This window comes from Hypanus sabinus, chromosome 30 (assembly GCF_030144855.1).
Source record: "Hypanus sabinus isolate sHypSab1 chromosome 30, sHypSab1.hap1, whole genome shotgun sequence".
Classification (NCBI taxonomy): domain Eukaryota; kingdom Metazoa; phylum Chordata; class Chondrichthyes; order Myliobatiformes; family Dasyatidae; genus Hypanus; species Hypanus sabinus.
Genome location: NC_082735.1, coordinates 37,229,304 through 37,806,019, shown reverse-complemented (window position 1 = coordinate 37,806,019; position 576,716 = coordinate 37,229,304). Strand labels below are relative to the sequence as shown.

Below are 576,716 nucleotides of genomic sequence, written 5' to 3'. Positions count from 1 at the left end.
TGGTACACTGCAGGCTAGCGGAGGGAAGGAGTGCCTTACACCTCCTTTGGCAGAGATGCATCTCCACCTTGCCACCCAGAATATATACAGCGCCCAATGATTAGATGATCCATGTTGTTTATGATCGGTGTGGCAAATTTATTGTAAGCAAGCGGAGGTTTGCTACAAGGGAGTCCAGAAAAGGCTTTGTAACCTTCCATATAACAATATAACAATTACAGCACAGAAACAGGCCATCTCGGCCCTTCTAGACCGTGCCGACGCTTACACTCACCTAGTCCCACTGACCTGCACTCAGCCCATAACCCTCCATTCCTTTCCTGTCCATATACCTATCCAATTTTACTTTAAATGACAATACCGAACCTGCCTCTACCGCTTCTACTGGAAGCTCATTCCACACAGCTACCACTCTCTGAGTAAAGAAATTCCCCCTCATGTTACCCTTAAACTTTTGCCCCCTAACTCTCAAATCATGTCCTCTTGTTTGAATCTCCCCTACTCTCAAAGGAAAAAGCCGATCCACGTCAACTCGATCTATCCCTCTCATTATTTTAAATACCTCTAACAAGTCCCCCCTCAACCTTTTATGCTCCAAAGAATAAAGACCTAACTTGTTCAACCTTTCCTGTAACTTAGGTGCTGAAACCCAGGTAATATTCTAGTAAATCTTCTCTGTACTCTCTCTATTTTGTTGACAGCTTTCCTATAATTCGGTGACCAGAACTGTACACAATACTCCAAATTCGGCCTTACCAATGCCTTGTACAATTTTAACATTACATCCCAACTCCTATACTCAATGCTCTGATTTATAAAGGCCAGCATACCAAAAGTTTTCTTCACCACCCTATCCACATGGGATTCCACCTTCAGGGAACGATGCACCATTATTCCTAGATCACTCTGTTCTACTGCATTCTTCAATGCCCTACCATTTACCATGTATGTCCTATTTGGATTATTCCTACCAAAATGTAGCACCTCACACTTATCAGCATTAAATTCCATCTGCCATTGTTCAGCCCACTCTTCTAACTGGCCTAAATCTCTCTGCAAGCTTTGAAAATCTACTTCATTATCCACAATGCCACCTATCTTAGTATCATCTGCATACTTACTAATCCAATTTACCACCCCATCATCCAGATCATTAATGTATATGACAAACAACATTGGACCCAGTACAGATCCCTGAGGCACACCACTAGTCACCGGCCTCCAACCTGACTAACGGTTATCCACCACTACTCTCTGGCATCTCCCATCCAGCCACTGTTGAATCCATTTTACTACTTCAATATTAATACCTAATGATTGAATCTTCCTAACTCACCTTCCTTGCAGAACCTTGTCAAAGGCCTTACTGAAGTCCTTATCCCTTACTATCCGTTACGCCTCTGGCGTTTATGGCAGTAGTGAAGGTCCTCTGTCTCTGTCTGTCTTCGGCCATCAAAACCAAATTTGGTCTTGATCTTGGCAGTGTTCAGAGCTTTCTTAATCATGCCAGCACCTTCCTCTTGTTTTTCACTTCTGTCAGTCATGCCAGTCCATGGTGGAGACTCAGGAATACTGTTGTCTCAGATGTCGAAGGAGTCTTCATTGCTGTTTCCTTAACAATTTTGCTTTATCAGTCAGGGTTGTTAGCTGTGAGCTGAGCCCCTGAAACTGCAGGACCAGTGGACCACTCTTAGTCTAGCCTCTACCCTTTGACCTGTTCGGCATGGTTGACCCTACCAAGAGACAAAGCATAAAGCCCAGACTCCAGCCAACAATACTCTCTTGAGTCATTGAGGCGCGCAAGCCTCCAAAGCACGACAAAATTGTGGTCCTCTTGGAGGAATGATTCTTTGAAGAAACCAGTAAATAAAAATTTAAGTAGGGACTGCAAATATTAGAAATCTGAAATTAGAAAGAAAGACAAGATGCTGGAAGCATTCTGCTGGTCCAGTAAGATCTGAGGGAAAAGAACAGTTTAAATCCAGGACCCTCTGTGGGAATTCTGGAAGAGAAGAAAAAGATTCTCTCGACCAGTCCTTGTGTTGGTGGGGTTCAGGGGGAGGGTGTAATCTATTACACAAGGTACCATAGAATATGCTAGGCCTAAGTTTAGGAGAACGAGAGGGAATTCTACGGAAATACAAAGATCATGGAGTTCTTGATAGGGTGAATGAGGAAAAGATGTTTCATTGGCAAAAGAAGGTAAAACTAGAGAAGACAATGTCAAAAGTCGGGGAAGTTTGTCATTCTCTACCTTAGAAAGTTGTGGAGTTGCAGTCATTAAGTACATTCAGAATTGCTGGAAATTAAAGGAAACAGGTTACGGGAATAGGGCAGGAGCATGACAGGTATTTATTTACTTACTTATTGAGATAGAGAATAGAATAAGCTCTCTGACCCTTCGAGCAGTGCTGCCCAGCAACCTCTGGTGAAGCTGTACCAGAGCTGTGTTCTGTCCGCACACTTGCGTGGGTCAGAATGCTGGCGCATAACAGACAGGGACCTTGCCAAGATGACATCATTCCACACCGTGAACCTCTGGAAGATCCCTCAAATTTTCTTCAACCACACGCTACTCGTTCAGTGTCATCAAGAGGGCATGACCACAATCATCATGAGGACAGTTTGGAGATGGATTGGCCATGTGATGAGACTAGGGACCAACTCTACCATCAAGACAGCACTTCATTGGACCCCTGAAGGGCAGAGAAAACACAGGAGACCAAAGACAACTTGGTGTTGTACTGTAGAGGCAGAAATGAGGACCCTGAGCCACACCTGGGGCATTAGAGAAGATAACCAAGCACAGACAGAGATGGAGGACTTTCATAGCTGTCCTAAATGCCAGTAACAATTAAGTAATCAGGAGACAATTTATAATGGCCAATTAACCAGTACGTCTTTGGAATATGGAAGGAAACTGGAGCACCCGGAGAAAACCTGTGCATTCTATGGGGAGGATGTATGGTCTCCTTCCAGGTGATGTTGGAATTCCGATGCCCAAGCTGCAGTAACATTGTGCAACTGTTAGTCTACTGCGGTGACCTCCCTCATTGAAAGGGAAGATCAGCCGTGATTTTACTGAATGACAGAGTAAACTTGAAAGGGAAAGCAACCCATACCCAATTCTATTTCCTATATTCCTATGTGAAAGATATTGCACTTGTAACCAGATCAACTCCAGCAATGACACTCCCTCACACTCTGGGACTTGTGTTTCAAAATACTTGACCAATATTTGGTCTCCATTAAGCTAGATTTTCATCCATCCTACCTATCAGCAGGACCAGTTCCAACATCTATGGGGACCATCAAACATTAGATCCTTGGCTTTGATTCAATTGCCTATAACTATAGAATATTGAACAGTACAGCCCAAGCACAGGCCATTCAGCCCATAATGTTGTGCTGAACCAGCTAGAAAGCAGATCAAAACACCCAGACACTTATCACTCCTACATGCACCATGTCCATATCCCTCCATCTTCCTTACATCCATGTGTCTATCCAAACGTCTCTTAAAAGCCGCTAATGTATTTGCCTCTGCCACCACACCAGGCAGTGCATTCCAGGCATCCACCACTCTGAGTAAAAAACTTACTCTCACATCGCCTGTCACCTTAAATGCATGTCCTCTGGCATTAGACATTTCAACCCTGGAAACAGATACTCCCTGTTCACTCTATCTGTACCTCTCTTAATCTTGTAACCCTCTATCAGATCTCCCCTCAGCCTCCAGCACTCCAGACAATACAACCAAAGTTTATCCAGCCCCTCGTGATAGCACACTATCTCTAAACCAGGCAGCATCCTGGTAAACCTCTTCTGCACCCTCTCCAAAGCCTCAAAATCCTTCCTATAGTGGGGCAACCAAAGCAGTACGCAATACTCCAGACGTGGCCTAACCAGCGTTTTATGAAATTCTATACGATAGATTCATTAGTTTGCATTCTCAAACTTAACATTTGACCTCACCCCACTACATTCCACAAACCTCGGTCGCCTCTATTACAAACGGCACTTATCTGGGACGCAATTCCACTGGGTTGTAGCCCATCATCTGTATCTTCTCCCATGTTGATATCCTGAAGTGTCAGTTAGTCCAGTACCATTCCACTCTGCATCAGCAATACATTTCCAACTCATTCAATGTCAACATTCCTTGATATTTGCTTCACGATATTTTTGCATTATGCTTCAAAATTACTTATTCTTGTCACTTCATCATTGATTCTACATTTTGTCCATTGCCCCTTCCTCACCTCTGCATTAAAAAAATCCTTAAATTATCTTTTGTATTTTCTTCTCATCACTTTATTTTTATGCTGTGTGTTCACAGGTCCTCCAATGTCATTATCTAGTTTCTCATTTTGATTGCTCCTTTTCCGTTACTAGTTTGGGTGATTTTGAATCGGGCAGCCTGCGGATGACAAACACTGAATATGCCTGGACTCCTTCGTTATTGTGTTTCATTTTCTGTGTTCTTTGCTCTTTTTTGTGTTCCTGTTTGCGTGATTTTTTTTGTGCTTGAGGTAGTGGGCGGGTGGGGGGGGGGGGGAGGTTGATATTCCACGGTTTTTCGTTGTTTGGTGTCAGTCTGCGGGGAAGATGCATCTTGGGGCAGCATACGGCATACATGCTTGGATTATAAGTGTTCTTTGAATCTTGAATCTTTGAATCCTATTTCCCTGTTCATTATATGGGTCAGGCAAGCTCAGTGATTTTTGTTCTTGTTTATATTTTTGATAGAAAGCCAATAAATTCCATAACTCCCAGTGGAGGTGTGAGGATTCCAGTATCTGCTCTATGCTATAATGTACAGTACATTCCAAGTTTTTTATTTCAGGTTTTGAAAGATGAAGTAACCTGAGCTGAGAAATGTGAAGAGGGAGATTCGCAGGAACAATGATCAAAGTAACCAAGTACAGGGTGACAAGGAAGACCACAAGAGAAGGGAGAGAATAACAATGAGATAAGATCATGCGGAAAACATTTCCTGTGTTATTCGGAACAACAGAATGTCCGCTGCAAAGAAAGAGGATAATTGGCACTTTGGCACGGTGTGGTCTCTTTCAAGGGAAATCTGAACATTCCCATCACCTTGTTCTTTCCTTGTAACCCTGGAACTTGCTTGTAATGATGAAATATCCACCTCTGTTTCAGTACTATTGGATATGAGGGTTGTGGCTTCAGTTCTCTCCTTTGATAACATGCCCCTGGGCAGTGCTGAGACAGGGCTACACAACTGCAGGTGTTGTCGCTTTGGGGAGATGCTAAACCTAAGCTCTCTGCCTTGAACATAAGAAAATGCTGCAATACTGTTTGAAACAACGGCAAAGGTGGCATTATGTTAGCAATTGATGTTGTGGTGTTCACCGAGCTTAGCAATTAGCTTGCAGATGTTTCATCACTAGAAAGGAAACATCCTCGGGGGATAGTTCTTGGTGCTTCTCTCTGGGAGTGCTTGTGTTTATGTAAGCCCCCATTTGCTTGCCTCAGTGCTGATTGGCAACCCCTTTAGTTGACCTTTGAATTCCATTGGCTTGCATTTCATTGGCTCTTTGGGGTTTGTAGATGGAAAGCCAAAGAAAATCAAGCCAATAGAGTTCAAAGGTCAAATTAAAGGGTAGGCAATCAGCACTAAGACAAGCAAATGTGGGCCTTTATAAGTAAGAGAACTCCCAGAGAGAAGCACCAACAACTGCGCACTGGGAGTGTCACCTCAACAAGTGATTGACAAATTCAATGAACACTGCAAGATCAAAACGTCTTAACTAGAGCTACCAATATTCACCACCATCCTAAACCTTAACAACTGTCACGAAGACATTATTAAAATATATATTATTACATCTTTAGACAGGCACCAGCATTTTCTTGTGTCTGATACTTGAAAATTAAGTGAATGATGTTCAGTATGTTGTGGTAATAAATTTCATTGGCTTCACACTGTGAGGCTAAGTATAAAGTTCAGCTCTCCTCCTACTCAGAATGGGGATAACTAGTCGATTTTCTCATCAACTCTGCTGTAGGTATCTGGAATCATATAAAAAGTAATGGATTTGGCCTAGTCCATCGTGGGTAAAGTCTCTCCACCATTGAGCACATCTACATGTCGCAGGAAAGCAGCATCCATCATCAGAAGCCCCCACCTCCCAGGACATGTTCTCTTCTCAATTCTGCCTTCTGGTATAAGGTTCAGGAACGTCAGACCAACACCTGCAGGTTCAGGAACAGTTACTACCCCTCAACCATCCAGCTCACGAACCAATGGGGATAACTTCACTCAGCATCACTCACCCCATAACGGAACTGTTCTCACAACATATGGACTCACTTTCAAGGATTCTTCATCTCATGTTCTGGATATTTATAGTTTGTTTGTTTGTTTGTTTGTTTATTTATTTATTTATGTATTCCTTCCTTCCTTTTTTATTTGAACATTGTGTTGTCTTTTGCACACTGGTTGTTTCTCTGCCCTGTTGGATGCAGCTTTCACTGAGTATGCCCACAAGAAAACAAATCTCAGGGTGAAATAAATGGTGAAATAAATCTACTTTGATAATAAATTTACTTTGAACTTTGAACTTCAGAAACAGTCTTGCACGTCTTAATTATTAGTCATTGTACTGGAAAAGAATATCCTTTTGTGTAGTGTAATTGGTGATATTTCAGTCATGAGTACTAATTGTTTAAGCTTGTAGAGAAAGTTTTCATATAACATTGGCAAACTGTTAGCTATCTGAGTAGACTCTGTTGATTGAGCAATTAGACTTATTTTACAATGAATCCTATCAGCAGTTAATTTCCATAACTTCGCTTATGGTGATGTCAATAGATAATTATTTCTGAATATCATGCCAGCGACAAATCTTCCAGTCTCTGGAATAAAAGCAGTCATTATATTTCTGCACTGACTTGAATGTTTATTACTTCCCCATTGTATCTCATCTTTTACCAGGATACCGCGTGATCTTTGGGACTGATTTCATTTGTCTCAGGGGAGGAGAGCTTTTTGCCTTTCCTTAGGTGGTCATGTGACTGTGTGGCTGGAGGTGAATGAGCTAGAAGCATCTTGTTATGATTATTCAATATGCAGTGAAGTCAACATCTCTGAATTACTTTATATCACGGTTCAGATATCTTGATGAAGAAATGCTTTATACAGCATCCTTCACATCCTCAGTCTTCCCGACATATTTTATCATCAGATAGGTACTCTTTGAAGTCTATTCACTTCAATGTTCAAAGTTCAAAGTAAATTTATTATCAAAGGTAGATATATGTTACTGTATGCTACCCTGAGGTTCATTTTCTTGTGGGCATTCACAGTAGATACCAAGAAATACCATGGAACCAGTGAAAAGCTACACACGAGCAAAGACAAGCCACCAATGTGCAAAAGAAGGCAAATGACAAACGCAAAAAAATAACTAACAAATAATATAAATAAATAACTTATATTGGAAACAAGTTGTAGAATCCTTGAAAGTGGCTAGGTTATGGAAGCAGTTCAGTGTCAAGATAAAGTGTTGAGCCTCCGGACTTGCACAACTAGGTGCAAGAATAGTTACTATTCCTCAATCATCAGGCTCTTGAACAAATGGATAACTATACTCACTTATCCATTCATTGAGATGCTCCCCCAACCAAAGATCTCACTTTAAGGACTTTTTATTTAATTATCTCATGTTCTCATTATTTATTGCTATTTATTTATATTTGCATTTGCATAGTTTGTGGTCTTCTGCACTCTGGTTGACCTTTCATTGATCCTGTTATAGTTAATATTCCATAGATTTCTGAGTATGCCCGCAGGAAAATGAATCTCAGGGTTGTATGTGGTGACATATATGTACTCTGATGATAAAATTTTCTTTGAACTTCGAACTTTGAGAGACATTATACATGTTGGTTCAGGAGCCTGATGGTTGAAGGATAATAGCTGTTCCTGAACCTGGTGGTGTCATACCACTAAGGAAATGGCAGGCAACTTGTCCAAAGAAAAGAGTAAACAGTCAACGTTACAGGATCTGAAGAAGGGTCTCAGCCCGAAACATCGATTGTTTATTTATTTCCATAGATGCTGCCTAACCTGCTGAATTCCTCCAGCATTGTGTGTGTTACTATGGATTTCCAGCATCTGCAGATTTTCATGTGTTTGGACAACTTGCCCAAAGTAAACCATTTGCTTAACGAGTCAGATAACTGATAAATATTGATTTAGGTCAACAGGGAGACCTCCCTCACATGACAGTAGACAATCTGGGGTCATTAAAGTCATCTGAGAGAGCAGCTGATGTGCTCTGTAATGTGTTTAATCTGGAGCTGGAAGTTGACAAAATCATCATAGGTTCAGCTTCATTGCATCCATCTTCTGCAATCAGAATCAGTAGGAGCTAGGTTCATGATCTGCAGCAGTGGGCAGTGATGGTTCTTTCAATAAATAACTAAACAAATTGTAAACGAGTAAGATCATTTCCCTAGTATAACCGGTTACTTGTATGTGATTGGGGCAGAAGACAATGAAAGATGCAGAGCACAATAACCCTCTTAGAAATCAGATTCCACTGGGATTAATATATTCAAAAAATCAGTGCTTGGTTGATATTCAAATCCATATCTCGTTGTGCCTTGACCTTTGTCTATCAAGCCTGGCAGCTTGTTGCTATGCAGTTATAGCACAATTCTCGAGTTTGGTCTTTCTTCCTCTTGTGCTAGATGCTTTATTGGAATAAATAGCTAAAACCATTTCAGTTTGTTGCACGTTTGTTTCTTGTTTTAGCTTGTCTTCCATTCTCCCTTCAAGATCGACTTGGGTTTAAAAATTAAAATGCAAAATGCCCTAATCCAAGGACAATTGATACAAACCCTGCCCATGTCCTAGGTTTTTATCATGCTTTCTGTGTCTGATTCACAGACTTGGTCACCTCTGTAAATATAACCTCAAATATGCTATCAATAATACTAATAATAATAATAATAATAATAATAATAAATAGTCTACATATTAAACCAAGGAAGCAGTGGAGGCTACTTCAGTAAATATATTTAAGACAAGGTTGGATAGATTTTTGCATAGTAGGGGAATTAAGGGTTATGGGAAAAGGGCAGGTGGGTGGAGATGAGTCCGTGGTCAGATCAGCCATGATCTTATTGAATGTCGGAGCAGGCTCGACTGGCCAGATGGCTTGCTCCTGCTCCTATTTCTTAAGTTCTTATGTTCTAAAACACCACTGGAATAGTCTGAGAGTTCCTAGCAATTGTGAAATGAGGGTGCTTGGCTATGCCTGTACTTCATGTTTTACTAGCTTGAGCTGACAAAAAATAAATAGTAATCATAATATTTTAGAAAACACTAGGTACACGTGAACACACTTACCATTACCTAGGACATAAGGAGGAAGCGGAATAAAAGACATAAAAAATTTTCACTACAGTCAGATAAAACTTCTAAGGATATATTTGCATCAACAAAAACAGGATTTAGCACTCCATGCAAGGATATGCAATTCTGTTAAGAAGTACACACCAATAAACTGAAATGAAAGCACAAACCAGAAAAGTGAAGAAATTATCACTACAGAAGAAAAAGTGAACCAAAGTTCAAAGTATAATTTATATCAGAGTACATACATGTCACCACATACAGCCCTTAAGTTTTTTTTCTAGCAAATCTATAGAATAGTAACTGTAAACATCAGGAACTGTTAATTGTAAACAAACTGTGCAAATGCAGAAATAAATAAATAGCATTAAATAATGAGCATGAACTAACAATATAACAGAGTTCTTAAATGAGTGTAGCTATGCTCTTCTGTTTAAGAGCCTGATGGTTGAGGAGTAGTAACTGTTTCTGAACCTGGTGGTGTGAGTTCTGAGGCTCCTGTACCTTCTACCTGTTAGCAGCAGTGAGAAAAGAGCACGGCCTGGGTGGTGAGGATCTTTTATGATGGATGCTGCTTTTCTACGGCAATGTTTCATGTAGACGTGCTTAATGGCTGGGAGGGTTTTACCCATGATGTGCTGGGCCGAATCCACTTCCTTTTGTAGGAATTTTCACTCAAAGCCATACCAGGCTGTAATGCAGCCAGTCAACACTCTTTCCACCACACCTTTATAGAAGTTTGCTGAGGTTTTCGAAGACTTGCTGAATCTCTGCAGACTCCTGAGAAAGTAGAGGCACTGTCGTGCCTTACTTGCAATAATATTTATATAATGGGTCCAATAAAGGTCCTCTGAGATAATGACACCCAGGAATTTAAAGTTACTGACCCTCTCTACCTCTGATCCTCCGATGATTGCTGGCTCATGGACCTCTGGTTTCCCTCTCCTGAAGTCCATATTTGGTTCCTTGGTCTTATTGACATTGAGTGAGAGGTAGTTGTTACACCACTCAGTCAAGTTTTCAATCTCCCTCCTGTATGCTGATTCATCACCCCCTTTGATTTGACCCACAACTGTGATGTCATCAGCAAACTTGTATATGGTGTTGGAGTTGTACTTAGCCACACAGTCACAGGTGCAAAGCAAGCAGAGCAGGGGGCTGAACACACATCACTGTGGTGCTCCAGTGCTGAAGAGATTGTGAAGGAGATGCTGTTGCCAATCTGACTGACTGGGGTCTGCAAGTGAGGAAATCCGGGATCTAATTGCACACGGGGATTTTGAGGCCCTGGTCTTAGAGTTTACTGGTTAGTTTTGAGGGGATGATGGTATTAAATGTTGAGCTGTAATCAATAAGGACCATCCTGATGTATGTACCCTTGCTGTTCAAATGTTCCAGGGTTGTATGAAGAGCCAACGAGATTTCATCTACTGTAGACCTGTTGTTTCAGTAGGAAAATTGGAGCAAATCCAAGTCACCATTCAGGCAGGGGCTGATATACTTCGGCACCAGCCTCTCAAACACTTTATCACTGCGGATGTAAGTGCCACTGGGTGACAGTCATTTAGACAGGTTACCATGCTCTTCTTGGGGACTGGTACGATTGAAGCCTGTTGAAGCAGGTGGGTACCGCACACTGCCAGAGCGAGAGGGTGAATACACCGCTCAGTTGGTCAGCAAAGGTCTTCAGCATTTGGCTCGGTGCCCAATCTGGATCGGATGCTTTCCCTGGATTCACTCTCTTGAAGGCAGCCCACACGTCATTTTCAGATAGCGAGACCAAAGGATCATTAGGATTCACTGGGGTGTACTATGGTTCTTTCCTGTTCTGGTGGTAAAAGCAATCATTGAAGGCATTGAGCTAATGTGAAAGTGAAGCTCTGCTGTCCCTTATGTCGCAAGATTTAGCTCTCTTGGAGGTAATGGCATTCAAACCTTGCCATAGCTGTCAAGTATCATTCGTTGATTCCAGTCTAGTTTGGAATCTCCACTTCGCCCAAGAGATGGCTTTCCAGAAAAACCAACGGAAGAGCATAATCCTCCATGGAAGACATCCCCACGATCTGAGCAGAGTAGATGTTGCCAAGGAAGTGTTGAACGCCTGTCTCAGAGTTCAAGATCGCTTCCCAGAAACAGAGGATTTCCTTGCAGCAATACAGGACCAGGTGATTAACACAAAAAAGGATCAAAATTACATAATAAAAGACCAACAAATTCAAGATATTAAATGCAGAAAATGCCAAGGCAAGAGGCCCTGATGGGGTACTTGGTAGGGCTCTGAAAACTTGTTATTTTTGAACTGGAAGTTGTGTTCAAAGACATTTTCAATCTCTAGTTGCTACAGCTGGAAGTTCCCACCTGCTTCAAAAGGGCAACAATCATACCAGTGCCCAAGAGCAGGGTGAGCTGCCTTACTGACTACTACCTAGTAGCATTCACATCTACAGTGATGTTGGTTATGTCTAGAATCAACTCCTGTCTCAGCAAGAATCTGGTCCCACTGCAATTGTTGTCTTTCACCATGATAGGTCTACAGTGGATGCCATCTCACTAGCTCTTCATGTGAGGTTGGACCACCTGGACAGTACTAATACTTACGTCGGGCTGCTGTTTATTGACTACAGCTCAGCATTTAACACAATCATTCCTCCAGATCCGATCAAAGATCTTCAAAACCTGAGTCTCTGTACCTCCCTGTGCAACTGGATCCTTGACTTCCTCACCAGAAGAGTACAGTCTGTGCGAATTGAGGTAACATCTCCACCTCACTGATAATCAACACTGGCACACCTCAAGGATGTGTGCTTAGCTCCCTGCCCAACTCTCTCTACACCTATAACTGTTCAACTAGGCACAGCTCAAATGCTTCTATAATTTAGATAGCGACACATCTACTGTTGGCATAATTTCAAATGTGGACAAAAAGCCATACAGGAGTAATATATACCAGCTATATGGTGTCACAGCAACAACTTTGCACTCAACATCAGTAAGACCGAAGAGTTGATTGGAAAAGAGTAGGAAAAGGCACACACACCAGTCCTCATTGAGGGATCAAAAGTAGAAAGAGAGAGCAATTCAAGTTCCTGGGTGTCAGCACCTCCGAGGATCTATCCTGGATCTAACATATCGATGCAGTTACAAAGAAGGGAAGACAGTGGATATATTTCATTAGGAGTTCGAGGATTTGGTGTGTCGCCAAATACCCTCTCAAGTTTCTACAGATGGTGGAGAGGATTCTAACTGGCTGCATCATCAACTGGTATGGAGATGGGGGTGGGGGGGGGTGTGGTGGCTGACACTGCACAGGACTGAAATAAGCTGCAGAATGTTGTAAAATTAGTCAGCTCCATCTTGGGCACTAGCCTCCATAGTATCCAGGATGTTGTCAAGGTGCGAGGCCTCAGAGATGCATCATTAAGTACTCCATTACCCAGGACATGCCCTCTTCTCATTGCTACCATCTGGGAGGAAGTGCAGGAGCCTGGAGGCTCAACGATTCGGGAACAGCTCCTCCTCCGCTACCATCAGATGGTAGATGTTGAACCTGTGAACACTACCTCGCAATTTTTTTTTGCAAAATTTCATAACACACGTCAGTGATATTAAAACTGATTCTAATTCTTTAGATTCTGAGAAACCAGAAACATATTCAGGATCCTGCAGCAGTTTCACTCAATTTGATTACTTACAATCAAGCAACATATATCATTCAACAAAATCTTGCTTTAAAATACAAACTCCATTCCTTTCTATAAATACTGTACAAGCCTGATCCGGCTTTAGAGTCAGAGTCTACAAATTATATTACGACTGATCCATTAGTGCTGATAAGACAACCTGTCATAGTCGTCTGGATGCAATATCACAGGATAATCATGCAAGAACAGATTATTTAATAGATACAGCCATTCCAAACACTCATAAGTACATAAATCAAAATGAGAAAAGCATCAAAAATTTGCCGAATTAAAAGAGGAAATTGAAAGAGTTTGGAACATGAGCAGGGTATATACATTGTCCCGCTAGTAATTTCTTCAGCTAGTATCATCCCAAAGTCACTACACAATAGCATTAAACAATTTGGTCTGCACAGCAATATCTATGTAAATCTACAGAAAGCTACAATATTAAACACCACCAGATTATTCGGAAAGTTCCTAGCGATTGATAAATGAGTGCTTGGCAGGTTTTACCAGCTTGAGCTGAGAAAATTAAAAATACCACGATAATCATAATAACTTACTTATAGAACACTTTTCATACAAATGATGTAGTTAAAGTGCTTCTCAATGGGATAACGTGATAAATAAAAGACAAAAATATATTAGTTAAAAGCAAGGTTAGTTAAATAGGTTTTGAGCTGGTGTCTAAAAGTGTCAACTGAGTCTGTATCCCTTAAAGTTTTACGTATTGAGTTCCACAGTTCAGGAACATAGTTAAGAAAAGCTGATCTGACAAATTTCTTTTGAGGGAGATTGCTTAAATTTAAGAAAGTGATGGAAAAAGACCTGAGAGCTCAAGCAGGGTTATAAAATGATGGTGTACTCTGGTCCCAGACCAATGACAGCTTTAAACAGAAGCAAGAGAAGTTTAAACTCAATTCTAAAAGACCCATGAACTCAATACTGAGTAGCTAGGATGGGAGGGATATGTTCCCTCTTCCTGGTTTTAGTTCAAAGTTCATCAGCGGCATTCTGAATGAGTTGAAGTTTGTCAATTGGTTGCTTTGGAGGGCCTGTAAAAAGTGCATTGCCGTAACCTAGTCTATTTGAAATACAGGCATGAACTAGCATCATTACATGACAGAAATGGACATACCTTTGCAATATATTCCAAAGTTTATCCATTTTGCATTTGGGACCAACAAAATTATATCAGCTATTGTTCTGCCTGAGGGTGGAATAACAAATATTGATCAAGAACGTAGGACACATGTGGTAACCTGGATAAAGTACTGAATGGGTCTGATATGGCACAGGCTGGCCCCACATAAAGCTGGACATTTTATTAGTTTATATATTTGATCCAAAGTGTACATAAGACATATTGCTGTATCTGTTGGACTTAGTTTGGGTTGTCAGATTCCTTTTCCTTATCATATCTTTCTTGGTGTTGCATATTACATCTCCTCCATTTTCTAATGACTGTGTGGCTAGGCATGGCTCAAATACCATCTATAAATTTGCTGACGATACAACCATTGTTGGTAGAACCTCAGAGGGTATACAGGAGTGAGAGATGCCAACTAGTGGAGTGGTGCCACAGCAACAACCTGGCACTCAACGTCAGTAAGATGAAAGAGCTGATTGTGAACTTCAGGAAGGGTAAGACGAAGGATCACATACCAATCCCCGTAGAGGGACCAGAAGTGTAGAGAGGGAGCAGTTTCAAGTTTCTGGGTGTCAAGATCTCTGAGGATCTAACCTAGTCCAAACATATTGATGCAGTTATAAAGAAGGCAAGACAGCGGCTATACTTCATTAGGAGTTTGAAGTGATTTGGTATGTCAACAAATACATTCAAAGACTTCCACAAATGTACCGTGGAGAGCATTCTGACAGGCTGCATCACTGTCTGGTATGGAGGGGGTTGGCTACTGCACAGGACTGGAAGAAGCTGCAGAAGGTTATAAATTTAGTCGGCTCCATCTTGGGTACCAGCCTACAAAGTACCTAGGACATTTTCAAGGAGTGGTGTCTCAGAAAGGCTGAGTCCATTATTAAGGACCTCCAGCACCCAGAGCATGCCCTTTTCTCACTGTTACCATCAGGTAGGAGGTACAGAAACCTGAAGGCACACTTTCAGTGATTCAGGAACAGCTTCTTCCCCTCTGCCATCTGATTCCTAAATGGACATTGAACCCATGAACACTACTTCACTTTTTTAATATATATTTTTTCTGTTTTTGTACATTTTTTAATCTATTCAATATATGTACACTGCAATTTATTTATTTATTTATTACCTTTTTTCCCCTTCTATATTATGTAGAGTATTTCATTGAACTGCTGCTGCTAAGTTAACAAATTTCATGACACATGCCGGTGATAATAAACCTGATTCTGATTCTGATTCGATAAAATGAAGGAAGTTGTTTGTGCTGTTTACCCTCCATTGTTCATTTACATGGAGCTCTCCTGTTGCCCTCTTTTCATGCCCCTCTACCTCTGGTGATCATTGAAATGTGAATTGTGATACAGGAGTGGCAGTATCTTGCACCTGACTACAAAGAAAGCTTGCAGGAGAAATTTGAAATAGCACTTCCCAAAGTCAAGATCTTTCAAGAGCAATAATAGCAATAACCACATGGGAACTGCCTCCACGTTCATCCTCCTGTCCCAAAACCATCCTGAACATAACATGCATTGGCCATTCCTCCATTGTCAAAGTACAGTATATACTGTATATGTCATCATATACGACCAGGCCCAACTCCAGGTCTTCTCATGTGGCTTAGCCTCTAAGCCCGGTGGAACTGTTTCTACTGACAGCAGAAAGGGCGAAGGTGGATCCTGGCGCCTTAAAACCAGTGTTTTGGGTAGATGGAGCTCGTCAGCCTGGGAAGGCAGTCCATCTAAGAGAGGGAAAACTTGATTTCAAACCTCCACTGCCTTGCGGCCATACCCACTCGTGGGAAAGGCTTCGGGAGTAAACCCTGAGGACAAATCCGGAGCTGGAGTACCTAAGGCAGTGCGATGTTGCCTTCAACCTCATTCTGGCAACTCCTGCGACGTCACTGGTGCCAAACTGTATCGGCCCTCGTCGTTGGACAACATCGGTGGTGTGGAGAGGGGAGACTTGCAGCTTGGGCAACTGCCAGTCTTCCAAACAACCTTGCCCAGGCCTGCACCCTGAAGAGGACACTTGCAAGACTTTCCAGGCACAGATCCATGGTCTTGCGAGACTAATGGATGCCATCCATCCATTACCTTGAGATTAATTTTCTTGTGGGCATACTTAATAAATCCACAACAGAATCAATGAAAAATCACCAACTTAGGCATTCCACCAGAATACAGAAGACAATAGACTGCAAATGCAAAAAGAAAGAAATAATAATAGTAAATAAATAAACAATAAATGTCCAGAACATGAAGTGAAGAGACCTTGAGAAAGAGTCCATTGGTTGTGGGAATATTTCAAAGATGGAGCAAGCAAAGTCACCCCTTTGGTTCAAGAGCCTGATTGTTGAGGGATAATAACTGTTACTGAACCTGATGGTGTGAGCCCTGAGGCTTCTGTACCTTCTTCCAGACGGCAGCATCCAGAAGAAAGCATGTCCTGGGCGGTGGGGCTCCCTGATAATGGATGCTGCTTTGCTACACAGCATTTTATATAGATATACTCAATGGTGGGGAGGCCTTTACCTATGATGATCTAGGCCATATCCACTACTTTTTGTCGGATTTTTGGTTCAAGGACATTGGTGTTTCCTTACCAGGCTGTGATGCAACTAGTTAATATACTCTCCACCAGGCATCTATTGAAGATGCCAAATTTTTACATGTCATGCTAAATCTCCGCAAACTCCTAAGGAAGAAGAGACACTGCCATGCTTTATTTGTAATTGCACTTACGTGCTCCTTACATAACAGCATTTGGATACCTTCACCCTGTGGCTCTCAATGATTCTAGATTGATGACAGGTTCCTACGGAGCATCTATGTATGGACAATAAATACCAGATTTGTAAGTAACAGACCCATCCCAACAAAGAATATTAACAAAAAATACACACATTGACACTCGGCCCAGATAGACAGAGGGCCAACTTTTGTCCAGTTTTCACTAGTTCAAACTTCTCATGGATTCCAAATATTTTACTGAGCTGATGAGAATTCTTTGCACTTGAATAAAAATGTAAATATAAACTTATTGGCCACAAACAGAGTGTTGACTCGAGAAAGAAACAAGTATCAGGTGATCAGGCCTGAAGACTACTTTGAATTTTCAGGAAGAGTCCTGCTCCATATCTTGTAATTTTGAGGCCAGTAAAGTCTGAGTCAACCTCCAGGTGACAGCTGGTTCCCAGAGAGCTATGACAGTAGCTCAGCCTTGCTTGTGAAGTGTATGGTTGTAAATTCATGTCCAGTTCTAGAGAAATGAGCACAAGGATCTTGGCAGGAAAAGCCTCGGGACAGCTGGAATGCTAATATTTGAATAACAAGCCAAGCCAAGTCATTTCTCCAGGTTTCTATCAAACATTCCATCCACTAACAACAACTACATCTACCACTTCCATTTAAATAGATGCATTAATGTACGCAGGGTTGCAGGGTAGACATATGCCTCTACTCAAGGAGGTGTAAGGCACCCCTTCCCTCCACTAGCCTGCAGGTCACCCTTGAGCAAGGTGTAGCACCTGCTTAGCCCCCAAATCAAGATGTGAAGACATGGGTGCAGGTGGTGGATGGTCGTATGAGCTGCCAGTACATATCACACTTCCTGGTTATACGACCACTGATGCCAGGCAGACAATCTATGAAGAGTCTTTAAAGACACTGCCCTGAAGCAGGCAATGACAAACCAATTCTGTAGAAAAAATTGCCACGAATAATAATGGTCATGGAGACAATGATGACCCATAATGGTATTGATGATGATTAATGTTCCATAAAGATATGAAAATAACTGCACTAAAACTTTAAAGAGCAAGGGAGCTTTTCCTCAGTTTTCTCCAAATATTTATCACACCATCAGCTACATTTAAACAGATTCTCTCTGTTTTGGGGAGTTTGCTGGGAATAGATTGGCCACTAAGCTTCCAACAATGCAAAGGGAACTTTAAGGAATGAAGCAGCCATTTTGTTCAGAGTATATTTATCTAATATTTAAGTGGAGCTTAAAGATTTTTAATGCTTATGTCTGGGAAAAAACATCCCATACAAATGACAGTATTTTTTTTTATTATTGGAAGTAGCAGGACAGATCAAGGAAATAATTACACAAGCACAAGTGCTTTATAAATAGAGACGTAAGTATAACAGCAAGAGAGACGTGATGATAAGACACTCGAGCATTGCAATCTGTTCTGGTCACTGCACATCAGGAACAATTGTCTTTCAGGGATGCAGAAACAAGTTACTTCAATGATTCCAGAGGTGAGGGAGTTCATTTATATAAATACTCTATAAGGCCAGGGTTGTTCTTTGAACAGAGAAAGAAGAGATCTGCTCATCATCATCTTTATGTACCTTATCATCTGATGTGGGTGATCGTGCTCTCCATTATTTTTGGCAAATTTTTCTACAGAAGTGGTTTGCCATTGCCTTCTCCAGGACAGTGTCTTTCCAAGACGGGTGACCCTGGTGTGGGAATATGTATTGAACTTTGTATTTTCTATATAACAATTTGATGTAACAAATTGGAGTAGACAGCCCCAGTGTGTTAAGCTAATATGTTGTAATATGTGTATGTGACTACAAGACATGTGCTTACTGAAGGAATATGTGACTGTCAGCACCCATGGTAATGAACATGGTGCAAAAATAAGTAAGTCTCAGAGACTATTTAACCACAGATAGCAGACTACAACAAATGTATCAGAAGGACTGAGCTCGCTGGAAATAGTAACCTCATCTTGTTTTTATACATAACATTGGTGCTTTGCAAACGGTGTGTTTGCTGGGGGTCACCTACCATCTCTGATGGGAGTGGAGGTGAACCTCCCCTTGCAAGTAATGAAGGCACTTGAGAAACATCCGCTCAGTGTTGGTACTGTGTTTTTGTGAGACAAAGCAACACACATCACATGCTGGAGGAACTCAGCAGGCCAGGCAGCATCTATGGAAAAAAGCACAGGCTAGGAATGGTGATGTGCCCATATGACCATCTAAACACCTGCTGCCATGGCTTCACGTGACCCTGATCGGGGGCTAAGCAGGAGCCCAAGAGTGACCTGCAGGCTCGCGGAGGGAAAGAGCACTTACATCTCCTTCGGTAGAGACGTATCTCCCTTCCACCACCCAAGTGCATTTAAGATCGTGAAGAATCTTCTCAAAGCAGACAGAGAAATTGTTTTCACAGAAAGATCAAGAACTGGAAGGCAAAGAGAAGAATCAGAAGTGAGCACAAGGGAATGTTATTTTTTATGCAGCATGACATTAGCGTCTGGAATGCACTGCAAAAGGGAATAATGGACGTAGATTCAATTGAGGAATTCAAAGGGAATTGGATAAGTGATTGAAGGGAAAAAAGATTGCAGGGCTTTGGAGTGAACTAAGCAGACAAAAGATTCTTGCACAGTCATGCCATTGAGCTGATGGGTCATGTTGAAATCTTTTGGTAATTCACTGCCCTGGATTTTTGTCAATCTTCATGAAGAAAGCACTTGATGGCAAAAAAGTAATGTTGCATATTATTTTTTTCTGCTCCCTCAAATTAAGATAAAATAGTCTTGGAAGTGAAAACGATAATTAAAATGAAGAACATATGGCTAAACATCACAAATCGTTCTTGTCTGTTGTAGAATTAACTTCGGTATACATCTGGCCAAGGGGCTATGAGGAACAGGTGAACAGATGGAGGAGTCGGGACAATCTGCTGTTTCCTGCTGAGATCAATCAGGCAGTGTATTGCATAGAGTTAGAATCACGTCCACAAGGGAAGGAGCCTGGGTAAGGCATGAGGAATAAAAACAATAAAATGATTAAAATAATGAAATCTCCACTACGTGATGGAATGATGGAGATCCCAATAAGCAAATTAAAGCTGATAAATACATTTATTAATATCCCTAATTTACTTCCTCAAACTCCCTTTAGGGTTTTTCTTTGACATGCTGTAACTTGGCAACCTCTCACAATCCTGTTCCAATCCAGAGCCTCACGACGGTGGGATTCCTCACCCGTCACCCTCAAGCTATTGCACATTGAAGTCCATCTTTCTGCGCGTTACAGGCTTTTAAAGCACCGACTTATTGAGCTGCCAACTTTAGGCATGGAGTGTCTATAGAGGTTATCACAGTGAAAGATGATAATTTCTCCGCTAGATTTATGCTGTAGTTTATATTCCCTAACGACATGGGAAGGCTGATGAATTCAGATTGGCATGATCAATAGCAAGAACGGGTGGTTAGAGGGAGCATTGGTATCGAGAAGCAGATACTCTTTGCAACTTTCTTCTTTCTAAGTCCTGACCGAGTTCACTCATAGACAAAGAAGCAAGGATTGGGTGCACAATCCTTTAGGTCTTGTCTGTATTACGTATGATTCTGTCTCTATATTCCAGCATGTCGCTAAAGTAATTTTTTTTTGAGTGTCCAAAAATCTACAAATCACAGTTGGGAATAAACTCAAAAAGTAAGACTCTGTAGCACACTGGGATAGAGAAATCCAAAGATTCACAACCCTCTGAGTAAAGATATTTCTGTTTATCAGAGTAATAAAATTGCCTAGCTATTGGCACTGACCTCCCCAGCCAGACAAAGCTCTGTCCCACCATCTACCTTGTCAATTCCTCTCTGCGTTTTTGTTGTTTAATTGAGACCAAGGGTGAACCTGTTGAAGTAGAGAATTTAGACATATGATACATGAACACAAGTTGCCTCTTCAGCTCCTTGTGACTTTAATTAATGTCATCTGACCTTTGACCTCAGCGCCACTCAAATGCACAGGTCCCCATATTCCTAATTGCCTTACGATTTCTGCACTTCACTATTCTGCAGTGGATCATTAAGGTTATCTAAACTTATTAAATGCTCCTAATGACGTGCATCTCAAATAGCCTCCTACAATCAAGTCTAGCTGCCGGCCTTCACATGTGGCTTATCTACTGAGCTCGGTGGAACTGTTTCTACTGACAGGAGAAGAGGCAAAGGCGGGTTACTAGTGTCTTAAAACCAGTTGCTTCGGGCAGATGGGGCTCATCAGCTGAGGTTGGCAACTCATCAAGGAGAAGGAAAGCTCAGAACTCTTGCCTTGTGGCTATACCCATTCGAGAGGTAGTCTTCCGGAGTAAACCCTGAGGAAAAATTCCAACGCTGGAACCCTTAAGATAATCCTATGTTGAGTTCAATGCTGACTGGCAATTCCTGCCACGTGGCTGGTGCCAATCTGTATCTGTCTCTGCTGTTCCTCTGGGTTCATTGGATGTGTGGAGAGGCCTTGACTCTTGATAAAGTTTGGCCTTAGACTTGATAGAGGTGGACAAGATGATAAGAGGCATAGATTGAGCAGAGACTTTGTCCCAGGGCAGAAATGGTAAATGCAAGGGCCATAGCTATGAAGTTTTTAGAGGAAAGCGTAGAGGGATTTCAGAGGGAGGTTTTTTTTTGACACAAAGAATGGTAGATACATGGAATGCACTGCTGCAAGGGATGGTGGAGAGACAGATACATTAGGAAAATCCTCAGATAGGTGCATGGATAAAAAAAATGGAGGACTGTGAGAGAAGGAAGTATTAGATTGAACTTGCAATAGGCTAAAGGACTAGCACAATATTGTGGGCCAAAGGGTCCGTACAGGGCTGTACCGCTGTATGTTCCATGAAAAGGAGAAAAGGTACAAAAGAAATGTAAAACATACCACAAGATATGGAGAGAAAAACATTAAAAAGGCTGCTCATGGATACCTCAGAAGAAATTATCAAACAAAATTACAGTGCGTGACATCAGAGATAGCATCTAAGAATGAATTAAGGACTGGTTAAAGGCTAGAAAGCAAAGAGGAGGTCTTTTTTGTGATGATAGGTTGTGACTAGTGCAGAATTACTGCTAAGATGCCAACTGTTTACAATCAATATCAATGATTTGTACGGAGATGTCAAAATTAATAGATCCAGATTTGTTCCACATGCTCTCTTCTCACTGCTGCCATCAGGAAGGCGGTACAGGAGCCTCAGCACCCACACCACCAAGTTCAGGAACAGTTATTACCTCACAACTATCAGGCTCTTGAATCAGAGGGGATAACTTCACTTAACTTCACTCACCCCATCACTGAACTGTTTCCATTACCTATGGACTCACTTTCCAGGATTCTTCACCTCAGGTTCTTGATATTTATTGCTTGTCTATTTATTTATCTATTTATTTATTTATTTATCTATCTATCTATCTATCTGTTTGTTTGTTTATTTTTTTATTTATTATTTTGTTTTATTTTCTCATTGTGTATTTGCAGTTTGTTGTATTTTGCGTTTTGGTTGCTGTCCCTTTGGTTGCGGGCTACAAAGTTACTTTGAACTTTGGAAGTTTGGAGGCAGAATGAGGGAGGGAGGCTTCAAGGAGATATGGATAGGTTAAGTGTATGAGCAAGGACATGGCAAATGGAATATAATGAGGAGAAATGTAGGGTCATTATCTGTGGCAAATCTTTAGAGAGTTCTGTTTTTACATGGGCCAGATCATTGAGCTTGCTGAAGGAGTGTGATAGTGTGGCACCCAATCAATTCTGTTCTGAATTTTGTGCTCATACCTGTAGAGTGAGGTTTGAAACTGAAGCTGCAAATCTACTGAAAGCAATTTAGTATTGATTTACTGTACTGATTACTGGAATTAATGGTTTGACCTAAGAGGTGAGGTTGAGTCAGATGGAGATTAGAAAAACCTACGGCAAGGCTAGCATTTTAGTTACTGTGATGAAGAGAAATGTCTTTACCCCGAGGTTTATGAAATTTTAGGTCTCTCTGTTATGTTTTGTAACTCCAAAACATAAATAAAACTAATTAGAAGAACAAGGGAGTCCAGAATGCCAGTCCAACATAGTTATTATTTTATGATGTGATGACGTTTGCCATTCACGTAATTTTACATATAACCCCTAATGAATTATGTAAACACTAGAGAATGCTTAATCAAGCTACGTATTAACAATATTACTTAAATATTGCTGAAATATTAAATACACCACACTCCTTCCTGGTTAGCTATAAATTCAGACTCAATATAAACTGCATCCTGCAAATATACATAGTATAATATATAATGCAACTACTATATACAGACATCCACGGTATAGCACATTTTACATTGTCCCATTCAGGCGTAAACATATAATCACTGTGGAGGCTTTCTTACTGTTGTGGGATAACATCTTTCCTGACAAGGGAGACCAGTCTGCTTGGTAGATGAGACATTTGGCTGGCTGTGAAAACAATTCCAGGTTCTCGGTTCTTCTCCATGGTGGATGTAGGAGTTGATTCTGAGACTGCAGGAAGTGGTTCTGACAGCTCTTCACATCTTTCTTCTCCTTTTCTTGGCTCTTTCCACTAAATCTACTTCAATCCTTGCTTTCTTCTGGTCCCGGCTTCTTTCTCTCTCCTAATCATGGAGCAGTATGGTGGCACCGTGGTTAGCAGAACACTTCACGGTACAGATGGCCCAGGTTCAATTCCTGCCACTGCCTGTGAAGACTTTTTACATTCTCCCCATGATTGTATGGGTTTCCTCCTAGAGTCCCAAGACATACCAGTTGTTAGGTTAATTGATCATTGTAAATCGTCCTGTGATTAGGCTCGGATTGAATTGGGGGATTGCTGGGCAGCACAGCTCGAAGGGCTGGAAGGGCCAGAAGGGCCTATTCTGTGGTGTATCTCAATAAATAGATGAATAAGTAAACAGACAAACAAGCAAGCAAATAAGTAATCCTGCTCTTTTTCTTTCCCATGTTCTTTCTCCCATTCATGCCTTTCACCTCTTTTGCACACATTCTTTTTCTCCACAGAAACACAAGGAAATCTGTTAGATGCTGGAAATTCAAGCAACACACACAAAGTGCTGGTGGAACGCAGCAGGCCAGGCAGCATCTATAGGGAGAAGCACTGTCGACATTTCGGGCTGAGACCCTTCATCAGGACTAACTGAAAGAAAAGATTGTAAGAGATTTAAAAGTAGGGTGGGGGGGAGGGGGAAATCCGAAATGATAGGAGAAGACCAGAGGGAGTGAGGTGAAGCTAAGAGCTGGAAAGGTGATTGGCAAAAGGGATACAGAGCTGGAGAAAGGAAAGGATCATGGGACGGGATCTAGATATTCTTTCTAGAATATGCATCTAAATCTTGAGAAGGTGCATTTATTTCACTGGTGTACTCTCATACTAATCACTCCCTTGTTCCCTTTACAATCTGATCTCTCCTCTTAGTTTCCTCACCACAACATCATCTGACAAATCCTCTGTTATTGTTTCTCCATTGACTCCTTTCTTTTTGGCCTTCCAATCATCAGGCTGGGCTTTGGTCCTTGCATGTACCTTTACAAGCAGCTTTTCGCCACTCACTTGAAGTTCATGCAATAACTTTAATGCATGCAGAGTAGATTCTGACTCTTCGTATGCGCTAAAGCCAAAGGCTTGCAATTTTCCTGAAGCTCCTCGAACACGTTACAGTTTAAAACCAAACCACACTTCATGAGTAACTGCCTGATCATCAGGTGAGAAGCTTTCTCGGGTATGTGGCCTACAAAACCTGTTGTAATTGGACCAATGCTTTCATCTCTTCCTCAATTCCTCTGAGCAGTGTATTCCTTCCCTGGTCCAATTTGCTTTTTAGCCAGAGGCACAGACGTTGGCACCGACACCTGTTTGCATTCTGTTTGGTGCAGCATGGAGACAGTTCTGGCATCATCCAATATCTTTTTTAAACCGCTTTCAGTTGACTCCGTTGCAGGGGACAGAGCATGCAAATGGTGGCTGGATTGCCAATCAAGCCATAGTTGTCTCAGCCAGCATAACGTAGGCTCTCCTGTTTTACCACATATAAGCTCCATGTGGTTTGTTGGTTGTTGTGTTTCGCTGTTACAATTGTCATTCCCACGGGAGTTATCTTTTCTCCAGCATACGTTCTTAGTTGGATGTTTGCAGGCTTCAGTTCAGTATCTCTGAAATGCTATTAAAACTCATTTTGTGGGATGACTGAAACAGCTGAGCCAGTGTCCAATTCCATTTTAATTAGTTTGTCGTTCACTTGCGGTGTAAATCATATTGCTTATCTATTGTTAGTTTTCACATTTTATATCTGAAGAGTACCCGGTCCTGTGTCATTCTCACTATTTTCGATTTTTCATCAACAGCTTGCATATTAGTGTTCTTCTTGAAACTGCATTTTGACTTTTTAACTTTATTTCTTCTCTGCGCAGTCCATTTAACTTTGTCTGCCTGACATGCTCTTTGTACGCACCCTGTTTTGTTGCATTTTCTGCAAGGTTCACATTTAAATCTACACTGATCTGGTGTACATGAGCCCCTGCCATATTGTTAACACAATTTGTTCAGTCAGATTTCTGTTTAGATGCTACAACTTGGTTCATGTTCATTTTCATTCCTGGCTACAACTTCATAGCATCTCTGTCTACTGTTTCCATTGATACAGGTATTTCTACTGTTCCTTTCAGTGTAAGCTGTGCTTTAGTTAGGAGTCAGTTTTGAATGCTTTCTTGTAAAATTTCACAAACTGAGTGATCTCTCAGTGCATCGTTATACCCATTACCAAACTAACAATAATTAGACAATCTCTTGAATTCAGCCACATACACTGAAATGGGCTCCCCTTCATTTTTATTCTGTTTATGAAACCTCAAGTGTTCTATAATCAATAATAGATTTGTTTCTAAATGTCCCTGCATTACTTTCCCAATATCAGCAAACTCAATTTCAGCTGGATTGGTTGGAAGTCAATCTCCAAAGCAAACTGTATGCCTTTAAACAGCAAAGCTCTTACTGATTTCTCATTGGATGTTCAATTTGCTTTAAAATGCTGCTCAATCCATTCAGTATACATAAGCCAGTTACCTGTTGTGGAATGGAGCATGTCTATCTTTCCAATGTAGCCAGCCATTTATTTTACTTATGATTATTATCATCCGGTACTCATTGTTTATGAACCCGTAAATTCTTCCATTTCCTGCCTTTTTTTAACTCGAATGTTTCACTGCACTTCAACAAGTAGGTAGTAGTATTGGGTTCACTTAAAACTTCATTGTTGCCACTGTGATGTTTGTAACTCCAAAACATAAAATGAATTAAAAGAAGATGGCAGGAGTGCGGAAAGCAAGTATAACTTTGCTTTTACTTTAAGCAAGGCATGCGCATATCCTGTGATAGCCTCATGATGTATGCTATTCATGTATTTTTACTTATAACCTCTAATGAATTATTTGAATATTAATAAATGCTTAATCGTACAATATATTTACAATGTTACTAAGATATTAAATACACAACATTCTCTCTCCCAGAGTGGTGTGGATAATAATTTTTTCAGTTTATTCTAAACTGCGATTGAGAGGGGGAATGGTTGTAGGATGCCATGGTGGAGTAACAATTAGTGAGATGCTGTTACAGCTTGGGGCATTCTGGAGTTTGGAATTCAGATCCAGCACCACTCCGTAAAACGTTTCTATATGTCCTCGCAGTGGAACGCGTGCATTTTCTCCTGATGCTCCAGTTTCCTCCCATGGTCCAAAGATGGACCGGGTAGGTTAATTGGTCATTGTAAATCGTCCCATGTTTAGGTAAGGGTTAATGAGAATTGTGGTGTTGGGATGGCATGGCTTCAAGGGCCCGAAGAGCTTACTCCGTATCGCTAAATTAATTAATTATGCACACAATCTTTTCCCAGGGAGAAGGAATCAAAAACCAGAGGGCACATTGGGTGAAAGGCTTAAAATGGACCCAAGGGTAACTTCTTTATGCAGGGGAGACACTTATGTGGAATGAGTTGGCAGAAGAAGTAGCTGAGGCTGGTATATTAGCAACATTTAAAAGACTCTTGGACAGGTATGTGGATCAGGAAGGTTTAGAGCAGGAGTTCCCAACCTAGGGTCCACGATGTCTTGCTTAATGGTATTGGTCCATGGCATAAAAGAAGGTTGGGAACCCCTGGACTAAAGGGACATGGGCCAAGCCCGGGCAAGTAGGGTACACTGAGATGGGCACTTCGGTCAGCATGAATGCGTTGGGCAAAGTACCTGTTTCTGTCCTGCGTAAGTCCATGACTTTGTGACCTACACTGAATATATCACTTCAGTGAATGATTCCCCGACCTTATATTTTCAATTGTTTGTCACAAGTTCTCCATCTTCCTTGATGAGTGGCATCTTGTTTAAACAATAATGACCTCACATCAAATAAACTTTCCCTGCATCAGCTTCAGTCTGCAGTTCTAAACATTGGCCGAAATGTTAAGCACTTGGACTGACACTCAATATTGATGACAGTCAGCACTGTACTCACAGCGACTAAGAGTAATGCACCTAAAAATATATTGATCAATCTGGCATTCATTGGTAAGGAGATGCATAAATGGCCAAGCTTTCAAGCCAGTAAGACCTACAGTCATTCAACAATGATAAATCTCCAGTGCAAATCCAATTGAAGTTCATTTTGAGCCATTATAACAATTACCCATTTCTGGACACACAAAGAGCTGCAACTGATGAAATGATCAGCTGTGAAACACCTCAATTCAGTCAGCTCACAATGATTGGATCCAGTCAATTTCCTGAACAAGTCACCGTTGTGCCGAAATAATCTTTCACCTAATCCTGCCACTTTCAGTCCCCTATATAAGCCGAGGGGAGGGTAAGAGTTCTAAAACGTCTTTTATTTTATCTTCCAGCCTCCTTCCTATTTCTCTGCTGCTTGTGGGATTTCTTCTCTCAGATGAGAACATAATATCTATTTTAAGAGCAGAACAAGCGGGGGGATTGTAATCAATTTTACAGGGGTGGCTGGGGAGTCATAAACAATCATTATCAGGGAAACATTGTAATAGTTAACCCCTTGTCGCAATTTCTTGAGTTAATATCTACCCCACCAACCTCAAAATAACAGTTACACTTCAAGTTCAATTTCAATTTTCAAAACAAATTTTATTATCAAACTACATATATGACCCCATATTCCATTTTCTTGTGGGCATACTCAGCATATCTATAGAACAGCGACTATAGGAGAACCAATGATAGATCAATATACAGAACATTCATCTTAAAACAACATACATAGAACTGTGGTGAACTACATATACCTGTCTGGACACGCCCCTCTGTTGACTGCTCCTGTGGCTCCTCCCACGGACCCCTGTATAAAGGCGGTTGGAGGCACTGCTGCCCCCTCAGTCTTCGAGATGTTGTGTGGTGGTCACTTGCTGCTAATCGTGGTCTCTTGCAGCTAATAAAAGCCTATCATTCGCCTGCCGTCTCCGAGAGTTATTGATGGTGCATCAAGAACACAGTGCAAGACAGTAAGAGGTACAGATTGAGTGAACAGCCAGAGACATTTTCCAAGGGCAGAAATGGTTAATCCAAGAGTGATTGGAGTAACATATAGGTGGGATGTCACACAGAGAGTGGTGAGACCATAGAGCACACTGCCAGTGATGGCAGAAGAAGCAGATGCATAAGGAACATTTAAAAGGCTCTTAAGCACGCATGTGGACGACAGAGAAATGGATGGAGAAATGGTTAGGTTGATCTTACAGGTGGTTAACTACTTGGCACAGCATCATGGGCCAAAGGACCTGTATTGTACTGTAATGTTTGTCCAACCTTTGGCAAAATTAAGTAATTCAAAATTGTGAGGCACTGCAGTGGGGCTGTGGTGTTTTATGAGAAAGTATCAGTCATTGTCACACTGCAAACAAGTTTTGATTCAAGCTTGTTTACAGAACCCGCATGTAACAGGCATCCTTTCTCAACGAGAAACAACAGGGTACCTGACAAATTATCTGTGCACGATTAAATGTATTATGTGCGCTAAATGACAATGCATTTCAACAATCCTAGTGCCTTGAGAATGCTCTGCAACAAAGCCAATCAGACAGTATGTTAACAGAAGATCATACGATCCTTCACTAAAATTACATACCCTAGAGCCTCTCCCATTCCACAATTGTGCATGCGGTTTTGAAGCCTTCATGTTATGTTGCTGCTTGTTTATTTACTACCCATTATGCCACTGGCATGTAGGGCCGCAATGAAGGTGCTCTGGCAGTGCTCAGGGCTTCCTTCATCACGTCAGTACTTCCTCTCAGTTTTCACCACTGTCAGTCATGCAAGTCCCGGGCAGAGACTCAGGAATACGGTCAAGCTTAGAGTTAGAAGGATTTTTCATTGCTGTTTCTGGAACAATTTTGTTTTACCAATCAGGGTTGTTAACCCTCAGATGGACCACCGAATCTGGAGGACTGGTGGACCACTCTTCGTCTGCCCTTTACCCTTTGGCCTGTTTGGCATGGGTGACCTAGCCAAGAGCCAAAGCATAAAGCTCTGCCTCCAGCCAACATAGCTCTCCAGGTCATTGAGGCACAAAAGCCTCCAAACCCTGACATGTTTGTGGTCCTCCTGGACAACTGTGTAACTGCAGATTAAGTACATTGCTTTGCTGGTCATAAATATTAGCCAATAAGTGTAGTATTGCTCTCGGTTTGCTTGGGTTGCTTTTACCTGAAGGAACAGTGCCAAGCGGTTGACTATTGGACCCACTGTGTGTACCGTGATTCAGTTTAGTTGTAAGTTGGCTGCCACAATATATAATGTGCCCTTCATGTTCCACGTCTACATAAGTTATCCAATATTGCAGATTTTGAGAACAAGGAAGTGCCAATTCACTACAGTTTTGTGAATGCAGTCTGGCTGCTGAAAGGATACCTCATTCCCTTACAATGCATATAGATAACCCATGAGAACATCCTACCCAAGATGGGTGGGTGAACCTTACAACCATGACCTGGGCCAATGGTGAGAGGCATGATGTAAAAGTGATGGAGTGGGAGGAGAGTTCTGATGGAGGTTATTAATATCCTAAAACCATACACCAGATGACACTTAGACAATGGTACAATGATCAGTTGGATTGATAGCCTGTGTGACGAATGTTTCTGTGCCTGAATATGGGTTTAGTTAAGTTAATCTGTTAAAAAAGATAAATTTCACAACATCATGAGGATCATAGATGAGATAAATGCATGATGTGCCACATAGTATAACATCATCATGATGTGCTGCATCGTATGACATGGGTGATCATGGTCTTCCATCTGTCTCTACTCGTGACCATCAATGTTCTTTGCAAACTTTTCTACAGAAGCAGTTTGCCATTGCCTTCTTCTGGGCAGAGTCTTTACAAGGAAGGGGACCCCAGCCATTATATTCAGAGATTGTCTGCCTGGTGTCAGTGGTCACATAACCAGGACCTGTGATGTACACCAGCTGCTCCTCTGACCAACCACCATCTGCTCCCATGGCTTTATGTGACCCTGTTTGGAGGGTTAGCAGATGCTACACCTTGCCCAAGGGTGACATGTAGGGTAGCGAAGGGAAGGAATGCCTCACTACACATCTGTAGAGGTATGTGCTGGGCCCAGGACAAGTCCTCTGAAAAAATAACCCTGAGGAATTTAAAGCAGATGACCCTCTCCACTCTGATTCCCTGATGAGGACTAGCTTATGGACCTCTGGTTTCTTTCTCCTTAAGTCTACAATCAATTCCTTGTTCTTACTGAAATTGAGTGAGAGGTTGTTTTGTTATGGCAATTTATTACCAAGCTCTGCCATCTCCTGTCCCAGCCAGCATCTAAAGCATCTTTCCTAGCATGTACCACATGGATTTTTGCTTCACTTTTTGCAAATGTGGGAACTATCTTCTTCTCCCCTCGACCTCTCTCTCCTCCGTTTGCTGCTGGTCATGTACCTGGTCCCATAAGCAATTATGTAGGATCTGTTTTGGTGCCTGTTTCCGGGTGTCCTCCGTCCTAATACTTTTTCAAGTGGGTTTTGGCAATTTCCAAGTACTTTTGGCTGGATGTGATTGGGTATTAGCATTGACACAGACACGTTTCAGATCATTGGAGACAGGTGAAAACCCATTTTGGGATAAGAAGTGCAGTACTTCGATAACAGCAAAAACTTCAGAACATCCTGTGGTTGGGAAAGATTTTGTTTTATACAAATACTTCCTTCTTGACAATGAAAAGCAATAATAGTTAACATACAATGAAATACAATCAACCTGGTTTCCAAACCTTCGCCACTCGAAGCAAGTGAATAGACTGTCTGTGGCATTGGTAGTCTCAGATCTCATAACAATCACCACCATATTAAAATTGCTTTTGCCAAGAGCATCAATGTTTCAGAAAACACTTTGCACTGCCAGCATTTTTATTAAAGTTATTAAGCTCCCAATGCTTCAAAGATATTTGGCAGAAACATAATACAATCTCGCCCAATAAGCCTATTAATATACAATAGAAAGTGCAATTAATTTTCCATGTTAAGAGAAATGGACAAACATCAGTGCATGAGCCCTCGTTGTCTACGGCTACTTTCTAACTAAGAAAATAGAAATGCTCTTATGCCCTCTTTGTAATGGCCCTTACATGCTGGTCCCAGGACAGATCCTCTGAACTGGTAATTTGGGCAGTGCAGTAGTGAACTGGTTACCACAGCACTTTACAGTACCAGTGACCCAGGTTCAATTCCAACTGCTATCTGTAAAGAGTTTGTAAATTCTCTCCATGGGCTTCCTATGGGTGCTCCGGTTTCTTCCCACAATGCAAAGACTTACCGGTAGCTGGGTTAATTGGTCATCGTAAATTGTCCCATAATTAGGCTAGGATTAAATTGAGTGATTGCTAGACAGTGTGGTTTGAAGGGCCAGAAGGGCTTATTCTGTGGTGTATGTCCATAAAAAAAATTAAAATAATTAATATTTTGTTTTACTTAGAGATACAGTGCAAATAAACCCAATGTGCTGGTTTAACGTTAGGTTCATCACGGGACAATTTACAATGACCCATGTCTTTGGACTGTGGGAGGAAACGGGAACACCTGGAGAAGACCCGTGCATTCCACAGGGAGAACGTACGGACTCCTTACAGAATGACACGAGGATTGAACTCCGAACTTTGGTGCCCAGAGCTGTAACAGCATCATACAAACTGCTACGCCACTCTGGTGCCTGAGGTCAAGGAATTTAGAGTTAATGACCCTCTCCACCTCCAATCCTCTAATGAAGCTCCATTTGTTCTCCTGGGTCTAAGGATTAAGGACCATATATTAAGTGTCTGCAGTGTCATGGTGGAACCACTCTCAGCTTTGATTTATTGAAGTTCAAGGTTTCAGACCCTGCTTTGGAGAGCTGAGTACAAAGATTTAGGGTGATGCTTCAATGCAATGTTAAAGGAACATGAAATCTCTTGAGTCTTTCACATGTGAATTTGAATTGTTTCTCAAGAGGTGCAAGGGATCTCAAGGCACAACCAAAAAAGAACAGGGTGTTCTCTTGGCAAATAATTAGCTTTCAACCATTATCAATAATAAATGGAAGAATACTTCATTAACAACAATAGAGGTGTTGTGATAGAATCATTCCATGTGATAATTAATTGCCTCTCGCTCATATAAGAACACTTAAAAAAGTTCTTAATTGGATGGCAAGTACTGAGGCTGTGAACGCCACTTTTTATAGACTTTTTTTTACATTCCACATTGGCCTGCTTCTGTTTTAATCACTTCTTTTTTTTTACTTTGCTTCCATGTTGTTTGATTTCCTTTAATCTCATTGTATGAATCAAACCTGCTCTTGATCAGGAATGCTAAAGGAAGGCATGATGTTGCTCTAGCAGACAAGGTGATGGAGAACCTAGAGGGATTCTACAGGTATGTTAACAGCAAAAGGATTGCAAAGGATAAAACTGGTTGTCTGGAAGATCAGAATGGTAATCCATGTGTGGAGGCAAAACAGATGGGGGAGATCTTAAATGCATTCTCTGTATCCGTACTTACTCGGGAGATGGATACAGAGTCTATCGAAGCGAGGCTAAGCAACACCAACTTCATGGAACCTGGAATATCAGGGTGGATAAATCCCCAGGGCCTGACCAGGTGTTCCCTCGGATCCTGTGGAAGGCGTGGAGAAATTGCCAGGACAATAGCAGAGATATTTAAGGCATTCTTAGTGACAGGAGAGGTACTAGAGGACTGGAGGATAGCCGATGTTTTTCTACTGTTTAAAAATGGCTCTAAATAGAAATCAGGAAATGATAGGCCGGTGAGTCTAACGTCCATTGTGGGTAAGTTATTGGAAGGTATTCTAAGGGACCAGATATATATCAGTCAACACACAAAATGGTGGTGGAACACAGCAGGCCAGGCAGCATCAATAAGGAGAAGCACTGTCAACGTTTCGGGCCGAGACCCTTCGTCAGTCTTGGCCCGAAACGTTGACAGTGCTTCTCCTTATTGATGCTGCCTGGCCTGCTGTGTTCCACCACCATTTTGTGTGTGTTGTTTGAATTTCCAGCATCTGCAGATTTCCTCGTGTTTGCCAGATATATATCAATATTTGGATAGACAGGGGCTGATTAAGGATAGTCAGCATGGCCTCATGCATGGTAGGTTATGTCTAAACAACCTTATAGAAATTTTCAAGGAAATTACCAGGAAAGTTGGTGAAGGCAAGGCAATGGATGTTGTCTGCATGAACTTTAGTAAGTTATTTGACAAGGTCCTGCATGGGAGGCTGGTCAAGAAGGTTCAGTCGCTCGGTATTCAGGATGAGGTAGTAAATTGGATTAGACAACAGCTTTGTGCGAGAAGCCAGAGAGTATTCGTAGAGGGTTGCCCTTCTGACTGGAGGACTGTTGACTAATGGTGCGTCACAGGGAACGGTGCTGGGTCCATTGTTGTTTGTCATCTATATCAGTGATCTGGATAATAATGTGGTTAACTGGATCAGCAAGTATGCGGATTACACCAAGATTGGGAATGTGGTGGACAGTGAGAAAGGAAATCGTGGCTTGCAGAGGGATTTACGTCAGCTGGAAAATGGGCAGAAAACTGGCAGACAGAATTCAATATAGATAAGTGCAAGGTTTTGCACTTCGGAAGGACTTATCAGGGTAGGCCTTACACAGAGAATGGTCGGGCACTGAAGAGTGTGGTAGAACAAAGGGATCTGGGAATATAGGGACATAATTCATTGAAAGTGGCATCACAGATAGGGTTGTTAAAAAGCTTTTGTCACATTGGCCTTCATAAATCTGTATATGTTATATTGAAGTCATATAAAACATTGGTGAGGCCTAATTTGGAGTACTGTGTGCAGTTTCAGTCCCCTACATACAGGAAAGATGTAAATAAGATTGAAACAGTACAGAGAAGGTTTACAAGGATGTTGCCAGGTCTGGAGGTCCTGAGTTAGAAGGAAAGATTGAAAAGGTTAAGGCTGTATTCTTCATAACAAGAAGATTGAAAGGAGATTTTTTTTAGAGATATTCAAAATTATGAGGGGTATAGAGAGGGTAAATGCAAATAAGGCTTTTTCAACTGAGGTTGAGTGGATCTATAACCAGACATCATGACTTATGGGGTAAAGTTTAAGGGGAACGTGATGGGAAATCTCTTCACTCAGAGAGTTGTAAGAGTGTGGAACGAGCTGCCAGCATAAGTGGTCCATGCCAGGCTCAATTTGAACATATAACCATATAACATATAACAATCACAGCACGGAAACAGGCCATCTCGGCCCTCCTAGTCCGTGCCGAACTCCTAATCTCACCTAGTCCCACCTACCCGTACTCAGCCCATAACCCTCCACTCCTTTCCTGTCCATATACCTATCCAATTTTACCTTAAATGACACAACTGAACTGGCCTCTACTACTTCTACAGGAAGCTCATTCCACACAGCTATCACTCTCTGAGTAAAGAAATACCCCCTTGTGTTTCCCTTAAACTTCTGCCCCCTAACTCTCAAATCATGTCCTCTCGTTTGAATCTCCCCTACTCTCAATGGAAACAGCCTCTATCTATCCCTCTCAAAATTTTAAATACCTCGATCAAATCCCCCCTCAACCTTCTACGCTCCAATGAATAGAGACCTAACTTGTTCAACCTTTCTCTGTAACTTAAGTGCTGAAACCCAGGTAACATCCTAGTAAATTGTCTCCGCACTCTCTCTAATTTATTGATATATTTCCTATAATTTGGTGACCAGAACTGTACACAATATTCTAAATTTGGCCTCACCAATTCCTTGTACAATTTCAACATTACATCCCAACTTCTGTACTCAATGCTCTGATTTATAAAGGCCAGCGTTCCAAAAGCCTTCTTCACCACCTTATCTACATGAGACTCCACTTTCAGGGAACTATGCACTGTTATTCCTAGATCTCTCTGTTCCACTGCATTCCTCAATGCCCTACCATTTACCCAGTATGTTCTATTTGGAGTATTCCTGCCAAAATGTAGAACCTCACACTTCTCAGCATTAAACTCTATCTGCCAACGTTCAGCCCATTCTTCTAACCGGCATAAATCTCCCTGCAAGCTTTGAAAACCCACCTCATTATCCACAACACCTCCTACCTTAGTATCATCGGCATACTTACTAATCCAATTTACCACCCCATCATCCAGATCATTTATGTATATTACAAACAACACTTGGCCCAAAACAGATCCCTGAGGCACCCCGCTAGTCACCGGCCTCCATCCCGATAAACAATTATCCACCACTACTCTCTGGCATCTCCCATTTTATTATCCATTTTATTGAAGGTAGAGGACAAAACGAATGCAACAAAATACAGGGAAATTCTGGAGGAAATCCTGATGCAGCCTGCAAGAGAACTGCGACTCAGGAGAAGATTGTTTTCCAGCAAGACATTGACTCCATTTTATTACTCCAGCATTAATACCTAACGACTGAACCTTCTTAACTAACCTTCCATGTGGAACTTTGTCAAAGGCTTTGCTGAAGTCCATATAGACTACATCCACTGCCTTACCCTTGTCAACATTCCTCGTAACTTCTTCAAAAAATTCAATAAGGTTTGTCAAACATTTAAGAGAAGTTTGGATAAGTACATCAATAGTAGGCATATGAAGGGCTATGGTCCTGGTGCAGGTCATTGGGAGTCAGCAGTTTAAATGGTTTTCACCATGGACTAGATGGGCTGAAGGACTGTACTTCTCTATAAATCAATGAGTCTATAAATACATTAATGTTCTCTGCATATAGCATGGCTTTCTTGTTCGCAGCTCAGGTGGAAATATCTCCTACACACAAGGACAAGAAGCAGAAGCTAGCTTGAAGCTCATGCCTTCTCCAGCATTCAGTCAGATAATCTCTAATCTCAGCACCACATTTACCAGCACCATATCTTTTGCTGCCATTACTTTCAATATGAGCCTTGAATTTACTGAACTACAGAGCCCCAGCAACCCTGTGTGGATGATGTTCTAAAGGGTCATCACTTTCCTTTCATCTCTGCCCTGAATGCAGACTCTTTATATATCATAAGGGTCTTGACTCGAAACATCCACAGTTTGTTCATTTCCATGGATGCTGCCTAACCTGCTAAGTTCCTCCTGCACTTTGTGTGTTTTTCTTCAGATTTCCAGCATCTGCAGAATTTCTTCTGTTTGTCAGTAATGAGGCTGCCGGGAAATACAGCAGAGGCCGATCAGGGATAATCCACAGCGAAACCAAAGCATTTAACGCAGCCACTCAGATGCTGCCATGTACTAGGTTCCAACACAGCAGCCCGTAAATCTGTCCAACCAGTCTCCCAAACGCTTTCTCCTATGTACGGGCTGTGCAGAAGCCAGACCTATATAAACTAGGGAGAACTGAATCTAGACCTTCCAGCAAGGGGAAACTTTCTCTCTGCACCTCCCAATTTACACTGCCAATTAGCTTAGTAACAAATTCAGATATTGTAAATTTGATCTCTTCGTACAAATCGTCGATATCCAGTGCCTACAAAAAGTAATCACACACCCCCCCCGCCCCCTTGGAAGTTTTCATGTTTTATTGTTTTACAACATTAGATCACAGTGGATTTAATTTGACATTTTTTGACACCGATCAACAGAAAAAGACTCTTTGGTGTCAAAGGGAAAACAGATCTCTACAAACTTAATTACAAATACAAAACACAAAATAATTCATTGCACAAGTACCTTCAAGTCAGTATTTAGTAGATCAACTTTGCCAAAGAATACAGCTTGAGTCTGTGAGGATAGGTCTCTAACAGCTTTGGGTATCTGGACACTGCAATTTTTCCCCATTCTTCTTTACAAAACTGTTCAAGCTCTGTCAGATTGCATGGGGATTGTGAGTGAACAGCCCTTTTCAAGTCCAGCCACAGATTCTCAATTGGATTGACTTGGCTACTCCAACAACTTTATTGTTTTTAAGCCATTCCTGTGTAGCTTTGGCTTTACGCTTGGAGTCAATGTCTTGCTGGAAAACAATCTTCTCCTGAGTCGCAGTTCTCTTGCAGGCTGCATCAGGATTTCCTCCAGAATTTCCCTGTATTTTGTTGCATTCGCTTTGTCCTCTACCTTCACAAGCCTTCCAGGACCTGCTGCAGTGAAGCATCCCCACAGCATGATGCAGCCACCACCATGCTTCATGGTAGGGATGGAGTGTTTTTGATGATGTGCTGAGTTTGGTCTGATGGCCAGAAAGCTCAATTTTAGTTCCATCAGACCATATACCTTTCAACTATTTACAGCCTTAACACTCCATGGATTCGTTAAACATGATCTCCCTAGAGGCCTGATCACATGAAAATCTGTGACAAGCAGTGTGCCACGGGCACTGTATTTGGGACCATTGTTGTTTGATGTGTTTGTAAATGATAGGATAGGAATGAGGAAAGAGTTATTTAAAAGTTTGTAGATGACACAGAAACTGGTATAACTCATAGAAAGGAGAGTGATGCTGAGATACATCCTAGAGTACGCTGGGCATATCATCAGTTGTGTAACCTGGCACCATGAACGGCAATGGGGAGGGAAGGGTTAGACTGATCTTACAGAAGGTTAAAATGTCGGCATAATATTATGGACTGAAAGGCCTATATCCTGCTGTGCTCTTCTATGTTCTAAAATGCAGAGAGAAATGGCAGGTGGAATTTAATCCTGAGCAATGTGAAGTAATGCATTTTGGAAGTTCTACTGTGCACGATGAAGGGTACCAATTTAGGAATAAATGAGAAACAAGAGGGAATCAACGACACCTCTATCTAATTGGAATAGAATCCTTGGAACAGATCACTTTTGATGTGCTTGACTGCGCTAAGCAACATGGTGGATAGCCAAAGGAGATGAAGGGGCAAAAAAAAACTTCTTATTAAAAAGAGATGTAATACTGTTCATATAAGCTGGTCATGAATTTTTTAGTACACAGTACATTTTGTTTCCCAGGTAACATAGCCCCAAGGTCAGAAAGGTCAAATATAATCCAGCAATGGATTCATTCATTATAGCTCCCTGCAAATCCCAAAATCATTTTGAAGGGACACATCCCTGAAGATGAATTTTATATAATTATGTAATTTCATCTACTATAATTAATACACGATCGGGTTTTGTGGAATTGGAACATCAAGGAATATTTCCCGATCACCGGGTTTGAATTGTAAATGAGAACTGGGTGGTCGCTCTGAATCCTCGTTCTCAGGTTATAGACTGCTGCTGATTGACAGCCTGTAATTCAGTTGAGCTTCTCTGTGACATCATACATTCTACAAATACCGTTCAAACTCTCTGCAGAGTTTCAAAGCTTTTCTTAACTAACTCTTGGTTGCCAGGCAAATGTTGCCACTGAGCATTTTTCAAATTCCTGTCTGATTTGATATGAACCCCAAAGACCACAAGACCACAAAAGATAGGAACAGTAACTGGCTATTTACCCCATCAAATCTGCTCCCCATTCCATCATGGCTGGTCCCTCTCAATGCCATTCTCCTGCAACCTTTGACACCTTTACTGATTAATTCAATTCAATTCAAGTTTAATTGTCATTCAACCATACATAAACACCCAGAAATACAGCCAAAAGAGACCATGTTACTCTGGGGCCAAGGTGCAAATCACGTTCCCACAGTCACACACAGCACGAAGCACACATAACATATACGAGAACAGGTAAGATATCAGTAAAATACAGCCACATGGAAAATAATGGACTTATAAGCTATCATTAGAAGAATCGACATTAAAAATCTATCGACTGATCTGGCTGCTCTGTGTTTTTACCCCGCTCGCATGATGAGCTGGGACCAAAGCTCTGACCTATTTGAGATGCTCCAGGAGCAGATCTGAGATTCAGTCTGGTTTGGAATGCTTGTTGGCTTTCTTCTATTGTTTTAATGATTTGTGTTTATTTCTCTCTTTCTCCACACTGTGGTTTTTGATCTTTTTTTTAAACTGGGTTGCTGTATTTGGGCTTCTTGCTTTGTGGCTGCTGGTAAGCAGACAAATTTCAAGGTGCATAATTCTTACATTCTTTGATAATGAGTGCGCTTTGAATCTTTGCCTTGAGTATCTGAGAACTGGCAGGGTATAGTTGGTGAATCATAGCACAGTAAATCCTAGGACAGTAATTACGGAGACTGATTGACAGAGCTGATGTGTGGGTGAGCTCGAATGTTGAAGAACAGAGACAATGATGACTCTTTTTAGTCAACTGGGTGCCTGATGAGAGCATACCTGCTTATGTAGGGATGGGTTCTAACACTGACTGGCAAATCGATGTGGCACCTCTTTCCAGCAAATAAATGTAACCAACCAGCTCCATCAGGAAGGCTGCAGTCTGGGAGGAGGACAGGGGATTTCAAACACTGTCTGGGTGGCAGTGAAGGACCACAGTGAGGGGAACCTCTTCACCAAGAAGGTGCTGCAAGGCCAAAGTGAATCAGATTTATTATTGCTCTATGTTATGAAGTTTGTTGTTTTATGGCAGTAGAACAATGCAAGACATAAAATCTACTTCTAGTTACAATTTTAAAAAAATTAAAAATAGTGCAAAAGAAGAATAGTGAGGCAGTGTTTATGGATTCATGGACCATTCAGAAATCTGATCGCACTAAGAAAAAAGCAATTCCTAAAATGTTGAGTGTGTGTCTTAAAGCTCCTGTATCTCTCCCTCGATGTTTGTAGCGAGAAGAGTGCATGTCCTGGATAGTGAGGGTCCTCAATGTCCTTCTTGGGGCACTGACTTTTGAACGTGTCCTTGATGGTGGAAAGTTTTGTGCCATGATGGAGCAGGCTAAGCCGTCAACTTTCTGCAGCCTTTTTCGATGCTGTGCGTTGCAGCCTCCATACTAGGTAGTGATACAAACTGTCAGAGTGCTGTCCACCATATAGCTCAGAACCTTGCAAAATTCATTGGTGACATACTAAATCTTCTCAAATTCCTAATGAATGATGTGTACTGCCTCCAGGACTTCCCAGGTAGTGAGTACTTCAATGTTACCTTTGAGTACATGTTGGTGTGGCAGAAGAAGCTAGAGGACTTTCAGGAGAAGGGGAATGAGTCTCCACTGAAACCGTTGAAAGTACAGCCACACTTCACCCTCCCCATTCAGAAGAAGCATGAGATAATGGTGCACAAGTTTAATCCACATTGTGAATGTTCTCACCTTCCTGGCTCCTTACGTTGAGGGAGCAGTCAGCTGCAGGGGCATCAAGGACCTGTTTAGGATCTGGACCAACAGGCACCAGATAAAGGTTAAGGGTGGACACTAATGGAGCCATCACTTACCATCCCCCAGTGTCCTCCATCGGAGAGAACCACGGTTAAAAGTATAGGCAGGACAACCCAAAATATATTATAACAACAACCAATCTGGATATTTGGCAGCCCAAATCTGGACATTTGGTGGTAATCACTTGAAAGAACTGCAGGCAGGAATGACACCAGTCTACTGCCTGCAGGAAAAGCAAAAGTTGCAGCCTGTCTGGAGAGGCAGACCTCCTGCAGGAGGCCTGGCCAAGACCTGCCTGTCCTATGCCCAGGCAATAAGAGGGTGAGCTTAATCGAACAACTTCCGGGTGACACTCCCTCGATCAGTGCAGGGACTGAGACCAGGTCCGAGGAAAGGCCAACCAGTCTGAGCTCCCAAACCCCAGCCATGACCCCCCTGGCCCTTCCCAAGAGGAGAAGTCAATGGAAGAGAGGATGAGAGAGGGACAAGAAAGCGAATGGCAGGAGGTGGGAATAAAAGATGTCTCAGAATACACCGCTCTGTGAGTAAAATTAAAGGCAAGGAAAGGGCCATGTAATATAAGCAGTAGAAACCTCTGCTCGTCAGAGGCTGATGTATATCTGGAAAACTGAAGTGGAAGTGTCAAAACAGAGAGGGGGAAGAGGTGGACAAAGCCTACGGATAAAAACAGGAGAGAAAAAATGCAGCCTGCTACCCTCACTCCTTCCCAAGCCCCAGAAAACCAGAAGCAACACAAAGACCATCAGCTGCAAGCTCTGGGAAATGGAGGGTACAGAAGTTGGAACCCACAGTTAGAACAGGAAAATGGACTGATGTCCCCCTCAGATACACTCAGACCATTCCCAGGACCTGAGCCCAAAACCAGTGCAGCAGTTGATGAAAGCTGTGGGCATGAGAAGCTAATTGACAACGGACTGTTTCTGTGACCACAAATAACCATGGAGGTAAAACTGCCATCTCTACATGTGCACAGTTCATGCCTTGCAGTTCCTCACCGAAGTCAAGGCGGATATGACTTCTCTTTCAGGAGTGTGGGTTGCCTCTCCTCCACAACCATCAGAGATGTCCGCAATGGTGGTCCCAGGGTTTTATCCATAAAATCATGCCTGCAGCCTGGTGATTCTGCTGCAGGGAGGCAACTTCTTCATCATTCAAGTCCAAGTTGCTGGATGGTCTGGCCATGCCGACAGGAGAACGGAAACAGCTCTAGGTCCTGATGGAAACAGTAAAAGATGGCTAGTTGTGCAATGCCTTCAGTTCCCCTGCAGGTGGAGCACTACCCCAATACCGGACTGGGCAGCTCAGGACAGTCCTGGATAGACTTCTTCATTATGTCAAAGGCAGCCTCTGTCAGATCTAATGATGTCACACTGGCGTACTTCTCTGATCACTTCATCTGCTGAGCCTCTTGTCACCTACAGGAGGACCGGAAAACAGGAAGCGAGGCTTGGAAGTTGAACGCCAAATGGCTGACCTCCGAGGATCATTGAAGATCTGAAGAGGGATTACATGGGTTGGAGGACCTTGAAGCTCCTCTTTGACTCTCTGATTCACTGGTGGGAAGCAACCAAGCAGAACATTAAGAGGTTATTCTTCCTCAAAGGAGTAAGAAAGCAAGAGGGAATCTGAGGGAATTGTCCAGCCGGAGATGGAGAAACCTCAGCTGTTGAGAGGATGGATGTGAGAGAGGAATTCCAAGAGTTGAAGAACTGGAAAGCTGCGTTCTTTGCCTCTGCATCTTCCAGGTTTATATCCAGATCCAATGTTCACTTTGTAGAGGATGATGAAATGTGCTCAAGCTTCTTCTCCCGAAAGGTTCACAGGGGAAGCTCTGTGATCCACAGCCAAGAGGGAGGGGACATCTCAGTAACACCTCACAGACAGACATATTGAGAACTGCACATCTTCCTGTGCTGATCTGTAGGATGGAAAAAACCATGATGCAGAAATCCTCAGAGAATGGGGGCCAACACGTGAAGGTAACCATCAGATGGTGTGTGGATTCACCAGATGTCACTAGAAACTAATGTTCTACCTGCTCCTAGTTTGCAGAAGAAAGGTCTGGTCCTATCTCCATGCAAGTTCTGGTAATATGGTGGCATACTCGGTGTAGCTGCCTCACTGGGTCCAAACAAAAGTGTATTTGTTCATCCTTAACTTCTTTCTTATGATTGCAAGACACTGCTGGGTATTGAGAACCTCATGTGCTGTCGGTCTATCCCACTGGCGAGATACTCGATGGCAGTGGGGCTGGATTTGTTACAAACGTTGTCGCAGCCTGCTTCAGCCATCCAGAGAAGGAGGCATCAGGGATGATGCGTGGTCCAACCATCAGTGTAAACGATGGTTGTCTTGGATGTTTTTATTGTGATCACAAGACCCTATTGGACATTGGTATTGTGGGATACTGCGAGTTTGATTCACTGGTCCATCGGAAGACCAATGGTGGGTGAGCTGTGTGGCCTCGGTTGTTGTGTGAACCAGGCCTGCATGCCTCAGGATCACCTGTTGCAGCGTTAGGGACGGAGGCTCTGGAACTGGGTGTGAGCCGTTGGGTTGGTGGCTGGCCTCTCCAGTGCTCGCTCAGTAGAAGACAACCTGGATTGGGCTCATCTGTGACTGCACTGGCACAAGCTATGGAACTGCTTGTTTTTGCAGAAGCTTGGGCTTGTTGTTGAAGAAATGTGCCCCAGGGGTGTAGGGTGGAATGGGTGCAGACACACCCAGGCCCGAGATACCAGAAAAGATTGTTTAATTCCAAATATTTGGTCTATTAATCATTGCAGAATGTCTCTCCGGTGCTTCCCTTGCCCTTCCCCTTTTTCCAACCATCAATTCCCTCCTCCTGCCCCCTTCCCACTCTCTGTCCACAATAGAGACCCATAACAGAATCAGGTTTATCATTACTCACATAGGTCATGAGATCTATTTCTTTTTGTGGTAGCAATACAACACAACACACAAAATTACTGCAGTACTGTGCAAAAGTCTTAGGCACCCTAGCAATACACTGTATATATTTCTAGGACTTTTGCACAGTACTATATAAAGCAACTGTTGTCTGCTGTCGTAGTTGCATGTGATATATGTGCTGTGTGTGACTGTTGGTACTTGGTCCTGTAGGAATGCTGTTTCAGTTGTCTGTATTCATGTGTACGGCTGAATAACAATTAGTCTTAGACTTTGTCACCTTCAGCTGGGTGACCTATTACCCCAATTGTGCTATTCTGGGAAGGGTTGCTCTGGGGCGGAGACAGTCACCTCTTTGTAGACTGTGGGTTTGCAAGGGGGATGTGCAGGGCCCAGTTCTGTCATGGTCCGGTCTGTGAAGTCTGTGTTCCGGCTCACGGTCTGGTCTGTGGACTCCAGACTCCGGGTCTTCCGGAGTTCCCTTGTCTCATTTGGGCTTAATTGTAGGCACCTGATTCTCGTCTTCAGGCCGGGAATATAAGTGGCCCTGTGATTGAGACTGGTTGTGGGATTTGTCCTGCTGGTATCATATCCTTGTCTCTGTGTGGGGTTTGTCCTGCTGGTATCATATCCTTGTCTCTGTGTGGGGTTTGTCCTGCTGGTATCATATCCTTGTCTCTGTGTGGGGTTTGTCCTGCTGGTATCATATCCTTGTCTCTGTGTGGGGTCTGTCCTGCTGGTATCATATCCTTGTCTCTGTGTGGGGTCTGTCCTGCTGGTATCATATCCTTGTCTCTGTGTGGGGTTGTCCTGCCGGTATCATATCCTTGTCCCTGTGTGGGGTTTGTCCTGCCGGTATCATATCCTTGTCTCTGTGTGGGGTTTGTCCTGCTGGTATCATATCCTTGTCTCTGTGTGGGGTCTGTCCTGCCGGTATCATATCCTTGTCTCTGTGTGGGGTTGTCCTGCCGGTATCATATCCTTGTCTCTGTGTGGGGTTGTCCTGCCGGTATCATATCCTTGTCCCTGTGTGGGGTTGTCCTGCCGGTATCCTGTCCTTGTCTCTGTGTGGGGTCTGTCCTGCCGGTATCATATCCTTGTCCCTGTGTGGGGTCTGTCCTGCCGGTATCATATCCTTGTCTCTGTGTGGGGTTGTCCTGCCGGTATCCTGTCCTTGTCTCTGTGTGGGGTCTGTCCTGCTGGTATCATATCCTTGTCCCTGTGTGGGGTCTGTCCTGCCAGTATCCTGTCCTTGTCTCTGTGTGGGGTTTGTCCTGCTGGTATCATATCCTTGTCCCTGTGTGGGGTCTGTCCTGCCGGTATCATATCCTTGTCTCTGTGTGGGGTCTGTCCTGCCGGTATCATATCCTTGTCCCTGTGTGGGGTTGTCCTGCCGGTATCATATCCTTGTCCCTGTGTGGGGTTGTCCTGCCGGTATCATATCCTTGTCCCTGTGTGGGGTTGTCCTGCCGGTATCATATCCTTGTCCCTGTGTGGGGTTGTCCTGCCGGTATCATATCCTTGTCTCTGTGTGGGGTTGTCCTGCCGGTATCCTGTCCTTGCCTCTGTTGGGTAAGTCAGGCTGTCATTGCTATTACCCTGAGGCTGGACTGTTCCCTTCCTTCCCTCTGAATCTGTGCCCTGTTTGGAACTGTCTGTCTTTGTTAGGTAGGTCTGGCTGTTTTGCTGCTACCTAGTGTTGGGAACTATCTTGTTGTGTTTGGTGTTCTGTGTAATGAGTCCTGGCCCTATGTCCTGTATCCAAGGAGGGGTCCTGGCTCTTTACTGTCTCTCCCTTGACCCAGGCTCTGTATGCTTGTCTTGTTGACCCCAGCCTGGTGCTGGGGTTCCCTTGTCCTGTCCGGGAGTCTCACATCTAGTCCTGTGCCTCTCCTCGACCTGTAGCCACATCTTGTCCTTGCCTGGTTCTGGGGTCTGAGCCTGAGTCAAGACCCAGGTTCTGGGTCCTTGTCCAGTCTCTGGCTCGGAGTCCAAGCCCAGGCTCCTAGTTCCCAGTTCCATGTCCTGGTTCTTCTATCCTTGTCAAGTCCTAGCCCAGGCCCAGAATCCTTGTCTTGTTTTGGGCCTGTGTCATATCCATTGTCCTTTCTTCCTCATTTCCCTTGCTTCCTTCTTGTGCCTAGTCCTGTTCCTGGTAGTTCAGTGTCTGTGTCTTGCTTTTGAGTCCACTCCCAGTGCCCCCCCCCCCATGACAAGTTCATCCCCAACAGCTGTGTAACAGAGGACTCACTAATATATGGGCTGTCCTCAGGGGGACACACTGAGAGGGTTATCAAGTGCTTGTGAAAGATGTTCTGTCTGTCTGTCATTCAACCTGTGAATTCTGCCAAATGGCACAGTCCAAATGCAGGGGCTTGTGCTGAGGGGTGAACTGAAACTTGATGCAGCCAATGTAAATGTCTCTGGTGAAGGGCCAGTGCTAGCTCCTGTCTCCTCTGCACATGGAGAGGTGGAGCTGGACAAGGAAGCCTAGAACAATGGAAAGTGCATCACCCCAAGGAGCCACATGAGCAACTTGATGCTGTCTGGTTGATTATTTTTCTTAGTTAATAAAAAAAAATTACATGAGAAAGTAACACCCATAGATGTAAAACTTTGTATATATTTTTATGAATAAAGTTTATTTTTAAAATTTAAAAATACTGTCAAAGATCTGAGCTCTGGAAGTACTCTTCCACAAAGGACAGATAGTGCATTAACAATCACTTCTAAGTCATTCTATTTCTCCATCTAACTTCCTTCAGATCTCCATCTTTGATTAGAATACTGGTTATCTGTTGTAATGTATTCTTAGTAGTTTACTTTCAAATTTTCTTCAGGACTGGATTTATTTTCCATGGGTGAGAAGATAGAATGGAAATCTGACTGGGGTGTATTAAGTCATGGAGGAGATGTGGAGAATCCCTTCAGCATGGTCGAGGTGACTTGAACCAAAGGGGATAGAGGTAATGGTCAAGAATGTGGCAAAGGGAAAGAGGGGATTTAAAGAACTTTCTCACCCAGAGGGTGTTTGTGGTCTTGTACTCAATGTGATTTGGTGGCAACAGAGACAATCGCATTTACAAAGGATATTGACCAGGGGTTCCCAACTGTTTTTATGCCATGGAGCCTTACAATTAACCAAGGAGTCCATAGACCCCTGGTTGGGAACCCCTGATCTAGATAAATACTTTGAGCACCAAGGCCTAATAATCTGCAGATTAAGATATTCACTGGAAAATGTGACCAGTAACAATGAATACCTAGAGATAGGCTTGGACATGGACATGGTGACTGAGTGTCTCTATGGCCATCACTCCTGAGATGAAGTGTGGAATAGTTTACTGCAATAAAAGTTTTATATAAATATATAGGGGATTTGTTAATTGGGCCATCAGTTAATTGGGGCAGTTGGCAAAAATGCCTTGTCCCAATGTGTCTCAATTAACTGGAATCCACTGTAAATAGGTGGAAATTCTCTGGGATAGCACAATGTTTTGCTGTACTAAGTGAAGGAATTTGAGCTAAACTTCTATCTCACTGATTCAAATTGGTGGGATGCCTTGTGTTTTGAATATTTGTTCTGTGTTCCTTGTGTGCATGTCGTAATGTCGCCCCTTAATAGCCTTTCCCTGGGAATTGAAAACCTTTAGTTGTGTGACCTCTGAGTGGGCAACATGGAATTCTAGATTCTTCCACAGATGGGTAGGTGGTGGTTGACCATATGGGAGGGTAGATGTTATTGCGTGAGGTGGTTGACCAAATGGGTGGGTGGGTGGATGCTGTTGCACAAAGTTCTCCATTTTGAGAAGTCACAGACTAAAGATTTGTAGGAGTCAGTGGCAATGTTGTAACTCTTTGGGTATCTCCTGTACCTAATAAAGTGGCCACTGAATGTATGTCCATGGTCTTCAGCTGCCGTAGCCTGTCCAAATTACCACATACAAAAAAAGTTCAAGGTAAGTTTATTACCAAAGTATATATCACCATAGACAACCCTGAGATTTACTTCCTGGCAGGCATACTCAGTAAATCCAAGAAACATGATAGAATCAATGAAAAACCACACCCAACAGGATGGACAAACAACCAAAGTGCAATAAACAACAAACTGGACAAATACATAGAGAAGAAAATAAATAATGACAATAAATACATAAACAAGCAAAAATATCAGAACTTGACATGAAGTCCTTGAAAGTGAGTCCATAGGTTGTAGGAACAGTTCAGTGATGGGGCAAGTGAAGCTGAGTGAAGTTATCCCAACTGGTTCAATAACTGATGGTTGAGGGGTAATAACTGTTCCTGAGGCTCTGGTACCTTCTTCCTGATGGCAGTAGCATCTACGTCAAGGTTCAACTTGTGTTCAGGGATGCTCTTCTGCACACCACTGTTTTAACTCATGGTTATTTGAGGTTCTATCACCTACCTGTCAGCTTGAACCAGCCTGCTCATTCTCCTGTCCTCTCTCATTAACAGGGTGTTTTCATCCACAGAACTGTGGCTCACTGGATTTTTTTTTTTGCACTGTTCTCTATAAACTCTAGAAACTGTTGTATGTGAAAACCCCAGGAGATCAGGAACTTCTGAGATACTCAAACCACCCTGTCTGGCACCAACTATCAGTCTGTTGTCAAACTCAGTAAGATCACATTTTGATGTTTTAACTGAATGTCTTGACCATGTTTATGTGCTTTTATGCATTAAGTTGCTGTCACATGTTTGGCTGATTAGATATTTACATTAACAGGTGTACAGGTCTACCCAATAAAGAGGACGCTGGGTGTATTTCACAAACAAGAGAATCTGCAGATGCTGGAAATCCAAGCCCGAAACTTCAACTGTACTTTTATCCACAGATGCTGCCTGGCCTGCTGAGTTCCTCCAGCACTTTGTATGTGTTTGAGTGTTTTTTGAAGGGTCTCAAACATTCAAGTAATCTGATCAGCCCAGCATTGTTGATTACAAGTAATTATGGTCTCAGTTCTGATGATATTGACCTGGCAAAGGCTATTGACATTGACTTGCTTTCCTTCCCAGTGAATTTGGAGGATATTATGGACAAATTATAGTGATACTTTTCCAGTGTCTTGAAATGCCTGCTTGGGTAGAGCTGCCTGTTATATTATGTTTTAATCAATATGTAAGCTCTTCATCTTCATAAGAATGGAAGTTCTGCACACTGATGTCAAATTTGGAAGTTAGCATTCTTAGATAATTCACAGAAATGTTATTGGTCAAGATGTGATCCCCTTTGGGGAATATTAGGAAAAATAATCAAACATTTATTCACTCGGAATCCTATCACAAGGGCTTTATGTTTCCTATCACCTGACTGATATTCCTCATTAACGTTTTTCAAGCCTCATTGTAATTAACTGCTCATCCGGTCACTGGTGGCCATTTGCTGAGCACAAAATCCCTGTTGTATTTCTTACTAGAGTGACTACATTTTAAAAGCTAGGTAAGTCCTGAAGTTGTAGAAGATGCTGTTAAATGCAAATTCCTGATTATTCTTGTTTCCTTAAACTCAATGTGCTAAACTTACAGCTGCAGTGTTTTGAGTTTTCTGATTTGCTCTGAGTTGGCTTGACTTGAACTTGTCCATTAATAATACACATTTCCTCCCCCTTTATAATATACCTTTGTTCCCTTTGCTTCCTTCATGTAATCAGTAGCAACAGTTGGAGCAACATCTGATCAAGCTAAACTGGCTGAGTTAACAGCTTTCCACAGCTTTTTCCAATCCAGAGCAGTGGCCCCTCCATTCCACACAGTGATGCAACCATTCAGGCTGCACTCCATGTTACATCTACAAGTGTCTTCAGAAACATACCAATCTCCTCACACAGCTAGTAAACTATAGCTGCTGTCATGAGGAAATCTGCAGATGCTGCAAATTCCTGACAAAGGGTCGCCGACTGTGGATGCTGCCTGGCCTGCTGCGTTCCACCAGCGTTTTGTGTATATAGCTGCTGTCATGCCTTTTGTGTAATTGCATTGACATGCTGGACCCAGGATACCTCTGTAGAGATGTTGACGCCAGAGCTTGAAACTGCTCACCTTTTCCACTTCTGCTGCTTTGATGAGGACTGGTATGTGTGCTCTCGCCTTCCCCTTCCCAAAGCTCACAATCTATTCCCTGGTCTTACTGATGTTGTGACCCCACTCAACCAGCTGATCTATATCATTCCTTATCACCAGCTGAGATTTTGTTAGCAATAGTTGTATCGTCGGCAAATTGATAGAATCATTTGTATCTTCAGGTTTGAAGGGTCGGATCTATTTAGAGTGTTGACGTGTGAGTCCTGTCCGCTGAGCTACAGCTAACTAGATTATTTAGGAATAGGGAGTAATATCAAAAAGAATGTTAATCAAAAAGCTGGAAGTAATGGCAAATCACCAGCTACTGAACATTTTTAATATACAAAAATATTCTCTGGTATTGAATAATGTCTGGCCTCAGATCCTGCAGGGGATCACAGCTTGCCACCTCACCTCAGCACATCCAGCATCTAATGGGAAAGGCATCACTTGTGCTGCATGCCATACTCCCTAAGTGACATTGTCTTTAACAGAGTTCAGATTGCACACTGACTGCTTAATGTTAAACATGCTTGATAAGGTTACATTAGATTCAAAATTAAGGATAAATTCAGTTTTGTTTCATTCTATGTTTTAGAAAATTGTGCTTTGAGGGATTAATACAACTGCTTGGGAACTTCTAACAGTGACAGGTATTTACTTAACACTGGGGATTGAGGGCATGAATATCTTCCAGTCAGTTCAGTATGAGGAAGAATACCCACCTACTGTCTAAGTATCCAGTTTAATTACACACAGCCCAGCCACATAGACTGTGTTTAAAATGCTCAGCCAGCTGTCATTGCTGTCTCTTGCCAACTGCGCACATTGTGTTTGCCACGGGCAATTTGAATGTTTAAAGTACCGTTGGTTAAATGAGGCTCTCCTTCTCTGATTCTGTTCACTTACTAACTGTAATGTACAGTCCTCATTGCGCCCAGCTGTGTTAGGTTTTGCTCCCATGCTCACTACTGTTGCCTTGGTAGTATTTTGTAAATTTACAGTCTTTGAGTCAAGGTTGTATCTTCTATGCCTGTGTCACAGCATGTTTTAAAAAAAATGAGATGGGATTCCTGTGGGGGAAAAAATGTAAGTGTTAAGTATGAAATTTCTGTCAGAATGTTCAAGTGAACATAGAGATTCTGTGGCTGAGTACACCACTTGACCCTTGAACATAGAGATTAAGTACTGGAATAGCCCACTTAGCCCTTGAGCTTCCTCCACCATTAGAAAAAAAATTGCTGGAAGTGATTTCAATCTCAGCTCTTCATTCTCCTCCCTCCAGTAACCTTTCACCCTTGTGTTATCAAGAATCTACCTACTTCTATCTTGATACTGAGATTTATCCTAGGATGTGCTAGGGCACATCATCAGTGATGTAATCTGATGTCACCGGGTGTTTTGGATCTTTCAACATCAGACACCCTCACTGGGCAACACAGCCAGGGTTGATCAGGCCCTGGTTTGTATCCCAACAGCACCAGTCCACGGGTCACACCTCTTGATCCATAGCTACCAGGAGGCTCGCTCAGCGGCTTCTCTGACAGAAGCAACAGTCCTGATGGCTCTTCTTTGCCAAGGTGACAGTAGGTTCTGCACAGCACGTAGTCATCTTAAACTATTCAAAGGAAACATTTTTCCTTCCCTCTAACTTAAATGGATGACCCCTTATGTTTGAACTGTGCCTTCTAGTTCTATATTGTCCCACTACCCTCTTTGCACTTGCACAGTGGAGATCTCTAGGAATGTACATGTTCCAACCATCACTTCTTGAACTTCAAAACTCCAGCTGATTAAACAAAACTTGTACAACCTCTCTCATGAGATCACCGGCCCTTCCTTTCCTGGTATTATTTAATACAGCTATTCTGAATATCCTTCAACATATTTCCACCCTCGAATAAAAAGACCAACATTCTACACAATACTGCAGATGTGGTTTCAATGATGCCCTATGTAACTGAACTTTTCCCTCAAAATGAACAATAACATACTGTTAACTTTCCTAATTGCCTGCTGAACCTACAAATGAGTCTTTCATCTACAACGAGATCCTGTCACCTTTCAAAGATTTGCAATGCCTCACTAGCTAGAAAATGTGCTGATTTTTAACTGTCCTGCCAGTTTCACATTTTCCCACATTATTCATTGGAGCTTTGCCCATTGACTTAACCTATCTATATGCTTCTTCAGCCTTCTTATTTCCATTTCTCAAACTTCATACTTATTTTTGAGGCATTGTCAAATTGTATAGCCTTGCCTTTGGTGTCATGCAAGTCATTAATATTTATGACATGTAGCAAAGTGCATTGCCATAATGAAGTGATGAGAAAAAATGTAGCAGTAATTGTAAATTCATATTAGAAGATGCTTCAGCTAATCCAAATGATCTGCCCATTGTAGTCCTTGCATTGTATAGTTTATTATTATAGCCAGTAGTGGACATGCTCCCAGTGTTGTGCATCTGAAATAACCTCTGATATCCAAGTCCAGGTCAGTGGCCATCACGTGTGACACAGCTATTAAGCCCAGTGGAACCGCTTTGAGTGATAGGAGAACGGTTAATGGTGGGTTATTGGTGCCTTAAAACCAGTCGCTTTGGGTAGATGAGTCTCGTCAGCTGTGGTTGGCAGCTCACTTAGGAGAAGGAAAACTCTGATCTCAAACCTCTGACGCCTTGCTCATGAAGACTTCGGGATTAAACCCTCAAGGGAAATATCTAGAGCTGGGGTCCCTAAGAAAGTCCTACATTGAGTTCAACACTGGCTGGCAACTCCTGTGACATTGCTGGTGCCAAACTGTATCGGTCTCTGCTGTTCCATTAGATTCATCATATGTGTGGAGAGTGAGAGCCTGCTACATGGGCAACAGCTTGCTCTCCATACCATATTGCCCTGGCTTGGGTATCTAGACATCCAGGACACAACATCTATGGTTGACCCTGACCAATGGAGGCCTTAAAAAATATTTTCTTCATGTCTAATAGCTCTAAATACCTTTTAACTCACAAGATCACTGCTCAGTTCCTCCTTGAAGTCCATTACTGTTCGTTGTTTCACTTGCCTAGCCCAAAGTTAACTTTCATCTCAAGGGAACATTCCTTAGTCATTCTTGCTTTCCATCCAAATATAGAACATGGAACCTAGAACACTACAGCACAGAACGGGCCCTATGACCCATGATACTGTGTTTAAAAGACCCATATAACCCGTCCCTCCCATATAGCACTCCAGTTATCCATCATCCATGTGCCTATGTAAGTCTCGTAAATGTTCCTAAGGTATTTGCCTTAACTACCATCCATAGCACGGTGTTCCATGTATCACTCATTCCCTGCATAAAATCCTTACCTCTGACATGGCCCTATACTGTCCTCCAATTGTATTAATATTCATTCTGTCAATCATATTAGACTATCCCCTTTTTGTATCTTCCTCCCTCATTCCAAGCACAGCACATTTAAATGTGTTTGTAACCCTTAATTTTTCCCAGTTCTGATGCAAATGCATTGGCCTTAAAGATTAATTCTGTTTCGCTCCCCATGGATGCTGCCTTGCCTGATGAAAATCAGAATTTTAAAAAGAACAGAAGGTGGAAATCAGAAATAAAAACAGAAACTGCTCTAAGCATTCTATTTAATGGACAGCAACTATAAACCTGACCTTGCCTAACAAAGTAGATTTAAATTAAAAACTATGAAGGGATCTGTTTAACAAAGAGTGGTGATGTTTGTATTTGGACTCGTATTCAAAACAAAAAAAAGCATATCCTAGAAAATATTATATACCGTGTGAAGTACTATGAAAGATTGGGCCCATGTCACTTGCAGCATTTCCCACTAAACCAGGGGTTCCCAACCTTTTTATGCCATAGCAGAGTGAGCACAATTCCAGGGAGAGGAAGGAATACGAAAGATTATAATAGATAAGAAACATAGAACCTTGGAGGAAGAGAACTTTTTAGAGAGTATTGCATTGTGGAAAAGCGATGGGAGGAGAAAATCTGGAGAAGCCATTGGAAAGTGGAGGGGGTTTTGGTTTGTTTGTCAGGGGTAGAAACATACTTTTCTCATCACATGTAAGGGTGGAAGTTGAGAGGAATGTTAAGAACTTGATCCCCTGCAGGCAAATTTGACCCATGGCCTGCTTAGGAAATCAAAAATAGCCCTTAATCACTATTTTAAGGTCTCCCCACCATTGAGCACACCTACACAATGTTGCAGGAAAGCTGCTTTCATCATCAGTGACCCCCACTACCCAGGACATGCTCTCCTCCTGCTGCCATCAGGAAGGAGGTACGGGAGCCTCAGGATTCACACCACCAGATTCAGGTACAGTTACTACCCCTTAACCATTAGGCTCTTGAAAGAAAGGGGATAACTTTAGTCAAATTCACTTGCCCCATCATTTAAATGTTCCCACAACCTATAGTCTCACTTTCAAAGACTTTTCATCTCATTTTCTGAATATCTATTGCCTATTTATTTATTATTATTACTTTTTTTTTGTATTTGCACAGTTTGTTGTCTTTTGCACCTTGTTTGAACACCCAAGTTGGTGTGGTCTTTCAGTGTTACTATGGTTATTACTTTATTATGGATTTAGAGTGTGTGCCTGCAAGAAAATGAATCTCAGGGTTATACAGTATATGATGACATTTGATATTAAGTTTACTTTGAACTTTTCCATAAGCTCAAGCTTAAGCCCTTTGTAAGCCCTTATGGAAACATCAAAGTGAATATTGAAAAGGATAGGTTGTCGCTGTGCATGCCTGGCAGTCTCTGTTCTTATCCAATTAAAGCATGAGGAGTATCCATATCTAATTTATGGTCATGCAGTACCAATACACAAAGTACCTGATTGAATTTAGCATCAGAGTTTTTGATAACATTCTCTGGCATTGTGCCCAAAACTATCAAGCTATACAATTGAATTTCTATCCCACTCTTCTCAATAAGATATGAGAGGACTTTCAAGGAGTGTGTCCTTGGACATCCTTTGTGTGTTAAGCCTTACTAAACCTTATCAAAAGACACAAAGTCAGGGTCATGATAAATTATTTCTTATGTAGGTAAACTCAATTGTAACTCTCCATCATAGTCCAAGTAGAGAATCTGATGATAAAGACTTTTTTCCACAAAATTTAGCTCAGAAAATGGGATAAGTATTTGGAGTTTGGAGTTATACAGGAGGAAACTTGGTGAAGTGCTTGTTTGCTCAACAAATAACTTGGATAAAAGTCCTGTTTATTCATTATGGTAAAGGTCACTTCTAAGGTAACAATAGTGTCGATGTTTATTTGCCAGGGTATGGCTCACTCACCATGTAAATGTATAGAGTTATGTGTTCATTAATATTAAATTTAAACAGGCTTTCTTTGAGCACAACCCTTGCCAATATCAAAGCAAGTTAAAGATGAGAAATGTCAGTGATTCACAGCTGGTCCCTACAGTGACCGGTTTACCACAAGTTTACACTAACAAATTGAAATACTGGACATTAAGTCCAATTTGAAATAACTCTTATGAGATTCAAGTGAATGAAACAAAGCTCAAGGAAGTTCATTAGTATGAAAAGCTCCAGTGAACTCTTCCTGTGGCCTGACTGCTGTAATTATCTGGTTCTGTGAATGGCTGAACCGTTCCTAAGTTTGACTTTGCCTTGTCCCACTGGAAAAATAATATTACAAGGAAAATAACTCCTTATCTTCACTGCCTCTGGCCCCAAACATTTTGGCACTGGACAATGGTTTATTGAGACATATGCTCATAGCAATACCCGATAGCAGAGGCCTGTAAAAGTAACAGGTGATTCAGAAGCAAATGTTGAGATCAGTTGCAGAATTGCTCTCCTCAGAGCAAGGAAAGTTAAGAGACGATTTAATAAAGGCATTCAAATCTGGACACACGAGATTCTGCAGATGATGGAACTCCACAGTAACACATATAAAATGCTATAGGAACTCAGCAAGACAGGCAGCATCTATGGAAAGAAATAAACAGTCAATGTTTCAGGTCAAGACCCTTCATCAGGACACTTTCAAACCATGAAGTGTTTTGATTAAAAGGATTAAAAAAGAGTTACTTCCACTGTTAGATTCAGGGTTGCTTCTTGAATGGTGCAAGCTAGAGGAGGAGATGACGGGGAGGATATTGCAAGAAGATATTGTGATCCACAATGCTGAAAGCAGAAAGCAGATTTGATGCCAAATTTAAACATGGATTTGGATTAATTGCTTGGCAGAAAACTGCAGGATTACTAAAAGAAGACAGAAAAATGGGTTAATTGAAAAAACATGTCAATAAATGAGCACAGACGTCATGATCTGAGTTTTTTATTTTGGTAAGGCTCCATGTTCTTTTGGTCACAGAGTCGTAGAAAAGTACAGCACAGTAACAGGCACTTCAGTCCATATAGTCCATGTTGAAACACTTAAACTGCCTGCTCCATTACCCTCCATACCCCTACCATCCATGTACCTATCCAAACTTCTCCTGAACATTGAAATTGAGCTCACATGCATCATTTGTGCTGGGAGCTTGTTCCACATTCTCACGACCTTCTCAGTGAAGAGGTTTCCCTTCATGTTCCCCTTAAACTTCTCACCTTTCACCCTTAACCCATGACCTCTAGTTGTAGTCCCACCCAACCTCAGGGCATACTCTCAAGAAGGGTGTAACCCCATTCTTAAACTATTCTAAAACAATATTATTTGTACGCCAATTCCCACCAAATCCATTTCAGCCATTGTCACTGAAATAACTTATATCAGCACCTAAGATAGTAACTCGCTAATTTTATTTGCTTTCAAAGATGTTAAAGGCCAGGCCTCTCCCACTTCCCCTAACACTATGACTTTCTGTGGTCTCTGTAATCCTCTGGATTTGACTTCTTGCACATCACAAATTCTACACCAGTGACCTTGCCTTCAGCCGCCTGCGTCTCTCCTCTTGAACATCTTTAATTCCATCTATCTATTAATCTCTCTTTTCCCTTGACTTCCCTTAAAACCTGCAACCAAAGCCAAGCATCTGAACAATCATTCTAAACTAATTTTAAATTCCTTGATGCCAGCTACTCCAGGGAAGCTACTCAAAATGCTTTACTACATTAAGGTTGCTATATAAATGTTGAGAATACTGCTCAGATCTCATGGGTCCTCAGTGGAGTCTCATCCACTTATCAGTAATATATAAATGACTTTATAAAGGCATTTGTAGACATATAGATCAATAAACTTTCCAGCCTGTCTTTATTCCTTAATTATTATCAAACTCTTTTGCTGTGAATACTTAACCATTTGCTGCATTTATTACCCTGAGCTATTAAAAATTTCTTCTTCATTGGATGGCTAGGTGATTGTGAATGAGTTTTGCTTCTTGTCGTTGGTTCTCCATAGGCAGTCATTTGGGATCAAAGGTGACTTGTTTCCACCCTAGTTTTGTTGGATCTGATTGATGAGGCTGATGTGGGAATTACAGACTCTTCTACAGACGGGGCAGCAGGTGCTTGAGCGAGAGCAGGTAGCTGAGTGGATTTTTGTGACTGGGGTGCCTCTGCCGTCGTTTACGTGGGCTTCTGTGTGTCCTCAGTACGCGGGCTCAAGATGATCAATACGATCTCAATGCATCTTCGCTGAGCGATTATAAACCTGAGATTGTCAACAGTCAAACCAGATGCTGAACTGGATACTTTGAGCAGATCTTTGAATCTTTCCTGATGAAGCATCGCTACCTGAAAGGTTGACTGTCCATTTCCCTCCAAAAAATGCTACCTGACCTGCAGAGTTCCTCCAAATTCTGGTGTGTTGCTCTTTGATCTTCCCTGTCTTCACCTGGTGGATGATGGATCTGGGAGTTACGTGGGAGTCTAATGGTAAGCAGGAGGGCAATACGGCCTGTCCAATGGAGGTGGCTGAGTATAACTAGAGCTTGAGGACTACAGATGTTACAAGCTGATGGATACTAGTTAATTTATTCTTCCAGTGAGCGTAGAGGATTTTCTGGTCATGCAATTGTTGTATCGTAAAGTGCCTGTTGCAGATAATCTGGGTCTCAGAATCGTACAGGAGTGTGGAAATGTCTGCTGTCTGGTCGACCACAAAGCTTGTGCAAGATCTAATAACAGAGGACATGCATTTAACGTGAGAGGGTGTAAATTGAAAGGAGATGTAAGGGGCATGTTTTTAAACAGAGAATGGTGGGTGTCTGGAATACACTGTCTGGGGAGGTGCTACGGGCAGATGCATTACAGACTTTTTAAGAGATGTTTAGAGGCACATGAATGTGTGGAAAATGGAAGCATATTGACATTGTGTAGGCCGAGGGGATTCGTTTAGCTACCGATTTGATTACTGATTCAATTGGTTTGGTGCAACATTGTGGGCCGAAGGGCCTGTTTCTGAGTTGTACTGTTTTACGTTCGATGTCTGAGACTTTGGTCTTCAAACCAAATTTTGGCCATTGACTCCTATGGTGAACCTCATCATCAATGTCTGATTTTGCCAAGAGGTAACTCTCAAGCCAAGAGAAATAGTTTCAGATTTTCCAGGATCTTGTCATGAGCTGTTTTTATTTGGAGAGCAGTATTGTAGAGCAGGGACAGATTGGTGGAGGATCTGTGTCCTGGACTTTGAGCGTAGTTTTATCATCCTGCTTCAGTGCACAATGACAGTCTGAGAGATTGCAAGCCCAAGCACTGTCTGCGCACAGCAGATCAGCTAATGAGGCTGGTGTGGTCTTGATTCTCGACTGTGTTGCCATGGAAGACTTTCCCATTACTGGGCACAGAGATCAGGTTATTGGTGAGCAAGTGTTAATGAGATCTAAATATTAACTTTATTCGTCACATGTACATTAAAACATACAGTGAAGTGTGTCATTTGATCAAATCAAATCAGTGAGGGTTGTGCTGGGGGCAGCCCGCAAGTGTTGCTGTGCCTCCAACGGTAACGTAGCATGCCTATACCTCACTAACTGCCCATATGCCTGTGGAATGTGGGAGGAAACCCACACAGTCACGGAGATGATGGCAAAACTCCTTACAGGCAACAGGAATTGAACCCCGATCAGTGATCGCTGGCGTCGTACCGTGCCACACCAGGGTACTCTGCCTCTTTCCTGATGATTGCGGTGGAGCGACTGTGATTGTGGTAGTTAGCCTGAATGGACTTGTCCTGTACTTTGTGAATGTGACTTAGCTGGGCACTTTTCTATATTATCAGGCATTTGCCGGTGTCGTGGAGCATGGTTCTAGTGTAACACCATTGGGAGGTGCTCCGGTCTGACAGACTTTGTTATAGCCAATGTTTCCAGGGATATATTGGTACCAAGTAGATAAGCAATAGTGCAGTCCCTAACAATTCTTATTGACTTTAGGGTTAGTTCAAGTTCAGATTTAATTATCATTCCATCATACATGAATACAGCCAAATGAAACAGCGTTCCTCCAGGTCCAAGCTGCAAAACACAGTACCATTGGCCATACACAGCATGGGGCACATATAGTATAACACATATAAGTAACAGTAAACATATAGTCACACAAAATAGTGTATGTGTGTATATATACATGTATATATATGTGTGTGTGTGTGTGTGTATATATATATATATATATGTATATATATGTGTGAGTGTGTGTATATATATAGAGAGCAAAACAATTCTCAGCAGTCTGCAGAGAATGTCTGCACACATGCAGTCCAGCTTACCTTTCACTGAGCGAACACTGGAGAGCAGTACTGATGGGAGAGACCAGGCCCCAACCCTAGGCAGAAGGCCAAAGCCATAATTGTCTTAATTGGCTCCTCAGGTGGAAATATGTTACTAAGCAAAGGATAGGAGATTTCAACTCATATGCTTCACCATCAATAGTCATCATTTAGGAAACATATTAATTCATAATCCTATTGACATTTTTGGGAGTAAAAATTGACTACTGTGGTTCCTGCAACATGACACTTTCTCCACTTCATTGCCTGGTTGGGTTGAGTTGAGTCGTTTTCCAATATTAGTAATTTACTTGCAAACATTCCGTCACCATGTGAGGAGACACTGTCAGTGTGTTGTTTATTGTGGTATGTCCTCTGAATGCTTGGCCTTTATATACTTTTCAATCTGTTGATTGGACATAATTTCAGAAATTCGGTTGTGATATGGGGAGGAAATCTCATTGCAGATTGGCTGTGTGGCGAATTTTGTGCGTTGTGGTCAGGAATTTTTCCAGCATCGGCATTTATCAGGATCAAGGTCTACATGTATCTATTTATGAGCCAATGCGGGTAAAATTCCAGATCACAACGCATGAAATTCGCCACACAGCCAATCAGCGATGAGATTTCCTCCCCACATCACAAGTGAGCTTCCAAAATAATGTCCAATCAGCTGACTGAAAAGTATATAATGGCCAAGTATTCGGGGCACACACCAGATTCAACAGTGCACTGATGATGTTTCCTCGCATGGTGACGAAACATTTGCAAGTAAATTGCCAAGATCAGAGAGCAACTCAGCCCAACCATCATCCACCTGAACGATACATCTTCCAAATTATTACCACTTTATTGCCTCTCAGATGGTTTGAGACATGATAAGAAAGGTGCTATATAAATGTAAGCTCTTCTTTGCAAACACAAATTACTTTGGGTTTCCAGGGGCAACTTGTGTTGAGGACAGGGTGAGTAGCTTAATGTTATGTATCGTTGCTTGCTCCAGGTGCGTGATTGGAGCCTGGAAGTCAAAGGGTTAATGTAAGTCAGCTCCCTCCCAAAAGCTTTGCTAATTCTTTTCTCGGGTGCATTAGGTTAAATGCAAATTCACACGTTGGAAAGGAGCCAAAATTCTCTGCAACTGATGGACATGAGATTTTATGGAGAAATTTGCATTTGTATAACTGTTGAATATGCTCTTGAAAAGATTCAAAGTGCACTGCATTTGCTGAACAAATACTTTAATATGTAAGTAAATAAAGCACCCCTTCTCAATGAAGACAATTCCACAAGCAATGATAAGATACAGACTGGTTAATGTTTGTTTTTTGATGGCTTGAGCTTGTTGGCAAAATATCTGGGGAGTTTCTTGCCCTGACTCATATGTTCTGTGAGGTCATTAACATACATCTGAATAGACAGAGGGGACTTTGACTTAACAGAGTCAATCAAAGGGCAGATGGATGTGGTAATACATCAGAAACATAAGGGTTATGTATTCAAACCTCAGGGTGAATATTTGGTGTTGGAGTCGGTGCTGTGCCTACTGATGAGGACAAATAAACGCATGCTTTTTTAATTGCCAGGCAATTTTCTTTATTATATAATCACAGAGCCATAGAAAAGTACAGCGCAGAAACAGGCCCCTTGGCCCATCTAGTCTGTGCCAAACCATTTAAGCTGCCTGCTCCCATCGACCTGCACCCGGACCGTAGCTCTCCATACTTCTACCATCCATGTACCTATCCAAATTTATCTTAAATGTTGAAATCGAACTCACATGCACCACTTGTGCTGGCAGCTGGTTCCACACTCTCACAACCCTCTGAGTGAAGGTTTCCCCTCATGCTCCCCTTAAGTTTTTCACCTTTCATCCTTAACTCATGGCCTCTAGTTGAAGTCCCACCCAATCGCAATGGAAAAAGCCGGCTTGCATTTACTCTATTTGTACCCCTCATATCTTTGTATACCTCTATCAAATCTCCTCTCAAAATCAGAATCAGGTTTATTATCACTGGCATGTGACCTGAAATTTGTTAACTTAGCAGCAGCAGTTCAATGCAATACGTAATATTGAAGAAAAGAATAAAATAATAGTGGTAAATAAGTAAATCTTATTCAGTATACTTTATACAGTATACATCTACTGAATAGATTAAAAATCATGCACAAAAACAGAAATACTATATATTTTTAAAAAGTGAGGTAGTGTCTAAAGATTCAATGTCCATTTAGGAAACAGATGGCAGAGGGGAAGAAGCTGTTCATGAATTGTTGAGTGTGTGCCTTCAGGCTTCTGTATCTCCTACCTGATGGTAAGTGAGAAAAGGGCATGCCCTGGGTGCTGGAGGCCTCTTGGTTACAAGGAATAAAGTCCTAACCTATTCAATCTCTCCTTATAACCCAGGTCCTTCAGACACAGAAACGTGCTTGTAAATTTTCTCTGTACTCTTTCAACCTTGTTTACATTTTTACTGCAGGTGGATGAGAAAAACCACACACGATACTCCAAATTAGGCTCACCAACATCTTATACAACATCAACATAACATCCCACCTCCTGAACTCAGTACTTTGATTTATGAAGGCCAATGTGCCACCGACCATGTCTACCTGTGACCGTAGATTATTAGGAGGAGCTTTTGAGTAGAATTCTGGAAGGAGTGTTAAACATCTTTATTGTTGATTGGCTGAAAGTGGCATTATTCTGTCCAGAGTTTGATAAAAATGAGCAAGAATCTTGTTGGTGAACAAATAGGGTTATTTCTTCAATTCAGTTATTAGACATGGATGGCCAATTTGTTGAGCATTTACTAGTTGAACAGCGTTCATAATGTAGTGGTAGTTAATACCATTATTCCTATGCCTCTCAGTCACTCCTGCATGGGAGGAGTTCACATACGGTACAAGCAGGGTTGTCAGTTGAGTATCCTGCATGCTGGTGTCCTGGTGTGCTCTGCACTCTCCCTCAATAATGAACACAACACACAAACCTTGCTGGTGAACGACTGGGTGTGATGGATGGCCTTCAGCGTTAAAGATCAGTTTTAAGTTGGATAGTGAGAGGTGGAACATTTCACATCTCATTAATAGAGAGTGGAAAGCATCAAAAATTGAAGGATATAGCACAGGAGGAAGCTGTATGGCCCATTGTGCTTGTGCTAGCTCTTTGCTGGAGTTCCCCTTTCTATTGCATATTTACAACATTCTTGTTACTTTGCCATTCTCACTAACAGTCATGCATTGATGGCAAATCTTTATCAGGAAGTAGAGTCAAGCTGTTATTTGATTACGACATGGGAGCAGAATTAGGCCATTTGGTCCATCACGTCTGCTCTGCCATTCCATCATGGCTGATTTATTATCTGTCTCAACCCTATTCTCCTGCCTTCTTTTAACACCCTGACTAATCAAGAACTTATCAAAGGAAGGGGGAGAGGAAAAAATTACCCGAAGGAGAAATCGATTTTAATGCCATGAGGTTGGAAATATATCCAGATGGAATATGAGGTGTTACTACTCCGCCCACATTGGCTCACTGACTTCAGTTTTATCATGGCACTTTGAAGTCAAGGTAGTCACTCTCAGCTCAACTCTAAAATTTGGACTTGATTCATGTTTGGAACAAGAATGCGATAAGGTCTGGAGCCTATGCTCCTGCCTTCTCCCCATAACCTTTGACATCCTAACTGAACAATAACCTATCAACATCCACTTTAAATATAATTGACTTCCACAGATGTCTGAGGCAATGAATTTCACACATTCCTTACCCTCTGGCTAAAGAAATTCCTCCAGGAAGATCTTTGTCAATTTCAGCCTAGGCTTCAAGTAATCAATTTTCCTTTGTGCACTGCTCGTGATGCATCGCATGTATTAGTACGACAACCGCCTGACTATCTGTAGGCTGCATGCAACAATGGTGCTTCACCTGAAAGTTGAAGGAGCTTAAGGTAGATTAACTTAATGCAATTTTCTACCCTGATCTGAATTAAACTGAGAACTGTCACTTCAAATAGCAAAGCTGTAACTAGTTCAAGAACAGGTACTTCCCTTCATCTATTCGCTTCTTGAACCAAATTGTTGTTCCTCTCTGCACCTGGTGGTACATCAGGTGGCAATCTTGCCGTTTCTTTTGCATTTTGTCTGTTTTTTTTACAAGTTGCTAGCTCAGTGCTCAACCCAGCATGGATGGAAAGTGTGCAAGGAGCTGGCCGGATTCAAAGCTGGGAGCACTCAGTTCAAAGTCCATTGCAGATGCCACTACACCACCAACTATACTTCAACCAAGTGATGCAACCCTGATCACCACCACACTAAGGCCACTTTGCACTAAAATTAGACTTTTTTGCTTTAATTAGTCTCCTGTAAAAATTGTGTGCAATTTAAGTTTCTCTCGTGAATGCTGCTTATGTGGTTCAGGTGCCTGTGATGCTGATGCAAGTAAGCCTTTTGTCGCTGCTGTGCACACGTGACAATAAACTCAACTTTGATTTTGTACCGGCTTTGTCTATGAATGCTGGTTGCAGGTGCATGGGAGTTCTGCGCTGAGTAGAGAAATGATACTGGTCAGCAACCAATATAAAAGTTGCCCTACAATTACCAAAAAAAAGAGAAGTGCCTTCTTTGAGAAACTGAAAACCTTATGATCCTCTGTCTGGTCAAGGTCTATCCAAAGTCTGAAGACCTTGAAGAAACACAACATACTAACTTGGCAATATATCAGCATTCCCCATTATCGCTGGGCCAAAATCCTGGAATTCCTACTTTCACCACAAGAGCCTCAGTAATTCAGAGAAGCAGGTTATTTCTGCTTTCTAAAAATCAATTAGGAATGTGCCATAACAAAATCCATTGTGTTGACTTCATTTAAGTCCACCAACATATATTTTTTCGATGTGTACTCTTAAGACAAATGCAATATGTAGTTAACTAATATTCCCAGCAAGTAAACACGGATTGCAAACTTCAGTTGATCATTGCTTATTGCTTTCATATTCTACGTTGCAAAATAATTATTTTCTTCTTGGTTTTGGTAATAGATTTAGAACAATGGGGCTGATGGTCAAATATTGCCCATAATCATCATTAATAAAGGATTTCAGCAGTATAATTTCTCTCTAATGGAGAAGAACTCAATTGAACAACCTCGTCTTACTACCTTAAAACATTAAAACCTAATTAGCAAAAAGAGTGAAGAATAATACTGTATAATCTCTCTGGTCAATTATCTTTTTATGACTGTGGGATTTAATTTTTCCTTAACAGTTTGAACAGTGTATATATAAACAGGTCAAAACTAGTCACATTTATAGTATTGACTCATAGAATTAATAAAGTAATCTAAAACAAATTGCTTATAGAACATGTAAATACATTTACATTGACAAATTTCAATATGTTTTTTTAAATTGAGAGATATCTGTATTTGGTTACGGAATATTGAGCTTCATCTGAATTAATGTTTTATATCTAATATATTGAAAATTTATTATGTTCTTTAGTTAAAGAACCTGGAGTCTGAATTAAAAATTACCAAGTATTACAAGTTCAAATTCAATTTATTTTCATTCAGCTGTACATGTATAAAGCTAAATGAAACCATGTTCCTCAGTGACCAAGGTGCAAAACACAGCGTATATATTACATATAGCACATAAAATAATACTAACACAATAATATTAGCACATTTAAAAAGCATCATACAGATGTACAAGTTGATATTGTTACGAACTCCGTAACTGGGTTACTTACCAGCAAAGATAGAGATGTCCGTTAAAGTCTGATGATATTATTTTTAACAGTATTTATTAGTAAAAATATACAAAAATAATATCAATGCAGATATACAGATAATATACGTCGTCAATACTAAACCTAAAAGTGTGGGTATAATAATAATCAATAAGAAATAAGCTCTATCGTTGTCTAGGGGATAATGAATTGTCCGATGGAAATCTAAAGTTCATTTCAGTTCATACAGGCTGCAGCCGTTTGTTTGTCGCTGTGTTGGAGAGAGAGAGAGAAAGAGAAAAACTTGCCGCCTTTCCTTGGTACGGTCTTGATCCATATCCGTCCTTTAGCTAGACCATTCCGTGGAGGACTCACCACCCAGGCAAGGATGGACACACACACAAGCCCCCCACCGGTCTCGTACATTTCTCCTGGTGTGTCTGAGGGGAGTTCCCCAGACGCGACTTTTATCCTCACTCACAGGGTCTCAGATGTCAATCAGGTTGGGATGATGGAATCCCTCAACCAGACCACTCTGGTTGTCCCCTGAGGGGCTTCAATGAATAGTACAGTACTCAATACACAATTCCTTCTCCAAGAGACAATAGCAGTAATCAGTGGTTCCATTCCGCTTATGTCAGGAGACATTTCACCTGGTTGTGTATTCTGCGTCTCTCTCTCTCATTTCCTGACATGCTGTGTATCTCTCTCATCTCCTGGGTCTCATACCCGAAATACTAGTGATCTTGTGATTCTCAAAAAGGAGGGGGCGACTTTGCACCCTTCGGCCCCTCAGAGTTGCTCCACATTCGTAACAATATATAGTGCATATACAACATAGAGTTAAAAATACAGTTAGCTACACATGGTAGCCAAGTGTTGAGAAGTTCACAATCTGGGGGAACAAGTTATTACCCGGCCTAATAGTCCTTGTTCTTGTACTGTGGTACCTTCTTCCTATTGGTAGGAGGGTGAAGAGGTTGTGGGATAGATGGAAGGAGTCCTTGACAATCCTGCGATATAAAAACCTACCCAGCAAGTCTGCACAGCCGGTATTACTTTTACTCCAAGCCTTCTCCCCTTGCATTTCTTTGAACTATATTGACATGTCCATCTAATCAGGAGCAGAAAGGAAGACCATGCTTGTGGATAGACACGTGACCTGTAGGAGTTTAGCGCCACTCCAAATGGAGTAGATTTTCGATGAAGTTGCTGGGACCTAAGGGACTAAGCTGGGAGGGAGGTTGAACAGGTTAGGACTTTATTCACTGGAATGTAGGAAAACCACTGTCTGGTATGGGGGGGGGGGGCACTACTGTAGAAGATTAAAATAAGGTGCAGAAACTTGTAAAATTAGTCAGCTCCATCATGGGTACCAGCCTCTGTAGTGTCCAAGACATCTTCAAAGAGCAGTGCCTTAGGAAGGCAGCATCCATCACTAAGGACCCCCACCACCCAGGACACTGTTACCGTCAGGAAGGAGGTACAGAAGCCTGAAGGCACACACTCAGTGATTCAGGAACAGCTTCTTCCCCTCTGCCATCCGATTCCTAAGTGGATATTGAACCCATGATCACTACATCACTACTTTTTTTATTTCTGTTTTTTTGCACTACTTATTTTAAATTAACTACAAACGTTATTTAATAGACACTTATATACTTAATGTAACTCAGTTTTTCTCTATTTATTTGTCATGTATTTCATTGCACCGCTGCTGTCAAGTTATCAAATGTCACAACATATGCCAGTGATATTAAACCTGATTCAGATTCTGGGCAAGTGTTTGTGGACCCCTCAGTTAGTAGTATTGATCCATGGCATAAGGAAAGTTGGGAACCCCTGGTTTAGAGGGATATGGGTCATATGCTGGCAAGTGGGATCAGCCTAGATGGGAATCCCAGTCAGCATGGGCCAGCTGGGCCGAATGGCCTGTTTTGTGCTGTAGGACTCTAAGACACAGTCAGTGCACAGGTTACACATGGCAAGTAGGCCTCGGGCATTGTAACCTGAAACCTCGTTCACACCAGCTTACTGACATTCTGACAGCATGTGACCACAGGCAGGTTCACTCTTTCCAAAATGCCTCTGGTGAACAGAGACGTTGGAAAAGAGTAAAAAAAATCATTAATTTTCTTGAAGATGATCATACAAAAAATAATTCTATTTAAAACCTGGAACAATGAAGCACAGACACACAATGTTGTGCTGAGTTGCTCCAAGATGAATTTAATGCTTCCCTCCCACATAGCCCCCCAATTTTCGTTTCATCCATGTGACATATCTGACTATTGTTACAAAATTTAGACCATAAGGCCGTAAGATATAGGAGCAGAATTAGGCCATTTGGCTCCACCATTTCATTATGATTGATCCAACTTTTCTCTGAGCCACAATCTCCTGCCTTCATTCTAATCAAGACTCTGTCAACCTCTTCCTTAAATATACATAAATACTTGAACTCCACAGTTGCCACTCTCTAGCTAAAGACATTCCTTCTCATCTCCATTCTGAAAGGATGTCCTTCTATTTTGAGGCTGTATCTTCTGGTCTTAGACACTCGCACCATAGGAACCATCCTTTCCACATGCACTCTATCAAGGCCTTTCTCCATTCGAAAGATTTCAGTGAAGTCACCTCCAATTCTTCTGAATTCCTGTGAATACAAGCCCGGAGCCATCTAACATTCTTCACATGAGAAGCGGTTTAATCCTGGAATCATTTTCGTGAAACTCCTTTGAACCATCTCCAATTTCAGCACTTTCTTTCTAAGATAAAGGGCCCAAAACTGTTCACAGTACTTCAATCATTTAAGCTTTGCTATGTCTTCTAGTTATTCTTTTGTTTTCTGTCGGAGCTTGTGACTTACAATATGTAGTTTGATCGAGTGAACTAGCTGTCCAGGAGAGAGTGTGAACACGAGCTGCCATGAGGGGAAGCTCAGAGACCATGATTGACTACATTCCTCACTGATGAAAGGATCAAGGTGGACTGAAACTTTGAGGGAAGTGCGGAGGAGAGGAGGCTGGAGGGGCTGCTGGTTCGTGTCAGTTTCCTCGGTGAGGCCATTGGTTTGTGTCGCTGCCCTCAGGGGTGCCACTGGTTCCAGTTGCTACCGTCAGATGGGCCAGTGGCTGGAGTCGCTGCCGTCAGAGGGGCGGCTGATTCGAGCCACTGCTAGTTGGGTCCTGATGATCTTGGAGATGTTATCAAAATTCTGAGATTTATGGATTGGACTGTAGTTCAAACTAACTGTAGTTTATATTGGCCTGTTGTTTGTGTATTCTCGCCATTCTTTCTTGTTGCAGATTGACAGGCTAGAGGTTTGGGTGATCTGTTAGTTTTTGTGCGAGGGAGGGTTTGCGGGTGTTTGGGTGTTTGTGAGTTTTTGTTTCTTTTTCTTTTCACGGGGGGATTGATGTATTTCTTTCAACTACTTATATAGTTCTTTGTATTTTATGGCTATCTGGAGAAGATAAATTTCAGAGTTATATTCTGCACACATCCTTTGAACATAAAATTTGAACATTTGAACCTTTGAATTGAGGCCTCACCAGCTCCTTATAAAGTCTCAACATTACATCCCTTAATTAAATTAATTTAAAGCCACAATAACATTGAAGTAAGGAAAAATTAACAAAATAACATACCTACAGTTACCTTTTCAATAAAGGTCAGTGAATCCATTCGATTGAACTGGGCTGTGCTGGATACACCAGCATTGACAGGCCAGGTACCAGATGCCTGCAGCCTCCATGTTCAGCACCTTATGAAACATCCCTGAACTGTACGATGAGTCCAGAGACAGGCTGATCAGATGAATGCAGAAATGTAGCTAGAAGTCAGCATGATATGGCCTATTACACTGGATTTTGTTTCCTGAATACTTTTGGGTGTACCTTATGGATTTTTGGCTACTGGTCATGAAGATCACCTGTAATTTCCCTGCACGCACCATTTTTTGAAATCATCTATATTTGTTATTTCAATTCATAATTCAAGTCTGAATAACTGATGCCATGATTAAGGAAGACATTTTTGTTGGTCCACAAATCAAACTGGTCATTGATGACAGGGAATTCGAAAAACTTTTCATGGGACTGGAGAAAATCACATGGAAGGCATTGAAGGATGTTGTTGAAAAGTTCCATGGCAAGTACAAAGCACCAAACTATGTACAACCGGTTGAAAACATGCTTCAGTCATAATAAGCCATGAAGTGCAATATGCAACAAAAGACTTAATTTTCTGCATTCCCATTTAGACTTCTCCCCTGCCAATCTTGGTGCTGTCAGAGAGCAGCGGGGTGAAAGTCTTCACCAGGACATTGCAGTCATGGGGAAACAGTATCAGGGCAAATGAACTCCATCAGTGCTGGCTGATTATTGTTGGACACTTAAGTGAGAAGCCTCAGACACTGAGTACAAATGAAAATCATCAACAAAACATTTTTAGTTTAGTTTAACTATTTCAAAGTGTTATGCAAATTCAGCACATTATATTCAATAAAGGTTCATTTTTGATTTCGCCAAATTCCTACATGATGCAAGAGGTCTGAAATTATATTTTTGTTTAGCTTCGAGCGGTCTACCACAAACAAGAAGAAAAAAATTTGAGGAAGCAACACTTTTGAAAAAAAAATTGTTGTCCAGTGTTATCTGATAGATGGTAGCCATGACAGCAAGACATTTCCTCAGTAATACTTTGCAATGTCAGCTGAGGTTTTAGAATCAAGACCCTGGGGTAAGATTTGAACCCTTTTCAGTAAGAGACAAGATGGCAATCTTCTAGACAAGTCTCAATGTCAAAACATATTTTAACGGTCAGCATTATTTTATTGAGTACAATCTTTCCCTCATGATATTTCCTTTGAAAATAAATTAAAATGCATTACTTCTGTGGGAATTTTCCTGACCTATTTCACCCTTTATATTGCATTTCATTTTTCTTGCTCTGTTAACTGTGCACTTCATTGGTCTTTCAATATAATTTCTTATAGTTTCCATTTTTTTGTTTAAAATTCTATTCACCTCCGCTTGTCTGCTCACATGCTTTTAGTACTCTGAGTTTTACTTTAATCTCCCACTTTCTTTCTTTCTGTATTTCTCTTTCAGATGCCAACAGAGCTATGTCTTTAGTTGTGTAAATCTGAAACTACAAAACAGCTTTAAATATGCTGCTGGGTTTGAAACTGTCGTATGTGTAACTGATCAAAAACATTTAGTCTGGTACGATAGGTGGTACAGCTCAGCAGCTGGTATTTTGAAGCAATCATCTGATGGTCTCTCTGATTCATTCTGACTTAAGCGTCTGGACTGAAGGCTTGGAAGCAAAGTATACAGTATGCATTTTGATTTTCATGACTAACTGTGTACTTTAGAGATGCATGGTATAAACCATCAGGGTGTTTGATTATCCTTCATTTTCTTCTGCAAGCTTCTGTCCCAACCTTCTTGTGTGCATCAGATCTTGGGTGGATAGTCACCTGCAAATAATAGTGGAGAACTACACTCGGTGGCCCTTCTTGTTAGTGCAAATATCTGATCAGCCAGTCATGTGGCAGCAACTCAGTTCATAAATGCATGCTGATATGGTCAAAAGGTTCAGTCGTTGATCAGATCACATATCAAAATGAGGGAAGAATTGTGATCTAAGTGACTTTGAGTGTGGAATGATCGTTGGAGTCCGACAGGGTGATTTGAATATCTCAGAAACTGCTAATCTCCTGGGATTTTCATGCACAACAGTCTCCAAAGTTTATGGAGAACGGTGTGAGAAATACAACAAAAACATCCAATGAGTGGTAGTTTTGTGGGTAAAAATGCCTTGTTAGTGAGAAAGGTCAGGAGAGATTGGCCAGGCTGTTTCAAGCGACAGAAACTCAAGTAACCATGTGTTAAAACAGCAGTGTGCAGAAAAGCATCTCTGAATGCACAACATGTCGAACCTTGAAGTGGATAGGCTACAGCAGAAGACAATGAACATACACTCAGTGGCCACGTTATTAGGTAGAGAAGGTAACTAATAGTGTGACTACTGAGTGTAAGTCCCAAAGTCCAAATGAACCTTAAGTGATTGCATTGTATTGATTTAATTTTTAAAACTCCGTGCTATTAATTTCATATAGTAATTATATTGATTACTGTCCGAGATCTTTAGGTCAAATAGATATATATTATATTTCCTTCAAATGCCCTAAATCACCAAGGAATCTTAAAGGGTTAAATTATGAAACTGTATTATAAATATGGTTTCTGGTTCTTTCAGTTTAGAAGTGAGGGCAGATTAAATCAAGGTCTGTAAAATAAGGGGATTTAATGTGTTAATTCCCAATGGTGAAATCCATATTGGATACAATTGTTAAATTAAAGTTGTTAGGCCATTTACAGTAACATTGTGATATGACGGGTAATAGAATCCTCAAATTTCTCTAATCCAAAAGGGTTCTATCTGAATGCATCACAATTTGGTTTGCACAGGGCAGCAAGAATTTGCAGAGTTGTGAACGCAGCCCAGTCTAGCATGAAGATCAGTTTCATCTCCAATGTCAGTGTCCCCACTTCCCACTGACTTGGGAAAGCAGCTAACATAATCAAAGACCCCTCCCACCCTACTCACCCACTCATTGGGCATAAGATACGAAAGTTGAAAACATGTACCTCTCCACCCCCCACCCCACCCCACCCCGGGTTCAAGGGCAGCTGTTGTAAGACTTGAATTGACCGCTTGTACAATCATAGGATCATACATTATCAAAAGCTTAATTACGTTATTTGGCCCATTGGGACTGCTCAACCATTCAATTAGAGTTCGAAGTAACATTTATTATCAAAGTACATACATGCCACCACATACAAGCCTGAGGTTATTTTTCTGTAGGCATACTTGGCAAATCTATAGAACAGCAACTGTAAACAGGATCAACAGACTGTGTATGAAATGAAAGAGCATGAAATAACAAGACAGAGTCTTTAAAGTGAGACTATCAGTTGTGGGAACATCAAAAATAGAATGACTGTAGTTATGCCCTTTTGTTTCAGGGCCTGATGGCTGAGGAGTAGTAAGTGTTCCTGAACCAGGTGGTGTGAGACCAGAGGCTCCTGTACCTTCTACCTGATGGCTGTAGTGAGAAAAGAGCATGGCTTGGTGGTGAGGATCTCTGAGGATATTTTTCAATGCCATTCTCCCACCTTCTCCTCAATGTCCTTCACCCCCTTATCAATCAAGAACCTATTAATTTCTGCTTTAAATACACACAATGACTTGGCCTCTACAGCTTTCTGTGGCAATGTACTCTGCAGATTCGTCACCCTCTTGCTGAAGATAAATTACCTCTCTCTAAACCTGCCTTGGCGTGATCCTTGCGGCTTTTTGTCTGGCTACACCGCACTTCCTCTGTAACTGCAGAACGATGTTCTTCATTCTGTTATTGCCTTTCCCTTTGTACAATTTTGATCTACTGATGTTTGGAAGGTTCCATGTGGATGGGATCCAATACCGGGTTTTCCACTGTGTCTCAGTAGATGTGGGACTACACAGTGGTATGGTGGTTAGCACAACACTTTACAGTACAGGTGACCCGGGTTCAATTCCCACCGCGGCTTGTGAGGAGCTTGTACATTCTCCACGTGACCGCGTGAGATTCCTCCGCATGCTCCAGTTTCCTCCCACCACCAGACTACAGCACACAGTGAGGACTGCCGAGCGCATCATTGGAGCCTCCCTGCCCTCTATTGTGGACCTGTACTCTTCCAGGTTGAAGAAGAGGGCGGGGAACATCATAAAGGACTCCTTCCATCCTGCGCACGGACTGTTTGAACTGCTTCCGTCTGGTAGGCGCTTCAGATCCCTCCAGACTAAGACTAATAGGCACTGGAGAAGTTTTTTCCCTACTGCGGTCACTTTGCTGAACAGTTAACTGCCGGTTAACTGTTGGCTAACTATTACTTGGATTGCACTACCTGTATGTATAATCTATATTTTCATTTATATTTATCATCTGTTATGAGCAGAGAGACAACATCTGCCGGAAGTAAATTCCTTGTATGTGTACAGGTACTTGGCGATTAAAGTCTGATTCTGATTCTGATTCCATAGATGTACCGGTTGGTAGATTAATTGGTCATTGTAAATTGTCCCGTGATTAGGCTCAGATTAAATTGGACAAATGCTGCACAGTGTAGCTCAAAGGTCCAGAAAAGCCTATTCTGTGCTGAATGACAATCAATTAATAAATAAACAAACAAACAAATAAATAAATAGATAAATGTGACAAGAAGGCAATTACAAATTACCAAGTGTGGGAACCTGCCTATTGCGGCTTCTGTAAAGCAGTCAAATAAGCCAAGGTTAAAAATAACATCTTGGAAGGTTACAATACTTTGCAATGGAAACATCCACTTTTTCATTCAGTGACTTTTTTCTAGTGTTGGCTTTTCATGTAGAAATTAGCATTGATTTTTCAATCACTTCTGTAAGAGCAGGATTTGATAGCTCATCCAAGAAAATGTTAATGATTTTTTTAACAAATATAGAAAATGCTGGATGCACTAAGCAGGTTAGGCAACATCAGTGGGAAGAGAAATAGAATTAACGCTTCATGTTAAAAATGGAAAAAATGAGAAGACCAACTCACAAAGATGCTGGAGGAACTCAGCAGGTCAGGCAGAATCTATGGAAATGAATGAACAGTCACTATTTCGGGCTGAGACCCTTCTTCAGTGAGAAGACCATTAGGAAAAGCTTCAGGAATGGGGTGGGAAAGGGATTAAAAGAGTATTCTGTTTAAGGAGCAGACAAAGGTTGAAAAACCAGGAAATGGAGACAGGATTCAGAATAGAAACAAATTGAAGCATGGTGGTAAATCCACATTTGTGGAGAAAAGGTAAAGGACAGAATGTTTATCTGAGGTCCTGAGAACATCAGTCTGGCCAGAAGGAAGAGGAGATTTGCTCTTCGTTTATTTTGGGCGTCAATGGAACAGTGTATGAAGCTGAAGACAGGGAGGTCGAGTTTGGAGCAGAACAGGCAATTAACGTGATAGGTCATGGAAAACTAGGGATTGACTTGGCAGACTGAACAGAAATATTCTACAAAAGGGTAACCTCAGACCCTTGCTTGAGGCCCTCTCTTTGGGTAGCTAAAAGCCCTTGGTACTTAAAATTGAATTTGACAAATATTGGTGACCACACTGTTTTCAGCGAGGGAAATAGGAGATGGTTCTCTAATCCTTCAGAGGTGGCTGTATCACACTGTTTCAATGTGTTTGTTTTTCTTTTTCCTCCCTCCAGCTACTGGATTTTAAAGTGATTGTCACCTTGACAACATTGGTCTGTACCTTTCACAGATACTCTGTCTTTTCTCTTCACTCCTCTCTTCTCTTTACTTATCAGGGTTACCTTCTCTTTTTTCTGACCCTTGTGAAAAATATTTGACCTGAAGCATTGACTCTTTCTCTAAGTTCAAAGTTAAAAGTAAATTTATTATCAACAATAAATATATTCAACATATACAACCCTAAGATTCATTTTCCTTTGGGCATACTTAATAAGTCTATAGAATAATAACCACAACAGAATCACTGAAAGACTGGCTAACTTGAACTTTCAACCAGAATGCAGAAGACAACGAACTGTGCAAATACAAATAGAAAGAAATAATAATAACAAATAAATAAGCAATAAATATTGAGAAAATGAGATGAAAAGTCCTTGAAAGTGAGTCCATAGGTTGTGGGAACATTTCAGTGATGGAGCAAGTGAAGTCATCCCCTTTGGTTCAAGAGTCTGATGGTTGAGGGGTAATAATTAGTTCCTGAATCTGGTGGTGAGAGTCCTGAGGCTCCTGTACTTTCTTCCTGATGGCAACAAAGAGAGCAGAACATGTCCTGGGTGGTGGAGTTCCTGATGATGGTGCACCATGAGGCTGTGGGTTCAGCTTCCTGCTTTATTCACTTTATACTTATGACTGAGTTGCTAAATGCAGCTCCAACGCCACACCCAAGTTTGCTGATGACCAGCATTTTCCAGTTTTTATCTGGGTTCTCGGCATCTGCAGTTTTTGCTGCACTGATCATTTTCTCTTAGTTGGTGTGTGGGACAATAACATTTTTTTAAAAGCATAGCTATTGTTTTACAACACCTAAGTCTTAACGTGTGTTAGGCTTTGTAACTAAACGACCAGAATACAAAGGGAATATTGATTTATTTCTATTTATTTGTGAGATATAGTATGGAATAGGCCCTTCCTGCCCTACAAGCTGTGCCAACCAGCAACCCACAATTTAATCATATCCTAATCATGGGACAATTTACAATAATTAATTAACTTACTAACCGGTACATCTTTTCACTATGGTAGGAACCAGAGCACACGCAGGAAACCCACGTGGTCATGGGGAGAACATATACATTCCTTATAGACAGTAGCGGGATGCTTTACTCAAAACACAAACCCTTGTTAGGTCATATTTTATATCCATTCTTATTCATAACACTGGCATGGATGTTTATTGGTTATCCACAATTACTCTTGAGAAGTTGGTTGTTAGCCAACTACTTGTACTACTCTGGTCCTAGTATGGCAGTTTTGATATAATCAAATGGCTACTAGATTAGTTCAAATGCCAATTAAAGGTGAAGTGCATGAGTGTTGATTAGAGTCACAAGTGGCCAGATCAGATTGGTGAATTTCCTTCCCTGAAGTACATAAATCAACCAGGTGAAATTTTACAACAGTCTGGCAGTTTCAGGTGAGAAGCTTTTAAAATTTTAATTCCATACTATTTAATTAACTGAAATCTAAATTCTACAGCCTCCATACAAATTTACATCTCTTAGTCAACATTCTACACAGTTCTAAGAAAGGATATTTTAAAATTATTTATTTATTGAGATATAGTGCAGAACAGACCCTCCCAACTCTTTGAGCCGTGCTGCTAAGATTCCTGGATCAATCAATTGATTTGGATAAGCACATAACAAATAAACTAGAAAAGTTTGCAGTTGATACAAAATTAGGAGGACAGCTGATAATATTCAGGCCTCAGAGTCAATACGGTTAGATTTAAACAAGATGTGGGCAGATAAATGGTAGATGAAATTTAATGTAAGTAAGTGTAAATAATACATATAGGAAGAAGGAATATTTGATATAAATATACAATGGGGGTCTTGAGTTAGAAAGTGCACTGAATGAGAAGGATTTGTGTGTCCTGGTAGACTCATCACTATCAACACCTAGACAATGCACAAAAGTGATTAGGAAGGCTAATAGAATATTGGGCTATATAATGCACTCAGTGGAGTTCAGGTCTGGAGACATTCTCCTTAAGTTGTATAATGCACTTGCGAGGCCACTCCTTGAGTACTGTGTACAATTTTTGTCTCCATATTGTATGAGGGATGTGAAGGCACTGGAGGGAGTTCAGAGAAGGGTGACGAGACTCATCCCAGGTCTGCAGGGAATGAGCTATGAAGAAAGAATTAAATCTTTCTGCCGAGAAATGTTCAAGGTCAGGGTATAAGAAGGTGGATGCCAGATGCACCCATCATCAGGGACCCTGAGTAGAGACTAGTTAAGGGGAGATTTCAGAATAACAGCAGGAAGAATTTCTTTACACAGCGAGTTGCGGACCCATGGAACGAACTACCTAGTCGTGTAGTTGAGAGTGGTACCTTAGAGCCTTTCAAATCTAAACCGATTGTTATTTCAGCACACTATGTGAATAGGAATTTGGCAAGCCTTGTTGGGCGAAATGGTCTGTTCCTCTCAAAAACTTAATGTTCTCATACTGTCCGATTCAGACAACGTCCTGGTACCATTCAGCTCAGGGTAATTTAGAAGTGAAATGAAGAGAAATTTCTACATTCAGTGGAATCTTTGGAATTGCCTACCCTAGAGAGATGTGTAGGCTCAGTCACTGATTCCATTTAAATGAGGGATTGACAGATCTTTGGATGTCAGAAGAGTCAGAAGAATAGGAAAAGTGGAGCAAAGATGGAAGATCCATCCATGAGCTTATTGAATGGAGGAGAATGCTTGAGGCTCATTTGCTTCCTCCTAGACCAGGCATGGGCAAACTACGGCCCGCGGGCCATATGCGGCCCGTTAAGCTTTTTAATCCGGCCCGCAGAACATGATGAAATTATATTAATAAACCTTGTTAACGTTTTTTCCCCGCAATTCTGGCGTTTTCCCAATAGATGACGCACTCTATATACATTGACCTTTGTTGAGGTGCAGCGTATTACTCCACATTTGCGCTTTACTCTTTGTTCGGCTCGACCTATTTGTGTGAACAGGCATTCAGCGTCATGAACATCAACAAATCCAGCCACAGATCCAAGTTAACTGACCAACACCTCAGATCCATCCTGAGAATCGCCACAACAAAACTAAATCCAGACTTTGATGCGCTGGCTAAAAAGGGAGACCAACAACACTGTTCCCACTGAAATTAAAAATAAGTTTCTTCATTGTGTTATGTAAAAAATGCATTTGAAAATATTTTTTTCAATAAGCCTTACATGTTACATGTCATTTTTGTTAAGTGATGGACATGAGTAGTGCACAGGTGCACGTACGTTCTCAAAATAAAAAATGCGCTCCAGATCAAATAACGCGCTCCGCATACTGGTGCGCTGTCACTGTTCTGTCTTTGTGCTGGTTGTTGTTGAGTTTTGGCACAGGGGACAATTGAATAAGAAGGAGCAGGACAAGTAGACCTGCATCTCCTACCGTTTTTGAAATAAAGGCAGTCAGGAGGAGAGTGATGATGATAATATCTTGAAGGATAACAGAATTTTCAGTGCTTTAAAATAATAACTGTTACTATTTAAAAAAGCTGTATTTTATTCATTTAATTTTCAGTGTTTTAAAAGTCATTTCAATAAATAGCTAAATACCATGGGACTTCAAAGACAGATATTTTGTTGTAATGCATTTGTTCATTTTCAATTGAAATTAAAACACATGTTTTCTACATATCCCATGATATTTTATTTTCTCTTATGAGGTGTATTACCAAAACACTCCGTCCATCTGCTCCTGGTCCATCCCCCCTGTCAAATTTTAGAACCCTTTGTGGCCCTCAAGTCAAAAAGTTTGCCCACCCCTGTCCTAGACCAAATCCCTCGCACCCTCTGATTCCCTAATACATCTCTCCAAACAGAAATTGCATCTTCTTTCAAGATTGCTCCTCTCATCTCAACAAAGCCCACCCCAAAATGATAAGCTCCAATGTACCTACCCTTACCCAGCTCATGATTGTACTCCATCCTGTCACCAGCCCACGATAACCATGGGCAGCACAGCAGTGTAGTGGTTAGCACAATGAATGCTTTACAGTCCCAGCGACCCAGGTTCAATTCCCACCTCTGCTTGTAAGGGGTTTGTGATTGCATGGGTTTCCTCCAGGTGCTCCAGTTTCCTCCCACAGTCCAAAGACCTACCAGTTGGTAGGATAATTGTTCATTGTAAATTGTACCATGGTTAGATTAGGATTACATCAGGGGGTTGCTGGGCAACGCTGCTTGAGGGGCCTTAAGGGCCTATTCTGCACTTTATCTTAATAAATAATAAACAACCACCCCCTCTGTTCTCTCTGTTTACCCCAACTACTGGCTCCTTGGCCCTGCAGGTTCCAGCCTCTGTCCCGAACTCCTTCATGCTCTCAATGCCTGTGGAGCAGTGATGTGAAGGCATTGCCTTGAGTAAGGTATGTTCACGTATGCTCTGCATGCTGCTGAGTTTTTGACTCTTGGGCTCTTGAACACACATTTCCACAAGCTGTCAGTCTATGCATTCTTGCATTCTCTTTACCCACGTACCACTTACAGAGTATTATCTCCACTCATCTTTTCTCCAAAGTGCATTATCACACATATTTGCATCTCCCATGTTGAATCCAAGCCTAGTATGAATTGTTTGGATAAGTACCACTTTACTGAGGCTCTTACCAGCCACCAGAGAGAGGAGATAGTCTTTAATGCACCTTGCCTTTATTTGTAAATCTCTCAAATAATCAAATTTAATAAAAATGACAAATCCATCAGTTATTAGAGGTTAGGAGTGAGGTATTTAATTTTAGTTAGTAATATTTTGAAGCCTTGGAGAAATTGCCTTTTTTAAGTCAAAGTATAAGTCTGTAAGAATTTAAAGATGCTTCAATGTCAAAATAAAATATCCCAATTCACAAACTCTTGACATTTTAATTATTTTATTTGCCATCATAATCTTATGAGATCTCTACAATGAATCTAAGATATTAAAATCTTGCTTCAGGTGCCTGTGACCTCCACATCAGTGATAACACAGTACAGTTAGGGAATACCTTAAATTGAAACCCTTATTGGTGCCGAGATATCCGACCTCACAGAGAGGCAATCGACATGGATACTGGTGTCATTCTTCCTTGTTTCAAGAGTGGATGATGCCTGAATAAATCATGGCTTGTATTATTGTTGTGTTAACCTGAACTATTTGTTCTGGGCTGATCTACCATACTCATCTCTGAAGGTAAGAAAAAAGAGAAAGACTAAAAGAAAAAAAGAGGGTAAGTTAGTGTCAGTCCAGGCTCTGGGTATCGAGGAGTCTGATAGCTTGGGGGAAGAAACTGTTACATAGTCTGGCCGTGAGATCCCGAATGCTTCGGTGCCTTTTCCCAGACGGCAGGAGGGAGAAGAGTTTGTATGAGGGGTGCGTGGGGTCCTTCATAATGCTGTTTGCTTTGCGGATGCATCGTGTAGTGTAAATGTCCGTGACGGCGGGAAGAGAGACCCCGATGATTGTGAAGGTGAATACCCAAGATCTGACAAAAGTCAAACTCTACCCAAGAAAGGGTCAGTAGAAGAGAAATTAAAGTTAGAAAGATATCAGTAGAATATAAATATATTTGGCACACACGTACTAGTTAGACTAACTTCAGCCGTTATTTTGCAGGTGTGTCATAAACTCCAGTGCAGTGAGAATAAGAATCGAGAGATGAAATCGGTTGGTATTGTCTATAAAGTTCAGCTCTGTCACAATCTTGTGTTTGAATCTATTGCCTGGAAGTGGTGTAATGGTTCAGGAAGGCGAATAGTATCACCAAGGTTGCCTGCCACCCTGGTCACTTTCTTTCCTCTCTTCTATCTTCTTGGAGAAAACAAAGGAGCTTGAAAGTCCTCATGAACAGAACACTTTCTTCCCCACTACTCTCAAACTACTGAACCAATCACCTCTCTTACATCCACCTTCCTGGGGGTGCTGCCACACTCTCAAAGTTCAGAGTAAATTTATTATCAAAGTACATACACGTCACCACACACAATCCTGAGATTCATTTTCTTGCAGGCATTCATGGTAAATACAAGAAACAGAATAGCATCAATGAAAGATTGTTCCCCAATCAATGTGCAAAATACAACTTCTTCAAATACAAAAATAAAGAAATAATAATAATTAATAAATAAGCAATAAACATCAAAAGCATTAAATGGAGAGTCCTTGAAAGTAAGTGCATAGGTTGTGGGAACAGTTCAGTGATGGGGCAAGTGACTTTGAGTGAAGTTATCCCCTCTAGTTCAAGAGCCTGATGGTTGAGGGGTAATAACTGTTTCTGAAGCTGGTGGTGAGAGTCCTGAGGATCCTGTACCTTCTCCCTGTTGACAGTAGTGAGAAGAGAACATGGACTGGACGGTGAGGGTCCTCGACGATAGATGCTGCTTTCCTGCCACTGTGCTTTGTGTTACTTGTCTTCCGATTCCATTTTTGATGGACTCTAGATCAAGGTCTCTTTGGGGGGGGGGGGAGGGGGGATTTGCGATTGCTTGCATGGTGGGGTGGGGGGTGGAGAAGGATTGATGCTTCTACTTTTGCTTGTACTTGGGATGGGGGGGGCGTGCGCTTTGGGTTCTGATGTTTCCTTCATTAACTCTTGGGGTTTCTTGCTTCATGGTTGTCTGTGAAGAGTAAGAATCTCTGGCTATATACTGTATACATTTTCTAATAGTAAAAGTGAACATTTTGTTGGCACTTTAGCATTTCTTTTCGAACTATTCCAGATTACCCCGCTATCTTTGCACCATTCTGTTGTTTTATCTTGATCACCATATTTATTATTCCTGTATTCACTTTTTATTCTCTAAACTTTGCACGGACAAGGAATTTCATCACACACTCTAGACTATATTACAATACACTAACCTGGATCTGACTGGCAAACGCTGAAGGTAATGGGATTTACACTTTATTCTCATGCAGGCTGGGTTAAATGTGGTGCAAGCTCCCAGGATGCCTGGGTTTTTCTTGTTAGTTCTTATTAAATATGACTAGTGGTGTGTGTAGGGGATTAGAGAGTAACTGAATCATTGCAATATGCTGATCTGGTTGGTCTATACTTTTCTCTATTTTTTCCCGAAGGCGGTTCACTCTCTGCCCAAGAACACGTGCTGAAGTACAGGCTGAACATCCCGTACCCAAAAATACTTGGGGCTGGAAGTGTTTCGGATTTCAGATTTTGGAACAGTTGCATCTATATAATGAGATACCTTGGGGATGGGATCTGACAAATAAACATAAACAGCTAAACGTGAGGGTTATGTAGAGCCCGAGTGAAGCTGAGAGAGCGAACACTCTGCAGTCAGAACACAGCCTGATGTAATGGAGCTGGGTCCTCCCCAGACTGTCTGATTTGAATGACCACCCCCAACGTGTCTATTACCAGGTTCCAGCACGCAACTGGCTTCGTATCTGCCATTGATTTCAAACAGCCATCCACCCTACAGCAGGTAGAATGGGAGGGAGTAGTTCTATATAATATTTTTAATAATTTTTTGCATGAAACAATTACTTTCAATTTTCAATTCATTGTAATAGAACTTTACTTCTTTCATGATCAGCGCACCTTCAAGAGACAAATGTTTACTTCAATGCTGCCAAACCCACTCTTTCAATACACAATCAAGATCTTAACTTTTCACTTTATGTAGTGTTTTCTATTTTTCATTAACTGCTGTTCGTTACAAATGGGAGGTTACTTCTCAGAACTGTCTGTGGTGTGCAGAGAGCTGTGCATCACCGGGAAACATTCCCAGTGCCTGATGGAATTTTCCATTTCTGATATCAGGTCAGCACTCAAGATGAAGTTGGACTTCAGAGGTTTTTGGGTTTTGGAATTTCAGATAAGGGGTGCTCAGCCTGTCATGTACTTGTATTCAGTTGGTACATACAAGCTACCCATCAAATTTTATCCAATAAAATACTGGTTTCAGCAGCCTAATAGCCAACCAAATTGGAAATTAATCTGTGCTCAACAGGGCTGAGCTTCACTAGAGGAAGATGGCTCGCAGCGCAAAAGAGGCTGGAGGAACTTAGTGGAGGGAAGTAGAGAGTTGACATTCTAGGTCGAGACCCTTCATCTGGACAGGAAATGAAGAGGGGGAGGTACCTAGTATAACATGGAGGAGTAAAAAGATTGAACAAGAGCTGGTAGGTGGACCTAGTGAGGGGCACGATGGGCAGATGAGGACAGACATGCTGTCAGTATGTTGACCATTCATTTCCCTCCTGACCCCTTGAGTTCCTCCATATTCCAGCATCTGCGCTTGTTTGTACAACTAAACACTACATTTTCTGTAAATGATCACCGCAAATGATGAAGAGGCGAGTGAAGGTCAGGCTAAAGTGAGGGTCGATGCGTGCGGGTGCCAGGTCAAGGAATATTCAAGGTGAAGTCAGGGCGAGCGGAACAAAGTTGGAGCACGGAGGAGAGGCCGATTCGGGGCCCGTCCATTTAAACCAAGAGCGAAGTTTGATTGATCTAAGCATTGACCTGATTTGGAAAGGGCAGGTATGGGCTAAAGTGTGGTGGCAGGGTCCAGACCCCAGAGTGTATTACTGCGACAGGGTCTCACAGCGAGGAACCAATCAATGATTGGATGATTTAAACGCCAGACCAGGTGGATTGAAAAGGCAGGGTATTGGGACCAGTGGTGATGGTCGGGCCAGCTCTGCACACTGCTCTGCTCTACGACATGACGTCCATTCTGCTTCTGCACTTGAGGCTGAGGACATGGGCCTGCTCCAGCCACTCTGGGCTTCATGTCTTTCATTCTAAATCCTATTTGCATACTTCTATTGTTTGCATGATTTGTTTTTCTCTCTCTCTATTTGCGTATTGGGTGTTTGTCAGTCTTTTTTTAATGGGCTCTTTTGGGTTCCTTGTTTTGTGGCAGCCTGTAAGGGGACTAATCTGAAGATTGTATAATAAATATGTATATACTTTGATAATAAATGTACTTAGAACTTTGTGTCTCCAGATGGCAAGCATACGGAGAATATAAAATCCTGATTCCATTTAGTACAACTCATGCCAATAACCCAATACAGGTAAAAATGTACATGAAAAGACTGATTCATTAATCTGCTCTTTCTTGGGTATGCTACCTCACACACTTGGCCAAACTGAAAGGTTGCAAAAAAATCCAGACAGAACGAACACAAGCTCTCTTAACACATGAGACCTGACCTGATTCTATTGAGCATGGTTGTACAAAACAACATAAATCCATTTTCTGTTCCAATTGCTATTGAACCCTGATCTAGCCTCACCTCCCTTGCTATCTGGTTTGGCTCTTCTCCAGACATGTTCTGTCCTCTTATCTGCTTCAGCTTCAGACTTTTGTTTATAAAATACCTTTATTAAAAATCAGATAGCTTGACTTGTTAAAACTGCACTGAGTTCTACTTTGGTTAATTACTATGGGGCAGAGTTTAGAGCAGTTCAGGGATGACCCAAGTGTGTAGGGAGAGACACAGACATGGAATGAACAGTTCACTGAATTTTAATAAGAATTGTTCAGAACAAAGGAAAACAACGCTAGACCACAAATTTAAAACTCACAAACTCGTTGAAAACTAACACTGCCACTGTGACTCGAAAGCAGTAACCCAGAAATACATTCAACAAGGTCTGCCTAAATCACTAATCTTCTTTCCCGGAACGTGGACTAAGGTAAGCAGAGAGCGTTTTTGTCACTGTGCTTCAATCCAGACTTGACAAGACTGAAACAAAAGGAAGAGAGTTAAATGCAATTCCGAAGAAACCCTACTTGGTTGGAATGTGTGCATTCTCATGTGTGTGATTGGCGTCGACTTTCAGCTGTCCGCCTATGAGAGCATCCAGACTCTGTGGAACGGCCCACTGTCGTAACAGAAGTAGTTGGAAGTAATGATTGGAATAGAGCAGGTGCAATACTGCTTATTCTTCCAGCAGACATCATAAGTATGGCAGGAATAAAGAATAACACGCACAAAATGCTGGAGGAACTCAGCAGGTCGGGCAGCATCTATGGAGAGGAATGAACAGTTGACTTTTCAGGCCAAAACCCTCCCTCAGGACTCTGATGAAGGGTCTCAGCCTGAAACATTGACTGCTTGGTCATATCCATACATGCTATCTGACCTGCTGAGTTCCTCCAGCATTTTGTGTGAGTTGCTCTGGATTTTCGGCATCTGCGGAATCTCTTGTGTTTTTGTCAGAAATAAAAGAGGGATATCCTGGTGCTTTTTGCACTTGATGGTCTAAACTCTCTTAGAAAGAAACACAGAAATGTGCAATGAAAGTGGGCAACAGAACAATTAAACGAACCTGGAATAACTTAGAGAGCTGACGATAACATCTGACGATAGGGCTGATGTTGAAATTAGAAGTAGGATTTGGGATTGCTAAATGTACATTTGAACATTTGAGAAAATGCTAAAGAATGACATAATTTTTTGGGTACAAAACTCAGAATGTTGTGGTGCTACGTTCATTCCACACTGACATATGGAGGCTATATATTGCTTTGATATTGGACAATATCAAAGCAAAATGAGGGAAGGCTCAAAGCTGCAGAAATGTGGATTTTGAGAAGAATGATGAAAATATCGTGGAAGGACTGAGTAACAAATGAGGAAATGTTGCAAAAAGCTGGAATAAGAAGAGAGATGACATCATCAATCAGGACACGGCAGCTGGAACTTCTGGGATGTGTATTGAGGGAAAAGGAGCTCGAATATCTTGCAGTGACGGGAAAAACTGATGGAAGAAGAAGTTGCAGTTGACTGCACATGACATTCATGAGCTACATCAAGGGTTGGACAGGCAAAAGTTTTGAAGAGCTTATTAGAACTACTCAGATTGAAGACAGTGATCACCCATGTCATATAACACAGCACATAATGATGATGATGATCCTGATGCTGGAACTGAAACTATGTATATCCTCTCTGGTAATGATAACATGGAATTACAAAACATCCTTTTCAAATTCCTTTCTTTTTGGAATAAAGTATTACTGATAACCATTTATTTTCCATTCATAACTACCCCTGAGCAGATGGTGTAGTGCCAGCTCCTTGAACTATTGCCGTCCTCTTTGTTAAGTACATCCACAGAGTTGTTGTGTACAGGGAGTTCAGTGGCACAGATCCAGCAATGTTGAAGGACTGATGATATATTTCTACAGTAAGACGGTACGCAACTTGCATGGAACCTACAGGAAGTGCTTGCTGCCCTTGTCATTCCTGGAACTGAAAATCATAGGTTTGTGAAATCTGTTGGGGTAGCCAAAGCAAGTAAGTAGAGTGTATTGCGTGAATAGTGCACATGGCTGTAACTGTGTGTTTGCGTGGTGGAGGAATTGATGTAACAAGAGAGTTATGGATGGTGGTGAACCCCAGTGCAGAGTAAGGTCCAGAATGAACTCAGACTCAAAATAAACATGACAACACAAACAAAATTCAAAAGTAAAAAATCACAAACAATAGTGTTAAAAAATGAACTCTTACAATTGAGCACTGAGTGCTCAGCACAAGACCTTTAAGTACAGGCTTTCTATGAAGGAATGTGGCGGGCAATAATTGGCAGTCTGAATCCTAAAGGGACAGTGGCAGCAAATCATACTCCTGGGGAATTGGAGCACCAAAACTTGGATGCCTATTGCTGTTCAGTCAGGACCATGAAAAATGAATATTTGGCATGGTTGCTAAATGATCAGTCATCTGAACTGTTTTGTCCTAGAGTATTGGAGCTACACAGAGATAAGTGGAGAGGATTCCTGGTGAATGTTCCATCATGCTCCTGACTTGTGCCTCGTAGATGGCAGAATGAACCATGAAAACATCTGGTAGATGGTGGAATGGACAATGAAAGCATCTTGTAGATGGCAGAATGGACCAGAAATGGTGATGTATTCTATCATGCTCCTGCCTTGTGCTTTGTGGATGATGGAATGACTTGAGCTGTCAGATGGTGAGTCACTCATCATGGAAGTAATCAAAGTCCTGCCTTTATCCCCATGGTATTTATATCGCTAACGCAGATGAGTTCTTATTCAACAGTGATCTATGGAACGTTGACAGTGGGAGAGTCGGTGATGAAAATACCATTAAGTGTGAAAGGCAGGTGATTAGACTCCCTTTTGTTTAATTCCATTGATCTTTGGTACTTTTGTGGCATGAATGTAATTTGCCACTTATCAGCCAGTGCTTAAATGGTATCTAAGTCTTGTTGCATGCAGGCATGAGTTGCTTCAGTTGCCAAGGAATTGTGACCGGAATTGAATGTTATGTAATCATCTGCCAATATCCTTACTTCTAAATTCATGATACAGTAATGTCATTGTTGAAGTAGTTGAAGATGGTTGGATCTAAATTTCTTGCAACGATCAGTGTGGATTTATTTATTGAGGTACTGCATAGGATAGGTCTCCCGACTGTCACACTAGTCGCAGTATGTTATTTTTTTAATGCAGAGTGCTTTACCTTATCTGGGTAGTTATAAGGGGCATCAGACACAGTTGTTGAGGAGTTTTGGGATCGCATTGAGAAGAGAGAGGATCTGTTGGCTTTTTGTCAACAGAAGTAGCTTTCCCTTCAGTATAAAGAGGGCAAATATTGGCATGGGGCATGTTAGTATAGTTCCTGAACTACTAATCTAAAGACATATATGTAGATTTGATTACTAATCTCAGCCCAGCAACTGAAAATTTAAACCATGTAAATATATATATGGAATAAAATCTCACCTAGTTAACTTCATCAGGTCCTGATGAAGGGTCTTAGCCCAAAATGTCAACTGTTTATTCCCACTCATTGATACCATCGGACCTGCTGAGCTTCTCCAGCACATTGTGTAGAAATGAAGGGAAGGAAGTTCCCAAAGTACATTTAATATCAAAGTATGTATGCAGTATGTAACCATGAGATTCATCTTCAGACAGCCGTAAACAAAGACAACCATGGAACCAATTCAAAGTAAAAAAAAATGAAACTCCCTCCATGTGAAAACAAATCGTGCAAATGGCAATTAAAAAAGTGAGTGAAAATCAAAGTATATAAAACACAAAGTCGAAAGAGTCCAGGCATTTTCAGTTCAGACTAGTGTTCATTATCCATAGGACACCCCAATTCAGAATTGCCCAAAATACAACAAAAAAAGTGGCAACCAGAAACCGGAAACACTTCATAATGTGAATAAGAGTCCGATCCACTAACGACATTGATGAAACCCTGCCCAAGACCTGAATCCTCCAACAGCATCAAGGGGAAGAGAGAGAGACCATCCTAACGAAGGGATCTTCCTCCAGGACCAGCAAGCAAGAGGCCGTCACATGCTGACACCTTCCTCCAGCAGCTGTGAGCAAGAGGCTGCTGGAGGGCACTGAACACCCCTCACCTTGATGAAGCCTTTCTTTAATGGAGCAGACTTGATGGGCCAAATAGCCTAATTCTGCTCCTATGTCCTATAGTAACAGGCTCAGGTACAGTGCTGTGTGCTTTTAAACAGAGGTGAGGAGGAACTTCTTTAACCAGAGGGTAATGAATCTGTGGAGCTCACTGTCACAGAGGGATTTGAGGGCAAAGTCATAGAGTATATTTAAAGCGGAGGTTGAAAGCTTCCTGGTTAGTCCGGGAGTCAAAGATTATGGGAAGAAGGTGGGTTTAGGGGCATAATAAATCAGCCGTGATGGAATGGCTGGGCAGGATTGAAGGGCCAAATGCCTAATTCTTGGAATAGTGTGTGCAGCTTTGGTCACTGCACTATGGAATGAGCTGACTAAGTTAGAGAGGGTGTAGAAACGATTCGCAAGGAAGGTGCCTGGGTTGGAGGGCTTGAATTTATCGGAAGAGGTTCGATAGGCTTTGCCAGGAATGAAGGAGGCTAAGAACAGACACGATAGATGTGCATAAAATTATAAGACACACAAATAGAGAAGAGAGCCAGTGTTTGTTTCATATGCTGGTAGGGATGCATAGCATAAAAAGGCATAGATTTAAGAAAGGGTGGAGGTTTAAAGAGAATATGCTGGGTAATTTTTTTTTCACAAAGAGTGGTTAGTATCTGGAATGTGGGTGTTGACCATTCAACAAAATGGAACTAGATTAGGAAACTCACTACGCAATTCTTGATCGAAGCTCTGAACAAACAGCAATGTTACCACAAGGGCTCCAGGCAAACATAGAACATGAATTCTACTGCACACACAAAAAGTCTCAAACTTCTGGTAATGCTCCTCCCTCACCATTCCCCATCCCCTTTTCCCTTTCCCACCTTATCTCCCTACCTGCCCATCACCTCTCTTTGGTACTCCTCCCCCTTTTTCTTTCTTCCATGGCCTTCTGTCCTCTCCGATTAATTTGCCCCTTCTCCAGCCCTGTACCTCTTTCACCAATCAACTTCCCAGCTCGTTACTTCACCCGTCTACCCCCACCCCCCACCATTTCACCTATCATCTTATTTCTCCCTCCCCCCCCCACCTTTTAAATCTAATCTTTTTTTCTCCAGTCCCTGCTGGAGGGTCTCGGCCCGAACCATCGACTGTTTACTTTTTTCCACAGGTGCTGCCTGGCCTGCTAAGGTCCTCCGGTATTTTGTGGGTGTTGCTTGGATTTCCAGCATTTGCAGATTTTCTCGTGTGTGTGACATGAATTCTGCTGTTTCTTTTGTACCAATACTCACTCAGACCACTTTTCCAGTTTATAACACCAACATAGGGATCTCCATTGGCCAGGTAATTGACGCGTTCTTCTGCCAGTCCCTTGTGTGGGTGTTCTTCCTCATGATGGCAAATACATCATGTAAGATACATTCCTCACCAGTTGCATTTCAGCTAAATGGCTCTGGGTCATCTGACTGACCATTGGATGTGGTCCAAGGTCTACAGAACTTCATGCCTTAGGACAAGTGACTTCTTTTGTTCTGTTTGGTTCCGGTTCAGACCAGTCAAACCAGGTCACTCAGACATTGGTCCGAGATCATGAGATTACTTTGCCAGCCTGCCATTGGACACAATACACAGCTTATCTGAGAATGATCTCCGGTTTTCTGGCAGGAACAGTAACAATATTTAATAGTCACCTAGATAAGTACCTGAATGAGCGAGACATAGGGGGATATGGAATTAATGTAGGCTAGTGGGATTAGAGAAATTAGGCATGCTGGTTGGCCTAAATGCAAAGAGATAAATGGCCTGTTTCTCTGAAGAATAACTCTCTGACTCAAGTGCTGAATTTCAGGAGTTCAGATGCTTCGACAGTTTCTGGCTAAAGAGGGTCTGTTTTTGCATGATTTTTAATCTATTCAATGTATATACACTGTAAATGATTTGCTTATTTTCTATATTATGTGTTGTATTGAACTGCTGCTGCCAAGTTAACAAATTTTATGACACGTGATAATAAATATGATGCTGATTTTGTAGGCCATGGGATTTGAAAGGATGAATGAAAAATCAAAAGCCAAAGCATGTTTTCTTGGAGCATGGCATCATTTAGGACCAGGTTAGACTTTTACTCAGGTAGACTTTTGATGGCCTCAAGTTTCTGGCAGAGGAGATTGGATTGTACTACCTGAGAGGGTGGAAGAAAGGCAACTTCCAAAGGAAGTTTGGTAAATACCTGAAAAGACATCAAGGAATGCTAGAGAAGCAGATGGGAAGAGGAGTTTAAAAAGCAACGCTCACACACAAAACGCTGGTGGAATGCAACAGGCCAGACAGGATCTTTGGAAAAACGCACCTCGCAGAGCAACGCACACAAAACGCTGGAGGAACTCAGCAGGACAGGCAGCATCTCGGGAAAATGAATAAACAGTCGATGTCTCTTCATCAGGACTGGAAAGGAAGGGGGGAAGATGCCAGAATAAAAAGGAGGGGGGAGGGGGAGGGGGGAGGGGGAGGGGGGAGGGGGAGGGGGGTAGCTAGGTGACGCCCGGTGGATGGGAAAGGTAAAGAGCTGGAGAAGAAGGAATCTGATAGGAGAGGAGATGGACCATAGGAGAAAGGGAAGAAGGAGGGGCACCGCAGGGAGTCAATAGGCAGGTGAGGAGAAGAGATACTAAGCCTGAGTAGGAAATAGAAGACGGAAGGGGGAGGGGAAAAATTACCGAAAGGAGAAATTGATGTTTATGCCATCAGGTGAGAAGCTACCCAGATGGAATATAAGGAGTTACTCCTCCACCCTGAGGGTGGCTTTATTGTGGCAGAAGGGGAGGCTGTGGACCAATGTGTTGGACTGGAAATAGGGATAGTAATTAAAATAGTTGGCCTCTGGGAAATTCCACTTCTGGTAGAAGGTGTTTAAAAAGCTTGTTCAAGCATGACGGTGCCAAAATTCCATGAACATCGTGGGCACGCTATGTTGGTGCTGGAATGTGTGGTGGCACTTGAGGGCTGCCCCCATCACACCCTTGGATGTGTTAGGTGTTAACGTAAACAATGCATTTCACTGTATGTTTCTATGACCACATAATGTCACAGCGTGCAGTGACAGACAACTGAACGCAGGTGCGGAGGAATGAGAAACTCTGACGCTGAGGCAGAAACAAGTGTTTATTCATCAGAACTCCAACTGAACCTTGTTGGCTTGACCGAGCAACACTGTGAGACAAATCATTCTTGAAACACACAAACAGACACAAGGACCCTGTGATAAGCACTAATTGAAGGTCCACTTTAAGTAATCACAGTACACTGGAAATCCGTGCCAGTCAAAATAAACTTGCCAAGATTAAACAGAAATCAAAAGGGCTTAACGACCCTAGATAAGACATCAATGAACAAATTCAGGTGTATAGACCCACAGGGCTCATGACTCAATAAATACAAATGAATCTAGAATTCCACATACTTGGTTTTGTTCCATTACTTCCTATACATATTTGTAACCATTTTGGGTTCATTCTTATAACTCTCTTTAAGGTATTTTTTTGCATGTATCATATAAAGCAAAGATCCCAGCAATCTGTGGTGGTTTTCTTGGTGGTGCTGTCAATTAAGACTACTCCTATTGATCTCAACATCTGTGTTTGCGATGGAGCCAAACCATTATCCTTTTGAGAACATTCACCACTACCCCGAGAGGTTTTCTTCGGTTGGAGGTTTCCTAAAAGATTCATTAACACGCACCTCCTGATATTAACGAACACTAACTCATCTGCCACAGTACTATTAGCCTTTCTACATCCTCATACAATCCATTCCTCTATCTACCTGACATTCAAAACCATACTGATTGGAGTCAGTACTTCTTACTCGTATAACAGGCTTATTATTTGTTTCCAGCGACTGAATCAAAGAACTTTTTTTTCATTGCGGATGTCAGTCTCAAAAAGTCTGTATTTCCCAGGGTGTGAATTCAGATCTTTCTTTTAAAAAAAATGCACAAGAAGCAACAATCTGCATTTAGATCAAAACCTTAACTTCGTGGAACATCCCAATGTGCCTCACAGAAGTATTATCAAACAAACCCAATATCTAGCCACATCAGGTCAACTAAGATTGAACAGCTTAAAACTAGGCCAAAGGGAAATCTTGGGAGCCACAGTAGGCTAGCTTTTAGTGATGCTAACAAAGTTTGGTGTGTTTCAGAGTTTGGAGTTCAGTTCTGAACACGGGATGAAGAGTCATTGAAAGTGAGTCCATAGGCTGTGAGAGCATGTCAGTGATGGGTCAAGTGAAGTTATCCACTGATGGGGGAGGGGTAATAACTGTCCCCGAACCTGATGGTGTCAGTTCTGAGGCTCCTGTATTGTCTTCTTGATGGCAGCAGCAAGAAGAGAGCATAAACTGGGTGAAGGGGGTATCTCTGATAATGGATGCTGCTTTCCTGCGAAAATACTCAGTCTAGATCTACTCAGTGGTGGGGATGGATTACCAATGATGAACTGGGCTGTATCCATGACTTTTTGTAGGGTCTTCCATTCAGGAACATTGGTGTTCCCATATCAGGCTGTGATGCAGCTAGACAACATGCTCTCCACTACATACCTAGAGAAGTTAGTCAAAGTTATAGATGCGATCCCGAACCTTCGCAAGCTCCTTCCTGGATTAGAAGCTAAAGCTGGTCAGCAAGCACATGCTGAATGAGACTTGGCATGAGTTATGTTAGCCTAGGAGATTAGTTCATGCTACAGAAGACACAGGTGACATGCTGGTATGAAAGCATTAACGTAAATAGAAGTTCTACAAGCATATAAAGAGCAAGAGGATAAGACATGAGAGAATAGGACCTATCATGTGTGACAGTGGAAACGTGTGTATGGAACCTGAGGAGATAGCTGAGGTACTTAATAAATACTTTGCTTCAGTACTCACTACAGGAAAGGATTTGGTGATTGCAGGGATGACTTACAGCGGATTGAAAAGCTTGAACATATGGACATTAAGAAAGAGGATGTGCTGAAGCTTTTGGAAAGCAGCAAGTTGGGTAAGTCTCCGGGACCGGATGAGATGTAGCCCAGGCTACTGTGGGAGGCGAGGGAGGAGATTGCTGAGTCTCTGGTAATGATCTTTGCATCTTCAATGGGGACAGGACAGGTTCCGGAGGATTGGAGGGTTGCAGATATTGTTCCCTTATTCAAGAAAGGGAGTAGAGATAGCCCAGGAAATTATAGACCAGTGAGTCTTACTTCAGTGGTTGGTAAGTTGATGGAAAATATCCTGAGAGGCAGGATTTATGAACACTTGGAGAGGCATAACATGACTAGGAACAGTTAGTATGACTTTGTCAAAGGCAGCTCATGCCTTATGAGCCTCATTGAATTTTTTAAGGATGTGACATTGATGAAGGTAGAGCGGTAGATGTAGTGTTTATGGATTTCAGCAAGGCATTTGATAAGGTACCCCATGCAAGGCTTATTGAGGAAGTAAGGAGGCATGGGATCCAAGGGGACCTTGCTTTGTGGATTCTGAATTAGCTTTCCCACAGAAGGCAAAGAGGGTTGTAAATGGCTCATATTCTGCATGGAGGTCAGTGATCACTGGTGTGCCTCAGGGATCTTTTCTGGGATCCCTTCTCTTCCTGATTTTTATAAATGACCCGGATGAGGAAGTGGAGGGATGGGTTAGTAAATTTGCTGATGACACCAAGGTTGGAGTTGTTGTGGAGGGCCGTCAGAGTTTACAGCAGGACATTGATAGGATGCAAAACTGGGCTGAGAAGTGCCAGATGGAGTTCAACCCAGATAAGTGTGAGGTGGTTCATTTTGGTAGGTCAAATATGATGGCAGAATATAGTATTAATGGTAAGACTCTTGGCAGTGTGGAGGATCAGAAGGATCTTGGAGTCCGAGTCCATAGGACACTCAAAGCTGCTGCGCAGGTTGACTCTGTGGTTAAGAAAGCATACGGTGTATTGGCCTTCATCAACTGTAGGATTGAGTTTAAGAGCCGAGAGGTAATGTTGCTGCTATATAGGACCCTGGTCAAATCCCACTTGGAGTACTCTGCTCAGTTCTGTTTACCTCACTACAGGAAGGATGTGGAAACTATAGAAATGGTGGAGACGAGATTTACAAGGGTGTTGCCTGGATTGGGGAGCATGCCTTATGAGAATAGGTTGAGTGAACTTGGCCTTTTCTCCTTGGAGTGACGGAGGATGAGAGGTTACCTGATAGAGGTGGATAAGATGATGAGAGGCATTGATCGTTTGGATAGTCAAAGGCTTCTTCCCAGGGCTGAAATAGATAGCGTGAGAGGGCACAAATTTAAGGTGCTTGGAAGTAGGTACAGAACAGATGTCAAGGTAAGTTTTTTATGCAGAGTGGTGAGTGCATGGAATGGGCTGCCGGTGACACTGGTGGAAGTGGATACGATAGGGTCTTTTAAAAGACTCCTGGATAGGTACATGGAGCTTAGGAAAATAGAGGGCTATGGGTAGCCCTAGGTAATTTCTAAAGTAAGTACATGGTCAGCACAGTGTTGTAGGCCCAACACTACCTCATGATTTTGATCTATTTTGCACTACTTATTGAATTTTAATATATTTCTTATTGTACCTTACAGTAATATTTTATGCACTGCACTGTACCGATGCCGCAAAACAGCAAATTTCACAATACACTTTATGTCGGTGATAATAAACCTGATTCTGACCCCTGAATTTGTTTTCTCCCTCTGATTCATGGCCCAGGACTCCATATTCAGTCTCTTTTCCTGAGTGACTTGATGTGGACAAATCTGTGTTTTATCTTCTGAGAAATTTGCCTCCACATCAAGCCCAAATGAGAAGGTGAAAGATTGTTCCTTCCCTTCGGCGTGAAGCCTGTGCATGGACATATCTCCAAACCCTCCTTCCCCTGAAGACTTTAATTCTCTCTGGAGCCAATCAGGGTGATAGTGCAAAATTAAACCACTCCATGTGGATGCAGCAGTAGGCCAAATAGAATCTTGATCTCAAAACACCTCAGCAATCTTTCCTGAGCATTCTCTAATAGAGCGAACAAGACACATAAAATACTGAAGGATCTCAGCAAGCCAAGTGGCATCTAAGGGCGAGAATAACCAATCAACGTTTTGGGCTGAAACCCTTCTGGGTGTGGAGAGGAAGGGAATTGAAGCCAGAATAAGAAGGTGTGGTGGGGGGGGGGGGGGGGGGAGAGGAGAAGAATACAAGCTGGAAGGTGACAAGTACCAGGTGAGAGAAGATGGGTGGGTGAGGGGGAGATGAAGTAAGTAGCTTGGAGGGAAGAGGGAAAGGGCTGAGAAGAAGGAACCTGATAGGAGAGGACAGTGAACCATGAAAGAAAGGGGAGAAATCGAGGAAGGAGAGGGAGGTGATGGGCAGATGAGGAAAAGAGGAGTGAGAGAGTGATCAGGACACTATCACCATTCACCCATGGTACATATTCCTGGATAAAAGGCGATAATGTTCTGGCTATCCACTCGCCCCAAACGTAACTTTACCAAGAACTCACTGTTTCAGAGACATTTTGCTTTCTTTTATTCAAAGTTTGCTCAGGGGAAGCATCCTGTCTGGAAGTCAGAGTTTGGGATATGTGATTTATTGAGGGCATTAGATAAGAGTTACTTGGTTTGCAGAAGAACATTGGAGTATGTTTTAGCAGAAACAGAATTTGTACATATTGCTGGCAGTGAATTGTGTACTCATGCATAATTCACAATAATGTTACATGCAAAAGATCAACAACTATGCAGTTACTCTGCAGTTCAACAGTAAATGTAATAGGCGATTGAGTTAAAACCCATTGCTACTGGAAACAGTTTACAGCCAATGTTAGCCCTCCGGTTGCTGCAGGATCAAGTTAATGCTTTATAAACAGGACCTATATTAATTGATGTCAGCTTCCTTTTCCAGTGTTCTTACACTGATCTTGAATTGTACAAACAATTTTGTGCATTTATGTAAGTCATAGCATGCAACATATGCTCTGCAGAATGGGCCAGACTGTCCTCCACTGGCTATCCTTGGTATTCACCTGATACCCTCTAACTCCCACCTACCAGGGCAATGTAGTGGTTAGCACAACACTATTACAGCTCAGGGAGTTCAGAGTTCAATTCTAACATAATTTTGTAAGGAGTCGCTGGTGGGTCCTCCCCGTGATGTGTGTTTTCTCCAGGTGCCCCGGTTTCTTCCCACAGTCCAAAGATCTACCAGGTAGGTTAACTGGCACCTGACTCTGACACACCTAGAAACCAAGGACACTGATCAGAATGCTGTTTCTGGATTTTGGTTTTGACAGTCAACACTATTGCCCTACAGAACTTGGTGAACAAATTCCTACTCCTTGGTTTAAGTAGACCACTGTGCAGCTGGGTGTTGGACTTCCCAATGAACAGGCCTCAGGTAGGCCGGATGCACAACAGCTCATCCCTCCTCAACAATGCCCACCAGGGCTGTGTGCTGAGCCCATTGCTGTAACTCTGCTCACACCCGAGTAATCACATTGACATGACAGTAGTGGGGCTCACCACCAACAATGCGGAGACGGTCCATGGAGAGGACGTGGTAGAGCTCGAAGCCAGGTGTCAGGCAAACAATGTTAACAAAAGAGATGGTTAGCAACTTCAAAAGAGCCTGCTCCATTCCCAACTCCCTTTACAATTGCAGCACAGCAGTGGAAATTGCATCAGTTTTAAACTCCTGGGAGTGAACATTTCGTACAACTCCCCATGGTCCCCGGGCACACCCTACACAGTTAAGGAAGCTCACCAACACTTCTACTTTTTGAGGAGGCTGAAGACAGCTGAGCTTTACACATCCATACTTCCATCATTCTACAGACGTGCGGCAGAGCACGTCCTGACAAGCTGCGTCACTGCCTGCTATGGAAACTGCACTGTGGCAGGGCAGGAAGGTAGACAAAACTGCCCAACACATCACTGGCACCAGCCCGCCCACCATCAAGGACATACAGAAAGGAGCTGGAAAAAGGCCAAGAACATCATGAAGAATTACACACACCCTGCTTATGGACCATTCCCATCAGGGACAAGGCATCCATGCCAGGATCACCAGACTCAAAAACCGTTACTTTCCCCAAGCTGTAAGGCTGATCAACACCTCCACCCACTAACTCCACCATTACAGTATTTTGTTATTTCCCATCAATCCCTTTATGTAAAGCCTAGCATCACTTTATGGACATACCATCTATGTATATAAGCTATCTTATGTATTTATATTTATTGTGTTTTATTTATTATTATTATTATTGTGTTTTGTGCTGTGTCAGATCTGGAGTAACAATTAGTTTGTTCTCCTTACACTTCTGTACAGGAAAGGACATTAAACAATCTTGAGTCTTCATTTGGTCTGTATGAGCAGTGGGCAAGACCAGTTTTCCACTCTATCTCAGTACAGGTGACAATAGTACACCAACACCAATACACTAAGCCTTCAGTACCACCCTGGAGCCCAGAGCCCTGACTGGGGTTGGGAACAGGAATCCAGTGCGTGGTAACCAGTAACGCAAGAGATTCTGCAGATGATGTAAATCACATGCAACACACAAAATGCTGAATGAACTCCCCTCCATAGATGCTGCCTGGCTTGCTGATTTCCTCCAGCATTGTGTGTGCGTTGCATGTGATAACCAGTTGTAATGGTTCGTGATATTAACCTCCTGTGCTCAAGTCCATATTCGGGTCATAAGCAACACATGCAAAATGCTGGAGAGACTCAGCAGGTCAGGAAATTAAGAGTGTCCCTGTTTCAGGCTGAGATCCTTCATCAGCACTGAGAAGGAAGGGGGGAAATGCCAGGATAAAAAGGCTGGGGGGAGGGGGGAGAGAAAGAGGCTAGCTGTAAGGTGATAGGCGAAACCAGATGACTGGTAAAGGTCAAGGTCTGCAGAAGAAGGGATCTGATAGGAGAGGACAGTGGACCGTAGGAGGGAGGGAAGGAGGAGAGGACCCGGGGTAAGTAACAGGCAGGTGAGAGGAAGTAAAAGCTCAGTGTGGGGAATAGAGGAAGGGGGTTGTGGAGTTTGTGGACTAGAGGATGAAATCGATTTCCATCAGGTTTTAGGCTCACCCTGACGGTGTTACTCCTCCACCCTGAGACCGACATGTCAGAACGGGAATAAAAATCGGAATTAAAATGTTTGGCCACGGGGAAATTCCGCTTGTGGTGGCTGGTGCGGAGGTGCGGAGGTGCGGGTCTTTAAGTATTACTGAATGCAAGTGGTATAGATTCCCCTTTCGAATGTAGACTATCACCGTGCACGGTCATCTACATTTAAAATTAAACAGTTTCAGGTTACGTATATAGGAAGAGAAATTGCAGCTTGCAGGCCAGAAATAGACTTGCATAAGAACGCACAAGGTGCACTTTAAATTATTGTTTTTCAGAAATTTGTATTCAGCGTGGTGGCCTCTACAACCTGCACAATTGAAAACAATCTCAACCTGCCAAGTAACTCGTTCATAAATAAAAACCAACCCAAAACCACGCCGCCCTTTGCTTCTCCGAAACTGAACATTAAATATAACCCTTAATTGATTTTTTCACACCTGACGCTCAACACGTCCCGACATAGAGTAAGAGGACGGGCTCCGTTTCCGATTCAACCAATCGTCCTCAATAGGAGGCGGGACATCAGTAACCAATAGACTGCTGATCTGACCAATCAGTAGCCGACATAGGAGAAACGGGGGAATAGGTCGTCCAATGCGAAGGTGAGGAAAGTCGAGCGGGCTGGCCAATGGACTAGACGCATAGGGACAGAGGCGTGTCTTGGTTGGAATGTTGGTGGAGCCAAGGTTCGGAAATGGAATGTTTGGACACGGTTACACCTGAGTATCAGCGATATGGACACGTCCCGGTAGGGAGTCCCTCCCGCACCCTATCCTGGCTCAACAGCACTTTATCCCGGCCCCAGCTTCAGGGAGATAGCGCTCCTCGCTGTTTGATCGTGCAGCCACAGAGTACCGACATTCGGCAACCCCCAGCCGGAGTCTGCAGCAGCATCTTTCTCCCCTAATAAGCACCCCCACCCCTCCTCCGCCTCCAGCAGCAGCCACAAGCGGGCAGTTACACCAGATGTCCTCGGCTGCCCAATGCCAGGCTGGGCTAACGCTGCTGAACATCTGCCCTTGCTTGGGAATCGGGGGGATGCCTCTTCTGATAGCGCCGGGGTCTGGAAGCGTTTGAGGTCGGCTTCCCTGGTGCCAGCCCCTGCAACCTTCTCAGCATCCCGAGGAGAGCGAATGGTCCCGGACACATGCAGGCCAGGAAGAAATACATTCTGACCGCGTTCTGCGCCTGTTGGTTCTTGCTATTTTACTTCGGGGGAGCGCAGATCCGGCAGCTGAAGATACTGGCACGCAGGCAGAAAGAGGAGCTGGTGACGGCGAGGAGGTGGCCGGTTTGGGACGATGAGGCGACGCTCAAAAGTTTTGTGGAGCAGCCTGGAGGAGACGAGGTGGATGTCGGGTTGCGGGAATCTCCAAAGATCAAGAGGCAGACGAGGGCAAACGTCTACAAGGACAGCAGGTGTCGGATGGAGACTTGTTTTGACCTGTCTCTGTGCGAGAAACGAGGCTTCAGGGTATACATCTACCCCCAGTCCAAAACGGATAAAGTTTCTGAAAGTTACCAAAAAATTCTTTCCTCCATTCAAGAGTCCAGGTATTACACACCGGACCCACAGCAAGCCTGCTTATTTGTCATGGGTATAGATACTTTAGATCGGGATCAGCTTTCCTTGCAATATATTCACAATGTCGATGCCAAAATCCAGAGTTCTCCTTTGTGGAATAACGGAAGGAATCACTTGATATTTAACCTATACTCGGGAACTTGGCCTGACTACACAGAGGACTTAGGTTTTGATATTGGCCAGGCCATGGTGGCCAAGGCAAGCTTTTACATGGAGAGTTACAGGCCTCACTTCGATGTCTCCATCCCCTTGTTTTCAAGAGAGCATCCCCAGAAGGGCGGAGAGAAAGGCTGGCTTCGCTACAACAATGTTCCACCTCGGAGGAAGTACCTGTTGGTCTTCAAAGGAAAAAGGTACTTGACCGGAATTGGCTCGGATACCAGAAATGCCTTACACCATATCCACAATGGAAAGGATATTATTTCACTGACCACTTGCAAGCATGGGAAAGATTGGGTGAAGCACAAAGATGGTCGCTGTGACCGGGACAACCAAGAGTATGACAAGTAAGTGAATGACCATGGTATGGTCTAACTCATTGAAGTATTCCTGGTCTTTCAAGCATTATTTCCAGAGAAAAAAATAGTTTTGTTATTTACTCTTTATGCATTAAAATGCATTGCTGATTATGAGATGTCCCTCCTGATAGATTGACTGTTAACGTTGCTGAACACCCGTTGTGTCTTTGTGGTTTACACTGGTTATAATCAGCTGGATGTTCGCTAAGAAGTTAAAGGGCTTGCAGAAGTTCAACCTTTTCCTTGTGTTGTTTTTGTGTGTCTTGTTGACTTCTGATGCTTTAATGTGAAGTTTCCATCAAAGCTTAGGATTTGCCTCAACACTTGTAACATTTGAAAAGCTTATTTTATCTTTTGACATAAGGCTATTTTGCCCAAGGAGTGAGTCTGGGCAATGAACAACATTACAACCCATTTATTTGCCTAGAACCTATTCTCTCATGTACCCATCAATATCTCTCTGATTCTTCCACCAGTCACCTTTATTAGGAGTAACTTTGTATTTGGAGAAGCTGCAAACACCAGTGGTCTGAATCAAAGCCAGGTCACAGGAACTGTGAGGCAGATGCACTTACTGTAGGATCAATACACCTGCCTAATCTGGTACTGTGATGAGTTTAAATTTGCTCCTAGTAATACAATTACAAGACTTGATTTGGGATTAGAGTCAATTGTTTCTTTATCTCTTTGTCATTGCCCCCAGGGATTATCTGTCTCATACTAGAGCAACTTCTCCAGTGACGATGAAGCCAGTTGGAGTGTGTATCTGAGCATGTTGTCAGCTCCTGCTCTATTCCACACTGCATGTACTGAAACTCCCCAGTAACTCTCCCTCTTGACATATGTTGTATATAACTGAAGCAGTTCAATTCACTGGCCAGAAGCAAAGGATAGAGACAGAGGAGGAGAGATCAAGGGGTGAGAACTAGGATTGGAAATAGGTGATCAATGTACCATTTTGGTTTCATTTTGGCAGAGGAACACTGATGGGAATATCTGATTTGAATAGTGAGAGAAATTGTGGACATAAGAGTAATAGGGGATTTTTGATGGGTGTGTTTGAATTAGACCCTTGATTTTTAAAACGGGCTTGATTTGATATAATGCTTCCAATTAGACAGAACTACTGAGGAACGTGCCACCTGACACCAACACTGCAGTCATAAATATCAAAAGTAAGAATTTGGCTTGGAAGACTTCAAAAATTGTAACCTGTTCATATTGAAAGGGGTGGAGTTTACTAATCCACATGGCTGCTTTGCAAGCAGTTGGTTAACCCTGCTGCTTTTAGGCAAGTGCTGTGTTTATTTTGCATATTGACTGGGCTGTATGTGAGATTCTGAAGTTAGTAAATTGTGGGGAGTTTTGGACTAGAAGTGTTTGGTCAATACTTAAAAGACAACCAACAGCAGCACTTAAAAGTTGCCTTAACTTTTACTATCTAACTTGTGGTTCGGTTAATTTCACCGGTACTAATTGTCTCTAAATGAATTGTGACTATTAAACACAACTCACTTGAACATGGATTCCATGCTGAATGGCATTGAGATTATACTACAAGTATCTAGAGAAACTATCTGTTGGAAATCTGTTCTCCACCTCAACAGTCACAGATCAACAGAATAATTAAGCATATATAGTATATCTGTCAAGAGAAATCTGCAAAAGGTTTGCAAACTTAGCCAGCTCCACCATAGGTGCCAGTTTCTCCACCATTGAGGACATCTTCAAATGGCAATGCCTCAGAAAGGTGACATTCATCATTAAGGACCACTATCTCACAGGACATCCCTCTTTTCATTGCTCTGTCTCTTTGCACTACTTATTCAATATATTAAACAATTTCTTATTGTAATTTATAGACGCGTGTATTGTTCGTACTGCTGCCGCAAAACAATATATGTCAAGACGTATACCAGTGATATTAAATCTGATTCTGATTGAGAGTGCAGTTAACATTTTTATGCGTGCTTCAGATCAGATTCAGATTTATTTATCACACATACATCAAAATATACAGTGAAGTATCACTTGCGTAAGCCACCAACACGTCCAATGCATTTCCAGGAAAAAAAAATTGAAATCAAAATTCAGCAGCTGTTAGTTAGTCTTGGGTGTAACTGTAGTCTTGGTGCTGATTGTTCTGTGTGAGAGGTCCTCCAATCATAGAGCGATCTTAATTTGTGGCGTTTCATTTCCATCCAATTTCCTTTACTCCTGTCTTCTGTGCAAGCTCACAGTGGGTTTTGGTTGCAGGGGTCCTTTGGCCATCTGGTGTCTAACCAGAGGGGTTATGTTATAGCCCTGAGCCCAGGTGGTGAATAGTTATTTTGTATCACACACAGCAGATCAGCTTTAAGCTAAATGAGAGGCAATGCTGTATTATTTTCTTTCTCTAGAATCTAAATCCCTGCCTGGACACTTGGAACAATCTACAGAGCACTGACTAGCACCGAGGTGGCAATCAGTTCTGTTCTGGAATGAATCACGGAGCCTTCCAAGTTATTCATTAGACTGACACTGGGGCTAAAAAGATCTAGTTAGACAGGCCAAACGTGCACTATCTTGGATCTGACTGAGTAAGGAATGATTCACTGAGTTATCTAAAAATGGACAAAGGATTTCATAGGTTAAGAAGCAAACATTTCCTCTGGGGAGCATCTTAAAATTTGAACATGAAGCACCCCTTCACAGTAAATGGACTTGAAATCTGTCAGTAAAGGCCTTCAGAATGCTGTCAAATTTGAGTATGCTACAAAATTTTCAAAATTAAATGCTCCAAAATGCTGTAAAGTTTGAGTATGCTACCAAATTTTCAAAATTAAATAATCTTCTTCAGAATGGTCAAATTGTGCATTGAATTTTTCAAAATGAAGTTCAATAGATTTTAGTTAATTCAATTAATTTGGGCCAACGACGGCCAGCTGTGGATGAGCTATAAATCTACCTTGGCAAACTGAATGGCAGGATGGTGTCAAGGGGCTATGAGTTAGTTCAACATTGGCTGACACGTTTTACCCTTTAAAGGCCAGTGCTGAGGTAGGCAGTGTTCCATTGAACATAATTTTCCAATCTATCAGCTTGCAGATAGGGTCCTCTCGTTTCTGAGGAGCGAGGGGAAGGAGTGGTTGGATTTGGAATGTCTAATCAGTCCCTGCCCCCCAGAGAAGAGTGAGAGTCCTGAGTTGGTATCGGCCCTTGCCTCTCTGGCGAATAAATGGCCCAGTGACCAGGCAGAAGGTCCTAGTTATCGGAAGCCAAGAATATTTTCTGGAGTTGCGTCCACTCCCGAGGGGGAAGAGGAGTATGAGACTTGGGCAGAGCAGACCTCTCAGTTGTTAAATGACGCTAAGAGACAGAGATTGGTTAAGAGTTGGAGAGGGCGGGCTGCTGACATTGTGAGAGCTGTGAAATCCCAGTACCCCCTTGCCACTGTGTCGCTTTCGTGCGAGCATTGGAAAATGCGTTTGGCACGACAGCCCAATGGAGCTCATGATGGGGTTTCAGAACATGTGTCAGGAGAAGGGGAAGTGTAAATGACAGGAAATTCTTTGGATAGTGAGTTCCCAAGTACCCAAGCAGGGAGAAACGTCAAGAAACTTAGAGGAGACCCAGTGAGGGAATGCCTGGTGTCTCTGGGGGACATGTTCCCGGAAATATACCAAGGAACCCAAAAAAGCAAAAGACCCTATTCCTGAAAGCTTAGTGAGGCCAAGCTCCAGTGTAGTGCTACAGATAGAGAGTATTTATGCTAAAGATTAGTTATTTGCTGATTGGATACTCAACAAAGGGTCGCAGATCAAGTTGCTGTACCATTTGTTTTACACCCGGTATCTGACACATTTAGCATTGACGCCACTCAGTGCATTAGAGATCTGGGCTCTTAGTGCTGGTAATTATCCATACGATGGTCATTCGTCAGTGAAGCTGGAGTTTTCAGAGGCCAATTTTGGAGTGGCTGAGGTCCTTGATACATTAGCGCTGGTTTGTCCGGAGCCTGTTGAGAATGGCGGTGTTTCAGTTCTGGTGGCGACCAACACTCTGCTTGTGAGGAGGCTCATGGGGGCCTGCAAGGAGAAAGCTGGAGAGAGCTTTCTGTGAACATTATCCGTTCACCCGGAGTTTCAAGCTGCTTTTGAGGAAGAGCGTGGCTGCATTCTGCTGGATACCGAGTTCAGACGAGGGACTGTGTGATTTCATCCAGTCAAAGCCAATTGTGTTATGGCTTGAGGAAATAGCAAGAGTGATGGGGACCCCCAAATTTCCCAGGATGCCTGAACAAGGCCCTCTTAGTGGTCACTCCGGAAGACCACAAGGAGAAGTTGGAATTACCTACTGGGGTACTGGTGACCCCTGAACTGCAGAAGCCCTCGGTTGTACAGGGGAACAGGTTGGCAGTGTTTCCAGGAACACTATGAAGAGGGGGGTCACCTTCAAGTGGGGGATGCCCCTGGTGCAGTAATGTCTAGCGTCCTGGTGAGACAAGCCAGGGAGAAAGTTGACTGCTGAGTCATTCAATTTTGTGGACTCCGTGGTACCTGTGGGTTGGAAGAGGAGGCTGGTAGAGAAGATGTTTCAGCTGGAAGGAGTCTTTTCCACTGATGAGTTTGATGTGGGTTGTTCCAAGAGCACTCGTCACACTATCCAGGTGACCGTTCAGACAGAGGTCAAGGCGACTGGCCCCTGCAGAGGTGGAAGATATTTGTGTAAGTTGAAGGAAGCTGGGATCGTCACTGAATGCAGAAGCTGCTGTGCGTTTCCAATAGTGGTGGCCAGAAAGAAAAATGGGAAGGTATGGATGTGTGTGCACTATAATACTTTGAACAGGTGTACTGTCCCTGACCAGTATACGTTCCTGAGGATTGAAGACGCGCTGGCCTGTCTGAGTGGTGCAGTTTGGTTCAGTGTGCTGGACTTGAGGAGTGGATATGACCAGATCCCCATGAGTGAGGCTGACAGAGAGAAGATAGCATTTATTTGTCCACTGCAATTCTTTCAGTTTGAAAAGATGCCCCAGGGCACATCGGGAACCCCTGCACTCTTCTGACGTGTATGGAGAAAATGGTGGGGGATATGAACTTGCTTGAGGTATTGGTGTATCTGGATTATCTCATTGTGTTGGATTACCTTGGAGGAACAGGAAGCGAGGCTACCGAAGATGCTGGGCCACCTGAAGGCTGAAGGGTTAAAACTTTCCCTGGACAAGTGCCAGTTCTGCAAAATGTCTGTCAGCTGTGTTGGGCACATAGTCTCAGGAGTTGGAGTAGTTACGGATCCATCTAAGATAGAGGTGGTGATAACATGGCCAAGGCGCCCGAATGGCCTTTTACCCCCGTGTTGGCAAATTATCTCAATGTTATGAGGACATGGCTAAATTTGGTGGGGTGGTGGGGGGGAGATAGTGTAACACTCCCCCCTCCCCCCCCCCCCGAGAAAGGTTTCACAGCTAATGTCATGGTTTTTCTGTAGAAGCAGTGTTTGGGTTATGACAAGAGATAACAGGGGCTTTGGAATGTCAGCCGTCCAATGAATGGAGTGTTTCTCTTGTGTGCCTGACAACGAGGTGATCTGAGTCTTTTGTTCGGTGGAAGATGGAGAGAGAAGATAACAGAAAGAAGAGGTCGTAGACACCCGAAAGGAGTGGACTTGGAGTGGGGCCGGGAGTTGACCAAGGCTGGGAAAATCGATGGAGGACCAGTGGAAGGGAACCTGTGAGCTCCAACGTGCACATTGGACTGTTTCATTAAAATGGGCCCCTTTCTTTTTGTTTCTTTACTAACCCTTTAGTCAAATTAAGAATTATAAATGTTAATCATTTAATTGCATATGGTGTACTGTCTGTTATTTGATAGTACTGACTTGTAACAGGGTAACACATCGCGCAGCATCCACCCAAACAAGAGGTTTTGCTCCTCAGATTTCACACGTTTGGCGGGGACAGAGACTGTCTTCCCTCGACTGACGCTGTCAGCTGATATGTTAATATCAATCATTCAAGGGCACATGTGATGCTGTTGGTCATTGTTTACTAATGTTGGTTCCCATTGAGACAGCGACATGTCATGTTGTAGCGTGTAGCAGCTGATTAAACAATTACACAAGTGTTTTGTTGTGATACTGCAAACACATCTCTAACTTTCCCCTGGTTCTTCAAGAATTTCAGAAGAAAACCAGTTGGCCTACAGTTTGCTTTGTGACTATAATTATAAATCAGTCGTTAATTACAGAGACATTAGAGTGTCATTACTCAAACCTGCATTATTGGTTACTATGGTACTGTAGTAGTTCCATGAAATTATTAAAATTTAAGTTTTTAATTGCTGTTTTACTATATGTAGATTATGTAATGTTAGTGTGTGGGTTGGAATTGGTAAAACACGTGTCTGTGATCTTGGTGTTTATCTGCAACTGTACAGTAATAAAGATAAGATTATAACATTAACAGAATGCTTTGTCTTTAGTGACAAAGGAAAAGGTTATAATGAGCTTGATAAACTTGTTTAATTCGGTGTTGTAAATTAGGCAGCATATAGACTTGCAAGGTTATTGGTAGCAGAAATGTGCTCTACTTTCTGGCAGAAGTGGCATATTTATTGAGGGGGAAAAATGAATTTTCTGTGCCTACTTGAAACAGTTGGGGGATTTGCGACTGGTGAGGGTCAGGGTTATGTGCTGATGACAGGGTGGCAGGGAACCAAAGTGGTTAGCAAGTAGTTCACTTGTCAATCTTGCAGTCAGACGCTACAGGAGTAATTCAGTGCTGATGAAGGGTCTCGGCCCAAAACGTCGACAGTTTATTCTTTTCCGTAGATGCTGCCTGACCTGGGGGGGGGGGGGTGTGTGTGTGTGTGTGTACTTTGATAATAATGTACTTTGAATCACTGAATATAACAAAACTAAGAGAAAACTCTACTGCATCCTTTACCAACTGAAGAGGTGTCTGTCGATGTCTCCCTCCATTGCTGCCTGACCTGAGTTTTCTGTGTGTGTGTGTGTGTGTCCGCGCGCACACGATCACTGTGTTTGGGAATAATTCCAAGTTGTCTTGGGAAGGCATGACAGAGGCTATATTTCATTTGGAGTTTGAGCAGATGTAGTATGTCACCAAAGGCTCTTGCAAATTTCTACAGATGCACTGGCGGGAGTGTTCGAACTGGTTGCATCTCCATCTGGAATGGAGGAGCCACAGCTCAAGATTGGGGGAAATTGCAGAAGGTTGTAAGCTCAGTTGGCTCTGTCATGTGTTCTAGCCTCCCCGCCAGCGAAGACCTCTTCAAAAGGCATCGTCTCGAAAAGGGGGCATCCATAATTAAGGATCCCCTTCACCCAGGACATGCCCTCATCTCATTGCTACCATCAAGGAGGAGGTACAGGAGACTGAAGACACATACTCAATGTTGCACAAACAGCTTCTCTTCCACCATCCAATTTCTGAATAGACAATGAACCCATGAACACTACCTCACTATTTTTACTTACATTATTTTGCTCTTTATGCACTACATATTAAATTTATTATTGTAGTATATAGCGGTTTTATAATGATATATATTTCTTAATGTAATTTATAGTTTTTTATTTTTATTGCTGCCTTAAATTCCACAAATTGTTCCATAACATATGCCAGTGATATTAAATCTGATTCTGATTCAGATTGGCCAACAAAGGGCATACCACAACAAGGTCTGAAAGTAAAGGCGGGTGAGGATTTATGTCATTGTACGTAGCCCTGACACAGAATTCATGTCAAGGTCACGGTGATGAATTGGGACAAGAATTGCCCTGTTAAATTTTTGAGTGGAATGAGTTGAGTAAAATGGTTATTAATACTAAGAAATACAGCAACATGTGAAAGAAAATAACACCATAAGACACAGGAGCCGAATTAGGCCATTGAGTTTGCTCTGTAATTCCATCATGGCTGATTTATTATCCCTCTCAACCTCATTTTCCTGCCTTCTCCCCATAACCTTTGACATCTTTACTAATCAAGAACCTATCAACCTCTGTTTTAAATACAGCCGTCCGTGGTAATTAATTCCATAAATTCACCACCCTCTGGCTTAAGAAATTCTTCTTCACCCAAGGCTCCTGTGCTTCCTTCCCAACGGCAGCAGTGAGAAGGGAACATGGCCTGGAGAGTGGGGGTCCTTGATGATGGATGCTGCTTTCCTGTGACAGCGCTCCTTGAAGATGAGCATCTGATGTTGAACTCTTGTGAGATGTGTAGGTGCTGCTTTCTTGCCAGGAATGACCATGTCAAGTGCTGGAGTAGTGTGTGTGGGGGGTTGGGGGGGCTATTCCAAGGCAGCACACACTAAATGCTGGAGGAACTCAGCAGTTCAGGCAGCATCTATGGAAATTAATAAATAGTCAATATTTCGGGCAGAGACCCTTCTTCCATTTTATTCCATGGTAAATATATTTTCAAACCAGAATGATGGAAACAAAATCCTAAATGATCTAATAACTACTTTGTTGCGAAATAGCCCAAAACAGGTACAGTTTAACTGCAAATTGTAACGAAGGAGGTTGTTTGTTTCTCTCTCTGTGTCTGTCTGTCTCTCTCTTCTCATGTTCATCTTTAAAAGAAGAAAGATGGTTAATCTTGTTATTGAATCCTTTTAGCAGAGCTTGAGCACTGTGATTAAAGGTCCATTGAAATGTCAAGTGTTTTATTCTCTGCTAGGCTGAGTGGTGGAATTTTTGATTCTTGGTCAGAAGGTCAAGGTTCAAGCCCCCATTCCTGGATCTGAGCATGTAATCTACAGTGACATTGTGTTGTAGTGCTGAGGGATTATTGTACTGTTGAAGTAATTATTGGACGTCTTCAGCAATTCAGGTGGTTGAAAAGAGTCTCCTGGATTTGTACAAAGATTTACATGGAATCTGCAGCATTGAAATGGCCCATTCAACTCAACCACTCTCTCTGTGCCATCTTATTCCCTTTTCTCTATTACACTCTTTTACTTTGCTTTCGAAAGAATCTGTGATCTGCAGCACAATGACTCCCTGTAGTTCTGAGCACTCTCTGAATAAAGAAGCTCCTCATTCCGTATGGTTTACTGATGGTTGCCTTAAAGTTGTGGCTACTTTGCCACGAGTGGTATTGAAACGGAGAATCCTTGAGCTCCCCACCGTCACATTGTGGGTGGAATATTGCAGGACACTTTTCTGTGAGTGCTATGATTGTATGTACTATTTGAAGGGAAACAGGATGAGATTGGTGTTTACCTGAAGTCAAATTAAGAAGCCATAACTTTTTAATTTGCTGGTAATCATCAGTTTTGAATGTTATTGACCAATATGTTGTTGTTGAAACAACAGAACTCGACACCTGAATCATTTTGGTCAGGCTGTCGGCGCCCAAGGTGAGGGACGGGCCAGTCTGACTCGCTGTTCTGCGTTGAGCGGGGAATCTCAGTCTCTTTATGGACTTTGGTTGAGCATGATTTATTTTTTTTTCTTCCTTTTCCTGCGCTTTGAGGTGTTTCATGGTCTTCTTTACTTTGAGGGGTTCTTTTGGGTTTTTTTGTTTTGTGGCTGCTTGTAAGGAGATGAATCTCAAGCTTGTATAAAGTATACATACTTTGTACTTTGAACTTAAAATTATTGGCCGGCTCTGTTTTGGACACTGCACCTCATTAGAGCAAGCACAGAAAAAATAGGTAAATGCATTTTTGTGTGTGTATTTTAATCAAAAATTCATCTGCCAATATTCAATAACCAATTAAAACACTTCTGAAGATTAATAAATCTTGCAATTTCTACTTTGTATCTATCTTAGCAAAAACCACTTAAATAAATTGTGGCCTGTATACATTGTACATTTGAAATGAGCGCTGGTGTCTTGTGTTCATTTTAATTTACCATTCATTTCTCTGGTTAGCCACATTTGATTCCCATAACTAGTGGTTAAATATTGGACAGCATTAATATAGAAGCAAGCTCTGCATCTTTTAATCCTGTTCCAGGTCTTGTGAAGAACACATTCAATGAGACAATAATCTTTCTGTCACTGAAGGGCAAATGTGGTTTTGTGCATATCCCTGGGATTATAGTTTTAAGGTGAAGAGTTAGCTATTGAAGCTGAGATTGATGAGAAATTTTCATCATTCAGAGAGCTGCGAATCATTAAAATTCGTCATCCTAAATGGTTTTGGATGCTCAGTTACTGAGAGCATTGAGGACTGAAATCAATCGATTAATGGCAGTAACATAGTCAAGAGATAGAATCTGATGTTGAAGTTCACTCCTGATCCTACTGACAGCAGTTCAGGTTCAGAATCAGAGTCAGGTTTAATATCACTGGCATATTGTATGCTGTGAAATTTGTTGTTTTGTGGCATTAGTCCATTGCAATACATAATAAAACTATAAATTACAATAAATATATGTAGAAGAAAATTTAAACTAAATAAGAAGTTGAAAAAGAGAGGAAAAAATAGTGAGGTGGTGTTCATGGGCTTCCTGTCCATTCAGAAATCTGATGGCAGAGGAGAAGCAGTTCCTGAAACGTTGACTGTGCGTCTTTGTATTTCAAAGTACGCTGTGGCTTTCTCTTCCTATTCAATGTGCTTTTTTAAAAACTTTGGCACTTATTAGTCACCCAGGTCATCAACACAAGAGATACTACAGATGCTGGAAACCCAAAACAACACACACAAAATGCTGGAGGAGCTCAGCAGGTCAGGCAGCATATATGGGCGTGAATAAAACAAGAAAGACATTTTGGGCCAAGACCCTTCTTCAGGACGGAAAAAGAAGGGGAAAGGGAAAGAGGTTAGCTGGAAGGTGATAGGTGAAACCAAAAGGGTGGGAAAAGGTAAAGGGTTGGAGAAGAAGGAATCTGATAGGAGAGGAGAGTGGACTATAGGAGAAGGAGGAGGAAGGGATCTGGGGGAAAGTGAAAGGGCAGTGGGGAAGTAAAAGAAGAGGGAAGTGAAAGGGAAAATTTTCACCGAAAGGTGAAATCGATATTCATGCCATCTGCATGGAGGCTACCCAGATGGAATATAAGGAGGGAATGGGCTAAAATGTCAGAATGGGAATTGGAATGGCCACCAGGAAGTATCACTTTTGGCCGATGGAATAGGCGTGCTCAACGAAACAGTCCCCCCAGTTGTCTATGTGTCACCCAAATGCTCTGGTTCAAGAGCATTGAGCACATCTACATGAACTGTTTCTGCAGAAAAGTCGCATCTATCATCAAAGATCCTCACCACCCAGGCCAAGCTCTCTTCTCGCTGCTCAGGTAGAAAGTACAGGAGCTTCAGAACTTGGACCACCAGGTTCAAGAACAGTTACAATCCCTCAACCATCAGGCTCTTGAACCAAAGGAGCTAACTACACTCGTTTTACTTCTGGTGTTCCTACGACCAGTGGTCTCACTTTTAGGACTCTTTATCTTATTATCTCATGCTCGTTACTTATTGCTATTTATTTATATTTACGTTTGCACAGCTTGTTGTCCATTGATCCTGTTTATAGTTACTGTTCTATAGAATTGCTATGTATGCCCGCAAAAAAGAATCTCCGAGTTGTATTTGGTGGCACATATGTATTCTCTGATAATAAATTTGACTTTGAACTTTACATTTCTTACTATTGATTCTACTGTTAAAGCCAGTAATCTTAGCTTTAACAATGCTGAAGCTTAGCATGATTCTACCAGTCTGTCTCTCACTCCAACCCAATAGTGCAACATGCTTTTTATGATAAAGAGCAAACAGCCACGGGAGATCTGCATGCTGATAGATTGAAAAATTTAATGACTGAGACTGCAGGTTGACAGAACATGGAACTGGTATACTATAGGAACAGATCCTTAAGTCCATTACATCTGCGATGGACACAATTAAACTATCTCCCTTCTGCACATGATCCATATTGCTTCAAACTCCGATATTCATAACGTCTATCTAGCAGCTTCTTGATTGAGAATAATAATAACTTCATTTATAGAGCACTTTTCATACAGATGATGTCGTTCAAAGTGTTTTACAAAGGGATAAAAGTACAAACATGAAAATAAACTATAAAAATATACACTGAAATAAAAGACAAAGATGTTATTTAAAAGTCGGTTTTGAGCTGGTCAGTGGAGTCATCATACCTTATAGGTTTAAGTATTGAATTCCATGGTCAAGGAGAATAGCTTAAGAAAGCTGACCTGCCAGTTATCTTTTGAGGGATATTAGATACCTGTCCATGAACACTCATTAAAGGTTTAAATTTCCAATTGTTTTCATGTAGAAGTCGTGCAAAATAATAGAGACATTTCTCTTGCTTGTCGTTTGTTAATTTACAATTTCTCAGAAAATGTTACCTAGGAGAAATGTTTTGATGTTATGCCTTATGGGGACATGAAACATCATCAAGCTACTGTGATCCACTTAGTGATTCTTGTCAAATGATGTTTCGAATCTGCTAGTGTTCATCACTTGCGGAAGAAATTACCCATCAAGTTTTTTCTCTCATTATTTTCTGGTGCTGGGCTTTTTGTACTTCTCAATTTCTACATTTTGGCATTTTTTCCCCTCTGATTTAGCTGCTGAATGAATCCAATTTCATTGATGTAGTCTTCACAAGGGTAGAGGTACTGAGTTATCTTTTGGAAGCAAGGTAATTGTCATTAGGAAGTGTGTACCAAAGTACTTTGCAGTGAGGAGAAGTCAATCTTCCTCATTTGTAGTGCTCTGGGTATATAGAAGTCCCAGGTTAAAAAGCCATAAAACAGTATTGTAGATTTACTTCCATGGAATTAATAAAGTTTCAGCTGTCTCTCCACACTAACATCATCTTCTTCTTCCGTCATTATGCTCCTTTCCTCCTGTAAGTATGTTCCCCATCTCGCTCCTGAAAATTAAACTCAAATTTTTGCCTCTGAGTCAGAATACTAAAGATTTACATACCATGCCAGCTCTCAGAGTGCTTCAGTCCATCAAGATACTGGAAAGTAGATTGAAGGTAGATCCCTTTCCAACTTTTTAATGTCTTCAGGATTTGCATGTTGCAGACTGTTACTGGTAATATTTAATAATAAAGACACAGTCAGGTAGGAGCGTAGATTATTTCACTGGGGAGGTCTGCATCAGTGGCAGGAAGGCTATTTGGAATCCTACTGGAGATGGTGACAAGCGCATTCCTTTTCCAGCCAACTATTTTGATTTCACTCCAGTCACCAAGCAGTGTTATTTACTTGAGTGGAATACGCAGAAAATGGAAGTTCCTTGAAAATTCAATCTCCAAAGGCCACCCCTGGGGAAACTTAAAAGTCGGATTCCATTACCCTGGTCAGCCATCATTCTCTGGTTGCCGTCAGTTGCCAAGCAACAGCACACCTGAGTATGTGACACGTTAGTGCAGCCACAATTGGGAGAAATGTGATGAGCTTCCTCACCCGTCGACTTCAAGTAGGAAGGAAAAGTATCTGAGAAAAAAATGTAACATGTCTTCAGCACTTAACAAAAGTTGAGGTTAGACTTATTTTTGCAAAAAGACCAGAACCAAGTTTAAGAAGGCCACCAAAATTTAGACAATTTCTCGCATGGGAAATAATTGTGTGAATAATGTTGAAAGTAGAGAAAGATGAATGAAGTCTTTTTGTGCATGTGTTAAATATTAATCCTCAATATTCGATTTGACTCCAAGTTATGTGGATAAACTAATTCTACACATTGTTGTGTGCATTTTGGGGAAGATGACAGAAACTCTGAAGTGTTTATAACAGAAATACTGCAGATTTCAAGTTTTTTATTTTACTTAGTGATACAGTCCGGAATAGGCCCTTCCGATCCTTACAGCTACACCGCCCAACAACCCCGATTGAACCCGAGCCTAATCACAGGACAACTTGCAATGACCAATGAACCTACACAGTGTTACGTCTTTGGAATGTGGGAGGAAACCGGAGCACCTGGAGGAACCAGACATTCCACGGAGAGGACATACAGAGAATACTGGGATTGAACTCCGAACTCTGACACCCTGAACTGTAATGGCGTCCTGCTAACCGCTACCATGGTGTCCATTTCTGTATTATGTCGGTTTTAATTGCATGGAAATAATAAACCATGCAATTAAACCAGGGAACTGTTGCGCTTGGGACCGCGGTAATGTAGCGGTTAGCACAACAGCTCGGCATCAGAGTTCAAAGTTCATTTCAGATGTCACCTGTAAAGAGTCTGTGTGTCCACCCTGTGGAATGTGTGGGTTTCCAGGTACTCCGATTTCCTCCCACGGTCCAAAGATGTACCGGTTAGTAGGTCAATTGGTGATTATCTGTGATTAGGCTAGGGTTAAATTGGGGATGGCTGGGCATTGTGGTTCGAAGTGCTGGAAAGGCCTTCTCCACTTTCTTTCTCTAAATAAATAAATAAACTTGATGGAGCGTGTTTCCAAAATGAAATCAGCACTGGCTGCACTAGGACTGAATTATTTACAGCACTGAATAAAACGAGATGGAAATGCTAGGCCCAAGGGAAAAGGCCAAATTACTGGGTCTTCTTGGACTGTGGCAGTGTAACTAGATTGGTCACAATTCACGTTGGGATAGTATGTTGTGCAATGCTTATTTCTGTCCTGCTGAAGAGTTAAGGATCAATGCTACTCCAGTGCAATCTGTGCATTGTACTTTTTTTTAATCAGGTTTGAAGATGGAGCTCCAGAAGGCCAGTGACGTTGATAGGCCACGATCCAGTGCTCCATGAGGGATTGACCATAGACATAGGAGCAGAATTAGGCTGTTCTGCTTTGTTGTTCCATCATGGCTGACTTATTATCCCTCTTAACCCTATTCTCTTGCCTTCTCTCCATAACCTTTGGTGCCCTTGTTAATACCTATCAAACTCCATCTTAAATCAACCGGATTACTTTTCCTTGACAGCTGCCTGTGGCAATGAATTCCACAGATTCACCACCCTTCGGCTAGAGAAATTCCTCCTCATCTCTGTTCTAAAGGGACATCCTTCTATTCTACTAGAGGAAACACCATCTCCAAGTCCACTCTATTTAGGCCTTTCAACACTCAATAGGTTTCAATAAGATCCTCCTTCAGATTGTAAGGTCTTATGACTGAGCCCCAATTTGGATGGATTACAATTACTTAATAAGTCTGAATATATGAGCAGTCATTAGAAGATTCAACTCTTAGTGATTATCTATGGTAAATCATGAAAATTTATAGCAATGTTTCCCCCATTGATCATTTGGCAATGCCTTGAAAACATTAACAGCTTTGCAAGAAACCTGTGGAAGTATATTTCCCCATTTCATTTTGATGCTGTGGGATGCAGTTTATTGGGTTGTTCTTTGTTTGACAAATTTCTATAAATGTGTAGTGGAACGTGGCTGACTGGCTGTATCACAGCCTGGCATAGAAACACCAATGCCTTTGAACAGAAAATCCTACAAAAGGTAATGGATTCAGCCCAGTACATCATGGGTAAAGCCCTCTCATCCATTAAGGACATCTACGTGAAGTGTAGTCATAAGAAAGCAGCATTCGTCATCAGAGATCACCACCACTCAGGCCATGCTGTTTTCACTCTGCCATCAGATAGAAGGTCCAAGAGCCTCAGCACCAGCTTCAAGAACAGTTACTACCCCTCAACAATCAGGCTCTTTAACAGAAAGAGATAACTACTATGCCTACTTGCCCACCCATTGGGATGTTCCCACAGCCAATGATCTCACTTTAAGGACTCTTTATGTTGTTATTACATGTTGTCATTATTTATTGCTATTTACTTACGTTTGCATTTCCACACTTTGTTGTCCTCTGCATTCTGGTTGATCTTTCATTTGTCCTGTTATAGTTACTATTTTATTGATTTGCTGAGTATGCCCGCAGGAAAATGAATCTCAGGGTTCTATATGTGCACTTTAATAACAAAATTCACTTTGAACTTTGAACTTCAGTGGGAAAGAGATGGGCAATAAATGCTGACTCAGTTGGCAATGCCCACATCCCGTAAATCAATAAATAAAAAAAAGAGGTAAATGAGCATCCTTGAGCAATTGAACATCCCTATAAATGGGAGGTGATCAGTGAAGTACTCTTAATTCCACAAGGTGGCCTGACAACGTGGCACTTTCACTGCAGGGAAGAGAGGAATCTCCGGTAACCAGAGCGAAGACCATTGGAACTCTAGTGTTGAGACAATCCAATGTCCATGCAACCCGCTTTGACATTTAATGCATCTGCCCACTTGTACTTCCAGTTCTTTCTTGGTGATATTTTGTCATCTGGGCAATGAAATTTTATTCCTGTGGAAAGGATTTTATTGGATGTATCAGTAATTTGGGGAAGACCCATGCTATGCACAGTGAATGTTAAAATCAATAGGGAGAAGCCATGATAATTCAACGGTAACTGAGTCAGAATATTGTGTGTTCAAATCTTTAAATTTAGAATCGAAGTACGTACATGTCACCATATACTACCCTGAGATTCATTTTCTTGCAGGCATTTATAGTAGAACAAAAAAATACTATTGAATGAGTGAAAAAGCACACACGAAGACTGGCTAACATATATGCAAAAGAAGACAGACTGCAAATACAAAAAAACTAATGACAATAAATAAATAATACTGAGACCATAAGTTATAGGATCCTTGAAGGTGAATCCAGAGGTTGTAGAATCAATTCAGTGTTGAGGTGAGTGAGATTTTGCACATTGGTTCAGGAACCTGGTGATTGCAGGTATTAACTGTTCCTGAACCTGGTTGTACAGGAAGGTAGGTTTCTGTACCCCCTTCCGGACGGCAGCAGTGAGAAACGAGTATGGCGTGGAATTTGGGAGTCCTTGATGATGGATGCTGCTTTCTTCTGGCAGTGTAGATATGCTCAATGGTGAAGAGGCCTTTTCCTGTGGTGGACTGGGCTGTATCCACAATGTTTTGTAGGCTTTTAGTGAAAGCAGAGGATAAAATCCTGGCTGAGACTCCCAGTGCCTGCCCTGAAGGGGCGCGGTGTTCTCAGAGGGGTATCTTTCAGATGTCAGAGCCAGGCATCTTTGGTGGACTAGGAAGACTCCCAGAGGTAGTGAAGAAATGCAGATTTTTCCAGGGTGACTAGTTCTCCCTCATGTAACAGCATTGGGGCAGATGTTTCGGTAATTATCAAATTGCTCATTATGAGACTTTCTTGTCATTTTTCCAACATTGTAATGGCTGTTAAGTGTTTTAAGATGCCATGACATCACAGAATGCATCAGGAGTAGGAAGTTGTTCTCTCACTTTACAGGATTTTTGCTGTGAGTGGCAGTCCCTAACTGTACAGCAGCTTCACTATTCCTTTGATAGTGCTCTTTTTGACACATCTTAACACTGGTAAGGTTATTCATTACAATTCACTTATCATTAATAAACAGTACATTTTCTAATTCTCGATGGTTAGGTGTTTGGGTCAATCTGTCCTCAAACTTGGTTCTACTAGTCGACAAGTTCTCACTTTGGTTCTGCAGGCTCCACAAAAGTTTGGGGTGTTGGAGTTTGGAGTTCAATCCTGGAATTCTCTGTAAGGAGTCTGTACATCTTCCCAGTGGATTGTGTAGATTTTCTCTGGGTTCTCTGGTTTCCTCCCACAGTCCAAAGACCCACCAGATAGTTGGACAATTGGTCCTGTGATGAGGCTTGGATTAAATCATGTTTGCAGGGGATCGTGGCTCAAAGGGCCTTTTCCAGGCAGTATCTCTAAATAAATAGAAAGTTTGTCAAATTTAAATATGCCAATTGGACTACTATATGCATGAGCAAATTTTAGAGTGGAGGAGTTTCTCCCATTTCCAGGAGCAAATGTAAGAGCTATCTTGTGTTTTTTTTTTATTTGAAGGTTCTCCCTCATTTGTTCTGGACAGGGAAATGGTTTTCCCTCTGCCTGGGTATTAGTTATTATTAAAGGTAATGACATTCTCTTGAATGTGTATAGGAGTATGAAGTCCAAAGCAGAAATAAATGCTGGGCATTCTCATCATTTGTGGAGGGGGTAGACTGTTAGGGTTTCAGCAAGACCAGGTTTTATTGAAGCATCCTTAACTGAAGTGTTAGCTCTGTTTCACAGTCCACACGTGTATCGTGACCTACTGCATTTTCTTCTCGTATTTAAAATTTCTAGCATCTGCAGTTTGCTTTTTAATTTTCATCTTGTTGTCCAAGTTATTCATGTTGTTTCACCAAATCTTCAACAACATGTTGTAAAGAGTTAACTTGTTGCATGAATTTTTAGATTTTTATGTCAGAGGGATTAACTTCACTGAATTTCGCTCAATTTATGGACTCATTTTCAAGGACTCTACAAATAATTTTCTTGACTTTTATTGCTTATTTTTGTTTTTCTTTTTTTTCCTGTGTTTACACAGTTTGTTGTATTTTGCTCACTGTTTGTTCTTCTGTCCTGTTGGGTGTGTTCATTTTCTTGTGGGCATACAGAGTAAATCCATAATAGAATAATAGAATCAATGAAAGACTGTGCCAACTTGTGCATTCAGCCAGTGTGCTGAAGACAACAAACTGTGTAAAAACAAAAATGAAAGGAATAATAATAAATAAATAAGCAATAGATAACGAGAACGTGAGCTGAAGAGTCATGGAAAATGAAGTTGAGTGAAGTTATCTACTTTGGTTCAAGGGTCTGATGGTTGATGGGTAGTAATTGTTCCTGAGGCTCCTGTGCCTCCTTTCTGATGGCAGCAACGAGAAGAGAGTGTGTCCTTGGGTGTGGGGGGGGGGGGGGTGTTGCCTGATAATGGATGTTGTTTTCCTGCGACATTGCTTCATGTAGATGTGTTCAACAGTGGGGAGAGCTTTAGCTGTGATGGACTTTTTGTAGGATTTTCTATTCAAGGATATTAGTGTTTGCATACCAGACTGTGGGGCGGCCAGTCAATATACACTCCACTACACATCTATATATATATATTCCATTGATTTTATTTTGTTTCTTGAATTTACTGTGATTGCTGTAAGAAAATGAACCTCAAGGTTGCATATGTATGTACTTCGATAATAAATTTACCTTGAACACAAACATGATGATGACTGGTGTTGCAACCAAACATTATGGGCAAGGAGATGACTGTTCCTCATAACTGATTTTTGCCCTGTGGAGCACTCCGGATTTGAGAGTTCAATTAGTGAATGTCCTGTTGCACAAAACAATGTGGAGAGAACAAAATATTATCCTGCTGCAATCTGTGTTCTGCCTCAGAAGTTGGAATGGTGCCTATTGTGAAGTGGAGGATGTTTTGACATTTGCAACAATTATAAGACAACAGGTTGAGTGCTGGAGGAGTCAGTGCACCATGTATATATGGAATGTGAGAGGTTGCCCCTCCTGTTTGCATATCTGAAGGGCTTGCTCCTCAGGATTTAGTTGCACTTCAGCCTTGTATATAGGGACCCAGTAATACTTAATACTTAATACTTTATTGTCACCAAACAATTGATACTAGAGTGTACAATCATCACAGTGATATTTGTTTCTGCGCTTCGCGTCCCTGAAGTACAAATCGAAGTAACTATAATAAAAATTTAAATTATTAATCATAATTAGAAAATAGAAAAGGGGAAGTAAGGTAGTACAAGTCAGGTCCGGATATTTGGAAGGTACGGCCCAGATCCGCGTCAGGATCTGTTCAGCAGTCTTATCACAGTTGGAAAGAAGCTGTTCCCAAATCTGGCCGAACGAATCTTCAAGCTCCTGAACCTTCTCCCAGAGGGAAGAGGGACAAAAAGTGTGTTGGCTGGGTGGGTCGAGTCCTTGATTATCCTGGCAGCTCTGCTCCGACAGCGTGCGGTGTAAAGTGAGTCCAAGGATGTAAAATCGGTTTCTGTGATGCGCTGGGCTGTGTTAACGATCTTCTGCAGCTTCTTCCGGTCTTGGACAGGACAACTTCCATACCAGGTTGTGATGCACCCGAGAACGGAAATGGGCAGGCCGTTTGGAGGACTTCCTCACGGGCTTGCCCCGGGGCCGGCCAGGCAACACAGTCGAGGGCTCTACCAGGGCCACTCCAGGGGTACTAGTGTGCACAGGTGCCCTTGGAGATGGAGCATACAGTCACAATGGGTACAGTGGGGAATTTCTAGGAACAGTGGCGCCCCCCCCCCCCCCCCAGGACTTGACTGTTTTACAGACGGTAATAATCACATTTTAATTTGTATTTGTTTACTGCCATAAATATTTGATGTTTATATTCTCTGTATTTTTGTGTAAATGAACTTCTGTAGTTTTGTTTAAAAAAAAAATGAGAACCCAGAAGGAGCAACATCCTCTTGTCTACTCCTTGTATTGGACTAAATGCGGGGTTGAAAGCAGCAGTGAAATGGCACTGAAAGTATTATCATAATGCGTCAACCTTCAAATGAATTGGTGACTGAAAAGCATCTGATGGCATGCTAATAGTTTTGAGAAGTAATTCTCTCTTGTCACCTTCATGGGTGACTTGCTATCTCTCTACGATCAGTTCACCCCATCATCTCAGTTTATTAGTAATTCCCTTAATCCCGTCTCTTCAGAAATACACTGAAATGTGTGTTGATAGTGTTTCTAATTGTGGCAAATTTTGCCCATCACTACTTTATCCTCTTGGGAGAAAACATTCTGCCTGATTTCCTGTAAAATTCTCATTGGAGTTACATCAATATGAACAATTTAATTGCTTTTTTTAAATTTCCCTTTTGACCACAGAACATTATTTTGTCATTGAAGAAAAGAGTGGCAGATTATCCACCTCAACTCATCTGGTGACACTGCCACCTCCAAGGGCAAAGGGGGTAAGAATAATTTTCAGACTCTGGTATCTGTGAATGCCTGTAGTACTATTAGAGGTGTTAAAGGAAGATCTTATTAACCATTCACTGAAACGTCTCCTCCCACAACAAGACATGACCTTTGACCAAGTTGAAACAGAATAATTTATTTCTGTGATAGATTTTTATGGAATTTTGCAGGATATGAATTAACTCTCTATTTTTCTTAAAATAACAGAAGCATCTGTTCACAAAGGGAATTGTGTATGAAGCCATGTGGAGTTTTCCACAGGAAGAAAGGTGTATTCTCCACCCTTTCTCCCCCATAAAAATAATCCAAACGTAAATTCTAAAAACAATGATTAATATTAAACACATGAGGAAATCTGCAGAAACACACAAAATGCTGGAGGAACACAGCAGGTCAGTCAGTATCGAGGAAAATGAATATACAGTCAATGTTTTGGACCAATATCCTTCTTTAGGACTTGAAATGTCAGTGGTGGGGGAGATGCCAGAATAAAAAGGTAGGGGGACAGGAAGGAGGATAGCTGGAAGGTGAAAGGTGAAGCCTGGTGGATGGGAAGTTTAAAGGGCTGGAGAGGAAAGAAGCTGATGAGACAGGAGAGTGGACCATAGGAGCAAGGGAAGAAGGAGGGCTCCTAGGAAAGGTAAGTATCAGAATTCTCTGCATTTAAAGTTGTGGAGTTCAGAAGTGACATTTCATAGCATGGACTTGTTAGTGTGATCATTGTTTATGATTTTATTCTGATTTTTTTTTTGCTCAGCTTTTATGTTTTACACATGAATTCTTTCAAATATCTCTTAAAGAGGCTGCTAGCAGGTAGGTCACGTGAGAAGTTGTTCTCATTGGCAGAGGGTGAATATGAAATAAAGATGGGACGAAAATTGATCTGGCAAAATGTTATCATAGACGTGAAGGCATAAAAGGCTGCCTTTGTTGAATACTACTATGGATCAAAATAGTGCCATATTTTTTCATGAAATGGCAATGACAAAAGTTGTGAAGAAGTTACAAGTACATGGTAGCTTAGTGGTTAGTACAATGGTTTACAGTCCCGGTAAACCTGGCTTCAATTTCTGCCGCTGTCTGGAAGGAGTTAATATGTTCTCCCCGTGACCAGGGGCTCCAGTTACCTGCCACATTCCAAAGATGTACCAGTTGATAAGTTAATGGGTCAATGTAAATTGTCCCGTGATTAGGCTAGTGTTAATTCAGGGGTTGCTGGTTAATGCGGCTCAAAAGGCTGGAAGGCTCAACTCTGCACTGTATCTCAATAAAATAAAATATCCGGACTGGCAGGGTGGGAATAAGTCCACGGACATCTTAAAACCTACCATGGCCATCAAACTGTGTGTTGAAGTATAGTCACTTCTGGAAACACTGGCCACTTTTTTGCACGGCAGGTTCTCATTAACCATAATGAAATCTGTTCACAGTGACATTAGTTGAGAGATGAAATTTGGCTAGAAGGATCTGCCAGTCCTCTTCCTCTTACTGGAGGAGGGGCCTTCCGTTGGTCAGGGTTGTCCCTGGATGTTGCATCCCTGCTGCTTGTGATACACAAGCCAGGGCAGTACGATATGGAGACCTAGTTGTTGCCCACACACACCAGGTTTCCCTCTCCATGCTGTAGAAGAATCCAAGGAATGACAGAAACTGATAGTTTGCCACCATCTTTGTCACAGGAGTTGCCAGTTAGCATTGAGCTCAATGTAGGGCTACCTTTATGGTCTCCAGCTTTGGAAATTTCCTTGGTGTTTACTCTGGAAGCCTTCTCCATACGTGGTTATCACCACAAGACAGCAGAGGTTTCAGATCAGAGTTCTTCTGGTTGAGCTGCCAACCATGGCTGATGAGCCCCATCTTCTTGAAGCGACTGGTTTTAAGGCACCAGTAACCCACCGTTGCTCCTCCTGCTGTCTGTAGAAATAGTTCCACTGAACTTAGTAGCTAAGTCAGGAGTTGGACTTGGTTGTCAGAGGCTATTTGAGATGCACACTATTGTAGGCATCTAGTAAGTAGTGGAAGCTGATCTCACTAACCCCCTCCCCAACCCCACCGGCTACAACAACTGGAGACCAGCTGACAATGTAATACAGCTGTGATAAATCACTAAAAACATGAAAGTGAAAGAGCAGGTGAGGGATTTGGGGCTGCCAAAGGAACATTCCTTATTTCTAAGGAAGATTAGATGAATGGGGGAACATCCTGGTTTTGTTCTCCCCACAGTTCAGGACACCTGCAGTACAGAGGTCAAGTTCAAGAATCAGATCAATTTTCATAGCAATCATTCTTGCAGGAGTGGGCATAATTGTCCGGATTAAGCCAGAATTTTGCAGCCATTGGTGAACTCTTTCAACTCCCATCCGACTGCAAAATTAAGTGTAAACTTTTCTTACAATGAGCCAGTGAAGCTCCCACCGAGAACCTGTGAACAGTTAGGGCAGCAGGTTCCCCCACCCATCTCCACATCAAGCCTCTTCCATGAATGTTGGCAATTGGAGTGATAGTTTCCTTTATCCTGGTACAGTGGGAATTTGCCATTGTGAAAATACCTTTTGAGTGTTAGAAACCAAATAATGGGCCAAGAAACAGGAAATGAACATAAATCTTTTGGAATGGTGGAGAAAGTAAGACGCTATTTTGCTCTCTGAGCCCAGGAGATGCACAAAAAAATTACAAGAATGAACTGCCCCTGGCTGTAATTGAAGTTCTTTGGGACAAGATGCTGCACATATGGAATTTATTTATTTATTTAGTAATAAAATGGTATTTAGAGAGAGAATTTGTAGTGGCCAGGATATGTATCCTTTTGGGAGGAATTGCAACCATGTAAGAAAGGCAAATTTCATTTCTCTGATAAAATTACTCCAAATATTTCCGAAGTCTCGATCCATGGCCTTGTACCAAGATGAGGCCACTCTCAGGATGGAGGAGTGACACCTTATTTCACCTGGGTACCTTCAACCTGATTGCAAGAATATCAATTTCTCCTTCCGATGAACAAAATTCCATTCCCCACCCTCATTCCCCACTCTGACCTTCTCACCTGCCTATCGCTTCCCGCTGGGTTCCCGCCTCCTTCCCTTTCTCCAGTGGTCCACTCTTTGTTCTCCAGCCCACACACCTGGCTTCACCTATGACCTTCCAGCTAGCCTCCATCCTAACCCCCCCACCTCCTTCCTTCTCAGTCCTGAAGAAGGGTCTTGGCCTGATACATCGACTGCTTCCTCTTCCATAGATGCTGCCTGACCTGCTGAGTTCCTGCAGTTTTTTTTGTGTGTTGCTCCTAATACTTCGGGGGTCTTGGTTGCCATTCTAATCTCTAGCTTGTCTGTATATCTTGGAATCTTTAGAGTAAACTTGCCAGTTTTTATAATGTCTGTCTGCATTTTCCACAGCTTTAGGAGACAAGTAATGATGAACTGCTGGTTCTGAGCCAGGAAGGCATTAAAATGCTAATATATTAATTACAACCTTGTTTACTTGCTTGCTTTGTTCTGTAAAAGATCCATCAAGTCTAAATAGGTTTTACAATGAATTAACAAACAGTTCTGTAACTAGAAACTATTAAGTGGGCTGTAGAGTATTTAGGGTATTTAAGTAGGAGCATTTGAAAATGCTGGTGTGCCAGCGATGGGCTACTGAAGACAGCATTTCACTGGGCTGTTGCACTTTCCCAAGTTTTAAACTTAGTTCTTGGAATGCAGGCATCATGGGGAAAGCAATATTTATTGCCTGTCTCTCTTTTTTTGCACGTTCCCCTTAAAACGAATGGTGCCAAGCAATTAAACATTGGCATAACCCAGAATATTGCGCCGAATTCTGCATGAATGAGTTCCTTCTTGAAATCTGACCCGTGACATTTAGTTAGATTTTAATTTGCTTTCCTATCTTTTATGCCCAGCATGAAGCTGCTCTAAAATAGCAATACCTGTAGTATATAACACATAGAGCTGGTCTTCAGCTGCCTAATATGAGAAAATAAAAAATGTTTTTTTGTGGAACTGTTAGGTTTTACTGATCCCATTATCTTGGTAACTATTTTAAGAGCCAAATGCTCTCAGCATTTTTTGTGCTCAGTGAGATCTGCGACCTCTCGTCACCTTTTGTAGTTCACCACGTGCCTTATCTGCTGTGCCTATGAAGGACACAATCCATGGCCATTCACAGCCTCTGAGCCCCAGGATAGCCACTGCTGGTTGTCGCTGCATCACACAGTTTGCTGTACTGCTGTAATGCAGAGGTCACACAAAGCTCTCGGCACGAGCATGGATGTGGTTTAATTTTGTCTGCACCTGCTCTCCCTCGTAGACTTTCCTTCACTTGGCTTCCTCCTCAGCCCCAGTCTCCTGTTCTCCCTTCTCCCTATAGATGCTGCCTGGCCTGCTGTGTTCCACCAGCATTTTGTGTGTGTAATAGGATCATCTGTACCTTTGGGCTAATGCCATTTCAAAAAGAAAACCCCAAGACCATAAGATATCGGAGCAGAATTAGGCCATTGGGACTTGTCAAGTCTGCTCTGCCATTTCATCGTGGCTGATCCATTTCCCCCTCAGCCCTGGTCTCCTGCCTTCTCCCCTTATCCTTTCATGCCCTGACCAATCAAGAATCTAGCAACCTCTGCCTTAAGTATACCCAATGATTTGACCTCCACAGCCACCTGTGGCAACAGATTTTGCAGGTTCTGACTTTCTGGCTAAAGATATTGCTCCTCTTCTCCGTTCTAAATGGACATTCCTCTATTCCGAGGCTGTGTCCTCTGGTCTCAGACTCCCACAGGAAACGTCCTCTTCACGTTCACTCTATTGAGGCCTTTCAACATTCCATAGATTTCAACGAGGTCAACTCTTATTCTTCTGAATTCCAGGGAGCAGAGTTCCAGAGCCATCATAGGCTCCTCATATCGCAGGCTTTTCAATCCTGGAATCACTTCTGTGAACCTCCTTTGAGCCCTCTGTAATGTAAGCACATCCTTAACTAATTAAAGACCAAAATAATTTCTACATCCATTGTCCCATCAAGTTCGCTAGCTGAGTACAGGGTAAGATCATCGTCACCATTATCTGCCTGGCATTGGTAGTCACGTAACCAGAACTTGTGAAGTGCACCAGCTGCTCCATGTCTTCATGTGACCCTGATCAAGGGGCTAAATAGATGCCACACCTTTCCCAACTGTGACCTGCAGGCTAGCAGAGGAGGTGGAGACATATCTCCATGCTGCCACCCAACAAGATAGGTTAGCCAGATTTAAAACCCCTTTTCTTCAATCCCATCCATAATGAGTTTTTTAGTTAAATAATAACTTACAATTATTTGGCATTTTAATGATCTTCTGTTGCTTTTAAAGCAGTTAGGTTTTTAAATAGGTTTTCCTAAGATATGTGGCAAAGAGACAAACCATTCTTTAAAACCAGGCAATGCATGTTTATGTGCTCCCTCAAACTCCCCTGCCACCATTGAGCATATCTATGCAGAAGGCTGTCGTAGGACAGCAGTGTCCTTCGTCATTCATCCCCGCTATCCAAGCCATGCTCTCTTCTTGCTGCTGGCATCAGGATGAAGCCCCAGGATCCTCAGGACTCTCACCAGCAGGTTTGGGAACAGTTATTACCCCTCAACCATCAGGCTCAAATTCACCTACCCCAACACTGAATTGTTTCCACAACCTCTGGACTCACTTTCAGCAACTCTTCATTGTCCCTTTCTTCTTTATGATGATGATTATGATGATCATTATTAATTAATTAATTAATTGTTTTTAAAAAAAATTTGCACAGTATATTTTTTGCACATTAGCTGCCTGTCCTGTTGGGTGCTGTCTTTCATTGTATTCAACAAGAGAACTAATCTCAGGGTTGTATATGGTGGCATGTATATACATTGATAATAAATTTACTTTGAACTTCTTCCTCATATGCCTGATCAGCCTTCCCCTGAATGCGTCTGTGCTACCTGCTCTAGTACAACTTCCACATTCCTGCCACTTGTTGGGTAACCCAATGGTTCTTCTAAATTCCTTGGTAAATTTCTTGATGACCTAATGGCTTTTGGTAACGTTGAGCGCCACAGGTTCATCTGCTCCATCAACACCTTTTGATAATTAGTTCACCTCTCCCCTACCTTTCCTCCATAGAGGAGTCCCAGTCTCTTCATCCCTTTACCCTTCCATTGTAAAACTCATTTTCACACTCTTTATTGCCTTTGTGCTTTGTGTACAGCTGTGGCTACTATACAAAATATAATCTCACCAAGGTTCAACAGCAAGTGAGCCATAACTTTCCTATTTATCTGAAATACACATTGGTGCAGTTTACTTCCTTTAATTCAGGGGTTCTGAGCCTGGGGTCCATGGACTCTGTTAATGGTAAGGGCCAACGGCATAAAGATGGTTAATCATTGCACAACACACTGCACCTTACAAGTGCAATCATCAAGCACAATTTAACATAGAACAGGTGAAAAGAAGCTTGGCTAAAGGGTTAATTGTGAATGAGCCTCCTGTGGCAGGAGAGAGGGATGGAGTGTAGGGAATGTTTGTGGAAGTGGTTGGGTAACAGAAAGGCCCATGGGAAAGCAAAGGGATTCTGGGACACATTAGGCTGGAGCTGAAGAATTGTGCATATTGACAGATGTAGTTTGTTGGGCTTTGGGATTAGGGACAGATGAAGCATTGAGAAATTTTAAGTTCAAAGTACATTTATTATCAAAATATGTGTACATTATACCAGCTTGAGGTTTGTCTCCTTACAGACAGCCACAAAACAAAGAAACTGCAATAGAACCCATTCAAAAAAGATCATCAAACACCCAATGCATGGGGTGGGGGGGGGGGGGAGAAACATACTGTGCAAACAATAAAAGTACACAAATAGCCTTTGAATTGAAGTTTTATGAAAGACAGCAAGTCAGTTATAACTGCAGCTGGAGCAGGCCTCAGTTCAGTGCAGAACTAGCCCTTGCCTCGACTCTGATCCAGACACCCTGATCTTTTCAGTCTGGTGTGGCACTTAACTTGTCCAAAGAACCAGTTGTTCCTCGTTCTTGGACTGCTCTGGGGCCATGATTTGGTCCGTACCCAGCCTTTACATTTCAGTCCGGCACTTAAGTTGATCAAGCGTCGGGATTTTCCACGCACTAGGGGACACCACAGTTCTGCTTTGACCCCGACTCTGACCATGCTTATCTTATAATTGATTTAGGTATAAAAATTTTAAAGTTGAGGCTTTTGCTCTAATGAGAGTCAGCATAGCCACTCTTGGTAGAATGAGGCACAAGTTCTGTTCAGACTCTCTGCATAAGCACTGTGCCTCGACCCTGTCTCCTGAGAACCTTTTCTTATCATTAGTGTAGCATATTTAACTTGCAGACAAGGCAATCCAGTGAGAATTTAATACTGATTTTAAGTGGGTTTGGATTGACACTGCTCAAATGTAATCTCATACCAGGCAAACGAGGATAGGCATCTAAAAACACAAAAAGTTGGAAGTGTCCATGGAGAGAAACCCGCTTATTAATGCAATTTCAAGACCTTTTGTCAGAACTGAGAAAGACAGAAAATTAGTTATTTTTAATAGCAGAGAGGTTGGGGGAGGAGTAATTAGAACAAAATAAATATCCAAAAGTTTATCCTGGATTTAATCTTAAATCTCAGAGATACCAGGTCAATATCAGCTCCATTGAATGTTTCAGTAAAGAGGCTTGTAAAAGATTTTTAAAAATTACAAATACGTTAGGTTTTAGTTCAATTTATTTACAATTTGCTTATTTATTGAGATACAGTGGGGAGCAGGCCCTTCTGGCTTTTCGAGCTGTGTTGTCCAGCAACCCCTGATTTAACCCTGGTTAACCACAGGACAGCTTACTAAGACCAATTAACCTACCAGCCAGTACATCATTGGACTGTGGGAGGAAACCCGAGCACCCAGGGGAGACCCACACATTCCACAGGGAGGACGTACAGAGAGCGGCGGGTGTGTGTCCTGGCCATTCATCCGATCAGCTTTGCCCAGCATCCTTTGGACCTCACCATCAGCTGTGCACAGTAAGATTTATCTTCCATAAAGTGGACTTTTCTTCAGAGCGGTTGTGACAAGTACCCTTGTAGTCTGGGTTACCAGTCGATAAGCTGGTTGAAGAGTCCTGGTTAACACGGGGTTAAGTGTCAGCCTTGATTATTCCAGCTGAAATGGTGGCCATTTGAAACTCAGATCGATAAAAGATTAAATGACTTCTTCTGATGCTGGCATTCAATTCAGTGTTTGAAGGTGTGACTCATTTTTTTTTCTTTCTCAAGGTTAGTAGAGTTTGATAGTCTATGCATAGCAACGCTGCTGCTTCAAGGGTTGTAAATGTCTGAAGGTATCACCGGTTTATTGGAGAGTGACTGAGAAGCATTAAAGGAAGTGCTCTGGTTCGCAACCTTGTGCTGAACCTTTTGTTTCTAATTCCACCTGTTAGGGGTTGCAGGTTATCTGGCAGATATTTGATTTTGTTTTATGTATTTAGAGATACGGTGCAGAACAGGCCCAACCAGTTCACTGAGCCATAGCAACCTACCCATCTAACCCTAGCATAGTCATAGGACAATTTATATTGACCAATTAACCTACTAACGGGTACACGTTTGGGCCATGGGAGGGAGCCGGGCACCTGGAGAAAACGCATAGATGCATGGGAAGGGGCATACAAACTAACTTAGAGAGAACGCTGGGACTGAACACCGCCACTGAGCTGTCATAGTGACACGCAAACTGCTGTTAGGAATGCTGGGACTGAACTCCACCACTCTGAGCTGTCATGGTGTCGCACAAACTGCTGTTAGCTTAGCTGATTGGTTAGTTTGCTTGGCCCAGAGTCAAAAGCCTCTGCTCGAGTCCCTGCAGTGGGATGTGGTCTTTTAGGTGTGGAACTGCGGCAGAGTTGGAGGATTGAGTCCCATCTGCCCTCTTAGGTGAAAGTGGAAGATCTCATTATACTATTTCCATAATTGTAGAGGTATTCAGCATGAAAAGAGGCACTTCAGCCCGCTGACCCTCAGCTACCAATTTGTGCAAGTCCTACTTTTATTTGCCCCATATTCTCACTATTATTGGTAATATTAAATACAGGTGGCGGGGTGGAGATAAGACTCTACCAAAGGAGCTTTCAGGCTCTCCTTCCGTCCGCAAGGCTACAGGTCACAGGTCACCCTTGGACAAGGTGTAGCACCTGCTTAGCCCACATGATCAGGGTCACGTGAAGCCATGGGAGCAGCTGGTGCACATCACAAGTCCTGGTTATGTGGCCAGTGACGTCTGAATTAATGATAGTGGCTGGGGTCACCCGTCTTGTAAAGACACTGCCCAGAAGAAGACAATGGCAAACCACTTCTGTAGAAACATTTGCCAAGAGCAATCATGGTCATGGAAAGACCATGATCACCCACATGACATGGCATGTAATGAGTGAATATTAAATCATCATGCTGTGAATCGGCCCCATGTGAGTAAGCTGCAAAAACTAAAAAGTGCAGGTGTTGAAAATAAAAACAGAAAAATGCTGCTGATAACCAGCAGGTCATGCTGTGTCTTTGAGGAAAGTAAACAAATTTCATGTTTCAGGTCAATTAACTGCTTTTCTCTACTTTCTGATCCCAGGGAAAGTTAATTCACCAAAAAAATGCTGAGTGTATTTCTCTTTCCAAGGATGCTGGTGGATTTGTCAGGTATCTCAGGCAGATACTGATAGACTGTCACTACCTGCATCAATTGTCCTCTGTGACTGAAATTGTCAAAATAACTCTGGCCTAATGACATAGCTTACTGTCCTCCACTCTGGACATTTATCCATGGAATTGCAACTCTCAAGAGTGCCAGAAATCCAAAATGAACTTCAGATTCGGATTCATTTATTTATCACAGGTACGTCGAAAAACGCAAGCAGCACATGTTGCTGTAGTAACAACCAACAAACCCTAAGGATGTGTTGGGGGCATCCCACAAGTGCCGTCACACATTCCGATGCCCACTCAGCGCGCACAACGTGCAGCAGAGGAGCGTGCCCAGTCCTCTGATCCCAGGACAGGCTGCCTCCAGTGGAATCCAAAAACAAATCAAAAATCTGGAACTACTCAGCAAGTCAGGCTGCATCTGGTGAAAGGGAATGAGAGTTAGAATCTGAATCAGGTTTATTACCATGAAACACTGTCACAAGAAAGCAGCATCCATCATCAAGGACCACCACCCAGGACACGCTCTCTCCTCATTGCTGTCATCAGGAAGAAGGTACAGGAGCCTCGAGACTCACACCACCAAGTTCGGGAACAGTTACTGCCCCTCCACCACCAGGCTCTTGAACCAAAGTGGATAACTTCACTCACCCCTTCACTGAACTGTTCCCGCGATTTATGGACTTACTTTCAAGGACTCTTCATCTCACGTTCTTCTTATTTATTGTTTGTTTATTTATTTACTATTATTGCTTTTTGTATTTGCACTTTGGTTGAACAACTCAGTTGGGTGGTGTTCCATTGATTCTGTTATGGTTATCATTCTAGAGATTTGTTGAGTATACCAACAAGAAAATGAATCTCAGGGATATATATGGTGACGTATGTACTAAGATATTAAAGTTCACTCTGAACTTATCACTTGCATATATCATGGAATTTTTTTTTGCTTTGTTGGTTTGTGGGATTTTGTTTTGATGGCTGTCTTCAGCACCAATCACTTCAGACTGTGCTGGTTGTTAATGTGAACGGTGCATTTCACTATATTTCAATGTACATGTGATTAATCCATCTAAATCAATGCAAGACACAACCTATCACCAGAGTTACAAAAAGTAAATTAGAAGTGTAAAAGTGAAATGATGAGTTTGGGTTCACGGTCCATTTGGAAATCTAATGTTGGAGGGGAAGAAGCTGTTCATAAAATGTTGAGTGTGGGTCTTTGTGCTTCTGTCCTTCCTCTCCATTGGTAGTAATGGATGGTGAGGGTCCGCTGCCTTGAAGCACTGCCTTTTGAAGATGTCCTCGATGGGGAGGATCATTTTGATACCTACTGAACATAGTTGATGTGGAGAAGATGTTTCCTATCACAGGGAAGTCGCAGCCTCAAAATAGGAAGATGTCTCTTTAGAACAGAGATGAGGAGGAACTCCTTCAGCTAGAGGGTAGTGAATCCGTGGAATTCATTGCCATGGACAGCTATGGAAGCCAAGTCATTGGGTACGTTTAATGCAGAAGTTCATAGGTTCTTGATTAGTCAGGGTGTCAAAGGTTATAGAGAAGCAGGAGAATGGGATTGAGAGGGATAATAAATCAGCTGTGATCGAATAGCGGAGCAGACTCAATGGGGCGAATGGCTTAATTCTGCTCCTATGTCTTATCTTGATTGACCAGCTCTCACTTTGTATCAATTTAAGTACAAACAGTTTGGGGAAGCGGTGTTGGGTGGATTGGTGAGGACTACCAGAGAGACAGGCTGCAGGAGAGATCCTGAGCAAAATCTCAGTCCTGCCAGGACTGTAGAAATGCTATTAATGCCTGGTGAAGCTGGCGAGTAGGCATTGGAGCATTGAAGACAGGTGTCTTCCCTTTCATAGCTGTGTTCATGTCCTACAGCTTGCTGTGTCTGAGGATTGGCTCAGGACTAGCAGAGTTCTGGAGTGCTGGGCCTCAGAAACCTGCCTGCACAACATCAACTGACAGAGAAGCTTAATTCCAAGGGCTCCTGCAGCAGTTTGGGAAAGAACAAGAGCAGAGTAATCCTCACATCTCATGAGGACTGGCCAAGCATTTTAAGAGAGGTGTCGTGAGAACATTCTCCTATACTTTTCCCATCGTGGGTCAATTGACCACTCCGTCAACATTATGACAGATCCATCACCTTCCTTCCCCCTCTAGATTCATTCCAGCTCAGTTGTGTCAGGTGCAATTATACCCCCATAATTGAATCTGTTCCCGTGCAGTGCTAGTAAACTGCTACTCTGTGGTGGGTGTACTGGTGCAGTGGGCTGTTCTTTAATATAAAGCTTCTGATGCTGGTCGCTTTTCCTACACTGCAGACGTCTCCTGTAGAACTGTGAATTGCAGGTTAGGGTCTCTGCTATGACCCTTAAAAGAAAAGGACTGGAATGTTTGTGCTGCAAGGTTTACTGCAAATATTAAATCTTGCTACAAACCTCCTTCATAGTTGCATTGGCACAGCTCAAGAGTTCATTGCAGTTTGTATGTTTCTGCAAATATTGACTTATGGGTGTACTTGAAGGACCATTTATTCTGTGTGTCAGTGACGTTGGTTTATGCTGGAGTTATTAATGCAGGATCAGCCCCAGACTACTGCATGCATTTGCAAGAGACTGTTTACAGTGAAGACTGAAATCGCATGACTGTTCAAGACTGACCTTAGACCTGATTATGATCTTTGTTCAAGAATCTATGTTGCAGCATTGGTTTGTGTTTTCACCACGTAGGAGCCTTCTGCTCCCTGACTTTAGTAAGATGTGTCACATATTCAGCTCCCTTGTTATATTCCTAGTCAAGCCAAGTTTATTATCATTTAACTACATACAGGTACACCACCAAATGAGACAACATTTCTCCGGACCAGGATGTAAAACACAGCAGTACACACAACACACACAGAGCACACAATAACTTGGGAAAGAAATAATTAATTCTATGGAAATTCTACTGTAGTCTAAGTGCACCAGTTATCTGAATTGTGTTAATATTAGATCAAGGGATCAGAAGTGGGGAGAGTGAGCAGTTTGGTGTCCCTGGGTTTCAACATCTCTGAGATCTAGCTTGGGCCCAACCTATTCATACAGTTACAAAGAAGGTATGACAATGTCAATATTTCATTTGGACACTGAGGAGACTTGGCCTGTCACCAAAGACACTTCCAAGTTTCTACAGATGTACAATGGAGAGCTTTCTAAATGGTTGCATCAATGCCTACTGTGTGCTACTGTGTAGGATTGAAATAAGCTGCAGAACGACTTGGCTTCTACAGCCATTCATGGCAGTGAGTTCCACAGATTCACCACCCTCTGGCTCCAGAGGTTCCTTCTCATCTCTGTTCTAAGTTTTGAGTCTGTGACTCCCCCATGGTAGGAAACATCCTCTCCACATCCACTATGTTCAGTAGGTTTCAACGTGATCCTCCCCATCGAGGATGTGTTCCCATGACACCTCTCTTAAAATGTCTGGAGCTTTGCCAGTCCTCACGAGAGACTCTACTCTCATTCTCTCCTAAACTGCTGGAAGAGCCTTCAGAATTGAGCTTCTCTGTCAGGTGATGTTGTGGAAGCAGGTTTCTTAGGCCCAGTCCCGGCACTCCAGAACTTTGCTAGTCCTGAGCCAATCCTCAGACACAGCAAAGCTGTAGCTCTGTAGGATATGAACACTGCCCTGCTTAACGACAAATTTCATGATATATGTTGGTGGTAGTAAACCTGATTCAGATTCTGATCTGTGATTACCTATCACCCAGTGTTTCTCTCTCCCTTCCTCTTCCTCCTCCCCATCTTTTAAATCTACTCCTCGGCTTTTTTTCTCCAGTCTTGCTGAAGGGTTTCGGCCTGAAATATCAACTGTACTTTCTTCCACAGATGCTGCCTGGCCTGCTGAGTTCCTCCAGCATTTTGTGTCTGTTGCTCGGATTTCCAACATCTGCAGATTTTTTCTTATTTCAGATTCTGATATATAATTAAAGACGCATTGAAAATGAACATTGGATTATGAAGGAGATAGGGTAAATGACTTGCTGCAATACCTTCTCTTACATCTCCCACACAGTGCCCTTTTGGCTAAGTGTAGTTGAGTAATATTGTTCGAGTGCCACTAAGATCCAGATCTAGTTTCTTATGTTGTCAGAGGATTTTGATTTTGAGTGTGCATAGCAGTTAAAGTGGTGCTATTACAACTCGGAGCGTTGAAGTTCAGAGTTAAATTCCGATGTCATCTGTAAGGAGTTTCTGGGTGTCCTCCCCGTGGAATGTGTGGACTTTCTCCAGACGCTCTGGCTTCCACCCACGGTCCAAAGCTGTACCGTGTTGGTAGGTCAATTGGTCATTGTAAATTGTCACAGGAATAGGCTAGAGTTGATTTGGGGTTACTGGGGTGGTGTTAGGCCTGGTCTGCCCTGTATCTCTAAATAAAATCAAAGCAAGCCCTTTTGAAGGTACATAGCCTTCCTGCAAAGGAAATGGACTGAACTAATGAGTGAGGGAAGTGCAGTGATTCATACCTGATCGGTCTCTCACATACATAGCCCCTCCATACTTGTCTGGTTTCCCCAGCATTTTTTTTTAAGAATTAGCACTCTCTGCTCTGTAGTTGTGAAACTTAGCCTTTTTTTTTGGATGCTTGTGTGGATTTTCAGTTGATGCAGAGCAGACTAATGAGGTGAGAGGCCGTGTACTACTGTGTGCTCAGGTACAGTCATGGGGTCATGGTCAGTGTGTATGCTTGAGGTAGAATGGAGGGGGAAAAGCAGAAGTATTGAGTGTCATCATTATTATATGCCACGTATGACATGGGTGATCACGGTCTTCCAACTATCTTTAATCTGAGAAGTTCTAATAAGCTCTTCAAAACCTTTGCCTGTCCATCCCTTGATATAACTCATGAATGTCACGTGCTATTGACTGTGAAATGTTTGAGCTTCTCTGTCCTCAGTATATCTCCCAGAAATTCCAGCTGATTGAAGATACCAGTTCTCTTATTTCGGCTTTTCACAACACTTCCTCATTTGTTACTCTGTCCTTCCATGATATTTTCATCATTCTTCTTGAAAAGCAATGTGTCTGCAGCTTTGAGCCTTTCCTCAGTTTGCTGTGATGTTGTCCAACACGTGCTAGTGTATGTGAGTGAAAAATGCTGAGAGGGTGATGGGGTAGAGGGTGCATGAGGAGGTGGGACAGAGCTTCACTGGAAGTTTGCAAAGGGCAGGGTGCCTCCTACCATTGTGAAACTCTCCAATGAACCTGCTCAGTGGACACCACCTGTGGAGTCTGCTGTGTACAAATGACCGTCACCATTCCCTTCACATGCAGAGTCCTGCCGCGTTGCTTCTACAACTTTTCAATGGCCTTTGTTCAAAGCATATGAGCCCTGGATGTAGCGGAGAGGCCCTGAGACAGCACCATAATCAGAAGTCCAAGAGCAGAGGGGAACAAAAGTGTAGGCAGGATAGGTGGGAACAACTCCAGGAGAGTAACAGGTCAGAATATGGACAGGGAAAGGGAGCGAATCATTGGGAGGAAGAGGAGGAGGAGTCTGACCCAGTGAACAAGAGGTGGAGAGAGTCATAAAGGCAGGGGTCGGGGGGAAATGAGAATGAGCGAACTTTTGTGAGTGAGAGTGTGAAAATTATGGGAAAGATGAGTACTTTAAGGAAAGATGGTAGTGGACAGTGAATGGAGGTTGGAAGTGTAATGACAATAAGATATTGGAGCAGAATTAGGCCATTTGGCCCTTTGGGTTTGTTCTGCCATTTCATCATGGCTGATCCATTTCCCTCTCAGCCCCAGTCTCCCACCTTTTCCCTGTGTCCCTTCGTGCCCTGACCAATCAATAATCTATCAACCTTTGCCTTAAAATATACCCGATGACTTGGGCTCCACAGCTGCCTGTGGCAATGAATTCCACAGATTCACCACCCTCTGGCTAAAGAAATTCCTCCTCATCTCTGTTCTAAAAGGATGACCCTCCTCCTTCCCATTCTGCCTTGATCCACTCTCCTCTCCCATTAGTTTCCTTCTCCTCCAGCCCTTTACCCTTCCCACCCATCTGGCTTCACCCATCACCTTCCAGCTACCCTCCTTGCCCCTCCATCCACACTTTTATTCTGGCATCTTTCCCTTCCCTTTCCAGTTCTGGAAAATCATTGACCGTTCAATCATTTCCAAAGATGCTGCCTCACCTCATTTGTGTATTACACTGTAATAAAGACATCCTGTTTTGAAAACTCCTCTGACAAATGTATATTAGTCTCTGACACTGATCAACGCTGTGCGTAATGTTACATCTAACAGACACTCACATGACAGTCTTGCTCCAGCTTTACCAGTAAGTAGCACTGGCGGGGTCTGTGTTCCCCACCCCTATTGCCCAGCTCCTGCAGAAGCATTAGCTGATCAGCCTCCTGGTGTGTCTCTCTCACTAAAGATGTGACCATAATCCCTGGCCTTGTAGAAAAGCTGCTGTCCAGGTACTGTACTATCTTCAGTGTGGGGAAGGATGTTGACGGGCTGTGGTCTCAGCTGTGGGTCGCAGTCCCAGCACTCGTGAACAATTCAATTAGAGCTTCTGAATAACACCTGTTGAAAGCGAAAGAGTTCCACAAGGGAGCCTGACAAACAATATTTTTTAAACCTGCATGTGTGGAAACCTATTTTCTTTTAGAGCTTTTTGAAAAACAAAACTGAGAGAAACAATCATTTTAATGGCAAGTTGAAGTTTAATTGTCATACGGCCATGCTCATGAATAGAGCGAAACAGAACAGTGTTCCTCTGGGGCCAAAGTGCAAAATACAGCACCAACAGTCACACACAGCGCATATGATTATTGTCGAAGAAAAACAAAGCTACAGAAAAAATTAATAATATACCCCAAGTCCCTGAGTGTCATGGCCTATAGATTGATGGTGAATAGATGTTGTCCTGGAGCCATGTTTCTGCAAGAACAAGCCCATAGCAGTTCCTCATCTCACATAAGTGCAGCCACAGATGAATGCAATCCAGCTTGTCTTCCACTGAGCGAACACTGGAGGGCAGCACCTTTGGGAGGGGCCAGTCCCTACCCGAGCATGGAAGCCAGTGGCACACAGCCAGCTCCTTCGTCTTCCCCAGTGGCCACAACAGGTGATCCTCAAGGCTTGAGGGCCTGGCCTGCACAACACCTGAGGCCACACAGCTCCTCAGCCGTTGGTCTTTCCAATGAGCCAGTGAATCGGGCCCACAGTATTCTATATAACTAATGTCCAACAGGGTTATGCGATCACGGTAAAAACGTCCAAGATAATCATCATTTACACCGATGGTTGGACCACACATCGCCTCTGATGCTTTCTGAAGCAGACTGCAGTACACTATGCAATGTCCAGTCTGCTGCTATCTGGCAACTCGCTAGTGAGGTAGACCTACAGAACTTGATGTTCTTCAAAATCCAGCGGTTTCTTGCAATCAAAGAAGTGTAAAGTATGAACAATTACACCTTTATTTAGACCCAGCGAGGTCACTGCGACCAAGGGCAGTGCCATCTTAGAGGAAATGTTAAAGCAGTGTTGAGGAGTTTCCAGACGATGCCACTGGAAAGATGGTGGGGGTGGGGTAAAGCAGTGTTCTTAAAAATGCCCTACAAATCCTAGTACAATGTACCCATAAATTATGGATTTTCGGTAATGGAAATTCACAAGTCACTGCCAAAAAATCTGAGATGGGGAATAAATATTGTCAAATGGAATTTGTGTGATAAATAAATTGCGAAATAAGATGGAAATGAAAAAAGGCAAATTTTGTCAGTTTTGACCAAGGATTGGTGTTAACAGTAAATTGCAATACAGGTGGACCAGAGCATGGTAGTGTAGTGTTAGCACAACACTTTACAGTAGTAAAGTGTTCAACTCGTGAATGTGTTGAATTAAAGTGTTGAATTGCCTTCAATCCCTGCTGCTGCCTTTAAGGGCGCTGTAGGTTTCCTCCAGGTGCTCCCATTTTCTCCTGCAGTCCAAAGGTGTGCCAGTTGCTTGTTTAATTGGACATTGTAAATTGCCCCGTGATTAGGTTGCGATTAAATCATGGGATTGCTCGGCAGTCCGGCTCGAAGGACTGGAAGGGCCTACTCGCCACTGCATCTTGATTAAATACCAAATCCTCTGTAATGCTGGGGTACAATGTATAAATTGATCATGTATATAAAAAAAATTCACAGTGATTTATGAACTTTTGGAATATAGATCTCTAGCTGTCAAGAACAGTCCATTTCTCTTTCTGAACCGCTTTATACTGATGCAGTTAGGTCCAGAATTCTAAGGTATTTTACCCGTGGCAGTGAAGGACCGTGGTGCTGCGTGAGGGGCGAAAATGCTTCGCTGGTTGCCAAAAGCTGTGCGTTGAAGGAAGCTACCAACCAGCCCTGCTGAGTTGCTGCAGTGTGAATTACAGGAGATTAAACTCATCATGACTGTTGATGAGAAGCTGTTTGAAATGGCAATGATGTCCATCTTTCAGTGCCCCTACGGAAGGTTATAGATTTAATGTTTCAAGCCAGTATCTTTATTCACAGATGCTGCCTGCCCTGCTGAGATATTTCAGCATTTTCTGGTGTTAATTCAGATTTCCAATGCACGAGGTTTTTTTTTGCTTCTCATCGTCATTTGCAGCTTTACCAAGCTGTGCTCATTCTTATTGTTCATCCATTGACAGTTTGAATCTCTTCTTGGCTTTCTCCTGGGACCTACTTTAACCAGGCAGCCTATTGCCAACTGCTTTGCAGATGGAGAATTAGCATGAATTTGCATTCTATTTAATCTTTTCTTATTATCTGTGATAAAATGCAAATTTTATGTATTTCTTCTGAATATTCCAAATTTCAGGATAAAGAAGTGTTTCTCTTTTTTTTAAAAAGCTTTTGCTTTTGGGACTGTTCTAAGTTTAGAAAGCCCTTAAATTGTGTTGGCTGTGACTGTGTTTGCAGGAGACTTGCCTGTGGTTGCAAGGTTCTGGTGGGGAGTGGGGGTTGTCATGTTCCAATTCAGAGACTGCAGCGGAATAGCACTGGTTGACCATCCAGAGTCACGTTAAGTGTTTCATCTTCTTGAGGCTAAATAGGGTGGGCAATCAATGTTGATCTTGTAAATAGTTCTGATCGTATGAAGACATTTTATTAACCTGTTTCAAGCCGAAACAAGTCTGAAGTCAGAACTTAGTGCTGTACTGCACCCACTGTTGATCGGGGAAGAGTAACTGATTACTACACCGTGTAGGAATGTATTAAATCACCATCCAGGTGCTATTATGTCTCAGGTTGTAATAAATTACTGGAATGGAAAAGATCATAAGGTGTGTACTGACAAAGGTGCTCTGCCAACCTATTTAATTCTCTCCTTCTGGAATCCTGTTCTTCATGTGTGGGACTAGTTTAATGCACTTAATGATATTTGACTTGTGTAATTAACAAGGTGCATGAAAATGGCTGGAAATTGAGAGGGATCAAAATTACCCGACAATGTGACTTCCTTTGAGTTAGTTTAATGTTTTGGAGTTACGAAACACAATGCACCCATTTGCATGCCATTTTCTTTGTGTATTTGGTATAGTTCTATCACCTATCTTGGAGCAGGTAGTCTACTTGCAAAGCATGCTATTTAGTTACATTTCTGGCATTAATTTATGAAGCGTCATTTGATTAGGTTTGATATTGGCTACATAGCTGTGCGAAGGTTGTTTGTTACTATTTCAACACTAAACAGGGCTGACATTGCTGCCTGTTTAATTTTTAACAGACACCTATCTTGGCAGTATTGTCAGTATCACCTCTTCACATTTGTACTGTCGAGTAATGTAATTGGTGGAAACGTAGATACTGTAATTCACAACCACTGACATAATGCTGGTCAGTTACGTAAAGGACTTCAGTGCACTTTGTGTTCAGGTCTTGGAGTTAAAGGTGTTGTTGCTGTTTTTTTCTTAAACATAAAACACCTCACATTGTTTTATTTCCATAAACCTACAGTACGGTTATACAAAAACTCAGGCTTCTTTTAGCCCAGATCAGTTTTCTTTTAACCCATGTCCCAAATTTTTGAAATGTTCCGCTGGACAGATGAGGAAGAAATCTCTAAATCCACACCAGCCCTTCTCCATGATAAGTCTGCCTTTAACTGGTTTCTATCAAGTCCACAGATTTAAAATGAAACACCACCGTTTAAAATGTTTACGATTGTTTAATATCTTTAGCTTAGGCTCTCTTTCCCCAGTGTGGAGAAGTAATGTTTTGCCCTGATACACAGATTACTGAGGGATTAAAGACAAGATCCAAACCAGCACTCCTCTGTACTGCAAAAATACTATTATAAGGTCCTTAGAGGTTAATGTATAATCTGCAGCTGTTTCATAGAGGAGATTATCAGAGTTTTGATTATGATGTACGATTGTGTTAGAAATTACCTGGGGACAGAAACTATGGAGGATGCCAGTGAGATTCTGTGGTCAATATTTTTTAAAGAATTGGGTAGCACATGTAGAACTGGCCAACACCATTTTCAGGCTGTGAGTGAATAAATTTGCTGAAAACTCATAATGGACCATGCCAAGTTTGGTAGCCTGCCAGGTAGCTGTCTGTAACTACTTGTTTATCCATTCCACCTCCTCCAGTCCCACAACCCACTGAGATTTCTGTACTCTTCCAATTGTAGCATACTGAGTTTTCATTCTCCCATTATTGATGGCCCTTGAGTTCAGCCTTCACCCCATCTCGTCACTTTGACGCTTTGTCCAAAATTTGGTAAACTGATCAAATAAATCCTTGTGTTCTCTGACAAATGTTTAGCCAGATTATTGTCTGTCTGTTACTGTGACTTGGGTGAAGATCTGACCACATTTTATGAGTAATTAAGAAGAAGATTGGTTTAAAAGATTCTGTCATCTCTGGTTTAAAGAAAATCGTTCTTTGTTTTGTTGTTAATAAAGAATGAGCTAACTTGTTCTTTCCATCTCAAAGTAGCTATTAAATAGCTTGGTGTCACACAATCGCAAGGTCTTGCTGATAAGATGTTTGTAACTCCCGTAATTGGAAGGTGGACTTGATGAGGGAGATGTAGGAAAAATTTTGAAATTGAAACATGTTACACTTTTATTGAATTTCTGTTGAAGCTTTTTAACTTCTGAAATTGCTAACAGTCCTCACATGCCCACAGAGGTTGTTGGGCCTGCTGAAATATGGGTTTGTTACTCTGATACAACCTGTATAAAATTACACAAGGTTTATGAATGACCTTCAAACTGAACTGGATCTCAACAGGAGGATTGAGGCTTGCTTCAGTGTTAACATTTCTGGCTTCTCTGAGATCACTACAGGGGTCCAAGCAGGTGATTCTGTAACTTTTCTGATCTGTTGGCAGGTCCTCATTGATTCTGTCCTGCCGTCTCTTTCCTCTACCCAGTCATATCATTTCCCCAAGCAAACCCTTGCCCACCTTTCTGTATTCCTGGATCACTTCTGGAGCTCAGCATACCCCTTAGCAATGGTACAATGTACACTTTTAATCACATGATTGGTTCCAGGTCAATAGGAAAGGCCAGGAGAAGGAGCCTGGCCCTAGATGTAAGGATAGACTAGAATTTTAACAGGAAGCTTGTCTCCACAAAGCTGGGTGGATTTTGAATAGAATACTGAATGGTACAGTACAGGAGCAAACCCTCTGGACCAAAATGTTGTGCCAAACTAATTAAACTAATCCTTTCTGCCTGCACAAGGTCAATATCTGTCCATTCTTTGCACACTTGTTTATTAACAGTCTCCAAAATCAGAATCAAGTTTAATACGTTCTGAAATTTGTTCTTTGCAGCAGCAGTACAATGCAATATATAATAATGGGAAAAAAGTGGATTATAGTAAGTGTGTGCATATATTTCTTTAAATAAGTAGTGCAAAAATAGAAATTAATAAAGTAGCGAGGTAGTGTTCATAGTTTCATTGTCCATTTAAAAACTGGATGGCAGAGGAGAAGAAGCTGTTCCTGAATCACTGAGTGTGTGCCTTGTTGCTCCTGTACCTCCTCCCTGATGGTAACAGTGAGTAGAAGACATGTCCTGGGTGGTGGGGGTCCTTAATAATGGATGCCACCTTTTTGAGGCATCACTTGTTGAAGATGGGCTAGTGTCCATGGTGGAGCTTATTTTGATCCTGTGCAGTACCCCCCCCCCCCCCCATTATCAGACAGTGATGGTGATACACTCAGTTAGAAAGCTTTCGACGGTACATCTGTAGAAATCTGCGAGTGCCTGTGGTGAAATATCAAATCTCCTGTACATGAGTGTAAGGTGAACAAAATAGTTGACACTATGGATCCATTACAGCACAAAAACACTTCCCAAAAGATAAAGGAACAAATAACACAATAAACACATAAGAGAGCTTATATACATAGATTTATTATGTTCATAAAGTGACACTAGGCTGTACATAAGGTGACTGATGAGAAGAAATTAAGTAGTGGTGGAGTTACTGGAGGTGTTGATCAGTTTTACTGCTTAGGGAAAGTAACTTCAGACACAGCTCTGTGCCAACTGACTGGGCTTCAGTTCTACAGTTCTCTGAACCGAGAGAAAGATAAATAACTCTGGGACTTAAGGTCCAGATCACCTGGCAAGGTTGGTTTGACTCATATTCAGTATCTACACAGTGACGCTGAACTGCTGTAATAAATCTGATCAAACATCAAGTTCAGCTTGATTAGAGGAATATTAATGGTGAACTAAACATACGCTCACATTAAAACATACACTGAGACATTAATGTGTGCGCTCAAAGACTTGCATTAAATTTAAACACAGAAGGAGTCTGCTTGCTCCATTGAGTCTATACTGGACAAATTGGAACTAGTTAAGTCATTGCAATTTTCTAGTGTTCATTCTGTGACCTTGTTGCTTCTGGCTTTTTGAGTGCTCAGCAAGGTGCGGGTTTAATGTGATGATGGTTTATCCTTCACCACGTTTCCTACAGAGAGTTTGAGCTGGCTGCTAATCTCCAAGTCCTTACTTGTCCTTCCATTAAATAATGAAAGCCTGTATCCACCCAAGCCAAAGTGAATTTATTATCAAAATACATGTATGGTAGGGTAGAGATACAAATCTACCAAAGGAGGTGTAAGTCATTCTTTCCCACTACTGGCCTGTAGGTCACTGTTGGGTAAGTTATAGCATCTGCTTAGCCTCTTGATCAGGGTTCCATGAAGCCTTCGGAACAGCTGGTGCACATCACAAGTCCTGGTTAATGCAATCACTGACACCAGGCAGACTATCTCTGAAGAGTATTGATAATGGCTCGGGTCACTCGTCTTGTAAAGACACTGCCCAGAAGAAGGCAATGGCAAACCACTTTGGTAGAAAACTTTTCTCAGAACAGTCATAGTCATGGAAAGACCATGATCACCCACGTTATATTACATAGCACATAACGAATGAGCATATATCACTGTATACCATTTTCTTGTGGGCATTCACAGTAAATACAAAGAAACACAATAGAATCAATGAAAGCTGCACTCAACAAAGATGGACAAGCAACCAATGAATGAATGAATGATCGATCTTTATTGTCAAGATACATAAATACAATGAAACTCTGTTTGGCTCCCTCTCAGGCAATTAAATAAAATGGTAGATAAAAACAAGACAGTAATAGAAAAACAGTATTAAATAGATAAATAGCGGAAAATAAGTTGCAGCAGCACCAGAATGTCACAGTAATGCACAAAGTGCCATTAGTGCAAGTATTTGAGTCCTTGTTTGTGCTCACAGTTTCAGTCATTGCTCTGTGGGAGTGGTGTGAGGGAGGCCACAGCTCTGGGGTAGAGGCTGTTCCTCAGTCTATTTGTTCTGGTTTTTAGTGTCCTGAACCTTTTGCTGGACAGCAGCGGGTCAGACAGGGAGTGGCCGGGATGTGTGGTGTCTCTGGTTATGCTGCTTGCTTTCCTCCTGAGTCTGCTGGAATAGATGGTGTCCAGTCCTGGGAGCCCCATCCTGACAATTCACTGGGCCGCCTTCACCACGTGATGCGGGTCTCGTCACTCAGCGGCTGTGCAGGAGTCTTTGTTCTGCATGTCAGCGAGGTGTTGGTGGTCCACGTCAGCGAGGTGTTGGTGGTCCAGGTCAGCGAGGTGTTGGTGGTCCAGGTCAGCGAGGTGTTGGTGGTCCAGGTCAGCGAGGTGTTGGTGGTCCATGTCAGTGAGGTGTTGGTGGTCCAGGTCAGCGAGGTGTTGGTGGTCCAGGTCAGCGAGGTGTTGGTGGTCCACGTCAGCGAGGTGTTGGTGGTCCACGTCAGCGAGGTGTTGGTGGTCCAGGTCAGCGAGGTGTTGGTGGTCCACGTCAGCGAGGTGTTGGTGGTCCAGGTCAGCGAGGTGTTGGTGGTCCAGGTCAGCGAGGTGTTGGTGGTCCAGGTCAGCGAGGTGCTGGTGGTCCACGTCAGCGAGGTGTTGGTGGTCCAGGTCAGCGAGGTGTTGGTGGTCCACGTCAGCGAGGTGTTGGTGGTCCAGGTCAGCGAGGTGTTGGTGGTCCAGGTCAGCGAGGTGTTGGTGGTCCAGGTCAGCGAGGTGTTGGTGGTCCACGTCAGCGAGGTGTTGGTGGTCCAGGTCAGCGAGGTGTTGGTGGTCCAGGTCAGCGAGGTGTTGGTGGTCCAGGTCAGCGAGGTGTTGGTGGTCCAGGTCAGCGAGGTGTTGGTGGTCCACGTCAGCGGGGTGTTGGTGGTCCACGTCAGCGAGGTGTTGGTGGTCCAGGTCAGCGGGGTGTTGGTGGTCCACGTCAGCGAGGTGTTGGTGGTCCAGGTCAGCGAGGTGTTGGTGGTCCAGGTCAGCGAGGTGCTGGTGGTCCACGTCAGCGAGGTGTTGGTGGTCCAGGTCAGCGAGGTGTTGGTGGTCCAGGTCAGCGAGGTGTTGGTGGTCCAGGTCAGCGAGGTGTTGGTGGTCCACGTCAGCGAGGTGTTGGTGGTCCAGGTCAGCGAGGTGTTGGTGGTCCAGGTCAGCGAGGTGTTGGTGGTCCACGTCAGCGAGGTGTTGGTGGTCCAGGTCAGCGAGGTGTTGGTGGTCCAGGTCAGCGGGGTGTTGGTGGTCCAGGTCAGCGAGGTGTTGGTGGTCCAGGTCAGCGGGGTGTTGGTGGTCCAGGTCAGCGGGGTGTTGGTGGTCCAGGTCAGCGGGGTGTTGGTGGTCCAGGTCAGCGGGGTGTTGGTGGTCCAGGTCAGCGGGGTGTTGGTGGTCCACGTCAGCGGGGTGTTGGTGGTCCACGTCAGCGAGGTGTTGGTGGTCCAGGTCAGCGGGGTGTTGGTGGTCCACGTCAGCGAGGTGTTGGTGGTCCACGTCAGCGAGGTGTTGGTGGTCCACGTCAGCGAGGTGTTGGTGGTCCACGTCAGCGAGGTGTTGGTGGTCCACGTCAGCGAGGTGTTGGTGGTCCACGTCAGCGAGGTGTTGGTGGTCCAGGTCAGCGAGGTGTTGGTGGTCCAGGTCAGCGAGGTGTTGGTGGTCCATGTCAGCGAGGTGTTGGTGGTCCAGGTCAGCGAGGTGTTGGTGGTCCATGTCAGCGAGGTGTTGGTGGTCCAGGTCAGCGAGGTGTTGGTGGTCCATGTCAGCTGTTTTGACAACATAACTCCAAGGAAATTTGTTTTCCACACTTTCCACTACCTCTCCGTGTATACTCTGTCTTTTGATCTTCTGAAGTCAATGATGTGCAAAAGGTGACAAAATTGTGCAAATACAAAAATAAATGAACAATTAATATTGAGAACGTGAGGTGACGAGTCCTTGGAAGTGAGTTCACAGGTTGTGCGAACTGTTCAGTTTGGGGTGAGGGAAGTTACCCTCCCCCTGGTTCAAGAGCCTGATGGTTGAAGGGCAGTAACCGGACCTGAACCTGTTGGTGTGGAATATTATCTACCACGTCCTTCCCCCATGTTTATAATCCTATGATTGATTTGGTTGCCTGCCATATCTGACGATGGCTGGAAATGTGTGCAAGAGAGCTTTTAAAGTGGGAAAGCCATTACACTGGGAGAGTGGTACAAGCAGTTGTCGCAACCGGGGTTTTCCTTGGTTGCAGTTGACTACTTCTGTGCCTTGTTGTGCCCTTTGCTCCTCATGAACTGTTGCAGAACCAGAACTGTTGCAGGACTGTAGACTTCATCCACCCCGTCTGCCAGAGCGGGCTTTGCATGTGAGGATAGGCAGGTCCCTATCTCAGCACAGAATGAGGCCCACCTGTCAAGGCAGAGTGTACTGGGGTGCGGCTGCTGTTGCGTTTAAATAGCTACTCGAATCACAGGTGAGAGCTGAGAGTCCACTGGGCATTAAAGGTGAGTGAGCTGCCCTAATACGGACTCGGAATCACCGGCATGTGTCGTGAGGCTTGTTAACTTAATGGCAGCAGTTCAATGCAATACATGATGATACAGAACAAAAAAAAATTAAATCAATGGCAGTAGGTACATATATATATTAAATAATTGGATTAAAAGTAGTGCAATATATAAGAGAAAGTGAGGTAGTGTTCACAGGTTCAATGTCCATTTAGGAATCAGATGGCAGAGGGGAAGAAGCTGTTCCTGAATCACTGAGTGTGTGCCTTCAGGTTCCTGTACCTCCCACCTGATGGTAACAGTGAGAAAAGGGCATGCCCTGGGCGCTGGAGGTCCTTAATAATGGACGCTGCCTTTCTGAGACACCGCTTCTTGAAGATGTCTTGGATACTGCGGAGGCTAGTACCCAAAATGGAGCTGACGAATTTTATGGTTTTCTGTAACTTTTTTCGGTCCTGTGCAGTAGCTCCCCTCCTCCCCAACCCACAATTCCAGACAGTGATGCAGCCTGCCAGAATCCTCTCCACTGTATATCTAGAAGTTTTCAAGTGTTTTAGGTGACAAACCAAATTTCTTAAAACTCATAACGATATATAGCTGCTGTCTTGCCTTCTTTATAACTACATTTATATGTTGGAATCAGATTAGATCCTTGGGGATATTGACACCCAGGAACTTGAAATTGCTCACTCTCCACTTCTGATCCCTCTGAGGATTGGTTTGTGATCCCTTATTTTACCCTTGAAGTTCACTATCAGCTGTTTCATCTTACTGACATTGAGTGCGAGATTCTTGCTGTGACACTATTCAACTAGCTCATGTGTTCCCTCTCATCACCGTCTGAGATTCTGTCAACAATGATTGTATCATTGGCAAATTTATAGATGGCATTTGAGTTATACCTCGCCACACAGTCATGGGTATAGAAGGAGTAGAGCAGTGCACTAAGCACACACCCTGAGGCGCACCAGTGTTGATAATCAGCACGAAGCTGATATCATCACCAATCCACACAGATTGTGGTCTTCCGCTTAGGAAGCTGAGGATCCAATTGCAGAGGGAGGCACAGAGGCCCTGGTTCTGTAGCTTATCGATCAGGATTGTGGGAATGCTGGTGTTAAATGCTAAGCTATGGTTGATGAACATAGGTGTTTGTATTGTCCAGGTGATCTAAGGCCGTGTGAAGAGCTATTGAGATTATGTCTGACGTAGACCTATTATGGCAATAGGCCAATTGCAATGGGTCCATGTCCTTGCTGAAGAAGGTGTTGATTCTAGTCATGACCAATGTCTCAAAGCATTTCATCACTTTAGATGAGATTACTACTGGATAATAGTCATTAAGGCAGCTCACACTACTCTTCTTGGCTAGTGGTATAATTGTTGCCTTTTTGAAGCAGGTGGGAACTTCTGACCATAGTAGTGAGAGGTTGAAAATGTCCTTGAATACTTCTGTCAATTGGTTGGCACAAATTTTCAGAGCCTTACGAGGTACTTCATTAAGGCCTGCCGTCCTGCGACAGTTCACCCTCCTGAAAGAACGCCTGACATTGACTTCCGAGACAGAGATCTCAAGTTCGCTGGGTGCAGCAGGGATCTTCACAGCTGCAGTTATGTTTTGAAGTGGGCATGGAAGGCGTTGAGCTCACCTGATAGTGAAGCATCGCTGCCATTCATGCTCTTGGGTTTCGCTTTGTAGGAAGCAATGTTCTGCAAACCCTGCCAGAGACACAACAAGCCCCTCGCCAATACACCTCAATTACATCTCCCCTCAGCATTCTTTCCATAATAATAAAAAAAATAATCCCAGCCTGTGTGGTTTCTCCTCAGAATTTTACTTCAGCAGACCTTAGTAATGTGGATGTGCTCCGCACCACCTCCATCGTGTTTGAGTCTGGGTCAGATGCAGCAGACCTCAGCAGTACCCAAGGCCTTGATCAGGGCACTGGGGCATTTGAGGGATCAGTGGGTGGAGTTATTGGCACAGTGGAGAATGGTTCAGACCTTAAGACATAGGAATAGAATTAGACCATTCGGCCCATCGAGTCAACAGCACCATTCCATGATGGCTGATTTACTATCTCTCTGAACCCCATTCTTTTGCCTCCTCCCTGTGACCTTTGACACCCCAACTAATCAGGAACCTATCAACCTATACTTTAAATTTACCTCCAGTAGAGGATATAGGGAATGGAACTTTTGAATGGGGTTAGAGCCAGAATAAATTCAACAGTCAGCCCAGATGAAGGGTTTCAACTCACAAGATCAGCTCTCTGTTTCCCTCCTGACCCACTGTCTCAGTTTTGCTCCACATTCTTTCATCTACAGGCTTTTGTGTCTCCATGGGGTTATGAGACCCTGGTTACTCAGTGAGTTAATAATGATCGCTTTTGGTCAGACCAATGCACACTAATTTCCCTGGTAATGTTTCAAAAGGACCTTTATACAAATAATGACTTGCAGTGTGAGTGATGTGGCAGCTACAAGGGAGAATTGTGACCAAAGGCTCCGAGGTGGATTTCTGGAGTGATGTGATTTGGCTGGGAAATAATTTCAACCATGTTCCAATCCAAGAAATGAAATGGATATTCAGTCGTAGTGGTTTAGGAAAGAATGTCCATGTTCCCAGGTAACAATTCTTTAACTGTGTCAACTTTATAATTAATATTTGATGTCTTATACTGTTCTAACTTATTATTTTATTTCTCTTAGTTTAGAAGTGTTTCATTCCAATAATTTCCATTTGGTGCCGTGTCATTTTCTCTGAAGGATTCCAGACCAAATCAGTCTGACAAAACACATGCACGAGCATAAACCTGCATGCATTAGGAGGGCAAACCCATCTAGATGTAGAGATGAGCTGACACTGAAACGTGTATGTCTGTTTACCTTGCCCTCACCCTTTCCTTCTACATCTCCACGTATCTCTCTCTGCCCACAACCACCCTCCCCCATGCCCGTGACCCCACCCCGGCGACCTACCCCCACCTCTCTCACGGCACAGCACCCCACACCTCACCCACCCTCTGCTTGACCCCCCTCAACACCCTCCCCCTCATGCCCTTCTTCCTTTGCATCGCCCCCTCCTGTCATCTGTCTCTCTCACACTCTCTCCTCTTCGTTCCTCCTCCCTCGCTCCTCTTCGTTCCCCCTCCCTCTCTCCTCTTCGTTCCCCCTCCCTCTCTCCTCTTCGTTCCCCCTCCCTCTCTCCTCTTCGTTCCCCCTCCCTCTCTCCTCTTCGTTCCCCCTCCCTCTCTCCTCTTTGTTCCCCCTCCCTCCCTCCTCTTCATTCCCCCTCCCTCCTCTTCATTCCCCCTCCCTCCTCTTCATTCCCCCTCCCTCCTCTTCATTCCCCCTCCCTCTCTCTTCATTCCCCCTCCCTCTCTCTTCATTCCCCCTCCCTCTCTCTTCATTCCCCCTCCCTCTCTCTTCATTCCCCCTCCCTCTCTCCGTTCCCCCTCCCTCTCTCCGTTCCCCCTCCCTCTCTCCGTTCCCCCTCCCTCTCTCCGTTCCCCCTCCCTCTCTCCTCTTCCCCCTCCCTCTCTCCTCTTCCCCCTCCCTCTCTCCTCTTCCCCCTCCCTCTCTCCTCTTCCCCCTCCCTCTCTCCTCTTCCCCCTCCCTCTCTCCTCTTTCCCCTCCCTCTCTCTCCTCTGATCTCTCTCCCCTCCTCCTCCTTCTACCCCCTCCCTTTCTCTCTCTCTCTACTCCCCCTCTCTCCGCTCCTCGCTTTCTCTCTACACCCTTTCCCTCCGCCTCTCTGTCCTCCCTCTACCTCCGACACACACAGACACCCTTCCCTTCTGATAGTGCCTGTAACAGTGAAGAAACTCTACCATTTGTAAGGAACAGTAATGCTTGTTACTGATGGCACAAGTTTCCCAACCTATTCGCTGCCCGTGCACATTGCCTGCCATCATAAGAGGATGCAGCTGACAGAAATCACAGTGAAATCAGTCACCCGCATCTAATCGTCCTTCCCAGCCACCAGGCAGAGTTCAGTCAATCACATCTTTTCGCCATGAATTAGCAGTGGTTTTTGATGGTGACAGCTGGAGTAGAAGGAACTAATTCTCACGTTCTGCTGTTGCCGAGAGACTGGGATGGAATTGTCTTTGTCCCTGTGGAAAAGCCATCTAGCTCCTGTTCAGTCAGTCATCATTGTCTAGTCAGGGTCATTCCAGGTTTCCATATCCTGCATGGCTCTGCGATCTCTTCACCATCATAAAAACTCTCTGGATGTTCCTCTCCCCACAGAAGACCGTAAGACCTGGGAGCAGAATTAGGCCATTCAGCCTATTGAGTCTGCTTCACCATTCCATTTATTAACCCTCTCAACTCCTTTCTCCTGCCTTATCATTGTAATCTTTGCCCTGATTTACACGTGTAACATAGATAACTCATGTTACATATCTAGCATACTCTCTTCTTGCTTTCTTCCTATCACTGTAATCCACAAAACCTACTTATTGTTTCTAGCCCTCCCGACCACAGGCCATTGCTGCCACAAGAAAGCAGTACTTGTATCCATCGTCAAGGATCATAGAACTCTTGTTCTCTGCATTATTTACCTGTTATTTGCACTATTTGTCTTCTTTTGCATATTGATTCTGTCAGACTTTGTGTGTGCTTATCATAAATTCTATTTTACTTCTCTAAATGCTTGCAAGAAAATTAATCTCAAGATAATATATGGTAAAAAAATTGACATTTTCTTTTGTCTCCCAGGGGTTCCCAGCCTTTTTTATACCATGGACCCCTTCCATTAACCTGCTTGCCCCCGTAGCAATTTCCACCCTTGTGTCACTGAGAACATAGAAAATATGTGCAGGAGTAGGCCATTCGGCCCTTCGAGCCTGCACCGCCATTCAGTATGATCATGGCTGATCATCCAACTCAGAACCCTGTACGTGCTTTCTCTCCATACCCCCTGATCCCTTTAGCCACAAGGGCCATATCTAACTTCCTCTTAAATATAGCCAATGAACTGACCTCAACTGTTTCTTGTGGCAGAGAATTCCACATATTCACCACTCTCTGTGTGAAGAAGTTTTTCCTCATCTTGGACCTAAAAGGTTTCCTCTTTATCCTTAAACTGTGACCCCTCTTTCTGGACTTCCCCAACATCAGAAACAATCTTCCTGCATCTAGCCTGTCCAATCCCTTTAGAATTTTATACGTTTCAATAAGATCCCCCCTCAATCTTCTAAATCCTAGTGAGTATAAGCCTAGTCGATCCAGTCTTTCTTCATATGAAAGTCCTGCCATCCCAGGAATCAATCTGGTGAACCTTCTTTGTACTCCCTCTATGGCAAGAATGTCTTTCCTCAGATTAGGGGACCAAAACTGCACACAATATTTTAGGTGCTGTCTCACCAAGGCCTTGTACAACTGCAGTAGAACCTCCCTGCTGCTGTACTCAAATCCTTTTGTTATGAATGTCAACATACCATTTACCTTTTTCACCGCCTGCTGTACTTGCATGCCCACCTTCAATGACTGGTGTACAATGACACCCAGGTCTCGTTACATCTCCCCTTTTCCTAATCGGACACCATTCAGATAATAATCTGTTTTCCTGTTCTTGCAACCAAAGTGGATAACCTCACATTTATCTACATTAAATTGCATCTGCCATGAATTTGCCCACTCACCTTACCTATCCAAGTCACCCTGCATCCTCTTAGCATCCTCCTCACAGCTAACACCGCCGCCCAGCTTCTTGTCATCCGCAAACTTGAAGATGCTGCATTTAATTCCCTCGTCTAAATCATTTACATATATATTGTAAACAACTGGGGTCCCAGCACTGAGCCTTGCGGTGCCCCACTAGTCACTGCCTGCCATTCTGAAAAGGTCCTGTTTACTCCCACTTTTTGCTTCCTGTCTGCCAACCAATTCTCTATCCACATCAATACCATACCCCCAATACCGTGTGCTTTAAGTTTGCACACTAATCTCCTGTGTGGGACCTTGTCAAAAGCCTTTTGGAAATCTAGATATACCACATTCACTGGTTCTCCCCTATCCACTCTACTAGTTACATCTTCAAAAAATTCTATAAGATTTGTCAGACATGTATTTCCTTTCACAAATCCATACTGACTTTGTCCGATGATTTCACTTCTTTCCAAATATGCTGTTATCCCATCTTTGATAACCGACTTTAGCATTTTCCCCAACACCGATGTCAGACTCACCGGTCTATAATTCCCCGTTTTTTCTCTCCCTCCTTTTTTAAAAAGTGGGGTTACATTAGCCACCCTCCAATCCTCAGGAACTAATCCAGAATCTAAGGAGTTTTGAAAAATTATCACTAATGCATCCACTATTTCTTGGGCTACTTCCTTAAGCACTTTGGGATGCAGACCATCTGGCCCCGGGGATTTATCTGCCTTTAATCCCTTCAATTTACCTAACACCACTTCCCTACTAACATGTATTTCCTTCAGTTCCTCCATCTCACTAGACCCTCGGTCCTTTACTATTTCCAGAAGATTATTTATGTCCTCCTCAGTGAAGACAGAACCAAAGTAGTTATTCAATTGGTCTGCCACGTCTTTGTTCCCTATGATCAATTCACCTGTTTCTGACTGTAAAGGACCTACATTTGTCTTGACCAATCTTTTTCTTTTCACGTATCTATAAAACCTTTTACAATTAGTTTTTATGTTCCCTGCCAGCTTTCTCTCAATCTTTTTTCCCTTTCCTAATTAAGCCCTTTGTCCTCCTCTGCTGGTCTCTAAATTTCTCCCAGTCCTCAGGTGTGCCACTTTCTTTTGCTAATTTATATGTTTCTTCTTTGGACTTGATACTATCCCTAATTTCCCTTGTCAGCCACGGGTGCACTACCTTCCCTGGTTTATTCTTTTGCCAAACTGGGATGAACAATTGTTGTAGTTCATCCATGCGATCTTTAAATGCTTGCCATTGCATATCCACCGTCAACCCTTTAAGTATCATTTGCCAGTCTATCTTAGCTAATTCACGTCTCATACCTTCAAAGTTACTTCAAAGTTCAGAACCTTTGTTTCTGAATTAACTATGTCACTCTCCATCTTAATGAAGAATTCCACCATATTATGGTCACTCTTACCCAAGGGGCCTCGCATGACAAGATTGCTAACTAACCCTTCCTCATTGCTCAATACCTGATCTAGAATGGCCTGCTCTCTAGTTGGTTCCTTGACATGTTGGTTCAGAAAACCATCCCACATACATACCAAGAAATCCTCTTCCTCAGCACCCTTACCAATTTGGTTCACCCAATCTATATGTAGATTGAAGTCACCCATTATAACTACTGTTCCTTTATTGCACACATTTCTAATTTCCTGTTTAATGCCATCCCCAACCTCACTACTACTGTTAGGTGGCCTGTACACAACTCCCACTAGCGCTTTCTGCCCCTTAGTGTTATGCAGCTCTACCCATATCGATTCCACGTCCTCCAGGCTAATGTCCTTCCTTTCTATTGCGTTAATCTCCTCTCTAACCAGCAATGCTACCCCACTTCCTTTTCTTTCCTGTCTATCCCTCCTGAATATTGAATATCCCTGGATGTTGAGCTCCCATCCTTGGTCACCCTGGAGCCATGTCTGTGATCCCAACTATATCATATTCATTAATAACTATCTGCACATTCAATTCATCCACCTTGTTACGAATGCTCCTCGCATTGACACACAAAGCCTTCAGGCTTGTTTTTACAACACTCTTAGCCCTTATATAATTATGTTGAAAAGTGGCCCTTTTTGCTTTTTTCCCTGGATTTGCCTGCCTGCCACTTTTACTTTTCACCTTACTACTTTTTGCTTCTACCCTCATTTTACACCCCTCTGTCTCTCTGCACTTGTTCCCATCCCCCAGCCACATTAGTTTAAAACCTCCTGAACAGCAGTAGCAAACGCTCCCCCTAGGACATTGGTTTTAGTCCAGACCAGGTGCAGACCGTCCTGTTTATACCGGTCCCACCTCCCCCAGAACTGGTTCCAATGCCCCAGAAATTTGAATCCCTCCCCCTTGTACCATTTTTCAAGCTACGTGTTCATCTGAAACATCCTCCTATTTCTACTCTGACTAGCACGTGGCACTGTTAGTAATCCAGAGATTATTTCATTTGTGGTCCTACTTTTTAGTTTATCTCCTAACTCCCTAAATTCATCTTGTAAGACCTCATCCCGTTTTTTACCTATATCGTTGGTACCTATGTGCACCACGACCACTGGCTGTTCACCCTCCCATTCCAGAATGTCCTGCAGCCGCTCAGAGACATCCTTGACCCTTGCACCAGGGAGGCAACATACCATCCTGGAGTCTCGTTTGCGGCCGCAGAAACACCTATCTATTCCCCTTACAATTGAATCCCCTATCACTATGGCTCTCCCACTCCTTTTCCTTCCCTCCTGTGCCACAGAGCTACCCATGGTGCAATGAACGCGGCTGCTGCTGCCTTCCCCTGATGAGACATCTCCCCCAACAGTATCCAAAACAGTATATCTGTTTAGGAGGGAGATGACCTCAGGGGAATCCTGCACTACCTGCCTGCCTACTGCTACGCTGTCTAGTGGCCACCCCTCCCCTTTCTGCCTGTGTAGCCTTTACCTGCGGTGTGGCCAACTCACTGAACGTGCTATTCACGACTTTCTGAGCATCGCGGATGCTCCAGTATGAATCCAATCGCAGCTCCAGACACTCAATGCGGTCTGCCAGAAGCTGCAGCTGGACACACTTCCTGCACACATAGTCGTCAGGGACCCTAGAAGTATCCCTGATTTCCCACATGCTGCAGGATGAACAAACCACAGGGCCGAGCTCAGCTGCCATGACCTACCCAATACTTGCCTCAACTTTTGAAACTTTCTCCTTTGAAAGGAACTTACCCGGCCTTACCTCACTTGGAGTGAAGCTCGTCCTCAGCCTCTGCTCACCGAAGCCTCTCAAGACAAAGCCTTCCTACTCTGTCTCCCTCTACAATGTCGCCCGCTCCGTCTACTGTTCTCTTTAAATACTCCTGCTGCCTCACGGTCGGACTTACACGTGCTTGCGCAGTCGTGCCCCCGTTAAAATGCCGAAGAAAAAAACCTCCCACAGTTTAACCACAACCTGACTTGCGTAACTCCATCCTGACCTAAATAAATCCTTAATAGCTTTCTTTCTCTTATTTTGTCTTCCAGATTTTCCCTTCCCATCTCTAACTCTTCTGATTCCACAGACCTCATTAAAACTCCATTCTCAGGCCCTCTGGAGCAGTCGTCTGTCTACCTGTTGAGTTAACTGATTACTTTCCTCCCTGAGAGCTTCTGAATAGCATGGAGGATATGGCCAGTGGCAGCATAATGGATAAAGGAGCTCTATTCTTTGGAATACAGTGGATTCCAGTTAATTAGATCATTGGTTAATCAGGGCAGCCACTTTTTTAGGATGGCTCTTTTAAAAAAAAATCTAATCAAGAAGATTGCCAGAATTTATTTTGTTTATATGGGACACCATGCCGCTTAATTGGAGCAGGAGACAGTTGCCAAATAGTTTCTAATTAGTCAGTCACATGAACTTGTGTGGCTATTAGACATAACACAGTGTGATTTGTATGTTTGTGCTCAAAAAGCAGTGTTTTTTTCTCACTGATAGTGAGTATAAACAGTAAGACAATTCAGAACCATTTTGCTCTCTGCAGTTTCAAGCATTCGGGCTTGGAGATGCCAGAAATGTGCGGGAGTGAAAGTTAAACGATTTCACTACTTCAGGTTAGGAACTATGAAGAATTTGAAGGTGTGGACAATCATCTTGAATGTTGCTGGGAAAATGAAGATTTGGAGGATGCAGTTATTAACAGCATTGTATGAAGGCAGTCCATTATCTACATGAGGTGTGGCATTGATGTTCATTTACAGTCAAGAATGCATTGCAGATGAATTCCTCCATCGAATAAGTATTAGGAACTAATCCAGTTTAAGAGTATGATAGTATATTTGTAATGTTCTAATTTGTTTTGTATTTCATTTAAATGTACAGTTTGTCCCTCGGTTTTTTTAATATATACCTTTTTAACTATTTCCATGAAACTTTGGCTAATTGGACACCCGCTTAATAGGATCAAAATGTGCTGGTCCCGATGTGCCCCAATTCTGCTGTATTTAGAACATTGAGGAATACAGTACAGGATCAGGCCCTTGACGTACAATATTATGCCAGTCTAGTTAGATTAACGATCAAATGTCTAACTGATCCGTTCTGCCTACACAATGGCCTTGACCTGCATGTTTACATGCCTATATAAGAGCCTTTTTAATGCCTTTATTGTATTTCCCTTGACCACCACCACCCAAGCAATACATACCAGACACCTCTCATTGTGTGTGGGCAATAAAAATTCTGTCCTGCTCATCTCCTGTCACCTTAAATGTATGCCGTCTGATATCAGACATTTCAGCCCTTGGCAAGAGATGCTGGCTGTCTGTCTTGGTGTCTCATAATATTAGAAACCTCTGTCAGATCTCATCTCAGCCTGTGCCGCTCCAGAGAAAACATCCCAAGTTTGTCCAACTCCTCCTTATAGCATATGCTTTGAATCCAAGCAACATCCAAGTAAACCTCTTCTGCACCCGCTTCAAAGTCTTGGCATCCTTCTTATCATGGGCTGAGGAGATATAAATTCATTTCTCCAGTGTGGCCCAACTAGACAGTCTAGAAACTACAATGGACACTCAGTGGCCACTTTATTAGGTACACCTGCTTGTTAAGGCAAAAATCTAACCAGCCAATTATTAGGCAGCAACTCAATGTATAAAAGCACATAGATGTGGTGAAGGGGTTCAGTTGTTGTTCAGACCAAACATCAGAATGGAGAAGAAATGTGATCTAAGTGACTTTGTCCAGGGAATGATTGTTGGTGCCAGATGGTGTGCAGAAGAGCATCTCTGATCACACAACGCATTGAACTTGAAATGGATGGGCTGCAGCAGCAGAAGTCCACAAACATCACTCAGTGAGTGTAACTTCCCAAGTGTTGATCTCAGTTTCTTGACTAATAAAGGCAAGAATGCCGTATGCCTTTTTTAAAACACCAGTTCAACCTGTGTAACCACTTTCAAAGAGCTGTGGACTTGGATCCCTAGATCCCCCTGTACATTAACACTGTTGAAAGTCTTGTGGTCCGCAGACAGCAAGAGCTGTGGTACTAGGCTGATCTGAATATGCCCAGACTCTTTCAATGTCTTTGTGATCTGGTGTTTTGGATTCTGTGTTTTTCATTCATTTGCATGATTTACTCTTTTTACACATCAGGGTTTGATGTATTTCTTTAAAAGGGATCCATGGTTTTTGTTTTGTGGCTGTCTGTGGAGAAGACGAATCGCAAGTTATATACTGCAAGCAGACATAATTAATGTACTTTGAATCCTGGAATATAGATATATATATATATAGTGGCTGATGTTCCTGAGGTTGTTCAGAGTGTGTCTGGAGATCCTCTTTAACAAATCTCTGTAATAAACTTGCTTTCTATAGTAGGTTGTTAGACATTCAGGATATCCTGAAGTGATTGTCAGCCTATGTTTGAAGTCCCTTTCCGGCTGTATTTTGAAATCACAGCGAGTTTGCAATGACTGCAAATGAGTCATGCTTGTAAAGGGAAGAACATGGTCCAAGATCATAGAGTAAATGTCCTGCTCAAAAAATGGATTGTACAAGCTCGTCTATCAACCAGGCTGCAAAATTGCTGCTTCACAGTAACATTTTTATCTGAAGGTGGTACCTGTCACTGCACTGAACACTTTTAGTACTGAGGAGCCCGTGGTGGAGAATTGACCATTCCATGGCCAGAAAGACAAAAGCGTTACCTCCAAAGATCTCAGAGAATAGCTGACATAATATGCAGATGGAAAGCATCTCTAACAACCTGCGGAGTTTGCACATCCTCCCTGAGGTTTCCCCTTGCTGCCTCAGTTTCCTCCTGAGTCCCAGCAATGTATGGGTTGGTACGTTGGTAGTGCAAAGTGGGTTGCCTCTGGTGCCTGTGTGCCTAGGTGGCAGAATTTCAGGAATGGGTAGAGAATGTATTAATGATGACCGATATCTCCATATTGCCTAGTGCAGTAAAATGAGTGTAAGTGGGTACTTGCTGGACGGTGCAGACTGGCAGGATGTGTGACTATGAGAAAGAGGAGAATTGGACGTTGTTGCCTTCTTGGAACTATCCATCCTAGATCCCTCATCCTTTCCCTGTGACCCAAAAGTATCTCCCCTTAAAATTTTCATCCAGTTCCCCTTTGAAAGTAGCAATAGAATGTCTTCTGTTACAAAACTATAAGAGTTTATTTACATCTCACGTACACAACATGCAGACATTCAATAATTAAGGGTCAGCAAGTCTACTCCAATTAAAATATGGTTACTACTGTCTATAAAACAGTCAATACCCTAGGGAGCCCACTGCTCCTGGAAGACCCCACCTTACCCCTTGTGACCACATACTCCCACTCCAAGGATAGCCGGGCGCAAACATATCCTTGGAAAAGGGGAAGACCATTGGCAATGTGCACTTTCTATATCAGGGTTCCCAGTGTTTTTTATGCCGTGTACCCATACCATTAACCAAGGGGTCTGTGGACCCCAGCCTGGGAACTCCTGTTCTATATTATTGTACAGATAAGCAGTCCACTTCATCTCTTTCTGGTTTTCTGGTCAATTACCTTTCATCTTTTAATTTGTCTAACCATGTGTGGGAACTTTTATTAAACACTCATGATTATCATATTAATAGAGTTAAATAATTTCTTTATTAACTTAGCATATAATTATTTTGACTAATTTTCATCATTAGGCCAATTGATATCCATTCTATATTGAAATGTTATTCATCACTTTGTTCTGCCAATTATATGGGGCCTGCAGCCCAGCAATTAACTCCACCAGCCACAGATGGACATGTGCAAGCAAATTGGGTTGACTGAGAAAAGTGAAAGACTGTTTATTTTTACTTTCAGAGTCATTGATGCATGAGCACCAACTGGCCAAGATGATTTGAAATGGTCACCGACATAAATAACAGCCATAAATGCAACCTCATTAAAAGCATATACTGCAGGGTACGATCACAGGGTATATTCAATCTCATGAATGGCACATACCACAGGGTACGATCACAGGTTCTATTTAACAATATATTCAATCTCATCAATCGAACATATCACATGGAATATTCACAAGGTATATCTGCAGGAGGTTTATTCAACCTCACCAATAAAGCACATCATGGGGGTGTATCTACAGGGTATATTTAACCACATCAAAAGAACATATCACAGGTAGAGCCACAGGGTAGATGCAGCCTCATCAGTAGAACATATTACAAGATATATTCACAGGTCCCTTCTCAGAGTTCCACATTGAATCATGTGATAAGGTATTAAGCCAGATTGCCTGAGGTTTGGTAAATGAGGTTTAAGGAAAATTTCAAAGGTGTAGAAAGGCTGAGAGGTTTAGGAAGATAAAAAAGAGATTGGATTCCACACAAAATGCTGGAGGAACTCAGCAGGCCAGGCAGCATTTTGTGTGTGTTGCTTGGATTTCCAGCATCTTCAGATTTTCTATTGTTTGAGGCTGGATTTCAGACAGTTGAAAGAACGGAATCATAATCAGGTTTATTATCAGAGGTGAAATTTGTTGATTTGCAGGCACAGTACAGTGCAATATGTATTATGCAATATATATTTTCCAAATGGGGTGGAAAAATTTAAAATCTGAGTTGTAAAGGGAGTTGGGAGACCTCATGCAGGATTCCCTGAAGGTTAATTTGCAAGTTGAGACGGTGGTGAGGAAGGCAAATGCAATATTTGCATTTATTTCAAGAGGATTACAATATAAAAGCAAGGATGTAATATTCAGATTTTATAAGGCACTGCCTTATACTGGTGAGGCCTCACTTGGAGTATTGTGAGCAGTTTTGAGTCCCTTATCCAAGAAAGGATGTGCTGACATTGGAGAGGGTTCAAAGGAGGTTCACAAAAATGATTTCAGGGTTGAAAGGCTTGTCTATGAGGAGCGTTTGATGGCTCTGGGCCTGTACTTCTGGAATTCAGAAGAATGTGGGGTGACCTCATTGAAATCTATTGAATGCTGAAAGGCATTGATAGAGTAGATGTGGTAAGGATCTTTCCAGTGGTGGGGGGGGGGGGGTTCTAGGACCAGAGGACACAGCCTCAGAATAAAGGGAAGTCCACTTAGAACGGAGATGAGGAGAAATTTCTTTAGCTGGAGAGTGGAGAATCTGGAATTTGTTGCCACAGGTGGCTGTGGAGGCCGAGTCATTGGATAGATTTAAGGCGGAAGGTAATTATTTCTCGATTAGTCAGGGCATGAAGGGATTGGGGCTGAGAGAGAAATGGGTCAGCCATGAAGAAATGGCAGAGCAGATTCAATGGGCCAAATAGCCAAATTCTGCTCCGATATCTGATGGTCCTATTAAAAATAACTAAGTTAGAATAAGAAATATAAAAAAGAATAAATATTGCAAAAAGTGGGGAGCAGTAAGCAGCTGGAGTTAGGGATGCACCCATGGCCAAACCTGGAGCAATAGTGTGATAGATTTCGACGGTGTTGGGAAGAGAGTCCAGTGATGGAGAATGGGAGAGGGCTGGGTGGGGATTGGGGGAGCCACACCGGTGATTTTGAGAGCAACAATGGCTCTTCTAAAATCAAGTTGTTGCCGAGGATCTGATGTGGATCAGCCAGTTGAGTGGCTGTACGATAATGGGTAATGGAATAAAACGGGGTGAGTTAGGCTACACCCCGGAGATTATTGGCAACAACTGCAAACGCGCCCACCATTCAGAACATAAGTGCAATTGAATTGTATTCAGCAAAGCTGCCTGTGGCACTCCCTGCAGAAGTCTTTCACAAACACCTAGTACACAGGCATCAACAAGAAAAATACAAGCAAACTGAAGAATATGCCTCCAGCATCCTTTGCCATATAAACATATTACTTGTAACTCAGTTTTATAAGGTCAAAGGAATGCAATAAGCCAAAGGGAACAAACCTCCCACATTCCTTCTAGCCCTTAGTGTGCTCTTTGTTCTGGACTCTTTGTCTCCTGTGATGACTGAGTTCTCTTTTTCTAAAATTTGCCTTGAAGTAGCTGTTTACTCCCTGGTTTGCAATACCTCTGAAAACAGTTGTCTAACTCACTGAATTGATCATGGAATTCTGCACCTGCAGACTTCATCCCTTGCCCTAACAGAGACTGTGATCGTGTACCACAGGGTCCATTTATTCCAGCTGAAAGTGAGATGTAACCAAAGGTGGGATCACAAAGGTCAAAGGTGGGAACATGGAGGCTGTAGCACACATAAAATGCTGGAGGAACTCAGCAGGCCAGGCAGCATCCGTGGAGGGGAATAAAAAGTGATGTTTCATGTCAAGACCCTTCATCAGGGCCAGGAAGGAAGGGGGATAAAGTCAGAACAAGAAGGTGCGCGGAGGCGAAGGAATACATGGTAGGTGGCAATGGGTGAGATCAGGAGAGTGCAAGGTAAGTAGGTGTGAGAGGAGGGGGAATGAAATGAGAACCTGGTACGAGGGGTAAAGGGCTGGAGAAGAAGGAATCTGATAGAGGAAGAGCGGGCCATGGGAGAAAGGGAAGAGTGAGGTGCACCTGAGGGAGATGGTGGGCCAGTGAGGAGCAGAGAATGGGGAATAGAAAGAGGACGGGGAGGGGGTAAAAATACCAGAAGTTAGAGAAATTGAAGTTAACAGGATGGAATTTGAGCTGCTACCCCTCCAACTTGAGAGTAGCCTCATCGTGGCAGTAAAGGAAGCCATGGGAATGGGTAATGGATTTTTTTTTAATTTGCAAGGAACTTAAAACGGACAGTGGCTCCCCTAGTGAGAGCAATCTATTTCTGGATATCAAGTGAATCGGAGTATATGGAAATAATGCAGGGAAATGGAGCCAAAGTCAACCAGCTGGAGATCATTCTGACTCGAAGGACCTGATTGACTGCTTGTCCCTCTAATTCTACTCTAGTGTACATTGAATATCCGAGGTCCTGACAGTAACTTAGGAAATATTAGCAACTGCAATGGTTAGAGACATTTTCACCTCCGAGCCTGAAGTCTGTGGATAAATTTCAACTTTAGAATCAAGGATGGCTGTGTAGTGCAGTATGGTGGGAGTACTGCACTGTGAGAGATGCTTTCTAGATTTCTAGATACGGCAATGCACAAGAAAGTTCAGACACTAGAATCTGTAACAGCAAACAAGAAGCTGGAGGAACTCAGTATGTCAGGCAGCTTCTGTGGAGGGAGATTTCAGGTCATTGGAAGATTTTGGCGTGAAATAGCGGATATTGACTTGAGATAAAAAGCTGTCACTTTGAGTGCGGAGTAGATCTCAGGATCATATTCATGGACATACTGCCTCCTGCAAGTTTCCATCTAAGCCCCAGTTGGGTTGGGAGTTAGAAATCTATCACCAGCTGTCTGCCCATCATTCCTGGGCTGAAATGCTAGAACTCCCAACTGCATCCAGAAAGTCTTTAGGGATCCTGCTGCTCTGTTTTTTTCCCCACTAAACATCTCTTGCTTTTCTTTCTTCATTTATTTGTTACTTTTAGTTTTCCCTTTATCTAGTGTCTCATACTGACTGTAAGACTTTTGTTGCTTTTATTTGATTCAAAACACTTAATTCTTTTTCTCAAGTTTAATTATCGTTCAACCATACATGAAGTTAGCCAAATGTTACGGAGTTCCTCCAGGGCCAAGGTACAAAACACATTACTAACAGAATACAGCATACTCTACATAGCACTTAGCACAAATAGCACATACGGTTATGATTTCAGAAATCATCACAAAGGGAGAAAAAAATAGCCATAGTCCCTGTATAGCATGTCTAGATTAATGGTCAATTGTCTTGGTCCAGTTTGTCCTTCCACCGAGCGTACACTGGAGAGCAGCATTCTTGTCCCCTACCCCAATCCTCCAATCTACTTCAAACCCAGCTTTACTTAATAACGTTGCAATTTTACAATTTACTTGTAATCAAATAAAAATCTATAAGCTATGAACAGAACTGGGAAAACTAGATACAAGGGGACATCAGAGACAATAAAAATATTGGAACCTGGAGAAACAAATGAGATTGGAAGAACTCAGTGGGTCAGGCAGTAACTGCAGAAGGAAATGGACAATTAACATTTCTGGTCAATGAAAGATCTTGGCCTGAAATGGCATCCATCCATACTGACTAGCCTACTGAGTATCTCCAGCTCCTTGCTAAAGTTTGGGAAGATGTTCTTGATATCTGGAAGATTTCTGGACAAGGAGTATGTCATTAAGGACTAAGATCAAGAAAATGTTCTTCAGCCAGAACATGGCAAATCTGTAACATTCTTACCCACATAAGTCAGTGGAAGCACCAGGCCTCGAGCTCTTCTGCATCTCATCGTTGATGAACTCCAGCTCTGTCATGTCATCGGCGAACTTGACAATGTGATGATTTGGGTGTTTGGTTGTCCAATCATGTGTGAGCAGAGTGTACAGCAATGGGCTTGGCTCACAGACCCATGGGGCGGGGCAGCGGCAACCTGCATTGAGGGTGATGGAGGGGGAGAAGTGGTTGTGTGTCCTGGCTGTCTGAGGTCTATTGGCTAGGAAGTCCAAACCTAGTTGTGCCCTGGTGTATTTACAAGAGTAAGATTTTGTTCACCGGGGATGCTGGTTCATGACATGGTTCAGAATATAAGAGCAAGGATGTAATGCTGAGCTGTGAGGTATTGCTCAGATCATATTTGGTGCACTGCAAGCAGTTTTGGGTGCCCTATCTAAGAAAATATTTGCTGACATTAGAGAGGGCCCAGTGTAGGTTTACGAGAATGATCTCAGGAATTAAAGGTTAAAAATAAATTTATTATCAAGGGACGTATATGTCATCATATACAACCCTGAGATTCTTTTACTTGTGGGCATTCACAATAAGTACAAAAAACACAATCAATGAAAGACTGGACCCAACAGGGCGGACAAACAACGAGTGTGCGAAAGTCAGCAAACAATAATAATAAATAAACAGCACACATCGAGAAAATTAGATGAAGAGTCTTTGAAAGTGAGTCCAATGACTGTGGGAACGAGAGAAGTTTTCTCCTCTGGTTCAGGAGCCTGATGATTGAGGGGTAATGCCTGTTCTGAAACCTGGTGGTGTGGTACTGAGGCTTCTGTACCTTGTTCCTGATGGCAGCAACGAGAGAAGATCCTGCCCTGATTGCTGGAGGTTATCATATGTGAAGCATTTTGTTGGCTCTAGTCCTGTATTCACTGGAGCTTAAAAGGATGAGGGGATATCACTGAAACCTAATGAATATTGAAAGGCCTAGATAGAGTGGAAGTGGAGAGGATATTTCTAATAGTGGGTGAGTCCAGGACCAGTAGGCAGAGTTTCAGAATGCAAGTATTTATATCCTTTTAGAACAGAGATAAGGTGGAATTTCTGTAGCCAGAGGGTGGTGAATCTATGGAATTCATAGCCATAGATGTCTGTGGAAGCCAAGCCATTGGGTATATTTAAAGCCGAGGTTGATAGATTCTTGATTAGTCAGGGTATCAAAGGTTACGTAGAGAAGGCAGGAGAATGGAGTTGAGAGGGATAATAAATCAGCTTTGATCAAATGGCAGAGCAAACTCGATGGACACAGCCTCAGAATAGAGGGGGTGTCGTTTTAGAACTGAGATGAGGAGGAATTTCTTTAGCCAGAGAGTGGTGAATCTGTGGAATTCCTTGCCACAGGCGGCTGTGGAGGCCAAGTCTTTATGTATATTTAAGGCAGAGATTGATACATTCTTGATTGGTCCGGGGAGCAGACAGGAGACGAGGCTGAGAGGATTGAATCAGCCATGATGAAATGGCAGAGCAGAGTTGATGGGCCAAATGGCCTAATTCTGAACCTATACCTGATGGTCTTGTGGTCTTATGATGGACTGAATTACCTAATTCTGCTCCCATATCATATGGTTTTATGGTGACATAGAATATTTACTTACAGATTTGGTTGGAATTAGGAAAGGCAGACGATATGCCATCCTTTATTGCAAGTGGTTTAAAACCAAGTGAAAGGGAGACCTGCTGAGATTGTACAGAGATCTGATGAGCCTTTATGGGTTATCCGTGGGGCTGTAATAGGGGTGGAGAGGTGGAGATATGTCTCTACCAAAGGAGGTGTTAAGTGCTCCTTTCCTCTGCTAGCCTGCAGGTCACCCTTGGGTAAGGTGTATCACCTGCTTAACCACTCCCCCCCCCACCCCCACCAGGGTTTCCTGAAGCCACAAGAGTTTGGTCGTGTCTGGTGCAAATCACAAGTCCTGGTCATGTGACCACTGACGTCAGGTAGACAATCTCTGAAGAGTATTGTTAATGACTGGGGTCATTAGTCTTGCAAAGACATTGCCCAGAAGAAGGCAACGGCAAACCACTTAAGTAGAAAAGTTTTTGCCAAAAACAATTATGGTCATGATCACCCACGTCATATGACATGGTACATTATGATGATGTCATATGACACAGCGCATAATAAACAAACAAAGATAATGAGGGAATACACGTTCCTTGGCATCAGTGCAATACAGGGTATTTGCTGTCGTAAGGGACTTGCACAATACTGGCCTGTAAACACTGGTTAGAAGAATGAGAAGTAGTCCTTTTGAGATGTACAAGATTGTGAAGGTACTGGCAAAGTTGATGATGAAGGATGCTTTAAGCAGGTCAATCGAAAACGGGAATGGGTGGCTATTTTGAATGGAGGTGAAAAGAATATAGATCATTGAATTTCTTTGTGACAAATATCATTTACTTGTATTCAACAGTAGGATTGATAGATTTTTAGAAACTATTGGAATCAAGGGATGTGAGAGTTGTCCTTGAACTAAGAAAGGTCGAATAACTTCCAGGGGTTGTGTTACAGATTCTAATGTGCTTTTGTGCCACTGTATTGTATCAAGTCTTTTCTTTACAAAACCAAGTTCACTGTTTAATAATCATCAGCCAATTGGATTTTATGGCCCAGTGTTCCCTCCTTAAATTCTCTAACTAACCTTTTTGTTACCATTAATTTTAAAGTGATAATTCAGCACTATTTGAAAGAATCGTGGGAACTTCTCTTGTTCTGAATAACTTATCTGGGAATCAGCATTTTAAAAGCAATATAAAATTATTATACCTCGTGTAAATAAAATCATGGCAAAGACTTCCCTTCAGAAATACCTGCTTGGCAGTACAGCATTTTGAAAGGTCCCTTGGGTTGTGAAATTTGATATTTAAATCCAAGTCTCCTGGTTTTCCTTTTAATTAAGTGTTCTATTACTTGAACTTATTAACTACTAACTCATTAACCCTGCTGTTCTTCAGAGGCAATCCCGGCTTACTTTTGACAAACCCCACCTTAACATGTAAAGCTTTAGAACATGTTTTAAAATGTTAACTGATACCTCATCATGATCATCAGCCACGAGTTCCGCAGCCCATTTGTATTCTCTTGTAATGTTTTCAAAATAGTTTTGAAGCATGCAGGTGCTGCATTCAACGGCTTTTTATTTATCTTAATCATTTATTTGCAACATTCCGAGAATTGAATCGGCCTGTCTTTTAATGTAAGTGCTGATGTAAATCCTTTGCAATCCGGTGATGTATAAATATATCCAGTTGTTGACCAAGTGTCCAAGGTGGTTATTTATTTTCTTCTCTCTTCACGGTTAGCTCAGTCCTCTCCCAAAACAAGTCTGAATCTGTTCCACAGAGTCCTTGTTTCTCCACTAACTCTCTTCCTTCCTGTTACTTTTACCCAACATGTTGATGCAGCTACGAAGAAGGCACAACAGTGGTTGTATTTCATTAGGAGTTTGAGGAGATTTGCTATATCCTCAAAAGTACCTGCAAGTTTCTCAGCATGTACCGTGGAGAGCATTCTAACTGGCTGTATCACTGCCTGGTATGGGGGTGGAGGGGCATCTGCAGAGGATTGAAATAAGCTACAGGGATTTGTAAACTTAGTCATTGTGGGCACTAGCCTCCCTCGTGTCCAAGACACCTTCAAGGAGCGATACCTCAAAAAGGCGATATCCATCATTAAGGACCCCCATCACTCAGGTCACGCCCTCTTCTCATTGGTACCATCAGGGAGGAGGTATAGAAACCTGAAGACACACACTCAGTGATTCAGCAACAGCTTCTTCCCATTTGCCATGTGATTTCTGAATGGGCATTAAAACCGTGAACGCTACTTCACTAATTTTTTATTTCAATTTTTGCACTACTTATTTAATTTTACTATTATATGTTTTACTGTAACTCAGTATTTTTCTATTATTTTTTTATTGCATTGTACTGCAGCCATAAATCCAACAAATTTCACGACATATGCCAGTGCTATTAGATCTAATTCTGAAATATTCTGCTACTACAGCCAAGATGGCCATCCATGTTTCACTGTGACTCATCACCTTACATATCGGCACCTCTCCCCTTGTATAAAGTTTGGGGAAGGTGTTACGTCCGTAGCCCCTTCCTTTGTGGGAATCGCAAGATCACTGTTGGGTTGGGTCAAGGGGCCCAGGAAATGAGAGAGAGACTTGCAAAATGCCTCGTTTCCCCAGCTACGGGACATGGCCATTGTCTCCAGAAGACAAAGTTGTGGCTTGAGATACTATGCGGCTACGTGAACGCCCTCAGGCAAAGTGAGCTGGTTGAGGGAGAGATTGCATCACCCCCAAACTGATTGACATCTACGACCCTGCGAGTCAGGATAAAAGAGGGTCTGGGGAACAGCCCCTGCAGACGCACCAGGAGAAACGCTAGAAATCCCGTGACAGCGTTTAATAGCGACAGCCGGTGGGGGGGCTCACGTGTGTCCTTTCCCTCGCCTGGGATTGGCAGCCTCACCACGGAAGAACGGCTTTAGCTAAAGGAGAGGCCACAAGTGAACGGCCACACCAACGGGACTCCTGACGGATCGAAATCGTAAAGGTTGGAAAACCCACTGCGGTAACTGTTCCCATTCTATTCCTATTTCTCTCTCTCTCTCCAACAAAGTGCAACACAGCGACAACCAAAAGGCTGCAGCCTGAATGAACTGAGTGACTGTTATCTTTCCATCGGACAATACATTATCCCCTGGACAACGATAGAGCTTATTTCTTATTGATTATTATTATACCCGCGCTTTAGATTTAGTATTGACAACGTATATTATCTGTATGTTTACATTAATCTTATTTTTGTGCCCTTTATCAATAAATACTTTTAAAAATAGTACCATCAGACTTCAACGGACCTCTCTATCTTTGCTGGTAAGTGATCCAGTTATGGGATTTCGTAACAAAGGAAACTTTTTTTAAAAAAATCATTCCCATTTCTTTTAATGTTATTCAACGTTCCCACCTTAAGAAGCGTAGGTAAAAATACTTCAAAGCACAGGAGGTGCTGGGAGAATGGGAGATATGAAACTAGGAAAGGAGAGAAGGAACTAGGGGCTAGGTGAAGGCAAGAGCCTCCAACTTCATAACTGGTCAGTAGCGTGAAATAAGTTGATTGTAGTGACACTGTGCTCCACTCCTTTTCACATCTGATTCCTGTACCTTTGCTGGTACTGAGCAGGAAAGAATTTCTATCTGCAAGGATTGCTCTGCATTGACAGATTGCTGAATAATCAGAAGTTCTGTCTTTTGGATGAGACCTGGAAACCAATCTGATGATTTGAACTGATTGTAGTCGCTTGCCATTGGGATGGGTAAGAAGTTTCCCAGTTTAAAAGTCTAGATTAAAAAAGGTATACAGGAGCATTTGATATGGTTCCTCCAACACCTGACTAGGTCCAAACTTGACGTGAGCCCCTACCCTGCCCCGGTTACTAAACAAATTATCATTTGGCGTTGACACCCAGCCTTGATGGGGCTTCAGAAAAGTGAAATCAAGGAAACACATACCAGTCTTCATCAAGGAGTCAGTGTGGAAAGGGTGAGGGGTTTCAAGTTCCTGCTGTCAGAATCTGAAGGTCTATTTTGAGCCTAACATATTAATGCAATTACAAACAAGGCATGGCAGTGGCTATAGTTCATTAAGAGTTTGAGGAGATTACTTATGTCACCAAGTTTCTACTGTGTATTCTTACTCACTGTACCATCATCTGATACGGAGGGGACACTGTACAGGATTGGGCAAAAATGGTGCAGAGGGTTGCAAACTCTGCCAACTCCAGCATGGGCACTAGCCTCCCTGGCACCAAGGACAGCTGCAAAGGGCAATGCCTCAAATTGGCAGTATCCATCATTAAGGTTCCCCGTCACCCATGCTCTTTTCTTAATACTACCTTCAGAAGGGAGGTACAGGAACCTAAAATTCACACTCAACATTTCAGAAACAGCTTCACCCCCTATGCAAGCAGATTTCTGAATGGACAATGAACCAACACATGAGCACTATCTCTTTATTTTTGTTCTCCTTTTGCAATACTTTTTTTTAAATATATGCAGTATTTTTAAATTGTAATTTATAGTTTTTTTTAATGTATTGCTGCCACAAAACAACAAATTTCATGACGTATATCAGTGATGTGAAACCTCATTCTGATGTGACGATGCGCTTTCGGACATCGCCCCGCAGCTGAGCTCGAAATGAGGTGTGTGTTCCCTTTCTCTTCAGTTCTCCCACTGGAGAAAGTGGTTGCTGTCTGTCTAGCGAATCAAATGCATCTGTGGAAGCTCGCCGTAAAAGATGTTTCGTTAGTGGTCATGTTAATTCTAGAAAGCATTGTGTAAATCAACAGATTATTTCTACCTGATTCATGTCTGGTTAGCAGAGTATAATAGAGATTTTTTTGAGGGATATTCAAGATTCAAGATCGTTTAATATCATTCCCTGTACGCAAATGTAAAGGAGAATGAAATAATTGTTACTCTGGATCCAATGCAGCGCAAAAAGAACAAAAGTTCAAGTACAAAATAATAATAAAACATTAAATATAAATACATAAGATAGCTTATATATATTGATTGTATATCCATAAAGTGATGCTAGGATGTACATAGTGATTGATGGGAAATAATAAAGTAGTGGTGGAGTTAGTGGATGGGGGTGTTGGAGGTACTGCATAGGGAAAGTAACTGTTTTTGAGCCTGATGGTCCTTGTGTAGGTGCTACAGAGCCTCCTTCTTGAAATAGAATGGAACAGATTGTAGTTAGTGTGAATAAATTTCTATTGTGTTTACTTTGCATGATTGGTTGAGGTTTTGTTGTCTATTTCTAAAGAGTAGAACTGTATAAGTAGTAAGATATTGCCTGAGAGGAAATGACCCATTATGCCTCAGAAGCACAAATTGTGATGTGCATCAGTTACACTAGCTGACAAACGGAGGATGAAGCAGCTTTAAGTGGTTGAGGTTAATGGCACAGAGGATGAGCTGAAATTTGCTGTCCATCAGGTTCAAAGATTCAAAGTGCATTTATTATCAAAGAATGTATAAGTTATACATCCTTGAGAATTGTTTGCTTAACAGGCAGTGCAAGGAACCCAATTTTTTAAAAAAAGACAAATACCCAGTTCCCACAGAGAAAGAGAGAGGGAGGAAAACTCAAAACAAATCATGCAAACAATAGAAGAGCAACAGCAACTGCATACTGAACCAGACTGAGTCCTTGGATCCAAATCCCTCGAGCAGCTCGGAGTAGGCCCAAAGCCTTGGTATTCAAGTCACTGCGAAGTTTGCAGGCACAAAGCACAGCAGCAGCGGGGGGCAGTCTCACAGCCTAAGCATCGCAGGGAGAGGAGATGCCAGACTATCTGGGCTGGTGCTTGAATTGTCCGCACCTCGCACTAAGACCCAGACCCCATGACAAATCGTTCCAGGCCTAGATTTCACTACCGGAGAAGCCGTTCTTCACCTCTCTATATTGGCTTGGCACTTAGAGCCATCCAACCTTACCCGACTCTCAACACCCTGCCTTTTCCAGTCTGTCTGAGCTGGCGTTTAGATTGCATACTGTACCTTGCATTAGGATCTGGGCCTTGCCGCAGCAAATCGCTCCAGGCCAAGAGCACACCTGGCTTGGGACCAGAATTTTGCTGCCAAAGTAGCCATTCTGAACCCCTCCAAATCAGCTTGTCGCTTAGCTCGACCCACCCTTGCACCCGGGTTAGTTGTACGGGCATCGGAACTCCCCCGCCCCATCTTCTCCCTCCGAATCGCCCACTTCAACCAGCATGGCTCCAACTCCAAGTGCATCGATTTTGTGGTGCACCAGCAGGGCCCGTCCCTTGAGCTTGCTCTGTTCACACCACAAGTAAGCTGTTGTATGTCTTCATTAGTGCCACCTTAGACCAGAAGTACACACGACTCTTTGTAGTTTGTACAAAGAAACTGGCCATTGGTTAATCGGGTAGTCACTTGTTTGGGACAACTTTCAAAGAACAAAAACTAATTGAGAAAATTAGGAGACTGTGCAAAACAGGTTCTAACTAACGTCAGTCGTGTGTACTTGTGGGGCCCCAGGCGCTACACTGGCTTAGAGCAATCGGTTTTTAAATAACGTCAGTTGTGTGTGTTTGTGTTCAAAAAGCAGTGATTTTTGTCACTGATAATTGGCAAGAAATAAGTCGTAAGATAGTTCGGAGCTGTTTTGCTCACTGTGGTTCAAGCATTCAGGCCTGGAGATGCCAGAAGTAGCCGGGAGTGAAAATAAAATGATTTCACTTCTTCAGCAAGTCTAGGAACTATGAAGAATTTGAAGGTATCAACAATCATCTTAAATGTTACAATGAAAGTGATGATTTGGAGGATGTAATTGTCGAAAGAGTATGACGGAAGTCTATTATCTGCACTGATTTTGTTCATTACGTACACTGGGTGAATTCCTCATTCAGTTACTATTAGGAACTAATAAACAGCTTTATAATACTGCAGTAGCATTGGTGGTGTTGTAATTCTGGAGAAGGTGGAGGACGTACACTTTGGAAGGTCAAACTTGATGGCAGGATTGAAGAAGGACAAGGGGATCTAGGAGTCCACATCCACAGAACCCTCAAAGCTGCTGCACAATTGATAGTCTAGTTAAGAAGGTCTATGGCGTGTTGACCTCCTTTAGTTAGTTTCAGTTCAAGAACCATGAGATCATGTTGCAGCTCTAATGGCTGATTAGATCACACTTGTTCAGTTCTGGCCAGCTCATTATAGGAAGTATAAGGAAGCTTTAGCGAGGCTGTAGAAGAGATTTACTGGTATGCTGCCTGGACTAGACAACATGCCTTAAGAGGAAAGGTTGAACAAGTTAGGACTTTTCTCTTTGGAGTGATGGGAGACAAAAAGGAACTTGATAGAGATGTATAAGAGTGAGAAGCATAGACAGAGTGGGTACAGGGTGACAATGGCCAATACCATAGGACATTGTTTCAAGGAAATGGAGGAGAGTTTAGGGGAGATAGCAGAAGTAGTATTATTTCAAGCAGAGAGCAGTACGTGCCTGAAGCTCAAGACAAAGGTAGTGGTAGAGGCTGATATTGTAGGGACATTTCAGAACTCTTGGATAGTACACATATGTAAGAGGGTTATGGGCTTTGTAAGCAGGAAAGGTTAGATTGATCTTCGAGTAGGTTAAAAGGATGGCACAATATCGTGGGCTGAAGGGCCAGTGCTGTGCTGTACAGTTCAATATTTAGCAAGTATTGTATCTTCCAGTCTGGCTGCTTTCTTCTCTAAGGTGTGTTAACCTTATATTCTTAGCTAGTTAGGGTGTGGGGTTATGAGCTGTAAAGTTCTTGTTTTTCAAGATGAAGTCACCTATGTTGGATGATCAGTTGATCCTTTGTGTGGACAAATAATGGAAAATACTTTTGAATCACATCATTGGCAGGGTTATGTGATTGTATTCAATACTTATTAAATCACAAATTAATGCTTAGGGGACTATATAAATATTACTGAGGAGAAATAGTCCTCCCATCTGAGTAGGGCTGGGCAATAACTGGAAGTATTAGATTTATTTTATTTTGGCAATACAGTGTGGAATAAATCCTTCCGGCCCTTTGAGCCGCATCACCCAGCAACCCCCAATTTAACCCTAGCCTAATCGTGGGACAATTTATAGTGACCAATTAACCCTGACACACCTTTGGACTGTGGGAGGAAACCAGAGCACCCGGAGAAAACCCACACATTCCATGTAGAGGATGTACAGAGAACCCTTTCAGAATGGTGCTGGAATTGAACTCTGAACTCTACAACACTCTGAGCTGTAATAGTGCCATGGGCCACCATGGCATCCAGCGATTTTGGAGGTCAAGTGTGGTGTACAGATAATTGTCTGTTGTAACACCAAATGTGTGATCAACTGATGTCCAGCCCACAAAGCCAATCATTCAGTTGAGCAAGCAGGACCAATCAGAATAGCAAGCCCACTCCTGAATGGTTCACTGCAGCAGTACTTTGATTGGTCAGTTTACAGTGACCAGCCAGGTATAATCTTTCACACCTCATTCACAGTCTCCATGGATGACTAAGTTATTTATTTAGAGATACAACATGGAATAGGCCTGTCCTGCCTTCGAAGCACACCACCAGCAGCCCCTGAATGAACCTTAATCGTGGGACAATTGACGCTGACAGATTAACCTAGTAACCGGTAAATCTTTGGACTGTGGAAGGAAACTGGAGCACCTGCAGAAAACCCACACAGTCATGGGGAGAAGGTATAAATTCCTTATGGATAATTGCTGCACAATTGCTTGCAGTCTTATGGATTAAATTGTTTAACTAGAGCAATTTGCATTCCTGTGATACCTATCATTTGCTATAAAATTACAGATACATCATTTGACAAAATTTAATAGCTAACCATAAACCAAGAGATTCTACAGATGTTGGAAATCCGGAGTGACACAGCCAAAATGCTGCAGGAACTCAGCAGGGCAGGCAGTATGAATGGAAAGGAATGAAGAGTGAAGACCCTGTAATAGGATGATTTATCAGTACTGATGAAGATCTCTGCCTGAAACATTATTCCTTTCCATAGATGTTGCCTGCCCTGCTGAGTTCCTCCTGCATTTTGATAGCTAGCCATGCAAGGGTATATTGGGATAAGTGAGCAATTTGGCAATCCTAGAATTTGGGCCCAAGGCTACCAAGATAACAACCGCCAGGACAGAGCAGAGGAAATCGCTGATGTGCATATGATTGAAAATGGGAAGGGTGGATATCGAAGAGGATAGCTGGGCTGAAGGAGAACACAGAAAAACCAAAGTGAGGCCATGGTGGGATTTTTAAAAAAGTTAAGAATTCATGTTCAAAGTTCACAGGAAAAAGCAGCATTACAAAGTGGTCAGGCTGTTGTGGGGTCATATTAATCTCTGCACTAATTAGTTGGACTAAGTCTAGAAGGAATGGATGATATCAGAAAGTATTGTCCACTAACAGGGATGTAGAGGCAGGTAATTTTACAACATTGGAGGAGTGTCTGGATGTGCACTTGAATTGCCTGTGGACCAGTGCTGGCAACTGGGATCGCTATAGGATCATACTGGAGGGTCAGCATAGACGTTAGGAGCTGAAGGGCATGTTTCCCTGGAACATGACACAATAACTGATTAAACAGACATTGATGTGGAAGGGCTGCTTCCTTTTACCACGGGGTGAATGAATCACTTTTCTTGGCATGTTGGCACACATTCCAAGTTATGAGCCTGTAATCTGTGTTGACATTCTGGTGGGGTTTTGTTGCATTGTCAGCATTTCTGGTCTTTGAATGGGATATTAAGCTGAGGCTATTCTGTCTTCACACTGGAGGAACTCAGAATTTAAGGCAGCATCTATGGACGAGAATGAACAGACACTTCATTAGGACTGGAAAGGAAGGGGTAGAAGCCAGAATAAGAAGGTTCAAAGTTCAAAGTAAGTTTATTGAATTACATATATGTGACCATATACTATACAGCCCTGAGATTCATTTTTTTACAGATATGCACAATGATTAGAAAGCAACACAACCGAATCATGAAAGGTTGCACTCAATGAAGATGGACAAAAAAAAGTGAAAAAGACAGCAAATTATGCAAATACAACAATGAGAAAATAATAATAATAAATAAGTAATAACTATCAATATTTTGAGTTGTAGAGAACTTTAAAGTGAATCCACAGGTTGTGGCATTGATTTAGAGTTGTGGTGAGTGAAGTTATCCATTCTGGTTTAGCAGCCTGATGGTTGAGGGGTAATAATTGTTCCTAAAGTTGGTAGTATGGGTCCTAAGGCTCCTGTACCTTCTTTCTGACAGCAGCAGTGAGAAGAGAGCGTGTCTTGGATGGTGGGGGTCTTTGATGATGGACGCTGCTTCCCTGCAACTGAGCTCCTTGTAGATGTGTGCAGTGGTGGGGAGGGCTTTACCCGTTACGCACTGGGCTGTATCGATTACTATTTGTATTCTTTTTTGTTCAAGGGCATTGATGTTTCCATACCAAGCTGTGATGCTACCAGTCATGATCCACTGTGCATGTTTAGAAGTTTGTCAAAGTTTTAGATGACATAAGGTCATCTAAACCTCATGGAGGTCGGTCACCAGTGGAGTGCCTCAGGGATCCGTTCTGGGACCCTTACTCTTCGTGATTTTTATAAATGACCTGGATGAGGAAGTGGAGGGATGGGTTAGTAAGTTTGCTGATGACACTAAGGTTGGGGGTGTTGTGGATAGTGTGGAAGGCTGTCAGAGGTTACAGCGGGACATTGATAGGATGCAAAATTGGGCTGAGAAGTGGCAGATGGAGTTCAACCCAGATAAGTGTGAAGTGGTTCATTTTGGTAGGTCAAATATGTTGGCAGAATATAGTACTAATGGTAAGACTATTGGCAATGGGGGGGATCAGAGGGATCTTGGGATCCCAGTCCATTGGATGCTCAAAGCAGCTGCTCAGGTTGACTCTGTGGTTAAGAAGGTGTACAGTGGAGCTGAGAGGTAACGTTGCAGCTATATAGGACCCTGGTCAGACCCCACTTGGAGTATTGTGCTCAGTTCCGGTTGCCTCACTATAGGAAGGATGTAGAAGGCATAGGAAGGGTACAGAGGAGATTTACAAGGATATTGCCTGGATGGGGGAATATGCCTTATGAGAATAGGTTGAGTGAACTTGGCCTTTACTCCTTGGAGCGAAGGAAGATGAGAGGTGTATAAGATGTTGAGAGGCGTTGATTGTGTGGATAATCAGAGGCTTTTTCCCAGGGCTAAAATGGTTGCCACAAGAAGACACAGGTTTAAGGTGCTGGGGAGAAGGTACAGAGGAGATGTCAGGGGTAAGTTTTTTACTCAGAGTGGTAAGTGCATGGAATGGGCTGCCAGCAACGGTGGTGGAGGCGGATATGATAGGGTCTTTTAAGAGACTTTTAGATAGGTACATGGAGCTTAGAAAAATAGAGGGCTATAGGTAAGCCTAGTAATTTCTGAGGTAGGGACATGTTCGGCACAACTTTGTGGGCCGAAGGGCCTGTAGGTTTTCTATGTTTCTATGCCGAATCTGCGCAAACTTCCAAGGAATTAAAGGTACTGTCGTACTTTCTCTGTAATGACACGGATATGCTGGGCCTAGGACAGATCCACTGAAATTAGAAGACAAGACATTTAAACTGGCCAACCCTCTCCACCTCCGACTGGCTCACGGACCTCTGGTGTCCTGTCCTCCTCCTGTGGTCAATAGTCAGCTCCTTGGTCTTGCTGACATTGAGGCACCACTCAGTTAGAGTTTCAGTCTTCCAGAGTTGAGTGAAGAGCCAATGAAACTGCATCAGCTGCTGACCGATTTGCAGCGAAAGGCAAATTGTAGCAGATCCGAGTGTCACCTCAGGCAGAAATTGACCTGTTTCATCACTAACCTCTCAAACACTTCATCACAGAGCATGTAAGCGTTACTGGTGATAGTCATTGAGACAACTTACCATATTCTTTTTGAATTCTTGTATAACTGAGAAGGAATAGAAGCTGGCAGGTGATAGGTGAGACGGGTGAGGGGGTAGGCAGGTGGATGTGGGAGGGGGGATGAAGTAAGAATCTGTGAGGGGATAGGTGGAAGAGGTAAAAGATTGAAGAAGAAGGAATCTAATAGGAGGGGACAGTGGACAATAGAAGAAAAGGAGAATGAGAGGAGGTGATGGAGTTGGGAAGAGAGGGAGTGAGAGGGTAACCAGAATGAGGAATGGGAAAAGAGGGGAGGAGTGAGGGGAAATTACTGGAAGTTAAAGAAATGGATGTTGAAACCATCAGGTTGGAGACTACCAGGGCTCCCCCAACCAAAGAGAAACCTGCCAAGCAATTGTGCTGTTTTCAAGCAGTGTCTGAAAACTATCATCAATAATGTAGCATTGTTCCATCTATCTTATGATTGCTTTTGTGAGCTTGTACATAATATAACTGGTCTGCAAGACAGAAATGCAGGGTGACAGGTTCTGTCAGTCAGATTTGAAAATATCCCTCGGCATGTTTGGAAGAAGTGTTAGGGAGTTTCCGTCTTTGTCCTGTGCAGGAATTGGGAATTGCTGCCTCAAACAACATCAGCTCAGTGGATTTACTGGTTGCTTAACTCTTTCCTGATTGGCAAACTTGTGTGTAATTTACACAGAACTATTTAGACAGCCTAACATGGAGGTATTTATACACCACATAACTTCCTCTTACCTCCTTCAACGTTCTTCATTTAGATTTCCTGCAATATCGCACTGGTCCAGCATCCTGTGATTGCATCTGACTGCCTTCTGGTAATGAATTACAAGATCTGCTTATCAAGATCTCTTGTAACCCTAATCTACAAGATCTCCTTACAAACAAAGAAACCCAAAAGAACCCATTTAAAATAAAAAGACATACACGCAGTGTACAGAAAGAAAAAAAAAACAAATTGTGCAAACAATAAAAGTAAGCAAATAGCATTCAGAACAAAAGTGAGTTGACTGACACAAAGTCTGGAGCAACTGGAGCAGGCCGCAGTGCTATTTCCAACAGCGGTGTGCAGAAGAGCATCTCTGAATGCACAATACGTTGAAGCTTGAAGTGGATGGGCTACAGCAGCAGAAGACCATACTGAGCTCCACTCCTGTATCTAGTAAAGTAGTCGCTGGGTGTACATTTTGATCTGTCTTTACGTGACTGGATGAAGTAGCTGATATCCGATCTGAGTAAAACATACAAATTTGGGAATACAATGATTGTGAACTTGGGCTTCACCAGTCTTGGGAGTGGTGTGTGACTTAATTTCTTCCCCAATACCACCAACTTGTTTTATAATAACAATACATCATAAAATTGATGGCTTTAGTCAAGTGTATGGAGTAAATTCTGAAGTTTATTAACCAAGTAATAAGTAAATTATGGTTTCCTTACTGGAAACGCAATGAATTATAAAAGGCATTTTTATGTACTTGATAGTATAATTTGCTTGAAACCATACTTTTAAATTCATACTAATCTGGAAGACCGAATCAAAGTCTGTGTTTTTAATCTTACTGGAATCTCAATTTTTTAATATACACCGGCTTACAAATTAAACACTGATTTGTAATGCAGACCCATGAAGATTACTTTCACTTTTTAAGAATATCCTCCAGTGTTTTTGCTTTAGCTCCTCTCTGAATTGTGTTTGGTTGCTTTTATTTAATTTTTATTCAGTAATCATCCTGTATGTTAGTTGGAAAGGGATTAGCTTCCTTTCATGGTTCTCTGTAATATATATTTACAGCTATAAGCTTGGGGGGGGGGGGTGGATTCTGATATTTTGCAGTTCCTATGAAGCTATAAAGTTTCCATGGGAAAAAGTATTTCTCAATAGTATTTCTTGCTATTGGAGCATGTGTATATATAATATATGTATATGTAGGCACTGAGGTAGCGCAGCGGTTGGCACAAAGCTAATGAGCTGTTGGAGTTTAGAATTTATTCCCATCGTTCTCTGAAAGGAACCTCTGAACGCCCTCCCTGAGGAAGGCGTGGATTTCCCTCAGACGCTCTGCTTTCCTCCCACAGTCCAAAGACGTACGCTTAGGGTTAGTGAGTTGTCCGCATGCTGGAAGCGTGGTGACACTCACAGACGGTCCCCAGCACAGTCCTCGCAGATTTGATTTGACCCATGTGACATGATTCACTGTATATTTCGATGTAAGTGTGACAAATAAAGCTAATATTTATATCTTTATTGTCCCTCAGGACTAATTAGGCCACAGACACCACAGTAACAAAGCGGTTAGAGCAATACTGTTACAACGTGGGGATTCAGAGTTTGAAGTTCAATCCCAGCATCCTCTGTAAGGAGTCTCTCCATCCCCCTAGGTGCTCTGGTTTCCTCCCACAGTCCAAAGACATGCCGGGTGGGTTAATTGGTCATTGTAAGTTGTCCTGTGATTAGGTTGTGGTTATATTGGGACTGTTGGGGGTTGCTGGGCCGTGTGACTTGAAGGGACAGATGGACCTACTTCACACTGTTTCTCAAAGTAAATAAAAATATTGTATCTAGTGTAGGTGGAACCAGGTGAGGGGCCTGTGGGAAGTTTAGAGAGAGGCTGGTGGGTGATTGGTGGAAATGGATAAGGAATTAAAATATAAACTTCCTGGTCCCATCTGTCCATTAACTAGTGCCCCCCCCCCCCATCTCTCTCACCTGGGTTCAACTATTGTTCCACCTATCCATTCCTCTTTCCATCTCTTCCCCCTCACCTTTCAACTTCAACTCGTGTCTCACCCTCCCTCTCTCAGCTCTCTAAACTGTTTACCTTCCCTCTCTACTCGCTGTCCTGATGAAAAGTTTCAAACTGAAACGTCAACTTCCCCTTCGCCTCCGGAGGAGCAGCTTGGCTGCCGAGTCCCTTCAGTAGTTTATTTGCTTCAGATTTTAGCGTCTGCAGACTCCAATCCCATTTAGAAGTTTGAAAATGTCTGAATGTACTTTATTTTCTGAGTACCTGATATTGTGTCTACATCATCTTCCCACAAGCCTTGGTCTTTTGAACTAGCATGTTCCTTTTCCAAAGCAAGATCTCACAGATGCTGGAAATCAGAAATAAAATTGAAGAATTCTGCAGAAATTCTTCGGATCAGGCATTAGGTGTGGAGAGACCAGCAGAATTCACAACCAGAGCTGATGGCCCTCTGAAAGATGGTTGAAGTTCAATGTAAATTCCTGTTTCTTCCTCCACAAACACTGTCTGATTCGCAAAACCCTTCTGACATTTTCAGTAATTTAATGTTTCCAGTGAGTTTACATTTGGGTTGACAAAGAAGACAGGCGGTCAATCCTGTACTGGAATTCCATTAATTAAAGCAAAACAGCTTACTCCACTGGAAGGGTAGTGTTTGAACCGGAGGTTTTATGATCCAGAAGTCAAGAATGAAGAGTAAATCTTGTGGTTATAGCCATTTTATTAGGTGCTGATAACAAAGAAATAACTCACTGGACTGCAAGGAGGAGAGAAGACAGAAGAAAACAAAACAAAGAGCAAAGAAGTTCGAGTCACCTTATACTAAAAACTAATTCAAAGTGGACAGATAAGGCACATTCTCTTGATAAGCTATAACCTATGAGACATTTAGTTTCATAAAACATAGAAAAGTACAGCATAGTAACAGGCCATTTGGCCCACACTGTTGTGTCAAACTAGCTAATAAGTAAATTAAAAACACCCAAACTTTAATCTCTCCTACCTGCACCATGTTCTTGACCTCCCTGTGCTTATCTAAACGTCTCTTAAAAGCTTCTAATGTATTTGCCTCTACCACTGTATCAAGCAGACTGTTCCAGGCATCCACCACTCTCTCAGTAAAAACACTTTCCCCTCACATCCCACATCCCCCTTGAACCTACCCCCTCTCACCTTCAATGCACGCCCTCTGGTATTAGACATTCCAACCCTGGGAAACAGATTCTCCCTGTCCACTCTGTCTATGCCTCTTATAGTCTTGTAAACCTCTATCCAATCTTCCCTCAGCTTCCGGCGCTCCAGAGAAAACAACCCAAGATTACCCAGCCTCTTGTGATAGCACAGGCCCTCTAAACCAGGCAGCATCTTGGTAAACCTCTCGTGCACCCTCTTCAACATCGATCCTATAGCGGAACGACCTGAACAGTATGCAGTACTCCAGGTAGTATCACTAGTGTGACACAGACTGCAGATAAACTGCAGGAAAAGCTACAGAACCAGTTATACTATAATCATTGATTATTGGCGTGTGGCCAAGTGGTTAAGGCATTCATCTAGTGATCTGAAGGTCACTAGTTCGAGCCTTGGCTGAGGCTGCACGTATGTCCTTGAGCAAGGCACTTAACCACACATTGCTCTGCGATGACACTGGTGCCAAGCTGTATGGGTCCTAATGCCCTTCCCTTGGATAACTTTGGTGGCGTGGAGAGGGGAGACTTGCAGCTTGGGCAACTGTCGGTCTTCCATTAAAAAAAACCCCTTGCCCAGGCTTGCGCCCTGGAAACTTTCCAAGGCACAAATCCATGGTCTAATGAGACTAACCTAATCACTGAAAGTTAACAGAATAATTACAGGTGATTATATAAAATATAAGCAAACTTAAAGAAAGTTAAAGCACAAGAAAAATAACGACTTAGACTCCAATTTAGCAGTAGTAAACTTCCTGCTAATAGACAGCTCGGATCAATTGTCTCCCAACTTTGCAGCCAAATGAGATGTTGCAGCTGGGCCAGTGGGACATGTTGTCTGCAGGTTTTGTGTTGAGCACCTCTGAATAATGGCAAGCTGCCGTAAAGGTTGCTGCTTAAAAAGCTAAATAAAAATCTGGAAGTGCAGACAGGAAAATCATTCTTGGGCAGATGCAAACTTTTCCACAAGAATATTTCAAAGCTCAGAGTTTCGAGCCACTCATTTCTTCCTGCAGCAGGCTGTGTAGAAAATGGCGTTGAGTTTCCTATATTGTAGTGATGATGGGCTAGAAGTGGGTCATTGGCTGGAGAATATTTGGGACTTGTATTTATATCTGAGTTCCAAAGGCTATTTCGAGGTTGTGACATGGGCTGTGTTTGCATCTGCTGAAGAATGACTTCCCTGTCTGCAAAATAAACAGAAGGCACACTCCCCCGATTGTGGGAGGCTCAGACAGAGTGGACATTCTTAATCTGCCATTTTCTTCCCTTTGCCTTTCCTTCTTCATCCACGGTTACTTTGGACATCTGTGAACCTGGTGTCTCTTCCCTCCGCTGTTTTTATCGGCAGCATTCACAATTCTTGTGTGAACTTATGAAGAATAGAGATCGCGAGGAAAAGAGCATCGATGGGGAGATTAGGTTCCAAGACATTCATGGACAGATGCACTATGAGATATTTTGACACATTTTGCAAATTAAAATAGTTGAGGAAACCTGTGACTGCTGCACAGCATCTGATTGTTGTTTGTTTTGTATATCGAGGGTCGACAAAGTTTCTTTGATTTGATTAATTTCTCCCATTCTACCTCTTCACAGTCTCTAGAGGTGCACAGAAATCTCTGAAACAGATGTTTTGTGACAGATGTTGTGCATTCTTTTCTCACAGATGAGTTGAAAGTTTCAGCCATTCTTTGACTGCTGTATAATATTTCACAAAGAAATTCTGTGAACAGAATAAAGGTGATTAGTGGGAATGTGAACCATTCTTTCTGATCCCCTGACTTTGCTCATAAATTAGATATAGATGAAGGTAGCCACATTCACTGGGAAGAATATACTTCTATGCTGAGTTCCAGGCAGTTTGCCTCAGTGTTGTAGCAGAATCCCATTCTTATGTATTAATAGAAGAAAGTAGTGCTAAGATAAAAGATCTGATCTGTTTTGATTGAATAGTGAACGATCACCTTGAACTAATAGCTATTATTAAAAAGTATCTCACATCAATCCTGAATGCCCCTGCACAAGTTTAAATATCTCACAATATTTTGCAAGATTCATGGCAGTATAGAGTGAGATATGGACAATTTCTTTTCACCAGCCCAAATTTGAGTATTGTTCCAGTCATGCCGTGTTCAAAGCTGGACTGATGCGCCTGCTAAGAATTAAGCAAACGTCAGCTCCATCATGGGCACAAGCCTCCCCTGAACCCAGGACATCTCCAAGGAGCGATGCCTCAAAAAGGTGGTGGTCTTCATTAAGAACTCCCACCAAACCCATCACCCAGGCCATGCCCTCTCCTCACTGCTACCATCAGAACGGAGAGACCGGAGCCTGAAGGCACACACTCAGCTTTTCCCCTCTGCCATCAGATTTCTGAATGGACATTGAACACTACCCAATTACTTTATTTTTCCTCTTCTTGCACTGCTTATTTAACTTTTTAAAAATATATACTTACAGTAATTTATAATTTTTATTATTATATATTGCAGTGCACTCCTTTCGTAATATATGCCGGTGATATTAAACCTGGTTCTGATTCTGAATTGGTGGATTAGATGGAAGTTTCAGTGAGACTGTTCTCCTTAAAAAGGGCAGAATCTTAAAATGAAAGCAAAGTCATTCACGTGAAGAGCTCAAGCAAAGGATGCTCGAAATGACGGATCTTCTCTCACAAAAAGCTGATAATAATTAATATCCACAGGTCAGGCGGCATCTATAGAAAGTAATAAAGAGTCAACGTTTTTGGGCTGAGACTATTCCTCAGGACTAATCATCAAAATCATGAGTCTTGATGTAGGGTCTCAGCCCGAAACATTGACTGTTTATTATTTCCAACGGTGCTGCCTGGCCTGCTGAGTTCCTTCAGCATTGTGTGTTGCTGTGGATTTCCAGCATCTGCCAAATCTCATGTTTATCAATTACTATCCAACGTGAGGTCAATCCGTCCCTGACCTGCAGGTGGATGGGGTTCAGAGAGTGAGCAGGGACGTCATTAAGTATCTGAACAGGCGCGCTGTGCCAAATGGTCTATCACATTCCCATGACACCATTTACCATAACCTGTCAGTCCTTTAGCCTGCAGGGATGTGCTTAATTGCCACTAATATCATTTGCAATGCTTGATGCAGTGACCTCTGGTTTGTTAAGTGACTTTTTCTCTTCAGTGAGAAATATTATCAGTCTGCCTGTCAGTGTCATTATTACCTACTGCCTGTTACACCACTGGCATCTGGGGCAACATTGAAGGTCCTTATTCCCTGTCCTTGGCCACCCAGGTGTAGAAGGGTTCTTCATTGCTGTTTTCATAACAAATTTGTTTTACCAGTCAGGGTTGTTGGCGCTGAGCTGAACCATGGTCCTGGTGGCCTGGTGGACCACTCTTAGTCTGACCTCTATCCTTTGACCTGTTTGGCATGGGTGACCCAACAAAGAGCCAAAGCATAAAGTCCTAACTCCAACCAACGTCGCTCTCTGGGTCATTGAGGCACGCAAGCCTCCAAACCCAATGACCAAGCTGTGTTCCTCTCGGACGATTGACATTATTCGAAATAATTATATAATGTTACATGTACTGTGATAAGTTTGTCTTGGATATTTTTACGCAGATCAAATCAGTACACTGCATTGAGGTAGTAGCTGTACAAGGTAAGACAATGACAATGCAGAATGGAGAACAGAATGGAGTACTACAGAGTAATTGCAGTCTGCATAGAAAATAAGGTGTCTATATTGTAATATTGTAATAACACGGTTCAATGGAGAATGTGTACAGTTTACAGCCTGAAATCCTACTCTTCACAGCCAATTACAAAATAAGAAAAGCCCAAAGAATTAATGACAGAAAATGCTAGAACCCTAAACCCCCTCCCCCCACACACAAGCAGCAGCAAAACCATCAACCCTCCCCTTCCCCTCCCCGTTTACTCCAACAAAACCATCAACCCTCCCCTTCCACTCCCCACTTACTCCAACAAACCATCAACCCTCCCCTTCCCCTCCCCACTTACTCCAACAAAACCATCAACCCTCCCCTTCCCCTCCCCACTTACTCCAACAAAACCATCAACCCTCCCCTTCCCTCCCCCACTTACTCCAACAAAACCATCAACCCTTCCCTTCCCCTCCCCACTTACTCCAAAACCAACAACCCTCCCCTTCCCCTCCCCACTTACTCCAACAAAACCATCAACCCTCCCCTTCCCCTCCCCACTTACTCCAACAAAACCATCAACCCTCCCCTTCCCCTCCCCTACTTACTCCAACAAACCATCAACCCTCCCCTTCCCCTCCCCCACTTACTCCAACAAAACCATCAACCCTCCCCTTCCCCTCCCCACTTACTCCAACAAAACCATCAACCCTCCCCTTCCCCTCCCCCACTTACTCCAACAAAACCATCAACCCTCCCCTTCCCCTCCCCAGTTACTCCAACAAAACCATCAACCCTCCCCTTCCCCTCCCCACTTACTCCAACAAACCATCAACCCTCCCCTTCCCCTCCCCCATGTACTCCAACAAAACCATCAACCCTCCCCTTCCCCTCCCCACTTACTCCAACAAAACCATCAACCCTCCCCTTCCCCTCCCCACTTACTCCAACAAAACCATCAACCCTCCCCTTCCCCTCCCCCACTTACTCCAACAAAACCATCAACCCTCCCCTTCCCCTCCCCACTTACTCCAACAAACCATCAACCCTCCCCTTCCCCTCCCCCATGTACTCCAACAAAACCATCAACCACACCATGTAAGCAACTGCAAAGCCCCAGAGAGACCATGATCTAAAATCCATTAAAAACTACTGTCCCCTCCAATACTTCGACAGCTCAGACAGGCTCTCTCTCTCACTGCACAGAGGGGTTTGAGGCCTATCACTTTCCGAATCAGAATCAGGTTTAATATCCAGACATCCCACCCTGCAAAAACTCATTTCTGGGAGGTGGCACCAGCACCTCTGCCCCCACAACCCCATATCCCCCCCCCCTCGCTAAATGCTAATGGAAATAGCTTTTCTATTTCTTTAGCAAACTTTCCTTGTACTGTGATGTGGCTTGCTCGGCAGATTTGAGCATTTTGTTGGAAGTCTCACCCTCATCACAGTCTGCGTCAATGAATTTGTTAATTTTACAAGATATCAGATTCACAAGTGTTTTGTGAGACAGCTGACTTCTGAATTCAGTCTTAATGTGACGCACCATGCTGAAGGCCCTTTCAGAATCTGGCAGCACCAAAAGCAGCTCTATCAACCGGCAGAGCTCTTTGAATCTCAGCTGCCATGTGCTCACAGATTTTACTTTGGATAGCTTCCCCCAGAACTCAGACTTTTATTGCTTGCCACCAGTCCTTCAAGGTTCGTTGAGACATAATCCAGGACTTCCAAGTGAAGCTGTTCTCTTGTACCTGCCTTGGTCACATTTGGAATTCTCTCTGACAAAGTCAAAATCTGCTCTGGATTCACCTCATCTTGACTCACTGTATTGACTGGTGTCTTTCATGTACACTTGTGTGGCCGTTTGACACTAAACAGAGTGAAACATTTTTAGATAGCATCTTTTGTGTGTGTTTGTGTTCAAAAAGCCATGATTTTTGTCACTGATAGTTGGACAGAAATAAGTAGTATGACAATTCATAACTGTCTTGCTCACTATGGTTTCAAGCATGTTGGCCTGGAGATGCCAGTCATGGCTGGGAGCGAAAATGAAACAGTTTCACAAGAAATTATGGAGAATTTGAAGACATCAATAATATCTTGAAAGTTATAATGAAATGAAGATTTGGAGGATGCAATCATTGAAGACATTGTATGAAAGGAGTCCTTTATCTACACAAGGTGCCTCGCTGATTTTGTTCGTTTACAGTCAATCAAAAGAACATGGCAATGTACACTGGATGAATTCCTCTGTCAAAACTATGAGGAACTAATACGCAGTTTTATAGCGCTGTAGATTGGTAGTAGTCTAATTTGTTCTGTGTTTTAGTTATATACATAACTTGTCAGTCCATTAAATGGTAGTTTGTCTTTTTTTAATATCTTTTTTTAAACTATCTTCATGAAACTTTGGTTATAAGACATAAGAGCAGAATTAGGTTATTCAGCTGATACATTGTGCTCTGCCATTCCATTATAGCGGATTTATTGTCCCTCCCTCTCACCCTCATTCTCCTGCCTTGTCCTGTTCCCTTTGATGTCCTAACTAATCAAGAACCTTGCAACCTCTGCCTTAAATATACCCAGTGACTCAACCTGCACAGCCACCTGTAGCAATGAATTTGCTACCATTGGCTAAATCAATTTTTACTTGTCTCTGTTCTAAATGGACGTCCCTCAATTCTGAGGCTGTGTCATCTGGTCTTAGACTCAACTACAATCAGAAACATCCTCTCCACATCCTCTGTGTCTAGGCCTTTCAATATTCAATAGATTTCAAAGAGATCCTGCTCTCATTCTTCAGCGAGTACAGGCCCAAAGCCATCAAAAGCTTCTCATATGTTAACCCTTTCATTCCTGGGTTCATTCTCATGAACTTCCTCTGGACCCTCTCCAATGCCTGCCAGCTCATCTTTTCTTAGAGAAGGGGCCCTAAACTGGTCACAATACTCCGTGCGGTCTGACCAAAGCCTTATAAAGCCTCAGCGTTACTTCCTTGCTTTTGTAGTCTAGTCCTTTCCTAATTAATATGAACTTTTGCCTTCCTTATGACTGACTCAACCTGCAAGTTAACCTTTAGGGAATCCTGCATGAAGATTCCCAAGTCCCTTTGGACCTCTGATTTTAAATATTCTGCCCAATTAGAAAAGAGTCCATACCTTTATTACCCCTACCATGTGAATGGCCATGCACCTCCCTACACTGTATTCCACCTGACACTTTGCCCATTCTCCCAATCTGTCTAAGTCCTGGTGCAGACACCACCTGCCCCTCGACCTATCTTCATATCGACTACAAACTTGGTCAGAAAGACATCAGTTCCTTCATCTGAATTGTTGACATACAACATGAAAAGAAGTGGCCCCAACACTGATCCCTAAGACATACCACTAATCATCAACAGCCAGGTAGAAAGGCCCCCTTTATTCCCACTCTTTGCCAGTCAACTAAACATTTATCCTGTACCTCTCCCGTAATACCATGGGTTCTTATCTTGTTAAGCAACCTCATGTGAAGCACCTTCTCAAAGGCCTTCTGAAAATCCAAATAAGTGACATCCACTAACTTGCCTTTCCCTATCCAGCCTGTTATTTCCTCAGAATTCCAATAGATTTGTGAGGCAAGATTTCCCTTTGAGAAAAGCATGCTGACTTTTTATCATGTGCCTCCAAGTACCCTGAAATCACAGCCTTAATAATAGACTAACAACTTTCCAACCACTGAAGTCAGGGTAACCGGCCCTGTGGTGAACTATGTGCCTGTCTGGACACGCCCCTGCTGACTGCTCCTGTGGCTCCTCCCACAGGCCCCTGTATAAAGGCGATCTGAGGCCTGACGCTCGGCCTCAGTCTCCAGGACATAGTATGATGGACACTCACTCCCGGTTCCTTCTTCCAGTCAATAAAAGCCGATATCTCGCCTTACGTCTCAGTGTGAGTTATTGATGGTGCATCAGGCCCATAATTTCCTTTCTTCTACCTCCCTCCCTTCTTTAAAAGTTGTGTGACATTTTCAAATTTTCAGTGCTCCAGAACCATTCCAGCATCTAGTGGTTTGTGAAAAGTCACTACCAATTCCTCCACAATCTCTTCAGCTCCCTCTTTCAGAACCCTGGGGTGTATTGCATCTGGTCCAGGTGACTTACTTAGCTTCAGACTTTTCAGCTCCCCAAGCACCTTCTCCTTGACACTCACTTCTGCCCCCTGACACTCTCGAACTTCCAGCAAACTGCTCGTGTCTTCCACAGTGAAGACAGATGCAAAATACTTAAGTCTTTCTGTCTTTTATTTGTCCCTCAGTAGTAATGCTTCGGCATCATTTTCCAACAGTCTGCTTTCCAACTTTTGTCTCCCTTTTACTTGTTATATATCTTAAAAGAAACTTTTTGACCTTTTATATTATTGGCTAGCTTTCCTTTCTTTCTTGTCTTCTCTCTCTTTATGGCTTTTTTAGAGTTGCCTTTTGTAGGTATTCAGGAGTTTCCCAATCCCCTAAATTCCAACTAATTTTTGCTCAATTATATGCCCTCTCTTTGGCTTGAATGCTTAAAGGTAAAGGATTCTTTTACCTAAACTCCCTAATCAAATCTGTGTCATTACATAACTTCCAATTTTGACATCTTAACATCCAATTCCCCTAGTGGGCTCAACCACAAACTGCTCTGGAAGGTCATCTTGTAGTCATTCTGCAAATTCCCTCCCTTGGGTTGCAGCATCAACCTGATTTTCCCAATCTACCTGTGTATTTGGCTGAATAGGGCAGCCAACTAATTGGGCCAAAATTGTGCTGCTCCCAATGTGGCCCCATGAACCAAATGCATTGCGGTGCAAAAATAGCAAAGTAGCAAGGTGGTATTCATGGTTTCATTGTCTGTTGAGAAATCTGATGGTGGAGGAGAAGAAGCTGTTCCTAAATCGTTAAGTGTCTGGCTTCAGGTTTCTGTACTTCCTCCCTGATGGTAGTGATGAGAAGAGGCCATGTCCTGGGCGATGGGGGTCCTCCATGATTGATGCAACTTTCTTGAGTGCAATGCATTTTTATGGCAGCTCCCCTCTATGATTACTCGCTGACAGAGCCAGATAAAACCTCAATTTGATGGGTGAAAGGATGTAAACCGCTGTTGCCTTTTTACCTGAGTGGAGATAGTTAAAATCAGACTTGATTGTACACCGACTGGACTTGCTCCCTGTTAACAGAGTGCGAGTGACATGAACTGGAGCCAGTCTGCTGAGTCTCATTAACACTGAGAGGCTGGTGTCTGCTCACCAGCCCCCACTCCCCCCCCCACCCCTTGACAGAAGTCACGTCAAGCTGGATGGCTCCTCATTAGCTCTCCCTAGTCAGAGCGACAAATTAATTTCCTCAGCTGCTTGCTGGGTCTGGGTAATGATGCCACAGACAGGCACTTAAAGCAAGGAATTAGCATGTTTGGTTTAATCAGCACAAGGATCATGTCTAGGATCTGTGTGCTATCTTTCAGAAAATGGCACTCAACCAGGGAGTCAAAATACAAGGAAATTGAAGCGAAATGGCTAAAAATTCCTGGTAAATATTGAAATTAATAGGGATTTTGTTTTTAATTAATGCATCAAGGCAAAGAAAAGGAATGGGAAAATCATTGTTATCCTTAAAGATACATAGAATATTTCAGAAGCCCATTTTTTCCCTCTTTAATATATTATTTAATGATTTCATTCATTTCCCTGTCAAGATTATGGGATCGTTACTGGAGCACAGTTCCAGGGGTGGTCCAATTCTGTGGTGGGGGAGGACAGTCCGTAGCCTTTGTTGTACCCCAGCAATATCAACCCTCAGCAACACACAGAAAATACTGGAAGAACCCAGCAGGTCAGGCAGCATCTATGGAAATGAATAAACATTCAATATTTCAGACTGAGACCCTTCTTCAGGATTGGAAAGAAAGGGGATAGATGCCAGAATAAAAAGGTGGGGGAGGGGGAAGGAGGATAGCTAGAAGGTGATGGGTGAAGCCAGGTGGGATGAAAAGGTAAGGGGCTGGAGAAGAATGAATTTGATAGAGGAGAGTGGACCATGGAGAAAGGGAAGGAGGAGGGGACCCAGGAGGAGGTGATAGGCAGATTGGAAGAGGTAAAAGGCCAGAGTGTAGAACAGAAGAAGAGGGAAGGAATTTTTTATATATCAGAAGGAGCAATAAATGTTGACGTCATCAGGTTGCAGGCTAACCAGACAGAACATAAGACGTTGCTGCTCCACTCTGAGGGTGTCCTCATCTTGTCACAAGAGAAGGCCATGGGCCAACATGTTGAAATGAGAATCAGACTTAAAATGATTGGCCAGCCTCAGCGGTACCTGGGGTTGAGAGGCTAATAAATCAGCCACAGTCGAATTGCAGAACCGACTTGATGGGCTGAATGGCTTAATTCTGCTCTTATGTATTATGATCTAATAATTATGTGGCCATTAAACAAAGTAATTGCTTAAAACCTTTTCTTTGGAACTCTGTACTTTGTATCTACATTCAAGATGTGGGAAAATGGTTTGTTTGCCTGACCTGTCCAAAGTCAATTCCATTTGTATTTTCAGTTGGTTCTGAACAGGCAAGTCCTGTGACGATGGACAGTGCAGATGACCAGTGAAGGCAAGCTTAAGGGAATGATGTTTGATCTTCTTGAAAATCCAAAACTAGCTTCAGATGTTGGAAATCTAGAATTTAAATTTTAAAACAAGGCTGCTGGAAACAGTTAGCAGAAAAAGCCTTGCCTGGGAAGAGAAAGAATTAATGCTTCACGTCAAAGACACTGCCAGAACAGCGAAGGAATTAATTAGAAAAAAAATGGTTGTTAGGGTGCAGGGAAGGGGGGAGGGGTGTGAGGTAGGCACAGGGAAGGAGAGGGAGAAGCAGGAATGCCTTGCCTGGTTGACCAAGCAAGCATGTCTGGTTATTGAGTAAGTAGGAGCTTTTGGGAGTGAAAGCATAGACAGACAGAAGAATGTAGACAGAAGATTTGCATTCATATTTGGCCTTGTGTGATATCACAGGGTCTTCAACAGGCAGGGAAGACTTGTCTAACCAGGTTATCTGCCTGGCTTTGGATTCTGGCATATCAGAAGGTCAATCCAAGGGCTCTTGAGGGAACCCAACAAGAACTTGGAGAGGATATTTCCTGTTGTGGGCAATCTAGAATTAGGGTTCATTTGTTTGAAAATAAGGGGCGAAGGCAAAGCTGAGGTGTCATTTTTTTTTCTCTTACCATGTCTTTGAAATTCCTCCCTCTAAGCATGGTATGAGCAGGACCTTGGGAAGTTTCTAAGACAGAAGTAGGCAGTGAAGGAGCAAGGTGGTGGGGGGGGGGGGGGGCAGGTGCTGTGGTGGGACTGGAATACAGAGTTGGAGCAAGCATGATGCTACAGCATGGTCCGGTAGACTCCAAGGGCAAAGGTCAACTCCAACTCAGCAGGCTAGATTTGGCCCAAGGGATATAAATTGGGGAGCCTTGGCCAATGAGTTCAATGTTTTGAGTGCAAGATGCCAGGTAAAGTCGATCTTGTTTGCTGCCTGTGCAATGATAGTTCCCAGTAGGTATCACAGGGAGTGAGGAAGCTTCGGTTGTGATTGCAGGGTGGAGGGAGGAGGGGGAGTTTTATTCATAAACTGGTGATGATAATATTCCTGCCATATCTCTGGCTGGGAGAAACTAACACAGATCAAAGGACAGATTAACAGGAGAAATTCGAAAGGAAAAACAAAGCCCCTAGAGGTGCGAACATTTTTTATTTTTTGTAAAAAAAAGTGTTAAAATAAATTGAAGGAAACAGCTGCTTTGAGAAGTTGATTAAGAATGGAATTGCAATCGGCAGGTAGTGCTACGCTGGAGCTATCTATATACATAATGCAATTACATGGGCACCCATGTGTATAATGTGGCTGTTCAGCCATCTGTTTGCGTCCGGAGACTGCTTTCCTTCCACGACTCTGTTAGAAAATGAATGTGCCCTATTTTCCAACCACACTCTCCAGGAGTCTCGTGGAAGATAGGGGAGAAGATTGTCTTCAACTACTTGCCAATTAAACCAGCAGTTCTATGAAGAATAAAAGCAGAAAACCTTGGCTTTCTGCTGACAATAAACACCTTTCAAAGTTCAAAGTAAATTTATTATCAAGGTACAAATACATTACCATATACAACCCTGAGATTCATTTTCTTATAGGACTACAACAAAACACAACAGAATCAATGAAGGACCACACCCAAAAGGATGGACAAACCACAATTACAAAAGGAAAAAGTAATAATACTAAATAAATAAACAACAAATATCGAGAACGTGACACAAAGATTTCTTGAAAGTGAATCCATTGGTTATGAGAATGGTTCAGTGATGGGGTGAGTGAAGTTTACCCCTCTGCTTCAAGAGCCTGATGGTTGAGGGCTAATAATTGTTCCTGAACCTGGTGGTGTGGGTCCTGAGGCTCCTGTACCTCCTTCCAGATGGCAGCAGTGAGAAGAGAGCACGTCCTGGGTGGTGGGTGTCCCTGATAGTGAATGCTGCTTCTTGTGACAACACTCCTCGTAGATGTTCCCAATGGTGGGGAGAGCTTTACCCATGATGAACTGGGCCACTACTTTTTCCAAGGATTTTCTATTCAAGGTTATTGGTGTTTCTATATCAGGCCATGATGCAGCTAAACAATATACTCTCCACGACACATCTGTAGAAATTTGTCAAAGTTTTAGATGGCGTGCTGAATCTTAAAATATTTCTCAGGAAGTGTAGGCACTGCTATGCATTCTTTGTAGTGGCACTTAAATACTGGGACCAAGGACTTTCATATCTTCAGTTTACAAAGTCTTGCAGTTTGGATAGGGCCTGGATTCAGCAGCATTGACTTGTCAGTGCACTGCCTGGATACTTTCAGCACTGATGCTTCTCACAGGGGCTGAGCAGCCCAGATCAGATGGACAATAACTTGTAGTAAGGGATAAGGACATCAGATATAGGAGCAGAATTAGACCAGTTGACCCACCAAATCTGCTCCTCAATTCATCCATGGTTGAATATCAGAGGAAAAATAAAATTTTCCCTCTCAACTCGATTCTCCTGCCTTCTTCCCAGAACCTATAATTTCCTTATTAATTAAGTACCCATCGACCTCCGCTTTTAACCTATCCAATGATTCACCACCCCCTGGCTCAAAAACTTAATCCTCATCTCTGTTCTATAGGGACATTCTGGAATTCTGAGGCTGTGACTGGTCCTAGACTCTCTCACTATTGGAAACACCCTCTGCAAATCTCATCTGGGCCAATGATTGAGATCAGTAGAAATTGCTGTGTGCAAAGTGTTGAAAATCTATGGCATCCTCTGCCTGAGGGAGCAGTGAACATTCAGGAATTGAGTACAACCACAGTTGAAATTGATATCTGGTTATGAGGAAACTCAGAGTAAATGGGGGTCAGGGGGTAATTGACTGGGGTACCATATCTGCCCCCACCCTATCAAATGGCACCACATGCTTGAGGGGGGATCTGGTCAATGGATTCTATTCCTTGTGTTCTTTTGTTCTTTATTTAGCTTATTTTAGAGCACTATATTTGACTGAGACATTGTATCAGCAGGTTTATAAAACAATCCCACTGTGCTATTCATAGTAGCAAAGATTAATTCTTGCTGGCTTGCTACTCAGTAGCTCTACCTCTCCAAATCGCATTTGGTCAGTCAGTTCCTTCAGAATATCCACTCAGTGGCCACTTTATTAGGTACAGGACTGGAACCTGGTCTGTAGCCCATCCATAGAGTCATTGAAAACTAAAGAACTGAAACAGGGCCTTCAGCTTTTCTGCTCTGCGCCAAACCATTTCAACTGCCTACTCCCATCGACCTGCACCGGGACCATAGGCCTCCATACGCCTACCATCCATGTACCTATCCAAACTTATCTTAAACGGCGAAATTGAACTCACATGCATCACCTGACCTGGCAGCTCATTCCACACTCTCACCACTCTCTAAGTGAAGTTTTCCCTCATGTTCCCCTAAAACTTTCCACCTTTCACCCTTAACCTATGACCTCTAGTTGTAGTTGCACCCAACCTCAGTGGAAAAGCCTGCTTGCATTTGCCCTATTGATACCCCTCATAATTTTGTGTACCTTTAACAAATCTCTCAATTTTCTATTCCTAGGAATAAAGTCCTAACCTATTCAATCTTTTGTTATTACTCAGATCCTCCAGGCCGAGCAAACATCCTTGTAAATTTTCTTTGTACTCTTTCAACCTTATTTATATCTTTCATGTAGGCAGGTGACCAAAACTGCACACTATACTCCAAATTCGACCTCACCAAGGTCTTGTACAACTTCAACATAACATCCCATCTCCTGTACTCAATACAATAATTTATGGAGGCCAATGTGCTAAAAGCTTTCCCTATCTACCTTGAATGTCTCTTTCAATGAATTATGCACCTGTGTTCTCAGACCTCTTTGATCTACCACACTCTTCACTGCCCAACCGTTCACTGTATTAGGCTTACTCTGACTGGTCCGACTGAAATGCAAAGCCTCTTACTTATCTACGTTAAGTTCCATTTGCCAATTTTCAACCGTTTTTTCCAGCTGGTCCAAATCGTTGCTGGCTTCAAGGTTCAACGTGTTGTGTGCTCTTCTGCACACCACTGTTGTAACTTGTGGTTATTTGAGTTACTGCTATCTTCCAGTCAGCTTGAACCAGTTTGGCCATTCTCCTCTGACCTCTCTCCTTAACAAGGCATTTTCACCCACAGAACTGCCACTCACTGGATTGTCTTTGTTTTTTTTTAAGCACTGTTATCTGTAAACTCTAGAGACTGTTGTGCATGAAAATCCCAGTCGAAAATCTTGACGATGTCTGCATGCTTTTATGCATTGAATTGCTGATTAGGTATTGGCATTAGCGAATAGGTGTACAGATATACCTAATAAAGTGGCCGCGGAGTGCAGCTTGTCTCGGTCAGATCACCTCTCATTCTTCCAAAGTCCAGTGCAATTTTCAGATCCTTTCATCTCATTGCAGCTTGTCACTTATCAAAACTGACCACTGCATTTCTCATCTTACAAAAGTGATGACACTTTAAAAAGCTGTTTGTTGGCTGTGAAGCTGTGATAAATGTTGCCTGTCTTTCTTTTACAATCTCCCATTGGTTGAGAAGTCACTTCAGCAGACAACTGGGATGAGATTAGAGGTCCTTGATAAAGTCACTGTCTATCCTCGCACAATTCCAGGACTTTGTGGGTCACGGTTGAAAATGCGCACAGTATAATGAACAGGTTATTACTTGCACAAGGTTAATAAAACTGTCAGACTTGGGCTGTCCTCAAGTACAGCCATCTTGTTATAAAGCCACCATGTTTGCTTTGTTGAGTTCAAAAAGGACTTTAATTTCTGCAGCAAAATACAAACATCTTAAGAACAAAGGTCATCTCGCTGTCAGTTGTTGCTCATATTAAATATAAAGTGTCTGACAGCTCGTTTGTGTCTTGAAATTTCCTAAGTGGTAACAGCAAAAGACTTGTCAGTGTAGCTGCCAATGTTCTGTCAACTGACAGATTGTGGTAGGGTACAGTAGCATTTCATATCCACTTTGTTTGGTTTTAAATTAAGTGAAGCTCTCTTCTTTTGATGGTTGCAGGGGCTGGGTCAGTCTGTGACAACAATAGCGGATAGAAAGCAATTTTGACTCTATGATGAGGTGCTAGCCTCCTGTCCCTCTCGGGGCCAACAGCTCTCAAATTGTAAGGTGTGCTTGCTGTCTTATCTGGGTCAGGATGGGGAACAGTGTGCTGAAATTTAACATCTTCTGTACTTGTTACGTACACCCTCTTTATCCTCCTCCTCTATCTCCCATCTTTTATGAGGGTGCCACGGTAGCATACTGGTTAGCACAATGCTTTACAGTACCAGGGACCCTGGTTCAATTCTCGCCACTGCCTGTAAGGAGTTAGTACATTCTCCCCGTGATGGCGTGGGTTACCTCCGGGTGTTCCGGGTTCCTCCTGCAGACTAAAGACGTACGAGTTGGTAGGTTAATTGGTCATTGTAAATTATCCTGTGATTAGGCTAAGTTGCAGTTGGGGCTGTTTGGTGGCACAGCTGGAAGGGCCAGAAGGGCCTACTCTGTACTGTTAAACAATCAATAAAGTGATTTTACATCCATCTATTACAATTTCTGGTATTCTTTTCTCATACTAACCATCTCTGTACCTCTCTTGTTGTCTACCTTTCCCTCTGCCTCTCACCCCCACCCCCCAAGTAACTTGTATGCACATCCATGATTTTATATGATATCTGTTTCACGATTTCATGACTGGAAAATGTTTTAACAAATCTCAACATTATATTTTGCTTTGTTTCTGTTCAGCCATTGGAACTTGGGTAGAAACAGTATGTGTCTTGTGGTGGTAGAGAGGGAAAGGACTTGTGACACCACATTAAACGGTAGCATCCCAGATCATTTAGCAGTGCCTTATTTTAATTGTAGCAGCTAGGCAAGGCAGGAGAAACCCCACAATTGTGCATACTGTACAAGAATAGCCAACTGAAGATCTGAGTTTGTTTACTTGAAACCACTCAATGAGACGAGATTCTTTACATGATTACAATTAGACAATATGTTGTATATGAGGGAAAATGAGAATCAGGTTCGTTATCACTAATGTATATTGTAAAATTTGTTGTTTTGTGGCGGCACTACAATGGAAATATATAGTATATATAATGTATACAATATACATATTACAATAATATGTCACGTTTTCCACTGTACTAATCCAGCAAAATGACAGATATATAAGGATAATTAAATAGAGCAAAAGTAGTGAAGTTGTGTTGATGGGTTCATTGTCTGTTCAGAAATCTAATGGCGGAGACGATGAAGATTTTCCTAATGCATGGACTGTGTCTTCAGGCTCCTTACCTCCTCCCTGTTGATAGAAGTGAGAAGAGGGCATGCAGATCCTGGGTAATGAGGTTCCTTCACAATGGATGCTGCCTTTTTGTGGGTTCACCTTTTGAAGGTGCCCTCAATTGTGGGGAGACTAGTGCCCACGATGGAACTGGCTGAGTTTACAACTTTTCACCCCCCCCCCCCCCAACCCCAGCCATACCAGATGGTGACACAACCAGTTGGGATGCTCTCCTTGGCACATCCTGTAGAAATTTGCTGGAGTCTTTGGTTACATACCAAATCTCATCAAACTCCAAACAAAATCTCTCTGAAATTGCTGCACTTTGTTCTAGTATTTCATCTTGGGGAGGTGCACTTGCACAATGCAGCAATGTCCAATCAATAAGTTATAAAAATGAGAATAATTGTTGCAGATGCTGGAAACGTAAAATAAAATCAGAAAACACTAGACTCAACAGGGCAGGCTGCATCTGTGGGAAGAGATAGGGAAGTTAATGTATCAGGTCAAAAACCCTTTGACTCCACAGACCCATCCTAACATGCTCAATATTTCTAGCATTTTAGTTTTTGTACAGTAAGTTATTTTTGTCCCATGGTCTGTTCTTTTTTATTTATTTTGAGATTCAATGCAGAATGGGCCTCTCCAGCTCTTTGCGCCATGTCATCCAGCAACCCCTGACAACCTCTGATTCAACCCTAACCCAAGCACAGGACAATGTACACTGATCAATAAACCTGTGTGCATCCGTGGGTTGTGGGCAGAAACCAGAGCACCTGGAGAAAACCCATGCATTCCACGGGGAGGATATACAGAGGACTTTGGGATTGAACTCAGAACTCTGATGCCCCGAGCCGCAATAACGTTACACTAACCGCTACACTACCATGGCGTCCATCGTACAGGCTGCACCACAGAAATTTACACTGCTCCATCATTCACGATTACAGCAACAGTTTCAAAGAGCCAACTGTGCTCTTGAGGGCAATGCAAAAGATCGTACGTCTTGCTCCACCTCTCCCACATGGCAAATAGCTCAATATCACTAGAGCAGAAAATATGTTGTTTGTCAGGAGTGATTGGGTGAGATTTCTCTGCCAACAATCAGAAAAATTACCAATGTTCACTCCTTTTGTCCTCCTTCTTCCACATGACTCACTTACCAGGACTTTTCATCTCATTTTCTCGATATTTATCACTTTTTTTTATTATTATTTCTTCATTTTGTATTTCCAGTTTGTTGTCTTCTGCATTCTGATTGAACATCCGAGTTGGTCGTTCTTTCATTGATTCTGTCCTGGTTATTATTCTATGGATTTACTGTGATCACCTGCAAGAAAGTGAATTCCAGGGTTGTAAATGGCGACAAGCATGTACTTTGATAATGATACCCTGAACTTTGAGAGCAAACTGTAGCTTCCTCCAGAGAAAGAACAGCTCGAACAGTCAAAAGTAAATTTATTATAGAACATAAAATAGTACAGCACATTACAGGCCCTTCGGCCCACAATGTTGTGCCGACCCTCAAACCCTGCCTCCCATATATCAAAGTACTTACAGTATATGTCACCATATACTACCCTGAGATTCAGTTTCTTTAGGGCATTCACAGTAGATACAAAGAAACACAAGAAATTCAATGAAAAGCTACACAAAGACGGATAAACACCAAATGTGTAAAAGAAGACAAACTGCAGGTAGAAGAAAGGAAAACAAATAATACTAATAAATAGATAACTAATAAATACGACTGAGAAGAAGTGTTGTAGAATCTTTGATAGCGATTCCATAGGTTGTGGAATCGGTTTATTGTTGAGGTGAGTGAAGGTAACCATGTTGCTTCACAAGCCTGTGTTTGTAGAGTAATAAATGTTCCTGAATCTGATGATGTGAGACCTAATGAGAGGCTAATGAACAATAGCTTGGATCAAAGCTCCAAATCCCAAATTTATGTACTCCTAAGTAATGTCTGTTCATCTTCTGTGTCATTAATCTGGGTAATCAGCAGAGGTACTATAAAGAATTTGGTGGAGATATGTCTCTACCAAAGGAGGTGTAAGGTGCTCCTTCCCTCTAATAGACTGCAGGTCACCCTTGAGCAAGGTGTAGTACCTGCTTAGTCCCCTCCTCCACCCCAACCAGGGTCATGTGAAGCCATGGGGGCAGGTAGGTCACATGAGCAGCTGGTGCATATCACAAGTCCTGGTTATGTGACCACTAATGCCAGGCAGATGATCTCGGAAGAGTATTGAAGTGGCAAACCACTTCTGTAGAAACAATTGCCAAGAACAATCATGGTAATGAGACCACGATTGCCCACATCATACGACATATGACATGGCACATGATGATGATTATAAAGAATATCATGGTAGTATCCTATTATTACCATGATATGTACAAACTATTGTGGCTTTGCTCTCAAATTAGCGCATTTGATCAATAATTTTCATTAATGTTCAACCTATTTGAACACCTCAGTCAAGCTTTGCTGAAAGGTTGTTGGATGGAAGAAGTGGAGATCTTGGTTTAAATGCTTGTTATCATGACGTGAAGGAGTCAGACAAGAGGGGCAGAGAAACTGGTGTGTCTTTGGGGGGACGGCAATGAGTTTTACTTATTAAATCACTGCAGAATCTTCTCCAGCCCAGCCCTGTTTGCTCAATTTATTGTAGTCTTGATTGGATTAGATTAGATTCAACTTTATTGTCATTGTGCCGAGTACAGATACAAAGCCAGTGAAATGCAATTAGCATCTAACCAGAAATGCAAAAGAATAGTGTTATTTACAAAATAACTGCAAATAAAAAGTAAGTGCTACAGCACACAATTATAAAAGTACTGGGACAGTACAATATGGGTGCAATACTGCTTAGTGCTGTGATGTGAGGTTCAGCAGGGTCACAGCCTCAGGGAAGAAGCTCTTCCTGTGCCTGCTGGTGTGGGAACGGAGGCTCCTGTAGCGCCTACCGGATGGGAGGAGAGTAAAAAGTCCATGGTTAGGGTGAGATGCATCCTTGATAATGCTATTCGCCCTGCCCAGGCAGCGTTTATGGTAAGTGTTCTCAATGGAGGGCAATTGGGTGCCGATAATCCACTGGGCAGTTTTTACCACCCGCTGGAGTGCTTTGTGGTCCAATACGGGACAATTGCCATCCCACACTGAGATGCAGTTGGTGACTCTTACAGCGGTAAGAGTCCGTCAGTATCCTGGGACAGAGGTCAGCTTTCTTGATGCTCCACAGGAAATAAAGGCACTGTTGCGTCTTTTTGATCAGGATGGGGGAGTTCAGGGACCAGGTGAGATCCTCAGAAATGTGGACACCAAGGAATTTGAAGCTTGATACACGCTCCACTACAGCTCCGGTGATGTAGATGAGGACATGAGTGTGGCTCCTAGCATGCCATCTCCTTGGTCTTCTGGGTGTTAAGGGCCAGGCTGTTGTCGGCACACCACACGGCCAGGTGCTGGACCTCATCCCTGAAGGCCGTCTCATCATCCCCTCTGTCCCCTTAATGTCAACGGAACCCTTGGCCACAGTCCCTGCTACGGGGCTATTGGGTGACTTGCTGGCCTGTGATTCAGCTCCAGGGAGGTGAGTAATATAGAAGGTACGGGCAAGAGGGTGAATGGGATGCAGGAATGTTGAGTATGTAAGGGATTGGGACATGGTGGAGAAAGGGCACACAAAGATCAGGGCTGGAATTGGAAAGGAATGAGGAGAGTGAGAGATTGATAGAGCTGTTGGGTTGGGTAAAGGAGCATAAGGAATGTTATTGGTAAAGCCTGGCTTGAATGATTGGGCCCTAATTGCGGAGGACTTTAAGACATCAAGGCGAATCGGGTGAGAGAGATCCAGATTGTGATTGGGTTTGTAATTTCCTCATGAGGTTCCGTTGTTCTGCATCCATGGCCGATGACGTACTTTAAAATAGATCAAACTGCAAAACTACCTTTGGCTCTTTCTGCTTCCCAGCATAGCCAGCTCCTTTTTAAAGCAAAAGCCACTGACAGCTCACAGCATTGGTGCCACGATTTATAGAAACCATTTGCTTCATTTTTAAGCAGACGTCCTTGAAATGTGGGCAGCGCTGTCAAAGTGACAATTAGTGAAGGGTCAGAATCAGGTTTGTTATCACTGACTTGTTGTGAAATGTGTTGTTTTGCAGCAGCGGTACAGTGCTATACAAAATACTGTAAATTACAATAAGAAATATGTACAGTCTGTATTATATATACAGGCATCTGATGGCAGAGGGAATGGGGCTATTCCTAGAACATTGTGTGTGTGCCTTGGGGTCCTGTGCCTCCTCTCTGACACCAGTAATGAAAAGAGACCATGTACTCGGTGGAGGTGATTAGTAATGATGGATTCCACCTTTTCGAGGCATCGCCTTTTCAAGGTGTCCTGGATGCTGGGGAGTTTGACACTCGCAATGGAGCTGGCTGAGTTTACAGCTCTCTGCAGCGCTGTGACAGTGGTCTCTCTGCAGCAGACGGTGATGCAACCAGTTAGAACGCTCTCCGTTTTACACCAGTAGAAACGCTGCCCCAAACGGCATTTCCCTGCTCACGTATTAACAGCAGAAATTCTGCAGATGCTGGAAAATGCTGGGGGAACTCGGCCGGTCAGGCAGCATCTATAGAAATGGATAAACAGTCAATGTTTCAGGCTGAGACATGAGTGTGGCTCCTAGCATGCCATCTCCTTGGTCTTCTGGCTGTTAAGGGACCCTTCATCAGGACTGGAAAGGAAGGGAGAAGAGGCCAGAATGTCTTCCTCCTTCCTCCACACGTGCTGCACTACCAGCTCTGAACTTTCAACAATTTGTTGTTAGATCTGACAAAGCTTCACCAGTGCATCTCTTCGTGTCGTCTGTTTTATCTGGTGCTCCCGACGTGGCCTCCTCTACATTGGTGAGATCCATTGTAAATTGGGGGACGGCTTTATCGCGCAACTCTGCATCATCTGCCAAGATCAGAATTTCCTGGTGGCCAAACATTTTCATTCCGAATCCCATTTCTGTTCTGAAATGTCGGTGCATGGCCAAGGTGAGGGCTGAGGAACAACACCTTATATTCCATCTGGGTAGCCGCCAACCTGATGGCATGACATTAATTTCTCCTTCTGCTGATCCCCCCCCCCCCCCCAACTCTTCTATTCTCCTCTCTGGCTCCTAACTCTTTTCATCAGCCTCTCACCACCTCCTGGTGCCCCACCTTCTTCCCTCCCTCCCAAGATCCACACTCCTCTCCTATCCGATTTTCTCTCTTCCACCCCTTTTTCTTTCCCACCCACCCAACCTCCTATCACCTTCTAGCTATCCTCCTCCCCCTCTCCTCCACCTTTTTATTCAGGCAACTTCCCCCCCCACCCCTGCCCTGAAGGAATGTCTCAGCCTGAAACATCGACTGTTTATTCATTTCTCTAGTGCTGCCTGACCTTCTGAGTCCCTCCAGCATTTTGTGCATGCTGCTCTGAATTTGCAGCATCTGCAAAACCTCTTGTGTTTCTGATTGCTGCCAGTTGCTGGTTCCCCTGAGACGTGATGGTGATACTTTCTGGACTGCTTATGTGACTAAGTTTCATTTGAAAACTCTTCTTCATAGATAAATAAATGTCAAATTCTTTTCTTAACTTTCTGCAGTTTCTTTTTAGCTCCCTGACAATTCCTATGGGACTCTGATTTGCTGTGAGTGGTTTCATCATCAAACATATACAGGATATGTTAAAACTTAATTGCATTATTTTCTTGTCCCACTCTATCCACATTTATTTAAATGTCTTTCACTGTCTTGGATTTCTAGTCCGAAGAAGACCTGTGATGTCTGGGAGTTGCTCTGTCCATGACACGAAGGTTATGAGACTGCCCCCCTGGAACTGAATACTGAGGCTTTGGGCCTTCTCTGAGCTGTTCTGGGGATTTGGATCTAAGAACTCAATTTGGTTCGGAATGCTGTTGTTGCTGGCTTCTACAGTTTGCATGATCTGTTTTATTGTGTTTGATTTGTTCGCCCTGGGCGCTGGTCTTATTTTTTTTAATTCGGTTCTTTTGGGTTCCTTGCTTTGTGACTGCCTGTAAGCAAACATATCTCAAGGTTGTATAATTTATACATTCGTTGATAATAAATGCACTTTGAATCTTTGTGTCTGTACTCCAGCCAATGAGGTATTCAGTTTTACTTAGTCGCTCCGCTCTGCCTGTCTGGACTTCGGGAGTCCAGACACTAAATTTGTAATTTAGTGTTACCTGCTCACATTGCTTCATAATATTTTGTTGTCTTTAACGCGACATGTTCCATATCGCTCACTTCAATTTCTTTAGCCAGAGGGAGGTGAAACTGTAGAATTCATTGCCGCAGAATTCTGTGGAGGTCAAGCAGAGGTGGATAGTTCTTGATTAGTAAGGGTGTCAAGGGTTACAAGGAGAAGGCATCATCCAGATTGAAATGGTGGAGCAGACTCGATGGGCTGAACGGACTAGTTCTGCCCCCCATCTCTAATGGTCTTATTCTCTTTATTTTCCTGTGACAGTCCTGAATGCAATCTCTTAAACAGACTTTGCAGAATTGTTTTGTACCATGCTCAGAAAATGTCACATAGGTTCCCAGCGGGTTCCGTCTATTGAGTTGTGGAAGAGTGCAGATGCTGGAATTTGGAACAGACAACCAACTGCTGGGGGATCGTTACTGACTCAGCGATTGGCTCAGTGCATGGAAACCTGGGCCTCTGTACCTCTCTCTGCTGCTGGATCATTCATTCCTTTATTGAGGGACTGCAATCGGTTTGGATCAGCAATGACATCTCCTCAAAGACAATGCAGACCCACCTCAAGGATATGTGCTTATCCCACTGCCCTGCTCTTCTGTACAGTCTTGACTGTATGCTCAGCACAGCTCCAACACTGTCTGTAAATTCGCAGATGACACCACTGCGGTTAGTGGGATCTCAGATGGTTGGCTGGTTGAGTGATGTTGCAATGACAACCTTACAAACGGAACTGATGATGGATGTCAGGAATGTGATGTCGGGTGAGCACGCAACTGTCTTCTCTGAGGGATCAGCAATGGGAGTGAGCAGCTTCACATTCCTGGGTGACAGCATCTCAGAAGATCTATCCTGAGCTCCACACATCGTGCATTCAAGAAGGCACACCAGTGGCTCTGCTTCCTCAGGGGTTTGAGAAGGGTTGCTATGTCACCAAAGAATATTACAGGTTTCTATATCTGTATGGTGGAGAGCATGTGACGAGAGTCCTTGACGAGGATAGCTTGGACCCAAATGCTGGAGCCTCTGAGGCTGGAATCGAGATGCGGTCTCAAACAGGATCACAAAACAAAGACTGGACAAAATCACTGCTGGCTTATGATTGAACACTGAAGCTATGTTCAGGTGCTCCTTAAATACTGGATTCTTGGCATCCAAAACATGATTATCAATTAACGGGAATATCCTAAGCCCTTAAAGGTTCAGCTATCTGGACTTCGGACAGTTAGAGCGTTTAAATCTCGGAAACGAACACACGGTTGGGAGCACCTCGTAACAGAGCATACCAAAGGTGGTGACAAGTCAGCATTTAGGAGGGAGATTGAAAATCTGTCTGAGTGATGCCGTGACAACAGCCTCTCACTCAACTTCAGCAAGACCAAGGAGCTGATTATTGACTTGAGAAGGAGGAAACCAGAGATCTGTAAGCCAGTCCTCATTGGGGGATCAGAGGTTGAGTGGGTCTGCAACTTTAAGTTCTTTGGTGTTATAATTTCAGAGGACCTGTGCTGGGCTGAGCATCTAAGTGCAATTATGAGCTAAGTACAGCAGCACCTCTGCTCATTAGGGGTTTGTGAAGATTCGGCATGGCATCTAAACATTGATAAACTTCTATAGATGTGTGTGGAGAGTATATTGACTGGCTGCATCACAGCTTGGTATGGACACATCAATGCCATTGAATGAAAAATCCTACAAAAAGTAGTGGATACAGCCCAGTCCATCATGGGATAAAGTCCTCCACACCATTGTGCATATCTACATGGAGCATTGTCACAGGAAAGGAGCATCCATCATCCAGGGGCCCCCAGCGCCCAGGACACGCTCTGTTCTCACTGCTGCCATCACGAAAAGGTACAAGTCCCACACCACCAGGTTCAGGAACACTTCTTATCCCTCAGCCATCAGGCTCTTGAATCGGAGAGGATAATTTCACTTACTCCATCACTGAACTACGAACTCACTTTCAAGGACTTTTCATCTCATATTCTCAATATTCATTGTTTATTTACTTGTTATTATTATTTCATTTTTTTCCTTTTGCACTTGCACAGCTTGTTGCTTTTGGCATATTAGTTGTTTGCCCAGGCTGTTGGGTTCAGTCTTTCATTGGTTCTTGGATTTGCCGAGTATGCCCGCAAGAAAATGAATCTCGGGGTTGCATATGGTGACGTGTATGTAATTAGATGGTAAATTTACCTTGAACTTTCACGTCTGGTTGCATCACAGCTTGGTGTGGCGTCTGCAGTGCCCAGGAATGCAAGAGGCTGCAGAGATCTACGGCCTCAGCCTCCCCACAAGGTGGCATCTCAAGAAGCTGCTATCCAACTCAAAGAACCATCAGCATCCAGGATATGCACTCTCCTGTTCCCTCCGTCAGGGAGCCCGAGGAGCCGCGTTCAATGATTCTTCCCCTCCATCATCAGATTTCTGAACAGTCCATGAACCCATTAGCAGTACTTCATTAATCCTTTTCACTTATGTAATTTACTGATTTTGCATCTTTGCACTGAACTGCTCCTGCAAAATAACAAATTTAATCTCTTATAAATTAGTTGTAACAAATCTGATTTGATTATTTTGTTGCTAGCCTCATTTTCAAATTCCTTCAGTTCTTTGACCCTGCTTCTCTCTGCAGTTTCTTCTGGTCTCACAAACGTCTCAGGTTTCCACACTCCAGGTTTGACCCCGTGCATATTCCCGGTTTTCTTCTATTTATTTTTCATAAATGGGCCCTTCTGGCCCTTCAAGTCGCAACACCCAGCAACCCCTAAATTTTTAAAATCCTTTCCTGATCTTGGGATAATTTACAATGACCAATTAACCTGCCAACCAACGCATCTTTTGAACTGTGGGAGAAAACCTATTTGGTCACAGGGAGAATGTACAAACTCCTTACAGGCAGTGGTGGGAATTGAACCTGGGTCGCCTGTACAGTAAAGTGTTGTGCTAACCTCTACACTACCTGTATTCCACCTTCCTCAGCCATGCCTCCAGCAAAAGCCCCAAGATGTGGAATTACTTTCCTAAACCTCACTCTCTCTTTACATTGCTCTCGTTATTCGTTCAAGATATTCTTTAATAATGATAATAATAACTTTATTTAGAAATCACTTTTCATGCAGATGATGTTGTTCAAAATAACTTGCAATGAAGTAGAAGTACAAACAAAAACATTTGACCTGGGTTTTAGTTCTCCTGCTTTCCTGAGGTGTCAAACATTGTTTAGTAACATGCCTGAGAAAACTCTTGGGATAGATATCCTGCAACATGCCATGAAGGTTGGTGGTGTTGGGAACACTGCAGCAGGTTAGAATGCAATATAAACAGGATGCAGAGCTGGGCACGGAAGTTGCAGAAAGGCTTCAATCCAGAAAAACACGTTGGGAGGTCGAACTTGAAGCAAGGTCAATGGTAGAATTCTTAGCAGTGTGGAGGAAGAGAGGGATCTTGTGGTCCAAGCCCATAAAGTTGCTGCACAAATCGATAGGGTAAATAAGACGGCGTGTGGTGTGTAGTAGGCTTTCATTTGTCTGGGGACTGAGTTCAAGAGCTGCGAGGGAATGTTGCAGCTCCATACATCTTTGGTTAGAGCACACCTGGAGTATTGGGTTCACTTCTGGTCACCTCATTATAGCAAGGAGGTGGGAGCTTTAGAGAGGGTGCAAGAGGAGATTTATCAGCATGCTGCCTGGATTAGAGAGCATGTCTTATGAGGAAAGGTTGAGTAAAGTAGGGCCTTTCGCTCTGGAGTGAAGAGGACAAGAGGTTACCTGATAGAGGTGTATAAGATTATGAGAGGCACAAGTAGAGAGGACAGCCATTATCTTTCTCTCAGGGTGTGTAAGAGGGAAGGACTACATTGATTGTGGAGTAGATTTACATAAATTGGCAAAACACTATGGGTTGAAGGGCCATACTGCTCTATGTTCTATGATGGTAGTTGAATATTACTGTCAAATGAGGGCAAAATCAGGCATGCATTCTTCCCTTGCTGTCGATGTGGGTTAGATGAGGATTGCTTGAGTAGAGAGGACTCTTACCATCCTTGACACTGGTTTTCACACCTTTATAGGTCAGCTGAAGAAGCAAATACACTTCCTGAAACAGCTGGCTCAGTAATGGTGAATGGTGGAGATGCTAAAAAGTCAAGCATTGCTATCTTCTAATAAGGTCATTCATGCTGTACACAGCACCCACAAGTTCGCCAGTTAAGCTTCCAGTGGGAGTTATTAATTTAAGATGAATTTTACAGTCAACAATCCAGCAATTAATTGCTCTGCAAAAGAGTCATTTGGCAGATTTTAATCACTGGTACCCTGGATGCTATTAACTCCATAAGTAATTATGTCTTTTCATGTTGCAACTAACTGTAACTTTGTCAATAACTACAGAGTCATAGAATTAAGAAGAGTAGTATATCAGATTAATAGCATGGAACGCTGCCAACTACGCCTGATATCCAATTTTCCCTTCGCATTTTGGAACATCAGTCATAACAAGATGTTTGACATTAATTAAAAGGCAGTCAAGGCTGCATGTGATCGTCAGCTGTGAGAATATAAAGTTGTCAGCCTTGACAATTGTCCCTGTTTGACGACCTTTATCTGCAGTGTTTATGAATTAGTAACAGTGACACCTAATAGCACTGAGTTTCTGAGTAACAAGACAGTACATTTCATCAGCAGATTCCTTAGGGAATGTGTGCAAAAAGGAATAAGGACAGGGAGGAGCCACCTGCTTATCAGGCAATTGTCAGCAGTGATTCTTCTAACCACATTCATTACAACATTGGCATCTTGAAGTTCTTGCTGGTGTAACCTATGTATCAAGATATCTTCTGTTTGTTATGATACTTCACAACCATTGAGCACATCTATAGGAAACGCTGTTGCAGGAAAGCGGCCTCCATCATCAGGGACCCCATCACCTAGGCTGGGGGTCGGCAACCCGCGGCTCCGGAGCCACATGTGGCTCTTTTACGTCTGTGCTGCAGCTCTCTGTTGCTTTGGGAAATAATTGGTCAATATTTAATTAAAATGTATTTTATGTTAGTTTGTTAGTTTTTGAAATGTAATTCTAAATTTGAAGATTATGGTGATCTTGTACAATCTAAATAAGACGTTGTGGCGACACATTTCCTGACACATCCGAACCGGCTCACAATTAGCCAGCGTTCAGGCTAAGGGAGATAGCCTACGGAGGTTTGTGAATACGTGTCTTTTGCAGCATCCGCGCCCATGGGGGGCGGGTTGAGGGAGGCTTAAAAGCAAGGCTGTTTAGTTCGAATAAAGCTATCTTTGACTGCAGTTTACTGACTGCGTGTAGCACACCACTACAACGTGTTTTTATCGCTGGCTGTCCAGAGGGGAGGTGCTGAAACGCTTTGTCGCATGTCTGGAAGAAGTGAAAACTTTCCTGGGCAGCAAAGGGCCCAACTTTCCTGAGCTGGAACAGCCAGAGTGGCTGGAAAAGCTACACTTCATGGTAGACATGACAGCGCACCTGAACACGCTGAACACAGCTCTTCAGGGGAAAGGACGCACAGCCCTGCACATGTTGGAGGATGTTTTGGCATTCGAGCGCAAGTTGACAGTGCTTGCCAGAGATTTACAGAAAGGCACTTTGACTCACTTCCCCAATTTGAGAGAGTTCAAACAAGGTCACAACATGATAAATTCGGAGTATTTACATTCTGCAATCATCGCAATGCAAACATTGTTTTGGAAACGCTTCTGTGAGTTCAGAGAGGAAAAAAAACACATTATCCTTCCCGGTCACTCCCCTAAGCATCGATCCATCCCTACTGAATACGACTGCATTGTCAGGTGTGAGTCAACCTGACCAAGTATGATAAATATTTTCATTGCCTATTATTTTACGTATATTCGTATGTTTTCATTGTTCAGTGAAATACTTTTATTTTTCAGGTTGACAGCTGGCTGATGTTATTTTTGGTTTGCTGCTGGCGGCAAATTTAAGTTTGGCGTTTTTCATAAATACAAGAAGGACTCAAATAGACATTGAGTATTTTACTTAAAAGTAACCTTCAACCCAACGTCTTTTTTTCGGAGTTCAAAATGTTTTTGTTGCATGCAGAAATGTAATTTCGTTTTCTCTGCAGGAGTTCATCAATTTCATAAATGCAACACATTATAGTTTGTTTATACATAGCATAAAGGCAAAACAAAACGTTGTATGCAGTGTTATTTCATTTTAAATGTCAAACGGGAAACGGGTCCAAGTGGCTGTTTCAGTGGTAAAGGTTGCTGACCCCTGGGCAGTCAGAGTAAGTGCAAGAAACACATTAGAATCAACAAAAGACCACGCCCTACAGGACAGACAAACAACCAGTGTGCAAAAGACAACAAACTCTGCAAATACAAACAAGGAAAGGGGGAGAAAAGAGAAATAATGTGTACCTGCTTCCCGACGCTGCTCTCCTGTGATGGCATTCCGTGCAGACTACATCCTTCCCAAAGGAGGAGAGGGAGGTAAGACCTTGTGAGTGGAATCTATAGCCACAACTCATGGAGTAAAAGAGGTTAATCAGGCCCAAACTAGAAGAGCTCAGAGATCTCAAAGGGTTGGGGAGTAATAGTGATTGCAGGGATAGGAAGGAATGACACAAAGGAAGTTTGCTGTGAATTTTTACTCAAGGTTAATGGAATAATTTATTAATTAAAAAATATTGTTTAAAACAACATTTTCCTTCCTTTTCCTGTGCTGCCCTCTTGGTCCAGTTTCATTTAGTCCTTGCTGAGATGGTTGTCAGAGGTTTGGAATTTTTATCTGCTTTTGAGTATCTTTGGTGATTCATGCGTTCTCACAGAAAGGAAAAATTAGAAGGAATTACTTCTCATTAGCTTCTCTCTTGTGTAATCTCTGCATTGAGTTATTCCATATATTGTCCCCGGCCTGTTGTCCCTGAAACCCCTGTCAATTATTCCTCATGATTGCTCATGTTATGTTGTGGTATTGCTTCTCATAATATGTTAATTATTTCCTGTGGAACTTCCCTGCATTCCTCCATAACTCCCAGTAGTTGTTTTCAATTGACGTTTATTCCTTGTGCAATTTGGTTCTGGTCTCTTATTAAATAACAACAGAAAGGCTCGCAGCTCAGCAGACCAGGCAGTAAGTGTGGAGAGAGATACGGAGTTAATGTTTCGACAGAAATATTATTCCCTATAATCAGTCAGTGTGTAATAGATGGTTTTGCAAACCTCTGTGTATTTCCACATGTAACTGGAATGGAAAATGATTTTTATAGTACAGAATTTCCCCACTTTTGAGTAAGATGATAAAACAGCTTATTCTGCCATAGTGAATACGTTGACTCTCAGATTTTCTCCCATGTTTTTGGACTGTGTTTCCTATCTGTGGAATGCGTTGTCTGTCCTTCATCAACATGCTCAGTTAGAGTAGCTTTGTCTTTTTAGGCCAAGCAGAGTCACTAGACACTTCAGGGTGGATGAAGGTGGTAGGGAATATGTAGCTCAAATCTGTTGATGTTGGTGGATATTTAAAGGAGTCAGAAAGACAAGCTCACAGTGTTGCTAATTGCTTTGCACTTGTACTGGAAGGTAAGGTATAAATTCAATTTAATAGTCTCAGATTGCCCTCAGCAGACCTGTGCTGTACTATTTACTTCTGAAACATGGATGCTTTCCAGATACACAGATTTTTCAAATTTTTCGAAATTTTCTTCGTTCTCAGAAGGATCTTGGCTCTATATCGCTTGAGACTAGTTCCTTCCACCACCTGCCCAATTTTAAAGGTCAACTTTCTCAGCTGCGTCGGTAAGCTCTGGGTTCAGTGGAGCCAAAGAGATTGTGGGATCTAGCCTTCCCCAAGAACCTGGAGCATTAACCATGTCTGCGGCCCTGCCTTACTTGGAGGCCAGGCACCTTTCATGCAAGGTGTTAAACACAAACGCCATTGCACTCTGGAGTGGCTGTAAGGAAATCAATGGCACCATACTGATACTTGGGTTCAAACTGCTGTATAATCCCTTATTGCTATTTATCCTTGAAGTGTTCTTCAAGTAAGGCACTGGCCACCATCATCTTCAATGTCCCATATCCATGCTTCACCCTACTTCTAACAAATCATAAAACCAGTTGCACTTAAGTACTTCCTAATCAGTACATGTGCAAGAATAGCTTTTGGGAAAATTAAGGATATTTTTAATTATTATTATGGGATGCTCCTAACAGCTGCAGTCCCAATTCAAACTGCCTTATTGAAAGTATTTTGCCACGACCTATTAAATTTATTTTTAGAAGTGCTGTGCTGAAGTCCTTACTGTTCTCACCGCCCCCCCCCCCCCACAGTACAGGACCCCCCAAACAGGGTGAAGGCAGTAATTATAGAGAAGAATTCTATCAAAGCAGAATTCAGGCTGTTTTCACCATGCTGCCATATGTTGGGAGATTGGATTGGCACAGTCTGAAGCTCCACTGGTAGTTCTCAGTTGCCAGTGAAAGTCAGATTTGAAAGCAGAAATGCCATCTGTTTAAAGCTTGCATACCACCCAAGACTTGACAGTCCTGCCTCTGTGGCTGTTAACCTGCTAGGGGTCCACAGCTTGAAGCTTGGTATGGTATGCATCTATTCCAAGTCGTAGGAGGCTAACAGCATGAGATATGGAGGTCATAGAACCTATCAGCTTCTAATTGCTGGTTTCCAATCTCTGGCTCACATAATACTCCAATAATTTGTATTTACATTGTACCTTTAAGGCAGGAAAGTGTCTCTGGGTTCTTTACAAGCATGTAATCAGATAGAAATTGGCATCAGGCCAGTGGATCAGATACAATACATCTGGCACAGTAGAACCCAAGTCCATCCACATCACTGCACTCTACCTAGAGTTAATTTAACTAATTCCATCCTGATTGTGGCCCTCTGTACAATGTTTCCATCTCCCTTCATTTCAAGTGTAATAACTCCAGATTCTATACTCTGAATATCATTCCTCCAGGTCTACTCACTTCACTAGGACTTCTTCTTGCCTCCTTACTACATTTCCTCCAGATCTCAAGGGTAGTGCAGGTTAGTAGGCTAATTGGTCTCTATAAATTGTCCTGGATTAGCAGGTGCGGGGTAGAATCTAAGGGCAGTTGATAGGAATGCGCGCCGAATGAAATGGGAGTAGTGAAGCAACAGTGTAAATAGAAGTGTTATCTTCAGCACTAATTCCACAGGCAACAGGACTGGTTCCAAGCGATACGTCTCCAATTCCTAAAGAACCTTGCACCCCACGTGGCCTCTCCACATACACTCCCCTCCAGTGTGACCCTTTCTGTGGCTTGCTTATTGCTACTATTTCTCAGGCTACATTCAGTAATGTATGTACCTATTCTTTTGTTCACTCATTATGTGGGGTGTCATATGATGTGGGAAAACATGGTGACCATGATTGTTCTTGGCAAATTTTTCTATAGAGGTAGTTAGCTATTGCCCTTTTGGAGATTGTCTGCCTGGCATCAGTGGTCGTATAACCAGGACTCGTGATATTCATCACCTGCTCCCATAGCTTCCAGTGACCCTGACTGGGGGACTAAGCAGGTGCTACACCTTGTTCAAGGTGACCTGCAGGCTAGCGGAGGGAAGGAGCACCTTATACCTCCTTTGGTAGAGACCTACCTGCACCCCATCACCTTGTGTACCTATTAGGAAGATCAGAGTATAATGTGAAAAACTTGTCTGAATTTTATAACACAGACAATGTGATCTAATGTTAACAACTTGAGGGATTTACAAAGATGGGGAAAATTAGGTCAACAGGACAGAATAAAGAGAAGAATGCAGAGCCCAATGCATCTAAAGTTCTCTGCAAAATTCTTAGGCACATATGTAAAATCCAAGATGGCAGTGTGACGCAGCTTGCAGTGGCCACTCTGGAGCTGATTATCTGTTATTTGTGAAGCGGGGTGCCGTTCACAATCATAATCGGATGAAAACGGACGTGGGAGCACAGAGGAACATCTGGAAATCTACAGGAAGACCTTCTTCGTTGCTGCTGATGCTGTGAGGTCCGGGTCTCTGCTGGGGAGAACGGGCCCCCAGTCCTCGGGGTCGTGTTGCCAGTGGCCGGTGGCGGGGCCGTCTTAATACGGTCGGCAGAGAAGCTGTGCCGGAAGGGATGGTCGTCGGCTCGGAGTTTCGACGGACTCGGAGTCCGCTGCGGTCAGGTCGCTTTTGGTGTGTGCTGCGTCTGCAAGGCTGGGTTTGACGGAGCTTTCATTGTGTGCTGTGTCTGCGCGGCTGAGCCGGGCGGCACCGTGGAAGTCCATAGCGGGGGTATTCCCTTCTGTTGCCGGCGTGGGATGGCGAGTTTGTTGGGACCCTTGTGGGAACTTGTGGAAACTGTGCGGTGATTTCTTTTGAACTTATAGTCCTTTAACATCTTTGGACTATTTTTACTGTGCCCATGGTCTGTTTTTTCATCAATTATGCTATTGTTTGCACTGTTGTAACTATGTGGTTTTGTAGCTTTAGTTTTTGGTCTTGTTTGTCTGGTGGATTTGGAGCTCCTTTCCGGGGAACGTGCCAGACGGTAGCACGATATTAATACGCAGCAGCCTCTCCGGACTCTGGATTGGGGATTGCCAAACGTTATGTGGATTTTTTGGTGTTGTCTGTTTTGTCATATGCTTTTGTGATATCATTCTGGAGGAACGTTGTCTCATTTTTTAACTGCACTGCATTTGTGGTTTCTAAATGACAATAATCTGAATCTGAATAGCTAGGGTGCCTAGACTTTTCAACAGTACTGCAGTAATTTTATGTATTGCATTACACTGCTGCCGCAAGTAAACAAATTTCATGATGAGTGTGAGTGATGATAAACCTGACTCTGATATGGGGCTATATTGTGAACTGAGAGGGGGAGGCTAATCATGGTTGGAGAAAGGGCAAAGGAGACGGGAGGCAGTGGGATGCATTACAAAGATATTCTGTAATGATCAATAAACCAATTGTTTGGAATCAAATGACCTTGCTTTGTGTCTAAGGGCTGGGTGTGTCTGCACCTATGCCACCCACCCATTCCACCCTGGCACTCCTCTCTGCCACCTGTCCCACACCCATCACCTGGCACTACACGCTTGCCATTCCCAACATCCATTGCTCCCACCAGCTTTACAAACTCTCTCTCTGCTCCATGTTGACAAATGCAGTACTGGGCAAAAGTCTTAGACCCCTAGCTATATATGTGTGTGCCTAAGACTTTTGCACAGTACTGTAACTATGTTATCACCCCTCTGTGTAATATTTGTACTTTTTCTTGGTCATGTACATCTTTTTAAATTAAAAAAAAAACAGTGCAATTGCTATATGTCTTGTTTCACATAGAATGCACCATCAAATCACTCCATTCTGTTTCCTCTTTAAACAATCCACCATGAAATGTGGAATGTTTGGCCACATACAGGAATTAGACAGCTGGGACCCAAAGCAAAACTAAGTTACAATGCTAAACAAAATGTTTTTAAGAGTTCTGGCTAGTACATACAGTCCATACACTCAATGGCCACTTTATACCTGTACACCTGCTCATTAATGCAGGTATCTAATTAACCCAATCATTTGGCAGCAACTCGATGTATAAAAGAATGCAGACATGGTCAAGAGGTTTTGTTGTTGTTCAGACCAAACATCAGAATGGGGAAGATCAAAATGACTTTGACAGTGGAGTGATTGTTGGTGCCAGATGGGGTGGTTTGAGTATCTCAGGAACTGCTGATCTCCTGGGATTTTCACACACAACAGTCTAGAGTTTACAGAGAATGATGTAAAAACAAAAAGTGGGTGAACACACCTTATTAATGGGAGAGATCAGAGGAGCTGACAGGAAAGCAACAGTAACTCGAATAACTGTGCGTTACAACAGTGGTGTGCTGAAGAGCATCTCCAAAAACATGTTGAACCTTGAAGTGAATAAAAACACAAAATGCTGGCAGAACTCAGCAGGCCAGACAGCATCAATGGGAGGAGGTAGTGATGGGAGGAGGCCTGCTGAGTTCTGCCAGCATTTTGTGTTTTTATTTATTTCCAGCATCTGCAGATTCACTCGTGTGCCTTTGAACCTTGAAGTGGATGGGCCACAGCATCAGAAGACCACAAACGTACACTCAAAGGTCACTTTATTAGGTACAGGAGATACCATTGAATGTATATTTACCATTCTAATTTAGTTGCTCTGTTTGAACAGTTAGTGTATACTGTGGTATTCAATATAGCAACTAAGGCTCAATGGTTTGCATTCACTCCTCTCACTGAAGTGAGCTAACATTCCAGCAAAGCAAACATTGGACTGATGGCCATTGCTCAATTGGATTATTAAATCATAATCTTTCTATCATATATTCATGTTTTCTGCTTATCCCAAAATGCTTTTGATTAGCAAAAGTTTATCAATTATAAATTTAAAGTTTACAATTCAATTGGCATTTCCAGAAAACAATATCCACTTCAATGCAGATAAAAGGTCTGGAACAAAAAAAGTTGTCGATCCATTTCTCTCTAAAGATGCAGCCTGAACGTTTGAGTTCTTGCAGCATCTTTTGTGTTGCTGCAGACTCCAGCTACTGCAGACTCTTGTATCTCCAGTTCCCAGGTTTTTGTCCATGCACAGATTTCTCGTCCTGTTCCCATGGAGAATTTGGTAAATTCAATGACAGTCAAGTGAGTTTTTCTTTTAGAAGTAAATGACTAGGATTGATTTTATACATACCATTTGTAATTATCCACCAGTAACGATATCTTCTCTGTAAATTATTCTGCTTTTATTGGGTGATGCTCTCGTAGTTTTTGACATGATGTCTGTCATTATCTCTTTAAAATAAAATGTTTTCTGAGTATATTGACTTTGCTGTGCAACTTCCTCCTGAAAATCTATCAATCTCCAATTTTAAATCAGTAGGATTACTCTCCATGTTTCTATCAGTACTTTTTAAGGTTTTGAAAGCTCGATTGAAATCATTTCACAAGCACAGATCTCCATAAATACCAATGTTTTATACACTCTTTCATAGCTTAATTCTTGAAATGTATCTTGTTCTTGTAAATCACCGAGGACCATTAAATTCTTATAAGGGTGTGGTGCTTAGAATTGTTAATGATATCCTGATAGAAGTATATAAAATTGTGAAAGGGGTTGATAGTCAGTCTTTCTCCTGGAGTGAAAGTGTCAAATATCAGACGACAAAGCTTTAAGCTGAGGGGGAAGGTTAAAGGAGATTTATGAGGCAAGTTTATTTAGTTTTAAGTGCGTGGAAAACACTGTTCCTTCTAAGCAGCAAGGGTGCTCATCCACACGGTAACTAAATGCTCACATGCATATAGCCTTTACTGCCACACAGCTGGAATTTTATTTTATATAATGTTGATATAATTCTGAAATTATGTTAATGTAACTTTGAAATAATTTTAATATAATTTTAATATAATTTTGAAATAATATAATTGTGAAATACCCTGTAATTATGTGTTAATGAATATAATCCATAATTTTTCTAAATAATAAACATACCACAACCTTTACTTTAAAACATTTTAGAGCTTTAACGTATTTACATTGTTGGTGTTTTAAATTACAACACTGTTAGAAATTGTAACAATTAACACAGAATGGAAGTCGGCAGCTCATTGTTAATGAACGGCCAATCCGCCAATTCTGTGTAGTTATTCGTAGTATGCATATTACAAAAAAAAAGCACTTAAAGTAACCGCGCAGTTTTTAGGCAGTATAACTATTTCCTGGTCAGAGCAATGGTTGGCCCTTGCAGCTGTATCAAAAAAACGTTGGTGGAAAGTGCAGGTGAGGAAGGTGGTGGAAGCAGTAATGTTTAAGATGCAATTCGATGGTATATTAGCATGCAGGAAATCAATGTGCAGGCAGAGACGATTAGTTTAAATTACATTATAATTGGCCCAGAATGGTGAGTCAAGGGGCTTGCTCATGTTCTGTACTGTCCTGCGTTCTATTCCAGGCATGATATAGCCTGCATTTTATAGAGCTGAAGCATAACTCATTCCCCTGTACTCCAGTTTGCCAGATTTAAAGATTAGTATTCTGTTAGCATTTTCTATTAAGCTGTCAGTGGCATTATAAAATTGCTGTGGATTGAGGTTGTCTGGGAGGCTGGAGTTGACGTGTGTCATGACCAGCCTCTCACTCCATGTACAATACGTTCATGTCTTTTTCTACCTCCACTGCTTTCAGCTAGAAAGTATTCTGTTTTCTGTTAGCTGCCTGTTTCTTCATCCTGCTTGTGATACCTTTGACCTTGCAATGAATCCACTCACTCCAGCTAAAACTGGGAAAACTCTTGTATACAAGTTAGGAAATTTAAACCAAAAAAAAAGGACCAAGTTGATTTTGAGGAAGAAAATCTGCCAGTGACCTCTCCATCCAAGAAGCTTGCCATCTTCCAACTCGCTGAAGATAGTCATACTCAGGGTTGATCTGAAATTGAGTACTCTGCAACTGTTTCATCTTGCACAGGGAGATCTCTGGCCAGGCAGAATCAACTCCAACCCTCAGCAAATCAAAGTTCACAGTGAACGGTTGGGCACTCAGGAGTGTGGTAGAACAAACGGATCTGGGAATATTGATCCATAATTCCTTGAAAGTGGCATCACAGTTAGATAGCATTGTAACAAAAACATTTGGCATATTGGTCTTCATAAATCAAAGTATTGAATACAGGAGTTGGAAAGTAACATGGAATTTATATAAGACGTTGGTGAGGCTTCATTTGGAATATTGTGTGCAGTTCTGGTCACCTACCTATAGGAAAGTTGTAAGTAAGGTTGAAAGAGTACAGAGAAAATTTACAAGGATGTTGCTGGGACGGGAGGATCTGAGTTATAGGGAAAGATTGAATAGGGTAGGTCTTTATTCCTTGGAACGTAGAAGGTTGAGAGAGATATTGATAGAGGTATATAAAATTATGAGGGGTATAGATAGGGTAAATGCAAGCAGGCTTTTCCCACTCAGGTTGGGTGGGACAACAGCTAGGTGTCATGGGTTAAGGGTGAAAGGTTTAAGGGGAAACGGGGGAGAAATGTTTTCATTCAGAGGGTGGTGAGAGTGTGGAGCGAGCTGCCAGCACAAGTGGTGTTTGCGATTTTGATTTCAACGTTTAAGAGAAGTTTGGATAGAAACATGGATGGCAGGGATATGGAGGACTGTGGCTGGTGCAGGTCAGTGGGACTAGGCAATTTAGATGGTTCAGCATGGACTAGATGGACCAAAGAGCCTGTTTCTGTGCTGTACTTTGATGTGACATGAGCTCATGACCAAATGGCTATTCTTCTGTGTGTCATGTGTGTGTGTGGCTGTGGGAGGTGGGGGGGGGGGGTGTGGAGATGTAATTTAGTTCCGATTTATACCAAAATCTAGTCTTAAAAGTACAAAAATATTCTTATTTGTTTGCAATAAATGGATTTTGAGAACAATATTTTCTTCTTGCCCATGTCTCAAATAAGTAGCATTCTGTTCAGTGATATTGACTGTCGTGATTAGTCTCATTCCACATTGACACTCTGGCTCACTATTGCCTACTCAAACACTAGCTAATCTGAGCACCTTCTTAAATAACTCAATTAGACCATGCCTGTCCTCAATTTCTCGAAAACAGGTGTTCCTACTGCTGTAGCCAACCTTCCTGAGGTACTTCATCCAGGCTCTCCTGCCCAGATCAAACTTGTAGCCAGAGGGGTAGAGGATGGTGAAGTTACAGTGGGGAAGGTAGAGGATGAGGATCATTCCTTTAAGTTTTTACAGAGACGGGAGTACATCCAAGCAAAGATGCCAAAACCTGTGCCAGTAATAGAGGCACATTGCAGAATAGAGCTTTACACCAGCAATAATCTCCTGACCATTGGTGTCTGTCCGATAAATCATTGTTGGTGTCTGTGCTGACCAGCTGATTAATGTCATCCAGGAATCTGCTCCCTGTCACTCATTTGGGACGTCTGCAGAATTGTGTGCTGCTCGATTTGCAATTCAAGGCCATCAAGAGAGACAGGAAATCATTATCATATCGCCAAAGGAACATAATTCATTACCAAATGGGAGCTCAGTACGTGAGTTTAATGTAATGTGCACAAACGATAAACGATTTAATAGATTTAAGTGAATAATGACTTTGTTTTTCAAAGTCTTACAGTTATGATTTTGAGACTCAAATTCATTGGTTCAAGCTGCTCATTTTTTAACCTTATGAAATGTAAACAATAAAAATGATGAGTTGGAGCTTGTGTGTGTGTGTGTGTGTGTGTGTGTGTGTGTGTGTGTGATGATCCTTGTGTTTGTTTTTTGGTCATAAATCCATAAGATATATGAGCAGAATTCGGCCATTTGGCCCATCGATTCTTCTCCGCCATTATGGCGGATCCATTTTTCCTCTCAGCCCCAATCTCCTGCCTTCTCCCCGTATCCCTTCATGCCCTGACGTGAGTTTAATGTACCTAATCTAGAATTTGTCATCATCTGCTTTAAATATACCAATGACTTGGCTTCCACAGCCGCCTGTGGCAATGAATTCCAGAGATTCACCACTCTCTGGCTGAAGAAATTGTTCCTCATCTCCGTTCTAAATGGACGTTGCTCTATTTTGATATGTATATGAACAGTATATTTGTGATTTCTAGATTTTGCTATTATGTATTGCAATGTACCAACGCCACAAAGACAACACATTTCACAACATATTTTGATGATATTAAACCTGATTCAGATTCTGATTCTCTTCTGCTTTCACCTTATGCTAATTCTAACAGAATTGGAAAACCCCTCACCATCGTAAACGTAATCCATCGAGTGGTATCCGTAAGGTCTAACCTTATCTATTGTGGCCTCCTGTGTGTTCCGGTTTCCATCACTTTATTGACAGTCTCTGCCTCCACACCAATCACTAGGATTCTCTCCTCAATCATCTCCTTATCATTCTCCAGTTTGGGTGTTAATCAACACCTAGCTTCTTGACTCAACTTCTTCCAATATCACTGTTTGTCTTTCAGAGCCAAAGTTTGTCTGACATCATGTTTACCATTGTGGGCAGAAGGGTCTGTTCCTGTGATCTTCTATCTTCGAAATGCCCTAGAATGTTCTAGTATTGTCATTGCCATCTTTGTAGGACCTTGCTATGCCCAGGTTGCTGTCCATATTTCCTCATCATCAGCATCAGAATCAAGTTTAATATCATTGGCAGTACATTGTAATGCACAATAATAAAAAACTATTAATTACAATAAGTATATGTAAAAAATTCAATTAAATAAATAGCGCAGAAAGAGACGGGAAAAAATAGTGAGGTGGTGTTCATTGTTCATTCAGAAGTCTGACGGTGGAAGGGAAGATGCTGTTCCTGAGCATCGAGTGTAGGCACACACTCAGTGATTCAGGAACAGTTTCTACCCCTCTGCCATCTGATTTCCAAATGGATATTGATCCCATGAACACTCCTTCAATGCTTTTTTTATTTCTGCTTTTGCACTACTTATCTTAATTTAACTATTTAATATATATTAATATACTTACTGTAATTGTTTCACTACTTTATTTTTTCTATATTATCATGTATTGTTTTGTACTGCAGTGGTAAGTTCACAAATTTCATGACACGTGCTGCTGGCAGTAATCCTGATTCTGATTCTTCAGACTCCTGTACCTTGTCCCTGATGGTAGCATTGAGAAGAGGGTATGTCCTGGGTGATGGGGATGGGGGTCCTTAATGATGGATGTTGCCATTTTGAGGAATCACCTACTGAAGGTAGCCCGAGTACTGGGGCGGCTAGTTCCCAAGATGGAGCTGACTGAGTTTACAACTTTCTGCAGCTTATTTTGATCCTGTGCGGTGCCCCCCAAATACTAGACGGTGATGCAACCAGTTAGAATGCTCTCCATGATACATCTGTAGACGTTTGCCGGTGTTTTTGGTGACATATCAGTTCTCCTCAAACTCCTAACGAAATATAGTTGCCACGTTCCCTTCTAATTGCATCAATATGTAGGGCTGAGGATAGATGCTCAGAGATGTCGACACCCAGGAACGTGAAACTTTCACCCTTTCCACTTCTGATCACTCGATGAGGACTGGTGTGTATTCCCTCAACTTCTCCTTCCTGCAGTGCACAATCAATTCCTTGGGCTTATTGATGATAAGCGTAGGATTGTTGCTGCAACACCACTCAACCAGCTCCTGTGCACTTCCTCCTCTCCCTCTGAAATTTTGCCAACAATTGTCATGTCATCAGCAAATTTATAGATGGCACTTGAGATGTGTCTAGCCATACAATCATGGGTGTAGAGAGAGTAGAATAGTGGGCTATGCACACGTTCTTGTGGTGCGCCAGTGCTGATTGTCAACAAGAAAGGGACGTTATTTCTGCACAGGCTGTTGTCTCCAGGTGAGGAAGTCTAGGATCCAGTTGTAGAGGGGAGCCCAGGTTTTGAAGCTTGTTGATTAGAATGAGGGTATGATTGTGTTGAACGCTGAGCTGTGATCAATAAATGCAGCCTGACGTAAGTATTAGTATTGTCCAGGCCGTATCAAAAGCCAGTGAGATTGCATCTGCTGTAGACACAATAGGTCTACAGCAGATGATATGATACTTACAGAGTTATTTATTGGTTGCAAAGTGCCTCTGACGTTGTGAAAGCTGATGTGTAATTGCCAGTCTATCTTTAAGCTGAAATTACTTGTGATTTAATTGTAGGTGCTCTTTGCTATTTTCAGGCTGTTGAAGAACTGGGAGGCAGGAGAGCTCATTCATTTAAATTATATCAACTAAACTGTGGAAAATGCTTGGATGTTGCTCAGTTAAATTTTAATTAAGGAAATGTTGATGGTTTCTGGATGAGCGAGCAGAAAGCATTCTTTTGATTCAAACTGCAAATGACTTTGATTTAAATTAAAATTGGTCTCTGTAGTATGAATAGCACAAGTACCGGTGTTCGGTTGATAGCTGTTCATTTGGGATGACTTTACTCATATCACCACTGGCCTTGAGGGATAACACCTCAGGTTCCTGCCAAAACCTTAGTGGTATCTCTCTCGCCTTCACACGAGAAGGTATGGGTTCAAGAATTACTCTGGCCATTTGACAGGCTGAGGCTGTTTCTCTGGAGTGAAGAAGGCTCTGAGGTGTGACCTTGGAGAGGTTTATAACAAAAATGAGCGGCGTAGGTGAAATAGATTGTCACAGTCTTTATCTAAGGATAGGAGGTGTTTACTCCTGACCCAGGTTTAAGATGAGAGGGGAAGGGTTTAAAAAGGAAAGTTTTTCCACACAGAGGGTGAAAAACTTCACAGCAGCTGCTTGAGGAAGTGGTAGAAATGGGTACAATTACAATATTTAAAAAATATTTGGATAGGTACACCTCACAACGGAAGTGACAGGTACCCTTCAAATGGAAGCGTGGCAGCACCTTGACTTCCTGAGAGGTTTGTGAAGATTTAGCATGACAAATTTCTATAGATGTGCATTAGAGTATTTATTGATTGGTTGCATTACGGCCTGGTATGGATATACCCTGATTAGAAAAGCCTATAACAAGTAATGGATATGGCCCAGTCCCTCACGGTTAAAGTCCTCCCCACCATTGAGCACATCTATATGGAGCGTTGTCACAGGAAAGTAGTATCCATCATCAAGGGCCCCCACTACCCAGGCCATGCACTCTTCTCACTGCTGCCATCGGAAAGAAGGTACAGGAGCCTCAGGACCCACACCACCAGGTTCAGGAACCGTTAATACCCCTCAACCATCAGGCACTTGAACCAGAGGGAATAAATTCATTCAACTTCACTTGCCTCATCATTGAACTCTTCCCAAAACTTATGGACTCAGGTTCAAGGTCTTTTCATCGAATTTTCTTGATATTTATTGCTGATTTATTTATTATTATTATTTTGTTATTTTTTTCTTTTTGTATTTGCCATTTGTTGCCTTTTGCGCATTGGTTGTTTGGCTGTCCTTTTGGGTGCCATCTTTCACTGATTCTGTGGTGTTTCTTGGACTTGCTGTGTATGCCTGCAAGAAAATGAATCTCTGAGTTGTATATGGTAACGCACACAGGTGCATATTTTGATAATGGGTCAAATGCAGGCAAATGGGGCAACCTTGATTGGCATGAACGAATTGGGCAGAAGATCCTCTTTCGTGGCTGTGCAGTGAAAGTCTTGGTTGGTCCTTCAACGATGAAGATTTTTCACACTGCCAGTTGGTCATAACCCAAGATTTACCTAATCTCCAGAAGGATGTAAAATATATAGAGATGTTCTTTGTTTACGAAGAGCAGCAGGTCAGTTTCCCAGCCACAGGCTGCAGCATTTCTTTATTAATTTACAGTATGGAATAGGCCATTCTCATCGTTTGAGCCACACCACCCAGCAACCCCTGAGTTAACCTAGCCTAATCACAGTACAATTACAAAGACCAATTAACCCACTAACCGGTACGTCTTTGGACTGTGGGAGGAAACTGGAGCACCTGGAGGAAACCCACACATTCCACAGGGAGAATGGATAGACTCCTTTCAGATGATGTTGGAATTCAACTCCAAACTCCGATGCCCCTAGTTGTAATAGAGTCGAACTAAACGCCATGCAACTGTGGTGCACTTTCATAACATTTCATTCTTTATTGTAATGGTTACACTTCAATTATGAATCAGAATGAGGTTTATTATCACTGGCATATGTCGTGAAATTTGTTAACTTTGCGGCAGCAGTACAATGCAATACATAATAATAGTGAAAAAACTGTGAATTACAGTAAGTATATATGCATTCAGCATCTTCTTCTCTCTGCTATTGAAGCACGCGTTTGGGATGTCGACAGAAGGCATCCACATGCACAGCAGGTCTGATGGGCAGCTGTTCAACCCTGCGCGCCTGAGAGCAAGAACAAAGGTGCAAAAGATCTTAACACATGACATGTTCTTTGCCGATGGTGCTGCTATAACCTCGCATACCAAACAGCAACTACAAACTCTCAAGGACCGCTTCTCTAAGGCATGAAGGACTTCGGGCTTACCATCAGCCTAAAGAGAACTAATGTCCTTGCCCAGAACGTAGTGCAGACGCCAGTCATTTTCATTGACAATTGCGATCTAGAAGTGGTCCACAAATTCACATTCTTGGGGTCGACCATTAGCGACGCTCTCTCCCTCAATGCTGAAATCAATAGGCGTATCGGCAAAGCAACACCGATTCTTGCTCGACTCTCCTCGCGGGTCTGGGAGAATCCGAAACTCACGACAAAGACCAAGACTGCCATGTACAATGCATGCGTTATCAGCACCCTCCTGTATGGTAGTGAGACTTGGACCATCTACTCCAAACAGGAGACGAAACTCAATAGTTTTCATCGCCGCATCCTCAGCATCACCTGGAGAGACAGTCCCAAACTCTGAGGTCCTCTCCTGCACTGGACTTCCCACAATGTTCATGCTTTTAAGACAACGCAGACTGCGCTGGCTGGGCCATGTCCATTGTATGAAGGATGGTAGACTGCCAAAGGACATCCTCTATGGAGAACTAGCAACAGGCAAGAGGAACGTTGATAGACCCCAGCTTCACTTCAAGAACCTCTGCAAGCACGACATGAAAGCCGTAAAAATCAACAGAGAGTGCTGGGAGGATACAGCAGTTGACTGCAACAAAATGGCAAGGTACTCTTCAGCAACATAGTGGAGGGCTAAACAGAGAGGACAGCGGACAACAATTCCACAATGCCCTACACATGCAGCAACTGTGGCAGAGCCTACCGTTCCAGCATCGGCCTCAACAGAGACGCAGTACCCATGGTCGACCACAACTGACAAAGGCCACACACACACACACACACACACACACACACACACACACACACACACACACACACACACACACACTCACTCACTCACTCACTCACTCACTCACTCACTCACTCACTCACTCACTCACTCACTCACTCACTCACTCACTCACACTCACTCACTCACTCACTCACACTCACACACACACAAAAACTATTAAATAATTAAATTAAATAGGTTGTGCAAAAAAATAGGAAATAAGAAAAAGTAGTGAGATATTGTTCATGGCTTCAATATCCATTTAGAAATTGGTTGGCAGAGGGGAAGAAGCTGTTCCTGAATCACTGAGTGTGTGCCTTCAGGCTCCTGTACCTCCTTCCTGATGATAACAATGAGAAGAGGGCATGGGTGGTAGGGAACCTTAAGGATGGACACCACCTTTGTGAGGCACCACTCCTTGAAGATGACCTGGATACTATGGAGACTAGTGCCCATGGCACTAAAAGTTCTCTAAACCAGGAAGCTGTTAATTTCTTAAAGCAGATTGTAGGGATAGTTTCCACATTGTATCAGTGTTTTCCACGTCCCTCAGTGAAGTTCCATCTCACCCATATTGAATTGAAACCTTCAGTTAATCATCCAGAAACTGTTTCAGTCTCCGCTTTTCTTTCCCTGTGGAGACAGGTGCTTATTTCTTTGACAAGTGTAGCACAGATGATGTAGTCTTCGTGCTGATCCCCGTGGTAACATAGTCTTTAAGTTCCAGTCACCCCAAGAGGAAATTTAAGAGCAATCAGCTTTACAAAATGGTCAGCCAGCTCTGAAGTCGGTTTTGTGTGGAATATTAATTTCTCACCTGCTTCAGATCTAAAAAAATACTGAGATTGCTAGGTTTTGTGTTAGGCAAACATTTTAAAGGCCAGGTAACTAAGCAGGTTAATAGAGTTGAGAAGCAGCACAGTTAGAAGCGAACTTAATGATGAAAAAGCCTCAAAGGACCAAATAATGATCTTCTGCTTCTCTGTTCGTAACCTGTCTCTGCATTCATCTGAAATTTAATATGAGAAATCTATTACATTATATGGAGAATGAGGGGTGTAGCGTCTTAGTTAATATGGAATGGCAACACTGTGTGTTACAACCTTTTCCCTTGTCAAAAAGCCTTTGAACCTGGCATTTTAGTGTCCTTTAAGCTGTATTTCTATCTGGTGAATGTCATTTACACCCGAGAGGGAAAAAATGTTGCTAATTCTACACTCCATTACAATGGGTGTTGGTGCACCTGTTCTACGGCTGGTTGGTGGAAAGTCAACCGTATCACTGTAGACTGGCAACAAATGGCAAAGGAAGAAGATTTCAACCATTTTCACCAATCTACTTGTTTCCCTCTTATTTTCATCTCTTTGCCATAATGAGCAATAGAATAGACTTGTTTGCATTCACACTTGATGAAGGATGAGCAATGAAAGCCGTTTAGGATGTGCTTGAGGGGTTTGGCTCTACCACCATATTGAGGAGAGTGTGTGAGGTGTCTTTGCTGTGTTCCTACCTCCCATTTCACTGTGCCGTTAACAATCAGCTTTTTCACCAAAGAATGTGAGTGGACAGAACCTGCAGCTATATTTAGTAGCTTTTTCTTGTTGCCAAAGGCAAATCTGTGTCACTGAGCATCCTTACATCTCCGTGATAAGCACCTACCGTACTGTGCAAAAGTAATAGGCACATATATATATAGCTAGGGTGCCTAATCTCTGCAGTAATTTGATGTAATGTACTGTGCTGCTGTGCTGCTGCAAAAAAGAGGAAATTTCATGGCATACGTGAGTGAGGATAAACCTGATTCTGATATGGGTCTCTATTGTGGACAGGGAGTAGGAAGAGGGCAGAGAGAGGGGAATCATGGTTGGGGAAGGGGGCAGGGAGAGGGGAATCATGGTTGGGAAAGGGGGGAAGGAAGAGGGGAGGGAGCGGGAAGCACCAGGGAGATGTTCTGTAATGATCAATAAACCAAATGACCTTGCCTGGTGTCTCAAGGCTGGGCGTGTCTGCACCCGTGCCATTCCCGCCCTGGCACTCATTCTCTGCCACCTGTCCCACACCCCTCACATGATGCTCCTTCCTCACCGTTCATAGCATCCTTTTCGCTCCCGCCAGATGTACAAACTCACTCTCTGCTCCATGTTGACCAATACAGTACTGTGCAAAAGTCTTAGGCATCCTAGCTATATATATGTGCCTAAGACTTTGCACTACACTGTACCTTGAGTGAAAAAGTGTTCTAATCTACTAAAATGGGGTATCATGTGTTCCTGTGCCTCTTGTCATTGATCATTCCAACAGAATGTAACCTCACCTGCGACTGTCATGGAGGATCAAAGATTCAATCGCGCAAATCCTGACTATACAAGTACTTGGAATAACACAGCCTGAGGCATAGCAAAATAATGTGCAGAGGAACAAAGGAAAATATTGTTTTGTACCATTAAGGTGACAGGATGGAAATACACCTCTACCAGAGGAGGTGTAGGGCTCTCCTTTAGTCAGCTGGTCTGCAGGTCACCCTCAGGCAAGGTGTAGCACCTGCTTACCCACACCCGCCCCCGGATCTGGGTCATGTGAAGCCACGGCAGCAGGTCGTGGATGGTCGTTCGAGCACCTGGTCTAGATCACAAGTCCTGGTAATGCAACCACTGACACCAGGCAGACAATCTCTGAAGAGTATTGATAATGGCTGGGGTCACCCGTCTTGTAAAGACACTGCCCAGAAGAAGGCAATAGCAAACCACTTTGGTAGAAAAATTTCTCTGGAACAGCCATGTTCATGGAAAGACTACGAGCGCCCACATCATTCAACACGGCACAAAACGAACAAACTATTAAGAAGTTCCAAGCTCAATTTTCTCGATTTTTATTTCGTCTTGAGATTTCTACCACATCCCACTTTCTTTAAAGACCCTGCTGAACTCGTGCTCTAACCTGGTTTGCACCACCTTTTATTAGTACCTCATCCAATGGTCAATGTCTCTATATAAGAAGAAACTATAAACATTAACACAAGAAATTCTGCAAGTGCTGGAATTCCAGGGTAACGCTCGCAAAATGAACTCAACAGGTCAGGCAGCATCTATGGAGAGGAATAAAGAGTTGATACTCTGGTCAAGACCCTTCAGCAGGACTGCAAAGGAAGGGGGAAGAAACCAGAATAAGAAAATGGGTGGAGGGGAAGGAGCTAGAAGGTGAAGCTGGGTGAGGGGGAAGGTAGGTTGATGGGTGAAGGGGGATGAAGTGAGAGGTGGAAAAAGTAAAGGTCTGATGAAGAAGGAATCTGATACGAGAGGGAAAGACTGAAGGAGGAGGGGCACAGAGGGAGGTGACAGGCAGGTGAGGAGGAGAGAAGGGGGATGAGGGGATCCAGAATGGAGAATTGAAAAAGAGAGAAGTGAGAGGAAGGAGAAATTACTGGGTTAGAGAAATCGATGTTCATACCAGATGGAATATGAAGTGCTGCTTATAACATTAACTCATTGTTTGTCACTATCAACAAGATAGCCAATTCCGATCCTGACCTTGTAACAGCTCTAGCAACATATCTCTTCCAGCTTAGCATTGGCAAATGTGCTGGCCTGTAGGTTTCCCCTTCTCTGTATATGAAACAAACGATCTTTGATCATACAATATCATTTGCAATCTCAGCAAATTTATGGTCAATATAATTTTTATATGTTTCTGAAGTATACTTTTATAATGAAGCAAAATGGGCAATCTGTGTATATTAAACATTACAAAATTATCTAACAGATAAATACAGTTTGGCCAGATTAGAGAGGAGAGCTTGTTTTTTTCTTATAGACACACTGACTTGTAGCAGGCACAGTGTTGTCCAAAATGCATTGTAACGCTAGTTGCATTAAGTTTTAAAAGCTGTGTTGAATTCAGCAGTCTGAAGTAAGTGGTGAAGATGCAGCTTCAGTGTTTTTGACCTCTCACCTTCCACTCAGTGATGGGAAAACATGCAGAGACATTTTGAAGTCTTGTCAACAGTTTTAATCCTTATTTTCCCGCGGCTAGGCATCTATGTCTTGATACAGGAGAGATAAATCCAAAGTGATGAAACATGACACCTGAGCAGATGTGTAACTTCCTGCTAGGGTAATATGTGTTTATTGACTGTGAATTAATTCCATGTTTTTAGGATTATGGTCAGTTCCAGTTGAAGTAGACATTGCAAACCGGCTGGGTTCATGAAGGGTCTTGATTATTCAGTCTGGAATTAAGTCAGACTCAGTGCAGAGATCCATGTTCAAAGTTAAAGGTAAGTTTTATTATCAAAATACATGCCCAATATGTCACAGCATTCACAGTAAATACAAGAAACACAAACAACCGAATCAATGAAAGACCATACCCAACAGAACAGGCAAACAACCAATTTGCAAGAGACAACAAATCATGCAAATACAAAAGAGAGAAAAAAATAATAAATAAATAAATAGATAAATAGATGCTGGCCATTGAGGACATGAAATGAAGAATCCCTGACAGTAAGGTGATGTGTTACAGGAACAGTGCAGTGATGGGGTGAGTGAAGTTATCTCCTCTGGTTCCAGAGCCTGATGGGCTGAGGGTCCATATCTGTTCCTGAACTTGGTGATGTGTGTTCTGAGGCTCCCTGAATCTTTTACATGATGGAGAAGAGAGCCTGGCCTAGATGGTTGATGTCCTCGATGATGGATGCTGCTTTCCCGTGACACTGCTCAATGGTGCATCCCCTCTTGAATTTTCAGCCATTAGTTAATAATACTAGACATTTGGTATGCATGGAGAAGTTGGGCCAAATGGCCTGTTTCTGTGCTGAATGACTCCATGAACCCTTGCTGTGTGATGTACACGTAAAGTGCAGCTGTGAAGATAACCCCCTGAGCTGGATTCAGCTGTTCTCTTAATCATTTGGCTCAAATATTTCATGGTGTTCGTAAAGCCACATTCCCATACTCATGAAATTCCCATCCAGGGATGTGATCCATCAGGACACAGGCAGAGTGTAAGCTATGACAAAATGGACTGCTGGAAAAGTCAAGAATTGTTTGCCTCTTTTGGAGAGGATTTGGGGGTAGGGGTGTTGGTGGGAGTAACAACATGATGGTGGTCAGCTGAGGTTGGGAGGCGGTGATTGTGGACACGAATGATGTGCATCAGTGTATTGGTCAGTAGATTGTAGTCATCCTAAAGACAAAACATCAAATTAGCCAGCACCATTTCATAAATGCTTCCAACAGAGATTTCTTGTTGACTGAGGGCAGAGGAAGATTTGGCTGTGACATTCTGCACAGTTGTACGACCTTCTGATTCTATCCTGCATGAACAGTTGGATCTTGGCCATTTTAATGGGATTGTGTAAGCAAAGCACTTCTGACAGACACACAGAGATTTGTGTTCCTGATCTCCTGGCTTGACTGGATATACGATGTCCACAGACACACTCCCTTTTCACTCCTCTGGTGTCTGTATTTTTAATAACTTCTATTTTCTGTGGTGAAGACCATATGAGTGGAGGTGGAAAAGGTGATTATTCACAGGCAGTGAATATTAACAAGGCAGCAATTAATAATTGCAGTCGGTAATCAAATTCCTATTCCCCGTTGTTTGCCAATTGAGTGTTAAGAACAAGTGGCTGAAATGAGGCTATTAAGATGTAATTAATTGTCTTTGTCTAATTGGCACCAGCCTGTGCAAGATGTCAATCGTTTGTCTTGGTTTTATTGACTCTCGGGGATGGTGAACAAATCTCCTTTTTACTTGCTTGCTCTGCATGTGCTTCAGTGTGACTCTGCTTAGCCAGCTGACCATAAGACATTGGCCGGTGGCTGGGGAGCAGTTTGAAGCCCATGTGACAGGGTTCAGGGCAGAGAACTGGCCATCAACATCATCATGGAATCTCTGAACAAAAGGGACCTGGCGTTTGCACCAGAGCTTGGTCAGCACGGGCCTTTCACCAGGTGCTTCCCCAGCACTACCCCTTGATTCAGAATCAGGTTAATATCACCAGCATATGTTGTGCAATTTGCTGTTTTGTGGCCCCAGTATCTTGCAATTAAAAACTGTAACTTACAGTTCAAGGTATATATAAAAAAAAATTAAGTTAAATAAATAGTGCAAAAGAGAGGTAGTGTTCATGGGTTCATTGTTTGTTCAGAAATCTGATGGTGGAGGGGAAGGAGCTGTTCCTGAATCACTGAATGCATGTATTCATGCTCCGGTGCCTCCTTCCTGATGGTAGCAATGAGAAGAGGGCATGTCCTGGGTGATGGGGGTCCTTAATGGTGGGTGCTGTCTCTTTGAGGCATCGCTCCTTGAAGATGTCCTGGATGCTGGTGAGGCTCGTGTCCATGATGGAGCTGACTCAGTTCACAACTTTTTGCAACTTATTTCAATCTTGTGCAAAGGCCCCTCCATACAAGATGGTGATGCAGCCACGTGGAATGCTCTCCACAGTACATCTGAATCTACTTGCAAGTGTCTTTGGTGACACTGTCTCAGTCACTGGTGAGGAGCTCCTTCAGCATTGACCCTGCACAGTGTAACACTCCCCCAGCAGAAAAACAAGAAGGGATTGGTTTAAACTGAGAGGAAGGAACAAATTTTAAAGGTGATTTGAGTATTTTTTTCACAGCCTGGTTGATATCTGGAACTTGCTGCTAGGGGAGGAGTTGGGGTCAGATACAATCACTTTGTCGAAGAGACATTGATACAGGCAATTAAATAGGCAAGGCCATAGAGGATGTGGGCAAGTAAGATTAGTGTAGGTAGGCAGAAAGGGCCAGCTTCTGTGCTATAAATTCTGAGACCAATATTCTGTGTAATTTCTTTTACAACTGCAGGGACCAGCCTTTGCTCTCAGCAGGAAATATTTACATGGTCTGAAAACTTTAATAAAACAGTGTATAAAAGACTATTCTAGCTGCACGGCAACAAAGGCTACGTGCGCGGGAGCATTTCAGTTACCATGCGGCTGCGCACTCACTCAGTTTACAGGGAAGAGTGACAATGACACTCTGCTGTCCAGAATGAATCCTGCCAAGAGTTGGCAGAAATGGGGCCATGTGGAGGGAAATATAAGCCAGTTCTGTTTGATCAATCTGAAAACAGTCAGTGTTTTTGGATTTTATGAAAGGGCGAAGCTTTTAAGTGCATAGTGTTTGGATTTGGAAAGTTGATATCCCTTCTGTTTTGTTGATCTTGACTTGAATTGGTTCTAAATAGAGTTTGGCAAACTGTTGGACATAATGACCATGATAAGCTGAATAATGTCCTACGATATGTTGAATATTGTGCTGGTGATAATCACTTTTGAAATATAGAATGAGATGGTCAGATAGCCAGAATCCTCACGAGGAGAGAATAGTTTGCCCTCACAAGCACCCACAACACACTTCCACATTTCTACTTGTTTCTGGTAGATTCACACTCAAACTTACTCACGCTGTTGTAGCCACTCTAGCTCAGATTCACTCTCACACTTGTGTAGTTGCACACTTACACATTCACACACTCTCACACAATGCATTTGTACTCACACACATGAGCTCTGGCTGACCTGAAGGCTGAGATTTCATAGTGCTTCTGGAAATCTGGGCACAGACACGCCAATGTAATGCTCAGATTGTTTTGTAGCAGCCTCCTGCTGTCACAGAGCGACATCTGCATCAGCCCATTCCCCGAGCCACAAGTTGCCCCAGGGATTTTGAAACCTCTGCTTATGTCCTGTGTAATCCTTAATAAACTTTCAAAAGTTAATAAACATATCACACTGCATTTAGTTCCTTTCCCACCTCTGGTTGTCAACTTTTATTAGAAGCACTCCTAGAGCACTAATCACACAACCTCTGCCCTGTCAGTCAAGCCACCTTAATCCATCTCCAATATTACGACAATGAAAACTAAAGCCCTCCAATTACGGAGGGTAAAAGAAGCACGTTTTTTAATTATTTATGGCATTTTGTGTGATATATTCATAGCAATGGATTTATCTGTATTCACTTGAGACTTTGGGACAGTACTGGAATGTTGGCATTCTCATTTCCACTCATACTAACGAGTGCTACCGAGTCTGAAGCCTGGAATCCAAAGGGTGACTAATTGTGTAATCAGTAGTTATTGACTTATTATTTGTAATTTTACTTGAGAGTTCTTTTTTTGCAATATTTTCCATTCCATTTGCCTACTGCAAATATTTTCCATTCCAAGGTTTATTTCTTAATTAAGCTCATGCCTCTGGTTGTCCTTTCAGTTAAACAAAGAAAATTGGAAGGCTGTTTGTGAGTTCTGAAGATGTGTCTAGATTTGGAGAAAGACATCATAACTACCACTACTCCTGTAGCAATTATGCTCCTCACAAACCTGCATCCACCCTTGTGATTAGGTCTGGACTTTGTAGAAAATGTTGGCAGCTTCTCCTAGGGCCCTTAGCTCCCAGTGGAGCATAGGTCATCGATGACTTCCCATCTCCATCGTCCTCTGTTCTGAGCCATTTTCTCAATGGTAAACCAGGACTGACCCATCATCAAATTTTGGGCTCAGTGTCTCTCCACCATGTGTTCTTTGGAATTCCCTTTTTCCTTTTTCCCCTGGGGATTCCATTTTAATGCCTGCCTGGTGATATTGTTGGCTGGCTTTCTCAAGGTGTGTCCCCTCCACCTCCCATTCCATTTGCAGACTTGTATTTCTATGGATTCCTGGTTGATGTTTTCCCAGTCTGATTGGCAACTTTGTCAGTCCATTTGATATGCAGGATTCTTCTCAGGCAATGGTTGATGAAAGCCTGTATTTCTGCAGTCTTCTTTCCATTTCTCCAGTCTTCTTTGCTCTTCTCCAGGTTTCAGAGCCTTATAGGAACTCAGTTTTTACATTTGAGTTGAAGGACAAGTACTGGCTCCTCTACAAAAATGCTAAGGTTTCTGTGCATGTGCCATTAAACTTGGTATTTACTCACCAAGAGACGTGGAACTCCTGAGCTTGAATGACAACAGCAGAGTTTGCATTCGCATTCCTGTGAGGGGCCACGTTAAGTTTTGGCTTATTTATCTTTTGTGATTTTTTTTGTTTTAGTTTGTATTTTAAGTGATTTTTAAAATTTTATTTGTAATTTGGATATTTAAGTAATCATGGAATGTTGTGGTATGTTAGAAATACTTCAGATTTAACCACATTGATTGTAAGTTAAGATAGGGGTCTGGTTTAACTGTCTGTCATTAGCTCCCTCGGTGTTTTCACTGGCAGTGCCTCTTTACTCTGACAGGTTTTGGAAGAAGCTGCCATGGAGTCACAGAATCATAAAACACTACATCACAGATACAGACCCTTCAGCCCATCTTGCCTGTGCCAAACCATTAATCTACTTAGTCCCCCAAGTCCCGATGAAGAGCAGTTGCCCAAAATGTCGACTGTTTTCTCTTCCATAGATGCTCCCTGTCCTGCTGAGTTCCTCTTGCACTTTGAGCGCATTGCTTGGATGTCCAGCATCTGCAGATTTTCTCCTGTTTAATCTACCTAGTCCTATCAAAGCATGAAGCATCCCCTTCCTGATTTAATGTTAGGAAAGAAACATTTCCAGCCCTTTAATGTTGTGTTAAGCTTCCTGCCTGTCCACCCTCAGCTCTACATTTAAGCATCAGCTTGATCTGGAGACCCCTGTGCACACACTGCTGTGCCACTCTCTACCAAGAGTCACATCTAGTGGAAAGCCATGGGTGGAGATGAGAAAGCCTATTGGCTCTTTGAGTCGGCACAGACACTTTAAAAGACCACATTGAACCTGCTGAATGTAAGGGTTAGGTCAAGTTATACTCCCACTCTTTGCTGCAGCCATTCCAACTCCATCATGACATTACTGTGGGAAAGCCTGCGGAGAGGTATAATTGCAGAAGAGGCAACGCGCATGAGCAGACTTTAATAGGGATGAGTATGTCTCATGGTTGCAACACTAACTTTCTTTCCAATGGTCTTGAGAACTAGTCCTTCCCCCTCTCAGAAACAAGACTGGAGATTGGACACTCAGTTGCTCTTTCTGTAATAGGAACATCACCGCCACCTCTCTGAGTATTAGCGTTGAGGGAACATTCTGAAAATGCCGTCTTTTGGATGAGATGTGGTAGTCACAAGCAATTTCAAAGACTTTCAAAAGGAAGGTGAGAGCTCTCCAGACAACTCTTTGCCACTGTCAAGGTGTTACGGCTGTCCTTTGGATTCCCAGAGCTGCACCCACAGTCTCTGTTACTTTACACGACAATTGAAGCCCATTACCATTGTTTTCAGATGATCAGATTTTTCCCTTCAGGAACCAGGGATCCAGTACTGGATAGCACTATCGCCAACACTAATCTGAAACGCTATCTGTGTTTTACTTTCCTCAGAGGTTGCTTAATACTCAAAGTATCACTGGTTGTGTTCTGTGGTAGAGGTTCCTTACTAGAGGTCTTTGAATTCAAAACAACAATCCACAGTCAACGGCCACGTTATTAGCAACACCTGCTCATTAATTTAAATATCCTATCTAATATCTAATATGGCAGCAACTCAATCCATGAAAACGTGCAGAAATGGCCAAGAGATTCAGCTGATGTTTAGATCAAACATCAGAATGGGGAAGAAACGTGATCTAAGAGAATTTGACCGTAGAGTAATTGTTAATACCAGATTGAGCATCTCAGAAACTGCTGATCTCCTGGGGTTTTCGTGCACACCAGATTTCTAGAGTTACAGACAATGGTGCTAAAAGTCTTTTAAAAAATCCAGCGAGTGGAGAGAGATTAGAGGAGGATGGCCAGACTGAATCAAGCTGACATGAAGGTGACTAACTTAAATAACTGTGTTACAACAGTGCTGTGTGGAAGGACATCTCTGAGCCACAGCTTTCATCCTTACTGGACCTTGACGTGGATGGGCTACAGCAGCAGAAGACCATGAACATACACTCAGTGGCCACTTTATTAGGTACAGGAGATACTAAACAGGAGGTACCTAATAAAGTGGCCACTGAGTATAAGTTCAGTATCAAGGGAACACTGCATTCTAAATAAACCTTTCGAATGCTACTTCACAAAAGATAAAGTCTTCTATGAAGTTCCAGCTCTCATATTGTGTGCACTGACTGCAGGAAATAATGAAACAAGTGCTCTTTTCTTTCTCTGTTTATTTGGATCTATTTGATCTGACATAGATCCGTGACACAGATGATTAAAAAGTGGAATAGCCTCAGACCAACAGATATTTATTCTGAAGAAATCCACCAACTTCAACCATGCAAAACATTGCACATTTCTAAGTGAATTAAAATTAAGCTAACTTGTACTTCATTTAAATATAAGAGCTATTAATGCAACTGGGTGTAGGAGAAAGGAATTGTAATGATGAGTGTCTCTCACGATACTGCGATGCTTCAAAGTGCTTCACATCACGAAGTACAGCAACTGTTCCAAGGTGGGATTATGCAATGGCCAACTCGCACACAGTGTCTTCCCACAAACAGAATGTCCAATTAACGTATTTGTGATGCAAAAATAGCAAATGTTTGGTGTATTCAGCAGGGCAGACAGAATTTGTGAAAGAGCCTTTCTAGCCAAAGAGCTTCAACTTTTTATAAAAATAGAGGTTAATTTTATAATGATTAACCTTATTTTTCACATGCACAGTGAAGTGCATCGTTTGTGTCAATGACCAACATACTTCAAGGTTGTGCTAGGGTTGTCTTGCTTTTGCCGCTGACAGAGCATACCTGCAACTTACTAGCCTATATCCCTAACTCTTTGGAATATGGGAGGAAACCAGAGCACTTGGAGGAAACTCGTATAGTTGCAGAGAGAATGTGCTTACAGTTAGCGGCAGACTCTGGTGCTGTTACGCATCATGCTAACCATTACTAATGTGCCTTCCAGCTTCATAGCCGCTGGTGATGTAAAGTGTTACACTAACCACTACCCAAGTTTACAGCATCCATATATTAATGTGATTGTGACTACTTTGTCCGTAGAGTAAATATTGGCCAAGCAACCAGATGAGCTTGTGTCTTTGTTTCTAAAGGACTTTGGAATCTCCTGATAAGGTATTTCTTTAAGTCTCATCCAAAAGGTGGCATCATTCAAAGGGCACTGGTCCCTTGACACTAAAACACTGGGTGGTCAGCATAGGTGTACAGTAGTATTTGAACCAAGGTAACCTGAAGCCACATTTGTAGGATTGTCTACTTATCTTGGAGTGTTTAGCCTAGCTTTGCATTGGTGTTTGGCCATTCCCAGCAGACAGTTGCTGGAACTAATTCATTCATTATGTGCCATGTTTTATGAGTGAAGCAGTCATGGTCTTTCCACGACCATGATTGGTCTTTCCAAATTGTTCTACAGAAATGGTTTGTCAGTGACAGATGACCTCAGCCATTATCAATACTCTGCAGAGATTGCCTGGTGTCAAGTGGTCACGTAACCGGGACTTGCGATACGCACCAGTTATTCATACAACCATCCACCACCTACCTGTTCCCGTGGCCCTGATTGGGGGGCAGAGCAGGTGATACACCTTGCCCAAGGGTGACCTGCAGGCTAGCATAGGGAAGGAGTGTCTTACCCCTCCTTTGGCAGAGATGTATCTGCACCCTGCTGTCCTGGAACTAGAGAATGAGCAATTAAGTGTCAAGTCTGCAGTCTTGCTTCTGGGAGGGAGCAGGGCTAATTTTAAAGCCATTGGAAGGGAAGTTAGTGTTGTAAATATGAAAATTACTCACACATATTACCTCATTTTGAACTGAAGTCACTCCATATTCTCTCCACCATCTTGTTCTTTTATATCCTCTACCCTTGTAATGCTCAGAGGTATTTGTCCTCTATTTTCAGCTCTTTCTACATCACAGCTTTTTATTACTGCACCATTGGCGACTGGGGCTTCACCTAAGCTCTGGATTTTCCTTTTGCACTCTCTCTCTCTACCTTTCTTCCCTCTATTAACATGCTCCATAAAATTCCAGCACTCCCTAATGTCTCTTTACATCGCTGTGTCAAATGCTGCCCGATTACATTCCACTGATGTGCTGTGGGATGTTTTATGACATTGAAAATGTCTTAGAAATGTCAATCGTTGATGGCTTACAGATTGCTTCATTGTAATAAAAGTACCTTTTCTCACGTCTCCATCTCTTATAAACCACTAGATACTCTGATTAGTGAAAACTTCATTATGGAGTCTCGGTGCATCAAAACACGAAGGGAATCTGATCGGAACAAGATTTAGCTTTTGTTGTTCCTTTGCGACCTAGAGTATTTTGACAGAAAAAAAGGGAGAAATTAAATGAGGTCATCTGTTTAAAATTCTCAAGTTTTTATAATGCCACATTCTAAACTGTGAGAAATCTTGTTTATTTATTTATTTATAAGACCATCAGATAGAGGAGCAGAATTAGGCCATGTGGCCCATCGAGTTTGCTCCATCCTTCCATCATGGCTGATCTATTTTCCCTCTCAGCCCCAATTTCCTGCCTTCTCCCTGTAACCCTTCATGGCCTAACTAATCAAAAACCTATCAGCCTCTGCCTTAAATATACCCAATGACTTGGCCTCCACAGCTGCCTGTTGTAGTGAATTTCACAGATTCACAACTCTCTGGCTGAAGAAGTTCCTCCTCATCTCACTTTCTCTTATTTTGAGATCGAGCTCGGAATAGGCCCTTCCGGCCCTTTGATCTGCGCAGCTCAGCAATCTGCAGTTTAACCTCAACCTAATAACAGGACAATTTATAATGTCCAATTAACCTATGAACTATTACATCTTCAGACGGTGGGAGGAAACTGGAGCACTCAGAGAAAGCCCACACATTCCTTGGGGAGGATGTATAAGCTCCTTACAGAGGATGCTGGGATTGAACTCTGAACTGCAATGCCCTGGACTGTAATACCATCACACTAACTACTACGTTACTGCAGAACCCTTAAGAGCATCGTTGCATGGACTTACCTCAATTGTTTGTGATATATCACAGAGGAAATAAAATTGTGTTTCTTTTGGACCTCCACATTCTCCCTTCCCATCATTTCTGGTGATGAGAATTTTAAAGGACAGCTCTGTGTCAGGAAGACATCAGGCACAGAACTAGAGGTATCCTCGATCCAGTCTCCTATCGACCAACAGTTTAAAAAAAAATCAATGGGAATTATTGTGTATTCTGGTCACACTGCACATGTTGGAACTGAGATTAACTACCAGCCAGCAATCACGGGCAAGATCTCTGTGTCTGGCAGATTCATCTATCGTCTTGTTCTGTTTAACCTGAACATATAGTCGAGTGTAAGTGTGGCCCTTACAGCTTCTTTTTTTAACCAATTATCTCCCTACCTGTCATAAGAAGATTCAGGGAGTTCCAGACATGTCCATGTAACACTGTGCCTACCTTGCTTTTTAACGTTACACGTCACTCACAGTCCCAGAATACAGGCAGCTTGAATGTCACAAGCAGTGCAAGAGAAGGAGACGTGTGACCCATCCAGCAACACTCTGAATCTGGGTATGCAGCTGACCTTCTGAAAGAGTCGGGTAGTTTTATTTAGGTGAACCCAAGGTTTGTTTTCTTACTTGGGCTGAATGCCTTGGTGAGAAAGCCTCAAGGCACACACTCAGCGAATCAGGAACAGCTTTTTCCCCTCTGCTATCCGATTACTGAATGGACTTCGAATCCATGAACACTACCTCACTACTTTTCTATTTCTATTTTTGCACTGCATAATTAATTTAACTATTTATAGATATTTCTTTTAATTTGCAGTTTTCTTCTTTATTATTATGTATTGCATTGTACTGCTGCTGCAAAGACAACAATATTAATCCTGGTTCTGATTTATTGCTAACCCTTGTGACTTGAGGTACAAATGAATTGCTTGTGAGGTCATTTTAAAGGCAATCAGCTACAGTCAGAGTGGGACTGTCCTAATGCTTGGGTTAAGGACATCAGGGTCTCTTTTCAGAAGGGAAATAAGTAAATATATTTTCACCCCAACATGGGAGCCTCATGGGTTTCTGTTGCCATGGATACCCACTTCATGCATCATGGCCCACCCTTCCACGTGTTATGAATAACGTGCAGTTTCTCCCGAGACTCTGATATCCCACACACTGCTTCCCAGTGATAATGATTCTGATGCACAGAATTTCCCTAGTACATTTATTGCTTCTTCCAACACCACTTCTGTATCACTCACACACGACAGAACATTGTACCTGATTCACTATCAATAACTCACTCTGAGATGTAAGGTGAGATATTGGCTTTTATTGACTGGAAGAAGGAACAAGCAGTGGTTGACCACCATACTGCATCCTGGAGACTGAGAGGCCAGGCTCAGGCCGAGATTGCCTTTATACAGGGGTCTGTGGGAGGAGCCACAGGAGCAATCAGCAGGGGGGCATGTCCAGACAGGTATAAGTAGTTCACCACAGTACCCAGTGAAGGATCTCGGTCCAAAGCATCGACTGTTTATTCCCCTCCATAGACGTTGCCTGACCTGCTGAGTTCCTCCTACACTTTGTGTGTGTGTGTGTTGCATGAGATTTCCAGCATCTGCAACATCTCGTGCACCTCCTCATTCGATGGTGCTCTTGGAGCTTTGCAGGAGACCTTGAGAGCAAGGGTTCCCAACCTTTTTTATGCCTTGGAGCCTTAACATTAACCGAATGGTTCATGGACCCCTGCCTTGGAGTTAATTGTACTGGCAGAGCAACTCCTAAGACAATCCTGCTATAATAACACAATGCTGTACCAGTTACCATTTGAAGTGACTCTCTTCCCTAACTTTGATCGTTAGGGCCCCCAGAGCAGACTCCCAAAGAACACGCTCTAAGCCTTGCTGTTCCAAGACCACAGTAATTACTCTCCAATCCTTTCAACCACCTCCAACTTCCTGTATCTGCTTAGTGCAACCCATGGCATGCAGTAAGTCTCTCTCCATCTCCCAAATACAAACCTTGATTGGTCCATATTGAGGCATTGATTGTGCGGATAGTCAGAGGCTTTTTCCCAGAGCTGAAATGGCTAACACAAAAGAGCACAGTTTTAAAGTGCTTGGAAGTAGGAACAGAGGAGATGTCAGGGGTAAGTTTTTTACTCAGAGTGGTGAGTGTGTGGAATGGGCTGCCAGTGATGGTGGTGGAGGTGGATACATAGAGTCTTTTAAGAGACTCCTGGATAGGTACATGGAGCTTAGAAACCCTAGGTAATTTCTAAAGTTAGTACATGTTCGGCACAGCATTGTGGACAGAAGGGCCTGAATTGTGCTGTAGGTTTTCTATGTCTCATATCTGGCCCCTCAGCTCCCTCAGTCTACTGCCAGCCCTCCACAAGGCCAGAATCTTTACTCCCAAGCAATTGTGAAGCATACACCTGTATCCAGTTGCAGCTGAAGTTTTGGTGCAACATCACAAGTATTGAGACTGAGTTGCCATTACAATACGTAATGAGATACAGTGAAAACCTTGTCCTACGTACTGTTTGTACAGATCAGATCATTGCACAGTGCATTGAGCTGGAATAAGGTAAAACAATAACAGCACAGAATAAAGGAAAATCCAACAAAACGTAGTGGATACGACCCAGTCCATCACGGGTAAAGCCCTCCCCAACACTGAGCACATCTACATGAAATGTTGTCGCAGGAAAGCAGCATCCATCATCAAAGACACCCACTACCCAGGACATGCTCTCTTCTCGCTGCTGCCATCAGGAAGAAGGTACAGGAGCCTCAGGACTCACACCACCAGGTTCAGGAACAGTTAATACCCATCAGCCATTGGGCTCTTGAGCCAGAGGGGATAACTTCTCTCAACTTCACTCGCCCCAGCACTGGAATGTTCCCACAACCTATAGACTCACTTTTAGGAACACTTTATCTCATGTTCTTAATATATATTGCTTATTTATGTATTACGTATTACTTTGATTTTTGTATTTGCAGTTTGTTGGGTTGAACACCCAAGTCAGGCGGTCTTTCATTGATTCTGTTGTGATTATTATTCTATTATGGATTTACTGAGAATGCCCACAAGAAAATGCATCTTGCATAATCTTGTGACAAATATGAGCTTTGATAGTAAACTTATTTTGAGCTTTGAACTTGCAAAGGCTACTGAGAAACTACAATGCAGCTAAATGATAAAATGCAAGATCATAAAGAGGTGGATAGTGAGGCCAAAAGTCAGTCTTCTCATAAGAGATCATTTCTATAGTCTGTTAAGCGTGGGATCGAAGCTGCCATTGATCCTGGTCACAGGAGCTTTCAGGCTTTTTATGTTCTGCCCTTCGGGAGAGGGATTTTTCTCTGGGTAGGTGAGGTCTTTTTGTTATGCTGGTTGCTTTACAGAGGCAGAGAGGAGTGTAGACAGTGGCCGTAGAGGGAAGGAAAGGTGAAGAGGAGCTCATAATCAGTCACTGTGTGCGGGTACAAGAAAGATTCTTTGCAACCAATCTTTATCTCAGAGGTTGTACACTGTCGTAGCCGATTGTGCTGGAGAGCCTCGGCCCTTGCAGTTAAACCATGTATTAGTGCTATTTGAGTTCTGTTGTACAAATTAGATCCAGAGCAGTGACATGTCTGTTCTGATTAAACCTGCAATTAACCTCCAGCAGTTCTCATTGACCTGTCCTGCCGTGTGCTGGCGACCTCGGAGAGCACACGGAGCATCTCAAGGAGAGGCTCACATTTCAGCAGCCTCTGTCACCTTGCCTGCTTCACTCTGCTTGGTGCTTCAGATCTCGCAGCACAGAAAATTTATTACACTGGGAGTAGCTGGGAAGTTTATTGAACTATCACGGCTCCTCGCTGCCGCACTGGTTTGAAGTGCAGTGGGATTAACTGGCTGGCTCGATTTTCAGGAAGCACTGGCTAAACAGTTAGGAATGAAAGGTTGTAATAAGGAAATAGAGGGAGAGGAACCTCAGTTGTGAGGGAAAAAGAAGGTGTAAAGCATTGAAAAAGATCCCGTGCTTTCCTGGTGTATATGATGAATAAACTCTTCTTGGGCTTCCTACCGGGTACAGAAGTCATTTTTAACTGGAGTTTCAATGACAAACTCTGCGTCCTTCATCAGTGATGATGCCTGGGCACGTCTAGTCGGGTGGTATATATAGTCCAGTCGTCTGTCCCTCCTGATTGGTTAGTCCTCAACCAAACAGGTTTCCACCGTCCTATTCTGTCCAGTTCTTACTTAGAGTGACACCTTCGTGTTTGCTAAAATTATTTTCTCTAGTTGTAGTTTAATGACTTCCTTCACCAGGTGGTCCCAGAGACCGCTGGCGCAGCACAGTAGTTTTGTGCCTTTGAAATTACTTCTGTGGCCTTGGCGAATGCAATGTTCTGCTACCGACGATTTCTCTGGGTAACTCAAACAGGAACACCTCCTATGCTCCTTGATGCGTCCCGTCTGGCCGATATATGCATTCACAATGAATCCTGTAAACGCCAGACATCCCAAGTCCCAGGTGATCCTTGACCCACAAAAGCTGGCATTTGATCTTTAACCTGTATAAGCTGTAAAGTGTTATTTACATGTGACTCTGAAGCTGAAATAACTACGTTTCCCTGAATCAGAATTCATCTGCAGTCTGGGGGGAAAGAAAGATTTTGGAATGCTGGTCTATGCTGACTTGATAGACCTTATCTGAATTTCAGGAGGTGTTGCAGTTAGATCCAGTGCCCTTGAATTGGGACAGAAAATCAGCCAGCGTACTCTGATCTCATCTTCCATCCAGCAACTGCCTATGGATTGTCCACGTCTACAAGTGAACACCCCAGTGACTTAAAGATTAGTTTTATTTGTTCCAAGTACATCGAAGCATACAATGAAATGCGTAGTTTTGCAGCAAATCAAATCATGGGGCGACTGGCCAATGTCAATATGTTTCTGGCACCAGTGTAACATGACCACAACTCACTAACCCTAACGTGCGCATCATTTGAATGCGGGCGGGAAATGGAGCACACAGAGGAAGCTGACGTGGTCTTCCACGTGGGAATCAACTCCAGTCGGTGATTGCTGGCACTGTCAGCGCTGCCATCTGTGCATGTTTGAAGTGTAAGGTACATTTATTATCAAAATATGTATACATTATACAATCTTGAGATTCATCTCCTTACAGGCAGCCATGAAACAAGGGCCAACAAACACCCAATGAACAGAGAGAGAGGGAAACAAAACAAATCATGCAAACAATGAAAGTAAGCAAATAGCACTTAGAATTAAAGTGTACATGAATCATTGTGTGGGCACATATCAGATGTCCGTGTGAACGAGTGTTAGTCTGTGTCTGTGTGCATGTCAGTGCGTCTGTGTTCAGGCATCAGTCTCTGCGAATTATGTATGTTCCTCTGCGTGTCAGTGTCTCTGTCTGTTTATATCTGAGTAAAATTGTCTTTGCACGTATCCATGTCTGTGTGTGTGCGTAGGTGTACAGGCTGCCTCCAGCGAATGAGCTCCTGGGGAAGCAACATGCCGCGGAACTGAAAGTGTGCATCAGCCTGAATCCTGGTCAAAGAGAGGGAAAGGAGAAAATTGTTGGTGTTACATTTGTTCTTAGTAAAGACTAACTTGGCGTGAGTTTACAATAGAACATTTTAGTACTGAACTGTTGCACAACTGTGCACGTGCAGTTGTGGGTTCTGGGTGAATCCCTGGCATTGCTCACCGAGAACTGATGTTCTTTATTATACATATAATAGCACAGTCGGGAACGTAGTCCATGATAGTTCTTAGCAAATATTTCAACAGAAGTGATTTGCCATTGCTGCCTTCCGGACAGTGTCTTTACAAGATGGGTGACCCCAGCCATTATCAATATTCTTCAGAGATTGTCTGCCTGGTGTCAGTGGTCACATAACCAGGACCTGGGATCTACACCGGCTGCTCATACAACCATTCACCACCTGCTCCCATGGATTAGCGTGACCCTGATCGGGTCGGGGGGGGGGGGGGAGAGAAGCTAAGCAGGTACAGGCTATGAAGGGAAGAAGCATTTCCAACTCACCACCCAATGGTAACCTTATACTGGTACAGTATATAAAATCATGAAGGGGGTGGACAGTCACAATTTCTCCCAAGGCTGGTAATAGATATAAACTGAGAGGGGAGAGATCTAAAAGGGATTTGAGGGGCAAAGGTTTCGTGCAGAGGGTGGTAGGTGAATGGAATTGGCGGCTAGAGGGAATGAATGGAATTGGCGGCTAGAGGGAACTGTGGGGATGCACTGTTTAAAAGACACTTGGGTAGGAACTTGGGTGGGAAGGATTTAGAGCAGAGGTTCCCAACCTGTGGTCCACAGACCCCTCAATTAATGGTAAGGCTGCATGGCATAAAAAAAGATTTAAAGGGATATGGGCCGAACACAGGCAATTGAGATTAGCTCAGATCAACATCTTAGTTGGCATGAATGAATTAACCCAAAGTCTTGACTTTCTACTGAGGTTATTTAAAAACTGTTCACTCTAAGAACAATGCAGTGTCTGACGATCACACAAGCACATGCGACTGATGCTAGTTAGAAACTGTTCAGCAGCAGTCTCCTGTCCCTGTTAAGCAGCATGGTGACCCAAATAAACAAAGGGAATCCCGGCAATTTTCCCAATTAGTCTTTGTTCTTTAAGAGTTGCTCCCAAATAAGCAGCTGCCCTGATTAATTGGAATCCACTGTATGTAACACCCTGACCAATCAAGGTAAATATGCCATATCCCTTATACCAACCTATCTACGTGTTTGACACCTTTAGGGAGCTCCCAACCTGCACCACTAGATCTCTTTCTATATCAGTGCTCCTAAGAGTCCTGCCATTTACTCTGAAGTCTGACTATTTTAACTGTCATTAGCCCAGGGCCACTGATATCCAATACAGAGAGCTTGGGTAAAATCCGCTCACTCAATGTGGTTTCACGGACCAGCGCTCCCCTTGACCATAGCTCACAGTAGAACATCATTTGGCCCATTGTGTCCCCGACAGCACTTTCACAGAGCTATCCAACCAGAGGCAAAAGAAAGGAACTTTCCCCGTGGCTCGGTGCTTTTTTTCTCTGTATGTCTATCCAAATCATTATTAGAAGTTATGTTTGTGTTTACACTATCTTTTCCGTCAGTGCAACCCAGAGTGTAATACATGCTACATCAAAACATCTCCCCTATGGCTATTTTAAATCTGTCTTCCTTAGTTACTGGTCTCCCAGCCAAATGCAAATAGTTACTTCTTGCTTATTCTCTCAAAACCCCAAATAAGTCTAAATACCACAGTTAATTCTGCCCTTAATTGCTTTTCTCTGCAGAGAACTAGTTCCTAATGTACTGCCTCATATTTGATTTACCACACTGCCATTTTGGTAAATCCCCTCTGTGTTCTTTCTGAGCACCTTGATTTTTTTTATTATAAAACACGGTATGCAGATTTGGTTCAAGAGCAAGAGCCTGATTAGTTCAAAAAAATAGCAAAATCTTCTAACCTTTGTACTCTGTACCTCTGCTTAAAAAGCCAAGGTTTACATTTTTAACCTAGTGTCACTGTAAATTTATATATCCATGTCTCCACTGTCCCTTTGTTCCATCATCCTCTTTGAAATTGTGCTGTAAGTTAATACTGCCCGCTGGATACTCAGCTGTGGTTTGTGCTTGCTGCAGAATAACAGGTTCCAGGCAAGGTTTGTTGTTATCCCAATCTCAGCTGAATCCAGGACTTTGGGAAGGGGAATAAATCCTATTAACTGGAGAAAATGCTATTTGCTGCATCTCATTTGCAGTCTCTGAACAAAGTTATGGAAAGAATAAGTTCCACAAAAAATCCCACAAGAGAAGAGCTGGACAAACCTAGGCTACAAGAACACTTATGATTGCAAAGATAAGTAGGCATGTGACTACTTTATCAGAGAGGACTGATGGAGGAGAGTAGGACTGGTGGACTGGGTGGGCATTCTCTTCTCACCTCTGCCATCAGGATGGAGGTCACAGAGGCCCTTCATTAGTCAGGGTTGACCATGGACGTTGAGTCCCAGCTGTCTACAGTGCCTTGAACCTTCAGCCCTCAAACTTTTGTTCACATAAATGAGTTTTCAACCAGGATTTTGATCAATTTAACTGCTAGTTTTTATTTCTGAATCACGTGCTCCTTTTTTCACAGTCGAGCCCAAAATACAGTTGTAAAGCATGTAAAACTAGAAATTCAAAACCTGATATGTCAGCAGTTCAACTGTATGTCTCCCCCTTTGCCCAGTACTAAGTTGAACCACCTCTCGCAGCTATTACTGTTAGTAGTCTTTTTGAATAAGCCTCTTAGCTTTGCACAACTTGATAGAGCAACATTTGCCCATTCCTCCTTACAAAATTGCACAGCTTGAGTGGGGGAGCAGCAGTGGACAGAGCTTTTGATATCTTGCCAGGGATGTTCAATTGGGCTGGACTACTCACGGACATCAATTTTCTTCATTTGAAGCCACTTTAAGATTACTCTAGCAGTGTGATTTGCATTGTTATTCTGTTGAAATTTGAACTTCCTCCGCAAGCTTTCTGGCAGAGGCTAGCGGGTTTTTATCCAGGATCTCTGTACTTAGCAGCATTCGCCTTCCCATCAATCCTGACCAGATCTCCAGTCCCTGCTGCTTAAAAGCATCCCCGTAGCATGACACTATCTCCATTATACTTTACAGTAGGGGTGGTGTTACCTGGCTGATGCACAGTATCAAATTTAGCCCACATACCACTAAAAAACAAGCACGTCCTTGCCTGTAAAGACTTTGCAAAGCATTACTTAAAGATGAGGAAGAAGGTCTTGTGATGGGATGAGACTAAGGTGGAACTATATAGCCCCAAGACTAAGTGGTACATATGGTGTAAATCTAATACTGTGCTTCATAAATTTACAAAGAACAAAAAGGGAAGAGACAAATTAATAAACACACGAGATTGGACGCACACATTGTTGGAGGTATTCAGCGGGTGAGGCAGCATCTCTGGAGAGGAATAAGCAGTTGATGTTTTGGGCTGAGACCGAGAAAGAAAGGGGGAAGAAGCCAGAAAGAGAAGGAAGAGGCAAATTATGACTGCATTATTTTTGCTCAAAACTAGGTTTGAAATTTATAGATCATTGCTGAAGGAAAGAGAAAATGATGTAAGAGGTTGTGGAGATCAGGGATCCATTAAAGGACAATTACCTGTTAGGAACAAGCTGGAGCTCTTCTTTTCTAGCAAAGTGGAGGCTGAAGAGGGTCTAAATTACATAGTGGTGTGATAGCCCAGACATCGAGAACTTGCTATTGCCTGGGAGAACATGATGCTCGGAATATCAGATAGTTACTCATAAATCCATTTGGGAATATGGTAACATACACAAAATGCTGGAGGGGCTCAGCAGGTCAGGCAACATTTATGGAAAAGAGTAAACAGTTGAGCTCCTCCAGCATTTGTGGAAAAGAGTAAACAGTTGACATTTTGGGCCGAGGCCCTTCATCAAGACTGGAAAAAAAGGATGAGAAGTCAGAATAATGAGGTGGGGAGGGGAGGATGAAGTGCCAAGTGGTGGGTGATATGTGGAGAGGTGGAGGGGTGAAGTAAAGAGCTGGTACTCTGACTCCTCCTGATGAACAGTCTCGGCCAGAAACATCGACTGTTTATACTCTTTTCCATAGATGCTGCTTGGCCTGCTGGGTTCCGCCAGCATTTTGTATGTGTGTTGTTTGGATTTCCAGCATCTGCAGACCTCCTTGTGTTTGTGAGAATATGGTAGAAACTTCCTTGCTAGAAGAGTATTTGGAATGTGCAATATGGTGTTACGGGAGATTATTAAGGAAATTCATCTGTGACTTCAGGGGAATCTGATCGGCTGAGGGAGAGGGAAGTAGTTTCTGTTGGCCAGGTTGGTCTTTACAACAGATCATCTGTAATTGTAGGACTCCACGGACAACCTTCAAACCCACGACTCCCGTTGGCTCGTTAGCCACTGCCCAGTGAAGAGTGAAAGAATCCTCATCATTTCTTCCTCCTACTTCAATTGGTTTCTACACTCCATTGTCACTTTACTATTTAACTCCTGTACCTAATAAAGTGGCCACTGCACGTAAGTTCGTGGTCGTCTTCTGCTGCTGCAGCCCGTTCACTTCAAAGTTTGATACGTTATGCACTCAGCGATGTTCTTCTCCACACCATCTTTGTGACACATAGTTTTCTGAGTTCCTGTTGCCTTCCAACCAGCTCGAGCTAGTCTGGTCATTCTCCTCTGACCTCTCTGATCAGCAAGACATTTTCTCCCACAGGACTGCCAGCCACTGGATGTATTTTGGTTTTCACACCATTCTGTGTAAACTCTAGGGACTGTTGTGCGTGAAAATCCCAGGAGATCAGGAGCTACTGAGATACTCAAACCATCCTGTGTGGCACCAATAATTATTCCGCAGTCAAAGTCCCTAAATCACATCTCTTCCCCATTATGATATTTGGTCTGAACAACAACTGAACCTCTTGACCATGTCTGTGTGCTTTTTATGCATTGAGTAGTTGCCACATGATTGGCTGCTTAGATATTTGCATTAACGAGTAGGTATATGGTATACCTTCTTTCCAAGGATTGTCAGCTTTTCGTGATGGTGAAGCTTGTGAGTTCCCGGGATCCCGTGTGTGATACCGACTGGGATTTACTTCCTGATAGGGTTACCCATGGTGGTAAGGCCAAAGAGGAGGTTGCAGACAAAGAGCGATCCATCCAAAATCTTAACAATGGCAGTGAAGAAGGACAGAGGCTGTAGCAGTGAAGGGTTTCAGTCATCTTACACTCCATGCCACTGGACCCTGACCCCAGTCTATCAAGGACCACGTGGTGCCTGCCTATACACCAGTCTCCCCACAGTAAACAAAATCACGCATGGGAATCCATGCACAGGTCTACCTAATAAAGTGGCCACTGAATGTACATCACTCTGACTTGGGCTGCTCATGTTAGATCCCAATGGGGATCCAGCAACAGGAATAGTGCGGTCAACAGTGAACTCCCTCTGTCACATTAACCCGGATCTCCTGCTAAATTCTTCCAATTGGGAACTGAGCTCACAAATTTGTGACCGTGCGGTAGCTGACACTGAATCCCTGAAACTCCTAAGCACCAGAGAGCATCTGAAACTATGGAAGCCATAATAGAGAGTTTTAATCAGGGATTAGTCTCAGACAGTCAAACGTGTACTGATCCGCTGCTTGCATGTTTGAATTTAAAATGAGAAAAATATTCAGTGGAGAGACATCTCAATTGTTCTCATAAATCAGTGTACCTTAATTATTACAACATAACACGTATTAGCCCTTTGATTAATAGCTGTACACTGCTGTATCTCGGGTTATTTTTCAGTTTTGCTGTTCAGTGTGTGATTTGTATCACTGGGGATGAATGCCTCCTCTTAGGCTCCTGATCTTCTTTTGTCAAGTTAAGCTTCCCAGTCTCCTGCACCCGTGGAAAATTGAGTACAATTATAAATCCAGGGAGGGGTCTGCTTGTGTATAGAAATTAAAGCCCACCCTAACCAAGACCAATCTGAAGTCGGTCAAGCCAATACCATAAATATAACAATCACAAGCCTGCTATTGACCAGTTTAAGGAAAAATCGCTAAATATTGATCAAGAGAGCACACATGCAATAATACCAAGAAAATCATTCTGACTAGGATAAAGCATAGAGCCAGGATGATACAGAAGGGCCGGGCCTGACCTGACCGAACTAGTGCTGAATGGTTCATCAAAATGACCATCCAGATCTTGCTCTCTTCTTGTTGCTGCCATCAGGAAGAACGTATGAGAGCTTCAGGACTCACACCACCAAGTTCAGGACCAGCTGCTCCCCTTCAACCATCAGGCTCTTGAATCAGAGGGGATACCTTCACTCGCCCCTTTACTGAAATGTTCCTTCAACCTATGGACTCTTCATCTCAAGTTGTTGATAATTATTTTTTATTTTATTAAAATTATTTACTACTTTATTTCCACAGGTTATTGCCTTTTGCATATTGGTTGTTTGTCCATCCTGCTGTGTGCCGTCTTTCATTAATTCTCTCGTGGTTGTTGGACTCTCAGGGTCATATATCGTAATACATTTACTTTGAACTTTGAATCTAATCACACATAGTTGGTTCCTGTTGGGCTCAGGATGGGTAGCACAGTTCTAATCCAAGTTAACAACCACTTTCCCTGGTATAGATCATATAACGTAATGAATCATCCCAAGGTGGTCAGAGCAAGGCTGCAGATGGAATGACTGATGGGCAATCAAAATTCAGCCTATGCATGAGATTTAACAGTTTCTTTCTCATTCATTCATTCTCTCTCTTTCTCTCTCCTCTCCCCCCCACTCCTTCCCTCTCCCTCCTTCCCTCCCCTTCCTTCCCTCCCTCCCTCCTTGTACTTGTATCATTATGTTTACTTTGGCATATACACTGTGTAGAATTTGTTAATTTAGGTTTTTTGCTAACTCATATTATTGTGTTTATAATATTTTTGGGAGGTGCTGCAAAAGCCTAATTTTTAATGCCAGTTATACCCTGTGTATAAACACCAATTACAGTAAGCTTGAATCTGAACCTGAGGTTATGTCATGAGCATCCCAATATCAACATCGAACAGAATTCTGCTCCCTTCCACCTCTCATCCCAGTCAATAGTAGCTCTTAGGGGGTACTAGACTGTGGAAGAGATAATGTAATGAATTGAATAAAGTTAACAGTCTGTGGGGAACCTTACAAACATTTGAAAAATGTTAAATTTAAAATGAAGAGCTTGTTCCTGTCTTACTGTCCTGAGGATGGAAATAACTTTCATGTCCTTGAAACACTTCTGTATTTAATCAGCAGTCACTATTGCTATGGAGGATATGAAACAGCCATTTTGTGCTTGTAAGATTCCATATTTGGGAAAAACTGGATGGCAAATATTTGACTGAAGTTGGTTGAGGGACCTTCTGAACAATTCATCAGTGGAACAACGGTGAAAGATGTTGGGTGAAGACCTGTGCTTCATTAGGGTTCTTAGGGAACAGGCTGGTTTACACAGCCTTGTCCAAATGGCCATTCTCAGGGTGGAGGAGCAACACCTTTTATTCCATCTGAGTACCCTCCAACCTTATCGATTATCCATGATTATCAATTTCTCCTTCCACCCTCTCCTCTATTCCCCACTCTGACCTTTTACCTCTTCTCACATGCCTATTACTCCTTCCCGGGTCCCCTTCTCCTTCCCTTTCTCCTGTGGTCCGCACTCCTATCCTATCGGATTCCTGCTTCCAGCTCTTGACCTTCCCATCCACCTGGCTTCACCTTTCTGTAACCTCCTTCCCCTCCCCCCACCTTCTCAATCTGGCATCTTCCCCTTTCTTTCTCAGTCCTGAAGAAGGGTCTTGGCCTGAAACATTGACTGTTTCTTCATGTCCATAGATTCTGCCTGATCTGCTGAATTCCTCCAGCATTTTGTGTCTGCAGCTTTGGACTTCCAGCATCTGCAGATTTTCTTGTGTTTGTCATTCTTCATAACGTTTCTGGCATTTCTTTTTCTCTCACTTCCTCATGACAGCTTGTATCTTCAGTCATTTATCCAGAGACCTGGTATTGCAACTTGGAAATTAAAATCTCATAAGATTCACGTCTGGAAGGCAAGACTGATACTGCCAAGTGGAAGTAGATATTTGGTTTAAAATGCTACACGGGCTTCAATGATATGCAAGTTCTGTACTTGTTCCTGTGACACTTCCCAATGTGTGTTATTGAATAATAATTTGAAACAATACCATTACTGGGATACTGTGCACATTTGAACTACTTTGGTTATCCTGGAATGTAATCAATGGAGTGCAAACTCTATGAGGATGAATTATAAACTCACAATGTTTTATTCTTTTGACTGCATACAACGAAGAATTAGTGGTAATAATATTAACTGCATGAGGTTATGCTAATCAATGTAATTTCCACATGAGAACATTCAATTGCAACTACCAATCACCTTGCTGCTGCAATTACTGATTGGTTTTTCAAGAGGCCAAAGTCATCCTTTCTTTTCTATCTTTGAAGCTCTGGCCTCCTCTTTCAGCATCTCCAGTTGTTCCTAAGGGGAATGTGTTTTGGGGGGGAAAAAAAACTGTCTTTTAGGGAGTGATTAATAGTGCCTTTATTTTCAATTCTTTGCCCGTTCTCCCTTCATTTGACCTTGCATTCTTGTAATGAAAGGTCAATGAGAAAAGCAAATATCCTGTCCATGTGGGGGAAAAAAGCTTGTTGTCATGGTAACAAGGTAGGTTGGGTAGTAGCATACCCAAGCCCCTCAGGACTACCTGATAGAATGCAGGAATTAATGACAGATTTACCTGATGCTGTGATGAATAAAGTCCAGTGGGGAAAAAACTGCAGGGGAATATTTTGTTTTAAATCTATTGTTCATTATCTTTCAATCATTGTCAGTGATGAAATATCGGTTGTGTGTGTCATGTGGTGGGTGTGGGTCAGTGGTTGATAGCCCGATATCGAAGAAAGGATGTGCTGGCATTCGAGGGGGTTCAGAGGAGTTTTACAAGAATTATCCCAGGAAAGGAATGGTTAATGAAAGGAGGAAAGGAAAGGAGGATTTCCTGGCACTGGGCCAGTACTCACTGTAGTTTAGTAGAATGAGGGGAGATCTCATTGAAACTCAGCGAATATTGAAAAGCCTAGATAGAATGGACGTGGAGGGAATGTTTCCTACAGTGGGGCAGTCTAGAACCAGAGCACACCACAATAGAATAGAAGGACATCCCTTAAGAACAGAGATGAGGAGGAATTTCTTTAGCCAGAGGGTGGCGAATCTGTGGGATTCGTTGCCACACGTGGCTGTGCAGCACAAGTCATTGGGTGTGTTTAAAGTGGAGGTTGGCAGGTTCCTGATTAGTAAGTGTGTCAAAGGTTATGAGGAGAAGGTAAGAGAATGGGGTTGGAAGGGGAAATAAATCAGCCTTGATCAAATGGTGGATCAGACTCAATGGGCTGAATGGCCTAATTTGGCTCCTTTGTCTAATGGTCTTATGATCAGCCTAATCAAAGTTCAAAGTAGGTGTATGTAACCATATACAATCCTGAGATTCAATTTCTTGCGGGCATTCATTGTAAATGCAAGAACCTGAATTGAATCAATGTAAGACTAACCCCAACAGGATGGACAAAAAAGCCAACGTGCAAAAAAACAAACATGCAAATACAAAAGAAAGAAAAAATTAAATAAGAAGAATAATAAATAAGCAATAAATATTGAGAACATGAGATGAAGATCCTTGAAAGTGAGACCATTGGTTGTGGGAACAGTTCAATGATGGGACAAGTGAACTTATCCCGTTTGGTTCAAGATCCTGATGTTTGAAGGGTAATAACTGTTCCTGAATTTAGTGATGTGGGTCCTGAGGTCAAAGGTATTGGTATTTCCACACCAGGCCATGATGCAACCAACCAGTATACTATCCACCACATATTAATAGTAATTGGTCAAAATTTTAGATGACATGCTGAATCTTCACAAACTTCTAAGTAGAGGCACTGCCATGCTTTCTTTGTAGTAACACGTGCGTCTTGGACGCAGGACAGATCTGCTGAAATGAAAACACTGAGAAATTTGAAGTTGCCGACCTTCTCCATCTCTGCTCCCTGATGAGGACTGGCTCATGGATCTCTGGACTCCTCTTCCTGAAGTTAATAATCCGTTACTTGGTCTTGTTGACACTGAGCAAGAGGTTGCTGATCTGGTACCAATCTCCCTCCTGTATACTGAATTGTTGCCACCATTGATTCAGCCAATGAAAGTGGTGTTGTCAGCAAACTTAAATATGTCATTGGAGCTATGCTTAGGCACACATTCATTATTATAAAGCGAGTAGAGCAGGGGGCTAAGCACAAAGCCTTGTGGTGCACCTGTGCTGATGGAGACTGTTGAGATGTTGTTGCCAATCCAAATTGATTGGGGCCTGCAAGAGAGGAAGTCAAGGATTCAACCGCGCAAGGAGGAATTGAGGCCTAGGTCTTGAATCTTAATGATTTGTTGTGAGGGGAGGATATTATTGAATGCTGAGCTGTAGTCAATGAAGAGCGTCCTGATTTATGCATCTTCACTGCCCAGATGTTCCAGGATAAAGTGAAAAGCCAACGAAGTTGTATCTGCTGTAGACCTGTTGCACTGGTAGGCAAATGGGAGTGGATTCAAGTCACTTCTCAGGCAGGAGTTGTTCTGTTTCATCACCAATCTCTCAAAACACTTCACAGTGGATGTAAGTGCTACTGGACAATAGTCATTAAGGCAGGCTACAGCCTTTTTCTTAGGCACAGGTATGATTGAAGGAGGTGGGTACCCCGGACCGCTGAAGCGAGAGGTTAAAGATATCAGTGAGCACTCCAGGCAGTTGATATCCTTAGCGTCTCCCTTTGTCAGTTTGAGGCGCCCATCTGTTTTGAGCAGACTTAATGTTTCAAATGGGAGGGTAGGGAAGGTGCCCAGCAGTGTGGTTTTTAATTTACCCGAAGGGTAGGGAAGGTGCCCAGTGATGTGGTTTTTAATTTACCCGAAGGGTAGGGAAGGTGCCCAGCGGTGTGGTTTTTAATTTACCAGAAGGTAGGGAAGGTGCCCAGTGATGTGGTTTTTAATTTACCCGAAGGGTAGGGAAGGTGCCCAGCAGTGTGGTTTTTAATTTACCTGAAGGTAGGGAAGGTGCCCAGTGATGTGGTTTTTAATTTACCCGAAGGTAGGGAAGGTGCCCAGTGATGTGGTTTTTAATTTACCCGAAGGGTAGGGAAGTTGCCCAGCGGTGTGGTTTTTAATTTACCCGAAGGGTAGGGAAGGTGCCCAGCAGTGTGGTTTTTAATTTACCCGAAGGGTAGGGAAGTTGCCCAGCGGTGTGGTTTTTAATTTACCCGAAGGGTAGGGAAGGTGCCCAGTGGTGTGGTTTTTAATTTACCCGAAGGGTAGGGAAGGGGCCCAGCAGTGTGGTTTTTAATTTACCCGAAGGGTAGGGAAGGTGCCCAGTGATGTGGTTTTTAATTTACCCGAAGGTAGGGAAGGTGCCCAGTTGTGTAGTTTTTAATTTACCTGAAGAATCCAATATCAGGATTTGCAATAGCTTGTTTTGGGGCCCCCACTCCCCTACACACTCTTACATGTCACCAGCTACCACCACTATGGACCTGGCTGCTTTTAACTGGACCTCCTACAAGGAAAATTACAATGCTCCTTTTAAGTGAACTCCTGAAGCTTTGCTCTCCCTGTACCCTCTCTACAGGCTGGGTGTCTGGAATCATCACTCCAGTTGGCACACACTCTGAATCAAGATGTAATAGGAATATTGAAGGCTTTGAATTGCCTTTCTGATGAAGACAAAGATTAAGTCTTTTGCTGTGGGCTAGTAATGACTGCTTTTGTCTATTTAACTCAGAAGGTTATTCTCTCCCAGCAGGGAACAATAGAGACTTCTACTGACAACTTGAGAGCTGAAAATAAATGCATAGTTTGGAGCTTATTAGTGAGAGAAACTGCACTGATGGTCATGATTAACTTTGTTTATGGGAATCTGAGAGATGTCCACTCTTGGAATGAGTATACAAGAGCAGGAATCCCATGGGAAGAGCGTGATGATTAAGACATACAGAGCACTTACTTTCGTTAGCCAGGGCAGAGAATGTAAGACATTGGTTAAGCCTCACTGGAATACTATGTACAGTTCAATCACCTCACTGAAGGAAGGATGTGATTGCACTGGAGAGATGTAGCACCAATTTACCAGGACATGATGAGGGCAAACTCAGAAGGCTTGAGTTATTTTTCCCTTGAGGGTAAGAGGTTTAAAGGGATTCCAAAGAAGAACTATTTTCACCCAGGTCAGTGTTGGGATCTGGAATACACTGATAGTGGTGGAGAAGGTATTCCAAGTACATTTAAGATACCTACAAAAGCACATGAATTGTGAGTGCACAGAAGTTTGCAAAATTGAATTGAAATAGATATGTTCTAGAAGGTTTCTTGGCCTCAATGAAGCAAGAGTCTACTTTGAGTTGTATGATTCTATGAGTTGGAATATTCCTAAAGAGTCACAACATGACTTAGAACCAGCTTACCCACACACTCTACCATTGTTCAGACAACATATCCGTTCTCTCTGTATCCATCTTCCTATAACTAGGAAAACTGATGTCTAGCAACTGATTCGGTGTCTACAGATCAAATAGTCTATCCTTGCAGTGGAATTGCTTACATATTTAAAACTAATATGAAAAGTCTTCAAAGAAATATTTTTGGCACTCTTTGTTGCAGCTACTCCGAGGGTTTTGCTCAAAACATTTTCCTGACAAGCAACGAAGGTTCCTGTGAGTTAAGAGTGATCTTCACAGTATGTGTCAGGCTGGCTAAACCTACCAAGATTGACCTGGATTCATTAGCAAATCTTCTGAGCAATTCACACCCAAAATCAATGGAATGCTAAAAGTAAATTCTGCTCATTTTCCTCACATACCTCTGCTCTTTAATTCACAGTATGGACTTGCAGTCCTTGATACACAGAATCTTAAAATGCAAAAATTATTTGGATATTACACCATTCTTGCCCCTTCAAATAAACTAATTATTTAGCTCCACTGTGTAACTCTAATGTACTGTGACTGTGCAGTTCTTTTTCTGAAGGAAACACAGGGAGAGGGAGAGAGGGAAATTGATTTTACACTTATGAGGCATCTTTTGTGACCGCTCAAAGCCCTATTCATTTCAGTGGACAAAATATTTTCATAGTCAGATGTATCAATTGATCTAAATTTCTCTCACTTCATTTTCCATTCAAAACTCCTTGATTTGCTGCATCAATTGAACCCTGAGTGGTAGTCTGAATGTTTTGGACTAATTATGCCCTGTACAGTTCCATTGCAACCAGTGTTCAGCTCTGTATTGATCTCTGCTGATGGAGTCCAGTGTCAGGAGCTCACAACCAGCAGTAATTGCTCTCCATGCCCAGGTCTGTGACAAACTTCCACACAGGTGCACTGGCCTGTCACGATATAAATGCAGTAAGCATTTCCGCAATAGAATATCAAGGGAGCGTAGCTTTAGTTCATTTCCACATTTCCACATTCATAACTAAAGGTAGCGTTTTTGTGAAGTCAGTTTTAAAACTGAATGCTTGGCACTATTGCAGCTGGAATGCATCTAGAGAGTGCAGTCTCAAAACCCAGCACCGTTGCTCAGCATGTGGCGTTGCTCTTTGCAGGCAGGAGAGGTCTGTGTGCAAGCTACAACCGAGATGAGTCCAACAGTCCGCTATTTTTCCCCATGATGAGCTCAATCAGGATTCTCGTAACCAAATTCTCCCGCACAAATTAATTTTCGTGTTTCGGCATCAGTGGGTAGACTCCTTGTGATGAATTCAAAAGTTCAAAGTAAATTTATTATCAAAGTATGTGTATGCCATCATATACAACCCTGAGATTCACTTTCTTGCAGGCATTCACAGTAGGACAAAGAAATACAAGAGAACTAATCAAAAACTACACACGAACAACCAATGTGCAGAAGAAGACAAACTATGCAAATATTTAAAAAAAACAGATAATAGTAATAATAGGGCAGTGCGGTAGCGTAGCGGTCAGCACATTTACAGCGCGAGCGATCCAGATTCATCCCCTCCGCTGACTGTAAGGAGTTTGTACCACTTGACCACATGGGTTTTCTCCGGGTGCTCTGGTTTCCTCCCACATTCGGAAACATCCAGATTAGTAGGTTAATTGGTCACAGAAGTGTAATTGTGTGGCAAAGGCTTGTTGGGCCGGAAGGGTCTGTTACCATATTGTATCTCTCAGAACTAAATAAATGAATACTTTAAATTAAGATAAGTAATACTGAGAACGTGAATTGCAGAGTTGAATCAGTTCTTTGTTGAGGCGAGTGAAATGATCCACACTGGTTCACCAACCTGATGGTCGAACGCTGATGAACTTTCTTGAACCTGATGGTGTGGGACTTAAGTGTTCTGTGCCTCCTTCCTGATTGACATCAGTAACAGAGAATGGCCTGGATGTTGGTGGTCTTTCATGATAGATTCTGCTTTTTTGTGGCTCTGTGTAGATGGGCTCAATGATATATTCTTGAGAACTAGAATATAGAAGCAAGGATGTAATGTTGAGATTTTATAAAGCACCGGGTGCAAGACCACACTTGGAGAATTGTGCACGGTTTTGTGCCCCTTAACTTATAAAGGATGTGCGGAGACTGGAGAGGGTTCAAAGGAGGTTCACGTAACTGATTCGAGGATTGAATGGCTTATGATATGAAAAGATGAAGAGTGTTTAATGACTCTGGGTATGTATCACTAGAATTCAGAAGAATGAGAGTCGATCTAATTGAAACCTACCGGATAGAGAAAGGCCTCGATAGAGTGGATGTAGAAAGGATATTTCCTACGGTGGGAGAGTCTAGGACCAGAGGACACAGCCTCAGAGTTGAGGAGCATCCTTTTAAAATGGAGATGTGGAGGAATTTCTTTAGCCAGAGAGTGGTGAATCTGTGGAATTCTTTGCCACAGGTGTCTGTTGAGGCCAACTTTTTATGGATATTGAAGGCAGAGTTTGATAGATTCTTGATTGATCGGGGCATGAAGGGATACGGTGGGAAAGGGAAGAGATTTGGGCTGAGAGGAGAAAACGGATCAACCATAGTGAAAAAATGGCAGAGCAGAGTCGATGGGCCACATGACCTAATTCTGCTCCTGTATCTTGTGGTATGATGGGGAGGTCTTCCTGTGATGGACTGGGCTGTATCCATCAGTTTTTGTAGACCTTTCCATTCTTGGGTTTCCATACCATTGGCAGGTTTTGTGTTCACGTCCCACTTCAGGGATTAGAATACAAACGATGGGCATTACATATAAAACAATAGACCAAGGCCCTATTGACCTTTCTGGTGTGTGGAAATAAAAGTCATGCAGGACCTCTTCAAAGGAAAACAAGACTTCTTGCTGGAGCCCGTCCTGACTGATCCTCAACATACTTCACTATAGCGTGTTATCTGGGCTTCTCTTGCTTTGTTTGTAGGAGCTTGCTGTGTACAAGTTGGCTATTCTACAGTTAATATACTGAAACAGTACCTCATTGTCTGTGAAGTGGAAGAGATTTCAGTTATACAAAGACTTTTATGATTTAGAGCTTTCTGGTAGAACCGGCACCAAATGCCCAGGAGGGCTTTGATTACCAGTGGCCACGTTGGTTCGTTTTATTTATTTAGTCTGCAGGGTTTCCTGACCTTGAGTGGTATTGATCCATGGCATAAAAAAGGTTGGGAACCACTGATTTAGGGATACAGCACTGCAAGCCCCACCAGCCAACAACCCCCTATTTAGCCTTAGCTTAATCACAGGACAATTTGCAGTAACCAATTAACCTGCGAGCCGGTACGTCTTTGGACCGTGGGAAGAAATCAGAGCACCCAGAGGAAATCCATGCTCTTGCGGGAAGAAATATACAAACTTTCACATGGAGGATGCCAAAGTTTAATTCTGAACTCTGATGCCCTGAGCTGTAATAACTATCATGTTTTTCTCTTCTTTGATCAGGACTACTGAGGCCCATTCTGATCCTACAGTTTATTAGAGCCAATGCTTGCACTGTCTTTGTATTGTAACAGGCAATGCACTGAGGCACCACCGTAACCACCCATGAAGGATTGTGAGGACCGTCGAGGGGATCACTGGGGTCTGTCTTCCACCCATCAGAGATATCAGGAGCACTGCATACCCATGGCCCTTAGCATTGTCAATGACACCCCCCCCCCCCCCACCAATCCATCCAACAACAATCTCTTTGACCCCCAACCATCAGGCAGGAGGTACCGTAGCATTAGGACAAGAACTGTTAGGTTGGGAAAACAGCATCGTCCCCCTGGCTATGAGACACTGGACTCTCTGCCACCTCTCAGGTCTCATCACATATGGAGCGCCAGTAGCATTATCTTACTTTTTAACTGGTATCATTTACGCACCTTATTATTTGGCGATTTATTTGAGGTAATATTACTTTGTGTTACGCGTGTGAGTTACGGTACTGTGTTGTGCACCTTGGTCTGGGGAACGTTGTCTCGTTTGACGGTTTATGTGTGTACGAATGAATGACAAAAAACTGCACTTGAACTTGAAACTTTCCAATCATCCTTTTCATTATTCTCTCCTCTTCTTCTACAAACTACAAGCATTCTCAGCCTCAGTCTCTAGTTTCAGCACAGCACTGAGGGTAAGAAACTATCCTGTGAAAGGGTTTCGAGGCCGGCAATAACTGACATCCTGTTACTAGGCCTTGGAAGAGCTGATCAGAGACCTGTCCAGCTGCAGCTCATATGATATCCTTGTATTTGCCCCAGAATCAGGAGGTTGTAGGTTTGAACCTCACTCCAGAATCTCACATGTTACCCAGGCAACAGTGCAATGCTGACAGTGTGCCGCTCAATTGGGTTGCACTAAACAGAGGCCCCATCTGTCCTCTCAGGGGGAATATAAAAGATCCCTAGGCCCTGCTTTGATGGGCGCCTCACCGGGCAGCTGAAAAGTGAGAGAGTTGCTTCTGTTGGACAAGAGGAAACCAGAGGCTTGGCAGTAGTCCAGCTTGTTAAATTTTCTCTGAGACCCCAGCAACGGATTATTGTTCTGGTATACTGGGTAAAGTCAGCTGTGACATTGTGATTTATTTAGAGAAAGTGCAATTATCCAGAGCTTCCCTGTGGATCCATGCTGCACATTACCTTTGCTTTCCCCAGGTACCCTGCTGGTAGATGTCTCAGATTATTTATTTTAAGAACATCCTGCCCATGAGGGATTTTTGACAGGAGGTAGTTCAGTTCTTCCCTCAGTAAACATCAGTTACATGAAGTATTGTCTAGACTGAGGCTCATTTTGCTTAAAAGTTACAGACTGAGAGGTGACCTGGTAAAGATTCATAGAATGGGCACCACGGCAACGTGGTGGTTAGCGCGACACTATTACAGAGTTCAGAGTTCAATTCTGACATCCTCTGTAAGGAGTCTGTACGTCCTCCCCATGGAATGCGTGTATTTTCTCCCGGTGTTCCAGTTTCCTCCTGTATTTCAAAGGCGTACTGTTTTGGGACATTGTAAATTGTCCCGTGTTTAGGCTAAGGTTAAATCGGGGTTGCTGGGCAGTATGGCTCGAATTGCCGGAGGGGCTTATTCTGTGCCATGCCTCTAAATAAATAATAAATAACATGGCGGCTGCTCAGCACCCCAAGGGTAAAATAGGATGGGCAGCACCAGAATCAGAATCAGGTTTAATTTCATCTGCCTGTGTCATGAAACTTGTTGGCTGCTAAAAGTATAGACGCTGTGAAATGCAAGGTGGAACTGAGGAGGAACCTTCCAAATAGCGAGGAGAAGTTGGATCAACAAGTACAAAAGCTGGATGAACTCAGCAGGTGGGGCAGTATCCATTGAAATGAGCAGTCAACATTTCGGGCCGAGACCCTTCGTCAGGAGAAGTTGGAACTCTCCACATATTCTTCTGGTTGAGGTGAAATGTGAAGCACCGTTGAGGACATCTACATGGAACGCTGTTGCAGGGAAGCAGCATCCATCATCAGAGACCCCCACCACCTAGGTCATGCTCTCTTCTCACTGCTGCCATCAGGTATAAGGTACATCAGCATCAGGACTCAAACCACCAGGTTCAAGAACAGTTACTATCCCTCAACCATCAGGTTCTTGAATAAAATGGGATAACTACACTCATTTGCCCCATCATAGAAATGGTCCTACAAACAATGATCGAACTTTAGGGACTCCTGATCTCATTATCTCATTTTCTCATTATTTATTGCTATGAATTTATATTTGCATTTGCACAGTTTGTTGTCTTCTGCTCTCTGGTTGATCTTTCATTGATCCTGTAATAGTTACGTTCTATAGATTTACTGGGTATGCCTTCAGGAAAATGAATCTCAGGGTTATATATGGTGACATATAGATATTTTAATAATAAGATCTACTTTGAACTTTGAAAAGGTAGCTGGATGAAGGAAGGGAGGGATATCTTGATTGTGTGGATGAGCAAACAGGTCAGATTGGAAATGGGAGGCTGAAGAGTCCATTTCTGTTCAGTACAGCCCCATGACTCCTTGAACCTGCAGGATTGGATGAGTTAGTGGTTTGTGTGCTGCTGAACACCAGTTGTGTCAAGTGGCTTGTTTCTATCCTCTACAGACTATGGAACCACACAAAGTTATTGCTGCTGCAACATTCTCCTAACCTCTTCTTCAGAAGTTAATCTCCCAATTCATGGATTGGGGAAAATATGATCTTTCTTACACTATAGTTACATGATGTTCAAGTTGGAAATGGCACATTCTCTGTTGCCATGCAAGACCTTAATGGGTCAGTTAGAGGACTCTATTTTATCAACCATCTCTGACTTCCACTCACTCTGTTAGTCATTAAAACCTTCTTCCATGTTTTTGTTACTTTGATTGTTCCAATGCTGTTCCCTCTGGCCTCCCATTTTATACCCTTCATTAATCTGAGCTTCTCCAAATCTCCTCTTTCTAGCCTGTTGTTGTCTACCAGTCTGACAGTGCATCAATTTAAAATTTTCATGTATGCCTTCAAACTCACCCAAGTCCTCACAATGCTCCAATCCTGTGACCAATTCCATCCCTGTAAACCTCCAAATCTGGCTTTGTGTGCATACATCCTCTGTTGTCCTTACATCGGCACTTGTGCCAAAAGACCATATTACAAAATAGGAGCAGAATTAGGCCATTTAGTCCATCGAGTCTGCACCGCCATTTCATCATGGCTGATCCATTTCCCTCCCAACCCCATTCTTCTCCCTTCTCCCCATAACCTTTCTCACCCTGACTAACCAAGAATCTATCAACCTCTGCCTTAAAGGCACTCCCTGACCTGGCCTCCACAGCCACCCGTGGCAATGAATTCCACCAAGTCACCACCCTCTGGCAAGAAATTCCACCTCATCTCTGTTCTTAATGGATATCACTCTATTTTGAGGCGGTGCCCTCTGGTCCTAGACTCCCCGCCGAAAGCAACACCGTCTTCACTCTATCTAGGCCTTTCAACATTCAGAAGATTTCAATGAGGTCCTTATGGTTTGGTGTTTTCATGTACATTCAGTCTCCCTCTCCACCTCCTATCCTCCTCACATCATCCCTTGTGTTTCTCTGAATGCAGATACCTCAAATTCTGCCTTCCCAATTTGGTGTCTCTTTGGAGAAGAAGTAAAGGTAGGGAGACATGTCAGGGAATTACTGGTCAAAAAGAAGTTAGTAAGAAAAGGAGGGTGAAGCATAGGATGGGGCAGAGGGTTACGGAAACCTGAGCAAACATGGGTTTATGTATCGCCTTTCACATTTTATTCAGGATGACCCAAAGTATTTCAGGGCCATTGAAGTACACTTGGTACTTTGCTACTTTTGTACTGTAGAAACAATATCAGACAGTTCATTCACAATAATGTCCCACAAACTTCAGGATTATTTGAAGAGTCAGTAGGCCACTCAGACCCTCTAACCTATTCTGCTATTTAATATAATCATGGCTAATATGCCCCATTCCAGTTCCCATTAAGCCCTCAATTTCCTGATCTTTAAGTACCCCCAATGATCCAGCCCTCTGAAGTAGAAAATGCCAACGATTCACCACCCTCTGTGAGATGAAATTCCTGTGTGTCCCACTTTTAAACCACCATTGGAACCTCAATATCCACCCTGTTATGTTCTCTGGGAATCCTACATGTTTCGATTAAATTATCCCTTCATTCTTCTGAACTCCAAAGAATATAGATCAGGTGTCATTAGGCATTTGCAAAGCAGCAGGCCTCTCATTCCAGGAATTCATTCATTGAACCTCTGTTGGGACATCACCAATGCCACCATTTCTTTTCTGGAAAAAGGAGACCGAACTGTACAGTAGTCCAGGTGTCCATTATCCTGTACAATTGTAACAATACGTCACTATTTCTAAACTCCAGTCCTCTTGCATTAAAGGCCTATATGCCATTTGCATTCAAGATTCAAGATTGTTTAATGCCATTTCCAGTACACTTTGTACAGAAGAAAAATATAATGGTTACTGTGATCCAATGCAACACACAAAGACAAAATAAGATAAAGAACACAATAATAATAAATAAAATACAATAAATATTAATACATAATGTATCTTATGCACATAGATTGACTATGTCCATAAAGTGATGCTCAGCACAGGAGTGCCTGTACATAAGGTGACTGACAGGAAATGATAATATAGTGGTGGTTGGTGGGGGTGGGTCAGTGGGTAGAGGTGTTGATCAGCCTTACTGTCTTTGAGTCTGGTGGTCCTGGTGTGGATGTTAAGTACACACTTCCCCGGTGGGTGTGGGACAAACAGCCCATGAGCAGGGCGGGGAGCATCCTTCATAATATTGCTGGGCATTTTCCAGCACCTTGATGCCGGCTAGGCTGGTGCCGATGATGCATTGGGCAGTTTTGATAACCCGTTATAAAGACTTTCTTTCTGCCGCGGTGCAGTTTCCGTAACAAGCAGTGATGCAGCTTGTTGGGATGCTCTCTACTGTGCATCTGTAGAATAACAGGCATAGCCCAGCTCCCTCAGAAAGTAGAGGCATTGCTGAGCTCTCTAAGTGCTCTGGGGCCATGACAGTTTGCATAAGATGTTTCCACACCACTGCTGTGCCGCTGATGTAAAGAGAGATGTGAGTGGTGCGAGTTCTCCTGAGGTCAATAACCACTTGTTGTAATCACTAGCTAATTACTTGCTGTGTCTTCCTAACTACTTCAGTGACTTGTGAAGAAAAAATCCAACTCAATCAATGGCAATTTTATGTGGTGGAGTTAGATAATCCCCCCAAGGAGTGTCCTATCTCTGAGACCAAAAGCAGTGCCGGTGCTCTGTAAGTCTTGGTATGTGGCATATTTATTCCCAGCTAAGATGGAGGGACAAGGTTGCTCATCTGGTTATTGGGGCACATGTGATATTCCTGCCCTTCCCATCTTTCCAGTTCCTTTTTCCATGATATATCCCTAGCAGGCTCTCTGTCTATTCAATAGTCTTGACAGATTGGTGTCAATATTGTGTGTTCTTCACAGCTGCTTTCAGAATTTACTTCAAATGCTTTCTTTGCCTCACATTAGTTCTGATGAAAGAAATCTTGCTTTGCGAGTCTGGAGTTTGGCATACAGATGGCCCAGTGAGGTTGTTCGAAAGTCATTGTATTCACTTTGGAGAAGCTGTGATTATGGATCTGTATTTCTGGGGGGGGGGGGGGGGTAAAATAATCCACTATGTGAAGTCAGTGAGCACATCTTGGCCATCAGATGTAGTGTATGGTAGAGTTGAAAGCATGCATGCTCCACCTGGAAACCCTGACACTGAAATCAAAGAAAAAACATGTCTTCAATTCTCTTCTGGCATTCTGGCAGGAGTCGCACAAATTTCCTGGTATCTTCAATCCTAGAGTTGGCAGGGGCTTAAGCTTCTGAGATTGAATGTGGCAAGTGGTTTGTCCATTGGACATCCTGCGTTGATTAACACTTGATAGTTTCAGGGATAGCTCCTAGCTCTCTCCAAAATAGCAGCATGAGGTCTTTTACATCTACTGGGTGTTAGGGTGGAGATGCGTCTCTACCAAAGGAGGTGTAAAGTGCTTCTTCCCTCTGCTAGCCTGTAGGTCACCCTTGAGCAAGGTGTAGCACCTGCTTTGGATCTCTGCAGTCCATTTATTTTTGGCTGACTGGCATGCTCTTTAATTGAATCCTACTCTGTTGCATTTTCTGCAAGTTTCACCCTTAAATGTGCATTGGTTTGGTGTATGTGAGCTCCTGCCACAATGGCAAGTTCATCTGTTCAGCCAGGCAGGTTTCTGTTTAGAAGTAGCAATTTTGTTCACACTCACTTTCATTCCTGATTGTAACTCAATTGTGTCTCTGGCTGCTGTTTCCAGTGATGCGGCTATTTCAACTGCTCTTTTAAATGTGAGTTGTGCTTCAGTTAGGAACAGTTTTTGATTGTTTTCTTTCAAGCTTCCACAATGATCCCATCATTGAACTGACCATGCTCAAACAATCTCCTCAATTCGGCCATGTGCACTGAAATTGACTTCCCTTCCTTTTGATTCCACTATGAAACCTAAAGTACTCTGCAGTCAACAATGGTTTCAGTTCTAAATGTTGCTGCATTACTTTCATGATGTCAGCAAAGCTCATTTTGGCTGGTTTGGTTGGAGTAGTTAAACTTCTAAACAAACTGTATTCCTTTCCACTCGAAGCTCTCAGCAAAACCGGCACTCAATTTTCATTGGCTATTTCATTTGCTTCAAAATATTCTCAATTCACTCAGTATACAAAATTCAGTTATTTCTGCTTTTTAAAGAATTTATGATTATTATTACCCAGTACTTGTTGTTTATTAGCCCATGAATTTTGTTTGTTTTCTGACCTTTTTTCAACTCAATTGTCTCTTCCCTTGCAAAGAGCATGTGCTGCAACTTTTTTTAACTTGAAAGTCTCGCTGCGCTTCAACAGGTAGGTAGTCATCTTGAATTCATTTAAAGCTTCCTCACGGCCACTGTTATGTTTTGTATCTCCAAAACTGAAAATTAATTGAAAGAAAACACGGAGCTGGAATTAATGTGTGTACTCTAGTTTCATTTTAGCTTTAGTGAGGCGCGCACTTGTGATGTGGTGGCATAATGACGTATGCCATTCACGTACTTTTACGTTTAACCTGTTAGGAATTATATAAAAAACAAAGAGTGCTTAATGAAACAATATTATTGCAATATTTCTCAAATATTACATAGCATAGAGCAAAGCATACAAAATACTGGAAGAACTCACCAGTAAGTTAACAGTCAATATTTTGGGCCAAGACCCTTCATCAGGACTGGAAAGGAATGGGGAAGAGGCCCCATTTCATTCATTTATTTGCATGGGTGCTGCCCGATCTGCTGAGTTTCTCCAGTATTTTGTGTGTGTGTGTCCACGCGCAGCACTAAACCCATTATCTGGAATTGGTTTCTTTCTCGTCACATGTTCCTTCATTGCCTTGAGTACTGCAATGAGGCTGAGAGGTTCATAGTAAGGGGCTGCACCCTCAAAATACCCCCATAGGCTTTGGCTTAATGCAAAACTGGAGGGCGAATTTTGTGTTTTGTGAGAGCTGATACTGAACCAGACAGTTTTTTAAATGTTTTTGACATTCAGAGATATTTCATAACTATTAAAAGTTTTAAGTAAATAATTTAAAACAGTATTAATGGCCAAGTTAAAAATGAAATTAAAATACTTATGAATAATTAAAGCATTGAAATAAAACAAAATATTCTTTCTAACAAAGTAACAGTTCCAACCTAGTTTGTAGGTGTTGGATATCTATTGAAATCCATTGTGTCGGGTTCATGTGCCAATTTCCTTTGTCTAATTCTGTGAAGTTACAGTCATAGAAATGCAGCACAGAAACAGGTCCTTTGGCCCATCTAGTCTGCGCTGAACTATTAAAACTGCCTACTCCCATTGGTTTGCACCAGGACCACAGCCCTCCATACCCCTACCATCCATATACCTATCCAAACTTTTCTTAAGTGTTGAAATCAAGCTTGCATGCACCATTTGTGCTGACAGCTCATTCCTCACTCTCACAACCCAATGAGAGAAGTTTCCCCTCATGTTCCCCTTAAAAGTTCTGGAAGAATCAGGCTCCATGTCAAATCTGGTGGCAGAAGACAACCTCCCCAGTCCTACCAGGAATCATGGCTGGTGCACCTAAAGTTTGGGAAATGTTAGTCAGCTGTGTACAGAATGAATTCCTACATTTCAGAAGTACTTCACTGGATGTAAAGCACTTTGAGATGTCTTGAGATGGTGAAAGGTGCTATGCTAACTCAAGTACTTGCATGTTTCTTCATTTCTTGTTTCCCCTCTGCCCTCTCTTACTTTCTACCTCTCACTCTCTCTGTCTTGTACTTGCCCCAAAAATTGCTGCCAACTTTTATTGATGTCCGATAGAGAGCATACTGAATGACAGTATGGTACTCGAGCTGCAGCAAGACAGATCACAATGTATGCTATGGGTGGTTACGACATCTCGGGTTATTGTTGGGACTCAACTACTGGACCAAATACAATCTACAACTTGATGTCTTCGGCACACTTGTGACATCATTAAAGACCCATCTCATCCCAGACACTCTGTTCAATCTCCTGCCATCTGGTAGGAAAAACGGAAACAACTCAGCCAAGAGGGTAAGGCTGAAAACGGCCTCTTTGCGAGGGCTGTTGTGCAGCTGAATATGCTACACCCTAGTTTGCCAATGGCCTTTGAGTGTTATGGACCATCAAAGTCTCTTGTTGCATATTTTTTTAAAATTAAGCCGTATCACTTGCATTGTAAGTATCTGTTTTGCACAGACTGGAATATCACTGCAATCTCATTGTCTTGAACAATGACAATAAAATTCTATTTTATTCGCTTCTATGGTTTTCTGCATCCCTGACAGATTCTAGACCCTTGCTGAGGGCCAGCTCACCTCTGTTACCAGATAATTAACCTCACAAGAACCCTGAAGCTGTGATAAACCTCTATCTGTCATCGTGGTGTGTTGGTAATGAGAATATTACCAAGCACTGTCGTTCCAGCAATCTCCAGTCAGTTTTTCAATCTTCACTCTCATCAAGCAAGATTCTGATCCCACAGGGATCCAGAGCTTCCAGTTTTTCTTTACTTCATGGTCTTTCGACGACTGGCGGTGTACTGCCAATATTAGAAGAATGAAAGAATCCAGTTTGACTTGGGCTGTCTAACACTTAGAAAACAGGCACGAGCCATGCACAATCAGGCACAGAAAACTTATTTCAGATCATAAGGAAATAAATGCCGATGGTTTTTCAGTTCATTATTGATTGAGCAAGAACACTGATGTTGGCAAATCCTGTTATGCTTATTAGGAATTTATCTGCAGAACTGTTGGGGTATTTGGCAGGAAACAGTTAGGTTAGCATAGAGCAAGAGGATGCAGCCTGTACTTTAACACTATTTACTCTGAAATTATGAAGCATTTTTACCACATAGAAAGTGGTAGAAATATTTATTTATTTATTGCTAATCAGCATAGAATAGGCCCTTCCAGCCCCCCAGTTTATCCCCAATTTAATCCTGGCCTGATTTTGGACAATTTACAATGACCAGTTAACCGACCAACCAGTACCTCTTTGGACTGTGGGAGGAAACCAGAGCACCCGGAGGAAACCGATGTGATCACGGGGAGGACGTACAAATGGTTACCGTCAGTGGCAGAATTGAACCCATGCTGCTGCTACTATAAAGCGTTGTGGTAACCTCTAAGCTACCGTGCCACTCCCAAATATGGCACACTATGAATCACAAACCTGTACATGATGGGCCCAACTAAAACTTCCAACAGTGAAATCAATAGGTGTGCATGCGTTAATTTTGGCTAGGTGCTTGTCATGTGAATGGGTTAAAGACTACCATACTGTGCAAAAGTCTAAGGCACATAGGGGGCCAAAGATTTTGCACAGAACTGTAGTAGTTTATAAAATTGCACCATACTGCTGTTGCACAAATAAACAAATTCCATGACATACATGAGTGATGATAAACCTGATTCTGATATGGGTCTCAATTGTGGACTGAGAGTGGGAAGGGGGCAGGGAGAGGGGAATCATGGTTGGGGAAAGGGGAAGGGAGAGGGGTGGGCGCGGGAAGCACCAGCGAGACATTCTGTAATAATTTATCAATCAATTGTTTGGAATCAAATGACCTTGCTTGGTCTCTCAGAGCTGGGTGTGTCTGCACCAGAGCCAACCCCTGCCCCTGGAACTCCTTCTCTGCCACCTGCCCCACACCCCTCCCGTGGCACTCCACCCTTGCCTTCCCAACATCCTTTGCTCCTGCAGATTTACAAACTCCGCTCCACGTTGACAAATCCAGTTCTGTGCAAGTGTCTTAGGCCCCCTAGCTGAATATATGTGCCTCAGACTCTTTCACAGTACTGTACAAGTGCTAATTTAATGGGCCATATCACACCTACGCCTTATATTTGCCTCCCGTGGGCTCACTATGGTCTAATGCGGTGATCCAGCTCCCAGTGTTCTGCAAACAGCAAAGCCACAGCCTAGGGAGAGCAATCCATTAGTGATGATTTGGCCACAGGCAGCAGACTTAGCCCAGGCTCAAGGAGAGCTGCTGCTTTCCAAAGGCCTTGTCTTCTCCTTCTACATATTCCCAGTCATCAGAGAAGTTTAAAAGCAGTTTCTGTTTATTTTATTTAGAGATACAGCACGAAACAGCTCCTTCCAGCCTAACGAACTGCAACCGCCCTGCAAGCAATCTATCTAATGTTACTTACTGCTCTCCATCGATACTGAGTTCCTCCAGTATTTAAACCCTCAAAAGATAAAGAATAGTAATAATATATAATAAATAAATATATAAGCTAGTTTCTGTACATTGATTGTATGTCCATAAAGAGAACGCTAGGCTGACTGATGGGAAATGATAAAGTAGTGGAGGAGTTAGTGGGTGGAGGTGTTGTAAGGGGTGGCCTTATTGCTTGGGGAAAGTAACTGATTTTGTTGCTCTAGATTTCCAGCATCTGTAGAATATCTTGTGTTTATATTTAAGGGGCAGTTTTGCTTTGTGCACATGAATTTAAGATGGTACAATTAATTAACCATTCAGTTTCATTTACCCTTTTAACAAAGGTAAGTTGGTCCCGTTGAAATGAACGGGAGTCCACTCAATACTAAGTGTACCTGCTCACGTGAAGGAATCATTTCTGGAGCCAGCACTGGACCCACAGAGTGCACCACCGTCTAAGTCTGATGTTTCATTTCTCTGTGCGTGATAAGTTTGCAGGTCAGTGACGATGTGCATCATGGAGCCTATCTGTTGAGTAAGGTGCTTTCACTCAATTACTTAATTACAATTACTGTCCAGAACAGGCCATTCCAACCCTTCATGCCTCATCACCCAGCAACCCCCCATTTAACCTTGATGGACGATTTAACCTAGCAGCAGTGTCTTGTTCTCATTGCTGCCATCGGGAAGGAGGTACAGGAGCCTGAAGGCACACACTCATTGATTCGGGAGCTGATTCTTCCCCTCTGCCATCTGACCTCTGAATGGACATTGAACTATTTTTTTTGTTTCTATTTTTGCACTACTTATTTAACTTAACTATTTAATATATAAAGACACACATATATATACACATACCAGTGATATCAAACCTGACTCTGATTCTGAACCTATGGGGAGGATGTAGATTCCTTACTGAGGATACTGGAATTGAGCACCAAACTCCAATACGCTAAGCTGTAACAGCATTGTGCTAACCGCTACTCTACCGTGGTGCCCAATTAGACATGAAGATATCAATATGAACACAAACAAACAGAATTATTTCCAGAGGTGGGAAGATCAGTAACCAGCAAGCATGGATTGAAAGTTATCTGCAGCAAAATGCCAAAAGGGAGATGAGGAGATTTTTTTAGCACATCTTTAGTCTATCTTGAGGAGGAAGTTCAGGAGCCTGAGGACACACTACCCTTAAGGAACAGCTTCTTTCCCTCTTCCATCAGGTTTCTGAACAGTTCATGAACACTGCCTCATTGTTATTTTTTGCGATTTTTTTGTAATTCAGAGTAATTTTCTGCCTTCGGACTGCTGCTGCAGAACATCAAATTTCATGTTATAAAAGACAATGATAATAATCCAAATTCTGATTTTTAACTTGGGAACCTTGCACTCACTCACTGAGCAAGGGTTATATGTTCAGATGATGGGACAGTACAGTAGTGTCGTGGTTAGCACAAAACCTTACAGTACTGGCAATAAGGGTTCAATTCCCGCTGCTGCCTGTAAGGAGTTTGTGCATTCTCCCCGCGACCCTATGGGTTTCCTCCCATCGTCCAAAGACGTTCCGGTTGGTAGGTTAATTGGTCATTGTAGATTGTCCTGTGATCAGGCTAGGGTTAAATCGGGAGCTGCAGGGCGCCCTGGCCTGAAGGGTCTGTCCGTGTTGTATCTCAATAATAAGTAAATAAAACAAAATTTACTGTAGAATTGAAAAGGAAAAGGATGACAGTGCTCTGGGGTGTAGCTGAGCGTGGAACAAATGTGATGATTCCTACAAAAATCCAGCACAGCTGTGAAGGTTTAAATGGCCCCATTCTGTGCTCTGAGATTCATGGATTCTCATCCATTTGGAAACTTTGTGTTTCTAAATTCTCACGGCTGATGGATGGTTCTTTCAGTATTACTGCCTACTGAACAACTGCTTACCCGTCATATATTGAAGGAGAACCCAAGCAGTCAAATAAATGTGAATGCACTGACTGTTCCGAAGGAAGCTTTTATTGAAGTTGAAAACTCAGATTCTTCAGTATTTACATAAAATTACAGGAGGGTCTCCTGTAAACGGTGGTGAAAAAGGTTTTTTTCCCCTCTTTGAAAGCTCTTGTTTGTCTGTGGAAATGAAATCTCACGGGGCGAAGAATTGGATGAAGTTGCTGTAGCTCAGGCAGTAACAGTTGGGCCCAGGAGCCTGTACCACCACAGAATTAGATCATTATTCATTCAGGAACTCCTTCACCTCAGCTTAGTTCTGTAACCCTTCGCACACTTGTGTAACAAGAATCCATCAAGCAGAGTTTTGACATTTTCAGTTGATGCCTGGGCTCTGCAGGTTTTCAGAGGAGAGGGAGTTCAACTTTCCCTTCTCTGTTTGTGTGAGAAAACATGAACTGACATCACCCTTGACTGATCAAGCTCTAATTTAAGGTCATACTCCCTTGTGATGGACTCCACCACCTGAAATGACAACTCTAGCTGAACTTTTAATGCTTCAAGTTGAATTTGTATTGAGGATATTGTCTACCAGAGTTGCCACACTGTGAGCTCAGAGAGCTGCCAGAATTAAGACAGTTCCTCCTTCCCTGTCACCACCGATTGTGGTAATTGATCAATAATTAAGGTTTCTCCAGCATTGATTCTGACTGGCAGGTTCTCTGACTGCTGGCAAGATCACCCCCATGATTTCCACTCACTTGCTGATACAGCATACCCTGGTGACTTGACCAGATTTTCAGCCACAGCAAGATGATGAAAGTCAGCAATTAGTGTTGTATAACAACTTTCAGTGCTGGTCCAAAAAGAGATCGTCGAGATTTTCTCTAAAGGATCTTAAACACCTGAGATTCTGTTCTGATGAACAGTTTCAGTCCAATAAGTCAACTCTTTATTTCCTCCATAGATGCTGCCCGACATGCTGAGTTTCATCAACATTGTGTGTGTGTGTGTTGCTCAAAGAGATCTGTTTCTTTGGACATAAAACAATGCACACAAAATGCTGAAGGAATTCAGCAGGTCAGGCAGCATCTGTGAAACTGAATAAACAGTCAGCGTTTCAGGCCAAGACCCCTCGTCAGGACTGGAAAGGAAGGATGAAGATGCCAGAATAAAAAGGTAGAGGGAGGAGAAGGAGACTAGCTAGAAGGTGATAGGTGAAGTCAGGTGGGTGGGGAAGGTCAATAGAAGAAGGAATCTGATAAGAGAGGAGAGCGGACCATAGGAGAAAGGGAAGGAGCAGGGGACCCAGGGGGAAGTGATGGGCCAGTGAGAAGAGGTAAAAGGTCAGAGTGGAGAAGAGGGGAAGGGATGGAGAATATTTTTACCAGAAGGTGAAATCAATATTCATGCCATCAGGTTGTGGGCTTTCTTTAAGTAGATTTTTTTAATTGTGATGCATTGCAACAAGCATTTGGAAGTTCTTTGGTCTGCAGGACCATAAATACATTTTGCCTGAATGTGATGGAAGATTTAAAATTGTATATACGGACAGTAAATATAGGTGTGGTTCAGTGATTTCCCTGGCCATCCTTTTTATTTTAAGTTCTGGCATTTATATTTTTTGAGATTGAATTCGGTAAAATGAGCCTAGCCTTGGCAAACACTTTTGAGTTACATTAAGGAGGACTTGAAACTCAGAAATATCTGTTTAAAGAGGCTCATCTATATTTGAGAGCACTACTGTTTACAGAAGCTGTGATTATGCATCACCTCTCTGTACTGAAGGAGCTCTTGAATCAATTACAAGAGCTTGTCCTGGGTTGTAATTTCACAGAAGAGGGTAGAAACTGCCAAGCGCTAGCTGATAGCTGGTCAGCCAGAATGTAACCCATTTCAGCTCAGAACCCTGGCATCAAAGAAGCCCAAAAGCTATTCCTGTTTGTTGTTCTGAGTATAAATATGAAATATTGGTGGCATCGGGTATGTGTAACATGAAACCTCGAGCAACATTTTGAAAATCTGTAAAGACTGGGCAAGAAAAATAGATGCCTCCCTTACCTTTAAAGTGGCGTTATTGTTTTAAATTTGAGCTGCGGCCCACTGCTGGCATGAGTCTCGTTAACTGCCTGACGTGACAAGCCAAGGCTGGGCCAGTCCTAGACCAATTATTCAGGGCATTGTGGGCCAGACAGGCAGGCAGCCAGCCATTCCCACCACTCTCAGACAACCAGGGCTGTAGGCCACTACTCCTTGGGCATCAGAGGAGCTCAACCATGGTGGGTGCAACAACTGTTTGCTGGTAATGTAACACGAGATTAAGTCTCAGAGGACATCCAGAACTAGAGGCCACTCTTTAAAAATAAGGAATGGCATGTTTAAAACAGATTAGTCTCTGAATAATTTGAAGGCAGAGCTAGATCCATTCTTGATAATCAAGGGGTTGATTGACGCAAGCCCGTGTAAACTGAGTCAGCTCCATCATGGGCACTATCCTCCCCAGCATCCAGGATATCTTCAAGGAGTGGTGCCTTAAAAAGGCAGCATCCATCATTAAGGAGCCCATCACTTAGGGCTTGCCCTCATTTCATTTTTACCATCGGGAAGGAGGTACAGGAGCCTGAGGTCACACACTCAGTGATTCAGGATCAGCTTCTTCCCCTCCACCATCAGATTTCTGAATGGACATTGAACCAATGAACTCAACCTCTCTTTTCCTCATCTCTTTTTGCACAACATATTTAATTTAACTTTTATAAATATATCACTGCCACATAACCACAAATTTCACAACATATGCCAGTGGTATTAAACCTGATTCTGATAGATTGCAGGAATGCGATGTTCAAGTTTGAGTTTATTGTCATTCAGCCAGCAGAATGAAGCATTGTTCCTCTGCGGCCAAGGTGCAAAATACCGTACATACAGTTATGATACAGCACACAGAGCTACAATTGAGCACAATATTTTACAGGTTAAGGTTACAACCAGTCCAGCTGTGATTTTTAAATAAACTTGAACTAGAATTTGAAAGATGTTGATATTATAGAGTCCTGCATGCATAATGCCTCACTGAAAGTTAACATGCAGATACAGCAAGCCAATAGGAAGGCTTGGAATCAGATTTATTATCACTGACCTGGATGGCGTGAAATTTGTTGTTTTATGGCAGTATTACAGAGCAAAGACATAAATATTGCAATAAATTACAAGGGAATGCAAAATCAGGAATAGCAAAGTAATGCCATTGAACATTCTGAATTCTAATAGGGGGAAGAAAAGAAAATGGTACATTGGCATCTATTAAAAGAGAATTTAAGAAAATAAGAGAAATTGTATCTTAATGGAATTATTTCTGTTCGACCCCCAGTGAGATAGCACCTGATATATTATGTACTGTTGTGTCCCTAAGAAGGACATATTTGTGAAGGAGGATCTGAAATAATAATTCACCAAAGTGATTCCAGGAATAAGATTCTGTCCTGTGAGAAAAGGTTAATCAGAATTTGAGATGAGTTTATTGAAGCAGGCAAAATCCTTATGGGACGTGACAGGGCATTCATAATAAAAATGTTATCACTGGCTGCGATTTTTGATACAGGTGCACACAGTTCCAAAGTATGGAGTCAGCTATTCTGAAGAAGAAATTCTCACGGAGGGTGCTGAATCTTTGGAACTCTCTATCAGAATAGACAAGGTTCAGTGGCTAAGTATGTTCAACATGGAGATCAATAGATATTTTAATTTTAAGGAAATCTAGGGATATTGAATTAGTATCAAGGGATAGGACATCACCCAGGACATGTCCTCTTCCCATTGTTACTGTCAGGGAGGAAGTCCAGAAGCCTAAAGGCACACACTCACCGATTCAGGAACAGCTTCTTCCTCTCCGCCATCTGATCTCTAAATGGGCATTGATCACTACCTCACTTTTTTATTATTTATGTTCTTGCACTTTTTAAATTTAACTTTTTCATATACAGTACATACTTACTATAATTGATTTACCTATTTATTTTTTTCTATATTATTGTGTATTGTATTGTACTGCTGCCACTAAGTTAACAAATTTCACGACATCTGCTGGTGATATTAAACCTGATTCTGAGGATGTGGAGAGACACGGTTATGTGGCAGTTTGCATGACACTATTACAGATCAGGACATTCTGGAGTTTGGAATTCAGTTCCGGCAGTGTTCTGCAAGGAGTCCCTTTATGTACTCCCCATGGAATGCCTGGGTTTTCTCCCGGTGTTCCAGTTTCCTGCCACCACCCAAAGACGTACCAGGTTGGTTAATTGGTCATTGTAAGGTGTCTCTTGATTAGGTTAGGGTTAGTCTGGTTTATTGGGGGTTTGGTGGGAGTCAAAGGGCTGTATCGCTAAATAAGTAAATAGTTCTGGAAATATTGTGGAGATAACTGACATTGCATAATCTCACTGAGTGGCGAAGCAGATTTGAAGCTTTCTCCTTCTCTTCCATATATACTGTTTCATCAGATCTATCTTTTGACCATACACGTTTAACTGTTCTCCAATGCAACATAACCTCTAATTACACTAACACAAAAGATTCTGCAGATGCTGGAAATCCAGAGCAATGCACACAAAATGCCGGAGGAGCCGCGCAGGTCAGGCAGCATCTATGAAACCGAATAAATTTAGGACCGAGACCCTTCATCAGGACTCTAATTGCATTGTTATGAAGCACGTTGAAACACATATATTTTATAACCCATTATCATTACTCCAAAGTATAAACCATATCACTTCTTCAATCTGATGACAAGAATCAGAATCAGGTTTGTTATCACTGATGTACATAGTGAAATTTGTTGTTTTGCGGCTGCAGTACAGTGCATTATGTAAAAGATGCTTTAGGTTACAATGAGAAATATTAAAATAAATAAATAGTGTTAAAAATAGCCAAATATTGAGGTAGTGTTCATGGACCATTCAAAAATCTGATGGTGGAGGGGAAGAAGCTGCTACTAAAATGTTGAATATACATCTTGTAACTTCTTCCTGATGGTTTATACGGGAAAAGTGTGGATCCTGGATGGTGAGGTTCTTTAATGATGGATGTCCATGTCTTGAGGCGCTGGCTTTTGAAGATGCCCTCAATGAGTGAGGGGGGGGGTGTGGCTAGTGCCCATGATGGAGCTAGATGAGTCTACGTGCCTCTGTACTTTTCTCAATCCTATGCATTGGAGCCTCTGTACCAGCCAGTGATGCAACTAGTCAGAATGGTACATCGCTAGAAATTTGCCAGAGTGTTTGTGGTGACATGACACAAACTCCTAAAGAGGTGTAGCTGCTGGTGTGCCTCCTCCATGTTTGCATCATTAGGTTAGGCCCAGGATAGTTCCTCAGAGACGATGATGCACAGGAACTTGAAACTGCTCTGTTGACCTCTCAATGAGGACTGGTGTGTCTGCCCTGACTTCCCCTTCCTGAAGTCCACAGTCAATTTCTTGGTCCTACTGGCATTGACTGGAAGGTTGTTGTTGTGATACCACCCAACCAGCTGACATATCTCACTCCTGTACGTCCCCTCTTCCCCATCTAACATCCTGCCAAAAACAGTTGAGTCATTGGCGAATTTATAGATAGTATTTGAACTGTGCCTCGCCACACAGTCTTGAGTGTGGTTGATGCACCATCAATAACTCTTGGAGACGTGAGGCGAGATATAGGCTTTTATTGGCTGGAAGAAAGAACAAGCAGCAAGTGACCACCACTCAACATCTTGGAGACTGAGGAAGGGTCTGTGCCTTCAATCGCCTTTATACCGGGGTCTGTGGGGGGAGCCACAGGAGCAGTCAGCGGGGGGGGGGGGGCATGTCCAGACAGGTATATGTAGTTAACCACAGTGGTTGTAACTCATTATATGATGCCTGCTATAATTCTTGAAGAAACGTTTAAAAAGTGTTTTGTTTACATATGGTGATGAATAGCTTGTCCATGTTTGTGCAGTGAATGTATTGGTTGAGAGGAAATTGGTGATGATGTGGACTTCTGTGGTCTTTGAGAATCAGCCTAAAAAAATACTGTTTGTCTGGTCCTGGCTTGTGCAAGCAAACCTAACACTCACTGATCACCTCCTGAGAAGCCGGTGTTCTTGGACCTATAATCCATCAGAGACAGATTTAGTATAATAAATAGCAGGGAGTTGAACATTCATGCTATTCTTGACCCGGCTTGCCAAATTCCTGGCTGCTTGCCCAAGCCTCAGATTATTTGATTAAGGTATAATTTCTCAAGCTGTTTGCATGATCACACTTTAATGGTGTATTCAGTTGGCAAAATATAATTTATAAGTTGATCTTGTAATTTATTTCATTTTGGTTGACTTGAGTATTGATAGGTATTAGCTTATTATTGTCACATATACGGAGCAAAGCTTGGCTTGCATACTGTTCATACAGATCAGATCATTACACACTGTAATAAACTAGAATAAGGTAAAACTATAGGTTTTCATAAATAAAACAGCAGGTACTGGTAGGACCTATTCTAGACTTAGGCTGTACAGCAAAATATTAACTTCAGCAACCTGAACGTGGACTGTAGATTAAAATCAAAATGCAGTTCTGAGCAATAGTTTCCTGCAGCTGAGAATATCAGTTAATTGAAAAACCAGACAATGCTGGTTAACATCCACTTCAGGTATTAGGAGTGTGGGTGCAATGAAAGTTATATGTATTTCAAAGGAAGCATTGTAAATATAGAATTGTCCTTTGATCTTTCGCATATAAAATATTGAGTCGAACAGGCTTCTTCCTCCGAAGGGGTCTAATTATGATGCCTTACTGCTTGTTTTTGTTGAATAGACCACTTCTGTATCTACTTGCTTCAGTCTGTCTCTCCGGTGATTTTGTTCACACTACAGCAGAGGCATTTTAAGTTTAAGAGAAAGCACGACAATTAATTTTATTGTCAACCAAATGCAGAACATAAAGCTTGGTAGAAATCTCCAGGTCATTAGGTCATCACATCAGGCATAACCTCTTACAGTGAATGCCATCTTAAAGTGAACACCTGGCTGTGAACTATACATATCTTCCCACCCATTATATCACCCGACAAAGCAATAACAATGCAAAATAATATGTTATCAAAAAAGTGTAGCAAATTATAAACACAATAAAATCTGCAGATGCTGGAAATCCAGAGAAACACGCACTAAATGTTGGAGGAACTCAGCAGGTCAGGCAGCATCAATGGAAATGAATAAACATTGGAACTTTTGGGCCAAAAACCTTCTTCAGGACTGGAAAGGAAGGGGGAAGTTGCCAGAATAACAAGTTGGGAGGAGAGGAAGGAGGAGAGCTAGAAAGTGATAGGTGAATCCAGGTGGGTAGGGAAGGTAAGGGGCTGGAGAGGAAGGAATCTGATAGGAAAAGAGCATTAGACCATAGGAGAAAGGGAAGGTGGAGGGGACCTAGGGGGAGGTGATAGTCAGGTGAGAAGAGGTAAAAGGCCAGAGTGGGGAATATATTAAGAGGGGAGGGGGAGAGTACATTTTTTTTACTGGAAGGAGAAATTGATATTCATGTCGTCAGGTTGCATGCAACCTAGAGGAAGTATAAGGCATTGCTCTCCACCCTGAGAATGGCCTCATCTGGACAAGCTGGAATGGGAATTAAAATTATTAGCCACTGGAAAGTTCCACTTTTGTTGGATTGATCAGTTGTGCCCGACTGATAGTGCAGGTAAAGGATAGTGTGCAAGATGATAATGAGTTAGATTTTGGGACTGAGAGTCCATCTTATTGTACAAGAGATCTGTTCAACAGTGTCCTTGAGCCTGATGGTAGATGCTTTCTGGCTCTTATATCATCTACCCAAAGCAGGGGAGTGTGGTGTAGAATAGGGAGTATCTGGGGTGATTAGGATCTTTGATTATGCTGGCTACTTTACTGAGGTAGCAAGTCTAGGCAGAGTCCACAGAGGGAAGGCTGGTTCCTCTGATGTACTGAGCTGTGTCCCCAATTCTCTGTAGTTTCTTACGGTCACATGCAGAGCAGTTGCCATACCAAGCTATTATGCATCCAGGCAGAATGCTATTAATGGTGCATAGGTAAAAATGAGTAACAGTCAACAAGGACATGCAAATTTCTGTGGTCTCCTGGGAAAGTAGAGAGAATGTTAAGTTTTCTTGGCCACAACACCGATGTGGTTGGACCAAGACAGACTATTTGGTGACGTTCACACCTCGGAACCTGAAACTCTCAAACCTTTCAACCTCATCACCGCTCAGCATCTGCGCTACTCTCCTCTCTGAGGTCAGCAACCAATTCTTTGGTTTTGTTGACACCGAGGGAAATATTGTTGTCGTGACACCATGTCATTGACCTCATCATCTTTTTTCTGTACTCCAGCTTGCTAATATTTGAGATGTGGGCCACTACAGTGACATCCTCTGCAAACTTGTAGATTGGGGTTCCCAATCTGGGATCCATGGATCCCACGGTTGACGGTAAGGCTCCATAGAAAAGAAAGGTTGTGAACCCCAGTTGTAGATCATGCTAGAGAAGAACGAAGCCACACAGTCATGATTGCTTAAGGAGTAGAAAAGGGGTCTGAGGACAGGCTGCTACTGACCAAGAACTTCAAAGTTCCTGTGCTGGGACAGTACTGGGGCCAACCATTGTTACTTCAGGTTCGAGAAGAATTAATGAGAGCAGGAGTAGAAAAAATGCATGTTTCTGCCGTTGACTTTTGGAACTTCAGGAATTTTGCTGTTAATTAAATATTTCTGATGTGTGGTCATTGGGATATTGTAGCAACGCAGCAGGAAATTTGAATTCCGCAAGCTCTGATTAAGCTGATAATTTGCATTCAGCTGGCAGTATACATGTGTGTGGCTGAACGAGAATAAACCTGAACTTGATTTTACACACACATACGCACAGCCTATTATCTACATACACGCGTACACACACACACACACACACACACACACACACACACACACACACACACACACACACACACACGAATTGCAAAAATGTGGGGAGTGTGAAGGGTTAGAAGAATTAAGGAGGACAAGTTCAGAAATCGTTAAAAGCTAGGTACAAGGGGTAATTTACAAGCCTTTATCTCAAAACAGATTGAAATATAAACTTTTAATTACCTTAAGATAAATGCAATCGTTACACTTCTTGAAGTTTGCAGTGGTCTTGAGATGGGGTGGCAGAGGCTTTGCAGAAAAAAATACTTGTTCTTAAATATGTGGATTAAAAATGTGACTGACAGTTATTTAACTACAGTCCAGAGAAGAGTTTAACGAGAATAAAGGAGTTGGTGGGTCCATTAAGTAAATAAATGTATTCTTTCAGTGGGATTCCAGAACAAAGGAGCCTAACCTTATAATCAGAAGCTCGTATACTTTTTGCTCACACAGCTGATTGGAAATCTGGAACTGTCTCCAGTGTATGCAGGGAGTTGGTGGAAACTTTGGAAGACAGGTTGACAGATGTAAGTTAGGCAAAGGATGTAGAGTTTTGAAACCGTGCAGGATGAATGGAATTACAATGTTGTGATCTAGCTGAAGTAAATTCAAAGCAAATTACAATATATGTCACCATGTACAATCCTGAGGTCCATTTTCTTGCAGGCATTCACACAAAGTACAAGAAACACAGCAGAATCAATCAATTACAACAATGATCCAACAGGACGGACAAACAGCCAATGTGCAAAAGACAGCAAACTGTGTAAATACAAAGATAATTTTTCAAAAATAGTAAATAAATAAGCAATAAGTATTGAGAATATGAAGAGTTCTTGGAAGAGAGTCCTTAAGTTGTGGAACGGTTCAGTGATGGGGCGAGTGAAGTTATCTCCTCTGGTTCTAGAGCCTGATAGTTGAGGAAGCTCCTTTCTTTACTTAGTTGTTGCTACTCTTTGGCTTAGTTTGTGTATGGAGCTGGTAAGGGAAGGGCTAAAATTGCAATATTACGCCTACAGAAGCAGCAAGCATCACCTGAATGCTGAGGGATGAGACTGCTGAGGAGGAAATGATTTTACAAAGAGGTGCTTGTGTCCACAGCCATGATTAAACCCACAAGTCTGAACAAATAGCTGAGTACAAGGAACATTATAAACTCCAACATCAATAAACCACAGTCCAACTGACACAACAGCAGCTGGTATTAGCAGTATTTGACATTGATGAATGATAAGACAGGGGTATGTGTTGTGTCGGTGGAATAACAACTTTCTGAAGTATGGCCTTTGTTGAAGTCTCCTCTGCAAGATCTTCACTTGTTCTCATTTTTATGACACTTTCCATTTTTAACTAAGTTTCATTTTGTTCATTTTCAGGTGAAGGATCTAAATTTTTTCTTAGAACGATATGCTTTGTTAGTAGTAAAATTGGCCAATTAAACCAGCTGGTAATTGTGGCCTATACAAGCCCCTCCCACCCTCCACCACCTATCCTTTTATCCGGAATATTCTACACCTTTCTGCCTCAGGTACTTATCAAGCTTTGCTTCAAATGCATCCTGTAAATGCTTTGGATCCTCTTGCAGAGCTATAAATCTCTTGTGACAGCTGTGCAATTCCAAAGCTAGCCGTTTATGTATCATCGTTTCCCTTTGCTTCTCTATTGGCAGCCGTTCTTTCAACAGTCTAGACCTCAGTCTCAGCGATTCTCTCTGGAAAAGTTCTCTTTTTCCCTCTCCACCATTTAAATTAACCAGTGCCAACCAGTGGCGTAGTGGCATCAGCACTGGACTTTGAGGTGAATGGTTCGAGTTCGAATCTGGCCAGCTCCTTGCTCGCTTTCCACCTATGCTGGGTTGAGCGTTGAGCTACCAACTTAGCCTTGTTTAAAAAAAAATCAAATGCTCTAGAAATGGCAAAAATGCCACCTGATGCACCACAAGACGTGAAAAGGAACAACAGTAACCTATGACAAGGCTTTTATTTGTCCGACTGGTATCTCCTCATGCAGCTCGTGGACAGATTCTGACTAAAAATACGGCTTCCTCATCATTATCGTCATTATGGGCCACGTTGTTGACATGGGTAATCACGGAATATGACTATGACGTTCTTGGCAAATTTTTCTATGGAAGTGGTTTGCCATTGCCTTCTTTTACAAGATGGGTGACCCCAGCCATAATCAATACTCTTCAGAGATTGTCTGCCTGGTGTCAGTGGTCGCGTAACCAGGACTTGTGATCATACAACCATCCATTGCGTCATGTGACCCTGACTATGAGGCTAAGCAGGTGCTATACTTTGCCTGAGGGTGACACGCAGGCTAGTGGAGGGAAGGAGTGCTTTACACCTCCTTTGGTAGAGACGTACCTCCACAAAATGCTGGAGGAACTCAGCAGGTCAGGCAGCAGCTATGGAAATGAATAAACAGTCAACATTTCGGGCTGAGACCCCTCATCAGGATGGGAAAGGGAGGAAGGCAGAATAAGAAGGTGGGTGGAGGGAAAGGAGTACAAGCTGGAAGGTGATAGATGAAGCCAGGTGAGGCAGTAGGTAGCTGGATGGAGGAGAGGTGAGGGATAAAATTAGAAGCTAAGAGGCAGTATGTGGGAAAGGTCAAGGGCTGAAGAAGAAGGAATCTGACAGGAGTGGAGAGTGGACCAAGAGAGAAAGGCAAGAAGGAGGGGCACCAGATGGAGCTGATTTAAAGTGAAACTGCCCACCCACATTGCATCCATTTTCTGCTTGCATTGAAAACAAAAAGAAACATACAGTTTTAGGCTGATAAATGATGAGAGAATACCAATTACATATAAAAAAAATGCCAAAAGCAATAAAGGAAGATGGGTTTATTTTCAAACAGTCTGTTATTTTGCTTTAGGACATTAATCGAAAATTCAGTGATAATGCCCAGATGGGAATTATGGGAAACCTGGAGCCCAGAAAGAGGGCTTTCTGCTTATTCTAGATCTGTGTTAGTATGTTTAATCCCACACTGAAAATAAAGACAAAATTGCAATGCTGGGAGTCTAAAATGAAAACCACAATTAATGGAAATAACCTATCAAGTCTTGGAAGCCCTAACCTGTGGTTCACAGACCCCTTACTTAATTGTATTGGTCCATGGCACATAAAACGTTGGCCTAGGTACTGTGGATCTAGAGAGAATGTTTCCAATTGTGAAAGCATCTAGGATCAGAGAATACAGCCTCGGAATAGAGGAATATTCATCTAGAACAGAGAAGAGGAGGAATTGCTTTAGCCAGAGGGTGTGAGCCTGTGGAACTTATTGTTCGGGCAGTGGAGGGCAGGTCATTGGGGCATAGTTAATGCAAAGATTGGTAGATTCTTGACTGGTAAGGAATTGGGCCGGTTTCAATGAGAGGGCAGGAGATTGGGGTTGAGAGGGAAATTAAATCAGCCACGTTCAAATGGTGTAGCAGACTCAATTGGACAACTGGCCTAATTCTGATCCTATACCTCATAGCATTGTCACCTCATGAAACGACTCAGCAGGTCAGGCAGCATCTGTGGAATGAGCAGTAATATCTATTTATCTTTCCACCAATGCTACCTGAGCTACTGAGATTTATTGTCTTTGGTGTATATTCCTATCAATTCCTCTTCCTCCAGTCGCCCACCAATCCCCCTGCTTCAGAGCAGTTCATGGAATCTACATCCACTACTTTTTCATGTACAACTTTTCTCTCTCTGATAAGGGAGAAAGTATAGGAGTCCGAGGATATACGCTCAACGTTTAAAGAACAGCTTCTTTCCCTCCGCCATCAGATTTCTGAACAGACTTTAAACACTTTTTAGTTATTTGTTTAGAGATACAGCACAATAACAGGCCCTTCCCACCCAATGAGCCCATGCTCACCAATTACACTCGTGTGACCAATTAACCTACTGCCCTGTATGTCTTATAGCATTGTCGTCTCATGAAACAACTCAACGGGAGGAAACCAGAGCACCTGGAGGAAACCCACACAGTCAGAGGGAGAACGTAAAAACTCCTTACAGACAGCGACGGAATTTGAACCCTGGTCAATGTGATAGCAATACACTAACCACTGCTCTGTTTTAATTTATATATTTCTTATGGTAACAGATATTTCTATCTATTGCACTGTACTGCTGCCACAAAATAACATATTTTATGACACATCAGTGATAATAATCCTGATTCTGGGGGAAAAATATCCTTGACACTCTCCTTCTTAATCATTTGCCAGAAGTTTTAAGTTTGTGGCTAGTAATTCACTTGCCAGAGATGAACCGATACAGTCTCCCCTCAGCTTCAGAAGCCCAGCATTCAAATCCTGCCTCTTGTGTAGTCTGTGTGGAGTCTGCATAGTTCTCCCCGTGACTGCGTGCATCTCCCTTGGGTGCTCAGTTTCCACCTGAACTCTGCCATGGATAATCTAAAACCCGGACGTGAAAGGAGGAGGGTTAGGCTTGGGCTAGCATCTCCATCCTGTAAAAACCAAGTGCTACAGGAATGCAAGTTGAAGCTGCAAATACCTCATTCCTAAGAGAGGAGGCATCTTCACCTGGAGGACACATAGATAGGCTTCTCTTCCACTTGAGAGACTGGCCCGGGACAGAGCACTCTGGCGAGCTGCTTTTCATGGCTTACACCCTGGTGGGGGTGATGGACTGAAGAAGAAGATGATGTTGAAGATTTACTCCTGGTGTAATTAGATGGGTGGAGATCATGGCCGGTGGAAGAAAACAGCTTACAGGGAAATGGATCAGGATCAATGTTACTCCTCTGAGATCCACCATAGTATTCTCCGTGGGCAAAATAGTGAATGTTGAGCTGCTTTGATTCCTATGTTAATGTTTTCTAAAACGTTGCTGGTCAAGTTCAAGTTTATTGTCATTCAACGGTAGACATATACCACCTAACAAAACAATGTTCCTCTGAATACAGTACATATAACTCAGACACATAACACATAAAGTAACATTACCATAAATAATAAGGTGCATGTGCAAGTTTAAAAGTTAATGGTATAATGCTAGTGGCACTTCAAACGCAATGAGACCATAGGATGAGATTCATACGGCAGCGAGTGGTGTCAGATCTTGGTTATTTTTGATCTTTGGATTCTTTTAGGAGTTTAAGAATGAGCAAGAAACTTTGATTCTTCAAGATAGCTTAATTTAAAGTTTAAATAAAGACATAAAGCATTTGAAACCAAGTGAGGAGCTGAGAAGCGAAGCAGAGATTCAAGAAAAAGATGGTGCCTTTGAAAAATCTATCACCTTTATAATCTAAAGAACAGAAATTCTTTAGATAAGAGTAAACCAATTAATAGTTGTACAATCATAGCACGTGGGCTATGTGCTGATACTTAGCCAACAAGCAACAGAAAAAATATATGTAACTGCTATACTGCCTTCTGCCAGTAAGTGGGGACGAATTACCACATACCATGAAAAATACATGAGTTTGTTAAGGATACAAATTGTTAAAAATACAAATGATATCAGCAAAAACTACAATTTTAGTCTTGCATTCATTCAACTAACATCTCATAAAAGTATTAAAGAAAACAACCAACTCCAACAAGAGTTCGGAGAAGGAGCAAGGCATTAAGAATAATTATCAAATTCAAAAGTCAGCTTTATCGTCAAGTACACGTATGCAATGAAAAACCTGCAGCAACATCACAGGCACATGGTATCAGAGAAGCAGCATTCACATGAAAAACAAGTTAACCCATTTAGAACACAATTAGAAGAATAAAAAAGTAAAGCTATTTTAGTGTCAAGTGATTATAATGGTCATAGTAACTAGTGATTTAGATTGTGCCAGTCGATTTAAAAAAAAATGGCTGAAGTGAAGTAGCTATTCTCAAGCCAAGTGATGTGGGTCTTCAGATTTCTGTACCCCTGCTCAGTAGTAACTTTGAGAGGATGGCATAGCACAGATGGTGGAGATCTTTGATGATGGCTGTTGCCTTCTTGAGGCCGAGACTTCTCATGCTTTGGATGAATGAGCTCATGATGTATTTGGCAGAGTCCACTACTCTTTGCTGCTTCTCGCGTTCCCGTGCGTTTGAATTGCTCTACCAGATCATGGTGAAATCAGTCAGAATACCTTTCAGCAGTACATCTGAAGATGTTTGTTAGTGTGTTTGGCGACAAGCCAAATCTCTTTGACCTGCTAAGAAGGTAAAAGTGCTGATGCAGGTGTGATTTCATGCTTGTGCAGACCCAGGATGAGCTGTCTGATATGTTAATACCTACAAGCTGGCAGGTGACAGGTGAAAACAGGTGAAGGAGAAAGTGGATGGGGAAGGCTGAAGGAGCAGCACCTCATATTTCATCTGGGTTGCCTCCAACCTAACGGCATGAAAATCAATTTCTCTAAGTTTAGGTAGTTTCTCCCCCTCACCTGTTCTCTCCTGTTCTCCCTTTGGCTTCCTTCTCACCACTTCTCTTCACTTGCCTATCATCTCTCTCTGTTCCCTCCATATATTTCTCCCATTGCCTGTTCTCCTCTCCTATCAGATTCCTTCTTCTTCAGCCGTTTACCTTTTCCACCAATCACCTCCCAGCTTCTTATTTCATTCACCTCTTCCCCACCCCTCCAACCTGCCTGACCTGCTGAGTTCCTCCATCATTGTGTGTGTTACTCTGGATTTCCAGCACCTGCAGAACCTCCTGTGTTTATGATTCAAAAAATGTTCATGACAATGGTTCAGCGCCATCTCTCAAGGGCAATTAGGGACCACCAATATTCTTTCACGGCAATGTGCAGATCCCCAGAAATAACTAACTAGAAATAAACTTTTGGTATTGCACCTGGATTGCCAGCTGAGATTACAGTGCAGAAGTCCCTGAGGTGGAATAACTAATATCAGATGAAAAGGAGAAGGTGACACTGATTCACTGCCTGTGGTGTGGCTGAAATCATATCCAACATTCCAGGGCTCCATTTTATGTTAGGAGATAAAAGGAACTAACAGTTTGCTGCAGGCATTAAGAGTTATTGAAGACAGAGTTGGACCTAAAAATATTATAAAACAGCAGCTCAGTATAAAGAAGGAAGATTGGTATCCTGATTATTTTTGTGCAGCGATTAAGAATATTCTTTATATCCGTGAAGGGGTTTCTGACCAGTCCTGAGAGTCCTGTGTCTTCCTGGGGAAGGCATTTGATTTATTTGCTTTTGAGTAAAGGAGAGGCAGAGGACTGCTCTTTGAATGATTTGCACAGTTTCCCATTTAGTATTGGATTACTATTGGGTATGTGGTTCTTTTGCTAAATATTGCTGTAATGCTGAGCAGATAGCAACGTGCTTTCCTATCTTTCCAATATACAGTTGAAGTGAATATGGGGAAATTTGTAGGGCAGTACGTTCAAAATCAGAATTCCCATCCTGCACTTTGAATGCATCGAATCCATTGAATCAGTTTCCTTGTATTAGATCCCAGCATTACAACTGTGATGAAAAGGCAGAGTTCTGTTTTCTGAAGACATGGAGAAATTCTGGGTAGGACTCCTGCACAGGCTAGGCCGAGATTGAGTACAGGTGTTCAAACTGACAAGCAAAGGGTGAACAAATTGAAAGTAAAACTAAAGATGATGATTAGCTTTATTTGTCATATGTACATCAAAATATACGTTAAAATGTATCATAGCATCAAATCAAATCAGTGAGGATTGTAGTAGGCAGACCATCGATGACGCCAAGCCTCCAGCACCAACACCCTAGCTCAGGGGTCAGCAACCTTTACCACTGAAAGAGCCACTTGGACCCGTTTCCCACAGAAAAGAAAACACTGGGAGCCGCAAAACCCGTTTGACATTTAAAATGAAATAACACTGCATACAACGTTTTGTTTTGCCTTTATGCTATGTATAAACAAACTATAATGTGTTGCATTTATGAAATTGATGAACTCCTGCAGAGAAAACGAAATTACATTTCTGCATGCAACAAAAACATTTTGACCTCCGAAAAAAAGACGTTGGGTTGAAGGTTACTTTTAAGTAAAATACTCGACGTCTATTTGAGTCCTTCTTGTATTTATGAAAAATGCCAAACTTAAATTTGCCGCCAGCAGCAAACCAAAAATAACGTCAGCCAGCTGTCAACCTGAAAAATAAAAGGACTATTTCACTGAACAATGAAAACATATGAATATACGTTAAATAATAGGCAATTAAAATATTTATCATCCTTGTTCAGGTTGACTCACACCTGACAATGCAGTCGTATTCAGTAGGGATGGATCGATGCTTAGGGGAGTGACCGGGAAGGATAATGAACTCTCTGAACTCACAGAAGCGTTTCCCAAACGATGTTTGCAATGCGATGATTGCAGAATGTAAATACTCCGAATTTATCATGTCATGACCTTGTTTGAACTCTCTCAAATTGGGGAAGTGAGACAATGTGCCTTTCTGTAAATCTCTGGCAAGCACTGTCAACTTGCGCTCGAATGCCAAAACATCCTCCAACATGTGCAGGGCTGTACGTCCTTACCCCGTTGAAGAGCTGTGTTCAGCGTGTTCAGGTGCGCTGTCATGTCTACCATGAAGTGTAGCTTTTCCAGCCACTCTGGCTGTTCCAGCTCAGGAAAGGTGAGCCCTTTGCTGCCCAGGAAAGTTTTCACTTCTTCCAGACACGCAACAAAGCGTTTCAGCACCTCCGCTCTGGACAGCCAGCGATAAAAACACGTTGTAGCGGTGTGCTACAAGCAGTCAGTAAACTGCAGTCAAAGATAGCTTTATTTGAACTAAACAGCCTTGCTTTTAAGCCTCCCTCAACCCGCCCCCCATGGGCGCGGATGCTGCAAAAGACACGTACTCACAAACCCCCGTAGGCTATCTCCCTTAGCCTGAACGCTGGCTAATTGTGAGCCGGTTCGGATGTGTCAGGAAATGGGTCGCCCGCCACAACGTCTTATTTAGATTGTACAAGATCACAATAATCTTCAAATTTAGATTTACATTTCAAAAACTAACAAACTAACATAAAATACATTTTAATTAAATACTGACCATGTAGCGGTGTGCTACACGCAGCGCTAAAATTACGACACGGAGTCGGTAACTGCAGTCGAAGGAAAAAACTTTATTCGAAATCTTCAGCCTCACTTTTAAGCCTCCCTCAACCTGCCTCCCATGGCGCAGAGGCTCCAAAGCTCTGTGCTCGCAAACCCCCGTAGGCTATCTAATTGTGAGTCGGTTCGGATGTGCCAGGAAAAGGGTCGCCACAACCAATTATTTCCCAAAGCAACAGGGAGCCGCAGCACAGACGTAAAAGAGCCACATGTGGCTCCGGAGCCGCGGGTTGCCGACCCCCGCCCTAGCTGATTACAGACTGACCTCGCGAATCGAATCTCTTGAATGACAAACGCTTGCAAGCAGATGCTTCCAGCTGATGAGAAGTTGTTGAGAAGAAGTTCGATTTTAAGTTTCATTTGATATCAGACGAATATCAGAGTTGATTATACATGCATACTTTGACAGTAAAATGAAGCCTTGAACCTTTTTATTTACTGGTCACCACCAAAGTTAATCTCACAGCCCCACCTCCAGCACTGAATGCCGGCTTCTTATATGACAACTAGCTGTTGGTGAATCTGTGGTGTGGAGTGGAGGAGGATGATAGCCTCTTCTCAATACGTTTGTGTCTATAATTTACCCAGTATATGAAAGTGTTGAATATTTAATTTGAATGGCAAATCACATCTTCCCTTCCCCCCACCATCTCCCCTTTTCTTCTATTGAAGAAGGGTCTCAGCCTGAAACATCGACTGTTTATTCATTTCCATGGATGCTGCCGGGCTGCTGAGTTCTCGTGTGCATTGCTTTGGATTTCCAGCATCTTCAGACTTTCCCATCTTTATCTTGTGGACAATTGCTTAAAGTTGGTTCAATGCAGGCTGCAGTGTTGCTTGAAACACTAACATGGGTTTGGGGGTTGATGATCTTGTTCAGTTTGTGCAGGGGCTGGGGCATGCTTGGGGGGTTGAAGATCCTGTTTGATTGGTGCGGGAGAGTGGGGTTTTTGTAACGATCTTTTCGTTCAATTTGTGTGGGGGGGGGGGTTGGGAATCGACATTCTTGTTCAATTTGTGCAGGGGAGATTGACGTTCATTTTCTTCCCATGAGGTGGGTATGGGGTGTGATCACTGGGATGCCGTATTTTTTGTGTGTGTTTGGGGGGGGGGGGGTTAATGTTTCTCTCTGAATGATTTTCTTGTTCTTTCTTTGTTTCTTGGCGAATCTCAGAGTGGTATATGGATACATAAAAGTGAACACTTGAACTTTAACCAATATTCCTTGCCGTGGAGATTGCCGTAGCCTTGGTGAGGAATGGAATTTCTGACCTCGGAGCAATCTGAAGATGGAAAGATTAGAATGGAAGTGTACAGATGGGATGGTATGTGAGGGAAGAGAGAAATATGGGTAAGAGATCTGGCAGAAGCAAAGGAAGGGAAGTCAGAAATGAGCGACAAAGACGTGTAAGGGATGGGGGTTAATGCAAGACATCATAACTTGGAAGGGAATTCAGGAGGAACGTAGGTCCATTGAAAGCAAGATGAAGATCTGGTTGCTCTCCTGATCGTTGAAATCCAACTGCATTTTTCCAGACATTAGATTCCAAGTTTTGGCAATCATGATGTATAAGCTCAATTAATCAGTGTTTTATTTTTTTGGAAACTGAGTCCCCTAACCACCCATCCAAGAAATGTATCACTAACGCTGAGCCATTTCTTTTTAGCTGTATGGACTTGAAGGAATGTTGACTGCGTTTGCTGTTTGCTTAGGAAGGATCCATGTAACCACAGTATGTTATTACATGTTGTAGATGTAATCATGTTCTTGAAGAAGTTGGTCAGCATGTGCTTGCTTTCCTGTTGACATGCAGAGTGTATAGCCACAGATATTTCTCATTATATTATATATTGCAACAAGAATTAATAAATTGATAATCCTTAGCAGTCATAATAAGATCATGAGACATCGGAGCAGATTTATGCCATTCAGTCCATCAAGTCTGCTCTACCATTTCATCTTGGCTGATTTATTATTCCTGTCAACCCCACTCTCTTGCCTTCTCTTTGAAACTTTATTAATCAAGAATCTATCAACCTATACCTTAAATGTACCAAGTGACTCAGCCTGCACAGCAGAGCAGAGCAGAGCAGGAAGGTTCCTCCTCAGCAGAGCCAGTAGGTGTGGCTTTTTTCATCCAATCATCACTCAGTACTTTTAACTCTTCATATGCCAGTATCAACAGCTTCCACAAGGTAAAGAAATGTCTTGTCTTCTGGTATGTGAAGAGGGAGGAATGGTGATGAGATGCACCTTGAGGTGGCACAGAGATACCAAGCTGAAAGAATTAGGGAAAATCACAATCCAAGAATGTTAGGTTGAGATAGTCCAAAATGGCCTTTACTATTGGGAAGGAAAGGAAAACAAGGATGGAGAGCAGAGACTCCCACAGGAAGCACACTACCTGAGGTAGAAACTCTCACAACCTTAAAGAACATTTATTATTCAATTATGTGTACATTAAACAACCTTGAGAATTGTCTCCTAACAGACTGCCACAAAACAAAGAAATCCAGACAAAGCCTTAAAGGAAGATCATCAAACACCCAACATGGAGAAAAAAAACCCAGATCATAGAAGCAAGCAAAAAGCATTCTGAACTGAAGTCCACAAAGAGAGCCCATCCCCAGACCCTCAGTCCAGCGCAGAGAGGAACAGTGAGCGGAACCAGCCCAACGCTCACCTTGGGCTCTGACACCCTCGCTAAGGTTTCGTTACGCAAGCACTCACCTGGAGCTGCGTAGCTGCACAGCTGATTTACTAAAGCTTACAGAGCCATTAGCCAACTGCTGGAAATGAGATTAGTGCTGCTATTTGACGATGGGCATATGGAGACTGGGGAGCATATCTCCATGCTCCTTTTGGTTCCCAAATCCAGGAAGGAGTGTACTGGTGTTAGGGAAGGTGCAGAGAAGTTTACTGAGAATGATCATGGGAATGAACTCATCAAAATTTAGACGGATCGGGAAGGATCTCATTGAAATGTACGAATATTGAAATGCATAGGTCAGAGGTTCCCAGCCTGAAGTTCACAGACCCCTTGCTTAATGGTATTGGTCCATGACATAAAAGAGTTTGGGAAACCCTGGCATATATAGAAAGAATACGGAGAGGATGTACCCAACAGAGGGAGTGTATAAGATCTGAGAGCACAACCTCAGAATAGAAGGACATCCCTTCAGAACAGATGAGGAATTCTTTTAGCCACAGGGTAGTGAAACTATGGAATTAATTGCTGCAGATGGCTGTCGTCACCAAGTCTTTGGGTACATGTAAATCAGAAATCAATAGGTTCTTGATTAGTAAGGGTGGAGAGAAGGCAAGAGAGAGGGAGGATCAATCAGCTGTGATGGAATGCCAGAGCAGTCTCAATGAGCAGAATCTGCTCATTTGTCTTATGTATTTAGGTAGGACCACCAAAACAATTATTAATCTGAGATGTATAGACTTGTTTTTCTATCCAGGGGTATTCGGAGAGCTGGAGTCACAACAGTAAGTGCACTTAGTGAATGGAAGCAGTAGCAGAGCCTGGCTGCTCGACTGTCACTGTCTAACCCATTAGGACATAAGATGTCAATGAATGTTGGAAGGTGGTGCCAGACATGCATGATTGAGGCTGGACACGCATGAGTGGGTGGGCAAGTGCCAGAATTTTGTAGAAGTTAAAACTAGCTTACATCCCAGGGTTTCAAAGCTACAGGAGATTTTGGCAATGAGCACAAATCAGGCAGAGAATCGTTCCTTAAGCAGAAGCGGGAGCTCTTGACTAAGAATTGGACTTGAGGTTTGAACCCCTCAGCATCAAGCAGGCCACTAGAAGTCATTCTATCCCCATAGTCAGTGAAAACGTGAACTGCTTGTACGGATCGTTAGAGGAGCTAAACAAGATGGTTTCGTGGCTTTTTAATTACAGAACTTCCTGCTTTATCCATGACAGCTCATCCTTGTCCTCGTATACAAAGCTAGTCTTGATTCTTCAGTCATTCAATAATCAGTTTAGTCCCAAGCAATGTTCCCTCTCAGGTGTGCGCATATACGCGTGCACACATCTTTTGCTACATCTGCACAAAGGAATTTAAACCGCACGCAAAAGGTTGTTGAGTGTATTTCACGATAATACACAATCATATTTCCCTTTTTGATCTCTGGTGCGGATGGTGTTGACAACATGGAGCTTGCAATGATTTGTATGCAGATTTCAGAACTGCCCTATTTAAACTGTTTTTATTGAAGAAATTATTGATTCAATACGTCAAATTCCAAAGAAGCAAAGGGTATGAAGTGCAAAAGAACTGCTAGTTCATTTAAAGTGGAATGCCTTCTTATCCTTAGCTGATAAGATTTACCTTCAACTTTAAAATTCAATGTGCGCACACTGTTGTGTCACTGGACAAAAATCTGCACAGCACAAGATTTTTATGCACACTGGTCCTTACAAATTAGAGGGAACATTGGTCCTGTGTGCCTCTGCTCCATGTTAATTTGGGAAGGGTTGTCATTGACTGGAAATGAATGGCAGAGCTAGTTATTATTAATATACAGCATGGATCTGGCCTCAAACCTCTGGAGGAGAGGCTTCACTTAGAAAGAAAATGGGGCAAATCAAAGGAATAAATGGTGTGAGAAGCAGACTCAAAGATAATCCTGAATTAATGGGAGAATTTAGCCTGGATAAGGAAGATTTATTTATTATAGTAACCCGCATCAACCCACAAGTGTAGAGAAGGTTTAGTCTGTAACTTAGGCAGTTGTAGAAATCATGGGGGAGTACAGGTGATCCAACATTGTTGACAAGTTTTCGTCTGTAACTCAGACACTTGGAGAAACCGTGGGGGAGTCCTGCTGATCTATCAGTGTAGAGGAGGTTTGGTCTGTGACTCTGACACTTGGAGAAACCGTGGGGGATTCCTGCTGATCTACCAGTGTAGAGAAGGTTTGGTCTGTGACTCTGACACTTGGAGAAACCGTGGGGGAGTCCTGCTGATCTACCAGTGTAGAGGAGGTTTGGTCTGTAACTCTGACACCTTCGAGAAACCGTGGGGGAGTCCTGCTGATCTACCAGTGTAGAGGAGGTTTGGTCTGTAACTCTGACACCTTTGAGAAACCGTGGGGGAGTCCTGCTGATCTATCAGTGTGGAGGAGGTTTGGTCTGTAACTCTGACACTTGGAGAAACCGTGGGGGAGTCCTGCTGATCTACCAGTGTAGAGGAGGTTTGGTCTGTGACTCTGACACTTGGAGAAACCGTGGGGGATTCCTGCTGATCTGCCAGTGTAGAGGAGGTTTGATCTGTAACTCTGACACCTGGAGAAACCGTGGGGGAGTCCTGCTGATCTGCCAGTGTAGAGGAGGTTTGGTCTGTAACTCTGACACCTGGAGAAACCGTGGGGGAGTCCTGCTGATCTACCAGTGTGGAGGAGGTTTGGTCTGTAACTCTGACACCTGGAGAAACCGTGGGGGAGTCCTGCTGATCTACCAGTGTAGAGGAGGTTTGGTCTGTGACTCTGACACTTGGAGAAACCGTGGGGGAGTCCTGCTGATCTACCAGTGTAGAGGAGGTTTGGTCTGTGACTCTGACACTTGGAGAAACCGTGGGGGAGTCCTGCTGATCTACCAGTGTAGAGAAGGTTTGGTCTGTAACTCAGACACTTGGAGAAACCGTGGGGGAGTCCTGCTGATCTATCAGTGTGGAGGAGGTTTGGTCTGTGACTCTGACACTTGGAGAAACCGTGGGGGAGTCCTGCTGATCTATCAGTGTAGAGGAGGTTTGGTCTGTGACTCTGACACTTGGAGAAACCGCGGGGGAGTCCTGCTGATCTACCAGTGTAGAGGAGGTTTGGTCTGTGACTCTGACACCTTCGAGAAACCGTGGGGGGTCCTGGTGGTGCATGACAAGGTGGAAGGAAATGAAGATTAACAATTTATTGAAGTCAGGAGTAACTAAGCTGTTGAGAATGGAAGTGAAGCTGTAATGAGAGTACCAAAGAGATTGTTGTGAGCTATGGAACGTTTTCCCCCTTTGGAAAAATTTTCCCCATTTTCCCTGGTAAATAAACCTCAAGATTTTTAAGGGATCTAGGGCTTTACTCTCTGGAGAGAAGGAGGATAAGAGGAGACATGATAGAGGGAAACAAGATATTAAGAGCAAGAGATAGAGTGGACAGCCAGTGCCTCTTCCCCAGGGCACCACTGCTCAGTACAAGAGGACATGGCTTTAAGGAAAGGGGTGGGAAGTTCAAGGGGGATATTAGAGGAAGGTTTTTCACTCAGAGAGTGTTTGGTGCGTGGAATGCACTGCCTGAGTCAGTGGTGGAGGCAGATACAATAGTGAAATTTAAGAGACTACTAGACATGTATATGGAGGAATTTAAGGTGAAAGGTTATATGGGAGGCAGGGTTTAAGGGTCGGCACAACATTGTGGGTTGAAGGCCTGTACTGTGCTGTATTGTTTTATGTTCTATATTCTAAGATGGTAATATTGAAGCAGCTAAAAAATCCCATTACAATGACAACAGCAACACACATATATATGAATGACACTGTAGCAATAGTATAAGCAGTTATAACTGGAGTACCAATCGTGAGTTAAATAGCAGGGAAGATTTAGGCATCAAAGGGAGACACTGTCAAGCGGAGCGGTCATCGACGGAGTGAGCTGAGGCAGAGTGGTAGGGCTTTGGCTCAATCTGGCTTCAGCGATAATGGGTCGAGGCGATGTAAGTTACCTGTGAGGAATAGAAACAGGAAATATGCCCGTGAGGCCACTGTTCTGTATTGGGTGTCAGATGTGGGATGTCTGGGAGACTCCCAGGCAGCCACACCTGCACCACAATATCCTGAAGTGGGAAGGTGAACAGCCAGAGGTCATGGTACACATTGGTACCAACGACATAGGTAGGAAAAGAGAGGAGGTCCAGAAAACAGACTACAGAGGGTTAAGAAAGAAGTTGAGAAGCAGGACCACAAAGGTAATACTGCCTGTGCCATGCGACAGTGAGAATAGGAATAGAATGAGGTGGAGGATAAATGTGTGGCTGAGGGATTGGAGCAGGGGACAGGGATTCAGATTTCTGGATCATTGGGACCTCTTTTGGGGCAGGTGTGACCTGTATGAAAAGGACAGGTTGCACTTGAATCCGAGGGGGACCAATATCCTGGCAGGGAGGTTTGCTAAGGCTATTGGGGAGAGTTTAAACTCGAATTGCTGGGGGGTGGGAACCAACTTGAAGAGATGGCGGAAGAGGCGGTTTGCTCCCATATAGAGAAAGCTTGGAGACAGTGCAAGAGGGAGGATAGGCAGGTGATGGAGAAGGGACGTACTCAGACCGATGTTTGAGATGTGTCTATTTTAATGCAAGAAGCATCATGAACAAAGCAGATGAGCTTAGAGCGTGGATCAGTACTTGGAGCTGTGAGGTTGTGGCCATTACAGAGACTTGGATGACAGGCTAGTTGTTTCAGAAAGGACAGGGAGGGAGGCAAAGGAGGTGAGGGAGTGGCACTGCTGATCAGAGATAGTGTCACAGCTGCAGAAAAGGAGGAAGTCATGGAGGGATTGTCTATTGAATCTCTGTGGGTGGAAGTTAGAAATAGGAAGGGGTCAACAATTCTACTGGGTGTTTTTTATAGACAATCCAGTAATATCAGGGACATTGAGGAGCAGATAGGGAGACAGTTTCTGGAAAGGTGTTATAATATCAGGGTTGTCGTGGTGGGGGATTTTAATTTCTCAAATATTAATTGGCATCTCCCTAGAGCAAGGGGTTTAGATGGGGTGGAGTTCGTAAGGTGTGTTCAGAAAGGTTTCCTGACACAGTATGTAGATGAGCCTACAAGAGGAGAGGCTGTACTTGATCTAGTATTGGGAAATGAACCTGGTCAGGTGTCAGGTCTCTCAGTGGGAGAGCATTTTGGAGATTCTATCTCCTTTACCATAGTATTGGAGAGAGATAGGAATAGATAAGTTAGGAAAGTGTTTAATTGGAGTAAGGGGAAATATGAAGCTATCAGGCAGGTACTTGGAAGCATAAATTGGGAACAGATGATCTCAGGGAAATGTATGGCAGAAATGTGGCAAATGTTCAGGGGATATTTGCATGGCGTTCTGCACAGGCACGTTCCAATGAGACAGGGAAAGGACGGTAGGGTACAGGAACCATGGTGTACAAAGGCTGTTGTAAATCTAGTCGAGTAGAAGAGAAAAGCTTACGAAAGGTTCAAAAAACCAGCAAATGATAGGGATTTACAAGATTATAAAGCTTAAGAATGAAATTAGGAGAGCCAGAAGGGGCCATGAGAAGGAGCTTGGTGAGCAGGAGTAAGGCATTCTACAAGTATGTGAAAAGCAAGGGGATAAGACGTAAGAGAATAGTACCAATCAAGTGTAACAATGGAAAAGTGTGTATGGAACTGGAGGAGATAGCTGAGGTACTTACAATACTTTGCTTCAGTATTCACTATGGAAAAAGATCTTGGCAGTTATAGGGATGACTTAGAGTGGATTGAAAAGCTTGAGCATATAGACATTAACAAAGTGGATGTGCTCGAGCTTTTGGAAAGCATCAAGTTGGATAAGTCTATGGGACCAGATGGGATGTACCCCAGGCTATTGTGGGAGATGAGGGAGGAGATTGCTGAGCCTCTGGAAATGATATTTGCATCATCAGTGGGGATGGAAGAGGTTCCAGAGGGCTAGAGGGTTATAGATGTCGTTCCCTTAATCAAGAAAGGGAGTAGAGATAGCCCAGGAAATCATAGACCAGTGAGTCTTACCTCAGTGGTTGGTAAGTTGAGGGAGATGATACTCAAAGGCAGGATTTATGAGCATTTGGAGCGGCATAATATTGCTTTGTCAAAGGCAGGTTGTGCCTTCCAAGCCTGATTAAATTTTTTGAGGATATGACTAAACACGTTGATGAAGGTAGAGCAGTAAATGTAGTTTATATGGATTTCAGCGAGGCATTTGATAAGGTACCCCATGCAAGGCTTATTGAGAAAGTAAGGAGGCATGGGATCCAAGGGGACCTTGCTTTCTGGATCCAGAATTGGCTTGCCCACAGAAGACAAAGAGTGGTTGTAGATAGGTCATGTTCTGCATGGAGGCCGGTGACCAGTGGTGTGGCTCAGGGGTCTATACTGGGACCCCTTCTCTTTGTGAGTTTTATAAATGACCTGGATGAGGAAGTGGAGGGATGGGTTATAAAGTTTGTTGATGACACAAAGGTTGGGGGTGTTGTGGATAGTGTGGAGAGCTGTCAGAGTTTACAACGGGACATTGCAAAACTGGGCTGAGAAGTGATAGATGGAGTTCAACCCAGATAAGTGTGAGGTGGTTCATTTTGGTGGTTCAAATATGTTGGCAGAATATAGTATTAATGGTAAGACTTTTGGCAGTGTGGAGGATCAGAGGGATCTTGGGATCTGAGTCCATTGGACACTCAAAGCTGCTACGCATGTTGACTGTGTGGTTAAGAAGGCATACAGTGTATTGGCCTTCATCAACAGTGGTATTGAGCTTAAGAGCCAAGAGGAAATGCTACAGTTATATGGGACCCTGGTCAGACTCCGCCTGGAGTACGGTGCTCAGTTCTGGTCACCTCACTACAGGAAGGATGTGGAAACAATAGAAAGGGTGTAGAGGAGATTTACAATGGTGTTGCCTGAATTGGGGGCTGCCTTACAAGAATAGATTGAGTGAACTTGGCCTTTTCTCCTTGGAGCGATGGATGATGAGAGGTGACCTGACAGAGGTGTATAAGATGATGAGAGGCATTGATTGTGTGGATAGTCAGAGGCTTTTTCCCAGGGCTGAAATGGCAATCAAGAGAGGGCACAGTTTTAATGTGCTTGGAATTACGGTAATTGTCAGGGGTCAGTTTTTTATGCAGAGAGTGGTGATTGTGTGGAATGGACTGTCAGCGATGGTGGTGGAGGCAGACACGATTGGGTCTTTTAAGAAAGTCTTGGATGGGTACATGGAGCTTAGAAAAATAGAGGGCTATGAGTAACCCTACGTAATTTCTAAAGTTAGTACATGTTCAGCACAGCATTGTGGGCCGAAGGGCCTGTATTGTGCTTTAGGCTTTCTATGTTTCTAAGATAAAAACTACTAAAACTCTGCAGTAATATAGACCATGACAGTATGTCGAAGGGTTATTATTTAGCCTCTTGAATCGAACCAAGATGATTTATATAGTTTTCTGATTAGGATGTACAACTAATAGCTTAGCACAGAGCTGATTCAGTTCCTTGTGTATTATTGAATCCGAATTTCGTGCTCTTCTGTTGGGACAGAGGGCACAGATCATCTATTGGGTGAAGTCTGTGTTTGCAATTTCCTCTTCTGAGTTTCCAGTGCTGGGAGGAAGCTGCCATCAAAGAGGATGCAGTTAGCTGACTGGGTGTAGACAGTGAAGAAGTGGGTAGATAACACAAAAGATATCAGCCTAACTGAAGTGAGAGACTTTTCTTAGTTAACCAAAAAAATCAAAGTTGGCTGAAGAATGATAGTTAAAGATTCAACGATTCAAATGTTTCAAAGTACGTTCATTATCAAAGTATGTATGCAGTATACAATGCTGAGATTTGGCTTCCCCGCAGATAGTCACGAAACAAAGAAACACCATCGCACCTGTTTAAACACCCAAGGCACAATAAAAGAACAAATCGCACAAATGACAAAACAAAAGAGCAAGTAACATACAGCTCTTTAACTTCAAACCGGAGAGTCCTTGAAACAATCTAGGAGTGTTAGCAGAAGGATGGGTTATTGATCAAGGAATTGAGATATGATAGACAGTTAGTGGAAGGACATGATAAGCATGAAGAGTAATAATTACAATGGGTGGAGTATTCAGCCAAAACTTACCCATTTGGTTGATTTTTAAATGCATTCTAAAAAGGCCTGGCAAGCAATCCAGTTGTAGTTCCACAACCTTCTGGAAGGAGAGTTAAGGATGGGCAATAATAGTTGGCCTTGCCCAGGGCATTGGAGGTCAGAGTTCATTTCTGCCTTCAGCTCTAAGGAGTTTGTGTGTTCTCCCTGTGGAATGTGTGGGTTTTCTCTGGGTGTTCCATTTTCCTCCCACAGTGCAAAGTCATATTGGTTGGTCGTTTTTGTAAATTGTCCTATGATTAGGCTAGGGTTAAATTGGGGGTTACTGGGATAGCAGGTTTGACCTGGGTGTATTCAGTGCTGTGTATCTAAATAAATAAAAAGTAAATTTTAAAATAACCCTAATTAATGCAGGGATCCTAGTTAGCTCTGTAGGAGTAAAGGCTACAGTAAATCATAGTGATTAACCAAGGGAAGATAAAGTTTAAGTCTAATTCTCATTTATTCATACACGTGAATATAGCCAAATGAAGCAGCATGATCTCAGGACAAAGCACAAATAAACCACACTGAATACCATGTGTTAAGTTACAAAGAAGATTTCAGGGCTCATGATTTTTGGTTTCTGCCGTCTCAGGGGACTCGGTTGCCATATTGTCAGTGAAACTCCAAATTCAGACTTCTGAAACCACCCGGGCTCCATCCTAGTCACCGATCGCGATCCCCTGTGAAGTCCCAGGAATTGAGCAAAAGGTGCCTCCATAAATAGGGATTCAGTCCACAAGCACAGCGAGACACACAGAGACAGACAAACTATTTAGTCTTTTGTTCTCATGCCACTGGCACTTTGAAGCCAAGAAAGAATTCAGCTCCTATTTGCAAACATTTAACAAACCTAGAGTATTTAATTTGTCCAGGCACCTTGCATCATTTGGAAGGGTTCAGACTTACATCTAATATTTTTATCAAATTTAATACACCCCAACACATCTTCCTGCCATCTTCTATTCATCTGCCCTATCTCACCAGTCCTCTCCGCACTTCTTCCTATCCTAGCAAACTATCGACCAATAGTATAGTATTGGTTGCATTATCATACCACAGTTGTTCCAAAATTAGTGAACAAATTCCCAGAGAGGATAATATTACACATTAAAACCATGAACTCATTCACTTTCCTGAGTATAGAGTTTCCAGGGTTCTAGGCAATAAAGATCTGTCATCCCGAGCTTGTCCAAAAGCCACTTCCGAAGGCATGTTGTTGTTACAATGCACGAAAGTATCATATTGATGCAAAATGAGACCCCATAAATAGCAAATATACAAGGGAGTACTGGTGGGATTGTTGGTCCGGCTGGTGCTTCAATGTCCTTAGAATCTTTCAGCTAAGTATGAAACTCTGTTTCTCACGAACAATTTGAAGATAACATTTCTGGTAGTTTATCTACAGTCAGCATGTATTTGGATGTGTTTGCCTGGGCTAAGCATTCCTTCAAAGGTCATTCAGTGATACAAGTAAGAGAAAGAATAAGGGAGGCAAATATGAAAGATGATAATGTTTGTGCTTGGACTGTTTTATAAGTCTTCTCAGGGCTGCCTCTGACTTGGTCATCAAATTAAATCATTAATTTTTTTATCCCTCTGTAGAAATGGTGCCTGGCCTGCTGAATATTTCAAACATTTGATGTTTTCATTATGACCATCAGTGTTGTTGTGAAGACTTGAAATCAGGCAAGCTCCAGATACGCCAGCTATGGTTGGAGAGGGGTGGAAGACTCAGATGGTAGGGGCAAGAATAGAAAGTACAAAGTAAATTTTATTATCAAAGTGCATATATGTTGGCACATAAAATCATGAGGAGATTCATAGTGGGGAATAAACAGTCAATGGTTCTGGCCGAGATACTTCATTGGGACCTCGTGAAAGGTCTCAGCCCAAAACGTCTGTTCATTCCTCATCATAGTTGCAGAGTAACTTGCCAAATTCCTCCAGCATTTTGTGTCTGTTTCTCAAGATTTCCAGCATCTGCAGAATCTCTTGTGTTTATGGGGGTAACTCATTTTTTTTCAACCCTTATTCTCATCCATTGAGTCAAACATAAAGGCAAAAAAATCTAAGGTCAAGTATAGATGAGTGTCTTCCAATCAATATATCAAACCAAGATCTGTCCGCCTTCTGAGATTGGCATAAATGAAGAACATTGTACTTCTCTGCTGATCCTGCCAATATGTATCACCTAACCAACATCACCAAAAAAACAGATGAAAATCAAAAGCTCTGAATATGCTGGAAATCTAAAATGGAAACAGAAAATGCTCAAGACCTTGTTTTAATTTCATCAAAATACATTACATGGTGTTTGTTTGGGATTACTGTACATTATATTGGATCGGCTGCTGTGTCTTCTACAATGACTTCAAGAGTACTAACGTTGACCAAAAAAGAAGTGCTTTAAGATGTGTTGAGATCCAGAAAGGATCTTTACAAATGAAAGTTCTTTATTTTCTAAAATGCCAAAAAAATACAGCGATGGTGAAGTGACAGTTCAAATGCCTCAGGCTGAATATTTATTACAGAATTTTCTCTTCAATAATGAATGTGTGCAAACGGAAAAGTCTTGAGTCAGCATTTCAATTGAAATTAAAATCATCTATCATATTAGTAGTTTGCAACAAAGAACAGCAACAGGAGCAGTAATCACAAGACATCAAAAGCTTCACATCAGAAACTTTCTTCTCTGATTATCGGGTACCCCAGATGCAGGCAACTCTTTTCTAATTTATCTCTTGGTTTACATTAGAAAAAGCCTTTAGTCTAATTGACTTCATAGATCCTAACTGGATCTATGAAGCCAATTAGACTAAAGGCTTTCCCTAATGTAATCTGACCACTGCAATTCCTTTACAATTAATCGGACTGCTCAGCATGCCAAAAGGCCACACCATAGTTTTTTTTATCATTTCTGTTTTTGTTAAACAACTTCTATTTGTGCAACACCTTTTCAAAGTACTGAAATGTCCCTAGATACTTCCAATTGATCATTATTCAGAACAAGTGAAAGATCACTTCTTCATCTTCGTGTAATGCAATAAAGTATCTAGTTCACAGATTCCTTCCTGACCTCTGGTGCTTGTCTGTTTGGAGTTTGCATGTTCCTTTGACTGTGTGGGTTTCTTACTGGAATGTCAGACTTGCAGGTTGGATCAAAGTAACTTTATTATCAAAGTACATGCATATCACCATATACAACCCTAAGATTCATTTCCTTGTGGGCATACTCAATAAATCCAGGACAGAATAATAACCATAATAGAATCAATGAAAGTCTGCACCATTTTGGGTGTTTACCTAGTGCGCAAAAGACACAAGCTGCAAATTCAAAAATAAATGAATAATAACTTATTTTTTGGAATTTAATGCAGACAAATGTGAGGTGGTGTACTTTGGTAGGAACAACCAGGGTAGGTCTTACACAGTGAATGGTTGGGCATTGCGGAGTGTGGTTGAACAAAGGTGTCTTGGGAATACAGGTCCGTATTTCATTGAAAGTGGTGGCACAGATAAATAGGGTCATTAAGAAAAAGCTTTTGTCATATTGGCCTTCATAAATCAAAGTACCGAGTACAGGAGATGAGATATTATGTTGCAGTTGTGCAAATTAATAACGAGGCCTAATTTAGAATATTGTGTGCAGTTTTTGGTCACCTGCCTGTAGGAAAGATGTAAATAAGGTTGAAGTGTACAGAGAAAATTTACAAGGATGTTTGCTGGGTCTGGAGGAGCTGAGTTATATGGAAAAATTGAATAGGTTAAGACTTTATTCTTTTAAATGTAGAAGATTGAGAGGATATTTGAAAGAGGTGTACAAAATTATGAATGTAATTGATAAGGTAAATGCAAGCAGGCTTTTTCCACTGGGGTTGGGTGGGGCTACAAAAAAAGGTCATGGGTTAAGGGTGAAAGGTGAAAAATTTAAGGTGATATGAGGGGAAACTTCTTCACTCAGAGGGTCAGGAGAGTGTGGAATGAGCAGCCAACACAAGTGGTGCATGCGAGCTCAATTTCAACGTTTAAGAAAAGTTTGGATAGATACTTGGATGGTAGAAGTATGGAGGGTGATGGTCTGGGAGCAGGTTGATGGGAGTAGCAGCTTAAATGGGTCAGCATGGATTAGATGGGCTGAAGAGCCTGTTCCTGTGCTGTACTTTTCTATGACTCTATGACATACAGCGAGCAAAATGGGCCAAATGTAAATGAGTACTTAATGGCAGTGTGGACTCAATAGGCTCGAGCATGCTGTTTGCCTCTGACACTCAAAGTTGAGAGCAATTCCTTTATGCAGATCTTGGAGTAGATGACAGAAATACAACTGAGGGATAGATTTTTTAAAAAGTGAAGTTCCAGGAAGGAGCAAAGTGGTACGAAAGCTCGGAAAGGTGATTGCAGAGCTTGAGGCTGAGGCCACTAAACATTCAGATGTCAAAGACCATACGACATAGGAGTAGAAAACCCATATGTGAAGATATTGGAAGAGATGCAGCAACACAAGAGGGCAAACGTTCTGAGTGAGGTAAGGTGGGAGTCGAACAGGTCAATGTTCTTCGTTCTGTTCACCAGCCCACGCTTTGTCTTTTTAGTCCTCCCTGGCAGAAGTACACCTGACTTCTGGACACACAGTATTGTGGTAGTTCATAGGATTATTCTTACGGCACTCAGCCACTCCCACATGGGAGGAGTTCACACCTTGTACAGGCAGTGATATCAATAAAGTTCAGCTGAATATCCTGCATGCTGGCGTCTTGCTGTGTTCTGCACCGTCCCTCAATATGGAACACAACATATTCTGAACAAGCACTTGGAAGGGGGGCAGCTGCAATGGATGTGGGTGGTTTTGCCGGGTGCAACTAAGCGAGTCAGTGAGGCTCCTCTTCCTATTCCTACTTGCACTCCCATCACAGCTATTTCTTTGATCCTCTCCCACACACAGTTTGATTCTTTGCTGACTTAAGAACAGTTTGGGTCATGAACAAATCTCAGAAACAGGATGTTGTTGTGTACTGGGGCCAGTTCTCACAAACATTTGGTAGACATTGTTCTGCAAGATGACCTTACAACGGTCCCTGACCTCCAGCGATCTCCAACTCCAACATACAAACATCCACAAAGGAAATGAACTGGCGGCAGTTTAGAGTAGTAAACAATACTAATTTATTGCAACACACACACAAAAATGCGAAAGGAAGTCATCAGGTTAGGCAGCATCTATGGAAATGAATTAACAGTCGACGTTTCAGGCCGAGACCCTTCATCAGGACTGGGAAGAGGAAGGGCAAAGACTCCAGACTCTGGATTTCAGCATCTGCAGAAACTCTTGAGTTTATTAATGCTAATTTATTAACATTACTTTGCATTGTATTTGTAAAGCAGTATTTTAAATTCATTGATGTTCAAGTTGAATAAAAGCAAGTGTCCACGACTGACATGGGCTCTTAAAATGATTTGAAGCAAATTATACTGCCAGACATACAAAAGTACCAATCATAAATCCCTGCAGTTTAGATAAGGAATGCAAACTTGGCTTGTTGCTTGAAAACAACCAGAACAGAAATAAAGCCATTGATAAACACTCTCATTTGTAGTTTTAGGTAAATTACTAAAAATAATAGTGTCTTGTTCGATCACATGAAACCTGATTCACATGAGTGGTCTTTGAAAGTGATGTAGATTTCACTCCGAGTCTCCCTGCGAAGAAGCGGGCCGCCATGGTAATATAGAGGTTAATGCTCAGGGCATCGGAGTTCAGAGTTCAATTCCAAGGTGGTCTGTAAGGAGTCTGTATGTCCTGCTCGTGGAATGTGTGGGTTTCATGTGGCTGCATCAGTTTCCTCCTACAGTCCAGAGATATACCGGTTATATAAACTAAATCAGCAGGTTAGCAGGTCTACTTTCTGTACTGCAGTATCTTCAAACATAGATACACCCAAGTAATATGGAAGGTGTGACTCAGTTGTTGATTGGGTTGAGTTGTTTTCCAGTCTTGGCAATTCACCTGCAAAGGTTTCATCACCAAACGAGGAGACATCGTCAGTGTGTTGTGAACTGTTAGAGGACACACCACAGTCACAGCGCAGTGACAATGACTCTCCACGTGGTGGCGAAATATTTGCAAGTAAATTGCCATGATTGGACAGGGGTTTCAGGTACCGTACCTGTTTGTGCACTGTACAACAGTAGTACAGACTTCAGCATGAACGTGAAATCTCATTACCCGCCCTCCTCCTCCTTGTTCTAGTGGCAATGAGAAGGGGAGTTATTCTTTGGGATTGTTGAGTGGCATTGTTGACATTCACTTAATGAATTTTAGATGAGTACATAGCAGCAAAATGGATTTTTTTGTGGCATTTTCTTCTGACCAGACTTTAGAATCTCATGTGTTGAAGGCCTCTGCATGTACCAGCCAGGCTCCACAGTATATGATGTCATATTTCCCCGTGGACATGGTGTTAACGTTATCACTGGTCTACCATGTTTAATCATGGCAGTAATGAATACTCGGGTGGTGGGGTGGAGATACATCTCTATCAAAGGAAATGTAAGGTGCTCCTTCCCTCTGCTAACTTGCAAGTCACCATTTGGCAAGGTGCAGCACCTGCTTATCTCCTGATCAGGGTCGTGTGAAGCCATGGTGGTCATATGAGCAGCTGGTGCATGTCACAAGTCCTGGTTATGCAACCTCTGATGCCAGGCAGACAATCTCTGAAGAGTATTGATAATGGCTGGGGTCACCCATCTTGTAAAGACACTGTCCAGAAGAAGACAATGGCAAACCACTTCTGCAGAAAAATTTGCCAAGAATAACCATGGACATGAGACCACGATCGCCATGACATATGTCTACATAACGATGATGTCACATGACATGGCACATATTGATGAATATGAATGATTACTACCAGGGATGTGTGTGTCTGGACTGGCTGTAATCACCTGACATTGAGCTTTGAGAATTATTCAACTTGGATGTTGAACAAGTGGGATTATTTTTTAACGTGAACATTATCCTGGAGTGGAAGGAAAAGGTGAAAACATACGAGCTGAGCATCAAAAGAAGAGCCTTTGAGCCAGAAGCATATAGCCTGCTGACAAATCATCTTAAATTTCACAAGAGAAAAATATCTTAGAAGTTATATGGCATGGAATCTGGGTCTTCTAATCCACCGTGTTCATGGTGACCATCAAACACCCTTCTAAACTAGCACTTTATCTACCAGCACTTGATCTATAACCTGCCATGCCTTGGTGAGTCAAGTTAATGTCCAAATGCTTTTACAATTCAGGAAAAGTTTTTTCCCCTTTGCCATCAGATTTCTGAATGAACATTGAATCCATGAATAATCCCTCACTACTTTTTTTTTCTCTTTTTGCACTACTTATTTAATTCAACTTCTTTAATATATACGTATATACTTACTGTCATTTACAGTTTTTATTATTAGGCATTGCATTGTGCTGCTCCCGCAAGACAACAAATTTCTCGACATGTGCCAGTGATATTAAAGCTGATTTTGATTCTGATTCAGTGTTGTGAAAGTACCTTCACTATCTTCTCAGGTAATGCATACTAGATTGCAACCATCCTTTAAGAGTAAAATAAGATCTTCTTCTGTGATTCCCTGTACCTTCAGAGCTCTTTGCCTTAAATCTATACCCTTTGGTGTTCAGATCTCTCCATTATAAGGAAAAAATTCTCACTGTCAATTTGATCTATTCCTTTTATAATTACAGTACTGTGGAAAAGTCTTAGGCACATGCATATGGCTAGGGTGCTTAAGACTTTTGTACAGCACTGAATTTGTCAACATGGAGAAGAGAGCGAGTTTGTAAAACTGACAGGAGCAAAGGATGTTGGGGACGGCAATGGTGGAGCGCTAGGAGAGGGGTGTGGGGCAGGTGACAGAGGAGGAGTGCCAGGGGTGGGCGGTGTAGAGTCGCAGGTGCTGACATGTCTAGCCATGAGACACCAGGGAAGGTCATTTGATTTCAAACAATTGGTTAATTGATCATTACAGAATGTCCCTCTGGTGCTTCCCACCCCTTCCCCTCCCTCTTCCTAACCATGATTCCCCTATCCCTGCCCCCTTGCCATTCTCAGTCCACAATAGAGACCCCTATCAGAATCAGGGTTTCAACACTCACCTATGATGTGAACTTTTCTTATTTTTGTGGCAGCAGTCTAGTGTAATACATAAAATTACTAGAGTACTGTGCAAAAGTCTCAGGCACCCAGACTGTATATATGTGTCTGAGACTTTTGCACAGTACTGTATGCACATGTGCCCATCTATTCCACCCTATAATTATGTGTATTTTTACTACAACCCCTCAGTGTACCTGCAGCAAAGCAAACAAGTATAACCTACCTAGTCTTTCCTCATCATAACTGAAACATTGTTGTGAGACGAGTTCAATCGGTTGCTGTCCTAGTGGCCATTTCTCATTTGAATTGTCAGTTCAGAACAGCCAAGTACTTCAGTTGCCAAGTGAAAAGATGCATCTCAGCTACCTGCGGAACAAAGACCGTGTCAAGCAACAAAAGCAGTCTCAGAGCCAATTTGAAATCACACTAGAGAGAAGGACGGCAGAGTTTGTTCATTCAGACATCGAGGAACTGCAATTCTCCAATATCGACGCCACAAGCAGTGACAGAGCAAACAGACTGACTTCCAAGTAACGATGTTAATTAACAACCAGTGCATCGACATGCAAATTGATACTGCTGCGGGCTGTTCAATAATGAGTCAAGACTCTTGCTCAAGTAAATTAAGCCCAATTCTTTTGATGGAAGCACTGTCACACAGAAATCCACTCTGCTGAGTTTTATTAGGGTAATGAGTGCACAGAGAATCATAACTGACAGTGAAGGTAGTTACCCATAAGTGTAACGTGATGAAAACAGCCTGTCACAGGAAAGTGGGATCCTTCATCAAGGATGCACACCGTCTAGGACACGCTCTCTTCTCACTCCTGCCATCAGGAAGATGTACCCGGGTCTCAGGTCCCACACCGCCAGGCTCAGGAACAGTTATTACCCCTCAACTGCCAGGCTGTTGAACCTGGGAATAATTTCACTCGGCCCATCACTGAATTGTTCCCACAACCTATGGACTCACTTTCAAAGACTCTTCATCTCATGTTCTTGATATTCATTGCTTATCTATTTATTTATTTATTACTTTTTTTCCTCTTTCTTTTCCTATTTGCAGTTTGTTGTCTTTTGTACTTTGGTTGTTTGTCTGTCCTGTTGGGTGAGGTTTTTCATTGATTCTATTGTGTTCCTTGTATTTACTGTGATTACCCAGGACAAAATGAATCTCAGGGTTGTATATAGTGACATCTAAGTGTAGTTTTTGTACTGATACACGTATCACTATCGTCCTGAAAAACGTTGTCTCGTTTTTACTGTGTACTGTTCCAGCAGTTATGGTCGACATGACAATAAAACGTGACTTGACTTGACTTAATAAATTTACTTTGAACTTTGACTTCAACGGAGAAAGAATTGCTAAGATAACTCCAGCAAGGATGGAGAAATACTGTACAGTTTAACAATGTAAAGTCACACCTTGATACATTATTTGAAAGTATGATAATATGTTCAAATTCTATTGCATGGGTTTTACAAGGTGCAATATACGTGAAGCAGATCATGCGATTGCACATTTAAAGCAGTTCTGTGTATTCTGAAGAGTAAAACTGTGGAGAACTGGATAACAAAAATAGTCAACATGACCTGACCCTCATCAATTTACTTTCCTCATCAATTCCTAACCTGCAGCAGGAGCTGAACCCTAGTGTGAATATAGTTCAAGTGGTCAACTTCTCAAATAAACATGTCCAAGCAGACCCTATTATGCAAGAGTTTCATTCCTGAGAACTGTCTGGAAGTCAGAAACACCTTTTCTCTGTAATAACTCATGTCATCTTGCTCTCCATGCACCTTATTTATTTGTTTGTTTGTTGCTTGTTTAGACATACAGCACAAAGGTGTTCCAGCCTAATGAGCCGCCCTGCCCAGCCACACACCTCGCCTAATCACAGGACAACTTCCAATTAACCTGCTAACTGGGACAGTGGGAACAAACCGGAGTACCCGGAGCAAACCCACACAGTCACGGGGAAAGAAAACGTACAAGCTCCTTCCAGAGGATGTCTGATCTCTGACACTCTGAGCTGTAATGGCATTGTGCTAATCGTTACATAAACACAGCTCCCCAAGGCATATCGTAGAGGATGTTTCAATCCATTGTCCTTTTGGGTTTTGGGCCCAGCACACTTGTGCTATGCCTCTTTGGTGATCTGACTAATCACCTACAATTAAACTAATGAAATATATATTGTCTCCAGTCGTTAATATATACCATGAAATATTTTATTATTGCTAGCTTGAAAAAATATTTTAAAAATGCATGGGAGAAGTTGTGTAAAGTCAAATTTCCATAAGTTAGGTCATTTGTAATGTGGGAAGCCCTATTCTATTCTATCTTGAATAGAATATGAAATATCCTGTCTTAAAACCTTTGTGACGACATTGCATATACCTAACCCATTGGCCCTTCTCAATGTTTAATAGCCTATGTTTGCAAATAAGACCATAAGATATAGCCGCAGAATTAGGCCATTCAGCCTACTGAGTCAGCTCCACTGTGGCTGATTTATTATCCATCTCAACCCCATTTTTCTGCCTTTTCCCCATAATCTTTGATGCCCTGGATAATCACGAACCTGTCAACCACTATAAGTATTCTCAATGACTTGGCCTCCATTGCTGCCTGTGGCAAAGAATTCCACTGAAGCCCCCTGACTAAAGTATAAAGCAGGTAGAGCAGCGGCCCAAACACACAGTCTTGTGGTCACCTGTACTAATGGAGATTGTGGAGGAGATATTGTTACCAATCTGAATTGACTGGGTCAGCAAACAAGGAAATTGAGGATCCAATTACATAAGGAGGTATTGAGGTTATTGATTAGTTTTGAGGGATGATACTATTGAACGCTGAGTAGTAATCAATGAAGAGCATCCTGATATATGGACCTTCACTGTCCAGATGTTCCAGGGTTGAGAGAAGTGCTAATGAAACGGCATCTGCTGTTGATCTCTTGTGTCGGTGTCAAATTGGAGTGGATCTAAGTCACTTCCCAGGTGAGAGTCTGACCATCAACCTCTCAAAGCACTTCATCACAGTGGATGTAACTGCCACCTCTTCCAGCAGTGAAGACCGAAGTGAGGATACATTTAATATTTGAGGCTGGAGATCTTGGAGTGAAATCAAGAACATTTCTTTCACATGAACATTAGTAGAATTTGGATATTGTTCAGTTGTTTAAAAAAGGCTCTGAGAATAAAGCAAGAAATTATAGATGGGTGAGTCTGACATCAATAGTGGGAAAGTTATTGGAAGGGATTCCTAGGGACTGGATACGTACAGGAACTGATTAGTGTAGTCAATATGGCTTTGTGTGTGATAGGCTGATGAAGGCAGAACAGTGGATGTTGTCAACATGAACTTTAGCAAAACCTTTGACAAAGTCCCACATGGAAGGTTGTTCGAGAAGATTCAGTCACATGGCAATGAAGATGAGGTGGTAAATTGAACTGAACATTGGCTTCGTGGAACAAGCCAAGAAGTGGTTGTAGATAGTTGCCTCTCTGACTAGAAGCTTGTGACTAGAGGTGTAACGCAGGGATTGATGCTGGGTCCATTGTTGTTAGTCATCTCTCTCAATGATCTGGATGATAATGTGGTAAACTGGATCAGCAAGTTTGCAGATGACACCAAGATTGGATGTGTACTGGACAGCGAGGAAGACTATCAAATTTTACTGTGGGATCCGGACCAGCTGGAAAAATGGGCTTAAAAAATGGCAGATGGAATTTAATGCAGACAAGTGCAAGGCGTTGCACCAACCAAGGTAGGTCTTACACAGTGAACAGTCCGGCACCAAGCAGTATGGTATAACAAAGGCTTCTGGGAATACAGAAACATAATTACTTGAAAGTGGCACCACAGGGAGATAGGGTCATAAAGAAAGCTTTTGGCACATTGGCCTCCATAAATTAATGTATTGAGTACTGGAGTTGGGATGTAATTTTGAGATTGTGTATGATATTGGTGAGACCTGATTTGGAGTATTGTGTGCAGTTTTGGTCACCTACCTGATATTTCAGAAGTAATTGAATAATATTGTAAATATATTGTTTGATTAAGCATTCTTGTTCATTTGAATATCTCACACCAGGTTTTAAGTAAAAGTAAGTGAATTGCATGTGTTATGACGCCACTATGTGATACATGTGCATTAAAGTGAAAAATGAAGTACACGACTTATTTCCTGACTCCCTTGTTTTGCTTTCAATTAGTTTTTATATTTTGAAGTTACAAAATGTAACATTGGATTCCAGTTAATTGGGGCAGCCACTTTTTGGGACAAATTGTAAAGAACAAAAACTAACGGACAAAATATCTGGGATTCCCTTTGTTTATTTAGGACAGTTTACCAGTTTTGCGCAACAGCTTCTAACTAGCATCGGATGTGCGTACTTGTGTGGCTGTTAGACACCACACCGTGCTTAGAGCAAGCAGTTTTTAAATACATCAGTTGCATGTGCTTGTGTTCCAAAAACAGTGATTTTGGTCACTGATACAGTACTGAGTAAAAGTCCTACGCGCGCTAAACTTTTTAAATATAAATCTAGTTTTAGAATTTTTTTTGTCTTCTGCATTAGGGTGTCAGTGGGAAAAAAAAACAGATTTTAGATTTCCAGACTTTCATTATCCAAATAATTAAATGTTAGAAAAATGTTTGTATTTTGCTAAAGGAAGTAACATAATAAGTAAAAGAATCATCAATCTTGCTGGAGGGTCTCAGCCCAGAACATCGACTGTACTTTTCCCATTGATGCTGTCTGGCCTGGCCTGAGATCCCCCAGCATTTTGTGTGTTTTGCTGATATTAAGTAATAGAAAACTCTTAAAATAAAAACTTGATTATTTTGTAGGTGTACAGCTCAGTGCATGATAAAACAACGATAACAAACAAGTACTAATGATCAATGTGTTAAACTAACTAAACTGATTAGCTGAAACAGAAATTGGCGTTGAAGGGATCAAGCTGGGGAAGGACAACCAAACTAAAAGGTGAGGGTGTGTCAGATGTGACAGTTTAACCTTCAAATCATCAATTCTTACACCATGGCAAGAGTGAGTATATTAACAAGACAAGGTAGTCATTCTGCATCGGCAAGTTTTCTCACAAGCAGGAATTTCACCACAGACTGAAGTTTCAAGATGTGCTGTCCAAGCTCTTCTGAAGAAGGGCAAAGAAACTGGCAAGGTTGTGGACGAGAAACACAGCGTTCAGCCATGGGAAGTGAGCGCAGCAGATGAGAGATACACCAAACTGATGTCCCTTCTAATTTGCAAGAAGTTCAGCACTGCTATCGGCTTTGAACTCACAGAAACCATGTACACCCATCTACAGTCCAGAGAAGTCTTATCAGAAGTGGTCTTCATGGAAGAGTTGCTGCTAAAAGAGCTATTCTTCTGAAGTGGAAACAAAGCCAGGAGACTCACCTATGCACAAAAACACAAGGACTGGGGTGCTGAACAGTGGCACTAAGTGCTCTGGACTGTTGAGTTAAAATGTGACATTTTTGGCTCAGACAGGAGCTAGTTTGTCTGTAGAAGAGCTGTACAGCTCTACATGGATGAGTTTCTGCAGCCAAAGGTGAAGCACAGCGGAGGTTCCCTGCAGAGTTGGGGCTGCACTTCTGCAAATGGAATTGGTGATCCGGTCAAAACTAATGGAATCCTCAATGTGGAGAAGTACAAGCAGCTTCTCATCCATCACACAATATCATTAGGGAGATGTCTGATCGATTCCAGCTTCATTTTGCAGCAGGATAGTGCCCCCAAACACATGGCCAAGGTCATAACGAACTACCTTAATTGAAAAGAAAAAGGAGCTGTGCAACAGATGGTGCGGCCTCCACAGAGCCCTGATCTCAACATCATCGAGGCTGTCTGTGATTACCTGGAGAGGCAGAAACAAACGAGGCAGCAAAGCACTGCAGGAGAACTGTGGCAAATTCTCCAAGATGCTTGTGGAACACCTACCAGCTGACTTTCTTATTGAACTGCACAACAATTTACCTAAGAGAATTGATGCTGTTTTAAAGGCAGAGGGTGGTCACACCAAATATTGATTTGATGTAGTTTTTTTTTACTGTTTACCGGTCTTCATAGTAATTTTTTTGATACTTAGAAACTTTTCACTTCATTATTTTTGAAAGTATCTTCCCTTTACAGAATTATTTTTACGTGGGCCGAAGACTTTTGCCCAGTATTGTAGTTTGGTAGCAGTAAGATGATTCAGAACTGTTTTGCTCACTGTGGTTTCAAGCATTCAAGTTTGGAGATACCAGAAACTGCCAGGAGAGAAAATGCAATGATTTCAATGCTTCAACAAGTTAGGAACTACGAAGAATTTGAAGGTATCGGCAATCATCGTGGATATTACAATTAAAATGAAGATTTGGAGGATGTGATTGTCAAAAGCATTATATAAAGGAAGTGCATTATCTACACTAAGTGCTTGCACTGATTTTGTTCACTTACAGTCAATGTAACGGACACAGCAGTGCACACTGGATGAATTCCCTCATTGATATCTATTAGGAACTAGTGCACAGTGTGATAGTAACTATAGTAGTATTGCTAGTGTTCTAATTTGTTCTCTGTTTCATTTAAATACTTAATTTTTTACTCAGTTAAACAGTAGTTTATCTTTTTTATTCCTTTTTAACTATTTCCATGAAATCTCATCAAATTGGGGAAGCTATTTAATTGGGCCAAAATGTACTGGTCCTGATGTGTCCCAACTAACTGGAATCCAATAAATTAGAATTTACTCACAGTTTCCTCAGCTTGAGTTTCTCCTCCTTTCCTCTAATTTAGAAACATAGAAAACCTGCAGCACAATACAGGCCCTTCAGCCCACAAAGCTGTGCCGAACATGTCCTTGCCTTAGAAATTACCTAGGCTTACCCATAGCCCTCTATTTTTCTGAGCTCTATGTACCTGTCCAGGAGTCTCTTAAAAGACCCTATCATGTCCACCTCCTCCACCGTCGCCGACAGCCCATTCCACGCACTCACCACTCTGTGTGTAAAAAAGCTTACCCCTGACATCTCCTCTGTACCTACTTCCAAGCACCTTAAACCTGTGCCTCTTGTGCTAGCCATTTCAGCCCTGGGGAAAAGCCTCTGACTATCCACACGATCAATGCCTCTGATTTATCTCAATTGTATTTCTTTTATTTTATCTAGTTGTTTAGTACATTAGGAAGGAGTTTGTTTGTTCTTGCTCTGACTGTGTGGGTTTCCTCCTGTTTTCTCCTGTTAGTTGGTCATTGTAAATTGTCCCATGATTAGGCTGGTGTTGCTGGATGGTGTAGCTCAAGGAGCCAGCAGGGTCTGTTCTCCACTGTATCGCAATAAATAAAAAAATAATATTGTCTCCAATGAACGTGGCAAACCCCGAGGGCGTCATGCCTGAGCACTCAGTTACATATTTTCTTTTCATTGTCCAGTAATTAAAAATCACTTTTTTATGTGAGCAAGTGAAACACAAGTAAATATAGTCACAGGTTGTTTTATATTGGTTGTAAAATCAGACTAGGCTCTTCCTGTCACCTCATACATCTAACCCTGACGCAGTTCCAGTCCCCATTCCTGTTCCAACGTGTCGGTCCATGGCCTCTTCTACTGCCACAAGGAGACTACGCCCAGGATGGAGGAGCAACACATCATATTCCAACCTGTTGACATGAACATCAATTTCTCTAACTTCTGGAAATTTCTCCCCCTCTCCCCCTTCTCTCTCTCTCCATTCTCTATTCTGGCTCTGCTTCTCCTCTCCTGCCTGTCACCTCCCTCTGTTGTCCCTCCTTTCTTTTCTCTCATGCTCCACTGTCCTCTCCTATCAAATTCTTTCTTCGTCAGTCCTTTACCTTTTCCACCTATCACGTCCCAGCTTTTCACTTCATTACTTTCCTCCAACCACCTACCTTCCCCTCTCACCTATCACCTTCCAACTTGTACCCCTTCTCCACCCTCCAGCTTATAATTCTCACTTCTTCCCCTTTCCTTTCTAGTCCCGTAGGAGGCTCTTGGTCTGAAACATTGACTCTTTATTCCTCTCCAGAGATGTTGGTTAGCCCCGTGAATATTTCCAGCAATTTGTGTGTGTGACACTGATGCAATTGCAGCATTAGATCAGAGATGACTTTTCTACTTCAGCAAGCCTGATGTGCTTAACACTGCAGGCAATGTTGTCAACATTGTTCTGAATGCAGCTGTGGTTCTGCACTCCTGCAGCAGTCTGTTACTCAAAGGTTGCACTGCTCTTGGATGCCTGCACATTATGTGTGAAACCTCCCAATCCACACTCACCTTTCCCCATCTCTTCCCTGGAACCTCATCACCACACAGACCCAGACTTCATCCTTTCCTGCTGATCCTCATATTCTGCCTCTTCCCCCCATTACCCCTTGGTAGCTTGTAATTATTATGGAAGAAAGTAAACTAGCTGCCTTTATTCAGTGAGTAATTCCTGTGTTCCCAAAAGACAGATGCCACGATCATTATTCTAGCCCTCATCTTGACTAAATCAGCTGTCTTCTCATCTCATTTGTTTTTGGGATTGTGCTAAGACCAAATTTGTTGCTGTTTCACTGACTATAATTTATTAGTTTTGAAGTCCCAACACTACGATTCATTCTTTATACTGTTTGGTTGTGTAACAGATTCGTCACACCTCAATTTTTCCCAATGCCTTAAAGCTCTATGTTATCAAACTGAACTTGGAACCACCTTCTGGCATTTTTGAGACTTCACCTGCACTTCTGCGAAGGTTTTATTTGTTGTGTAGATTCTCCTTAATTCAGTATTTTCCCAATGTAACAATTCTGCACAAATTCACCAATAAAGAAAACCAACCTCATCATCCAGGAAGAGCAGTCTGTGCAGGCGCATTGATTACAGAGGCCTTCAGCAAGCGAAGAACTGGTTGTCTGTTTTCATCACCCCTTCTGGTCTTTGTAACCCTGATGGGGCTTGGACCCTCCTATCATTCTCAATAATTAGAAAGTGACGATTGAAGAGTACAAAAATGCATATTTTGGAAATCTGAAACAAAGAAAGAAATGCTGGAGATACTTGGCAGTTCATTTATTTATTTATCCATCTATTTATTAATCAGCAAACAGTGTGGAAGAAGACCCTGTTGGCCCTTTGAGCCACACCACCCATCAATCCTCCCAATTTAATCCTAGCCCAATCACAGGACAATTTACAATGACCAGGCAACCGACCGATACGTCTTTGGACTGTGGGAGGAAACCAGAGCACCCAGATGAAACCCGCGCAGTCACGGGGAGAACGTACAAACTCCTTACAGGCAGGGACGGGAATTGAACCCAGGTTGTTGGAACTGTAAAGCGTTTTGCTATTACACTACCGTGCCGACCCAGTTTAGGCAGTATCTGTGCATGGTGAAACAGAGTTCTCAATCCAGGTTCATGTTTTAGAATGTTAAGTCAGTGTCTCTGTGCACAGGCAATCCCGCTCAGATCTGTGTCACTCGTCAGTTATTTCTAAGTTCTAGTCTCGCTTGAAGCTCATTAATATTGTTGCAGTGTCTTCTGATGCTGTAGAAGTAAAATGCTGATTGTGAAGCAGGGAAATGGCTTTGCCAAGCCTGAGACACCTCGGCAAAGGTCTCAGAGTGTACGGCTTTGATTTTTTGTGCCAAGTTATTTCAAAATCTGATTATTGATTGTGTGTTGTTCAAGAATCTTTTGGCAGTAATGAGAGTTTAAATCCTCTGATGTAAAATTTATTCCATTCCCTGTAATCTGGTATCCAGCTGGCTTGTGAAGGAAGTGGTTCAGTTAACAGAGATTTTGCTTATTCTCTTGTTTGTTTTCAAAGTTCAAAGTAAATTTATTATCAAAGTTCACATACATCACCATATAAAATACAGAAATTCATTTTCTTGCAGGAATTCACAGTTGACAAAGAAATATAATAGAATCTGTTATGTATTACAACTCCAAAATATTCAACTGATTAAAAGAAAAACAAGGGAGCTGAGAGATGTGAGTCACAGTTCCTTTTTCACTTCAAATGAGGCATGTACATATCACATGGTGACATCATAACATATGCCATTCACATGCTTTTACTTTATAACCTACAATGAAGTATTTAAATGAACAAGAGTGCTTAATCAAACTATATTTACAATATCACTCAAATACCTCTGAGATAGTAAATACATAACAGAATCAATTAATACACAGAAATACAAGTTGTATCATTAACCTCCCCGTTCTTTGCTCGAGCTGTTTTAGGCCAGGCTTTCTACTGTCACCCCTTGCTACCCATTGCCTGTGTGAAACCTAGCTGCCGCAGGGTGGATTCTAGAGTTTGATTTTTTATTGACGTATAGTGCGGAGTAAGTCCCTCTGGCTCTTCGAGCCATGCTGCCCTGATTTAATTCTAGCCTAACCGTGGATCAGTTTACAACAACCAATTAACCTACCAACTGGTACGTCTTTGGAGCGTAGGAGGGAACTGGAGCACCCGGAGGAAACCCACGCAGTCACGTGGTACAAGCTCCTTACAGGCAGCGGCGGGTATTGAACCTGTGTGGCCTATGCTGTAAAGCATTTTGCTGCCATGCCGCTCCCATCCTATCAGTTGCCAGCTCTTGCCACACCCCTGCCCTTCAGCTCTTTATTGTGGCTCTCTCCCCTTAACCCTTTCAGTCATATGAACGTTCTCAACCCAGTACATTGAATGTTGCTTTTCCCCCAGAGATACCGCCTGACCTGCTGCGTTCCTCAAGCAGCCCATTTATTACTCCACATTCCAGCATCTGCAGCATCTTACATCTCTATCAAGCTGCTATGAATGATGGAATTGCTGTTCTATAATATTCTCTCACGAAAAGCATGTGTGTCTCAAATCTCTTCACAGAATATGTAACTTGTGTCTCATCATATGATAAAAAAGCATTTTCAAGTGTCTGCTTGGTTTCCTGTCTATCCCTACTCTTAAATTTAAAAAAAAGTTAAATTAAATAATTGGTGCAAATAATAGAAATAAAAAAGTAGTGTTCCTGGGATGTCAGAGGGGAAGAAGCTGTTCCTAAGTCACTAAATGTGTGCCTTCTGGCTCCTGTACCTCCTTCCTGATGGTAGTAATGAGAAGAGGGCATGTCCTGGGTGATGGAAGCCACCTTCTATCCTCTGACTATTCACATGATCAATGCCTCTCATCATCTTATACACCTCTATCAGGTCACTGCTCATCCTCCATCACTCCAAGGACAAAAGGCCGAGTTCACTCAACCTTTTCTCATAAGGCATGCTGGGAGTAACATCACTCCTAGAAGATGTGCTGGATGGTGGGGAGGCTGGTGCCCATGATGGAGCTGATTAAGTTTACAAGTCTCTGCAGCTTACTTCCATCCTGTGTGGTAGCAACCCCACATCAAAACTAACAGGTTTTTGAGAAAAAAAAACAAAATCTCAGGTTTAAAAAAAACTCACTTGGACAAAATATTCCAAAATTTAAGCTAAATAGTTTGGTTGAGATTCATTAGACCTTATGAGTGGACACTCCACACTTTATTCATGAACGTTGATTCAGTAAGATAGAGAAGATCATTACACCATAATCCTTTGTGTTTAGAGTACCTGCCTGGCACTCTGCCAGTTCAGGGGCTTTTTAATCAGAGCAAGCACTCAAAGGTGCAAGCACTTCAACATGACTAGTTAGTGCTCTTGAATTTCTTTATTCAGAGGACAGCACAATTGCTTTACAGTGTCAGTGATCACCGATTGCAGTTCGATTCCTGCCGCTGTCTGTAAGGAGTTTGTACGTTTTCCCCATGACCACGTGGCTTTCCTCCAGGTGCTCGTTTCCTCCCACAGTCCAAAGACATGAGGATTAGCGAGTTGTAAATAGAATAGAACTTCATTGTTATTGCTCAAGACAATGAGTTTGCAGTACTACTGCAGTCCGTGCAAAACAGATATTTACTGTGCGTGGAGTAGGGCTTAATTTAAAAAAGTGAGTTTGATAGTGCGTCACACTGAAAGACCATTGGCAAGCCGGGGTGTAGCAACAGCTCTTGAGAAAAAGCTGTTTTTCAGTCTTACCCTGAGATCTTTCTGTCTAGCAGATGGCAGGAGATTGAACAGACGATCTCCTCAGATGGGATGGGTCTTTAATAATGTTACAAATGTGCCGTAGACACCAAAATTGTAAATGGTCTCCAGGTCCGATGGTTGAGTCCCAATGATGTGGGCATGCTGTGTTGGCATCAGATGTGTGGACAGTTGTGGGGCTGCCTAGCACAATCCTTGCTGATTCCATTTGCTGCAAATAATGCTTTTCACTGTATGTTTCAAATCAATGAAGGAAGTTTATCTTTATTCGTGACCTCTGTGGCTTCTTGTATGACCACAGCTTTTTGAGGCATAGGTTCACCATTGTTAATGGGGCAGCCAGCAGACAGGTTATTACATGTGTTGAGCTGCCCTCTGTACCAGAAATGTCAGCTACACTTGCCATCACCAGAATGCCAATTAAGTTCGATGTTTCTAAAGGCCCAACTGTCTAGAGGCGCACGGGTTGAAAATAATATCTCTAAATCATTTCTTGGAACGAGGAAGGAGAGGTTTAATCAAAATATTCAAAATCACCAATCATTTTGAAACACAAGAGATTCTGCAAATGCTGGAAATCCAGAGTAACACACACAAAATGTTGGAGGAACTCAGCAGGTCAGGCAGCATCTACGGAGAGGAATAAAGAGTTGACGTTTCAGACTGAGACCCTTCATCAGGACAGTCTGATTTTGAAAGAGCAGATAATTTCATTGATAAAATTCACCAGCTTGAGATGGAAGCACTATATATTTTGACCTACATGTGATAAATACAGTGAAACTGAATTAAGCGTTCTTAGGACATCAAAACAGGATCAGTTTTCTCCTTGTGTAAAACTTAAGCTCTGCATCTCTTACCATTCCCCACTTTACTCATAAAATGGCTCGAGTAGAGAAGATAGGCAGTCATCAGAAGGAGCTGGACACTATCAGCGCAAGTTGCCAAACCACACCTTAACTGAAGGAGACACAAGCAACTACAGAGGCTGGAATCCAGAGCAACTCAAAAGGCGCTGAAGGAACTCAGCAGGTCATGCAGCATCTACGAAGGGAAATAATCGATGTTTTGGGTCTAATTCAGATGTCCATTTCCATCCAAGCTTGCTGCTTGGCCTGTTGAGTTGCCCACTTTCATTCATTACCATGAGTGTTGATTTCAAAATCTTGTTCTTTAATCTCTTCTGATTAGTCTTTATTTTCAAAGCACTAAACAATTTAACACAGTTCTTTTCCAAATGCATTCTGCAGAAAGAAAATGCAATTCAATTGTAATTTGGGGAAGCTGTGTGTGGTGGAGAGTATGTTGATGAGCTGCATCACAGCCTGGTATGGAAACACCAATCCCCTTGAATGGAAAATCCTACAGAAAATATTGGATACAGCCCAGTCCATCACAGGTAAAGCCCTCTCCGCCACTGAGCACATCTACATGAAACACTGTCGTCATGAAAATGGTCTTGGCTGGAAACGTCGACTGTGCTTCTCCTTATCGATGCTGCCAGGACATGTTTTCTTCTCACTGCTTCCATCAGGAAGGAAGTTCAGGAGCCTTGAAACTCACATCTCCAGGTTCAGAAACAGTTATGACCCCTCAACCATCAGGCTTTGAACCAAAAGGGATAATTTCACCCAACTTCACTTCTCCCCTTATTGAAATGTTCCTGCAACCAAAGAAAAACCACTTTCAAAGACTCTTCATCTCATGTTTTCGATAGTTATTGCTTATTTATTTACTATTATTATTTCTTCTTTTTGTACATGCACAGCTTGTTGTCTTCCGCACCCTGATTGAATGCCCAAGTTGGGCAGTCTTTCGTTGATTCTGTTATCGTTACTACTTTATAGATTTAGTGAGTATGCTGACAAGAAAATGAATCTCAGTGTCATATATAGTGATATAAATGTACTTTGATAATAGATTTACTATGAACTTTATTCTTCAGTGAAAAGTGGGAGGTAAGGGAAAGAGTTTGAATAAAATATCAAAAATGAATGCACATTCCTGAAACAGTCCAGATATGATTCCTTATACCCATGCGGGGTGGTACATTTTCAATAGAACTGCTAGGTAGAGTGTGCTTGCACATGCAGAGCAGCCGATTAAAGTGCTTGAAGCAGGCATGAGATGATTTTCAGACTTAAGTCGTTACCATTGTCTGGCATTACAATTAGTTTTTGGACACCTTAAGATGGGAGTTAACAATTTCTCTCCACGTTTGCTTGCTACTGTAGCACTGATTATAAATTATTAATCACATTTGACCAGTGAGGATTATTTCTGAGGTTAATTCATATTTTATACATGTTTCGAGCAGACTCTTAAAGAGATCCCTTCAGCTTTTGACTTAGCCTCTGCACTTGAGATTAATGGCCATGTCCCCGAGAAATTTTGGGGAAAGGAAATATTCTAAATGCTTTTGTCAACTTGAGTGAAGTTCAACTCAGCAATCCTTCCAAGTACCTCCGTTTCTTCCATTTCCTAGAGCATTTTCAACTGTTGATTCATTCCATTATCCTGCGTCAGTTCTTCCAATAAATAATTGAATTTCTGTGGTGCCATTTGCATTTCCAGTCTTGCCTTACAGCCAGTGAAGCAGTTCTTGCTAAATGGTACATTATTACCGGAGAGTGGTGTTAAATAGAGGCACTGTTTGCCCTTGGAAGTAATTGTAAGGACTGTGTGGCATCTGATACCTTATTACCACACCACAGAGTGCCACAAAGCAGCAATGAATAACGGTCAATTTATTCTCTGAATACACCATAAGATATAGGAGCAGAATTGAGTCATTTAGCCCATTGAGTCCGCTCTGCCATTTCATCTTGGCTGATCCATTCTTTCTCTTAGCTCCAGTCTCCTGCCTTCTCCACATTTCCCTTCGTGCCCTGATTAATCATGAATCTATCAACCTCTGCCGTAAATATACCCAATGACTTGACAACAAATTCCACAGATTCACCACTCTCTGGCTGAAGGTATTCCTTCTCATCTCCATTCTAAATTGATGGCTCTCTATTCTGAGGTGGGTCAGACTGGTCCAGATTATTCTGGTCCGAGACTCCCCACTGTAGGAAACATCCTTGAATATTTGGTAAGATTTCTCCATCACTTTCAGTTTTTATTTTAGATTCCCAGGCCTTTTAAAATTGGATAGGTTTCAATGAGGTTCTTCTGAATTCCAGTGAGCAAAGGCCCAGAGCCATTAACTGCTCACACTGTACCCTTACAGTAGTCCCCTGGTCACTCAGCTTTTTGGTCTTTACAGCCAGGAGGCTTCCAGCATCCTTAAAGCCTTGATACTGCGTCATCCCATAGACAGCTGACAAGGAATTGTGCTCAATCACTAATGCACCTCTAATAGCTTGTGTTGTAAAGGCCTTGGCAAATGTCTCAGATGACCAGAAGCATACACGGTTGATATGCATTTAACTAAAAATAAATTCATGGAAAAACCAATAAAATACTGTAAATTAGAAATATAAATGTAAATATTCTTGTTATATAAATAACAACAAGATAGTAAATGACGTAGCTTGTTAATAAAGGCCAAGTGAATGAGATGGGCTGGGCACCTTTGAGGGGCTGCACAGATCACCAAGAAGCTCAGATCAGAAAAAATAAACCTGCTGCTGTTTGCTTTTTATAGAATTTAAAATACCAGTCAATATGGCATAATGCTGCTCACAATTTCTCGGGGTACGTAGCACAGTTATGAGAATCTTGGAATATAGCTTTTACTGGTAAGTCCAACAATTATTGTCCGTGCTTAATTAACTCTTGTGAAAGTGGTGGGAACCCATTTTGAACTCAGGATACCATGAGGCCAAGGTGCTCTCAGGTCAGGAGGTTGACCCCTGGGTAAGACACAGCCACGGCAGGACTGGATGTGATTGGCAGGTGGTGCCATTGTCACGTGGCAATGTCTGAGCTGTTGGCATTGGCACGTTTGGGAGCTGCTGTTGTTGAAGACCTGGAGAGTTGCCACATTCCACTGTGTGCTGGTGCTGGGGCAAGTGATTTTTTTAAAAACCAGGACCCAGAAGGTGGCTGCAGCTAGAAATAAACATTTGAAAACCCAATGGATCGCAGGTGCTGGAAGTCTGAAATAAAAGGAGAAAATACCTGCAATGCTCAACAGGTCAGAGAGTATTGGTAGGAATAAGCATAATTAATATTTCAGGACATTTCATCAGGACTGATAGAGAAATTTAAGCAGCAGAGAAAGTAGGTAAAGAGATGGGTGCAATAGAGGGAATATTTTTGATAGTAGGACTATTCAGGCCTCTGGACGTACAGTTTGTTTTGTGTGAACATCACCTCCTGTACATAAGTTGCATTTCTTGCGTGGGTTAATTTGGATTCTAATTTGAAGCACACAGTGGAAGGACGTTCATTTCCATTCCATCCTCCCTTTTCTAAGCACAAGAAAATTAATCTCAGAGTTGTATATTCCAGTTTAAGATGGCACTACTGAGGATGAGTGACAGTTTACTGGCCCTTCACGAAGCAAAAAATACCATTACTTAATTAATAACACTTTTTCTGTGAAAAATTGTGGTATATGATAACTGCAAACAATGAAGAGGCTGTGGGTCTGCTCCAGCTGCTATAGAATTCATGTCTACGGGCTCTACAACGTTTTACTCCACTGTGTAATGAACTGAGGCTGAGGCTGGGCTGTGGGCCTGTTCTGTCTGCTCCAGTTATATGTTGATGGACTCGCTTTTGTTCTGAATGCTGTTTTCTTGCTTCGTCCTTTGCACAACTTGTTTCTTCTCCTCTCTCTGCACATCGGTTATTTGTCAGTTTTTTTTAAATGGATTCTTTTAGGTTTATTATTTTGTGGCTGTCTGTAAGGAGACAAATCTCAAAGTTGTATTATGTATACATACTTTGATAATCAATGCACTTTGAACTTGACCATAAATGTAATTTGATAATAAATTTACTTTTAACTTTGAACACGTACAAACCCTGAAGAAAGCTTCTGCCTCAGGTGCTTTTTGAGAAGGTGTTTAACTTGCTGCATAGCTTTGTGTATGCGCACTGCGAAGGCAGTAGAGGGACAGTCAAGATCAGAAGAAGCTCCTTCACCTGTGTATAAAGATTTTTGATCTTTCACTTAAAGACAGAACCTTTCAGTTCATGAGCTAAGTCCTGATAAACATGTTAATGATGGGACACAAACAGTTATGTCAGAGTGTGAAAAATGACCATGTATACTCAACATTGACAAGAGATGCTTCAGAGAGCACCTCAGTTCACCGAAGGGGAAGACGAATTAAACATTAAAGGTTGGAACAGAGCACAAGGATAGCAATGGCAAGAGTTGTCAGGATTGTAAAGAGCAAATTAATACTCGAAGTATCTTGTTTGCATACCGGTACCTACGATAGATATTGGATTTCACTTATTGCTGCTACACTGAACACAACGCTGAGTACGCACACAATCATGACGTTCAAACAGAGTCGTGAAAATGAGCAAAGTTATCTCAAGAGTAGTACTCAAAATATTAACGCTTTATTCCTCTCCATAGATGCTGCCTGAACTGCTGAGTTCCTCCAGCATTTTTTGCGCATTACTCAGGGACGGTACTCTTCCAGTTTGCACAGAAAAACAGGTTGCGGAAACACAAATTGCACGGTTTCCCATCAGCAGCCCCACAAAGAGCTTGTAACTGCCTAACCATCACTGCAGCAATTGCTGGGGAAAGGAGTCAGAAATTTGGGAGTCAATGCTTCTGCAGCTGCCGAAAGGACTATCTTGGAGGTGGTGAATCAGAATCAGGTTTATTATCACCAGCATATGTCATGATATTTGTTAACTTTACAGCGTCAAAGGTAGTGAGGTAGTGTTTGTGGGTTCAATGTTCATTCAGAAATCCGATGGCAGAGGGGAAGAAGCTGTGCTGAGTCATTGAGTGTGTGTCTCCTGACAGTAACGATAAGAAGAAGCCGTGTCCTGGGAAATGGGGTCCTTAATCACGGATGCCACATTTCCGAGGCATTACTCTTTGGAGGTGACCTATATACTATGGAGGCTAGTCCCCATGATTGAGCTAGCTAATTTTGCAATTCTCTGCAGCTTAATTCGATCCTGTGCAGGTTGCTCCCCCCCACCCCACCCAAACCAGATAGTACATCTGTACAAATTTGGGGGTGTTTTTGGTGTCATACCAAATCCCCTCAAACTCCTCATAAAATATAGCCGCTTGCCTTCTTTACAGCTGAATCGATATGTTACGTCCAGGTGAGATCCTCAATAAAGTAAAGTCAATTCAGTTCAATTCAATTCAGAGATCTTGACACACAGGAACTTGAACTTGCTCACTCTCCCGGGTTGGTGTGTGTTCCCTTCTCATACCCTGTCTGAAGTCCACAATAATTTTTTGAAAAGTGCTAAGGCAAGGAAGGTGCCAAACCCTCGTGTGTCTGGGCAATTCCATGATTGGCCCTGATTGAGACCCTTGCCATAAATGGCGTCCTGCCGCAGCCAGGAGACGTGGTCAGTGACCTCTGCAATAGGTCAGATTCAATGTGCATAAAGAGTTTGTGAATAGCAAAAGGTGCAGAGTCTTTCATCCCAGTCAGTGGCCATTTGGGCAGGAAGCTGGAGGTATAGGAGATGGCCGACGCTGGAAGCTGAAACAATGCACATTCTGCTAGAGGGACTCAGTGGGTCATACACCTCTGTGGCAGGACAGAAAGGAATTACTAACACTTCAGGCTGAAAATCTGATGCAAGGTTTCAACCCAGAATATCAACAATTACTTTCTTCCCTCAGATGCTGCACAGCATGCTGAGTTCTTCCAGAAAACTGTTTGTTATAAGGCTGGAACCTGCTGTGTGCAAAAAAAATCAATGACACCTTCAATTGCCATTTAATTTTTTTTGGATCCTGTCTTTAATTGTTCTATGAGTGTAGATTATAGGACCAATTAATTTTCCAACTGGAACACCTTTGGACTGTGGGCTGAAACTGGAGCACCCAGAGGAAACCTACATGGTCACACTGAGAACATACAGACTCCTTATAGGACAGCAGTGGGAATTGAACCCAGATCGCCAGTACTGTAATGCGTTCTGTTAACTACTATGCTACCGTGCCACCTCACGTGTATGGTTTTGCTCAAGATTTCCAGCATTGAGCTTTGTGTATGTGCTGCTCAAGATTTACAGCATTTGCAGATTCTCTTGTGTTTAAGCTAATTTCTAAATGGATGCAATTTCACCCCAGAGAGTGATTGCTAGCATGATCGACTCTGAGTGTAGGGACTTAGATAAAAATTGAACACAAAATGGATTTCAGTTCCTTGGCCTAGTTGATCGACTGTCAGTATACATTATTGAGGATTGATGAATAACAGGAAACCTGACTGATTTCAGAAACCTTTCAATGTTTAACTGTTTTGTTTTTGAAAAGGTGAGACAAAATGCATCAAAGAACTTACTCGGAAGGATTTTCTCATCTCAAGCAACTTTGTTAAGTTCCCTATCAGACTTTTTCTAGAAACCGATCTATCGAAAACTTTTGGCTCTCATTTAGAATGTGTTGAAAAGATTACTATTTAAATTTCAAATCTATCTTTGTAGATGGGTTTCAATGAAATGTTGCTGGTCCAGGGCATATCTTGAAGGGTCTGACTTAACATTTGGTGAGGAGCTTTTATTGGTTAGTGACAACTTATTATAAGTTTAGAAATGTTTCGCTGTTTGGTTGTTTGAAATTTAAACTGGAGATGCTCAGACATTCCAGTGCCGTCTGTGTTGAGGGCAAGGGTTCCTAAGCCGTTCTCTCTGGGCCTCCACATGTTGAAATCAAGAGTGTGGTCTGAAAGGCAGCAATACTTCAAACACCTGGAGAACTAACCCTACCCTCAAAATGCCATTGACAGTTGACACAATATCACCAACAGTTTTAATGACAGGAAAATCCTTGTGAGAAATTTGTAATAGTTTTTAAATATTAATTGAAGTATACAACAAAATATAGTGCAACAAAAAAAAATCTCTCATGTTCCTTAAACATGTTCTCGTCTGTCTTTATTCCAGCTGCGCGGCAACAAAGGGCACGTGTGTGGAGCATTTCAGCTTCTGTGCTGCCACGCACCTATGCGGCTTAGAGGGAACGGTAGCGTAGATAAAATTAATGGATGGTCATTGCTCTGAATGGAACCTCTAACTTTGATCAGTTCAATGTCACCCACAGTTTCAGATATTTGACCTTTCAACAGATCTGTCCTGATGAACAATTATCCACCTGGAATGTGTTGTGTTCACTCGCCTAGAACTACTGATGAGACCTGAAGCCAGGAGATAAAACAAAACCAGAACTTGAAATGCTCCTTCATTCAGTAAAACCACACAACTGCAAATCTCAAAATTCAAAACTCAACTGTATGTCCCAAAGCAGAACTATTTAAATTGCTTCCCCAAGGAATATTCAAGGCATTGATTGGAAGAGGGATCAATCAGTGAAAGTCAGCCTGGGATTGTTTGTCAGCAGACAAATAGGCATTGATTGTTTTGGCTTGCCAGTACCATATGTTAACTGTTTTCCAGACCACAGACACAGACTCCTTCTGACCTCCTCAATGTTCCCAGCAGTTTCTAATCCCATTGGTACCATGTCCAGGTGTGGTATTGGTTTGTCTACAGAAAGTTTCAAAGTACTTCTAATCACAGCCGCAAAAGTTGGCGAAGTTTCAAATGCTTTAATACATTTCACTGAAAGGGTGCTGGGGAAATGTGAAGAGCTGCAGTATAGAAACAGCTAATTGAACAACTCTTTCAAAGGCATGATACAGGCTGAGTGACCTACCAGGAAAGTTGATGAAGGCAAGGCAGTGGATGTTGTCTACATGGACCTTAGCAAGGCACTTGACAAGGTACCGCGTGGGAGGTGAGTTAAGAAGGTTCAGTTGCTGGGCATTCAAGATGAGGTAGTAGATTGGATTAGTCACTGGTGTTTTAAGAGAAGCCAGAGAGTGCTGTCTGGAAGCCTGTGGCTCGTGAAGTCCCACAGGGATCGGTGCTGATATCGATGCCATCTATATCAGTGATCTGAATGATAATGCGGTTCACTGGATCAGCAAATTTGCGGATGACACCAAGAATGGGGGTGTAGTGGACAGCGAGGAGGACTACCGGAGCTTGCATCAGGATCTGCACCAGCTGGAAAAATGGGCTGAAAAGTAGCAGATGGAATTTAATGGAGACAAGTGTGAGGTGTTGTGCTTCAGTAGGACCAACCAGGGTAGGTCTTACACAGTTAATGTTAGGGCACTGGGAAGTGTGGTAGAACCAAGGGATCTGGGAATACAGGTCCATAATTCATTGAAAGTGATGGCATTTGTAGATAGAGTCATAAAGAAAGCTTTTGACACATTGGGCATCATAAATCAAAGTATTGAGTACAGGAGATGGGATGTTATGTTAAAGACGTTAGTGGGGCCTAATTTGGAGTATTGTGTGCAGTTTTGGAAAGATGTAAATAAGGTTGAAAGAGTGCAGAGAAAGTTTACAAGGATATTGCTGGGCCTGGATGACCTGAGTTATATGGAAAGATTGAATAGATTAGGACTTTATTCCTTGGAGGTTGAAGATTGAGAAGAGATTTGATAGAGGCTTTCAACATTATGCATGGTGTAGATAGGGTTAATGCAAGCAGGCCTTTTCCACTGCAGTTGGGATTAACAACTAGCGATTATAGGTTAAGGGTGAAAGGTGAAAAGTTTACATGAGAGAACATGAGGGAGAACTTCTTCACTCAGTAGCTGGTGAGAGTGTGGAACAAACTGCCTGCACAAGTAGTGCATGTGAACTCGATGTCAACATTTAAGAGAATTTTGGACAGGTACATGGATGGTAGGGGTATGGAGGGCTATGGTCCAGGTGCAGGTCAATGGGAGTAGGCAGTTTAAGTGTGTCTGCATGGACTGGATGGGCTGAAAGGCCTGTTTCTGTGCTGTACTTTTCTGTCACTCTTTGACCTTCTGTGATGCAGTGTTCTATAGCCTCACACCAAAGTAAAATGAATAGTGTTCATTCAGAAACAAACAAAAATATCAGCCACATCCTTGCTCCTTTTCTTTCTCCTCTTCCCTCATACAAACTCTTCTCCTTCTGGGAAAAGGGACCGAAGCATTCAGGCTCTCATGACCAGACTATCTAACAGTTTCTTCCCTCAAGCCATCAGACTCCTCAATACCCAGAGCCTGGACTGACACCAACTTACTGCCCTCCACTGTGCCTATTGTCTTGTTTATTATTTATGGTAATGCCTGCACTGTTTTGTGCACTTTATGCAGTCCTGGGTCGGTCTGTAGTCTAGTGTAGTTTTTTTCTGTGTTGTTTTTACGTCGTTCAGTGTAGTTTTTGTACTGTTTCATGTAGCACCATGGTCCTGAAAAATGTCTCGTTTTTACCGTGTACTGTACCAGCAGCTATGGTCGACTTGACAATAGAAAGTGACTTGACTTGACTCTTCTCTTCTTTCTCTCTCAACAACACCACCTCCCTTGTTAACAATGCTTCCCTCTGTGAGCCCATCTAGGACAGGAGTTGCCAACCTGGGGTCCACCGACACCTCGGTTAATGGCAAGGCTCCATGGCATAATAACGGCTGGGAACCCTGATGTATGACTTGCAAATTCAGCATTGCTACATATTTCCCCATTCCTCACAGGACTATCACAGAAGTTGCTGAGCGAGCCTCCTGATCGCTATGGATCAAGGGGAGTGACCCGTGGATGAATACTGCTGGGACACCAGCCGGGGCCTGATCAACCCTGGGACGAGGGTGTCTGATGTTGAAAGTTCTGTAACACATGGTGACCCCAGGTTACATCACTGATGATGCATCCCAGCGCATCGTAGGATGAATCTCAACATCATACTAGCAATTTAATGCCAATGTCTTTAAACTGAGACTTAAATCCATGACCCTCCAACTGGAGAACCGTAACCTGCAACACCACCAGTAATATATTAAGTGGGAGAGAACACCTGAATCAGCTATGCCATTTAATTTTTAATGTTTGCAGCATGTCACAACAGTCTCGATGCTCAGTATGATCCACAGCAATGTCTTGAGAATTTGTGGCAATGATTGCTCAGGCATGAAGAGCACGTGACCAAGTAGGTGCTGAAGTGAAAGGCTTCTGGAAGTCTTCCCTGGAGTAACTGGTCCAGTTGGAATCTGTTATCATTCATTGTGACAGCTATTCTATTTCCCCCCCCCCCCCCACCGTCCAACCTTATCAAGGTCATGTGTCCCACAGTGAGTGTGTGGATGTGGTTACCATGAGCCTTTCCCAGTGAGGCATTTGAAAAGAGTTGTTATAGAACAGGGAAGTCTGGAGAGTTAATAATGAAAAAACGTCATCTCATTTTTACTTTGCACTGTACCAGCAGTTATGGTCGAAATGATAATAACATTGACTTGACTTGATCAGTCTTTGTTATGTTAGCAGGGGTTCCCCTTGCTTAATGGTGTTGGTCCTTGGCATAAAAAAGGTTGGGAACCCCTGCTATAGAGGCTAGAAGTAACAATCAAGTATAATTGTAATCTGGGAATGAGAAGGGCTTTAAAAGAAGTGGCTTGTGCAAGAGCTGATCTGTTTTTAGATTTGTTAAGGTTTCATTGATCAGAATGAATTGATTTGATGGGTTAGACAAACTTAGGTTGTTTCCTGTAGAGAAAAGCCCGACTAACGGAGGGTGCGTGGCTCGATGGAGCTGTAACGAGTCATTGGGGAAGCTGACAGAACGCTGTATGGAACTTGTATACAAAATAGGCAGGTTGTTTCAGAGAGTATTGGTGAGAGCACATAGATTTATTTATTTATTGAGATGGTGCAGAATAGGCTCTTCTGTCCCTTTGAACTGCTCCGCCCTGATTTAACCCAAGCCTAATCACAAGGCAATTTACAATGACCAATGAGCCTACTAACTGTACATCTTTGGAATGTGGGAGGAAACCGGAGCACCCGAGAAAATCCATGCAGTCTGCAGGGAGGACAAACGGACTCCTTGCAGAGGACGCTGGAACCGGTGCCCTGAGCTGTAATAGCATGGCGCTAACTATAGTGGTGGCCCTGGAGTACCCTGTGCAGCACTGATGTCATCACTTAGGGAAGCATATCAATGTACTGACAGCAGTTCAGGGAAGACTTACTGGATTAGTACCTACAATCAGCCCTGCGAAGAAAAATTTGCTCAAGCTAGCTTTGTACCCAGTCGGGTTTATGTTGAACTGTACCAAGAAAATGCTGGAGGAAATCAATAAGTTGGGCAACATCGATGGAAGGAAATCAACAGACTCAGTCCAAAACTGTTTACAGGTTTATTTCCCTCTATACCCGGGGTCCATGGACCCTTTACTTAATGGCATTGGTCCCTGGCATAAAAATCGTTCGGAAGCCCTTCTCTATAGGGAAAGTCACACTGCAGCTCAGAAACAGGCCCTTCGGGCCATCTAGTCTGTACCAAGCCATTAATCTGCCTAGTCCCAACAACTTGCACTCAGACCGGAGCCCTCCATACCCCTCCCATCCACGTACCTATCCAAATTTCCCTGAAATGTTGAAATCATCCGCAGCTTCTACTGGCAGCTCATTCCAGACTCTCACCAGCCCCCAAGTGAAGAAGCTCCTTGCTCATGTTCCCCTTAAACTTTCCACCTTTCACCTGTAACCCATGACCTCTCATCTACATGCTGCCTGCAGGCCAAATTCCTACACCATTCTATGTGTGTTGCTCAAGTTTTCCAGCATCTGCAGAATCTCTTTAGTTAATGTTGAGCTTGGTGTCTCCAGATTTTCTAAAATCTGAAATCAAATTCTCCCTGCCCAGCTAATAACTCAGTTCTGATTCTCCAATGGATTATTAGTGTAACAATATAATTCCCAATATTAATTATGAAATTCAAAGTTTTGTTTCTTACTTAGTGAGACAGGGGCATCACAGGGGAAAGGACATGCTACATACTGCTCACTGTAAGCACGCGATTATAGTTTGGATTAAATTCATTTGTTAATGGTGTCACACCCCAGACATGAAAACCTAATAAATGGTTATAAAAGATTAATGCTACTGACATGTAATAGAATCATGTTCTGGCCCCAGCGGTGCAATGGCTGTGGAAAATGCAGGATAATTTAATTTTCTCAGTCCATACCAGACCAAGTAAAGTTAGCTTCATTTGTCAACACTATGAATACAAATGTCAGAATGGAAATTAAGAGTAGCTCTGTTTCCACTTAAACACTTCACAGCCCCCCCGTGGAACCTTGATCACGGAGACCATCAGTCATGGAGAGCATCTCCTGCATTCAGAAACTTTTAAAGTTCAGAAGGAAAAATTACTTTCTTTCTAACCCTATGAGTTTCTGAATGCACAAAATGTACTGAAGGTGTCAACACAACCCATGAATGAACTTAAAGAGACAGAAGTAGATTCCCAATTTACTAATTAGAAGAATGATATGCTGCTTGTATATCTCAGAATCAGGTTTATTATCGCTGACATATGCCGTGGAACATTGACTATCTATTCATCTCCATAGATTCTGCCTGACCCGCTGAGTTCCTCCAGCATTTTATGTTTTCCCCTGGATTTCCAGCATTTGAAGACTTTCTTGTGTTTATGTTGTGAAATTTGTTGTTTTGTCAAAACAGTACAAGGCAATATAGAAAATATACCATAAATTATAAGAAATATATTTATATACTAAAATTAAAAGTAAATTATTAAGTTGTGCAAAAAAGGGAGCAAAAATAGTGAGGAAGTGAGCATGGGCTCATTGTCCATTCAGAAATCTGATGGCAGAGGGGAAGAAGCTGCTCCTAAAACGCAGAGTGTGTGCCTTCATGCTCCTGTACCTCCTTCCTGATGGTAGCAATGAGAAGAGGGCATGTCTTGGGTGATGGAGGTCCTTAATGATGGATGCAGCCTTTCTGAAGCATCGGTCCTTGAAGCTGCCCTCAGCGGTGGGGAGGCCAGTGCCCAGGGTGGAACTGGCAGAGTTTACAACCCTCTGTATTTGCTTTGAAGAACCCTGAAGTTGGGTGAGGAATTTAGAATGATGTTATGTATTCATATACGTTCAGAATATTTGTTCAAATGGTTTTCAGTCTCAGAATTGTGAGGATATTCCATAGCTCTGCTTCACTTCGCAGAACATAACTCCAGTTAGATGTAAACTAAGGTGTATGTGTGTGTGTGTGTGTCTGTGTGTGAGTGTGTGTCTGTCTGTGTGTGTGTGTGTCTGTGTGTGTACATATAAAAATATATACACATACACACTTATTATAATTTGCAGTTTTTATAATTATGTATTACAATGCACTGCAGCCACAAAACAACAAATTTCACGACATATGCCAGTGATATTAAACCTGATTCTGATTCTGTCAGGGATATATTTCTATAGATAGTATTTTATTTTACTTAGATGATAAGTGATTATGCGGTCTGCCTAACTACAGTACAGCTGGCCAGATTGATGCCTCTGGTAATTAATCTGTTTGGCGGAGCGAACAGAGGGTAGGTTCTTCATTATTGAAATGTTTAGCTGTTTTTTTGCATTTGTGGAACCAGAAATGAGAGGAAGCAATTGTGTTCTAACAATGCCACATTCGATATGCTTCCTTGTGGCTTTGAACAAAAGCCTTGTTCATACATGATAAATCTCCGGAGAAAGGTACAATCCGTGAGCCATAATTAGTTAATATCCCTTTTACTGGAATAAGCTCTGTGATCTTGCATCACCAAGTTTGCTTTCATCACTCACAAAGAACACTAAGAATTATAAAAAAGCTTTGTTGTGTTGGTCTTAAAGAGCAGCTTAAAGATACCAGAGGGAGTAATACTCTTTGACTGATTTATTTTGCTACAATTTTTATGCCTTGCAATAAATTGGAGTTAGTATCATTAGACTGAATTATTTGGGGCTGTCAACGAGCTGTTGTGCCATTTGCAGAGGAGATTGGATCTGGAATTTCATCAGGGTCACAGTTAAATTAGCAGCATGGCCTCTCTGCTAGATCCTCTGCATTTGGGTTGATGTAATTTTATCTGGCGGCAGTGAAATAGCAGCGCGGATACTCTGATGAAACAGATGACAACTATATTCGCCTACACAAGCCAGGTACTTCCCCTTTTAGTAATACTTGGGTATAAGTTTTGAATTGATAGTTATTTTGGAATTGGTAAATGATGAGTAGCTTCTAGGGCAGCACAGTAGTCTAGTGTTTAGTATAATGCTTTACAGTGCCAGCGATCCAAGTTCAATTCCCACTGCTGTCTGTAAGGAGTTTGCACGTTCCAAGGATTCACAAGTCACTGTTAGTAAGTTGTAGGTGTGCTTTGTTGATGCCAGAAATGTGGCAACTCTTACGGACTGCCCCAGCGCACCCTCGGTCTGTGTTGGTCATCGATGCAAATGACACATATCACTATATGTTCCATTGTTTCACTGTTCATGTGACAAATAAAGCTAATGGGATTCGAAGATTAGAGGTGCATTTATTATCAAAGAATGTATAAATTATACAACCTTGAGATTTGTCTGCTTACAGGCAGCTTAAAAGCAAGAAACCAGAAAGAGCCCAATTAAAAAAGAATAAAGACCAACCCCAACATGCAGAGAAAGAGGAAAAAAACACAAATCACGCAAAAAAACAGAAGTGAGCAACAGCAACAGCATTGCAAACCAAATTGAATCCTTAGATCCAAATCCCCAGGGCAGCTCGGAGTAGGCCCAAAGCCTCAGTGTTAGTTCATCGTACTAGAGGGGCAAATCACCACGAAGTTCGCAGACAAGAAGCACAGCAGCTGCAGGCAGTCTCACTGCCTCAGAATCACAGGGAGAGGAGTGAACATCATGGGAGGGTCAGCGACATCGGCCCGACTCTCGACACCCTGTCTATCTGGGCCGACCTTTAAATTGTCCAGATAGTGGATCAAACCTCACATTAGGACCTGGGGCAAATCGCTCCCAGCTATTCGCTTCGGGCCTGGATTTCACCGTCGAAGAAACCGTTCTTGACCTCTGCAAATCGGCTCGGCGCTTAGAGTGATCCAGCCTCCCTCCTGGGTTAGTTGGACAGGCATCTAAACTCCTCAGCCTCTGCCTCCCCCTCACCAGCACAGTTCCAACTCCATCTGCATGCTCAGCTCTCAAATTCACTTCACCTTCCCTCGCCTCTTCATTGTTTTCCGTGATAGTTTATGACAACTTACTTCAAAAAAGCAGTATTAGTCATGTTTTTAGTCAAATTTCTTTGCTTTTGAACCACCAGTAAGCGGTCACCTGCCACAGCAGTGCCATCTTAAACTGGAATTTTGTCCGAATCAAAGCTGGTGACAAAACAGCATATTGGAGGCAGATTGAAAATCTGGCTGCGTGGCATCACAGCGATCCTCTCACTCGATGTCAGCAAGACCAAGGTCTGATTTCTCATTTCAGGAGGAGGAAACCAGAGGTCCATGAGAAAGTTCTCATCAGACTTCGAAATTTGTGAAGATTCAAAGAGTCATCTAAAAGTTTGACAAACTTCTAAAGATGTGTAGTGACTGACTGGTTGCACCACAGCCTGGTATGGAAGCACCAATGCCCCTGAATGGAAAATCCTAAATAAAGAGGTGGATACAGCTCAGTCCATCGCGGGTAAAGTCCTCCCCATTACTGATCTCATTTAAATGGCGTGCTGTCACATGAAGGCAACATACATCATCAGGGACCCCCACCATCTAGGCCATGTTCTCATCTCACTTTGCCATCAGGAAGGAGATACAGGAGCCTCAGGACTCACACCACCAGGTTTAGGAACAGTTATTACCCCTCAACCATCAAAGGGGTTAGCTTCACTCAACTTCACTTGCTCCATCATTGAAATGTGTACACAACCTATGCAGTCACATTTAAGGACTCTATATCTCATTTTCTCGATACTTATTTCTTATTAATTTATTAATATTATTTCTTTCTTTTTGCGTTTGTACAGTTTCTTTCTTCATAATTGCACTTGCATGCTGGGCCAAATGACAGGTCCTCCAAAATGGCATTTAAAGTTGATGACCCTTTCCAACTCTGATCCTCCAACGAGAACCAGCTCATGGACCTCTGGTTACCTCCTCCTGAAGTCAGTAATCAGCTCCTTGGTCTTGTTGATGTTATGGGGTTGTTTTCTGTGGTGTTACTCAGCCAGATTTTCAGTCTCCCTCCTATATGCTGATTCATCATCACCTATGATTCGGCCTACAGCAGTGGTGTTGTCAGCAAGTTTGAAGTTGGCATTGGAGCTGTGGTTAGTCACACAGTCATAAATATAAAAATGAATAAAGCAGGGGGCTAAGCACACAACCTTGTGGTGCACCTGGGCTGATGGAGATTGGTGCCAATCTGAACTGACTGGGATCTGCAAGTGAGGAAATCCAGGATCCAGTTGTACAAAGAGGTATTGAGGACAAAGTCTTGAAGCTTACTGATTAGTTTTGAGAGGAGGATAGTATTGAGTGCCGAGCTGTAATCGACGAAGAGCAGCCTGATGCATGTATCTCTGCTGTCCAGATGTTCCAGGGTTGAGTGTAGAGCCAATGAGATGACATCTGCTGTGGATTTGTTGTGCCGGTAGACAGATTGGAGCATTTCCAAGTTGGTCTCAGGCAGAAGTTGATACGTTTCATCACCAACCTCTCAAAACTCTTTATCATTGTAGATGTCAGTGCTAGCAAATGATAGTCATTGAGGCAGGTTACCACGTTCTTCTTAGGCACCGGTATAAGTGAAGTCTGCTTGAAGCAGGCAGATAGCTCAGACTGCCGGAGTGAGAGGTTAAAAATCTCAGTGAACAGTCCGGCACAGGTCTTTAACACGTGGCCAAGTACCCTGGATGATTTTCATGGGATCACCCTCACACATTGGCCTCAGAGACTGAAATCAGGTGATCATCGGGCACTGTGAGAGTTCATGATGGTCCCTCCTTGTTTGATGTTCAAAGTGGCGTTGAGTTCATCTGGAAGCGAAACCCTGTTGTCGCCTTTGTTGCTTGATTTTACATTAGTCAAGTCAAGCCACTTTTATTGTCATTTCCACCATAACTGCTGGTACAGTGCAGAGTAAATATGAGACAACGTTTTTCAGGACCATGGTGTTACATGACACAGTACAAAAACTAGACTGAACTACGTAAAAAACAACACAGAAAAAAACTACACTAGACTACAAACCTACCCAGGACTGCATAAAGTGCACAAAACAGTGCAGGCATTACAATGAATAATAAACAGGACAATAGGGCAGTGAGGTTCAGGCTTACTCAGGTTCAGGTTCAGTAGAGTCCAGGCTCTGGGTATTGAGGAGTCTGATAGCTTGGGGGAAGAAACTGTTGCACTGTCTGGTTGTGAGAGCCCGAAGGCTTCGAGCCTTTTTCCAGAGGGCAGGAGGGAGAAGAGTTTGTATGAGGGGTGCGTGGGGTCCCTCATGATGCTGTTTGCTTTGTGGATGCAGCGTGTAGTGTAAATGTCCGTGATGGTGGGAAGAGAGACCCCAATGATCTTCTCAGCTGACCTCACTATCCACTGCAGGGTCTTGCGATCTGAGATGGTGCAATTCCCAAACGAGGCAGTGATGCAGCTGCTCAGGATGCTCTCAATACAACCCCCTGTAGAATGTGATGAGGATGTGGGGTGGGAGATGGACTCTCCTCAGTCTTCGCAGTAAGTAGAGACACTGCTGGGCTTTCTTTGCTATGGAGCTGGTGTTGAGGGACCAGGTGAGATTCTCCACTAGGTGAACATCAAGAAATTTGGTGCTCTTAATGATCTCTGCCAAGGAGCCGTCGATATTCAGCGGGGAGTGGTCGCTCCGTGCCCTCCTGAAGTCACCAACCATCTCTTTTGTTTTGTTCACATTCAGAGACAGGTTGTTGGCTCTGCATCAGTCCATTAGCCGCTGCACCTCCTCTCTGTAAGCTGACTTGTCGTCCTTGCTGATGAGACCCACCATGGTCGTGTCATCGGCGAACCTGATGATGTGGATTGAGCTGTGTGTTGCAGCACTGTCGTGGGTCAGCAGTCAAAAGCATTATAAGAGGTGATAGCTTTCAAGCCCTGCCATAATTGTCGAGCATCCTTCAATGGTTGAAGTTTAGTCCGGAAATGCCACTTTGTCCGTGAGGTGGTTTTCTGGACCTCTGGACCATACCTGGGCCTCTTGTAACCTTCTTGATCACCAGACTTGAACGCCTCTGCTCCTGTCCTCAGCAGCTTGTGATCTCATGGTTCATCCAGGGTTTCTGCTTGAGCAAGACTCTGAATGATTTCAGATTGTCTTCAACTGTTTTAATAAAGTCCTTTACAACCCTGGTGTATTCATTCAGATCCACAGATGAGAACTTGAATATGGTCTAATCCACCAACTCAAAACAATCCTGTAATTGCTCTTCTGTCTTCAGCAACCACCTCGTTGTTGTCCTAATCTCTTTAGACTTTGTCTGTCTGCCAGTATGAGAAGGACAGCCAAGTGATCAGATTTAGCAAAATGCGATCTGGGCATGGAACGCTAGGCATTCCTTAGTCAAACAGTGGTTTACTATGTTGGGACCTCTGGTGCTACAGGTTATATGCTGATGGTAATTGGACAAGGATTTCTTCAAAAAGCATGGTTGAAGTCCCCGACTATGATTTGAAATGTGTCAGATTGGACTGTTTCTTAATTTGGAGATGGCATCATGCAATATCGCAAGTATTTGATTAATGTCAGCCGGTGGTATATAAACTGCAACCAGAATTATGGAGGCAGACTCCCTACTTAAACAGAACCGATGGCATTTGACCTTTAGATGTTCAACACGAGTTTGACAATTCCACACCTGGTTCTGCCTCCTGAGCATCAAGACCCGTTCCCTCACCCTCATCACCTTCACCAGTTGGTAGCACTACCCCAGCCTCCCCTCTTACTCCCACCCAAATGGTCAGCGGGAGAGCCTGAATGGAACTGTTTGACTTTGGCGCCATGGTAACGAAGCGGTTAGCACGACGTTATTACAGCTTGTGCTGCCGGAGTTCGGAGTTCCATTCTGACGTCACCTGTGAGGAATTTGTACAGCATCCCCATGGAATACGCGGCGTTTCTCCGGGTCCTCTGGTTTCCTCCCACTGTCTAAGGACGAACCGGTTAGTAGGTCATTGTAAATTGTCCCATGATTAGTTCAGGGTTAAATGGGGGATTAGTGGGCAGTGCAGCTTGAAGGGTCGGAAGCCTTTCTATGCTGTATCTCTAACTCACCGTGGGGTCCGTCCGATCAGTGAGTTACTGAGGATATATTACAAAACTCAAACCACAACATCATGTATTCATTTAATAACTATGTGGTAAAGCATTTCAAGGCACTTTGCAATAAAACTTGACACCCGATATTATTATGGCTGAAAAAGGCTCAACCAAAGAGATGGGTTTTGAGGTCCGTCTTTAAAAATGAGAGAAGGGTTCAGGAAGGGACATAAACTAGAGGGTAAGCAGGTGGTGAAAATACTGTATGTCATTAAAAAGAAACTGTTGAATTTATGAAGTGTCTGTCTTGTCCTTGAGAATCCCTTCACAGCCATTTTTGAAATATGAAATGTATTCCACCTGAACTGTTCTCTTTCCACAGCTGCTCTGCCAACTTTTTCTGGTTTGTTTAACAGCTTTAAGGGTTAAAGGAGTATCAAGGAATGAAAGAGAAGCAGGAATGTTTTAATAGGTGATTCCAGATTTCATGGGCTTGGCAGCAGAAATGTAGTCCCCCCCCCCCCCCCAAAGTGGGGAAAATATAAAATATCAGAAATTGAATGGTGCAGAGTTGTCAGAGAACCAGGGCATTGGCACAAGTTTTTTTTGTTAAAGTAAGTGTGACCCATGCAACTGAGAGTTAAGAGCCTAATTTGCTATGCTTTGGTCTTTAACCCCTAGGTATGACTATCAGGAACTGCTGCACAATTCCACTTTCTGCCTTGTTCCTAGAGGGAGAAGACTGGGTTCTTTCCGATTTCTAGAATCTCTTCAGGTAACACAATGGTGGTGGGGGGAGGGAGCAGGTGGTGTGCGTGTATGTGTTTTTTTTTGTTTTCTCTCTCTCTCCCTCTCCCCCTCTCCCTCTCTGCTTTAGTTCAAGACAGGCCTTGACCCTGCCTTGTGCAGCAGGATCCTGGACTTCCTGTCACATCACCAGCAGGTTGTAAGAGTGGGCTCCCTCACCTCCAACCTTCTGACTCTCAAAACAGGAGCCCCTCAGGGCTGTGTACTGAGTCCCCTCCTTTACTCCCTGTATACCCATGACTATATTGCCACTCACAGCTCCAATCTGCTAATTAAACTTGCCCATGACACCTCATTGATTGGCCTAATCTCAAACAATAATGAGATGGCCTCCAGGGAAGAAGTCATCTCTCTGACACAGTGGTGTCAAGAAAACAACCTCTCCCTCAATGTCACAAAAACAAAGGAGCTGGTTGTGGATTACAGGGGGAATGGAGACAGGCTAACCCCTATTGACTTCAGTGAATGTGGGGTTGAGAGGGTAAACAGCTTCAAGTTCCTCGGCATCCACATCACTGAGGACCTCGTGGTCTGTACACACCAGCTATGTGGTGAAAAAGGCATAACAGCACCTCTTTCACCTCAGACAGTTGAGGAAGTTTGGTATGGGCCCCCAAATCCTAAGAACTTTTTACAAGGGCACAATTGAGAGCATCCTGACTGGCTGCATCACTGCTTGGTTTGGGAACTGTACCTCCCTCAATCGCAGGACTCTGCAGAGAGTGGTGTGGACAGCCCAGTGTATCTGTAGTTGTGAACTTCCCATGATTCAGGCCATTTACAAAGACAGGTGTGTGAAAAGGGCCCATAGGATCATTGGGGACCCAAACCATCCCAACCACAATCTATTCCAGCTGCTACCATCTGGGAAGCGGTATCACAGCATAAAAGCCAGGACCAACAGGCTCTGGGACAGCTTCTTCCACCAGGCCATCAGACTGATTAACTCATGCTGACTTGAGTGCACTCTATATTACATTAACTGTTCTATTTAGTATAAATTATCATAAATTACTATGATTGCACATTGCAGATTTAGATGGAGACGTAACGTAAAGATTTTTACTCCTCATGTATATGAAGGACGTAAGAAATAAATTCAATTCAATTATTCTCTAACCCACCGATTCCATTTCATCCTGAAGGATTATTCGACTGCTTCATACTTTAGTTGCCTTTACTTACTATTCTGCAGTCAGTTCCTCCTATTTCCCACCCAATGCCCCCTGCCCTAATCCTCCTCTCCCTTCCCGTGGTCCCTACAAAGGATTGTGAGGACCACTGAGAGGACCATCGGGGTCTGTCTTCCCCCATTAGAGATATTTATCAGGAGCGCTACATGCACTGCCTGTGGCAACAAATTCCACAGATTCACCACTGCCTGGCCCTTAGTGTTATCAATGATCCCTCCCATTGTTCAATAATCTCTATGACCTCCCCCCACTGTGAGGGGAGGTATGGTAGCATTAGGGCAAGAACTGTTAGTATGGGAAACAGCTTCTTCCCCCCAGGTCATAATACTATTGAAATCCCTGCTACCTCCCTGGTCTCATCACGAATGAAGCGCTAGTCATTATACTGTTTACTTTTTAATTTGTATTGTATATGCACCTTATTGCTTGTTAAATTATTTGTGGTAATATTACATTATGTGTTATGTGTGTGAGTTTTATGTACTGTGTTGTGCACGTGGGTCTGGAGGAACATTTTTCATTTGGTGGGATACATGCGTATGGTAGAATGGCAATAAACTAAACTTGAACTTGATGATCTATTTTCTTGGATCCATTAGGAATTTCCACAAAGTGATCTGCACATTGTCTTGTAATGTCTTCTCAGCCTGCCTGAGTGTGAGTCTGTGAGCATCAGAGCACTTTGTGCTCATCAGACCAACAGCGTATGTTGCTGGACTGCCACCTTAGCTTACTTTTCCCATACATCACAACTCTTCCAGCTTTTGTGATTGGAAGTAGGGACAGGTAGAGCAGACCATTCAGCCCTTTGAGCAGAATTATTGCGCATCTATTCCTGTGAATTTCTTAACATAAGAAAATCATCTGTTCCCAGTTGTGCATGCTGCTTTTGCCCCCTCAGCATCCACGTCCTCTTGAAGGGGACCTTACGGATTTCTATAGTCTTTGGAAATCTTAAAGGAACACTTTCTTTTAATTAGACCATAACATATAGGAACAGAATTAGGCCATTTGGCCCATCGAGTCTGCTCAGCCATTCCGTCGAGGCTGATTCAATTTCCCTCTCAGCCCCAATCTCTGGCCTTCTCCATTTATTCCCTGACTAATCAATAATCTATGAAACTATGCCTTAAATATACTTAATGATTCAGACCATAACTGCCTGTGGCAACAAATTCCACAGATTCACCACTCTGGTAATGAAATTCTTCCTCTTCTCTGTTCTAAATGGACGTCCCTCTATTCTAAGGCTGATCAGACTGGTTCAGACTATTCTGGTCCTAGACTCCCCCACCATAGAAACGTCCGCTCGGCATGCACTCCATCAAGGCCTTTCAACATTGATAGGTTTCATTGAGATCTCTCCTCAATCACAGCTACCTGGACTATTCCTCTTCCCACCCTGTCTCTTGCAAAAATACTATCCCCTTCTCACAATTCCTCCATCTCCGCCACATCTGCTCTCAGGATGAGGCTTTTCATTCCGGGACGAAGGAGATGTCTTCCTTTTTTAAACAAAGGGGCTTCCCTTCTTCCGCCATCAACCCTGCTCTCAAACGCATCTCTCCCATTTCCCGCACATCTGCCCTCACCCCATCCGCCCACCACCCCACTCGGGATAGGGTTCCCCTTGTCCTCACCTACCACCCCACCAGCCTCCAGGTCCAACGTATAATTCTCCGTAACTTCTGCCACCTCCAACGGGATCCGACTACCAAGCACGTCTTTCCCTCCCCCACCTTTCTGCTTCCCGCAGGGATTGCTCCCTACGCGACTCCCTTGTCCACTCATCCCCCCCATCCCTTCCCACCGATCTCCCTCCTGGCACTTATCCTTGCAAGCGGAACAAGTGCTACACCTGCCCTTTCACTTCCTCCCTCGCCACCATTCAGGGCCCAGACAGTCCTTCCAGGTGAGGCGACACTTCACCTGTGAGTCAGCTGGTATGGTATACTGCGTCCGGTGCTCCCGGTGTGGCCTTTTATATATTGGTGAGACCCGACGCAGACTGGGAGACCATTTCGCTGAACACCTACGCTCTGTCCACCAGACAAAGCAGGATCTCCCAGTGGCCACACATTTCAACTCCACGTCCCATTCCCATTCCGATTTGTCTATCCATGGCCTCCTCTACTGTCAAGATGAAGCCACACTCAGGTTGGAGGAACAACACCTTATATACCGGCTGGGTAGCCTCCAACTTGATGGCATGAGCACTGACTTCTCTAACTTCCGTTAATGCCCCTCCCCTTCTTACCCCAGCCCTGATACATTTAGTTTTTTTTTCTCTCTCGGCCCATCACTCTGCCTGTTCTCCATCTCCCTCTGGTGCTCCCCTCCCCCTTTCCTTCTCCCTCGGCCTCCCATCCCATGATCCTTTCCCTTCTCCAGCTCTGTATCCCTTTTGCCAATCACCTTTCCAGCTCTTAGCTTCATCCCACCCCCTCCTGTCTTCTCCTATCATTTTGTATTTTCCCCTCCCCCTCCTACTTTCAAATCTCTTACCACCTTTCCTTTCAGTTAGTCCTGACGAAGGGTCTCGGCCCGAAACGTCGACAGTGCTTCTTCCTATAGATGCTGCCTGGCCTGCTGCGTTCCACCAGCATTTTGTGTTGCTTGAATTTCCAGCATCTGCAGATTTCCTCGTGTTTGTCTCTCCTCAGTCTTCTGAATTCCAGTGAGGAGAGGCCCAGAGCCATCAAATGCTCCTCCTGTGATAAGCCTTTCAATCGCAAATCACTTTCATTTTCAATGTAGATAATAGTTTGCTGCATCAAAGGGAACTCAGTAGCTGGAGTTGAACTTTGTCAAAAGGAAGCTGCCTGCAGTTGGCAGGGATCAATCATACCCACACCAGGAAGTCATTGCAGGAATTTCTCAGGGCAGTGTCCTTGGCTCAACCTTTTTTGCTGCTTCCTTCCATGATAAGGTCAGAAGTGGAATATACGCTGGAATTAAGGAGATTGAGAGGGGATCTGATTGCAACATATAGGATTATTAAGGGATCGGACAAGAAAGAGGCAGGAATTATGTTCCAGATGCTGGGAGAGTCCAGTACCAGAGGGCATGGTTTGAGAATAAGGGGTAGGTCACTTAGGACAGAGTTAAGGAAAAACTTTTTCTCCCAGAGAGTTGTGGGGGTCTGGAATGCACTGCCTCGGAAGGTAGTGGAGGCCAATTCTCTGGATGCTTTCAAGAAGGAGCTAGATAGGTATCTTATGGATAGGGGAATCAAGGGATATGGGGACAAGGCAGGAACCGGGTATTGATAGTAGATGATCAGCCATGATCTCAGAATGGCGGTGCAGGCTCGAAGGGCCGAATGGTCTACTTCTGCACCTATTGTCTATTGTCTATAAGTGGGGATTCTTGCTGAATACTGCATGATGTTCAATTCATGACCCCTTAGCAATTCTGGCAGCCCATGCTTATATGCAGTGAGACCAAGGTATGCACTGAAGTGTCCAAGTGTCCAGTAACATTTGTATCACAGAGTAGCAGGAGAGAATCTACTCAGTTCCTCATGACATTCAATTACCTTATCATTAAATCATAAGAGATAGGAGAAGACTTAGACCATTCAGCCTGTTACATCAGCTCTGCTGTTTCATCATGGCTGGTCCATTTTCCCTTGCAACCCCGTTCTCCTGCCTTTTCCCGGTAACCTTTCACACCCTGACAAGTCAAGAGCCTGTCAACCTCGGCCTTAAATACACCCAGTGACTTGGCCTCCACAGATTCCTGTAGCAACAGATTCCACAGATTCATCACTGAACACACACAAAATGCTAGAGCAACTCAGCAGGCCAGGCAACATCTATGGAAAAAGTAAAGTCGACATTTCAGGCTGAGATGCTCTGGCAGGACAGATTCACCACTCTCTGGCTAAAGAAATTCCTCCTCCTCTCCGTTCTAAATGAACATTCTACCTCTGTTCTAAGGCTGTGCCCTCTGCTGCTCGACTCCTCCACCAAAGGAAACATCCCCCTTCACATCCACTCTATCATGGCTTTTCAACATTTAATTGCTTGCAATGAGATACCCCCCTCGTCCTTCTAAATTCCAGCAGTACAGACCCAGAGCCATCAAATGCTCCTCTGTGGTAACTTTTTAATTCCTGGAGTCATTCTCATGAACCTCCTCTGAATCCTCTCCAATGTCAGTACATTCTTTCTTAAATAAGGGACCCAAAACTGCTCATAATACTCCAAGTGAGGCCTCACAAGTACCTTATAAAGCTTCAGCTTACATCCTTGGTTTTGTATTCTAATCCTCTTGAAATGAATGCTAACATTGCATTTTCCTTCTTCACCACTGACTCAGCCTGCAAGTTAACCATTTAGAAAATAGTCTATACTTTTTTTTTGTTCTTTCCTCCAAAGTCCATGACCATACTCTTCCCAACACTTTATTCCATCTGCCACTTCTTTCCCCATTCTCCTAATCTGTCCAAGTCCTTCTGCAGCCTTGCTGCTTATAGACTCTATCATTAATATCTTGGGGATCTTATTTACCAGCACCTTAACTGGATTTGCTCCATAAATATTGTGGCTTTAAGAGGTTGGAGGCTGAGGGTCAATATCAATAAATTCACTCCTGACACCCTTCCACCATCTAATCTGCAAGTACAAGTCAGGAGCGTACAACTCTGACCCTTTCCTCTTAATTACGCCTTCAAATTTCTCAGCACCTCTGCAAAATCTCCCCCTTAAGAAGACCCCAGTTTGTTGGCATAACTGAAGTTATGCATTTTTGGCACCATTTTAGTAAATCTTCTAAACAATCTCTCATACCCTAGCCATATTTTTAATACCACCCACCATTGCCTACAGTATTCAGCTGGATCTAAGCAGAGATTTCTAAAGAGTGTAGCTCAACATTATTGCTCTGAAGGGCAAAGCAAACCCATATATGATACTGAAGCATCTTTAATTTTGTACCTCTTTGCAAATGTCAATGATTCGGATTCAGATTTACCTACATGTACATTGAAACAAACTCCACCACGGAGGGTTGATAGTGAGACTGGCAACCCCATCACGTAACAGCCCAGAGGTACAGAAAGGCCACCAGAAGCTCCAAAGACCTCATTCCTGGGAGAAGAAGGATTGTCGCACCAAAGACAAATGAAGTGTGTGGTAAAAGTGGAAGCAGCAAGGCTGATCAACGTCCTATTGGGCCAGGACAGAGAACACTGTTGGCTTCCTATTCTCCAGTTGGGTGAAGAAGAAGTACATCAAAACAGTAAAATGCATCATTTACTTAAACAACCAACACATTCAAGGTTGTGCTGGGGGCAGTCTGCAATTGTTGCCACACATTCCAACAACAACATAGCATGCCCACAATGTTCAACAGCAGTGGTTTTGAAACTTGCTGCTGGTTCAGCAGCAGATAGAGTTTTCTGGTAAGGAAATGGAAATTGTCAGTGACTAATTTTATTTTTCAGTCAAGTTAAAAGAAAGTAACATCAGTATTCACAGCACATCCATTACTGAAAGTGGAAATGCATCTTCTGATATCCTGGCTAACTGTCTTACAACCAACACAACCAAGAAAAAACATTTCATCTGCAGATTAATTCTGGGACCTTAGGATTCACCAACCTGGCCCAGCCCGGTCTACCACAGGTAAAACCATCCCTACCATGTGTACAAAGAGCTCTGCCACAAGAAAGTTCATCATTGGGGTCCACCATCAACAACATGCTCTCTTCTCACTGCCGCCATCAGGAAAAAGTGTACAAGAGCTTTAGGTCCCACGCCACCAGCTTCAGTAACAGTTAAAATCCTTCAAACATCAGGCTCCCGAACCAATGTGGATTACTTCACTCACCTCAACTGATATGTACAAACAAGGGAAAATCTGCAGAAGCTGGAAATCCATGCAACACACAAAATGCTGGAGGAGCTCAGCAGGCCAGGCAGTATCTAGGGAAAAAAGCAGAGCTGACATTTTGGGCCAAGACCCTTCGGCTGAAAACGTCGACTGTAGCTTTTTCCACAGATGCTGCCTGGCCTGGTGAGTTCCTCCAGCATTTTGTGTGTGCTGCCACAATCTACGGACTCACTTTCAAGAACTCTACAAATCATGTTCTCAGTATTATTTATTTATTTGTTTTTTATTTATTATTTGTTTTTGTTGTATTTGCACAGTTTGTCTTATTTTGCAAATTGATTTGACTCTGTGTGTATTTCTTCCATTCATTCTATTGTATTTCTGTGTGCTATGGTGAATGTCAGTAAGAAGATGAATTCCAGGTAATACAGTATATAGTGACATATGCTTATTAATAAATTTACTTTAAACTTTGAACCTGATTAGAGAATGGCATTCATTTCTGTTGAACATCTGTACATATTTCACTCTCTCGCTCTTGATATCTTAGGTTCCAGACTTGTTGTATGGATCCCCCACCATTTCCAACCCCCCAATATTCCCTCCTTCATATTCCACAAGGGGAATTAGAGTCCAATGTTGGCGATCCATGATTCCCTAGTTCCAGCCTTGGTTCTGGCACTCTCTGAGAATTTTAACCATTCATTTAAGCCTCTCAGAAGACCCAAAACGACTTGCACTAACTCAATTTCACGCCTCAGAAAGTGTTTAACACCTTTTCAAGTGCCTCTGTATTTCTAACACTGTTGCCTGAGATTGAAATTTAAAGATACGAGAAATCTGAAATGAAATGATGCCTGGCATTTCCCTTCTCTTGGGGATGGCTGGCATGACACTCCTGATAAAACTGGCATCTGGTGGTGTCTTGACTTAGTAGGGTTAGAATTGCCCAGAAATTATTCAAGTTAAGTTCAAGTTTATTGTCATTCAACCATACACGTATATACTGCCAAACAAGACAGTGTTCCTCCAGACTAACACAGTACATATAGCTCACACCATAGCAGTGGAACAATTACTACCCCTCAACCATCAGGCTCCTGAATCAAAAGGAGATAATTTCACTCAACTTCACTTGCCCAATCAACAAAATGTTCCCACAACTTATGGATTCCCTTTCAAGGACTCTCAAGGATCTCATGTTCTTGATATTTACTCCTTATTTATTTATTACTTCTTTTTCTCTTTGTATTTGCACAGTTTGCTGTCTCCTGCAGTCTGGTTGAATGCCCTAGTTTGTGCAGTCTTTCACTGATCTGTTATGGTTATTATTCTATAGATTTACTGAGCATGCCCACAAGAAAATGAATCTCAGGGTTGTACATGATGACATATATGAGCTTTGATAATAAATTTACTTTGAACTTTTAACATAAAGTACTATTACCACAAATAAATTAACAAATAATAAGGTGCATACGTATGTGATACAAGTTGAATCGTATACTGCTACTGGCACTTCATATGTGATGAGAACTGGGAGTTGGCAGGGAGTTCAGTGGTCTAAAAATGATAATTTCTCCATCAGAGAATTGAACCCCAATCTGCTGCATGATAATGGGGATACTAACCCACTATACTAACAAGGAAGTGCTATAAGATAAGAAAAGGGTTAAGACTCTCTAAGGCTCTGCTTCAAGTAAATCCGGATAAAATACTCATGAGCATTAATTATAGAAGTAATCTTAAAATTTTCTTTGAGCCTATTTATTTATTTATCGAGATAGAGCGTGGAACTGGCCCTTGCAGCCCTTTGAGCTGTGACACCCAGCAACCCCAATTTGACCCTAGCCTAATCACGGGACTGTGGGAGGAAACCCACACATTCACGACAAGAATGTAGAGCCATTACAGGCAACAGCGGAAATGTTTATTAATTACACAAATCTCAGAGATGGATGGTTTATTTGTTTTTCAAAAAGTATTCACTTAGGTAACAAACCATTTGATGTAGTTGTGGGGAACTCGGGATAGAAATTTTTGAATGGCAAATGATGAGTGTGTGGGTCAAGATGTTTCAGAGTAGAAGGTCATGTGATGTGATGAAATGACCTTTCAACTTGCACTTCAAGCTCAAAAAAACATTCAACAAAAAACAGTTTGAATAAGCTTTTTTCTCTCTTCTCCTTTCTGTTAGCATTTTAGCATCATTTCCTTTAATTTGGAGTTTTCTCATGATGAATTTGTCATTCCCTGACAAATCTTTTGAAGTTTTTTGAAGAGATAATTGTGGGGATAGTTGAAGATTGGACAGTGGTTGTTGTCAATATGGACTTTAATAAGGCCTTTGATAAGGTCCCACATGGGAGGCTAATCTGGAAGGTTTGGTCACGTAGGATTTAGGGGGAGCTTGTGAGGTGGATTCAAAATTGTCTCAGTGATAGAAAACAGAGGGTGAAGGCTAAAGTTTCAATCTCCAACTGAATGATTTTTCTTTCTTACTGGCAATTTTGCTGCTGGTGTTTGGGGTAGCAATGAAACTCTTTCATCTCTGCCAGTGTTCAGGACTTCCTTCATTATTAGGCCAGTAGGCTTCCTTTCGGTTTTCACTACTGTCAGTCATACAAGTCCTGGGCAGAGGCTCGGGAATACCGTCACTCTCACACGCAGAAGGATTCATTGCTGTTACCGCAGCTGTTTTGTTTTACTAGTCAGGGTTGTTAGCCCTGAGCTGAATCCCCAAACCTGGAGGACCCATGGACCACTCTTAGTCTGGCCTCTACCCTGTTTGGCATGGCTGATCCTACCAAGAGTCAAAACATAAACCCTGTCTCCAGCAAACATAGCTCTCTGGGTCATTGAGGCATGCAAGCCTCCAAACCACAACAAGATTGTGGTTCTCTTGGAGGGTTGGAAGCCTAGACTTCTGTTGTTGATTATGACTTGGACACAAAGGCACATGACGTGATTAGCATGTTTGCTGATGATACTCGATAGTGAAGCAGATTACAGTTAATTGCAAAGAGATCTTGATCTGTAAATGAGATGGGGAGAGGAAAGGCAAATGAATTTGGATTTAGATGAATGTAGGGTGATGCATTTTGGACAATCAAAACCAAGGTGAAACCTGTACAGTGAATGGGAGGGCACTGACAAATGTAGAACAGACAAGTGTAAAGTTTGCCAAATGTGGCCATGCGTGTAGACAAGATGGTGGATAAGGGATTTAGCATGCTGGTGTTCATCGAGGTTCCAGGTAGGGACATTATGTTGAAGTTATATAAGTTATTGGTGAGACCACACTTAGAGTATTTGTATATCGTTTTGGTTCCCTTCTCGTAGGAAAGACATAGAGGTGAAGATCCTTTCTCTCCTAGGAGTGAGGTCTTCAAAGCTTCTGTTAGCATTGACGGAGCTCTTGAGGTGGGATTGCTTGCCCTGTGTCTGTCCTTCCTCCCTTCACAGCTGGGCTTAGAACTGTCCATGGCAGAGTTGGTAAATGCACGGCCCACCATAAAAGAGACCATAAGGTGATAGTTACAAATAATTGAAGTTTCAGTTCCTAATCTATCAAGTTCGGGAGCTAATATCGGAGACTCCATTGATACTCCATTTCGCATTGATGACAGTGAGCAGAATCCCTTGTTAATGACTGTCCTTTTGGTAGGTTGGTTGGAGTTTCTTTCAGTACTGCAAAATTTCATTTGAGTAGAAGAAAGGCTGTTGTTGTGTGGTGCACAGTTCAATCAGGTGTACCACAGTCACATGCTGTGGAACCCTTCGTAAGCCATTTGTGTATCAATCAGGTGGCTGCAACAGCCATACTCCTCTCGGATCTAATTATGATATTTCATGCTGCAGGGCAAAGCCAGGTAGCTCCACCATTCAGTCTGAAGTCAGTTATTCAGGATGGTTGCTTCTAAAATACAAAAGAACAAATGTTGTGTGATTTTATCCAAGCGTATGTGATGACCTGAAAACACCTTTTGTTCTTTACATTGACTGAGGACCATGCTCCAGATTTGAGAAAATTAAGATTAAAGATTGTTCAGTGTCATTTCCAATACACAAATGGAAAGAAAAATGATATAATTGTTGCTCTGGATCAGATGCAACTCAATACACAATAAAATAAAGAACACAATAATAATAAAAACACATTAGATATAAATACATAATTAATTATATGTCTATAAAGGGATGCTAGACATAGGAATGTTTGTATGTGAGGGGAAGTGGAGGAAGATTCAAAGTTGTTTAATGCTATTTATAATACACAAAAATAGACAATAAGATAAAGACACAATTAATATAAATACATAAGACAGCAGTGGCTCAGTTATGTTTCTGATCTCTTTTCTTTCTCCCAGGCTGCTTGCATTCCAGTTCTGCTCAGTAATGGCTGGGAGCTGCCGTTCTCTGACATCATCGACTGGAGTAAAGCTGTTGTGGTGGGCGATGAGAGACTCCTACTGCAGGTGAGTTAGGAGTGGACTGGACCTCACCAACCACAGTAACTGAGCTGCAATATGTGAAGAGTGTTTGAGTGTCTGAGTGCTCCTCGGTCAAGCTCCATGCCATTCTTGACATGACGATGGGCCTTGTACACAATGTCCATGGTACCCGAGGGTCCTTTGCCAATTAAACAACACCATTCTCAGAAAACCAACCCTGAGAAGTGAGGACCACTTCTCATATCTCTGCCACATATGAAATGCTGGAGGAATTCAGCAGGTCAGGCAGCCAGAATGGAGGGAAATAAACAATCAACTTTTAGGGCGAGTGGGTAGTTAGATAAAATGGAGAATGAGCAATCAGGATAAATCCATACATCAGGACCAGATAAAAAGCTACCTTGAATGATATAGGGAACATTCCGCTTCACTAACTTCCCACTCATCTATCACAAAAGACAGCTCCTCACCCATCTGTGAAAGAGGAAGTAGCTTCCACATTCACTTCTTTGGTAACAGAACTGGAGTGAAAGTAAGTCATGCCTGATCCCAAGGGTGTGTCCAAGAAGGACACAGCAGTATTCTCACTTGGACCTGGTCTGGTTCTGAACTCAATTTCAACCAAGTTCTTGTCCATCAACTCCAGCAGTGACTGTGAATGAATGCCTTCCACTGTGGTTGGTTTCACGTTCATCTAGATACTTCAGTCATCTGGATCCCTTGCTGACAAGTTCTTCTTGGCATTCTTTGTTTCTTCGTGGCATTCTTTGTTGTTCGAGGTAACTTTTTTTAAATATAAAAACGTGTTAAAGGATATCAACCTCCAATTATAGGAGGAGAAAAAAGAAATAAAAAAGGAAATATCATAGGGAAATGATGATTTAACCTAGAATCTTTATTTTAATTGGGCCCTTATGCCTCAATCTTCGCAGGAGTACAGTATGTTCAGTTGGCCAAACTCCCTTTGTTTCTTAGTCCAATAGTTGTACCTGGTAAATTAAATCATGACTTTTATTCTTTGTAATTAAGGGTTGTTGATTTCTTTTTTCATTACATTCTGTCTCCATATACCCCAGAATAATTTTTGATCTTTACTGAATGTGTTTCCCAGGCAGAATACCTTTGTTCTAGCCAGCACCTCCTTCAGTAATCGGAGGACACCTTCACTGCAATGATGAGTTAATAGAAGGTGGAGCACAGGGCTGAATCTTTCAATCAGCCTGTCAAGCACCAATTTCACAGTACACTTCACACATTCTTTATTCAATCACACACTGTCACTTTGGACAAAACCATCCTTGTGTCTTGTCATTGCTTTTCATTGGGTCAATATTGATGAATTTTGCTCACTGCCTTCCCCTGTACTGATGGGTCTCTCTCTAACTCCTCGTGACTATTGACAGAAGCCTTGCCTTCTTATGCCTCCTCCTGCTGCAGATTCTCTAAGCCTGTGTTTGATTATAAGAACTCAGCCTTTCATCATCCCTCTCCTGTGCAGTTTTCACCTGCAGAGGCTCCAGGAAAAATTCATGATTTTACCCATTTCTGATTGCAGAAGCAATCTCATTAATGCACAGATACCCTTCCTCCTTCTGTTTATCCCATGATCCACTTTCCTCTCCTATCAGATTCCTTCTTATTCAGCTCTTTACCTTTTTCATCTATTGCCTCCCAGCTTCTCACCATCCCCCCACCCTTCTCCACCTACCCATCTTCCCCCTCACCTACCTTCCCCCCCTCATCTGACTTCACCTATCACCTACCAGCTCCTTCCACTACCACCCCCCCCCACCTTATTCTGGCTTCTTCCCCCTTCCTTTCCAGTCCTGATGAAGGTTCTCAACTCAAAATATCAAGCTGCTCGTCTTGACAGGTTTTTCTGGCAATTTGTGTATGTCACAATGAATGATGAGTCTGGCTGTCTGACTCAAGCTCTCCACAGTGGTGGAAAATAAGGGAAGATTTGACGGAGGTATACAAAATTACCAGTGGTATAGGTAGGATAAATGTAAGCAGTCTTTTCCCACAAAAGCTGGGTAAGATTAGAGCTGGACATCATAGGGTAAGGGTGGAAGATGAAATATTTAAGAGGAAGCTTCTTCACTCAGAGGCTGGAGCAAGCTGCCAGCAGAGATGGTGATGCACGTCAGATTGCAACATTGAAGAGATTAGATGGGCCAAAGGGCCTGTTTCTGTGCTGTAGTACTCTATGGCTCTGACTCTAGCCAGAGTTTAGCCATTAAGCTGGCATACTGTCTGCTCCCAAGGACTTGATTTTTAGTCAGGATATAGCACGCACAATATGTTTATTTTGATCAGGAGTGCCAGATTGACTAGATGCGATGTGCTATTTTGAGATGGAGTAAAGGGCCCTCATTTCAATGATAAAGTCACTGTTCCAGAGAGTGCACTGCTCCACCCAGGGTCACTGACTCATTGTCCTCGGTAGTACACTTCCGATATTCACTCTCAGTGAGATGGGGACTCTAACTGACCTTGAAGAACCTGCCCACAGCATGGCTGTCAGTGCGATGTCAACCTTCCTAAGTTCTTTGTACCCATGAACTGTTCTTTAGGTGATGGGTTTAGTGTTGGATGTCCAAGTTCAGCTTTGAAGAAAGAAAAGACCTTCCAATCCAGGAGCACCTTATGCTTCTGGTTAATTAATTCCAGTATCTCCTGGTCATTCTGGTCAACCCAGTTCTTGGTCTTTTTAAATGTGCTAGTCACGGTGAACTTCAGGGCATTATAGATGTTCTGTGAGACTCCATTGCAGGAAATCACATTGTTGTTGTGCCACAGTTGTTGATGCCTGTCATGTCAAGCATCATGCACATGACATCTGATCTCTTGCTCAGGTGATGATTATAGTCTAACAGGTACTTGTGCTTGTACCAGGGATGTTATTACAATGTCTTCTGCCTGTCTATCAGATGAAGCTGGGTTATTGTTCTGAAAAGACTGCACGCTAAATGTCTTATCAGGGAAAGGATCCCATCAGAATAAGACTTCCTTACTTTGTCCCAGCTGACTAAGCCTTGCCAGAGGGCTGTGCCCTTAGCCATCGTGACAAGGAAGACACTCTGGAGAACTGGCTTTCAACTCCACTCACACCACCCCACCCCCCAGAAAAATACTTCAAGGAGTTCATCCAGAAATTTTTCCAAGGACATTAAGAGTCCTTCAGAGTCTCATCCAGAACTTCTCCACTAGGAGTTTGCACTGGCTTAACATTACAGTGAACAAAACACTTTCACTGCTTTCACAGAGGAGTCATTGAGATAATGGACTAGCTTAGTCTTGATGGAGAGGCTTGCTCTGTGGAGACTGCAAAAACTCTTCTAAATTGTTCCTCATTCTACCAGCTGGCCAAAGTGCAAGAGGATATGCCAGATCTGATAGATGCCATAGTCATGATCAACTTCAAGAAATGGAACAATGGCTGTGGCGACTCCAGGGAGGTCTCACAGGGAACGCTCAGAAGTGTCTCAAGCCCTGCGAGACTGTAGAGCAATGGGCTCTAAGGTTTCTGGAGCACCTGTATTTGTTAATTGTTGTCTTAACTAGAGTTGTTTAGCCCTAATGCTTTCAGTTTAATTTTGTCAGGTTTATTTTGACTGGCACGGGCTTTCCGTGTTGTGACTATTTAAAGCAGATTCTGGATTAACGCTTAATGCAGGGTCCTTGTTTTGAGAAAGATTTGCCTCATGATGTCACTCAGTCAAAACAGTGATGTTCTGCTGGAATTCCTGCGTAAAAACCTTTGTTTCCACCTCTATACGGGAGTCTGTTGTTCCTCCAAAATTGGGTTCAATCATTGCCAACGCACGCCATGACAAAACGTCTCTTACCAACCTACCCTGATGTGCAGCACCATCCATGGTCAATATAGGTTCATAGCTAAGCCTGAAAAACAAGAACCACTTCTTGAAGTAGCAGAAGTCGCAATTCTGTAAAGATGGACATCAATGCTGAAATTCACCATTTGCAGCACAGCCTTTGGTCAATTGAGAAAAAGTATATTTACAACTTCACACAAGACTCGACGCCTATCAGCAGCAGTTTTCCCTCTCTTCGTCTGTTTCTGTATTGCCTACAGCGAGCATCTCAAGGCACTTGAAAGGTACTAGGAATGGTCTCCTGGCAAAATCCGTCAAGAGGAGAAGGGAGCCAGTGCGGGCATCCTTGCTCAGGCAATGTGCCCAGTACTGCGGTTCTGGATGCACTTAGTCAGCTCCATTTTGCAGACCACTCACATGCTTGAGTTCTGTCACTGGAAGGGAGTTCCAGTTGGTCAGAGGAGAACATTTCAGGATGTGCACCGAGCTTCCTTGAAAACAATACAGTATTCCCACCAATTCCGAAGATTGCTCAAAGAGATATCATTGAAAATCTCCAAACCCTGCATAAAGAACAAGGAAGGGAAAAAGGTCCACATAAACGCTGGGTAGAGTCCACCATGCCCAAATTAGTTACCTACCTGACACCTCCTGCTCCACCTAGGAAGGTGTCCTTGGTTCCCACGTTGGCTTTATCAGACGACTCAGAACACATATAACTGGAGTAGAAGCAAGCCATCACCCTCACTCCCAAGGGACTGTCTAATAAGACTACATAGGCAATCAGCTAATGTAGTCCAACTTGGAAATGGATCCCAGCACTTCAGGTGATCTCATTCATTTCTGTCAGCCGTAATACTCCTTTCATTAATGGTATGAGACACAGTTCAGTGAGGGGCCAATTGCATCTGAGGAAGGTCATGGGTTCAAGTCCCAGTGTCAAGCTAAACTCAGATGAAATGCTGATGCTCCCTGTGCCTTATCAAGCGAGTGGTTCACAGCTTGCTGTAATCCAGATGAAAGCGGTTGAGTGACACCATCCTGATAGATGGCAACTCTGTGCTGCTAATGGAGCAGATATTGTTGATTGCTAATTATTTATCCTTATTAAGTGTTTCCTTACTTATGATATTTCGGCAGATGGGGCTCAATCAGCCGTGGTTGGCAGCTCATCTAGGAGATGGAAAACTGATCTCAAACCTCCACTGCCTTGCAGCTATACCCACTCGTGGGGAAATCTTCAGGAGGAAACCCTGAGGAAAAATCTGCAGCTGAAATCCCTGAGGCAGTCCGACATTAAGTTCAGCATTGACTGGCAACTCCTGCGGTGCATCAGTCTCTGCCATTCCTTTGGGTTTATGAGCTGCTTGGAGAGGGGAGCCTGCTGCATGGGCAACAACTTCTTCTCCATATCAGACTGCCCTGGCTTGCATACTGGGTTGAGTATCACTTACTGCCCATTATGCTGCTGCAGCAATGAAGGCCCTCCATTTTCATTGCTGTTTCTGTAACAGTTCTGTTTTTGGATCTGACAGAGTTGTTAGCCCTGAGAACCCCACACCTCGAGGGCTGGTTGTCCACTCTTAGTCTGGCCTCGAACAGACCTATTTGACTTGTTTGGCATGGGTGACCCTACCAAGAATCAAAGCGCAAGGCCCTGACTCTAGCCAGCATAGCTGTCTGGGTCATTGAGGCATGCAAGCCTCCAAACCCTATGACAAGCTTCCGATCCCTTGGAGTATCAAACAGACAGCTGGAATGCAGTATCCGTCGCTGACCTTGACCAATGGAAGGACTCAAACCTATGATCAGATTAAAATAAATAAACATTAATTGTAATGTCCAGGCTTGTCTCTGGTCATTTCTATGTCAATGCAGACTGCCTGGTAATTTTTTTGCTTTCAATCCCCACATCAATACGTGAATTCTGCTTCAGGAGCAATGCTGCAACTTAGTGTTTCATCTGCTGGCATCAAAGACCTATTCTGCCCAGGCCTCCTGAAGCTCAGAGATTAGCAAATAAGTAATGGGACATAAGTTATCCATGATGTGCTGGTGCCTGGCCACCACAGGTCCAATCCCAGAATCAGAAAGGGGTTTAATACATCTGGGAAAATGGATCAGCCATGATGAAAAAGCAGAGCAGACTCAATGGGCCAAATCACCCAATTCTGCTCCTATGTCTTAAAATCTTATGGTCTAATATCACCAGCATATGTAGTGAAATTTGTTGCTTTGCTGCAGCAGTGCATTGTGATACATAATAATTGGTTGAGTTTAGTTGTTTTCCAATATCAGCAATTCATCAGCAAACGATTTGTCACCATACGAGGAGACAGCAGTGCACTGTTAATAGCCAAGATCAGAGAATAGCTCAACTCAACCAACAATCACACTAGCTACACATTTTCCAAATTATTTCCAATAGAACAATAAATTACAAAAACAAGTATATATAAAAAAAGTTAAAATAAACCGGTAGTGCAAAAAAAAGGGAAAAATACTGAGATAGTGTTCAGGGGTTCATTGTCCAGTCAAAAATCTGATGGAGGGAAAGAAGCTGTGCCTGAAACATTGAGTGTGTGTCTCCAGGCTCCTGTACCCCCTCCTTGCTGGTTGCACTGAGCAGAGGGCATTTCCTGGGTGATGGGGGTCCTTAATGATGGAAGCTGCCTTTCTGAAGCATCGCTCCTTGAAGATGTTCTGGATGCTGAAGGCCGGTGCCCATGTTGGAGCTGGCTGAGCTTGCAACTTTTTCCTTCTTTTTCTCATCCTGTGCAGCAGCCTCTCCAAACCATATATTGATGCTGCCAGTTAGAATGTTGTACATCCACAGAACTCTGTGAGTGCCTTTGGTGACATACAAATTCTCCTCAAACAAGGAGGAAAAGCAGGTTAACAGCAAGTGGTGAACACATTAATTATCTGTCCCTGATTTTGCAGGTTGGATTAACACTTCTCATTATCTATTTTATAGATTCCATCAACAGTCAGGTCCATTGACAATGACAAAATCTTGGCATTCCGACAACACACCCAGTTCTTATGGGACGCTTATTTTTCTTCTGTAGAAAGGATTGTATCAACCACACTGGAGGTAAGTGAGGGACCTGATAAATCTGACGTATTTTTGTTCTATCCTGACTGTTCCTTTGAGCACATTTTCATGTTATTGTCATCATAAAGCACTGCAGCACAGTACAGGTCCTTCGGCCTATGATGTTGTGCCAACATTTTAATCAATCTAACCTTTCTCTCTGACATAGCCCTCCATTTTTCTATCATCCACTTTCCATCATCCATTGTAAATCGTCCCGTGATCAGGCTTGTGTTAACTCGGGGGTGCTGGGCAGCGCAGCTCAAAAGGGCCTATTCAGCGCTCTATCTCAATAAATAAATAAATCTTATACGTCCCTGATTTTTCTGCCTCTAGCACCACTGTGCGTAGAGCCCAATACAGCAAGGCACTCACCACTCTCTGCGCTAAAGCTTCTGACAACCCCCCCTGTACTTCCCTTCAATCACTTAAAATTCCACCCTGGGAAGAGGCCTCTGGCTAACCTCTTGATCTGTGCCTCATGGTCAAGCTTGTTTCAGTTGACCATTTATGAACTAGCGAACAGTGTGACTATTCCCAATCTCTGCTATTAGTTGTAGCACTCGTACACTCAGTGGCCACTTTATTAGGTACACACGGACATCTGCTCATCAAAGCAAATATCTAATTTGTCTATCATTTTGCAGCAATTCAATACTTAAAAGCATGTTTGTTGTTGTTCAGTCGTTTAGTCAAGTCCAACTCTTTGTGGCCTCATGGACCACAGGGCCCATAGGGTTTTTGTGGCAGGCAGATTGCCAGGCCTTTCTTCTGCACAGATACTGCTGCTGCCCAGGTTGGAACCCGGCTGCTTGTGAACTCTGGACCATCTGCCTTGAAGTCCAGTGCTGATACCACTGCACCACTAGCCGGCCCAAGAAAGCATATAGGCGTGGTCAAGGGGTTCAGTTGTTGTTCAGACCAAACATCAGAATGGGGAAGAAATGGGATCTAAGTGTCTTTGACCATGGAATGATGGTTGGTGCCAGACAGGGCAGTTTGCTTATCTCAGAAAATACTGGTCTCTGGAGATTTTCAAGCACAGCAGTTTCTGGGGCAGAGGTTCCTAATCTTTTTTATGCCATGGAGCCTTCCCAGTAAGCAAGGGGTCCGTGGGATAAACTCTAGAGTCTAGAGAATGGTGCAAAGACAAAAGAAAAACATTCAGTGAGTGGCAGTTCTTAGGGCGAAAACTCCTTGTCAATGAGAGAGGTCAGAGGAGAATTAGCAAACTGCTTCAAGCTGACAGGAAGGCACCAGTAACTCAAATAGCCTCACATTACAATCACGTATGCCGAAGAGCCTCACTGAATGCACAACACATTGTACCGTGTGTTGGATGTGCTACAGCAGCAGAAATCACAAATGTACATTCAGTGGCCTTTTTATTGGGTACAGGAGATAACTAATAAGGTGACCACTGAGAATAAATACACATACACACACGCCATCCTGTTACACCTCATTCAAAGTAATCCTAAATTAAATGGCATTTTATGTAAAGAGCTTCTCTGCACCATCTGCTCATGTAGGACTTCCTGGTTCCCAAACATTTTAATTCCAATTCCCACTCCTGTTCCGGTGTGTCAATCTATGACCCCCTTTTGTGCCAAGATGAGGCATCCCTTGGTGTGAAGGAGCAACACCTTATATTGCATCTGGATACCCTCCAACTCAAAGCATGAATACTGATTTCTCCTCCCGGTAAACAAATTTCACCCCCCACTTTCCTCCATTCCCCACTGACCTTTCACTTTTTCTCAACTGCCTATCAATCTCCTGTCCTTCCTCTCCATCCCTTGCCCTTTCCTACCCACCAGGCTTTACCTATCATTTTCCAGCCAGCCTCTTTGCCCTCCCCCTACCTTTTTATTTTGGCATCTCCCCGCCCCCCCCCACCCCCATTCCATTCCAAGCCTGAAAAAGGGTCTCGGCCCAAGACGTCAACTGTTTGTTCATTTCTAAAGATGCTGCCTGACCTGCCGATTTCCTCCTTCATTCTGTGTGCATTGCTTTGGATTTCCAGCATCTGCAGACTTTCTTGTGGTTTATGTAAAGAACACCTGCTGTCTTATCCCGTGAATAACCTGGTAATGTCTCGATATGTGACCCAGCATATTTCATTAAAATAGAGAGATTGAAGTTGATTAAAGTCCCAGACTGCTGTGTGTAGTTTAATTAACCTTCTAGCCCTAGTTCCAGTTTTGTAGAAGCTGAGACTTTCATTACTGGCAGAACGCTGGTTGCCTGCAATTGACAGAAAGGAGACAGGTGACATTCCCAGTTGTTGCACTGACCTTTGTTAAGATGCTTCTGGGTCATTTAGTGTAGTTAGTTTATTCCAGGTTTTTCCAAATATTGAGCAAGTCTCCTCGTTGATTCCTAGTTTGTATTTTTATAAACCTAACAAATTTTAAATGTGTTAACAAATTCATTTTGAGAGGACTAGAATGTAAGGGCAAGAATGTGAAGCTGAGGCATTGGTCAGACTGCAATTGGAGTATTGTGGGCAATTTTGGGCCCCTCATCAAAGAAAAGATGTGCTGGCATTGGAGATGGTCCAGAGAAAGTTCACAAGAATAATTCCAGGAATGAAAGTGGTTTACATAAGAATCAGAATCAAGTTTAGTATCACTGGCACTTGTCGTGAAATCTGTTAACTTCGCGCCAGCAGTACAATGCAGTACATGATAATAGGAAGAAAACTGTGACTTACAGTAAGTATCTATATTAAATGCTTAAATAGTGCAAAAATAGAAATAAAAAGGTATTGTGGTAGTGTTCATGGGTTCAGTGTCCATTCAGGAATTGGATGACAGAAGGGAAGAAGCTGTTTTACTGTGCTTTTGATGGCTCTGGGCCTGTACTCACTGGAGTTCAGAAGATTGAAGGGGGATCTCATTGAAGCCTGTTGAACATTGAAAGGCCTAGATGGAGTGGATGTGGAGGGGATGTTTCCTATGGGAGTGGGGGTCTAGGACCAGAGGGCACTGCTCAGAAAACAGGGATGTACATTTAGAACAGGGATGAGAAGGAATTTCTTTAGCCAGAGGGTAGTGACTCTGTGGAATTCATGGATGGCCAAGTCATTGACTATGTTTATAACGGAAGCTGATATGAGTCATGGTATCAAAGGTTACAGGGAGAAGGCAGGAGAATGGGGTTGAGAGGGATAATAAATCATCCATGATGGTATGGCAGAGCTGACTCAATGGGCCGAGTGGCCTAATTCTGTTCTTATGTCTTACGGTTGTAACAGCTGCACAACATTAACTTACAGGTATTTTAAAGAGAACTGAGCTACATTCTCTAAGTGTGAAGGGTATGTCTCTTTCTCCACGGACAGTCTGACAACTCTGTGATGTTTTTTGAAACTGATGTCCTGTCCTCCCCTTCTATTATTGAATGGTCCTTAGACATCAGCACAGCAAGTGCCGAGAATCTGACTGTACGCACAATGACAAAGAAAATAGGAGAGCTCTAACTGCAAACATCAAAGCTGATACCTCGACCAACTATCAGCCAAGCCTATCCTGGGGACTTTTTTTTAATGGAGTGTGTTCGGTGTCTTCTCATTGTGAATTTCAACCAGACCCTTCTGAGTAACGTTTCAAGCTGCATGGACCATCCTTTGCTCTAAGGCAGAAATTTTTACACATCCTGAAAACTATCTAGCACTTCCTTCATCATCATTATGTGCTATCTCGTGTGCCACAGGCGATCATGGTCTATCCATGACCGTGATGGTTCTTGGCAAATTTTTCTACAGGAGGGGTTTGCCATTGCTTTCTTCTGGATGGTATCAATACTCTTCAAAGACTGTCTACCTGGCATCGGTGGTTGCATACCAGGACTTGTGATATGCATCTGCTGGTCATACAACCATCTACCACCTGCTCCCATGGTTTCATGTGACCCTGATCAGGTGCTAAGCAGGTGCCACACCTTTCCCAAGGGTGACCTACAGGCTGCTGGATGAAAGGAGCACCTCACAGCTCCTTTGGTAGAGCTGTATCTCCACCCTGCCACCCAACCAGAGCAGCACTTTATATTCAAATTAAATAAAAGAACATGGCAACAAGAGCTATGTGCATGGGAGCATTTTGGTTACCATGAGCCATGTACCCTCACAGCTCAGAGGAAACAGTGTTTCTGAGGGTCACTTGAAAGATGGGACAACCTGTTACTTAAGCATTAACGACCAGGACCATCCGGTCACTCTGGGCAGCATTTTTCTCCAAATTGGCTGCACAATACCCAATAAACCTGATTCTGTTTTGTGGTTAGTGTCAGTCAAAAACAGGCACTGGATACCACACTCACTCTTTCTTTTAATCCAGAGTGGTTTCTCTTCACGATTGGCTTCACCAATATTGCTTATTTCAGTAGTGGCTTCTGATCAAAAGACTTCGTTACACAACAGCACAAGAAATAGGAGCATTAATAGGCCACTCAGCCCCTCCAGTCTGTCCTGTCACTCAATATGATCATGGCCTCAGGTCTCTCTTGATGCCAGTTCCTCATAGCCTTCAATCCCCAAATCTCCCAAAAAATCATTTACCTCCTTAAAAATACTTCTAACGAGCTAACCTCCGCAAGTTTCTAGAGTAGAGAATTCCAGATAGTCACCTGTCTAGATTTCTATGATGATCGCACGAGTAAGACTCAAGGCTGGGGATTTCTGGCTCAGGCGAAGTGACAGCTAACATAATGAAAGACATTGTCTTCGTCCTCATCTCACTGTCGTCTAGCTGCTGACTATGTCCAAGCACACATCTCTGTGTACAAGATGTGGTCTGGTAAGGAGGACTGTAGTGGAAAATGTTTTGCAGAGCAGAGCTATGTCCATTCCAAAGGGTAAATCTTGTAAATTTTCATGTGATGCTTAGCCTGGCATAGGGACAAAATAGACAGAGCCAAATTATTACCATGTTTGTAGCTGTATTTGACTCTGAGCAGAGCTTCAGCCCAAAATCCTCCATCAATAAAAGATCCTCCATTATCTTATTATCCCCAGTCTCTGCCTTCAGCTCGTTTAATTCCTGCAGTTCTTTTGTCCAGACTGAATAATTCCAAAAGTATTATTGTTAGATTCCAAACTTGAGCAGTAGGCTGTTTAAAGCAACACACAGAACATGCTGCAAGAACTGAACAGGTCCGGCAGCATCCATGGAAATGAGTAAAGGCTCGGCATTTCGGGCCACTTTCCTTCTTCAATACTGAGAGGGAAGGGGGAAGGTGCCTGAATTAAATGGTGAGGGAAGATAAGTTGTTTAATTCATTTTTTTTTTCAACCCCTTAAGCAAGCTTGTTTATTCCAGGTACAGCAATGCCTCACATTTCAAATCCTTATCCTTAGAAAGTGATTGGGATTGCGATTGAGGGAATATCTTGGCAAGTACAGAGTGTGTAACAGAGAATGTAAGAAAGAAATTATAAGGGCAATATTATTTCTGGTAAGTGAAATTAAAGAGACCCCAAGACGTTCAAAGTATATAAGGACTAATGGAATGCCAGAGAAAAATAAAGTTTCCTTAAGGACCTTAGCCAAGCATTTTGTGGAAGATTCTGAATGAATACTTTTCATTTGGATTCAACATTGGCTTGGCTTCAATTCACAGAAGAAGCCAGAGAATGGTAGTAGATGGTTGCCTCTCTGACTGGAGCCCTGTGACTAGTGATCTACCAGGGATCAGTACTGGGTCTGTTGTTGTTTTTCATCTGCACTGTGTATTATTGATCTGGATGACAGTGTGGTAAAGTGGATCAGCAAATTTGCAGATGTCACCAAGATTGGAGGTGTAGCGGACAGAGAAGAAGGCTATTAAAGCTTGCAATGGGATCTGGACCAGCTGAAAATAAAATTGGCTCAAAAATGGCAGATGGAATTTAATACAGACAAGTGTGAGGTGTTGCATTTTGGGAGGACAAACCAGGTTAGAACCTACACACTGAATGGCAAGGCACTGAAATGTGCTGTAGAACAAAGTGATTTGGGAATACTGATCCATAATTCCCTGAAAGTGGTGACATGGGTAGATAAGGTCATAAAGAGCTTTTGGCACGTCGACCATCTTAAATCTGAGTACTGAGTACAGGAGTTGGGACTTTCTGTTTAAGTTGTATAAGACTTTAGCAAGGCCAAATTTGGAATATTGTGTGCAGTTCTGATCATCTACCTACAGGAAGGATATTGGTGAGATTGAAAGAGTACAGAGAAGATTACAAAGATGTTGGACTTGAGGACCTGAGTTATAGGGGAAGATAAGTTAGAACATTTTTCCCTGGAGCACAGGAAAATGAGGAGACATTTGATAGATGTATACAAAATTATGAGGGGTATACATAGGGTAAATGTAAGCAGACATTTTCCAGAGGTTGGATGAGACTAAAATTAGACGTCATAGGTTAAGGGTGCAAGGTGAAATAGTTGAGTGAAACCTGAGTTGAAACTTCTTCATTTAGAGGGTGTAACATTTACAAGAGTTTGGATAAATACTTGGATGGGAGGGGTATGGAGGGCTATGGTCCAAGTTGTGGGTCAATGGGACTAGGCAGAATAACAGTTTGGCACAGACTGAATGTGCCAAATGGTTTAGTTCTGTGCTCTAGTGCTTAGTGTATTCATCAAGGAGAAGGACATGGAAGGTCATGAGTTCAGTGAGGCTTGTGGGATAATCTAGAGCAGGTTAGTATTAAGAGGTGGTATTTAATGTCATAATGATGCGTACACGTAGGTAAAATACCCATGACTGGGTGTGATCTATCCTAAGCTGCTGTGGGAACCAATGGAAGAGATAGCTAGGGCCCTGACAGAGATTTATTGGCATGCATGTGTGAAGCCAGAGGATAGCTGATGTTCCTTTATTTACAAAGGGTAGCAGAGATACACCAGGTAACTAGAAGCTGCTGAGCCTTATGTCAGTGGTAGAGAAGCTATTGGAGAAAATTATAAGAGATAAGACAGCAACTGATTGGCTTTGTGCAGAGGAAACTTGGTTGAGTTTTGAGAAGATAATGGAAAAGGTGATGAAAGCAGGATGGTGGTCTGTCTGTATAGACTTTAGTGAGACTTTTTACAAAATCACAAATGATTAAGCCATATGGGATCCAAGACAAGCTAGCTAATTAGATGCAGGATTGGCTTGGTGATAGGAGACAAAGGGTGACAGTGGAAAGTACCTTTCCTGGTTTGAAGTCTATTGCCAGCAGTGTACTGCAGTGGTCAGTACTGGGATGCTTGTTGTTGGTGATACATTTCAATGACCTGGAGGTGAATCTAAGAGGCGTGATTAGTAAACTTGCAGATGACACCAACAATGATGATGTTGTGGATAGTGAGGAAGGTTGTCTAAGGCTGCAGCAAAATATGGATCAGATGGAAGCTTGGGTAGAGTGATGGCAAATGGAATTTAATCTTGTCATTCGCAAGCTGAAAGATAAATTAGGGGTAGGACCAATACAGTAAATGATGGTGTGGTAAGAAATATTGTTGAACAGAGGTACCTTGGGGGTGAAGGTGTATGGTTCAAAATTAGGATTAAGGTTTCAAATCCTTACTTCCCTGAAAGTGCCAACACAGGAAGGTAGGATGAAGAAACAATAAAACATCCTTATCACCATCGGTCAGAGCAAAGAATATGAAAGTTGAGACATTTACACTAAAGGAGCTTTAAAGGAGATTTGATGGTATTTCTTTTTCAAAACACAGAGTTGTGAGTTCCAAATATCAATTACTAGATGAGATGGTGGGTTAAGGGCCAATCACTATAATTAAATAGACATTTAGTCAGGGATTTAATTAAATAAGGCACTGGAGGATACAGATGTAATGTAGATGACTGGGATTAGTGAGGATGGACAAAATAGATGTGCTGAGCCAGACGCTGTAGAATTGTACTTCAGGTTGTCTCTTCCTAATCATGATCAGTGATTCTCGTCGGATAAGCTCTGTGGAGAGAATGGCTGGATTTTCTGTTAAGGACAACAGCATTCTCTGCTATTTTCAGTTTTTAATGAGAGGATATTGCACATCCACACATGCGTGTGAGGGTCACTACAGCATAGCTTGCTAAAATATTCTGCTTAAAATACATGGACGGCATGAGATAGCAGCTGCTACCAGATAGCCACTGATATTGGAGCTGAGTTGGAAGGAATTAAGGCTGGCATATTATGAAACCAAATATACTTTTAACAAGAAGAAGAAGAAGAATTGCCTAGCAATCTGCTTCTCCATAAAAATTTAACTCTGGTGTATCTTTGCCTCAAGATTGTGCTGCTGCCTCTTCTTAGCTCTGTAGTCTTTCATGATTCTACAAAACCCGTGGATCTTTTATGTCCTTCCATTTAACTCTAAAGTGAATTGCCCACAGACAGACAGACACATATTTTATTGATCCCGAGGGAAATTGGGTTCCGTTACAGTCGCAACAACCAAGAATAGTGTAGAGATATAGCAATAGAAAACCATAAATAATTAAATAATGATGATAAGTTAATCATGCCAAGTGGAAATAAGTCCAGGACCAGCCTATTGGCTCAGGGTGTCTGACCCTCCAAGGGAGGAGTTGCAAAGTTTGATGGCCACTGGCAGGAATGACTTCCTATGACGCTCAGTGTTGCATCTCGGTGGAATGAGTCTCTGGCTGAATGTACTTCTGTGCCTAGCCAGTACATTATGGAGTGGATGGGATGCAACCTGGCATGCATCCTGGACAGCATCCTCTTTTCAGACACCACCGTCAGAGAATCCAGTTCCACCCCCACAACAGCACTGGCCTTACGAATGAGTTTGTAACCTCACAAGAGGTTACCTATGTTCAGGTATGAAGACCCAACTCCTTGGGATTCATTTTCACACCTTTGTCTTCCTAATGTTCTTCACATCTTTGAATCACTGAGCAAAATTTGCTTCACAAAAAACACTTGTATTCTCCTATGCTAATAATATTATTATTTGGCTTGGCAACAATTCTTTTGATAATATTTCTGAAGTGCCTTAGGATGTTTTGGTAGATTTTAACTACCTACCATATAAATGGAAATTGATTTTGTGTCATTTCCTAAGAACATGTTAATTTTTTTAATCTGTTTTTTTAATATATATTTGACTTTCCATCTCTTTTTCTTTCTTTTGTGGTATAATTAAGATGTAATTCAAAATCTTGAATGACACCTTCTTGTTTAATCACCTATGAAGATTTTCCAGCAGATTAACTGAGAAGAATACCTTTGCTTTTTCTTTTTTTCACACGAGGATTGACATTCATGAAATTAAATTCAGTGTAAGTCAAAGAAAGAAAACAAAATGAGGGAAAGAAGGACAAGCAAAAATAAATGTGTACAGTACTTTGAAAATAAACCAGCATTAATCAAATTCCGAGGAAATGAGACAAAGTCAAATCCTACTTAGAATCTCAAAGACAAGTTATTGGACTATATAGAATTTCAGGCAAACTTTGCACAAACTCCTTGCAATAAGCAGCAGGCTGCAATAGCTCTCCTGTCGTCCTGGTGCTATGGCTAATAGAACTTATACGGATACACTACTTCTCGATACTTATTAGTTGTTATTTTGTGGTTACTGGTTTAACTCCCAGAAAGAAGATTACCTCACTGAATTGTGCAGTTTCACTCCTGTAAGGTCTAACCCAGATGTCTACTGGTGCTTGTTGGTTGGCAGAGAGTTGGTGGGCTGCCTGACCCTTTGGAGAGCTCTAGCCACACCCTACTCCATCAATGTCATCAAGAGGACATGGTTATGATCATCATGAAGAAACATTGGAGATGGATTGGGCACGCAATGTCAAGAGAGGCCAACTCCATCATCAGGACTGCACTCGACTGGACTCCTGAAGGGCAGAGGAAATGTGGGAGACCAAAGACAACGTGATACTGTACTGTAGAGGCAGAAATGAGGATGCTGAACAACACCTGGGGCATGATAGAGAAGATAGCCAAGGACAGACACAGATGGAGGACCTTCACTGCTACGCTAAACTCCAGCAACATAACAGGCAGTTTCTAAGTAACTGACCCTTTCCAACTAACAATGTGGAGTAAATTAGACACATCTCAAAAAGGGAATATGGCTTAGGTCAGGGGTGCCCAACCTAGGATCCACAGACCACTGGGTTATGGAAGGGGTCTATGGCAAAAAAAAAGATTGAGAACCCCTGGGTAAGATAATCATGACCTTTCCATTAGGATCTTTGATTCTATGAAACTTGATGGAAAACTGTCTATCAGACATGGGAGCAGAATTAGACCATTCAGCCCATCGAGTCTGTTCCTTCATTCCATTGTAGCTGATTTATTATCCTTCTCAACCATATTTTCCTGCCTTCTCCCTGTAACCTTTGACACCCTTACTAATCAAGAACCTGTCAAGCTCTGCTTTAAATATACTCAGTGATTTAGCCTCCACAGCTGCCTGTGGCAATAAATTCCACAGATTCTCCACCCTCTGACTGAAGAAATCTCTCCTCACCTCTGTTCCAAAGAGAGGTCCTTCAATTCTGAGGCTGTGTCCTCTGGTCCTAATTCCCCCACTATAAGAAGTATCAGTGAACAAGTTTGTCAGAAATGGAAGAAATTAGAAATGTTTTGACAAAAGAGAAAAAATAGGAAAAGTGTAAGAAAAAGTTTACAATAAGGCAAAAATGAGAGAATGACAGGGGTGTGGTACAAGGCAAAGGGGATAGTACTAGGAGAAGGAATGGACTCCAGCTCACAGTGCCACATTCTAAAACCATGCATACGAACTCCCCCTTCCCTGCACAATCACTAACATCCTGATCATTTACAAACTGGACACTCATTCATATACTCAGACAGCTGTGAGCCAAATGGCGCTTTGCTGCATTGTGAGGGAGAAGAAACAGGAGGAGAATTAGGATTTATTTTCCCTCTTAACCTTATTCTCCTGCCTTCTCCCCATAACCTTTGATGCCCTGACTAATTGAAAACCTATCAACCTCCACTTTAAATGCGTCAGTGAGCCATCAGTGAGCCATCTGCAAAATCAAAGTTGGCTCTATGAGTTGATCAGTGGTCAATTAATCAATTAGCTGCTGTATTTCCCCACAGTAAATTCACAGTCATTATTCTCCATCTGTGAATAGATTTAATTTGAAACTCAATGTACCGTGGAATGGACTGAACTGGACTCTTTGACTACATTTATTATGTGAATTGTTAAAGTCCCTGTTTCAGCCTGGCTGCTCAGCTAATAAAGATGCAACGTTGATTCCTGTTCTTTAGGATACTGAAATATTTGGCTGGTATACTAGCTTAGAAAAAAGTCATCAGATCACCAGAGTATTGTGCTTTATTTATTTCCCAGGATGTTTTAAAAAAGATAATCAAAGAAGAAGGGAAATGGATTTATTTCTGTGTAACATCAGAATCAGGTTTAATATCACTGGGATATGTTGTGAAATTTCTAATCTCTTCAGCAGCAGTACAATGCAACACATAATAATAGAGAAAAAAACATAAATTACAGTAAGTAGTTATATATGAAATAGTTCAATTAAATAAATAGTACAAAAATAAAAATAAGTAATTAGTGAAGTAGTGTTCATGGGTTCATTGTCCATCCAGAAATCGGATGGCAGAGGGGAAGAAGCTGTTCCTGAGTCATTGAGTGTGTGTCTTCAGGCTTCTGTACCTCCTTCCTGATGGTAGTAATGAGGACAAGGCATGATGCGGGTTGATGGGAGTTCTTAATGATGGATGCTGCCTCTTTGAGATATTGCTCCTTGAAAATGTCCTAAATATTACGGGAGGGTGAGGGGGGGGCAGTGCCCATGATGGAGTTGACTCTCGGCAGCTTATTTTGACCCTGTGCTGTAGCACCACCCTCTCCCCATACCAGATGGTAAAGCAGCCAGTTTGAAGGCCTCCACAGTACATCTGTATACATTTGCAAGTGTCTTAGCTAACATACCAAATCTCCTCAAACTCCAAATGAAATATAACCACTGCTGTGCCTTCTTTGTAACTGCATCGATATGTTGGGCCCAAGATGAATCCTCAGAGATGTTGACACCCAAGAATTTGAAATCACTTACTCTTTCCAGTTTAACAAGTACTTTGATACAACAACATTCAATTGTTACTGCGTGATTTTAAGACACCGAAGATTTACTACATAAAACACTTCTCAATATTTGATGGTTGTTCTTCTAGCAGAGTAATTTCAATGAATAAATCTGAGAGAGGAAAGGAGGGGTATTAGTGGCTTGCATCCAGCCAGCGAGCTGGTTAGCTTCTCCATATAGCGGACAACCTCCATGGAGATTCAAGGAGCATAGTGTCATAGAACATTGTTTGAGCAACATACAGAAGAAAGGTGGAGAAACTCAGCAAGTCAGACAATATCGATGTAATGACCCCCCCCCCCCCCCCCACCGACCTCCCACCACCTTATTCTGGCTTCTGCCCCCTTCTCGTCTAGTCCCGATGAGACTCCAGATGAAGGGGCCAGAAGCCAGAATAGGAAGTGGGGGAAGGAGAAGGACTACTAGCTAGCAGGTGATAGGTGAGATCAAGTTAGGGGGAAAGTGGGTGGGTGGATGTCGGGTTTCAATAACGAAGCTGAGAGGTGATAGCTGGAAGAAGTAAGGGACAGAAGAGGAAGGAAGCTGATAGGTAGAAACAATAGACCATGGAAGAAAGGGAAGGAGGAGGGACACCAGAGAGAGGAGATGGGCCAGTGAGGAGTTTTTCAAATTTCTTTCAAGGAATTGTGGATCCGTGTTCCCAGATCGCTCTGTTCTACCACTCTTCTCAGTGCCACACCATTCACTGTGTAAGACCTACCCTGGTTGGTCTTCCCAAAGTGCAACACCTCACACTTGTCTGCATTAAATTCTATCTGCCATTTTTTCAGCCCATTTTTCCATCTGGTCCAGAATCTATTGCAAGCCTTGATAGTCTTCCTCGCCATCCATTGCACCCTAAATCTTGATGTTATCCACAAATTTGCTGACATAGTTAGCTAAATTACCATCCAGATAATTGATATTGAAGGCAAACAACAACGGACCGAGCACCAATCCTGCAGCATTCTGCTAGTCACAGGCTTCTAGCCAGACAGGTAACCATCTACTACCATTGTCTGGCTTATTCCCCAAAGCAAATGTCTAATCCAATTTACTACCTCATTTTAAATGCCAAGCGACTGAACTTTCTTGACCAACCTCCCATGTTGAACCTTGTTAATGACCTAGCTAGAGCCCATCAAGACAACATCCACTACCTTGTCTTCATCAACTTTCCTGATATCTTCCTCAACCACTTAGCATGCATGTTGATTATCCCTAATCAGTTCCTATTTAAATATCCAGTAGGTAAAATACCTTCCAATAGCTTTCCCACTGCAGATGTCAGGTTCACTGGCCTATAATTTACTGGTTTATTCCTAGAGCCTTTCTTAAACAACAAAACAGCATTAGCTGTCCTCCAATCCTCCAGCACCTCACCCACGGATAAGGATGCTTTAAATATCTCTGCCAGGGCCCTTGCACTTTCTGCACTAGCATCCCAGAGGGTCCAAAGGAACAACTTGTTGGGCCCTGGAGACTTATCTATCCTAGTTTGCCTCAAGGCAACAAACATCTCCTCCTCTGCAATCTGTAAAGGGTCCATGACCTCACTGCTGCTTTGCCTCACTTCTATGCACTTGTGTCCATCTTCTGAGTAAATACAGATGCAAAAAACATTTAAGATTTCCCCTACCTCCATGCATGGATTTCCACTCTGACATTCCAGTGTCCCAGTTTTGTCCCTTGCTATCCTTTTGCTCTCAATATATCTGTAGAAGCCCTTGGAATACTTCTTCACCTTGTCTGCTAAAGCAACCTCATGTCTTCTTTTGGCCCTCCTGATTTCCCTCTTAAGAGTTCTCTTGCATTTCTTATACTCTATTAGTACCTGATTTGTTCCTGCCTGCCTATACCTGTGTGCACCATCTTCTTTTTCTTAATCAGGGCCTCAACATCTCGCAAAAACCAAGGTTCCCTCAACCTGGTATCCTCGCCTTGTATTCTGACAGGAGCATACAAACTCTCTATTCTCAAAATTTCACTTTTGAAGACCTCCCACTTACCCAACACACCTTTTCCAGAAAACAACCTGTCCTGATGAAGGGTTTTGACATGAAAAGTCAACAGTTCACTCTATTCCATAGATGCTGCCTGGCCTGCTGAGTTCCTTCAGCATTTTGCGTGTATTACTTTGATTTCCAGCATCTGCAGGTTTTCTCTTGCTTGTGTCCCAGTCCACACCTGCCAGATCCTTTCTGATGCCATCAAACTTGGCCTTTCTCCAATTTAGAACCTCACCCCGCTGACCAGACCTGTCCTTTTCCATTATTAGTGGCATTGTGATCACTAGGTGCAAAGTGTTCCCTTTACCAAACCTGTCCTGTCTCACTCTCTAATAGGAGATCTACTATTCCTATCTAGTTGGGACTTGTATGCACTGATTATGGAAACTTTCCTGAACGTATTTGACGACCTCTATCTCATCCAGCCCTTTTACAATATGGGAGTCCCAGTCAATATCTGGAAAGTGAGAATCACCTACAATCACAACCTTATATTTCTTGAAACTGCTGGTGATTTCTCTACAAATTTGCTACTCTAAATCCCATGGACTGCTAAAATAATCCTATTAATGTGGTTATAACCTTCTTATTCCTCATAAAGCCTCACTGGCCAAGTTCTCCAGTCTTTCCTGACTGAACATCACCGGGACATTTTCCCTAAATAGTAATGCCCTTTAATCCCTCCTACTCTATCACATCTAAAGCAGAATCCCAGAACACTGAACTGCCAGTCCTGCCCTCCTGCAAACAAGTTTTATGAATGGCCACAATGTCGTAATTCCATGTGCTGATCCGTGCCCCAAGCTCATCTGCTGTTCCAGCAATACATCCTGTATTGAAATATGTGCAGCTCAGAACATTAGTAGCATATAGGCTTAACAACATCTTTCTCCACAACCATTCCACTATCTGTTCTAACACTCTGTTTCCCATCCCTGTGCAACTCTAGTTTACCAACCCCTGCCCACCACAGCACTAGCAAACCTTCACGCTAGGAATGGGGGTAGGAAGTTGTGTTGAAATGGGAAGCCACCAGGAGATCCTGCCTTTTGTGGTGGACAAGGCCAAGGTGCTCAATGAAGCAGTTCACCAATCTACATCAGGTCTCGCTGATGTAGAGGAGGCCACAACTGGGGGCTGTGGATATGATAGATGACTCTGATAGACTCACTTGTGAAGTGTGGCCTCTCCTGGAAGGACTGTTTGGGTAAATGCCCAACCTCCAGCATTGTATGCACTTGCTGAGTTCCTCCAGCCTTTTGTGAGTGTTGCTCAAGGTTTCCTGCATCTGCAGAATCTTTTGTTAGAGAACAAGTTTATTCCCTTCCTACCTGACGGCAAGTTGCCACTACCCTGTTAAATTATGCCTTCTTACTTCAGCTTCATTCTTCATTCCACCTTCCCCAACCCCTCACCTTCTAATTTGCCCTCTCTTCCACACCCCCACTTTTTTATTCTGGCATCATCCCCCTTTCTTTCCAGACCTGGTGAAGAGTTTTGGCCCAAAACATCCACTATCTAATCATTTCCATTGACGCTACCTGACCTGCTGAGTTCCTCCAGCATTTTGTGTGTGTGTGTGTGTGTGTGTGTGCGTGTGTGTGTGTGTGTGTGTGTGTGTGTGTTTTGTTCTGGATTTCCTGACTCTGCAGAATCCCTTGCGTTTATAAATTACGCAACTTCATTACACAGTTCATTGGGATAAGATGGGCATTACTGGTACGGTAGCAAACCGGCTGGGTTAATGACCAAGTGACCAGAAGCAATGAGGTGTGGAAGATGCACGTCAACAATCAGAAAGAAGCATTCAGTAAATTAAGATTTGTGGCGCAACAGCTACTCTGTCGATAATTAACCCCATTCATTTCTGGTTGGCAGATCATCAAGGACAGGATATTCACACACTTGTCACGAAATAAACTCATGTGGAACAAACTGCCTGGAGGGTTATTTGTGCTCCCTCAATACTCAACTCATACAGCCGATTACCCTTTCTACTACCTGGATATGGGTAAGTGTGGAACTCCGGCATATACAAAGACTAAAACTCCTTTCCTTTTCCGAATATTCTGGTGTTTATTTATAGTTGTGTCTAATTATTGAGTCTGCTCTAATGCACTACTTCTCGGCACTAATTTTTTGCAACTTTGCGATTGCAGGTTTAACGCCCAAGAAGGAATTTACTGCGTTGATTCATACAGTTTCACCCCTGGTCTCCCAGTCACAGCCCATCATCAAATTAATCTTGGCCCTGGCAAAATCCAAATACTGTTCACAAGTATGTAACAGATACTCCTCCAGTGAATGCTGTTATCTTGTTTATTCCATTTCTTTTTGCCTCCTCTTCTGTTATTGACTCTTCATTTGAAGGAAGGCCATCCACTGACATTATAAACACTAGAAAGTCTGCCGATGCTGGAAATCCAAGCAGGTCAGGCAGCATTCACAGAAAGGAATAAACAGTTGACATTTCGGGCCAAGACCCTTCTTCAGGACTGAGAAGGAAAGGGGGAAGGAAGAGGAAGGAGGCTAGTTTGGAAAGTGATGGTGAAGCCAGGTGGGTGGGAAAGATGAAATACTGGAGAAGAAGGAATCTGATAGGAGAGGAGAGTGGACCATAGCAGAAAGGGAAGAAGGAGGGGCACCAGTGGGTGAGAAGTGTTAAAAGGCCAGAGTGGGGAATAGAAGAAGAGGGGAAGGGGAAGGAAAAAGTTAATGGAAAAAAACTGATATTCATCCACCCACTGTCATTGCAGCTTTTGACCAATGCTGAGATGCAATTTCATATCTCTTTTCCAGATATACTAAACACCGTTTACAACCACAGGGTGTCCCCTAAGTGTTGTGTTAGGTAGCAGGTAACGTGGCAGGTAATTTTTGAACACCAGGCTCGGGAAAAGAACAACACGATAATAAGATCCTCTCTTTTGGTATTCTGGGTTAAAAGATAAATATTACCCCAGTACATTTCCCTGTTTTTTTCCACAGAATAGTTGTAATCTTCTATTTTTGTCTTTTGAAAGAGGAGAAGCTTTAGGTTGAAGGAGAAGTCTCCAATAGAAACCCTAGTTTTGCACTAGAAGAATCAGACTGGAGTTGAATTTGCAGCATGGGAGCACAACGCTTTACAGCAGCAGCGACCCAGGTTCAATTCCTACCTCTGCCTGTAAGGAGTTTGTATGTTCTCCCTGTGAGTGCGTGAGTTTCCTCCCATGTTCCAAAGATATACAGTTAGATTTAATTGGTCATTGTAAATTGTCCCATGATTAGGGTTAAATCAGGGATTGTTGGGCAGTGTGGCTCTAAGGGCTGGGAGGCTCTGTTCCGAGTGTATCTCAATAAATAAAGAATGTACGTAGTAGGCAAAGTGTCAATGGCTGCTGGAGTGGGGTGAAGATTCTGACCCGTCCAGTTTCACTGTGATTCCTGTGTCCAGAAAACCCCATGTGCTTACCCAGAAAACATATTATGGGTTGGAAGGGAAACAGTGTTGGAATGGCGAAATGACCCGGATGAGAAATGATACACGGAACGGGAAGTGTTGCTGTACAAACAGTGTTCTTGTACACCAGTCACTGAAAGAAGGTTCCACAAGCAATTGAGAAGGTAGATGGTATGTTAACCTCCTCCAGAGGAGTTCAGACTAGCTGCAACGATGTATTACTCCAGTTATACAGGTCATTGGTGAGACCACACTGTGATGGTTTTGGCCTTCTTAAATATGAAAAAACAAATTTACTATTAGAGGGAAAGCAATAAAGATTCACCATATTGATTCCTCTGAGGGCAGAGATATTTAATGAGGGGACATAGTTCGCACTCACTACGATGTAGAAGGAGACCTTCATCTATCTGGCAGAACTGATCCTCACTCTGAACAAATTTTCCCTCGTCTTCTCCCACTTTCTCCAAACTTGAGTAGCAGCCATGGGCATTTGCATGGGCCCAGTTTATGCCTGCTTCTTCATCAGCTATGTAGAACAGTCGATGCTCAAAGCCTTCCACGGTTATACTCCCCAAATCTTCCTCCGCTACATTGACGACTGCATTGCTGCTGGTTCATGCACTTGATGCTGAGCTTGTCAATTTTATCATCTTTGCCTCTAACTTCCACCCTGCGCTTAAATTCACTTGGTCCATTTCTGACACCCCTCTTTCTCTCTCGATCTCTCTGTCTCCATCTCTGGGGACAAACTGTTTACTGACATCTTTTATACTGATCCCCATGGTTATCTCAACTATACCTCTTCTAAACCTACCTCCTGTAAAAATCCTATTCCATTTCTTCATCTCTGCCATATTTGTTTTCAGGATGTGGCTTTCCATTCCAAGACATCAGCGATGTCCACCTTCTTTAAAGTTCGGGATTTCCCTCTCTCTTCTGTTGATGCTTTCCCTCACCCGCATCTTCCTTATTTCCCATAATCCATACTCATGCCATCGTACCGTTGCCATAGTACTTCCAGAGTTCTTCTTGTCCTTATCTACCACTTCATCAGTGTCCGCATCCAGCACATTATCGTCTGCAACTTACACCATCTTCAAAGAGATCCTACCACTAAACATATCTTTACTTCCCCCACCCTCTCCACAGAGATCACTCCCTCTGTGATTCCCTTGTCTGTTCATCCCTCCCCACCGGCACTTACCCTGCAAGCTGCCAAAGTGCTTTCCCTGCCCGTACACCTCCTCCCTCACGACCCCAAACAGTCCTTCCAGGAGAGGCAGCACTTCACCTGCGAATCTGCTGGGGTTGTCTATTGCCTCTGGTGCTCCCAATACGGACTCCTCTGCGTTGGTGAGACCCTTGGTAAATGAGGGGAACTCTTCATCAGGCACCACAGCACACCATCCATCACAAGTGGGTCTTCCCAGTGGCTTGATTCCCATTCACTTTACAACGTGTTGATCCATGGCCTCCACTTGTGCCAAGATGAGGCCACCCTCAGGGCAGAGGAGCAACATCTTATATTCTATCTGGGTCCTCTCCAAACTGAAGACATGAATAGCAGTTTCTTGTTCTGGTAAACAAGCTCCACCCCTCATCCTGTTCCCCACTCTGACCTTTCACTTCTTTCCCAGGTCCCTTCCTCCTTCCCTTTCTCCTATTGTCCACTCTCCTCTCTTATCAGATTTTTTTCTCTCCAGCCCTTGAACTTCCCCACCCACCTGGCTTCACCTATTATCTCCCAGCTATCCTCTTTCCTCTCCCCCAAAATTTTTATTCTGGCATCTTCCCTCTTCCTTCTCAGTTCTGAAGAAGGGTCTGAGACCGAAACATTGACTTTTTACTCTTTTCGATAGATGCTGCCTGACCTGCTGAGATCCTCCAGCATTTTGTGTGTGTTGCTTTGGATTTCCAACATCTGCAGTCTTTCTTGTGTTTGAAATGTAGGAATCTTCCAAAACCCATTCAACCCTGAACAGGCTGGATGCAGGCAAGATGTTTCCCTTGGCTGGGATGTCCAAAAATCTCAGGTTATAGGGTAAGAGATTTAGGGCTGAAATGAGGAGAACTTTTTTCACTCAGAGGAATGTGAACTTGTGGAATTCACCATAACAGAGGACTGTAGATCACAGGTTACTGAATGTTTTTAAGGAGCTGGATACATGTTTGAATCAAAAGACATCAAAGATGATTGGAAGAGAACTTGAATATGGTATTAAGATAGATGATCAGCAAGATGGCATTGAATAGTGGAGTAGGCTCAATGGGCTGAATGGCCAATACTTTCTCCTAGTGACTACGATAATGTGCTCTGAGAGATCATTGCCAGCCTGCCTTTGCTTTCAGGAAATGTACTCAATGTGGCATTAAGAGTAAATGCCACAATAAAAGGCCTGAAGTAGGAAAAAGCCCAAACTGCAGCAATGAGCATTAAACTGAAAAAAAAACTAGGAGCACACAGGGGAGGGAGAGCGAGAGAGAGAGAATATGAGAGTGAGCGTGAGAATGAGAGAGAAAACGTGAAAAACAGAATATGAGAATGAGGAAAAAAGAACGAGAGAATGTGAGACAGAGAATGAGAAAGAAGGAGAATACGAGCAAAAGAATATGAGAATGAAAAAGCGAGAATGAGGGCAAGAGAATGTGAGAATGAAAAAGAAAGCGAGAGAATGGGAGAGAATATGAGAATGTGAGAGAATGAGAGAGACACACTTAGTGAATTACAACTACTTTCTGATAAATTATTACAGACCTGAAAAGTAAAATTCTATTTCTTCCTGGTATGTTAAACCTTTCTAATGTGTTCTGCTTTGTTTCAGATGTACAGCATCTGCATTATTTTTGACTGTTTTGCCTGAAATTCCAAAACAAGTGCTATAAATACAACCTAATTCTATGTAATCTTTATCAATGACTTTCCTTTTTCTCACCCTAGATAATCATCTTGTGGAACTGTGACAAACCATTAGTCCCCAAGAATAAATGGCCCGCAACGAGAATGCCTCTGATAGTTATAAAGGGAGGACGTAAGGTAAGAAAATCAAGGACGCTGTTTAATGAGAATCCTGAAAATGCAGCAGCCTTCAGTCTCTGGCACTACCAGTTGATCAGATTCTCCAGACTGTCAGAGGTTCCCCTACTAATACCCAGCACTGCTTTATTTCACTTGTTACACATTAATATATTAACGATTTGCTGTGAATTTGGTGAGCTTAAATGGAAGAAGGAACTACACAATCACTCCAGACATAGCCACAGACTTCACTCACAGTCCAGGACCCCCAGGTCACACTCCAGAATACTGACTGAGTCAAGTGCTGAACTGTCAGGAGTTTCAAAGCGTAAGATGCCAGATTATCAAAGTTTTACTGGTGTGTTAGTACTATAGGACATTAAATAACCAGTGCTGCTCCATATCACTTCCTACAGTGGCATGGACCATAAGATATAGGAGCAGAATTAGGCCATTTGGCCATCGAGTCTGCTCCACCATTTCATCATGGATGATCCATTTCCCTCTCAGCCCCAATCTCCTACCTTCTCCCTGTATCTCTTCATGTCCTGAACAATCAAGAATCTGTCAATCTCTGCCTTAAATATACCCAATGACTTGGCCTCCACAGCCACCTGTTGCATTAAATTCCACAGATTCACCACTCTCTGGTGAAAGAAATTCCTCTTCATCTCCATTCTAGAAGTTCACCCATCTGAGCTGTGTCCTCTGGTCTTAGACTCTCCCATCACAGGAATCATCCTCTCCACATCCACTTTATCGAGGAATTGATGAGCTGTGGTGTGAGGCATTTATTGAAGGATGGATATTGATCTTCGTTACAAGGCAGGAGAGAGAGAGTAGTGCAGAGGAGTGCATGAAATTCCAAGCATGATATGTTAAAATAGCAAAGGGATTTTGTTGGATTCAGACAGGAGGGGATGATTCTGATATTAAGAATGCTAAAATCCTCTGAGAAGAATAGTAATCTCTTCTGTCACTGTTGAAGTCTCTGCACTGTTGCTAAAATAAAGAGTGAATCCTAATTGAATGTGTGCATTTGGACCTTTCCTTTCTTTTGGACCATTTCACACCATTACGTTGTTAACAGTCAGTGGCTGAAAATTTACACACTCACAGGGCCTGACTGATTCCAACTCTAGTTCAGACCTCAACCGCTTCCATCTCCTGGTCAAGACTTTTCTCTCTGCTCTTGTGTCTGATGACTTCTTTTCTTGCATCACTAATCCACACCAACCCTAGTCTCTCCGTCTCCTCTCTACCACCTCAGAGCCCTCCTCGTCCACCCACCCCACTTTCCCCGAACCTGCCAATCCTCCCCTCTCCTCTGACTCCTCCAACTTTCTACCCTCACCTGACCCCATCTGTAATCTCTATTGTCTCTTCACATCCCCTCTGAACTTCCCTTCCCTGAGGCAAAACCTTCTATCCTTAGCAAGGGCCTTACATTTGTCCCCTGCACCTGCACCTCGGTAATTTCCATCCCACCATGATGCCAAGATCTTCTGTCACCTCTGTCTCCAAGCCTGCTTCCTTGGCAATTCCCCACCCCATACATTCACTGCTTCTCCTATCTTCAACACTCCTCCGCTCCTACCCACTCAGACAGCAGGTTCCGAGAGCTTTTGCAATGATTTAAAATAGTCATCACATACAGTATGCAAGCTATGTTTTTATATATTTCTTTTTCATTTAGAGATAAGCATGGAATATACACTTCCGGTCCTTCAAGTCGTGCTACGCTAGCACGACTCACAATTTATTCATAACCTAATCACGGGACAATTTACAATGATCAATTAACCTACTAACCGATACACCTTTGGACTGTGGGAGGAACTTGGAGCACCCAGAGAAAGTCCACACATTCCACTGGGAGGACTTACAAACTCCTTACAAAGGCCATTGGGATTGAACTCTGAACTTCGATGCCACGAGTTGTAAAAGTATTGTACTAACCCCTATGGCTTTCATTATCACTTGGAGACTGTTAAGGAAATAAGTACCCTAGATTTAGTTTTAAATAATTCGACACTAAATTCAAGTGAATCAACATTAAGTATCACAAAGGTGTAAATAATTCAGAGCAGAAACTGCTAATGAACAAACATTATTGAGATCAAAGTGAGCTTCCTTCTTACAAAATTGTGATTCAGTGGAATCAGTTTCCAACTAAAACATTGTGCCAATTAACACCTTTTTAAAAAAACAAGATGAATATTTGAGTAGGAGTGATTAAAGTCTTAGTGATTCCACATTGATTCCATAGAAACGTATCAACAGGAAGACAAGTTGTCAGAGATAAAAATAACTGTGATTTTGATGCTTGGCTTGATTCTCATTTGAATCTGAGAGGACCTTATGTTCAAGGGTAGATTTCTGTTGTGCTGCCCTTCAGGATCAGAGGGGCCTGGGTATTCAATCCCATGGCGCCATGTTTTTGTATGCTAATAACCCACCTTGCACAGAAAAAGTTATTTGTGAAAATCAGGAGCTTGTGTGTTGAACATATCATTGGGTTGGAAATAATTTAGAAAATGTGTAGCTCAGACGGTCGATGATTAGTTTGAGTTGTTCTCCAATTTTGGCTATTTACCTTCCAAAAGTTTTGTCACCATACGGAGAGACATCATCGCTGTTAATTGCAGTATATCCGCCCAATGCTGGGCCTTTATGTACCTATCAATCAGCTAATTTGTCGTCAATACACAAACTCAATTTTGACGCAGGGAGGAAGCTTCGTCACTGATTAGTTGTGTGGCAAACTTTGTGTGTTGTGGTCTGGAAATTTGCCCACATTGAATCAAGGTCTACATGTCTGTCTACAGAATTGTTCACAGAAAACTACGCTCCTAGGAATGTTGTGTGCTTGCTTGCGCCATGACTTTCACTGATGCCCAGTCGAACATGTGCCCCTTTGATCTTCTGGGTATAGACTTGGGAGAGTTGGTCATTCTGCTTTACAGCCATTTGATCTTGACATTTCCTAGCAGTATGTGTTTCCACAGACAATTCTGTAAACAGACGTGTAGAGCCAGATCCTATTCATGAGCCAATGCGGGCAAAATTCCAGATCACAAGACACGAAGTTTACCACACACAACCAATCAGCAATGAGATTTCCTCCCTGCATCACAACTGATTTTCTGTAATGATGGCCAATCAGTTGACTGGTACGTATATAAAGGCCAAGCATTTAGAGGACACATCACATTTAAGAGCGCAGTGACAATGTCTCCTCCTATGGTGTTGAGATTTTTGCAAGTAAATTGTCAAGATCAGAGAACAACTCCACCCAAGCATATCGTTGCTAGATACTTTGGACATGTGCAGCGAGTGCTTTGTCATCACCATGGGCACCGCATGTGATAGTGTGCCACTATTACAGCTTGGAGCTTCAGAGTTCAATTCGGGCACCTTCTGTAAGAAGTTTATACACCCTCCCAGTGATCGCATGGGTTTCCTCGGGGTGCTTCGGTTTCCTCCCACAGTCCAAAGGCGTACTGGTCAATGTCAATTGCCCTGCAATTAGAATTAAATTGGTGGAATGCTGGGTGGCGTGGGACATTGGGCTGGAAGAGCCTGTTCCACACTGTACAGTATCTCTGAAATAAATAAATAAATCACATCCTTACTATTCTGCTGCCTCACCCTCACAATCCCAGTAATGCTGAGGAACACACACAAAATGCGGGAGGAACTCAGCAGGTTAGGCAGGATCTATGGAGGGGAATAAACAGTCCACACTTTGGGCCGAGACCCTTCACCAGGACTGGAAAGGAAACGGGAAAAAGCTGGAATAACGGAGGGGATGGACTACCGACTGGAGGGTGTTGGGTGAAGCCAGGTGAGGGGGAAGGTGCATGGGTGGGGGAAGGGTATACAAAATGAGAAGCTAGGAGGTGATTTGTGGGAAAGATAAAGGGCTGAAGAAGAAGGAGTCTGATAGGAGAGGAGAGCAGAACCATGGGAGAAAGGGAAAGAGCTGATAAGCAGGTGAGAAGAAGGGATGAGAGAGCAGCTAGAAAAGGGAAATAAAAAATAAGAAGGGGGAAGGGGTAGAAATTACCAAAAGTTCAAAAAATTAGTGTTCATGTTGACAGGTTGGAGGCTACCCAGATGGAATATGAGGTGTTGCTCATTTAACCTAAAAGTGGCCTCATTATGGCAGTAGAGGAGGTCATAGACCTGTAATATTGACCAAGTTCATGAACATCATCTAAAACATTATCTACCGTTTCCAAACCCTGACTGATTTAGCCCTCAGCTGGCAACCAATGATTACAACCCACTCATGCCACCATCACTAACTGGACTGCATCCACACTGATTACCAATTACACCCCTAGTGACATCCCAGACCTATGATAACTGTTGGGTGTGGCCTTCCATTGATTCTGTTGTGTTTCTGTTTACTGTGGATTCTGCAAGAAAACGAATCTCAGGCCAGTATATGGTAACATATTTCATCAGCAACATGTCATTATGTGCCTGGGTGGCGGGTGGAGATACCTCTCTACCAAAAAGGTACTCCTTCCCTCCGTTAGCCTGCAGGCCAACCTTGGGTAAGGTGCAGCGCCTGTTTAGCCCTCCTAATCAAGGTCATGTGAAGCCACAGAAGCAGGTGGTGGATGGTGCACATCACAAATCCTGGTTATGCAACCACTGACGTCAGGCAGACAATCTCTGAAAAATATTGATAATAGTTGGGGGTCACCCATCTTGTAAAGACACTGCTCAGAAGATGACAATTGCAAATGAATTCCACAGAAAAATTTGCCAAGAATGGTCATGGTTGGACCATAATTGCCTGTGACATATATATGTACTTTGATAATAAACGTACTGTGAACTTTGACTGTAGCCTTGTCTCTTAGGTTTCTCAGGCAACCAGTCTTCACCTCATCCCACCTCACCCAACATTGCTAGTATAATCCCACAATGTATTTATTTATCTACTTAGAGCTACAACACGGTGACAGGTCCTTCCGGCCCAACAAGCTTGTGCTGCCCACGTGTCTAATTAATCTACTAACCCAGTACACGCTTCGAATGTGGGAGGAAACCAGAACCCCCAGAGGAAACTCACACATGGGGAGAACATACAAACAGGCAATGCCAGGATTTGAACTTGCATTGCTGGCTCCGTAATAGTTAATATCGCTTTTCCTGCTTTCTTTAACATCACCATCATTATGTGCCATGTTGTATGACATAGGCGATCATGGTCTTTGGCAATTTTTTCTACAAAAGTAATTTGTCATTACCTTCTTCTGGGCAGTGTCTTTACAAGACGGATGACCCCAGCCATTATCAATACTCTTCAGAGATTGTCTGCGCAGAGCCAGTGGACGCATAACCAGGACTCGTGATATATCATCACTGGCTGGTTCATATGACTATCCTCCACCTGCTCCTGTGGCTTCATGTGACTCCAATTTGGAGGGAGGGGGGTCAGAGCTGGTGCAGCTAAGCAGGTGCTACACCTTGCCCAAGAGTGACCGACAGTCTAGCAGAGGGAAGGAGCACTTTACACCTCCTTTGGCAGAGACGTATCTCCTCCCTCCCACCCGCCTGCTCTCTCCAGGTACTCATTAAATCCCAGTGTTGTTTATTCTCTGTACTCTTTAATACCACATTCAATCAAGTTCCACTTTCTTCCCTTCTAATGTTCCTCCAAAGCACGTTTTGCTTGGATTTCCAGCATCTGCAGATTTCTCTTGTTTCACATCCTTCTCAGTTTCACTTCCTGAATTAGTCTAATTTCACCCTCCACAACCCTTAATATCTCATTCGTGCCAATTCCACTCTTCTGCCCACTCCTCATATCTTTAATGGATCTTTTTCTCTCCAAGGAACCGTCCTCTTTGGAGGAATTTGCAGGCCTATGCCTCTGCAGTGGCTTGTGGGAGAGAGTTCCGTGTTGCAGCCACCCACATGAACAAAGAAATATCTCCTAACCTTATTACTGTCCTGCTGAGAAAGGTATCAGCACTTACATTATCACAACCCTCCATTATCTCGAACTAATTTGGATTACAACTCGAAATGAAATAATTTTCGTGCTGTTGGAGAAATGACGGAGGCAGTTGAGCTAATTGGAAAGCAGCTCCAAAGGCTTAAACAGAGACATGCTGTGCCAAATGATCTGCTCCATATCAAGCCATCCCTAATCTAACCTTCGCTGTGTCAGCAGAACGAATGCCCTAACATTTAGAGTGTCTCTTCGTAGCTGTAGCCATTCATTCCCCACTGAGGCTTGCAAGTCTGTACTTAACCTTTTCTCATTCCTTTAGATCCTTACTGTTTTGGAACAAATTGCTTCTGGTCTTTAGAAAGAACAAGTATTTTCTTGTTCCCTGCTTTGCATGTCATTCATAATAGTGTTTGGTTTTATAATTCATTGGGTGATTGGATCTTGATAATTGCTGTAATCATATTGCAGCACATAAAATATGCATTAACTGCATACATTAATAATATTTGGTTATGAATAAATTAATGAACATTCCAGCTGGTGTGATTAATATTTGCCTGCAGAGACAGGTCTTTGTACTTAATATCACTTTCTCAATATCATATCAGCACGAGCTCGTTTATGCCATTGGCAGAGCCTCACTTTATCTGACTCCCTCGGTTAATGATACGGGTCCATGGAACAGAAAAGGTTGGGAACTCCTACTTTAACCAAACTTCTGGTTCCATGCTGTTTGCCCTAGGGTTGCTTTTATTCTCCGATCTTTACCTTCACTGCATTTCCTTGCAATGAGCTCATTGACATCACCAACCCCTTCATTCATTCTTTGCAGCTCAGGTTTGATCAGCCTTTCCTCACGTCAACGTTGAGGAACCACTGTGCCAATCAGCACACGCGTGCACTTACTTGATCTGTATAGTTAGTAGTAACATCTTAGCTTACTAACATGCTTGGGCCCTTAGCTCCCAGTGGAACATAGGCCATTGGTGACCTCCCACCTCCATCGTCCCCTGAAGTTAATGATATGGATGGAGTTCACTGTACAGGGGATTGGGCCATACACCTCCACCAGAGACCTGTTGGCCAGCCTGACCCATGCCCACCTCTCACAAAGAGGATGTACAGTTGGACTTTTGCCAAACATCTTGCCTTTGAACCTATATATTTTACCAGGGGTCTTGCTGATGAATCTAACAAGAGCACTTATGTATGGCCATTTTTACTTTTTAGTTAATACCTCAGGCAGTGCATAAGGCCATAAGATATAGCAGCTGAATTAGGCCATTCGGCCCATTGATTCTGCTTCGCCATTTCCTCATGGCTGATCCATTTCCCTCTCAAACCCGTTCTCCTGCCTTCTCCCCATCACCTTTCATGCCCTGAATCATCAAAAACCTATCAACCTCGGCCATAAATGTGACCTGGCCTCCAAATCCAGCTGTGGCAGTCAGTCCCATGGATTCACCATCCTCTAGCTAGACGATCATTTAGACGTATTTAAAGGGAAGAATTAGAACGCCACGTTAACAGACTGATGTGAATGAAAAAAGATGGAAGAACATGTGACATCTAAACATCAGCATGGACTAGTCATTATAGAGATCTGATTAATGTGCCAGACATTCCATAAATTACATCTACACTCAGTGGCCACTTTTAACCATCACTAGAGTTTACAGAGAATGGTGCAAAAAAAACGGAATCATCCAGCGAGTGGCAGTTCTGTGGGTGAAACTGCCTCATTAATGGGAGAGGTCAGAGGAGAACGGCCAGACTGGTTCAAGCTGACAGGAATGTGGCATGGTGGCAGCCCTGCAGAAGGGTCTTGGCCCAAGAGGTTGACTGTTTATCAAATTCCAAAGAAGCTGCCTGACCTACTGAGTCCCTCCAGCATTTGGTGTGTGTTACAGTGGCCATTTTATTAGGTACAGAAGTAGAACCCAGTGTGTCTTCTACTATTGTAACCCATCCACTTCGATTCAATGTGTTGAATCAGAGATGCTCCCCTGTACACAAATGTTGTAATGCATGGTTATTTAAGTTACTGCCAACTTCTTGTTAGCTTGGACCAGTCTGGCCATTCTCCTCTGACCTCTCTAGTTAACAAAGTGTTTTCTTCCAGAGAACTGTCCCTCATTGGATGATTTTGTTTCTCACACCATTCTCTGTAAACTCTAGAGACTGTTGCGCATGAAAATCCCAGGAGATCAGCCATTTCTGAAATACTCAAACCACCCCATCTGGCACCAACAATCATACCAGTTACAGTCACTAAGATCACATTTCTTCCCGTTTCTTATTTTTTTTCTGAACAACAACTGAACCTTGTAACCATGTCTGCATGCTTTTATGCTTTGAGTTGTAATTGGCTGATTAGGTATTTGCATTAATGAACTGGCTACTTCACTATGAGTACATCCTTTGTATTTTGTGTGCCAAGGAATCTGCTTAAAGTGAACAAACGTTGTTTGCATAGAGACGGTATAATGCTTGAGTGCACGTGCACATATTTCCCCACATGTACCCTAAAAACAAACAACGCAAGCAGGATCTCCTTGGACACTGCATAAAGCAAAACGTGTATTTCCAGGCTTATAGGAAATCTGTTAGTATCCCAAATATATTATTAGCCTTTATTTCGTTTGCACACAGCCTCTAATGGAAATGTGTAGACTATGTATAGAGGATGAAGTTCATAAGATGTTTACATAATGTGCAGTTTCTAAGCAAAATGTATTTAGACTTTGTGACTTCTATTTGCAAAGTACGTTTGTACAGGAAATGCTTCTTGACTGAATATAAAATGAAGATCTTTGTGCAAAGAAACTGACATTAATGCTGGCTTTTGGATTAGAGTTAAAAAAAAGTTTTGTCCCAAACACTAAATTATTTAAAAAATAATTTTAATAGTTTGTTAGGCCCAGTTTGAAAGGGATTTTTATTATTTACACGATACAGTTCAGGTTAGTGGTAACGGGGAGGAGGGCTTGGATGACAGAAGGGAGTGCATGATTAAGGATCCCTGGATCCACATACCCAATGATGGGTCTAGTCTGTCCATCACACCCATTGTCCTCCCTGATTAACAAAGTTTTAGCAAGGAAATGCTTTAAGGCATCTAGGATTGCCAACTCTCACTGGATGTCTTGATCAGTTGTGTCAGAATCAGGTTTAATATCACTGGCATACATCATGTAATTTGATGTTTTGCGGCAGCAGTACAATGCGATATATAATTTTAAACACCATAAATTACAATAAGAAATAGATATGAAATAAATTAAGTAGTGCAAGAAGAGAAGAATTAAAATAGTGAGGAAGTGAACATGGGTTCATTATCCATTCAGAAATCTGATGGTGGAGGGGAAGAAACTGTTCCTGAAACACTAAGTTTGTGTCTTCAGGCTCCGGTATCTCCTCGTTGAGGGTAGCAGTGAGAAGAGGGCACGTTCTGGGTGATGGGGGTCTTTAATGACAGATGCTGCCTCTTTGAGTCATCGCCTTTTGATGGTGAGGAAGCTGATGCCCATGCTGGATCTGGCAGAGTTTACAATCTCCTGCACCTTTATCCGATCCTGTGCAGTGGCCCCTCCATACCAGATGTTATCCAGCCACAGTACATTTATTAATATGTAATGCTATTTTAACCAATGTAAAAGAAATTAGATTATTCACCATCCCCCATCTAGGCGTTTCCTCCCTGTTCAATATCGTTATAATAAACAGAACAAAACAGTACAACCTAAGAACAGGCCCTTCGGCCCAAAATATTGTACCAGACTAATCAACTTTGTAATTCAATACTAAACTAATCCCTTCTGTCTACACAATGTCCACATCCCTCCATTCTCTGCACGTTCACATGCGTAAGAGCCTCTTAACATCCCCCCAGCACTCCACCTCACCGGCATCACCACTCTCTGTGTAATACCCTGTGAATGCCACAGTTAGTGCTACGCCCAGGGCATCAAAGTTCAATCCTGGTGTCCTCCGCACAAACTCCCCATGAAATGTGTGGGTTTTCTCCATTTTCCCACATACCAAAGACCTACTGGGTAGGTTAATCATTGTAAATTGTCCCATGATTAGGTTAGGGTTAAATCAGGGGTGTCAGGGATTACTGGGTGGTGTGGCTCGAAGGCCTGGAAGGGCCTATTCTGCATCATATCTCTAAATAAATAAATAAACAAACAAACAGAAAGTAAATAAATAAACAAACTTGCCCCTTTTGACCTTAAATGCACACCCTCTCATCATCATTATGTGCCATGTCATATAACATGGGTGATCATTGTCCCATGACCACGTTTGTTCCTGGAACATTTTTCTACAGAAATCATTTGCTATTGCCACCTTCTGGGCAGTGTCTCCACAAGATGGGTAACCCCCCCCCCCCCCCCCCAGCCATTATCAATACTTCAAACGACCATCCACCACCCGCACTCATGCTTTCACGTGACCCTAATTGGGAGGAGGGGGAGGGGGTGGGGGGTGCTACACCTTGGCCAATGGTAACCTGCAGGCTAGTGGAGGGAAGGAGTGCCTCACACCTCCTTTGGTAGAGACGTATCTCCTCCCTGCCACTCAAGCACACTCTCTATATTAACCATATGAGCCCTTGGAAAATGGTACTGGCTACCTACTCTGCCTCGGACTCCTAGCATCGAGAACACCGTTGAAAGGTGCCGCCTCAAAAAGGCAGCATTCGTCATTAAAGACCCCCTCTCCCAGGACTCGCCCTCTTCTCATTGCTACCTTCAGGGAGGAGGTACACGCTCAATGATTCAGGAACAGCTTCTTCCCTTCCTCTACTTTCACTACATTTCCCCTCTTTTTGCACAACTTATTTAATTTATTTTTATCTATACTTCCTGTAATTTACAGATTTTTGTAATTATGTATTGCAATGTACTGCTGCCACTAAACAACAGATTCCACAACCTATGCCAGTGATATTAAACCTGATTCTGATTTGTCCCAATTGCTTTAGGTAAAGCAGGTAAGGAAAGCCTCAGACTCAACATCATTATCTTTTGGTCTGGGGTAAACATGAATGTCCCAAGAAACCCCATTTCTGCCAAGTGATTCTGCACCTGTGAACACCAGGCGAAGAGCTAATATTCACCACAATATTGGGTAAAGAAATGTTCACCGCTGTGTTAATTCCTGGCACAGTGAGGCCAGGTATCAAGAGTTCTTAAATAACTGATGATGTGGGAGTATATCTGATAACTGCCACAGACAGCTGTGGAGGCTATGCCCTTGGGTGTATTTGAAGTGGAGGTTGATAGGTTCTTAATTAGTAAGAAAATCAGAGGTAATGGGAGAAAGCAGGAGAATGGGGTTGAAAGGGGAAGTGAACCAGCCATGATGTGCAGACTTGATGGACTGAATGGCCTAATTCTGCTCCTATGTCTTATGGTCTTATCTCCCAACAGAGTAAAGCAAATAATAGGCTGCTATAGAGCTAACTGCCGGGGAGAAATGAGAGGCCGATTAAAGCAGCCCATGGCAGCCCATTTATCCTGTTGCGTGTGTTCAGCCATGATAGGGTGGCAGTGCAGTTTCGATGGGCGAATACCCTAAGTCTTATTAACCATATTCTGTCCCAAAGAGAAAGTGACAGCAGAATTGCTTCTAATCTGCTTTTCTCATTTTCTGTTATAAGGAAGTTAAAAACATCCCATCCCAAATGGCATAGATGTTCTGTGGATGCTGTCTGTATGAGAATACAGACAGGAACATCTGAGTGGAGGAAACCACTGTACTAATTCTTCTGCCTCTACTTTTTAAGACCATGAGCAATCGCTTCTTCCCTTACGATGTCATAACAACAGATGCAGTGCTGAGTCTGGATGAGGACACCGTACTTTCAACCAATGAGGTAAGTTGGGATATCACTGTTATAGGTACCCGAAGAATAAGCCTGGAAATATTGCTCACAGGTTCTAAGCAAAATATGGGCAAATGCAACCCAGCAGTTTAAAATAATGAATGTCAGCTAAAGACCCAGGAAAGTTGATTACATGCAACAAAAGTTCCATGTGTTGATCATGAAAGATGTGAAATTATACTCTGAGATTTATTCATTCTAGGAACATCCTTTTGTTGAAATATAATTTACTTATTTACTTACTAGGGCTCTTAGCTCCTAGTGGGGCATCGACCATCGATGACCTCCCGCCTCTAAAGTTGATAGCATGATTGGAGTTCATCAATAGTTCTGTAATTGGTTGTATCTATTGTAGAGGGGATTAGCCCAATCAGCTTTCACCAAGAGCCCCACTGGCTGGCCTTACCCAATTCCACCTCTCACAATTGGGATGTGGACTTTGAGAGGGGAAAAATAATTTACTGTCAATTCCTAATTAACCAAAAAGATGGCAGTGAGGCACCAATTTGTCTCTAGTGTTCATACAGTAAATGAGCTGTGTTCTGTCCACACTCCTGTACGGGTCAGAATGCTGGTGCCTGACAGAGAGCGACCTTGCTAAGCTGCCGTCATTCCACACCACAAGCCTCCAAGTGATCCTCCATATTTTATGGCCAAGCAAATATCCAACTGTGTCCTACTCCTTCAGTGTCATCAGGAGGACATAACCACAATCATTATGAGGAAACGTTGGAGATAGATTGGGCACATGATGGGAAAAGAGGCCAACTCCATCATCAAGGCTACACTTCACTGGGCTCCTTAAGGGCAAGAGTCCAAAGACAGCCTGATGCTATACCAGAAAGGTAGAAAGGAGGACCTTGAACCACACCTGAGGCACAGCAGAGATGACCAAGGACAGGTAGAGATGGAAAATCTGCACTGCTGCCCTTAAACACCAGAGATATAATGGTCAGTAAGTAAGTAGGTTGACACAGTGAGAGGAAAGCCCTTCATAACTGCAAGGTGGAGAGTGCCAGCAGTTAACGTAGTGAAAATGGAGTAAGGGGAATGATATTTTTCTAAGTTAGGGTGTTGTACATCTCAGAAAGGAACTTGAAGGTACTATAAAGTCCTTTCTGTGTGTCACATCTCCAAGAGCAATGTATAGATTGCAGTTTGGAGCAAAACTATTGAGGTACAATGAAGTGCCATGGAGACTGAATGGCTGACCTTTTATCCAAACTTTAACAGCAGTTAAAAAGGGGCAGTTTAGATACATGGAGAAAGAGTGAAAAAAAACTGGCTGTGAGAAACTTTATTGTAAACTAATTAAGTTTATGAAACATGAACAATTTTCTTTGTTGAACTATTTTATTATACCCTACAATTAATAAATAAAATCAAAAGAATGTGATTTTACAATTTTCGTTCTAAAAATTCTTGGTATTCATATCACAAAAATAAACCGTTTTCAGGCCATGTAGAAGTTTTGTGCTTAGAGAGTGGTTGCTATGTGCAGCAGTTAAAAAGAAATAGAGGGAACATCGAGGGTAAAAGTGCATCAGGGGTCCAGAGGTGCCCAATCACATTTCTGAAGTGGATTGATTCCGTTTGTAGGAACACTTTTATGTGACTTGAGCTAGTCAGGCCTAGTGTCACTCATCCCTCTCCAGGCCAGACCATAACTGATGTCGTCCAACTCAGTGGCTTGAACACATGGCCATTGTAGTTCTTTGGAGAACTCATCTGCCTTGGCCAGTGACTACACTGATGAGGTCCTTTGCCCAGTGGTCCCATGTTTACATCACCCCTTCACGTTGTTTAGCCTGCCAGCTGAAGTGGTGTACCAGGGTGTGCCACGTGGAGGCAGACGTGAGAGATTTAGGAAATGGATCAGGGCCAGCAATGCCTACAAGGTAAAGTGCAGCTACCGGACATCAAAGGTGCTACCTTCTATCCAAAGTCACCTATGCCCCCAAACCGAATCTTTGTTGTGGGACAAAGGGATCAGGAGTGCTTCTGCATGAAACACAAAGGATTGGCAAAGAGTCTACCTAACTAAGTAACTAAGATTAATTGAAATGCTGATATTTATTACACGAGGTGTGGAATATAACCATATAACAATCACAGCATGGAAACAGGCCATCTTGGCCCTCCTAGTCCGTGCCGAACCCTTAATCTCACCTAGTCCCACCTACCCGCACTCAGTCCATAACCCTCCACTCCTTTCCTGTCCACTGAATATAAAGAAATGCATTTGGATGCAACTTTTGAAGATGCTATGAGTACACCTGGAGTACTGTGTACAGCTTTATCTCCAGAATTAAGAAAAAATATGGCTGAGAAAGACAAGGCCAAGAATATTCATAGACGAAAGGTTGAAGTCTGAAGAAAGAGGGATGATTATACTGAACAATTGGGTCCTGAGGAGAATTGTTTAAAGGAGATCAGAGTCAGAATCAGGTTTAATATCACTGGCGTACATTGTGAACTTTGTCGTTTTGCAGCAACGGTACATGGCAATGCAAAATGACAAAAGCTATGAATTACAGTGTGTATACAAGAAAAAATTATATTAAATTAGGGAAAATTGTGAGGTAGTGTTTGTTGTACATTCAGAAATCTGATGGAGGAGAAGCTGTTTCTGAATCATTTAGTATGTGTCTTCAAGCTCCTGTACCTCCTCCCTGATGGTAGCAATGAGAAGAGGGCACTCCCTAGGTGATGGGAGACCTTAATGATGAATGCAGCCTTTTTGAGACATGGCATTTTGAAGCTGTGCTGGATGCTGGGGAGTCTAGTGCCCATGATGGAGCTGGCTGAGTTTGTAGCTTTCTGCAGCTCTTTTGCCTAATTGTTAGCCACTCCTCTGCTGGTCTCTATGTATTACCCACGTCCCTGCACATTCTCCTCTTGACAAAATGCCTTGAGCTGTTTTGTAGAGAGTACACTTAAAGTCTAGTTTTAAAGGCAGCAGGGCCATCAATACAGTATCGCCTGGTGTTGCACTCATTGAATTACATTGAGCAGTGTCTCAGAGAGAGTTTCCTGGGTCAACATCCAGCTGATTAGATTGCCTGAGCAAATATCAGGAAGTGCAGGAGGCTATTGCACATGACTGATTTTCTTCAATATGTTTATATGTTTAATTCCTCAGAGAGTGCATTATCCACTACAGTACTCCGTGGCTTTTAGTTCAGGAGTTTGTCTTTGCCGAGCAATCATTCAGATTAAAATATCATTGTTTCATTTAACGCAGATTTTAGCATGAATGAACCAAATCAATTCACGGTAGAATTCCACTTTGAATGACCCTGCTCCTGTCATGCTTGGGTGACAAAGTCATTCAAATCTTCAGTTGTTCTTCAAACAGTTGATAAGTTTAAGCAAGCAAGCTACGTGCGGAGACTTGCTTCTTAGCAAAGCAAATGTTTGGAACAAAACTTGATGGCATATTTCAATCAGGATGCCCCACTGTACTTCACAGCCCTTTAAATCCTTCAAGTCACTTGTATTTTAAGAAACATGGTGGTCAGTTTGAGCACACGAGCTCCCACAAGCAGCAATGAACAAGTCATCTATAATAATTATCGAAAAGGAAAACAGATTAGGAAACTGAGGCCAACTGCTTTAATGTTATTATTTAAAGTGTAAATGCATTTATGAAGTATGGCAGCTCCTCTACTTCTTTAGGAGTTTGCAAAGAATCAGCATGACATCTAAAACTTTAACAAACTCCTATAATGGAGAGCATATCAACTGGCTACATCACAACCTAGTATGAAAACATCAATGCCCTTGAACAGGAATCCTACAAAAAGTACCATCACGGGTAAAGTCCTCCCCTCCATTGAGTACGTCTACATGGAGCACCATCACAAGAAATCAGCATTCATCAGGGACCCCTGCTACCCAGGTCATGCTCTCTCCTCATTGCTGCCATCAGGAAAGTGGTACAGGAGCCTCAGGACTCACACCGCCAGGTTTAGGTACAGATACTACCCTCAACCATCAGGCTCTTGAATCAGAGGGGAGAACCTCACTCAACTTCACTTGTCTGATCATTGAAATGTTTCCACAACCAAAGAGTTCACTTTCAAGGACTCTTCAATTCTTGTTCTTGATATTTATTGCTTATTTATTTAATATTATTACTTTCTTCTTTTTGTATTTGTTATCTTTTGCAAATTGGTTGAAATCCCAGATTGATGCAGTCATTCATTTATTCTGCTATGGCATTTATTGAGTATGCCTGCAAGAAAATGAATCTCAGGGTTGCATACAGTGGCATCTATGTATTTTGATAATAACCTTACTTTGAGTTTGAACTTTGGAACATACATGGTTGGTGAGGTTAAGTTTGGCTAGGTGAGCTCAGTGGAAGAACAAGCTGGATCAGGACAATCTATAGTCATGTCTCTCAGGGATTAAACCTATATTATTTTTTTTTCTTTATGACGGTATATTTTTCTGAAATCGTAACCTTATGTGCTATGTGCTGTTGGAAATGTGTGTTGTCCCTTGGTCCTGGAGAAATGCTGTTCCAATTGGCTGTAATAATGTATGGTTGAATGATAATTTGTATTGCAATTGTAATTACTGGTTCTATCTGGATCCATCACAGTTTGATAGGGCAAATGCTCTGTACTTTGACTGTTTATTCCTTTCCATAGATCCTGTCTGAGATCGTCCAGTATTTTATGTGTGTTACATAGATGCTGTAACCGTTTTGCTCACTGCAGTACGTAACCAAAATTGCTCCCAAACTATTTGCCCCTCAATGTAGTCATTCATGGGGTGGCACGTTAGCACAATGCTTTACAGTACTGGCAACCCCAGTTCAAATCTCACCACTGTCTGTAAGGAGTTTGCACCCACCCATCACTGCGTGGGTTTCCTCCCACAGTCCAAAGACATAATGGCTGGTAGTTAATTGGCCATTGTAAATTGTCCCGTGATTAGGCAAGGGATTACTGGGCAGCACAGCTTAAAGTGCCGGAAGGGCCTTTTCTTTGCTTTATTTCCATAAATAAGTAAATTCTCCCCTAAAAACTGTCTCCAATAGCAAGGCTTTGGGATGCATGTTCTTAATCTCTTCTTGTGGCTCTCCATAACAATTTGCTTAATAGCCAGAGCTTTGTGAGGTACCTTGTAGTACTTCACTGCTTAGACCACACTTAAAATATTTTTTCAGTTCTGGTTGCCTCGAGATGTAGCTTTCGAGAGGGTACAGAGGAGATTTAACAGGATGCTGCTTGGATTAGAGAGTGTGTCCCATGAGGTAAGTTTGAGCAAGCTAGAGCTTCTCTTTGGAGCAAAAAACAATGAGAGGCAACTTGATAGAGGTGTATAAGATGATAAGGGTGCATAGAGTGGACAGCCAGCACCTTTTTTCCAGGGTAGAATTGGTTACTCTGAGAAGGTGATTGGAGGAAATTATAGAGGGGATGTCAGAAGTCGGTTTTCTTTTACACAGAGTGGCGAGTGCTTGGAATGCACAGCCAGAGTGGCGGTAGATACAGGTATATTTTGGAAATAGGAATGTGGATGAGATCAAAATGAGGCCTACATAGGAGGGAAGTTTTAAAATGATCTTGGAGTAGGTTAAAGGTCGCATAACCCTAACCCTAAAAGGTCAGCATAGCATTTTGGCCAGAAGGTCCTGTATTATGCTGTAATCTAAGTTCTCTATAAATTATCATAGATATTGGAAGATTAGCTTATAAGAGCAAGGTTGAACAAGTAGGGTTTCAGCACACAGAATTTTAAAAAATAACATGTAATCTTATGGTAACTTGTTAGATTTCTAGGGGTTTGATAGTATAGTTTGATACGTGGGGAAGGGGGTGACCAGGAGGAAGTGGTCTATTTAAGATGGAGATGAGGATGAGGATCAATGTACTACTACTAAACAACAAATTTCACATCTTCCAGTGATACTAAATCTGATTCTGAGGAGAAATTTATTCTCTCATTTAATTAGGAGCCTTGGGATTCCTTGCTGCAGAAAGCTGTGGAAGTCAAACCCTTGAAAATATTCAAGGGTTTGATAAATTGTCTGTGTGCACTATGGAGAGACAGTAGGAGAGTAGACCTGGGCTGTTGGAATTACCAAGATATTGAACAGCAGGGATTGTCCATGTGCACTATGGAGAGACAGTAGGAAAGTAGACCTGGGCTGCTGGAATTACCAAGATATTGAACAGCAGGGATTGTCTATGTGCACTATGGAGAGACAGTAGGAGAGTAGACCTGGGCTGCTGGAATTACCAAGATATTGAACAGCAGGGATTGTCCATGTGCACTATGGAGAGACAGTAGGAGAGTAGACCTGGGCTGCTGGAATTACCAAGACATTATTGAAAAGCAAGTCAGGCCATAGTGGCCTAATAGTCGGGTCCTGTTTATTTATTTAATTGGAGGCACAGGCCCTTCGAGCTGCGCCGCCCTACAAGTCCTATTTAACCCCAGCCTAATCACAGGACAATTTATAATGGCCAATTAACCTACTAACTGGTATGCCCTGGAACTGTGGGAGGAAAATGGAGCACCCGGAGACAATACCTGCATTCCACATTGAACTCCGGCACCCCAAGCTGTAATAGCGATGTGCTAAGTGCTACACTACCATGGTGCCCGATTCTCAATGTTGACCATTAAAGGGACAGGTTTACTGCAGAGCTGTGGGTAAGTTGGTTTGGATGACTCCAGCATCAGCTTTGGTGCTGTGGTCAAGGACACTGGCTGCTGTGACGCCCAGTTGTTCAAGCCAGAGATCTCAGGCTTATCTCTTGGCTTGTATGTTATTGGCCAGTGGCAGGAGCAATGGAAATGGACAAGATGTGCAGTCGCAGTAGTTTCTGCTTTTGTGTTTCTGCCTGTCCTTGGCACTAGGTCACAGAAGTGATACAACTTCAATAATTTACAGATAACATTCTTTCAGGAAAAATTTATTTAGCAACACTGCGTGGAGTAAACCCTTTGAGCCACACCTGCCTCAGCAACCCCCGACAAATCTGATTTAACCTAACCGCAGGACAGTTTGCAATGACCAGTTGACCTAGCCGGAAAGTCTTTGGGCCGTGGAAGGAAACCTGAGCATGCGGGGAATCCCACACATTCCACAGGGTGGACAGACAGAATCTCCTTACAGACGGCACTGGAATTGAACTCCAAACTGATGCACCAAGCTGTGATAGCATCACTCTAACCGTTATGCTACTATGGCAGATTGGTCACAAGTGGTGATAGCAAGGAAGTGTTGTGTGTGCATAATCTGCTCCAAGGACACGACTTGCCACAGTGCTGTACTTGGTCTAAGTTGACTTTGCGCTCAAGTAACTCACTTCAAAGACACTACTTGACGAGATGCTGTATTTCCTCCCTAGGTTGACTTTGCGTTCATCGTGTGGTGCAGCTTCCCAGATCGGATCGTGGGTTACCCAGCTCGCAGTCATTTTTGGGACAGCAGCAAGGGATTGTGGGGATACACATCTAAGTGGACCAACGAGTACTCCATGGTTTTAACTGGAGCAGCGTTTTACCACAGGTAAAGACAGCACAGAGGGAGCAGTGCTCGTGGAATCTGAGACATACCGAAACTTTTAGTCTCTTCTCACCTGCTCCCTGGTCAGCACGTCCAGTGACCCCACCCCCTGGGGTATCAGATAATAATAAAATTGTTATACCAGAGAGAGAGGCACCAATCAATCCATCCAATCTGTGCCATCTCCTGGTACAGTCATCCACCATTCCATCTCCTGTGGTGATCCTCTCTCAGGGCTCTCTCTGAAATAGTGCTGTCCATTCAATTTACATGTGCCAAGAAATTGATTTTATTTTGCTTTTTATCTCTGAAAAAAGACTGCCCTTTCTTCGGACTATTGGAAAACTCCAAATAAATGATAACTGGACCGAAGAGGCATCTTTCATTGTTCTGACAGATCCATTTTCCAAACCTGGGATCCACGGACCCCTTGGTTAATGGTAGGGGTCCATGGCATAAAAAAGGTTGGGAACCCCTATTCTAACAGATCTATTCCCCCCCCCCAAATTGAGTGGAATAGCTTTAAATCCATTTTCATCATCATATTCTCTGCCCTTTATCTTGTTATTTCATATTATTTATCGCTATTTATTTATATTTGCATGGTTTGTTGTTCATTGATCCTAACTGGTTAGTTACCGTTCTATAGATTTGCTAAGTATGCCCACAGGAAAATGAATCTCAGTGTTGTATGTGGTGACACATATGTACTCTGATAAGGAATTTTACTTTGAACATTTGCTCCTGTCATAACTGTAACTGGGGTCAGTCAGTTGAACCTTCCAACACTGCATTGACAGCACCTGCGTGGATGATGGGCTCAGGTCAACAAAGTGAGACTTAAACTTGCATCTGACCAACTCAGAGTGGAACCTCTGCGCATTGAACCAAACAAGAGCAACACCAGGTGTTCCATGCAATAACCAAAAGAAAGGCAAGCAAGGGGACTAAAATGGATGGGCAAAAATTTGCGCTTGTGTGTGAATTTTGTGGTTGACTAAACGTAGACAAGTCTGTGCCAGATTCACTGTGCTGGTGTAGGTACATTCAGTTGATCCTAGTATATCCCTCCTTCAGACAAAGTCAAAGATGCACCACTTGGAACATCCCAGCACACCCATCAGAACAAAACTCCATTCCTCAAATTGTCTCATCCCTACATTATCCAGCTTTCTTAAATAGTTCTGGGCCATTACCGAGAGACATTCCCAAGATGGCAGCAACAATTGTACACAGGTACTTCCTGCCACCCTCGTGACCTAATGTGCTGCCTACAGTGGTGAAAGAAGCCCATCCTCCCAGCTTCTGACTGACACTAACTGCAACTTGTCCACAATCCCAGATTCTGTCACCTTCCACTTTAACCAGTGTTTCCAGTCTAGGAGTCATCTTTTGAGGACAAATAACCACGCTTTGTAACCCCATGTGTGGTGACCTACTCCTCCTCAAATTTCCTACCTATTTAGAGATATAGCGCGGAATAGGACCTTCTGGCCTACCGAGTCACACTGCCAGCAACCCGGGCCTAGTCATGGGACAATTTACAACCTACTAACTGATACGTCTTTAGACTGTGGAAGGAAACCAGAGCACCCGGAGGAAACCCACGGGCACAGGGAAAGAACAAAAACTTTCCTACAGAGGATGTCAGAGTTGAAAATAGAACTTAAATTCAGCAGTGGGATTGATTGGTTAAGCAAAGAAGCAGGGATTTTTCCTGCCCTCCTTTACACAATCAGATTTCAAACCTCATTCAAAATATTGTATTTTGCCTGTTATTCTTAAGGCACAGTTTAAACTGTGCGGCTCAACTCAGAGGGCAGCAAGCACCCAGGTCACAGAATGGGTACCCACATCTGTGACGTGTTACAGGGTTTTATGCTCTGCTGCCTTTAGGCTGTCAGATAAAACAGAACTTACCAGGAATTAAAGCGCCTCTGCCACACTAATCCTCCCTCTCTCAATGCAAGGCACACAACACTCACACGGGAAACCCTCCAACCATATTGAACAAATTGTGGGTTTGAAGCTAGGGCTGAGCTGATCTCTGACCTGCCAAACTGCAGTACTGGTAGTAATGATTCCCAAGTTGAAAGTGACTTGGCTGTGGGAAGGTGGGGGGGGGGGGGGGGGGCGAACAAGATTTGTCCAGAGGGAATTACTTGGCAGCCATTTCCTTTGAAAGTTGGAGCTCAGTTTTACTCACTGTGCACACTACAATCCCACTTGTTTCACCCCTCCCCATCTCTTCTTTAACTACTTTGCCCTTACCTACCAATTTTTCCCCTTCCTTTCCTTTCTGCCTCCTCTCCTTCTGACTTGATGTGATGATATCTCCACAAAGAAAAAAGCTATGGCATTAAGACTCTGCCATATTTTGACTCCAGTGTGGATTTTCAGAAGCTGCTGGGAACTGAACCAGTCTCAATGGGGCCGTCTTCGTTACTTATATGTTGCCTAATAAACCATGTGGGTAGCCACACCCCACAGTTCAGGGAAATTCTAACTGCAGCCTGTTAGTGTTTGAATGAGTATTTTGTCCCAGTTCACAGCCCACTTAAAGAAGTTAGAAGTTCTCCCAGAGAGCAGCGACTTGGGTCTTGCTGCCCTCTGCGAATCCCGCCCCACAGTTTAACAACTGTGCCTTACAACAGGCAAAATGCAATATTTTTGAAAGTTAAGAGAAAGAAAATAAGTCAGCCATGGCGCAACAGTGAAGCAGATTCGATGGGCTAAATGGCCTAATCTGCTCCTGCGGTACTGTGCAAAAGTTTTAGGCACATATACAGCTAGGATTCTTAGACTTTTGCACAGTGCTGTATATTAGTTTAAATAGGGAGGTGGCTGGGAAACAGAAATAAGAGTATTAGCTCATTAGTATTAAATGTTATTTGGTAAATGGAAAGGTATCACACACAGTACAGTGCAAAAGTGGGAGGCACCCTCACTATACATGTGCCAAAGACATGTACACAGTATTGTGTCTTATGGTCTTAAGTTCAGAGCCGAGCCCTTGCTTCCTCACACATGTTGGTCAGTGTTTTGTCTCCATCAATTTATCATGGGTCTAGATGCATGCTGAAGATTACTGCTGAAGAATGCACCTACTGTAATTTGAATTGCATAATAAATTGCCGTAGAATATTTTACATCAATTCAAGCAGGAAGATGAGCAGCAGTTTAGGTTATCGACAGGAAATTTATTTTAAATGCACATAGGATTTCAGTGATACCATGACTGGTGCACTATACATAGTTCTGGTCTCCATGTTACAAAGAGAATTATAAAGGCAGTGAGGAAAGATTAAATGGGATTTTGAAGATTAAAACTAGGTTATAACTATCAGGAGAGACTGAACAAGCTGGAACTCTCCGTTACCATCGTGCATTTCTCAATTCTATTGTGCAGCCATGGATGCCTTTTGTACACGTATCCAAAGTGCAGCTTAAACCTATAACCTTTTGGTCTTGTGCAAGAGGGCTAATACAGAGGCATGTCCTTACCACCAGTCCTGCCGTAATCATCTCATTAAACAATTCAGAAACCAAGGACAGGAAATCAGGCACCAAAAACAGTGTTTCTGTAACTTAAAAATGCACAGTAATTGGACTGCGACAGACAGGAACGCTCGACAATGGGTTGTCAGAACGGCCCAATTCATCATCTGCAACAGCCTATCTGCCATCAAGGACAAATATAGAGAAAGGTGCTGGAAAAGGGCCAGTATCATCATTAAGGAATCCACTATGCTCACGGACTGTGTCCCACTTGCATCAGGGCAGAGGTTATGCAGTATCCACGCCAGGAACACCCAACTCAAAAACAGTTACTTTCCCAATTAGACTGATCAACACCTCCACCCACTAACTCTACCACTACTTTATCATTTCCCATCAGTCACCTTATGTGCAGCCTAGCATCACTTTATGGACATGCAATCACTTGGTGTATAAACTATCTTATGTATTTATATTTACTGAATCATAATCTGAATCAAGTTTAGTATCACCGGCATATGTTGTTGAACTTGTTGACTGTGTCAGCAGTACAATGCAATACATAATTATAGAAAAATGAATTAGTAAATATATTAAATAGTTCAATTAAATTAGTAAAAAATAAAAATGTTTACTGGGTTCAATGACCATTCAGAAATTGAATGGTGTGTTATTTTAAATTATTATTATTGTGTTCTTTACCTTACTGTGTGTTTTTATGCTACATCAGGTCTGGAGTAACAATCATTTCATTCTCTTTACATTTGTGTACCAGGAAATGACATTAAACAATCTGGAATTTCAGCAATCAGGGGAACTACACACAAACTATTACTGTTGATTGTTATTTTCCCTGAGTGTGTTTTTAATGCCTTCACAGATATTATCATTACTTGTTCACAAACTACCTGCCTGCAAGTCTACATGCACTCATAGACCAGACGGCCAACTGTGAAGACATACTGATGAATTTCCTCGTTTCAGCAGTTACTAAACTTCCCTCAATCAAAGTCACACAGAAGAAGCAGTATAAAGAGACCCTGATGCAGCAGGTGTGTAGTCATTTTACATAATATCTGCACTGATGCAAACCAGCCACATAATGCACAACTGTATTTTAGAGGATAAAATATGTCACTCCCTTGGTGTTACTACGTCAAAGCTGAAAATGGCGTGAGGGGGATTTTAATTAGTAGGATATTTCAACTGGCAAAATTGCCAATCAGAGGATTCTGTACAAAAAGGATGCCTCAACCTTGAAGTGGGTCCAGAAGTTGTTCACCGGAAAGGTGCTTGGAACGAGAAAATATTGCAGAAATTATTCTTCTCAGAGTAGAGAAGGTACGGGGACAATTTAATAGAAATGACCTTCCTTCCCTTCCCCTGCCTTCTTATTCTGACTTTTCCCCTTCCTTCCCAGTCCTGACGAAGGGTCTCAGCCTGAAACCTCAACAGTTTACTCTTTTCCATAGATGCTGCCTGGCCTGCTGAGTTCCTTCAACATTTTGTGTTGCTTTGGATTTCCGGTCTCTGCAGATATTTCATGTTTTTAATAGAAGTAAACCAGTTTATAAAGAGTGTTGATAAAAAAGAATTAATTGTTTCATTACAAAAATACAGGAAATGCAATAACATTTTTAAGCAGAAAACTGTGGTCTGGAATGCAGATAACTGATGGAAATGATTTCAATGACGTTCAAAGAGAAAGATGTGAGTTAGGGTTCAGGCAAGGAACCATTATAACTTCAAAAGGGGAAGGTCATGAAGGGCGTGATGCCCTGGTTACTACAAGATTTTACAATAGCAGTGACCCAGGTTCAATTCCTGCCGCTGCCTGTACAGACTATGCATATTTTTTTTAACCCTCGTCACCTCTGTTTAAAAAAAAACCCAATTTTTAGAAAATCAGAGCCACTCTTCCTCTGTCTGTCTGTCCTTTGTAAAGATTGTGTATCTTGGGATATTAAGCTCCTAACCATAATCATCTTTCAGCCATGACTCCATGATACCCAGAAGATCATGCCTGCCAATCTCTAACTGTGATAAAAGATCATGTATTGTTGGTTTAGCAGAGTTTGGGCCTCTGGCATCACATCACCAAGCGTTGATTAAGAGGGAAAAGATTAAACACCAGAGTGGTAAATAAGCAAGAAATATTGAGGTGGTTTTCAAAATGTCAGCATGAATATTGAGGAGAGTTGGCCCTTCAGAGACAAAGGGAGGACAAATTATTATGGAAAGCAAAGAAATGGCTGAGGCATTAAACAGGTTATAATGGGGAACAAGGAAATGGGAGGTAATAGAAAAATATTTTATCTGCCTTCATTGCAGAAGGCATTAAATATACCAGAGAAGCAGCTAGTGCCATTGAGAAACAGGGGAATTGAAGTTCTTATTTTAAAAAAAAAAGAAGTTTCTTAAAATTATGAGTTTCTGATCATGTCCACAATATCCTGAAGTGGGAAGGTGAACAGCCAGGGGTTGCGGTACACATTGATACCAACGACATAGGTAGGAAAAGGGAGGAGATCCTGAAAACAGACTACAGAGAGTTAGGAAAGAATCAAAGAAGCAGGACTTCAGTAGTCTCAGGATTACTGCCTGTGCCAAGTGACAGTGAGTATAGGAATAGAGTGAGGTGGAGGATAAGAGTGTAGCTGAGGGATTGGAGCAGGGGGCAGGGATTCAGATTTCTGGATCATTGGGACCTCTTTTGGGGCAGGCATGACCTACAAAAAGGATGCATTGCAACTGAATCCGAGGAGGACCATATCCTAGCAGGGAGGTTTGCCAAGGCTATTGGGGAGTTTAAACTAGAATTGCTGGGGGGGTGGGGGTTCGGAACTGAACTGAAGAGATGGAGAAGGGGTGGTTGGTTCACAAATAGAGAAAGTTTGTAGGCAGTGTGAGAGGGAGGATAGGCAGGTGATACAGAAGGAACACACTCAGACCGATGCTTTGAGATGTGTCTATTTTAATACAAGGAGTATCATGAACGAAGCGGATGAGCTTAGAGCATGGATCAGTACTTGGAGCTGTGAGGTTGTGGCCATTACAGAGACTTGGATGGCTCAAGGACAGGAATAGTTATTTAGAGTGCCAGGCTTTAGATGGTTCAGAAAGGACAGGGAATGAGGCAAAAGAGGTGGGGGCATGGCACTGATCATCAGAGAAAGTGTCACGGCTGCAGAAAAGGAGAAAGTCATGGAGGGATTGTCTGCAGAGTCTCTGTGTGTGGAGGTTAGGAACAGGAAAGGGTCAATAACTCTACAGATTTTTTTTTAAAATATAGACCACCCAAAAGTAACAGGAACATTCTGGAGCAGATGGGGAGACAGATTATGAAAAGGTGTAATAATAACAGGGTTGTCATGGTGGGAGATTTTAATTTCCAAAATACTGATGGGCATCTCCTTAGAGCAAGGGGTTTAGATGGAGTGGAGTTTGTTAGGTGTGTTCAGGAAAGTTTCCTGACAATATGTAGATGAGCCTACAAGAGGAGAGGTTGTAATTGATCTGGTATTGGGAAATGAACCTGGTCAGGTGTCAGGTCTCAGTGAAAAAGCATTTTGGAGATAGCGATCAAAATTCTCCTTTACAATAGCATAGGAGAGGGATGGGAACAGACAAGTTAGGAAAGCATTTAATTGGAGTAAGTGGAAATATGAAGCTATCAGGCAGGAACTTGGAAGTATAAATTGGGAACAGATGTTCTCAGGGAAAGGTATGGCAGAAATGTGGCCAATGTTCAGCGGATATTTGCATGACGTTCTGCACAGGTACATTCAATGAGACAGGGAAAGGATGGTGGGATACAGGAACCGTGGTGTACAAAGGCTGTTGAAAATCTAGTCAAGAAAAAAAAGAAAAGCTTACGAAAGGTTAAAAAAAACTAGGTAATGATAGAGATCTAGAAAATTATAAGGCTAACAGGAAGGAATTAGGAGAGCCAGAAGGGGCCATGAGAAGGCCTTGGCGAGCAGGATTAAGAACAACTCCAAGGCTTTCTTACATATGTGAAGAGCAAGAGGATAAAACATGAGAGAACTGGACCAATCAAGTGTGATAGTGGAAAAGTGTGTATGGAACCAGAGGAGATAGAGGTGCTTAATAAATACTTTGCCTTAGTATTCACTACAGAAAAGGATATTGGTGATTGTAGTGCTGACTTGCAGCAGACTGAAAAGCTAGAGCATGTAGATATTAAGAAAGAGGATGTGTTGGAGCATTTGGAAAGTATCAAGTTGGATAAGTCTCCGGGATTGGATGAGATGTACCACAGGCTACTGTGGGAGGAGAGGGAGGAGATTGCTGATCCTCTGGCAATGATCTTTGCATCATCAAGGGGGACAGGAGAGGTTCTGGAGGGTTGTGGATGCTGTTCTCATATTCAAGAAAGGGGGTAGAGATAGCCCAGGAAATTATAGACCAGTAAGTTGAAGATCCTGAGAAGCAGGATTTATGAACATTTGGAGGTATAATATGATTAGGAATAGTGAGCATGGTTTTGTCAAAGGCAGCTCGTGCCTTACGAACCTGATTGAATTTTGAGGATGTGACTAAACACATTGATGAATGTAGTGTATGGATTTCAGCAAGGCATTTGATTAGGTACCCCATGCCAGGCTTATTGAGCAAGTAAGGATGCATAGGATCCAAGGGGACCTTGTTTTGTGGATCCAGAATTGGCTCAACCACAGAAGGCAACGTAGATGGGTCATATTCTGCATGAAGGTTGGTGAACAGTGGTGTGCCTCAAGGATTTGTTGAGGGACCCTTTCTCTTTGACTTTTATAAATGACCTGGATGAGGAAGTAGAGGGATTGTTTAGTAAAGTTGTTGATGACACAAAGGTTGGGGGTGTTGTGGATAGTGTGGAGGGCTGTCAGGTGTTACAGCGGGATATCAATAGGATGCAAAACTGGGCTGAGAAGTAGCAGATGGAGTTCAACCGAGATAAGTGCGAAGTGGTTCATTTTGGCAAGTCAGATATGATGGCAGAATATAGTATTAATGATAAGATACTTGGCAGTGTGGAGGATCAGAGGGATCTTGGGGTCCAAGTCCATAGGACACTCAAAAAACTTGTGCAAGTTGACTGGTTAAGTAGGCATATGGTGCATTGGCCTTCATCAGCCATGGGATTGAGTTTAAGAGCTGAGAGGTAATGTTACAGCTGTATAGGACCCTGGTCAGCCCCCACTTGGAGTAAAGTGCTCACTACAGGAAGGATAGGCAGAGGCTTTTTCCCCCAGGGCTGAAATGGCTAACATGAGAGGGCAGACTTAAGGTGCTTAGAAGTAGGTACAGAGGAGATGTCAGGGGCAAGTTGTTGTTTGTTTTTTTTTAAAAAAAGAGTGGTAAGTACATGGAATGGGCTGCCAGTGGTGGAGGTGGATACAATAAGGTATTTTAAATGACTCCTGGATAGGTACATGGAGCTTAGAAAAATAGAGGGCTGTGGGTTCGCTCTGTTTCTGAGACCAGCAGCCAACAATTCTCCTCAATATGACAGCATTATTCTGGAGGTGGCTTCAGAGATCATAGATCCAGTATTTGATGAGGCAGGAGGAATGGCAAGGTGCAAAAAACAACAACAACCTGCCCTTATTAAGGTGAACAACCTTAGTCCTGTATTCTCACCCACAACAAAAGATTTCTTCTCTACCCTATAAATTCCTTACAATACACTGTAACCCCCAATTTAAATAGTCCCTTATCCTTCTACATTTCAAGCTATGCACTTCTTCCCTCATAATAGTTTATTAAAAAGTACCATTGGGTGTAGTCTTTATGTAGTCACCCGATTGCCAATGTGAAACTCGAACTCAGTGACATGGAAACGGGATGGGAAATGGTGCTGTGCTTGGGCCAAATGACTAGACAGGATGTTGGACAGATACCATTTCAAGTAAAACATCATTAGAAATAGATTACAGCAATTAGTGTTGGTACCCTGATTCTGCTGTTGAATAATGATAGCATTACGGCAATATTCCAGTGATAAGCTTGCCATCTGTCTATGCTGCCGTGATCAATAATCACTGGTGATTAATGTGGTGTGATGCTCAATACACGAGTTGGACCAGAAATATTTTGTTGACATTAGCAGCTACCAGTGAAAAATGATCAGTTTGTAATATTTATGTCAGGTTTGACTTAATTATGTGTGTCATGTGTCATTAAAATTCTGTAAATAATGCCCTGTAATATTGGCAACACACACACACAAAGTGCTAGCGTAACTCAGCCGGCCAAGCGGCAGCCTGAAGGGTCTTGGCCCAAAACATCGACTGCTTATTCCTTTCCATAGATGCTGCCTGGCCTGCTGAGCTCCTCCAGCATTTTGAGTGCGTTGCCTTGGATTTCCAGCATCTGCAGATTTTCTCATGTTTGTGGTCCCTTTGACTTTGCTGTTCACCGTTCTCCTGTATGCCTATCGTTTCAAGTTACTGATTTTGCCTGTCTCTTAATTCAAGAACCATTTTGATTTAAAACAAAACAAACTAAGATTAAAGTTAAACTCCCCTTGGGATGAAGGAATTAGATTTCTGGAAGTGTGCAGCAGAGAAACAGGCCACTTGCCCCACCATGAGAATGTGTCCACGTTAGATGTGCATCTCTTTAGCTTTGCCTAATCAAGAGCCAGTCTAAATTATTCAGATAGGAGTGATTGTTTCTGATTCCAACACCTATTCTGGAAGCAAATGCCAAATACCGACTAACTTGTACAATATTTTATTTTTAAAAAAATTCCCCTCAGATATTCTTTTAATTTTAATTCCTTTAAGCTATGCAATCTGGATTTTGATACAGCAGAAAAAGCTGCCGATTACCTACCCAGCTCTAGGCTTCTTATTAACCTGTAGATCTCAATCAACTATCAGTTCTGTTACCTCAAGACTTGATAGTTCCAGAGTTCTCCTGGTGAGTTCACTGCTTCACATTCCAAGAAGTTATTAAAAACTTTGTCACCCATTTCGTAACTTCTTTATCCTCCATGTTGTGTTACTTATGTTTAAACGTACCATAGGTTAACAGCAAAGAATCATATTCTTGAAGAATTAGACTTTTATTTACAGTAATAAACAAACATGTCTTAGCCCAGCAATGTGCTGGAACATTTTAGCAATCCTGCATGTGCTCAGTGCTCTCTCCAATCATGTACTGGCACATCACTGCACTTGATATCACCACATTCCATTGCAGACAAACACTAGCTTCTAGTCTGGCAATTCTTCCCATTTCCAACTCTCAACACTCCACAGGATTAACCTTCCTACCACACTAGCCATCACCAATGATACAAGCTTTGAAAACCTGCTCTCCCCAATTCAGGATTTCTAAACTGCACCTCCAATATTGAACATCTGGGCCCTCAGCACTGGAATTCTCTTCTTGTAACATCCATCCCCTCTCTCTTCCATTAAGATGCTCCTTAGTCTCAGATTGAAATTCATTCACAAACAAGAGGAAATCTGCGGATGCTGGAAATCCGAGCAACACACAAAATGCTGGAGGAACTCAGCAGGCCAGGCAGCATCTATGGAAAAAGTACAGTCAACGTTTCAGGCTGGGACTGTTCAAGGCACTGTTCTATGAAAAACCAAATGCACATCAGGAAGATGGACTTGTCAGGCAGCTAATAGCATGAACTCAAGTCAAGTCACTTTTATTGTCATTTCAACCATAACTGCTGGAACAGTGCATAGTAAAAAACGAGACTGCGTTTTTCAGGACCATGGTGTTACATGACAGTACAAAAAACTAGACTGAACTACGTAATAAAAAACAGAAAGCTACACGAGACTACAGACCTACACAGGACTGCATAAAGATAGGGCTGGAGGAAGGTTACATGGTGAAAGCTGGAATATAGAAATGGAAACCTTGTGTGCGCACGCACAGTTGGACATCGGGGAGAGTGGAATGGAACTACAGCAGCAACTAAAATGTACATCAGACTAGTTAGCTAGTAAACTTTGTGAAAACTTTCCACAAGAACATTATCTGAGAAGCCTGAAACACAGGCATACAGGAAAATATTAAGAGGTTGTCAAAGACTTTAACTTATTGCCCGTTACGCCTGCCGGTATGCAAGACAGCAATCTGCCTTACCTCCATCTGTCTGTCCTTGGCCACTCAAATGTAGAAAGATTCATCATTGCATAACGAGACTTTAAAGGTCAAAGTAAATTTATAATTAACAGACATGTATGACTCCATATAACACTGAGATTGATTTTCTTGCAGGCATTCACAGTAATTGCAAGAAACACAATAGAATCAGTGAAAGACTGCTCCCAACAGGACAGACAAACAACCAATGTGCAAAAGATAACAAGCTGTGCAAATACAAAAAGGAAAATAATAATATTAAGTAAATAAGCAATAAATATCGAGAACATGAGATGAAGAGTCTTTGAAGGCAACTTCATAGGTTCTGGGAATAGTTCAGTGATAGGGTTAGTGAAGTTGTGTTCAAGTGCCTGATGGTTGTGGAGTAATAACTGTTCCTGAACCTGGTAGTGTGGGTCCTGAGGCTCCTGTACCTTCTTGATGGAACCTGGATGGTGGATCTTAAAAGCAGAAATTTGTGGAAGAATCCAAGAGCTTAGGTCTAGGCAGCTGTTGCACACAATCCAATGGTATCAATTGGGTAAATGCAAGCAAGTTTTTCCCCCACTGAGGTTGGAAGGGATAAACAACTAGAGGTCATGGGTTAAGGGTGAAAGGTGAAAAGTTTAAGGGGAACATGAGGGGAAACTTCTTCATTCAGAGACTCCTGTGAGTGTGAAGCGAGCTGCCAGCACATGCAGTGCACTCGAGTTTGGTTTCAATGTTTAAGGGAAGTTTGGATAGGTACAGGAATGGTAGTGGTATGAAGGGCTATGGACCCAGTGCAGGTCACTGAGAATAGACAGCATGTGGTTTAGCATGGACTAGATGGGCTGAAGGACCTGTTTCTGTACTGCAGTGTTCTATGACTATTGAATAGCTGAGCTTTGAGGCCATTTTACTAACTGTTGCTCAATTCTTGTGGTATTAATATCAAATCAAAGTTTCATGGAGAATTAAGTAACAAGACATGCATTATGACTGCCTGAATTTGGGACTGAAATTGCTGAAAGGGTGACAGCCAATGGCAAAAGTGCAGGTCGAGCCACATGAACATGCACAGACACAGATATGAAGGAGTGGGTTTGTCCTGCAGGGGTTTGAAGTAATGAATAATAAGCATATATATTACCAAAGCAGCCAGCACCCTCCTAAAGCAACCTGAAGATAGATAATAAATAGCCTTGTCTGTAATTAACCTTATACCCCATCTACTTGGAGAATTAATTGACTAACACTCCAAGCTTCCCGTATTGATGGAGCTGATGTAGTTTGCCCTGGTGCCTCCGGTGGCAGAGGTCAGAGATTGCTCGAATTAACTTGGAATCCCTTTACACGTCGCCTGCCTCGTTTACTGGTTACAGACCAGAAGGTAGGGCCACTATTTGTTTCAGCTATTAATGAGCTGAACTGTCAAAAACAAATAATCAAAAAGCAATAACCAATCTGCTGGAATAACTCAACAAGTCGAGCAGTGGGGTGGGGGAAGGATTGAAAAAAAATTCTCAATATTTCAGGCTCAGCGCAATTCATCAGGGCACGCCCCAGGGTCCTGCAGAAAGAGGTACAAGAGCAGGCAAGCCAGAGAGAAAGATGGGTCCTGAAGTTGGAGGCACAATGGCTGCTCAACCTGCTGTATTTCTCCTGCACATTATTTGTTGCCCCAGAGTCCAGTATCTGCAGTCTCTTTTCTGTCCAAAAGAGAGAAGTATTATCTGTATTGAAAACACCCTTCCCAACAGGGTCCTTTTTGCTTTCAATCAATGCAGATGTCAATTCCAGCTTAGTAGATAACCCTGCCACCTTAAAAATCAGAAGGCTGTGGATTTGCACCATCCTAGAGACTTTACCTTGTAATTGAGGTCTACATGTCAAAGGGAATAGCACCGCCAGTGTCATCTTTCAAATGAGAGAAAGAACAACGGTCCCATCTGCCCAATCAGCTAAAATAAGTCATGCCTTGACAGAGCTACAAAGAGGGGAAATCAAGGCAAGAGGTTGGGTAAAGGATACACTCACAGACAAACTGGTTCTTGCATTCTCTTGGAGTACAAAAGAATGAACATTATTGCCTCTTGAAAAGTTTAACATTACATCCACAGCTTCCTCTGTTTGTTGAGACCAAGTGGATAGAATCAGTTTTCAAGACGCTACCCGATCATTCATTCTACTCCCCGGCCAGCTGGAAGTGGATTGATTTTCAGTTCGATTGGTTAGACAGCCCCATGAGATTCAGGCACCATCACTCATGGGTTGAACCAACTCTGACAACAAGCGATCAATGATGTGCCCACTGTGGACAGAAGGTTTTGGAATCATACCACCGCCCCTTGTTGTTAAATTATTGATTCACTCCTGAATTATTTAGGGGCCACAATTCTAGTAATGGCTGAAGTGACTGAATTCCAAAAAGCTGTGCCTGTAACATTATCTGCACAACAGGATAAATGGGCTACTGTGATGTAACTGCCCCGGATCACAGAATTTTAGTTAAATACTGTCCATCTAATTATTGGTTGCATTATTTGTTTTGGCATTGCTCCCCCAGGATTGGTTCTCTAGCAGCCTATGCATTGCTTTGTTCTGTTGGGATATAAAACCACAAGACATAGGAGCAGAATTAGGCCATTCAGCCCATCAACTATGCTTCATCACTGATTTACTACCAAAAGGATTGTCTCTGTATTGAAAACACCCTTGAATTCCACAGACCCACCACCCTGTCGCTCTAAATCAAGGCAGCTAACAAAATGATAGTTGACTTCAGGAATGCAAGAGGTCCCAAACAAACGCCACTATTCATAAACAGTGAGGTAGTGGAAAGGGTCTACAGCTTCATGTTTTTGGGGATGAACATCACTGAGGAGCTCTCAGTCTGTCAACACAACTTGGATGGTAGAGAAGACACTATAGCTCTCCTTAACTACCTCAGGTAGTATAGGTAATGATCTGCCCCAAAATTGCTGTACAGCTTTCACTGATGTGTCAATATGCTCTCTGTCGCACACGGAATGACAGTGTGGGATTACTCCAGCAAGACAGGTCACAAAGCACTCCAACAGGTGATTAGGATGGCTCGGCACATCATTGGGACTCAGCTACTGATCCAGAGACAATCTACAACTCTCAATGCCTACTGCACATTCGTAACAGCATTAAAGACCCATCCCATTCTGGTCACTGTCTGTTCAGTCTCTTGCCATCTGGTAGGAGATACAGAAACAACTTAGCCAAGAGAGTCAGACTGAACAGCTTCTTCCCCAGGTGAATAATGCTACTCCCAGTTTGCCAATGGACTATCAAAGTCACTTGTCGTATGCAAATATGGATTTTTTTAAATTAAGCCATACCCCATGCATTGTGAATATCAGTTTTGTATGTACTGAAGTAGCAGTTCAATCTTGCTGTCTTTGGCAATGAAAATAAAATTCAATTGTATTCTATCTTGTTTAGCAGTCTTGTGGTACTTTGTCATAGGCCTTCTGAAAATCCAAGTAAACAACATTTGTCTATCCAGCCTGTTATTTTTTTTTTAAATAAAAGAATTCAAATAGATGTGTCAGGCAAGATTTCCACTTAAGGAAACCATGCTGACTTCAGCCAATTTTATCACGTGCCTCCAAATACCCTGAAACCTGAGCCTTAACAGTCAACTCCAACATCAGCCCAACCATTGAAGCCAGGCTATAATATCCATATAAAGATCAGAAGCTCACTGCTCCAGGACTCAGGCCACCAGTTTCAGGAACAGTTATTACCCCTTAACCACCAGGTTCTTGAAACAAAGGAGATAACTTCACTCCACTTGCCCAATCATCGAAATGTTCCCACAACCAATGGATTCCCTTCCAAGGACTCTTCATCTCATATTCTTGATTACTTTTTGTATTTGCACAGTTAGCTGAGTCCTGCAGTCTGGTTGAACACCCAAGTTGGTGCAGTCTTTCATTGATTCTGAACAAGTTCCTTTAAGGTCTTCTGTAGTGTTACATATAGCAAGGACTTAGTAGTTATGAATTTTCTTGCAACCCCTGGTCGGAGAACCACAGGTTCTGTTGCAACACATTTGGGTGTAAACGAACAAGACTATTGGTTTTTGGGCATTTTCACATGTGTATGCAATAGTACAATAAATAGCAGATCAGTAAGGGAATAGATTCAATTTCTAGGTACAGCATATTGTGCTCACACTCCTAATTGTGACCTGTGTACTTTTCTTTCCCCGTCAATCATACAGGGTTCAAAAAGCACTCTCTGGGCAAATCCAGACCATTTCACACAAAGACAGAACTGCATTAACAGATTTGCCAGCTGGTTTGGCTACATGCCCCTCGTACAGTCGCAGCTCCGTCTTGACCCTGTCCTGTTCAAGGATCAAGTCTCCATCCTTCGAAAGAAGTACCATGATATTGAGAGACCATGAGGGCCAAGATTTGGAACACTTGCTGCGGGTCTGGCCAAAAAAACACCATGGAGCCAAAGAGCGCCAAACATGAAAGAACAGATCAAGGCTCTGTACTCCTCTGAAATCTTTAAGACAATCGTCTGCACAGCCTGTGAATGGGCCAACTGACTTTATTTTTTAAGAATCATTGTTATTTACTACAACACAATCCATGTGAATTCATTAAACAGAAATGTAATCTCTCTTAATTGTGACAGTTTTGGAAGAAGGTTCGGAGAAGTGACCCAGATCCCGTCAGAGCTGGTTAAGTACAGCTGGTAAACTGTACTTAAACTAATTCCAACAGAATGTTAACCAGTTCTTTCCAGTTACTTACAATATAAACTACTTTCCATGAATGAGTGTTTGTCTGCTGTTTGAAAGCTTGTTGCGGTAAAGGTTTAGAAGTGCAAGCAGGCAATGGCTGGGTTCTCCAGGGTAAGTGAGGAAACTGGGTTGACAACTGGCAACTTGTACAATTTCATTGTTAACCTACTGCAAGTAGTGCCAGGCTCTACACATTACTCCCACTTACAGGAGTCTTGGTTCTGGTCCAATGTTATTGGCCGGGGGCTGTTGACTATGCCATGGTTCGTTTGGCACACAACAGTTTACATGAAGATTCATTGACTTGGGTTTAGTGCAAGATTATTCATGGCTAAAGAAAATAATAGTTTAAAATGAAAAATGCATGTTCTGCCCATGGGATTATGTTGTATTAAATTACATTTTGTCCAGTTGCGTCACATTGCATAATTTAGCACAGGCCTTTCAATCTCTTTTCAAATCACAATGGCACTGACATCAGACAGTATTAACCCCGATATGTCAATTCCAGCCCTTCAGAACTATCCAATTAAGCCCATTCCTGCCTCACTCCCTATAGCACTAGACTAAAAAAACAATTTCAAAGGTTTAAAAAGTTCATTTATTATCAAAGTATACAACTCCAAGTTCTCCTCCTCCAAATACCCACAAAACCAAGAAAGAACAGCAGCACAATTATCAATCCCTCCCCTCAAAAAAGGCAGGAGCAGGAACATCAACTCCCAAATTTCCCTCCCCCACATGCAAAAGAAAATAAGAATGAAGTGAAAAACAGAATATAAAAACTAAGGCAGGAAAAAATGTCTACAGTCCAAGTCCAAATCTATATCCATATCCAAAATGCAGAAACCCCGAGTAGCATTCACCAAGTACAGTGGCAGGCCACATATGCTTCCATCTCCAGCAACAGAACAATCCCAACACTAGCAATCTCCCTTCTCTGGCAGCAGAGCAATCCCACCGGCGATCAAAAGGCAGTCTCCCCTCTCCATAGCAGAGAAATCCCACCAGTGATCAAAAGGCAGTCTCCCCTCTCCGCAGCAGAGAAATCCCACCAGTGATCAAAAGGCAGTCTCCCTTCTCCATAGCAGAGCAACCCCACCAGCAATCAAAAGGCAGTCTCCCCTCTCCATAGCAGAGCAAACCCACCAGCAATCAAAAGGCAGACTCCCCTCTCCGTAGCAGAGAAATCCCACCTGTGATCAAAAGGCAGACTCCCCTCTCCGTAGCAGAGAAATCCCACCAGTGATCAAAAGGCAGACTCCCCTCTCCGTAGCAGAGAAATCCCACCTGTGATCAAAAGGCAGTCTCCCCTCTCCGTAGCAGAGAAATCCCACCTGTGATCAAAAGGCAGACTCCCCTCTCCGTAGCAGAGTGATCCCACCGGCGATCAAAAGGCAGACTCCCCTCTCCGTAGCAGAGAAATCCCACCAGTGATCAAAAGGCAGACTCCCCTCTCCATAGCAGAGAAATCCCACCAGTGATCAAAAGGCAGTCTCCCCTCTCCGCAGCAGAGAAATCCCACCAGTGATCAAAAGGCAGTCTCCCCTCTCCGCAGCAGAGCGTTCCCACCAGCGATCAAAAGGCAGTCTCCCCTGTCCGTAGCAGAGCGATCCCACCAGTGATCAAAAGGCAGACTCCCCTCTCCGCAGCAGAGCGTTCCCACCAGTGATCAAAAGGCAGACTCCCCTCTCCGTAGCAGAGAAATCCCACCTGTGATCAAAAGGCAGACTCCCCTCTCCGTAGCAGAGAAATCCCACCTGTGATCAAAAGGCAGACTCCCCTCTCCGTAGCAGAGAAATCCCACCAGTGATCAAAAGGCAGTCTCCCCTGTCCGTAGCAGAGTGATCCCACCAGTGATCAAAAGGCAGACTCCCCTCTCCATAGCAGAGAAATCCCACCGGTGATCAAAAGGCAGTCTCCCTTCTCCATAGCAGAGAAATCCCACCAGTGATCAAAAGGCAGACTCCCCTCTCCGTAGCAGAGAAATCCCACCTGTGATCAAAAGGCAGACTCCCCTCTCCGTAGCAGAGAAATCCCACCTGTGATCAAAAGGCAGACTCCCCTCTCCGTAGCAGAGAAATCCCACCTGTGATCAAAAGGCAGACTCCCCTCTCCGTAGCAGAGAAATCCCACCTGTGATCAAAAGGCAGACTCCCCTCTCCGTAGCAGAGAAATCCCACCTGTGATCAAAAGGCAGACTCCCCTCTCCGTAGCAGAGAAATCCCACCTGTGATCAAAAGGCAGTCTCCCCTCTCCGTAGCAGAGAAATCCCACCAGCGATCAAAAGGCAGTCTCCCCTCTCCGTAGCAGAGCGTTCCCACCAGCGATCAAAAGGCAGTCTCCCCTCTCCGTAGCAGAGCGTTCCCACCAGCGATCAAAAGGCAGTCTCCCCTCTCCGTAGCAGAGAAATCCCACCGGCGATCAAATGGCAGATCAAAAATTATTTCTCGTATCAGGCATCCTTTTCAAAGTGACTTGTGAACAAGCTTCTTCTACTAGCTTCAGGTAGTGCTTTTGAGTTAGCACCTCACCAGGTGCGAGAACAAAAAGTACCCATCTTCTTTTTGGCTCTTGAGCAAACTAATTTAATATGGCCTATTAGCCTCGTAACAGACAACATAAAAGCTTTAGAATGTGGATTAAGCAAATCGAATACACCATGTGTTTGTCTGAAATTACAGTTGCTTTGCTGTCAGCTAATTTATTTAAAAGGTAACATCTTAATGTTGCTTAAAAGAGTGAAAATGCAGAATACATCAAGTGTTCATGTATTATTAACTCAAGACAGAGGTGACTCCATTTGAGGATGTTACAACCCATTTCCCATGGCTGGAATGCTCAACACTGAAGAGGCTTCCAGACAATGAACACTTTACACCCTTAGTGTGATGGTGCTTTTCAAAGTTCAAAGTAAATTTATTATCAGAGTACATTTATGAAACAATATGACACCCTGAGATTCAGTTTCACGGGTCATACTCAGCAAATTTATAGAACCAGAGTGCAGAAGACAATAGACTGTCCAAATATAAATAACAGTAAGTAATGAGAACATGAGATAGCAAGGTAAAGAGTCCTTAAAGTGAGATCCCAAAGAGGAAGAAGAATTTTAAAGAAAAGATGACACAACCACGACTAATGAGAGAAGTCAAAGCCAAGGCATACAATAGAGCCAAAATTAGTGGGAAGTTTGAGGATTGGGAAGCCTTTAAAAACCAACAGAAGGCAATAAAGTCTAGAGTAAAGAATAAAGATGGAACACGAAAATAAGCTTACCAATAATATTAAAGAGGATACCAAAAATGTCTTCAAATATAAAGTTTAAAAGAGGAGAGAGTGGATATCAGACCATTGGAAAACAATACTGAAGAGATACTAATGGGAAACAATTAAATGGCAGATGAAATAAACAAGGTTAATAATGAATAACTGCATCAGTCTTCACTGTGGAAGACACTAGCGGTATGGTGGAAGTTCCTGGTGTCAGGGGTCATGAAGTTTGTGAAGTTACCATTACTATAAAGAAGGTTCCTGGAAACTGAAGTCTGAAGGTAGATAAGATACGAGGCTGCTTAATGAGTTATGAGCCCATGGTATTACAGGAAAGATTCTAGCAATTTCCTGTGATGGAAGGGTCTAAGACTAGAGGACACAGCCTCAGAACAGAGGACTTTCATATTGGAATGGAGATGGAGTAATTTCTTTTGCCAGAGTGTGGTGAATTTGTCATAAGCAGCTGTGGAGGCCAAGTCGTGATTTTTATTTGAGGTTGATAGATTGTTGATGTGTCAGGGCACGAAAGGATGGGATAAGGGGACCGAGAGGAAAATTGGAACAGCTGTGATGAAATAATACAGCAGATTTGATGGGCCAAATGACCTATGGGGGGAGGGGGAACCCAAAAGCAATTTACTAGTTTGTGGCATTCGTGACTGAGAGGATGGTGCAGGAGGGAGGGCTTCAGGTTTTTAGATAATTGGGCTTTGTTCCAGGAAAGGGGGGGATCTGTTCCGAAGGGACAGTTTACTCCTGAACTGCAGTGGTACTAACATTCTTGCAGGGAAGTTTGCTAGTGCTTCTTGGGGGAGTTTAAACTAAATTTGCAGGGGGTAGGGATCCAGAATGTGAGAGAGGATAGCGAGATGAAGAATAAAGGACAGGTGGGGACTACACGGTTCCTGAATATTAAGTGTGTAGTGGAGAAAGGTGAGGCGGAACAAGTGATGAGGACACATGTACAGAGGGATGGTCTAACAGAACATGGAGTTAAATGTGTTGAAAGAATAAGTAAATTTAGGAAGGACAACAAAATTCTAGGGGAGTGTAGCCCAATGGGAGTTTGGGGAGCTGGATTAAGCACAATAGGCAGTGATTCAAACAGAGAGAGGAGAAATGGGCTAAAAATTCTATATCTGAATGCATGAAGTGGCAGAAATAAGGCGGATGAGCTTGAAGCCCAGGTGCAAATGGGTAACTATGATGTTGTTGGGATAACGGAGACATGGCTGCTGGGAGATCAGACCTGGGAAATGAATGTACAAGGGTTTATGTGCTATCATAGGGACAGAAATGTGGGCAGAGGGGATGGGGTGGCCCCTGTTGGTGAGGAATGAGATTCAGTCCTTTGCAAGGGGGAACATAGGATCAGGAGAAGTAGAGTGTGTGGATAGAACTGAGGAACAGTAAGGGCAAAAGGACCCAAATGGGTGTTGTCTACAGGCCACCAAACAGTAGCATGGATATTGGGTGCAAGTTGAATAGGGAGTTAACATTGGCATGTGGCAAAGGTAATGTCGCAGTAGTTATGGGGGATTTCAACATGCAGGTGAACTGGGAGAATCAGGTTGGTGCTGGACCCCAGGATAAGGAGTTTGTAGAGTGCCTACGGGATGTATTCTTGGAACAGCTTGTACGAGAGCCAACCAGGGACAAGGCTATTCTGGATTTAGTGTTGTGTAATGAACAAGATTTGTTAAGCGATCTTGAAGTAAAGGAGCCATTAGGAGGTAGTGATCATAATATAATGTTTTTACCTGCAATTTGAGAAGGACAAGGGCAGATCGGAGGTGTCAGTGTTGCAGTTGAACAGGGGAAACTATGGAGCCATGAGGGAGGAGCTGGCCAAAGTTGGCTGGACGGATATCCTAGCAGAAAAGACAGTGGAACAGCAATGGCAGGTATTCTTGGGAATAATGCACAAGGTGCAAAATCAGTTCATCCCCTGGAGAAGGAAGGATTCAAAGGTGTGAAAGGGGCCACAGTGGTTGACAAAGGAAGTCAGAGATTGCCTAGCATTTAAAAAAAGTATGACAGAGCTAAGGTGAGTGGGAGGACAGATGACTGGGAAGTTTTTAAGGAACAACAGAACTTAACTAAAAAGGCAATACGGGGAGAAAAAATGAAGTACGAACGCAAGCTAGCCAGGAATATAAAGGAGGATAGCAAAAGCTTTTTGTTGGTATGTGAAGAGAAAGTAGTTAGGAACAACGTTGGTCCCTTGAAGAATGAATTGGGTGAAATTGTTATGGGAAGCAGAGAAATGGCAGAAGAATTTAATAAGTACTTTAGATCTGTCTTCACTAAGGAAGACAGAAGCAATCTCCCAGATGTATGGATGGGCCAAGGACATAGGGTAACAGAGGAAATGAAACAGATTGACATGAGGAAGGAAACGGTGATAAGACTGATAGGACTGAAGGCTGACAAATCCCCAGGTCCAGATGGTCTGCATCCTTGGGTACTAAAAGAGGTGGCCCTGGAAATTGCGGATGCATTGGTAATCATTTTCCAATGTTCCTTAGATTCAGGATCAGTTCCTGAGAATTGGAGAATGGCTAATGTTATCCCACTTCTTAAGAAAGGAGGGAGTGAGAAAACAGAACTATCGACCTGTCAGCCTGGCATCGGTGGTGGGGAAGATGCTAGAGTCCATTATTAAAGATGAAATAGTGGCATATCTAGATAGCAGTGATAGGATTGGGCCGAGCCAGCATGGATTTACCAAGGGCAAATCATGCTTGACTAATCTGTTGGAGTTTTTCGAGGATGTAACCAGGAAGTTAGACGGGGAGATCCAGTGGATGTAGTGTACCTTGATTTTCAGAAGGCATTTGACAAGGTCCCACATAGGAGATTGGTGGGTAAAATCAAAGCTCATGGCATTGGGGGGAAGATATTGACATGGATAGAAAACTGGTTGGCAGATAGAAAGCAAAGGGTAGCGGTGAATGGGTGTTTCTCGGAATGGCAGGTGGTGACTAGTGGGGTGCCACAGGGCTCGGTATTGGGACCACAGCTGTTTATGATTTACGTCAACGATTTAGATGAAGGCACTGAGAATAACATCAGCAAATTTGCTGATGATACTAAACTGGGTGGCAGTGTGACATGTGATGAGGATGTTAGGAGAATTCAGGGTGACTTGGATAGGCTGGGTGAGTGGGCAGATACTTGGCAGATGACGTTTAATGTGAATAAGTGTGAGATTATCCACTTTGGGAGTAAGAACAGGAAGGCAGATTATTATCTGAACAGTGTAGAGTTAGGTAAGGGAGAAATACAAAGAGATCTAGGAGCCCTTGTTCATCAGTCACTGAAGCTGAATGAGCAAGTGCAGCAGGCAGTGAAGAATGCTAATGGAATGTTGGCCTTTATTACAAAGGGAATTGAGTACAAGAGCAAGGAAATCCTCTTGCATTTGTAGAGATCCCTGGTGAGACCACACCTAGAGTATTGTGTACAGTTTTGGTCTCCAGGGTTAAGGAAGGACATCCTGGCTGTAGAGGAAGTGCAGCATAGTTTCACAAGGTTAATTCCTGGGATGTCTGCACTGTCTTACGCAGAGAGGTTAGAGAGACTGGGCTTGTACACACTGAAATTAAGGAGATTGAGAGGGGATCTGATTGAAACATGTAAGATTATTAAGGGATTGGACAAGATAGAGGCAGGAAATATGTTCCAGATGCTGGGAGAGTCCAGTACCAGAGGGCATGGTTTGAGAAAAAGGGGTAGGTCATTTAGGACAGAGTTAAGGGAAAACTTCTTCTCCCAGAGAGAAGTGGGGGTCTGGAATGCACTGCCTTGGAAGGTAGTGGAGGCCAATTCTCTGGATGCTTTCAAGAAGGAGCTAGATAGGTATCTTATGGATAGGGGAATCAAGGGAAATGGGAACAAGGCAGGAACCGGGTATTGATAGTAGATGATCAGCCATAATCTCAAAATGGCAGTGCAGGCTCGAAGGGCCGAATGGTCTACTTCTGCACCTATTGTCTATTGATTGAAATGCCTCTAAAAATATTTGAATTATAGAAGTGTCCCATTAATGTGCATAGATTGAGTTGGATGAACAGTATATGTGCACATCACTGTAGTGGTTGGATCTATATAGTACATAACTGTAACATGATTTATTTAAGGAACAGTGATTCATTGGCCCCTGGGTAAACTCTTCTGTTGTGTTTACAGAGTGGTAAACTGACAGGCTAATAGCAGAGGTTCTGTTGCCTCTGGGTTCAGTTTATAATATAAAGAAAGGAGGTTCCAAAGATGCTAGATAGTGCTCTGGGGCATCAATGGGAAGTTGGTCAGGTAAGATTGAAGGGGAGGAAAATGTGATTGTAAGAGTTTTCCTTCTAGGAAAAAAGATAAAAGTAGCTGGAAAGACAGCAATGCAAAACCCTCGGCACTGCGCAGCAATAGCTTGCCAAGGTTTCTTTGACAACAGTTTAGGTCTCCCACTTCAAACACCACCTTGTGTTACTGATGCACCATCAATAACTCTCAGAGACGTGAGGCGAGAGATAAGCTGCAAGGGACCATCACACAACATCCTGGAGACTGAGTGAGGAGCAGTGCCTCCAATCACCTTTATACAGGTGTCTGTGGGAGCCACAGGAGCAGTCAGCGGGGGGGGCGTGTCCAGACAGGTATATGTAGTTCCATCTCCATCACCAAGCAGAAGGGATCTAGAAAGGACCTCTACTCCCAAGTAGCCTGGCAATACATTGGCCACCCTGTTACCAACACAGATCAGGTTCTACCACACAGCATGAGGTAGGACTGGGTCAGTGCTCACTTCAGTGCCGAGTTCAGATTGAAAGTACAAGATCCTCAGGACTCACGCCAGCAGGTTCAAGAACAGTTACTACTCCTCAATCATCAGGATCTTGAATAAAAGCGTACAACTACACAATTTCCACATCATTGAAATGTTCCTAGAACCAATAATCTCACTTAAAGCAGTATTTATCTCATGTTCTTGGTATTAATTGCTATCTATTTTTATTTGCATCTGTACAGTTTGTTGTCTTCTGCACTCTGGTTGATCTTTCACTGGTTCGGTTATATTTGATATTCTGTTCTATAGAATTGCTGAGCATGAACACTAGAAAATGAATCTCCGATTCCGTACGGTGACATACATGTACTTTGATAACAAGTTTACTTTGAGTATCTGTAACACGGAGAAAGGTAGCTCATTTTCAAGGGCATTAGCAATGGCAGTAAATGCTAGACACAATAGCCACATCTTCCAAGTTCAAAGTAAATTTATTATCAAAGTACAGAGATGTCAGTATATAAAACCCTGAGACTCATTTTCTTTCAGGCAATCACAAGGAACAAAGAAATACAATAGAATCAATGAAAATCCACATAAAGATAGACAAACAATGTGCAAAAGGAAACAAACTGTTCAAATGTTAAAAAACCAAATATCAATCAATTAATCGATTAACAAGTAAATAAAACTGAGAGCATGAGCTGTGGAGAACTGGAAAGTGAGTCCATAAGTTGTGGAATCACTTCAGTGTTGAGCTGTTTGTATGAATCAACCAGAAAGCATTTGAAATGGATTGACAGATCTCCAGAACTTTGTCCTGAACTAAGCACCATTGGTACTGACTGAACCATCACTTAAAGGCCTAGCTGAAGTGGATGTGGAGAGGATGCTCAAAGTTCAAGGTAAATTTATGATAAAAGTACATATGTCACCATATACAAGTCTAAGACCAGAGGGCACAGTCCTTTAGAACAGAAACAAGAAGGCAATTCTTTCACCGGAGTGCTAAACCTGCAGAATTCATTGCCACAAGTGATTGTGGAGGCCAAGTCATTGAGTATGTTTAAAGCAGAGGTTGACAGACTCTTGATTAGTCAGGGCATGAAGGAATACAGGGAGAAGGCAGGAGACTGGGGCTGGGAAGGAAAATGGATCAGATATGATGAAATAGCAAAGCAAATTTGATGGCCAAACAGCCCAATTCCGCTCCTACATCTTATGGCCTTTATCAATTTTCACATCATGCTTTGCTGGTTGCTAAAATTCTCTCCATTTTCTTTTTAGGATTGTGTGGTAATTGATAAAATAGTAACATGTAAGACTCAAGTATGTGGGTATCATTGACCACTGAAAAAGGCAAAACATCAGACATCTGTATTCCTCTGTCATAAGGTGGGCACTGGGAGCAGAACCAAATGCAAGACACAGACACTGAAGTACTAGGAACTGGACTGGACTAGAGTTAGGGACAGGACAGGACACTGACTAGGAGCTGGGACAGGAACACAGACTTGGGACAAGGAACTGGAAACTAAGAGCCTGGGCTTGGACTCCGAGCCAGAGACTGGACAAGAACTCAGAACCTGGGTCTTGACTCAGGCTCAGACCCCAGAACCAGGCAAGAACATGACATGGGTTCTTCAAGGCTTGGCTCAGGACTAGACATGGAACTCCTGCACAGGACAAGGCACATAGACAGGGCAAGAACCCAAAGCCTTGACTCAGTCCTCAGGGAAAAGGACAGGAACACAGAGCTGCAGTCCTGAGAGAACAGGCCAAGAACACAGAGCACAGAACCAGGACCCCTCCTTAGGAACAGGACATGGGGCCAGGGCTCTACATAGAACATAGGGAGATAGTTCCCAATACAAGGTAGGCCAGACCTACCTAGCAAAGGCATGGACACAGAGACTGTTCCCAGAGAAAGTTCCCAATACAAAGTTACACCAAACAGCCAGACTTACCTAGCAAAGGCATAGACACAGAGACAGTTCCAAACAACAATAAGCAGTTCCTTATCTAGACACAGCAAGGCTTCAGTCTTGCTCTGGCAGTAGAGCTTGTCAGCAATACAAGCACAGCTTCAGGATGGTGGTGAAGAGCAGCAGTCCACAAATGAAGCTCTCTCTCTCTCCATCTTGTTTTACAGCAGTTGGCACCCAGCTTAATGGTGCATTACCACCTCCTTCTGTTCCAGAGTATGCAATGGACTCACATTCTAAATCCCTTCACCCAATTGCACACGTACACATACCCTAACCTACACTTTATCCTCCCCATCCTAGTACCCTATTCCTGTTTATCCATCATATCCTATAAAAAAACCCCTGTACCCCTTAAGAAAGCTAAAAATACCCTGACCTGTGTTCTCTCACCCATGCCCAGCAACCCTTTTAATGTGAATTCCTGCACCCCCAATTCCCTTAGATTAATTCTCACCATCTCTCTCTGTATCCCATACTTCCTGCAACTGCCACGAATGAAGCTGAACCCAGGAGCTATTTATGTAGCCAGCACAAAATGAGCATCAGCTGCCTCAATTAGAGCACCCAAAAGAACAAGGGAAACCGGAAGACCTGGAATAAGGAGTAATGGACTGGATTGTGAACCGGCATGTGGACGAAACGGACTGAACCATGGCATCCTCCTGCTTTGTTCCAGAGGTAGAATTACAAGAGGCTGTTTAAGGTAATGCTGTTATTGTTCCTAGCATGTCCCTGTAGACCAAAGAGAGGAGGAGGAGTTCAGGGTGAAAGGAAAGATATGTAATAGGAATTGTAAGGTGGTTTTTCAGGTGGAAAAGGAAGTTCAGATATTCGGCCCCAGGAGCAGAAGATTGCAGAACAGGTGACTGAAGTTCTTTTCTCGTTTATTCAGCTGGAACATATACAATCCTCTGTCTTGTTTAATGGTTCCTGACTGCTCCTGATCAGAGAAATTCTTTGCCCCTGTCTTTCCTTCCACCAAGGGAATTGTGGGGGGAGTGGGGAGAAGTCTCCCCTCCTGAACAGTGGCTTTGTATTTCAGTTTATACTAGGAAAATGCACTGAGTATGCCTCAAACTCTCTTTTCTTGCTGCTTCCATCAGGAAGGAGGTACAGGAGCCTCAAGACTCACCCCACCAGGTTCAGGAACAGTTACTACCCTTCAACCATCAGGAAGGAGGTGCAGGAGCCTCAGGACTCACACCACCAGGTTCAGGAACAGTTATTGCCCCTCAACCATCAGGAAGGAGGTACGGGAGCCTCAGGACTCACACCACCAGGTTCAGGAACAGTTATTGCCCCTCAACCATCAGTCTCCTGAACCAATGCAGATAACTTCACTCAACTTCACTTGACCCATCATTGCAATGTTTGCACAACCAATGGACTCACTTTCAAGGGATTTCCGTAACGTGTTCTTGATATTTATTGCTTATTTATCTTTTGTTATTATTATTATTATTCCTTTCTTTTTGTAATTGCGCAGTTTGTTGCCCCCAGCAGTATGGATTTACTGAGTATGACCACAGGAAAATGAATCTCAGTGTTGTATATGGTGGCATATATGTACTTTGATACTAAATTTGCTTTGAACAATTCAATAGTAGAAACATGTACCTTTCGCTGTCTTTTTTATAAGACCATCAGCTACATCCCTCTCTGCCTGTGCCAACTCTGAAGTAAGGAATGTTATTTGATTTGCTCCTGTACATTTGTCCAATTCTCCTAGGTTCATCAGAATCAGGTTTATTACACTGTCATGTGATGTGAAATTTGTTAACTTAGCAGCAGCAGTTCAATGCAATACATAATCTAGCAGAGAAAAATAATAATAAATAAAATAATAATAATCAATAAACTAAATAAATTACGTATATTGAATAGATTTTAAAACACACAGAAATTACTGTATACTAAAAAAAATGCAAGGTAGTGTCTAAAGATTCAATGCCCATTTAGGAATCAGTTGGCAGAGGGGAAGACGCTGTTCATGAATCACTGAGTGTGTGCCTACAGGCCTCCATATCTCCTACCTGATGTGAGAAAAGGCCATGTCCAGGGTGCTGGAGGTCCTTAATAATCGACGCTGCCTTTCTGAGACACTGCTCCCTAAAGATGTCCTGGGTTCTTTGTAGGCTGGTACCCAAGATGGAGCTGACTAGATTTACAACCGTCTGCGGCTTCTTTCGGTCCTGTGCAGTAGCCCCTCCATACCAGGCGGTGATGCAGCCTGTCAGAATGCTCTCCATGGTACAACTATAAATGTATTTGAGTGTATTTGTTGACATGCCAAATCTCTTCAAACTTCTAACAAAGTATGGCTGCTGTCTTGCCTTCTTTATAAATACACCAATATGTTGGGACCAGGTTAGATCCTCAGAGATCTTGGCATCCAAGAACTTGGAGCTGCTCACGCTCTCTGCTTCTGATCCCTCTATGAGAATTGGTATGTGTTCCTTCGTCCTACCCTTCCTGAAGTCCACAATCAGCTCTTTCATCTTACTGACGTTGAGTGCCAGATTGTTGCTGTGGCACCATTCCACTAGTTGGCATATCTCACTCCTATATGCCCTCTCTTTACCACCTGAGATGCATACAGGATTTCATTGTCACAAAATTCAAGTCCCAACTGAACTCTATAGTAATCATAGAATACTACAGCATGGACCCAGGCCCTTCAGCCCATCTAGTCCATGCTGGACTATTATTCTGCTTTGTCCCATCAACCTGCACATGGACCATAGAACTCCATACCCCTCCCATTGATGTACCTATCCAAATTTCTCTTAGATGTTCAAATGATTAACGGCTTTTAAGTTGGGAAAAGAATGCAGGACAGGAAAGAATTGTACAAAAGTTTTATGGGTGAAACTTTCTTTTTTTTGTATTAATACATATGAATACATTCTCTTCCCTCCTCCACCCAACCACCCGCCCCACCAGAATCTGCAACAGGTTTAACCTGACTGATCTACCTTGTGAAAATGGTTACTCTGCTGCAGCAGTGCATTGCTATACGTAATAAAACTATAAATTACCCTAAGTATATATATATATTAAACTTAAAATAAATAATAGTGCAAAAAGATAAAAAAGGTCAAGGTAGTGTTCATGGGTTCAATGTCCATTCAGAAATCTGATGGCAGAGGGGAAGAAGCTGTTCCTGAATCACTGAATATGTGTCTTCAGGCTCCTGTACCTCCTTCCCGATAGCAGAGGGGAAGAAGCTGTTCCCAAATCACTGAGTGTGTGGCTTCAGGCTCCTGTACCTCCTCCCTGATGGCAGAGGGGAAGAAGCTGCTCCTGAATCACTGAGTGTGTGCCTTCAGGCTCCTGTTCCTCCTTCCTGATGGTAGCAATGTGAAGAGGATGTCCCCTGGGTGATGGGGGTCCTTTTTGAGGCATCACTTCTTGAGGATGTCCTGGATGCTGTGGAGGCTAGTGCCCAGGATGGAGCAACTCCACTTTAAAAACTGCCCTGCACAAGTTTCCTGCCATTGAACAGGGCAGACAACTGTTTCTCGCTGTAATTTACACACTCAACGTTTCAGTAACCACTTGTTCTCCTGCATCATCAGATTGGACAATGAATCATGAACACTTCCACAGAATATTTTTCTTCATACACACATATTTGTACAGTTATTATGTATTTCATGGTACTGCTGCTGCAAACACCACAAATTATGCCAGTGATATTAAACCTAATCCTGACATTCAACCCCAGTCTGCCATATTTCCCACCCCTCATCCCTTTCCTGACTGAAGACAATCTGCTCTTGATCTTTGACCCGTCACACACATTACTGATCTCCAGCATCTGAACTTCCACATCCAAATCCCAAAGTTGACTATTCCCCAAATAATCCGCGTTTCCGAATCAGGCATGTGTCAGTTTACTCCTGGGAAAGGAGGGCCGATCGATACATAATCAGAAAATGTAATTGTACAACACTCAGCATCTTGTAGTTTTCAAAGGAGAGGCAAGTAATCAAAAGAGCATTGAACGCCTTGTTGCTCTTCAGTGTGTTGGAAAAACAGCAGGCAAGTAGCTCTTCTGACAGTACAGCACTAACTGAAGAGTCTCCACAACAGTTTGCATTTCCAGTAAGATAAGGCATTTTTACAGAAACATTAGTCAAATGTCATACGTTTAGCAAATGAGATATTAAAAGATAAAAAGATGTGACAGAAAGATAGATTTTTTAAAATGAAAGAGTCATAGAAACACAAAGACAGAGATATTGGGGAGGAAACTTCAGATGTCAGGGACCAGGTAACTGAAGGTATAAATGGGAGGGTAAAGGAGGTCTGACTGGACAGTCGCAGAGATCTCATGCAGTCACAGGCTGAGGGAAATTAAAGATAAGGAGAAGCAAGACTGTGGAAGAAATTGAATGCAAGATGTCACCTTGGATCACTCTGCACACCTATAAAGATGCAGTAGTGGGAAAATCTAGGAGCAGAGGACACAGCCTCAGAATAAAATGACATAAGACCATAGATATAGGAGCAGAATTAGGCCTATTGGCCCATCGAGTCTGCTCTGACATTTCATCATGGCTGATCCATTTTCCCTCTCTGCCCCAATCTCCCCGTATCCCATCAAGCCCTGACTAATCAAGAATCTATCAACCACCAGCTTAAATACATCCAATTTTTTGTCCTCCACTGCTACCTGTGGCAGTGAATTCCACATATTCACCACCCTCTGGCTAAAAAAAAAATTCCTCCTCATCTCTGTTCTAAAAGGATGTCTCTCTATTTTGAGGCTGTGTCCTCTGGTCTTAGACTCTCCCACCACTGGAAACATCCTCTCCACAAACACAATCAAGGCCTGTCACCATTTGATAGGTTTCAATGAGGTCACCCTTCATTCTTCTGAATCCCAGTGAGTACAGGCCCAGAGCCATCAAACGGTCCTCATATGACAAGCCTTTCAATCCGTGAATCATTTTCATGAACCTCCTTTGAACCCTGTCCAATGTCATAGATTCCTTCTTAGATAAAGAGCCCAAAACTGCTCACATTAGAAAATAAAAAAATAGGAATTTCTTTAGCCAGAGGGTGGTGAATTTTATGGGATTCATTAGAAGAGACAATGGTGGAGGCCAAGTCATTGCATTTATTTAGAGCAGAGGTATGTTCTTGATTAACAGGCTGACAAAAGTTTGGGGAGAAGGCAGAAGAATGCGATTTGGAGGGAATGATTGGCAGAACAGACACAAAGGGGGGCAAATGATCTAATTTTATTCCTGTGTCTTATGGAAAGGTTAGTATGTTAAGATCCAGGCAGTAGACTGTGTCCAATGGAATAAATTAGAGATTATTAACATATCCCCACTGGGTCCAAAGCAACAAAGGACTGTGAATAGTTTATTCTCAGGAGGGTATTACATGTTAGAATCCAATTGACAGAATGAGACAGTTTATATATAGGATGCCCTAGGGTGATTACGGGCTAGAATTTAATCAGGACAGTTTAGATAGTTTGTACAGAATAACAAATACCTAGGAGAGTGTCACAGGACAGAATCTAATCATGGGGTTTGATGACTTACACAGAGCTTATTAGGTGCCTGGAAGTGAGTAACAGGCTGAAATTTAATCAATTTGTCTTTAGAATACTAGGTACTTAGGAGAGTTACAGATCGTTTTTTCCAAGTTTTCATCTCCAAGTCAAATTGAAAAAAAAATTGTATTTGCTTCATTAGTTGACCTTAACTCCCAGTTGCATCCATTATTAAATGGTATGCTTAACTTTGTCATGAAATGATTCTCCAACCCAATATCTTCTTTATATACTGTAAATCGTGTGGGATTTACACTATCTTTTACTCTTGAATTGATTGCTCTCCATTGTTGCTGAGAAGTCCATTTCTAAAAACTTCATACAGGTTGTGTATTCTTTATCCAAAATGCCTACGGCTGGAAGCGTTTAGGATTTTGGAATAAAGTATGAGAGAGCTTGGGATGGCCATCATTTCTGACTCTGGACTAATGTGCTACTGGTAAGCAAAGATTGTCTTACACTTGCTCATCACACATATGTGCTTAAGAAACATTAATATAATGAAACTATAATGTGTGCAGGGTTACAAAAGCAGTAACGGGAGAATACCCGAATCAACTGTTGAACAACAGCAAACTACGGCAGGCTTCCAGTCTCCACCTATGATACCAGGTTTTGATTGTAAGGTTACAGTACACTGTATTGGTATTTTACTTTTCCTAAGTTTTATGTAAGGTGCAAAAATGATCACCATCGGGGACTTGTTCCTGTGTTAGGTTTTCGTCAGCAATGACCTTCGCAAACTCAATGAACTTCTCTGCTGCCTCATGATCTTTAAAAATGTAATGCCATGCTTTTTCTTAAATTCTGGGAACAGCCTGCTGAATATTCACAATTACCTTCAATTTTCAGTTCCTCGTGATAGATCTTTGTTTGTTTCATGATCAGCATACTGTTAAGTGGCGTATGCTCACTCTGACGCTGACAAATCCACTCTTTCAATGCACCATCAAGATCTTCATTTTCCACTTTATGCAGCGTTTTTCCATTTCTCATTAACTTCTGTTCATTACAGATGTGAGATCACTTCTCAGAAGTGTCAGCAATGCGCTGAGTCCTGGGCGTTGCCCGGAAACCTTCCCGGCATCTTCTGAAATTTTCCACATGTGACATCATGTCAGCGCTAAAAAAAAATCCAGATTTTGGAACTTCGGATAAAGTAAGTGTACTCGACCTATACCAAAGTACACTGGGATTGGAGTTCTGCTACTTGTTTAGATTTGATTTCATTAAGTAGTAGGTGCTAGGTTTTATGTAGCTCAATTGCAAAACAGTATTCTCCAACAGAAATTTTCTAGAGAAACCCCATAGCTTGGAAAAATATAAACCTCTTCCTCACTTACAGCACATTATAGATGACCCAAAACACAAGAAAAATGTTAACAAAAGGTGTTTTAAAACTATAAGTCCCTGGGTTGATCAAGGTCATCCATGGATATTGCGTCCTAGCTGTCTATGTGATATGCTACACAAGCCAGGCAGTACAATATGGAGAGCAAGCTATTGCCCTTCAGCAGGTGCCCTCTCCACAAAGATGAATCCAAAAGAATGGCAGAGACCAATACAACTTGGCACCTGCAGTGGCGCAGGAGATGCCAGTCAGCATTGAACTCAATGTGAGACTGCTTTAGGGACTCCAGCTTTGGATTTATCCTCTGGAGTTTACTCCCAAACCCTTCTCCATGAGTGGGTAGAGCTGCAAGGCAGCAAAGGTTTGAGATCAGAGTTTTCCTTCTCCTAGATGAGCTACCAAACACGGCTGATGAGCCCCGTCTGCCCGAAGTGACTGGCTTTACACGGCCAGCTTTAAGATTGGAGTTGAATTCCCACAAGCAGTTGTACGTTCTCTCCATGACCACGCACGTTTCCAGCAGGTGATCCGGTTTCCTCTCGCATTCCAAAGGTGTACAAGTCAGGGTTAGTAAGCTGTGGGTATTTGGCGCCAGACTTCAATTCCCAGTGCTCTCTGTAAGGAGCTTGTACATTCTCACCGTGACTACAGGAAGTCTAATCCTCTGCACACTCTGCTATCTTCCCACCTTACGTACAAGTTAGGGTAAGAATGTTGAGGGCATGCTACTTTGGTGCCAGAAACAGGGCGACACTTGTGGGCTGCCTACAGCACGTCCTTGATGCAAACGGTACATTTCTCATTACGTTTTGATGTGCGTGACAAATAAAGCTAACCTTTAATGTCGTTGCGGCCATGTTAACAAACTACACCCACCCTTCCTGATAGGGCGATACCTGACAGGTTTGGGTGATCTTCATTATTCACTGGAATCATTCCGATGGAGAAGAGCAAGAGACTTAGAGAGAGAATTGCAGAGCTCAAGGCCCAGTCAGCTGAAGACACAACCAGCAATGGGGCAGTAATGAAAATCAAAGTGCAGGAGGTCAGAACTAGAATCAGAATCAGAATCAGGTTTAATATCACTGGAGTATGTTGTGAGGTGTATACAACACACACAAAATGCTGGTGGGACGCAGCAGGTCAGGCAGCATCTATAGGAGAAGCACTGTCGACGTTTCGGGCCGAGACCCTTCTTCCTATAGATGCTGCCTGGCCTGCTGTGTTCCACCAGCGTTTTGTGTGTGTTGTTTGAATTTCCAGCATCTGCAGATTTCCTCGTGTTTGCTCTTGTGAAATGTATGTTGTTTTGATGCAGCAGTATGTTACAGGACATAGTAATAAAAAAACTATAAATTACAGTAAGTATATGAAAATAAATTAAATAAGTAGTGTGGACAGAGTGGAAAAATAGTGAGGTAATATTTATGGGTTCGTTGTCCATTCAGAAATCTGACGGCAGAGGTGACGAAGCTGTTCCTCAAATGTGGAGTGTGTTTCTTCAGGCTCCTATACCACCTCCTCGATGGTAGCAATGAGAGGGCGTGTCCTGGGTGACGGGGGTCCGTAATGATGGGTGCCAACTTTTTGAGACATCACTTCTTGAAGGCGTCCTCAGTGCCGCAGAAGCTAGTGGCCATGATGGAGCTGGCTGAGTTTACAACTTCCTGCCCCTCCCTACCAGATGGTGATGCAGTCAGTCAGAATACTCCCCATGATAGATTTGAAATACTCCCCATGATAGATGAGAAATTTGCAATTGTCTTTGGTGACGCACCAAGTCTCCTCAAACTTCTAATGAGATATAGAGTTGTGTAGTGAGCTGGGAAAGTTTGGAGATGGGGAGGGATGAAACTATGGAGATATTTTAAACACAAGGATGAAAATGCACTGACTAGAGATGTGCTGCAATGAAGCTAAAGTGACACCTGTGAGAACAGGTAATGGGCAAGTGGGATTCACTGCAGGTTAGTATGCAAGTTGTATTCTTCAAGAAAAGTGAGAGACTGACCAGGAGAGTGTTATATTATTATGTTTAAAGAATACAAAGGTAAAGATATATAATCAGAAATACTTCCTGTGCAAAATCATTTATCATTAAAGGGATAGCAGCTTTTGGATCTAGTGAACGTTATTCTAAAAATCAAAAAACTCCAGATGCTGGAAATCCAAAATAACACTTTATTTCTCTTTTTTATCTGGAATATTCTTCTTGTTTGACTGCTGTTAGTGCATCATTTTATCTGCAAATGCTTTTTTCTCCCTCCACAGATTTGGTCTCTTCAGCATCTCCTCTTGAATTACTATCTGTGACCACAGTATTTCATCTTCAGAAAGCACTTAACTCTTTCCAGTATCTTTCTAAAATAGCCACATTTGGCATAGATCAAGAATACAGACAGGTCAGCTATTTGCATCTGCAATGTAAAAACTATGGTTGATCCCATTATTTCTGTCCGATTTCCCAGGCACATTTACCATTTGATGTTCCTGGGGAAGAGTCAGGACTTTACCCTGGCCACTGGTGTTCTGAAACCAGCTTGCAGGACAACCCTCAGAGAGATCTGCATGCCTTTTCATGTCAGCAGATACCTTAGGCTTCATGGCCTGTTCTTGACCAATGACGGTTCCACAGTCTATCTATTGAACTACAGCTGAACTCAAGAAAAGTCCACAGGGAGGCAAGCAAGCATCAGACTGAGAGCCCTCTTTCTGCCAGAATCAACAACGGGTGTCGCGCCCTGGCTGTCTAAATACTTGAGCCAGGGCAGTGCGATATGGAGAGCAAGCTGTTGCCCACGTAGCAAGCTCCCCCTCTCCACGTACGTATCTGATGAACCCAAAGGAACAGCAGATACCGATATAGTTTGGCACCGGTGGCGTCGCAGGAGTTGCCCATCAGCATTGAACTCAACGTCGGACTGCCTTAGGGACTCCAGCTCCAGATCTTTCCCTCAGGGTTTACTCCCGAAGCCTTTCCCATGAGTGGATATAGCCACAAGGCAGCGAAGGTGTGAGATTAGAGTTTTCCTTCTCGATGAGTTGCCAACCATGGCCGACGAACCACATCTGCTTGTAAAGCCTCAGATTAAGACTGACCAAACTCAAAGGACTGTTCTGTAACTCAAACAGTTTACAAAGGAATCATTTAAATAAATGATTTAATTTGACAGATGTGACTCAGATAGAAACTACTTTGCATTTTCAACACATTATCTGTCCTTCCAATTAACCATTGCTAGTACTTTTTAAAATTTTCTCTATAATGATTGCCCAGATGCAGGTCAAATCCATTAAAATCCAGCAAGGATACAGCAATAGGACTTGCAGCTGATTAATTATGCAGTTTTGCTGTTGTAGTTAGAAATGTCACCTTTTCCTACCGAGAAGAAACAGAGAAAAACTCACTAATGCAGTGACACACCAGTCTGGAAAGCTGGTCGAATATTAAATGCATTTTTATTTATTTATTGAGATACAGCGCAGAATAGGTCCTTCTGCCCATTCGAGCCATGCTGCCCAGCAATCCCCCGATTTAATCTTAGCCTAATCACAGGCCAATTGCAATGACAAACTGACCTATCAAGCGGTACGTCTTGGACTGTGGGAGGAAACCCACAGGAGAACATACAAACTCCTTCCAGGCAGAATGTGTGACTGAACTGGTTTATGCAGCTCCTTCATTCAGTGGACCATTCTCCGATGTCCAAGCTGCGAGATGCATCTCACGCATGGTGTTAGCATCTCGGCGGAGATGCCAGTGCACCCACTGTATCGGTGACTGTATCGGTGACTGAACTGGTTTATGCAGCTCCTTCATTCAGTGGACCATTCTCCGATGTCCAAGCTGCGAGATGCATCTCACGCATGGTGTTAGCATCTCGGCGGAGATGCCAGTGCACCCACTGTATCTGTGACTGTATCGGTGACTGAACTGTATGGGTGACTGAACTGGTTTATGCAGCTCCTTCATTCAGTGGACCATTCTCCGATGTCCAAGCTGCGAGATGCATCTCACGCATGGTGTTAGCATCTCGGCGGAGATGCCAGTGCACCCACTGTATCGGTGACTGTATCGGTGACTGAACTGGTTTATGCAGCTCCTTCATTCAGTGGACCATTCTCCGATGTCCAAGCTGCAAGATGCATCTCACGCATGGTGTTAGCATCTCGGCGGAGATGCCAGTGCACCCACTGTATCGGTGACAGGACCACAACAGAAGTGAGAACAGGAAATATCACCATAAGATCCTACTCTCTATTTCAACTGCGTCACACCTGACCTACATCTTTACTCTATCTTCATCATTACATTCCAAAGAGTGAATGAAAATATAGCCAAGGCAAAAAAAGCTTATGAAAGACTGTGCACAGACTGCTTTACATCGCAGATTAATAGCTGATCCACTGGGAAACCTTCTGAGAAGCAGAGAGATACATCACAGATTTTTTTAAAAACAGCCTTTTGAAAGAAAATTTCAAGGCAGCCAAGTACAGGAATCACAACAAACATAAAATTTAAAAGGCTGTAGAATATTGGTCTTTACTTCAAGGTGTCTGGAAGATAAGGAAAATTAGAGAAGTATATTATCTAAACAGTGATTCATTGAGAACTCTGAAATGCAGAGGGATCTAAATGTCCCGGTATAAGTTTTCCAAAAGGCCTCCATGCAGCAACAGTCAGTAGTTAGGATAGAAATCACATGATTTATTATTTGCTGAAATACAAAATAGGAGAATGTTATAGAGGACACTGACAAAACCACATCTGGAGTACTTTGTACAATATTGATCTCCCATTCAAGGAGTGGCATTAATGCACTGGAAACAGTTCAGAGAAGAATTAAACCCGGCTGTTACATAATATTTGGAATAAAATTGATCCTTTTCAGATTGGCAGCATATGGTTAGTGGAGTACCCCAGAGATAGATTCCTTGCCTTCAATTATTGACCTGCAGGAGAGAACAAAAATGCAAGGTTTCTTTTGCAGAAGGTAGGATTAAATGACAATATTATTCTGATCCATGTTCCAGAAATTGATTTGTTACACAATTAATAACAAGAGGTTTACACAACACTGTGGGATGAAGGGCCTGTAATGTGCTGCAGATTTCTGTGTTTCTATGTATACGTACACTGTTCAAGTAAACAGTCCACTGTCACATTCTAAACACAAGATGCTGGAAATCCAGAGCCTCATACACAAAACGCTGGAGGAACTCAGCAGATCAGGCAGCATCTATGGAAATAAAGGAACAGCTGACATTGGGGCATCTTCCCCCTTCCTTTCCGGTCCTGATGAAGGGTCTCAGTCCAAAATGTTGACTGTTTATTCATTTCCATAGATGGTGCCTGACCTGCTGAGTTCCTCTGGTGTTTTGTACAGTCACATTCTGCTATTGTGGCCCTTGGAACAACTTCGAACACCAGTCCAATGAAGTACTATCGACGGCAAAACCTCCTCCTGTAAACATGAAGGAGCAACTTCCTCCCCTACTACATGACGAATCACTGGAACAAGCTTTAATTAAGCTGTTTAACATATTAACCATTACACTAGAGGTTTTCAATTTGTTGCACATATCACAAATTGTTGAGAAACTAAGTAGAATGTATAACTATTCAAAACCAATTATAAAGTTCTTGCTGTCTTCCCCATCATATTATATTCCAACCTTTGATATTTACTTTCTACTTAGTAGTCCCATAGTCCCTTGTACTGCACATTCTTAAGCACACAACTAAATTGCATCTCTTCTTCAGAATGAGAACTTAATAAGTATGACTAGGTATTACTGAACAGAAAAATCAGATGTCAATTATGTCTTGTGCCCTGCTGACAAGATTTCATTATTGTTTCTTCACCTTCTCACTATTGATACAGAATTACTTTAGCTCTTAGTAATGCCCATAAGCATTTCCTTCTCCAATTTTATTTTATTTATCTGGAGAGACAGCATGGGTCAGGCCCCTGTGACCCTTCAAACCATGCGACTCAGCAACCTACCCATTTAACCCTAACCTAATCACAGCACAGTTTACAAAGACCATTACATCTCACTCGTTCCACTTCACTTTTGTGTGATTTTTGTTCAGCGACATTGTGTGAAACAGGCTCTTCTGGCCCATCAAGCTGTCCCACCCAGCAACTCACCTATTTAACCCTAGCTTAAACATAGGACAACTTTCAATGACCAATTAACCCACTAACCGGTTTGTCTTTGGACTGTGGGAGGAAACTGGAGCACCCACAGGAAGTCCACACATTCACGGGAAGGATATACAAGATTGTTACAGAGCATGCTGGACTTGAACTCCAAGCTTTGGTGCCCTAAGCTGCAATAGCTTCACACGACCATTCACTTTTGTTGGGGACTTCCTTAGGTAACACGGCCACTCTTTTCCCCTTTGTGAACTAATTGTTCTCCTGTTGTCACTATTTATCATTCCTCTTGCAATGTGCAGATTCAATGTGCACACAGTAGCCATTGGAGAGGAACCCTTTCACTAATGGTCCATTTCTAAGATTAACCATCACAGGTGTAAAACTGCCAACCACACCTTCTGAATGTGTGTTGGTATCTACATTTTGCCACAGTTTTGAAGAGTGGGCGTGGAGAGGATGCTTCCAGTAGTGGAAGAGTTTATGACAGGAAGGCGTCCCATTGGAACAAAGGTGAGGAGCAATTTCTTTAGCCAGAGTGTGGTGAAAATCTGTGGAATTTGTTGCCAAAGACAGCTGTGGAGGCCAGGTCTTTGGGTATCTTTAAAGAGGATGTTGCTAGGTTCTTGATAAGAGTGTCAAAGCTTATTAGGAGAATGAGGTTAAGAGGGAAAAATCAATCAACTCTAATTGATTGATGGAGCAGACTCAATGAGATAAATGGCCTAATTCTGCTCCTGTGCCTCATGGTCTTTATATGCTGCTTTGGCAACTCATTTAGCCATTCAATCAGTTCAGAGAAGTGAAGATAATGTCGGAGGTCCATTGTTTTGCGATGTCTTCTGAAATGTCACCCATTCTCAAATTGCATTTCAATATTCAGTCCATATTTTTGCATCAACAGGTCAAAGTCTTTGGAAGAACTTTTTAAAACTTGTTTTCGCAACAGAATATACTTCTTCCAGTCTACCGGCAACCTACATTTTATAGAAAACAGGGCAACAAAACTAAACTCGTCTACCCTGTGCCCTTCTCTGATTGACAGAACTCATCTACCCCAGGGGTCACCAACCTTTTTGGCACTGCGGACCGGCTGACGGGGAGGGAGTGTTAATCACGACTGGAATATAGGTGATAAATCAACTATAATTCACTTATAAGTGGCTAATATACTCAATTTCGTTTCTAAAAGGGTTTATCTAACGAATTTAATATTAAACACACAGCGCATATTTTCCTTGCATGAATATAGTGATAAGTCAATTATAACTCACTTATAAGTCAATAGCATCATGACATTTTAAGTAACATTTAGATATTAAACACACAGCGCATATTTTCCTCGCGTTCCAGTTCAACAGTGGTGTGATAGGGAATGAGGAAAGGTGCAACTGACTCATATCCTTTCATATCGCCAAATCATATCGTTTCCTCGCGGCCTGGTAGCACATGCTTTGCGGCCCAGTGGTTGGGGACCACTGTTCTACCCTATACCCTTCTCTGATCGACAAAACTAAACTCGTCTACCCTTTATCCTATACTGTCACCTTCCATTGAAAGTTGTTTCCTATCACATTCCAATTGGATCCTGCCAACTATGCCAAAACACTGTCTTTATTACAACATGGTTCTGCTCTGATCAATGTGTTCAAGCAAATAGTGTAATAAAGTGATTAGTAAAAAGAAACAAATAATTTCCAATTAGCTACTACTCAAGTCACATTCTGCTGTTCCTGGCAACAGAAAATGCATGTCTTCAAGATCCCTTGACAGCACTTAGCCTCAAGTGCAGTCTGAGACAGTTTGCTCGATCAATTTTGGAAATAAAAAGCTTTTCAATAGAAAAACAAAATACTCTCACATCCCTTCCGCTGTTCCAGGGCCCTCTCGACAGCAAAGATAGCATAACCTCAGTTTTTTCTGTCCTTGGCACCACTTCCAACTCCCATACAAAGGAACTCTCAATGGGAAAAGAAACTCCTTGTATTCAACTGGACACATAGCTGTGGCATAGCAAACAGGCTTTAATTAAGCTGTTTAACACAGCATGATCAAATCAGAGGTTTTTCACAATGCATCCATATCACCAAGCGTACAAGATCCAAAGCAGACTTGGAAGGGGAGACATCGAGATGTCTCTAAGCTAGAGTACCTAATGTGCCTATTCTAAAACAAAGTCCCTGCTCTATTCCACATTTTACTGCAGCTTCCAAGTTCACTGATGATGGAATGTTACAATGAGGAGAGTGATTTTCCCCAGGATTGTGATTGTGGTATTAGATGTTTGAAGAGAATTGATATGTCATCAAAAACATTTGCAAACTTCTACAGATGTGCTGTGGAGAGCATTCTAACTGGCTGCATTGCCGTCTGGTATGGAGAGGGCCACTGCATGGGGTTGAAATCAGCTGCAGAAATTTATTATCTCAGTCAGCTCCATCGTGGGCGCCAGCCTCCCCAGCATCCAGAACATCTTCAAGGAGCGATGCCTCAAAAAGGTGGCATCGGTTGTCACCAAGAACATGCCTTCTTCTAATTTCCACCATCAGGAAGGGGTTACCAGAGCCTCATGGCACACTCAGTGATTCAGGAAGACCTTCTTCTCCTCTGCCATCAGATTTCTGAACACTCCCTCACTACATTTCTCTCTTTTTGCACTACTCATTTAATTCAACTTCTTAATATATAGTTCTTACTGAAGTCCCACACTGTGAAGTCAGCTCGAGGGGACTGGGCAGATGAAATCTAAAGTGATATGCAACAGCAAGGAAGGCAGTACTGCTGGAGTGGTGGAGAGCAAGGGGGGTGACAAATCACAGAAGACATCATGGTCATCCACCGTAACCGAGTAGGTGGGGCATGTTCGTACCTCTGGACCTGGGCTTCGGAGGTCGAGAGCTGAACTGCCCAATGCTTTTCCACTTTTAAAATCTCTCCTGCACAAGTTTCCTGCCATCACTGGGACACAACGGACAGCCACTTCTTGCTGTGATTTACAATTGTTATTGTCGTGTATTACAATGTCCTGCTGCCGCATTACTACAAATCGCATGACTTATGCCGCTGATGTTAAACCTGTTTCTGATTCTGATTATTCTGCTGAATTTTGCTTAGCGTTTCATGACAGTAGGTGTGAAACGCTGCACTTTGCTAAGAGTCATCAAAACGGGAATTAATATCCAAATGGAGAAAGGCTGCAAAGTATGGAGAGGTGAAGCTTTTGCATTGCATGCGTGAAAAAAAGTTAAAAGGTAGGCCCAGCGGGTACTTAAGGTAGCAAGTGGCACTGTGGCCTTTATTGCAAAAGGTTTGGAGTTTACAAATAGGGCAGTTTTGTTACAATTGCACAAGGTGCCTATAACACTGTGTGAAGGCTTGGTCACTTAATCTAAAAAAAGGATATTGTAGCATTGGAAACAGTTCAAAGGAGAATCACTGAGCTGAAAGAGTTGTACTGTTGAGAGGCTATACAGTTTAGCACTCTGTTCCTTTGAGTGTAGAATGATGGGAAGAACCTTATTCAAATATACAAGATCCAAAGGAGACTTGGAAGAGTAGACATCGAGATGTTTTCATTAATGGGAGAAACACGAACAAGAGGCTAGTTATTTAAAACTGAGTAAAGGTATGCAAACCTTTATCACTCAAAGATGCTCATCCTTGGAACTTCCTTAAAAATAATCAAACTGTCCACTGTTTACTAAGGGAAAGATGGGTGGACTCTTGGTAGTCCACTTTGGTTGCAAGAACAGGAAAACAGATTATTATCTGAATGGTGGCCGATTAGGAAAAGGGGAGGTGCAACGAGACCTGGGTGTCATTGTACACCAGTCATTGAAGGTGGGCATGCAGGTACAGCAGGCGGTGAAAAAGGCAAATGGTATGTTGGCATTCATAGCAAAAGGATTTGAGTACAGGAGCAGGGAGGTTCTACTGCAGTTGTACAAGGCCTTGGTGAGACTGCACCTAGAGTATTGTGTGCAGTTTTGGTCCCCTAATCTGAGAAAAGACATTCTTGCCATAGAGGGAGTACACAGAAGGTTCACCAGATTGATTCCTGGGATGGCAGGACTTTCATATGAAGAAAGACTAGATCGACTAGGCTTATACTCACTGGAATTTAGAAGATTGAGCGGGGATCTTATTGAAATGTATAAAATTCTAAAGGCTAGATGCAGGAAGATTGTTCCCGATGTTGGGGAAGTCCAGAATGAGGGGTCACAGTTTAAGGATAAAGGGGAAGCCTTTTAGGACCGAGATGAGGAAAAACTTCTTCACACAGAGAGTGGAGAATCTGTGGAATTCTCTGCCACAAGAAACAGTTGAGGCCGGTTCATTGGCTATATTTAAGAGGAAGTTAGATATGGCCCTTGTGACTAAAGGGGAGAGAAAGCAGGTACAGGGTTTTGAGTTGGAAGATCAGCCATGATCATACTGAATGGCAGTGCAGGCTCGAAGGGCCGAATGGCCTACTCCTGCACCTATTTTCTATGTTTCTAGTCATGTTTCATCATTTAGCTTGAGTGGACATGACGGTGAGTCCATTACGGGTAAAGACATCCCGAACATTGAGCACATCTACAGGAAAGCAGCATTCATTGTCAAGGGACCACCACACACCACAGAACCCAGGACATGCTCTCTTCTCGCTGTTGCCACCAGGAAGGAGGTACAGGAGCCTCAGGACCACGAGGTTCAGGAACAGATACTACCTCTCAACCATCAGGCTCTTGAACAAAGGGGGATAACTTCACTCACTTCACTTGTCCCATCCTTGAAGTATTCCTGCAACCTATGGACTCACTTTCAAGGACTCTTCACCTCATGTTCTCAATATTTATTGCCTATTTATTTATTATTACTTTATTTTCATATTTGCAGTTTATCATCTTCTGCATTCTGGTTGACTGCCCAAGTAGGTGCAGTCTTTCATTGATTCTGTTATGGTTATTATTCTATGAATGTACTGAGTATGCCCACAAGAAAATGAATGTCAAGGTTGTGTATGTACTTGGATAAAAAAAATTTACTTTAAACTTTGGACAATGGAAATGAGGTCACAATCAGGTTAATTGTAACATTCTCAAATTGCAAATCAAGCTTGAACAATTACGTCTACCCACAAAGGGCAGGGAAAATTCAGAACTGTCCTGCTTCAAAAGGTTTGTTAGAAGACAACTAAAGCTGTATTAGTATTGAAAAACATTTTACTTTTGTTGACAATATTAAAATTTACAGAATCAAGGCAGTTAGATGTAGATCTGTTATAGCATGTCTGAATTCTAGGACCCACACATACATTCCCACAACACACCATGACTCATTCACCAAGGTACCAATTGTCTGCATTGGTCCTTGGAACGTTACCTAGCCATTTTGACTCAGCTACAATTCTTTTTAATAACCAATAATATGTCTTGAATTAGTTTAACATTCATAATGTACATTAATTCTTCAACACCAACTCTCTCCTTGTTTTCGCTTGCAGCAGTGTTTTGTTCTACTCCACGTCTTGTGGAACATCGGGTGGCAAGTTTGCCATTTCTTTAGCATTTGTTTTTTTAAAATCAGGCTGAGTTGCTGGCTCGACGCCCAACCCAGCACTGATGGAAAGCGTGAAGGCACCAGTCGGATTTGAACCTGAGACTATTTGCCTCGAGGTCCAGTGCCGATGCCACTACACCACCGGCCAGCAAGCAGCAACGTTTTGGGGTTCATATTTCAAAGAACTCTAGCACCGTTCAGGAGAATTGACAAGCTCAGCCACAAATCTACTCTATTCTGCCAAGAACTATCACATTGAAAATTTGTATCCTTGCTACATTACATGCACAAAAATAACACATTATTTCATAATACATTAACATATTTTCTGACCTGTGATTTCCTTAGTATAAAAATATTTGTTTTTCTGTTTGTTAAGAAAAGGGTTATTTATACAGTGCAAAAACTAAACAAAAAAAGGGAATTGCCTTAACAAGCCCTAAACGGAGAGGTCACTGAAAAACCAAGAATGGAATTTCAGTAAGTTTAATTCCTCATTGCCAGCATCGAATTGATGTCCCATATGAGATTGCGGAGCTGGTCCATAATGTGCTTCAGTTCCTGGTTCTTCTGATGTAGTTTCTAAGACAGGAAAAGAACAACGGTTGAAAACAGGGAATATTGTATTTTACATCTACTACTCTGTGCTTCTACATCTTCATAAATGAGAGATTATCCTCAGAACTATTCCAGAGTAGAACAAGGAACATTTCTCTGAGTAACCTGGCAATATTTATCCCTCAAATGAAACACAATCTTCTTCCCCAACATTTTTAGCTCCAGACAACCACAATTCACTGAAAAGAAATATTCATAGTTTCTGCTCTTGTTCCAACTGTCGTTAATCCACCTACAAGGACCGTTAGGGTGGGAAACAGTTACTTTCCACGGGCCATGACATTACCGAACACTAAACACAAAGTACCCCATCCCACTTTCACTCTGCCTCCTCTTCTTGTTGCCTATCATGACATTACCAAACTCCCTGCCAGCACCCAGGTCTCACCTTATATGAAGCGCTTGTACTGTTACACCACTTAATTTTTAAACGAGTCATAAATGCACCTTATTATTTGTGGTAATATTGCTCCATCCACAAAAAGCACAGTTTCCCAGTGGCTAACCATCTTGATTCCTGTTCTGACATGCCGGTCCATGGCCTCTTCTACCACAATGAGGCTACTCACAGGGTGCAGGAGCAACAAGTCTGGGCAGCCTCCAGCCTGATGGCATGAACATCAATTTCTCCTCCCAGTGATCTTTTTCACTCTCCCTTCCCTCTTCTTCTGTTCTCCACTCTGGCCTCTGACCTCTTCTCCATGCCTGCCAATCACCTCCTTCTGTTCCATTTCTCCCATGGTCCACTCTCTTCTGTTAGCTTTCTTCTCAAGCCCTTTACCTTTGCCATCCAAGTGGCTTCACCTTATCACCTTCTAGCTAGTCCTCCTTCCCCCTCCTCCACCTTTTTATTCAGGCATCTTTCCCCTTTTCCAGTCCTGAAGAAGGGTCGCGACCTGAAACATCAACAGTTTATTTACTTCCATAGCTGCTGTATGACCTGCTGAGTTCCTCCAGCATTTTATGTGTGTGTGTTGCTCTGTGCTTATAATACTTCATGACATTATGTGCTGTGTTTGAGTTATATGGACTGTGTTGTGCATCTTGGTCTACAGGCAGTATACATGATAATAAACTTGTTTATTGAAATAACAATAAACTTGAACTTGAATTACTGCTCTTGCCGGAGGTAATGGTTCTAATAACAAACACTTTCTCTACCAAAACCCTCCTAGCACAGAAGGAAACCACACAACCAATCAAATTCACGAGGTGCTACATCCACCACGCTTTCGGCAATGAAAAGCATTGCCATATGATTTAGAGTTGTTTGTAACCAATTTTATGAGTGTGCTACTAAAGTTAAAGAAGTTACTTGAAGTACTATCACCTTTTGTACATAATAGAACATTAGCATTTCCAAAGCTAAAGAAAGCTATTGGCAGCTCCAGTGCAAATGCTATGTGGTACGTTCCTGAATTCAGCTTGAATTTAAGTATTCCATGGTTCTGAGTAATATTCGTGCCGTTTCTATACAGTTACAACTCAACCTGAATAGTTATATACACATACTTGACACAAAATGCATAGAATAGAAAGTAATGCATTCAGCTACAAAGAGTGTACATTTCAATTTTGGTAAAAACTATTGTGGTAACTTGATGTAAAGTTAAAGTAGAGGAAAAATCTTCAACACTCCCACCCTCCCCTCTAACTTCTCTTTAGAGCAACTTAAATTTATTCAATGTTCAAAGTGCATTTATTATCAGTTTGTACACATTATACAACCTCGAGATTCGCCTCCTCACAGCTAGCCACAAAACCGGAAACCCAAAAGAACCCATTAAAAAAAAGACCAACAAACACCCAATGTGCAGAGAGAAAAAAAAATGAAATCAAGCAAGCAATAAGCAGAAGCAGATAGTGTTCTGCTGTGAAGTCCACAGAGAGATTCCATCCACAGACCCTTAGTTGAGCGCAGAGCCGGATAAACATCACAGAACAACGAGCTGAACCAGGCCATCCCTCGCTTTGGACCCTGACTCCCTGAACTTCGATACACTCTGGGACCTGGACCCCACCAGCTCGGTTCAGCCTGTACCCAACCCTTCCAAATTTGGCTGGGCATTTAAACCAATCAAACCTTGGGTCTTCCCAGCTCTCAGCGACGGGCACGCTGCCTCACCTCTGCCACACTGAATTGCCCCCAAATCCAAAGGGAAGTTATAGGTTATTGTTTATCTGAAAAAAAGTGATTCACAAAAGTGTTTAGCTCTTTTTAATTCTCCAGTCCTGCCGAAGGGTCTTGGCCCAAAATGTCAACTGTACTCATTTCTATCGATGCTGTCTGACCTGCTGAGTTCCTCCAGCATTTTGTGTGTGTTGCTCGGATTTCCAGCATCTGCAGATTTTCTCTTCCTTGTATTTAGTTGCTTTCCCTGTTTCATCGGCCACCAGCCAGAAATTGTTGAGACTCATCCACACCATCTTAAACCAGAGACCAACATCTCTGCAAGGAACGACCTCCCTATCTGACTTTCTGTTTCATGGAATTAAATTGCCCCTTGGCTTCCACACTTTGAATGAAAAGAAATTTTCCTCAGAACGTCTAGTTTATTTAGGCTGTCACACGTCTTCACCGTACCTTTTAATACCATCCTCCTTGTAATATAATAAATATTTTTATTATTATTACATCTCCCCAGTTCTCTAAGGAGAACACGGTCATAGAGTCAGCCGTACAGCTCAGAAACAGTCCTTTCTACCCCACCCCTCCCATGTTTGCAGGCCCATTTACAATGAAGCCCCTTCACCTTCACTGGATCCATAATTTGCCTGCCCGACCCTTGCCCACGGAAGTGCCTGTCTCAATGTCTTTTAAACAGTGACCGTTTCAGGCTCAGGCGCTGCTTCAGATGAGCTCTGTGTGTAAAAAGATTATGTATAAAAGTTTCTGTGATTTGTAATGTCATGGTTTCAAGTGCTGAACCCGAGGTTTCCCCATCTCACTGCATAAATCCCTGATCTTGAACAACTTGCTTCATATCCCCGGATACACGAAAACCTGGAATGTACTGTTACATTCTTGTACGGTTGCTCAACGCTGTTACAGGTCAGGGTGTCAGAATTCGGAATTCAGTCCACCATCCTCTGTAGGGAGCATCTGATGGCTCTGGGCCTGTACTCACTGGAATTCAGAAGAATGAGGGGTGACCTCGGTGAAACCTATTGAATGTTGAAAGGCCTCAACAGAGTTGATGTGGAGGGGATGTTTCCTCTGGCGGGGGATTCTAAGACCAGAGGACACAGCTTCGGAATAGAGGGACGTTCTTTTAGAAGGCAAATGAGAAGGAATTTATTTGGCCACAGAGTGGTGCTTCTGTAAAATTTGTTGCCACAGGCGGCTGTGGAAGCCAAGTCACTGGGCATATTTAAGGCAGAGGTTGTTACACTCTTGATTAGTCAGGGCAAGAAGGGATACCCGAAGGCAGGAGATTGGAGCTGAGAGGGAAAATGGATCAGCCATGATGAAATGATGGGCAAAAATGCCTAATTCTACTCCTGTATCTTACAGTCTAATGGAGTTCCTGTGTGTTCTTCCCATGGAATGCAGGGTTTTTCTCCAGTTTCCTCCCACGGTTAGTAAGTTAGTTGGTCGTTGTAAATTGTTCCTGATTAGATTATGGTTAAATCAAGGTTGTCGGTGCTTGCAGGGTAGTGTGGTTTGAAGAGCCAAAAGGGCCGATTTCACGTTGTATCTCGAAATAAAAAATAAAATAAATAAATTTACTGAGATGCTCCAACACAGGGACCAAATAACCTTTGGAAATTTCTTTCCACAAAGACGACTACTCTGACCTTTTTAACTGATTATTTGCAGTTTGCCTTCAGGCATGAATTATCCAGTAATTGGGGAATTATCTGGCATTTAAAAGGGAAACCAAACTTAATGAGCAACCTTTACAGAAATTGCACATGATACAATACGAGTAATACCCACACACAGGGAAAAAAATAATCTGGCATTTTAGCAAGGCCAAGAATAGTTAGCCTGCTAGAGTTTTACACTTGCAATCCGACAAGTCCCTGCAATTGTTCACTGATCTCCCACTCCAACATCTGGCAAGCAGAACCCTACAGCATCAAATTCACAATCCAATGTGCTGCCAAATCCAGTGAACCTTTTTTGAGGCAAGAGCGAAATACCATCACACCCTCTCTGAGGGCCCCTGGAGCACATCCTCAACAGCTGGCCAAAAGCCCTGGAGAAGCCACTACTGCTGGCATCATGACAAGTGTGGAAGGCAGTGGCAGAATCCATCTCCTCAGTGAGCGCCACCACCAACCCAGAAAGCCCAAAGACCAACCGTTATCTACCTGCATATTGACATCCCCATGACTTTTGTAACATTGCCCTTTCGGCATGCATTTTCTATCTCCAGTTGTAATTTGTAGGCCACATCCTTACCCTTGCTTGGAGGTCTGTATACAACTCCCATCAAGGGTCTTTTTACCCTTGCAGATCCTTAGCTCTATCCACAATGATTCAACACCTTCCAACCTTATGTCACCTCTTTCTAATGATTTTTTTTTACCAACAGAGCAATGCTGCCCCCCACCATCCTGCCTGTCCTTTCAATAAACCGTGTATCCTTGAACATTAAGCCCCCAGTTATAATCTCCTTTCAGCCATGATTCAGTGATGCCCACGACATCATACCAACCAATCTGTAACCGTGCTGCAAGTTCATCGACCTTACTTTGTATACTGCACGCATCGAGACACACCTTCAGTCCTTTTCAATTCTGACTGCCTTTTATGTTGCAGCTCATCCTGTTGACTGCCAGTTTGCCTCTCCTCACTACACACTGCCCCTGTTTGATAACCAGCTACCTCATCTCAAGTACTATTATCCACCTTTCCTACAATACCTCTTGCATTGAAATACAGGCAGCTCCAGACACGAGTCACACCGTGCTCGTCCTTCTGATTCCTGACTTCATCTGAAGTCTTACCGACATTTACCTCCACAACCTCTCCACTGACTGTTCTGGCACTCTGGTCCCCATCCCCCTGTGCAACTCTAGTTTAAACCCCACTGTGCAGCATTAATAAGCCTTCCCCGTAAGATATTAGTGCCCCTCCAGTTCAGGGGGAAACCAGCCCTTCTGTACAGGTCCCCCCTTCCCTGAAAGAGAGCCCAGTGATCTAAAACTCTTCTGCCCTCCCTCTCATACTAACTCCTTAGCCACGTATTAAACTGTATAATCTTCCTAGTTCTGACCTCACTATCACGTGGCATGGGTAGCAGTCCTGAGCAATGCCTGGTGCAGGCACAGTATGCCAGGGGGCACACGATGTGGCGCGTAGAGGTTTTGCTGGCTGCTTGCTCTGCAGAACCTACTCTCTCCTGGCATAGTGGGGGCTCGAAAGAGAAAAGCCATCAGGACCATCACAAACAAGAGATCCCAGCAACTCACACAAAATGCTGGAGGAACTCAGCAGGCCAGGCAGCGCCTGAGGAAGAGCGTGCAGTCGACGTTTCGGGCCGTGACCTTCAGCAGAACTGGAGAAAAAAAGATGGAAGAGTGAAGAGGACCATCACGGAGGCTGCCGAGTGGACCTCCAGATGGCTGTGGATCAAGGGGTGTGACCCATGGACACAAAATGGGGTCTGATCAACCCTGGCTGGTCGTCTGGGTGAGAGTGTCTGATGCTGAAAGATCTGACACACCCAATAACCCCAGGTAACATCGCTGACGATGTGTCCCAGCACATCCTCGGATGTGTCTCAGCATCATCTATTCCCAGCTCAACGCAGGGCTGATTATTCATGTATAGAATTATCCACGCATAGAATTTCCTTTGATTATCCATGCACAGAATTTGGTGGTCAGAAAAACAGCAAAAAAAATATCAAAGTAAGTGGAAGCATGCTGGAGAGGAGAGTCGGTTTGTCCCAGTGGGAGACAGAAATGGAAAGTCTGGCAATTAATTATTCTAGTCTAAAAATATTTTTGCTCTTCAGAAAATGGTTATATAAACAGTGCCTATCACAAACGGAGACAATCTAAAATGCATTTTGATCACGGAAATGTTACCAAAATGTTTTGCAGGAGATGTAACATCTAATTAGCTTTTAATAAGTCTCATAGCCTACAAATTACAATACATTCGACTGTGTGCACTATAAGGCAGATTTTGATGAGGACACAAGCAAAATGGTCCTGCGCTTCAAATTATATCACTTTTTTTTAAAATGGAAGATCCTTCTCATCCAATGGACTGCACAGTGTAATAGAATTTAAGTGCACAGTCTAGGTGAGATGTTATTTAGGAAATGTGTTCAATCAAGCTGTACTGGCTGAGAAATTTTTCCCTCTTCTCCATCCTGCCAGTTGCATACATTTTTAATCTACAAACACAAAGTATCTGATACTTCGCAATTTGATCAGACAAGTTCAAATATTTGCTCTATTTTGAGAATTTTGAGAAAGTAAAAAATAACCACATCTAACACGTGCTCATTTACTGCAGACCAAGTTATCTATCTGTACAGACACATACATACGTACACACTTCCTTTATACATGTACACACATATATACTGTACTGTCCAAAAATCTGAGACACATATATATAGCTATGGTGCCCAAGACCTTTGCATTGAACTGCATTTGTCAACGTGGAGTGGAGAGTGAGTTTGTAAATCTGGCAGGAGTAAAGGATGTTGGGGATGGTGAGGTCAGAGAGCCATGGGAGGGGTGTGGTACAGGTGTCTGTGAAAGAGAGCTGGGGCAGAGGGGTGGCGCAGGTGCAGACACACCCAGCCCTGAGACACTAGGCAAGGTCATTTGATTCCAAACAATTGGTTTATTGACCATTACAGAATGTCTCTCTCTTACTTCCCACTTCCTTCACCCTTTCCCAACCATGATTCCCCTCTCCCTGCCCCCTTCCCACTCTCAGTCCTCAATAGAGACCCACATCAGAATCAGGTTTATCATCACTCATGAATGTCATGAAATTTGTTTTTTTTTTAAATACGCCTGCAGTACAGTGCAATACATAAAAATACTACAGTACTGTACAAAAGTCTTAGGCACCCTAGCTATACACACACACGCACACACACACGAAAAACTTATTTTACTGTTAATTCATTCCTGTTCCAAGCAACTTACAATAAAAATCAAGTCAGCTGAAGCAACACGTAGCATTAAAGTCACTCCAAATTATCAGTCAAACCAAACAGCCATAATCATAGCACAATACTGTGAAAAAGGAAGTTCATGAACCTCGCTACTGTGATAGATTTTGGCACATTTATCTAATTTATTCTACTTCCTGTTCTTCTCAGAATCCTCCAACTTTTGTATTTTAATCTATTCATCCAATTTTTCAGTGAATGAACGTTTGAACCATCTTTTCCAGTCATGCATTCCAGATCACAACTTACTGTGTAAAATAAACCCTGTGTTGAGCTGGTTCTAATTCTGTGACCTTCCAGACCATGCTTGGGCAATGCTGGATGCCTCAATCCCCGTTGATGGTGATCAACATGTTCCTGCAAATGCCACCTAATGTAACAAGGTTCAGATGATTTCTAGGTCAAAATCAAACTCTACCTGAAGGATTTCTTGGTACTCTGTATTTGTCAAACCCCCAACGGCTGGAATATCCGAGGGTCTGAAAGTCTCCTCGCCCACAAAAGGTATTAACTGTGGACAGAAAATGACAGCAGAGTTTATAAAATGGAGAACAGATTTAACCAAATAGCCACTCCTGCCTACTCTTCATTCATCAGGTACATGGCCAATGTAGATTTATCCAATTTCACTCTGCTTAAAACCCCATAGTCAACAAAAATCATTGTCTTCAAACTTTATTAGACTGAATCCCAGTATCCACAACCACAAGAGATTCTGCAGATGGTGAAAATCCAGAGTAACACACAAAATGCTGAAGGAACTCAACAGGTCAGGTAGCACCTATGGGGGGAGATAAACAGTCAGTGCTTTGGGTCCTGGTTGCATCATGGTCTGCACGGCAATTTGAATGCACGAGAATGCAAGTCACAGTGAGTACTGAATTCAGCCAGTACATCACAGGCACATCGATCCCCACCATCAGAAGCATCTATTTGGAGCACTGTCCCATGACAGCAACATCTATCAAAGATCCCCACCATCTGCCTGTAATTACCACTGGGCAAGAGATACAGAAGCTTTGGGTCTCACACTACTAGGTTCAAGAACTTATATACTGCCCTGCACCCATCTATTTATTGAACCAACCCTAATAATTAACCCAATATAGAATACAAACAGTCTCAATATGGCACTTATGGAGACTGTTTTAGGCTTCGCTCCAATCCTTTTACTTTTTTCTACCTACAAACACCCCCTAATTGACCTGTTTATACCTATTCTAAAAGGGTTCATACTTATGAAATCTTTTTCAACTGTTTGGATCATTTTCAACTCATTAAAATGTCTAAACCACGAGAACTTAAGGAATCGAAACAGACGAAAGAACCGTTAATTTTGAAAGCAATGGCGAAACTTATCGACGAGAGACTTGAAAAACTGGAGAATAAATTAACCCCAAAGCTTTCTGCGCTCGATGAAATTTTAAAGACAGTCGATGCAAAACTTCAATCACTTACACTGGATTCACAACAACAAGCAAGAATTTTAGTTCTTGAAGATGCCGCTCGCCAGAGAGATCGCAAAATTGAAATTCTGCAACAACAGCAAGCTTCGACTTCTCAACTGCTGGATCGTTATAAATCTAAAATCACTGATCTTGAAAACCGGTCTCGAAGACAAAATCTCCAGATTATTGGGCTTCCGGAAAACTTTGAGAATGGTGATCTTGACTGTATTTTTCTCTAAATTTTTAACAAAAGTCTTCGGCTCAGAAGTACTGGATACCCCTCCGATAATCGACCGTGCACATCGCATTTCTTGTTTTCAACCAGCTTCAGGTACAAATCAGTGATCCTCCGGATTCATTATCCTCATACCAAAGAGCGTTTGATTCGGGCTGCCCGGAAAAAGGGTATGATCAGCTTTAAAAATTATAGATTTCGTATTCTGGAAGGCTATAGTCCCGAAGTTTTAAGTTTTAAGGGCAAGAATGGCGTTATATGTCAGAAATTCATCAGAAAGGCTACAAACAAGCGCTGTTATTTCCAGCACAACTGAGAGTTACTCTCCAAGATGGGACTCATCAGCTGTTCAAATCTCCAGCGGATGCTCAAAGATTCCTTGAAGAATAGTACTTTTTTTTACTATGAGTTGACTAATGTATTGTAATTTTACTATTTGTATTAAATTTTCTTTTCTTTATGCTAATAATTAGCCTATAGATTTGGATCTTTTATAATTTGATGATTTTTGTGTGATGGCTAACAGTGTATTTCTTACACACAGTAAAGGTCTGTTTTTTTCGGTTTATCCTGAGTTCGTTTTTTTTATATTACTATTTTGTTAGTTTTGAAAGTAACTCATTAGGTTCTTCCTTTAATTTCATAACTGTTTTTTTTTTACATTTTTAATATTAAGGTTTTTTTTAAATAAAAAAAACTTTTCTAAGATGTCATTTCTTTTCCCCAAAAGACCTTAGTGCTTGGATACGTCACATCCGTTCAGATGTGTCTGAATAAGTTTAAGGACTTTCTTTTAAAATACTAATACAATATTATCCATTTATGGGTTTTAACATTTTAGTTTTTTTTTCTTTTTTTTCTTTTAATCCTTTTGTTTTATATATATAACACTAACTTTATAGTTTAATCTTTGTTATATTAACCCTTAAAATATGGGTGATTTGTATCTGTTTTTTTTTACTTTTTTGTTTGAGTTGCCGTCTTGAGACATGGGGGTAAAATTAGTTTTAGATTGCCTGCTTGCCTCTTTTTGGCTTTTTTCCTGGGGTTTTGAGGGTGGAGGGAGGGGAACTTTTCTTTTTGCTTGCTTCACGCTTAGTTTTACTTCACGGGCTGACTTAAAACTACAAAAATGGTTGCAGTGTCATGACTTCCTGTTCCTCCTCGAACTTACTTCCAGATTCATGAGGTCATCTTTTATTTAACCTTATATGTTAATTATAATAAATATTGGCAATATGGATAAGATTATTAATTTTGTTTCTTGGAATACTAATGATTTAAATCATCCGATCAAACGGAAAAAAGTATTCAAAGTATTCCACAGAATGAATGCTAATGTTATCTTTGTACAAGAGACTCATGTGAGGAAGGTAGATAGTCAACATTTTTTTAGGTTTTGGAAAGACCAACAGTATCACTCGAATTCCCAAGCCAAAGTAAGAGACGTTTCCATTTTAATAGATTCTTCAACCTCTTTTATACACTATGAAACAATTTCAGACTCACAAGGTAGATTTTTGCTTGTCATTGGTTCACTTTCCAATCAAAAAGTTGTTTTAGTTGATGTTTATGCTCCAAATACTGACTGTCCTGAATTTTTTAAATGTCTATTTACATCCTTTCCTAATTTAAATGTATACATGTTGATAATGGGTGGGAACTTTAACTGTTGTTTAAACCCTTCGATGGATAGATCTAAGCCCACACAAGCTCTTCCGAATAAATCGGCCTCTCTTATTAATTCCTTTATGGTTGATTCTGGAATCTCCGAAATTTGGCGTTTTTTACATCCCAATGACAAAGAATTTTCATACTTTTCCCATGTTTATCATAATTATTCAAGATTCGACTACTTCTTTATTGATCATCGTTTACTTACAGATGTTATTGATTGTAAATATGATTCTATTACCATTTCTGATCATGCACCTTTGAAGCTATCTATTAAGACAATGGATTCATCTTCTAATGCTAAATCTTGGGAGGTTCAACTCTATTTTATTGCAGGACCCAGACTTCCTTAATTTTATTAAATAACAAATTGATTTGTTTTTCTCAACAAATTTTACAGAAGAGATCTCTAGTGGAACATTATGGGACACTTTTAAAGCATTTATTCGTGGACAGATTATTTCATACTCTGCTGGAGTTAGGAAACGAACTGATTCGGAAATATTAACATTGGTTGATAAAATTAAAGCAATTGATAAGATTTATTCAGTGACCCCTAGCAAAGAACTTTATAAAGAAAGAGTTGAACTTCAAATGGAGCATAGTCTGTTATTATCCTCTTCAATTGAAAATCAGTTAATTAAATCTAGAACCCAGTTTTATATACATGGAGATAAATCTGGCAAATTATTGGCTAATCAATTGAAAACTACTTCAGTTAAATGACAAATTACTAAGATTCGTAAACGAGATGGTGCTTTGATGATTGATCATAAAGAGATAAATAAAGCCTTTCAAGATTTTAATAATTCTTTATATCAATCAGAATTTGTTGAGGATTCTTCTATAATGGATGAATTATTAAGAAAATTGCATATCCCAAAATTAACTACGGAAAATAGTGTACTTCTAGATGCACCTATTACGGAAACCAAAATAAAAGAGGCTATTTTTTCAATGAATTCAGGTAAAGCCCCTGGTCCAGATGGTTATACTGTAGAATTTTTTAAATCCTTTTCCTCTATACTCTCTCCTTGGCTTTGTAAAATTTTCAAAGATGTGTTAACTGTAGGTAAATTGCCACAATCTTTTATGATGCCTCTATTTCTTTAATTCTTAAAAAAGATAAAGACCCCACTGAATGTGCATCCTATCAGCCTTTATCTTTGCTGAACACGGACTTTAAGATTTTTAGTAAAATTTTGGCCACTAGATTAGAAAATATATTACCTCGAATTATCTCTGAAGACCAGACTGGATTTATTAAAAATCATTATTCCTCTTTTAACATCAGAAAATTGATTAATATTATTTATACTCCTTCATCCAAAATACCAGAATGTGTCATTTCTTTAGGTGCTGAAAAAGCATTTGATAGAGTTGAATGGCCATATTTATTTAATACGTTGCAGCATTTTAATTTTAGTTCGAAATTTATATCATGGATTAAGTTAATATATTATAAACCTTTGGCTTCGGTTTTCACCAATAATCAAAGATCTCCTTTTTTTCAGTTATTTTGTGGTACAAGGCAAGGCTGTCCTTTAAGTCCTTTACTATTTGACATTGTTTTGGAACCTTTAACTATCGCCATTCGTGAATCACCTAATATTTTGGGTATTACCCGTGGGGAAGGGACTTACAAGTTATCATTATATGCTGATGATTTGTTACTATACATATCTGACCCTGAGAGATCTATTCCTGCTATTTCGTCCTTGCTAGCTCAGTTTAGTAGCTTTTCTGGTTACAAACTGAATTTTAATAAGAGTGAATTATTTCCATTAAATATGCAAGTTCCAATTTATAAACACTTACCATTTAAAGTTGTCGCAGATCATTTTACTTATTTGGGTATTAAAATTACCAAGAAACATAAGGATTTGTTTAAAGTTAATTTTTTACCTTTAATTGACCAAATTAAGCAACTTGTTACCAGGTGGTCCCCATTATCTTTGTCATTGGTTGGTCGAATTAATGCTATTAAGATGATAGTGTTACCCAAAATTTTTTATTTATTCCAAGCACTACCAATTTTTATTCCTAAATCTTTTTTTGATATTATTGATTCTAAAATATCTTCGTATCTGTGGCAGAATAAAAATCCTAGACTAAGCAAAAAATATTTACAGAAGCCTAAGAAGGAAGGTGGTTTGGCTTTGCCAAACCCGAGATTTTACTATTGGGCAGTCAATATTCGATATTTAATATTTTGGACACAAGAATCGACTATAGCATCTTGCCCACAATGGGTAAATTTGGAATGTAAATCTGTACAAGACTTTTCACTGTTTTCAATTTTAGGATCTTCACTTCCTTTTTCTTTATCTAAATTAAATAAACAAATAACGAATCCCATAGTTAAACATACATTGCGAATATGGTTTCAATTTCATAAATTTTTTGGCTTGTATAAGTTTATCTTATCAAGCCCTATTATATCTAACTTTTTTTTCCGACCCTCTTTTATGGATCAAGCCTTTGTATTATGGAAAACAAAAGGTATAAAATGTTTTTGTGATCTATTTTTAGATAACAGTTTTATGTCCTTTGTACAGCTAATAAATATAATTTACCTAAAACTCATTTTTTTTAAGATATTTGCAAGTTAGAAATTTCTTGAATAATATGTTACAGTCTTTTCCGAAATTATGTCCAATGGACATTACGGAAAAAATTTTAGCTCTGAATCCTTGCCAGAAGGGTTTAGTAGCCATCATTTATCATATGATCATGAAAATACAGCCAGAAGTGTCAGAAAAAATCAAGGAATGGGAAAAAGAACTTCATTGTCTTATACCCACTGAGCAGTGGGAGAAAATTTTACAATTAGTCAATTCCTCTTCTATTTGTGCTAAACATGCCCTAATACAATTTAAGGTTGTACATAGGGCTCACATGTCCAAGGATAAACTTCTCGATTTTACTCTCATGTTTATCCAATCTGTGACAGATGTCATTCTGAAGTAGCTTCATTGACCCACATGTTTTGGTCTTGCAAACACGAGGAAATCTGCAGATGCTGGAAATTCAAACAACAACACACATACAAAATGCTGGCGGAACACAGCAGGCCAGGCAGCATCTATAGGGAGAAGTGTTTCTCACTATATTGTGTGTTGTTGTTTTGGTCTTGCCCTTGTTTGCAAAATTATTGGAAAGATATTTTCGGTATTATTTCAACAGTTCTGAATATCAAATTGCAACCGCATCCTATTACTGCAATTTTCGGTTTACCAACGGTGGATAATAGTTGTTTATCCCCCCTCAGCTCGACGGATGATTGCATTTGTTACATTAATGGCTAGAAGATCTATCCTATTGAACTGGAAAGAAATTAATCCTCCAAATATATTTCAGTGGTTTACTCATACTATCTCTTATTCGAGCTTAGAAAAAATTAGAAGTGTTGTCTTTGATTCTTCAGTTAAATTTGAAGAAACTTGGAGACCATTTATCCAACATTTTCATATCAGTTAAACTGACTTTTCCTAAACCCTGCTTCTATTATCCTTAATTATTTGGATGGCGGTGCGGAGTTATTGACGCGACTGTGTATATTTGACATAATGCAATGGCCCATGTTGGTTATTGTTTTTTCCTTTTCTTCTTTTTTGGGGATTTTTTTTTCTTTTTTCACTCCCTTTTTTTGTAATTTCTATGAGTTTGGGAGGTTATTATATATGGACTATCATCTATATGAATTTATACTTAACCTATTAATTATGTACTTTCAAACTCTCTGTATTCATGTTTCATTTATGTTTAAAATTAATAAAAAGATTTAAAAAGAAAGAAAAGAATACAAACAACTTTGCACAATGTTCCTTTCAGTTAGTCCTGATGAAGGGTCTCAGCTCAAAACGTCGACAGCGCCTCTCCTTATAGATGCTGCCTGGCCTGCTGTGTTCCACCAGCATTTTGTGTGTGTTGTTCTTGTTCCAGTTGTTCTTTCCTGTATTATTTTATGTAGAGTTGTACAGTCATAGAAAGGTACAGCAAAGAAACAGGCCCTTTAGCACATCTAGTCCATGCTAAACCATTTAAACTGCCTATACCCATCGACCTGCACCGGGATCAATGCCCTCATACCACATGTGCATATCCAAACTTTTTTTAAAGGTTGAAATTGGGCTCACATGCACCACTGGTGATGGCAGATCATTCCACACTCTCACCAGCCTCTGAGTAAAGAAGTTCCCCTCCTGTTCCCCTTAAACTTTCCACCTTTAATGTAGCTCAATGAAGCGATCCCCCAGTTTATGTCCGGTCTTATTTCTGTGGCTCTAATTCTAATGACGTGATTTACTCTATCCCTGTAATTAAATCACATAATCACTTTAAACGTCTCAGACAGATTACAGTTTGGAGAAATATCCCCATAATACAAATGTTTGCCCCGATATCATTCTGATGTGCATGTTTTCCTCTGTTTGGATACAAGTGGGATGCCAAGGCCTTTGCTTATCACCCTCCCCTCTTGTCCTCAGTTGGAGTGGCTTGCTGTGTTATTTTGAAGGAGGACCACGTTGTCTCAGCCTGGAGTCATTCACGACCAAACAGGGAAGCAAAGTTCTAAATGAACCAATGTTTTTTTTAATAACAATTTTGTGGTCCTATTATCACATTCACCGATACTAACATCCATCTCACCAAATTAATCAAATTTAAACTCCTGAGCTACAGTGGTGGGACTTGAACTTGCAAGATGGGGTCTTTATCGTTTTATTGGCTAACTCAAATACCCTCACTTCCTTGCAAGTCCATGTATTATTGCAGAGGTCTGACTGCCCAAACGAGCCCCAAGTTCAGCATCACATTAAAGGAGAGGTGCAGGCTCATGCTAGAATCGTTTCAGACGTTGTCAGCGAAGTGCTTCACTGAAAACCAGTCTGCAATTACCTCCGTTATGGAGACATCCGACACGCCACACATCTCTCCACACTTATCGTACAACAGCCGAAGTTTCTTGAAGAGCAGGGTGAGCTGGCGTAGGTGCTCCTGCAGCTTGTTGTAGCGCTCCTGGTACACCACGTGATTCTGAGTCACGCCATTTGGAAGCTGCAATGGAAACAAGGAAGGGATACAGATTGGGCAGTTGAAGATACAAAGAAATAACCATGAACTTCCCCACAGTCCTGTTCACCCACAAGCTCCTCATTACTCCCTCCCTCCCCTATTCCCCCTCCCCCCGATCCCAACAGAGTACCACAATCTCTCGCTTGTGCTTGGAGGAAAGGTAGGTGCAGTAAGGATGAAAAACATAAGTTAATTGGAGTAACTATGATTATTGGCACAGAGTAGGTTAACGAGGATTTGAAGAGATTCTATAAAAGATTAGCTTTGTCACATGTACATCAAAACATACCGGGAAATGCATCTTTTTTTTTACAACTTCACTGTGGAAATCACAAGCGGAATGCCAGAAATGCAGGAGTGTCAGAGCACAGAAGTGAGCATCATGATATTACGAAGGAGAAGGTGCTTGAGAAGCTGAAAGGTCTGAAGGTGAGTAAGTACCGAAACCAGATGGACTACACTCTGGGTTTTGAAAGAGATGGTTGAAGAGGTTGTGGAGACACTAGTAATGATCTTTTTAGAATCACAACACCCTGCAATGATTCTGGGGAACTGGAAAATTGCAAATGTCACTCCATTCTTTAAGAAAGGAGCAAGGCAAAAGAAAGGAAATTATTTACAGGCCGGTTCGCCTGATTTCAGTGGTTGGGAAGATATTGGAGTCCATTACGAAGGATGAAGTTTCAGGGTACTTGAAGGTACGTGATAAAATAGGCCAAAGTCAGCATGGTTTCCTTCAGGAGAAATCATGCCTGACGAATCTATAGGCATTTTTTGAGGAGAGAGCAGGTAGGATAGACAGTCCATTATTTGGATTTACAGAAGGCATTTGACAAGGTGTCAATATGAGGCTGAGTAACAAGGTAAGAGCCCATGCTTTTGCAGGTAAAGTACTAACATGGATTGAAGACTGACTGACTGGCACGAGAGAAAGAGTGGGAATAAAAGGGGGCCTATTCTGGTTGGCTGCCAGTGACTAGTGGTGTTCCATGTTAATGATTTGGATGAAGGAATTGCGGCCAAGTTTGTGGACGATATTAAGATAGGTGGAGGAGGGGCAGGTAGTGTTGAAGAAGGGGGAGTCGCAGCAGGACTTAGATTTGGAGAATGGACTAAGAAGTGGCAGATGGAATATAATGAAGGGAGGTGGATGGGTACGCACTTTGGTAGAAGGAATAGAGGCAAGAATTGTTTTCTAAGTGGGGAGAAAAATGAAAAATCAGACGTACAAAGGGCTTGGAAGTGCTCGTGTAGGATTCGCTCAAGGTTAACTAGGAGATTGAATCAGTGGTAAGGGAGGCAAGTGCAGTCTTTGCATTCATTTTGAGAGGGCTAGAATACAAAAGCAAATATGTAACGCTGAGGCTCCATAAGGCATTGGTCAGGCCACACTTGTACCATTATGAGCAGGTTTGGGCCACTTGTCTAAGAAAAAATGTGCTGCCATTGGAGAGGGTCCAGAGAAGGTTCACCAGAACAATTCCTGGAATGAAAGAGTTAACGTATAAAGCGTGTTTGATGACTCTGAGCCTGTAGTTTAGAAGAATGAGGAGGGGGGGTTCTCATTGAAACCTATCGAATATTGAAAGGCCTAAATAGAGTGGATGTGGGGTGGAAGTTTCCTAAGGTGTGGGAGTCTAGGATAAAGACCAGAGGCACAGCCTCAGAATAGAAGGTCTTTCCTTTAGGACACGAGATGAGAAAAGTTTCTTTAGCCAGAAGGTAGTGTATCTGTGGAATTCATTACCACAGTCCTCTGCGCAGGCCTAGTCACTGGTTGTCCACGGGTCACTAGTCAGTGGAAGTTGATAGTCTGTTAATTAATCAGACATCAAAGATTATGGGGAGAAGGCAAGAGAATGGGGTTGAGAGGGTGAATGGTGGAGCAGGTGTGACGGGCCAAATTCTGCCCCAATGTCAGATGGCAGGGGCTCCCAACCTTTTTTATGCCACGGACAATACCATTAAGCAAGGGGTCCGTGGACCCAGGTTGGGACCAACAGTTTTGTGTTAATAACCTGCATAGTCCAGGAATTTTGCTGGGGACAGCCCACAACTCCAGCGCCAATATGGCATGTTCACAACTCACTCATCCAAAATGAACGTCTCTGAGATGCGAGTGGAAACCCGAGCACCCAGAGGAAACCACACAGTCATGGAGAAAACACACTAGCTATGTGAGCGAGAGATACAAGTGCAAAGGAAGAAAAACAAGATTGCAATCCATCGGCAGGTACTCGTAGCACGTTCAAGGTACGATAGTGTAGGTATATTGTTGTTCTACCAGTCACTGAGGTTCCAGCGAAATGGAATTCTATGTTATCAACCCCTCCAACCCTGAACTCTGGTGCCCTGTAGGGGTGTGTACTGAGCCCACTTCCCTACTCTTGCTTCACCTATGACTACACTCATCCTCCTGCTGCAGACTCAATCATCGAATTCGCAGAAGGCACAATTGTGATTGGCCTCATCACAACCAGTAATGAATCTGCATATAGAGAGGAGGTGCTGAAACTGTCCAATAGGTTGTGGTTCCTGCACCAGTCACACAACATCATGAAGACAAAGATAATTGATTTCAGAAAGGCAAGAGGTCCTGAACAAGCTCCACTATTTATAAACGGTGAGGTCGTGGAAAGGGTCTCCAGCTTCAGGTTTTCGAGATGAATATCACCGAGCAGCTCTGTTGGTCTGTCAACACAATTTGATAGTAGGGAAGGCACAACAGTGACTGTACCACCTGAATGCTTACGGAGAGATAATGTACCCCAAAAACTGCTGGCCAACTTAATATCGATGTGCAATAGAGAGCATACTGACATACGGAATGACAGTGTGGGACTCTACTGCAGCAAGACAGATCACAAAGCACTCCAATGGGTGAATAGGACAGCTCGGCATGTCATTGGGACTCAGCTACTGACCTGGAGACAACCTATAAGCCTCGATGCCTAAGGCATATTGATAACATCATTAAAGACCCATCCCATCCCGGACACCGTCTGTTCAGTCTCCTGCCATCTGGTAGGACATACAGAAACAACTTAGCCAAGATAGTAAGACTGAAAAAGTTTCTTCCCGAGGGCTGTTGTGCAGCTGAATAATGCTACACGTTGGCTTTTCGGTGTTGTCTGTTACTGGGTGTTGTTATTCCTTTTAATTAAGCCATACCTCATGCACTGTAAATATCTGTTTTGCACGGACTGGAGAATCTCATTGTCTCGAGCAATGACAATAAAGTTCTGTTCTATTAACCTTATTTGTACGTGACTCTGGAGAAATGTCTAGCTGCTACAGACTAGAGGGCAAACAGTTAAGAGAGTCAACAGGAAGGAAATTGGGGCAGTGAAGATGTTGAACATGCAAGGGATGGCAAAGAGATTTATTTTGACATAGTAACTTGCAGTGATCAGCAAGGCACTGCTTGAGAAGATCGAGGAAAGTAATTCAATAGTAACAATCAAATGAGAATTAATTATAGATGGAAAGGAGAAGTGTTGGGGAGATCAGGGCAAATGGAACTAATTTGATGGCTTTTTCAAAGGCCCAGCACTGACAGAGTGGTTTGTTGCAAGAGTCACATATTAGTGATTTCTTTTATATTAGATCTTGGAGCAATTTTCTTGCTTTGAAGATTTTTCTGTACAGGAATAAAAGCAAATGTCATTTCAACATCACTTTTTAATTAAATCACTTTGCAGGTGCTAAAGGGATTGGTTACATCTGACTGGTTTAATCACAGGATGTTTAACTGGGACACTGCACTGGAAATGAAAAATCAAAACCAGAGGCCTCAGAACGATGGGGAACACACAGAACGCTGGAGGACCGTGACAAGTCAGGCAGCATCCATGGAGGGGACTGAATAGTCGAGAGGTTATGCTGCAACTTTATGGAGCTCTGGTTAGGCCACATCTGGAGTACTGCACACAGTTCCGATCGCCCCGCTAAAGGAGGGATGCTGAGGCTTTGGAGGGGGTGCACGAGAGGTTCACCAGGACGCTGCCTGGTTTAGAGGGCACGTGCTACCACGAGAGGCTGGACAAACTTGGGTTGCTTTCTCTGGAGGCTGACGGGAGAACTGATAGACGTTTATGTGGGGCATAGACAGAGTGGACAGAGAGCATCTGTTCCCCAGGGTTGAAAGGTCTTACACCAAAGGGCATGGACTGAAGGTGAGGGGGGGGTAGGTACAAAGGAGATGTGAGGGGCAAGTTTGTTCACTCAGAGCTGTGGATGCCTGGAATGTGCTGCCCGGTAAGGTGGTAAAGGCAAATACATTAGAGGCTTTTAAGGGACATTGGGGGGGGGGGGGGGCACACAGATGTAAGGAAGATGGAGGGATATGGACATGGTGCAGGAAGGAGGAATATTAGTGTTTTTAATTTGCTTTCTTGCTGGTTCGGCACAACAATGTGAGCTAAATGGCCTGTTCCTGTGCTGCACTGTTCTCCGATCAGTGAACTTTTTATTGACATGCTCTCCTCAGTCACAGGAAGGCGAGGCAAGTTATATTCTCTCCTAACGGATGAGAATCTGCCAGCTACTACATGTGCAGAGTGTTCTAGAATATCAGGGAAAAGTAATCTGAGATTCCTTTGCTCAACTCTAATAAAAACAACAGCCATCTGTGACAGGGAGAAGAAGGCCTGTTCTGGAGTACTGTGTCCGGGCCTGTCAGTGTCCGACAAAAAGAAAAACAACCCAATTTTCCAACCGTAATTCAATTTGTTTTTATGAAGATCGGCTGTACTTGTCACGTGTACGGTGACATGCATTGGTTGTGTCAGTGCACATCACCACACTCCTGCGCACTCACAACTTCCTACCCGGGGAGATGAAACACTCTGGTTCTGTCGACTGCGTAAGTCTGGGGGAGACGATCTCTGGCCCCAACAAACGTGTGAGATCGAGGCGCGAGCCCCACCCCAAAATGCCGCGGGATTCGTTACCGTTACAAATCAGTGCCACGAAATAGCAAACAGCACCCCGCACTCAATTAAAAAATCTGGCTTTATAGTTCTTAATGTGACTAAGGGTTAGTACAGAAAGAATGACTATTTAATGAAATAGTCCCACATGCACCCGTTGGAGCGCAGGGTTTCCCCTTCGCCAATCCTCCTTCGAACACCCCGGGCTTCGCGGCATCACGGCCCGCTCCAGTCAAGTCCTACGACCTCCTCCCCTCGAACAAAAGCGCCACGCCCAGCCTCAGTGCCCCTCGCTAGAGAAACCTCTCCTTCGGTCTGGCCATCCTAACTGGATGGCACACAATTCTTATCTTCAACAGTGACTCAAACAAGCAGTTTGCAGCAGCATGACGGTGAAAGATATGAACCAGGGCATTACACGTGGGAGGAAACCGGAGCACCCGGAGGAAAGGCACGCGGTCCCAGGGAGAACCTGCAAACCCCTTACAGACTGTGGCAGGAACTGAACCACTGAGCCCAGATCGTCGGCGCTGTGTAGCTAACCAATGCACGACTGTGCTGCGAACTTCCTCTAATAAAATCTTCCCACACACACCAACTTTATCTTCGGAATAATTTTCAATGTTATTGGTCAAGGTACTGCCAATTCTGATTTAATTAGTTACATTAGTTCGTGCTTTGCTCACACAGCCTTCCCGAAGACAGACACGGGAGTGTTCACAAAGATGTCTGAGCACGGTAGTGTCAAGCACAGGCGCCAGGGTAGGTCAGTGGTGAGCGTGAAGCTATCACCGCTCACCACATCAGAGTTCAGAGGTCGATCCGGACATCATCCGTAAGGAGCCTGTATGCCTCCCCCGTGTCTGGGTGGGCATTCTCCGGGCGTCTGCTTTCCTCCCACAGTCCGAAGACGTACCAGTTCGTGAGTTAATTGATCGTTGTAAGTTGCCCTGTGGTTAGACCAGGGTGACCTCAGGATCATTCCAGGCTACAGTTGCTGCCTGCTCCATATATGTGAACTGTTAATCTCACAGATCCATGGTCTCTCGAGACACACAATCTCCCTCATTACCGTCCTTGCACCTTATTCACATATAAATGACATATGTAAAATATAAACATATGAAATTATGAATGGGGTAGATACGAGAGGCAGGAAGGTTGTTTCCGCTGGTCGGCGAGACTGGAACTAGGGGACATAGCCTCAAGATTCCAGGGAGAAGATTTAGGTTAAGGTTTTCCTCTTCCACAAGGAAACACAGTTCTGGGAAACCTGCACTTGAAGATTATGATCTGCAGATGTCAGGATCTGAAGCAACCCACGAGGTGCTGAAGTAACCATTTAGGTATATTTCCCAATCCCCTCTGCCTGATCTGCTGAGTTCCTCCAGCACTTTGCATTGAGACCTGCCTGGAAAATTTTAAAAGAGTGTTTGCTGCTACAATGCTGCTCTAAAGTACTTTTCAAATTACCTCAATGAAAGGTGGTTATTTTAATCGAACCATGATCTGTATTCTGCTGGAGGTCACCCTCTCACATCAGACCCATCAGGCCGATATTGTCCTATATGGTGCAGCCCAAAAATATCCGCATTACAACTGAAAGGGAGGACAAGGTGCAGAGGAAGCAATGGGCCTCCCAGGACCTTCTCCTCTTCTGTTTCTGTCTTGATCCAGCTCCTTAGCCAATGCACATCAAGGATCACAACAGAGGTGGGAAGAGGGGCAGACAGGCAGACACAAACCTGAACTTAAAACCCCACACCCCAAAGAACTAGTTACCACAGAAGCAAGACTGTGGAATTCCACTTCTTCTCTTTCCGAGCCAGGGCAGCTGATGAGCATTTTCCAGTAACGAGCCCAGTTGGCAATTTATACTCAAAACAGCAACTTCTTAAAAATCATAACACAGTTAAGACAACAATCCCATTTTAGTGAGACCAATTGTTATTATCTTAACAACTACGGAACTCAAATTGTGGTGAAAGGTAGTGGATATGGCCCAGCATATCATGGGTTAAGCCCTCCCTGCCATTGTGCATATCTACTTGAAATGCTGCTGAAGAAAAGCACGTCCATCAGAGATCCTCCCCACCCAGGCCGTGCTCTCTTCTCTCTGCTGCCATCAGGTAGAAGGTACAGGAGCCTCAGGACTCCCACCACCCAGGCCGTGCTCTCTTCTCACTGCTGCCATCAGGTAGAAGGTACAGGAGCCTCAGGACTCCCACCACCCAGGCCGTGCTCTCTTCTCTCTGCTGCCATCAGGTAGAAGGTACAGGAGCCTCAGGACTCCCACCACCCAGGCCGTGCTCTCTTCTCTCTGCTGCCATCAGGTAGAAGGTACAAGACCTCAGGACTCACACCACCAGGTTCAAGAACAGTTACAACTGTCAGGCTCATGATTAAAAAGGGATAACTACACTTGATTGGTCCATCATTAAAACGTTCCTACATCCAGCGATCTCACTTTAAGGACTCTTTATCACAGTATCTCATGTTCTTGTTATTTATTTCTATTTGCATTTGCAGAGTTTGTTGCCTTCTGCACTCTGGTTGATCTTTCCTCGATCCTGTTATAGTTACTATGTATAGATTTGCTGATTATACCCACGGGAAAGGGAATCCCAGAGATGTATATGGTGACATATACTGCATGTACTTTGATAATAAAATTTTCTTTGAACTTTGAATTGACTTCCCTCAGACTAGTTCATTTTTCTGCAGAAGTTTTAGAAATCCTGCCCACTTTTCCAGAATTCAAATTTTCAAGTTGTTGTCCTCCACTCGTGTGCAAGGAATACTGGTTCAAATTTAAAAATAAACATCTCAGTTCTCTTGAAAACGAATGCTGAAACCAAAGGCAAGCGAGATTGTTCACAAACAACAGTGCCATCTGCTGGTTAATGAGTCGTATTGCAACTCCTAAGGATATGAGTGACTGAACTAAAAGTGCTGAATACGATTTTTTTGAACCGGACTTAACCCAAACAACACTATAAATATGAATCACAGACACGTGACTGCAAGAAACTGTAGAGTTGTTCAGTGCATCACATGAACCATCCTCCCCCTCTAGGCACTCAGTCTACCTCAGTCCAGCATCATAGACCCGCTCAGCTCTTCCAGCAGCTGGTTGCTTCTTGTTGCCGATTTCCTGTGGTTTGAACTAGAACCAGTCTCAGTGTTCTCGGCAAGATAATTAGGGCTCAAATGTTTGAAATTTCCTCATTTAGAAAGGGTGGAGAATCTATGGAACTCTCCACCAGAGGGCTGTAGAAGTCAATTTGTTGAATTTATTTAAGGCGATAGATTCCAAGAAACAGAATGCATTGAGGAAAACAGAAACAGGAATCTGTTGTTCATCAACACATGGAATAGATGAAAAAGCACAAAGTGCTGAATATTCAATTCATGCACCTACCACAAATGGCACATTAGACAGCATTAAAACAGGAACACGGTCACTTTCAAAGGAGGGGAGCACACCGGACAGGGAGGAGTTGGAACAGCAAATCCCCTCCAAGTCAAAGCAACAAAAGGTACAGGTGCCAAAGGTGAAAGCTGTTTTTGAAAAAGACAACTTTGTCTGGGATGCTGCGGAAAAACAAGTTAAAATCCCACCACAGCAATCTGAACTCACTTCATCGTCAGTCCAGAAGGGGCTGCAGCTCAGAAACTAATTTACTCATAGCCATAAATTCAGGCTCGTTCCTTTCTCCTGCCCGATTACTTCATCTGCCAATTCTCTCTCCTGCACTTGGCCTAGTTTCCCCTCCAGTCCAGGGATTCCCAAACATTCTTTATGCCATGGACCAATACCATTAAGCATGGGGCCACTGGACCCCATTTTGGGAACCCCTGCCTAAATCAAGCTCCACCATTTGCTAGATATTTATTCTCATCTTTCAGTGAGAAAGATAATGCCCAAAACTCTGTTGCCTTTATTAGTGATAATCTCAGAAGTAGAAAAACCTCTGCATCTAGCCTATCAAATCCTTTCATAACTTTTTTTTAAAAGTTATACTCCAACATCCCTGCATTTCCAGAAAAGAGTTCCACCTTGTTCAAGTTTTACACATCGGTGTGCTGTGATGCACTGAAGTTCAAGTTCAGGTTTATTGTCATTGGACCGTACGTGTATTGCCAAACAAAACAACATTCCTCTGGACCAAGGTGCACAACACAAAACATATAATTCAGACATGTAACACATAAGGTAACGTTACCACCATTAATTAACAAATAATCAGGTGTATGTGCGACACAATTTAAAAAGTAAACAGTATGACGCGACTGGGGCTTCATACATGATAAGACCTGGGTAATGACAGGGAGTTCTGTAGTCTTACAGCCTGGGGGAAGGAACTGTTTCCCATCCTCGCCTCTCTTTTATACTTTATGCAACTGAAGAAACTTTTGCTATCCTCTGGAATATTATTGGCTTGCTTATTCTCGTATTCCATCTTTACCTTATGATTTACTTTTTAAGTTGCCTTCTGTTGTCATTTGAAAACTGCCCACAAGTTTTTGAAAAATAAATCATAAGCACATATTTTGGGTTTGACCTGGAAAGTTCCCTCATTTTGAGCAGCATGAAGTTGAGGTGGATGGGAACAGGCTGTGGCTGGTTGCCCGCAGGACCAGTTACCTGTGTTGCCCGCAGGACCAGTTACCTGTGTTGCCCGCAGGACCAATTACCTGTGTTGGTTGCCCGCAGGACCAGTTACCTGTGTTGCCCGCAGGACCAGTTACCTGTGTTGCCCGCAGGACCAGTTACCTGCGTTGCCCGCAGGACCAGTTACCTGCGTTGCCCGCAGGACCAGTTACCTGCGTTGCCCGCAGGACCAGTTACCTGCGTTGCCCGCAGGACCAGTTACCTGCGTTGCCCGCAGGACCAGTTACCTGCGTTGCCCGCAGGACCAGTTACCTGCGTTGCCCGCAGGACCAGTTACCTGCGTTGCCCGCAGGACCAATTATCTGTGTTGCAAGCAGGACCAGTTACCTGTGTTGCCCGCAGGACCAGTTACCTGTGTTGCCCGGAGGACCAGTTACCTGTGTTGCCCGCAGGACCAGTTACCTGCTTTGCCCGCAGGACCAGTTACCTGTGTTGCCCGCAGGACCAGTTACCTGTGTTGCCCGCAGGACCAGTTACCTGTGTTGCCCGCAGGACCAGTTACCTGTGTTGCCCGCAGGACCAGTTACCTGTGTTGCCCGCAGGACCAGTTACCTGTGTTGCCCGCAGGACCAGTTACCTGTGTTGCCCGGAGCATATGAAAGATGTCCATGGTACGCGCCACAATGTCCTGGACAGTTTCCTGGCCGACCTTGCAGAGGGTGACACACATGATTTCACGAAGAGCACTCTGTGGCTGCTGTGGGGGGGTTGGCGCAGAAGCATGGACAGGGGCCACAGGTTGTGAATGGAGGCCAGGGATCCTAGGCCCTCCCCCTGGGAGTGTTGTCATTATCTGTCAAGGCAAATCTGTAGATCAGGGGAAGGGGGTGACAAAGGCAGAGAGGATTAGCAAAACAGCTCTTAGTTTAGAAAAATTAAAGTGTTCAGAAAGATAAAGAGATTTTATACTAAAAAGATGCAGGATCTTAAAATTTGATCCAGCCCATTCATTGAAGAATTAGGCCATTCAGCCCATCGAGCCATCATGGCTAATTTATTATCCCTCTCAACCCCATTCACCTGCCTTCCTCTGTAACCTTTGACACCCTGACTAATCAAGAACTTATCAACCTCCACTTTAAATATACCCAATGACTGTTCTCCACAGCTGTCAGTGGCACCGAATTCCACAGACTCGGTCTAAAGATATTCCTCCTCAACTCTGTTTTAAAGGAACATCCTTGTATTCCGAGGCTGTGCCCTCTGGTCCTGGACTGTCCCACTCCAGCCAAGCAGAAAGGCGGAATGGGAGCGGCTGTATCTAGGAAATTTCCCACCGAACAAAGAACAACTCAATAAACTGCAACCCATAAGATGCAGCATCAAAATGAAATGGGGAAAAAATACTCCCCCCTTCCAGTTTCCTGCAAAGCTGTTGATGTTTTCAAGGAACACACACAAAATGCTGGTGGAACACAGCAGGCCAGGCAGCACCTTTTGGGAGAAGCGCTGTCGACGTTTTGGGCCGAGACCTTCGTCAGGACCAATGTTTTCAAGGCATTACCAAACGATCAGTGCAGGCAGTATTGCTTTGAATTCTCATGATTTTTATAGATAATCACCAAACAAGTTGAATCTTATGACAGCTCATCTATTCAGATGTATTTAATAATTGTAATTAACCTAATTTGGGTCTCAGTCGAGAGACCTTCCTATCTGGAGTGGATTCTTATTGAAACCTGCTGAGTGTTGAAAACAGTGGACAGACTGGATGTGGAGAGGACATGAGAGTCCAGGAGCACAGCTTCAGAACACAAGGATGTCATTTCAGAACAGAGATGAGGGTGGTGAATCCGCGGAATTCGGTGCCACTGACAGCTGTGGAGGCCAAACATTTATAAATGGAGATTGATATATTCTTGATTAGTCAGGGTGTCAAAGGTTACAATGAGTTTTTCCAGTGTGTCTTTTGGAGAAACATGTAAATAGGATGGGGTTTACAGGTCATTTCGAATGCAGAAGATCTCATGTCAAATCTTCAGTGAAGAGAAATGGGAACCATTCTCAGAGTCTCGGTGAAAATGTATGCACTAATAAATACAAACTAATTAATAGCTGATCGTTAGCTCAATCCTGTTTCTCAGGACTTGTAGGACACAGTGTATTGAGAGAGGTTGATAACTACAGAACACCCACTGCACATTTTCCATTCCCATCACAGGTGAAGCCCCCGTCACCACTGAGCACACTATTGCTGGAAAACAGCATCCATCATCAGGGACCCCCACCGCTCAGGACAGTGTCCTCCTCACTGCTGCCATCAGCAAGAAGGAACAGGAGCCTCAGGGCTCACACCAGCAGGTTCAGGAAGTTATTACCCCTCAACTGACAGGCTCTTGAACCAAAGGGGATAACCTCACTGCCTCATCACTGAACTGTTCCCACAACCTAAGGACTCTTCAATATTGTAATCAATATTTATTGTTTGTTTATTTATTATTTTTGTATTTGCACACTGGTTGAATGCCCAGGTTGGAGTGTCTTTCACTGATTCCGTTATGGTTATTATTCTCTTGATTTATTGAGTATGCCTACAGGAAAATGAATCTCGGGCTTGTATATGGTGAGATATTTCCTCTGAACTTTGGGAAAAGCCCAGAGCCAGTGGCAAGGTGGGTTAACATTCAGTCTCGCACTTGATGCTGCATGTGCAGCCGCCAGTCCCAAGCGAGCCCCGAGACTTAATCACCTCCGCTAGAAAGTCCATCTTTGCATGCTGTCAATTTCTTTCATGCAGTGCCTTTGAAAGCGTTGCTCAACTAAAGTGACGTTACTTAAAAAGGTGTGCTTTCTAACTAAATCAGTGATCACAACCGTCACCCTACAGCGCAGAATCAGAATGTGGGTGAGAACAATCTCTGAGGTGGCCATTACACCTTAACAAACCACAGGTTTCTCACGCACACCCCTTCCTCATCACCACTCACACCTGTAACAATTCTATTTCCCCCTTTCAAGTAAATAAAAATAATCATTCTGCAATTAACGGGTAGAGTTTTCAAGATTCAGGGCTGTTTAATTTCATCTCCAGTGTACGCGTAATTGTGAACAAAACAAGAACAAAACTGCTCCCCCAGATCCTACGCATAAAAGCCACAAAGATAAAGAGCACAATAATAAAAAATAAAACATTAAATATAAATACATAATATAGCTTATATACATTGATGTCCATAAAGTGGCACTAGGCTGTACATAAGGGGACTGACAAGAAATAGTAAAGTAGTGGTGGAGTTAAAGGGCAGAGGTGTTAATCAGTCTTACTGCTAGGGGAAATTAACGGTTCTTGATCTATTTATTTCCTTGTGCCACTGTTTCTTTTGTGTGTGGTTACCTTGTGCCTCCACACCTCCCTAGTCCTCTGCTCCATGTAAACTTGTTGCTTTCACTACAGTCTGTCAACGTTCACTTACCCAGCCAGGTGTCAATCACTCATCCGTTCTGTATATTTGAATCATTCTGCGTTTTGTCAGCTACACCTTCACAAATCAGCGGCAACTGCAGACTGAATATATTCTTGCCCAGTGTTTCAGTTTGTTTCACCGCTTATACAGAAAAGGGGATTTCTACTATCCCTGCTCTAAAAAGCTGACAAAGACCTCGGTGGCATGCGGCCTAAATATCTGAGGATTACTCCTTTTTGGATTCTCCCCGACCTCGCCGGAAATCGCCTATCTATCCAGCATATTAAACACATCAAGCAGATTTGGGCTTCGTTTTCAAAAGTGTGCTTTCACAGCTGTCACCGAGAATGTTCACTAGATTTATGCAACCCTTTTCAAAGGTTAATTTTGAAATAAAATGAAGATTGAATGAGTTAGTCTTTAGCGGGACATCTGCTGAATGGTTGTTCCTAGACAGTGTTGATGTCAAACGGGGCGAGATCAAAGTGGGAGAGAAGAGGGCGGGAAGAAGCAACGAGGACATGAGGAAGGAATCTTGCATTATCTTTGAAGATGCCATGACAAACGTTATCTCGTGTTCGAAAGGTCTGCATAATTGTTTCATAATCCAATTAGAGTGATAACTGACAAAGTTTGCCCTCCCCACTGCCGAACAATCCAGCTTGTAAAAATTCAACAACATGCGTCTACCATTGTGCAACGTGGGCAACCAGGGAAGAATCTGAGATCGGCTCCCTTTTGTTTGAAATCCTTTTAAGATTTAAAATGTCTGGTAATTAGCAATGTAGGGCCCCCTTGCCTGAGAAGGGGCCTCCGCCATTGTACCGATTTACCATTATCAAAGGAATGAAAGCGACTTAAATCGCAACAGAAGGTCGTGTCGAGAGAAAATCAAACCCAACTCATTCAAAGTAATCTTGATTTTAAGGCTGATTAAAACACGTATTCGGAAGAGATGAGAGAATTGTTTTCAAATAAATGGAAATAGGAGCAGGCCATTCAATAATATCATGGCCGATCTAGCTGCTGCCTTCTTTCATAGCAGGAAATCCGTGCTATGATCTGGGAAGGGAAAATGCGTGGCCTCCCCGATACATTGTAACAAGCATTTCGAACACTCGTGGACCCAGCATTCGAAACATGTCGCAATATTCCGAGTACGCGATACAAAGTATCGCCTCTCCTCGCAAACGTAACGCAGGAATGAATTGCACTCAACTACGACCGCAAACACAGAAGTGAGGGGGCGACGATATTTCAAAACAGAGCCGAACCTTCTGACTATAAGAAAGTTAACATGTTACTCCGTATAAATCCACACAGGTGAGGTCAGAATCGCGCCGCGTTTGCCAAACAGAAAATAAAACTTTGCTTTTTACCCTTTCAAGCTTCAAATCCCAATCAGCCAGATTCTGCCTAACCTTCTCCAAACGGAAAACATAAACTTTCTGTATCGTAACAGGAAGGAACTTTGTTATTCGGAAAAGAAGGTGACTTCACTTCCGCATTTTGTATTGTGCTGTTTGATTGGTCGCTCTCTCTAATGAAACGATAGGGACAAGTGAATAGTTTCTAAGCCGTGAAACACCATGGATACTATTTATTACAAAACCGACATCCCGTGTGTGGTGTGTTAACGGAAAACTTCAAGTAGATTCCGTTCGCAGCGGCTGTCTAGCGCAGGCAAGGCCGTCTCGCCCACCACTGAGCCTTTCTCCGTTACTTAGATCCGTACACGGCTAAGGCATGGCGACTTAGCCCCTTAACGTCTTCACTAATGTTCAGTTAAAGAACCCTAAACCTATGGTTTCTTGGCCTCCTGCGTGGTACCCAAAACGCATGGATAGTCTTCATGGGATTTCAAGGGAGTTTGGGTTCTAACTCAACTGATTTTTTTAACATATTAATTGAAGGGGTAGACTGCCCGCATTTAAATGTTCATCCAGAGTCGCCGTATGGAAGAGTAAACATTTCCCCAGCGTTTTGTGTGTGTTGTAACTGAAGCCAAGTGGGTGGGGGAGGAGGATGAAGAGAGGAGCGGGAAAGTGCTAGGTGGAAAGGCAAAGGGCTGGAGAAGAGAGAATCTGACAGTGGCAGGTGGGAGGAAGGAGGGGTACCCGGGGAAGGTGATAGGCGGGCAAGAAGATGCAAGACTCCAAAGTGGGGAATTGATGCACCATCAATAACTCACACTGAGACGTAAGGCGAGATATCGGCTTTTATTGACTGGAAGAAGGAACCAGGAGTGAGTGTCCATCATACTATGACCTGGAGACTGAGGCAGAGCGTCAGGCCTCAGATCGCCTTTATACAGGGGCCTGTGGGAGGAGCCACAGGAGCAGTCAGCAGGGGGCGTGTCCAGACAGGCACATAGTTCACCACGGGAATAGAAGATGAGGGATAGGGGAAGGGAAAAATCACTGGAGGGAGAAGTCAATGTTACTACCATCAGGTTGGAGGCTAGCGAGATGGAATACGAGGTGTTGCTTCTCCACTCTGAGAGTGGCGTCATCATGACGGAGCTAAAGGCCACGTGTCAGAATGGGAATGGGAATCGGAATTAAAATGGATGGCCACTTTCGGCCGATGGAGCAGAGGTGCTCGACAAAATGATCTCCGATTTGCAACCGATCTGACCAATGTAGAGGGAGACCACGTCGGCACCTCTGCAAACAATAGACGCCCCAGTAGATTTTTAGGTGAAATGTTGCTTCACCTGGAAGGCCTGATTGGAGGTGAATGGGCAGGCGTAGTGTTCCAGTGGCTTGCAGGGATATGTGCCGGGTGGGGAGGGAGGAATCCCTGCAAAAAGCTGAGAGTGGGGGTGCGGGGGGGGGGGGGTTAGGGAGCTGAAGATGTGTTTAGGAGAAGGATCCCACTGATGGTGGCAGAAGTTGTGTTGGATGCAGAGGCTCCTGGTGAGGACAAGAGGAACTCTGTCACTGTTAAGATGGGGTGAGTGCGGACGTCAGGGAAATGGATGAGATGCTGGTGAGGACAGCATCAATGTGGAGGAAGGGAAGCCCTGTAATTTGAAGGAGGAGGACAGGTCTGATGTCGTGGAAAGGAAAGCCCCAGTCTGGGAACAGATGTAGGAGGAACAAAGGATGAGAAAAGGGAACAGCGGTCTCACAGGAAACAGGGTGGCTAGCGGTACGGTCAAGACAGCCTTCGGAATCAGTAGGCTTATAGACAATAGACAGTAGGTGCAGGAGTAGGCCATTCGGCCCTTCTAGCCAGCACTACCATTCACTGTGATCATGGCTGATCATACACAATCAGTACCCCGTTCCTGCCCTCTCCCCATATCCCTTGACCCCACTATCTATAAGAGCTCTATCTAACTCTCTCTTGAATGCATCCAGAGACTTGGCCTCCACTGCCTTCTGGGGCAGAGCATTCCACATATCCACCACTCTCTGGGTGAAGAAGTTTTAATATGTTATTTTTGTGCATGTAATGTAGCAAGGATACAAATGTTCAATGTGATAGTTCTTGGCAGAATAGAGTAGATTTGTGGCCAAGCTTGTCAATTCTCCTGAACGGTGCTAGAGTTCTTTGAAATATGAACCCCAAAACGTTGCTGCTTGCTGGCCGGCGGTGTAGTGGCATCGGCACTGGACCTCGAGGCAAATAGTCTCAGGTTCGAATCCGACTGGTGCCTTCACGCTTTCCATCAGTGCTGGGTTGGGCGTCGAGCCAGCAACTCAGCCTGATTTTTAAAAAAACAAATGCTAAAGAAATGGCAAACTTGCCACCCGATGTTCCACAAGACGTGGAGTAGAACAACAAAACACTGCTGCAAGCGAAAACAAGGAGAGAGTTGGTGTTGAAGAATTAATGTACATTATGAATGTTAAACTAATTCAAGACATATTATTGGTTATTAAAAAGAATTGTAGCTGAGTCAAAATGGCTAGGTAACGTTCCAAAGTTGTCAGTTGATAGTTTGTCTCCACAGGTGGATATAGAGAGATCAAAAAAGGGGACATCGGAAATGGACCAAGTGAATTTAAGGGCAGGGTGGAAGTTGGAAGTAAAGTTAGTGAAATTGATGAGTCAGTGCAATCATCAATGTAGCACAGGAAGAGAAGGGGAACATTGCCAGGGAAGGCTTGGAACATGGACTGGTCTAAGTAGTCAATAAAAAGGCAGGCATAGCTGGGGCCCATGTGAAAGCCCATGGCTACCCCTTGAGTTTAGTGGAAGTGGGAGGAGCTAAAGAAGACATTGTTGAGAGTGAGGAGCAGTTCTGCCAGATCGAGGAAGGTGGTGGCAGAGAGGAACTGGTCTGGTCTTTTGTTGAGAAAGAAGCAGAGAGCTTTGGGGGATAGAAGTTTATAGGGACTGGGCATCCATGGTGACATGAGGAGGTCTGGGCCAGATAGTTGAAAGTTGTTTTGAGGACATCAAGCGCATGTGAAGTATTGCTAATGTAAGTGGGAAGGGACTGAACCAAAGAATGGAGTCGAGGTATGGGGACTCGAGTTCAGTGGGGCTGAAACAGGCAGAGTCAATGGGCCTACCTGGACAGTCAGCTTTGGGGATCCTGGGTAGGAGGTAGAAGTGAGCAGTGCTGGGTAAGAGAACAATGAGTTTGGTGGCAGTGGATGGGAGTCCTGCGGAGTTGATGGTCTCAGAAACAGTTTTCTGATGGTCTGGTGTGGGGTTCTGTTCAAGGGGTAGTTATGATGAGGTGTCTGAGGGTTGTTGCCTGGCCTCAGCAAGGTAGAGGTCAGTAGGCCACACTACAACAACACACCCTTTGTCTGCTGGAGTGGTTGGCAGTGGTGTGGAGAGAGTGGAGGGCAGTGTGTTCAGAGGGGAAAGGTTTGAGGAGGAGAGAGGAGTGGTAAAATTGAGATGATTGTTGTCTCATCATCAATTAGAGCTGAAAAGATCCAGAGCAGGGTGACCAAGAAGGGGAGGAGAGTTGGATCACCAACTCTCAGGGGTCACCAGAGCAGAGTGGGGAATTCTTACCAAAGAAGCAGCTCGGGGATGGAGATGATGGAAGAGTAATTCAGTGTTGTGGAGGGTGTGGAACTCACTGAGGTGTCCATGAAGAGAGACAAAGGCAAGGCCATTGCTGAGTGTAGAACGTTCCGCCTCAGAGAGAGGGAGGTTGGAAGGAATGATGAAGACCCAGCAGGGGTTAGAACTGGAAACTTCCGCATAGTTCAAACTTCAAAGTTAAAAGTAAATTTATTAACGAAGTACGTATATGTCACCATATACAGCGCTGAGATTCATTTTCCTGTGGGCATTCTCAATAAATCCATAATAGAATAATAACCATAATAGAATCAATGAAAGACTGCACCAACCAGGCAAAATCAATGTGCAAAAGACAACAAACTGTGCAAATACAAAAAGAAACAAATAATGATAACAAATAAATAAGCAATGAATATTGAGAACATGAGATGCAGAGTCCTTGTTGTGGGAACAGTTCAGTGATGGAGCAAGGGAAGTTTAGTGAAGTTACAGTATCCCTATGTTTCAAGAGGCTGATGATTGAGGGATAATGGCTGTTCTTGAACCTGGTGTTATGAGTCCTAAGGGTCCTAAACTTTCTTCCTGATGGAAGTAGTGTCCTGGGTGGTGGGGGTTACTGATGATGGATGCTGCTTTCTTGTGAAAATGCTTCATATGGATGAGCTCAATGGTGGGGAGCACTTTACTCGTGATGGGCTGGGCCATACCCACTACTTTTTGCACAGTTTTCCATTCAAGGGCATTGGTATTTCCATACCAAGCTGTGGTGCAACCAGTCAATATATCTATCGAAGCTCATCAAAGTTTTAGACGTCATGCTGAATCTTCACAAACTCCAAAGGAAGTAGAGGCATTGTCGTGCTCTCTTCATAATTGCACATACATGCTGGGTCCAGGGGGACAGATTCTCCAAAATGGTAATTCCGAGGAATTTAAAGTTGCTCACCCTCTCCACCTCTGATCCCCCAAAGAGGACTGACTCATGGACCTCTGAGTTCCTCCTCCTGAAGTCAACAGTCTTGGTCTGGATGACATTGAATAAGAGGTTGCTGTTGTGGCGCCACTCAAGCAGTGACATTCCCATGAGTTGCAGTTGCTTTCATTCGAAAAGAAAGGGATGGGACATTAACTGAAGTATAGAAAATCATGAACTCTCCAGCCAGGGCTAATTAAAAAAAGACCTAAACATCCTGTGAATTCAGAGATAGTGGTCCTTTAAATTTACAGATAGTGGAGGCAGTAAAACCACAGGTTTAGGGACATGTGTTACAATACTCAGTGGTCGAGGAGTAGGAGGACATTGTTGAATACCTTCACTCCGTTCATCACAAAAGGCAGGATTCCCATTCTGATGTCCATGACCTTTCCTACTGCCAGAATGAAGCTACACTCAGATTCGAGGGGCAACACCTCACATTCTGTCTGGGTGGCCTCCAGCTTAATGGATTAGCATCAATTCTTTTTTAACTTAACGTAATCTCTCCCACTTCCTTATTTTTTCCTTTTTCCATTCCCAATACTGACTCCTCTTACCCTTTTCTCTTCCCTTCACCTGCCCATCTCCTCCCCCTGGTGCCTCTCCTCTTTCCCTTTCTCCCATGGTCCACTGTCCTCTCCTATCATGTTCATTCTTCAGCCCTTTACTCTTCCACCCATCGCTTCCCAGCTTCTTACTTCATCCCTCTCCCCACACCCACCTACCTTCCCTCTCAGCTGTTTCCCCTATCACCATCCACCCTGTACCCCTTCCTCGTAGAAGCTTGAACCTCCTCCTCCTCATCCTGGCTTCTGGCCCATTCCTGATGACGAGTCTCAGCCTAAAACATCGACTGTTTATTCCTCTCAATAGATGCTCCTGCCTGACCAGCTGCATGTTTAAAAAATTACTTATTGAAATACAGCGCAGTGCTTTGAGCAATCCCCCAGTTTAACCCTTGCCTCATCCCAGGACAATTTACAATGATCAATTAACCTACTAACCTATTATGTCTTTGGAATGTGGGAAGAAAGCGGGGCACCAGGAGAAAACCCATGTAGACACAGGGAGCGCATACAAATTCCGACCAGCAGTCACAGGAATTGAACCAAGGTCACTGGTACAGCAAAGCATTGTACTAACCACAACACTACCATTCCACAACCATTTTGTAGGTGCTGCACCCATTCAGTCTACTGTACCTGCTTTGCCATTCATTAAGATCTCAGCAACCATCTACTATTTGAATGATCACAAAATATTTTTATATTCCACTCTCTGCTAACAGGGTGAGCAGGGCAAGCTTCTGTGGTAGAGCTCATTATCCAAACCTTTAATTATTAGCAGATGATGGCTCAAGGGATTGTGTTTATGTTCATCTACTTCAGAGGTGTTATATGAAAGGTGGTGAAAAGACCACCTTAATTGGCAGCTCTGCAAGATAGTAGTGGTGAGGTGTTTAATATGATGTTCCTTGCAGTGTGGCTGTTGAAGACTTGGAGTAATTTTTATTTTACACTTTTGAATCACATTAGATGATCAAGTTGATGATGAGATAATTGAATCTGGATTGAGCATTGTTAATTAGGGATGTTTATAATGCTTGACAGGCTTACTATTTCCACCAGTCCCTCTAAGCCGCATGGTCACACAGTAACGGAAATGTTCCTGTGCACTTAGTCTTCATTGCCACGCAGCTGGAACTTCTTTTTAAGTATAGTGTTGTGTAGCTTTCAGGCCCCGTAGAAATTTCCTGCTCCGAGTAATGGTTGGCCGGCATAGTCGCTTAAGAAAATTAGCGGGAATGTTGACTATTACCGTTGTCAGCGGGTAATGGATGAGAAACCAGTTAATGCAATTGCAGGCTGCAAATAGCGGTTAATGGAAAATAGTAGCTGGTTTAGATAAGATGGTGCACATGCACAACCGAGCCAGAGGAAAGAGGTTAAAGATCAGTGTTATTTGTCACACATACATCAAAATAGAGATCATTTGTGTCAAATCAAACCAGCGAGGGTTGTGTGAGGCAGCCTGCAAATGTTGCCACATGGCATGCCCACAACTCACCAACTCTAATCCGTATGTCGTTGGAACGTGGGAGGGAACCAGAGCATCTAAAGGAAAACGACATAGTCGAGGGAGAAGTTACAAACTCCTTAAAGACAGGGGCAGGAGTTGAACCCTGCTGTTCCAGCCAGTGCTACAAAACATTGCACTAACAAAATGATAATGCCATGCCACTCAGCTACCCGGTCTGAACCACAGATTTGAACCCACCCACCAAACTGCAATGCATCCCAGTATCCCATTTGACTTGGTCTCAATGACTTAAATTGGAATGTTTTACCTTGAAGGTAAAATAAAAAGGTTTTTGTTTTTATATATCCTAGATTAGGGTGGAACACTGAACAGGCCACTGATGGTCTTCCATAACCTTCTTCACGGAAAGCCATCGAAACCCTTATCAGTCACCACAGGATGTCTCACTAGCAAACAGCCATGTGTGTTGTTGAGTAGGGATGCAGCATCAGGCCAGACCAGCTGACAAGCTCCCATAACTAAAACCACAGAAAATAATCAGCACAGCGGGAGAAACCATCCATCAAACACAAGCTTCCCTCTGAAATTTAGAAGATTGAAGGGGGATCTTATTGAAACGTATAAAATTCTAAAGGGATTGGACAGGCTAGTTGCAGGAAGATTGTTTCCGATGTTGGGGAAGTCCAGAACGAGGGGTCACAGTTAAAGGATAAAGGGGAAGCCTTTTAGGACCGAGATGAGGAAAAACTTCTTCACACAGAGAGTGGTGAATCTGTGGAATTCTCTGCCACAGGAAACAGTTGAGGCCGGTTCATTGGCTATATTTCAGAGGAAGTTAGATATGGCCCTTGTGGCTAAAGGGATCAGGGGGTATGGAGAGAAAGCAGGTACAGGGTTCTGAGTTGGATGATCAGCCATGATCATACTGAATGGCGGTGCAGGCTCAAAGGGCCGAATGGCCTACTCCTGCACCTATTTTCTATGTTTCTATGAAATAGTTATCCCATTAGTGCCAAAACCCTGCAACTCCTCAGTTATTATTGAATCTGCTTTCACTACCAGTGCCATGCATTTCAGATTAGAAAAGGGGTTCCTAACCTGGGGTCCATGAAACCCTTGCTTAATGGCATAAAAAAGTTTGGGAACTCCTGGACTGCAAATTACTGATTCAAATATTTTTCAAACCTTCTCTAGTTCTTCTGACAATAACCCTGAATAGTCAATCAGAAATACAGAACTCAAGACATCAATAGGGGAAGGGAGAAATAAACAGATGGCTCTTTCAAAACAGACTACAAATTTTGAAAATGTTTATTTTTAAGCAAAAACTTACATGAAGAGGTCTCATATGAATAAGCAGTTTGATCCCAACATTGAATATTAACAATAACCTTTAGAAAGTGGCAGTATTAATCTCCCTTTAATGTGGTCACTTTGCCATGATGCACAAAACATACTGTATATCCACGTGGTGTAGCTTAATTCCATTTCCCCAAAGGACATGAGCACATTTTTGGGTTTATCCCTTCTAGTGCCACCTCACCAAATATTGATGTTCTCACTCAAATAATTTCACATTTTTGTTTATAGCTGCCCTTTGTTTACAAGAGCCTAACCCTTGAACATGCAAACATGGTATTTGGGTGATGTGTGTGGTGAAAACCTTTCACATCCTCTCGCCCCCATGCAACTTTTCCACATGTGGTCAGAGAAGGCGACTCTATCAGACATACTGGTGGGATTCCAAGCAGCGGGCTGCTAGTCTCTCGGCTCCTGGCATTCCCTGCAGTTGATCATATCATCAGAGTAGCTCTCTATCTGAATAGTGATCGAGTGGAAATCAAACTTGCTTTGGAGCACTTGGTTAGCTTCAGCCAAAATAACCTGTGCATTCGCCTCTTCATCTGCAAGAAAGACAACCGTTAGATCACGTGAATTATTTAACAAATGGTGGACAGGATTTGTAAAAAAAAAAAGGGTCAAAGAAGTGAGGAGCTCGTGAGATTTTTTTTAAGAGAATGGAGTGAATGTAATAATAAATAAATATCAAGAAAATGAGTTGTAGAGTCCTTGAAACTGAGTCCATAGATTGTGCAAATAGTTCACTATTGAGGCAAGTGAAGTTGAGAGAAGTTACCCTCTCTGGTTCAAGAGCTTATGCTGACCTTTTCATTATTCTAAGATCAATCTAACCCTTCCCTCCTACATAGCCCTCAATTTTTCACTCAACCACAAAGGCTTTCCTTTCCTATAAAGGCAGCTTTATAACACTGTCTTCTTCCCAGAATTAGTGCCTTCCAATTCTTCTCCAGCCTACGTTTAATATCACTTCAGTTCAATGCTGGAAATCTGAGGTTGAAGACTTAATAATTAATTATCTGTAATCGTTGAATTCAACACAAGGTTGAGTCTCATTTCCCAACAACACAAAAATAGGAACAGGGTGGGAAATGAGCTGCTTTTATTCTCATACCATTACCCCTACTGGGAGCATAGTCCTTGCCCCTGGGAAAAATTTCAAATTGTCCCAGGTGTAGCCCATCTTCAAAGATCCTTCCTCTCCCTGGGATGAGATCTTCAGAGCTTCTGTTGACATTTCTAAGCACTGGGTTTTTAAATGGAATGGGGTTGCTAGCCCCATGCCCAACCCTACTCCTTTTGCAGCCAGCTTGGGACCGTCCATGGTGGAGTTAAATGAATTGATTCTTGCGATAAATGATCAGCTATAAACTTGTTCCCTGAGGGGCTCAACAGGCTTAATGAATTTCTCCTACTACTTTTTCCTTAGAGGAATATAATCTCACATGTTATTTCCAATTTCATTTACCTCCTAATTACACCTCTTCCTTTTCAACTGTTTCAGATTTCTTCAATCCTATTTCTGCCATTCAATCTCATCTTCCTCCACCTATCACAGACCTTCAATTACCTATAGACCTCCTCCATTCAGGGGCCCAGACAGGCATCAGCCGTGTCTGGTGCTCCCGATGCGGCCTCCTCTACATTGGTGAGATCGATTGTAAATTGGGGGAACTGCTTTGTCAAACACCTCCGCTCCATCCACCAAAAGCAGAACGTCCAAGGGAACAAACATTTTAATTCCCATTCCCATATGTCAGTCCATGCCCTCCTCTTGAGCCAAGATGAGACCACCCTCAAGATGGAGGAGCAACATCTTATATTCCACCCGGGTAGCCTCCAACCAGATGGCATGAATATTGATTTCTTCTTCAGATAAAAAAATGTTTCCTTCCTCCTCCTGTCTTCTTCAGTTCCACCCTCTGGCCTTTTACCTCTTCTCACCTGCCTATCTCATCCCCTGTGTCCCCTCCTCTTTCCCTTTCTCCCAAGGTCTATTCTTTCCAACCCTTCACCTTTCTCAACCATAAGATAGAGGAGTAGAATTAGGCCATTTGGCCTATTAGGTCTGCTCCGCCATTTCATCATGCCTGATCCAATTTTCCTTTCAGAACCAATCTGCTGCCTTCTTCCCGTGTCCCTTCGTGCTCTGAGTAATCAAGAATCTATCAACCTCTGCCTTAAATGTACGTAAAGACTTGGCCTCCATGGCTGCCTGTGGCAAAGAATTCCACAGATTTACCACTCTCTGGCTCACGAAATTCTCCATTTCCATTCTTAAAAGACACCCCTCTATTCTGAGGCTGTGTTCTCAGGTCATAGTTGGAAACATCCTCTCTGCATCCACTCTATCAAGGCTTTTCGCCATTCAATAGGTTTCAGTGAGGTCACCCCTCATTCTTCTGAATTCCAGCGATTACAGGACCAGAGCCATCAAACACTCTTCATATGACAAGCCATTCAATCCTGGAATCATCCTCCTGGCTTCACCTATCCCCTACTAGCTAGCCTCCTTCCCCTCCCCCCACCTTTTTATTCTGGCATCTTCCCATTTCCTTCTCAGCCCTGAAGAAGGGTCTCAGCTGAAGACATTGTCTGTTTATATATTTCCATAGATGCTGCCTGACCTGCTGAATTCCTCCAGCATTGTGTGTGTGTTGCATCAACTCCCACCCCTCACCTCCATTCTCTTTAATCCACTCATTTCATTTTTAACCTTCTTCACTTTTGATGCAAGATCATTTACTTGAAACGTTAACTCAATTTCTCCCGAGATCAGGGGTTCCCAATCGGAGATCCACAGACTCCTTGATTAATGCTACATGTCCATAACATAAAGGACGTTGGAAACCCTTTCGCTACATGCTGTCTGACCTAGTGAGTATTTCCAGCTTTTTATATTTATGTTATTGAAGGAAACCCTTGCTTTAGGTGCACAATAGCCCCATCATCTGGTGCCATCTGGTATAAAAATCATTCACAACCTGGGTTGATCCAAATTTGTAATAATTCTCATAAACAAGCAAATTCCCATTAAACTGAAAGGAATTTTTAAAAGATGGAAAAAATAGTGAGATTGCAGCTATATAGGACCCTGGTCAGACCCCACTTGGAGTACTGTGCTCAGTTCTGGTCGCCTCACTACAGGAAGGATGTGTAAGCCATAGAAAGGGTGCAGAGGAGATTTACAAGGATGTTGCCTGGATTGGGGAGCATGCCTTATGAGAACAGGTTGAGTGAACTTGGCCTTTTCTCCCTGGAGCGAAGGAGGATGAGAGGTGACCTGATAGAGGTGTACAAGATGATGAGAGTCATTGATCGTGTGGATAGTCAGAGGCTTTTTCCCAGGGCTGAAATGGTTGCCACAAGAGGACACAGGTTTAAGTTGCTGGGGAGAAGGTACAGAGGAGATTTCAGGGGTGTTTTTTTTTACTCAGAGAGTGGTGAGTGCGTGGAATGGGCTGCTGGCAACGGTGATGGAGGCAGATAATGATAGGGTCTTTCAAAAGCCTTTTGGATAGGTACATGGAGCTTAGAAAAATAGAGGGCTATAGGTAAGCCTAGCAATTTCTCGGGTAGGGACATGTTCAGCACAACTTTGTGGGCCGAAGGGCCTGTATATTTTCTATGTTTCTGTCCGATATGAAGGAAACAGTGGCTTCAGATCATATTAATTCATCAGTTCAGATGCAAGTGAAGGACCTTTGACTTCCAGAAATACTGTATATTCGTATTAAGATTATTCCAAGATTATTTCCAGTACACAGTGTAAAGGAGAACTAAATATTTGTTACTGCAGATCCGATGCAGCATAAAGATGAAGATAAAGGATTGCAATACGTTGAATTGTCAGGTGAATGATTAAATTTTTTGTACTGAAGATCATGGTCTTCCTTTGGGGCTTTCTTGCTGGCTGGAGGGTGCTAATGCTTTTTTTTGCTGAAGTAAGTTGGGGAGAGGGAGGGTCGTTGCTTTGCTGCTGCTTAAGGGAACGTGTGGGAGGGTCTTTGGGGTTCTAACGTTAGTCATTCATTCTTTGGGACACCCCTCTGTTTTCATGGATGTCTGAAGATCAAGGTTGTATACTGTACACATTCTCTGATATTTAATGGGACTACTGAGTAAACAGTCAATGTTTCTGATGGAGACCCAGACAGTTTGACCCCTTCAGCGGGTGCCCAGGCGGCAAGGTGGCACAGTGGTCGGTGTAATGCCATCACAGCGCCAGTGACCCTGGTTCAACCTGAGACTTCTCTTACTGCATTAGTAGTTTTTTCTGGAGGGAGGCCGATGGTCCTGGAATGGATGCTGCATAGCCTCCTTGAAGTCAAGGATTCATCACGACACGGTACTTTGTAAGAAACAGAGTGTGACGATAGCTCCATCATTCTATCGTTACAGTTCATCCTCCCTTTCCAGCTACTTTTCCACTTGGTCCATACTACCCTGTGCCCAAGAATCCATCGATCACAGTTTGGGATGTAATCAATGAGTGAGAATCTGTAGCCCTCTGCGTTAAATACTTTTAAAGAATGATGAAGCCAAATAAAGAAACTTCTCCTTATCCCAAGTTGCTAATTCCTGGCCATAATAATGATTGCAGGCACCAGACTTGTCCTTTCAACAATACAATCTGCCGGAGGAACTCAATGGTCCGAGCAGCATCTAGCAGGATGGAAGGGAACTGTTGATGTTTCAGGCAGGAACTCTCCGTCAGGACTGAGAGGGGAAAAGTCTCGAGTCAACCCCAGGGTCGCTGGCACTCTAACAACATATAAAGCTAACCATTACACTAACGTGCCATCCACAAACGTGATCACTGTCAGATCTCAGCCTGAAATCTCAACTGTTCATTCACCTCCACAGGTACTGACAGACATACTGAGGTCCTGCAGCACTTTGTGCATTAAACACTGTTCAATGTCTAAAGCCAAAAAGGATGCATTTGACACTCAGCGTTCACTTGGTACTGCACTGAAGCATCACTTTGGGATTTTGCCCTTGGATTCCTGCAGTGCTAATTAAAACAACTGAAACAAGACCATCACAACTTCATACACAGCTAAACAAAGACAGGGTCAGCAAACAATAATCCGTACCCTACTACTTACTGGTGGCAATGTGAACCGATAAAACCAGCTGGTTCATGGTCAGTGCCCAGATATGGAGACTGTGCACCGCTTTCACTCCATCGATTAACAGGAGAGTCTCTTTTACGTGGCTAAAATCCATTCCTGTCGGAGTACCTGCATTGAAAGAGAGAGCTCGGCACTGGTAGATTTACTGTGTGTGACTAACTGCATCAGACCGGCCCGTCACCCAGGACACGTCCCCTTCTCACAGGGAGGAGGTACAGAGGCCTGAAGAGGCACTCAGCAATTCAGGAACAGCTCCTTCCCCTCTCCCATCAGATTTCTGAATGGACATTGAACCCACGAACACCATCTCACTACTTTTCCTTTTCTGTTTTTGCACTGCCTATTTAACTTTTATATATCTACTGTAATTCTGTAATGCTTTTATTTTGTCTTGCAATGTTCTGCTGCTGCATAACAACAAATTTCACAACATAGGCCTGTGATATTAAACCTGATTCTGATTTATTCCCAGACCTCCACTGATCTCAGCTCAAATTTCCCTTCCCTCTGCAGCTACCTGTCCTCAAACTCATTCGCCTTGGCGAATTCCAACATTCTTTGAGCTTCAACAAACTTTGAGTGATGTACAATGTGCTGTCAACCTGCTCCCATCCTACTGGTCTGCGAAATCAAAACATCCTCTCAAAAGAGAATCCTTGGATCCCAGCCTCTCCTTGTCACCTTCTAAATCGCTCCACTCAATGTGCCTAAATCAATGTTACTGTGCTTCTTCAGACTATCTGTATAAATCTTGGTGTCCCTAGGACCTGTCACCTCTCTATTCTCATTACATTCTCTGCTAGATTAATTGACTCTCCCTCAAACCAACAGAGCTTTCAAATGTAAGGGTTCATACTCAAATAAAGCACTTTCATTTATATATTAGAGCTAGCGTGCCTAAGACTTTTTCACAGTACTGTATTTGTCAATATGAAGTAGAGTACGAGTTTGTAAATCTGGCGGGAGCTTAGCATGCTGGGAATGGCAGGGGTGGAGTGTCGTGTAAGGAGTGTGGTACAGGGGGCAGAGGAGGAGTGCCAGGGTGGGGAGGTGTATTGAGTGCAGACATACCCTGCCCTGAGACACCAGGCAAGGTCACTTGATTCCAAACAATTGGTTTTTTAATCATTACAGAATGTCTCTCTGGTGCTTCCCGCTAACCTCCCCAATCCCTCCCCCTTTTCCTAACCATGATTCCCCTCTCCCTGCCCCCTTCCACAATAGAGACCCATATCAGAATCAGGTTTATCATCACTCACATACGCCATGAAATTTGTTTTTATTTTGTGGCAGCAGTACAGTGCAATACATAAAATTACTACAGTACTACAGCAAAGATCTTAGGCTCCCGAGCTATACATTTGCCTAAGAGTTTTGCATAGTACTGTATTATTTTTAAACATACTACCAACACCTTAAAATCATGAATCTATCAACCACTTTCGTTGTTCATGCACCCCAAATCGTTGTAGCCCATTTCTCCAGTTCTGTTCACCCTTCCTGTTTGTTTTTGGATCTTGCCTTCACTTTGTTTGCTATTCAGACTTGTTTTTAAATTGTTAGAACTTCAGACTCACCTTCCATCAATACACGAAGGACATCTCTCAGGATGGAGAAGGTAGTGCCAAGAACCAATAAGGAGAAGAGGAAGGTACAGATAGGGTCGATAGCTTTATATTCAGGCTGAACACAAATTAAAAGATTACGTAAATGCAATGTAACCATTAGATGATTTAAATGGAAAATTACTCATGTTTTGTAGCTTCAAAACATTAAGTTAATTCAAAGGAAGACATGGGAGTTTGAAATCTGTTTAATTGAGATACACACGTTTCACGTGGTGGCATGATAACATATGCAATTAACATGTTTTACTTATAATCTGTAATTATTTAATTGAAGAATATATATACACACGCACAATTTCTCAAATATTATTGCAGTATTAACACACAACACTCTGTGTGTGTTGAGGTACCTTTAATCTCCTGGTTGATACCAAACCAATCCTAAGAATATTGACCTACTAAGTGGAGAGCTGGACATTGGCAAAGGAAACAAAGACCTCACTACCGAGAGATCCAGCAGATCCCCGACTAGCACAATACGATCCGGTATTCGGGCAACTCAGAGCCACTGTCTCACAGCTCCCGGGACTCACATTGCACCCCGACCTCGAAAGCTGTCTGGGAGGAGTTTGCACGTTCCTCCCTTGACCACAGGGGGTTGCCTCAGGTTCTCCCCCACTATCTTAAAAAAATGCAGGTTGCTTAGTTAATTGGATAGTTAGTTAGTTAACTGGTAGACGATGGACAGAATTGCTGCTAAATTGGAAAGATTACAAAATGAGGTTAACGTAGCATTAGTGTAAACGGGTGATTGATGATCGGCAGAAACTCGTTGGGTCAGAGAGCCTGTTTCTACGGTATACATCTCGGCAACTGGGTTACCCCTTCATTAGACTTGCATCAAAGGTTAGAGGTCAACTTCATTTGTCACGTGTACTTTAAAATACACAGTGAAATGTATTGCTTTGTGACAAATCAAATAAGGATTGTGCTCAGTAGCCCGCCGGATCACCTTGCTTCTGGCACCAACGTAACAGGCCCTCAACCTACTAACCTTAACCATACTCTTTTGGAATATGGGAGGAAACCAGAGCACCTGGAGGAAACGTACAAACTCCTTACAAATATTAGCAGGAATTGAACTGTGATCTTGCAGCTGGCATCCTAAAGGGTTGCCTGAACTGCTACTTTATCGTGCCTCCCTGTAATGCCGACTGTGCCCATGCAGGTGGCATCACCTGGTATACAGTATATAAAGCGGAGGTTGACGGGTTCTTGATTAGTCAGGGTGACAAAGGTTATGGGGAGAAGTCAGGTGAATGGGGTTGAAAGAGATAATAAAGCAGCCATGATGGAGTGATAGAGCAATCTCAATGGGCCAATTGGCCTGAATCTGCTCCTATGTCTTATGTACACCCATGGCTCTAATGACTTTGTAACGGCCTCTTTAATATTTCCTGCCTCTCGCTCATTCTACAAAATGGTCCTTAAAAGTTACATTTGACTGAAATTTATCAATGATTCCCATCTTTTATGCCTCAGTGTCAAACTGCAATTACCAGGGGTTCACAATCTTTTTTATGCCATGGACCAATTCTATTAAGCAAGGAGCCCATGGACCCCCAGTTTGGGAAAACCTGATTTAATCAATATTCTCTTGAAGTGTCTTGCAACATTTTACTAGGGACATGTCCTTGACTACTATAACCAGCCCTTAAGGGAGAGTTCCAGAGTCACTGAAATTTAACACTGACCATCTGGACACTTGCTGATAAAGATCAGCATCGTAACATAAAGTGAAATGAGTTACTTGACACTTTTTTTTTTACAAGCCAGTGAGGATTGTGATGGGCAACCCACAAGAGTCACCACACTCTGGTGCCAACATACAAAACCCTTCAATCCCAGCCATTAAACAGATTTTCTTTTTTGAACACTCATTTATTCTTAAAAAAATTACACGAGAGGATAAAAAAAAGTGAAAAGTTTGTGTCAGAGCCAAGTATTCTGTGCTGCACATTTATTATGGTAACTAGTCACATCATTGGCGGGGTGGGGTATGGGGAAAGCGAAGGGAATAAGTTACGTATCCATGCTTATGTCAGTGCAGTTTGCAGCTTGGAACTGCGGAGGTGATATCTTTGCTGACCACAGAGATAACGGTCAACAGTGCTTCATTGTATGTTTGCTAATTGTTAACCACAGATTGGAATAAGGAATTCAACACTTTGAGTAGCTGCATGCACATGATCATACTGCAGAACCTCTGGAGATCTCATGCAAACTTTAGCCAAATGCACATTCCCTTTCCAAAACTACCAGTTATTGCAGGTGTGGTAACAGAAACATTGCCCGCATACCTCAAAATAGATGATGTAAGCAGCAATCAAAACCCCAAAACTCTGCAACAAGTCTCCCACTACGTGGATGAAGGCTGCTCGTACACTGGGGTTTGTCCGGGCGCTGACCTTTAACCCCTGGGGGTTGGATTCTAGGTCATGTGATCTCGTATGCCCATGGCTGTGGTTGTGACCAGACTGATGAAGGATGATGGCCATTCTGTGAAAGGAGTAGAGAAGCAGGCAGAGGAAAAAATCAGAATTGAGAGGAGTTGTAAACTTTTCAACACTTTACTTAAGAATTAAAAACACACTGAAATAGCTTTTAAAAGGTAACAGAGCTCAGTTAGGGTCTGAGATTGTGCCCATATCTGGATACATCATCCTTGTGACAGTAACAAGAAAAAGTAGGAGCCATGCATCTGTCCTCTATTTGAATTGTAATTTGTGTTGCATGGTTACAATGGTAACTAGTCACAGGAGTGGGGGGGTGGGTGGTAAAAGTGAAGGGAATAAGTTATGCCTTTGTGCTTTGTTCATGACATTTTGGGGCTGGGGACCGACAGATGTCATATCTTTCGCTAACTGCTCAGTTTCGCTTAGCTTGCATTTGGGTACCCTTCACTTTCATTGCTTCAAGATGGTATGTTTACTAATGAAGGACTGAATACATGTCTTCGACTTTTGAAACAATCATTACTGGGGAGAGAGAGTTTATCGCACAAGTATAATTAATCTGTAGGGGTCACCAGCAATGGCAATTGGTTTGGTTAGAATTGACCACTACAAAAAAAAGAATTATAATTCTATTTCAAGAGGATACTCACAAAATGTTGATGCCAACAGCACATCCTGAGGTGACCAGCATCACTGCCCCATCAACGTCATACTCCTTGGAAATGAGTCGCTCTGTTGCCAGGTACACCAGTACTCCGGTTACCAACCAGATGGATAGCACAGAGAACAGAGCCCCTAGAATCTCTGGGCAAAGAAAGAAGTTAGTTTTTTTAGCAAGGAAGGAAGGATAAAAAAAAAATTGCGAGGAATACCTTGATTAATAATACAAGTAATATTTATTCTCTTTTCCACTTTGTTTTCTTAATATGATACAATAAAGAACTGGCCAGAAAGTAAGTTATAAAGCATCACACACAAAATGCCAGAGCAACTCAGCAAGTCAGACAGAATCTTCAGAGCGAAATTAACACAGCACGTTTCAGGCCGAGAACCTTCATCAGAAAATTATATTTGATAAGATGGTCACCCCTAAATCGTGGAGGAAATTCTGGAAAAACTCTAGCCTGAACAGTGGTTAGAATGTGCCTGAATGGAGGAGTGGAGACCTATCCTATGGATACATCCAAATAAATGCCTGGAGATGAAGATGGGTGTGCTTTTGTGTGCAGCATACAGCATCACAGGTAAATTAGGCCAACTGGTCAGATACAGGGTGTGTATCCATTCCTCTGGTGTCAACCTAGACAACTGGACTTTAAAGAAGAACACAAGGGGCAGGAGGAGAGCATGCAGTTACTTGATGGCACATCAACAGGTCCAGCTTGGCCTGCACTTCCAACTTCTATTTACACCTCATCCCCTGACAGTCCCTCCCAATCAATACAATACTCCAGGTCCAGTCCGGCAGGAGTTGAGAGTGATAATAAATCTGCCTTGATAAAATGGCAGACCAAACTCGATGGGGTGAATGGCCTCATTCTGCTCCTATGTCTTATGGAGTCACCGTACAACAAGCAGATTAAAATCAGAATCAGAATCAGGTTTATTATCACCAGCATGTTCATTAATTTGTTAATTTAGCAGCAGGAGTTCAATGCAATACATAATCTAGCAGAGAAAAAAAAACAATAATAAACAAACAAGTAAATCAATTACATATATTGAATAGAATATTAAATAATGTGCAAAAACAGAAATACTGTATATTAAAAAAAAGTGAGGTAGTGTCCAATACTTCAAAGTCCATTTAGAAATCATTTAGGACTCCTTTCTCCACTCTCAGACCTTACTAACCCAATCACAACCCAACCACTGATGAGAGAAGGAACACTGCATTCTCTGGTCTGAATAGATATGCGTACAAATGATCATGGCTCTGCAGTAAAGCACCCAAAAAAAGTCATAAAATTAGGACATCCTTTCAAAGTCAGTTTAAGAAAACACACCACTTAGCTGTAATACCCAGCAATATCAGCAAGTACAAATAAATTCTCAAAGCAGTGTTCAGGCACCACGGCAGCTCAGCAGTTAGTGCGACACTATTACAGCTCACAGCATTGGAGTTTAGAGCTCCGTTCTGCTCTCCTCTGTAAGGAGTTTGAAAGTTGTTCCTCTGACCGCACGAGCATCCTCCGGGTTCTCCAGTTTCCTTCCACAGTCCAAAGACAGGCCAGTTAGTAGATTAATTGGTCATTGTAAATTGTCCTGTGATTAGGCTAGGGTTAAATAGGTGGGTTGGTGGGCAGCGCAACTCGTTGGGCCAGAGGGGCCTGCTCCACACTATCTCTATATGAAAATAAAAGATGTCAAATCACACAGGAGCGAAGTGGGATGAGTGCAGCAGGAGGCCACCATGAGATATAATGAAAATGGGACAAATGCCTCTCAATCTTATCAACCTCTATCAGATCTCCCCTCAAACTCCACTGCTCCAGAGAAAACAAATCGTTTGTCCAATCTCGTTATAGCATCTGCCCTCAACACCCTTCCTCTAAAGGTTTGAGCAGAACTGTATGCAATACTCCGCATGTGGCCTAATCTGATCAACTATTCTGTTTAGCACTCCCCCCATCCGCCTCTATTTCCCCACTGTACTGCACTGTAAACAACTTAAACCACGTTCAATAATACATGCTGGTACTTATACAAATTTTATTCCATATGTGGTTTTAACCTCGAACTTCACTTTTATATAATTTATTATAATTTCTGAATGTTGTTTTTTTTTTGCTGCACGTCTCACCCTGACCAATACACCACAGCAAAATCCTTATTCATGCCACTGTAGGTGGTGAATAAACTTGATCAATGATCCCCCGATCTTTTTTCCACAACTGCACAGACCAACCACTGCTCTGAGCAGGAAATTTTTTACATGGCCTGAAGACTGCATGAACTTGAATAGTTTTGTAATATGCTTTACTATAAATATTTAGAATTTAAATTGAATAATCACATACTTTTGATTAATTGAAGGATGTAAGAAAATCTTTCATATTTCTTAAATGTTTTCCTCATGTCTTTATTACAAATACACTGTCTATAAACACCGTCCAGATTAATCTCAATTAGCTACCAAATTCCCTTGCGTTTATTGTTGCAATATTTTTAAATCAGTGTTGCAACTTGAAATACTAAAGCCTCTAAAATGTTTCAAAGTAACATTTTGAAGATACAGAGTATCTTCCAAAGGCTTGTGACATAAAATGAGGACAGATTGCCAAGATCACTCTCTGTCACGCACCAGCATTATAACCCCTAAACAAATTGTGATACTTCTTTTATTTAAAAAAAACACTGGATTATAATCATTAACACAATCAGTTACAGGGTATTTTACAATTATGCTAACATAATTTCAAAATTAAATTAGCATTATATAAAAGACAATTCCAGCTGTGTGGCAACGAATGCGAGGTGCGCGGGAGCATTTCAGTTACTGCACGGCTGTGTCCTCACGCAGCTTAGAGGAAACATTGTCCTTGATCTTTTAACTGACAGGTAACTAAGAACAGAAACACCCGTGCATAATGAGGGTATTCCATAAACCAAATATTACAATCTGGTCTCCTGAAAAAAGTACAAGTAAATTTCTGATTCTCTTGTAAACGTTGCTGTGATGACGCAGGTGAAGTCTATTGTACAGAGCACTGCCAGAATTTTCTGTTTCTGTTTTATTTAGTGATACTGCACAGAATAGGCCATTCTGGTCCTTCAAGCCATGTCACCCAGTAACCCCCGATTACTTAATAACTGCCCATTACTCTGGTGCTTAGGACAGCAGTAAAGGTCTTCCATCTCTGTGTTCACTTCTCTATTGTGCCCATGGCTCCACATTTTTGCCTCTACAGTACGGCACCAAGTTGTCTTTGGTCTCCTACCCTTCTGGGATCCCATGAAGTGCTGACTTGGAGTTGGCCCGTCTTCTCATCACTTGCCCGATCCATCTCCAACATTTCCTCATGATGATTATGGCCATGTCCCCTTGACGACCCTGAAAGAACAGAACGTGGTTGGAGATCTTTCTTGGCCAGAAGATACAGAGGACCTTCCAAAGCTAGTGATGTAGAATGATGACATCTTGGCAAAGTCGCTCTGTTATGCACCAGCATTCTGATCTGTAAACTAATTTTGATCTTGGTCTTGGCAGTGTTCAGGGCTTCCTTCATTGTGCCAGTAGTTTTCACCACTATCAACCATGCAGGTCCCAATTGGAGACTCAGGAATACTGTCACACACAGATGTAGAAGAATTCTTCCTTGCTGTTTCTGTAACAGTTTTGCTTGACCAGTCAGAGTTGTTAGCCCCTCGTTGAAACCCCAAACCTGGAGGACCAGTGGACTACTGTTAAGTCTGGTCTCTACCCTTCAATCTGTTTGGCACAGGTGACCCTACCAAAAGCCAAAGCATAAAGTTCTGACTCCAGACAACGTAGCTCTCCGAGTCATTGAGGCACATAAGCCTCCAAACCATGACAAGGTTGTGGTCCTCTTGCAGGAACTCCTGATTTAACTATAGCCTGAACTTAGAACAATTACATTGACCAATTAACCTACCAACCAGTACATCTTTGGAACATAGGTGGAACCTGCAGCACCTGGAGAAAACCCAGTCATTCGATGGGGAGGACATACAGACTCATTACACTTGACGTCAGAATCCAAGTCCCGATTCACTCATTTATTGGCGAATAGCAGGGGAGCTGTGGCCTCAGTTGTAGGCCTCAAACCATGATGTCACCTTTTTACAGCCACCCAAGAGTGAGGCTTCAGAGTCAATGCACCCCACAGAGGTGGTGAGGCGCGGCATCTAAACTGGAGTTGGTGCTGCCCCCCGTGTTCACTTGGCAGAAGACAAGCTGTTCGGTGTTCAACTGCAGACAGCTGCAACACTCACGGACTCAGGGTCTCACTGAACGTTTTTATTTATTTATAAATGATTTTACCTCTATCGTACATGTGCTGTATGTGCCTTGTGCTGGGTATGGCTGTTGGTACTGTAACCTGAATTTGGCCCCAGAGGAACGCTATTTTGTCTGGCTGTATTCATTATGGTTGAATGATAATTAAACTCGAGCTTGAGCTGAGCAATAATAGAGTCACACTAACCTCCACATTACTCATTCTGATCTCCAGCATTTGGATGCCATTTAATGACCATTTCTATCTGGTTCAAATGCATTAAGTGCACTCAGTTGAGCTTCTAGATTAGATCTTTGGCCAGTGGTGATAACATTCTCTCTACATCCAGATGTAAATGGAAGATTCAGTCTCACCTGAACGGTACCAACCAAAGTTCATGGTTTTTGTTGCAGGTCGTGAAGAAAGCCACAGTGCAAACAGGCTAAGGAGCATAGAGGCTAAATCGGTCAAGAGGTGAGCAGCATCAGTCATGACAGCCAGGCTCCGAGCCATGTATCCACCTGGATGAGGGAAAGCAAAGGTTCGGACCACATCCTCCCAACATTTATTTCAACCATCCTGCTAGGAGAGAAACACGAGACTGCAGATGCTGGAGATCTGAAGTCAGAAATCAGACTAAGATTTAATATCAACAGCATGTCATGAAATTTGTTGTCTTTGCAGCAGTATAATGCAATACATGGTAACAGAGGGAAAAAACTGAATTACAGAAAGTATGGCATATCTATTAGATAGCTATATTAAATAAGTAGTGCAAGAATCAAAATACAAAAAGTAGTGAGGTGCTGTTCACAGGTTCAATGTCTATTCAGAAATCTGATGGCAGAGGGGAAGAAGCTGTTCCTGAATCACTGAGTGTGTGTCTTCAGGCTCCTGTACCTCCTCCCTGATGGTAACAATGAGAACAAGACATGAAAGGGCAGTGACAGACAGCTGAAAGAACTCTGCAGTCAGATAGGATCTGTGGAGGCAAAAGAGGTGGTCAACATTTCAGGTCAAGACCCTGCATTATGGGGGGGGGGGGGGGAAGAGGATTGAGAAAAGAAGAAAGTTGGGCATTGTGTAGAGTGGAGAGGTGGGACAGAAGTTATTCATTCCCAGAGAATAAAATATAAAAGCCAGGATGTAATGCCGAGGTATTATAAGGCATTGGTCAGATCACACTTGGAGTGTTCTAAGCAGTTTTGGACCCTTATCTAAGAAAGTACATGCTGGCATTGGAGAAGGTCCCAGAGGAGGATCAGAAGAGTCATTGGGAATGCATGACGAGAATTTGATGGCTCTGGCTCTGTACTCATAGGAGTTTAGAAGAATGAGAGGGATCGCATTAAAACCTATTGAACGTTGAAAGGCCTAGAAAGAGTGGATGAGGAGAGGATGTTTCTATGGCAGTGATGTCCAGGACTGAAGGGTACAGCCTCAGAATATGAGAAGGATCCTTTAAGACAGAGACAAAGAGGAATTTCTTTAGCCAGAAGGCAGTGAATCTGTGGAACTCATTGCCACAAATGACTGTGGAGGCCAAGTCATTGGGTATATTTAAAGAAGTTGATGAGTTCTTGATTAGTATAACATCAAAGGTTACAGGGAGAAGGCAGGGGAATGGGGCTGAGAGGGACAATAAATCAGCCATGATGGAATGGCAGAGCAGACTCAATGGGCTGAATGGCCTAATTCTGCTCCCATGTCTTATAAGTGGAATTGGGTCAATGGAGGGGTGGGAAATCAATGGGAAAAGCTGAATGAAGATGAGACAACTTGGAAGGGAAATTCAATGTTCATACCATTTGATTGTTGGCTATGCAAACAAATTGTGACAGTGGGGATGGCGAAGGACAGAATGGAAACCTCAAGATGGCTACTGCAGACAGAACACAAACGCTCTATGGGAATCACCTCATACACATTTGGTCTTGCCAATATAGAGGAGAGCATACCTGACCACTGAGTACATCAGACCAGGTCGGTGGAGGTGCATGTGAAATATTGCCTCACCTGGAAGAGCTGTTGAGGTTCATGGATGGTGTTGAGGAGGTGAAGGGACAGTGTAACACCTCAGAAGATTGCATTTGAAAGTATCAGGGCATCCAGAGTGGTGGGTGAGAAAGGGTCAGCCAGGGAGATCGAAAGATCTCGAAGACCGAAGACTGAAGGGTTGAGGGAAGGTATGACTTGTGGTGGGATCCAAGGGGAGCTGGGGAAATTGAGGAAGATGATGCACTGGATGAGGAGGTTGGTGGGGTGAGTGTTTGCAGCAGATCTCAGTAACTAGTTTGCCTCCTGAGATGGAGACAGGTAGATCCAGTAAAGGAAGCATAGGAGATAAAACAGGTGCAATTAAGGGCAGAGTAGTATTTGATGGCCAGCAAGTCCAGAGCATCTGGAGGGGGCAAGGTTGGAGTGAACGATGGGAGTGGAAGAGTCACGGCAGTCAATGTCACATTGGCAATGCAAATAGAAAGGTTAACTGAGAGGGGAAAAACTAGCAATGGGTGTCCATGAGGTGGGAGGAGTGGTGGACGGAGGTTTCTTTGCTGAAGAAACCGGCTCAAGGGCAGAGATGATTGAAGAAAACTCAACATCAGATCTGAACAGGGGTACAAAGGGGAAACCTCTGCTGAGGAGGAATCACTCAGTGTTAGCAATGTATTGGGTGAGGGGGATAGAAATTAGGGAGGATAGTTGGAAAACTGTGGGTCACCTTCTCACTCCAGAGATCAGGGCACACAATCTGTAGCAATTTTCCAACACCGCACTGACGGAGTGCCACACTCCATGCTCAAGGTGTGGTTTCCTGAAAAAGCCATGAAATGGAAGCCTCATCCAACCTCTCAGGGGTATGAGAAAGGACACACAGCTTGATTCAATGAAGAGCAATGTGATTTCTGCTGCTGTTCATGTTAATGCTCATCTCTCAACTACTTCATCATTACCATTATCTAATAGTCATAGTCTACTCGAATTCTTCTCTCACCACAATGACTACACTTCAAAGAGCCAACTCTACCTCTAAAGCTTTTACAGCAGGGATTCTTAACCGGCTCTCTGGGGTTAGATTCCAGGGGGGCCGTGAAGTTGGATGGGATACAAAATTCTCAGTCAATTTCTTTGAAGAGAGACATCTGCAAGCACTTCCGAACTCTTTGAAAAGACATATCATCGAGATGGAAATAAAAATTGAACCATGGATCACAACCCTTTTCTTTCGATATAAACTATATCAAAGATGTTGATCTAACCAAAGATGAACTCATTGATCTTAGGACAAAAAAATTACTACAATTGGAGCTTAACTCAAAAATCCTTGGAGAATGCTGGTGTTCCTTCAGAGAAGCCTATCCTTGCCTTGTAAATCGAGCTATGGAAGCTTTAATTCCATTTTCAACAACACATCTTTGTGAACCAGGATTTTCAATGTGTAACCTTTAAAGCAAATAATCAAAATCGATCAGTTGGCCAACATGACGATTGTTGCTTTGTCAAAGACCAGGCCACAGTTTATTCCTCTTATTCATGTGATGCCACCGCAGCTTCACACTCATATGCCTTTAAAAAATAAAATTTAACTTGCCTATAATCTTAAATGTAGTTTTGTTTTATAACGTGTTAATAAAGCTGCTCATATATTACTACACTGTAAAATCTTTTAGAAGTTTTGATAACTGTTTCAATATAATTGGTTTCTTTTGTAATCCTATTATATATTTACATATATTATTCTGATAAGCCTCACCACACTGCCAAAGGGGTCCATGGCATAAAAAGGTTAAGAACCCCTGTATTACAAACCTCATGGACACATATGTAGTGCTATAATGGTTCAAGTCGTTTTGCTTGTTTACCTATCACTTCAGCAATTATAAATACGAAGCAGACAACAGAAGCCACATATAGCCTCTGACGAGCTATCTGCTGATCCACAAGCCTGTGTTTTCCAGACAGCTGATGAGGGTGACAGTGCCAAAGTTCCAGCTTTCTCGTTGTAACGTCTGCACATGGCAGGCTACCGTACAGCACGTAGGACGAAGCCCTAGATGCCAAAAGAGAAGCAGTTACAATCACTAACAGTTGCAAACTTTCAACATGCAGAAGCCATGACCGTTCTAACTTCTCAAACACAGGAGATTCTGCAGATGCGGGAAAACAGAGCAACACACAAAATGCCAGAAGAACTCAGCAGATCAGGCAGCATCTGTGGAGAGGAATAAACAGTTAACCATCAGCTCTACTCTACTCTTCTCTACAGATGCAGCCTGACTTTTTGAGTTCCACCAGATTTTTTTTTAAAATGTGTTACTATAACTTTGTCAATGTTAATTTCTTGCATTTCACAGTATGTATCTTTTTGCCCAAAATATTTCTACAGAGTTTATTTTATTCTGTTGTGGGAAAGTATGTTCCACTTTTCCTGAATACATTCTTCACAGGCCTTTAACCAAGTGTTTAAAATTACCTACCTGCTTCAAGAATATATCGCCTGATCGTCATACTAAACTGGAGCTATGACACTGCAGATTGGACTGAATGGACAGCTTTGTATTGTGAGGAAATAGTGGGCTGGCTACACTTGTAGCACAGGATGTAGTCTGAATGAAGCATAAAACTCCGAGTTGTCTTAAAAGGGCTGTTATAGTGAGGATGTTTCTTGTGGAAGATTTGGAGCTAGGGGGTCATTGGTTGAAGACAAGATGTTGCCTATTTAAGATACTTCAAAATTAATTAAAAATAAGAGATGAGGTGAATTGTGTTCTCTCAAACTTGTGTAAATTAACTACTTATTTATAATAACATATTGCTTCCTTACTGCCAGACCTTCAGATGTTGCTATCCAGTCTGTCACAGCCAATTTGGGCCTCAAAACTTTGTTTTTTCTTTTGATCAAATTTAAGGACAATTTGAGAACTGATGAAGGGTATCGGAGCAAACGCTGTTTACTCTTCTCTATGAATGCTGCCTGACCTGATGAGTTCCTCCAGCATTTTATTTAGTGATAGAGCGTGGAACAGGCCCTTCCACTCCTTCAAGTCACACTGCCCAGAAACCCCCCGACGGACCCCAAGCTAAGCACAGAACAATTTACAATGACCAATTAACAAGCTAACCAGTACGGCTTTGGACTGTGGGAGGAAACTGGAGGAGCCGAGAAAACCTTATTCCACATGAAAGACATAGAGAGTCCTTAAAAGCAGGGCCGGAATTGAACTCTGGAATGCCCCGAGCTACTGTGGCAGATAGCATTTGAGAGTGCTACTTCAAATGTAAAGCCCTAATTTTAGACTGAACTCTCTCCCAACCTTCACATAAAATTCCATCAATGATATTTTTCCCTAATTATTAGATCGCTAAACTCTTTCGCATAGCAATACATCATTATGCGCCATGTCATATGACATTTCCAGCCATGGTCTAAAGCCTGTGGGGAAGACCCCCTTCATATTGTTCTTATTTTTTCTCTATCCATGACCATGATTGTTTTTGTCCAATTTTTCTACAGAAGTGGTTTGCTGTTGCCTTCTTCTGGGCCGTGTCTTTACAAGACAGGTGACCCCAGCCATTATTAGTACTCTTCAGAGATTGTCTGCCTGGCGTCAGTGGTCGCATAACCAGGACTTGTGATCTGCACCAGCTGCTCATATGACCATCCACTACCTGCCCCGTGGCTTCACATGATTCTGATCAGAGTGGGGGGGGGGGGGGGGAGGTGAAGGTGCTACACCTTGCCCAAAGGTCATCTGCAGGGTAGCAGAGGGAAGGAGACATTTGCACCTCCATTGGTAGAGATACATCTCCACCCCACCGCCCTCATAGCAGTACCCCAGATTTAAAACAGAATGACCCGGGCTGGTTCCTCAGTATTCGAGAAAACCCTATCTTTGTGTATTTGATGGTTTGACCTGCACAAGTGAAATTGGTTTGACCGTTCTACATGCAAGTTCGCCCGCGACTACACGTCTGACACTAGGGTGGGTGTGTGGAGCCGACATCCAGAGGTAGAGATAGAGGTGGGAAAAATTACACAGTTTAAAAAACATTTGGACAGGTACGGGAATAGGAAAGGTTTGGAGAATATGGATCAAATACAGGTAAATGGGACTTGTTCAGGTGGTGCTGGCCAGCATGGATGAGTTAAGCAGAAGGCCCTGTTTCCATGCTGCATATGACCCCTAGTGCCTCTAATATGATACATTCAATGCTGTGTATCACTGTTACTGCTTGGGGACTCACTTGTCTAATTGTCTCCCCCCACTGATCTCCCCCTTGGCACTTATCACTGTAAGTGTGACAAGTGCTGCACCTCCTCCCTCATCACCATTCAGGACCCCGATCTGGTGAGACAGCACTCTGCCTGTGACTCCGTTGTATCAGTTGCTCCCATTGCAGCCTCTTCTAAACCGGTCAGGCCCAATGTAGACTGGGGGATCACTTCGCAGAGGACCTTCCGTTCGTCCGCTGCAAAAGGTAGAATCTCTTGGTGGCCACCTACTTCAATTTGACTTCCCTTTCCAACGTGTTTGCCCATGGCCTCCTTTAATGCCATGATGAGGTCTAACACAGGTCTGAGGAGCATTGCCTCATATTCCATCTTGGTAGCTTCGGCTTTTTCCATTCCCTATTATGGTTTCCCTCTTTTTTCCCCTCCCCTCCCTTTCTTCTGTGGTCACTGCCTTTTGCCATTAGATTCCCCCTTCAGCCCTTTGCTCTTCCACCTATCACCTACCAGCTTAATTCATCTCACCTCCAACCTCCCACTTCCTTCATTCAACTGGGTCTATACTAGCCATCAGAGCAACTACAGCCCCCGTTTATTTCCCCATAATATATTCTCTCCCACATACAAAGTTCAAAGTACATTTATTATCAAAGTACCTATACAGAACACAGCTCTGAAATTTGTTCTCCTGCAGGCAGCCACGAAACAAAGAAAAACCATGGAAGCTGCTCAAGAAAACGTCAAACACCCAACCAGTGAAAAAAACACATTGTGCAAATGGCAGAACACATCGAAGGTCAAAGATCAGGCCAGCGGTATTCATTTGGCTCAGTTCAGTGCCGGACCACCAGCCGCACGGCAAATCTTTGCCTAGTCGCCCGTCTGCATGGATGGCCTTGATCAAACAGAGTAACCAGTAACCAGAACCCAGGAACACAGGCAACATGAACCTCAAAGAGCCCCAAAAGCCTCAGCAACCAATCTTGGCAACGTGGATCCCACGGCGCCTGCAGCCAGCGAGACGGAGAAGAGGGCCGGTCAAACGCGCACAGACAAGGCCAAACACCTGCCCGTCCTCGGCTTTCGTACTTGTCAACTTCAACCTTGCTCAACGCCTCAATCAGAGAGAAGCAATGGAGTTGATCAGCATGGCTTTGTGATGGGGGAGGACATCACAGGGAAAACCTGTGTGGTTTTCCACAGGGAAAACCTGTGTGGTTTTCCGCAAGGAAAATCTGCAACAAATAGTACCCGAGGCTGGCTTCGAACCGGTGTCACTGTGGCTGTAATATCAGCTGCTGCAATATTAAATTCTGAACCTCAGTAACTTTGCACCCATGTTCCTGTAATGTCTCTGGAGTTGTCCATTTAATTCTATTCCCACCCCTAGATCATCCATCTTGTCACAACTGCAGTATCCATTTAGATACGAGGAGTCTGTACATCTGCCCCCTCTCCCGGTGCTCTGGTTTCCTCCCCCTGCAAACACATACCGGATACGTTAATTGATCATTGCAAATTGTCCAGTGATTAGGTAGGGTTAATTGGACTTGTCGGGGTGGCGTGGCTCGACGGACCGGAAGTGCCCTCTCCACGCAGTATCGCTAAAATAATAAACAACCTTCAATTTTGACCATTTCCTCCTCTGACTCTAATTGATGCATTTTTTGTAGTTTCAGCTCCGACACCAGATGGCGCGGCGAGTCTCTGCACATGTACTCACCTCATCTTTCCTCACGGAGTTCCAGGTATCTTCACCACGGTCATTAGTCAACTCCATTGTCTTCTCTTCCGTCTTAAATACTGCCTCACGAGAACTATTAACCTACAGATCTCTCTCCCAACTCCTAATGTAGTTTTTCTATTCGATAGGGAACTCATCCCAGTCAGATTCAAGCAACGCACACACAGTGCTGGAGGAACTCAGCAGGTCAGGTAATATAAGCAGTCGACATTTCGGGCTGAGACCCTTCATCGGGACTTTAATTTGTACCTGCCGCAGTATCCTTTTCTCAACTCTGATATTAGGTGCCCCATGAGTTAACCCATTCCGCCCATCGAGTAATACTACTTTGTGTCTTACGAATTTGAACTCCCAGCTGCTCACATGATCCTCCATTTGCTGCGGAATCGGCTTCATTCGTTACCGCGACTGTCCTGCCCAAAAAACATATCCTTGAGCCCAGCACTGGACAGCAATGCGGTCTTTGTGATTGGTACTTACAACCAGTGCGACCCCACTTTATAAAACCCATAAAATGTAGGAGTAGAATCAGGCGGTTCGACCCATCGAGTCTGCTCCGCCGTTGCATCATGGCTGACTGCATATCCATTTCAAACCCATTCTCCTGCCTTTTCCCCCGCAACCCAGGAGTTTCGTATTTGATCGTAATTAGTCTCCCCGCCGCAGCTCTGTGTCATACTCGCTGCATTTCCTGCTCTTAACGAGCTTTGATTCTCTTTGGGTATGAAGACTAAACCTACCCCAGTACCACCTTTTGGTTCTTCCACTGTCATACCCACATTCGTCATTTTGTCCTTCTCAAATGGCCAGTCTTGCATTCCTTGAAGTGTAGTGTCTATTCCCAACTCGGGCCTCTTACATCTTTTCACCTGCCCATCACTCCCCCGCCCCTCTTCTTCCCTTTATCCTCGGTCCACTCCCTTCTCCTGTCAGATTCCTTCCTCACCAGCCCTTTGCCTTTCCTGGAAACGAGTAAACAGTCGACGTTTCGGGCCGAGACCCTTCCATAGACGCTCTTCCTGGCCTGCTGAGTTCCTCCAGTATCCACGTAACTTTGCCCATCCTGATTCGATAATCGTCCACAACTCTTTCAACTATTAATTGGTTATAGAACGTTCCATCCGAGAGATAAGAAGACGCTATGCTGATGAACGAAGACAGGAAGGGCAGAGGAAAGGCGTAAAGGGAAGGGGTGAACCAATTGTCGCCCCCTGCATGCAAATTGCCACTCACCCTCCGGATGAACAGGGTCGCTGGGGAGATAATTCCTTCAGAAGCGGCAGAGTCTCGCTCATGTCCTCCCTCGATTTAAGCTCCATCGAGTAAAATGGTGAAAAAATTCCTAATCCCACTTTCAAAATCGGGGATGTGGAAGCTCCTCGGGACGTCAGGATGACCGGGAGAAAGACGAGCACCTTTAACAAGTTTGCATCGTGTGGAAGAACTTCGCCCGGCTCTCCAGAGCGCCCTTTGCACTCGGGCGCAAATCTGCTCAGAAACTTTGCGATCATTTTTCACTGGGCGCTTTTGGGACAAAAGATGAAAACCCCGCAATTCTTCAGTCCGTGTGGAGAAGGTCCTAAACTAACACTGCTCCCGGCTCGCTAGTACCGGGGTTCCGTGGGACAAGGGCGAACCTTTAAAATTAAAAAAAAATCCCAAATGCTTTCACAAGAATTATTATCAAAAAGCATTTCAATTTAATCACAGAATTAGATTAGATATAGATTGAACCTCCAAATAAGCCGCTTTTAGAGAACGTGCACGTATCTTTGACGTATCCGTTGGGTGCAGTACTCACTTCCCTCGCCAGGTCTTGATAGTGGAGGTTCGGGTTTTAAGATGCTTCTTAAAGGGGTAGGGGGCAGTGGAGAGAGTATAGAGGGTTATGGGTTGAATCCCAGGCGGCTGAAGGTTCTGCTGACAATTGTGAACGGATGAAAGCTGAGGTGAGGAGGCTGAGTTTGGAGAAGTCATAGGTCAGTACAGCACAGAAACAGGCCCTTTGGCCCATCTAGTTCTTGCCAAACCATTACTCCCAGTGACCTGCATGGGGACCATAGCCCTCCATACCCCTACCATCCACGTACCCGTTCAAACTTCTCATAAACGTTGCAATCGAAATCATACACGCCACAGACGCTGCCAGCTCGTTCCACACACTCTCTGGCTGACAAAGTTTCCCCTTTCAAGAAGGTCCTTTTCTCTGAAATTCCATGCTTGAAATCATTGAAAGAAAGACAAACACAGTGTTACGAGAGCTGTTCAGATATGCAGTTTGACTGGTAAAGTGAAATAATTAGTGTTATCATTTAAGTGGCACTGAATATCAACAGGAGATGTTTGAACAGTAAATTATGTAATTAGTGTAATAATTCAGGGGCCTAGGCTAATAATCAGGAGATATAAAATCAGATTGAAGCTGATTAAATCAATCTGGTCTAAAAAGATGATAGTAAGTCACATGAGACCATTACGGTGATGTAACAGATTACTAATGAACCTTCAGGATTAGGAAGCCTAGTACCTTTGCCCTGTGTGGCCTTTATATGACTGCAGGCCCACAGCAACATGGTCAGCTGTTAACTCCCCTCTGAAATGGCCTAGCAATCTATTCTATCCAAAGGCATTTAAGCTGGCATTCCCAAGGTAAGACTACATCCGAGAGTCATAGAAAATGACAGCACAGAAAAAGGCCCTTCAGCCCATCCAGTCCCATCGATCTGCACCTAGCCCTCCCATTATGTACCTTTCCAAACTTCTCTTGAACGTTGAAATCAATATCATATCCAGCAGTTGCACTGGCAGCTGGCTCCACATTCTCACTACTCTCTGAGTGAAGAAGTTTCCCATAAACTTTTCACCTTTCACCCTTAACCCAAGACTCTTGATGTAGGCCAAACCAACATCAGTGGAAAAAGCCTGCTCGCATTTACCCAATCTATACCCCTCATACTTTTGTACACCTCCATCAAATCTCCTCTCAATCTTCTACATTCTAGGGAATAAAGTTCTAACCTGTTCAATCTTTCTTTCTAACTCAGTTCCTCCAGACCCGGCAACATCCTTCTAAATTTTTTTCTGTACTCTTTCAATCTTATTTACACCTTTTCTGTAAAATAATAAATGAGAGAAGCCTCTTTTGGTTGTAAGGAGTGGTGTTATCTCTCTAAACATTTCTATTTCTCTTCACAAAGGCAGGAGACTCTGCAGATGCTGGAAATCCAGAGCAACACACACAAAATGCCGGAGGAACTGGGCAGGTCGAGCAGCATCTGTGAAAAATGGTAAACGGTTCGGGCCAAGGCCCTTCATCTGGACTGGAAAGGAAGGTGGGGGGAGGGGAAGGTGGTTGCTGATCGGTGAAGACTTCTTCCCGGGAAGGGTGGTAACGGGACCCGGTGAGCTGATCGGTCCTAAAAACCCCTACAGTGGACTGATGTCAAATTTTCTCTGAGCGTTGTCCTTGTGAGCCTCAGAAGGGGCTTTTATTCTGAGAAAGTAGTTTTACAGACACAAGCAGTGGTTAAGACATGAAAGTAAAAACAAAGTCCCTTTGAACTGATCAACCAGAAGCTACCTGATTAAGCTAACTGTGTCTTATGTTACTGAATACCCATCTTTTATATGAAGTGACCTCCATCCTGTATTCGATGCAACTGTGCTCTCTAATGATGATAAGTCATAGATCTCTGCAGGGGCTGGTACATTGGCCATGGCTCTGTATTTTGTCTCAATAGACTAAGGAGATTTTTAATGAGGCACTACATATAGACCAGAAATTATGCAGATCCAAGAAATGTTATAATTGCTGCTTGGGCAAAAATATTTTTATTTTTAATTTTACTTAGAGATACAGTGCAGAACAGGCCCTTCTGGCTCAATGAGCCATGCCACCCAATTTAACCCTCGTCTAATTACAGGACAATTACAATGACCAATTATCCTACTAATCGGTATGTCTTTGTATTGTTGGAGGAAACCAGAGCACCCGGAGGAGAACATAGAACTCCTCACAGTCTACGCTGGAATTGAACTCCGGACTCTGATGCCCTGGGCTATAATAATGTAGCACTAACTGCTACACAACCGTGGTGACCTGGTTTGGTGTTTGATAAAACTAAAATCCTGATTATGCTAGACCAAACCATATCACCAAATGGACTTCCGATCAAATAAAAAACCCAAGAAAGTCTGCAGATGCTGGAAATCCAAAGCAACACACACACACACACACACACACACACACACAATGCTGGAGGAACTCAGCAGGCCAGGCAGCATCAATGGAAATAAACAAACAGTCGATGTTTCGGGCTGAGACCCTTCTTCTGGACTGAGAAGGAAGGGGGAAGATGCCAGAATAAAAAGGGGAGGGGAGAGGGGAAGGCGGCTAGCTGGAAATTGATAGGTGAAGCCAGGAGGACAGGGAAAGGTCAAGGGTTGAAGAAGAGGGAATCTGATAGGAGAGGAGAGTGGATAATAGGAGAAATGAAGGCGGAGGGGACCAAAGGGGGCAGGTAAAAGATCAGAGTGGGGAACAGACGAAGAGGGGGGTGGGGTGAATTGGTTCACAGAAGGCTACCCAGATGGAATATAAGGTGTTGCTCCAACACTCTGAGAGTGGACTGACACATCGGAATGGGAATGGGCATCAGAATCAGAGTATTTTCCTTCATTGTTCTGCTTAAAAATTGCTCCCTCATTTGATAGCAGTTTGAGCTCGGGAATGGCAATGAGAAAACAGGGTCATCAGAAAAGTTTGGGACTACAGAATGGGCAGAAAAATATCAAGTGAAATAATTCAAGTACAGAAAGAGAAATAGAGGAGAGGGAGCTTGGGTATTAACCAAGACTCAGCTTAAAAATTAAAAAGGCAGAGTGTAAAAGTAAGAAAAAGCCATGAAGCCTAATGTTTTACAATTTAATGCATTAGTAAACAAAACATTCTGAATTCCCGTTGCTTACATTTTAGGTTGGAGGCTTTGAATGGCAACACAGGGACATTATTTTACCATTAGATACATGTACACTTAAATTCCAGCCAAAACTTTCAGTGGTAAGTCTGCTTAGTACCTAAATATAGCGATTACTTCAAAGTCACAGAGAAGTTAAGGATAAGAACTTTCCTACAGAGCAGTCAGTGCAGTGGTGTAGCAATTCATGTCTTGTACGGCAGTCCTTCTCAGAGAAATATTTCTAGGTTATTTATACAACAATAGTGCCATTAATTTTGCCTGGTGTTTGACAGCAAATTCAGCCCCTTGTTTTCAGGAATGTGGATCTCAATATAAGGACTGGTCACCAGAATAGTGTAATGGTTGATGTGGCACTATGTGCATGGGGCATTGGAGTTCAGAGTTCAATCCCACAATCCTCTGTAAAGTGAAAGTGAGAAAGTCTGCAGATGCTGGAAATCCAAAGCAACACACACAAACTCAGCAGGTCAGGTAGCATCTATAGAAATGAATAAACAGTCAACATTTTGGGCTGAAAGCCTTCATCAGGACTGGAAAGGAAGGGGGAAGATGCCAGAATGAAAAGGTGGGGGCTAGGTGAAGGTGGAAGGTGATGGGTGAAGCCAGGTGGGTGGGAAAGGTAAAGGGCTGGAGAAGGAGGAATCTGATAGGAGCGGAGAGTAAATCACAAGAGGAACAGAAGGGGGAGGGGTACCCAGGTAAGGCGATAAGCAGGTGAGAAGGGGTAAAAGGCCAGAGTAGAGAATTGATAAAGAGGGGAGTGGTGGGAGGGAAGCATTTTTTTCTGAAAGGAGAAATCAGTATTCATGCTATGGGGATTCCTCTGTAAGGAGTCTGTACACTCCTCCCTGTGAAATGTGTGGGTCTTCCCCAATTGTTTCAATTTCCTCTCAGTCCAAAGACGTAGCAGTTAGTAGGTTAATTGGTCAATGTAAATTGTCCTGTGATTAGGCTAGGGTTAAATCGGGGGGTGGGGAGTGTTAGCAGGTAGTTCAGCTTGAAAAGCCAGAAGGATTTATTCCATGCTGTATCTCTAAACAACAAATATGATCGGTTCACAGAACCGTCACTGCAGACAGATTGCTGTGCCAGTGGTTACTACATCTGTCATATTGCCTCAACACAGATCAGTTTTTAAGGAAGAAGGAGAGAACTGGAAACGGTCTTGTACACAAGAAAACCACAAAAAAATTAGGCTAAACCACAGGACGTCATATAAATAAGTTTATTTACATTCAATAAATTCAAACATACAGGCATGAAGCAACAAGCAAAATGGAACTTCAAACGGAGTTTGTAGGAATCACCTGCGTCAGAAACATAAGAAATAGGAGCAGGAGTAGGCTATCTGGCCCATTGAGCTTGCTCTCACACTTACACATAATATCCGATCAGTTGTGTAATTATATTAATTCCCATCTTTTTAATTTCAAGTTATCAATATTCAGTGACTTTAAATTGAAAACTGCTATCCCGTATTTCAATATTTATTTTGTGCTTTCGTTCCTTATACCTGTCCTGTGTTAAGCCTCACCTGAGTGTTTCCCAGGGAGGCTTTTAATTTTAACAGTTTAAACAGCATGGGTTGGCATCAATTTTTAAATAACAATGATCAAGCTAAAAAGCAAATGGAGTAGTGTGCTGTAAACTACTAAACCCTAAAATGCTTTAAAAATTACAATGAATCTCTGTATCATGTACAAAAAAATACAAAAGGTACAAAACCATCCATTTTGCCCCATTATAAAAACATTTTTTGTTTCTTTTATAAATGTTTTATGAACAAAAAGGAGTTTGTTGATCAAATTTGTCTTCTGCCTGAGCTGCCTGTGATTTAGAGCCAGGCCAATCGGAAATATTCACACAAGATATTCCACCTTCGAGGTGCTTGAAGTCTTAAGGCAAAGTATCAAAGGTTTGTCACTGCAAAGGCAATATCACTGCTGATCTGTGGGAGCAAACATAAGATAAATATATAACTATTGTGATATCTCATCTGCATTCCCACCAATACTCAGCGCTCCTCCTATAAACACCTTGATCTTTCCTTGGTTGTGGTAGTCAACTTCAGTTGGATGTTTTCCTGAAGGTGTCAGCCAATAATCACAGATTTTCCTGATGTCTCAGAGACACTGTCAAACCCACCCTCCCTATCCAACAATATGTTGTATTTGTTCAATCCCTGGACACGTATGCCATTTGAGGTAACCTTCTATTGGCCAAGGTGTCAATAAATAATGAGCTTCAAACCCACAGCAGCCACAAGTTTCAGTGTTGAAGAGATGCCCATAGTAATGGCATCAATCAAACAATGGTTTCAAATTTTCCACACCATAGATTATAATGAGATGCATTTGTAATCTATGGTTTCTTAAGGCTGTCATAGCTGCAGGATAAGCTCCCACTAACTATTAGATGCTCCTGGCCTTCGTGTGTGGCTTAGCTACTAAGCCTGACAGAACTGTTTCTACTGACATGAGAAGGGACAAAGGAGGGTTATTGGCACCTGAAAACCAGTCGCTTCAGGCAGATGAGGCTCATCAGCCATGATGGGCAGCTCAACTAGGAGAAGGAAAACTCTGATCTCAAATCTCTCCTGCCTCACGGCTACACCCTCTCATGAAAGAGGCTTAGGGAGTAAATACTGAGGAAAACTCTGGAGGTGGAGTCCCTAAGGCAGTCCTACATACAGTTTGGCAACTCCTGCAATACCGCTGGTGCCAAACTTTAACAGTCTCTGCTATGCCTTTAGAGAGGGAGAGCCTTTGCACTGGCAATGCTTGCTCACCATATCATACTGCCCTGTGTATCACATAGACAGCCAGGATGTACTATGACCAACAGAGGGCCTCATTATAAACAGGACAAATGTTACAGTATGGTTAATTTCTATCACTCCTCCATAACATTTGCAAGCTTTTCTTATTTTTATATGAGATTTGTGACATTATTTGACGAGGTCATTTGTCTATTTCATAATTTTAACTAAATAATTGGCCTGTTAAAAACGAGATTCCAATGGGCTTGGCAGGCTGAACATAGTTTCAGGAATGAAGACCAAGAGTTCTTCTGTCGAGTCAACACTGCAAGTGACCCACGTGTGCCAAGGATGGTTCAAGCTGTATTGAGTAACTGGTGCCAGGAGGCCAGGTAGACTCACATTTAAGCCAAAAGCAGCATTTCAAGGGGAGAAGAAGTGAAGGAAGAGTTACTATCCATGCCATGCTAATGAGTATTAACCATTATCCCTTCCCTCACTCTGACTGGCCACGGTGGTTAAACCAAGCAATTTGTAAGCTGGATGAATTTACAGTGATAGGGAGGAAATGAGACTGTGGTGGATGACTGGGTAGAATAGTATGAGATAGTGGCAGTTTTGGATGAATTTCACTTTATGGAAAATGTAAAGTGAAAGTCAACTATGAGGACCCACTGAATGAGAACACCTTGCTTGCTTAGTTATATTGATAATGATCTCAATGCACTGGATTTATCTTTTAGGTTCTTTCTAGGTTTAATTGCCAAATGTACTGGGGTAAACTTAGAGCCAGTTCTACCCAAATTCAATCATCAATTTTTCTCACCATCAGCTTGATCATCATCTTCATCCTCGGTCTCCACATCTTCAGTTTCATCTTCTTCTGGAGGGAAAATATTGAGATCTATCAGTCAACTTTCCAAGCTTGGTGTTTCTAGATTATGCTTTTAAACTATTTATTCTTGCCAATGACGATGTCTGAAGTCAGCGTACCTGTTGCAAATGCAATATTTTTCAGTGCTTCCTCTACCAGTTCCAGATTCACAGAAAAATGGTCCATGTTCTCAAACCCATCTTCGTGCTTTGGAATATGGGAGGTTCTGGAGGCGTCAGTGATTCTGAAATTTGATTTAAATTCAGTAAGTTTGAACACAAGTGATTTGAGAAATAAAGGAATATAAAGGGTTAGTAGAACAAAAATAGATCTGAAAATCCAATTTAGTCTTCAGGAGAAGAGCAGGGCAACGCTAACAATGCCCAGATGATTCTGTTATTCATTAGGTGCACAGCTTCAACAAAATGGATATTGGAGTGGGGAGATAATTGGGGCTGAGTTCCAGGTAATAAGTAATTGATCTAACAGATATTTTTTAATACAAGTCAAGCTTTCAAAAAGCTAAGAGATACTGAAGTATAATCATTTCAAAGTAACAAAACTCATGGATACTTACTTTTCTAAGAGTTTCTTTGCATTCTGCAAAAAGATAAAGAAATTATGATTAGAATTTTGGATAATCCCATTGTTCTATCATGCAATAGAAAATTATGCCAATCAGTGCATTCTCTTTTGTTTCTTCTATTGTCTGAAAAGTGAAATCTGTAAGTTTAACTAAAGTTTAACTGCAAGAGTAAGCAACTAGTCTTATTGAAATTAAACCAATCCAGCTTCTCAATCAGAACTTAAACAAAATAATATCCACGTGAGGATATATCCCAATTTTGATCCAATCAGTAATTTATTGCCTTTGGTAATGGATTAGAATTGGGACCTCTCTCCAGCATTAGGAGTGACATCAGCAAGTTGGAATTTGAGTGTAATGGTGTACACCCAGGGAAAGGTTTTTATGCCATTTGAGAGCTGAGAATTTCTAAGGGTTTGTGCGGACTGCAACAGATTTATTTTAAACACGAGAACGTCTGCAGCTGCTGGAAATCCAAAGCAACACACACATAATGCTGGAGAAACTCAGCTGGTTAGGTAGCATCTATGGAAACAAATAAACATCATGTTTCAAGCTGAGACCCTTCTTCAGGATGGGAATTGAGGAGTAGAGGGAGGAGATCAGCTGGAGGCCAACACTATGCTGCTTTTCATCTCCACTGTTTTTACGTTCAATGTTCAATGTCATGATGTATTATACAAAACTATTGCCAATGAACACTACAGAAGTCATTTATCAATCTGTGTTATTGAAGGCGGGATTACATTGATCAATATATTCAGGGAAAGATATACACAAGTGTCTCTTACAACAAGAAAGGTTGTAATTCCAGGTTCTTCCATGAATTGAATGGCATTCTCCACCAACTTGGAGGAGCCCTCCAGATGTTCTTTGTATTGCTTGATCAGGTCTTTGATGAATGTCATTTTCTCTTCCTGTTCTTTGGTAATTGTTTGTATCATGTGCTTCTTCCTTTCTTCCAAGATGCGATATAAATTATCAAACTGCTCCATGAGCAGGTTTTTCTGGTGTCTGCTGTTCTCCTGGAGAAATAAACAAAGAAAAAATAACTTTACTACTTGTGAACACGAGGATGTGTTTACCATCACTACTCAATAGAAGGGAAGCCCTTTCCAACAGAGGCTGTGTTCCTTTGATATTAGAAGTAACCATAGCTTTTGCCCTCTTGACAGCCATGATCAGACTGAAAATTAATGGGCATTACCCATACAGTTCCTCCAAGAGGACCAGACTATAGACACAAAATGCTGGAGGAACTCTGCACCTCAGGCAGCATCAATGGAAAAGAATAAACAGTTGATGATTTGGGCTGAGACCCTTCTTCAGGACGGGAAAGGAATGGAGAAGTTGGCAGAATAAAAATGTAGGGGTAGGGGAAGGAGGATAGCTGGAAGGTGATAGGTGAAACCTGGAAGGTAAAGGGCTGGAGAAGAAGGAGTCTGATACCCAATCTAATCCAAAGCTCCATACTAATGGCATCTGAACTGGGCCACTTGACCAGTTCTGCCCGTTGAATCAGTTGATAATGAGAGAGGGTGCACTCAGATTTTCACCAGAAATGGGCATCATGCTTTCCTGACATTTAAATCCCACTCCCCATTCCCATTCTGGCATGACCTCCTCTACTTTTGCAATGAGCCCACTCTCAGGTTAGAGGAGCAACTCCTCATATTCCATTTGGGCTCCAACCCGATGGAATGAACATCGATTTCTGCCCCCTCCCCCTTCTCTCCTTTTCCATTCCTAATTCTGACCCCCCTCGCACCACTTCTTTTCATCTGTCTAACACCTCCCTTTGTTGCCCCTCCTCATTCCCTTTCTCCCATGTACCACTCCCCCCTCCTATCAGACTCCTTCATCTTCAGACATTTACCTTTTCTACCTATCACCATCCAGTTTCTCACTTCTTGCCCACCTCCCTTCACCTCTCACCTAGCTTCACCTGCCACCTCCTAGTTTGTACCCCTTCCCCTCCCCCACCACTTTCTTATTCTGACTTTTTCATCCTTCCTTTCCAGTCCTGATGAAGAGTCTTGACTCGAAACATCAACTCTTTCTATTGATGCTGCCTGATCTACAGAGTTCCTCCAGACACAGCTGCCTCATCACCTGTTCTTCCCAGTGAGAGACGGCGAGAATTAACTCACTACAAACTTACAATAGCAGTTTTTCTCCATGGGTGAACACTTGTGAAATGGTTAACCATAACCTCATAACAAATGATGTACTGACGATTTCACCTTCTAATAACTAGAAGCATATTATCTAAGGAGGTATTAAGACAACAACCAAAAGTGAAGAGATAATTTTAAAGGCGAGTATTAAAGAAGCTGTTTTGGCAGGAGGAGAGTTTTAAATTTAGCAAGGGAATTAAAGCTAAGTGTTTATGTAAGCAAATCTTATCATCTCAGCATACTATAGGAGTTCTGAAAGGAAGTTGATTAACATGCTGAATTCGCATTCCCAATCCCTTGAATTTTTTTTATAAACAGGATTAATTTACATGGTCTATTTTGGAAGAGTTGTGAAGAACTATGCAGAATGCTACTGGTATTGAGATTAGCTGTCGCCATGGAAGTAGGGAAGACGACAGGCATCTATTTAAGGGATGCAGTGCTGAAAGTTTTCTATTGGCTTCTCCATACCTCAATTCTTTTGCACGTCTCCTCCAACTGGTCTGTGATGGCATTAACCCTGTCATTGCCAGCCACAAGCATCGCAACCCCATCAGCTAGCTCAGTCTGTGCAAACATGAAAAAAAAAATCACCTCAGAATGACTGATAAATGAATGAACTCACTTACAAGGACTCGTCATCTCATTTATTGCTTGTTTATTTATTATTATTCTTTCTTTCTTTTTGTATTTGTACAGCTTGTTGTCTTCTGCGCTGTTGTTGAATGCCCAAGTTGGGCGCACTTTCATTGATTCTGGTATGGTTTTTATTCAATAAATGTATTGAGTATGCCCACAAGAAAATTAATCTCATGATTGTATATGGTGACATATATGTTTGTTGAAAGTAAATTTACTTTGAACTTTGATTGTTTAAAAAGAAATCAAGACTGCCTCATCTTGTGGAATTAAAAGTCACTTACACTTTATAATATTTTATTCAATTGGAAAAACGGAGCTTAAGGATAGATTTCAATGTAACGTTTTGCTTAATTGTCCCTCATGTGAATTAGTTGCAATTTTATTTTATAACTACTTACATGGTGTCACACAGGATTGAATCTATCACCGTAAGACCTTAAGATATAGGAGCAGAATCAGGCCATTTGGCCCATCGATTCTTCTCCGCCAATTCATCACGGCTGATCCAATTTTCCTCCCAGTCCAATTTCCTGCCTTATCCCCTATCCCTTCATGCCGCAACCAATCAAGAATCTATCAACTTAAATATATGTAAAGACTTCGTTTCCACCACCAACTGTGACAAAGAATTCCACAGATTCACCACCCTCTGGCTAAAGAAATTGACTCAGATGATTTGGAGCATTGGGAAGAATACATTCTTAAAATGTATGCTTGTGTTGTTACCATTAACAAAGAACAGAATGATTTTATCATATCATCTTGATCGACAGAGAGCATGGCATTTGAAAAGCATCCTGATGCTCCTCTTTACACATGGGTGCATCAAGCTGTGTACCAAGCAGGGGTATTAAAATATCACTACATCTCACTGGGTTCTATCTATTCCCACAGCTGCAAAAGATGAGTCTGGCCGCTTTGGCAGAGAATTTTCTTTTCAGTTGTCCTATGTGTTGCAAAAAACATTAATGTCTTTGAGGCCGAATTACATATTTTAAATGAAGGACCATTTTTTCAGGAAAAAAGTCTTATTAGCCTGGAATACTGAGTTGTTGTGCATCGTCCATTTGGAAAGTGGGCGATGAGCTCTGAGGTCACCAGGGGATGCTGTAAAAAGTAACTCACACCTCCACGTTACATCGAACTGTGCCAGGGAAGTGCTCAGTAACAGCTCCATTCCTGTACTGAATGGACTGATGAGTAGATCTTCCCTGGGATTTACAGGCACAAGGAGATTTAGAGGCACAGTGATATAAGTACACATTAAAAAAACTTAACTTAATTACTTCCTGCTCTGCCTCCTTGTGATACCGTTCAGGACAGGAAAAACTTAAGTCAGTACCTTTGGCCCTGAATCCTATCCACCTGCTCTTTACCTACAGTACTGAGCAGAAGTACTAGACACAGGGAAATGGCTAGGGTGCTTAAGAATTTTGCACAGTACTGTAGTTATTTATGTATTGCACTGTACTGCTGCCGCAAAAAAATTCATGACGTATGTGAGTGATGATAAACCTGATTCTGATGTGGGTTTCTATTGTGGGTTGAGTGGGAAGGGGGCAGGAAGCACCAGAGGGATATTCTGTAATGATCAATAAACTAATTGCTAGGAATCAAATGACCTCGCCTGGTGTCTGAGGGCTGTGTGTGTCTGCACCCACGTCACCCATGCCCTGGCACCCCTTCTCTGCCACCCCTCCCGCGGCGCCCCACCCTCATTTCCAACATCATTGCTCCCACCAGATTTACTAACTCGCTCTCTATTTCACGTTGACAAATACAGTACTATGCTAAAGTCTTAGCTATATATACATGTGCCTAAGATTTTTGCATATTACTGTATGAGAATATTTAGGCTTCCGTTTTTCTTCAGTGGAACCAAAAACGTCAGGATGATTACAACTGAAGGCCTGAACTCTCACCTATGTTGAGCAGTAGTGACTGAAACAAAGCAAGAAGACATAAGCACATCTAAAGAAGTGTAATGTGGCTTTGATCTGAGAGTAGTCAGGCAGGAAAGCTGAAAAGTGGGGCACTGTAGCTCCAAAGAATTTCCTCCTCCTCCTCCCTGCTGTCCCCACTCCAGCTGTCGCACTGCGACACTTCTGCACTAAAATTAGCCTCAACGTCAAGGCGGCTCATGCATAATGCTATGTTAACTCCACATTGCCCAGGCACTTCTAAGTTGGTTAGAGTACACTATTTGATAAACAGATATTTTAGTTCTTCTCTTAGCTTCCTCTACTTCGTTAATGTATCCCCCTTCAATTTCTTAATTTTGTATAACATAAGCACTTGAAATGAGCACAATATGCCTCGATGTGGTCAATAATGTCTCTGCTTTTGAAGTCTATTCCTCTAGGAATAATCAGAATCAAGTTCATTACTGCCAGTGAATGTCATGAAATTTGTTAACTTTGCAGCAGCAGTACAATGCAATGGGGATGAAAAATATAGGAAAAAACCTGAATTACAGTTATTATATATGTATATTAAATGATAAAGTTAAAATAAGCAAAAACATCAATTTAAAAAAAGGTATTGAGGTTGTGTTGGATTCAATGTCCATTTAGAAATCAGATGGTAGAGGGGAAGAAGCTCTTTCTTGAATCACTGAATGTGTGCCTTCAGGCTCCTGTACCTCCTCCCTGATGGTAACAATGAGAAGGGGGCATGTCCTGGCTGGTGGGGACCTTAATGATGAATGCCATTTCCAGAGGTACCGCTCCTTTAAGTCGTCTTTGATACTACAGATGCTAGTACCCATGATGGAGTTATTTTACAACTTTCTGATGATCTTTGACATAGTCTTTGATGATTATGTACTTTTTATGGTCTTGCATAGCTACATTTCCTCCAAGAGGACCATGACCTTGTCAAAGAGTTTGGAGGCTTGCACGCCTTAATGACCCAGAGTGCTATGTTGGCTGGAGTCAAGGCCTTGTGATTTAGCTCTTGGTAGGGTTACACATGCCAAATAGGTCAAAGGGTAAAGGGTAAGAGTGATCCACCCATTCTCCAGGTTTGGGGGTTCAGCTCAGGGCTAACAACCCTCACTGGTCAAAAATCAATCATTATGGAAACAGCAATGAAGAATCCTTCTATATAGACAGAGACAGAGGACCTTCGTTGCTGCCCTAAACACTGGCGGTGTAACGGGCAGTAAGTAAGTAGGCAAATAATAGCTACATTTGCTGTTTTTAAAGAAATAAACTCCAGAGTTGCCGGTATTTACCTTCTGTTGTTCAAATACATTCTGTAGAGGAGCCACCTCGCAGTCTTTGTGAGCACCGAACACCTTGCACATTGAGCAAGTGGGAACTTGGCACGTCATACAATAAATGTTGATCTTTTCATCCTCATGTTCTTCACACATGGGCTGGTTGCCCTTCTTCAAAGGTCTGCTGGATATCAAAGAAATGGATTTCCATCAGCGTGTTACTTTTTAAAGAAACACAGGAACCACAGGAAACTTATTAAATTCAGACCAACTTGTTTGGGTCCCTGGCTTTGCTTCGCCATTAACCCTTTCCTGTCTCTCTCCACCTCACTCTCTAATCATCGTTTTTCATTCCGTTCCCCCAATATCATTATCTGACTTCATCCAAATCTGTCCAAAGCAAAACCAAATGAGGCATAGATTATGGACATTGTTCACGTGGATGCACCCAAAAATATCCTGCTCCTTTCAGATATTCTTGGCTCTATCGTGCTTTTCCATTTGAGTTTCAAATTTCCTTCATTCATAGCTATTTGTGTTTGATCTTGAGAATGAGTGCAGGACTCCTTCTTCCTTCTAAACTGCTGTAAAACAGATTGTTGTGTATATATTGTTTGATTAAGTATTCTTGTTTGTTTAAATAATTATGGGTTATATGTAGAAATACATTAATTGCATATGTCAACACACTACCACGTGATATGTGCGAGCCTCGCTTAAAAAATGTGAACTAGACTCACAGTTCAGAGTTCCACGTCTTCCTTTGAATTAATTTAATATTTAAAAGTTACAAAACATAACACGGGTCACTGACATTGATTCTTTAACACCTGAGCACTGTGGGAACCTTTGTTTATCAGATGCAGTTAATGTGAAACATCACATGGGGACAGGTAAACAGGGTTTACATGTGGGGACATCACATGTAAACATATGAACTAACTGGAAGATGGGTTGAAAAGGGCTAACCTTTTATGATGTAGTCAGAGGTGTAGGTGCATATTGTGAGAGGGGAGGAAGGTAGGGAGAAAGTTTTCAGGGAGTCAGTGAAGGCTACAAATAAGGAACAAAGGGCGGAGAAGAAGGAAGGACCTTCAAGGAGATAATCCCAATTTAATACTTGATTTCAAGTATTAAGAACTGTGGTTAATCCCAAATTGAGTTGATATAGGTGCTTCAAAGTTGATCGTTAAGTTTGTGTAGATATATGATAAAGGAAGAGGGATAGGCCACTTGGCCCCTCACACCTGCTCTATCATTCAATAAGATCTTGATTGATATGCTTGTAAATTTAGCTCCACAGTCTTTCTTAATCCCAGTGACATTTCAACCTCTTGTTTATAGGGAACCTATCTATCTCTGTCTTGAGGCTGTGCTTCATCCACCCTCTGAAGAGGAGAGTGCCAACTCCCAACTATCCAAGACAGAGTAATTTGCCCCATCTCTATCCTAAATGAGTAACCTCTTATTTTTAAGTAGTGAACCCAAATTCCACTTTCTCCATCAAGAGTAAACATCCCTTCCATGTCCAACCATGTTCACTTTGTTAAGACTCTCAGGATTTTATATGTTTTAACTGAATCTCCACACAGTCTTCTAATTCCAGTTGTTAGTGTTTTCAAAGACACTGCAGTGGATGATTCTACTTAGTTCAATTGCCAGTCTCATAAATCTTTTGTGTGTCAGGCCTGCTCATGGAGGCTCCACCCAGCCGACAGGAGTCACCTGTCACTCATTTTCAACTCATCACCTGCAGCCTATTTAAACCCAGCTCCCATCCACCATCCTCATTCACCCATTAAACCAGCTGCTACTAGCCTTCAGGTATCTTGTGTGTTAAGTATTTGCTCTCTCATGTTTTGTGGTCCCATGTGGCTTGTTATTTTACAGTTTATTATTATTAAAATTATTGCCCGCTGCTAAATTGTCTCTGCTGCTCTGTGTTTGGGTCATGCCTCCTCTTTGTTTCCTGAAATTCTGTAGTATTTCAAAAGCATTTACATCCTTTATTAATTAAGCAGGTTATTACTGTACACTATACTCCACACCTGAGCACACAGGTGACCTATATAACTGGAACATAACTTGCCTCCTTTTGTATTCATTTGTAATTTATTGATGGGGAAAATGAATACAAAAGGAAGCAAATTAACTTCCAGCCCTGAGGCAAGTAGTAACGTCATTTGATTCCAAACAATTGGTTTATTGATCATTACAGGATGTCTCTCTGGTGCGTCCCACTCCCTCCTCTCTCCTTTCCCCTTTTTCCATCTGTGATTCCCCCCTCCCTGCCCCCTTCCCACTCTCAATCCACAATAGAGACCCACATCAGAATCAGGTTTATCATCATTCATATATGTCATGAAATGCCTTTTTTCTTTGCTGCAGCAGTACAGAGCAATACATAAAATTACTACAGTACTTTGCAAAAGTCTTAAACTATATGTGCCTAAGACTTTTGCACAGTACTGTATAAAGCCAAATGTTTTGCATAAGTTATTACTGTGAATAAATTATACTACATATAGCAATAGTAAATATGGTCATTATTTCTTGAAGCCAACAGCTCAGCAAGTTTTGTTTGACTTGGTAAGTTGCAGGTTGGAAATTCTAGTACATCTAGTAATAGCTGGGCTAAATAAAGGTGAGTTGACATGCCAGGCCTGCTCGCACTGACACCTCCAAGCCTGCACACACAGGCACCCCCCAGCTACTAGGATCCATGGGCTGCTCTTTCCAGACACATCACCTGCAGCTCACTTGACCCCAGTTCTCCTCCAGTCCTTGTTCATTCATCAAACCAGCTCCTAGCTTTCACCCTCCCTGCCTAAAGTTTACCCTGTTACCTGTTGTGTTTAGTTTCTGTTCTTCCTCATTCACTGGCCCCTTATGGCTTGTTATTTTGCAGTCTATTATTAAAGTTTTCACTCACTGTCAAATCGTCTCCACTCTCTGTTTTTGGGTCAAGCCTCCTCTACATTTCCTGACTTGACATTTACATATGAAACTCTTATCAGATAAACTTGAGAGCAGAGGTGCAATGGAGGTGAATATAACTTTGCACATTGTCGGTGAGTGAAAGCTCTGCTGAAGATGCAATTTTCTGATATTTTAACCTAAGGTATGCACCACGTGGCATAGCATACAGCCTCACAAACACCACCAGGTTCAAGAACAGTTACTACCCCTCAACCATCAGGCTCTTGAACAATGGGGTAACTACACTCATTCTATTTCTGGTGTTCCTACAACTGATGGTCTCACTCTATGGACCCTTTATCTTGTTTTTTTTCATGCTTGTTATTTAGTGCTATTTGCTTATATTTGCATTTGCACAGTTTGTTTTTCATTGATTCTGTTTACAGTTGCTCTTCTATAGATTAGCTAAGTATGCCCACAGGAAAAAGAATCTCAGCGTTGTATGTGGTGACATGAACGTATCATGATAATAAATTTTACTTTGAACTTTGATGAAGCATTACATATTGGACACCATAGTGGTTGGGACAAAGCTGTTACAGCTCCAGGCATTGGTATACAGAGTCCAATCCTTGTGTCATCTGTAAGGGGTCTCAGTACGTCCTTCCCATTGAATGTGTGGGTTTTCTCCCACAGTCCAAAGACATACTGGTTAGTCAATTAATTGGTCATTGTAAAATATCCTGTGATTAGATTAGGGTTAAATTATGGTTGTTTGGGGATGCTGGACTCAAAATGCCGGAAAAGCCTGTTCTGCTCTGTCTCTCTAGATAACTAAAATAAAATGAAGACAGCAGATGGCTGGAGGAGATTCATCAGGGCAGATGGTGAATTTCCTGGTCTCTAACAGTTGAGATACTGAATTTGGCCTCGGTAGGTTTACACAGGGAAGAAATTATCCTTCAATGTTCCTGTTTCTGACTGCAGCCCAGTAATGTGCCCTTTTGATAGAGGTAAAATTCGTACAGATTCTTTCATAACTCTGGAACGCTATGAAGTGTTTTACAACCATTGGAAGTCAACAGATCCCGAGAGGAGTCAACTAGATTGAAGAGTAATCACCATGGTAACATCCTCAAAAGGCAACTGATTTCAACAATAAATACAAGATATCGTGCCGATGCTGGAAATCCAGAGCAATGAAGGGTCTCAGCCTGTTTATTCCCCTCCATAGATGCTGTCTGACCTGCTGCACTCCTCCAGCATTTTAGATAATCATTCCCACAAACATCATTGATATTGCTTTTGTTATTGATCTGTCCAGACGCTGTACTCACTCTTTTTTATGGTGTGCATTACAGGATAAGTATTCACCAGGATATCAGAGAGAAACTTCCTGTACTTTGTACAAACCTTAAGAACCTGAGTGCAATACTAGATCTGTTGGGCATCTGATATAATCACCAGTAAAATGACCCTGATTTGATCTGATCACCAATAAAATCACCCTGATCTGACTGCAACCTAAAATTCTGACCAACCTTTCATCCACTCATTTGTCAAGAATCCGTCCACTTTTGCTTTAAAAATATTCAAAGTATCTGTTTTCATTTCCATTGAGAAAGTTCCAAAGACACATGACCAGTATTATTTGCCACAGGCAACTGTGGAGGCCAGGTATTTATATGCATATTTAACACAAATGTTGACAGATTCTTGATCAGTCTGGGCTTGAGGGGATATGGAGAGAAGGCAGGAGTTGGGGCTAAGAGGTACATTGAATCAGTCATGATGAAATGGGTGAGCAGACTCAGTGGGCCAAATGGCCTAATTCTGCTCCTCTATCTATATGGTCTAACATCCAAGGGAAAAGTTATTGTCTCATCTGAGACCTCCGCTGGTCAGGTTCAACCATGGATATCGCATCCTAGTTGTCCACGTGGTACACAAGCCAGAGCAGTACGATATGGAGAGCAAGCTGTTTCCCAAGTCGCAGGCTCCCCCTCTCCGTGCAGCTGATGACTCCACATGAATGCCAGGGATCATACAGTTTGACACCAGCAGCATCACAGGAGTTGCCAGTCAGTGTTGAACTCAACATAGGACTGCCTTGGAGACTCCAGCTCTGGATTCTTCCTTGGGGTTTACTCCTGAAGCATTCCCTAAGAGTAGGTATAGCCACAAGGCAGCAGAGGGTTGAGACCAGAGTCTTCCTTTTCCTAGATGAGTTGCCAACCCATCTACCCAAAGTGACTGGTTTTAAGGCACCAGTAACCCACCTTTAGCCCTTCAGCTGTCCGTGGAAATGGTTCCACCAGGCTTAGTAGCTGAGCCACATGAAGGCCAGGAGCTGGACTTGGTTGTCAGAGGCTATTTGAGGTGCATGCCATTGGGAGCATTTAATAGGTAATGGGAGCTTGCCCCCATTACCACCCCCAGCTATGACAACCAAACGGAATCATCTCTATCTTACCACATCTTGTCTCATCTCTGTCTTAAGTAAACACTTCCTTATTTTTAAGCGATGACCCAAAGTTCTAGGTTCTCCCACAGGAGGCGATATCCTCTTCACAACTGTCCTGTCAAATTTGAAATAATGTCCTGGGATTTTGACAGCCCTTTAAGAAGGTGATGGGCAGATTGGCAAACCCTCCAGCAGTGGAACATCTGTGCACTAGAGTGGCAGCCAAGATCAGACATCCAACTGCCTTCCAATTCAGAGGTGAGTTAGCTTAATTGTAAAAATTGTAAATCCCTATCTTGTCTATGGCATTTTCAGCACCAGTACTCTTTATGGTAACACAAAAAGAAAAAATTGCATTTACATGGCATCCTATCACATCCTCTGGAATTCCACAATCCTCCAGTCTCTGTGATTCTGTAAAACTTTATGTATCTAATACTTTGTGCATCTGATGCTTTTTGTGACAGCAGTACAGTGCAATACATAAAATTACTACAGTGTAAAATAGTCATGGGCCCACGACCTATATTCAGTATATGTGCCGAAGACTTTTGCACAGTGCTGTATTACTAAGTAGTGGTGTGAAATGTAATGGTATTCTGTGATACAGACAACTCTGCTCTCTTTCCTTGCTTGACTGGAAGACTACAGTAACTACCAAGCCCCTCTATTTAACTCAAATGGATGCAGTATCCCACAAATACCTCGGCAAAACATCCTGACACTGATTGTAGGAGATGAGTCATAGCAAGAATTCCCAGCATAGGTGATCTCAAACTTCCGGCCCTCCCCTCCCCTCCCCTTCAGGCGCATGCAGTAGCAGTTACCAATGCTAACCTGATGCCCTCTTCCTTGTATATATCAATGATGTTCTCCACCAGAAGATTCCTCTGTAGTCCATATACCCCATGCCGGTCCAGAATAACTTCATGTCGACAGGACGGGCACCTGAATCTGCCTCCAGATATCATCGTGCTTCGACCCTGCCAGTACGGATTTGCAGCCTAAACCGAAGCATAGGTCCATATAATTATCAGCAAAGTGCCCAACTTAAAGATGCTACATCAGAAGTGCCACAGTACTAAATCATTTTCTCCCATTTCAAAAAACATTATTTCAAAGTTTATAAAGCTTTCAACAAAAAGACAATTTGGTTAAATGTTCTATTTCATTTGAGAGTAATGGATTTTACTAATACTTTATTAAGATTTGTCTCTCCAAATATTCGTTCGATATGTGCTATGTCTTACGACGTGGGCAATCATGCTCTGCAGATGTAGCTATGCTTTAAAAGTGTGCTTCATTGCCAGTAAAACAATTTGGAACATCCCAATTGGAAAACAAATTGCTGATGCTGGATTCAGAAACAAGACAGAAATTCTGGAAGAGCTCAGCCTGTTAGGCAGCAACTGTTGAAGGTGAAACCAATTAGCAGTTCTGCTGAGAAGGAAAACAAGTTAGGCTGTGTAGCAGAGAAAGTGAGGGATGGTGGTTCCCTTTCTTACACCCACTTGGTTTTGGAACATCCTGAAGTTGTGAGATGTCTTAAGCAACACACACAAAATGCTGAAGGAACTCATCAAGCCAGGCAGCATCCATGAAAAAATAAAACAGTCGACATTTCAGGCTGAGACCCTTCATCAGGTCCTGCTGAATTCCTTCAGCATTCTGTACGTGTTGCTTTGGATTTCCAGCATCTGCAGATTTTTTTCATGTTTGTGGGATGTTTCCCTTTCTTCCTTTCCTTCTTTCATTTCTTTCCTAATCTTTCCTTCTTGAAATCTTTTTGTCTTTATCTTCCTTTATCATACTTTCTTTCTCTCCTTTTTTCCTTATTTTCCCTAAGGTTGTCCTGGGATCACAGGATTGCAACTTGATATTAAGTTAGTTGAATTGGTGGGGCTTTGGGGAAAGTACTCCAACAGGATACCCTGCCTTTGTGCAAAGGAAATAGTGAGTGGACCAGGGATCATGTGTAGGTCCTGGGATGGGGTCTTACTGTAGAAGTTCACCCATTAGAAGATACTGGAAATGGCACATGTGTGGCACCAGCTGAAAAGTGGATGCAGCACTTGAACAGCCTTCTGAACATAAACACGTGCAAGTCTACACATACAAAATGCAGGGGGAACTCAGCAGGTCATAGGCTGCACCTAGGGACATTAATAAACAGTCGACATTTTGGGCTGAGACACTTCTTCAGGATTGAAAAGGAAGAGAGAAGACGCCAGAATAAAAAAGTGGGGGGGAGGGGAAGGAGGAGAGCCGGAAGGCGATAGGTGAACCCAAGTGGGTGGAAAAGGTAAAGGGCTGGAGAAGAAGGATTCTGATAGGAAAGGAGAAAGTGACCCAGGAGAGCTGATAGGTGGGTGAGAAGAGGCAAGAGACCAGAGTGAGGAATAGAACAAAAGGAGAGAGGGTGGGAAAAAATTCACCAGAAGGAGAAATCGATATTCCTGCAATCAGGCTGGATACTGTCAAGTGTGTTAGTGAGTATGATGTAGAGGGATGTCAAAAACAAAAAATGAGGCATTTATATGACACCTTCAATGTTGAAAAACATCTCTAGACACTTCATAACAGGCTTATCCAGGAATATTTGACTTGAAGGAAAAATAAAAATCACTTTCACTCTTTTTCAGTTTCGACAAATTGGAAAAGAAATTGAAGGAATAAAGTTGGTATACAGGATATCAATAGTCCAGCCTCATCATACTCACAAACACCGGCTAACAACATGAACGACTACAATACAGCAAAAGTTTTGAACTCTCAAATGAAAATTTGAAGGGATAATTAATTTCTCAAAAGTTACTGTCTCTGTTAAGAAATTACGATTAACAAACAATCTTGCTCAACATTTAATTAAACACTGACCTGGAACACATCATTGGCACATTTTCTGCACAGATTGTGTTGGCAGGGTAGAATCACCACCGGCTTTTCAAACATTTCCAGACAGATTGGGCAGATTAGTTGCTTCTCCAGTGTCTCCATTGTGCTGGATGCTCGAATTATACTTGGCTGGAAATCCATCTCTAAAAATAAAGCAGGCGACTCCAAACCTGTTGAGTTGCTTTTACTTTTCCCCTCTCTGTCACTCTCGTTCCCTTCACTCAAATCCCTTTTCGATGTCTGACCCTCTTCAGAATTGACTCAGTAGAGTTTTGATAAGGTCTCTCCTCTCCCAGCTTCTGTCTGTGGCCGCTCTGCTCCTGCCCTTTTTAAAGAGAGTTTCAGCATCACATGACAGCTGGAGCAAGGCTGTGGGGGAAGGGGAACAGAGTCCTCAACATAACTCTTCCCATATTAGAAACCTGCAACATGAAACTGAGAACAAGGAGGTCCAAGGATGCAATCACATGTGACGCTCAGCAAAGCAACTTTCAACGAAAGAGAAAATAATATTCAAATTTCCTCAACCTTTAAGCATACTAAACTGAATTGGGAACACGTTGTGCTAGTCAATGAACAAAAATAATTTTGCTCCAATAGGAAGGATAGCACAAGAACAAAATAGGTGAAGGAATATAGTGTGTGTTTATTTTAAACAGCTGAGGACAATAATGAGCATCGAGGAGGAGAGAACTGGTTCAGAAGATACATGCTTGTAAACTGAAGAAGACTTTTAGCATCTCATCACTTTTCAGCAGGATTTTCATTCTCCCTGGCAGTTTTTTTTTTCTGTACTAAACTTCTCAAAACTATGCAATTGAAAAAAAACTCATTTTCACTCTCTCTAGGTTTCAATATATTCCAAAAGGAATTGGAGGAATATTTTGGCATATTTGACACCAACATGGCAATGGGTGTAACTTTAAGCAATGCCAATGTAGAAATGCCATCTCACAATAGTTAATCTGTCATTACAAACTGCCAAGTCTCTAAAAATCACACGAGCTGATATCCCAGGTATTGGGCACGGTAAGTTGGCGGATATGCTATTTTATGAAGTAATTGTTTACTACTCATTGCATGTCTGGATCTTAGTGTTTTCTATTCCTTTGCAGTCCAGTTGATCACATTCTAATTCATGGATCCATCTCCCTTAGCACCAGTGAGACAAATTGAAGCCTGAAGGATTACAAGGTGCGAAACAATTTTCCTTTTCGTATTTTATTCTTATTTCTACAATCAGTTCATTTCAATCAGCAAAACAAGGCTTCCGATGTTGGAGTTGCAATGGGCTTGAGCAGCTTCCCCACTGTGCAATCAGACACTCAATGTATCAACTATGGCTCTCACTTCAGAGCCAATTCACTGGATCAAAGTCCCAGGTCAGAGAATTGAGCCAACACTTCAGTTCAGTACCCAGATTATCAACAGTGCCATCTTTAGAATATCGTGATCAATGGCACAAATAGCAGTACCCACACATATATGCATGTACTGCTGCTACAAATAAAAAACATATTTTATGCATATGTGGGTGCTGATAAAATCTGATATGGATCTCTATTGTGGACTGAGAGTGGGAAGTGGGCAGGGAGAGGGGAATCATGGTTAGGAAAAGAGGGAGAGGAGAGGGAGCAGGAAGCATCAGAGAGACATTCCATAATGATTGATAAACCAACTGTTTGGAATCAAATGGCTTTGCCTGGTGTCTCAAGTCTGGGTGTGACTGTACCCATGCCAATCCCACCCCGGCACACCTTCTCTGCCACCCGTCCCACACCCCTCTGGACTCCATCCTCACCATTCCCAACATCCTTTGCTTGCACCAGATTTACAAATTGGCTATCCACTCCACCTTGACAAATACAGTACCGTGCAAAAGCCTAAGGTGTCTGCACAGTACTGTGTATTCAATCAATCCTATCACATGGCTTGGCATCAAGAAAACCCTAACTGATTTGGGAAGAGTAATCTCTGCCTGCTTTTCCTACCCCCAGTCCCAACATAGAAAAAAGAATGATAGAATGCTTACAGCACAGAAGCAGTCTATACCTACTTCGAGCAGACCAAACCTGACAGACCCATGGGGAAGAACAGAAAATCTTTGTCCAGTATTAGAGAAGTCATGGTACCCAAATGATACCTTCTACAGCAACATCACTGAACTGTTCCCACAACTTATGGACTCACTTTCAAGGACTCCTCATCTCATGTTCTCAATATTTATTGCTTATTTATTTATTATTGTTGTTGTTCTTTCTGTACTTGCAGAGTTTGTTATCTTTTGCACATTGGTTGTACATCCTTCTTGTTGGGGCAATCATTCATTGATTCTGTTGGGCTTCTTGTGTTTACTGTGAATGCCCACAAGAAAATGAATCTCAGGGTTGTATATGGTGACATATATGTACTTTGATAATAAACTTACTTTGAACTTTGATAAGAGGAAATCTGGCTGCAGCAGAGGCCAAGAAAATTCAAGCGTTGAAACAATAATGGAGCCCACCACAAGGTGGCACAATATTGTATATCCTGCTCTGCTGAAGTTTTGCATTTGGAATATTTCATTATAATTGTCATATCTATCTTACACTTATGTTATATTTAAGTCCTTCAATAAACTGTTGGTAAGGTCTTCATATCATACAATCTTCTGAGAGTTCTGTGTTCTTCTAGTCCTGGCCTCGTTGTCTTTGCCCACTCATTGATATCCATCCCATCAACTGCTTAAGTTGATCTGAGGTTCCCTTCTTAAGTTTCAATGGACAATAGACAATAGGTGCAGAAGTAGACCATTTGGCCCTTCGAGCCTGCACCGCCATTTTGAGATCATCTACTATCAATACCCGGTTCCTGCCTTGTCTCCATATCCCTTGATTCCCCTATCCAGAAGATACCTATCTAGCTCCTTCTTGAAAGCATCCAGAGAATTGGCCTCCACCGTCTTCCGAGGCAGTGCATTCCAGACCCCCACAACTCTCTGGGAGAAGAAGTTTTTCCTTAACTCTGTCCGAAATGACCTACCCCTTATTCTCAAACCATGCCCTCTGGTACTGGACTCTCCCAGCATCTGGAACATATTTCCTGCCTCTATCTTGTCCAATCCCTTAATAATCTTACATGTTTCAATCAGATCCCCTCTCAATCTCCTTAATTCCAGCGTGTAAAAGCCCAGTCTCTCTAACCTCTCTGCGTAAGACAGTCCAGACATCCCAGGAATTAACCTCGTGAATCTACGCTGCACTTTCTCTACAGCCAGGATGTCCTTCCTTAACCCTCGAGACCAAAACTGTACACAATACTCCAGGTGTGGTCTCACCAGGGCTCTGTACAAATGAAAGAGGATTTCCTTGCTCTTGTACTCAATTCCCTTTGTAATAAAGGCCAACATTCCATTAGCCTTCTTCACTGCCTGCTGTACTTGCTCATTCACCTTCAGTGACTGATGAATAAGGACTCCTAGATGTCTTTGTATTTCTCCCTTACCTAACTCTACACTGTTCAGATAATAATCTGCCTTCCTGTTCTTACTCCCAAAGTGGATAATCTCACACTTATTCACATTAAACGTCATCTGCCAAGTATCTGCCCACTCACCCAGCCTATCCAAGTCACCCTGAATTCTCCTAACATCCTCAGCACATGTCACTCTGTCACCCAGCTTAGTATCATCAGCAAATTTGCTGATGTTATTCTCAATGCCTTCATCTAAATCGTTGACATAAATTGTAAACAGCTGTGGTCCCAATACCGAGCCCTGTGGCACCCCACTAGTCACCACCTGCCATTCCGAGAAACACCCATTCACTGCTACCCTTTGCTTTCTATCTGCCAACCAGTTTTCTATCCATGTGAATGTCTTTTCCCCGATGCCCTGAGCTTTGATTTTACCCACCAATCTCCTATGTGGGACCTTGTCAAATGCCTTCTGAAAATCGAGGTACACTAAATCCACTGGATCTCCCCGTCTAACTTCCTGGTTACATCCTCGAAAAACTCCAACAGATTAGTCAAGCATGATTTACCCTTGGTAAATCCATGCTGGCTCGGCCCAATCCTATCACTGCTATCTAGATATGCCACTATTTCATCCTTAATATTGGACTCTAGCTCTTCACCACCACCGATGTTAGGCTGACAGGTTGATAGTTCTCTGTTTTCTCCCCCCCTCCTTTCTTAAAAAGTGGGATAACATTAGCCATTCTCCAATCCTCAGGAACTGATCCTGAATCTAAAGAACATTGGAAAATGATTACCAATGCATCCGTAATTTCCAGGGCCACCTCCTTTAGTACCCAAGGATGCAGACCATCTGGACCTAGGGATTTGTCCCATCAGTCTTCTCATCACCGTTTCCTTCCTAATGCCAATCTGTTTAATTTCCTCTGTTACCCTATGTCCTTGGCCCATCCATACATCTGGGAGATTGCTTCTGTCTTCCTTAGTGAAGACAGATCTAAAGTACTTATTAAATTCTTCTGCCATTTCTCTGTTTCCCATAACAATTTCACCCAATTCATTCTTCAAGGGACCAACGTTGTTCCTAACTATCTTCTTTCTCTTCACATACCAAAAAAAAGCTTTTGCTATCTTCCTTTATATTCCTGGCTAGCTTGTGTTCGTACCTCATTTTTTCTCCCCGCATTGCCTTTTTAGTTAAGTTCTGTTGTTCCTTAAAAACTTCCCAGTCATCTGTCCTCCCACTCACCTTAGCTCTATCATACTTTTTTTTTTAAAATGCTATGCAAACTCTGACTTCCTTTGTCAACCACTGTGGCCCCTTTCCCCCCTTTGAATCCTTCCTTCTCCAGGGGATGAACTGATTTTGCACCTTGTGCATTATTCCCAAGAATACCTGCCATTGCTGTTCCACTGTCTTTTCTGCTAGGATATCCGTCCAGCCAACTTTGGACAGCTCCTCCCTCATGGCTCCATAGTTTCCCCTGTTCAATTGCAATACTGACACCTCTGAGCTGCCCTTATCCTTCTCAAATTGCAGATAAAAGCTTATCATATTATGATCACTACCTCCTAATGGCTCCTTTACTTCAAGATCGCTTATCAAATCCTGTTCATTACATAACCCTAAATCCAGAATAGCCTTGTCCCTGGTTGGCTCTCGTACAAGCTGTTCCAAGAATGCATCCCGTAGGCACTCTACAAACTCCCTATCCTGGGGTCCAGCACCAACCTGATTCTCCCAGTTCACCTGCATGTTGAAATCCCCCATAACTACTGCGACATTACCTTTGCCACATGCCAATGTTAACTCCCTATTCAACTTGCACCCAATATCCATGCTACTGTTTGGTGGCCTGTAGACAACACCCATTTGGGTCCTTTTGCCCTTACTGTTCCTCAATTCTATCCACACAGACTCCACTTCTCCTGATCCTATGTCCTCCCCTTGCAAAGGACTGAATCTCATTCCTCACCAGCAGGGCCACCCCACCCCCTCTGCCCACATTTCTGTCCCTACGATAGCACGTATACCCTTGTACATTCATTTCCCAGGTCTGATCTCCCTGCAGCCATGTCTCCGTTATCCCAACAACATCATAGTTACCCATTTGCACCTGAGCTTCAAGCTCATCTGCCTTACTTCTGCCACTTCATGCATTCAGATATAGAATTTTTAGCCCATTTCTCCTCTCTCTGTTTGAATCGCTGCCTATTGTGCTTAACCGAGCTCCTCGAACTCCCATCGGGCTATACGCCCCTAGAATTTTGTTGTCCTTCCTAAATTTACTTATTCTTTCAACACATTTAACTTCATATTCCGTCAGACCATCCCTCTGTACATGTGTCCTGCTTATCACTTGTTCCGCCTCACCTTTCTCTACTACACACTTAATATTCCGTAACCGTGTAGTCCCCACCTGTCCTTTATTCTTCCTCTCGCTATCCTCTCTCACATTCTGGATCCCTGCCCCCTGCAAATTTAGTTTAAACCCCCCCCCCCCCCGGAGCAGCACTAGCAAACTTCCCTGCAAGAATGTTAGTACCCCTCCAGCTCAGGAGTAAACCGTCCCTTTGGAACAGATCCCACTTTCCCTGGAACAATTATCTAAAAACCTGAAGCCCTCCCTCCTGCACCATCCTCTCAGCCACGTATTAATCTGTATAATCCTTCTGTTCCTTGCCTCACCCGCACGTGGCACAGGTAGCAATCCTGAGATTGTTACACTGGAGGTCCTGCTCTTCAGCTTCACACCTAATTCCCTGAGCTCCCTACGCAGGACCCCCTCACTCATCCTACCCACGTCATTGGTCCCTACATGGACCACAACATCTGAGTTCTTGCCCTCCCTCTCGAGAATAACCTGCACCCGATCTGAGATGTCTCGGACCCCGGCACCAGGGAAGCAACATACCATCCGAGACTCCCGATCTTCCCCACAAAATCTCCTATCCACCCCCCTGACTATAGAATCCCCTATCACTACCACTCTCTTCTCTTCCCTCCTCCCCTTCCTAGTCGAGGGTCCAACCTCAGTGCCAGAGACAGGACCACTGCAGCTTGTTCCTGGTAGGTCATCCCCACCAACAGTATCCAAAATGGTATACTTATTTTTGATGGGAACAGCCACAGGGGTGCTCTGCTATCTCTGTCTGCTCCCCCTGCCTCTCTTGACTGTCACCCATTTGCCTACCTCCTGTCTTTTCGGTGTGACTACCTCCCGATAACTCTTATCTATCTCTGCCTCTGCCTTCCGAATGGTCCGTTGTTCATCCAGCTCCTGCTCCAATTCACTAACTCGGTCTGATAGGAGCTGCAGCTGGATGCACCTTTTGCAGGTGTGGTCATCAGGGACAACTGTGTTGACCCTGACCTCCCACATACTGCATACGGAGCACACCACTGCTCTAACTGTCTCCCCCATTACCTGATCCCAGATTAGTCATTTCCTTTAAAATGTTCCTCAAAACACTCTTCCTCACCTATTCTAAGAGCTGTTCATTGGGTTCTTTATCGTATTTTGTGTGATATTACTTCGGGAATAATGCTGAAATGCGAACTGAAAGTGGGCAACAAAACAATTAAACAGACGGGAGCATAAAACATCCAATGGTAGAGCTGAGGTTGAAATTTGAAAATGGACTGGGATTGCTAAATGCACATTTGAGTGTTCGAAACAGTTTCTGAAGAATAACATCAGTTCTGTGGGTACGAAAATCAGAATGTTGTGGTTCCACGCTAACGTATGCTAGACAACATTAAAGCAAAATGAGGGAAGACTCAAAGATGCAGAAATCAGGTTTTGGAGAAGAATGATGAAAATATCCTGGAAGGACAGAGTGAGAAATGAGTAAGTGTTACAAAAAACTGGTACAAGAAGAAAGCTAGTATCATCAATCAGGATGTGACAGCTGGAATTTCTGGGACATGTACTGAGAAAAGGGAAGCTTGAACATTTTGCAGAAATAAAAGAAAAAGGTGCAGTCAACAGTGCACAACATTCATGAGTTAGCTCAAGGGATGGACAGGTAAAAGTTTTGAAGAGTTTACTGGAACTTCTGAGATGAAAGACAGATTGAAGGCAGTTATATGACATGGCAATAATGATGATGATAATTGCTTAGGATTTTTCACTGTTAAAAGACCCATATAAATGCAAATTGTTAATAATAATTAGATAGACTTAGTCCAGGAGTTCCCAACCTTTTTATGCCATGGACCCCTACCATTAAATGAGGGGTCCCAACCCCAGGATGGGAGCCTCTAACTTAGACATTGATTTCTGACTTTCAACCTCAGAAACCAGGTATATTTAGTAAAGGAATGTACAATATTAGGGATCTCCTGCTTGATAAAAACGTCAGATTTGCAAAGAAACACTTAGGGAACAAGGGGTCTTCTCCAGGTCCTTCTTTGTTATATGTACTAAGAAAGTAAGCCAAACTTAAGAAAAGATGAAGCAACACTATTCAGTCTAGGAATAGAGGATATGTATGGATAGATAGCTACTCTGAATTGTGATTCTAAAAGTAAAATTTTCTTTATTTTAATTTAGAGACAGGGCAGAGAATTCATCCTTCTGACTTTTGAACCGCACGGCCCAGCAACCTTGATTTAACCCCTATCCTAATCACAGGACAAGTTACAAAGACCATTTAAACTACCCAGTACATCTTTGAACTGTGGGAGGAAACCGGAACACCCGGAGGAAACCACAGATTCCACAGGGAGACATACAGATTCGTTACAGAGGATGCCAGGATCGAACACTGATCTCTGACACCCGGAGCTGTAATAGTGACATACTAGCCTCTATGCTACTTTAAATATAAGGGTAAATCCCCCACTCCTCTTAGAAATCATGCAAGGTAGACTTTTAACACCAAATGACTGCCCTTCAAACCCACCCAGGCTTTTTTTAAAATAGAATTACCCCAATTTATAATGTCTGTAATCTAAAAAGGAAGGCACAGTGGGCTTCAGGGATTATGACACACACCAGTCTGAACTGGAAACAAATCAATTGATCCACATGGGAACTCATTTCAAGATGAAACATTTGGGGGTGAAAGTCTCCTCGGGCTCGGTGTTTACATGTTGCTGCATTCCGAGCTTTTGCAGAATCTCCCTGTGACTTTACTCTTGCAATACTTCCAGGAATAACAGAGGTGGTCAACAAGTGATCACATGACTGGGTGTACAATGGCAAGTCTTTATGTAACTGTGGATGAAAGGTGACTCCTGCAGAACATCTCAGATGACATCCACATGAGGAATATCAGGTGAACACTGAGCATTCTGAACCAGATGAGAGATCCGAAGGTCACTACTTACAAACATTTAATTCACAGAATATATCCCTTAGTCAAACAGATCTTACTGCATTGCACACTTCGCATTATCCCATTAATAAAACATCCTACTTTGTTTTTGCCTTCTAACTGTTGTTGATTGATATACAAGTGGCCCAACTACAGAGAAACAACCTTACCAATATTCCATCTCCTTAAAGAACAAAGTTTCTTTTCTTTCTTTTTATATCTTTTTATTAATTTTCAAATAGGCATAATAACAATAGTAATACAGAGAGACTGGGAAAACATAGTTAATAAACAATATACACGTAAACACGAGGAAATCTGCAGATGCTGGAAATTCAAACAACAACACACACAAAATGCTGGTAGAATACAGCAGGCTAGGCAGCATCTATAGGGAGAAGCGCTGTCGACATTTATACACAGGTATAAAGTTTCATAAATAAGGAGACAGAGACAACCGTGGAGGAAAACCAGATGAGGTTGAATCAAACTGGGTAAAAGAGAAACAAAGTGAGGGGTGAAAAGGCAATAAAGGACAAAATTTTAAAAAGCATTAAAGGTAAAAATGAGTAATTTTTCTAAATCTCCATGAGAAAGTTGCTAACATAGGAATGCAACAATTTAGATTAACATGAGAAAGCCTGCAGATGCTGGAAATCCAAAACAACGCACACAGAACACAGGGGGAATGCAGCACCTATGGAAATGAATGAAGAGTCAGTGGTTTGGCCAAGATCTGATTGCTCCCTTTCTGGGCTGAACAGTTTCTCTGCCTTGCAGGGATATAAATACTGTTATTAAAGGCACTCTTACACCATTTAGTGCCAGTCCTACTTTCTGTGGTGAGTTTTGTGGATAATTAGCCCTTACATTTTGGCAATTTGTGACATATCGTAACATAAACACGCTGTCTATTTTGGATAGGTAATTGGCATGAAATGCTAACCTCTACCTGTAAAACCTGCCTTGTTGTTTTGTTAATTTTGTGGAGCTCATCCTCCCCTCATGGCTGGGGTTGTATCGCACTCACAGCTGAATAACAGCCAAGATATCTTGTTCTGTTCAGTATCCACTGCCTGCTCTTTACCGAACACAGACCTGATTGTGTATCCTACAATCGGTGGTACATAGTGTGAATTTATAAATGTAGTAATTCCACAATTCCTGACTTACAGCAGAGAGCTGAATTTTGGAAGAGTCATGCCAGAAAAAGTTTAATAATATTGGTGTTCCTGTTCACTAAATAATGCTCTCCTGCAATTTCGTCCTGCTCAGAATGTGATGCCGTTGATTTCTTATGCTGTCAGAAATAGGAAGCTCTCCAGCTTTGCTCTAACGTCCAACGAGCAGCATTCATCATCTGGGACCCCCATCATTCAGGCCATGCTTTCTTCTCCCTGCTGTCGTTAGGAAGGAGGCACTGGAGCAGGTTCAGGAACAGTTACTACTCTTCAACCTTGATCCAGAGGCGTTAACTTCACTCAAGTTCACTCACTCCATCACTGGACTCTTTCGAGAACCTTAAAAGACTTGTAGAGAATTCTGAAGGCCCATGACTGGTTGAGAGAAGAAATTGCTCCTCATCTCCATTTTAAATGAGTGACTTACTTTAATTCTGAAGCTACGCCCCCTGGTGCCAGATATCACCTCAAGTGGAAACATCCTCTCACAATCTGCACTTCAAAACTCCATTGGAATCTCGGTTTTTTTTAAATACGTTATTTACATCTACATGAAACACTGTTGCAGGAAAGCAGCATACATCACCAGGGATCCCACCGCCTGGGGTAGGCTCTCTTCTAGCTGAAGAAAGTACAGAAGCCTCGGGACTCGCAACACCCGGTTCAGGAAAAGTTACTAACCCTCAACCATCAGGCTCTTGAACCAAAGGGAATAACTTCTTTCAACTTGATTTGCCACAACATTGTCATGTTCCCACAACCTATGGACTCACTTTCAAGGACTATTCATCTCTTGTTCTCAATATTTAATGCTTATTTATTTATTAGTATTATTTCATTCATTTGTATTTGCACATATTGTTTTCTTTTGCACACTGGTTGAATGCCCAAGTCGGACAGTCTTTCAAATAAAAGAAATTCTGCAGATGCTGGATCTTGGCCCAAAATGTCAACTGTATTTTTTTTCTAAAAAACACAAAATGCTGGCAGAACTCAGCAGGTCAGACAGCATCTATTGGAGTACCCTCCTGATGAAGGGTTTTGGCCTGAAACGTCGTCACTACCTCCTCCCATAGGTGCTGTCTGGCCTGCTGAGCTCTGCCAGCATTTTGAGTTTTCTATTTATTTCCAGCATCTGCAGATTCACTCGTGTTGTATTTTTTTTCTGTAGTCTTTCATTGATTCTGTTACGGTTATTATTCTATTGTGTATGGTAACATAAGTGTACCTTGATAATAAATTTAATGTGAACTTTTCAAACTTTGAATTTCTTTCTCCCACCTCACAGAAAAACCACGGGGAGAAAGTAATTTGAATACCCAGGTTAACAAATAAAAATGATTTAAAGAAGCTAATAGAATATAGATTATTAACTTTAAAGAGACTGGAGTACCAGGGAAATTATGCTTCAGTAGGAGAAAGCCTTCCACAGAGAGTACTATATTTAGTTCCAGACAGCACACCTCAGGAATAATACACAAGTGACCAACGTTTTAGGCATTTGAGTGATAGAAATTTGCCCCTATGGATTTTATACAGTCATAGAGTTAATCACAACAGAGAAAGAGAAAGAGTCCCAAGTCTTTCCTCACAGTCCAAACCTTTCAGCCCAGACAATTTCCTTGTGAATCTTTTCTGCCCCTCTTTAGCTTAATCACATCCTTCTTATCGTGTGGTGACTGGAACTCTGTAAAGTATTCCAGAAGTGGTGTCACCAGTGTGTGGTGCAGTTGTGACCCGATGTCCCAACTCGCACACTGAATATGCTGTCCGATAAAGTCAAGTGTGCCATTCAACTTCTCTACCCACGTGTCGCCTCTTTCAGGCAAACAGAGTGAAAGAACACTGCAGCACAGAAAAAGGCCTTTCAGCCACCAAATTCTACCTTGTCCATCGACCTGCACCCGGACCACATACCTGCATATCCCTTCTATCCAAATTTCTCTTAAATGTTGAAATCAAATCCACATTAAGCGACTTCCACTGGAAGCACGTTCTACACTCTCACCACCCTCTGAGCGAAGAAATTTCCCCTCACATTTCACCTTTCACCCTTAACCCATGACCTTCAGTTCTAGTCTCACCCAACCTCAGTGGAAAAAGCCTGCTTGCATTTACCCTATCTAGACCCCTCATAATTTTGTATACCTCTATCAAATCTTTCCTCAATCTTCTACGTTCCAGGGAATAAAGTCCTAACCTATTCAACCTTTCCCATAACTCAGGTCCTCAACCCTTGCAACATCCTTCCAAATTTTCTCTGCACTCTTTCAATCTGATTGGTATCGTTCCTGTAAGTAGTTGACCAGAACTAGAAACAATATTCCAAATTAGATCTCATTAACATTTTATAAATCTTCAACTTAACATCACAACTCCTTTGATTTATGAAGGCCAATCTGCCAAAAGCTCTCTTTGTGAGCCGATCTACCTGTGACTCCACTTAGAAGGAATTCTGGATCTGTATTCCCTGACCCCTCTGATCTACTCCTCATTGCCTTCTCGCTCACTGTGTAGGTCCTACTCTGGTTTGTACCCCCCCCCCCCATAGTTCAACACCTCACACTTGTCTGTAAATTCCATCTACCATTCATCAACCCATCTTTCCAGTACCAGCACTTCCCACTGAATGCCGTGATTGTTTTCCTCGCTGTCCACTACACCCCAAGTCTTGGTGACATCCACAACTTTGCTGATTCAGTTTTCTACATTATCATTCAGATCGTTGGTACAGATGATAATCAATAATCAACCCAGCACTGATCCCTGTGGCACTCCACTAGTCACAGATCTCCATTCAGAGGGGTAGCCATCTACTTCCACTCTTTGGCTTCTCTAGCAAAGTCAATGTCTAATCCAATTTACTACCTCATCCTGAATGCAAAGCGACTGAATGTTCTTGACCAACCTTGTCAAATGCCTTGCTAAAGTCCATGAGCCCATTACTGAAGTTTCTCTGTATGATATACTTACAGGGCTCTACTATTATGACCATATACTGTAACCATATAACAATTACAGAATGGAAACAGGCCATGTCGGCCCTTCTAGTCCATGCTGAATGCTTACTCTCACCGAGTCCCATCAACCTGCACTCAGCCCATAACCCTCCATTCCTTTCCTATCCATGTACTTATCCAATTTCTTTTTAAATGATAATATCAAACCTGCCTCTACCACTTCTACTGGAAGCTCGTTCCACACAGCTCCCACTCTCTGATTAAAGAAGTTCCCCCTCGTGTTGCCCCTAAACTTCTGCCCCTCAACTCTCAACTCATGTCCTCTTGTTTGAATCTCCCCTACTCTCAATGGAAAAAGCCTATCCACATCAACTCTATCTATCCCTTTCATTATTTTAAATACCTCTATCATGTCCCCCCAACCTTCTACGGTCCAAAAAATAAAGATCTAACTTGTTCAACCTTTCTCTGTAACTTAAGTGCTGAAATCCAGGTAACATTCTAGTAAATCTCGTCTGTACTCTCTCTATTTTGTTGACATCTTTCCTATAATTCAGTGACCAATGCCTTGTACAATTTTAACATTACATCCCAACTCCTATACTCAATGCTCTGATTTATAAGGGCCAGCATACCAAAAGCTTTCTTCACCACCCTATCCACAGGAGATTCCACCTTCAGGGAACTACGCACCATTATTCCTAGATCACTCTGTTCTACTGCATTCCTCAATGCCCTACCATTTACCATGTATATCTTATTTGGATTATTCCTACCAAAATGTAGCACCTCACACTTTTCAACATTAAACTCCATCTGCCATCTTTCAGCCCACTCTTCTAACTGGCCTAAATCTCTCTGCAAGCTTTGAAAACCTGCTTCATTATCCACAACGCCACCTATCTTAGTATCATCTGCATACTTACTAATCCAATTTACCACCCCATCATCCAGATCATTAATGTACATGACAAACAATAGTGGACCCAGTACAGATCCCTGAAGCACACCACTAGTCATCGGCCTCCAACCTGACAAACAGTTATCCACCACTGCTCTCTGGCATCCCCCATCCAGCCACTGTTGAATCCATTTTACTACTTCAATATTAATACCTAACGATTGAGCATTCCCTGTGTTTAACCTCCCAAAATCATCACTTTGCACTTGCCCGAGTTGAATTCCATTTATCATTCTTGGGACCACTTTCCCAGTTGATCTTGATTCTGTTGAATCCTTAAACTACTTTTCCATTGACCACCACATCAACATTTTTGGTGTCATCCACAAACTACTAATTATGCAGACTCACTAAGTATGCTAATCCAATCCCTAATAAGTATGTTAATCAACAGTAGTCCCAGCATCAATCCTGGAGATATTTCAATCGGGAATAAATATCGGGCACTAAATATATTTTAATATCAGCTCATGTTTCTTGGTGCTCACATGCAGATTTCACATTATGGAATTCAGTGCTTTCTAGGAATACAACCTCACAGCAACATTGGATCATCTGAATTGGCTTAGGATGGTTACACTTATTAATATTATCAGCACCTAAGGGTTAAATAGGAAGACCAAACTGCATAAGCTAAACTTGCATTCCCCTGAGGTTAGATAAATGAGATATTCGCTTATTGAAGCTTTTCATGGGCCAGATATAGAATAATTATTTCCTCTAGTAGGTGAACAATACCAAAATTGGAATAACCATTTATACTTATATGTGAAATTAGACTGTAACTTACCACCAATGACCTTAAAATGCAATCATTGCTCCAAGTAAATGCCATAAGGCAAAGTCCACAAATAGTCGTTGAGTCATAGAAAAGTACAGCAGAGATACAGTTCCTACCATGCCAAACCATTTAAACTGTCTACTCCCATCAACCTGCACAGGGATATTAGTCCTCCATACCCCTACCATCAACGTACCTATCCAAACTTCTCTTACACGTTGAAATCAAGCCTGCATGCACCATTTGTGCTGGCTGCTTGTTGCACACCCTCAACACCCTCTGAGTGAAGATTCCCTTCATGTTTCCCTCAAACTTTTCAATTTTCACCCATAACCAATGACCTTTAGTTGTACTTCCACCCAATCTCAGTGGAAGAAGCCTGCTTGCATTTACCCTATCTGTACCTCTCATAATTTTGTATCTCTCTATCAAATCTCCCCTCGATTTTCTACAGTCCAAGGAATAAAATCCTAACCTAGTCAATCTTTTCTTATGACTCAGGTCCTCCAGTCCTGGCAATATCCTTGTAAATTTTCTCTGCACTCTTTCAACCTGACTTACAGCTTTCCTGTAGGTAGGTGACCAAAACAGCACACCAGGCTCCAAATCAGGCCTCACCAATGTCTTATTCAACTTCAACATAACATCTCATCTCCTGTACTCAGTACTTTGATCTATGAAGGCCAATGTACCAAAAGCTCTCTTTGTGATCCTGTCAACCTGTGATACCACTTTCAAGAGTTCTGGATCTGCATTCTCAGTTCCCTCTGTTGTACCACAATCCTCATTGCACTACCGCTCGTCATTTAAGTCCTACCCTGGCTGGTCCTCTCAAAGTACAATACCTCATACTTGTCTACACTAATCAGAATCAGATTTAATATCACCAGCATAGAAAATAGAATAGTACAGCACAGTACAGGCCCTTCAGCCCACAATGTTGTGCTGACCCTTAAACCCTGCATCCCATATAACCCCTCACCTTAAATTCCTCTATATACCTGTCTAGTAGTCCCTTAAATTTCACGTCATGAAATTTGTTAACTTAGTGGCACCAGTACAATGAAATGCATGATAAATAAACAGAGAAAAACAGAATTGCAGTATATGTATAGAATAGTTAAGTTAACCTAAGTAGTACAAAAGAAAACAGAAATTAAACAAGTAATGAAGTAGTGTTCATGGATTCAATGTCCATTTAGAAATTTGATGGCAGAGGAGAAGAAGCTGTTCCTGAATCATCGAGTGTGTGACTTCAGCCTTCTGTAGGTAACAATAAGAAGAGGACATGTTCTGGGTGATGGGGGTCCTTAATGGTGCCTTCCTAAGGCACCGCTCCTTGAAGATGTCTCGGATATTATGGAGGCTGGTACCCATGATGGAGCAGACTGATTTTATAAGTTTCTGCAACTTACTTCAATCTTGTGCAGTAATCCTCCATCCTCCATGCCTGTCTGTGATGCAGCCAGTCAGAATGCTCTCCATTGCACATTTGTAGAAGTTTTCAAGTGTTTTAGTTGACAAGTAAAATCTCCTCAAACTCCAAATGAAATATAGCTGCTGCCTTGCCTTCTTTATAGTTGCACCAGTATGTTACATCCTCAGTTAAGTCCTCAGAGATATTGACACCCAGGAACTTAATATTGCTCATTCTCACCATTTCTGATTTCTCTATGAGGATTGGTTTGCCCTCGTCTTGCCCTTTCTGAAGTCCATGTTCAGCTCTTTGGTCTTGCTAACATTGAGTGCAAGGTTGTTGCTGCGACATGACTCAACTAACTGGTATATCTCACTTCTGTACGCCCTTTTGTCACCATCTGAAATTCTGCCAACAATGGTTATATCATCAACAAATTTATAGATGGCATTTGAGCTATGCATAGCCACACAGTCATGGGTGTAGAGAGAGTGGAGCAGTGGGCTAAGCACACACCCTTGAGGTTCACCAGTGTTGTTTGTCAGTGAAGTGGACATGTCATTTCCAATCTTCTCAGATTGTGGACTGGTTAGGAAGTCGAGGATCCAGTTGCAGAGGGAGGTACAGAGGCCTAGGCTCTGTACCTTTTTAATCAGGACTGTAGGAATGATTCTGCTGAATGCTGAGCTGTAGTCAATAAGCAACACCCTGACATGGGTATTTGAATTGTCCAGGAGACCCAAGGCCACTTGGAGAGACATTGAAATCGTGTGCCCTGTAGACCTATTGTGGTGATAGGCAAGTTGCAGTGGGTTCACATCCTTCCTGTTATCCAATATTATCTAATTGAAGCATTTTGTGGGCTAGATATAGAATAATTATTTCCTCTAGTAGGCGTACAAGACCAAAATTAGAATAAGCATTTATATGTGGAATTCCACTCTATCTTACCACCAATGATCTGAGAATGCAATCATTGCTCCAAGCAAATGATTGGAGTCCACAGTTAGCAAAGGGAGAATACTCCGAGTCTTAAATGATACTATCTGAGGGATAAATATGTGCAATGAGATTCTTTCAATGGTTCATGAATGGAATGATTGGGCCAAAACACACAGAAACAGGCTATCTAGCTCACATAGCCTATGCTGAACAAGGCACTTTCCAGAGCTAGTCCCATTGGCCTACGGATAAAGAGCTGAGCTTTATTTGTCACATGTACATCAAAATGGCGAAACATACAGTGAAGTTTGTTGTTTGCATAAAATCAAGGAGTTTGCAGAGATTTGACATGTCATCTAAAACTTTGACAAACTTTTTTATTGGTGTAGTGGAGAGTATATTGACTGGCTGCATCACAGCCTGGTATGGAAACAACAATGCCCTTGAACAGAAGTAGTGGATGCAGTCCAGTCCATCATGGGTAAAACCCTCCCCACCATTGTGTACAACTACATGAAACACTGTCACAGGAAAGCAGCATCCATCATCAGGACATCCGCACCACCCAGGCCATGCTCTCTTCTCACTGCAACCATCAGGAAGAAGGTACAAAAGCCTCAGGACTGTTCTACCTGGTTTCATTCTGCTCTACCTGGTTCCAGACTGTTCTACCTGGTTCCATTCGGCTCTACCTCGTTTCATTCTGCCTTACCCTTGGGAAGAAACCGATTATCAACTTATCTGTGTTCCTCATAAATTTATAAACCTCTGTAAGGTCAGCTCTTAGTCTCCTTCGCTCCAGGGAAGACAGTCCCAATCTATCTGGTCTCAACTCATAACTCACGCTCTCCTGTCCTGGCAGCATCCTTGTGAATCTTTCCTCTACCTTTTCTGCCTTAATCACATCATTCCTATAGTAACATAATGAGACTGCAAAAAAAAAAATTTTAAGGCAAATATGTCTTCTTCATCTGTCAATGATCTTTGTACTTGTTCCCCTAAGGTTCTCTGCAATATTCCTGAGACCTCTGATAATTACCGAGTAAATCCTGCCCTGGAAATGTGTTACTTCACATTTTAGCCACCCTGGTAGTGCAGTGGTTCATGCAATGCCATTACAGCTCAGAGCATCAGAGTTCAGAGTTCAATCCTGGTGTCCATGATAAGGAGTCTCTGTACGTCCTCCCCGTGGAATGTGTGGGTTTTCTCTGAGTCCTCTGGTTTACTCGCACAGCCCACAGACAAACTGGGTCGATTAATTGGCATTGTAAATTGTCTCATGATTAGGGTAGTGTTAAATCAGGGTTGTGGGGGTTGCTGCTTGAGGGTATATTCAATTTGATCATCGTTGAAATTGGGTGCCGCTGTAGCGTAGCAGTTAGCGTGAAGCTTAGAGCATCAGAGTTCAGAGTCCAATTCCGTTATCTGTAAGGAGTCTGTATTCCCCCGTGGAATGGGTGCTCCATTTTCCACCCACGTACTGGTTAGTAGGTCAGTTAGCCTTCGTAAGCTGTCCTATGATTAGGCTAGGGTTAAGTCAGGGGTTGCTGGGTGACGTGACTCGAAGTGCAAAATAGACCCTTCCAGCACTATCTCAATAAATATATCAATAATTTCACCTACTCCACATTTCAGCCCTTCTTATCTCTTGATTGGCATTAGTGCCTGGCAATCTATAGTTTTTTGCCTTTTAACTCTTTTTCAGTTAAGTACTTGCTGCAATAGAGAGCATCCTTCATGAGAGAATGGGATAAAAGCAGTACACAGTGTGCTTGTGCTCACTGAGACACTTCTAATTACAGCTTGACTATTCAGACTACGTACATCAACCTTGCAATAATGGACAATCGATCACTTTACTTTCCTAATTACTTACATAATTTCTGTACTCAAATTCAAAAAACCTTCATAATACTAACATAGAGCATAGAAATCTGCAGCACATTACAGGACCTTTGGCCCACAATGTTGTGCTGACCACGTAACCTGCTCAAGAAACCACCTAGAAGTTCCCTACCGCATAGTCCTGTATCTTTCTAAGCCCCATGTACCCAAGAGTCTCTTAGGAGACCCTGTTGTATCCACCTCCACCACCATCACTGACAGTGCATTCCACGCACCCACCACTAACATTTACTGATCTGTCTTCCGAACAATTCTGTTATTTTATTCGTTTTTTATTTTATCAGATCCTACATCCATACTCTTCTAATATTCTTCATGCCACTAATGTCAGGTGAATTACCCTTACAGTTCCCGGTTTTCTCTTGTCAAAATAAGGTAGGGTACTGCAGATGTTGGAGGTTGGAATAAGAAAGAGTCTGCTGGAGGAACTCAGCATCCCAATGTAGGAATTCGATCCTTCACCCTCACAGATGCTATTCAACCCACTGAACTCCTCCAGCTGACTGCTGGTTGATCCCTGTTTTCCCTTTCTTCTCCCTTCTCAATGCTGCCATCAGGAAGAAGGTTCAGGAGCTTCAGGTCCCGCACCACAGGTTCAGGAACAGTTATTACTCCTCAGTTAACAGGCTCTTGAACCGAAGGGATAACTTCATTCACCCTGTCATTGAAATGTTCCCTCAACTAATAGACTCACTTTCAATGACCCTTCATCTCATGTTCTCAATATTTATTGTTCATTTATTTATTTGTTATTGTTACCTTTTTCTTTCTTTTTTATATTTGTGGTTTGCACATTGGTTATTTGCTCATCCTGTTTGGTCTAGACTTTCATTTCTTCTACTGTGTTTCTTGTATTTACTGTGAATGCCCACAAGGAATTGAATCACAGGGTTGTATCGTGACACATACTGTATGTACTTCAATAATAAACTTAGGTTGGACTCTGAACTTTGTCCTGAGCAGAGGGGATCAATTTTTATATGGATTGTCCTGAACTATAAGCAATGTGGAACATCAAACCAGCTATCTATTAGCACTCAACACATCTGACGTATTTATTTTCCAATATTAGTAAGTTTAACTTACTCATTAAGTAGGCCATTGGTTTCCCAAAATTTCCAGTAGATTCTTTCCAATCTTTATTGTGAATGTGCTTTTTTAAATCAATATGCTTTACCTTTATCCCTCATTTTAATTTCTTCTGCTGGTTAAGGAACCCCCACTTAGTTTTCCCTTTTCTTTCTTCAAACTTCAAAAAGTATTGTGGATGCATAGAGTCATAGAGCACTACAGCACAGAAACAGGCCCATTGTTCCACACTCTCACCACCCTCTGAGTGAAGTCATTCCCTCTCATGTTCCCCTTAAACTTTTCACCTTTCACCCTTAACCCATGACCTCTATTTGTAGTCCCACTCAAACTTAGTGGAAAAAGCCTGCTTGCATTTACCCTCCCTATACCCCTCAGAATTTTATATACTATCAAATCTCCCCTCAATCTTCTGTTTCCTAGGGGACAAAGTCTTAAACCTAGAATGCTAGATTACCAATATAATCCATTTATATTTCTTGCTAGGTTAATCACATGATTTCCACATTGGTTTTTTTATACATTAAAATTCCAATAACATAGCTTTGATGGTGCTGGACTGGAAGACTTTGAATTCACTTTTCTTAGATATTACATACTGCTATAATGTTTCCCAGTGAACCCACTGAGTTTAAAAGGAGCGGGTTGACTGGTGTCCTGGTCACTTCAAAGGGAGTGAGGGAACTGGCCCATGGTGTGTTGAAGGGGACTGTGGAAAACATCACCTGGTGAGTCAAGTGCACAACCATCAAGGCTTCCAAATGGCTAAATGCCCAATTACATGGACAACAAAGATTTTGCTTCCTGAATATTTTTGGGTGTATCTTATGGATTTTGGGCTACTAATCATGAAATCACCATAACATATCCTTATTACAAACCATTTTTTGAAATCACCTTACATTTGTTATTTCAATTCATTATTCAAGTCAATTAAAATGTTGCCCACAACATAGGCTGAAAACTTTCTGTCTTGTCCATGCATGCTTACGCAGGGCGGATGCTGCATGGCAGGTCAGGTTTTAGAAATTTCTGTGAAGAATTTAAATATTTGAGACAGATGTTTCCCAGACTAACTGATGCCAAGATTAAGAAAGGCATTTTTTTTGTCCACAAACCAAGCATGTCACCAATGACAGACAATTTGAAGAACTTCTAGTGGGATTGGAGAAAATCGCATAGAAGGCATTTAAGGGTGTTGAAAATTTCCTTGGCAACAATAAAGCACCAAACTGCGTGCACCTAGTTGACAATTGCTTTCAAGCATACAAAACCCCGAAGTACAACATGTCACTAAAGATTTATTTTCTGCATTCCCATTTTGACTTCTTCCCAGCCAATCCTGGTGCTATCAGTGATGAGCATCATGAAAAGCTTCACCAGGACATTGCGGTCATGGAGAAACGGTATCAGGGCAATTGGCTGATTATTGTTGGACACTTAAGCAAGAAGCCTCAGACACTGAGTAAAAACAAAAATCATTAACAAAACATTTATTTCTTAGTTCAGCTATTGCAAAGCGTCAGCACCATTATGCAATTAAACAGATTATATTCAATAGAAGTCTATTTTTTGTTTCTCCAAATTCCTGTGTTATACATGTCGTCTGAAATTACATTTGTGTTTAGCTTCAAGTGGTCTATCATAAACAAAGAACAAATTTCTGAGGAAGCAGCACTTACAAAAAAAAAAGTTGTTATCCAGTGTTACCAGAGTATTTAGCAATTTATTGATGACATTTAAACCTGTTCCAATGCCCGGGCTTGCTATCACTATTAATAGTATTATTTTCACCCTGTTTAGCCACAATTTTACTGTGTATTTTTACATACTTTTATTGCTTAAGGGAACATATATTCACTGATCAACAAATGAATGTTTCCTTTCATTAGCAGTTCCTATTCCACCCCAACCACCTTCTCCCTCACATCTTCCAATGTAAAAATGTAAGTCCCTAGTTTCAGAAGGCTTCGTAACTCCAGAACTTCATATGAATTCTATTGAATTACTTTGGATTAGTAGGGAGCTAATTTAATCCAATTACCTCACTTGCAACAAATGAGCAATAACATTTAAACCAGCAGTGTGACATGGAATAAATCAAGAAGTAGTGACTGCGACGCTCATCTACTGCAATGTCAGCTGGTTAACCAGCAAAGATAACAGAGTGCAGGCTATTAATAGACATTCTTAGCTACTCTGCATGACCCAACATCTAGGAGTGATTGTTAACTTTACAGCAAATGTCCAAGAGGAACCTAATTTAACTCATATTTGAGTAAGCTTGTGTATATATATATATTGTTTGATTAAGCATTCTTGTTTGTTTAGTTAATTAATTATGGGTGATATGTAAAAATACATGTCATTATTCTATCACATAATACGTGCGCACCTTGCCTAAAGTAAACTCGAAGTTAGACCCACATTTTGGAATCCAACGTCTTCATTAGAATTAGGTATGAAACATAACTGACCATCAGTCTAGTTGATCAGTATCTTACTCCGGGTCAAAACCACACCTCGATGACCAGTGACTTCCAGAGCTTGGGTGTTACCTCTTCTGTCCCTTCTTTTCTCCTGCCTCATCTGTATTGGCAAGACCCTCCTCATATCTAGTCCCATGTTGAAAGTTCAAAGTAAATTTATTGTCAAAGTACTTAATTGTCACCCTATACAATACTGAGATTCATTTTCTTGCAGGCATACATAGCGAATCCAAGAATCACAATAGAATCAATGAAAGACAGCAGCCAATGGGATGGACAAGCAACCAATGTGCAAAAGACAACAACTTTTCAAATACAAAAACAGAGTAAGTAGACAAACAAACAAGCAATAACTATCAAGAACATGAGACAAAAGTGAGTCCATAGGTTACGGGAACAGTTCAGTTTTGGAAAGAGTGAAATTGAGTCAAGTTATCCCCTTTAGTTCAAGACACTGATGGTTGAGGAGTAATAATTGTTCCTGAACTTGCTGGTGTGGGTCCCGAGGCTCCTGCATGATGGCAGCAGTGAGAAGAGAGCATGGGCTGGGTGGTGGGCATCCTTGATGATGGTTGATGGTTGCTGCTTCCCTCCGACAGTGCTCAATGGTAGGAAGGCCTTTACTCAGTATGGACTGGGCCTGATCCACTACTTTTTGTAGGATTTTCCATTCAAGGGCATTAGTGTGTCCATACCGGGCCATGATGCAACTAGTCAATGTACTCTCCACCACACATCTGATGACATTTGTCAAAGTTTTAGATGTCATATCGAATCTTAACAAACTTCTAAGGAAGTAAAGGCACTGCCATACTTTCTTGATCAAGACATGCTAAGCCTAGGACAGGTACTCTGAAATGATAACACCACGGAATTTAAAGTTGTGAACTCTCCCCACCTCTGATTCTCCGATGAGGACTGGCTCATGGACCTTTGTTTTCACCTCCTTGATCATGCTGACATTGAGTGAGAGGTTGTTGTAGTGGTACTACTGAGCAAGACATCCAATATCCCTCTTATATGCTGGTTCGTCAGCAAACTGGAGCTGTGCTTAACCTCACAGTCATAAGTATAAAGGGGGCTAAGCACAGAGCCTGGTGATGCACCTGTGCTGATGGAGATTGTGGAGGAGATATTGTTGTCAATCCAAACTGACTAGGGTCTGCAAGTGAGGAGACCAAGGATCCAGTTGCACAAGTATTGAAACCAATGTCTTGAAGCTTATCGATTAGTTTTGAGGGGATGAGTGCTGAGCTGCAGTTGAAGAAGAGCATCCTGATGTATGTATCTCTGCTGTTCAGATGTTCCAGGGTTGAGTGTAGAGCCAATGAAATGACATCTGTTGTGGATCTGTTGTAACGGTAGGCAAATTGGAGCAGATACAAGTTGTTTCTCAGGCAGGAGTTGATAGATTTCATCACCAACCTCTCAAGACACTTCATCACAGTGGATGTAATTGCTTGTGGACAATAGCCATTGAGGCAGATGACCACGTTCTTTCGACACTGGTATAAGTGAAGTCTGCTTGTAACAGGCGGGTACCTCAGACTGCCGGAGCAAGAGGTTGAACAAGCTAGACATCGATCAGCATAGATCTTTAGTACTCCATCTGGCCTGGGTCATCATCCAGAAGGATGCTCTCACGTTGGCTGCAGAGACTGAAATTACAGGGTCACTGGGGGCAGTAGGAGTTTGAGAAAGCTCCCCCATGTTTTGTCAGTCAAAACGAGCACAGAAGGCATTGAGCTCATCTGGGAGCGGAGTTTTGTCATCACATATGTCGCTTAGTTTCACTTTATAAAAGATAATAACATTCAAGCCCTGCCACAGCCATCGAGCATCCCTCGGTGATTCCAGCTTCGTCTACTATTGCAACTTCAAATGCGAGATGATTTTCCAGAGATCGTACCTGGACTTCTTGTATCTTTCTGATCACCAGACCTGAATGCCACTGACCTGGCCCTCAACAGATTGCAGATCTCATGGTTCATCCAGGGCTTCTGATTGGAGAATGATTCTGAATGACTTTGTGAGGACACACTTGTCTACGGTTGTTTTTATAAAGTTCTTGACAACCACGGTGTACTTATTCAGATCCACAGACGCATTCCTAGAGCACAATTTCAATAACTTGACAATTGTGGAAAATTGTCACATGTTATCTAGTTAAAACAATTCCTACCCAATGAAGTGAGTCCATCACAAGTTCAGGAGCAGTTATTACCCACCCTAACCATCAGCTCCTGAACCAGAGGGGATAACTTCACTCACCTCATCACTGAAATCTTCACACAATCAATGGACACATCTTTCAAGGACTCTTCATCTCATGTTATCATTATTCATTGCTTACATATTAATATTATTATTTTTCTTTCTATTGTGTTTGCAGTTTGTTTTTTTTCCCACATTGGTTGTCCACCCTGTTGGTGTGGTCTTTTATTGATTCTATTTTGGTTATTGGATTTATTATTTACACCTACAAGAAAATGAATCTCCGGTTGTATGTGGTGACATAGATGTACTTTGATAATAAATTTACTTTGAACTCATAGTGTTGAAAAGTGTATTTCATTGGGAGATTAAAATGAGGTGGGATGAACTGCCTTAGACGTCAGTGGGAGCCTCAGTGACAATGATCAATAGAGCTTAAGGGGTAACTCTCAACTAACTGAATTCCCAACACCGACACCTGAGGAACACCACTAGTCACTGGCAGCCAATCAGAGGAACCTCTCTTTATTCTCACTCCTTACCTCTTGCTAATCAGCCAATATTCTATCCATGCTGGTACGTTCCCTGTAATACCATAGGCTGTTATCTTGATCCTTCCCTCCACTAGACTGCACATCACCCTTGGTAAGGTGTAGCACCTGCCCACAATTCACGTGAAACCATGGGAGCAGGAGATGGATGGTTGTATGAGCAGCTGGTGCATATCACAAGTACTGGGTATGCAATCACTGACACCAGGGAGACAATCTCTGAAGATTATTAATAATGGCTGGGGTCACCCATTTTGTAAAAGCACTGGCCAGAAGGTGGCAATGGAAAACCACTTCTGTAGAAAAATTTGTCAAGAACAATCATGGTCATGGAAAGACCATGATGACCCATGTCATACAACATGACACATAACGAATCAATGTATTTTTTTTTAAAGTATAACTGATGCATCCACAAAATTTAGAGGCATAGAACAGAGTCATGAAAAAGTACAGCACAGAAACAGGCCCTTCAGCCCATCTAGTCCATACCAAACCATTTAAACTGCTTACTCCCTTCAACCAGCACCAGTACTATTGTCCTCCATGCCCCTACCTATCCAAATTTTGCTTAAACATTGAAATCAAGCTCGGATGCACCTCTTGCGCTGACAGTTCATTCCACACTTCGAGTAAATAAGTTTCCCCCCCATGTGTCCTTAAATTTTTCACCTTTCACCCTTAATCTATATTCGACTCCTATTGTGTCTGCCCTGGGAACATTTGATGTAACAGTCCAGAGAAGGCTGTTCTCTGTGACCCACTCTTGCTGTATCAACCTGGGAGTATCAGGCAGAATAACGTGTGGATTTTATTCATATCCAACTTGTGTTCTTACAGTGCTCAGTTTGGTATTTTTTTTCACCCAAAAATCATTTGAAAATTTGCATGAAAAATAATAGAAATTGGATGAATGATTGAATACACCATCAGAATGCTTGGGCAATGACATGTGGCCGTCAAGTGGGGCTGTATTGATGGTGGGATTGCGTATGTGTGAGGGTAGAGTGGACTATTTACAGTACATCTTCAGTGTGTCCGGTTACATCAGCTGTTTATGAATTTATGAAGCAGCTTCTAGACCACAGTAATGGGAACATCAGCTAATTTTAAATGTGTAGTCAAGGTCAGACTGTAAATTTCAAAGAGTCAGTACTGGCAGGGTGGACTAAACAGAATCTTAATTTGCTCTATAAAAGTGAGTGGCTGATTAAAACTTGCTCAGTGGTATCTGATATTCATTCCATTAACATACATATAAGATTCTTCCTAACTAAAATACAGTGGATACCAGTTAATTGGGACACATGGGACCAGTACATTTTGGTTCAATTAGCCAAAGTTTCATGGCAATAGTTAAAAATGTAAAAAAAGACAAGCTACCATTTAACTGAATAACAATTTATGTGCTTAAAATTAAAATAACCAGAACAAATTAGAACACTACTCATCATCATTATCATGTGCTGTGACTAATGACCTGGGCGATCATGAGTGACCTTGGTTGTTGTTGGCAAATTTTTCTACAGAACTGGTTTGCCATTGCCTTCTTCTGGGCAGTGTCTTTACAAGACGGGTGACCCCAGCCATTATCAATACTCTTCAGAGATTGTCTGCCTGGTGTTGGTGGTCGCATAACCAGGACTTGAGATCTGCACCAGCTACTCATACAACCATCCATTACCTGCCCCGTGGCTTCACAGGACCCTGATCTTGAGGGGTGGGGCATGAAGCAGGTGCTACAATTTGCCCAAGGGTGACCTGCAGGCTAGTGGAGGGTAGGAGCGCCTTACACCTCCTTTGGTAGAGACGTATCTCCACCCTGCCACCCAAATCAATACTACTACAGTATTATGAAACTCTGGATTAGTTCCTAATAGTTATTGACAGAGGAATTAATCCACTGTACAGTGCTGAGGTCTTTTGATTGACTGTAAACGTACCAAATCAGTGCAGATACCTCCTGAAGATAATTGACTACCTTCATATAATGCTTTGGAGGATTGCATCCTCCAAATCTTTATTTTCATTGTAACATTCAAGGTGATTGTTGATACCTTCAAATTCTTTACAGTTCCTAACTTGTCAAAATAGTAGGATCATTTCATTTTCATGCCTGTCCATTTCTGGCACCTCCAAGCATGAATGCTTGAAATCACAGTGAGCAAAACAGTTCTGAACTGTTTTACTGCTTATTTCTCTCCAGCTATCAGTGACAAAGATCAAAGCTTTTCAAACACATACACACACAACTGACACTATTTAAAAACTGTGTACTCTAAGCACAGTGTAACAGCCACACAAGTGCACACGACTCATGCTAGTTACAAAACTGTTCAGCAGCAGTCTCCTGCCCTAAATCAGAGCCATAGTGTCCCAAACAAATAAAGGGAATCCCAACTATTTTTCTAATTAGTTTTTATTCTTTAAGAGTTGTCCCAAATAAGTGGCTGTCCCGATTAATCGATGGCCCTATTAACCAGAATCCACTGTATGCCATACTATGCATAGTTGCTTACTTTCAGTGATGGTGAATTTTAATTGAAACCCCTCCCCATTTACAGAGAGATGTCCAATCAGCTGCTGGTTCACAGCCTGCCTGTTATACCTATACCATGAACATAATGACCATGGCTCATGTGAGACAGACTCCAGATTCTTATGTCCATTGTTCATTACATAAGTTCCTCTATTCATCGGGCAAATATGATCTGAATCGAACATCTGTCCAAGATTAAGAGAACTGTGGTATGCACCTGGTCTGGGGTTTGACCAATCAGGTTTTTAGAAACAAGGGAAGACCACTAATTCCCTTCAGTCTATTCTATCGAAATACACAGCAGGTCAGGTTGTGTCAAAGTACAAAGTAAATTTATTATCAAATGACATATATGTCACCATATACAACCCTGAGATTCATTTTCTTGTGCGCATACTCAATAAATTTAATAGCCATAATAGAATCAATGAAAGACCGTGTCAGCAAGGTGGACGAGCTGTGAGCAAAAGACAACAAATTGCGTAAACACAAAAAGAAAGAGAAAAGCAATAATAATAAATAAGCAATAACTATCGAGAACATGAGATGAAGAGTACTTGAAAGTGAGTCCATTGGTTGTGGGAACAGTTCAGTAATGGGGCAAGTAAAGTTATCCCCTTTGGTTCAAGAGCTTGATGGTTGAAGTGTAATAACTGTTCCTGAACATGGTGATGTGAGTCCTGAGACTCCTGGACCTTCTTCCTGATGGCAGCAGTGAGAAGAGAGCCAGATCTGGGTGGTGGTGGATCTCTGATGATGGTTGCTGCTTGCCTGCAGCAACGCTCCATGTCAAGGGCTCAGTGGTGAGGAGGGCTTTACCCATGAAGGACTGGATCGTATCCACTACTTTTTGTATGATTTTTTTGTTCAAAGGCATTGGTATTTCCATACCAGGCTGTGATGCAGCCAGTCAATATACTATTCACCACACTTCTATAGAAATTTGTCAAAGTTTTAGACTTTTTGCTGAATCTTCACAAACTCCTAAGAAAGTAGAGGCACTTCCATTCTTTCTTCATAACACCGAAGAATTTGAAGTTGCTGACCCTCTCCACCTCTGAATCCTCCAATGAAGACTCTCATGGACCTCTGGTTTCCTCTGTCTGAAGCCAATAATCATCTTTTTGGTCATGCTGAATGGTGTTGTGGCACCACTCGGTCAGGTTTTCAATCTCCGTGCTATGTGCTGATTTGTCACCACCTTTGATTTGGCAAATGACAGTGGCATTGTCAGCCATCTTAAATATGGCATTGGAGTTGTGCTTAGCCACACAGTCGAAAGTGTAAAGCAAGTAGAGAAGGGGGCTAGGCACCTGTGCTTAAACAGATTGTGGAGGAGATGTTCTTGCCTATCTGAACCGACTGGTTCTGCAAGTGAGGAAATCAAGAATCCAATTGCACGAGGATGTGTTATGGCTAAGGTCTTAAAGCTTATCGATTAGTTTTGAGGGGTGATAGTATTGATTGCAAACCGTAGTCAATAAAGAGTATCCTAATGTATGCATCTTTGCTGTCCAGATGTTTCAGAGTTGAGTGAAGAGCCAATGAAATGGCATCTGCTGTCGACCTGTTGTGCTGGTAGGCAAATTGGAGCAGATCCAAGTCACTTCTCAGCCAGAAGCTGATATGTTTCATTACTATCCTCTCAATACACTTCATCACTGAGGCAGGTCACCATGTTCTTCTTAGGCATTTGTATACCAGAATACCGTATAAGGAAGCAGCCTACCTGTCATCAAGGACATACAGACAAAAGTGTGCCGGGAAAGCCAGTAACATCCCACCCACCCTGTGAATGGACTGTTTGTCCCACTCCCATCTGGGAGGAGGCTACACAGCAGACAAACAAAGACAACCAGACTCAAAAATAGTTACTTTCCCCAAGCAGTAAGGCTGATCAACATCTCCACCAACTAACACCACCACAATTTTATTATTACCCATCAGTCACCTTCTGTACAGCCCAGCATCACCTTATAGACAATGTATTTATGATATGGCAGATAATAAATGAACATGTATTTATATTTATTGTGCATTTTTTATTATTTTTCTGTTCTTTATCTTTTGTGTTTCAATCAGATCCAGGGTAACAATTGCTTCATTCTCCTTACACTTGTGCACTGGAAATAACATTAAACAATCTAGAATATTGAATCGTGTCTGTATGTGGAGGAACAGAATCAGACGGTTCTGATGAAGGGTCTTTGACCTGAAACAAGAGCCCCGCTTTTCCCATCAAAGCCGCAACCAGATCCGATGAGTGTTTCCTGTACTTCTGGTTCTTACTTTAGACTTCCAGCACCTACTTTATTTGTATTTATGTTGCTTAGTGATTCTGGTGAATTGGTAAGCTGGATACAAAGTTGGCTTCGCTGTGAAAGATGTGTTTCTCTGACTGGTGGTCTGTATCCAAGGTGTTACATAAGAACCAGTGCTGGGATTTTGTTGTCTGTAATATCATATAAATGATCTGGATGAGAATGCAAGTGGTCTGATTAACACAACGCTGGAGGAACTCAGCAGGTCGGACAGCATCTATGGAAATGAACCAGCAGTTGATGTTTCATGCCGTGACCCTTCTTCACTGGAAAGGAAGGTGAAAGATCTCAGAATAAAAAGCAGGGGAAAGGGGAAGAAGAATAGCTAGATAGTCATAGGTGAAGTCAGGTGGGTGGAAAAGGTAAAGGGCTGGAGAGGAAAGAATCTGCTAGGAGACGAGTGTGGACCATGGGAGAACGTGAAGGAGGAGGAGTCACAAAGGAGAAAATAAAAGTTGGTGGAAGTGTGGATTGTGAGGATGTTTGCCAAAGGATACAACAGGACATAGATGAGTTGGAACTTTGAGCAGAGAAATGGAAGATGGACTTTAATCCTGGTGGTGTGAGATAGACAATAGATGCAGAAGTAGACCATTCGGCCCTTCGAGCCTGCACCACCATTCTGAGATCATGGCTGATCATCTACTATCAATACCCAGTTCCTGCCTTGTCCCCATATCCCTTGATTCCCCTATCCATAAGATACCTATCTAGCTCCTTCTTGAAAGCATCCAGAGAATTGGCCTCCATTGATGCCAGAATTTGGGAGGTCAAATGCAAAAGGAAAGCATAGAAGAGATGGCAGGACTCTTAGCAGCATTAGTGTACAGGGGGATCTTGGGGTTCAAGTGCATAACCCCCTGAAAACAGCAACAGGTGAATAGGGTGATAAAGAATAAGTACAGCATACTTTACATCACCAGATGGGGCACGAGTGTTAAGAAATGTAGAGCAAGCTTGACCCAAAACAGAGTAACCGAGTCGATTTAACAGTGAGTGATCATTTTAATAATAAACCCCAAAATAACAAGCCACAAGGGGCCACAAAACAAGAGAGAGAACAGATACTTTACATGGCAAGGCAACAAAATAACTGGAGGCTAGGAGTGGCTGGCTGGTTCATATGATTGAACAAGGACTGTGGATCAGAGCTGGGTTTAAATAGGCTGCAGGTGATGAGTTAGAAATAAGTGACAGGTGTCTCCTGGTAGCTGGGTGAAGTGCCTGACTCTGCAGGCCTGATAGTAAGTATAAAAGTATAAGGTCACGTTGGAGCTGTATATAACTTTGTTTAGGCCACATTTGAAGAATTGTATGCTGTTCTAGTAACTGCATTATATGAAGGGTGTGAAGCCTTTGAAGAGAGAGTGGAAGAGGTTCATCAACATATTGCCTGAATTAGAGAGTTTTATCCTTAAGAAGAAGTTGGATACATGTGGATTGTTTTTGCCGGAGTCTTGGAGGCTGAGGTTGTGATAGAAGTGTATAAAATTATGATAGGTATAAACAGCATAGATAAACAAAGAGTCTTTTAACCATGTTAGAAATGTTACATATTGCAGGAAATAGGTTTAATTTGAAAGAAAGTTTAAAGATGTGCATGGCAAACAGAGTGAGGTTAGCGTGTAATTTAAACAGAGAGTGGTTAGCGTGTAATTTAAACAGAGAGTGGTTAGCGTGTAATTTAAACAGAGAGTGGTTAGCGTGTAATTTAAACAGAGAGTGGTTAGCGTGTAATTTAAACAGAGAGTGGTTAGCGTGTAATTTAAACAGAGAGTGGTTAGCGTGTAATTTAAACAGAGAGTGGTTAGCGTGTAATTTAAACAGAGAGAGGTTAGCGTGTCGTTTAAACAGAGAGGGGTTAGCGTGTCATTTAAACAGAGAGGGGTTAGCGTGTAGTTTAAACAGAGAGGGGTTAGCGTGTAGTTTAAACAGAGAGGGGTTAGCGTGTAGTTTAAACAGAGAGGTTAGCGTGTAGTTTAAACAGAGAGAAGTTAGCGTGTAGTTTAAACAGAGAGAAGTTAGCGTGTAGTTTAAACAGAGAGAAGTTAGCGTGTAGTTTAAACAGAGAGAAGTTAGCGTGTAGTTTAAACAGAGAGAAGTTAGCGTGTAGTTTAAACAGAGAGAGGTTAGTGTGTAGTTTAAACAGAGAGAGGTTAGTGTGTAGTTTAAACAGAGAGAGGTTAGTGTGTAGTTTAAAGATGTGCAAGACAAACATAGGGTGGTTAGTGTGTAGAATGTGCTGCCAGGGTAGGTGGTGGAAATGGATTCTCATCATCATTATGTGCCATGTCATATGACGAGTGTGATCATGATCATTCCATGAAGCCATGGGAGCAGGTGGTGAATGACCATATGAACAGCTGGTGCACATCACAAGTCCTGTTTATGTGACCACTGACGACAGGCAAATCATCTAAAAAGTATTGACAATGGCTAGGATCACCCATCTTGTAAAGACATTGCCCAGAGGTGGTAATGGCAAACCACATACAGTGCCTATAAATGTATTCACCCCCTTGGAAGTATTTATGTTTTATTGTTTTACAACATTGAATCACCGTGGATCTAATTCAGCTTCTTTGACACTGAGCAACGGAAAAGACTCTTTCTTGGCAAAGTAAAAACAAATTTCTACAAATTGGTCTAAATTTAATACAACTATTGAACACAAAATAATGGATTACATAAATATTCACCCACCTCAGACCAGTATTTAGTAGATGTACCTTTGGCAGCAATTACAGCCTTGAGTGTCTGTGGATAGGTAAAATCAGCTTTGTACATCTGGATACTGTAATTTTTCCCCATTCTTCTTCACATAACTGCTCAAGCTCTGTCAGATTGCATGCGGTTCATGAGTGAACAGCCCTCTTCAAGTCCAGCCAAAAATTCACTATTTGGATTGAGGTCTGGACTTACTCCAGAACATTAGCTTGGTTGTTCCTGTGTAGCTTTGGCTTTATGCTTGGGGTCATTGTCTTTACTGGAAAATAAATCTTCTCCCAAGTCACAGTTCTCTTGCAGACTGCATCAAGTTTTCCTCCAGGATGTTCCTGTATTTTGCTGCATCCATTTTACCCTCTACCTTCACAAGTCTTCCAGGGCCTGCTTCACTGAAACATCCCCACAGCATGATGCAGCCACCACCGTGCTTCACGGTAGGGACGGTGTGTTTTTGATGATGTGCAGTGATTGGCTTATTCCAAGCATAATGTTTAGTCTGATCACCAAAATCCTCAATTTTGGTTTCATCAGAACTTCGAACCTTCTTCCAACTGACTTCAGAGTCTCCATATGCCTCTTGGCAAACTCTAGCCAAGATTTCATGTGAGTGTTTTTCCAACAGTGGCTTTCTCTTTGCCACTCTCCCATAAAGCTGCGACTGGTGAAGCACCCGGGCAACAGTTGTTGTATGTACAGTCTCTCCCATCTCAGCCACTGAAGCTTGTAACTCCTCCAGAGATGTCATAGGTCTCATGGTGGCCTCCCTCACTAGTCCCCCTCTTGCACAGTCACTCAGTTTTTGAGGACAGCTTGCTCTAGGCAGATGTATGGCTGTTCCATATTCTTTCCATTTCTTGATGATTGACTTAACTGTACTCCAAGGGAGATTCAGTGACTTGGAAATTTTCTTGTATTCATTTCCTGACTTGTGCTTTTCAATAACCTTTTCACAGAATTGCTTGGAGTGTTCTTTTGTCTTCATGGTGTAGTTTTTGCCAGGATATGGACTCACCAGCAATTGGACCTTCTGGATACAGGTGTATTTTACTACAATCAACTGAAGCATATTGACTGCACACAGGTGATCTCCATTTAACTAACTATGTGACTTCTAAAACCAATTGGCTGCACCAGTGATGATTTGGTGTGTCATACTAAAGTGCGTGAATACTTACACAATCAAGTATTTTGTGTTTTATATTTGTAATTAATTTAGATCACTTTGTAGAGATATGTTTTCATTTTGACATGGAGGAGTCTTTTTCTGTTGATCAGTGTCAAAAAAGTCCAAATTAAATCCACTGTGATTCAATATTGTAAAATAATAAAACATGAAAACTTCCGGGGGGGGGGGGTACTGAATACTTTTCATAGGCTCTGTATGGCATGAAATTTATCAAGAACAATCATGATGAAGACCATGATCGCCCACATTGCCACACAGTGATGATGACAATGACCCTGAATAACCCAGTTCTAATTTTTAGACCAGATTTCCTCCTTCCCCATTAAACCAATTATTCATCATTTAGATCTTTCTACTACTCTAGACACAGGAGAAAACATGCCAAGTCTATGCAACCTGTTTCAATATCTTAACTATCAGGCTTCTATATTCTCACTCGATGGCATGCATGGCATGAATGAACCATGCTCACAACGACAGAAGCTGCCATGTTCTGGAGTCTCTTCCATAACTGGCAACGTCTTCTAACTGATTACACGAGAGGGTGGTCACCAATGCTCAAGTATTTGATAGAGTGTGGAGTAGGCCCTTCCGGCTGTTCGAGCGATGCCTCCCCAACAACCCCTGACCAACCAGGTTAACCCTGACCTAATCATGGGACAATTCACAATGGCCAATTGACCCACTCAGTATATCTTTGGACCGTGAAGGGAATCTGGAGGATCCGGAGAAATCCACGGGGAGGACGTGCAGAGACTCCTTACAGGACGCCACCGGAATCTGAACTCTGAAGCCTGGAATGCTCCAAGCCATAGAGCATTGCTACCGTGGTGCAAAATACAAAACAATGCAGGAACTCAGCAGGGTAGGCAGCATCTGTGGAGGAAAATGGACTCTTGATGTTTGTGGCCAAGCCCCTTCATCTGGACAAAAAGAAAGAGGGGAAGATGACCAGTATAAACAGGTTGTGGGAAGGGCTGGAGCAAGAGCTAGCAGTTGGAGAGAAAAAAGGGACGAAGAGAGTGGTTACTGAAAGAGTGAGAATTCGATATTCATGCACCCAAGTTTGGGACCATCCAGATGGAATATGAAATGCTGTTCCTTTAATTTGAATTTGGCCAGTTTAAACATAATTTTGGCTTAAATTAACACTCACAAAATGCAGGAGGAACTCAGCAGGGCAGGCAGCATCTATGGAAAAGAGTACAGTCGTCTCATCATTTTTTACCTGTCCTGATGAAGGGTCTCAGTCTGAAACGTCCACTATACAGTTTTCTATAGATGCTGCCTGGCCTGCTGAGGTCCTCCAGCATTTTGTGGGTGTTGCTTGGATTTCCAGCATCTGCAGATTTTCTTGTGTTTGTGATTTGGTTTAAACTTCTTGTTTCTGATGGCACTGGAGGAGCCTGACTTAATGGCAGCAAACTAAACAAAGAATACCAAATATTTTAACACTTTTTCGGGTAGAGGGTATGGTAAACAATCAATGCAAACAATGAAGAAGTGAGCAAATGCAAGGCTTAATTGAGGGTCAAAACGTGTGAGGCGAAGTTAAGGCATATTTGTGGCAAAGTTGGGGCAAACCAAGTGGGTGAATTTGGAGCAGAGGAGAGGCAGATTTGAGGCACCTTCAGATAAACTGAGCATGAGGTTTAATCGATCTAAGCACCAGGCCAACTTGGAAAGGTCGGGAACAGGCTGAAACGAGGCGTCGGGGTCCAGGCCCAGAGAGTATCAATACTGAAGGGCATGGGTCCTAGTGCAAGGAACAAGCCAACACCTGAACCATTTAGAAGCCGGGCCAGATGGATTGAAAAGGCAGGAAGACAGGACCACAAATGAGGGTCAGGCCAGTTCTGCTCCCAGCTCCGCCAATTTGATTCGGCTCTGCTCTGAACTGAGGCTAAGGCCGTGGCCTGTTCCAGCTGCTCCAGGCTTCATGCCTACGGACTCACTGTTGTTCTGAATGCTAACTGCTTCTTTTATAGTTTCGCGATTTGTTTTTCCTTCTCTCTCTGCATGCTGGTTGTTTGACAGTCTTCATTTTTTATGGGTTCTATTGGTTTTCTTTGTTTTGTGGCAGCCTGTAAGGACACAAATCTCAGGGTTATATAATGTACTCTGATAATAAATGTACTTTGAACTTTTTGAAATTTAGTATGACTATTTTCATTTTTTAAAAATAACCCCTATTTCTGTGGTGGTTTTGGAGTGAGATTGATTTACTATTTATATCAGAACATTCCACTATCAAGGTAGACTACAAGCACCAGTACATAATTTTTAACATAAAGCATAGCTGAATGATTAATAGTAAACTCAAGCAGACAACTTGGCCAGCATTGACAAGATGGGCCAAAGGGCTGGTTTCTGAGCTGACTCTATATGCTCAGAATGAGTCCACTTTCACTTTGTTTACACAAGGCAGCCTAGTGCTGAGCACAACACTTTACAGTAAAGGCAACCTGGGCTCAATTCCCACTGCTGCCTGTAAAGAGTTCATATGTTCTCCCCGAGATTGTATGGGCTTCCTCCAGGTGCTCCAGTTTCCTCCCAGGGTCCAAGGATGCGCTGGCTGGTAAGTTAATTGGTTATTGTAAATTTCCCCGTGATTACGCTGATTAAATTGGGCGATAGCTGGGTGGAGAGGCTCAAAGGGCCAGAAGGGCCACTTCCACACTAATCTCATTAGCTCACTGTCACTTCCTTTATATGAAGAGCTAACTTCCTCTTCAACACAACTGGCCTCATCTGCTGGTGGTAGAAGATTTTACATTTTTACCACTCACCGTGCACCAGGATGCACTCACTTTATTAGATACCTCCCGTAACTGGACACTGCATTGAAAACCCTTGTTCATGTGCTGTTAAATTTCAGCTTAAAGCAGCTGTACAAAATATTTCCTCCAATCAGAGAGAAATGGGAGTGTTCATTCTAAGTGATTCCCCATCGGGTTGCTGATTAACTTCAACTCCTGGAGATTTCAGCACAGCCTCGTTGAGCTGCCACCTGATTTCTGTTGCCTCGCCCGTTGGCACACGTCTGATGCTCTGTGGCCTGACGTATAAACAAGATCCAGTCTAAGAGAAGGTTAGCGCTCGGTCACAGGGTCTCAGTGGATGCTGATAGCAATGAGTCATTATCTAGATTTCCTACCACTCCCCCACCAACCGCATTCATTTCCACAGGGAAAATCTGGTCTTGTGATGTTTATACGCCTTGGATGACTAATCCAGAGTGACAGCCTTCACCCAAGGGAATCACAGCAGCCTGCAATATCCATGCTTTTTTAACCATGACATGTAAGACAAGTCAGAGAACAAACTGTTGTTGCTATGTGTTTACCCGGCCTTCAGCTTCTTCTCACTTATCTTCAATAACTAATCCTTTTTGTGCATAAACACAGTCACAACCCACCTCACAGATCAGTTAAGACAGAGGTTTATTTGCAGACCTACCTTGGCAACTTTAATGGAATATATTTCTGTATATTTCATCACATGACTTCAGTTTTCTCACAGATTCCTGAAATTAATCACCTGACAAGCCTGCCCTCCCAATGCAATGACTTCTGACAGCCACACGGAATAATAAGAGATACACTCAGCAGCCACTTGTACACCTGCTGGTTAAAGCAAGTAACTAATTGGTCAATCATGTGGCAGCAGCTCAATGCAGAAAAGCATGCAGACATGGTCAAGAGGCTCAGTTGTTGTTCAGACTAAATATCAGAATGGGCAAGAAAAGTGACCTAAGTGACTTTGAACGTGGAATAATTGCCGGTGCCTGATGGGGTGGCTTGAGTATCTCAGAAACTGATGATCTCCTGGATTTTCACACACAACAGTCCCTAGAGTTTACAGCGATTGGTGAGAAAAACAAAACCATTTAGTGAGCGGCTGTCCTGTGGGCAAAAATGCTTTGTTAAGGAGAAAGGTCAGAGGAGAATGGCCAGTCTGGTGCAAGGTGACAGGAAGGCAACAGTAATTCAAATAGCCATGTGTTACAACAGTGGTGTGACATGAAACCATGAGGTAGATGGGCTACAACAGCAGAAGACCATGAACATAATGTACACTCAGTGGCCACTTTATTAGTACCTCCTGTATGTATATCTCATTAAAAAGTCGGTATCTGCCTTATTAAATGAATGGCGTACAGGCCGATTACATTCATGAAAAGGACTAGTGAGTGAGTGAGATTACATTAGTGAGATGCATCTGGAGACGATCACACATTTTGTCAATCAAACATCATCTTTCTCCAGGTATTACAGAAAGGCAAAAGCACTCAAAGGAAATATTTTCTAAATGCACCTATTTAATGGTTCACTAGAGTTCATTCAGAATGTTGCACAGTGTCACCACATGGTTACTCCTTAACTTCAGGGCTTTCTTTTTATGTATTTATTTACTTAGACATACACTGCAAAATAGGCCTTTCCAGCCCTTCAAACTGCACCACCCAGCAACCCCCAACTTAACCCTGAACTAATCAAGGGACAATCTACAATGACCAATTAACTTATGAACCGGTACATTTTTGTACAGTGGGAGGGAACTGCAGGATCAGGAGTAAACCCATGCATTTCATATGGAGAACATTCAGGCTCCTTACAGATCACTCCAGCTTAGATACCCCAAGCTGTAATAGCATTGTGCTAGCCCCTACCAGGATAACCTTGGAGAGCTGGTCACCTTAACACTTACACCAAACTGTTTATTTATAAACCAGCCGCCTTGAAGTCAGGATGATCTATGTTTGCCCTATTATCTGAATTTGCAGCAGAATGAAAAAAAATCTTGCTGCCTTTTTGTTCTCTGGGAATGTGGTTCCTGTTCTTCTTTGAGATGTACAACTGAATGACTTCCTGGGTCATTTCATGAGGCATTTAAAAATATTGGAACAGGGCTGGAATCATATCTAGCCTCCAACCTTGATGGCATGAATATTGATTTCTCCTTTCCAAAAAAAAAACCCTTCCCCTCCACTCTTCTTCCATATCCCACTCTGGTCTTTTGCCTCTTCTCACCCGTTCATCACCTCCTCCTTCCCTTTCTCCCCTGGTCCACTTTCCTCTGCTATCAGATTCCTTCCTCTCCAGCCCTTTATCTTCCCAACCCACCAGGCTTCACTTATCACTTTCTGGTTATCCTCCTTCTCCTCCACCCTCCTTTTTATTCTGGCATCTTCCCCCATCTTTTCCAGCCCTGAAGAAAGGTCTCAGCCTGAAAAGTCAACTATACTCTTTTCCATAGATGTTGCCTGACCTGCTGAGTTCCTCCAACATTTTGTGTGTGTTGCTTTGGCTTGTTGTCACATGTACTGAAATACAGAGAAAAGCTTGTCTTGTATAGCATCCATACAGATCAATTCATTAGAACTGTACGGTGAGGTAGTACAGGGGAAACCAATAACAAGGTGCAGAATAAAGTGTTAGAGTTACACAGAAAGTGAAGTGCAGGTAGACAATAAGGCATAGGGTCATAATGAGGTAGATTGTGAGGTCAAAAGAATCCATCTTATTGTGCTAGGGACCCATTCATTAGTGATCGAAGCTGTCCATGAACCTGGTAGTACATTCGTTAGGTATCTCTATCTTCTGCCCTATGGAAGAGAGGGAGGCAAGGTTGTCCATGGTGAGTATGCTGGCTGTTTTACTGAGGCGGCGAGTAGCATACAGGGAAGCTACAAATGGGGTGTTGGTTTCTGTGACATGCTGAGCTGTGCCCACCACTCTCTACAGCTTCTAGCAGTCACGTGCAGAGTTATAATACCAAACCGTGTGCATCAGACAGCATGCTAGCTGTGGTGAATGGATAAAAATTGGTGAGAGTCAAAGGGGACATGTCACATTTCTTCAGCATCCCGAGGAAGTAGAGTACATTTGAACCAGAGGAAGCTATTGGTGATTTTCACTACTAGGAAAGTGAAACACTTAACCTGCTGACCCTCAGCACCATTGAGGTAAACAGGAACATGTGCACCGCTCCCCTTCCTGAAGTTAATGATCAGCTTTTTGATTTTTCTGACATGGAGGGAAAGGTTCTTGTCCTAACTCCATGTTGCTAGGCTCTCTACCTCCGTCCTGTACTCTGACTTGTCATTTGAGATGGGGCCTACTATCATCTACGAACTTGTAGATAGAGCTAGAGCCAACATTTCCTCTAATTTTTTTTACGGCTGTGTGGACCAACCATTACTCTGCGCAGGAAATTTTTACACGTCCTGAAATGTATGCAGCACTTTAATTTTTTTTGGACTATATGTATTACAACTTCAGTTCTCAGCAGGCAGGCAGCTTATGAACAATGAGCTCCTGACTTCCATTCTGTGTATATTGTTGCAATTTGTAACAGTGTTGAAACACTGACAACGTAAGTATGTTGAAGCTCTAAAATGTTTCAAAGAAAAGCTTTATTATTTGGAATATTTATGGATTATATTTATTAACATATAATACCATGAAATAACATATAAAAAGTTAACAGACAAGATTTCTACAGAACTTATTCAATGTGAATTAGGTAGATATCTCACTACTGATGGAGTGAGATTTTTCTGGAGGCTCCAAATTAAATATGAGGTGATTTTTTAAAAAAATCACACCAATCCCCAATCCCCAATCATTCAAGATCTCATACTTTGTGCCCTTAGCAACCACAGTACATTCTAAAGTGCTTTATATCTAATAAACTGTCTTGAAGTGTTCTCTGCTGCTTATAAGATCTACAGTAGCCTTTAGCAGAAATCACCTCCTTCATGCACCAACTTGATAACGACGAAGTGGGTTGATTTTTAGTGACACAAGAGATTCTGCAGATGCTGGAAATCTAGAGCAACTCACACAAAATGCTGGAGGAACTCAGCAGGTCAGGCAGCATCTATGCAAAATAAATAAACAGTTGCCGTTTCAGGCCAGAATCATCTTGAAATCATAAAAAACACATTTAACAAAGAAAAGAACACCTTTGGTTGGCCCCCGAGAGGCCGTTGCGTTGGACCACACTGCCATCTTACTGCAGGTAACTCACAAATCCCTGCAGTTCAGCATCCTGAGCTCTAGCATGCACAGTTCTCATTTCCTGCACTAGTCAGCGGCCTCTCAAACTGAAATTCACCATTTTTGGTCTAGTTATGCAAATAGGGAGAAGCTTTATGTAGACTCACACAAATTCTGCACTGGATTAAAAATGCTTTGTTGAAGTTCAAATTTCAAAGTAACTGTTATTATCAAAGTACATATACATCACCATATTCAACCCTGAGATTAATTTTCCTATGGGATTATTCAGCAAATCTATTGAATAGTAACTACAGCAGGATCAATGAAAGATCAAGTAGAGTGTAGAAGACAACAAGCTGTACAAAGACAAATATAAATAAATAGCAATAAATAACGAGAACATGAAGTAACAAGGTAGAAATTCTTTTAAAGGTTTATCGTTGGTTGTGGGAATATCTCAATGGATGGGCAAGAGTGTGTAGTTGTCCCCTTTTCTTCAAGAGCCTGATGGTTGAGGGGCTGTAATTGTTCCTGAACCTGGTGGTGTGAGTTCTGAGGCTCTTGTACCTTCTACCTGATGGCAGCAGTGAGAAGAGAGCATGGCCTGGGTGGTGAGTATCTCTGATGATGGATGCTGCTTTCCTACGACACCATTTCATGTAGATGTGCTCAATGGTTGGTCAAGATGGTGCTGGCAATCATCAGTGACTTTCTTTGGGCTATGGTCCTTATGGCTGGCACAAGATAGGGTTCTTCTAGATTGGTTCTTCCAAACACCACACTGTGCCACGATCTCGACTCCCTGCCTCCAGCTGAACAACCCTCAGGCTGTGGTGAACTACATATACCTGTCTGGACACGCCCCCCCCCCGCCCCCCCCCCCCCACCGCTGACTGCTCCTGTGGCTCCTCCCACAGACCCCGGTATAAAGGCGATTGGAGGCACTGCTCCTCCCTCAGTCTCCAGGATGTTGTGTGGTGGTCTCCTGCTGCTAATCATGGTCTCTTGCTGCTAATAAAAGCCTATCGTCCACCTCCCGTCTCCAAGCGTTATCGATGGTGCATCACAGGCTCAGCTGCTCCCACTCCGGTGGATTCTCACTCGTTATCTGCTGTTCCCTCAGAGACAGTGCATGCAGCTGCCTCACCTCGTCTTTCTTGGATTCTCTCCTGAATCCTCTCTGCCTCTCCTCCTCTCCCTCCTTCATTAAAATGTTTGTTAAAGCCTCCATCTTCATGTCGTATTTCTTTACCTGGCTTCAATCCAAATGCTCCTGTGCACATCTGGGGACAGACTATGTCCAGGATCAAAAGAAGCTGCAGAGGGTTGTAAATCTAGTCAGCTCCATCTTGCGTACTAGCCTACAAATTAGACATCCCTGAGACATCTCCAGGGATTGGTGTCTCAGAAAGGCAGCATCCATTATTAAGGACCTCCAGCGCCCAGGACATGCCCTTTTCTCACTGTCACCATCAGGTAAGAAGTACAGAAGCCTCAAGACACATATTCAGCGATTCAAGAACAGCTTCTTCACCTCTGCCATCTGATTCCTAAATGGACATTGAACCCTTGGACCTGTTTTAGTATACAGTATTTCTGCTTTTTGCATGTTTTTTAAATCTATTCAATAAACATATACTGTAATAGATATACTTACTTAGTTATTATTATTTTTCTCTTCTATATTATGGATTGCATTGAACTGCTACTGCTAAGTTAACAAACTTCATGTCACATGCCAGTGATAATAAATCTGATTCTGATTCTGATTCTAAATGTTGCAGTGTAAGCTAATGTATAAATTATTGTCACCAGGCATCTTTAATACAAACCCTGTCCCAGATATAAGCGGAAGATCCCCAGAAACGGGCACAGCAGAGCCGGCATGAAATGCTGATGACTTCACTCTCTACAGGAGCCTGTTGTTTCGCTGTTTGCTTCTGGTTGCCATCGGACCACCTGTTGTTTTCTGCTGCCTCGATGTTTGTGTTCACGCTATTTAAAACATCCAAAGAGCTGGGTTTAAGCAAGAGATTGGTGTAGTGCGAGCAGATGGAAACAAGACAGCAGATGTGTGAGATCCCTCATCACTGTCCCAATAATAAGTGAGATAATACCTATACATAAAGGGAATTATAAAGGTGTGAGAGAGGAGCTTTCCCAGGTGGATTGGAGGAGGATACTGGCAGGGATGACAGCAGAGCAGAGGTGGCTGAAGTTTCTGGGAATAGTTTGGAAGGTGTAGGATAGATATGTTCCTAAGACCATAAGACATAGGAACAGAACTGGGCTATTCAGCCCATCAAGTCTGCACATCCCATAGAAGTTGTTTTCAAATGGCAAGGGTGGGCAACTGTGGCTGACAAGGGAAGTTAACAACTGCATAAAAGCCAAGGAAAAGGAATATAAGATAACAGAAGTAAGTGGGAAATTAGATGATTGGAAAGCTTTCAAAATCCAACAAAAGGCAACTAAGAAGGGAAAAAATGAAATCTGAAGGCAAACTAGCCAATAGTATAAAGCAGGATACTCAAAGTTTTTACAGTTATATAAAGAGTGAAAGGAGGTGAGAGTTGATATTGGACCACTGGAAAATGATGCTGATGAGGAAGTAATGGGGGACAAAGAAATGGCAGATGAACTTAATAAGTACTTTGCATCTGTCTTCACTGCGGAAGA

At 42.6% G+C, this 576,716-nt stretch overlaps 4 protein-coding genes and 1 long non-coding RNA gene across 8 annotated transcripts; 1 reads left to right on the top strand and 4 right to left on the bottom strand.

Moving 5' to 3' along the window:
- Positions 1-98,765: 98,765 nt before the first annotated feature.
- LOC132383580 (exostosin-1-like) lies at positions 98,766-420,460 on the top strand. Its single transcript, XM_059954726.1, has 11 exons — positions 98,766-100,220; positions 345,136-345,229; positions 356,663-356,770; positions 363,563-363,682; positions 379,677-379,809; positions 379,958-380,076; positions 384,182-384,277; positions 396,031-396,120; positions 403,503-403,663; positions 408,039-408,210; positions 419,514-420,460. The coding sequence occupies exons 1-11, from the start codon at positions 99,277-99,279 to the stop codon at positions 419,697-419,699; spliced, it is 2,223 nt and encodes a 740-aa protein (XP_059810709.1). The 5' UTR covers positions 98,766-99,276; the 3' UTR covers positions 419,700-420,460.
- On the bottom strand, positions 204,587-211,338 carry LOC132383582 (uncharacterized). Its single transcript, XR_009508729.1, has 3 exons — positions 211,224-211,338; positions 207,001-207,321; positions 204,587-204,900 (listed from the first exon to the last, which is right to left on the bottom strand). It is a non-coding gene; the product is annotated as an uncharacterized LOC132383582 (long non-coding RNA).
- A 19,759-nt stretch (positions 420,461-440,219) lies between the features above and the next one.
- On the bottom strand, positions 440,220-479,422 carry LOC132383581 (mediator of RNA polymerase II transcription subunit 30-like). Of its 2 annotated transcripts, XR_009508728.1 has the most exons (6): positions 479,320-479,422; positions 475,114-475,343; positions 464,754-464,912; positions 456,913-457,005; positions 449,154-449,307; positions 440,220-441,970 (listed from the first exon to the last, which is right to left on the bottom strand). XR_009508728.1 is itself a non-coding variant. In XM_059954727.1 (5 exons), the coding sequence occupies exons 2-5, from the start codon at positions 475,324-475,326 to the stop codon at positions 449,212-449,214; spliced, it is 561 nt and encodes a 186-aa protein (XP_059810710.1). In that variant the 5' UTR covers positions 475,327-475,343; positions 479,320-479,422; the 3' UTR covers positions 446,450-449,211. The 2 variants fall into 2 exon arrangements, 1 of the variants encoding a protein (XP_059810710.1); XM_059954727.1 differs by lacking the exon at positions 440,220-441,970 and having other exon boundaries at positions 446,450-449,307.
- Positions 479,423-487,247: 7,825 nt separating this feature from the next.
- Positions 487,248-511,163, bottom strand: LOC132383577 (proton-coupled zinc antiporter SLC30A2-like). 2 transcript variants are annotated; one of them, XM_059954720.1, is made up of 8 exons: positions 510,706-511,163; positions 505,360-505,547; positions 501,871-502,017; positions 497,186-497,339; positions 496,380-496,578; positions 494,029-494,134; positions 492,425-492,559; positions 487,248-487,858 (listed from the first exon to the last, which is right to left on the bottom strand). In XM_059954720.1, exons 1-8 carry the CDS (start codon positions 510,981-510,983, stop codon positions 487,713-487,715), a joined length of 1,353 nt encoding a protein of 450 aa, XP_059810703.1. In that variant the 5' UTR covers positions 510,984-511,163; the 3' UTR covers positions 487,248-487,712. The 2 variants fall into 2 exon arrangements, with proteins under 2 accessions (XP_059810703.1, XP_059810704.1); XM_059954721.1 differs by lacking the exon at positions 510,706-511,163 and adding an exon at positions 509,452-509,657.
- A 4,237-nt stretch (positions 511,164-515,400) lies between these two features.
- LOC132383578 (E3 ubiquitin-protein ligase TRIM63-like) lies at positions 515,401-533,197 on the bottom strand. 2 transcript variants are annotated; one of them, XM_059954722.1, is made up of 9 exons: positions 532,969-533,197; positions 530,929-531,095; positions 524,724-524,892; positions 521,318-521,413; positions 519,461-519,694; positions 518,661-518,683; positions 518,203-518,327; positions 518,036-518,092; positions 515,401-516,399 (listed from the first exon to the last, which is right to left on the bottom strand). In XM_059954722.1, the coding sequence occupies exons 1-9, from the start codon at positions 533,125-533,127 to the stop codon at positions 516,389-516,391; spliced, it is 1,041 nt and encodes a 346-aa protein (XP_059810705.1). In that variant the 5' UTR covers positions 533,128-533,197; the 3' UTR covers positions 515,401-516,388. The 2 variants fall into 2 exon arrangements, with proteins under 2 accessions (XP_059810705.1, XP_059810706.1); XM_059954723.1 differs by having other exon boundaries at positions 524,724-524,889.
- Between the last annotated feature and the right edge of the window lie 43,519 nt (positions 533,198-576,716).

Excerpts from the sequence above, each read along its gene's own strand:
- LOC132383580 (XM_059954726.1), top strand. The coding sequence starts at position 99,277 with ATGCAGGCCAGGAAGAAATACATTCTGACCGCGTTCTGCGCCTGTTGG. Across the intron at positions 100,221-345,135 it reads GACAACCAAGAGTATGACAA|GTATGACTATCAGGAACTGC; the intron begins GTAAGTGAATGA and ends TTTAACCCCTAG. Across the intron at positions 363,683-379,676 it reads TTGTATCAACCACACTGGAG|ATCATCAAGGACAGGATATT; the intron begins GTAAGTGAGGGA and ends TCTGGTTGGCAG.
- LOC132383581 (XM_059954727.1), bottom strand. The coding sequence starts at position 475,326 with ATGACAACACTCCCAGGGGGAGGGCCTAGGATCCCTGGCCTCCATTCA. Across the intron at positions 464,913-475,113 it reads ATATGCTCCGGGCAACACAG|CTTCCAAATGGCGTGACTCA; the intron begins GTAACTGGTCCT and ends TTTCCATTGCAG. Across the intron at positions 457,006-464,753 it reads CGGATGTCTCCATAACGGAG|TTAATACCTTTTGTGGGCGA; the intron begins GTAATTGCAGAC and ends TTCTGTCCACAG.
- LOC132383577 (XM_059954720.1), bottom strand. The coding sequence starts at position 510,983 with ATGATCGCAAAGTTTCTGAGCAGATTTGCGCCCGAGTGCAAAGGGCGC. Across the intron at positions 505,548-510,705 it reads CGACCCTGTTCATCCGGAGG|GGCTTCGTCCTACGTGCTGT; the intron begins GTGAGTGGCAAT and ends TTTGGCATCTAG. Across the intron at positions 487,859-492,424 it reads ATCGGTTCACATTGCCACCA|ATGAAGAGGCGAATGCACAG; the intron begins GTAAGTAGTAGG and ends TCTTTCTTGCAG.
- LOC132383578 (XM_059954722.1), bottom strand. The coding sequence starts at position 533,127 with ATGGATTTCCAGCCAAGTATAATTCGAGCATCCAGCACAATGGAGACA. Across the intron at positions 531,096-532,968 it reads GTGCCAATGATGTGTTCCAG|GCTGCAAATCCGTACTGGCA; the intron begins GTCAGTGTTTAA and ends GCTTCGGTTTAG. Across the intron at positions 524,893-530,928 it reads TACAAGGAAGAGGGCATCAG|CAGACCTTTGAAGAAGGGCA; the intron begins GTTAGCATTGGT and ends TTTGATATCCAG.